Consider the following 500,961-nt stretch of genomic DNA (forward strand, 5'->3'; position numbering starts at 1 on the left):
TATGTATATACTATCATATTACTATTGCTGTAAGAATGGGAGTATATATAGTACATGTTGCTCTGCGATATTTTGTCACTAAACATATCATGGGTGACTTTCTATGTCTTTTGATGAGAGAGAAATGTACAAATCACAGACATGTGCTAATAAATACATTAAAAGTTTTTGGAACAAACACAGGAAACTATAAACTGTGCTTTGCTCTACAAAGTGAAAATAGAGATGAGGACAGTGACCGCAAGACTTTTAATTCTCCATTTTGTTTTCTTTTAAATTATTAAAGTTTTATTTATAACCATGAATTATTTTTATCATAGAAAGCTAGAAAAGCAAATGAGCAAGAAAGAGAAAAAGAGAAAGGCTAAATTTAAAAGGATAAAGTAGAAAAACAACCCAAGTTGCCTGGTTGTGATTTTTGTACTAAAAAAAATAATGAAAGATCAAATATTTAATCTGTTAAATCTTTGGCTACTTCTAGAAATGTCCATAAGCAGTAAAATTTTATCCAAACTCCCGGCGCAAATCGTTAGCTCTGGTACAAACCAAATCGACACCCCTCTCATCCTCTGAGATGTGTTTTCATCGTGAGCTGCCCGATCGTGCTTTATTCATGTACTCTCCATGACAGGGAGGGATAATTCTAATACAAAGCATTGTTTTTTTGTGGCCAACCTAACTAATGACTCTAATGAACAGAAGGCCCAGTAAATTCCCTGAGAAGTTTGATTTCTACAGCCTACTTTTGGGTTCTTTTTTATTCCAAGGTAATGCCTGGACCCAGTGGAGGGAAATCTTTATTTCCTTTGATCTTACTAAGAGCTCATTTAAAGCAAAGGTCCCAACTGGGGACCTGCATGTGAGGACAAATATACTAAAAAGTATGATTTCTTGGCATTGCGCATCTTTCCGATACATTGCACAGCATCTCCTCTATGAAGACTCCAGGGAGAAATTTCCTTCTGGTCTCAAGAACAGTTGAAAGCACCTGAGCAATTGATTTGTTTTTACATTATGGACAATGTGGATTTTCCAATAAGGCCTGTTTCTGGTTTTTATATTATTTAAAATATGTAACCTAGATGTCCCTAGATCACACTAACCTAGGGGCACAAGTGAGTCACATTAAGATTAACTTCCAAATACTACTGGCTGATGGGCCTCAACCCATTGCAGAGAAGACCCCATGCTCCAAGCGTTTCTGCATATCCCTCAGGGGGAATCACATGTGTTTACATTCATTGATTTTTAAGGAGAAGAAACCAACTGTGTTAGTTTAAACAAAGAAAAACAAATTTATTACAAGCATTAGGACATGACCCGTAGAACCTAAGGGCAAGAATGCATCCTTGCCTCAGAAAAGACTGGAACCAGAGATTCCAGTGTCATCAGGATGTTCCCTCATCTCTGTTTCTTGCTGCCTAATATTCTCTCTCTATCCCTCCCCCACCCCCAACCCCTCTCTTTCTCTCTCTCTCTCTCTCTCTCTCTCTCTCAGCTTCTCCTGCTGATCCAACTCAGTAACAGAAAATAAAGACAACTGAGGGCTCCCAGGTTTATATGATGCGCGCCCAGCTACCTGGAAAGAGACTGAAACATATTTCTGGGTCCCAGTTCTGAATTTCTGGGGAAGGGACTGAGAGCTGATAGTCACAGCTTGAAGAGAGTACTCACCTTTGTTTGCTCCAGCCCACTGTGGCAATGGTGACAAGGACATGTGGCCTTGCAATGGCCTTGTGGCTAGGTGGGTGGGAGAGTAGTTCCCAGAGAAGGGGATGAGCAGAGCTATGCTGACAGCAGAAGACAGCTCCGGGGGAAAGAGACTGCCCTCTGGGTATGGCCACCCTCCCCCATGGCCCCAGAGTGAGCTGCCGGGCTCATGCAAAACTCTGCATTGCTCATCTGATCCAATTGCTGAGCAGTTTTAAAAGAGATTTTTTTAAATGAAAGCAATATTTACTGAAGATGTGACCTTTGATACTGCTGATTGGTGAAAAATCTTTCTGGAAGAAAATTTGGAAATAGGTATTTAAGAGCCTTAAAATGCAAAGATCTTTCGACCCATTTCTGGAAATTTATCTAAGAAAACAGACAGATGTACGTAGAGGTTTATCACATCATGAAATTGTTTATAGTGGAAGATTGATATGATGTTAAAGTGTTATAGTATTTGGATAAATTATAGCACATTCGTATCATGGACTATAACATCCATCTAAATATACAGTGTATTTATTGACCTGGAAAGATGGTTGTGTATAATAATAGATATGAAACAGAACAGAACACACAGCACAATGTTAAATAGTCATTTCTGGTTGAGCAAGTATACTTGATTTCTATATATTTTCTCCAGATTGGTTTATTTATGTTTTCTAATGTGTCCTCAATAATCTTGTCACTTGTATAATATTTTTTTAAGCTTTTGAAAAATCACACTAGTGATACAAGTTTTTTCAACACATAAACGTTACCCCAGAGTTAGAAATAAATATGTTTGTACATCCTTCTTTAAAAAATAGAAACGACAGCTCTCATAGTTATAGAGACTATGCTATGTAGCCCTCTGTATATTAATTTCATAGTCAGTGTTCAAAAATAGGAGAAGGAGGGTGAGAATAAAGAAAAAGTGCACAGAGATCTAAGGAAAAATCTTCTCTCTTTAACACCTTTGTCAGCTCTCCATCCTTCCGTGGTTCTCCAGCAGGGGTGGTACCACTCCTAGGGGCTGTTGGGAAATATTGGGCAGAGGACATTTTTGGTTGTCCAGGGATTAGTGAGCATGACTGACATTTAGTGGGTCGAGGGAAGAGAGGCTGGCTACCCTACAAGGCTTGGAAAATCCAGAACAAGAAAGACTTGTCCTGCTCGAATGTCAATCACACCCTCCACTGAGAAACCCTGCTAAACTAAACCTCTCTGAATAAAATCCAAGGCCTTCACGCCCTAACCCCTGCCTATTTTTCTAATCTCCTCTCTCCCAGCTTCCCTTCCTGTTTTATACCCTGCTCTGTCCCACTTTAATTCCTTTTTCCTCTGTCCCATGCCTTAACCATATCAAATTTCTGGCAATTCTCATAGAGTGCCAAGAAGTATTATGCTTCTCAGCTTTCATTTGGTTTAGATTATTTGCTCTGCCTAGAATACTCCTTTCATAAAGTCCTACTCATTCTTGAAGATTCAGCTTAATCATCTCCTTTGTGGAGCCTTTTTTGGATAATAATTCTTCCCCTTTTTTGCCCTCATTGTTACCTCTGTGCATCGCTATTGTAACACTTAAAACACCGTAGAGTATTTCATGTCCATATTCTCCTACTAGAGGTACAAGTTCCTTGTGGGCAAGGAGGGAATACTTATTCATGGCTTAACCCCAAACAAGAGGAAAAAAATCTCATGTTGCTCAACAAATGCTTGTTAGCTAAGGGAAAAAAATGGAAATCAGCTTGTCTTTCTGTTGCCATTGAAAAAAAATAGAAAATTAATTCAATCAGTTAAAAAAAAAAAGGTTTGATTTCTGCCTTCAAATTATTTTCCATTTCAATAAAAATAATGTTGACATCTGCTTCATTACCATCGCACAAAATGATTGGGGGAAAAAAAGGCAGGAAAATATATTTAATGGCTCCAAATGTGTCCAAAGGCTTAAATGCTAAGAAATCCACATTTGTGTATTGGTATGTTATATATATGTGTATCATTCTATTTGTAATACAGTTTATTCTATTATAATGTAGATCTGCTGGCAAATGCAAAGCAAATTTAGGCTAAGAAGAAATTTCAATAATCTTTATGATTGAAGTTCAAGGAACTCCGAGGAGATTCATTTTTACTGACAGTTGACTCTTTTTGCTTACAGAACATATGCTATGTTATTGTGATCACTGAATTTAGGGAACTGAGCTGTAAAAACATATTGAGCAAATTAAAATTAAGAGTCAGGGGCCAAAGAGCGTGATCTCACTTTTGGTTTACGTGTCTTGATCTTTAAGGTTAAATGTTTTCCCCCTTCTATTAACATAAAGTGTTTAGAAATATATTAATCATTTATTAATAGGGCATCTATGTTCATATTTTAGGAGACAAACACAGTTCTCTATTCTAATTAACAACTTGAAGCAATTAAAACATCAGATTTGTGAAGGGTGTCGTAACCATCTAATGTTTCAACTGGCTATTTTATTCCACATCAGACATCACTCTTCCCCCTTGAAAATGATATAACTACAATGTACTAAGCACTGTGTATGTTACTGTGGCAGAAGCAAAAAAATAAGAATCTGAACCCTCTCTTCTAACTGTTCAAACTTTAGTAGAAGGAAGAAAATAAACACATAGATAAAGTAAAAAGAGTAATGGCAAATCAGAGGAGAATCTTCTGGTTGCAGGAAACGTGAGAGCATCTGAGGTAAAAATTGAAAGGTGGATAAGTTTTGGACTGCTTCATTCATGTGGATGAAGACTATGACAGATTCAAAAGAAACAGTCCTTGCAATCATAAAGATTTCACAAATAGTAAATTATTTTATTTGAAAATTAGGATGTATCTGTTCTTTATTTTAAAAATTATGAGTAGGATTTTTGCTTCAGGTCAAAATGGAATAACAGGGACTGGATCTACCCTCCTGCCTGAAACAACCAAAAATCAGAAAATACCTGAAACAATGGTGTTGAAGACACTGAACGTCTATCAATAAAATACAATGATTCCTGAGAGATGGGAAAGAAACAAAGTGAGCAAATTGCCCCAGTTTACTGCCAGGGACCACAGCACAGAGAAGGAGAACTTGGGCGGAGTACTGCAGATTCCCTGAGTTGAGGAAATAATGATGAGAGTCTGGGGAAATAAAAGCAGCAAGAGCCTGAAGGACAGAAAAACAAAGGAGAAAATGGCACAGAAAAAGAACTCCGGAGGCTCTTCAGAGTATCTCCATTGAGTATTCAACAGAGTATTGATAAGTGCATGCATGAGGAAACCACCCGGAGCTAGGGAAAAAACTACCCCCAAAATAAAAAAGAATAGTACATGGCACTCACCCAGGGCAAGACATATTGTCTGTCCCACCAGTCAGACAGAAAAAACTCATAATTCAGAGGGCATCACAGAATACTTAGAATAGTCTTACTTCATGAGTGAACAATTAGTCCTAGTTTAAACGTGGATCTAGTTCTGTTAACAAATCTTAAAATCAAGACCCAAAGGGATCATACTGTTTCCTAAGTAACAGCCCCCCAGAACAAACTTCAAGAATATTCATAGGGGGCTTCCCTGGTGGCGCAGTGGTTGAGAATCTGCCTGTCAATGCAGGGGACACGGGTTCGAGCCCTGGTCTGGGAAGATCCCACATGCCGCGGAGCAACTGGGCCCGTGAGCCACAACTACTGAGCCTGCGCGTCTGGAGCCTGTGCTCCGCAACAAGAGAGGCCGTGATAGTGAGAGGCCCGCACACCACGATGAGGAGTGGCCCCCGCTTGCCACAACTAGAGAAAGCCCTCGCACAGAAACGAAGACCCAACACAGCCATAAATAAATAAATAAATAAATAAAGTGAATGATTTAAAAAAAAAAAAAAGAATATTCATAGGAATATAAAAATGTCTAATGCCAAACGCCAACTTGACCTAATTAATATATGTGAGATGTTGCTAAGGAAAATATATACCCCTAAATGCCTATATTAGAAAAGAAGAGAGGTCCATCTTGGAAAAAGAAAAGCAAATGAAACTGAAAGAAAATGATAAATACGAGAGTATGAGAGTGGAAATCAATGAAAACCCAAAGCTAGGTTTTTAGGGTTTGTTTGTTTTTTTAGGAAGATCAAGAAAAGTGATAAACTTCTATCCAGACTGATTAGGGAAAAAAAGAAAATATAGATATTACTGCTACAGATATTACCAATATTCTGACAAGATTTGCTCTTTTTTTTCAGTGAAACTGTTACTTCTTACTTGGTATTAAATGCTAAATGATCTTTGAACACAAGTATTTTCCTACTTGTCTTGCCTCTTACTGAAAACAGAAATGTCTTTACGTTTGTGTGTATGAAAAACATTTAAAATATATAACAGATTGTCTTATCAAAGAAACTGAAATCTCCCAGCACCAGGAGACTATGTCTGAAAATGAAACTGCTTATGACTACCATTATTTCAAAAATAATTGCTCTTCATCAAGTGACAGTAGTTGAAACCTGATTTTTCTTTGAATGTACATATGCTTTACCTCAAAAACCTATGACATGTTACTGTGAATTGAAGAAAGTCTTTAAGTGCTCAGAGCTCAAGTATAAAAATATGTCCACATTTTCCTCTGATCTTGAAGATTGACCTGTATATCTTCTAACTGTGCTCTAAACATTTCTATCCATATTTGATTGCTCCAAAAAAAAAAAAAAGAAAGAAATCCTCTGAGATTAGTTAAATAACAGGCAATCTGTTTAGGGTTTATTTCCGTCTTTTGGGCTTTATGAGGATGGAAGAAGCTTGTGATGTAAATTTCTCAAGTAAATATTCCTTGATTATCAAAATGAGATTTCTCACCAGCATTTTGCTTTTAACATCAGGAAGAAAGATGAAGGGAAGAAAGGCGATGTTTATACAGGGAAGCTGGGCAGTTGTTCAGGAATGAGTTCCAGATGCTATGGCCTTGAAGACCTTGGCTTCCATGGAAGGCCTTGTGTCTTTCATGGTACGAGAAGCTCAGGAGGATAAATTTCCTTTCAAAACCAAATAACTCAATCTCTTCAGTAGTTGCAGCTTGATGGAAGAGGGTTTATTTACCCTGTCAGGTAATGTCAATACACCTAACAGGGCCATGGTGCAGGCAGGTTATCAGAGAAATTGGAACATCTCCAAGGAATCTATATGTATATAATATCAATTTATTATAGATTCTGCTGCTATTTTCATTCTGCTGCTATTTCATTCATGATGCTAATTTATCACAATTCAAAAGAATGAGAAGTTTTCTGTAAGCTTATGTATGAAAAATGGGAAAATCCAGAATTTTTTGGATGATGTAAATCTTCAAAAAATTTTTGAAGATTTTTTCCTTAAAGAAGAGTTTAATGGCTCTATAGGTGCTTGTTAAATAAAAGATTATAATAGATACAAACACACTGAAATGGCAAAGATTTAATCCTATGAGAAACTTTCTGTGAATTACATCTTTTCTACTATGAATTTTGTGTATATTATTAGGTTTAGATGAAACATCCTTTGTGTGACTCTATAATTTTGTTAAGAAGGCTTTCTGTTATCAATTTTATAGACCTGCCAAATCATGACAAATTTACTGAGCAGCAACTGTGTGCAGCACTGACCCTTGAACTTGTAGCTCATCCCTCATCTCTCAGTTTCCACCACATCTCCCTGACAATCGATTCTCCAAACAAAAACAGTCAGAATGATCTTTTCTAAATGTAAACAATTCATATCTTACTTCTGCTCAAGACCCTCCAATAGGTTTCCATCACATTCAGAATAAAACCCAAACTCCTTATTGTAGCCTTAGAAGTTTTTCATATTCTAGACCCTGCTTACCTGCCCAAAGTCCTTTCATTCTTCTCCCCATTCACTCACTCTGCTCCAGCTACCTGCACCCAATCAGCAGTGGGAGCAGAAGTTTCCATTTTTTGTGCGCAAACATGGAGACTTGGTACATATTGCACATTAACAAATAACATACATTCAAAGGAGTTATTCTGCAGGTATAGACTTTAAATATCCCTGGAGAGCATTCTATCCAGCTTTTCCTTCTAGGTATGGACAACGTACACTCTTGCATTCATTTCCTCTTTATAGATCATTGTTATGATGGATACTCTGAAGAAGGAGATAGAGGGAAGAAGGAGATAGCTAAAAGTCCTCCCTCAAAACAGTTTTTAAAAATTGGTTTATTTCTTATTTTATGTTATATAGATCTCTTCTCAATGGTTTATGTCTGCCTTCACAGATTGAGATTCATTCCATAGGGGGATGGAAATAGTGATTTTGAGAATCCTGGCCACATTACTCTCATATTATTTACATTCTGACTGGTTTGCATTTGCTTACATATGGGGCCAGGAGAGGAAGGGGCAGTGTCAATTTGCCTTTAGGTTCATTTCTTCCAACTGCAAATATGAAAGATACCTGTCTCCACATTTGTATTTTAACATGATCTGTTTTGTTATTTTAAGTTTCCTATACATTAAACAGCAAACTCCATTTTTCAGTTCAATCTCCACCACCACTTCCAACTGTCGATTATTAGGCACTTGCTTACAACTGGAATCTGATCTACGTGGTTTAAATGAAGCAGCTCACAAGTGTCCTGCAAGGTCAAATCGTGGTGGCCCTTTTACACTTGAGGAAACTGAGAGTTTAAGTGGTTTATCCAAATTCATGCATCCTATAAACACAACTGGACTGAACAACCAGGGAACTTTCTTTTATCTTGGCTGGTAAAGTATTTGTGGCTGGTTAACTGGTTACCTAACAGCTGGTTAGAGGTTAAAGTGCAGTGCTAATGAGCTGAAAGTCATAAACGGGAAGTTTAAGTGCAGGCTTTCCTGTGATTCATAAATGAAAGTTCAACATTTAACCCTGGACAGTCAACATATACTGTTATTCACAAGGAGGACAGAGTGAAGGATGGGTGGCTTAGTATAATTCCATCACAAATGCAGGAAGCAGTACTCAGAAAACATGTTTCCTGATGAATAGCCAAAATCATCCTCTTTTTCCAAAAACAACAATAAGTTACATTTAAGCTAGGAAATCATTAATAGGTTTCACTCTAATAGCCAGACAATGGAAAAACCAGAGAATGGTTGAGCTGGATGCTACCAGCAGATCTCTCTGGTACAATCCCTTCATTTGACAGATAAGAAAACAAATTAAAATTCAAGAGCAAGGACAGGGGCAGGGATTACTGGATTATTTCCCCAATGTCTCTAAACCAGAAGTACAGAGCGGAGAGTAGAACTTGATTGCTCTGACTCTTGGTTTATGGTTCTTTCTACCAAACTAGGGAGAGGGTATACTGTAGCCCCAGCCTGAGCCTGAGAGAAATTATTTTCTGGCTACCTCCTGAATGTGAAGAACACATAACTAACCTGCCTCCAGATGTAAAAGAGAGAATGGAATGCATTGTTTCCCCTTAAAGCTTATTGAAATTTACATTTCGAATTTTTCTTCCTTTGCCTCATTAGTTCCCCTTTCTTCTGCTCAGAATCCTAAACCACACCATTCTCTGTGGGCAATGATCCCAAGGTTGTCTTTCATGGATAAAACACCAACCCGCCTCTCCTAATGTCTGTGGACACTTCAAGAACAGTGCCTGTTCCTTGTAGATTTCTTCTCTCTCTTCACATAGAAAATAAAAGAAATTTTCTAGAAAGAGATTGACTTTCATGGAAATACTGATTTCTAGCATATGTCTCTCTGTGTAGGTAAATTCTCCTTTCACCTTTAAATTGTGTAACTTGGCAGGATGTTGACAAAATAACAAACATGGAGACCAGGAAATTGTATAGAAAGAAAAATAAAGTAAAATAGGAATCTAAATATTTAGTATACATATATGATTCACCCTGTTTTCAGCCAGTTCGAGTCAACTTTTTATTCTTTGACTAAATTGAAAACGAGTGAAAAGAAAGCAATGTGATGGTGTAATACAGTTAATAAAGTCTTTTGTTTACATCACCATCACACTTTTAAGTTATACTTTCTAAATTTGACTTCACATCTCCATGATACCTAATGAAAGCTGTAAATCAAGTAGTTGTGTAGATTTTATTCAGAATTATAACACTGTACTCTTAATATTACTCATAAGCTTAAAACAACTATGATGGAATTCTTTGTGATTTATTTAGACCAGTGGTTCTCAAATGTAGTGAGCATCAGGGTCACCGAGAGGGCTTGTTAAGCACAGATTGCTGGGCCCCCATCCCCAGATTTTCTGATTCAGTAGGACTATGTGATATCTGAGAATTTTCATTTGTTAAGAAGCTCCCCGGAAAGGCTAGTCCTGCACATTTTGAGAACCACTGATTTATACCAATACGAGTCTGAAATTCTTTCTTTATGTTGGTGTAAAGAGACACCTTAACACACAAGCAACCTCAGACACAGACCATTTGGCAAGAATCAGATTTGGATTTTTCAAGTGTCTGGAGAAAATGATTGTGGACAATTTCACTTTGCCTCTTTTCAGCAAAGTCTCTTGATCCAGGTGAGCCTCAAGTGACTCCCAGCCAGACTGTCAAATCTAATTCCAAATCCTAGGGTACTTGGAAAATACAATAAAATGTTTGTAAATGCAATTGATCTTGTGAATATATAACAAGTGTCCTTAGAAACTAGCAGTTCATAGCTCAAATTATGTAAATGCTGCTCAATGTTCATAATGTGAAAATGAGAAATACTGAAAGAAAGAAACCCCACTCAACAGTTTGGTTATTAGGAACTACCTGGGTGGCACCCTTCATTCAGCCTTGTTCTCATCCTGAATGAAGTCAGTCCCTTTGCCCAGTCGTCAAAACAAACATTAGCAAGACAAGAAAAGAAGGAAACAATGAGGAAAGACGTAAATAATTACCTTATAGCTACTTGTAACATCGCTGCTGTTTTTATGCACAATAGAAATAGTCCCAGTTTTTCTTCCATTAAAAAAAAAAGATCTGAATCGTAAATATAAATCGTGCTCATTTACTTCCTCCGTGACAGAGTCAGCTTCAACAACACAGCTTGCCGAGATTTATTGCGCTAGGCAACTGTTTGAGATCCGTGGAAGCCGTTTGGGGAGCAGATAAGCACAGCCTAACTAGAGAAACACTAGGTTTACTTCGGTGTGGTCTGGTTGGATATTCATTCTTCCTGGACTATTTCCTGAATGGAAGTAATCTATTTTGCAGTGGGTCTGAGTACCTTTTGTGAGAGACACTCTATGTTCTGAACCGTAAGTGGGAACTTCAGGCTCCACTGCCATCAGGCCTCCCCTGAAAGGCCAGTAACAGCTATGAAAGGACTTGATAATTTAAGGTGAAAAGGCATGATTATGAGTCTCAAAACCCTAAGTGCCAAAAAGCATTTAAACAGGAGAAGAGTGACAGGCTTGTCAAGCTGTAATGCATCTGTATTTGCATCTGACCTGAAAGCACTTTCAACATCTGCAAAGAAAAAAAAAAAAAAAATCAACTGAAGAAAAGTTTTTTTGGAGCAAAAGGTCACCCCAGCTCTTCAGTTGTCACCCAAAATTAGACGTTGTTTGGAATAAGCTCTGTCTTTAAGGTTATATATTTGTTTTCTTGAAGGATAAACTAAGAGCAGGAGGGACAAAAAGAATGCATTTCATGTCCTTTTAACTGCAGTGAATCCACAGGCACTGGTTCAAAGATGGAGACTGAGCTGTCTGTCAACTTGGGTAGACATCTCCTTTGTCAACACTTTTGTCACCAACTTCCGTCTGGTCTGCCTGTAGCATTTGTAATCATTTCTTAGTATAAGGGGTTGGAAAAAGGTCTCAGTTTCATTACATCAACCATAGGTCAAAGTCTCCGTTGATAAAGTGTGGATAGTAGAAGCCAAAAATATTTTAACCTTGGACTCTTTATTTTGTTCCAGCATAATAAACCTATGTATGAAATCAATCAAATGGGTCTTGCAAAGGCCTATGCCAATTAGAGAAAAAAAATTAAACGTTTCTCTTACTGTTATCTGCCCAATATTCTCAACTGGCATTGTGTCTGTAACATAATGTGGATTCACTGGGTTTAACTGGGAATTTGAAGGTAATCTTATTACACTGTATATTGTAAATGTTGTAAATTGATCAAATATATATGCCTTTGAGCATATATATTTCTCTTAAGAAAGAGAACTTTAGAGTGATTTTACACTATTTTCCAGATATGCTTAAGTCCATTTTCTGTTGTAATTAACATAAGGAGAGCTCTCTTGAAGCTATTTACAGAATGCAGTGTCTCTAGGGGTTAGTAAATTGCATGCTTTTGAGGTAATTTCCTAAGGAAGAAGCTTTTATACCTTACGATGAAATCTCTTGGACACCTCCCATGGAGCTACAGTCGACTTTCATATACAACATAATGACTACGTGTCAAAGAAAGAGTGATAAACTGTACGTCTTCAAAGAAATAGGAGCCCACAAGCTTGCTTTCTTTCTTTCAACACATTTAACATAAAGTTAGCCCACAAAGACATTTGAAAATATATTTTCTTTTGCAAAGATGGGTGATTGTTTTCAACATTACAAAGCAACTGTAGCTTCCTTGTTTAAAATGTTTTGTTTATTACTGTTTTGTTGGGGAAGAAGAAAATTCTTCAACAAAGTAAGGATTTTGTAAAAATATAGACCTTAATGAAAAATCATATTATGTTTTATGAAGAAAACAAGCAAAAAAAAAAACTCTTGTTCAAAGTTCCCAGGAACTTAATAATTATAAGCTATAAAATATATATATATATATATATATATATATACATATATATATATATATATATAAAATTTATATATATGAGCCCAGATCCTATATATCAGAAGTTTGGAAATCTTAGACATTCTTCATGTTTTCAACTAGCATCATGATGCAGCTCTGTCCTATCTTCTATCTGTCCTTTCTGCAATGCTTTTTAATTTATACTCATTAGTATAAATGAGTGTCACTGCTATTCATGAAATGTTTCAATATCTGAGGGTAGCTTAGTGTAGATACATATGTATATAGTTATATTACAGGTCTGAGAGTTTTGTTTTGTTTTTTAATTACTGAGCTATTCTAAGCATAACCAAATACTGTAAAAGAAGGTTTTAAGAAATAAATTATTCTGCTAAAAGCAATTTATATAAAAATATAAAATATTTTGAATGACCTTGCTCAATAGTAAATATTTCTAGCCATAATAGGAGCCAAAGAAATAATCATGTTTTCTTGGGAAATTAAGTCAAAATAGGATAGGTTTTAGCTTCCTGAAGTTTAAAAAGAAAGTTATATTTGGGAAACTGGGCATCATAATAATATTATATTAACTTTCTGTAGTGCTTTTTGAGTTTGCAAAACACTTTCAGATATATTACCTTTTCTATCTTCATAATAGCTTCATAAGACAGACAGTGCAAGTCATCATTTTCCAGATTGGGAGATTGATGCCCAAATTAGTTACTTGTCCAGGTTTATGCAACTCTCAGCCATGCCTCTGATTCCAGCCAAGTCATGGTGAACACTTGAGGATAGATTTTGACCCATTTCCTTCTGCCAGTGCCCATCCTCAGATATAAGCTCCTGAATGCTAGCTTCCTTCCAGGGGCTTCTCTGACTCTCGTGTGGGATGTCCGTTTCAAGGGAGTCCACCCAGCATTGAGTTGAGCCACAAGAAGCATGAGGGAATAAACACAAAGTGGGGCAATTCTCAAAAAATGGGGGAAGGCAGACAATGGATAAAGCCTCTTCCTTTCATGCTTTGTGTGGAAAAATTCTGAGAAGCCTTTTAGAAGTTTTGTGTGAGCCTTTATAAGGCTCCTGAGAAGACCAACGCAACATAGCATTCTCCAACACCCTTAAAATAGCATTCTCTCCTTCCATTTCCCCTCTGCCTGGTCTCCAACTTCTGTTCACATCCCCAAATAAACTACCCTGTCTCAGACTCTACTTTCCAGAGAGAATTCAAGTAAAAATAGTCACCTGCATAGTCAGAGTAGGTAATGGGAAGTAGTATGGTTTTGGACCTCAAGAGAGGAGTAGACATTTGAGATACGTAGTTGGAAATAATTGTTTAAAAGCAGTAAGTAGGGAATTCCCTAGCGGTCCAGTGGTTAGGACTCCGTGCTTTCACTGCCGAGGGCTCGGGATCAATCCCTGGTCGGGGAACTAAGATCCCGCAAGACGCGCATCTTGTCCAAAAAAAAAAGTAGTGTGTAAAGCCTTAGGAGTACATGGTAGAAGAAGAGAAAGAAGAGGGATAATCCTGAAAAGAGAGAAGAGCTACAGACAGAACGGTAGGGAAGAGCAACATCAACAAGAGACATAGAGGAAAAATATCTAGCAAAAGAGAAAGAGAAAGAATAGTCAGGGAAGTAAGAAAACCAGAAGAAGGTAGTCATGGAGGCCACGAAAAGAATTTCTACAAGGAGCCATTTTCCACCTGGTTCAGTGCTGTGTTCCAAGATGCCCAACATGAAAGACTAAAGAAAAGTAAGAAAGATACAGAAAGGGGAAACAGTGTGCTATACTGGACACATGTTTAGTTTTTGTTGCACTATGGAGTATAGCACATGAGCACACAGACAATTCCAGTGCTTCTTCCCAGTGGCTGGTAGATGAGTTTCTAATTGTGACCTCCTATAGCCTCAAGCTGAAAAACACACTTCACATTGGGTATCTCTATGTATTTTCCTGAGCATGCTTTACAAAATAAAATGCCAGTTGTCCAGGGAGCTTATCATCCTATCTGGATAACCATAAAATGATCTAGAATACCATAGCAAAATAATTTTTCAAGATTATTAGTTTTCTTCTTAAAAGCATTTGCTGCAATCCTACATGTGTGTATGTGTGTGTGTGTGTGTGTGTGCATTTAAAAAGTTTGGAAAAACATATGCCAGCATAACAGTGGCAATCATAGGGTGTTGCGATTACTGGAATTTTTTAGTTTTAAAAAATATTTTTATTTTCTGAGATTTGTGGGAAAGGTATGTTTTTCTCTTAGAATTAATACAAAAACTATCAAAAAAATTTTTAACCTAAATTGAATTATGTAAAAAATGTTTCCTTCATAAATTGTTGGCTACTTAAACCATCTCATCTTCAATATGTTGTCAACTCTTCTATTTGCAGCCCAGATAAATGGGGTTTTCTTCCAAAGCAGTTACCTGTAGATGGAGGTAAAAGTGGTACAGAAATGTCTCCCCGCTGGCTTAGTGCAAACAGATCAAGGCAGGAAAACTGCACACTAATTCAGTTCTTGTTGTCTGTGGATTAAAAGATATTAGTCCTTATTGTAAATATCTGGGACATCAACTGTGTATTAATTTTCCCCTTTAAGGAGAGATGTGAAGGGAAACTGGCAAAATTTAATCCTAAAACTGCCTAATTCTGAATCAGAAGTATTCTCCTTAGAAGGTGATGGTTGGATTTATTTTGGGTATTTGGTTTTTTAATTTCATTTCTTTAGTCTAACAGATGTGTCAACTTTCATGCTATCATTTGAAATGCTGAATGGATTCAGCAGAAGTTAGTTGATTTTCTCTGATAGGAACCTGAAATGTTTTCTCTTTTGAGGGTTTGGAGTATATAAAATTGATTATAAGAAGGAAAATTCTTCAGCAAAAGGCTTTAATTTACAAGAAACAACTTGCATCTCCAAAGACATAACTTTGAACCCTGCTAAAGATTTGGTGTTGGGTGAACCCTGAGGGCAATAAGAGTCTTTCTGGTTTACTGTGCATGGCACCAAATCCCTTCCATCAGTGGTTTCCAGCTCCTCAAGGTTAAGAACTCATTCTACCAAAACTAAAAAAAAAAAAAAAAAAAGACAAAACTCTGTAATAGTTGCTGATTAGGGAAATATATAATGTCAGAGAGCTATTATAAATTCATTATGTCTTTGAAATAAATGTTTTATTTTAAAAAATTCCATCAGCATCCACACACATTTGAATATATAAGTCATTTATCTGGAAGTCTGAACAAAGGAAACATCAAAAATGGAAATTTCCAATTTTTCTCTATGACCATAATTTTTTAAAAATCTCCATTATAATAATTGAAGGACAATTTGTTATAATGCATAATATGCAAGGAAGACATCATGCTGTAGGAGCAAATGAGCAATATTGACAAATGTGGTATGATTCAAACAGGTGAAATGCCCACACATTGGTCTTGCTGTTTGTATATTTTGGCAAGTAACAAATGTTTTAAAGATTTAAACTGCAATGGTTAAAAGGCTTATTTTTATGCATCTTCTTTCTTAATCTATATAACAGAAAGAAAACCCAAAAGAATACATCCAGAAAATTTGGGGTATACTTGTTTTGAATTGACGTATCTAAATTTTGGAAATGTCATTAATTTGAAAGTGGTTATTTCCATTTAGTCTGAATAAACACCCTTCTACTGGGAAGATGTATGTGGAAGGGTAATTTTTTGAGATCTTAGCATCTGTTTTGTTTACTTTTTGATCTTTCCCTCCCCTGCATTGTGATCATGAAGCACAGTGTACCAGTAAAGACCATGAGTAAGGACTCTCAGTCACAGTGCAAAGTGAAATCACCACAAAAGCTTACTGATTGGCTTCCCTAGAAAGTGCAAGCATGACTAGAACCAAAGCTCAAATGTTGCTACCTGTCTCTGCCTATCTCTGCTCTGCTTTTCTTTGGACTGTTTCCATTGTCTTGTGGGCTCCCGCCCCAGCTCTCAGCAGCTCCAGAAAAAAAGCCTCTATCCCCATAGTTTCATCTATCCTAGATTGGGTCTTACTGGCCTGGCTTGGGTCTTCTGTGCATCTCTTACCAATCACTATAGTTAAAGGGATAAAATACTCTTATTGGTCAGGATTGGGTATGTGTCCAGCTCAGCAAAAATTCTTCCCATATAAGCCAAACAAACTAATAGTGGGGAAAAGTTGTATTCCCAAAGGAAACCAAGGTGCTGTTACCAAAATAAGGAAAAGTTACAGGGCATACAAAAGCAAATATATTCAAATCTCCCTGTCTCAGGAATTTTTACAGAGATGAAAGCAGATGTTGCTTGAAGACCACATTCCAGCAGGTCCTGAGCCCTTAGGGATCTAGGCAGCCTGGAAGCCAGACAGCAGTAAGCCTTGCAGGGAGACCAGTGAGAAATGCAGGGGCTCCTCAGGCTTTGGTGCTACACAAAGACTGAGGGCTCTGATACAACCAAGGGGAAGGAAACCCAGTGATGATTATGACAGAATTTCCCATCAGCCTAGTATGTTGGGTGCTTGGTATTTGATGACTGAGATTTACGTGACCACCCATATTATTCAGGAAACAGAAAGTACTTAGAGCATATGGACTCATGCCATCTTTGAAAAACTATGACACTCTAGGAGCCTGTGAGCTCTGCGTTGGAAAGTACATTCCAGATCCACTTCAGCAGTATTATGCATAAACACACAGTTGTGAAACAGATCTCCAGAACATTTTCATTTTACAAATCTGAAACTATACCCACTAAACAAAAACTCCTCTTTTCCTCCTCCCAGCCCCTGGTAACCACAATTTTACTTTCTAGTTTCATTCCATTGTGATTGAAAAAAATACTTTGTGTGATTTTAATCTTCTTGAGTTTGTTAATATTTGTTTTGTGGCCTAACATGCGGTCTATCCTGGGGGATGTTCCATGTGCACTGAAGAAGAATGTGTATCCTGTTGTTGGATGGAGTGTTCTGTATATGTCTGTTTGGTCTAATTGGTCTTTCCAATTATTTAAGTCCTCTATTTCCTTACTGATCTTCTGTTTGGTTGTTCTAATTAACCTTTATAAGTCTCAGTTCCTCATCTGTAAAATGATGAAAAAAGCAGTACCTACCTCACAGGTTGATATAAGGATTAAAGAAGCTACTCCTCATTAAGTGTTAATACTTGACATGTAGTAACTGCTCATTAATGTCAGTTACTACTATTAATCCCAAAGAAAGCATGAAAAGGTCAGAGTATATCCATCACCATATTTCAAACATCAGTGCAAGATGCTTAGCCAAAAGACCGAAAGGTACAATTAGTTGAATTATTGAAGGACAGATTTGCCAAGCAGTGGAAAAGAGGAATATTAAAAATTTTGTTTGTATTTATTGTAACCCAGTTGTCAGCTGGATGCCTTCCTATCTCCACCTGCAGCCATCTACCAATCAAGAAGTCTCCCTGCTCTCACCTATATGCTCTCATCACAAGATTTAGGAATACTTGACGTAAACTCCTAATTTTCATGACCCAGAAGGGTCCAGAGCCCTCCCCATACTTTCTACCAATTTGTAACAATTTGAATTCTAATATTTTCCCTGAAACTGTATAGGATGCCTTGTTTCAGCCTCTGCTGACCTAGATCCAAAATTCAGTTTCTTAGCTGATGTCCACAAAAGATCAATTTGAGCTAACAATTTCATGCATTCTAAAACTTTCCTAAAGTTTCACAAGGTCATGGGAAGAGGTCACATCCCACTCTGCCATTTTGCTAGACCTACCCTGTTCATTCTCTCCTTCCTTTGCTCCAACCTCTCTAGAGTAATAAGCAATCCTTACTCATATCCCTTGGAATGAACTTTTTACTTTCAAGTACAATTATCAAGATATATTTTCCAAGCAAATGGAGTTTTCTTATTGAGGAATTCTGTTGCAAATGTTAGACAAATATTTTTAAGCCCATGACATTGTTAGGCTCCATGATATACTCCCATTAAGGAGACAGAAATTGTACCCATTCTTCATAAAAGTTATAGTGCAGGAGCAAGACCTTTTTTTTTTGGCCACACCGCATGGCATGCGGGATTGAACCCATGCCCCCTGCAGTGGAAGCGTGGAGTCCTAACCACTGGACCACCAGGGAATTCCCAGGAGTGAGAGCTTGAGCAGAAATGCTACTACCTAATCTACCGCAAATGAAATAATATTACATCACACTGTACCAATAATGAACACCAAGAATGTAATGAATCTGCAAGAATTTTAAAGCAAAATATTAATATGTTTAAACCTCCAAATTATTACAACTATCTAAGTGTTTATAATTGCAGACTTACTTTTATCTCTATTTTCAATGCTGATATTTTGTATAATTTGTATTTATTTCATTAAACTCTGGGGATTGCAACTAAGACAAAGAACGTGATTTTTCTGGCCTATAGGAGATTAACATTCCTTCAAATTATCTGTGTTTCCAAGAGAAGATAACTCTGAGATTACAAAATTATTTACTTAGAAAGTTAATAATAGATATAAACTCCAGGAAGGCAGGAACTTTTGTTCACTAAAGTATCCCAAGCTCGTAGAATAGCATCTGGCAGGAACTCACTTCACTCTGGGAAAATTAATTAACATGTAATAATTTATAGAACTTCATTTATCCAACTTACATTTATTATGTGCCTATTTTATGCATGGTTGCCTCTAGGTGAATTAGACTTTCAATTTATCCAATTTTATTTTATTTTATTATTATTATTTTTATTTATTTATTTTTGGCTGCATTGGGTCTTCGTTTCTGTGCGAGGGCTTTCTCTAGTTGTGGCAAGCGGGGGCCGCTCTTCATCGTGGTGCACGGGCCTCTCACTATCGCGGCCTCTCTTGTTGCAGAGCACAGGCTCCAGACGCGCAGGCTTAGCAGTTGTGGCTCACGGGCCCAGTTGCTCCGCGGCACGTGGGATCTTCGCGGACCAGGGCTTGAACCCGTGTCCCCTGCATTAGCAGGCAGATTCTCAACCACTGCGCCACCAGGGAAGCCCCCAATTTTATTTTTAAGGTCCCCAAATATTGAAACTTCCATCACTTTCTTAGAGAGATTAACAGCTCTTATAGTTAGGAAGCTTTGCCTGACAATTAAATATTTTATTTTTCTTTTTATTCTTTCACACAGCTCAGTCCTTCAATTTCCTTCTCAGGTGATCTTTACTGACCTACGTGCAGCATCTTTTCTGCACTGTATGACTTGTGCTAAACAAAGCATCATGTTCCAGATGTGAACTCTTGAGTCATTTTGCAAGGAGCTATCTGTTCTCTGTTAAGCACAATAATTAAGTGTAGTTTTCTGTGGCATTCAATTTTTATATTTTTATTGACATAATTGCTACTGAGAATTACCTTTCCTTTTTTCCCTTCATTTGGAACTTTTTCAGGATGACTGTCTTTTGTGTTTTCATCAGTATATTACTAAAGCTAATATCTAAAAAACTTCTACAGCTAACTTTGAGAGTCATTTTACCTACATTTTCTCATGTAATTCTCACAATAAAATCTCAGTGACATAAATATTATTATTATTGCCACGATATAGGTGGAGGATGGGGTCACATAGCTATATTGAACTGAGATTTGAATCTGTCTGTTGTGACTCAAACTTTTAACCACTCTGCTATTGTTGTCACATGTTAGATCGAGTTTATTTACACTTAACTACTTTTGCTTTAATATTTAAACTTTCCTTAACTACTTTTGGTTTAATATTCAAACTTCTGTGCTTATTGTTGGTCTATATCTCAGGACAAAATCTTGGGATGGAAAGGTTCTTATTTTTCTCCACACTCGGTACAATAATACACGTTCAATTTGGAAGTAGATGTTTGTTGGTAGCCTATCAGGTATCCATTCCCGTCTTTCCCCTTCCGAAAAGCAACCAGATTTTCCTCTGGGGGATCAATCTTCCCCCATTGTGCAGCAAGCATATGGTTTGAATGGAATTGACCCCACTTCCTGCTCCAGGTGTGGACTGTGGTATCAATCCACCTGTTCATCCAATCCCTGATGGTTGAGGAAGGAACAGTCCTTTAGATTAAAGTCAATCAGAACATGACATTCATTTGACTTCAGAGACTGGTTTAGCTTGGTCCAGGGTGAAATTCAGGTGTTTATGATATGGTGGAGGGAAGAAAAACCCTCTCTCTTGCTTTGGATAGTGTCACGTATGCCAGTGAGACCTGGAATTGCTGCAACTGTTTGGTTATCATGATGGAGGCCAGTCTAGACAAACCAATGCATAGAGTGAGACTGAGCCAGGTGAACTGATGGGAATTTCAGCCAACTTCCTGGTTAAAACATGACTGAAGCCCACTCTGTACACATGAACTAATAGTTATATATGCCAATAAATTTCTTCTGTCTTTTGTTGCTTGGAACTGACATCATCCAAACTGATAGAACTACTCTCATTTTTATTTCTTCTTAATTTTCCTCTTCTTTTACTTGACCAAGAAGTTTCTCTCAAATTTCTACTTTTGAAGGATATATTCTGTGTTGAACTTTGTCCTTGGAATAACATAAATTTTAAAAACTCATTTAAATTAGTTTCTAGATTTCTCTAATTTCCTAGTCGTTTCCTTTTTTGGTGCTTTATTCACTTGAAATTCTTTCCCTGAAGCCCATTTATTAGTGTACTGAATTATCACAGTTCAAGGTCACCGTAGCAAAGTTGCCTCTTAATTTCACATTGCCAATCAATTAGTTCCTGCCAGTAAGCTGTAAATATAATATAAATATTCCTGTCAATACGCTGTGGATACAATATGGCTTTGCATCCATTCAGACCACAAAAACCATATAATCTTAGTGGTGGAAGGAACCTTAGATGTCATCTAATCCTGCTTAATTATTTTACAGATTGGAAAATTAGAGCCAAAAGAAATTAAATGACTTGCCTAAGGTCACACAGCTAATGGTGGGTCTCCTGTGATTCCTGGTTCTTTCCATTAAATCTTGCCTCCCCATGTGCAATGAAGCCTACCAAAATTAAATAAATATAACCCAGTATTTCAGGAGACTAGTATAATTCCGTAATGTCTCATGTAACCAGTGTGCCATAAACCTTGGAAGCAACATAAAAAGGGCACTGAATTGAACTGAATTGATTTTCAAGTCTCAGTGGAAATTAATATAATTTTCTGTGGTTAAAACTCTATTTGAACTTTGACAATCACTGAAGATTGATTTTTAATACATTTTGGATCATAAAGTTGACTTCTTAGTGCTAAAAAATTTCACTGAAGATACAATGTAGATTGTTTTCATAAAACAACAGAAATTTTAAGTATGAAAGAACATGATTTTGGGTGGACTCTTCTTTCCCTACTTGAAGACAGTGATATTTATATATTAAAATTATTTTTCACATATTTCCTATAGAGCAGATACATTCCTCTGTTGTTCTCCTCATCTGTAGCATGGCTCTCATCAGAATCAGCCTGGGAGAGTTCTAAAATTACAGATTCTCAGATGCATCTAGAACCAGAAACTCAGAAGGAGAGCTCAGATATCTGTATTGTTTTAAAAGTTCCTCTGGTGATTCTGCTAGTTGGTCAAGTTTAGGAAGCACAGCTCTATAGCATTCTATAAAATATGTGTCTAGAAATGTTTTACTGTAAAAACAAAACAAAACAAAAACTCCAGTGCACAAACACACACACTCATTCTGTGAACAGCGGATGATGACTACAATACTTATCAAGGTAAATAGTCACATCTTCTGTGTTGGTGAAAATAAGCATGCAAAAAAAAGCCGAATTTCATTGACTCCAAGATACCACTGACTGTAAGATGCACCATTATTTATGTACCACTTGGGGGAAAGGAAAGTTACTAAGCTGACATGCCATCAGTTGTAACATGCCTTGTGATTTCAGAGATGATAAAAAACATGCATCTTAAAATGGATGAAGTACAGTAAGTTCTACTCTTGTAATTGGAGTTATAATGGTGCCTGCCAGGTTGAAAGTGAATAAAAGAGGGAGATTAACTTCTAGAATATTAGGATAAGGGGAAACCATATTAATGATCCTAGCAATGCTACTAAGAAATCTCTGTGGATCTTATATGCCTCAACTTCCAAGGCTTTTCTGATAACCAGAAATCCATCCTGCTGAGATAGGAGCTCCCATGACGTCTTAGGGAGCGTTGGTTAAAATTGGTGGCGGGACAAAGCCCTTCATCTACAGATCTGACTTGATGTACACCACCTCCACCCACGCCCTGCCCCCCACATTCTTCTCAGAGGGGTCACAGAGAAGCAAAGCACTGAAAGCAGAACATGCAAAAGAAAAAGAAAGTGACTGTTCATAAGGGTGGCACTCAATTTTTATTGTGCATTGAGGTGAGAGAATCTAATTTTAAAGGGTTTCATATTATTGTTGCTTGGACCAAAATTGTAGTTGTATTTTCTGTTAGGCTGCTCAACTTGGTTCCTATAGCCAACTCTAGAAATGCTTTTAGTTTGTCTCACAAAAGAAAAGCCAAGACTTATTGAAAGTTTTTGGTGTTAATAGGTGAATAGTTACTGAAAAATATGGACTGAACTTATATTCTAACCAAAGTAAGCCTCTTATCCTTCTCCCTCCTTGATATTCATTGTAAATAATGATGCATTTGGATTTATCTGTCTTCTTTGTTTCAAAACTACCTATACTAATTTCATGGACATAATATCCTTTCTTGTTTATAATATTAATGTCATATATTTTAGCATTCCCTCTGGCTGCCCTGATAACTCGGTTTCCCTTGGTCCTGAGGAAACCGCCTCCATTTATGCTGTTGGCTTTTCTTAAGTGTGCCTTAAGAAAAGGATTTTTTTGGATTGTGCCTTTATGTTTACCATTGGGAGTCCTTATTAGATTGCCTTGACACATCTATTCATGTAGTTTCTTTGGGAGAATGTGGGCACTGCTGTTGCAGCTTGCATGCCACACTGCTTTTAGTGAGAAAGGGGGTAGGGCAAGGTATGCCACTAGGCAGTAGCTGTTTTCGTGATCTGGGGTGATTCCTCCTTTAATCAGAGTGCCCGTTTTCGTTGTCCCTAACTGGAGGCAGACTTTATGTTTAGATTTTGTGGTCCAAGGTAGGAACATGAATAGAGCTCAACATTCATTTCTACTCCTTACGACTGACTCCAAATAACGATCCTATCCAATGTCCCAACTATGCTTGGCTTCCTCTCACTCTGTCTGTGACCCACCGCTAGTGCTCCCCTGCATGCATCCTGGCCCACAATTTCTCTATTCAACTTGATGTCATCTGCTTTCTAACATTCATGGGTTCATCACAAGTTTCGTCATCTGAGTTTTTTTTTGTTTGTTGTTTTTTTTTTTTTTATAAGATATATTTAGCTGTGAAGTCAGTTTATTTTATATTTTTATTTTTTTAAAATTAATTAATTAATTAATTTATGGCTGTGTTGGGTCTTCGTTTCTGTGCGAGGGCTTTCTCCAGTTGTGGCAAGCGGGGGCCACTCTTCATCGCAGTGCGCGGGCCTCGCACTATCGCGGCCTCTCTTGTTGCGGAGCACAGGCTCCAGACGCGCAGGCTCAGTAATTGTGGCTCACGGGCCCAGCCGCTCCGCGGCATGTGGGATCCTCCCAGACCAGGGCTCGAACCCGCGTCCCCTGCATTAGCAGGCAGACTCTCAACCACTGCGCCACCAGGGAAGCCCCAGTCATCTGAGTTTTATGTCTTATTTTCATTAGCAGTTTATATATTTATTTTATGTCTTATTTTCATGAGCAGTTATATATTTAGGGTTGAATGTCAGTTTGCCAGATTGGAAGATTGGAGGAGGGGAAAAGTCAGGGTATTTCCCCTCTGTTTCCTCTGGTTTTTTTTTTTTTTTGGCATCTCTAGCAATAGTTCTGTTTTCTCTGCGGCTTCAATACCCATTTACCCCACGTTTAAGGATCCTAGACCAAGGCTAGACCAATAGCTGTATGGTTCTACCCTCTAAGCTCTGTTCCCAGAGCTTGTAAATAGTGGTTTCCTGCTATCATATGCCTTTTATTTCTCTTGCCATCTCCTCTTTTCCTTGTCTACATTTATTTATTTATTTATTTATGGCTGTGTTGGGTCTTCGTTTCTGTGTGAGGGCTTTCTCTAGTTGCGGCAAGTGGGGGCCACTCTTCATCGCGGTGCGCGGGCCTTTCACTATCGCGGCCTCTCTTGTTGTGGAGCACAAGCTCCAGACGCGCAGGCTCAGTAGTTGTGGCTCACGGGCCTAGTTGCTCCGCGGCATGTGGGATCTTCCCAGACCAGGGCTCGAACCCGTGTCCCCTGCATTGGCAGGCAGATTCTCAACCACTGCGCCACCACCAGGGAAGCCCCCTTGTCTACATTTTGATTGTGTGGTAACCAATCACCTGTACTAAATTCCTTTCATTTAAAATGCCTGGGACTTTCCTGGTGGTGCAGTGGTTAAGAATCTGCCTGCCAATGCAGGGGACACGGGTTCAAACTCTGGTCTGGGAAGATCCCACATGCCATGGAGCAACTAAGCCCATGAGCCACAACTACTGAGCCTGTGCTCTAGAGCCCATGAGCCACAACTACTGAGCCCACGTGCCACAACTGCTGAAGCGCATGCACCCAGAGGCCGTGCTCTGCAACAAGAGAAGCCACTGCATTGAGAAGCCCGCTCACAACAACCAAGAGTAGCCCCCGCTCGCCACAATTAGAGGAAGCCTGCAAGCAGTAACGAAGACCCAACGCAGCCAAAAATCAAAAAATAAATAAATTTATTAAAAAAAAATAAAATGCCTAGAATGGTTTGTTTTCTTGCTAGTCCCTAAATGATAGAGTGGAAGACCAAAGCACGTTCTCAATCCACCATCTTAAAATAAACATTTAGAAATGTTCATAATATTTTAAGAGCACAGTTGAAATGCTATTTAAAATCATCTAGGAAACCACAGATCTATTTTCTGTACCAGGTCCACAACTCCCTGGCTGAGTAATTTGACAGAGCAGTTGGGACCATTCTGGTCGTTACATAGTCCGCCATTTCCAGGTATACCTGCAGTTGTGCTTTAGTGACAGTGATTATTATTTATCTACTACTGTTTATTTCCATTTTTATATTTGCAACCAGAAAAACTGTTTTCAACCTGCACTGCACCTGTTTTTATGTTCAAAAGAATTTTGATGTCAACTCCAGCCAGCTGATGTCAACTCATGGCAGTTAGGTGTTGCCATGCTTGCCATGAAAGACATTACTTCAGCCACCAAAAGCCTTTAATTGTCTACATATTTGAATTTCTTTGGCGAGCACTTTGCCCATTTAACCCAAGAAATCAAAATTCTTGTATTTTCTTTGTCCAACGAGAATTTCCTCCCTGCATTGTCCTTGTCTCATGGCAAGTGAGGAAGAGACAGTTACCAAGGAGCCACTGTATGCAACTCATATTTCTCCAAGGCCCTTTTCTTCTCAAGAACCATCAGTAGCTCTTCTCCCAATTTACTCCTTGCTTTCAATTAAAATTTTAGGTTTAGATCAGTAATTACATATTACTTTATATAGAATGATTTAAGATTACCCATTAACAAGTTCAACATGATGTTTTTTAACAAGAGATTTTTACAAGGCCTAACTTCTTTTTTTCTCATGAATATTTATACCTCTGAACTAAACACAAGAGCTTTAAGTCATCCAGGTGATGGTTTGTTCACAGGTAGTTGTAATTAAAGCAAATCTATTTTAAAGTGACCTTCCATATGTGGACACATCTTGTACCTGAATCATAAACATTCATTATAATTAAATAGGACTGCTAAAATTTTCAGTTTGGATCTTCCTTCTCTAAATTTCTAAAGCAACTCAAATTTTTTTATAGGCCCTGAGAAACAGCAGTTTGATAACTGCATAGCAACTTTTGAAAAATAGGCCTCTGACAAAGCAGATTCCAAACACAGTTTCACTAGAGCTTTAAGAGGACCATCATTTCTTTGTCAAATCACACACACAAAAAACAAAACCCTCAGTCTAAAATATTCCATAAGTGTCGACCCTTTGAAGATGGATGAAGAACAGCTACAAGGCAAGAAAACAAAGTTTTCATTTCTTCTGGAACTTAGAATAGCTGCTTCTTCGTTCTGCACAATCTCACCCACTAGCAGTTTCACCCACTGGTCTGACTGAGGCAAAATAAGTCATAGGCTGTATCTCAGGTATTTGTTCTGACGGTCAATGTCTTACTTCTCAAACAAGCTAAAATAAGGCACCATGAACTCTCTACAAAGGAAGTAGACAATATATATATCACCTCTATACTGGTTTTCTCACCCTTCCCCAGATTTCCATCTGGAAGCACCATTTTCAAGCAAGCATCACAAATATGTGGAGGGCCAAATTGGCTGGCTGTGTAAGTACTTATGCCTCAGAAAACCCTTTTATTCATGGCAAGGCTGGATTCCACTAGGACAGCCAATGTGGGCACATTTAGCATTGGCTTTTAGTCCTGGCTCATTCCTTCCCGCCTGAGTTTCTGAGCCACATATACTTTAATCATTCCAGAACACTGATTCATTGAAAAATAAACACTGAGGTGATAATTAATTAGAAAGGCTGCATATTCCTCTCCTACAGCAAGTTGAGTCTCTTCCTGCCAGAAATTAACTGTCAGGAAAGGAGGTGTGTAATATCCTTATGTTTGGTTTACATTGGTTCATTTTTCATCAGATTCTCCAAGCTTTGATACCTGTGGCTTAATATTCATAACATTTTGCTTGGATTTTTGACTTTATTCAAAAGCCATCTAACTTCCACAACCAATTGAGACAAACCAGATGAAAGATTTCAACCACATCCACTCATCAAACCAATTTGTTGCTGTTTTCGTAGGTTTCTGATTCCCCCATCTGTGTGGCTTGGTTCATGTGAGGCCAAATTCAGAAATGGGTGGGAACATATTGCCTAACTAAAGGAGTGTTAATCATTTCCACTAATAGACGGAACCTTTTTTATTGCTACTTTACTGATGGAATCTCTCCCCCAAGGCAAGAAACAATAACAAAATCCCTCCTACCTTCCTGTCTCAAAAGAATTATAATCTGTCTGGGAAACAGCCATCCCCAAGAGATGTTTATTGAATGCCCTCAGGGGGTGGTACTCCTCTGGAAATAAGCAGCAGGTCAGGAAAGAGTAAGCGCTGCGCTTGGAGGCTCTGGGTTCCAGTTCTGGTCTGCCATTTATGTCCGTTCTGACCTTGGAGAAGAACAGTCATCATTTACTGAACAGCTCAAATTTGCCAGGTATTTTCCATCCATTTTAAAAATGTCAATAATGCTACAATAACGATTAAACCCCCATTTTATAGACTAAAATGAAATAAGGCACAGAGAGGTTCAGTGACCTGCTCGAGCACTAATAGCTAGCTAGTAATTTGCAGAGCCGGGAGCTAGCCCTGGGTTTGATTTTTCAGACTCCAAAGCCTACTGCCGCTTCACTATACTATGACAAGTAATTTTCCTTTGCTGGGTTTTAGTTTTGATTTAATCTGAAAACATAAGATGATTGGGCTAAAACTTAAAAACCCCTTTGAACATGGATACCATATGATCCTGTAATTGAGCCTAAGCTTTAAACGTGTAGAGATTATAGTTTGGTTCAGTTCAACCCAAACAATACACATATTTATAAAATAAATTTGGGCGGCGGTGGGGAGGGGCGGTATGAGATTAAGGGTCTGGTATTAATCTGGGAAAGCTTCCGGCCTAAAGGGTTTTCATCTGGTACAGGCAGGAAGAGACACGATGTAGGATGACAGATGGGAGGAGGTGAGCTCCAGCTTCCGAGGGTCTCTGGGAAAACACGGTCGGGGAGGATTCAAAGTAAGAGAACATTAGCAGGTCTGACTGGCTGAATGACAGACTCTCTGGATCAAGGCATCCATGCTGAGGAAAAGGAAAATGGGTCCTTTACTCAGTATTCTTCCCTCCATGGGAACTCAATAAACATTATTAACTGGCCAGCTGAGGTGAACTGAACTGCAGAATTGCTTTGAAGCCCACAGTTACAAGCTATAATTGAGAAACTGTCAGGAGGTTCAAATTCATGGAAAACCAGGAAAGAATAATGTTTCCATGTTTCAGAGCTTGCCAAAATATAGTTTCCTTTCTGCTGTTCATTTCCTCCCCGGCTTATAATTCATTTTTTAAAACTTTTCCATCAAGGAGAAGTCTATTTTGTAACTATGCATAATTAATGTTTAGCATCTTTCTTTCTTTTCAAAATGTTGAGAACTGTAACTTTTCTAGTGCCCTAAGGGGAAAGGGGCGCTAGTTGTAAAGACTGTTCTATTTGTTTTCCCTGATAAAGGACCCTATTAAGGAAGGAATTCCAACGTCCACAGGATCACTAGCTACAAAATAACCATAAATAAATGCAGGTTGAGAACTATAGCCCGGCTCTGTGCAGTGAGTTCTTCCAGTCTTTTTCCTCTAACACTGTATTAATCATCGGCTCCTGAGTGGCTTGAAATATGTGATCTTTGAACCTATAAAACAATCATATATACTATATGCCAGGCACCTTTTGCTAGACACTTTATGTATATTACCTTTAATCTTCGAAGCAATTCTTTAAGGAAAAGGAGATGTCAGGGCAGAGTAACATGCCCATGGTGGTAAAGCCAGGTCCCAACGCTGGTCTTTTTGACGTCAATCCCTTTCTCCTTCCCCTCTGCACCTTACAGAAACAGGTATCGACCAGCAGGTACCTGTGCTTGTCCTTCTGACAAAATCACTGATGTGATCTTTAATCATTCTGTCAGAGTATCTTTGGACTAGTCCCTTACAGAATCATGTGAAATGTGCCATAAAGCACAGCCACTTATACCCAGATATGTCCCGCACCTTAGTCTGGAAGGAAATTTTCCATTTTGAAGTTAATGGGTGACATTTTAAAGAAGGGGCATAGGTGTGAAGACCTGTTTACCAGAAAGTTAAACTTACTGTTTAACCAGACCTCTTCGTTAAGAAATAAAGGCAAACCTTGGGATGGGTGAGATCCTGCTATATTCTCAAGCAGATTAATAATTGTCTTACGAACGGAGCACAGCGCAGCGACACTCAGTTGCTCCAGGTGAATTTCCTGCAAAGATAAACGATGACATGGGCACTACTAAAATCAAATGCATCTGCTTAAACATATATGCCTATATGCCCATAAATGTGTACATATGGTATATTAGGTTGTTTTCATTCGACAATTTGTTTTGAAAAATAGTTTATTTATTTTCATTTCTTTATTTTTGGCTGTGTTGGGGCTTCGTTTCTGTGCGAGGGCTTTCCCCAGTTGCGGCAAGCGGGGGCCACTCTTCCTCGCGGTGCGCGGGCCTCTCACCGTCGCGGCCTCTCTCGTTGCGGGGCACAGGCTCCAGACGCGCAGGCTCAGTAGCTGTGGCTCACGGGCCCAGTTGCCCCGCGGCATGTGGGATCTTCCCAGACCAGGGCTCGAACCCGTGTCCCCTGCATCGGCAGGCAGATTCTCAACCACTGCGCCACCAGGGAAGCCCGACAATTTTTTAATTAATAAAATTCACTCACAATTTGACTCCCTAAGGAAAACCCAATGATTGATCATCTTCTAGGTTATCTAATTAAGTAGGTCTAAATAAAAGTTTGCTTTTCTCAAAGGATCCATGTAATATAAATATTAAGAAAAGTACAGAGTGGATTTGTCGGCTAACTCATCTTAAGTGAAGGAACAAGAGGTCTCAGAAATCACAATGATGTGTTCATTTCACTTCGTTGAATAAAAATGATAGATGCCATGGCGATTTCAACAAACAAAGCTAAGGAAACACAGCGTGAGGGCAGCCCATGAGGAAATTAGGAGAACATGGAGAACAGTCTTCTTGATCTCCTGATTTTTGATCCATCGCAATTTATTATGTATCTTCATGCTCTTTGAATCTGTGATTCTCTGTGAAAGTTGTTTCTTTGTTCTTAAAGCAGAAGTTAGGTGCAAATACTAGGAATGAGACAGAAGTAAACCGATGTGGTTAGCCCATGAGCTCAGGGCTAAATCCCAAGCTATAAGTTTTTCAAGTCAAAACAAATGTGTAAACTAAGAAAAATGTCTTCGTAAATGCCACCAACCCAGCTATTCCCACAGGCACTCAGAAAGCCTCAGCTACAAAACTACTGCAGAAGAGTTGAGTATTTGGAGACATTAGCTAGGATAGCCTCAGTCAGCAGATAGCATTTGGATCAATAATCACTCCAAAAATAATCACTCCAAAAGCAGTCAAACGCTTCTTATTGTTTACATTAGATTTATTTGTGTATTCGCGCACTTACTTTTGCCACTAAAATAGCAAGTCTTTTGTTCAGAGTAGAAAACTGCCATTATTTTATTTCTTTCATGCCTTCATGATTAATACATTGTCCTCCTTCTATGGCACCACTAATAAACTTGGTATGTTCCTTTTTGGCAAATTCTTGAAGATAAAAATTCAATAAAGACAGAAATGTTAAATTTCTTAAAATCAATTTGGACAATTTTTCAGTTCTTTTCTCTGTAATTCCTCATTTTTCTTGCTTTTTAAAAAACATGACACAAAGTTTAGACTCAGAAGAATTTTATTTTCAAATTCCAAAATTTAATTAGAATGCCTTACTTATTAAACAGTAACTGGATATCAGTTTAGAACCATTTTCCCCCAAAGGGCTGGCAGTATACGTGGGAGTCTTTGAAATTTTCTGGCACATCAAACACCTAACACCTTTAGCCTTTCCTTTCAGGGGAAGAACTTGCCCATAGAACTGTTCCACTACAGTTTTATTAAGCAACTAGTGACAAATAATATTTTTATATCAACCCAGGGAGGTAATCTAAGTACCTTGAATTATTATTGGCTCACTGTTCTGAAAATGTTTAACATATATTGCCCTCATGTTTTAAAATGTATCGTAGGAAACAGACTCGCCTGGTCATTGCAGTGGACGGTCTCTAGAGTGTGGGCCACATTCACAGAAGTAACTGCTATAATTGTCTGGTATCTAAGTTATTGGTAACCTCCACCAGTAGCATACAAATGAACTTAGCTACAAAACAGAAATGGACTCACAGACATAGAAAACAAACTTATGGTTACCAAAGGGGATTGGCGGGGGGAGATAAATTAGGGGTTTGGGACTCACATATACACAGTACTATATATAAGAGAGGTAAACAGCAAGGACCTACTATATAGCACAGGGAACTCTACTCAGTATCTTGTAATAACCTATAATGGAAAAGAATCTGCAAAAGAATAGATGGATAGATATGTATAACTGAATCACTTTGCTGTATACTTGAAATTAACACAACATTGTAAATTAACTATACCTCAGTTTTAAAACTGTAATTATAAAGAAGAAAACCAAACCTTCACTTTATGGTACTGGATTAGGCACCACACAATCATGTGCAATAGACACAATCTGTTCCTGCCACTAGCTCCAAAAATAAAAATGACTCTGTCTTCATGTTATCACATATAATGTATGTTAATTCCATCAATGTGATTTGAGTCCTGATTTCTAGTCTGCCTTAGTATAAGAAAAAAAATGAAAAAAAAAAAATTTGTGTTGACCAGAATTCTTTTCAGGGAAGACACTGAAATTCTTCAGAAAAATCTTTCATAGACTCCTGGGATTAAAGGTACAAGTAAGGCTGCTCTTCATACTGTTCTGCAAGACCAAGTGGAAGAATTTCCTGGATATATCAGAGAGGTATGGACAGGAGTGGAAATTAAAGGAAAATGGAGGAAGAGGAGAAAAAAGAGTGCTAACAAAAGGCTGTCACTCCACAGTGAGGCACCATTCACCTAATATCTTCCATAAAGTTACAGAACCCCAAGCTGCTTCAGTTCATGTAGATGAATCAGTAAATTTATTCACTTTTTAACTTAGTTATTAAAACAGGTGACAGGAGGGCAGCTGGGACTGCAGGTTTTAACAGAGAAGTGAAGTAGACAAAGAAAGAGGAGATAAACTTTAAATCAAATTTTACTAATACCCCAAGGGGAAAATAGGCCCCAAATGGAGTATGGGTTGCATATGGTTTTTCCAGACCTTTCCAAACACTGCACAGTGAGCTTCCCAAGCACAATAAATAGTCTCATACTGTACATAGAAAACTATCTCCTGAAGGACACTGCCGTTTGCCCTAGTTTCATATGAACTTTTTTACTGAATATTCCTATATCATATAGACTTACCTTTTATGCCTACAATCCTGATATTCTTCAGTTAGATTACAGCAGAGTTATGGACAAATAGAGGTATTTCAGGTGTCCTTTTACACACAGATTTCAAAATAATGTACATCTTTCAAAATGTTTAGAAATTATCATGAATTACATATTTTCAAAGTATGAAGATGAAGTAAATTATAAATTCTCTTTATGCTGTTACCAAGTGGCAGTCCCCACATGGGGGCTGATAAATAGAAATGCTTGTCACCCTTTTTGAATGATATGGGGAAATTAGTCTTGAACAATGCAGATTATTCAAGGTAATTGGGAATGTTTCTTTGGCATAGAGTACGATCGCCCTGCTGTTAAAGAGATTGGAAAAAGCATCAGAGAGTAGCTGGCATGAGATATGGAACTTGAATGGCAGGACTATAACAGGCAGAAATGAGAAGATGTCATTTAGAAAGAGGGAAGACATGGGGACAAGAAATCAGATGTGTTTGGGGGAAGAGCCTACAGTCCCATTCATCTGTAGGGTGAGGTCCAGGAGTCAGCCTTGGGAGCCAGCTCTTGGCACGAGTGTCAATGTTCTCATGATGGAACAGCGGTCAGCTCCTTCATTGAGCTTTTTATGAAGCAGGCATTGACAAGAGGAAAGCAGAAAGGAAGAAGTCGGAAGATGCCAAGTGTTGACTACAGCTGGCAAATGGGTGTGATTGGGATCAAAATTATTAATGTATGACTGTTGCCAGCCTTTCCCATCCACCAACTGGCTCAAGAGGAGTCTTGCTTTTCTATGCCATTTCTTCCCTTTCTCCAGCCACCTAGGAGGCCCTTGCCTTGTCAGTTTCATTCTGTAGGTTCTCACAATCAAGAATGGAAAATAGACAAGAGAGCACATAATCAGAGAGGCAGAAGAAGGCCTGTGCCATTGTTATTGGAATATAAAGGGATACAACAATCTTCAGGAAAACCCAATACACAAGCTGAAAACAGCTTTCTTTTTCTTTTTTTTTTTTTTTAAATCCAAAGCAAAGTTAGATAGTCAGAACCAGAAGTTTAAGGAATATCCTCTGCAGGGGGTAGCTCAGCACCATTGTAATTTGGACATAAATATATATTATATTCATTGGTTAGTGGGATCAGGGCTATTATGGTAGGCATAAATAACAGACCGGGGAGATTTTGCTTAATTAGACAAAGACTAGGGAGACATTGAGGCCTCCTGAACAAGGTGGTGTTGAGATTAGTATTCTTCTTTAGGAAGAATTATCTAACAGCTTTATCCACATAAATGAGAGAGGAAAAAAATTGAAGCCAAGTAAAATCAGATAGACTTTGCAATGTGCCAGGTTAAAGGTAGTGAGGAACTGAAAGGGGAGAGTGAGGACGGAAAAGAGAAGATGGCAAGATGTTTGGAAAGCAAGCTCAACAGTACCGTTATGAGAGGAAAAGGAAAAGAGATGACAATTTGAAGTTGGAGGCCTCAGAAATTGAGGGAATAGAAGTGCCATTAACAAAAGTGAGGATACCAGAAGGAGAAGCTGACTTCAGGGCAGACATCATTAGCTCAATTTTACATACGTTGTTTTTTTATGTACATCTGGGTGAGAATGTCCTGTGGACAAATGGAAATGTAAGCTCCAAGAGGAAAGGCCTGTGTCTGTCTTGCTCCCTTTGCCCCATGGTATCTCTGAAGCCCAGCATATAACAGGTGATCAATAAACACTGCTGTATAAATGAAGAATGAATGAAAGTCTACCCAATACTCTGAGTTCTTATGATACATGATTACAGTTTTTCATGCTTGTTTCTCTTTATTTATAGATTCTGCTTTATACACATGCGTCTTAGATCTCCATTTCTGAGTGCCCTCAACCCTTGTTTGTTGAATTAATGTTAGTAGATGCTCTTTAGTAGTAGTTTATGTACAACCCCATTCACAATTCTCATCTGCTTTTAGCATATTCAAATAAGATAAAACTCACTAAACGCCATATTAATATAAATAGAGAAATATACATATCCCTAATACTTATTTTAAGGAAAGAGCAACCCGTATATGTAACTACAGGTATAACTACATAAATAACCATCAGCATTTCAACATTTGGTTATTCTATTTGGTTAAGAGCTTACTTGAAGTTGTCATATATTACATTTCCTTTCAACTACAAAGAGCCTGAAAAAGACTGTTGGGCAACAACTTGGAAAAGATTATTTCAAAGGTAAATATGGGTCCTGGTCGAAGATGGCAGCGGCAGCTGGAGCCCGGGTTTCTCACCTACTCCGTGGCGCTCCCCGGGGTGGGAGTGAGCTTGCTGAACGTCTTCCTGAAGTCGCACAATGAAGAGGAGGAGAGACCCGAGTTCGTCGCCTACCCCTATATCCGCATCAGGTCCAAGCCCTTTCCCTGGGGAGATGGTAACCATACCCTTTCCATAACCCTCATGTGAATCCGCTTCCAATTGGCTATGAAGACGAATAAAGAGAACCTGGACCACTACACAGTGAAGACCACAGCACTGGTTTGGACCATTACTCTGCACACATGGACCAGAAAATTGTACGGGACCTTAAGCTCACCTTCTTGTATCCAGTGATGACCATTATACTTGATGACCATTATACTGATCTTCCGTCCCTTTGCTTATAGCAGGAGATGGCTTAAATAAATAACTTAGTCACGAGCTGAAAAAAAAAAAAAAGGTAAATATGTTTTAATTTCATGAATGGCTGGAGATTCCCTATACTCAGCAGTAACATATGACTCACATTTGTCCATGGCACAAACTTGTAGAGCAAATACAGATCACAAAACTGACTGTCTCACAAGGCTCCTGCGATACAAACTTTTCCCAAGGTCCTCTCTCTCCTCCTGCAGTGTGTGAGGGCCTTCATAAGGAACATGGTGTTTCTATTTCAGAAAAACTGCACATCTCATATTCTATTTTAAAAGATTTGACAATATATGAGCAGTGTATATATTTATATTGAAAAGGTCTCTTTGGTCATTACGGTTGATTCACTGGAGATGTTCCTCGTACGCATGGTTTAATAGTAAAATATAAGTTCAAAATTTTAATCTGCAGTGATTCACCCTACCCCTTGGACTGAGATGGCTTCATGAAAGTTAATTTTTTTTTTTTTAAAGGCAAACCTTGAAAACAACATCTGGTGTTGAGTTCAGAAATTAGAACCAGATATGCTTCCTTATCCATATTTCGGTTCACATGAGTAGGCTGCCAGAATGGTGAAAGGGAAAAGGTTTGCTAATTTAATTTTTGTCTTGTTTTTGAAGAAATAATAGAAATATTTTAATGCTCAAAGTAGTTATGGGTCTTTTTAAGTATACAGACCATCCCTGAATATACATAAAGAAATATTAGAATTAATATAACTTTTAGGTAATAGTTAGCATTGTAACAGTTCACATTCAAAGGATTCGCCAAGGGTTTCCTCTAAGTAACAAGAGCCAAACAGTATAAAAGCCTCATAGATTGCTTTTAAAACCAGTTTTCCAAATAATTTATGGTATATGTGTTCCCCCAAAAAACTGAGACAGCAAATAACTATTTGATTCAGCTATATTTCGAGCATTAGTATACATCCCATTCAGAATGCCAACATGAAAGAGCAACTAGAATTTTTGTTTTCTGAAACTTCAACAGTAACTAAAGGTACGCACAGAAATGTTGGGGATGGTGATTAATAGAATTCTAATTTGGTGTTTACAATTTACCAAGCACTACAGAGCCTATTTTATTTTGCATTTATAATAAGCTTAAAGTAAACCAAGCATATATTGTTATTTCCATTTAACAGATGTTAAAATTGAAATCTTCAAACATAATGTGTTACATAGTTACTTTCGTAGATCCAGTAAGTACTAGAACCTAGATCATCTGTATCTTAGAGCTTTTTCTATTATTTCATAATACCTTTCTGCGTGATGAAAATCCAACAAACTGTATCCTTAATTGGCTGGTATTTGAAACCTAGGTTGTAACTGTACTCAATTCTAGAAAAATCTATCTGAGCGAAACATCAGCATTAAAAAACAGACATACTAACATTGCACTTGGAATATCTGTGTGGTAAGGAATCCATTAGATCCGGAACTCATTACTTTGACAGGATATCTCTATTAATGAATTTTTCTAATTGACTTTGTAAGTATGATTTTTCTCTTCTACTTTTTTTCAATTGTTTTACATGTAAGTTTCTCCATAATCTTTCCATTTCAAGCAATTCTACATCATGAAAATATGTCCTTTGTTCATCCAAGTGTAGAAAGGGTATAAAATTGTCTAATGCATATGCTACATCAATAAGATTTATTTTCCTTTTCTGGTGGGGTGGGGGTGAAAAGGCATCTTTTAAATTCTGCTCTACATCTTACAAATGAGAAAATTGAAATGGAATGTTTCCCTTTTTTAAAATAAGGTTCTTCTTGGTGGCATAGCCCTTTGGCTATTCTGTTGAGGTCAAAGTCTTATTCCAGCACTAGATTATCGGGTTTCCCAAAATGAGCATGAACCCTGGAACATTTTGCCTTTTTCTTACTCCCTCCCCAAATAATGGATAGTCAATCCCGTCTCTTTATATGAGATTAATAGCAACAACAACAACAATAATAGATGTCTTTCATTATAAAATTTAGTGTTTCCAGGTGTGGAAAAACAGTAAGAAGGGATGAGAAAATTACAAAATAATGATAATGCATACTTTTTTTGTACTTTATAGTTAATACAATTTGGCTGACTCCTCAAAATCTATGATGTAGACAGTGAAATTTGTATTCTTTCCAATGTCAAGAGATAGAAGTAGGGGCTCAGAGAAGATAAATAAGGTGTGCAAGCTGATATGCTCAGTAAATGGCAGAGGTGGATTAAGAATCCAAGCAGCTCTGCTCTGCTACTGATTTGCAGTGTTTATGCTACCAAGTTCTCTAATTCTGAAACTACATTAACTTTGAATAGCCAGATGAGACAAGTGCAGACCGGTCTGAAATTCAGGAGCTCTGAATTCCTATCTCCACCCCATTTGGCCTGATTTAGTATTCTCAAGTAGCATGACATCACAGTTAAGTGCATGGGCTCCAGAGGCACCCAGACCTGGCCTTACATCCCCATTCCTCCACTTAACATCTCAAGGAAGCTTCACAAGTTAGTTTCTCCAAGGCTTAATTTCCTCATCTGTAAAACAAAAATTGTTATGAAACTTAAATATAACAAATGTAAAAGTCTTGGCCACAATAAGTATTGGATAAACCATTGCTACTAGCACTTCACTTTATGCTGATTTCTCTTTTCCCATTAATACATATATTTCTTGGAGGAAAGAAAGTGAAAACCCATATAGGTTTCATCACACACAAAATGCTGACCACACACAGAGAGCCCTCCCCCAGGCACTTACGTTCTACCTCTTGGACACCTTGGAAGTATTGCAAAGGTTCTTGAATCCAGATGTACAAGAAGAATTTCCTTGAACTGAATAAGTAGTATGTCTTACAGAGCTATGTGACTCTATTTCTTTTATCTCTAGGGTTTTGATCTCATAATAAATAAACTGATAATTTGATAAAAAGCTTTATTGAATTCCAGTATAGATTTTCTTGATCAACAGATAGTTAGAGTATTACCATAATTGTAGATGGGGTAGGAAGGCATTGCTTTGTGAAAATATCTGACATTATTCAAAAGGGACGGGAATCAATGTTAGCTTTCAAATCTCAATCAGCATGAATTCATAAGTATTTCTAAAATCAGATGGTACAATTTGATACTGATTCCTAGAGGCTAGAGAATTCCTTTTAATTTGTGGCTTGGGTTCATTTCCTTGACTGTATCCCAACAACTAAACAAAGATCATGTTTGATGAAATAATCATAGTTAACAATGAATGCCCTGTTTTTTCCTTGTCTCCTTTTAATTCTATAACCATTCCAAAAATGTAGGATTGGAATACAGTAGTAATAAATGTAAAGGTGAGAAACTCAATTATAATTCCAAGGGACTCATTCAAAGACACCCCAAAATCTTTACACAAATATTAGGTGTTGATAACTGCATTAATATACTTATGTACATAAATTCAGAGTATTTCTGTATCATTTACCATGTTCTCAGTCACAAGTAATAGGAAGCTCAAAATGGATTAAACATTAAGGAAACTATTGGCTTTCATAGCTGGAAATTCAGAGCTAAGGTGAACTTTGGAGGAGGCATTATCCAGTGGTTCTGGTTGGGTTCCCCAACAGTTTTCTCAGCTCTGTCCCACTCCTCAGGATGGAGCAGAATAGCTTCAGAAGATACAAACCCCACAACAGCAAATGACCACAGCCAAGAGAAGAAAAAAGTAGCTTTCAGAGCTCTCTCATAAAAGAGAGAAAACTTCTTTCTGAATCCCCCAGCAAATTCCCCCTCAAATGTGTTTGGTTGAAATTGAGTTGCATGCTCATTTTTGTTCCAGTGTTTGAGGTGGTAGAGTGATGGAATTATGGCCACTCAAGGTCAACTTTCCCTGAGGTATTTGGCTGCGTAGTAAAAGGGTAATGAATGAAACAAAACTGAGATTCTCTTGGGAAGGAATAAATGGAGAATATGTACCTCTACATAGGCAACGATCAGTGTCTTCTGCCTCTTTCAATATCTACCCATTCATTTTTCTAAGAGGTATTAACTGAGATAGTTAAGATCCTGAAACACAAATACTCCTTCTGATATGCTCTTGGAAGAAAAGTACAAATATTTTAAGTATTAAATAAATTGGCTTGAGCTATGAAATTCTTATATTGCTGGCAAGCAACCATGTCACAAGTCATGGACAAGATTAAACTTTAAGTTTAATGGCTGGAATAAATCCAAGTATAAGAAAGGAGCACTCTGCAAATATGTTTCATGCTCATACAATGGTGCATATCACCTCTTAAAAATGTAAACCAGAAGATTTCATGCAAACTAGCATTAAAGAGGAAAAAACAAGTTTTCTCATAGAAAGCACTCAGCTTTGGGATAGGCACTTAGGAGTGGGATGGTATTAAGATTCATATAATGCCAGATACTAGTATGATCCACAAATTAATTTTAACCAGTGATCTGTCCAGAACCCAATAACAAAAATACTTCCCTGGAAATGAGATTTTACTTACAAAAAGATTTATATATGACTGTTAATGTTTACCACGATTTTTAAAAATGACAAATGAAGATTTTCAGAGGTCTAATGAAGCCAAGAGGAAAATAAAGACTTTCTGGAAATGGTGTTTTGGACAGTGTTGACTGCATCAAAGTAGGAAATATTTTTTTTTTATTTTAGAATTTCTTTTTATTCATGCCCTATAATTGTTCTTAAAGCACTTACAAATCTCTTCCCCAAAGAAGTTTGGGCTTTTCTTTTTTTTTTTTTATATATATATATTTTTAATGTGACTTTGTTTGGAAATAGGGTCTTTTAATTTATTTAATTTATTTATTTTTGGCTGCATTGGGTCTTCGTTGCTGCGCGCGGGCTTTCTCTAGTTGTGGCGAGCGGGGGCTACTCTTCCTTGCGGTGCACGGGCTTCTCATTGCAGTGGCTTCTCTTGTTGCGGAGCATGGGCTCTAGGTGCATGGGCTCCAGTAGATGTGGTGCTTGCGCTCAGTAGTTGTGGCTCGCGGGCTCTAGAGTGCAGGCTCAGTAGTTGTGGCACACATGCTTAGTTGCTCCGCAGCATGTGGGATCTTCCCAGACCAGGACTCAAACCTGTGTCCCCTGCGTTGCCAGGCGGATTCTTAACCACTGCACCACCAGGGAAGCCCTGGGCTTTTCTTTAAAACTAATTTAACTTTGAAAAATTATTGTTTATATTAATTGATTAAGTATTTATAAAACAGGTACTATACCCAGAAAGAATTAAAATGCATAGTCCTGCCCTCAAGAATTTAAAATCTGTTTGAGGACATCAATCCAAAAATATAAGAAACAATTAATAAACAAGAAATGATAGCATTTAATTAACCACTAAACTGTGAATCAAGGCATAGTCATATAGAAAAGACCAGATGAGGAAAATCATGTACTTCATAGAAATTACAGAAGCCTTATTAACATAATACTAACATCTTTTGAATACTCACCATGTACCAGATATGTTTAATAACATATAATTTAATCCCACTACAACCCTATACATTCTAATCATTATCATCAATATTTTACAGACAAAGAAATTGAGGTTTAGAGAGATTAACTTGCCCAAGTTGAAAAGTTAGTAAAAAGCAGAACTGGGAATTGAGCCCTTATAGTCAAATCCTACCATGTGGTTACTTAGTTACTAAGGTATTCTGCCTCCATGGAATATGACAAACTTGGTGAGCACTTTCAAGACTTAGAGGTCCTTCTAAATCAAGGAGGATAGAGAGAGGTATTTTAGGAAGGAGGACCAACACCAGTGAAGACATAGTTGCCAGAGTGTCCATGGTATATATTAGGGCCCTTAAAAGAAACTGTGCAGACTGAGTCTAAAGTTTGAACCAAGTCAAAGAGAAGAAAAGATTGGACAAATTCAGTGGAGTTGGGTTATAGAGATTAACAGAGGCATTGATGAGTTTTACAAAACAATTTCTCAATATAAAATAACCGTTTGAGGGACTTCCCTGGTGGTGCAGTGGTTAAGAATCCGCCTGCCAATGCAGGGGACACGGATCCGAGCCCTGGTCCGGGAAGATCCCACATGCCGCAGAGCAACTAAGACCGTGCGCCACAACTACTGAGCCTGAGAGCTACATCTACTGAAGCCAGCGTGCCTAGAGCCCGTGCTCCACAACAAGAGATGCCACTGCAACGAGAAGCCCGCGCACCGCAATGAAGAGTAGCCCCCGCTCGCGCAACTAGAGAAAGCCCGCGCGCAGCAACGAAGACCCAATGCAGCCAAAAATATAAATAAATAAATAAATTTATAAATAAGAAGTAACTGTTTGAACTCTTTCCTCCCCTCTCTTTCTCTCCCTCAGCGGCATCTTCAAATTCCAAAAGACTTGAAATGAATCACCAGAGACCACCCAACATCTTTCAGACATTTAGATTAAACTCAAAAGCATAGAAGTGTTCTTAATAGCTGAAAGGTTAATACTTTTCAAATCCTGGGTCAGCCTACCCCAGGGAGAAAGCAAGAGACATCCTGGTGACCTGGAAAGCCCACAGGCCCCCAGGTGACCTTCCAGGGACGCTCCTCCACATTCCACACATTTTGCAGTCTAGCCTTGCCTTGTCAGTTCGAAATGGAATGCAGGCTCACACCGTGTCAGAGCGGAGGGTCTCCCAAACTGAAATGGAAATAGCTCTAAAACTGGAATAGCTTATACCTGCGTGTTTATAAGTACGTGATTAAACTCTGGGATAAAAACTGGCCATTGTGATTGCCTCAGGGAAAGATAGCTGGATGGTTGGGGAACATTCAAAGAGAAGAGATTTGCTTTCCTTCTCCCTACCAACCCCTTGGACTTTTTCAATGTTGAAGGCTATACATGTTTATGCAATATGTCTATTGCAAATGAATTAACTTTTTAGTGGCCTTTTTGCCTGTCTCACAATGCATTCAAAGCACCATTGCCAGCCAAATTCCCAAAAGCACAGTTCCCATCACATCCTGCCCCTAGTCCCAAACCTTCAGTGCATGCCCATTACTAATAATAACTAACTCACAAGGTTCACAAGAATTGATTTACTGTTATCTTTTATGTTTCACACCACTTTTTGAAGTAGGTTATGCCTCATATGACAAGTAGTAAAATGGCATGTAGTGAATTTAAAAGATTTGTTCAGGGTTACACAGCTAACTGGTAATGCTGCTGAGACTTGAGCTTTTAATACATGCCACTTTCTGTGATATCATGCAGCCTTTCACATACAGCATAATCAGATCAAAACTCTTTAGCCTACCATTGATTTCTAACCTTCCTTAGAAGTTTTCTCATGCAAATCCCCAACACCTATCCTTTGCTCCAGGTAAACTAGTACTTACGCACTGGTTCCCCAAATACCTCTCACTCTTCTATCACTGTATCTTTTCTCATGTTCTCTCTTCCCCCTTAGAATGTCTCCCCACTTCATTTGTCACTGAAAATCTTCCAGTAAACCACAAATGGTCCCTCTTAATGCACCTTTCCCGGATTCCCCCAGTTTTCAATTATTCTCTTCTCAGTACTTTATTATATCTCTCACAAAACTACATGTTAGTCTTAAATTATAGTTGAATTGGTGTTTGTCTTAACCTGACTACAAAACTGTAAACGTTGAGAACAAAGATCATTGCTATCCATGTTCGTTTTTCCAAATATGTAGGAAACTATTTTCACTTATTAGAGGCTCAGAAACATTTGTTGAATTCAGTTTGATAAATGATATTTCTGGAACACCAGGGGTGCGTTGTAAGATGAAGCAAACTTTGGAGAGAACCCAGAAACTGATTTTACAGTAGAGATCACGAACTGGTAGTCTGTGACACTCTGAAAGACATGTGTGTTGTTAGCACAGGGTTTGTTTCTTTGGGGGTTTAATTTTTAATTTGAATTATTTGCCAGCATTTAAAATCAAGAGATCTCATGTAAAAATCTAAATTTCTAGCTTTTCTTGAAAATGGAAAAATCTAACAATACTGAGCCTACCCTACCACATGACAAAATTGGCTAGAGTTGGTAAAACCTGCCCATTTTCAATAAGGTGCAGGCTGTCTGGCGTGCCACAGCCCACCATTCATGGTTGTCTTACACCGAGGGGGCTATATTGATTTGTGATACCTGTTGGATGCTATACATTTACGTTTGCAATTCCTACCAGAAGTGCTGATCCTTTTTCCTTCAGAAAAAAGTCCCTAAGGCTCATTACCTCTACCCAGAGCTCTACACCTATTTCAACAATGGCCTGGTGAAAGCAATTTTCTCAACCATCTTTGAAAAAGTAGCTTACCCTCCTCATGTAGGAAAACCTCAAGGAGAAGTTAAGTCAGTTGTTACATTCAGGTATATTAATGGAAATACAGAGAAATTCTATACACAGAAAGAAAACTGTCGTTTGAACTACAGGATGTCACACTGAGACATTGCCAGGGAAGCTATTTACTAGTGTCCCACAATCGGGGGGAGCAGAATACAATGCAGGTGACAGAATCCCATAGCAAGAAGGGATCTAAAGAAAGGCAATCCAATGCTTTAATTATTTTTATGACATTCCTACCAAATTGATTTTTTAAATCTTTAGCTCTCTGATGAGGGCAAGCCCATTTAAATTTTCACAATTTGTACTTCAAAAGCATTCTTTTTTGCATGTAAGGAAAAGATGATTTATTGTAACTTTCCCCCCTTAGTCCTTCATTTTCCCTCTGGGGTAACAATAATCACATGTGACAAACTTTGTTTATATTTAAAGACAATGGTCATAGTTGCCTCAAAGTCTTCCATTTTTCAGGTGAAACACATTTGGTTTCTGGTTAGTAAGACTCTCTTCACCCCCTGGTTATTTCTTCTCTGTTTCGTTATATTCCATCAAAATTCTTGGCGCCCCAAACTGGCCAGAGCATTACAGGTATTGTCTGGTCCAACAGAGCACAGCAGAGAATACTGAATCACTTTCTTACAATAACTTTATTTGTGCAGTCTTGAAGTTTAATTAGTTGTTTTGGCAGCTAGAAGTCTCTGTTGACTCACATGTTGTTGCAGTCGACTGGAACCGAGTTGCACCACCAAGTTCTGTTAAAGCTCATCTTCACCATCATGTGCTTCCACAATTAGCCTTCTGGACTTCGAATTTATCCCCATTAAATCTCATCATGTTTATATTGGCCCATTATTCCAACTTGTCAAGGTCTTTTTGGATTTGATTCTAGAACTTTCTCTCCTTGATTTCTATCTCTGCAAATTTCATGTGTAGTCAATTATTTCCTCCAAGTCACTAGAAAATAAGCAGAGCAAGAAAGGACTTTGCTTCAGGTCCTCCTTCCTGGTTTCCAGATTCAAGCTGGTCCCTCAATATTTTTTGAGAAGAGCCACTTACCTGTCAGTGATCCACCCAACTCTATCGTTAGTTGGGTTTTTTGTTTGTTTGTTTGTTTATTTTTTTTTATTTACGGCTGTGTTGGGTCTTAGTTTCTGTGCGAGGGCTTTCTCCAGTTGCGGCAAGTGGGAGCCACTCTTCATCGCGGTGCGCGGGCCTCTCACTGTCACGGCCTCTCTTGTTGCGGAGCACAGGCTCCAGACGCGCAGGCTCAGTAGTTGCGGCCCACGGGCCTAGTTGCTCCGTGGCATGTGGGATCTTCCCAGACCAGGGCTCGAACCCGTCTCGCCTGCATTGGCAGGCAGATTCTCAACCACTGCGCCACCAGGGAAGCCCTATTGTTAGTTTTTTTTTTTTTTTATCTGTCTTTAAGAATACTGTGGGAAAAGAAATGTTGAATCCCTCAAGTGCACATGCATATACATAAATACATACTTTCCTCGGGAGAGGATTCATAGCTTCCACTGGATTGTCAGAAACTTTCCTGACATAAAAAAGATTAAGAACCGGGCTTCCCTGGTGGCGCAGTGGTTGAGAATCTGCCTGCCAATGCAGAGGACACGGGTTCGAGCCCTGGTCTGGGAAGATCCCACATGCGGCAGAGCAACTAGGCCCGTGAGCCACAACTACTGAGCCTGCGCGTCTGGAGCTTGTGCTCTGCAACAAGGGAGGCTGCGACAGTGAGAGGCCCGCGCACCGCGATGAAGAGTGGCCCCCGCTCGCCACAGCTAGAGAAAGCCCTCGCACAGAAACGAAGACCCAACACAACCAAAAATAAATAAATAAATAAACAAACTAACAAAATTTAAAAAAAAAAGATTAAGAACCATTAACTTATTAATTCTCCAGATACACAATATATTAAAATAGTTCTACTTTTTAAATCTCTGATGATCATTATTTATTGAGTGCCTACCTTGTGCCAGGGGAGCTCTAAATGTTGAGATATCAATGTGAACATAATAGACCAATCCTCTGCCCTCATGGAGTTTACATTCTAGTGAGGCAGAACGTTGACCATAATGACCAAGATTAATAAGGAAGCCAATAGTGTGTTTAATAGTGATTAGTGCTAAGGAACAAAAATAATGTAGAGTGAGGGGATATGAAGTGTTGAGTGAGAAGGCTGCGTCACTGAGAAGATGACATTTGTGTAAATACAGCAGCAAGTGCAAGGCACCCTGTTAGCAAAATTCTTAGTCTACCCAACGAACAGCAAAACTGCAACAGAGTAAGCCAGGGGAAATAGTGGAGATGATTTAGGAGAGGATTGTGGGTAGGGAAGCCAAAATGTTTCTCCGACGTGGAGGGAGTTCCCCCTTAGGGTGCAGCTGGAAATGTGGGAGAGAGGTTTCTTTAGTTGTCACAATGACTCTGGGACCCTACTGGCACTTAAGGGAAGCAGAGACACTCTGTAGGACTCTGTTTTGTATGGTGGAAAACTGTTTTGCCCATTGGCAACAATGGGCTTTACTCTGAATGAGATGGGAAGCCATTAGAGATCTCAGTGCAGGAGAGTGAGTGGTCTAACATATTTATCAAGGCTCAGCCTAGCCGTCGTGTTGGAGGTGAAGAAGACCACAGCAGAAGCACAGAGACCAGTTAAGAGGCTGTCACAATAATCCATGTAAAAGATGATGATGGCTGAACCAGGGTGGTAGAAAGGAGGAGATGACAACTGGTTGGATGCTGAATAAATACTTAAGATTGAGTCAACAGGTGTTGCTGATGCAGTAGAAGTGGCATGAGAGAGAAAGAAGAGTAGAGGATGAATCCAAGATTTTAGGCCTGATTAGTATCTATCGTTTGGAAGGATAGAATCATCATTTGTGGTTGTGATGGAAAACTCAGAGGGAACACAATTTTGGTTGGAGGCAGAGGGATTAGGAAGAAAGGCCACATGGCATAGCCACTTAGACTGATGGATGAATGCAGGTATATAAGGATATGTATTGTATGTAGATATAGGTACAGAGAGATAAAGATACAGATATGAGTACCGACACAGAAAAAATATAGAGATGGGGATGTAGGAAGAAATCTAAAAGAGACCAAAAATGTTAACACCAGCTATCTCTAGCTTTTTACTTCACATGAAGATTTTTCTCTTACACGTTTCCTAGATTATTTACATTAAGCATGTCTTAATTTTGTGAAATGTAAAAATTTTGAATAGCTACAACACTCATTTATGAAAGCGACAGAGCTCTGATGTGATTTTTCTTTTCAGTAGGCTCTACTCCTCCCTCTCCAACTGCTTAGGCATCAGTTAGCAATGGACTCCCCACTTGCGAGGCCACTTGTAGGGATTTTAAATCTCAGCCTTACTCTACTGTGGTCATTATAACCATGCAATACATTTCCAGACCCCCAGGATTTTCATTTCGAGGAGAAATGGTGGAATTGTTAGCAGCTGGATCCTCTTTGAAGGAGCAAGCCACACATATTTATAGAGCTTTGGGGGACTGTAGGAGGAGCGAAACAATTGTCACTCAGGTCCCCTTTCCTGGCAGCACCTCAAATGTTACCAAGTGAGAACAGCAATGCCCAGCTGCCCTGAAAATCCAGAGAGAGAGTGAAATTTAAAACTTGAATTGCCTCTCTCTTCTCATTATGTATTGTTTGTCAATCATGGATAAAAAGTGCTTTTTGCCCTCCAGCAGCTAGCCCTGGGGTGCACATATCACTCAGTGGTGCCACTTTCTTGTGAAACATTGCAAGAAAAATCAATGATTACACCTTTCTTTGAAAGGAAATGTGGTCTTTCTTTTCCTCATTTTTTTTTCTTTTTTCATTTTAACCTGATGGCTTAAACTAAGAAGGCAAGTCACTTGGAAAAATATAAATAAACTTTGTTGTTATGGTGATAGACATCTTAGATATGGAAATAACGTGTATTAGAACACATACACTTTCCTTTTTCCTATTGGAGCCAACATGTCTGAAATGTACTGAATGACTACAGCCTGGTGGGAGAGGGATACTGTACTCCTTTGTACCGGACCTTGCAAATGAGCAATAAAATGCACATTATCACTCTGTATGAAATTCAGACCTTTAAAAATAGATTCATTTTGATGCCCGCCTTTCAAGCTTGTTTTACAACATCAAAACACATCGCCCTCATTTGTACATTTCACTCATGTGACGATGGAGTGCTTTTTAAACTTTTTTAGCACCATTTTAAGACTCAGTAACTTTTTACTGTACTATGCAGGGAGTGAAGATACAAAACTCAAATACGTTTTCAGTTGATGTGATAAATACATATTAAGCCATACTGCACACAACTTTCTGTCTAGTGTTCTTAAACAAAGTACCAAAGCATCATCTCAGTTATTCAAGCACATTCAAATAGGAAACATTAGCATCTGTTTGTTTCTAAAATTTGCACCTTTGGCTTGTATAAAGGAGAAAAGTCCCAACAGAGGCAATGCTGAACTTTTTTGAAGATTTATTTAACCAGGAAAAGTGCACTAAAGGCATCAGTTGTCACAGTTTTATTCTTTTGTAAGTTAAATACCACTCACCAAACAATTCAAAATTGTGGTTAAAAGTACACATTTTACAGGTGAATCAAAATGCTAACATAATTGATAACCTACAATGAAACAGATCCTGTTAAATTAAGATAAGACGATATTGTCTCCCTCTCATTCTTTTCTTTTTGTCATAATTCCACCTAGGCATAGACATTGATGCCAACTGGAAAAATCCAATAATGGAAGCCCCAGCAGGTTCAGCTTCCCCTTTCATGCTCTAATTTACATGGAAATGTGAGGTGATCACATCTGTCATAAATTTTACAGAATGTAGGTTTGGGCAGTAAGGACAATACAATAGTTTGGACCCACCTATTTCTTCAAGCTTCGTATTTTCTGTGGGCAGGATATGCACCCTGCAGTAAGCTCAGGTTCCGATGGAACACACTGAACTGGCTGGGCTTCTGGCCAAAGCTGTGCATTGCCATGGCATTTCATATGGTTTCCACCTGAGTCCTGAAGGATGTCTGTCTGTACCTATGAATGTATGTATGCAGGCTGCCACCTCAGCTGGTTCTGATTTACACCTAATTCTCTACAGGGTCCCTAGAAGCCAACTTTGTACAAGTTCGACCTTCAGAACAGATCTGAAATCCCAGTTTTGTCTGGGATTCAATTTCAAAATGAGGATGTCTTTCCAAGTTACATGTTTCCAACTATTGTTGATTATTTGGCCCCAGTATCTATCATGTTTAATACTGTACATTCCTGAATATCTAGACAGTGTAAGAGAATTGGAACTTAGAGGACCAGCACCGTGGAATGGGTGGTTGTAGAACATCTACAGTTTCAAAGTGTGTCTCATTAAAGAAGCTTCCAAACACGTGAGGATTTTGTGGTGGTCCTTGGCAACGAGTATCTACTAGTTGCTTTTAATGCTCCTCTTTTTCTCTTTATACCTCTTTACTCTTCCCAACTGACCCATCAAAACTGAGATAATAAGTCAGCCAAACTGAATGCTTCCTCTTGCTTTGTTGACTGTCTCTGAGTTCCCAATTTTATGCCTTTGTTCTCCTGTCCTTTACATGGGCTGCCTTTCTCTTTTTGCCATGTGTTCATAACCTCACTAATCATAAGGCTCCATTTACAGCCTCTTCATCCATGAAGACTTTCCTGACCCTGTCAACTGGAAATAATCCCTCCTTTATCTGAACTTCCATAACTCTGATGGAGTGGTATCATCATCATCGTGTATATACGTATATTATTTCCCACACTAGACTATAAGATGCTTGAGGGCAGGACCAATTTTTAAAAAAGTTGTTATTGAAGTATAGTTGATTTACAATGCTGTGCCAATCTCTGCTGTACAGCCAAGTGACCCAGTTATACACATACATACATTCTTCTTTTTTTATTCTTTTCCGTTATGGTTTATCACAGGATGTTGAGTATAGTTCCCTGTGCTATACAGTAGGACCTTGTTGTTTATCCATTCTAAATGTAATAGTTTACATCTACTAACCCCAAACTCCTAGTCCATCCCTCTCCCTCCCCCCTTCCCCTTGGCAACCACGAGTCTGTTCTCTACGTCTGTGAGTCTTTCTGTTTTGTAGTTAGTTTCATTTGTACCATATTTTAGATTCCACGTATAAGTGATATCATATGGTATTTGTCTTTCTCTTTCTGACTTACTTCACTTAGTATGATAATCTCTCATTGCATCCACGTTGCTGCAAATGGCATTATTTCATTCTTTTGTATGGCTGAGTAGTATTCCATATATATGTATATATGTACCACATCCTCTTTATCCATTCATCTGTCGATGGACATTTAGGTTGTTTCCATGTTTTGGCTATTGCGAACAGTGCTGCTATGAACATAGGGGTGCATGTATCTTTTTGAATTACAGTTTTGTCTGGGTATATTCCCAGGAGTGGGATTGCTGGATCATATGGTAATGCTATTTTTAGTGTTCTGAGGAATCTTTATACTGTTTTCTATAGTGGCTGTACCAACTTACATTCCCACCAACTGTGTAGGAGGCTTCCCTTTTCTCCATACCCTCTCCAGCATTTGTTATCTGTAGACTTTTTAATGATGGCCATTCTGACTGGTGTGAGGTGGTATCTCATTGTAGTTTTGATTTGCATTTCTCTAATAATTAGAGACGTTGTGCATCTTTTCATGTGCCTACTGGCCATCTGTATGTCTTCTTTGGAGAAATGTCTATTAAGGTCTTCGAGGGCAGGACTAATTCATCTTCCTATCACTCAATTGTTAGAAAGATGATAGAGTCACTCAAATGATTTGTTGAAAGAATAATGAATGAATAGATAGATGAATATTCATTATATTCAAATATAAAGTGACAGGAGGACTTAAATACAGGCAATAAGTATCATAAGAGAAGGCTACGGTGATAAAAAGTATTTAAAGAGGAAAGACATTTTCAGGGCCCTCATTGCTCTTGTGTACTGTCTAGTTAGTGCCAACGTCACCACCACTGTGAGTCTCAGAAGGACAAGCACCTGATGGCCCTCATTCAAAGCTACATCCCCAGTCCCTAAGCACAGTAACTGGCATATAACAGACACTCAATAAATGTTTTTTTTGAATGAATAACATGTTGAATTTTTAAAAGCAAAGACTCTTTATATAATGTATGCCTCTGGGCTAGAAAGAGAAATTTTAGGGACATCAGAAGGAGGAGATTAAAAAAAAAAAAACCTAAAGCATCTTAAGGCAAAAAACTAAAAATGTTCTCCCAGTTTCTACCTGTCTGACCTTGTCTGAGCCTCCTTGAGCTTTGACTTCTCCCCCTGTTCGATGTCAAGTTGATGAGACAGCCACAAATGATAATCTGTGTAAACTCAACCACTCTCTCATTAGCCCAGAAACAGATGAAAAAAACTGATACCGGCTCTTGAGAGTTCTTCTGTAGAGCACTCTCTTATTTCCAGAGTAGCTCCAAATTTGATAAGATCCGAGCCTTTGGAGGAAAGATTAGCATCAAGCCCAGTGGGGATTTTTAATCACATTGAAACAAGATAACATTATTATCTGAGAGAAAATTAATCCTCACATCTAGGCCATGTTATTTATGCAACTTGACACATGGGTATTCTTTTAAACAGTTATCTGGTCCATTTCATTTCATAGGCTTTATTGCCTTGACACCTAAATATCTTTAATTTATGAGCATTCAAATGTTTCTTGATTAAAATAACTAAAAACTTTATTATTTCTTGCTTCATAAAATAAGTCATATAATCAAACTCCTAAAGAGAGCATGTTGATATCATATTTCCAGGTTTATAACATCAGGTACCCAAAACTGACAACATAAACAAATTCATTTAGTTCTGCACTTACAATTTATTAGCTGGAAGAGATCTACAGAAAATTACCTGGTGGCTGGTGCTCATTCATGAAGTGAGGAAGAAAGGTGGATGCCTGTTTGAATGAACTTTGTAAAACAACTAACTGCTTGTTTTGGTATCATAGCCTATTTCAAAATATGCAAAACCTCTATTTATTTACTGAACTAGCTATTCACAACTCTTTCCACAAATGACTTTATTTTTTTTTAACATCTTTATTGGAGTATAATTGCTTTACAGTGGTGTGTTAGTGTCTGCTTTATAACAGAGTGAATCAGCTATACATATACATTTATCCCCATGTCTCCTCCCTCTTGAATCTCCCTCCCACCCTCCCTATCCCACCCCTCTAGGTGGTCACAAAGCACCGAGCTGATCTCCCTGTGCTATGCGGCTGCTTCCCACTAGCTATCTATTTTACATTTGGTAGTGTATATATGTCCATGCCATTCTCTCACTTCGTCCCAGCTTACCCTTCCCCCTCCCCATGTCCTCAAGTCCATTCTCTACATCTGCATCTTTATTCCTGTCCTGCCCCTAGGTTCTTCAGAACCTTTTTTTTTTTTTAGATTCCATACATATGTGTTAGCATACGGTATATGTTTTTGTCTTTCTGACTTACTTCACTCTGTATGACAGTCTCTACTTCCATCTACCTCACTGCAAATAACTCAATTTTGTTTCCTTTTATGGCTGAGTAATATTCCATTGTATATATATGCCACATCTTCTTTATCCATTCATCTGTCGATGGACACGTAGGTTGCTTCCATGTCCTGGCTATTGTAAATAGAGGTACAATGAACATTGTGGTACACAACTCTTTTTGAATTATGGTTTTCTCAGGATATATGCCCAGTAGTGGGATTGCTGGGTCATATGGTAGTTCTATTTTTACTTTTTTAAGGAACCTCCATACTGTTCTCCATAGTGGCTGTATCACTTTACATTCCCACCAACAGTGCAAGAGGGTTCCCTTTTCTCCACACCCTCTCCAGCATTTATTGTTTGCAGATTTTTTGATGATGGCCATTCTGACTGGTGTGAGGTGATACCTCATTGTAGTTTTTATTTATTTATTTATTTATTTATTTATTTATTTATTTATTTATTTATGGCTGTGTTCGGTCTTCATTTCTGTGCAAGGGCTTTCTCCAGTTGTGGCAAGTGGGGACCACTCTTCATCGCAGTGCACGGGCCTCTCACTATCGCGGCCTCTCTTGTTGCGGAGCACAGGCTCCAGACACGCAGGCTCAGTAATTGTGGCTCACGGGCCCAGCTGCTCCGCGGCATGTGGGATCTTCCGGGACCAGGGCTCGAACCCGTGTCCCCTGCATTGGCAGGTGGATTCTTAACCATTGCACCACCAGGGAAGCCCCTCATTGTAGTTTTGATTTGAATTTCTCTAATGATTAGTGATGGTGAGCGTCCTTTCATGTGTGTGTTGGCCGTCTGTATATCTTCTTTGGAGAAATGTCTATTTAAGTCTTCTGCCCATTTTTGGATTGGGTTGTTTGTTTTTTTTGATATTGAGCTGCATGAGCTGCTTCTATATTTTGGAGATTAATCCTCTGTCAGTTGCTTAATTTTCAAATATTTTCTCCCATTCTGAGGGTTGTCTTTTTATCTTGTTTATGGTTTCCTTTGATGTGCAAAAGCTTTTAAGTTTCATTAGGTCCCATTTGTTTATTTTTATTTTTATTTCCATCTCTCTAGGAGGTGGGTCAAAAGGATCTTGCTGTGATTTATGTCATAGAGAGTTCTGCCTATATTTTCCTGTAAGAGTTTTATAGTGTCTGGCCTTACATTTAGGTCTTTAATCCATTTTGAGTTTATTTTTCTGTATGGTGTTAGGGAGTGTTCTAATTTCATTCTTTTACATGTAGCTGTCCAGTTTTCCCTGCACCACTTATTGAAGAGGCTGTCTTTTCTCCACTGTATATGCTTGCCTCCTTTATCAAAGATAAGGTAACCATATGTGCGTGGGCTTATCTCTGGGCTTTCTATCCTGTTCCATTGATCTATATTTCTGTTTTTGTGTCAGTACCATACTGTCTTGATTACTGTAGCTTTGTAGTATAGTCTGAAGTCAGGGAGCCTGATTCCTCCACCTCTGTTTTTCTTTCTCAAGATTGCTTTGGCTATTCGGGGTCCTTTGTGTTTCCAAACTAAACTGTGACATTTTTTGTTCTACTTCTGTGAAAAATGTCATGGGTAGTTCGACAGGGATTGCATTGAATCTGTAGATTGCTTTGGGTAGTACAGTCATTTTCACAATGTTGATTCTTCCAATCCAAGAACATGGTATATCTCTCCATCTGTTGGTATCATCTTTAATTTCTTTCATCAGTGTCTTATAGTTTTCTGAATACAGTTCTTTTGTCTCCTTACATAGGTTTATTCCTAGGTATTTTATTCTTTTTTGTTGCAGTAGTAAATGGGAGTGTTTCATTAATTTCTCTGTCAGATTTTTCATCATTAGTGTATAGGAATGCAAGAGATTTCTGTGCATTAATTTTGTATCGTGCTACTTTGCCAAGTTCATTCATTAGCTCTAGTAGTTTTCTGGTAGCACCTTTAGGATTCTCTATGTATAGTATCATGTCATCTGCAAACAGCAACAGTTTTACTTCTTCTTCTCTGATTTGGGTTCCTTTTATTTCTTTTTCTTCTCTGATTGCTGTGGCTAAAACTTCCAAAACTATGTTGAATAGCAGTAGTGAGAGTAGGCAACCTTGTCTTCTTCTGATCTTAGTGGAAATGGTTGCAGTTTTTCACCATTGAGGACCATGCTGGCTGTGGGTTTGTCATACATGGCCTTTATTATGTTGAGGTAAGTTCACTCTATGCCTACTTTCTGGAGGGTTTTTATCATAAATGCGTATTGAATTTTGTCAAAACCTTTTTCTGCATCTATTGAGATGATCATATGGTTCTTATCCTTCAGTTTATTAATATGGTGTATCACATTGATTGATTTGCATATATTGAAGAATCCTTGCATTCCTGGGATAAACCCCACTTGATCATGGTGTATGATCCCTTTAATGTGCTGTTGGATTCTGTTTGCTAGTATTTTGTTGAGGATTTTTGCATCTGTGTTCATCAGTGATATTGGCCTGTAGTTTTCTTTTTTTGTGACATATTTGTCTGGTTTTGGTATCAGGGTGATGGTGGCCTCAATGAATGAGTTTGAGAGTTTTCCTTCCTCTGCTATATTTTGGAAGAGTTTGGGAAGGATAAGTGTTAGCTCTTCTCTAAATGTTTGATAGAATTCACCTACTAAGCCATCCATTCCTGGACTTTTGTTTGTTGGAAGATTTTTAATCACAGTTTCAATTTCAGTGCTTGTGATTGGCCTGTTTATATTTTCTATTTCTTCCTTTTTCAGTCTCGGAATGTTGTGCTTTTCTAAGAATTTGTCCATTTCTTCCAGGTTGTACATTTTATTGGCATATAGTTGTTTGTAGTAATCTCTCATGATCCTTTGTATTTCTTCAGTGTCAGTTGTTACTTCCCCTTTTTCATTTCTAAATCTATTGATCTGAGTTTTCTCCCTTTTTTCTTAATGAGTCTGGCTAATTGTTTATCAATTTTGTTTATCTTCTCAAACAAAGAGCTTTTAGTTTTATTGATCTTTGCTATTGTTTCCTTCATTTCTTTTTCATTTATTTCTAATCTGATCTTTATGATTTCTTTCCTTCTGCTAACTTTGGGGATTTTTTTGTTCTTCTTTCTCTAATTGCTTTAGGGGTAAAGTTAGGTTCTTTATTTGAGTTGTTTCTTGTTTCTTGAAGTAGGATTGTATTGCTATAAACTTCTCTCTTAGAATTGCTTTTGCTGCATCCCATAGGTTTTGGGTCATCATGTTTTCATTGTCATTTGTTTCTAGGTATATTTTGATTTCTTCAGTGATCTCTTGGTTATTTACTAGTGTATTGTTTAGCCTCCATGTGTTTGTATTTTTTACAGATTTTTTCCTGTAATTGATATCTAGTCTCAGAGCATTGTGGTTGGAAAAGATACTTGATATGATTTCAGTTTTCTTAAATTTACCAAGACTTGATTTGTGACTGAAGCTATGATCTATCCTGGAGAATATTCCATGAGCACTTGAGAAGAAAGTGTAATCTGATGTTTTTGGATGGAATGTCCTATAACTATCAATTAAGTCCATCTTGTTTAATCTGTCATTAAAGCTTGTGTTTCCTTATTTATTTTCATTTTGGATGATCTGTCCATTGGTGAAAGTGGGGTGTTAAAGTCCCCTACTATGATTGTGTTACTGTCGATTTCCACTTTTATGGCTGTTAGCATTTGCCTTATGTATTGACGTGCTCCTATGTTGGGTGCATGTATATTTATCATTGTTATATCTTCTTCTTGGATCGATCCCTTGATCATTATGTAGTGTCCTTCTTTGTCTCTTGTAATAGTCTTTATTTTAATGTCTATTTTGTCTGATATGAGAATTGTTCCTCCAGCTTTCTTTTGATTTCCATTTGCATGGAATATCTTTTTCCATCAGACTTTCAGTCTGTATGTGTCCCTAGCTCTGAAATGGGTCTCTCATAGACAGCATATATACAGGTCTTGTTTCTGTATCCATTCAGCCAGTCTGTGTCTTTTGGTTGGAACATTTAATCCATTTACATTTAAGGTAGTTATTGATATGTGTGTTCCTATTACCATTTTCTTAATTGTTTTGGGGTTGTTATTGTAGGTCTTTTCCTTCCTGTGTTTCCTGCCTAGAGAAATTCCTTTAGCATTTGTTGTAAAGCTGGTTTGGTGGTGCTGAATTCTCTTAGCTTTTGCTTGTCTGTAAAGCTTTTAATTTCTCTGTCGAATCTGAATGAGATGCTTGCTGGGTAGAGTAACCTTGGTTGTAGGTTTTTCCCTTTCATCACTTTAAATATGCCCTGCCACTCCCTTCTGGCTTGCAGAATATCTGCTGAACGATCAGCTGTTAACCTTATGGGTGTTCCCATGTATGTTAATTGTTGTTTTTCCCTTGCTGCTTTTAATGTTTTTCTTTGTATTTAATTTTTGATAGTTTGATTAATATATATCTTGGCATGTTTCTCCTTGGATTTATCCTGTATGGGACTCTCTGTGATTCCTGGACTTGATTAACTATTTCCTTTCACATATTAGGGAAGTTTTCAACTACAATCTCTTCAAATATTTTCTCAGTCCCTTTTTCATTCTCTTCTTCTTCTGGGACCCCTATAATTCGAATGTTGGTGTGTTTAATGTTGTCCCAGAGTCTCTGAGACTGTCCTCAATTCTTTTCATTCATTTTTCTTTATTCTGCTCTGCAGTAGTTATTTCCACTATTTTATCTTCCAGGTCATTTATCCGTTTTTCTGCCTCAGTTATTCTGCTACTGATTCCTTCTAGAGGATTTTTAATTTCATTTATTGTGTTGTTCGTCATTGTTTGTTTGCTCTTTAGTTCTTCCAGGTCCCTGTTAAACGTTTCTTTTATTTTCTCCATTCTATTTCCAAGATTTTGGATCATCTATACTATCATTACTCTGAATTCTTTTTCAGGTAGACTGCCTATTTCTTCTTCATTTGTTTGGTCTGGTGGGTTTTTACCTTGCTCTCTCATCTGCTGTGTATTTCTCTGTCTCCTCATTTTGCTTAACTTACTGTGTTTGGTGTCTCCTTTTCACAGGCTGCCGGTTCATAGTTCCCATTGTTTTTGGTATCTGCCCCCAGTGGCTAAGGTTGGTTCAGTGGGTTGTGTAGGCTTCCTGGTGGATGGGACTGGTGCCTGTGTTCTGGTCGATGAGACTGGATCTTGTCTTTCTGCTGGGCAGGACCACATCTGGTCATGTGTTTTTGGGTGTCTGTGACCTTTTTATGATTTTAGGTAGCTCTCTGCTAATGGGTGGGGTTGTATTCCTGTCTTGCTAGTTGTTTGGCATAGGGTGTCCAGCACTGTAGCTTGCTGGTTGTTGAGTGGAGCTTGGTCTTAGTGTTGAGATGGAGATCTCTGGGAGGGTTTTTGCTGTTTGGTATTACGTGGGGCTGGGAGGTCTCTGGTGGGCCAGTGTCCTGAATTCGGCTCTCCCACCTCAGAAGCTCAGGTCGGACACCTGGCCAGAGCACCAAGACCCTGTCAGCCACTCGGCTCAATAGAATAGTGAGAAAAAGAAATATAGAAAGAAAGAAAATAAATAAATAAATAAAATAAAATAACTAAAATTTAAAAATATTATTAAAAATAAAAATGTATAAAAGTAATTTAAAAAAGAAAGAAAGAGCAACCAAACCAAAAAACAAATCCAGCAATGATAACAAGCACTAAAAACTATACAAAAGAAAACAAAAACAAAAAAACGGACAGACAGAACCCTAGGTCAAATGGTAAAAGCAAAGCTATACAGACAAAATCACACAAGGAAGCGTACACATACACACTCACAAAAAGAAAAAAAGGAAAAAATATACATATTAAAAAAAAGGAAGAGAGCAACCAAATCAATAAACAAATCTACCAATGATAATAAGAAATACTAAACTAAAATAAACATAAAACCAGACACAAATTAGATGCAGAAAGCAAACCCCAAGTCTACAGTTGCTCCTAAAGTCCACCATGTCAATTCTGGGATGATTTGTTGTCTATTCAGGTATTCCACAGATGCAGGGTACATCAAGTTGATTGTGGAGATTTAATCCGCTGCTCGTGAGGCTGCTGGGGGAAATTTCCCTTTCTCTTCTTTGTTTGCACAGCTCCTGGGGCTCAGCTTTGGATTTGGCCCCACCTCTGCATGTAGATTGCCTGAGGGCATCTGTTCCCCGCCCAGACAGGATGGGGTTAAAGTAGAAGCTGATTAGGGGGCTCTGGCTCACTCAGACTGGGGGGAGGGAGGGGTACAGTATGCGGGGCGAGTCTGCAGCGGCAGAGGCCAGTGTGACGTTGCAACAGCCTGAGACGCACCACGTGTTCTCCCAGGAAAGTTGTCCCTGTATCACGGGACCCTGGCATTGGTGGGCTGCACAGGTTCCCAGGAGGGGAGGTGTGGATAGTGATCTGTGCTTGCACACAGACTTCTTGGTGGCGGCAGCAGCAGCCTTAGCGTTTCATGCCCGTTTCTGGGGTCCCCGCTGATAGCCGCAGCTCGCGCCAGTCTCTGGAACTCGTTTAGGAGGTGCTCTGAATCCCCTCTCCTTGTGCACCCTGAAACAATGATCTCTTGCCTCTTAGGGAGGTCCAGACTTTTTCACCGACTCCCTCCTGGCTAGCTGTGGCCCACTAGCCCCCTTCAGACTGTGTTCATGCAGCCAACCTCAGTCCTCTCCCTGGGATCTGACCTCCGAAGCCTGAGCCTCAGCTCCCAGCCCCGACCTGTCCCGGCAGGTAAGCAAACAAGCCCCTCGGGCTGGTGAGTGCCCGTTGGCACAGATCCTCTGTGCGGGAATCTCTCTGCTTTGCCCTCCACACCCCTGTTGCTGCGCTCTCCTCCGTGGCTCCGAAGCATCCCCCCGCCATTCCCCCATCCCCACCAGTGAAGGGGCTTCCTAGTGTGTGGAAACCTTTCCTCCTTCACAGCTCCCTCCCAGAGGGGCAGGTCCCATCCCTATTGTTTTGTCTCTGTTTTTTCTTTTTTCTTTTGCCCTACCCAGGTACGTGGGGAGTTTCTTGCCTTCTGGGAAGTCTGAGGTCTTCTGCCAGTGTTCAGTAGGTGTTCTTTAGGAGTTGTTCCACATGTAGATGTATTTTTGATGTATTTGTGGGGAGGAAGGTGATATCCATGTCTTACTCCTCTGCCATCTTGAAGCCCCTCCCACAAATGACTTTAAATGGATTCTTCCCTAATATGATTTCATTAGAAGTGAAAGGGAAAGTTTACCGTTGTTTAACAAACTTTACCTGGTTAGTGAAAATGAAAGGTATAAATGAGATTATAAAGAAAGAGTTTAAGATATGTCAATACCTCAAATACCTTTAACAATTTAATAAATATCATTCATATATCAATTACCTAGCCAGGAAACATTTCTCGATCACTAATATTAAAAGAAGCAAGTACAGCCAAAAGCTGTTTAAATCCAGTAATATGAAAATTAACATTATTACATTATAACCAAATTACATCCAATGAACTACCAGTTATTCTTATTTACTTATTATAAAGAAAGCTAGTCCCAAAAGCTCTCTCTGTTACCTGGGTTGTTACTATTTATAACTGTAGCAATCAAGTTCCTATAAAGTCACTTAATATTTAATATCACATTCTCAAACTAAAATTTTACAACATCAAGTACCAAAAAGGTGAGAGTACAAACAAATTTATTTAGTTTAGTCACTTATTTTACTTTAAAATGTTCTACTTTGTGTGTGATATGCATTCTAGCAAGCTACTCATAGGATGCATTCTAATTTTCAGATACAAACTACAAAGGCCTGCATAATTACATTTCTGATTTGGACTAATGCAGTAAAACAGCTTCAAAATTCTGATAAGGAAAGCATTCACTCATTATTTTAGGTAATCATTAATTTTTCACCTGAAAACACAAAGTGACTACCTCAATGATGAGTTCAAGCTTAATCATAGGTTCCAAAGTGTTACGTTAGTTAAAACGTGACAAACAACCACAAATCAGCATTTCTTTTCTACCCTCACTTATTCATGGAAATGCTATGACCAGGCCAAAACTACACTATCACATATTCCCTCTTTTTTGAAAATTAAAACCAATAAAGTAGGCAGAACAGGTATTCTCACTCCATTTTACATATGAGAAATTTGAGACTCAGAAGATCACACAGTTGGTAAACAGCAGACCCAGAGAGCCAGATTGCTGGGAAAATAATTTGCCAGCAAAAATTAATGAAGCATTTTGCATTCAGGTCAGCCAGAACCGCTAGCTCTTCATTTCCTATATTTTTTCAAAGAACCCTTATTTGCTTTCCTATGGATCAACCTAATTTGTTTCTACTCTACTCATATAGTAGCATGTCTTCTATATGTGATCCATTTATTCCAGTCAGATTTCTATTCTCCATTGTCCTTGGACTCAAGTGTTGGTATCCTTACACAGTTTTGTTTTTTTTTTTTAAGTTGTCAATCAAAGGTCTTCTAAGTTTTTCTACCTTTCAAAGTACCCTGTACCTGAGAAAAATTAGAAGAGCAGAAATAAAATTCAGCCAGGTCAAAAACATATCTTAAGAAGAAATTTGCTTTGTGTACTGCCATTTACCAAGTAATCACTTGATTCCTACCATGTATCTGACAATGATTGAGGGAGTCAGTACCTAACAAGGAAGACATATAATAAGCCAAAGATGACTACATGTACCATGGTATGTGCTCTAATAGAAGCAACAAGTTAGAGAGCTTCCAGGAGTGGGTATGTAACATTGGGGGAGTTAGGGAAGGTTAATAGAGAAGGGTCATTGAAAGATGAAAAGGAATAAGCAAAGAAGGCCAATCCAGGTGAAGAAGAGAGTTGCCCAACCTGGTGTGGCACTTTTAAGAATCTGCCCCTTTCTGGCAGAATGTGATATGTCCCACAGTGTAGAATTTCCCATTGCATGCTCAATTTTACTAAACTTTTCTTCTTGAAACTCCAGTTTTCCCCAGATTTGTATGACCCGTCTGCTACTATTCTATACCTTGGCCTCTACCCCATTGGCTCGATAAAGGAGCCAATCTGTCTTACACTTTGACCCTAGCAATGGGTTTATATCTCAGCATAATTGTGGAAAATTCCTGGACAACACCACCTCCGTTCAACCCAAAGTCTAGCACCTTCCAATGATCCATAGCTCCTTAAAGCATTTCTCTATAAAGTCTGCCTCTTCCTCCTGGGCAGGACCTGAAAAATGGTGGGAAATCACAGGATATCCTCCAGAGACAGACAAAAGTTGAATACGGCTAGAAAATGTTTGGGAAAAAACAAATACTGGAGCTAGAAAAGTAAAAACAACAACAGTAGTAAAATTTTTCAAGCATTGAGCAGTAGCTATCTGTCAGGCATCCTGTCAAGAATTTTTGTGTTATCTAATTTAATCCTCACAACAATTTCATAAGGTAGATCCTGTTACTTTCCCTATTTTACACATGGAGTGACTGAAGTTCAGAGTGTCAGTAATTCCTGAAAATCACACAAATGGTAAAGGAAACAGTCAGGCTCACCCACACTCCAGAACCCACACTCTTAAGCTATATGCCTCCCAAATGTAGATCGGGTTAGCTTGTAAAACCCCATGTCATGCTTCATTAAAAATCTGAATTTGATTCTTATGCAATGAGCCATTGAAGGTTTTTAAGCAAGGGTGTGTTTAGACTTGAATTTTAGAAAAGATCATTCTGGGGACATAGGATAGGATAGAGAGAATGGAGAGAGTTCAAAGAGGGCTGCAGGACCCCATGGTGATGAAATGAGGCCCTCAACTTGTATGGTAGCCGTGGCAAAAGGAAGTGACAAGAAATATTTGAGAAGTAACTTACCATGTGTGAATGGATGAGGAAGGGGAATCAAAGAGCATTCCAAAGTCTCTCGTCTGGCTGGCTATTGGTGGCTGCGAACAGTATCAGCAAAGAGAGAGAACACAGAAGGAACTGGTTTAAGAGACAGGATAAGGACTTGTATTACAGCCCACCACCAGACACACTTCCCTCCGTGATCAAGCTTGCTTGGTCCAGATTGTTCTTCCAAGTCAATTTTATAGCTGAAATTTTTTTTAAAAAAAGTAACTTTCTTGGAGATCTTTCAAAGAATAAAATCCATGGAGACTAAGAATTTGTGGACAGTCTGTTCTGATGGGTCTGGCTTCACATTCCCTTCCTACTCCATTTTCTAGAATATTTGTAGGCACCACAAAGAGAATCCACTACTGTCTTCCAAATCAGCATCCAGGACTTACAGGAAAAAGCCCACCCAGCAGGTTTTTAATTACCTCTACATATAACCACCCAAATATCTTCGTTATCTTCTCTTTTTTTTTTTTTTTTTTTTTAATGCCATGACTCATCAGACCACCAGGTAAAAAGCCTCAGGTCAGCAAGCCAGCAGCCAGGGAGAGCACAGAAAGGAGAGAGAATGGCTCTTAAAGTCTCTCATTTCAAAAAGCTTTTGTAGCTTATTCTTGCAGAGCAGAAAGCAACTTTTGAGTGGTCCAATTTATTGAGCTACCACAAGGCTGACACAGTTGAAAATCAGTCCTAATATGAAAATATAAATTGGCTTCCCATGCTGAGAAAAACATTTCCACAGAACCAAATATTTCATCACAAGAACTAAAGCCTCTGTCTTAGTTCTAGGTCATGTGTCAATAAGAGGGTTGTTTATTTTTTAAACCCTGTGTCATGTGACCCAACTGCACCATCTATAATAATTTTCTGGAGTGAAACAGACAACCAGGACCCTCTCTCAAACACAAATACTGAGGCCAAGTCAAATCAGCAGCTGCTCTGTGTTTCTGAATGAGCTGTTGTAATTTAAACGTCTCATTCCATTGGGAACTAAGGGAGGTGACATAACCCAGAAGAAGCTCGGAAGTGAGAGTGTTTGTGGGGGTGGCTGAACTATGTGACCTTTAGGGTCACCTTTAAGGTCTGCCCTCCAATTCTGTCTTTGGGAGTCAATGAAAGTACTTCAGGAGTTTTTGTTGCTCAGGACAAGCTCCTTGAGAGTTTAATTTGAAAGAAAAAGAAAAGTGAGGCTACAAGTAGGTGGATATGATGAAAGGTTTTTCTTTACATCACCTTACATGGAAAGTATTTTTAAGTAGCTAGTTAAACAGTGGATGTCTATTATGCTCTGTATTATGAGAAAACAGGAAGTTCATTTTCTTGGACCAAATCCATACTACAATGAAGAGTGCTTGAGCAGTGGTAACGGGCAGAGATCAAGTTGATTCTAGGACTTTGCTTTAACTCAGCTAAGACTATCACTAAGCACTCTCTATATTCTATTGTTTAAAAAACAAAATAGAGATAGTTAAAATGGACTTGGAACATGATACACAGACTGTCACTTCAGTACTGTGGTCAAATTTTCTCATGAAAGGTGAATCTCAGTTTTTATTCTAAATTGTACACTGAGTCCGTTTTTCTGTTTACTAAATGGTATCATTCAGTTAGCATTCAATAATGCCTAATTTAAAAAATCATATAATTTGCTCAATAGATGCAGAAAATCATCTGACAAGATGATAAGATTCAACACCGTTTCAGGATGAAAATCTTCAACAAACTAGAAATATCATGTAGTCTTAAAAAGAAGAAAATCCTTATCATTTGCAATAATACAGATAAAACTGGAGGACATTATGCTAAGTGAAATAAGCCAGACACAGAAAAATAAATACTGCATGATCTCACTTATATTTGGAATTTTAAAAAGTCAAACTCTTAGAAGCAGAGAGTAGAATGGTAGTTACCAGAGGATAGGGGTGGGAAAAATGCGGAAATGTTGGTCAAAAGGTACAAAGCTTCAGTTATGCAGAATGAATACATTCTGGAGATTGAATGTACAGCATGGTAACTATTGTTAACAATACTGTATTGTACGCTTAAAATCAGCTAAAGGAATAGATCTTAATCTTTCTCACCAAAAAAAAAAGATAACAATGTGAGGTGATAGGTATGTTAATTAGCTTGATTGAGTGTGGTAAACATTTCACAATGTATACATTTATCAAAACAGCACATCGTACCCCTTAAATGCATACAATCTTAGTTTGTCAATTATACCTACATAAGGTTGAAAAAAATAATGGAAAGAATGGCTAATATACTTCCACTTAGAATTTGGCTTGTTGTATTATATTCCAGTTTGGGGAGGAGGGCACAGTATAAGACATACCTCTTCTTATTGACTAAACATTCCAAGCAGGGTTTTTACCATTTATTTTTAATATTCTTTAGAGAAAATTTATCAGCATGATCTTTTGGTTGGGCCAAGAGCATTTTATAGATTTATATTCATTACATTGAACAGTAGTATGTACAATAAATACCTTAGAAATTTTCCAGCTAGTTTAGGCCTCTTATCCTAAAGTTAAGATTGCTATCAAAGCTAACATTTATGGAAAGATCACGATGAGATTAAGAAAGTATTGAGAATCTGTCTTTGTAAAAGCATCTAAGGTCCCTGGGTATAAGGGTATAATTATCACGGTATAAGGTCATGTGCCATATCCTAGACCTTACCATGAACTCTGAATTTATGTCTCAAGTGATATATAGTGCTAATTTCAATTCCAAAGGATCTAGAAGTTACTCATATTTAATCATTTCTGTCATATATTGAACCAATTTCTCACCCTCTATGAGAACTGCCTGGGATGTTTTATGAGCCTGAAATTCCCCCATAGGCCATCTAGTGTGTATCCAAGTGTTCTGTGTTACTTGGATCAAGGTACTCTATTTACAGCCTTTGGAATACCGCACAGCTTCCAGTGATTTCTGACCTTCTGTGGAAGTTTGGATATGGGAGTGCTTGTCAAATTTGTCTAGTGGACACCCCTAGACGTGGGGTCTGGTCCTGCTCTGTTCTTGCCCTCCCTTGACCCCCAAATCCAGGATTGCTGGCAGGGTAGTTCATACATAGCTCCGCTTGGAAGTGGAGCACACCCATCCAAGCCTTAAGGACTGCTTTCAAAATGACATTTTGAGAGTAAATTTGGGAATCTTCTCAGGCCTTCAGCTGGGACTCTTTTCCAAACTAGTACTGCTGCTTATTTGGTGCACTCAAATTGGAACAATTTCTTAAGTACTCTGAGGCTGTCTTTGACCATGAGGAGAGAAGCAGAAATGAAACCACTGCCTCCACTGATCTCAAAGACAGAAGTATCCTAACCAGCAGAGCTGATTCAGTCATACCAATCTCCTCCTTCTTCTTCTGGCCTCTGATCGGCTTTAGTCTTGGGTTCTGGTTTTTTCCTTGTTTGGGCTTTGTTTCTATTTTCTAGCTCTCAGCTTAGCTTGGCCCTTGTTTTTTATTGCTTAAATAGAGCTGTTTAAAGAACACCGATTAATGGATTAATGTGAAACTGGAGGGAGCTTTTCAGAAACCTGTGCAGAGTATCCTTTGCCCTATTGTCATATTCACCTATTCCAATGGCTTGGATAAGACATTATGCTTGTCAAAATTTCAAACTCTACATGGTAGAATTGATATTAATATTCTTTATATTTATTCAGGGCTTTGCTGTTTTAAAAAGTTTCTGCATATAGTATCTCATTTGATTCTAGGAATGATGGGCGCAGACGATAAGATAAATTTCAGTGCAGTATGAAAGACAGCTTTCCATAAATTGACCTGTCCAAAAATGAAACAGCAAGCTTCACAAAGAAATGAGTTCCAGGCAGTGGAGATGTTTGAGTAGATGGTAAACAGTCAACTCTCAGGGATTTTGTAAAAAGATCCTTGGTTTGGGTGAAATCTTGGATTAAATGACACTATGATGAGAAAGAGAGAAAATGAGAGGAGATATATATTAATTCAAATATGTTGCGTCGGGAGAGAGAGAAAAAAATGAGAACACAGGCTACAGTTTTCTTAAAATCTTTGGCTAGATTATAGAACTCCCAAATTCAGCTTTAATATAGCACATGTAGTTGAGCAATTCATCATTTTTTAGGTTTTGTTTCAAAAGTTCAATAAGAATCTGAAATAGTATAGGCTTAAATCATGGTCTCAGGATTACAACAGGGATGTGTGATTTACTTCTCCTCAGACCAAAATGACCTAAAACTGAAAAATTAATGGGAATATCTGAAGGGTTAAGTGTAAGTGGGAGCAAGATGTGTGTGAAGATGGAAGATACTGCCTGGGTACAGATAGAAGGATGGGGGTGGGAAGGGCAGCTGGCTGGGGTGGCCAAAATGAAGAGAGCAGAATTACCAACCCAGCATAGGGCAGGGCTAGAATGAGGTCACTGCCCTTTTGAATTAGAAGCAAAGGAATCAAACAAACAGCAGAACTGGTTTGCATTAGTGCTTCCATAGTTGGAAGAAATGCCTCCCTTCTTCCCTCCAAGACCAGCTCCAGTGGAATGTTTTAGTAAAATATTCACTTGGCCTAGTCCAAGTTTACCTTAAGAAAAAAATCTTTTTGTAAGTTCTTAGAAAAAAGTTTTTAATGATTTTGTGGTATTGGGGCGGGCAGGTAGGGTAAGGGACCAACACATTTTCCTTTCTGTTTTACTGAGGTGATTTTTTGGGGGTGTAATATAATATAATGTAACATAAATAACATTAAATTCAAATCACTTGCTGTCTTTCGTATCTGACTCACATCACACACAAAAAAAGATTATGAAAAGTGTTATTTGCTTGGCTTGGGTACATTTTCTATCCTACACCTGGATTGCCATTGACAGGAATGCCAGGCTAAAGATGCTCTTCAAATTTTACCATGTGTAAATGTGTAACTTGGAAAACATTCAGGATAGTTGCTCACTTTTTTCAGGGGAAACTGATTATAAGTTACTAACAATGCTTTATAAAATGATAAGTACCTAGCAATCAGATCTTGTTGTTTTTGTTTTGTGTTTTACCATTCTCCAATAAAAGAAACCAGGGCTCCTTGGAGGAACATTTGATTCTAGGACTAGGACAGGAAATATATAAAATGATCCTGGAACATAGTGCCAGAAAGTAAGGAAGTTCTCAAAAACAAAACAAAACAAAACAACAAAACAAAAAGAATCTAAAAAGACCACAATGATGGGGGGGTGTCAAAGAAATACAGGCACCAACTGAAAGCTCTCCCAATGGCCCAGCCAATGCGGAAATGATTTGAGCAGCCAAGTAAATAAATTTGTATTGGATAATAACCCAAAGTATAAACTAAATATTCATGAGTCCAGACAGCTATAAGAAAGTAGGATTGGTTAAAAAATAATAATAAATTGGGTAAAGAGACAAATCGTACATGCAAAAATAATTCCAGATAATTTATGAAGCTATTCTGCCCTCAGGGAGGTAGAGCATAATTCCCTACTATTTTAAATTTATTTATTTATTTATTTATTTTTGGCTGTGTTCGGTCTTCGTTTCTGTGCGAGAGCTTTCTCTAGTTGTGGCAAGCGGGGGCCACTCTTCATCGTGGTGCACGGGCCTCTCACTTTCATGGCCTCTCTTGTTGCGGAGCACAGGCTCCAGACGTGCAGGCTCAGTAATTGTGGCTCATGGGCCCAGTTGCTCCGTGGCATGTGGGATCTTCCCAGACCAGGGCTCGAACCCATGTCCCCTGCATTGGCAGGCAGATTCTCAACCACTGCACCACCAGGGAAGCCCCCCTTACTATTTTAGTTTGGACTACACATAGTAACTAACTTCCTGCCCAAGTGTACTGTATGGAAAAGGTAAAAAAGAGAAGCTTTAGAGTGTACAAATCTGACAAACACTACCTGAACCAAGTGGTCAAGGTTAACATCACAGTCATAAGTCATATGCATAGTATGTGATGAGAAGGGCACTTCACATCTGTGCTCTTCCTCCCCCAAACTCATAACCTCAGTCTAATAATGAAAAAAAAAAAAAAAAAATCAAAGAAATCCCAATTGAGAGCCATTCTACAAAATGCCTGACTAGTGCTCCTCCGAACTGTGAATGTTTTTAAAAACAAGAAAAGCCTGAGAAACTGTCACAGCCAACAGGAGCCTAAAGAGACATGAAGTCTAAATGTAATGTGGTAGACTGGCACAGAAAAAGGACATTAGGAAAAAACTGAGGAAATCTGAATAAAGCATGGACTTCACTTCATAACAATGTATCAACATTGGTCTATTAATTATGACAAATGTACCATACTAATATAAGATATTCATATTTGGGGAAACTGGGTTCGAGGTGAATGGAAGCTCTCTGTACTATCTTTACAATTTTTCTATAAATCTAAAAATACACCACAAATAGCTGGAATTGTGCAACACTAAAGCAATTTCTCTGAGATGATTTTTGCTGCCATGAAAAACCACCTACAGAGATAAGAAGCTTTCTTGACTTTTCACGCTTATTAGCTTGAAGATTACATGTAAAAAGGGATGCTGGAGATCCACTTCTTGAAGGACTTGTCAGTGAGAAAATTTAAATGTATAATGAAATATGTGCCACTGTGTAGAGCACTTATACCAGCGCTTTTATGGGTTTACCTCTGAAGTGGAGATGTAGCTTCTTTCAAATTCCACTTGCAACATTTTTAAAAGCATGAAAGTGTTCTAAGGCAGTAGTATCCATATTACAGCAAAGCAACCAGTTGAAAAATAAAGTAGTGACATAGTTGTTTGGACTGTAGAGGTTATCAGACAACCAGGGCGAACAATTAACAAGAGCCAGCTTAGTTTGCTAAATGTAAATTTCTTCTTGAAAGATGAGCGAAGAACAGGCTTCAGCTGGTATGGAAGGCAAATGTGTGTGCTTTTTCATTTTGAACAAAATTTTGGCTTTTAAATTATTCTTCCTTGAGTGCATTATCTTGAGAAGAAAGAAATGAGAGCCACGCAGAATGTTTCAGTTTTACATAGCAACATAGGTAGATCTGATCATAAAATTTCTAAATTTAATTAAAGTTTATCACTGTAAGCAAGATAAATCAATTGCCAATAAATATGGTCACCCTCTGCTCTGAGCGGCTCTTAGAAGAAAATTATCCAAAAGGAGAGAAAGCCCTGTCTTTTTGTGGAACAGCCTTGGGAAAAGAGGTTCAGTGAAGAATTTGTCTTACTCTGATGGGTAGAATTGAGCATGAGACGTGAGAAGGGGACAGCCTAAAAACATAATTTATGTTACAATTTATAACCTGACTATTCATACAATGGCACCTACACTGGCACTGCAGGAGATTCATCTTGAAATTGTAGGCAGGAACCCAGTAACCAAGACTAGCAATCTATGTACCTAACACACACGAGACAGGTGAGAAAACAGAGGCACAGAAAGCCCAAGTTATTTGCAATCATACAGTCACGTAGGGGTCCCGGACTGGGGCTCTGTGACCTTGGGTTCTTCCTAGGAACGATCCCTGCCTCTTTTACAAATATCCACCTCAGCAGATAGACCTAACTAGTGTTCTGGGAGACTACAGAACACCTAATGCCAAGTTAAAAAAAAACCTGCTCACAAAGTTCAGGTTGATTGATCCTGATTCTTTTCTTGAAGCAGAAGGAAGAAAAGATGCTTCTACCCTTTCACTGTGTCTCTCACTGAGACCTCAGAGTTAGGAAAGCTCTGTCTGAATGGTGTCACTCTGCCTCAGAAGTTCAATTTGATCCGCTCACATACCTATGCAAACCCCACCAAGCTTCTGAAGCAATCACACGAGGGAGTCTAGACATGTTCTGATGCACACGAAGAGCAGGAAACGTGTCCTGCGCATCTCAGCGTCTGTGCGGGACGGATACGCTCGCTGCTCTGGCAGAAGCCAGCTCAGCGTGCCCCCTTGATTCCAGCTCTGAAACCCAAGTCCTGTGTTAAGAGCCAGAGGAGGGGGGCTCCGTGCTGCGTTAGGCCAGCCCTGCCGTGCACGGCTGGAGAAGCACATCAGTAATAATTTAGCACTCAGCAGCTGCAAGAGCAGGGGTCCCTGCCAAGTGCCAGTCTTTGATTCTCCTCTCTACCAGGCAGTAGCTAGTTCATTTCCTGGGCACCCAGCCACATTTCAGAGAGAGCAGGACTGGTGATGTCTAGGACAGCACAGACACACAGCCCACTGAACAAGTAACGGCTATGAACCAGCCCGCACCATTAACAGTGTTGAAGAATTGAGCTATTAGCCATAACTAAGAGGATACAGGGAGTGATTCATTTAAAGAATTGTAGAGTCAGTAAAAATGTAAAATGTTCTAAATAAACGCATTATAATAAGCAGAACATGATTTGGAGCCCCAGCTTACAGGGTGGCTTCTAAGGTAAGATCCAATTTTGTTTACATGGATTCTGGAGCTCAACTGGTTTTATAATTAAAAAATAAACAATCCACCATTTCCTTTCAGATCCCAGTGTGGTTCCTTGGAGTCAAAGGGGCATCAATCATTCCAAACATAAGATAATCAATGGATAGGAGTGTGTGTGTGGGAAGTAGGGTTTATGAAACAATGGCTGCCTCGGCAGCGTGTGAAAGGCTCCTCGAATTACCACTGCCCAACGGAAAATCTCATTCATATCTTCCCTAGTTTTTCACGGTCAATCTCATCTAGATCAGATCTGTGATTTCAACATCAAGTCCTGTTCGTGGTGGCATTATTGCAGCACTCTGTTTTTATTGGAAATGGCAGCTCTTATTTCAACAGACCCCCTGGCTTCTGTTTGCGGCAGTCTGGGTTTGTGTTCGTTGTCAGCCTAAGGGGTTAAAATTCATTTTAAATTACAGCATGATGGATGCAATCCTTCTTTTCACTTGCTTCAGGAACCATTTGGTAATTTGCATTTAAAGTCACAGACTCTATTTGGGTTTAAAAGCAAATTGTATTACAATTAGACTTTTTTTTTGAAGGTACAAGGAAAAATAAAATCATTATTTAATCGACAGTGAGCTAACCTGGCGTGTTGCTGAAAAGTTTTTGAATAATAACGATAAGTTAATTCTGTAATTTAAGATAGATGACAATGCTATTGCAGTCACCATGTTTTGAACATCTGTATGCATATTTTTTCAAGAAAGAAAGAACCTTGAATCACCCTGGCCTTAACCTCTTAGAAGTCCTAAGGGATGCTTGAGCCAATTAATAAGGAGCCCCTTCACTTGAAGTATTTGGAAAGCCAACATTTGTGGTTAACAGGGAACATCAGTTAATCACATATTAGGGATGATTCCTTTGTTCACTGTATAAAAGTGGTTTCTAGCAGATATTCTTATATTCCCATACACAATATTTATCTTCTCAAAACCAAACAAATTCCAACAGCCAATGTGACCTTTAAATAGTATTGTTTTCTGTCTCTTAGAAAACAATTTAAGGGGTTTCACTATATTAGTGGGATTTTCCCTTTTTTTTCTAGTCTTCAAAAGATTTTACTTTCATCTTCTTTTGCTTTCTCTCCAGCTACAAAATGTGCTCATTACGGGCCTGTCTGCCAGCTACAAAAGGGAGGAGACTCCTATTTCAGCAGGTCTGCATCTCAATAGCCACTTTCATCTCCCGAGAGTTCAATTCTGCTCTATTTAATAAAACCCAACACTTCAGTTATCAGAGTCATTAGGAGGAAGCAGGATTGGAAGAAGGAAAGCCTTCATTTATTTCAGCGCCATATATAATTACACCATTTATTTCCCTAATGGGGTCTACACTTTTCCACTACCTTTTTTTTCCTTTCAGAATATTTCTAAGGAAAGCTCATCATTTAGAAAACAAAGACTAAGCAGTAACAAAATTTTAAAAAACACTCCTTCAGAAACCAAAGTAGTTCTAGTACCAGGCGGTTAACACCAAGTAAGTGCCAGGATGCTATTCATCCCTAAATAAACCAAATCCCCCTGAATATCATTGTCACTTTGTTTATTGTCTTTTCCCTTCAACTAAGGTGAAGTATTTTGATGAGCCAAGTTTTCCCTATGACACAGAATAAAAGGGATTTAAGTTTGATAACTCTAAAGGGCTACAAGTCTCTGTGGACTGCAGATATGACCGATAAAAGTTATAAAATGCATCTCCTGAAGGTGCAATCAGAAATCCAGTATTACATTAGCACATGAAAACCAAGCTCAATTAATTAATTACTTCTAATCAACCATCCTTTGTTTAAGAAACTAAAAGTTGCAATTAATTGAAAGTGCAAAATATCCTGAAAATTATCTGTTAGGTCTATAGGGAAGTGGTTTTCAATGGTTTTCCACCAAGGTCATCCATATCCTGATTCCCCAGAGTTCTGTGAGCTATGAGATAAGCCATCAGCTCTTCCTGATTGATATTAATTCAGATGATTTTAAAAATGAAATCACATCATCCTAGAATTTTTTTTTTCATCCTAGAATTTTTTTAATCAGAAAAGCCCCCCAAAACCCATATAGTTTGGAAATTGCTAACCTGGAGCTCATAACCTCCTGAATATATAAGCATAATCGTTTATAGGTATGTGCATACTTTTGGGAAGAGGATCCTTGGGTTTTATCAGCTTTCTTAAAAGATTTAGGACCCAAGGAAATGTAAAAATTATTAATCTAGTTCATTCTCCATCTCTGCAAGAACTTGCTATATAATAAGGCTGTATTTTTTCCTAATGTTCTAGGCTAATCCATGATTGATGATCAATCTGCATACAGTCAGCCAGAATTGTGTAATATTCTCCACATACAGTTGTTGGTTCAGTGCATTTAATGAACAGAATCAGAAACTTTGCAACACAAAGCAAAATGTTCTCTAACTTGCCCTTGGTCTCCTAGGTCAAGAGCTTTATTATAGTCGTACACATTAATCTGACAATTTTCTTTCTTCAGAAATCGTTGCTGGTTCGTATTCAATCTCTCTATAAAATATAATAAAAACTAATTTTTGTACATTTTTCATATTTTTTCAAAGCCTTTTAAAGGTAGGCCGAGCTATAATTTCTAGTCTTGACGGACTGAAACCGGAAATGTGAATTTCATTGAGGAGTGAACTGAAACCTGTAAAGATTATGGATGACATGTGCACCATATGGAAAACATTGTTCAAAATTCAAATTGTCCCTTTCAAGTGTCTCTCACATCTCAACATGGCTTTGTTTTTCTAACATAAAAAGGTCAGATCCCTGGTATGAGGTGTCTTTTGCCTAGATTTGACAACCTGCAGCACCAATAATCTTTTTTTGTTTTGTTTTTCTACTTCTACTTTTCCTGGTGTTAGTTTACTCCTCATCTCTTCCCCACCTTCCGCATCGCATGTCTTCTCCCCTTCCTACTCAGCCTTACCAACCAGAAAAAGAAAATAAAACTACTTGTAATGTCATGTAAAAGTAGACCAAAATGAACTATCCTGACAATTATGTGAAAAACAACAAAATCATAAGTCATTACAATCTATATAGTAAAGCAAAAGTCAAAGACTCCCAGGCATCTGAAAATGAAAGGGAGGGGAAATCTTACTTTTTAAATTTATGTGAAATGGGGCTTCCCTGGTGGCGCAGTGGTTGAGAATCTGCCTGCCAATGCAGGGGACACGGGTTCGAGCCCTGGTCTGGGAAGATCCCACATGCCGCGGAGCGACTAGGCCCGTGAGCCACAACTACTGAGCCTGCGCGTCTGGAGCCTGTGCTCCGCAACAAGAGAGGCCGCGATAGTGAGAGGCCCGCGCACCGCGATGAAGAGTGGCCCCCGCTTGCCACAACTAGAGAAAGCCCTCGCACAGAAACGAAGACCCAACACAGCCATAAATAAATAAATAAATAAATAAAAATTAAAATAGTTTGGTTTAAATTTATGTGAAATGTATGAAGACAGAGAAATAGATTTTAACAGGTGGTCACAAATGGTGGTGGTTTCCTCTAGATTTACTCAAGAAAAGGCGACATGTCTGGTTTAGCTGAAGCTAGTTCCCTGGCAAGAAGAGATTGGAGTTATAAGTGCCTCTTACTTTGTATAAATGTATACACTGATTTCAAAACTGATGGTGTTCATGTGTCACTTTCCTTTTTCAGTAACACTTCCATTTATCTAGCTTACAGAATTCAGAGTCACAGCACATGAAAAGGTCTAACCCTGGTGTCAAACCATCTAAGTCTCAGACTAGAGCCACCACTTACTAACACTGTAACTCATAATCTCCTGAAGCCTTCATATATTTAGCTACAAAATGGGGATAATAATAGCACCTACTTCACAGACTTTTTGTGAGGTTTTAATAAGATCATGAATGTAAAGCAAAATGTCGGACACACTCAAGTTTGCCATAAACATTACCATTATTAGTACTGTTATTTTTATTATTATTAAGTTCCATGCCTTGTGCTCTTATTTCAGAAAACAAGCCACAGTGCCCTTCTCGTTGGGATTCCAACGTCATTCAGATCATTTTCATCTTAACATCCTTCTATACCAGTGGTTCTCAAACTTCAGCCTGCATCAGAGTCACCTATCTGGCTTGTTTAAAAACACAGACTGCTGGGCTCTATTCTCATCGTTTCTAATTCAAAAAGTCTGGGTAAGCCCAAGACTTAGCATTTCTAACAAGTTTCCAGGTGGTAATGATGCTGCTAGTCATGAATCATACTTTAAGCACCAATGCTTCTATATCAGGGTTGGCAAACTTTTTCTATAAAGCACCAGGCAGTAAATATTTCAAAAGCAACCCTGGACAATACGTAGATAAATGAGTGTGACTGTGTTTTGGCCAAAGTTTATTTAAGCACAGTGATGCCCTGCATTTTATATAAGGAACTTGAGCATCTGTGGATTTTGGTATCTTGGGGGGGGGTGTCCTGGAACTAATTCCCCCGTGGATACAAGGGCTGACTGTACTTGAATTTTATATAATTTTTATTTCATGAAATATCGTTCTTTTAAAAATGTTTTAGTCATTAAAAAAATAAAAAACCATTCTTAACTTGTGGGTCATATGGAAATAGGCTGGGGGGGGGGCCATTTTTGGCCTGTGGGCCATAGTTTGTCAATCCTTATTCTGTGGAGACCCAAGTGCTCTTTACCTGCCCAGTCTCAGGCAGTCATCGACCTTCCTCCCTGGCTCAGCCTGAGCCTGGTGGTTTACTCACTACCAATTGGCATCTCACCAGCAGGTTGGATAAATTACTGGTTTTTTAGCCTGCTCACTACTGCCCTTCCTAGAAAGTGCTACTCCTATTACTCTAGCTTATTAGCTGCAGCTTTGGCCTCTCAGAGCATATACTTCAGTATGTGTAGAGGAATCGGTTGTCTCTCCAGCGCTGATATCCCTCGTCTTCTAACAAGTTTACACTAATTTCCTTTAGGGTGTGTGCTTAATTTCCTCCACTGGTAATGGCCCTGTGATTTGGGTAGGTTAGGCCAATCAGAGCATCTGATTTCCCCTGGTCATGGTCATTGGTTTAGGACCTCATTCTGGCCAATGAAACGTGAAAGGACTTTTGCTGAGGAATCATGGGAAAGGAGTTGATCCGCTCTTCATCAGGAGCTAAGGAAGAGGTCCTTTCTTTCGCTGCCGACTGTGTGGTAAGGAAGCAAATTCGGTAATTGCTGTAGCCATTAATGCTATTATGAAAGAAATAAGGGTGAGGCAAAAGCAAAGATATGGAGGATAGAGCCGAGAAAAACTATATGTAAACAACCAGAGTCTTATTCACAGTCCTAGATCACACTTCTGGATCAAGCCACATCTGAATCGATTGGATTACTTATTAACTGTGATTAAGGTTTTTTTTATAAGATTCTCTGATTTAAGCAGCCATTGAAAAACTTCATCAGTTTTTCCCCTCCTCTTTTCTCTTATGGGATATACTTCAATTAGGCGTTACACCCAGGGGTAAGGGATAAAAGAACAAGTAATTAAACCATTGCTATAATCTTAATTACCACTAATTGAATGAACCCTTGGTGTGGCTAATTGAATGAACCCTTGGTGTGGCAGAATAAGATTGTTTCTTGCAGTCTTTTATATCAAAAGGCTATTTGAGGGAGTAGATGGATAGTCAAGGCAAAGCTGGCAGGAATTATAAGTATCCTTTGATTCCCTTTCTCATTTGTTTCTCATTATAGAAAGATGACCTATGACTTATTTAGAAACATCTGGATATCTTGAGGCATCTTCTAAGAAGTCTCTCCTTATTATAGGACTTGAATATATACAAAGTGCTTGAGAAATAAGAAGCATAATTATGACTAGAGTCATAAGTAGCGTAGATACCACTTCAGTCATGTCTTATGTTTTCCAGTGTTTAAAAGGATCAGTTAGCTGTTGTTTGACTTCATCTGGTTGTCCCTGTCCTAGTTAGAAGATGGGAAGCATTCAACCAGCCACCTATTTTGGAGGATGTTATTAGAAGGATCACTTGACAATGAGCTCTTCCTGGATTCTTTCGTGGGTATAAAATAGCACTGTAATTGTGAGAGTCTGTGGGTAACTTGCATGTCCTTGAACCCCAAGAGGAATGTGTTGGAATAGTTATTTTAGTTTCAAACAACAGAAACAAAATATAGCTAATTTAAGCAAAAATAATAATAATATTAAAATAAAAGGAGTAGGAAAGTTACTAGAAAGCTTTTGAGGGTTTTCATGAGGATCTCACCAGAATGCTGCCATTAATGCGCCTTAACTCCACTTACTCCAAGACTCACTGTCTCTCCAAACTAGATTTCAGATACCTGGGAGAAAGAATCTGGTAGTCTCTGCTAGTCAGGTGTCATCACACCTGGAAAATTCAACCCTTTGTGGGGTATTCCCAGAGAAGCAGGAAAACTAAGCTAGGCTGGCAATCAGAAAGGGTCTAGCTCAGGAAACTTGTATCAAGTACACATCACTCAAACTCACCTGATCTTCAGGAAAATGCCCGAGTTGGGGGCAAAGATCTAACATCCATAGAAGGAAGGAGTCTATTTCTTGTCGAATTCAATCAGACTAACATGTTTGGTTTTTTGTGGGGGTGTTTTTGTTTGTTTGCTTTTGTTTATTTTGCTAAGGAAAAATTCAGTATTAGGCATACATCTGCATTTTGATGGCCAGGCCACAGCCTATTCCTCATTGCCTTGGTGTTCAGTACCTCATGTCCATTGAACTGGCAGAAAGATAGAAGCTGTTTAAGATGCTCCTTAGGAAGTGGGTGATGTTAATGAAAGTTTTGAGCCTATTTCTTACCTAAAGAAATCAGTATAATGTATGATCATCAATAGCAATAGCAACGGCTACTTATTTACAAATTGACCTCTCCATGAGTCACTTTTGCCATACCAGTAGCAGTATAATACCTGGCCCATGTCTAAGCCTAGCAGTATTTTCCAGTGAATGACCCTGTAACTCTCTCCAGCAACAAGCTAGGTGGACCTAATCCTGATGGTGGGGAAATGCATCTGAACTCAACTTCCCATGGGAACTTGGATCTGCGAAGTCTCCAGGAGCTGAGCAGCTAGTATCTCTTATTATTGTCCTAAACAACTAATGGCTTATTTTGCTTGGCCGCTGAGTCCAAATCATGTGTTCCTCCAACCAATGTTACTTTCAAACCTGACCTATGAGAAGGAAGAGCAACAGGGGTCAAGGTCCCTTTCCTGGAGCACCCTTTATATTAGCTATGCACCAGCCCAACCATGCCCTCCTGAAGGATGAGGGGTAACTAGTTACCCATGGACCAGCTCACCTTTCTGCCTCTACATTCTTGTCTTCACCAAGTAATACCACTCGGGTTAACTCTAAACTTTTTGCCCAACACATAGAGATGCCTGAAGTTACATTCAAGAAAGTTGTAGAAGTCAAGAGACTAGAGTTAAAATCAGACTAGATTTGCCCCAGATTTGTTTTCATTTCTATAGCAGTGCTATATAAGCCTAATGATTGTTAAAATTCTTATGAGAAAAGTGGTGTTTGGCAGAAGATTTCCCTGCTTTTTTTTAAGGAGTTTAACTTTTGCTCCTGGGATATGTGCATGTGCAGAGAATTGAACACCTTCATAAATGAGAGTGTTCCTTTCTTTCCTTTTCACATATATTTACTTCCAATAAATCACTTGGGGTGTGAGGATGAGAGGAGAATAGCATATTGATTCAGGGTTCTATGTAAAGACAGGGCAAAGGTCTTACAAATGTGATCATCTCATTGTCATTATTCTAGAGAAAATGATGTTTTTTCCTCTTTTCCTACATGTAGCCCAAATCTCCAAATTCCTACTCTGATTTAGTCTCCACTTTCCAAGTATGCCACTTCTTTACTGTCTACTGAAACTCCGTGGAAGGGAATGGGAAAGCGTAATGACTGGGCACTTTTGATAGATATTTGCTGCTTTGATACCTGCTTAGCATTTGAACCCCCTCCCGATAGGGCCCTTACTCCCCTACAGAAGTAGAAAGGACCAGGTACTTGCCCTACTCATCTGCATGGCAGCCAGGGCACTATCAGAAGGCCTAAACTTGACCAGTAGTAATTGTCACTGGAATAAATTGAAATATTAGCCCCAATTCTTCATCCCATCCTATGTGTGTGACTTTTGCTATGTCACTTCACAGATCGTCTCATTAGAGGTGGAATGTTTTTCGTTGTCCCCTTGACTTTGGGCTTGCCATGTGACTTGGATTTGCCAACAGAATGTTAGTAGATTTGATGTTGCAGAAATTCGAAATATACTTACACAGTTTGGCTTGCCATCTTGAACTTCTGCCATCACCATGAGAAGAAATGTCAGGCAGCTGACTGATGCAAAAAAAATGAGAGATAAGGAGTTTTAGTGGAACCCAACTTGAGGTTTGGAGCCAAGTACAGCCAAGTATAGCTTAGATCAGCTAACCCCCAGCTCACCCACAAATGAACAAAAATAAAATACTGTTATATTAAGCCACTGAATTTCGGAGTGCTTTGTTATGCAGCTCTGGTGTGGGAACAGTTGACCAATACACTCAGCTTGGCACTTTGAATCTATAGCCCATGATGCATAGGAACAGACACTGAAGAATTTATCTCCTCCACAGAGAGACTGTATTCAGGGACAAGTGATGAAGTGCTGAGGACAAGGCTCAGTGTGCAACCAGGGCATTAACTTGGCTGAGATTTTGGCTACCCAGCTTCCCTGTGTTCTTGTTTGATTTCCTTCCCTGGTTTGTTGGTCTTCTGGGTTATTCTATGAGATAACTAATATCCTTCCAGTGAATTTATTTTCTGCTTAACTTGGTTTGGGTCAGTACGTAGTGTTTGCAAATAAGAACCTGTCTGAATCAGCCCTTATGTTTCACTGGAAATGGAGGATATGGAAAAGCAGAGAGTGAAACTGGCCAAGAGTGGAGGAAGCAGGGACATTAGTTCATGGGTCCACAGTTCTGGTGGCAGGGTGTGGAGAATTTCTGCATAGTGTAAGGTGGGGTTTTTATTTTATGCTTCTGAGAACTTTCAATGATTCCTACTTTCACATAGAGCATGTGAGTAATGGGGTCGGTGAGTAGGCTTTCTTTCAAAAGGAGTGATGAAACTTTTTCAGTCAGTAAACTATGTTCATCAACAATCCTAAAACTAATAAATTATGTCTCACTGACACTTCTATTCCTTATCTAATTGTGTTTTTTTCACATCTTTATTGGAGTATAAATGCTTTACAATGTTGTGTCAGTTTCTGCTGTACAACAAAGTGAATCAGCTACATGTATACATATATGCCCATATCTCCTCCCTCTTGAGCCTCCCTCCCACCCTCCCTATCCCATGCCTCTAGGTCGTAACAGAGCATTGAACTGATCTCTTTGTGCTATGCAGCAGCTACCCACTAGCCATCCATTTTACATTTGGTAGTGTATCTATGTCAGTGCTACTCTCTCACTTCATCCCAGCTTCCCCTTCCCCGCCATGCCCTCAAGTCCGTTCTCTATGTCTACGTCTTTATTCCTGCCCTGCCACTAGGTTCATCAGTACTGCTTTTTAAAATTCCATATACATGCGTTAGCATACGGTATTTGCTTTTCCCTTTCTGACTTACTTCACTGTGTATGACAGATTCTAGGTCCATCCACCTCACTGCAAATAACTCAATTTTGTTCCTTTTTATGGCTGAGTAATATTACATTGTATATATGTGCCAGATCTTTATCCATTCATTTTTTGATGGACATTCAGGTTCCTTCCATGTCCTGGCTATTGTAAATAGTGTTGCAATGAACATTGTGGTACATGTATCTTTTTGAATTATGGTATTCTCAGGGTATATGCCCAGTAGTGGGTTTGCTGGGTCATATGGTACTTCTATTTTTAGTTTTTTAAGGAACCTCCATACTGTTCTCCATAGTGGCTGTATCAATTTACATTCCCACCAACAGTGCAGGAGGGTTCCCTTTTCTCCACACCCTCTCCAGCGTTATGTTTGTAGATTTTTTGATGCTGTCCATTCTGACTGGTGTGAGGTGATACCTCATTGTTGTTTCGATTTGCATTTCTCTAATGATCAGTGATGTTGAGCATCTTTTCATTTATTTGTTGGCCATCTGTATGTCTTCTCTGGAGAAATGTCTATTTAGGTCTTCTGCCCATTTTTGGATTGGGTTGTTTGTTTTTTTGATATTGAGCTGCATGAGCTGCTTGTATATTTTAGAGATTAATCCTTTGTCAGTTGCTTCAGTTGCAGATATTTTCTCCCATTCTGAAGGTTGTCTTTTTGTCTTGTCTTTGCTGTGCAAAAGCTTTTAAGTTTCATTAGGTCCCATTTGTTTGTTTTTGTTTTTATTTCCCTTACTCTAGGAAGTGGGTCAAAAAGGATCTTGCTGTGAGTTATGTCATAGAGTGTTCTGTCTATGTTTTCCTCTAAGAGTTTTATAGTGTCTGGCCTTACATTTAGGTCTTTAATCCATTTTGAGTTTATTTTTGTGTATGGTGTTAGGGAGTGTTCTAATTTCATCCTTTTACATGTAGCTGTCCAGTTTTCCCAGCACCACTTATTGAAGAGGCTGTCTTTTCTCCATTGCATATTCTTGCATCCTTTGTCAAAGATAAGTTGACCATATGTGCATGGGTTTATCTCTGGGCTTTCTATCCTGTTCCGTTGATCTATATTTCTGTTTTTGTGCCAGTACCATACTGTCTTGATTGCTGTAGCTTTGTAGTGTAGTCTGAAGTCAGGAAGCCTGATTCCTCCAGCTCTGTTTTTCTTTCTTAAGATTGCTTTGTCTATTCAGGGTCTTTTGTGTTTCTATACAAATTGTAAAATTTCTAGTTTTCTGGTGGCATCTTTAGGATTTTCTACGTATTAGTATCATGTCATTGGCAAACAGTGACAGTTTTACTTCTTCTTTTCCAATTTCTATTCCTTTTATTTCTTTTTCTTCTCTGATTGCTGTGGCTAGGACTTCCAATACTGTGTTGAATAATAGTGGTGAGAGTGGACATCCTTGTCTTGTTCCTGATCTTAGAGGAAATATTTTCAGTTTTTCACCATTGAGAATGATGTTTGCTGTGGGTCTGTCATATATGGCTTTTATTATGTTGAGGTAGGTTCCCTCTATGCCTACTTTCTGGAGAGTTTTTATCACAAATGGGTGTTGAATTTTGTCAAAAGCTTTTTCTGCATCTATTGAAATGATCATTTGATTTTTATTCTTTAAGTTGTTAATATGGTGTATAACATTGATTGTTTTGCATATATTGAAGAATCCTTGCATCCCTGGGATAAATTCCACTTAATCACAGTGTATGATGCTTTTTTTTTTTTTTTTTTTTTGAAGATTGATTGATTGATTGCTATGTTGGGTCTTCGTTTCTGTGCTAGGGCTTTCCTTAGTTGCGGCAAGCGGGGGCCCCTCTTCATTGCGGTGCGCGGGCCTCTCACCATCGTGGCCTCTCTTGTTGCGGAGCACAGGCTCCAGATGCGCAGGCTCGGCAGTTGTGGCTCACGGGCCCAGCTGCTCCGTGGCATGTGGGATCTTCCCAGACCAGGGCTCGAACCCGTGTCCCCTGCATTAGCAGGCAGACTCTCAACCACCAGGGAAGCCTGTGTATGATCCTTTTAATGTGTTGTTGGATTCTGTTTGCTAGTATTTTGTTGAGGATTTTTGCATCTATGTTTATCAGTGATGTTGGTATATAATTTTCTCTTTTTTGTGATACCTTTGTCTGGTTTTGGTATCAGGGTGATGGTGGCCTCATAGAATGAGTTTGAGAGTGTTCCTCCCTCTGCAATTTTTTAGAAGAGTTTGATAAGGATAGGTGTTAACTCTTCTCTAAATGTTTGATAGAATTTGCCTGTGAAAGCCTCTGGCCCTGGACTTTTGTTTGTTGGAAGATTTTTAATTTCAGTTTCAATTTCATTACCTGTGATTGGTCTGTTTATATTTTCTAATTCTTCCTGGTTCATTCTTGGAAGAGTGTACTTTTCCAAGAATTTGTCCACTTCTTCCAAGTTGTCCATTTTACTGGCATATAGTTGCTTGTCATAGTCTCTTATGATCTTTTGTATTTCTGTGGTGTCCGTTGTAAGTTCTCCTTTTTCATTTCTAATTTTGTTGATTTGAGTCTTCTCCCTTTTTTTTTCTTGATAAGTCTGGCTAAAGGTTTATCAATTTTGCTTATCTTCTCAAGGAACCAACTTTTAGTTTTATTGATCTTTGCTATTGTTTTCTTTGTTTCTCTTTCATTTATCTCCACTCTGATCTTTATGATTTCTTCCTTCTACTAACTTTGGATTTTCTTTGTTCTTCTTTTTCTAGTTGCTTTCGGTGTAAGCTTAGATTGCTTATATGAGATTTTTGTTGTTTCTTGAGGTGAGCTTCAATTGCTATGAACTCCCCTCTTAGAACTGCCTTTGCTGTGTCCCATAGGTTCTGGAGCATTGTGTTTTCATTGTCATTTGTTTCTAGGTATTTTTTAATTCCTTCTTTGATTTCTTCAGTGATCTCTTGGTTATTTAGCAATACACTGTTTAGGCTCCATGTATTTGTGTTTCTTACTGTTTTTTTTTTTACTGTAACTGATTTCTAATCTCATAGTATTGTGGTCGGAAAAGATGCTTGATAAAATTTCAATTTTCTTAAATTTTCTTAAATCACAAAGGTTGATTTGTGACCCAAGATATGGTCTATTCTGGAGAATGTTCCGTGTGCACTTGAGAAGAAAGTGTATTCTTCTGCTTTCGGGTAGAATGTCCTAAAAATATCAATTAGGTCTATCTGGTCTATTGTGTCATTTAAAGCTTGTGTTTCCTTATTTATTTTCTGTCTGGATGATCTGTCTATTGGTGTAAGTGGGGTGCTAAAGTCCCCCACTATTATTGTGTTACTGTAGATTTCTCCTTTTAGGGCTGTTATCATTTGCCTTATGTACTGAGGTGCTCCTATGTTGGGTACATAAATACTTGTAATTGTTATGTTTTCTTCTTGGATTGATCTCTTGATCATCATGTAGTGTCCTTCTTTATCTTTTGTGACATTCTTTATTTTAAAGTCTATCTTATCTTATATGACTATTGCTACTCCAGCTTTCTTGTGATTTCCATTTGCACAGAATATCTTTTTCCATCCTCTCACTTTCAGTCTGTATGTGTCCCTAGGTCTGAAGTGGGTTCCTTGTAGACAGCGTATATATGGGTCTTGCTTTTGTATCCATTCAGCCAGTCTTGTCTTTTGGTTGGAGCATTTAATCCATTTATATTCAAGGTGATTATTGATATGTGTGTTCCTATTACCATTTTCTTAACTGATTTGTGTTTGTTTTTGTGGGTCTTTTTTTCTCTTGTGATTCCTGCTTAGAGAAGTTCCTTTAGTATTTGTTGTAAAGTTGGTTTGGTGGTGCTGAATTCTTATAGATTTTGCTTATCTGTAAAGCTTTTGATTTCTCCATTGAATCTGAATGAGATCCTTGCCAGGTGGAGTAATCTTGGTTGTAGGTTTTCCCCTTTCATCACTTTAAATATGTCCTGCCACTCCCTTCTGGCTCGCAGAGTTCCTACTGAAAGATCAGCTGTTAACCTTATGGGGATTCCCTTGTATGTTATTTGTTGCTTTTCCCTTGCTGCTTTTAATATTTTTTCTTTGTATTTAATTTTTGGTAGTTTGATTAATATGTGTCTCAGTGTGTTTCTCCTTGGGTTTGTCCTATATGGGACTCTCTGTGCTTCCTGGACTTGATTGACTATTTCCTTTCCAATGTTAGGGAAGTTTTCGACTGTAATCTCTTCAAATATTTTCTCAGTCCCTTTCTTTTTCTCTTCTTCTTCTGGGACCCCTATAATTCGAATGTTTGTGCATTTAATGTTGTCCCAGAAGTCTCTGAGACTGTCCTCAATTCTTTTCATTCTTTTTTCTTTATTCTGCTCCCTGGCAGTTATTTCACCATTTTATCTTCCAGCTCACTTATTCGTTCTTCTGCCTTAGTTATTCTGTTATTGATTTCTCCTAGAGTATTTTTAATTTCAGTTATTTTGTTGATCATCACTGTTTGCTCTTTCATTCTTCTAGATCCTTGTTAAACGTTTCTTGTATTTTCTCCATTCTGTTTCTGAGATTATGGATCATCTTAACTATCATTACTCTGAATTCTTTTTCAGATATGTTGCCTATTTCGTCTTCATTTATTTGGTCTTGTAGGTTTTTACCTTGCTTCTTTGTCTGTGACGTATGTTTTTGTCGTTTCTTTTTTTTTTTTTTTTTTTTTTTTTGATGGGTGGAGCTGTATTCCTGTCTTACTTGTTGTTTGGCTTGAGGCCTCCAGCACTGGAGTTTGAAGGCAGTTGAGTAGAGCCAGATCTTGGTGCTGAGATGAGAACCTCTGGGAGGCCTCACTCTGATTAATATTCTCTGGGGTCTGAGGTTCTCTGTTAGTCCAGTGGTTTGGACTCAGCGCTCCCACCATAGGAGCTCGGGCCTGACCTCCAGCCTGGGAACCAAGATCCCGCAAACTGATAAGAAATGGTGTGAATAATTTTTCTCCATTGGAAGTATAGCTTATTGTCCAATATGCCAGCCACTAGCCACATGGAGCTATTCAGCATTGAAAGGTGGCTAGTTCAGATTGAGATGTCCTTCACTCTGTTCAGTGGCCACCAACTGGATCCTTAGTTTCACTTAACTTCTTGGAAAACGCATGTTGTTGCTCACAAAGAGAACAGGAGGGCGTTGAGGAAATGTATCACTTCTTCTAACTGCGCTCCTGGCACTGGAATCCATGCATCACCCTGTGGGCGAGTGGCCAAGCAGGCCCCTTATCTAATTGTTAATACTTAGATGCCTTTTTGATATGCTAAGAACTCCTAGTGAGGAAGATGGAATAAATCATTAAGTGAGAAGGAAGGCTTCAATCATTAGCCACAACTTCTATATAATAGGCTTCTTCAACATGCCATTCATTAACTTGGTTTCAGTAATTAACAGAATTATAGAAAAATGTTTTAAATGTCCAAAGCTATACATAACTGCTACAAAATCATTCATGCTCAGATTTTCTTACTAAGACTTATCAGGTGCTTCATTTTTTCAAAAGCCTGAAAGTATACATAATTGAGTGGTGTAATAAATACTAAATTCTCTAGTATTGTATTAAGTATGTAATGTGGATGGAGATATGTTTGCCACTATTTTCATAAACCAGAGAGTCAGGAAATTTTATGAAGTTGACATCTTTGTGTCACGTAATTGCAGATAGATGCATATAATTTCATTTAAGATAAAAAAGAATTGAGTTTCATCACTTAAAAAAATAAATTCATTTACTTAGCATGAATTTTACATTCAATGCAAGGCATTTATTTCTGGAACTTGGATCACACTCACTGTGTTGTATATGTAAAACCTTCATTGACTAGTATATACATTTTAAGTTTATTATCTTTTGCCTTTACACAAAACCCTTGGCAGACTAGTCTTAATGCATACATGTTGGAGATAACTGAGTCTGTTTCTTGTCAGTTCTAAATTTAAATGATTTACTTTTCTTGATGGTTGAAAATGCTTGAAGTTGGGGCATTAGGGGGTAAATTCAGGCCATTTGTGCTTCTTCAAAGAATTTAGAATTTACATGATAGATGAAAGGTTACTAAATACTGTTCACATTCTGAATTTAGAAAGGCAAATAAGGAGTGCCCATCCTTAAGTACATTAAATTCATATGAAACATCTAGTTTGAGAAAATGAGTGTGGGAGGAAATGGGAAAAAGGGAAGATTAGAGCAACCAACAGATTTGGAGATAAAATGACAAAGATCTTTTATATTCTCATGGGAATGAAACAAAGAGGGGAAAAATATCAATAAAGCAAGTTGCAAAAAAAGTTTGATGGCCTGAAAATAAAAGCATGAAGAAAAAAAGTAGAGCATGAAATTCAAATGTACGTTTGTTGCCATTTATTTTATCATGTATGTTTACCATAAAAATGCAGATTTAAAAAATAAAAGGAAAGAAAAAAACACTGTCATTCCTACCCCTAGAGAAAGTCATTCTTAGCATGTTGGTATATATTTTTATAGTCTTTTCCTATAAATGTGTGTGCGTGTGTGTGTGTGTGTGCGTGCACACACGCACAGACACACTTACATGTAGAGGATTTTTTACACTAAGGGATCTCATTCTCTCAAGTGTTTTGTAACATATTTCATCACTTAATATATTGTGTGCATCCTTTCATGTCAAAAATCGACTTCAATATAAATACACTTAATGGCTGCATAAATATTCCATTTTGTAGAATAAACAAATAAATGTATTCTATCAAAATATTCTGTAAATTGATCCCTCACAACTTCCATTATTAAAATGGAGCTATAGCCCCCCTACACCCTGAATGACTGAAAAACTGTGGAAGCAGAGGCATCAGTAGGCTAGAGTGCTGTTGCATCCAGTAGTGCTTTGCTTAGTCTGAAGGATCTACAGCACTCCCACAGTCTCAACTCACTGTTCAGTTTCCTGTGTCTGATGTTATTCAGTCTCTCTCACTCCCCAGATGCCTAATTTCTTTTGCCCAGCCTGGGGAACATCTCTGTTTTTCTCCGTGTCCTGCAATATGTGATAGAACTGGATTCAAATATGGTACTTCAGTGGCTGATTCCCCCATCTAATGCATGCACATACTTCACTGAAGACTCATGGTCTTGGGGGAGGGAATAATTTAAAATGCATCATGTCCAACTCTATAGAAAACTGATAAAATATGAATGTTAAGCTTTTTAAGGGTGTGATTTCAGTTTGCAGGTAGAGGTGAAGTGGGGAGATATTTCCAAGTGCCCTTGAAATAATCAGAAGTAAGCAGTCAACTCTTTTGCATACATGTGCCTCTTATCTTGAACAAGAGACCTGTTCATGCAGACCTAAGTGGAACTTTGGAATATCCATTTAACTTAGGTACCTGTGTAATATACATTAATCTTAGAGGTCACTGATATGATTTGTGCCATGCTGTCCTTTTAAATATGTCATTACCAAAGTGGAAACAATATACTTATCCAATAACAGTCTATGGGTTAGATAAATTATGTTGTATTCTATAGCAGAATACTTTCCAATTATTTTTAAATGGTACAATAGCAAAAATCTATAATTTATTTAAAGATGTTCATGATGTATTTTTTTATGTTTTAATTTTATATTATTATTAAAATTTTTTTAATTGAATTTTCATTTTATATTATAGTTGATTTACAATGTTGTGTTAGTTTCAGGTATACAACAAAGTAATTCAGTTATACATATACATATATTTATTCTTTTTTTAGATTCTTTTCCTATATAGGATATTACAGAATATTGAGTAGAGTTCCCAGTGCTATATAGTAGGTCCTTGTTGGTTATCTATTTTATATATAGTAATGTGTATATGTAAATCCCAAACCCCTAATTTGTCCCTCCTCCCACCTTTTCCCTTTGGTAGCCATAAGTTTGTTTTCTATGTCTCTGAGTCTGTTTCTGTTTTGTAAATAAGTTCATTTGTATCATTTCTTTTTAGAGTCCACATATAAATGATATCATATGGTATTTGTCTCTCTCTGTCTGACTTACTTCACTTAGTATGATAATCTCTAAGTCCATCCATGTTGCTGCAAATGACATTATTTCATTCCTTTTTATGGCTGAGTCATGTTCCATCATATATATGTACAACATCTTCTTTATCTATTCTTCTGTTGATCGACATTTAGGTTGCTTCCCTGTCTTGGCTATTGTAAATAGTGCTGCAATGAACATTGGGCTGCATGGATCTTTTCAAATTATGGATTTCTTCAGATATATGCCCAGGAGTGGGATCGATGGATCATATGGTAGTTCTATTTTTAGTTTTTTAAGGAATCTCCATACTGTTCTCCATAGTGGTTGTACCAATTTACATTCCCCACAACAGTGTAGGAGGGTTCCCTTTTCTCCACACCCTCTCCAGCATTCACTGTAGACTTTTTGATGATGGCAATTTTGACCAGTGTGAGGTGATAGTTCATTGCAGTTTTGATTTGCATTTCTCTAATAATTAGCGATGTTGAGCATCTTTTCATGTGCTTTTTGGTCACCTGTATGTCTTCTTTGGAGAAAAATCTATTTAGGACTTCTGCCCATGTTTTGATTAGGTTTTTGTTTTTTTGACATAGAGCTGCTTGAGCCGTTTGTATATTTCAGAGATTAATCCCTTGTCGGTGGCTTCGTTAGCAACTATTTTCTCCCATTCTGAGGGTTGTCTTTTGATCTTCTGTATGGTTTCTTTGCTGTGCAGAAGCTTTTAAGTTTAATTAGATCCCATTTGTTTACTTTTGTTCTTATTTTCATTATTCCAGGAGGTGGATCAAGGAAGATGTTGCTGAGATTTATGTCAAAGAGTTTTTTGCCTACGTTTTCTTCTAAGAGTTTTATAGTGTCTGGCCTTACATTTAGGTCTTTGATACATTTTGAGTTTATTTTTGTGTTTAGTGTAAGAAAATTGTTCTAATTTCATTCTGTTACATGTAGCTGTCCAGTTTTCCCAGCACAACTTATTGACGAGACTATCTTTTCTCCATTGTGTATTCTTACCTCCTTTGTCATAGATTAATTGGCATAGGTGAGTGAGTTTCTTGGCTTTCTGTCCTCTTCCATTGATCTATACTTGTTTTGTGCCAGTACCATACTGTTTTGATGACTGTAGCTTTGTAGCATAGTCTGAAGTCAGGGAGCCTCATTTCTCCAGTTCTACTTTTCTTTCTCAGGATTGCTTTGGCTATTTGGGGTCTTTAGTGTTTTCATACAAATTAAAAAATTTTTTGTTCTAGTTCTGTGAAAAATGCCATTGGTAATTTAATAGGGACTGCATTGAGTTTGTAGATTGCCTTGCATAGTATAGTCATTTTGACAATATTGATTCTGCCAATTCAAGAACATGGTATATCTTTTAATTTGTTTGTGTCATCTTTGATTTCTTTCATTAGCATCTTATAGTTTTCAGAGGACAGGTCTTTTGTCTTCTTAGGTAGGTTTATTCCTAGGTATTTCATTCTTTTTGATGTGATGGTAAATGGGATTGTTTCCTTAATTTCTCTTTCTGAACTTTAATTGTTAGTGTATAGGAATGCAAGAGATTTCTGTGTATCAATTTTGTATTCTGCAACTTTACCAAATTCATTGATTAGCTCTAGTAGTTTTCTGGTAGCATCTTTAGGATTTTCTATGTATAGTATCATATCATCTGCAAACAGTAACAGTTTTACCTCTTCTTTTCCAATTTGGGTTCCTTTTATTACTTTTTCTTCTCTGATTGCTGTGGCTAGGACTTCCAAAACTATGTTGAATAAAAGTGGTGGAGGGGACATCCTTGTCTTATTCCTGATCCTAGAGGGAATGCTTTCAGCTTTTCACCATTGTGAATGATGTTAGCTGTGGGTGTGTCATATATGGCCTATATTATATTGAGGTAAATTCCCTCTATGCCCACCTTCTGGAGAGTTTTTCTCATAAATGGGTGTTGAATTTTGTCAAAAGCTTTTTCTGCATCTATTGAGATGATCGTATGGTTTTTATTCTTCAATTTGTTAATATGGTGTATCACAGTGATTGATTTGTGAATATTGAAGAATCCTTGCACCCCTGGGCTAAATCCCACTTGATCATGGTGTATGATCCTTTTAATACATTCTTGGATTTGGTTTGCTAGTTTTTGTTGAGGATTTTTGTGTCTATGTTCATCAGTGAAATTGGCCTGTAATTTTCTTTTTTTTGTGGTATCTTTGTCTGCTTTTGGTATCAGGGTGATTGTGGCCTCATAGAATGAGCTTGGGAGTGTTCCTCCTTCTTCAATCTTTTGGAAGAGTTTCAGAAGGTTAGATCAGAAGGATAGGATAGGATAGTTTCAGAAGAATAGGATATCAGACATTTATCTCTTCTCTAAATGTTTGATAGAATTGGCCTCTGAGCCATCTGGTCCTGGACTTTTGTTTGTTGGAAGTTTTTTAATCACTGTTTCAATTTCTGGTGGGCAGGGCCATGTCAAGTAGTGAGCTGTGAGGTCAGTAAGGCTCTAGACAGCCTGTCTGCTGATGGGTGGGGCTGTGTTCTTATCCTGCTGGTTGTTTGGTCTGAGGTATTCCAGCACTGGAGCCTGTAGGCTGTTGGGTAGGGCCAGGTCTTGACGCCAAAATTGCGACTCTGGGAGAGCTTACACCCATCAATATTCCCTGGGGCCTCTGCCACCAGTGTCCTTGCTGCCCCAGTAAGCCACAGCTGATCCCCTCCTCTCCAGGAGACCTTCCAAGACTCATAGGTAGGTCTGGCCCAGGATCCTATGGAGTTACTTCTTTTTGCTGGGTCCTAGTGCACGTGAATCCTTGTGTGCACCCTTCAAGAGTGGATTCTTTGTTTCCCCCAGTCCTGTGGAGCTCCTTTACTCAAGCCCTGCTGGCCTTCAAAGCCAAATGCTCTGGGGGCTCCTCCTCCTGATAGCAGATCCTCAGGCTGGGGAGCCTGACATGGGGCTTAGAACTCTCACTCCTGTGGGAGGACCTCTGTGACACAATTATTTTCCAGTGTGTGGGCCACCCACCCAGTGGGTATGGGATTTGATTATATTGCAGAAGCACCCCTCCTACCATCTCACTGTGGCTTCTTCTGTGTCTTTGGGTGTAGAATATCATTTTTGTAGGTTCAAGCTTTTTTGTTGATGGTTGTTCAGCAGTTTGTTGTGACTTTGGTGTTTTCATGAGAGGTGGTGAGCTCAAATCCTTCTACTCCGCCATATTGTCCAGGAATCTCCCATGATGTATTGATAAACGGGGAGGCTACAAAATAGCATGTGCTATTTTATAAAAATAAATTGTATGCTTTATCTTTACATGGCTATCTTTGCATGAATATCTTTGCATGAATTGTTAATGGTGGTTGTTTTAGACTGATAGGATTATTGGAAACTTCTATTTTTTTTCTTTTTGTGTATTTGTATTTTTTAAGTTTTCTATAATTCATAGATTTCAATTTTGTAGTGAGGTAAAAAAGTTTGAAGGGGCTCATTATACCATCTCTCAAGCAGATGGCTTGTCATTCAGAGGTTGCCATTCTCTTAAAAGGCAGAATCAATAGCAGAAATTAGAAGTATCTCCTGCTGAGTGACTCATACTGTGCTAGGCTGATAAGAGGTAAGGGGCAGCTACATTAGCATGTTTCCTTGGATTATCATGAGTAAAAACATTTGGACAGCAGAGAGTAGGGGGAAGTGATTAGCAATTCAAGGCCTAAAAGTTATTTTCTTTCTATTTTTTGCCTCCTTCTTTTCTTTCAAGTTGATGTGGACATTTCCCTTTGCATGGTGTGGCTAATGGGTGAGCTGATTCTTGCTGATATTCATAGAATAGGTTAATCTCAGGATTAGGTTTAAAAAAAAAGGAGTAACAAGCACATGCTCCCTGAATATTTCCTACTGAAATAACCACTGTTCTATTCACAGAATGTCTCCTGTAACTCTTTAAAATGATCGAAGTGAGTCCTTATAGAATTTCTGGCAAGGTGAATTCCTGGGTACATTTCACAAAGTAGAATTTCCAACCACAGTGGGATTTCCAAGAATACGCCTAGAAGAAAACAAATGAAGCTTCACTCTCTAAGAGCTCTTTTCCTTTGTTTAACCAACTGCTGAGAAATATAAGTGGGGGCCAGTGAAGAACAACTTGTACTATAAATACAGGATAGTCATCGGTTTTTAGAGCTGGACAGGCTTTTAGAGATCATCTAACCCAAATCTGAGAAAGATGAGACTCGCCCCAAAGTTTTGTATCTATCATACAGATGACGGCTCCCTTCTCACCACTTTCCCATTATATAAGTGGAAAAGGAGAACTGCATTCACTTTCTTAGGCTGAAGCTATGTTCCTTACTCATATTTTCTCATTATGCCTTTTGGCATTTGTGCCACAACTGCAACTACATATGCTTCAGTTGATGGAAGAAGTGGGAGTAGGATTTGTAACATGAGCTATACCTAGATTGTGTGGATGAGAATATTAAATAGAATGTACTCAGAGATATTTGTCCCCTTTCAAAGAAAAGTAAGCATAAGAATTCAGTTTATTTCAGTTTTAAATCTCAACAAGTTTATTCTCTGAGAGCCAGTTTCTCTAGATTTCCGTGACATTTTCGGATGGAGCAGAAAAAGTCCCTATGGAATAGATTAGAGTGTTAATATGCTTAAGTAAAAAGAAAACCTCTATAGAAGAATTAGTGTACATGACTAAGGTTCTGTGAAGTCTGCTGATTGTACCAGCACCAGCTCACCAGTACCTTCCAATGACCACTTCTTTCCTTGTAACTCCATTGGGTGTGATTCAGATTGACCAAGATCATCTATCATTTCGGTGGACTTCTTCACAGCCCCTCTGCTTCCTAGCTGAGTTATTTATGTAACATTATTCCACATGGGAAAGCCCAGCTGTTAAAGTTTTAGAATCGGGAATAAGAACAGATTTTTATTAGATCTTTCATCTTGTCTACAGTGTGTTTTTCTTGGTTTAAATAATGATAACAGCATGCTAGCACCTCTGCCATAACTCACTCTCCTGTACGTGTCTTTGGAGGGGAGAATGCCCTTGTTGTACTTCTGGGGTTCCAGAATGAGGCTTATATAAAACTGAATCTGAAATCAATGTGTGGGATGGTATAGTCACCTGGTGAGTTTGAACTCATATGCCTGGGGTAGGCACTGCAGAAGTAAAAATGATAGAACTAAACTACAGATTGGTGGGAGCAAGGGAGGGATATGAGGGAGAGAAAAAAAAGGAGTTTAGGGGGTTAGAAAGTTTCTATCATAGAAAGAAAGTTGTACTGTTTACAAAAATAAGGAAACCCAGACAGAAGCAGATTTAGAAGGGATAAACAGTTTTGTTTGGCATACGTTTTTGACTTGCTGGGAGGCGATCCAAGTGGGTCTTTAAGAGGATGTGATGCCCTTGTAATGTGTCAGCTTGGTGAGGCCGTCCTACATTTCCCAGAACTCCATTTCCTCTAAGGTTTGGTTAGAGTGGGCCACAGGAGAGTCTCGTGTGAAATTTGAGGGCAGAGGTGCAGCAACCACCGTTTTGTTAGCTCACACATGTTGTCCCAGGTGTGCTAAACTTCTTAGCATGAGGCAATGGCTGGGCCTATAACTACTCCACTTTCTCCTTCCGTTTCTCTAACCCTTGGCCAGATGTGTGTTTAGCTCCAAGGTGAAGGGCACTGGCTTCTTTCTGCAGGACGACCACAGCACCAAGATCAGAGCAATAATAACTGATGGGCTTTAGTCCATCCTGAAGCTTCTAGCCTTTCCTTCCCAATTACCTGCCCTGTGGATTTCAGTTCCAATACGAGATCCAAGAACAGCCTGATAGACACTATACCTGCTCCAATTTTGCAAGCAGGTATTGACTCCTCCTTTGCATGAGTCTGCCAGTCTTCTTTATGGCTCAAAGCACTGCATAATTTGGCTCATTTTTCTATCCAACTCATACCATTCTTTGTCTCATTTAGTTCACGCTAGTTTCCTATCAACTTCTCCACTTCAAGCCCCAAGCGCTTTCCCATCTCTGGGTCCTCAAGTATGCCGTGCCTTCTGCCTCCTGGCTCATGCTCTTTTCGTCTGCAGGTCTTAGCCTAACCCATCAACTTTATGGACTGGCCATCTCTGACCACTCCATCTAAAATCATCCTTTGTCTGGTGTCTTCAAGGTCCTTCCTAGAGGTTGTGTATGCCTATCTAATTATTTTGGTTAGTTGGTCTTCATTAGAATCGAGGTTCTGTGACAGAAGGAGCTGTCTTGTTCCACATTGTATACACTGATGCTGGCACTGTGTCTGGCACACAGCCAGTTCTCAAAGGATTCTTCTAGAAATAGAAAGGAAGATGTGGAGGAACCTACTTTGTGGGACAGCCATGTCAGAGGGATTAATTTTCCATTCCTTGGAGGCATAAAGATTATCCTGAATTCTACCCTTATTTCTGTTCTTCATGGCAAGTCAAATAATTGCCTAGGGATTCAGGAACCATCTCAATAGTTTTCTATGTCCAATTTCTGTCTTAACAGATTCAATTACACCTCTTTGAAAGGATGCTTGTGATGGTAATACTTAAAAATAAAAACAACTAGGATTGGAGTTGCTAGTAGTATGAATGCAGTTTTAAGTTATGGGTTTTAAGTTCTGTTACTGTATGTTATTTTGGCTTTGATTCACTTAGAGCTCAAAACAGTGACCCATTAATAGAGATCTGAATGAGGTTTAGATTACATACTCATAAAACTAACTTTTCTGAAAACTCATCTAACTTTATTACCCTATATTTTGTGTTCTACAGCTCTCTTAATTTCATACTGTAAACTTCTTAAACATATTTTATAAGTCAGAGTACTCTCATCACTTTCCAAGATTTAATAGAGGTTCCTCCATTTGTGAATAACATTAGCTAAAAAGCAAGCAAAGAATAAACAATACTTTTATTAAATAAAATCAAAAGGAAAATCCTATCTTGTTTTTCTAAGGCCCTAATGAAATGTTATTCAAAGAGTGTTCTATCTTCCTTTCAGTCTCCAAGATCAAATCTTTTGGTGTTACCCTGAGTCTGCAGATCATTTTTCTTTAAAACTTCACTACTGCAAATATTCCTTCTTTGATGCCAGCCTTCTTGAAATCCTTCACGCCTTAAATGTGTCCTTATTTCTTTTTAAGGACACATTACTTTGCACATTACTTTTCCAGCATTTAGCCTACACATACTACGTGATCAAAAGTGTTGAAGTGGCTCATAAATTAGACGTTTTGGCAATTTGGGTACAAACCTTCAATCACTACACATTTGCTCCCAGGCTACTTCCCTTGCCAAATAAAGCTCAAACAGTAGTGGTGTCTGGGTATTTTGAAATTCCTGAGTGTTCTCATCCTCCACAAAGTGTGTGTGAAGTGACGTACCCTATTTCCAATATTTATGTTTCTCTCTTTTTTTTTTTTTCTCCCAGCAAATCTGTTATGGTTCAGGATATTAATGCAAACCCTCCGAATAGAAAACAGATTTTGCTTTCCTACTGTGTTAAACTAATGGTCTCAAGCAAAGCCATTTTGAATTCTTTTGATCTAAGTTAGAAATCAGAAACTTAGTAATTTTTCTCTATAGTCTCACATCAACTGGTAGTTACAATGGAGCAGTGAGGGGAGGCTTATAATATACACTGAAGATACAACTAAGATACTGTTTTTCTATTCGTATATGAAGTACTTTTTGAATTCAAAACTCAACTAAAAATATAGTTGTTGCAATTCACTTGGTTAAGTCAATTATTTCCGGTAACAGGTCTAACAAAGGCTTGTCTGTGTTAACTGGGTGCTGGGAAGATAACAGTAGAAAGACCATGCTACCCAAAGCAAGGTACACAGTACATGTTTTTTTTCATATTTCTCAATAAATGGTATAAATTGGGTAAATAATCTCACTCTGATGGACACTGCTCACAGATTTTGATAGCTACTTGCCAGAAGGCTTGGGCATCTGAAGGCTCTCAGTTGAGGACAAGTTGAAAGTCACTGTCAATAATTAACTGTCACTTTCATTCAGAATCAGATTTCCACCATCTCTGGAGGGAATTCATGACTTCACATCTAAAGCAAGTCATTAGACTCTTGAAGGCTCACTCAAAGAAATAGCAATCTAATAGATTGAACAGCTTTAAGATGCAAAACACACACACACACACACACACAAAAGATGCAAAACAATATAAAAATAAAACTTCCCCAAACCAACCTTGACCAGCCATGAATTAAAATGCAGGTAAAACAAATAGAAACATTTCTCTATTCCCATCTTACTCAAAACATGGCAATTTCAATACTCTAACCAACCCCTAAAAAACCTTTCACTCATCTGACAAGAAGACAAAACTAGGAGGCTCTTGCAAGTTCATTTTGATCTTTATTACATACCACAGACATATGCACTAACCAGAGAGTAGGATGATTTTTTTGTACTCTCAAAACCACAGGAAATATATTTCCACCTACCCTCTTTTTTTCTGATATTGGAGTGGCATTTCAGATTACCATTTTGGGACTGGTTGAGGGCAAAGTAAAAGAAACTGTAGAAGGCAATGTATAGATTACATAATCATGAAGCTACTTTTGGAAGCTAGTAGTAACTTGCTGATTGAGAATAACAGGGCTGTGCAGTACTCACAATGCTGATATTACTCAGGTACTTATATTTTGTACATCTACTGTTACTGGATACCAAAGAAAGTAAAGAGGGGTCCCTAAGAATCTTCCATTCTTGTTTTCAGTTTCCTATGATCCAGTACTTCTCAAAGGCTTTGAAAGGAGCACATGTCCTTGTTCATTAGAAATCTTTTCTGTGCACCCAGGAAATGTAGAAATTGCAACCACCTTCGCTTCTTATGCACATGCGTGCTTTAACAATCCTGACTACTTTTGGCACTGATAGAGTATCAACTACTCAGAGTTCCTGGAAATACTTGACCTGACTGGTAAGTTACCTTGGCTTTATGCTATGCAGGTGCCTCTGGAGAGGACAGTATTGTATTCTTGGCCGAAAATAAGGTTGGCATGGATATATTCAACCTTGTTTACACGTACACCAAGGGAGGATTTTATTTTTATTCTTGAATTTTTTTGTCAGGCAGGAGGAAACATGTTCAACTTCAATTCTGAGGTAGATAATAGATAGCGATGAGAAAAATACAAGACCCTCTAGGATCTAACCTCGCTCCACCTTTCTAGGCTTATATCGTAGTGTAGTTGACCCTTGAACAATGTGGGGGTTAGGGGGCGTTGACCGTCTGCACAGTCCACACTCCAGCCATATCCTACAGTCAGCCATCCATAAGCGAGGTTCCGTAGCCACAGATTCGACCAACTTGGGATCGTGCAGTACTGTAGCATTTACCACTGAAAAAAACCCAACATGTAAGTGGAGCTGCACAGTTCAAACCTGTGTTGTTCAAGGCTCAGCTGTACTCCCCAAGTGGCTGGCATGACAAGCTAGGTACTGATGGTCCATAATATACCCCTGGTGCTTTTGCATATTGCTCGTAAATTCAGCTTAAGCCTTGCTCCTCTGGAAGGAAGTTCATATCCCTGACTGAGCTGTCACCTTTTTATTTTCTTCCAGAATCCTGGTGTTATCTCACTAATAAATGCTATCACATTGCACTTCATATAAAATAACCTCATTTCTCTCTCACCCACTACATTATGAACCACTAGAGGGAAGAAACTGTGTACTTGTGTTCAGTGATAATAGATTGAATGCACTCTCTTAATGCCTCTTAAAAATGCTGAAATATAAATATTCTATTTACAAGTGGTAGGTCTTTTTCACAAAACCAGGCAGAGATCTGTTCATTTTTGACACTGTGAACTTGAAGAAGTTACTTCACTGAAATCTTAATTTTGTCCTAGGTTAGAACTAGACTGATCTGCATTTTACTAAGATGATGGTGTCTATTACAAGTTACATATTACTACTTTTCCCAGCATAGGACTGTTTTGAATCTGATGATGTAAGAACATTCAGGATAGTAGTGTCTGGCACAGCAGCATAGGCATTAACAAAATACTGGACTTGAATCTAAACTTTTTTAAGAGGGAATTCAGCAGACTATATCTTCTTTTGATTGAACATCTTTTAAGACTGCCTGGAAAGAAGGCATGCTCCTGCCATTGGCACAGCTGAGGCCAATCAGGAACTAAACATCAGCACAAAACAAATTCCAGGCAAGATGTAATCAAAAGATTCTGGAGCCAGGAAGGAGCTTAGGGAGGGTATTTGAATCTAGCAAGCTGTGGACTTTAGTGCCCATCATCCCATCCGGCCCTGCACCAAGACTATGTGACAGAGGAAGTCCATCTGATGTTTAAATTGATCCTTAATCCTCTTCTGCATCTTACCACCTCGCCAAGACCACAAAAGGAATATCTGAATATTCTGTGGGCTTAAAACTACCTACGCCGCCCTTTGGGTTAGAGAATAGGATTTAGTGGTAATTCTTTGAAAAAAAAAAATACATTAAAGAAAATGCTCATTGCTTTTCTTCACAGAATCCGGTGTCTTTCACCACCTCCCAAAGAGCTTGTGTTTCAAAAGGTCAGAATGTCTGGGGTCAGAAATAAGCTGCTTCCCATTCTGTTCAGCATCTACACACAGTAAAAAATGTAAAAAATGTTTATCTGTTGCCACAAATTTTCCAAAAAATTATTTCTTCCTCTACTTTCCACCTACCTCCTCTGAAATGCCAACAACTTAAAAGAAATGTCCTAGAACTGATTATCTAGAATAGTCCTCCCTTTTTCATATTAGATTTGTGTTTGTTAGTATATAAAAAATTAGTTGATTGATAGATATAGCTTTTGGAAAGTCTAGTTGGCAGCAGAGTTGGACAACAGATGGCCACTCAAGAAACTAGACCCACAAAGGTGACTTACTCTGCATGTATATGCTGATAAGAGTCCTATTTTGGGGATACCCTGAAAATCCTTGACCTAATGCAAAGCCCAAGAGACAGTGCAGAGTAGGAACAATTATCATAGCCTGATTAACCTGTTTAAGGCAAAATATACCATTTCAAACCAGCTATAGATAAGCCAGAAACGTACAATAAACAAATATACTGACAGCCAAACAGCAGCTTTTATCTTCTTTTGCAAAAAAAAAGCAGGCAATGTGTAACAAGATTTTCTTCGATGTTTCCTAGAATTCTACGTACTTTAAAGTGGTCCTAAAAATAGGTAACTTTCAGTTCCATACTTTGTTTCTGCAGAAACAGCTACTGGCAGGCTCATTTAAAAATAATTCTAAACAATTTTTTTTCTTAAAAAAAAAAAGTTTATTCTTTTTATCTTTATGGGGAATTAACAGCTGACAACAATATCTAATTAATACTATGTATAACGGGCAATTTTTAGTTAAGAAGTTCTCCTTTGCTTTGAAACTTTAACTGAATTTTGAAATGTTAACCATAAATGTGTAATAACTGCTCTACTACAAAATTTATAAGTCACATTTCCAATGTTAAATTACTGAAGGTCCTCCTTTATCATCAAAGCTCAAAGACATTTATGCCATGGCATATGGTAAGTAGATGTGAAAGCTGTTTATCATCACGTAGTAAGTTACACAAGATTCCAGTTCAAGTTGATAGACAAAACATAAAGTAGATTTAAAGTGCTGTATTAAAAAACAAAAACACAGTTTGCATTTTGGGGTAATTAAAATGTAGAGACCTAACACTAAAAAGAATGAAAAACGCATATAAGATTATCATTCAGTTTAGCTCTTTACTCTAAGCATGTAGTCTTATTCCAAAAACGACGGTTAGTTAGCTGGTCAAATTTATGCTTAAGACATTTATCCATACTTAACCAGAGGTTTCAGAGACAATAACACCAGTCAGGTATTCTGAATTCTTTTATGTTAAATAGGAACATTTTTCTCAATAGCACTCTTAAGTCACTTCTCATTTATCTTCCTCCTTAAGAACTGCATAGGCTTGTTTTAAATAGTTTAAATACCTGTAATAAACTACAGTTTGCTAACAGTAGAGGTACTCTGGTTAATGCTCAAAATGATGTGGCCAGAGGAAAAGCAAGCATTATTAAATATGAATGCAGTCCTTATCAACACGAATTGAACCTTTTTTTTCTTCAATAAAAAAGCTAGTCCAAAAAGTCTCATTCTATAAAGATTTATCGTTTCCAAATCACGGTGAAAGGAACTTAAAAGTAATTTACCAATTTTGTTTTCTCCTATGTGCCTTAAAGATACCTCACTAAAAACTGGTATCTGACACAATAGAATGACATATGCAGAATGTAATATTGTAGTGACAGTACTGAGGTTGATTGTTACAGACATATTTAAACTCTGAGTATTAAATGGTTACATCCTAATTATTTATATAGAACATTGGTCCAATAACAAAAATAATAGAGAACAGCAGCTGAAAATTTATCTCATTCAATGTTCAGAGATAAAAGGGTTAACCAGTCTTTCCATTATTTTCTGCAGATAAGTCCTTTTTTTTTCATATTTAAATCTGATTGCAACTGAATTCTGGCATTCTTCCAAGCTACTGTATGAAGAGGATGCTGAAGGCCATCACAATACAGCATACCGCAACATAAGGACTCTTCCGTTCACCTGTTGGAAAAAAGGTAGATATATTCACGTTGATTAACTGAGTGGTTAGCATAAGGTTATTACTTACTACAGGAGAGGGGCATATAAAAAACCAAGATAAAATTCTTGCCTATGAAGCCCATATATTTAGGGGCAGGGGTGGGCAAAACAAACTACATGCAACATAAAAGTGAGTATACTCCAGAATGAGCTAAAACTATACTGATCTATTTTTAAGACCACCTCCCTTTTCATGCCTTTAGAAAACCCTTCATGAGCCATTTCAGTGTCACTGCACAAACCCAAATATTAAAAAATATAACACAGAATGTAGGCTAAAGATCCAAATGAAATTATCTCAAAAACTCAAATAAAACCAAAGAAATATTGCTTGTTTTTTTCCTATAAAAAAGGGAAATTTCCACCTATAAAAAGAAGTTCAACATGCAGTTTCTAGCCATACGTGTTTTCTTCATTGATAGCAATTCATGACAATTATAAGGGGTAAAAAATAAGCATTCCTAGATGAAAATAAACAGAGGGTGTTCAATCAAACTGCATTTTAAAAATCAATATAACGTAGAATGCTTAATAAAAACATATCAGAGAAAACTAAACTATTTCTGAAATGGATTTCATATCAAATCTTTTACAGTATAATTACTCTGGGTTAGAGATGTAGAACTTAGAACAACCACTTCTGTATTAGTCAATTTTCACATGTGTTTAAGGAGTGTTTGTTTATACTTGGAGACTTTCCTTTGCATGAAGTAGATCTGGAGTTGGCTTGTGAAACTGTCTTATAAACAGAGATCCTGTAATTGTGAGCTAACTCAAACTCATCTTGTTCTTTCCTGTTTCTTCAGTAATTGCAAGGCTGCACAAAGCACCAGGCATTTTTATGCTGCCTTGAGGGCACATAAGAAAGGAAGAAGGAAGGAGAAAGAGTGATGTGCTACTTCTAGGAATAATCCTGGGTATGTACCTGGTTCCTTTAGAGAGATGGTTTATACTCACCTCACCTGTGTTTCTCTATTATGTTTAAAATAATCTTTTCTAGTAACTAAGTTCCATATTTCACTAGCAAGTTCAGTTAACTACTTCTGGAAAATGTCAATCTTGACCACTCTTATCAACTAAAACCTTGAAGGTCATCTTCATTTTCAGAGCTTCCTCACTGAGATCACAGTGATACAGTCAGAAAGTTTATATCTTTGTTCAATGGCAATATTCACAGAAGACATTACACACATACAAATAAAATAAACATTTGGTGTTTTTCTGAAAGTTTTTTCTCTCCGTAGACATTTAATGGACTGCATTCCAGCTAAAGGAAAATCTAGAAAGTGAGAAAATACAGTGTTTTTACAATATTATCTCAACTGGAAAAAAAAATCTTTTGAAACTAAAAAATACTGTGGTTCCTCATTTTTTAGCCATGCTGATTCTTTCAGGGTAAAAAACTCACGTTATCCAACAAAACAAGAACAACAACAACAACAAAACAATCAGACCAAAATTTCTGGTAGATCTCATAAGGAAGCCTGTTACTCACCATAGGGCTAGATACTCTCACTGTCTAATATAGTCTTCTTAAACACTAAAAGAAGAAGCTAATATTGTCCTAAATTTTCCATCTGCTGGAAATTAATTTTTGAGGAAGTTTTTCTCTTCCTCATCCTCCAACTTAGCGTGCTATAATTTACATATGGGTTTCATTTTCCCGTTTTTAATCTTCTTAAAAGAGACTGCCATGTGGTAGAGCTAAACATCTTTGGTTGAACTTGGGTAAGAATGTTACTTCTTGTCTGGTTTTAGGTCTCTATAAGTGAATGTGAAACAGTTGCTGTAATGTGATGTGTAACATGATAAGATGATCTGGCTGGGCCTTTTCCCATTAAAACTGCTTCCTTTCTTTGTGGATATATTCTGTGTCAAGATAAGAGAGGAGCATGTGGTTGAGAAAGCAGCATATCACCATCAACATTTTCTAAACCACTTTGCCAAAATGAAAAGCTAATGCTTTCCACATAATTGGCAAAAATGAATAATTGAACCATTTAACCTATGGTATTCATATAGTCAAGGCAGGAAAATGGAAATACATGGGCAAGCAAAAAAAGGCACAGTTTATAATTAGACATAAAAATAGGTAGTACTATAGGATAACATGAAGAAAGCTATAAACTAGATGTCTGAAAACTTTAGCTATACTTTCAAGCTAAAATTGTGAACAAAAGGATCACCTGGATTGGCTACTAAATGGAGTTGTACAGTGTTTTCTAATTTATTACACAAAAGATGGATTTAAAATACCTCAATATTTTATTCATGAGCTAGCAACTTTAATGTTAGTATGACTCTAATCCAGTGATATTCTCTACTCCCTCAAACTGTCTTGCTCTTCCATATGTTCTCTCTCTTTTTTTACTGAAGAATAGTTGATTCAATGTTTCAGGTGTTCAGCAAAGCGATTCAGATACATACACACACACACACACACACACACACACACACACACACACACACACACACATTTATACATATACTCTTTTTCAGATTCTTTTCCATTACAGGTTATTACAAGATATTGAATATAGTTCCCTGTGCTATATAGTAGATCCTTGCTATTTATCTATTTTATATATAGTAGTGCATAACTGTTAATCCCAATTTCCTAATTTATCCCCTCCCCTTGCCCCTGCCTTTCCCCTTTGGTAACCATAAGTTTGCTTTCAATGTCTATGAGTCTATTTGTTTTGTAAATAAATTCATTTGTATCATTTTTTTTAGATTCCACATGTTAAGTGATATCATATGATATTTGTCTTTCTCTGACTTAATCTCTAGATCCATCCATGTTGCTGCAAATGGCATTATTTCACTCTTTTTTATGGTTGAGTGATATTCTACGACTGCAATGAACATTGGGGTGCGTGTATCGTTTCGAACTATGGTTTCCTCTGGATATATGCCCAGGAATGTGATTGCTGGATCATATGGTAACTCTATTTTTAGTTTTTTAAGGGTCCTCCATAGTGGCTGCACCAATTTACATTCTCAACAACAGTGTAGGAGGGTTCCCTTTTCTCCACACCCTCTCCAACATTTATTATTTGCAGACTTTTTGATGTTGGCCATTCTGACCAGAGTGAGGCGATACCTCATTGTAGTTCTGATTAGCATTTCTCTAATAATTAGCAATGTTGAGCATCTTTTCATGTGCCTGTTGGCCATCTGTATGTCTTCTTTGAAGAAATGTCTATTTAGACCTTCTGCCCATTTTTTGATTGGGTTGTCTCTTTGATATTGAGCTGTACAAGCCGTTTGTATATTTTGGGCATTAATTCCTTGTTGGTCACATCATTTGCAAATATTTTCTCCCATTCCATAGACTGTCTTTTCGTTTTGTTTATGGTTTCCTTTGCTGTGCAAAAGCATATGTGATTAGGTCCCATTTGTTTATTTTTGTTTTTGTTTCCATTACTCTAGGAGTCAGATCCAAAACAATATTGCTGTGATTTATGTCAAAGAGTGTTCCGCCTACGTTTTCCTCTAGGAGTTTCATAGTATCCAGTCTTAAAATGGATTAAACACCTAGATGTGAGTTTATTTTTGTATGGTGTTAGAGAATCTTCTAATTTCATTCTTTTACATGTAGCTGTCCAGTTTTCCCAGCACCACTTACTGAAGAGACTGTCTTTTCTCCATTGTATATTCTTGCCTCCACTGTCCTAGATTAACTGACCATAAATGCGTGGGGTTTATTTCTGGGCTTTCTATCCTGTCCCACTGATCTATACGTCTGTTTTTATGCCAGTACCATACTGTTTTTATGACCTTACCCTTGTAATAGTCTGAAGTCAGAGGGCAAGATTCCTCCAGCTGTTCTTCCTTCTCAAGATTATTCTGGCTAATCGGAATTTTTGTGTTTCTATACAAATTTTTAAATTATCTGTTCTAGTTCTGTGAAAAACACCATTGGTAATTTGATAGGGAATGCAACTGAATCTGTAGATTTCCTTGGGTACTATGGTCATTTTAACAATATTGATTTTTCTAATCCAAGAACACGGTGTATCTTTCCATCTGTTTGTGTTATCTTCAATTTCTTTCATCAGTGTCTTCTAGTTTTCGGAGTACAGGTCTCTAACCTCCTTAGCTTTATTGCTAGGTATTCTGTTCTTTTTGATGAGATGGTAAATGGGGAAACTACTAGAGCTCATCAATGAATTTGGTAAAGTCGCAGGAGACAAAATTAATATACAGAAATCTGTTGCATTTCTATACACTAACAAACAACGAAATATCAGAAAGTGAAATTATGGAGACAATCCCATTATGTTCTCTCTTTGTAGTTGACGTGAGGTATTCTTACCAGCCTGTTCCTTAGCGAGATTACTTTTTTCCTTGAGTGACCTGGATCTTGAAGCAAGGAGTTTGGTGTATATATATTTACATGTACCATTAGCTATCAGCATTAGCCCTTGAGGGTGCTTTTTTGTCTCTTTCTCTCTCTCTTCTTGGTTACTTTTGAAGGGCTTAAGATTTCTTCTGTTGTTTCAGGGTTTGCATTGGGACTCTGCAAATGTGATCTAAAAGCATCAGAAAATACTACCTCTTGGGGAGATTGGCCAAGATGGCGGAGTAGAAACACCCTGCGCTCACCTCCTCTCATAAGCACACCAAAATCACAACTATTTGCAGAACAACCATCGATGAAAAAGACTGGAACCTACCAGAAAAGATCTTCTACAACCAAAGACACAAAGAAAGAACCACAAGGAGGCAGGTAGGTGCGGAAGACTAGCTGTATATTCAAGTCCCATACCACTGGGTGGGCGACCCACAAACTGGAGAATAATTACATTGTAGAGATTCTCTCAAAGGAGTGAAAGGTCTGAGCCGAACATCAGGCTCTCCAGCCTGGAGGTCCTGCACTGGGAAGACGAGCCCCTAGAGCACTGGCTTTGAAGGCCAGTGGGCCTTAATTTCAGGAGTCCCATAGGACTTCGGGGAGAGAGACTTCACTCTTAAAGGGCACCCACAAAATTTCACACACTCCAGGACTCAGGGCAAAAGCAGTAATTTGATAGGAGCCTGGGTCAGACCTACCTGCTGGTCTTGGAGAATCTCCCGGAGGAGCAGGAGGCAACTGCAACTCACCCTGGGGACATAGACACTGGTGGCAGCCATTCATAGAGCTACTTCTACCATGGGGACACTGGTGCTAGCAGGCGCCATTGTGGAATCTTCCCTCTAGCTTATTAGTGCTAGGACCCAACCGTGCCCTGGCCCAACAGCCTACAGGTGCCAGTGCTGGGACACCTCAGGCCAAGCAACTCACTCGGTGGGGACAGAGCCCCACCCATCAGCAGACAGGCTGCCTTAAGACCCCCTAAGCCCACAGCTGCCTCTGGACATGGCCCTGTCCAGCAGGGTCCCAGCACCCAGTTCCCCAACCAGTGCGCAGGCACCAGCCCCAGAAACTCCTGGAGCCCAGCCCTGCCCTCAAGGAAGTCTGCTCTAGCCTCTGGACCAGCCTCACCCATCAGGTGGCAAACACCAAATGCAAGAAAACCACAATCCTGCAATCTGCGGACCCAGCCTGCCCACACCCCCCAGTAGGCCAGACCCTGCCCTGGGACCAGTTGGGACATGGTCCTGCCCAGTAGCAGGCCAACACAAGTTTCAGGACACCCTGGACTCCATACAAAACTGTGTCAGGAATCGCTCCCCACCCCCCTCAGTGGTGCTGGGAAAACAGCTACATGTAGAAGAATGAAGTCAGAATAGTTTCTCATACCACATATGAAAATAATCTCAAAATGGATTGAAGACCTAAATGTAGGACCGGAAACCATAAAACTCCCCGAAGAAGACGTAAGTGGAACACTCTTTGACATAAATCATATTTTTTTTGGATCTGTCTCCTAAAGCAAAGGAAACAAAAGCAAAAATAAACACATCAGACCTAATTAAACGTAAAAGCTTTCGCACAGCAAAGGAAGCCATCAGCAAAACAAAAAGACAACCTACACAATGGGAGAGAATATTTGCTAATGATATGACTGATAAGGGATTAATATACAAAATCTGTAAACAGCTCATACAACTCAACATCAAAAAAACAAACAACCCAATTAAAACTGGGCAGAAGACCTGAATAGAAATTTTTTCAAAGAAGACATAGAGATGACCAACAGGCAGATGAAAAGATGCTCAACACTATTAATCATCAGAGAAATGCAAATTAAAACCAAAAATGAGATGTTAGCTCACACCTGTCAGAACGCCTATCATCAGAAAGAACACAACAAATGTTGCTGAGGATGTGGATGGTGGTGGGAATGTAAATTGGTGCAGCCACTGCGGGAAACAGGATGGAGGTTTCTCCAAACAGTAAAAATAGAGCTACCATATGACCCAGCAATCCCACTCCTGGGTACATATCCGACTAAAACAAAAACATTATTTTGAAAAGATACATGCACCGTAACGTTCAAAGTAGTATTACTTACAATTGCCATGATATGGAAGCAACTTAAGTGTCCATCAACAGGTGAATCGATAAAGATGTGGCATACACACACACACACACACACACACACACACACACACACACACACACACACACAGACACTCTGGAATACTACTCAGCCATAAAAAAGAACGAAATTTTGCCATTTGCAACAACATGAATGGACCTGGAGGGTATTATGCTTAGTAAAACAACTCAGAGAAGACAAATACGGTATGATATCACATATATATGGAGTCTAAAAAATAAAACAAAGGAATGAACATAACAAAAAAAAAAAGAAACAGACTCAGAGATCTAGAAAACAAACTAGTGGTTACCAGTGGTGAGAGGGAAGGGGGGAGGGGAAAGACAGAAGCAGGGGGTTCAGAAGTACAAACTGTAATGTATAAAATAAATAAGCCACAAGAATATATAGTACAACACAGGGAATATAGCCAATATTTTATAATAACTATAAATGGAATATAACCTTTAAAAATTATGAATCACTATGTTGTACCCCTGTATCTTATGTAATATTCTACATCAACTATACTGCAATAGAAAAAGAATCCTGGCAAATAAAATGCATTTTAATTCATTTACTTAACAATCATTTGAGAGTCTACTATGTGCTGGCCACTGTGTTAAATGTTATTATATACACAGTGTTATGGGACAATGTATAGTATATATTGTTATCTAACCATAAACACACTTAAGGCGCTACTAATCTTATTATGAAAAGTTAGAAGATATCCACATTTACACAAAGCTCAAGTATGACCACATACATGGATTCAAAAGATGAAATAGTTCATGTTTTCTAAAAGCAACCAATAAGATTCTGTGACCTAGCAGAGGGCAATTAGATGGTTGCTCAGCAAGCCTTTCATTAAATGGAAAAATCATACTCAGTTATCAAAATGGTACACATTATACAGAATTGCATGCTGTATACTAAAGTATGCGTGCATAAAACTATACATATTTGTCTGAAATCTCCCCAAAACCAGGAATGCATAGTATTTGATATCTGAATTAGAGAGACTTTTGTCATATTTTCCATCTCCCTGCTAATGAAGTATTACGAGCTATCTATGAAGTCTAGTTTTAAATAGTGTCAGGAAAAGAGTTAGGTGGAACTCTACAAACTACTGCAAAATGCACATAGTTGGGAAGGCTGCACTTTAAAAAGTGACATTTGATTTGTTTGAACACAACAAGTAAATTGGCCAACAATTTACAGATGAAGAAGTGGAGAGAGATTATAGATAGATACTCACCAATTCTGGCACACTTCCAAAATATACCCAACAACCTGCATAGAATAAAAAAAAGTAGCTACTGTTTACTGGGAAAGGTGAATTATTCAGAACCATATGGAGAATTTATTATATACTAGTATTTTAACTGCTGATGCTTTGCTTTAAACTGAAATGTAGTTGATGTTGAGCCACCACTTATGGAGACAAGTAGGACACAAAAGCTTATCAACCATCAATGTATAGAAACTGTCAGAAACTGAACATATGTTGTGTCACAGGTTAAGCCCAAAGTAAATTAATGTGAGAGTGGCAAAAATTTGCACCAGGGCTTACTATTAGAAGATTGATTCAGTCAACTTCAAGTGCTTTACCTTCAAAAGCAGAAAATACATATGCCCATTTAAATAAATGTTAACTTTGAGAAAACAGTAAATGGGAACAGTTGGTTCTGGATAAATTTTGACATTAAAAAATAAAACTCTCACACTGAAAAAACTTACTTCTTACTGAATATAGTTCTTTATTTAAATGATCTATAATCATGAACTCCAATGATAGCATTTACATAACTATAACATTAAATAAGGAGGAATACAAAAATATGAGCCTATATTTCAGTGTAATATATTCAATATATTTCAACATATACATTTCAATATAAGTGGAAAACCCTAGTTTCATATAATTGTATATGAAATTAACTAAATATACCATTTAAAACACATATACTCTGGAAATAAAAATTAGACTAATATGTCCATTTCAATTCTATGAATGAATATATTATGAATGCATATTATATGGATATATCACTTATTTTGCATGCATTAAAAAATACCAGCTCAATAAAAAAGACAAGTCATTCAATGAATAGAGATATTTGGGAAAAAAACACATTATAGACAACTATTTTGTTGGTGTGACAAAAGAATAGAATTATAAATAGTGTTACACATGGTTACAAATCAAGATAAATTAACATTACTTACTTAGTGAATTAGGATTGGTATAAGAAAATCACAATGTTTAAATTACAGGGAAATTTATAATTTTTTTTTTCTTTTCCCAAAGAGATGGCTGGCAATGAATCATTGTATTTGAATGGTTAAGACTGAAAGAAAATGCTGATTCAATTAAGTTCTATACACTTTCCTCCTTTGAAGTATACAGTAAATTCCTGACATCAAAGCAAGAAGTCTCTTAGTACAGATTAAATGAAATGGCAAAAATACAAGTTTATTGTGAAGGATGGGCATTCTGACAGGTGAAACAATTTTCTTCTTATAGGAATAAAAAGGACAAAAATCATATACACTCTCGAAAGCAAAGGATCAGGGCTAGATTGTGCCTAAGTTCAATCCTACTTAATTGGCTGCATAACTGTGAGCAAGTTATTTTACCTCTTTTATCTCTTTATCTCATCCTCATAGGGTTGTTACGAGGATTAAATGAGTTATTACACAGAAAGTCTTTAGAATAGTGATTAACATGCGCTGTGTTCAGTATTACACAGGCTAAAGGTGTATGTGACAATAACTCCAGGTATCACTTACATTGGCTTACATTTCATCAAAAAATGAAAGACAACTGGTTAGTGATCTGCAAAGCCCTGGATGCCTGATTCTAAAAGTCTGTTGATTATAAAATGCATTACTGACTTAAAGCTCCTCTGGTTGAGGTACTCAGAGGCAGGACACCTGAAGTTCCTCTATGGGAAGCTTAGGGCCCCACAGAATAATCTGAAACCACATGACCACAGTCAAGGTCTTTTCAGGTCTTATAGCCTAGAAATAACTAAAAGCCTCATTAGGAAATTGGTATAACACACTTAGCATATTGAAAGCTATTTAAATGAAAAAAATTTCCCACCTTGGCAACTTAAGAGATTAATTGGTACTGCTTTGGCCTTTTTCACGTATTTGCCTACCTAGACATTTCTGTAACATCCCAAATGCTAAAAGGAACTTTATTAGCTGGTAAAAACCAATGCAGATATGCTGCTTAGTTTCTAAGGATATAAGCCAGTAAGTACATCTGCTGATAAAACTATTAAGTCTACGAAAATATGAAGCAAGACAAAGTAGCAATCTTTCTCTGCTGCTTTTTAGTTCTATATTATTTGAAGCAGCAAAAAATTAATTTGTTATTTTCAACAGTGAAGTTATCAAGAACTCATTTTATCTAATTGGTCCAGATATCTTCACTTTAGCATGGAATACTCACTATAATGAAAGGAAAGCTTATTTTGAGTCTCATAAAAATACGCATTACAACAGAAGAGAACAATGACCAGTAAAAATTTCTTCTACAGAAAATACTTCATATGTACAAGTCAAAATAAAAAGGGCTTAACATTTATATAAATAGAAGCAAAGTTTTAAAAAAAGCTTTGAAACAGCTGACTATGTCATTATATATTTTAAAATGTGAAAATAGGCATGCTATTTCTTTGGTTTTTATGTAGGAGAAATATACTACTACTCAACCTCTACTGTAAGGTTGGCAGCCCTGAGAACTCCTTTTTTAATGTAGCATGTTATGGATGTATTCCTGCTTCCAAAGGAATGAGGAGCAGACATTTCCACATGCAATCTACTTTTTTTGTCGCAGCATCAGAAAAGTACAAATACACTGTTCTGCCACTATGAGATTATTCTTCAATGACATAAACACTTAAATTTCTTATCAGACATTATGTATTACATTAGAAATCTAAACTAATGATCAATGAGACTGTTTATTGGATTCTACCATATGCTTTAACTATAAGTTAATCGTTGGGGTTGCAGAGGAAGGGTAGGAGGAAATAAAACTGGCTGGGTAGAAAGGCTTCAGGCACAACTAAACAACAAATAAGATTATATAATTTCAACAAAGGGACAAAGTATTGAGTGCTGAGTTCAGAGAAAAAGGTGGACTGATGAGAAGATAATGTCTACAAAGGAAGTGAGGCATTGTCAGAAAAACTGATGGACAAATAACATCTATTTTCACCTTCAGTAGGATAAATAAAATCCCTCATGCCAATAGAGACCATCAGTTTATTGGAACAGGATTATAGATTTTCGTTATTCAAAACTGGTTAGGGGTTCTATTTATATCTTTATAGATGTTCAAACAAACCTATGTAATAAAAAGAAAGGAATAGTAACAAAAGCCAAATGATTTAGATAATAGGATGTTTGAATAAATGTTAATTATGACCCCAAAGATATAATGGACTTGAAGGAAAGAGAATTATTTCTTCTCATGGTTGAGTATCTACTACCTGGCCTCTTGTAGGGGCTTTTTATTAGTGGAAAAGCAGAGTTTGACCTTTCAGGATCTTAATTTGGCCCTTTTCCTTTCATCAAAAATAAAAAAGGTGCTGGAGATAATTAATTATTCCTATGTGAAGTATTCTACTATTTCATCCTATTATTTCTTAAGATGATTAAGTGAGGTACAGGATCTTACCACAAAAGAATTAAGACAATTGTGAATTCAAGAAATTAATAAATCTGTAAGGCAAAGAAAGTCTACATAGTTTTCACCACATGGTCTCTGTTTTTTTACATACTTGTCCTTCTGGTTGAACTCAATATGTATTTCTGTATTAGGAACATGGCACTTAAAAATTTTAAGTCTTTGTGGTATCATATTAAGCTTAAAATTTTTTGGGGTGTGAACATATAATTAAAAGTGATGTGACATGCCCAAGACTTAATTTTCATTACTTTTTTAAGTAAGCTAAATAAATTTCTCCAAAGATGTTTGCTTTATGATACAGATGGGGAGCCTATATGATTAGACCAGTCTTGGAATGAAGAGGCAATGTCTATATTATTATTTTTATGGACACAGTGCTTATAAGATGTTTAATGCTTTCAAAATATGATAACCAATTTTACTAATATTCTATTAAATACTAAGGCCAAACACTGTCTTTGAAAGTACTAAACTATAGCTTCAATCTCAGAAACAAATCTATCACATCTTTTAAAATACATTTTTTTTTTCAGTACAACACATTTCAGGTCACTTCTGATATTTATATTTTTATTTAGTAAGCTTCTGTGAATATAAAGATTTGGATTTTTAAAAATAGGGAAAAAATAATGTAAAAAGTTATTACAAACTAAATTACATATAGGAATTAAATTATTTAATGACTTTCAATAATTGACATTCAATATCTCTAAGAACTAATTTGGGTGATTAGACATTATTAGTGACATACCCAGTTTTATTTCTGTCCAGGAGGCTGGGTGCCAAGGATCGGATATAAGCACAGGTACATATAAGCAGCAAGATTACAGTCAACAGACTCTGAAAATTGAAAATGGCAGACTAAAAAGAGAAAAAGAAAAATTAATGTCACAAGATAAACTGCACAGGTAAAAAATGTCAATTTCATATTAAGAATCATACTTTTTTCTTCAAAAAGGCAAACAGAATGACATGTCTGAGAACACTTTAAAAGCAAAATCACAAGGTATTCTGAGAGCATACTTTCCTCTCCATTCTTTGGGCTAAGGAATTCAGAAGATGAAACAAAAATTCTAAATTCAAGAACTTAAAAACACTACCAAAAATGTCATGAATCCAAAACAGCTCACCAAAGCTTAACCAATAATTAATAGAGATATTCTAGGATCCCAGACTACTAGGCAGGACATGGGGTCTCCAAGCTCTGCAAGTAAGCTGGTTATATATGACCTCAGTTGAATACTGGCTTCTCTAAATCTCTGTTTCACATCAGTAAAACTGGGTGGTGAATGGGGAGACAGATTCAATGCTGGCTCAAGTTTCTTTCAATTCTGAAATTCTTTTAGAATAAGAATGCTTTAAATTTAAGTAATCATGTTCCATTTATTGACTAATACTAGCCTGTTAGGTTTTGGTGAAAGAAAAGCACTTGCTCATTCACTGCTGATTTTTTAAAAGTTATTAAAATAAAATTTAACACGGGATTCTGTTCCTGAAGAAAACTGTTATATGTTTATCACAATACTCATCCCTGAAGAGTGGACACTGTCTATCAACTCTGAATCTCCAGCACCTGACTATGTGCCAACCGCACAGTGGGAGCCCAGTAAGAGATGATTGAATAAATAAAACAATTTTTAAAAAGTGCAGGAATACTACTGTACGTATAATAAAGAATAACATTTCCATTATACACAGGTAGCTAAAATATATCAATCTCACACAGTAGCCAGCAATATGCTTATTTAGTAAATTCAGAAGTACTTCCTGAGGGGGACCACGATGGCCGAGTAGGAGGATGTGAAGCTCACCTCCCCCAACAAACACATCGAAAATACATCTACATGTGGAACAATCCTCACAGAAAACCAATGGGAAATGGGCAGAAGATCTCCTATACAACCAAAACTGCAAGAAAGACCTCCATGTAAGTAGGTAGGACAGGAAAAGAAAAAAAAAGCATCAGGATGGGACCTGAGCCTCTGGGGGGGATGTGTAAAGGATAAGAGGTCCACACAGTCAGGCTTAGCGAGCCCCCTTGCCTGCTGGGACAGACAGAGGGGCTGGAGAAGCCTGGACTTTACTTGAGAGGAGTGTGTGCAGGCTGGCCTGCTAACAGTCACGGTGGAGGGAGACTGGTGCTGGCGCCTGTACCTCACCACACTTCCCAATCAAAGTTTGAATCTTGCGGGGTTACAAATACCTACAGCAGCTAAGCAGTGAATCTCGGCAGACAAACCCTAGAGAAAGACTCCATTTAGCTGCAAGGAGCTAGTCCTGAGGGTCTGGGGTGTGGTCCAGGTCTAACAACAGAGCGCACTGTCCCACTGTCAGCACTCCTAAGGTGGGGGTGGGTCTGGGCTTTGTCAGCAGCACCTGGTGGAGCACAGAAAGGCATGTATCTGGTACAAAGCCTCTAGGGAGGAGTACTCAGTGCTCCAGTTCTGCCCACCCCACACCTCTGCTTGGAGTTGGATCTGGGGTGGACAGGTCCTGAGAGAGGCCTGCCACAGAGGCAGTCAAGGTCCCAAGCAGCAGCCCAACCATCTCGATTCATGCAGCCACAGCACCCTGGCCCCCAGCGCCAGCCTACTCCATACCACAGCCTAGCACTACATCTAGGACGAACACAATGGAAAAAGGGAAGCAACTTTGGACTGCATGGGAGGTACATAGGTTCACTGTGACCACGTGGGCCTCACCTGCTTCAGCAGTCACCTCCTTTGGGACAGGGCACGCACTCAAGGGCAATGGAGCCTCATCAAATCCAACCCTCAGGGCTTCTACTCCAACAACTGGGGAGGAGGCCCTGACTCCAACAGGCCATGGAGCAATGAGGGGGCTCTGCCTAACACCCAGTGCAGGCCCTAGACTCCAAAACACCAATCACATCCCCATCAAGGGGATAACGGCCAGCAGACTCTGGGGAGAAGAGGTGGCTGGCATCCATACCAAAACTGGCCCTCACACCAAAAATACTGGACTCACACAGAGTACACATGATACTCCCACGTTGAAAACACCCCTTCAAGACCACAGTAGAAAATGTTTCTCCTAAATTCAGACAGAAGAAGGTAAACAAAATGAAAAAGGAGAGGAGCTACTCCCAATTAAAAGAACAACAGACATCTGAAAGAAATGAAGCAGACCTCACCAGTCTCCTAGACCCTGAGTTCAAAAAGAAGATAAAAAAAGTGCTAAAGGAATTAAGATCACCAATAGAAATGCAGATCACTGTAACAAGGAACTAGAAACTACAAAGATGAAGCAATCAAAATTAGACAACTCAAGTGCTGAGATAACAACCAATCTAGAGCGATCAACAGCAGACTAAATAACACTGAAGAACAAATAAGTGATCTGGAGAATAGAATGATGGAAATCACTCAATCAGAACAGCTAAAGAAAAACAAAATTTAAAAATGAAAACAACTTACGAGATTTCTGGTATAACATTAACCATACCAATGTTCACATTACAGTGGTCTCAGAAGAAGAGAGGTAAAAGGGGATTGAAAATTTATTTGAGGAAATTAGGGCTAAAAATTTCCCAAGCCAAAAGAAAGAAACAGATATCCAGGTACAGGAAGCACAGAAGGTCCCCAAAAAGATGAACCCAAACAGATCTATACCAAGACATATCATAATTAAAATGGCAAAAGTTAAAAACAATGAGAGAGCTCTAAAGGCAGCAAGAGAAAAACAAAGAGCCATATACAAAGGAATCCCTATCAGGCTATCAGCTGAATGAATCCTCTGCAGAAAATTACAAGCCAGAAGGAAGTGGCATGATATACTCAAAGTCCTGAAAGGGAAAAACCTGCAACATACTTTACCCAGCAAGAATATCATTTCCAATAGAAGGAGATAAAGAATTTCTCAGACAAGCAAAAACTAAAAGAATACAGCAATACTAAACCTACCCTAAGGTCTCCTCAAAAGAGAAAAGTAGCAAGAATTTATACGAAAGTGAAAATTACAATAGGATAGGCAAATATATAAAAGGATTGAAGATCATTTAAATAAGACATTACATTGATTAAAAACAAGAAGGGACTTCCCTGGTGGCCAAGTGGTTAAGAATCCACCTGCCAATGCAGGGGACATAGGTTCGATCCCTGATCCAGGAAGATCCTACATGCTGTGGAGCAACTAAGCCTGTGTGTCATAACTACTCAGCCTGCGCTCTAGAGCCCGCGAGGCACAACTACTGAGACTGCATGCCACAACTACCGAAGCCCATGCACCTAGAGCCTGTGCTCCGTAACAAGAGAATCCACCGCAGTGAGAAGCCCATGCACTGCAACAAAGAGTAGCCCCCGCTCACTGCAACTAGAGAAAGCCCATGTGCGGCAATGAAGATGCGATGCAGCCAAATCAAAGACAAAAACAAAAACAAACAAAAAAAATTGTAGAAAGCAAATAGAGATAGTTATGGGTCAACATACTTGAAAACCCAGTTAACCACTGGGTTAAATAAAAAATATTTAAATAAAAAACTGGTTAAAATAAATAAAAAACATACAATAGATTCACAAAAATCAAAAAGAAAGGAACTCAAGCATAATACAAAAGAAAACCATCAAACCACAAAAGGAAAAACAAAAAGAAGAAATCAACAAAGAAGTACAAAATTAACTGGAAAACAAGGTTTAAAATGGCAATAAGCACATACCCATCAATAACTACTTTAAATGTCAATGGACTGACAAAAGACCTGATTTTGACCTGATCAAAAGACACAGAGTGGCAGATTAGATAAAAAATAAGAACCTACAATATGCTACCTACAAGAGACTCACTTCAGGGCTAAGGAGACACATAGACTGAAAGTGAGGCTATGGAAAAAAATATTTCAGGCAAATGGAAATGACAGTAAAGTGGTGGTAACAATAATCATATCAGACAAAGTAGACTTAAAGTCCATAAAGAAAAAGAAGGACATTATACAATGATAAAGGGATCAATACAATTAGAGGATATTACACTCAGTAACATATATGCACCCGGTATAAGGACCTAAATATATATCAATAGAATACTAACAGACATAGAGGGAGAAACTGGCAGAAATACAATAATAGTAGGGGACTTTAACATCCCACTGACATCAATGGACAGATCTTCCAGACAGAAAATCAGTAAGAAAACAGATGTCCTAAATGACACAATAGACCAGTTGGACTTAATTGACATCTACAAGACACTACATCCCAGAAAACCAGAAAACACATATTTTTTCAAGCGTACATGGAACATTCTCTAGGATAGACCACATACTGGGTCACAAAACAAGCCTCAACAAATTTAAGAGCATAGAAATTATTTTAAGTATCTTTTCTGACCACAATGGTATGAAACTAGACATCAACCACAGGAGGAAAAATGGGAAAAGAACAAACATATGGAGACTAAACAACATGCTACTAAAAAACCAATGGGTAAAGGATGAAATAAAAGAAAAAAAATCATTAAATACCTTGAGACAAATGACAATAAAAACACAACCTTACACAATCTATGGGATGCAGCAAAAGTGGTTCTAAGAAGTTCATAGCAGTACCAGGTCTTCCTCAAGAAACAAGAAAAATCTCAAATAAACAACCCAACCTACTACCTAAAAGAATTAGAAAAGAACAAACAAAACCCAAAGTGAGCAGAAAGAAGGAAATAAAGATGAGAGAAGAAATAAAGATTAAAAAAAACCCCAAACTAACAGAAAAGATCAGTAAAACGAAGAGCTGGTTTTCCAAAAAGATAAACAAAATCTACAAACTCTAGCCAGGCTCACCAAGAAGAAAAGAGTGGGCCCAAATAAACAAAATAAGAAATGAAAAAGGAGAAATAACAATTGATACCACAGAAATATAAAAAATCATAAGAGAATACTATGAACAATTATATGCCAAGAAATTGGACAACCCAGAAGAAACGGACTAGTTTCTAGAAACACACAGCCTGCCAAAATTGAGTCAAGAAGAAACATAATTTTAACAGAACGATCAAAGTGAAACAGAACCTGTAAGAAAATACTCCCTGCAAACAAAAGTCCAGGACTGGATGGCTTCACTGGGAATTTCTACCTAACATAGAAAGAACTTAAACCTATCCTTCTCAAACTGGTCCAAAAGGTTGAAGAGGAGGGAACTCTACCAAATTCATTCTATGAAGCCACTATCACCTTGTTACCAAAGCCAAAGACACTACAAAAACAGAAAATTATAGGCCAATACCTTTGATGAATATAGATACAGAAATACTCAAAATGTTAGCAAACTGAATCCAACAATACATTAAAAGGATCATACACGATGATCAAGGGGGATTTATCCCAAGGATGCAAGGATTTATCAATATCCACAAATCACTCAATGTGATATACCACATTAGCAAATTGATGAAGAAAAATCACAAGATCATCTCAATACATATAGAAAAAGCAAACAAAATTCAACATCCATTCATAATAAAAACTCTCGTGAAAGTAGATACAGATGAAACATATCTCAACACAATAAAAGCCATTTATGACAAACCCACAGCCAACAATACTCAACCCTGAAAAGCTAAAAGCCTTCCCACTAAATTCAGGAACAAGACAAGGATGCACACTCTCACCAATTCTATTCAGCACAGTATTGAAAATCTTAGCCACAGCAATCAGACAAGGAAAAGAAAAGGTATCCAAATTGAAAGGGAAGAGTAAAACTGTCTCTGTTTGCAGATGATATGATACTCAATTTAGAGAACCCTAAAGTCTCCACACAAAAATTAGCAGAATAAATGAATTCAGCAAGGTAGCAGGATACAAGATTAATATACAGAAAGCTGTTACTTTTCTTTACACTAACAATGAACTATCAGAAAGAGAAAGTAAAAAAACAATCTTGTTTAAAATCATCTCAAGGGCTTCCCTGGTGGCGCAGTGGTTGAGAGTCTGCCTGCCAGTGCAGGGGACACGGGTTCGAGCCCTGGTCTGGGAAGATCCCACATACCGCGGAGCAACTAAGCCCGTGAGCCACAACTGCTGAGCCTGCGTGTCTGGAGCCTGTGCTCCGCAACAAGAGAGGCCGCGATGGTGAGAGGCCCGCGCACAGCGATGAAGAGTGGCCCCCGCTTGCCGCAACTAGAGAAAGCCCTCGCACAGAAACGAAGACCCAGCACAGCCAAAAATAAATAAATAAAATTAAAAAAAAAAAAAAATCATCTCAAAAAGAAAAAAAAAAGAAAAGAAAACCCTAGAAATAAATTTATCCAAGGAGGTGAAAGACCTACATGCTGAAAACTATAAAACACTGATAAAGAAAACTGAAGATAACTCAAAGAAATGGAAAGATGTCCCATGCTCTTGGATTGGAAGAATTAACATTGTTAAAATGGCCATACTACCCAAAGCAATCTACAAATTTAATGCAATCCCTATCAAAACACCCATGACATTTTTCACAGAACTAGAACAAATAACCCTAAAATTTACATAGAACCACATAATTCCCAGAATTGCCAAAGCAATACTGAGGAAAAAGGACAAAACTGGAGGCATAACACTTCCAGACTTCAGACAATAGTACACAAAGCTACAGTAATCAAAACAGCATGGTACTGGCACAAAAACAAACATACAGATCAATGGACAGAATAGAGAGCCCAGAAATAAAACCACACACCTACGGTCAATTAATCCAGAACAAAGGAAGCAAGAATATATAATGGAGAAAAGACGGTTTCTTCAACAAGTGTTGTTGGGAAAGCTGGACAGCTACACATAAATCAATGAAACTAGAACATTCCCTCACACCATATACAAACTCCAAATGGATTAAAGACCTAAATACAAGACATGACACCATAACTCCTAGAAGAAAACATAGGCAAAACATTCTCAGATATAAATTGTAGCAACATTTTTTTTAGATCAGTTTCCCATGGCAAAAGAAATAAAAAGCAAAACAAACAAATGGGACCTAATCAAACTTAAAAGTTATTACACAGCCAAGGAAACCATCAACAAAATGAAAAGACCACCTATGGAATGGGAGAAAATATTTGCAATGGATGAGACCTACAAGGGGATAGTATCCAAAATACACAAACAGCTCATACAACTCAATATGAAAAAAACAACCCAATCAAAAAATGAGCAGAAGACCTAAAACTAAATAGACATCTCTCCAAAGAAGACATTCAGATGGCCAATAGGCACATCAAAAAATGCTCAACATCACTAATTATTAGAAAAATGCAAATCCAAACCACAATGAGGTATCACCTCACACCCATCAGAATGGCTCTCATCAAAAAGTCTACAAATAACAAATGCTGGAGAGGGTGTGGAGAAAAGGGAACCCTCCTATTCTGTTTGTGGGAATGTAAATTGGTGCAGCCACTATGGAAAACAGTATGGAGGTTCCTTAAAAAGGAAAAATAGAGCTATCATATGATCCAGCAATCCTACTCCTAGGCATATATCTGGAAAAGATGGAAACTCCAATTTGAAAAGATAGATGCACCCCAGTGTTCATAGCAGCACTATTTACAACAGCCAAGCAATGAAAACTAGTCAAGTGCCCAACAACAGTGGATTGGTTTAAGAAGATGTCATACACACACACACACAATGGAATATTAGCCACAAAAAGAATGAAATACTGCCATTTGCAGCAACATGGATGAACCTAGAGAATATCACACTAAGTGAAGTAAGTTAGAGAAAGACAAATATCATATGACATCACTTATACGTGGAATCTAAAACGTAATACAAATGAATCTATATACAAAACAGAGACAGACTCAGAGACACAGAAAACAAACTTATGGTTACCAAAGGGCAAAGGGACATGGGGAGGGATAAATTAGGAGTATGGGATTAGCAGATTGCTTAGAGATAAGCAATAAGGGTTTATTGTATAGCAAAGGGAACTATATTCAATATCTTGTAATAACCTGTAATGGAAAAGAATCTGAAAAAAAATATCTGAATCACTTTGCTGAACACCAGAAACTAACAGAATATTATAAATCAACTATACTTCAATTAAAAAAAAAGTATTTCTTGTAAAGTCAGGAGTTACACAAAGAATAAGAGTTATAAAAAAAACTGTTTTACGGTGAAATTATTACTTGCAAATATAAAGCGTTACCTGAAAAGCCCAAAAGAATCTAGTGAAAAATGATTACAGACCATAAGGGAATTAAAATTGAGTAAGGTGGCTAGGCACATATTTAAAATACTTAAATCAACAATCATCAAAATTACAATATCAACCAGTTGAGAAACAAAATGGAAAAAAAGGACTCCATTTATAACAGCAATTAGAACAAAATGCTAAAATATATAGGAAAAATCTTAACAAGAAATCTGTAATATTGGCATCAAAGGCCAATTGACAAAGCCTTAAAACATACTGAAGCATACAAAAGTAGAATGGAGTGGTATGCCAGGTTCTTATATTGAAAGGCAATACTGTAAAGCTAATCTATAAATTTAAAATGAACCCAACTGCAACAAGTTACTTTTTTTTTTTTTAAATTGACAACTGATACTGAAATTCATATGGAAAAATAAGTAAGCAAGAATAGCCAGGAGATCCTAAAAAAAGAATTAGCTATCAGAAACTGTCATAATATTTTTTAACCTTTTACACATTTAATGATTTTTATTTGCTATCTATTCAAAACATTTAAAAAATTATACATGTTATTTGCCAATATTTTAAGGACAAAAAAATGCTTCTGTACAATGCTAAGTGATGGAAAAACATGATTTCACAATCAGTATATCTGTAGCTATGTAAACCTTTATGCAAAGAGAAGACAATAAAATGATTATCACTGGAAGGTTTTTAACCTAATTATCAACTTCTCTGGATTTCTCAAATTTTCTAAGTGTTACGATTATGGTCTGAACAAGGTAAAATTGATTTGTAATTACTATTTTAATAGCTGTTCTCTGTGCAAATCATTTCTTCATGGATATAATAAGGATAAAATTTAATATGTCTTGGTTTTTAATTGAACTGGATTTTAACCTTGCATCTGTGAAAGCAAGTAATATATATTTTTAAACTTGAAATAAATCAATAAAGGAAATGGTGATCAACTCTAGAGAGAAATCATAGTATCTCACAATGCTTATTTTTAAAGGTCATATTTTGAACATGTATATGAATTTGTCAATGAATAGTATTTGATAATAATCTAATGAAATATAAAGCACAGGTTTCCTCCTAGCCAACATAACTAAACATGTATTTCATATCTACTTTGTCTGGAGCATGAGGGTAGACACTGGATCAAAAAAAGTACATAGCAAGACAGGAGACAAGATGGTGGAGTAGAAGGACTTGAGCTCATGTACTCTCACGAAAACACCAAAATCGCAACAAACTGCTGAACAACCATCGACAGAAAAGACTCCAATCTACCAAAAAAGATATTCTACATCCAAAGATGAAGAAGCCACAAGACAGTAGGAGAGGTGCTTTTGGCAGGTGGGTGACCCACAAACAGGAAAGTACTTATATTGCAGAGGTTCTCCCACAGGAGTGAGAGTTCTGAGCCCCACGTCAGGCTCCCCAGCCTGGGGGTCTGGCAGTGGGAAGAGCAGCCCCCAGAGCATTTGGCTCTGAAGGCCAGTGCGGCTTGAATGTAGGAGCTCCACAGGACTGGGGGAAACGGACTCGACTCTTGGAGGGCAAACACAAGGTTTCACGTGCACTGGGACCCAGGGCAAAGCAGTGACTCCATAGGAGCCTGGGTCAGACCTACTTATGGGGATTGGAGGGTCTCCTGGGGAGGTAGGGAGTGGCTGTGGGGGCAAGGACACTGCTGGTGGAGGCCCAGGGAATACCCACTGGCTGCCATGTTGGCCTCACCCAATGGCCTGCAGGCTCCAGAGCTGGGATGCCTCAGGCCAAACAACCAACAGGGTGCGAACACAGCCCCACCCATCAACACACAGGCTGCCTAAAGCCTTACTGAGCTCACAGCCAGCTCTAAACACACCCCTTGACACGGCCCTGCCCACCAGAGGGACAAGACCCGGCTCCACACAACACTAGGCAGGCACCAGTCCCTTCAACCAGAAGGCCTGCACAGACCCCTGGACCAACCTTACCCACCGGGTGCATTTCTATACACTAATAACGAAAGATCAGAAAGAAATTAAGGAAACAATCCCATTTACCATCGCATCAAAAAGAATAAAACACCTAGGAATAAACCTAGCTAAGGAGGCAAAAGACCTGTACTCTGAAACCTACAATACTCTGATGAAAGAAACTGAAGATGACACAAACAAATGGAAAGATATACTATGTTCTTGGATTGGAAGAATCAATATTTTCAAAATGACTATAATACCCAAGGCCATCTATAGATTCAATGCAACCCCTATCAAATTACCAATGGCATTTTTCATAGAACTAGAACAAAAAAATCTTAAAGTATGCATGGAGACACAAAAGACCCTGAATATTCAAAGCAATCTTGAGAAAGAAAAACAGAGCTGGAGGAATAAGGCTCCCTGACTTCAGACTCTAATACAAAGCTAGTCAACAAAACAGTATGGTACTGGCACAAAAACAGAAATATAGATCAATGGAACAGGATAGAAAGCCCAGAGATAAACCCACGCACCTATGGTCACCTAATCTATGACAAAGGAGGCAAGAATACACAATGGAGAAAAGACAGTCTCTTCAATAAGTGGTGCTGGGAAAACTGGACAACTACATGTAAATGAATGAAATTAGAACATTCCCTAACACCATACACAAAAATAAACTCAAAATGGATTAAAGACCTAAATGTAAGGCCAGACACTATAAAGTCTTAGAGGAAAACATAGGCAAAACACTCTGACATAAATCACAGCAATATCTTTTTGGATCCAACTCGTAGAGTAATGGAAATAAATACAAAAATAAACAAACGGGGCCTAATTAAACTTAAAAGCTTTTGCACAGCAAAGGAAACCATAAACAAAACGAAAAGACAACCCACAGAATGGCAGAAAATATTTGCAAACCAAGTGACTGACAAGGGATTAATCTCCCAACCTAAACATCCACCAACAGAAGAATGGATAAAGAAGATTTGGTACATAATATAATGGAATATTACTCAGCCATAAAAAAAAGAATGAAATAATGCCATTTGCAGCAACATAGATGGGCCTAGAGATTATCATACTAAGTGAAGTAAGTCAGACAGAGAAAGAAAAATATTATAATATCACTCATACGTGGAATCTAAAAAGATGATACAAATGAACTTATTTACCAAACAGAAACAGACTCACAGACTTTGAAAACAAACTTATGGTTACTAAAGGGGAGAGGTGGAGGGGAGGGATAAATTAGGAGTTGGGGATTAATATATACACACTACTATGTATAAAATAGATAATCAATAAAGACCTACTGTAAATCACTAGGAACTCCACTCAATATTCTGTAATAATCTATATGGGAAAATAATCTGAGAAGAATGGATATATGTACATGTATAACTGAATCACTTTGCTGTACATCTGAATCACACACAACATTGTAAATCAACTGTACCTCAATATAAAATAAATATTAAATTAAAAAAAAGGACATAGCATGATTCCTTCCTTTCAGTTTATAGCTGACAACAAAAATAACTGATATTCACGGAATTCTTTGTTTTGGTTATCCTATTTATCCTCATATTTGAGGCAGTTGTTATTAATATCCTTCTTTTATACATGAGACAACTGAAGCACACAGTAGTTATAATCGAGTTAGAATATTAAACTTTAAAAACTCAATAGCAACTCACAGCATATGTAAATGATAACTCAGCGATGCTCACAAAAAAAGAAAAAGAAAAAAAAAAAAGGCATTTTCCCAAAGAAAAGTCAGGAGAATCTTCAAGGAGAAGGCAGGAACTGAGTCAAGCCTTAAAGGGCACAGTCACATGGCAAAGAATAGAGAGCAGGCTCCAGAGCAGACAAAAGCATGGAAAACGTCCCCACAGAATCAGGAATTCGCAAGTTCAGGGAATAATGAGCAGACTTATTGTTTTAAGCAAAGGATTCACTTAGTTAAGTGGTTGGAAAAGAAATTTGCAAAGTAGGTTTATCATCTTCCTAATGGAGTATCTAAATTCATGATTTTGCAACGTATACTTTTTTTTATTCCTTGAATGTCTTGTTAAAGAAACATGCTTAAATGATATGTCTGGGATTGGTTTCTAAATAATCCAGTGTGTATGGTGGGAGGCGTGGGGCTGATGATGAAACGCTAAGTATCTGAGACTTCGTTACACTCTTCTTTCTTCCTTTGTATGTTTGAATTTTTTTTCAAAATAAAAGATTTTTAAGAGGCACTTAAAAACATACTATTATTAAAGAAGTGGGGTATGTATATATACATCTGTGTGTGAAACCATTTACAACTGAAAACCATTTACAAATATGCACTATATGATACATACAACTTTGTTCCTGGGGTTTATAGACCCTTAAATTTAAACAAATAATCTTAGGTGGTACAGTCTTTTAGATGTACTCAGTCTCTGGTCAAGTGTTTCAAACTCACGGACATTAGCCTACCACTGCTTAGCCTACCTAAGCATTCCTCTTAATGCTTAGCATCTGTTGCCCACTGATATAAAATTTTAGTCTCAGAGTTAAAGGAAACAGATGTTACTGTTCTTTAGAAAAATAATTGAGATGTTCAATATGAAAATGTTATTAAAGGGAAGGGAGGAAGCTAAGAAGAAAGCAAACATATTCGATCACAATATAGAGGGAAAGATGATTAAAAAAAAAGGTGATAAGGGAAGTAAAATTCATTAACTATGTTTTTTTCTCAGATCCTTCAAATCCTGCAACCTTTTCCAAGGTACTCCGTGCTTTTGTACGTGCTATCTATTTTTTTCAACCTTCTGGTCTCAACTCAAGAGTCATCTCTTCTGAAAAGGGTTCCTTGTCCCTACTCTCCACACCAAGCAGAGTCTGGATCTTTGTACACCTATGTGTTACACACATACCTGCCACCCAAAATTGTAGTGTAATTGTCTCCTCTATTTTATTGAGGTTCTTATCAATCCCCTGTGCCTATTAAACAAAATAGTGCACAGTAGTCACTGAAAAATGCTGAACTAACAAGAACTTGACAACAATTGCAAATAATGAACATTTTAACAAATTCAAGAGAACATTTTAACAAATTCAAAAGCACACTTACATTACAAATTAACAATGCATGCTATGTTTTCTTTATTTAAGAGAAACCTCCACACATTGTTTTGCATTTATATTTACTTGTCAATGATATTTTGGAAAATTCAGAATGAAGAAGCAAATATATTTATGTTTATGGTTAAGGGACCGGGCTGTAGGGTAAAATAAAGGTCTGAGATAATTTCTCCTCAGCATCCAAATCTTTTATCACTAACTGGAATTCAGAGAAAGTTCTATTGAGCATCCAGCCTCAAGGTGCTTGCATATGGGACAGTGTGTGTTTTTCTGAGTCCACTTAATTTGTAAGAGAGACACATCCTCAAGAGTTCTGGATGCCGGAGTAGGCAAGCTGGCTGGCAGAAAATTCTTGGACCTCAAATAGTTCTCAAACCTAAGGTTTACCTAATTTTCATCGAGTACACCCTGTGACAATGCCCTGTGACAATGCCCTGTGACAATGCCAGGGAGTATACAATGGCACGCTATTCAGTTTAATAAATTTAGCTAACTATTAAACATTAAATAACACACATTGGAACTAAGGAGTTATAAAACACAAGACAACTTGTTTCTTCTGGAGGCTGTAGGGAAGAATCTCTTTTCTTGCCTTTTCTAGATTCTAAAGGCTGCCTGATTCCTTAGCTTAGTGACTTCCGGATCACTCTGACCTTGACAACTTCTTTTGTTATGTTATGACTGTCCCGCCTCCCTCGTACAAGGATCCTTGTGAATAAACGGCCCTGTTTCCCCATAATTCAAGATAATCTTCCCATTCCAAAATTCTTAACTGAATCACACAAGGGAAGTCCCTTGTGTCAAGTAAGATAACATATTCACAGTGTTTTGTTTTGTTTTTTTTAAAACGGGGTTGGGGAGAAGGGCATTGTCTACCACACCTACAAACATTTCCTTTTTATAAAGAGGTATCCAATAACATTCCCTAGACTCAGGGCTGCCTGTAGCAACTTCTGGAGCACATCCTCAAATACAATCAGAATGGTAACCTTTGCGGTCCTGGAATACAGGAGCCCTGCCCTGACCCTAACTGGCAATGAAAATCCCAAACTTTTTTTCTCCAAAGGCCCCTTTTACTATCCCTCCATATTCCAGACCCATCATACTACTCATAGCTGATTAGAGCTTCTGATATGCTTAAAATCATTGTACTAAACTAACTGATCCAAACCAGAGGAAATACACTTAATGACTTAGTCACTTTGTATAATCAATCTGAAGTAAATCACAATTTGTTAGGCCACTGAAATAACAAAAATAATTCAGACTTTCAGTTGGTCACCACTAGATCAAACTGTTCATCAATGAAAGATAGAGACTGGTCAATGCAAAGCTTAGTTTCCAAACATGAAATAACCTCTAGTGTTGATACATCTCTTTAAAATTCTCTATTCTCAAGTCAATTTGAAAAGTTAGGAATATTTATTTCAGATTCAATTTCTATCATTTTATCTATAAAGATATAATTTCTTATTTTCAGAGTCATTCCTGAACATTAAAACTATATTAAGTATGGATATAAGGGCAAGAATTCAATACAGAGTTTTATTTTTAGCTGTATAAATAAAAATGCTTCTAAGTAAAAGAATACCCAAAACATTAGGAATAGAGGAAAAAACGGGGAAAAGATCCAAGCAACAGAACATAACAAAGAAGGAAACATTGAGAAAAGCAGAAGAAATACACATATTGATATGCTAAACAGTGCTCTGCCCAAGATGTTAAATGACTGGTTGCTAACTGTACTTAATCTGCAGAAAAGACTTCGACTAAGCCTCCAGTATATTCATTAGTCCTGGATCACTTGAGCTTCATGGAGCTTATTTACTTATTTTTAGGATTAGCAACACAAATTATTTAACCAATGTATTGATTAAGGGCCCTTTTTATGCATAACACTGTCTGGGAGCTTCAAATGTTGACTATGTGGGAAATACATTTCTACTGACATATTAACTAATTCTTCCAGTTTAACTGAATACCAAAATTTTTTAAAACTCCAAACACTAACAATTTTACTTGTTTTAAAAACCTACTGTTTTTACACAAAACTAAAGTCGTTGATCCCTTTCTGGAGGTGGAAGGAAACCCAGAAATGACATTCCTGACCTAACTGTGATAGAAATTATACAGCACTGGAAAAGTGGGTCAGCATTTTATCATTTACAAATCTAGGTTAGGTCAGCATTTCCCAGCTAGTTTCCACCTGTAAATTCATATGCACCACTATTATCTCTTAAAATGGAGAACGTGAAAATACAGGGACAAATGTAAGGTAATACGTGAATGTGCAAAGACACCCAACACCCCGTGTGCCCAAGATAAGTGACCACAGGTGATTGAAAAGATTTCTAATAACACACAGAAATATTAACATTTTCTTTTGCACCTCAACTCTGTTCTCCACTGGCAACATGGGTGGTCATTTGTGCCTATTTTCATCTCATTGTCATGGCACCTACAGTGCATTTGCTATATTTGTGCTGCTTAATTTGAGCTATTTTACAGACACCTCACATCTAAATATGAAGCAACAAGAGTGTCACAGGTATTAACAAGAGAAAGCATACATATAACTATGATTAATAGTAGACTTAAGAAAATGAAGATGTAAATACTTCACATGTCCTTGATAAATGATTGATGAGAAACTATTCTGAAGGAAAAGTGCAAATTCTGCTATGAAAAAAGTACTCTGATCATGCAGTCAGATAAAACAAAGAATGACAAAATGGAAAAACCTGCAAATATAACGAGTCAGGGTAGGAACACTGGCTACTCATTAGAATCACCTGGAGCTTTTAAAAACAATCAATGCCCAGAAAATTGGACTGAATTGGGTGGGCATATAGTTTTCTCAAAGTTCCCTGGGAGTTTTTACTTGCAGTCAAGGTTACAAGCCACTATGCTACAGAAGACCAGCATCTACTTAAGTTACCTACCTATTAGCCTGAGGTAGTAGTTTTCAAAGTGTAGTTTATGGAATCTTTTCATGGGTTTACGCAGTCAAAACTACTTTTATAATGCTAAGAAAATACCTGCCTTTCTACTGTGATGCCATTTGTATTGATGGTGCAAAAGCAATGGTAGCTACAGAATTATCATCTTAACAAACTCCCTCCACCCTCAACCACTGAGGCATACAAACGCTGCTTTTCCTCTTGAATTTCCTGTGGAATTATCGGCATTGTTGTATAATAAAAAGGGCTCAAGATTTGGTGACAAACAGAGCTGTTACGTTTAAATTTGAGCTTCACTATTTATCAGCAGTATGGTCTTGGGCAAGACACTTAATCATTCTGCGCCTTTTTCTTCATATGTACACTGTGGCCAATAATGTAAGTTTTCAATAAAGCACTGCATGTAAAACACATGGCAGAGTAGGTGCTTAATATTTCCTTGCAATACAACCAATTATCTAAACTGGGGTTGTGCTTCACCACTCCTTACTAAGCACCATCAAAATGATTTTATTTATCCTTATCTTTCAAACCTAACTACTATTGTCAAGAGTTAAGGCATTCAATCATCTACTATCACTGTATTGTTTCTAAACTAGTCTTCCAGATTTTAATCTTCCGTGTAAATAGACCCTGAACATTGTTACCAGTTGGTTTTCCAAAATGCACACCATTTTCTTCCCTGCTCACAGTCTTTGTCAGGTACACAAACATCATCAAAATATAAAGGCCTTGAAATGACTTCAAGATCTGGCCCCAGTCTTCCTAGTCTCATCTCTCATCATTTCACGGCTTAACTTCTATTCCTGCCAGTCCCCAAGCAACTATTTGACTTCATGCACTATGTGTCCATAACTACCATTTCCTTTATCTGTCTGAAGGATAGAAAATGCTTTCCCAGCTCTAGCTAATGATTCCTTCCCTAATCCCTACTCACTCCTTAATATACAGGTCAGAGTGTTACCTCTTTGGGGATGTCTCCCCAGCAGTTCTGAACCACAATTACTCTTTCCTCTGTTTCTAACATATTTCCTATGTATCTCAGCTACAAGATGAGGGACACTATCTCACACCCTTTCTCTGATATTTGATTTAACTATAAAATGTGGGCAATAGGTCTTACTTTGCAGGGTTTATGAGCATTAAGTGAATATATCTGTAAGTCATGTAACACATCAACAGAGGAAGAAATGAAGACAAACTTCCTCAGGTTGATCAAGCAAAGGCTGGGCCCTGGGAATGATTCTAACCTTGTCTGGCTCAGTCTAAAGCCCATGTTCTTTCCACCACACATGTCATCTCTCTACGTCCTAGCAGCTAACACATAAAATTTACTTATTTAATACTCTCCCACACTGGACCGTAAAATCCTTGAAGACAATGAGCATGTTTTACATGACTTTGTATCCCCAGACTCTCATTCATTTGAGTACCAACTCTGACACTGTGATGTAGAGATTAAAAGACGTAGTTTCTACTTTAAGAGCTCTGCCTAGAGAAGGGAAAAATATAGGCAACACCTTACTGCTGTTTTATATGCAAGAGAAACACTGGGGGTATATACATGGAGTACAGATGTCCAAATAGATACCTAAAAGGAGCAGAAGAAAATAGAAGGTACAGGGAAGGCTTCTTGGGAAGAGATGAAATTAAAAGTATTCATTCATAAATGATATAATTATCAGACTGTTTATGCTTTGATAGTTGTAAATTATTATTGCTGATAAACATTTTATGGTCTTCAAATGCATTTTAAAAAATGGATTCATTAAAATACAGTAATTCAGATTTAAGTCATTATCACTGGGCTACCTCACAAATATACCAAGTGTAGGTACAAACTCAAAAAGAAACCTCATTGTGTAGCTCTTCCAACTACAATGTACATTTTCTGAAATGTGGACAACTTAAGCTCACAGGAACAGAGCAGGAATGAAAAATTAACCACCGGGCAGTTGTTTCTATTTTCCCCCATGTCTGATTGACATGTTATATTTGAGAGCAACAAATCATTACGACATATTTTATCCTCAGTTATGTTGTTTTTATTAACAACGGCATGAGGACTTCCGGCATCTGGACATTAAAATAAGTTTGAGTTCTGGCTTCACTACCTACTAGGTGTATAACCCCAAGCACGTCAGTCTCCTTGTGCCTGACTTCCATTGCCTGCAAACATATATTCAGTTTCAAGCCTGAAATAAGACAATGCTTATAAACTGATTTTTCAAATGCAGCCTGGCACATAGCAAGTGCTAATAAACGAGAGCTATTATAGTTACTTTGAAAAAACAAGTATGGCCAGATGATTCAAATACTATTAATCTTAAACACGGTATGTCTTGCTTCTAGATAGTACATAAGACAATAAGATGATGAAAAGAATAATCTATCTGACTGTACTATGAGCAAAATAACCCAACTTCAGCCTCGAAGAGCATATGCAAGAATTAAGAGTAACAGTCTCTCTACTCTTTTTGAATTGAAAAAGGAACCACATTTTCTAAGTTAAATAACCGCTCACTCATGACACAAGTGTATCCGTCCTATCATGTGGTAGGTGGAGAAAGAAGCTGGCCAAGGAAGGAATAACCTCTAATAAATTTCCATCTCCTCTATAAACGGTAAACTTCTCCAGGGAAGACACTGTGACTTACGCCCCAGCTACAACCAAAGTAGCTGGCATAAAGCAAACAACAATTAATGAGTTTTCGATTAATGTCTAAGGGTTTTGTGCTGTATGGGATTCTGCAGGAAATTCTGGGAACACAAGCTCAGCAACTTTTCACTGTAGAAGAGCTTTTTTGTCATGGTTGCTTTTGATACTATAATAAAAGGCATGCATCTTTTCCCCATAAATATGCTCATAAACGCAAATCTGGCACATGGACCTCATACATTCACCGCGAGGGCCTGGTGTAGATAGAGGCTGTTGGCATTTACCGTAACAAAAGTGAAATGCCTGCAGACATAGCTTGGGAGACTTTTGCTATTACTACTGATTATTACATCTGTCCTCTGCCTATACTGGCTTTATTTTTCTCAACCTGGAGACGTAAGCATTTTGCGAACTTTTGTGACTTATTTTAAGCTTTTCTAAAAGGCCCAAACTATTAAAGGAATCTGCAATAAGACAAAATAACACATAAAACCTTAATGTGTGGAAGGGGAGGAAGGCCCGAGGCCAGACACACTCCAAGCACATTAAGCTCCTAGAGGAGAAGCCACCTCCGCAGACAACTCCAATCATTAAAATATAGCTCATAAAGTAGCATCTCTAAAGTTGAGAGAATGGAGTTGGAGGGACCTAAAAGGCCACTAATTCAACATGTGAAAATTAAGGTGTAGCACTTGGGGCTTATTTGACAACAGGGAAATAAAAACCTGGATCAGGCCCGCAGATAAGGCGCCGCAAAATAACAAGCGCAAACCCGGGCAGCTCTAATGCCTCAAAATGACCAAAGAGTCTAAGTAACCGATGGGTTAAACCAAACCAGCGCACTTCTTCGAAACAAGTCAGGAAAGTGGCCTCGGCGTGTGAAGAGGGGTTCTGCGGCCCCGGGGTCTTTCTTGGGGTGCCAGCCCTGGTTCTCCCTGGTTGGACGTGGAGGGGCCACATGGCTCCCGGGCCTGTGCATCCTCCGAGGCCCGGGAAAATCAAGTTAGTGACAGGGTTCCCTAGCCGGGGACCCGGGATCGCCGCCCAACCCTCCAGCCCTTGTGCGGGCCCGCAGCCCCTTCACAAAGCTCAGCCGCGACCCCGAAGCCCCGGTTCTTACCATAGTGAGGCCGGCGAAACCCCAGCCACATCACCCTTCCGGGCCCGGGGCGGAAGAGGCGTACAGGGCCGGCTTGCCTTTCTCGCTCCTTCCGCGGTCTGGTTGGGCCTGTCAGGGTACCTCCTCCTGAGCCGCACGTCTCAGACTCTACGATAGGCTCCTCTCTACCGGAAAGGGCGGGGTGTAAATGCCGTCATTCAGCCCCGCGGAAGTAAATGACACTCTCATTGGCTGCTGGATGTCTGCCTGTGGGAGCGGGCCTTTTGGAGGAGACCGGAAGTGGAGTTACTGACAGGTAGGGTCCGGAAGTGGCGACTGCCTCGGTGGTCCAGTTCTTTTCTTTTTTTTTCTCTTCTTTTTTAGCTTTGTAGAACTCCGCAGCGCGCAAATTTTTTCCTGCTTGGATCCCCTCCCCCCACGATGTGTAAGCTTTTGGCCCTTCTGTTTATGGACTCTTCGGGAACACTTGGGTTCCCTGGGCTTACACGCAGGGCGTTCATCTCCTGGACTCCCTTTACAGTTTCTCCCTTTGCACCTGAGAGAGTCTCTGGAATGTAAAGCGCCTTCGAAATGCCCTGTAAAGTTGTGGAATTAGGAGGACACTTGAATTCGGTGGGTTGTGTTGAGAAGGTGTTGGATTATTTCTCTAACATTGGCGTTCTCTCTCTTCCAATCCCCAGCATTTTGTAAATTGTAAATGGGTTCCATCTGGGGCTGAAACGTACTAGGCCCGTTGGGGTCAGGAAGGAACTTTCTGTGGTAACAAAAGGAAAGGAACTGCGTTTCCTGAGTTCAGTAGTTGATTAGGTACTCCAGAGAAGGAGTCCAGCTGCAAGACCAATAACATGCCAACTTTTTCTTTTAATCAGTAGTAGTATTATTTAGCTTTCTCTAATTTTAATAATCCCATTAGATAAGGCTCTATTTCCCCCCACCCCGAGATTCTTTATAGAATGTTATCAGTTTTTTAATGCTTTGACTTGAAGTGGGATAGAGAAAAAGAGGAAAGGAAACTTACATGAGGTGTTGATTTATGTGCTGTTCTTGGCCAAACTATGAGACCCTTCTATATTTAGGGCAACACAGTGATTAGAACATTTGGGTTTCTCCTGTGATTACATCGTTGGCTACAGCCCAACACGTTTCCTTTTTTCTTTTTTCTTTTTTAAACCATAACTAACTTTACTTTTGAATTTATTGATTTGTTAAGAGTTGGTCAAATACACAAATTTAGCAAGTATTTAACTGAGCTTTATTCATGGGATCGTGAGAGTGCAGCAGAGGAATAAAGATGGCCTGTTCCTTCCAGAAATTTAATGGGCATGGGGAAGAGGGGAATAAGAAATGTATAAAAACGTACTGTACCCTCCTCCTATCAAAAAACAAGCCATAATGCTCTGGCTTTTGATTGCTTGCAAGTGTTGCCATTCAAATTAAATAACCTTGGCTTAGTTATGGAAATTATGTTGTGCAACTCATCAAGCTTGGCTTCTAAAGTAGTAACTGTGTCTGCAGACATTTTGCTTTCGTGTGAAGATTGTCTTCATCTTTATGAACGCTTAGGGTAATATGTAATACCTGAAGTGCACCAGGAAACTGAAGTTGTTAGAGATCACAATTGATTTACTATATTTATGGATTTGAATAAATTTTAGGCCATGGGCTCTTATGTACTTCAGCTTCAAAATAGGAAAGAACAATGTCAGTTATTTTAAAGTTACCCATGGAGGAACCCAAATAGCAATAGATAAGTCTGAACATACGTAAATGTGTAGTTTGTTTTTCATGTATCACAGCAAACAAAGTTAATCTGATGTGTGGCAAGATCTCTAGGGAGGTGGTAATTGAGCTATATGGTCATTAAGCACATAAACTCCCTGCTCTTGGTTTTCACTGCCAGTGAACTAATGTAAGTACTATCTTACATTGCTGTTTCAGAAGTCTACTTTCCATAGCTCTGCTATGGATTCTCATTTCAAACTATCTTGGATCATTTTCTTACTTACTAAAAATGAAATCTGACTCTATCATTTCCATCTTCAAAAATTATTGTCTCTCCTGCATCCAGAAGAGTATTTTTAACTTTGGTTTCATGGGTTCAGTAGGATTGTATGCAAAAATAGTATGTATTTGTGTTTTCCTGTGGAGAGAATGCATAGGCTTCCCCAGTATTGTAAGGATTAAATGAGTTATTACAAGTAAGTCATCTAGCCAGGTATTTGACATACACTAAGCACTCAGTAAGGGTTGCCTGTTGTGTGCCTGGCTTGTTTTCTTCACTTAATTAAAAACTCTTTGAAGGGAGGGATAATGGTGGAGGGCTGATTGACTTGCATGTTGGGCACTCAATAAAATGTTTTTTAAATTAATGGTTTTTAAAATTAAATTGTTATCGCTTTTCTACCACCAGACCACTTTCTTCCCTCTTCTCTTTTTACTTTGTGTCTAGTATTGATAGCGTTGATTATTTCCTTCTATCTGACTTCCTTTTTTTCCCTCATTCAATGATATTCTCATATATTAAAAGACAGTGGTTTTACTTAACTCGTTTTCTTTGATCCCCAGCTAGTCTCCATAGACTGAGGTTGAAGTTTTTTGTTATCTAGTGTTCGTCTTTGTCCTTTTTCTCTCCCTCTTTTTAAATTCTCTTTCCCCATGGCTCTTAGATTAAGACCCATAAAATTTTGATTGACCTGCATGTTATTTCTTTCACCTTAAGAAATGCTTCTTTTAACTTTTCTCTACTTCCAACCCCATTTATTTGCTCCTCTGAGCAAAAATCCTTTAAGGAGTTTCTATGCCCCAAGTCCCAATTTCCCTTCTACTGTTCTTTCTTGAGATCCCTTCAACATGGCTATTGCTCCCCCAAATGCTCTTGTTAGTGTCAGCAGTCAGTCTGAAACTGTGAATTGTTCATTTCGATATATCATTGCTATTTCTTGTCTCCAAGCCTTTGCTCATGCAGCTTCTTCTGCCTGGAATGTGTTTCCTTATCTTTTTCCTTCCACTCCTAAACCTTTTCCACCTTTTAAGATTTATATCAGCTATAACTCAAGGAAGCCTCCCCTGAAATTTCAGGCTGGTTAACGTGCTACTTTTCAGATGAGCTCCCACCCTGCCTCTGCACTTTACAAGCTTGTATAATAATCCTCTTTGGGTGTTTCTGTCTCACCAGAGAGCTGGGGATATGTCTTACTCATCTTTGAGATATGAAAACCTGGTACATAGGATGTAGTCAGTGAGCATTTTAATGCATTAATGGCATGACCAAAGTCACTCAGCTACGAAGCTGTAGAGTTTTGATTTCAATCTGGGTCTTCTGAGTATAAAATCAATGCTTTATTTGCAATACCTTGTTTTCAAGGAAGAAGGTGGCTATCTTCAAGCTAGTTCTTTTTGTACTAGTAGGAGGTAATTAATGCATTTTATAGCCCTGGGCAGTTTGTTCCTTGTCCTTTGTGAAGCTGATGAGAAAGTGAGTTGTGTCTTTTTCTAAAACACTGGCTGAAATCAGTGAACAGAGGGTTATTATAGTCAGCAAATTTTTAATATTGATAAAATTGGGCTCTTTCTAGAAGAAAAACACCACTGAGACTTTCGTTGCCCAAAAGAAAAAATCTGTGTGAGAATTCTAAACTGTTGATGAGGCATTCATGCTTTTACTAGATGCCAGTATTGCCAATAGCTTTAAATTAAACTTTTGTTTTTGTGCTATTGGGAAATCCCAGGGTATTTACAAGGTAGTGCACAGATTTTCTCCCAATGATGGAAATTTGCTCTTAAGATTGAGTTAATGATGGTTAGTTTGTTAACATGATTTCTGATACTTGGCACAAAAGTTAGGTACACTAATTTTGCATGTAAAACACTGTTTAATTCTAGATAATGAGCCAGACTTTCCAACTACCTTTTATGGCAGGCATTCTGGATTCAAACTTCTCTCTGACTATCATCATCATTGTTGCAGTCTGTAAACCAATCTTTTATAAATTTGTCTAGCTTTTAGGACTAACAAAAAAGGAAATAATTTAATTCTGTAAATTCTGAAAAGGCTTCGGCGGCTTTCACCCTTAGCAATGGGGTTGAAAATGATGATTAGGCTTGGAATTGCTGCAGTCAAAAACAAGTATTACTTGGAGTACTCTCCTGAATTTGTGCCTTGTTTCTTTGAGCTTTACTAACCCTGCAGAAGTGACCAAAATGTTGAAATAAGCAAGGAGTTCAATCTGGTCTTTGTGTGAGAGGATGCTATTAGCTTACTTGTAATTTTGTCTGAACGGTTAGTGAGAATTTTATTGAATAAAGAAAGATCTTGCTCAGTTGGAACAGAAACAAGTGGCTGCCAAGAAATAAGATGCAGCCATTGTTGAAGAGACTCATCAAAGTGTCCTGACAGTATAAATATTGACATGCTGAGATATGTCAATATTTACCATAGAATTTGGAAGTTGCCAAGTTCCTGTTTAAGAAATGTGACCCTAGCATTGAACACAGTATATCAATAAATAAGGAGCATGTCCAAATGAACAGCTGCTCAGAGAAAATCTCAGAGAAAATAGGATAACATCTGTCTAAACTTTAGGGCACTTCAAAAGTTAAATTTAAAAAATTTATTGATGCTTCTTTGGTAATTTGTAGGTAGATACATGTATAATATAGTATATTAATATAGTTCTATATGTAGGTTTAACTTAAGTGTTTTTTAAAAAATTACAGCATGGTTGCAATTTATAACTTTGTAAATTAGTGGTGCTGTGATACTCATCTCTAAAATGAATTAAAAAATATCTTGCCATAATATTGTGTTTAGGAACCAATCTCTTCATTTTAAGCATTATTCTTACAGAAATTGGCTCAAGTCATGCCTTAGATATTACTTTTGGGAACCAAAAGTTTGTGCTCTGAGAATTTAGCAATAGAGAAAACATAAGTTTCTGAAGTTTAACTGTAATGAAGAAATTTGTCCTGGTTATTATCTGAAAACTATGCCTCAGAAGAAAATCTGTAGGGTAATGAGCAAGTAAAGTCAATATGTTTGGTTGAGTATCACAGGTCACCACTGTTAATTCCCATATGAATATCACTGTAATATAACAGAGCACTTGGTGAAAAATAGATGTTTGAAACCTTTATATCAAGTCATTGGAACCACACAAACAACGTTACATCTGTTTTGCAGACTTCTAGAAGATTAAACTTAACATTCTTAGAATAATAATAGTCCAAGCAGTCCTAGAAGAGCATAAACCATGGGTATTGGGACTGGTCCTCTCATTGCTTCTCTTTTCTGATAGCAAAGATTGGTGGCTTTTGTACAGTAATCTAATCATGTTACCATATTGCAATGTTATGTTTATATCGTGAACAGTGAATCCAAAGTACAATTGAGGTCATATGTTCTTGCAGAAGCTACATTTGTTTCTATAAATAACTTGATAAACATGAAGAAACAGCTTTGCTTAGAGGTTCATAAAAGGCTTTTGATCTATTTTCAGTGTATTAAAGACAGAAGCAAAAACACAATTTTAAAATTTAAATTGACTGGATCCCTCTTTTGGGGAGGCTTTGCCAATATTTTGAGGTAAGATGTTGAGTTTTAAGGAGAAAGCATTAGAATATTAATTAGTGATTTTTAAAACTTGGGAAACATTTTTTGCCCTGTAACCAAGACTTGAACCTTTGTTTTGAATAGACATATTATGATTTTTTTTTCTAGAATCATTAGCGCCTCATGCAAAATATTTACCAGTTGTCTTCTTGAACAACCTGTTCACTGGTTATTTATTATGTAGTGACAACAAAGTCCCAGTGTTTTTGAAATGCCATGTGTTTTGGATTTGATAAGAATGGAAGCATATAAAGCTAAAAATGTAAAACTTCCTGTTTGGTATTGAATATTATGTTTAATAGAGTGTTTCCCAGAGTGTGTACTTATACCACTGATGGAGTATATACATTTGCTTACTTACAACTCTTTTGCACGTACTTTGAGATAATTCACATAACCAATGAATGACAATGAAGATTCGTCCTGAAATATGCCTGATTCCAAAGACTGAAACAGGTAGCTTAAGGAAAAAGGAATTTCTTGGCCTCACACCTAAAACACACAGTTAGATCTAGATTCTGGTGCTGCTGAAATCAGATCTGACCTGCTGGCCACCCCTCAGTTCTACTTTCTGCTCTCTTGGTTTTGTTCCCAACAGCTCCAGTCTTACAGCTTCATAACACCAAATCCAGTAGAGAAGAGTATCTATCCTCTATATGCAAATAAAAGTCCTGAAATTGAGGCTTACTGGCCTTAGTTGTCCTAACTTGAATCACATGCTCATCTTTGAATCAGTTACTGGGGATTAAAATGTAATGTTGGTTTAGCCCGGGTCTGTGTTCTGCTGGAACTTGGGGCCAAAAGTCAGCTTGCTCATAGCCTGTGGATAAGAATAGCAGATGTGAGGGGGGTCACTCGAAGTTTTATTGCTACCAGTAGGGAGTCTGTATTGGGTAACAAAAATCAACAAATTCTCTCTAAATGTTGGGTGAATGAACACTTTTAACCTGAATTGTGGTGGGGCATGGACCAAGACACTGATGGCATTCTCTGACCGATGTTTAGTGACAGCTAATAATACAGAACTCTTCAGTTGAGAACGGAGGAGGAAAAGTATAAACTAGAGTCATTCAAATTGGTACAGATTAAATGAATTCAGCCATTTAAGTTAGAATCGTTTATTGATTACGAGCCAGGAACTATAATAGGTGTTTGACTTATATTTGTTAGATAAAAAAATCTAAGATGTCATGAGTCTAATGATGTGCCATAGGATGGGAAATTTTGGAAAGTTTCAGTACAATTATTACTTCTGGTTTCTTTTTTTTTTTTTTTTAAACATCTTTATTGAAGTATAATTGCCTTACAATGGTGTGTTAGCTTCTGCTTTATAACCAAGTGAATCAGTTATACATATACAATATGTTCCCATATCTCTTCCCTCTTGCATCTCCCTCCCTCCCACCCTCCCCATCCCATCCCTCTAGGTGGTCACAAAGCACCGAGCTGATCTCCCTGTGCTATGCGGCTGCTTCCCACTAGCTATCTATTTTACATTTGGTAGTGTATATATGTCCATGACACTCTCTCACCCTGTCACATCTCACCCCACCCCCTCCCCATATCCTCAAGTCCATTCTCTAGTAGGTCTGTGTCTTTATTCCCGTCTTGCCACTAGGTTCTTCATGGCCTTTTTTTTTTTTTCTTAGATTCCGTATATATGTGTTAGCATACTGTATTTGTTTTTCTCTTTCTGACTTACTTCACTCTGTATGACAGACTCTAACTCCATCCACCTCATTACAAATACCTCCATTTCATTTCTTTTTATGGCTGAGTAATATTCCATTGTATATATGTGCCACATCTTCTTTATCCATTCATCTGTCGATGGACATTTAGGTTGCTTCCATGTCCTGGCTATTGTAAATAGAGCTGCAATGAACATTTTGGTACATGACTCTTTTTGAACTCTGGTTTTCTCAGGGTATATGCCCAGTAGTGGGATTGCTGGGTCGTATGGTAGTTCTATTTGTAGTTTTTTAAGGAACGTCCATACTGTTCTCCATAGTGGCTGTATCAATTTACATTCCCACCAACAGTGCAAGAGTGTTCCCTTTCCTCCACACCCTCTCCAGCATTTATTGTTTCTAGATTTTTTGATGATGGCCATTCTGACCGGTGTGAGACGATATCTCATTGTAGTTTTGATTTGCATTTCTCTAATGATTAATGATGTTGAGCATTCTTTCATGTGTCTGTTGGCAATCTGTATATCTTCTTTGGAGAAATGTCTATTTAGGTCTTCTGCCCATTTTTGGATTGGGTTGTTGGTTTTTTTGTTATTGAGCTGCATGAGCTGCTTGTAAATCTTGGAGATTAATCCTTTGTCAGTTGCTTCATTTGCAAATATTTTCTCCCATTCTGATGGTTGTCTTTTGGTCTTGTTTATGGTTTCCTTTGCTGTGCAAAAGCTTTTAAGTTTCATTAGGTCCCATTTGTTTATTTGTGTTCTTATTTCCATTTCTCTGGGAGCTGGGTCAAAAAGAATCTTGCTGTGATGTATGTCATAGAGTGTTCTGCCTATGTTTTCCTCTAAGAGTTTGATAGTGTCTGGCCTTACACTTAGGTCTTTAATCCATTTTGAGTTTATTTTTGTGCATGGTGCCAGGGAGTGTTCTAATTTCATACTTTTACATATATCTGTCCAATTTTCCCAGCACCACTTATTGAAGAGGCTGTCTTTTCTCCACTGCATATGCTTGCCTCCTTTATCAAAGATAAGGTGACCATAGGTGTTTGGGTTTATCTCTGGGCTTTCTATCCTGTTCCATTGATCTATATTTCTGTTTTTGTGCCAGTACCAAACTGTCTTGATTACTGTAGCTTTGTAATATAGTCTGAAGTCAGGGAGCCTGATTCCCCCAGCTCCATTTTTTGTTCTCAAGATTGCTTTGGCTATTCGGGGTCTTTTGTGTTTCCATACAAATTGTGAAATTTTTTGTTCTAGTTCTGTGAAAAATGCCAGTGGTAGTTTGATAGGGATTGCATTGAATCTGTAGATTGCTTTGGGTAGTAGAGTCATTTTCACAATGTTGATTCTTCCAATCCAGGAACATGGTATATCTCTCCATCTATTTGTATCATCTTTAATTTCTTTCATCAGTGTCTTATAATTTTCTGCATACAGGTCTTTTGTCTCCTTAGGTAGGTTTATTCCTAGATATTTTATTCTTTTTGTTGCAATGGTAAACGGGAGTGTTTTCTTAATTTCACTTTCAGATTTTTTGTCATTAGTGTATAGAAATGCAAGAGATTTCTGTGCATTAATTTTGTATCCTGCTACTTTACCAAATTCATTGATTAGCTCTAGGAGTTTTCTGGTAGCATCTTTAGGATTCTCTATGTATAGTATCATGTCATCTGCAAATAGTGACAGCTTTACTTCTTCTTTTCCGATTTGGATTCCTTTTATTTCTTTGTCTTCTCTGATTGCTGTGGCTAACACTTCCAAAACTATGTTGAATAATAGTGGTGAGAGTGGGCAACCTTGTCTTGTTCCTGATCTTAGTGGAAATGATTTCAGTTTTTCACCATTGAGGACAATTGGCTGTGGGTTTGTCATATATGGCCTTTATTATGTTGAGGAAAGTTCCCTCTATGCCTACTTTCTGCAGGGCTTTTATCATAAATGGGTGTTGAATTTTGTCGAAAGCTTTCTCTGCATCTATTGAGATGATCATATGGTTTTTCTCCTTCAATTTGTTAATATGGTGTATCACATTGATTGATTTGCGTATATTGAAGAATCCTTGCATTCCTGGGATAAACCCCACTTGATCATGGCGTATGATCCTTTTAATGTGCTGTTGGATTCTGCTTGCTAGTATTTTGTTGAGGATTTTTGCATCTATGTTCATCAGTGATATTGGCCTGTAGTTTTCTTTCTTTGTGACATCTTTGTCTGGTTTTGGTATCAGGGTGATGGTGGCCTCGTAGAATGAGTTGGGGAGTGTTCCTCCCTCTGCAATATTTTGGAAGAGTTTGAGAAGGATAGGTGTTAGCTCTTCTCTAAATGTTTGATAAAATTTGCCTGTGAAGCCATCTGGTCCTGGGCTTTTGTTTGTTGGAAGATTTTTAATCACAGTTTCAATTTCAGTGCTTGTGATTGGTCTGTTCATATTTTCTATTTCTTCCTGGTTCAGTCTCAGCAGTTTGTGCATTTCTAAGAATCTGTCCATTTCTTCCAAGTTGTCCATTTTATTGGCATAGAGCTGCCTGTAGTAATCTCTCATGATCTTTTGTATTTCTGCAGTGTCAGTGGTTACTTCTCCTTTTTCATTTCTACTTCTATTGATTTGAGTCTTCTCCCTTTTTCTCTTGATGAGTCTGGCTAATGGTTTATCAATTTTGTTTATCTTCTCAAAGAACCAGCTTTTAGTTTCATTGATTTTTGCTATTGTTTCCTTCATTTCTTTTTCATTTATTTCTGACCTGATCTTTATGATTTCTTTCCTTCTGCTGGCTTTGTGGTTTTTTTGCTCTTCTTTCTCTAATTGCTTTAGGTGCAAGGTTAGGTTGTTTATTCGAGATGTTTCCTGTTTCTTGAGGTAGGCTTGTATTGCTATAAACTTCCCTCTTAGCACTGCTTTTGCTGCGTCCCATAGGTTTTGGGTCGTCGTATCTCCATTGTCATTTGTTTCTAGGTATTTTTTGATTTCCCCTTTGATTTCCTCAGTGATCACTTCGTTATTAAGTAGTGTATTGTGTAGCCTCCATGTCTTTGTATTTTTTACAGATCTTTTCCTGTAATTGATATCTAGTCTCATAGCGTTGTGGTCGGAAAAGATACTTCATACGATTTCAATTTTCTTAAATTTACCAAGGCTTGATTTGTGACCCAAGATATGATCTATCCTGGAGAATGTTCCATGAGCACTTGAGAAAAATGTGTATTCTGTTGTTTTTGGGTGGAATGTCCTATAAATATCAATTAAGTCCATCTTGTTTAATGTATCATTTAAAGCTTGTGTTTCCTTATTTATTTTCATTTTGGATGATCTGTCCATTGGTGAAAACGGGGTGTTAAAGTCCCCTACTATGATTGTGTTGCTGTCAATTTCCCCTTTTATGGCTGTTAGTATTTGCCTTATGTATTGAGGTGCTCCTATGTTGGGTGCATAAATATTTACAATTGTTATAGCTTCCTCTTGGATCGATCCCTTGATCATTATATAGTGTCCTTCTTTGTCTCTTGTAATAGTCTTTATTTTAAAGTCTATTTTGTCTGATATGAGAATTGCTACTCCAGCTTTCTTTTGATTTCCATTTGCATGGAATATCTTTTTCCATCCCCTCACTTTCAGTCTGTATGTGTCTCTAGGTCTGAAGTGGGTCTCTTGTAGACAGCATATGTATGGGTCTTGTTTTTGTATCCATTCAGCCAGCCTGTGTCTTTTGGTGGGAGCATTTAATCCGTTTACATTCAAGGTAATTATCGATATGTATGTTGCTATTCCCATTTTCTTAAATGTTTTGGGTTTGTTATTGTAGGTGTTTTCCTTCTCATGTGTTTCTTGTCTAGAGAAGTTCCTTTAGCATTTGTTGTAAAGCTGGTTTGGTGGTGCTGAACTCTCTCAGCTTTTGCTTGTCTGTAAAGGTTTTAATTTCTCCATCACATCTGAATGAGATCCTTGCTGGGTAGAGTAATCTTGGTTGTAGGTTTTTCTCCTTCATCACTTTAAGTATATCCTGCCACTCCCTTCTGGCTTGCAGAGTTTCTGCTGAAAGATCAGATGTTAACCTTATGGGGATTCCCTTGTGTGTTATTTGTTGTTTTTCCCTTGCTGCTTTTAATATGTTTTCTTTATATTTAATTTTTGACAGTTTGATTAATATGTGTCTTGGCGTGTTTCTCCTTGGGTTTATCCTGTATGGGACTCTCTGTGCTTCCAGGACTTGATTAACTATTTCCTTTCCCATATTAGGGAAGTTTTCAACTCTAATCTCTTCAAATATTTTCTCAGTCCCTTTCTTTTTCTCTTCTTCTTCTGGGACCCCTATAATTCGAATGTTGGTGCGTTTAATGTTGTCCCAGAGGTCTCTGAGACTGTCCTCAGTTCGTCTCATTCTTTTTTCTTTATTCTGCTCTGCAGTAGTTATTTCCACCATTTTATCTTCCAGGTCACTTATCCTTTCTTCTGCCTCAGTTATTCTGCTATTGATCCCATCTAGAGTATTTTTAATTTCATTTATTGTGTTTTTCATCGTTGCTTGGTTCCTCTTTAGTTCTTCTACGTCCTTGTTAAATGTTTCTTGCATTTTGTCTATTCTATTTCCAAGATTTTGGATCATCCTTACTATCATTATTCTGAATTCTTTTTCAGGTAGACTACTTATTTCCTCTTCATTTGTTAAGTCTGGTGTGTTTTGACCCTGGTCCTTCATCTGCTGTGTGTTTTTCTGTCGTCTCATTTTGCTTATCTTACTGTGTTTGGGGTCTCCTTTTCACAGGCTGCAGGTTCGTAGTTCCCGTTGTTTTTGGGATCTGTCCCCAGTGGCTAAGGTTGGTTCAGTTGGTTGTGTAGGCTTCCTGGTGGAGGGAACTAGTGCCTGAGTTCTGGTGGATGAGGCTGGATCTTGTCTTTCTGGTGGGCACATCCACGTCTGGTGGTGTATTTTGGGGTGTCTGTGGCCTTATTATGATTTTAGGCAGCCTCTCTGCTAATGGATGGGGCTGTGTTCCTGTCTTGCTAGTTGTTTGGCATAGGGTGTTCAGCACTGTAGCTTGCTGGTCGTTGTGTGAAGCTGGGTCTTGATGTTGAGATGGAGATCTCTGAGAGATTTTTGCTGTTTGGTATTACGTGGAGCTGGGAGGTCTCTTGTGGACCAGTGTCCTGACGTTGGCTCTCCCACCTCAGAGGCACGGCCCTGATGCCTGGCTGGAGCACCAAGAGCCTTTCGTTCACACAGCTCAGAGTAAAAGGGAGAAAAAATAGAAAGAAAGAAAGAAAGAGGCTATAATATAGTGAAGTAAAATAAAGCTATTGTAAAGCAAAGCTATACAGACAAAATCTCACCCAGAAGCATAACATATACACTCACAAAAAAAGGAAAAGGGGAAAAATTAATATATACTGCTCCCAAAGTCCATCTCCTGAATTTGGGATGATTCGTTGTCTATTCAGGTATTCAACAGATGCAGGCACATCAAGTTGTTTGTGGAGTTTTAATCCGCTGCTTCTGAGGCTGCTGGGAGAGATTTCCCCTTCTCTGTTCGCAGAGCTCCCGGGGTTCAGCTTTGGATTTGGACCCGCCTCTGCGTGTAGGTCGCCTGAGGGCGTCTGTTCCCCACCCAGACAGGACGGGGTTAAAGGAGCCGCTGCTTCGGGGGCTCTGGCTCACTTCAGGCCGCGGGGAGGGAGGGGTACAGAGGAGGCGGGGCGAGCCTGCAGCGGCAGAGGCCAGCGTGACGTTGCACTAGCCTGAGGCTCGCAGTGCGTTCTCCCGGGGAAGTTGTCCCCGGATCACGGGACCCTGGCAGTGGCGGGCTGCACAGTCTACCGGGAGGGGCGGTGTGGAGAGTGACCTGTGCTCGCACACAGGCTTTTTGGAGGCGGCAGCAGCAGCCCCAGCGTCTCACGCCCGTCTCTGGGGCCCACGCTGATCGCCGCGGCTCGCGCCCGTCTCTGGAGTTTGTTTATGCGGCGCTCTGAATCCCCTCTCCTTGCGCGCAGCGAAACAAAGAGGCAAGAAAAAGTCTCTTGCCTCTTCGGCAGCTGCAGACTTTTTCCTGGTCTCCCTCCCAGCCAGCTGTGTGCGATTACCCCTTCAGGCTGTGTTCACGCTGCCAACCCCAGTCCTCTCCCTGCGATCTAATCGAAGCGCAAGCCTCAGCTCCCAGCCCCGCCCACCCCGGCGGGTGAGCAGACAAGCCTCTCGGGCTGCTGAGTGCTGCTCGGCGCCGAGCCTCTGTGCGGGAATCTCTCCGCTTTGCCCTCCACACCCCTGTGGCTGTGCTCTCCTCCGTGGCTCCGAAGCGTCCCCCCTTTGCCACCTGCAGTCTCTGCCCGCAGAAGGGGCTTCCTAGTGCGTGGAAATCTTCCCTCCTTCACGGCTCCCTCCCACTGGTGCAGGTCCCGTCCCTATTCTTTTGTTTCTGTTATTTCTTTTTTCTTTTGCCCTACCCAAGTACGGGGGGAGTTTCTTGCCTTTTGGGAGGTCTGACGTTTTCTGCCAGCGGTCAGTGGGTGTTCTGTAGGAGCAGTTCCACGTGTAGATGTATTTCTACTGTATCTGTGGGAAGGAAGGTGATCTCTGCGTCTTACTCTTCCACCATCTTCTCTCCTCCCCCCTCTGCCCCCTTTCTGGTTTCTTTATTGTGGATATTCTGTGCAATCTTTGAATATACTTATGATTCATATTGAGTATTTTGTTCAATTAAAATTTTTTACACATTTTGGCCTTAAGACCAAATTACTATTTTTAAAAATATTTATTTTATCTTATTATTTTCTTTTTATTATTTTTTGGCTGCGTCGGGTCTTAATTGCGGCACGCGGGATCTTCGTTGAGGCATGCAGGATCATTTTCATTGTGGCGTGCGGGTTTTCTCTCTCTGGTTGTGGTGCGTGGGCTCCAGAGTGCATGGGCTCTGTAGTTTGCTGCACGCGGGCTCTAGCTGAGGCGTGCGAGGTCAGTAGTTGTGGTGCATGGCCTTAGTTACCCTGCGGCATGTGGTATCTTAGTTCCCCGACCAGGGATCAAACCCACATCTCCTGCATTGGAAGGCAGATTCTTTACCACTGCGCCACCAGGGAAGTCCAAAGACAAAATTATTAATGTATAGCCCATAAATATTGAAATAATTTATGTTTTTTTATTATGAGCTTTACAGTTGATTATACAAAACAGATTTTTTATCCTTAGTATCTTTGATTCATTACTGTATAATAAAATCACCAATGCATTATGCACTAGTATCCCTGGTGTAATGTTTATCAGATAGGAGTATTTACTAGGACCAATAATGAGATCCATACTTCTTTAGATAGGCTCCTAAATTTTGAAGTATTAAATTATATATGTAAGAATAAACTTCTAATAGACGACTTTTTCTTTTTTACAGAAGTACCCTATACAAACAATTATTCTGATGGTCAAAGAACACTTTTTTGAAAACACTTTTTCTTTTCTTTTTCTTTTATTTATTTTTTTAACATCTTTATTGGAATATAATTGCTTTACAATGGTGTGTTAGTTTCTGCTTTATAACAAAGTGAATCAGTTATACATATACATATGTTCCCATATCTCTTCCCTCTTGCATCTCCCTCCCTCCCACCCTCCCTATCCCACCCCTCTAGGTGGTCACAAATCACCGAGCTGATCTCCCTGTGCTATGTGGCTGCTTCCCACTAGCTATCTATTTTACGTTTGGTAGTGTATATATGTCCATGCCACTCTCTCACTTTGTCACAGCTTACCACTTTTCTTTTTATACATTTTATTATGGAAAATTTCAAACATATGTAACAGTAGAGAGAATAATGGATTCCTATTATCTAGCACAACAGTTATCAACTCATGGCCCATCTCATTTCATTTATATCTTACTCAAACTTCACTCTTCTTTTCTAAATTATTTTTACACAATCCCAGACATCATATCATTTCATCTGTAAATATTCTAACATGTATCTTTAAAAAGTAAGGACACTGTAGAAAACATAACCACAATTCTATTAACATAGCTTAAAATATTAACAGTAATTCCCTAGTACTACCAAGTACCTAATCTGTCTTCAAATTCCTCAAATTACTACTTCATAAATTTTAATAGTTTGTTGGTTGAGTCAAGATTTAAATAAGGTCTTTAAATTGCAGTTTCTTGTGGCTTTTAAGTCTCTTTTAACTTAAATAGTCCAACCCCCCTCTCCCTTTTGCACTGAAGTTTATTTGTTGAAAAAACTGTCAGTTGCCCCGTGAAGTGTCCCACTGTTTAGATTTTGCTGATTGCATCCCTTTAGTGCCATTTAACATGTTCCTTCATCCCTTGTGTTTCCTATAAATCGGAGGTTTGATCTGATTCTGTTGAATTGTTTTTTTTTTTCAGCATGAATATATCATAGGTAATGCTATGTAGAGGTTTATGGCTTTTACCAAGGCAACCAATGGGTTATGAGTTCTTTTTTGTATTGGTTAAGCTAGTGGGTTATGAATTCTTTTCTGTTTATATCTCAAAATACAGTAAGTTTGGCTTTAAGACAGAATTTGTATTAGGAAATAAAAGAAGTCAGAATGTGGGGAAAGGGAAGAGGAATACTTATATATATAGACATGTTTACTGGCCATAAATTTGTCATTACTCTAGTAACTCTTCACTTCTCTAATTTTAAAACAAGTGATGTTAGGAGTTCCTGTCTTGAGCCATATAGACTCAAAGAATGTTTTTCTTTAGAATTTCATGAGTTCTTCTCATTAGTAGAAGAAGGATTGGCTCTATACTTTGAAAATTCTGTTTGTGGTTAGAATAATCTAAAATAAAGCAGTTGTTTGTAGAGAAGGTATAGTAAAGTTGTATAAAGAACTTTCCCTCTACTGTTTGAAGTCTGTACCTGGGTTATTTTGGGTTATACATCAGGTCATGATTTAGATTTGTGTTAATACATTGTGATACCTTGTTTATAGGTTAAGGAAAAGCAATTCAGTACCTTGATAGTTATAAAATGAGATAATTCAGAGAGAGGCTGAGAGCTAAGAAGTAAAGTTAAATATGAGATTCATAAAGAGGCTGTCTAGGGTTGAGACACTTTCAAGGCAGTGTGTTGGATAGACCTAGTTTTGAATACACTTCTATCTTTACTACACCTTGCTGAATTTCAGTTTTCTTGTTTTTAGAATGGTTCTGAAGATAAAACTATATATGTAAAATTCTCAGCACATGACTTATGCTCAGTTCATTTTTGTTCCACTCCCTCACTGACAACCATATAACTTGAGTTTTTAGGATAAAGTAATGACTTAATAAAGCTCTATCTGTATCATACATTTTAATTAGCTATATATGTACCTTAATTTTTCTGTGTTTATCTAGTTCTTTTTGGTCTCAAATTATTACCACCCTCTTTTTCATTTTGTCCTGAGTCTAAGAACCTCCTTAGATATTAAACCAGATATACCTAAACTGAATGTTTTCATCTAACTCCCTAACCATGATCTTCATGTCCTAGAATAGTCTAACTTGATTGAATCTTATTGGCCATCAGTTAAATAGATATCTCTATTACAGATAATTTCCAAACAAGGTTTAACCAAAAATTAGGCATTTCCAAATAACAGCAGTTCTGTGAAATTGGTCATGGTCATCATTTGTCCATGTTTTCTGAGCAAGCAAGATACCATACTAAAAGACACAAAAAAATTTAATATGATTTTGTTTTTGAAAATTTGATCATTTATTTTGATGTACATCTTTATTTAGTTTGGAGCTAGGTCCCTTTTTATAATGAAAAGCATTTATATCAGTGGGCAACTTCCTGGATATTTTGTGTTATGTTTCATTGGACATTCTTGTATCTTGGCCAAAGAGGAGTATTCATGCAGGAAGAATTGAATTTACTAATATGTGTTTCACTTGTTAATTAAAGATAATTTTCAAGGTATTGGATTACATTGTTGTTGTTTTTAGTGAATCTACTAGTTTATTATTGGAATTTTATTTTATAAACATTGGATTCCTCATATGGACATACTCAATATCTCTTGTTTTTGTTTATTCTGAGCCTGTAATTTTTTTTTTATATCATAAAATGTAGCAACTTCATATATCATCTACCATGTATTTAAGGTATCTCTCCCTTACTTTTTTTTTTTTAATTTTAATCAAGTCCAATTTATTTATTTTTATTTTTTTATTTTTTAACATCTTTATTGGAGTATAATTGCTTTACAATGGTGTGTTAGTTTCTGCTTTATAACAAAGTGAATCAGATATACATATACATATGTTCCCATATCTCTTCCCTCTTGCATCTCCCTCCCTCCCACCCTCCCTATCCCACCCCTCTAGGTGGTCACAAAGCACAGAGCTGATCTCCCTGTGCTACGCGGTTGCTTCCCACTAGCTATCTATTTTACGTTTGGTAGTGTATATATGTCCATGCCACTCTCTCACTTTGTCACAGCTTACCCTTCCCCCTCCCCGTATCCTCAAGTCCATTCTCTAGTAGGTCTGTGTCTTTATTCCCGTCTTGCCACTAGGTTCTTCATGACCTTTTTTTTTTTTTTTTTTCCCTTAGATTCCATATATATGTGTTAGCATACTGTATTTGTTTTTCTCTTTCTGACTAACTTCACCTGTATGACAGACTCTAACTCCATCCACCTCGCTACAGATAACTCAATTTCATTTCTTTTCATTGTATATATGTGCCACATCTTCTTTATCCATTCATCCGATGATGGACACTTAGGTTGCTTCCACGTCCTGGCTATTGTAAATAGAGCTTCAATGAACATTTTGGTACATGACTCTTTTTGAATTCTGGTTTTCTCAGGGTATATGCCCAGTAGTGGGATTGCTGGGTCGTATGGTAGTTCTATTTTTAGTTTTTTAAGGAACGTCCATACTGTTCTCCATAGTGGCTGTATCAATTTACATTCCCACCAACAGTGCAAGAGTGTTCCCTTTTCTCCACACCCTCTCCAGCATTTATTGTTTCTAGATTTTTTGATGATGGTCATTCTGACCGGTGTGAGATGATATCTCATTGTAGTTTTGATTTGCATTTCTCTAATGATTAATGATGTTGAGCATTCTTTCATGTGTTTGTTGGCAATCTGTATATCTTCTTTGGAGAAATGTCTATTTAGGTCTTCTGCCCATTTTTGGATTGGGTTGTTGGTTTTTTTGTTATTGAGCTGCATGAGCTGCTTGTAAATCTTGGAGATTAATCCTTTGTCAGTTGCTTCATTTGCAAATATTTTCTCCCATTCTGAGGGTTGTCTTTTGGTCTTGTTTATGGTTTCCTTTGCTTTGCCAAAGCGTTTAAGTTTCATTAGGTCCCATTTGTTTATTTTTGTTTTTATTTCCATTTCTCTATGAGGTGGGGCAAAAAGGATCTTGCTGTGATTTATGTCATAGAGTGTTCTTCCTATGTTTTCCTCTAAGAGTTTGATAGTGTCTGGCCTTACATTTATGTCTTTAATCCATTTTGAGTTTATTTGTGTGTATGGTGTTAGGGAGTGTTCTAATTTCATACTTTTACAGGTACCTGTCCAGTTTTCCCAGCATCACTTATTGAAGAGGCTGTCTTTTCTCCACTGTATATGCTTGTCTCCTTTATCAAAGATAAGGTGACAATATGTGCATAGGTTTATCTCTGGGCTTTCTATCCTGTTCCATTGATCTATATTTCTGTTTCTGTGCCAGTATCATACTGTCTTGATTACTGTAGCTTTGTAGTATAGTCTGAAGCCAGGGAACCTGATTCCTCCAGCCCCATTTTTCGTTCTCAATATTGCTTTGGCTATTCGGGGTCTTTTGTGTTTCCATACAAATTGTGAAATTTTTTGTTCTAGTTTTGTGAAAAATGCCAGTGGTAGTTTGATAGGGATTGCATTGAATCTGTAGATTGCTTTGGGTAGTAGAGTCATTTTCACAATGTGATTCTTCCAATCCAACAACATGGTATATCTCACCATCTATTTGTATAATCTTTAATTTCTTTCCTCAGTGTCTTATAATTTTCTGAATACAGGTCTTTTGTCTCCTTAGGTAGGTTTATTCCTAGATATTTTATTCTTTTTGTTGCAGTGGTAAATAGGAGTGTTTCCTTAATTTCTCTTTCAGATTTTTCATCATTAGTGTATAGGAATGCAAGAGATTTCTGTGCATTAATTTTGTATCCTGCTACTTTACCAAATTCATTGATTAGCTCTAGTAGTTTTCTGGTAGCAGCTTTAGGATTCTCTATGTATAGCATATGTCATCTGCAAACAGTGACAGTTTTACTTCTTCTTTTCCGATTTGGATTCCTTTTATTTCTTTGTCTTCTCTGATTGCTGTGGCTAACACTTCCAAAACTATGTTGAATAATAGTGGTGAGAGTGGGCAACCTTGTCTTGTTCCTGATCTTAGTGGAAATGGTTTCAGTTTTTCACCATTGAGGAAGATGTTGGCTGTGGGTTTGTCATATATGGCCTTTATTATGTTGAGGAAAGTTCCCTCTATGCCTACTTTCTGCAGGGCTTTTATCATAAATGGGTGTTGAATTTTGTCAAAAGCTTTCTCTGCATCTATTGAGATGATCATATGGTTTTTCTCCTTCAATTTGTTAATATGGTGTATCACGTTGATTGATTTGCGTATATTGATGAATCCTTGCATTCCTGGAATAAACCCCACTTGATCATGGTGTATGATCCTTTTAATGTGCTTTTGGATTCTGTTTGCTAGTATTTTGTTGAGGATTTTTGCATCTATGTTCATCAGTGATATTGGCCTGTAGTTTTCTTTCTTTGTGACATCTTTGTCTGGTTTTGGTATCAGGGTGATGGTGGCCTCGTAGAATGAGTTTGGGAGTGTTCCTTCCTCTGCTATATTTTGGAAGAGTTTGAGAAGGATAGGTGTTAGCTCTTCTCTAAATGTTTGATAGAATTCACCTGTGAAGCCATCTGGTCCTGGGCTTTTGTTTGTTGGAAGATTTTTAATCACAGTTTCAATTTCAGTGCTTGTGATTGGTCTGTTCATATTTTCTATTTCTTCCTGGTTCAGTCTCGGCAGGTTGTGCATTTCTAAGAATTTGTCCATTTCTTCCAGGTTGTCCATTTTATTGGCATAGAGTTGCTTGTAGTAATCTCTCATGATCATTTGTATTTTTGCAGTGTCAGTCGTTACTTCTCCTTTTTCATTTCTAATTCTATTGATCTGAGTCTTCTCCCTTTTTTTCTTGATGAGTCTGGCTAATGGTTTATCAGTTTTGTTTATCTTCTCAAAGAATCAGCTTTTAGTTTTATTGATCTTTGCTATTGTTTCCTTCATTTCTTTTTCATTTATTTCTGATCTGACCTATATGATTTCTTTCCTTCTGCTAACTTTGGGGTTTTTTTGTTCTTCTTTCTCTAATTGCTTTAGGTGCAAGGTTAGGTTGTTTATTTAAGATGTTTCCTGTTTCTTGAGGTAGGCTTGTATTGCTATAAACTTCCCTCTTAGAACTGCTTTTGCTGCTTCCCATAGTTTTTGGGTCGTCGTGTCTCCATTGTCATTTGTTTCTAGGTATTTTTTGATTTCCACTTTGGTTTCTTCAGTGATCACTTGGTTATTAAGTAGTGTATTGTGTAGGCTCCATGTGTTTGTATTTTTTACAGATCTTTTCCTGTAATTGATATCTAGTCTCATAGCATTGTGGTTGGAAAAGATACTTCATACGATTTCAATTTTCTTAAATTTACCTAGGCTTGATTTGTGGCCTAAGATATGATCTATCCTGGAGAATGTTCCATGAGCACTTGAGAAAAATGTGTATTCTGTTGTTTTTGGGTGGAATGTCCTATAAATATCAATTAAGTCCATCTTGTTTAATGTATCATTTAAAGCTTGTGTTTCCTTATTTATTTTCATTTTGAATGATCTGTCCATTGGTGAAAGTGGGGTGTTAAAGTCCCCTACTATGATTGTGTTACTGTCGATTTCCCCTTTTATGGCTGTTAACATTTGCCTTATGTATTGAGGTGCTCCTATGTTGGGTGCATGTATATTTATAATTGTTATATCTTCTTCTTGGATCGATCCCTTGATCATTATGTAGTGTCCTTCTTTGTCTCTTGTAATAGTCTTTATTTTAAAGTCTATTTTGTCTGATATGAGAATTGCTACTCCAGCTTTCTTTTGATTTCCATTTGCATGGAATATCTTTTTCCATCCCCTCACTTTCAGTCTGTATGTGTCCCTAGGTCTGAAGTGGGTCTCTTGTAGACAGCATATGTATGGGCCTTGTTTTTGTATCCATTCAGCCAGTCTGTGTCTTTTGGTGGGAGCATTTAATCCATTTACATTTAAGGTAATTATCAATATGTATGTTCCTATTCCCATTTTCTGAAATATTTTGGGTTTGTTATTGTAGGTGTTTTCCTTCTCTTGTGTTTCTTGCCTAGAGAAGTTCCTTTAGCATTTTTGTAAAGCTGGTTTCGTGTTGCTGAACTCTCAGCTTTTGCTTGTCTGTAAAGGTTTTAATTTCTCCATCAAATCTGAATGAGATCCTTGCTGGGTAGAGTAATCTGGGTTGTAGGTTTTTCTCCTTCATCACTTTAAATATGTCCTGCCACTTCTTTCTGGCTTGCAGAGTTTCTGCTGAAAGATCATCTGTTAACCTTATGGGGATTCCCTTGTGTGTTATTTTTCTCTTGCTGCTTTTAATATGTTTTCTTTATATTCAATTTTTGATAGTTTGGTTAATATGTGTCTTGGCATGTTTCTCCTTGGATTTATCCGGTATGAAACTCTCTGTGCTTTCAGGACTTGATTAACTATTTCCTTTCCCATATTAGGGAAGTTTTCAACTATAATCTCTTCAAATATTTTCTTAGTCCCTTTCTTTTTCTCTTCTTCTGGGACCCCTATAATTCAAATGTTGGTGCGTTTAATGTTGTCCCAGAGGTCTCTGAGACTGTCCTCAGTTCTTTTCATTCTTTTTTCTTTATTCTGCTCTGCAGTAGTTATTTCCACTATTTTATCTTCCAGGTTACTTATCCGTTCTTCTGCCTCTGTTATTCTGCTATTGATCTCTTCTAGAGTATTTTTAATTTCATTTATCGTGTTTTTCATCATTGCTTGGTTCCTCTTTAGGTCTTCTAGGTCCTTGTTAAATGTTTCTTGCATTTTTGTCTATTCTCTTTCCAAGATTTTGGATCATCTTTACTATCATTATTCTGAATTCTTTTTCAGGTAGACTGCCTATTTTCTCTTCATTTGTTAGGTCTGGTGTGTTTTTACCTTGCTCCTTCATCTGTTGTGTGTTTTTCTGTCTTCTCATTTTGCTTATCTTACTGTGTTTGGAGTCTCCTTTTCGCAGGCTGCAGGTTCGTAGTTCCTGTTGTTTTTGGTATATGTCCCCAGTGGCTAAGGTTGGTTGAGTGGGTTGTGTAGGCTTCCTGGTGGAGGGGACCAGTGCCTGTGTTCTGGTGGATGAGGCTGGATCTTGTCTTTCTGGTGGGCACGTCCACGTCTGGCGGTGTGTTTTGGGGTGTCTGTGGCCTTATGATTTTAGGCAGCCTCTCTGCTACTGGTTGGGGCTGTGTTCCTGTCTTGCTAGTTGTTTGGCATATGGTGTCCAGCACTGTAGCTTGCTGGTCATTGAGTGAAGCTGGGTCTTGGTGTTGAGATGGAGATCTCTGGGAGATTTTTGTCATTTGGTATTACGTGGAGCTGGGAGGTCTCTTGTGGACCAGTGTCCTGAAGTTGGCTCTCCCACCTCAGAGGCACAGCCCTGATGCCTGGCTGGAGCACCAAGAGCCTTTCATCCACAAGGCTCAGAATAAACAGGAGAAAGCATAGAAAGAGAAAAAGAAATAGGATAAAATAAAATAAAGTAAGATAAAATAAAATAAAGTTATTAAAATAAAAAATAATTATTAAGAAAAAAAGAAAAAAACTTTTTAAAGTAAAAAAAAAAAAAAAAAATCCGGATGGACAGAACCCTAGGACAAATGGTGAAAGCAAAGCTATACAGACAAAATCTCACACAGAAGCATACACATACACACTCACAAAAAGAGGAAATGGGGGAAAAATAATATATCTTGCTCCCAAAGTCCACCTCCTCAATTTGGGATGATTCACTGTCTATTCAGGTATTCCACAGATGCGGGCACATCAAGTTGATTGTGAAGCTTTAATCCGCTGCTTCTGAGGCTGCTGGGAGAAATTTCCCTTTCTCTTCTTTGTTCGCACAGGTCCCGGGGTTCATCTTTGGATTTGGACCCGCCTCTGCATGTAGGTCGCCTGAGGGCGTCTGTTCTTCGCTCACACAGGACGGGGTTAAAGAGCAGCTGATTCGGGGGCTCTGGCTCACTCAGGCCGGGGGGAGGGAGGGGTACAGAGTGTGGGGTGAGCCTGCGGCGGCAGAGGCCGGCGTGACGTTGCAGCAGCCTGAGGCGTGCCATGTGTTCTCCCGGGGAAGTTGTCCCTGGATCACGGGACCCTGGCAGTGGCGGGCTGCACAGGCTCCCAGGAGGGGCGGTGTGGATAGTGACCTGTGCTCGCACACAGGCTTCTTGGTGGTGGCGGCAGCAGCAGCTTTAGCATCTCATGCCTGTCTCTGGGGTCCGCGCTGATAGCCGTGGCTCGCGCCCATCTCTGGAGCTCGTTTAGGCGGCGCTCTGAATCCCCTCTCCTCTCGCACCAGGAAACAAAGGCAAGAAAATGTCTCTTGCCTCTTCGGCAGTTCCAGACCTTTTCCCGGACTCCCTCCCGGCTAGCTGTGGTGCACACCCCCTTCAGGCTGTGTTCACGCCACCAACCCCAGTCCTCTCCCTGATTTCCGACTGAAGCCCGAGCCTCAGCTCCAGCCCCTGCCCGCCCTGGCAGGTGAGCAGACAAGCCTCTCGGGCTGGTGGGTGCTACTCAGCACCGATCCTCTGTGCGGGAATCTCTCCGCTTTGCCCTCCGCACTCCTGTGGCTGCGCTCTCCTCCGTGGCTCTGAAGCTTCTCCCCTCTGCCACCCGTAGTCTCCCCCCGCGAAGGGGCTTCCTAGTGTGTGGAAACCTTTCCTCCTTTGCAGCTCCCTCCCACTGGTGCAGGTCCGGTCCCTATTGTTTTGTCTCTGTTTCTTTTTTCTTTTGCCCTACCCAGGTACGTGGGGAGTTTCTTGCCTTTTGGGAGGTCTGACGTCTTTTGCCAGCGTTCAGTGGGTGTTCTGTAGGAGCAGTTCCACGTGTAGATGTATTTCTGATGTCTCTGTGGGGAGGAAGGTGATCTCCACGTCTTACTCTTCTGCCATCTTCCCAATTTCTTCCTTACTTTTTTATTATAACTTTAACTCACATCTAGCAAAATTATATACTACCTTGTATTTTAGTTATAATTTTGTAGAACTGTATTTTGTCGTGTTCTTGTAACTGGATTAAAAGCTTCTGAGGGAAGGCATCATTCCTTTTTTTTTTTTTTTTTTTAATCCGCTGGAGTTCTTATTGAGCACAAAGTTTGTACATAATGCTTCCTCAGTGAATGTTTGACTGGTAATGGAGTGGACTTTTTTTAACTGGCTTCCCTCAAATTGATGTCCGTTCATTATTTCAATTTATGGAAAGTTTTGGTTTTGTTCTATGTACTAAGTGACTCAGAAACTAACTTAACTTTGAATGGCTTTTCAGATCAGCTTTTTAAATTCTTCCTTGCAAAATTAAACTTCCTTCTCTTCCACGAAGTAGCTTCATTTGTTACTAAATATTTTATTAATTCTTTGGGAAAAGTGTTTGTTTAAAAAATAATTATTTCTTTTATTTTCTAAAGAATGTGATATTTCCAACTTCTTCCTAATGAGAAAAATCATCAGTGATGACTCTGTAGTTTGAATTTTGTTGATGACTTTCATTTTTTTATAGGATGAACATCTCTGATTCAGTGCTATTTCAGAATCTTTTTAGGATTTAGTTTCAAAATTGATGTTTTGTTGTAGTCAGAAAAAGACAATGGATTGATTAATCTTTCTGATTAATATGGTAATGCAAAGAGGCTCTTTCTTAGCTATGTGACCTTATTTTTTTGCTGCCTGCTACAGATATTGGCTGCCAGACACTGCCATTCCACACTGTAGAAGCACAGCCTCCAAAATTCTGATACCTTCATAACAAATGACTTTTAATCTAGGTTAACTTCATTGCTTGCTTTATTCAGATGTTGTAGAGGTCAAACCATAGGAAGTCAGCAGAGTGGTAGTAGAATTCTGAAGCTATCAAAATTCCATTTCAGAGTCAGAAGCTATATACTCTAAACTCACTGTTGAGTGATTCAATGGGCATAATTCAGCTCAGGCCCTCTTCCATCGTGAGGAAGAGCTGGAAGAATCTCTCTGAACACGATGATCCTGATATCTTCCCTATATTAGACCTTCTGTCGTTTTTCTCCAGTTGGGGAATAAGATGATTGACAACTGGGATCCTTGGAGGCTGATCGTAACTGCTTTCAATGCTTCTGGACCTTGGAAGGATGGATAGATATTCACAGGTATAGACTAGCGGTAGATATTTTAGGAGAAGGAATAGCATAAACAAAAGGGCAGTTGCAAGGGTGGATTCAGAATTCCTACTCAGCCTTTAGGTCTTAGATCTCATTTCCTCTAGAAAGCTTCCCATGACTGTCAATCTGGGTGTGTCTGATCTGGGTTCCCCTGTTGCCTCTTACTACCTCTTTATGGCTCTTAACCGCAATGATTTGTAACATGTGTTTATTTGACTTTTCTTCATGAGAGTATAAATGTTCTGAGGTCAGGGGATGTCTATTTTATTCATAGGTCTATTCCCAGCACTTAACATAGTACCTGTTGTCTGGCAGGATCTAAATAAATATTTATGCATGACTTGTCATATTTCAAAAGTCACTTTTTTTGTGAGAGGCCAATCTGGGCCTCTTTATCCAGTGACATTAGAAAAGACCAGATTTCTCTGGTAAAGATTCCCTATTCCAAGAGCTTGGGGACAAAAGAATTGATTTCCGATTTAGTAGAGGATATACAGCAATAGCCTTAAATAAAGCTGGACTAAGGCTATTTTGTTTGGCACATTGGGGTGTTTTCCAGCACCAATAACCAATTCTCCAGTTCTCCAATACCAACTAGGTGTCCAGCAATTCAATTTAATTCTTACACTGCCTACCTGGAGTTAGTGTTAGTTTCCATAGGTTAAAGTGTTCAGTCCCACAAGACTGCCGTCACTTCAGATGCCAGTTGCAAGTCCTGGGTCACCCATACTTCTGACCTGCTATAAATTGAGGGTTCCCATGACCATCTCCTCAGGTTTGATAATTTGCTAGAATGGCTTACAGAACTCAGGAAAACACTAAAACACTTTACCTTTATTTACTGGTTCAGTAAAAAAGATACGGCTGAGGAACAACTGGAAGAGATGCATAGGACAAGGTATAGGAGGTTAGGGTGCAGAGCTTCAGTGCATTGACTGGGCAAGCTGCTCTCCCAGTACTTTGATATGTTCACCAACCCAGAAGCACCCCTCCCCCCAATTTCTTTGTTCCAGAGTTTTAATAGAGCTCAATCTCCAGCTCCACACTCCTTTCTGGAGTTGAGGTGGGGGTGAGGCTGAAAGTGCCAACCCTTTAATCTTTTGGCCTTTCTGGTGACCAGCCACATCCTGAGGCTATCTAGTGACCCCACCCTAAGTCAACTCATTAGTATAAACACTGGTATGATTGAAAGGGGCTGTTCATGATAAACAAAAGACACTCCTGGTGTTAGGACTTGTACTCTTCATAAATTGTACAAGGCTTGATTGAAATTTTAGGGGTACAAAGTTTCAATTCAATTTGAGAATGCATCACATAAGGGGACTCAGAATTGAATCTTTTCTTTGACCTTGGAATCTCCTCCCACTAGAGTTATCCACAGTATGTTCAGGGATGTGCTTGAAAATGACTCAGACTCAGCAGTTACAGCATGGGAGATAAGTACGTAATTATTCGTCCAGTTAGGTATGTTAAGTAATCATGTGCCATTTATAACTTAGTGTTATTTGAACCATGTGAAATTGCCATTTTTTTATAGGTTAAAAAATGTGAAATATTGGCAATTTCATATGGTTCCTAAATATTTTTGTTTGGCTGAATTAGGTAGGGTCACCAGTTGAGGATATGTTGTAGGGTTTTTTTTCAGGGTTAACTCTCATTTGTACCCCAGTCTTATCATTCATCCCCTTGTTTGCCATTAGGAAATAGGCAGATAAACGGGTATAGTTTTAAGTAAATGGTGGGTTTGTGAGTGGGGGAAACGTATTACAAGTCTTGTTTCTTTTCCATACAAGTTCTTTTAGTTACATTTCAGTTCTGAGCAGCACATTTTTCAAGTAGAAAAGGCTTGAATCTTTTGATCTTTTTGATCAGGCCACCCAAGATGTCTATTCTCTTGATCTGTACATCCCCTGCTTAACCAGTGCCTGCTTCACCTACACCCTCCTCACAGGACTGACCTTCCTACATACGTGCCCCTGCCCCAGCTAGTGATTGTTCATATCAAGGGGCAGTGACGGGCCCGTGCCCCTCTGCTAGTTTCCCTGGTAGTTGAGGAGCCCACCTGATGTCAGTTCCCAGTTGGGAACCTCCCCCTTCCCACCCCCGCCCCGGGAGCGAAGCCTGCCATCACATCCTGCCTGCTGTCTGCCGCACTTGGTGAGGTGTTGCTCCAGGATCTTGCTTCAGACATGTAAGCTCCCCTTATACGTTAAACCACTGATGTCTCTGGTGCTGACTCCAGGCTCTTTCTTCGGTCTCGAAGCTGGGCAAGTACAGGCCTTGCAGGCCTGCATGGTGTAGCCCAACAACTGTGTGTAAGCTTAACTGATGGTGTTTCATAGGAACCTCTTCACTCTTTCTGAAATTAAAATATGAGAGAGCGTCAAAATTTTGAGGCTTAAGAAATCATAATTGTTAAATTCTTAATGAAAGAATACTGTTGCTTAAGCTAATAATATATTTGAGGTACTATCTTATTTCTTCATTTCTGTTAAGTGTCTTTCTCATATGAAACTGCAATTAGAATGGAAGTATTGTTGTGAACATTTAGAAAGTTTCCAAAATGTTAAGTATACTCTCATTCTTTCTGCCAAGGTTGTTTGTAATCAAGAGTGTCCATTTGATGAATATAAAGGAAATCATAGTCTTGGAACTTTGAGTCCAATTCTAGGTGTTAGATTTTACGTGGGAAATTTATTCAGGCCATTTTATTGTTTTTTAATACTCACTTCATTGGGTAAGAGAAAAGAAAGGAGAGGAAGTGGAATCTGAACGAATCACTGAAACTAATGATTATTAATGGTGTTTGTAAAAGATAAGCAGAGGAAATGAGCAGTAATATGATATTTGGAATGCCAGCAGCTGGCATTCCGTACTCATAAGAGATAATTGAGAATAGTCTGTAACCATGGCAAAGATACTTTAGGTTTAGACTTATTTTATTGTTCTAATGCTTTATTCCTGAAGCATCAGATTGTTTATTTAATGTCTTCCTTGAATATCAGCTGTATATTACAAGTGTTTGAACAAGATTATACCAACAGTCTTAATTATATTTTGCTCTTACTTAGGGTAACCAACCATCCTAGTTTGCCTGGGGTTGAGAGATTTCCTAGGACATGGGACTTTCAGTGTTAAAACCAGGAAAATCTCAGGCAAGCCTGGACAGATGGTCACCTTACTTTCATTTCAAATTTAATCGAATGGAGAAAATCCTGACATGATTAGAAAGGTATTTAAGAATCCTGTAAATTCTTCGCCCTTAAAGTTTAGAAAATTCTAACTTGAAAACATTATTTCAGGAAAGCATTTCTTCTATAGAAGGTTAGTTTTGTTTTAATTGCTTTGGAAATTTAAAGGTAAATTGATTTTGTGGTCATTTTTCAAAAAGACCTTAATTTACCCTTTGGTCACATAGATAACAACCAGCAAGTCGACATGCTATTAATAATGAAAATGCTAGGAATAAATTATTAATTAAAAAATACTCAGTGTGGGAATTCTGATAAGATAAACAGGAATAGTCATTGCTTTTAAAAAAGTTCTGAATAAGAAAATAGTCTTCTTTTCTGAAATTGTTACATGATGTTTGTCTTAAACATAAGTAGCCTAGTGGCTGTTGTATAAACCTTTCTTTCCTTTTTATATATCCTTGAATTTTTGTAACATGATAAACTTTTAAAAAATTTATCACCACACTTTTGGTTTACAATTTATATTTTTTTCTTTTCCTCATTTTTTAAAAAAGGAAGGTCAAACAAAATAATGTGATCAGGAATCTAATTACAGACTATTAACAACATGTGCTGTGTGCTAATCTTTATTCTGAACTCGCTTTAGTTATCAGCCTACTTTTCTCAACAAGGGGGCACTTAAGTTAATTGCTTCATTAGAAACATGCTTTTAGCCCTTTCTGATCCGTAAGTACGACTCCTTGGCAGAACTGCAGAAGTTTGAACACCTGCAGCCCAAGCAGCTTGAAAGGAAGCTATAACTCACTATAAAGGAAAATAAAAGAAGCTCAAGTTCAAAATGGTGTTATCAATGATACAGTGTTGTCACTAACTTGAGCTGACCTAAGAGAATTGGCTTCTGCATTGCTTCTTATCAGCATCCAAAAGGGCATACAAAATTCTTTGTAAACTAATTTAAAAAGTGTCTTGTTTATTCAGAAGCAACTGTGAATGGTATTTGTTCAGAGTCTAGATCACATCAGCCAACAACTTATTTCTCTTCTAAGAGAGAAGCCAAGTATCAAAGACACAAAGTACTAAAGATAAGCTTCTCAATTCTCAACTGTTCTGAGCTCTCAATAAAGCTACTGATGTACAAATTGGGGTGGGACCCAACTGTTTCCACCTGCAGGCTTGTCTTAGATCCTTGGCTCTGGCTGGGAGAGGTGCTGATACTAGTCTGACCTTTAGTGCCCTTAGAAAACAAAACACAGTCTTTCTTATGGCCCTAATCAATCAGTCCTTCTGAAGATTCCATCCCCTTTCTTCAAGTACTAGTCTTGGGGCAAAAAACCCATGGCTGACTATTCCCATTTACAGTGCTGGTGAAAGCAAAGAGATCCTTGATTCGCTCTTACGGAATCTTAAAAGACATTACAAGTCATCCTTTTTCCTGTTTCTATGGTGGAGTCTTAGATGTTTTGTATTTGATATTTAATGAGAGGGTGACCTCAGTAAGTAAAAGAATGAAGTGCTTTCAAGACTGGTTCAAATAGTATATTATCAGGAAATTAAGACTCAGTTGATATAAAGAAAACATTTATAAGGCTATTGAGGCATAAAATACTTATAGGATACTGAGTTGTCACATTTGAGCTATTAATATGTTAAGTCTGTAAGTGTGGCCCACAGGTAGCATCCAAAATTTCAAATCTGAGTTAACTAGAATAGAATCTTTAAAATAAAATCATTTAGTTTCTGTGATGAGTATCTAGAGTTAATCAGAAAATTGGAAAATATTTGAAACATGAATAATTCAAACATGTTAGAACTAATCTGACCCCTAAATGTCTTTTTAACATTATTATGATTAAAGCCTTTTATATCATTGTGAAAGTAGGATTTACTGATAGGCATCTGGAATATTGAATTTCAAATTAATTTGTTTCTATAATTAGAAATTTGTCACTTGTTTCAAACATGCTAAGAAATAACAGTGAAACCAATTGCTGTTTTAGAGAAATTCTAAGTTTCATTAATGCTAAAAATAGCCAGGGTTCTTCAGGCACATTTAAGAAAAAATAATCTGTGTAAGTGTGTGTGTATCTTTGTGTGTGTATATAAATTCTATACAGGCAAAACACTTCATCAGTAGTTTCTATTACCTTCTTCCCTCCCAGAATTGTGGTTTTAGGCCCATTAGAATTATGTAAGCCTCTAGGTATGTATTTTTCAATGATTGGCATAGAAAAACAGTAACACACATTTTCCAGTAATTTTCAAATTTAAGAACTGCAGACCATATGGGTAATTTACTGCATGTTAAGTGTATTGACTAATTGATCTAAAGAAAATATTTACAAGTGGATGAAGCATTTCAGAATTAAGTACATCTAGGCAAAGAAGACCTCAATGTAGGAAAAATTTCTGACTAAGTGAAATATTTAAAAATAATCATATTTTTTCAGTGATTATGATGTAGTCAAATCTACAAATTTCATATTTTAAAAATGTTAACATAATTGATGTGGCTACAAGTATGGTTATTATATAACTGTCTTTTTCTTCTGGGAAGAAGAATAATTTTCTGAGTAAACTTTAGGTAGATATTAGAATTATTGCTAACTTATCAGTTTAGAGGTATCTTACACTCTTTTTTTTTTTTTGAATTTTAGAATTTTATTTTATTTATTTTTTTATACAACAGGTTCTTATTAGTTATCCATTTTATACATATTAGTGTATACACGTCAATCCCAATCTCCCAGTTCATCACACCACCACCCCCACCCCACGGTGCTCTCCCCCTTTGGTGTCCATACGTTTGTTCTCTACATCTGTGTCTCAGTTTCTGCCCTGCAGACCGGTCCATCTGTACCATTTTTCGAGGTTCCACATATATGCGTTAATATACGATATTTGTTTTTCTCTTTCTGACTTACTTCACTCTGTATAACAGTCTCTAGATTCATCCACGTCTCTACAAAAGACCCAATTTCGTTCTGTTTTATGGCTGAGTAATATTCCATTGCATATATGTACCACATCTTCTTTATCCATTCATCTGTTGATGGGCATTTAGGTTACTACCATGACCTAGCTATTGTAAATAGTGCTGCAATGAACATTGGGTTGCATGTGTCTTTTTGAATTATGGTTTTCTCTGGGTATATGCCCAGTAGCGGGATTGCTGGGTCATATGGTAATTCTATTTTTAGTTTTTTAAGGAACCTCCATACTGTTCTCCATAGTGGCTGTATCAATTTACATTCCCACCAACAGTGCAAGAGGGTTCCCTTTTCTCCACACCCTCTCCATCATTTGTTGTTTGTAGATTTTCTGATGATGCCCATTCTGACTGGTGGGAGGTGATACCTCATTGTAGTTTTGATTTTCATTTCTCTAATAATTAGTGATGTTGAGCAGCTTTTCATGTGCTTCCTGGCCATCTGTATGTCTTCTTTGGAGAAATGTTTATTTAGGTCTTCTGCCCATTTTTGGATTGGGTTGTTTGTTTTTTTAATATTGAGCTGCATGAGCTGTTTATATATTTTGGAGATTAATCCTTTATCCATTGATTCATTTGCAAATATTTTCTCCCATTCTGAGGGTTGTCTTTTCGTCTTGTTTATAGTTTCCTTTGCTTTGCAAAAGCTTTTAAGTTTCATTAGGTTCCATTTGTTTATTTTTGTTTTTATGTCCATTACTCTAGGAAGTGGATCAAAAAAGACCTTGCTGTGATTTATGTCAAAGAGTGTTCTTCCTATGTTTTCCTCTAAGAGTTTTATAGTGTCCGGTCTTACATTTAGGTCTTGAATCCATTTTGAGTTTATTTTTGTGTATGGTGTTAGGGAGTATTCTGATTTCATTCTTTTACATGTAGCTGTCCAGTTTTCCCAGCACCACTTATTGAAGAGACTGTCTTTTTTCCATTGTATATCCTTGCCTCCTTTGTCATAGATTAGTTGACCATAGGTGCGTGGGTTTACCTCTGGACTTTCTATCCTGTTCCATTGATCTATATTTCTGTTTTGTGCCAGTACCATATTGTCTTGATTACTGTAGCTTTGTTGTATAGTCTGAAGTCAGGGAGTCTGATTCCTCCAGCTCTGTTTTTTCCCCTCAAGACTGCTTTGGCTATTTGGGGTCTTTTGTGTCTCCATACAAATTTTAAGATTTTTTGTTCCAGTTCTGTAAAAATGCCATTGGTAATTTGATACGGATTGCATTGAATCTGTAGATTGCTTTGGGTAGTATAGTCATTTTCACAATATTGATTCTTCAGATCCAGGAACATGGTATATCTCTCCATCTGTTTGTATCATCTTTAATTTCTTTCATCAGTGTCTTATAGTTTTCTGCATACAGGTCTTTTGTCTCCTTAGGTAGGTTTATTCCTAGGTATTTTATTCTTTTTGTTGCAGTGGTAAATGGGAGTGTTCCCTTAATTTCTCTTTCAGATTTTTCATCATTAGTGTGTCAGAGTGCAAGAGATTTCTGTGCATTAATTTTGTATCCTGTAACTCTACCAAATTCATTGATTAGCTCTAGTAGTTTTCTGGTGGCATCTTTAGGATTCTCTATGTATAGTATCATGTCATCTGCAAACAGTGACAGTTTTACTTCTTCTTTTCCAATTTGTATTCCTTTTATTTCTTTTTCTTCTAATTGCCGTGGCTAGGACTTCCAAAACTGTGTTGAATAATAGTGGTGAGAGTGGACATCCTTGTCTTGTTCCTGATCTTAGAGGAAATGCTTTCAGTTTTTCACCATTGAGAATGATGTTTGCTGTGGGTTTGTTGTATATGACCTTTAATATGCTGAGATAGGTTCCCTCTAGTCCCACCTTCTGGAGAGTTTTTTTCATAAATGGGTGTTGAATTTTTTTTGAAAGCTTTTTCTGCATCTATTGAGATGATCATATGGTTTTTATTCTTCAATTTGTTAATATGGTGTATCACATTGATTGATTTGCGTATATTGAAGAATCCTTGCATCCCTGGGATAAATCCCACTTGATCATGGTGTATGATCCTTTTACTATGTTGTTGGATTCTGTTTGCTAGTATTTTGTTGAGGATTTTTGCATCTATATTCATCAGTGATATTGGTCTGTAATTTTCTTTTTTTGTAGTATCTTTGTCTGGTTTTGGTGTCAGGGTGATGGTGGCCTCATAGAATGAGTTTGGGAATGTTCCTTCCTCTGCAATTTTTTGGAAGAGTTTGAGAAGGATGGGTGTTAGCTCTTCTCTAAATGTTTGATAGAATTCACCTGTGAAGCCATCTGGTCCTAGACTTTTGTTTGTTGGAAGATTTTTAATCACAGTTTCAATTTCATTACTTGTGATTGGTCTGTTCATATTTTCTATTTCTTCCTGTTTTACACTTAGAAGGTTATACCTTTCTAAGAATTTTTCCATTTCTTCCAGGTTGTCCATTTTATTGGCATAGAGTTGCTTGTAGTAGTCTCTTAGGATGCTTTGTATTTCTCTGGTGTCTGCTGTAACTTCTCCTTTTTTATTTCTAATTTTGTTGATTTGTGTCCTCTCCCTCTTCTTCTTGATGAGTCTGGCTAATAGTTTATCAATTTTGTTTATCTTCTCAAAGAACCGGCTTTTAATTTTATTGATCTTCGCTATTGTTTTCTTTGTTTCTATTTCATTTATTTCTGCTGTTACCTTTATGATTTCTTTCCTTATACCAACTGGCTTTTGTGTGTTCTTCTTTCTCTAGTTCCTTTAGGTGTAAGATTAGATTGTTTACTTAAGATTCTTCTTTTTTCTTGAGGTAGGCTTGTATTGCTATAATCTTCCCTCTTAGAACTGCTTTTGCTGCATCCCATAGGTTTTGGATCATTGTGTTTTCATTGTCATTTATCTCTAGGTATTTTTTGATTTCCTCTTTGATTTCTTCAGTGATCTCTTGGTTATTTAGTAACGTATTGTTTAGCCTCCATGTTTCTGTGTTTTTTATGTTTTTTTCCCTGTAATTGATTTCTAATCTCATTTCTAATCTCATTAGCGTTGTGGTCAGAAAAGATGCTTGATATGATTTCAGTTTTCTTAAATTTACTGAGGCTTGATTTGTGACCCAACATGTGATCTATCCTGGAGAATGTTCCGTGTGTACTTGAGAAGAAAGTGTAATCTGCTGTTTTTGGATGGAATGCCCTATAAATATCAGTGAAATCTATCTGGTCTGTTGTGTCATTTAAAGCTTGTGTTTCCTTATTAATTTTCTGTTTGGATGATCTGTCCATTGGTGTAAGTGAGGTGTTAAATTCCCCCAGTATTATTGTGTTACTGTTGATTTCCTCCTTTATAGATGTTAGCAGTTGCCTTATATATTGAGGTGCTCCTATATTGGGTGCATATATTTTTATAATTGTTATATCTTCTTCTTGGATTGATCCCTTGATCATTGTGTAGTGTCTTTCCTTGTCTCTTGTAATATTCTTTATTTTAAAGTCTATTTTATCTGATATGAGTATAGCTACTCCAGCTTTCTTTTGATTTCCATTTGCATGGAATATCTTTTTCCATCCCCTCACTTTCAGTCTGTATGTGTCCCTAGGTCTGAAGTGGGTCTCTTGTATACAGCATATATATGGGTCTTGTTTTTGTATCCATTCAGCGAGCCTGTTTCTTTTGGTTGGAACATTTAATCTGTTCACGTTTACGGTAATTATCGATATGTATGTTCCTATTACCATTTTCTTAATTGTTTTGGATTTTTTTTTGTAGTCCTTTTCTTCTCTTGTGTTTCCCACCTCGAGAAGTTCCTTTAGCATTTGTTGTAGAGCTGGTTTGGTGGTGCTGAATTCTCTTAGCTTTTGCTTGTCTGTAAAGCTTTTGATTTCTCTGTTGAATCTGAATGAGATCCTTCCTGGGTAGAGTAATCTTGGTGGTAGGTTCTTCCCTTTCATCACTTTAAGTATATCATGCCACTGCCTTCTGGCTTGTAGAGTTTCTGCTGAGAAATCAGCTGTTAACCTTATGGGAGCTCCCTTGTATGTTATTTGTCGTTTTTCCCTTGCTGCTTTTAATAATTTTTCTTTGTCTTTAATTTTTGCCGATTTGATTACTATGTGTCTTGGCATGTATCTCCTTGGGTTTATCCTGTATGGGACTCTCTGTGCTTCGTCGACTTGGGTGGCTATTTCCTTTCCCATGTTAGGGAAGTTTTCGACTATAATCTCTTCAGATATTTTCTCGGGTCCTTTCCCTCTCTCTTCTCCTTCTGGGACCCCTATAATGCGAATGTTGTTGCGTTTAACATTGTCCCAGAGGTCTCTTAGGCTGTCTTCATTTCTTTTCATTCTTTTTTCTTTATTCTGTTCCGCAGCAGTGAATTCCACCATTCTGCTTCCAGGTCACTTATTCATTCTTCTGCCTCAGTTATTCTGCTATTGATTCCTTCTAGTGTATTTTTCATTTCAGTTATTGTATTGTTCATCTCTGTTTGTTTGTTCTTTAATTCTTCTAGGTCTTTGTTATACATTTCTTGCATTTTCTTGCTCTTTGCCTCCATCTTTTTCCGAGGTCCTGGATCATCTTCACTATCATTATTCTGAATTCTTTTTCTGGAAGGTTGCCTAACTCCACTTCGTTTAGTTGTTTTTCTTGGGTTTTATCTTTTTCCTTCATCCGGTACATAGCCCTCTGCCTTTTCATCTTGTCTATCTTTCTGTGAATGTGGTTTTTGTTCCACATGCTGCAGGATTGTAGTTCTTCTTGCTTCTGCTTCTACCCTCTGGTGGGTGAGGCTTTCTAAGAGACTTGTGCAAGTTTCCTGATGGGAGGGACTGTTGGTGGGTAGAGCTGGCTGTTGCTCAGGTAGGCAGAGCTCAGTAAAACTTTAATCCACTTGTCTGCTGATGGGTGGGGCTGGGTTCCCTCCCTGTTGGTTGTTTGGCCTGAGGCGACCCAACACTGGAGCCTACCTGGGCTCTTTGGTAGGGTTAATGGCAGACTCTGGGAGGGCTCATGCCATTAGTTCTGGGAAGGAGTACTTCCCGGAACTTCTGCTGCCAGTGTCCTTGTCCTCACAGTAAGACACAGCCAGCCCCCGCCTCTGCAGGAGACCCTCCAACGCTAGCAGGTAGGTCTGTTTCTGTCTCCCATGGGGTCACTGCTCCTTCCTCTGGGTCCCGATGTGCACACTATTTTGTGTGTGCCCTCCAAGAGTGGAGTCTCTGTTTCCCCCAGTCCTGTCGAAGTCCTGCGATCAAATCCCGCTAGGCTTCAAAATCTGATTCTCTAGGAATTCCTCCTCCTGTTGCCGGACCCCCAGGTTGGGAAGCCTGTCATGGGACTCAGAACCTTCACTCCAGTGGGTGGACTTCTGTGGTATAAGTGTTCTCCAGTTTGTGAGACACCCACCCAGCAGTTATGGGATTTGAATTTATTGTGATTGCGCCCCACCTACCGTCTCATTGTGGCTTCTCCTTTGTCTTTGGATGTGTGGTATCTTTTCTGGTAAGTTCCAGTGTCTTCCTGTCAATGATTGTTCAGCAGTTAGTCGTGATTCCGGTGCTCTCGCAAGAGGGAGTGAGAGCATGTCCTTCTACTCCACCATCTTGAACCAATCTCATTACACTGTTAATTTTAGATATTTTTTCTATCATTCTGGAAGTTTCTCTGCTTCCTTGTGCTTTTTTCTGTAAGATAGTACAGCTCTAGCCTTCTATAATTAAGCATGCCTCTCATCCCCCAGAAGATAGAGAAGTTAATTTTGTTTTGTGAAGATCTGACAGAAAGAGTTGTTTTGATTTTCATATTCATTTGTTAATTGAGAAAAATATGATGCTTTATTTAGGAGAACATAATAGTTTTAAATTGAGATAGCAAATTAAAATGATTAAAAAATTTGGCTTTTTTAAAAACTTATTAGTTATCAATGAAATGCCAATTAATAATTTACCATTGGATTGTCACAACATAGTATTTATATTGGTCATAAAAATTTGAGGCAATTTTATACTCTTAGCTTTTTTAGTATCACCTACTAAGAGATTCACGCTATGTGATTAAAGAATAATTCTCTCTAGTTTTTCTTCTTTGAAGTGTGTGCTTTGTTCCTCGTTTTGACTTTTTATAATGTTTTTTCTTTGCATACTTGTAATTTTTACGGTATTCCTTTAGTTTTGTTAGCATCTATAGCTTAGGTATCTCTTAATGAAGTGTACATGGGCAAAGGATATTCCAGTATTAGAAAAAATATAGTTTCTTGCTTTGAACTAAGTAGAATGTGGCATATCACAGTCTGGTAAGTTTGAGGTCAATCTGGGCAAGATTCTAGAGTGAATTACCGGAAGAATAGTTTTCGAATTAATAGAAGAATAACCCGTAATCATTAGAAATGAGAGTGGGATCACTAAGAAAAATGTCTGTCTTAATTTCTTTTCTCTCCCCTCCCCTCCCCTCCCCTTCCCTTCTTTTCTTTTCTTTTTTTAATAGCACTCCTAGACTGGCAGAGTAGGTAGGTTTTACGAAGGACCATCTTGATATCCTTGTGACTTAAATGGAGGTATAAGCAGTACAGCCACCTAGTAGTAGTGATTGATGTCTAAGAGAGGCTTGTTTCTAATGGCAAGCCACAGAAGTCTATGCTTGAGCTTGTTCTGCTCAACATTTTACATAAATGATTTCAATACTCAGAAGGGAGGTTTATCAAACTTTTAAATGGCAGGGTCAGCAAGAGATTATAAATGTGCTGGATCACAGTAACAGAATCACTATTCACTGTAACCTTGACAAACCAAATGTATAATATTTGAAATTGCACACCTGCAAAGAACAAACAAAACAAAAATTGAACCTTGTACACATATTCGGTCACATAATTTATGACAAAAGTAACAGCATTGCAGTAGGAAAGGATAGTCTTTAATAAATAATACTTGGTCTATTAGATATCCGTGTGGAAAAAATTTATTTTGACCCCTCCTGACAATTGATGTACAAAAATCAATTCCAGATGGATTGCAGATCTAAATGTGAGAGATACAATTATAAAGCTCTTAGGTAAACATAGGAGAACATCTTGGTGATCAAAGAGTTCTTAAGTAGTACACAAAAAGTATAACTATAACATACAGATTTTGATAAATTTTAACTTCATGAAAATTAAGAACTTCTTTTCATCCAAAGATACCATTATGAGAGTGAAAACATAGCTTACAGAATGGAAGAACAGTACATATATCTATAAAAGGATTCATAATCCAAAAAATAAAGAACAAAACAAAAAGAAAATAATATATCAATAAGAATGTCAATAAGAAAAATACAACTGAATAAAAACATTGGCAAGATTTAACAGATACTCCACAAAACAGGATGTTCAAATGCACAATCAAGATATGAAAAGGACTCAACATCATTAATCATCAGGAAAATGTGAATAAACCATTGTGTAATACTACATACCCACCAAAATGGCTAAAATTAAAAAGATGAGAAATGTTTGTAAGGACATGGAGTGATCAGAATTCTCACATACCAAGTGTGTAAATTGGTACAAACATTTTAGAAAATTTTTGGCTATGTACTACTAAAACTGAACATATGCATATCCTCTGATCCAGAAATTTCACTCATGGGTATATACTCATAGATATATGCCCAACAGAAAAGCCTAGATATTTGCTAGCATATTTATGGAAGCACTATTTGTGCTAGTCAAAACCTGGAAAGTACTCAAATGCCTGTCACTAGTAGAATGGATTAATAAATTGTACTACACGCATATAATGGAATATTATACAACTATGAGCATAATCTGCAATTCTAAGAAGCATTTCTCAAACATAATGTTGCATAAAAGAAGCCAGACAAAATAAAATGTGCTGTATGATTATATTTACATGAAAGTACAAAGATACTCAAAATTCTGATCTGTTAGGAAAGTGGTTATTTGGGGACAGTGACTGGAAAAGGGGTGTTGTGAGAACGAGTGCTGGGGTGGTAATGTTCTGCTTCCTTATCTAGATACTGCTTATATGGATTTGCTTAATTATAAAACTTCCAAGTTAGGTTTTAGATAGCTGTACTTTTGCCTGGATATAATACTTCAATATAAAGTTTTAAAAATGCAAAAAGTTTATTGGCCTCAGGCTGTAATAGCTTGATATAATCCATCTCCATTACAGGGTACTTCTGTCTCAGTGGACAGAGTGAGTCCTGGGAACCCCTTTCTTAGAGAAGACGTGATAGGTATGGCCAACTCTTGGGTTCTGAGATTTTCTTCTCCAAATCTTTATGCTACTCTCCCTTTTCATTTACACAGTCTTTCTCCAGACAGAGACTAAGAACTTGATCCAATTTATTCTCACTAATTGTAATCAGATTCCAGTCCTCAGATTATTCCCAGATCACTCACATAAGTTCTTGTGACCATTTGTCGTAGAGAAAGAGGCTTTGGGGAAAATGTGATCTTCATATTGTTGGAGATGGTAATTTTTATTCAGCTACACAACTTGGACAAATCATTTATGAGCCTCTGCTTTTATCTGTAAAAATTGTGAATCAGTATTGAACAGAACTGTGATTTACTGAGTTTGATGGTTGGCTATTATATAGCTTTTTGTTTTACTTATTTCCTTGGTGCTTTGTGTAGCTGAGAGACCAGTACAGAAAGCATCATTATTTGATAGTCACAGTTTCTTGCAAAAATATTTTTTTTTTCTTTTATAACAGGTGATCAGAAATGGAGAGAAAAGTAAGCAGAATCTATCTTGCTTCTGAACCTGATATAATTCATTTTCTCCAAGTTGCCTGGGAAGAAACACTAGGATCTGGTTTTGTTATTACACTTACTGATGGGCAGGCAGCATGGACTGGGACAGGTAATATTAAAAGCGAATTTTTTAAAGAAAACTTTCAATAATGTGCTATTCTTCAGTCCTCAGTGATACTTCAAGTTAAAGTGTTTCTTTAATAGATATTGGTTAAAATGAACATGATTGCTTTTACTTGTTATTGCTGTCTGATTTACACAGAGATTTGTAATATTAATATTGTTTTCTGTAAGTAATATTAATAGAAGGATAGAGAAATAACCATTTGAGTCTTAGTACTTGGAGTTGGTCAGAGTTTTTAAAATGATCTCTTTATACAAAACATAAATAGTACTTTTTATATGTATCTTTTCTTAGGACCCCAGGGAAATATTGGGAGGCACAGGAAGGTGGATTGGCTGGGCCAAGGCTTGGGACAGTGGGGTGGTGGTGGTTTTCTTTTTATTTCATATACTTATATTGTTGAATTATTTTCCAGTGAACATGTACTACATTTGTAACAAAATGAAACAGAACTAATAGCCTAAAACTTTGTAGACCAAAGTTCAAACCCATATATGGGATTTTGGCTATTATTTTATGAAATAGACTTTTGCTTTTTTTATCTTTGGTAATAATCTTTTTAAAGAGGTTAATGACCCTGAAATCATTTATGGAACATTGCAGGTGTAAAGTCAAAATATCTAGAATTATGTTTTACTCATATAGCAAAGTTTTGTTGATAATATACTTCTAAAATATTTTATTGAAAGATTTAAAAAGCTATTTCTACAGTTATGAAATAGTCATTTCTAGAGTTATGTTGTAAATGATGTTTTAGGTAGAAGAATTTTGTCATGTTAATTTATGTGCTATTTGTATCTTCTATCAACTTTTGAAATATTCCCCTAAAATTTATTACTGTAATAATTATTATATCACCTTTTAAAATCACAATACATTGTGACGTTTTGTTTTCTTCTTGAGTGTTACAAATTCTATTATACAGCATAGTCAAACTGAATTTGTACTTACAGGGTTTTGGTTTTTATTACTCATTTTTTTATGACAGAGAATGAGGAATGGTAATATAAGTATTATTGTAAAATAAAGAAATTTCAAGGATAATGTTTGTAGTACCTGTTATGGTATCTATTTAAGCTGTAAATTTCTATGTAAGAGAATTCAGTTGTTGGTTGGTTGTTGCAGTGCAGGACTGGAGGAAAATTTGTCAGGTTAGCTCTGTGTATGCTGGTGAAGGTACACCCAAGTGACAATAACTCTGTTCTGGGGTAAATGGTACACAGGGTTGAAGACCATGGCAGTAGGTTAATGCCAGTTTTCAGGGAGAAAACAGCAGTTCCAACAGCACAGCGCAGGAGGCAGGTCCTAGGTGATATGTGTAAGGAATTTATAACTTAGATATTTCCAATTAACAAATGGCTTATTCTGTATAACAAGAAGTTATGGTCAGACGGATGACCTTGAGGTATTTTAAGAGCCTTAATTATCAGAGAAAAAGATTAAATTTTGATGTAGTCAGTAATCCTCATTCACCAAGACAAAGAACAATAATACGTTGTTTGAATTTTTTTTTATATCATTAAGGACTGGGAAAAGAAAAAGAATACTGTGGTTAACTCTTAAATCTTAATTTAACCAGAAATTTAAGTTAACTTTGCATTTATGGAACATTTTGTTTATGTCATACAAAATGTGCTGGCAGTTGTTCTTAATATTATTAAGATGAATATTGTTTCACTAGCCTACATTCATTGAGAGCAAAGGACACATCTGATTTGTCAACCACTGTTCATAAGTATCTCTATCAGTACATAGGACATACATGCCTTGATGGATATTCTCTGAAAGAAAGAATGAAAGGATGCCTGAAATATATAAAATTGGTTCGGAAAAAGAAGAACGTAAACTACTCATTTTAGAGTTAGCATATATTTTAATGAAAACTCCAGTTTCATATTTACTTGTTGGCATTGATCATAAATGCAGTATGTTTTACCATTTGTTTTTCAGCTAATGAAATTTAGTGTGACAAAATGTGATATCAAACTTCTGTATCCCTTGGTGGATTGTTAATATTTTGGCTTCCTGTACTGAACAAGCTTTCAAACAGAAAATTTTATAGTGTACTGGATCTGGTCATTTATTTTCAAAGATATTGAAGTTTTAAATCTCACAAATGTTTAATGCCTTTTATTACTCATTTGTGTGAATTTCCGGGACAAAATACGTAACCAAATAATATAACATTGTTTCCATGTTTAAGTCTTATACATAAATATAATTTGGTTTGGCACTTTACAGATAGACAACAAGATAATTAAGAACATTGAAACAATTAAATAATTGAAACATGAAAATGAATTTCGTTCCTATACCTCATCCTGTTTTTTGTACAACTTTTTGATTTCTGCAACCTTCAATTTGGATAATTTTTTTTTCTCTTTTCATTTGAGTGAAATTAAAAGGATGTGGGGTTCCTTTTAATCTCCCACACACTAAACTCACTGATTTCTTTTCCATTAGCAATGTTTTATCTAATGAATGTTTTGGGGTCTAATTATCATGTGGTCTTATCATCACTTCAACATTATAGAGGATTATATCACAGGGTTAAGTCACAAAGTGGGTTAATGATCGATGACTGTTATTTGACTTTCATAAGAATTGCAGTCAGCGGTAAGAAACTTCTATCACCCATCTCCGGACTAAAGTTCATTGAAGAGTAAATTAAACTTTTTAGTGCATTTATTATCAAATAATTATATCCACCTATATTTGTTCTAAACACTAATATGTTTGGTGACCTATATGGAGATTATGTGACAGAGCTCAGTAGAAAAAGGATTTTTAAGGAATGAAGTAGAAAAGTGGGTCTGTGATATGATGACTTATTAAGTCTGTGTGTCTTCTCAGCTCTGACACAAACTTAGGATATGCAGTCTTTTGGTTCATTATACATAAGGATCCAAAGTAAAGAATTTTCTTTCCTTACTTACGTCTTCACCTACCCACAAATAGTGTTAAAGTGATGCTTTCTTGGATCCTACCTGTCCGAGAACAATTCCTTGTTTTTTGGTCATGTTGGCCTGCTCGCTTTTTATGCCATATTATGTTGCTCATCTGTATCCTTCCTGAATTTTACTATTTCCATGGCTTTTATCCCTGGTCACTGAAGTTTTTAAAGGAGCATTGACTGCTTACAGCTGTGCTTTCTGCAGCACAAAATTCAAAACTGGTGACCAAATTGTTTTTCTAGGATTGAAGTTCTAAATAGGCAGTCAGAATTTCACATTGACTGTTATAGGAAATGTTCAAGTAAATTTTTCTTCTTAAACTAATGCCTTTTTTTTTTTTTACAAAACATATTTTTTAAAGGAGAGGCATAAATAGAAATAATTTCCTTTCATATGTTTTTTTCCTCTCAAGAATGAAATATTTTGAAACACTAACCAATGCAGCATTCACAGATGGAGTAACATACTAAGAGGGTATCTGAAAGGTTATCTAAGATGTCAGCACTTGAATCAAGGCTCCATAAGGCTGGCATTTTTGTCTGTCTAATGGTGGTATCCCTCGTGCCTAGAATAGTGCCTGGCACATAGTAGATGCTCATTAAGCATTTTTGGACTAAATGAATTGAATCAATAAATTCTATTAAATATTTTCAGACAGGTATCTTTTCACTGTAATGAAATTTAGAATACTTTTTACTAGATGTTTTATCAGTAGACATACTTTATTATTTTTTTAACTTAATATTTATTTTATATTGGAGTATAGTTGATTTACAATGTTGTGTTAGTTTCAGGTGTACTGCAAAGTGATTCACTTATACATATACATATATCCATTCTTTTTCAGATTCTTTTCCCATATAGGTTATTACAGAATATTGAGTTCCCTGTGCCATACAGTAGGGCCTTGTTGTTTAGCTATTTTATATATAGTAGTGTGTATATGTTAATTCCAAACTCCTAATTTATCCCCCCCATCCCACCTTTCCCCTTTGGTAACCATAAATTTGTTTTTGAAGTCTGTGAGTCTCTTTCTATTTTGTAAAGAAGTTCATTTGTGTCATTTATTTTTTTGCATGTTTTCTTATAAGTTTTTCTATAGTTGCATTAAAGATAGTTTCTACAGATTATTTCCTATTTCTCTGAGAAATAATTTCTCTCTCTAGGTACTTATAACTCTTCAAAATTATCCAAACACAAAATATGAAATTATTCCTCAGATAAGACGCATTTGCCTTCTTACTTTTATGTTTTTTCAGAGGAGCTAATAGGGTATTTGAAAGGTCAATAGATTTGATAGTGGTGATCATCTTAAATATGCATATGCTTCAGAGAGAGAAAAAAATATGTTGAAGTATTTTAGGAGCTGTAAAATTACACAGGAATATTTTTATTCTTACCTTTTTTCAAAGGCTGTGTTGAGACTCATATTTCAATATTAGAACTTATCAAAAACTGATCATGAAAAATATATGAATGCATTCCCAGACTCTCTTTCTCATTGCCTGTCGTGGGGGCTTCCAGACCCTTGATAGCACATGGACCAATATTATGAAAAGCTGTTATATTTTTAGGGATTCTTTAATCAAGATTTTATTGTTTCTATATTATTTCATACCAGTGTGTTTTTTTTTAATATTATGGAAGTAAGTAATTTAGCTAATGTCCCATATCTCTGCTTCACCTCAAACCAGAACAACCAGAGAGATGTAAGTATGACCCGTTTTACCACTTACCTACTTCATGACCCTAGACCATTACTTGATCTCTCTGAGCCTCACTTTTATCATTTGTAAAATGAGAATATCTATCTTTTAGTGTTGTAAGGAATAAAATAGATAAATGTGACCTTTAAGTAAAAAAGTCTAGAACCGTATGAGTCTTTCATCATTGTGGTTACCCAACCACACGTACATTCCAAAGAAATATTAGATTAAATCTTGTAATTTTAAAAGCAAATAAACAGACACATTGCAGCCTTTGAATGTAAGAAAGGGAATCCCCAGGTGCCATGTGTGAAGAAGTATCTGAAAACCGAAGTGGTTAATGGGAACTAAAGAACTATAAGTTCATGGAATATCTGAACTAGATACACATCTAAGTGACTGTGGTTGTAATACCTGAGTGGAGTGGCATGTTGAGACTGCAGGCGTCTTAAGGAATTTCTTTATCTCTAAAGATAAAGAAAGTAACCCGGAAGTGATCCTGTTAATACAATCTTTAAAAAAAACAAACAAAAAAATTACTCTGGCTTGGAGATGTAGAATCAGAGTAGTCACTAAGGGTTATGAGTAAATTAAAAGTCCTAACAGAAATCAGAATCCTGTCTGTGTTATTTAAGTGTGAGGGTGGGGGGTTTAAATTTGAGCTCTCTTAAATTTGCCACAAGTGTAAAAACCAAGTGAAGAAATTAACTTTCAAAACTGGTCCAGAACTGGTGAAACCTGTAGGGACTACAAGAAAGGCCAACCAGCAACCTTCATTTAAAGCCTTAAATGAAGGGCTTCCCTGGTGGCACAGTGGTTAAGAATCCGCCTGCCAATGCAGGGGACACGGGTTCGAGCCCTGGTCTGGGAAGATCCCACATGCCGCGGAGCAACTGGGCCCGTGAGCCACAATTACTGAGCCTGCGCGTCTGGAGCCTGTGCTTCGCAACAAGAGAGGCCGCGATAGTGAGAGGCCCGCGCACCGCGATGAAGAGTGGCCCCCGCTCGCCACAACTAGAGAAAGCCCTCGCACAGAAACGAAGACCCAACACAGCCATAAATAAATAAATTAATTAAAAAAAAAAAAAAAAAAGAATCCGCCTGCCAGTGCAGGGGTCACGGGTTCGATCCCTGATCTGGGAAGATCCCACATGCCGTGGAGCAACTAAGCCCGTGCGCCACAACTACTGAGCTTGCGCTCTAGAGCTCATGAGCCACAGCTACTGAGCCAATGCACTGCAACTACTGAAGCCTGCGCGCTTAGAGCCCATGCTCCGCAACAAGAGAAGCCACCACAATGAGAAGCCCGTGCACCGCAACGAAGAGTAGCCCCCGCTCACCACAACCAGAGAAAAGCCCGTGTGCAGTGAAGACCCAACGCAGCCAAAAATAAAATAAATAAAATAAAATAAATAAATTTATTTATTTATTTTTTATTTTATTTTTTATTTTTTATTTTTTTTCACACACACACACTGTATTTTATTTTTACAAGAGATAAATAGACTGATGAAGAGTGGCCTCCGCTTGCCACAACTAGAGAAAGCCCTCGCACAGAAACGAAGACCCAACACAGCTAAAACAAATACATAAATAAATTTATTTAAAAAAAAAACAGAGGGTATCTAAAATTGAACATGTAATTATTGAAGTAAAAATCTCTACGGATGAGTAAAACATCAGCTTTAAATGTACCTAGATGAGAGATTTGGAAGCCAGATATAACGCAAGCTGTAGAGGAGACAATAAATATTAATTCCCTTCCCTTTCCTTCCTTATCGACTCCCTTCATCTACCGTTTTTATTGTTGGCACATAATGAGATGAGAAGAATGAACTCCATTTTTACTTTAATTTGACTCTGCCCATGTGAGTGAGAAATAGACTATGGACTATTTAATCTCTTTAATAATTGAGGCAAAGAAGACAGATGTTTTAAAATATTGAGCTTATTAATCATTATAGGAAATAATTGCTATGACCTAGGAGCAGGTACACAAGACGGTTGTTTCTGTGGTAATTTATAATCCATGTATTTCATCTGAGGACAGAGGAAGAACACAAGGAGTCTAATGCTTTCTGATGAGATTTGAGACTAAATTAATGTATTTCTCAAAAATTGCTAGTTCAGTTAAAAGGCATAATTTGACTTAAAAATGTGTGGTGCGGACATTGATTTTACTTTTTGTTTAAATTTCTGTTACATAAGGAATAAATTAGTAGCAACAGGTAAATATGTTTATTCTTAGGTTTAGAATTTATTTTCAAGTAAATAAGGCTTTTATTACTGTTTCTCATAGTTTGTGAATCAGAGATTTCCCAAGAAGCTGATGACATGGCGATGGAAAAAGAGAAGTATGTTGATGAACTGAGAAAAGCACTGGTGTCAGGAGCAGGACCAACTGACACATACAAGTTTAATTTTTCGAAAGAGTCTTGTCATTTCTCCTTTGAGAAAAACTTGAGAGATGTTTCAGTAAGTAAAACTTTCCATAATGTTATAATTGGTAAAATGTTAGAGAATACTTATTGAGAAATTATTTAAGTAACTAGCATATTATTCCCAGAATACCTCAGAAACAAAAGTTCAGAAAGTACTTGGTTTCCAAGTTGGAAAAATGCTTCAAAGTTATAGTCATTAAATGCTTTATATTAATGAATTGTGAAAAAAATTATTGGAAAATATATTTCATTTTTAATGCTTTAAGACTAAGTATTATTGAGATAATTACATGAATGAGCAGTATGAAAAGTGGCATCAGAAGTTTTAGACCATGAGACAAGGCTTACTGAAATGAGTTTGGGGAAATACTAATTTTTGAGAAAGAAAATAATATATTTTCTTTGAATATTTAATAATTATGACCTATTTTCTTCTTTATTAGCATGTATTTGCAATTACAAAATTATATAGATAAGTGTAGCAAGACATATGATTAGAAATTAAGGTATTTTATTTATATTATCAAACTTAGAAGTATTAAAATAGAAAGAAATAACTTTCAACCCAAGCTTTCTTAAGTTTAGAGACAGTTATTGAACAGTGTGTGCCGGAACTAAATTGAGTTTAAAAAATTCTTTTAAAAAAAACTCTATAACTCAGAATGACTAAAGGGATTTCACCAATTAGAGAAACATTTGAAGCAACAGATGGAATCATTAATTTGAAATATATATTATCCTGTATAGAATAATACAGAGAGCCTGGCTTCAGTAATTATTTCTGAAAAATTTAGAATTATTCTGAATTGTTTAGAAGATACATACTTATAGTACTTAGCTGCCAATTTATGTAAGTTTCAATACACTGAGGTTCTTAAGATGATAATTTAAAATAGGGTAAGGTTTGAACTGACTATTGAAATTTTGTTATTTATCGCCAAGTGCTCTTTCCTGTGGCTCAAGTACAATCAAATGATGTTATATACTATGGAACTGCTGACTGTCTCTTCTAATATTTTGAAGCAGATCATTGTCAAATTGGTTATAATGCCATTTCCCACTCAACAAGCATAGATATGTGATGACTAACATTATTTCATGCCTCCAGTTTCTGGTTTTCATATGTTTTGTGTACCCTGGTGCATAACAAATTAAGAGTGTGAGAGTACTTTTGGGTACTTGAAAGGCTTTTGGTATCTTTGACATGGTGAAAAGGAGGGTTTGGATGGAGTACTTGCCATGCTTAGCGATACATTGGATCTTGCTGCCTTTGTGAAGAAAGTCCTCATGACTTCAGTCATTTACAATTGGCTTGGCATGTATCAGACTCAAAAACCGTGACAATAATCCTGAAAGATAGCCTGCTTACTACCCTGATATTAATCAACTTTATCAGAGCCAAAGGCTTGAACCACTAGCTTTTCAACAGGTTTTCTCAAAAAATAGAAACAGAGTAAGAGATTCCCAGTAAGGCAGACGAGTGTTGGTTCCCTAACAAATATGCCCTAAAGCACTACAATGCAGTTTAGATAGCTGCCTCACTATTTATTCATTTATTAATTTGCCTATGAGAAAAAGAAAGGCTACTTTCAGAATGGTTTGATGAGGAGGAGTTCATGACTTGGCTTACTTGAGAGATATTTTTGGATGTTTGAATGAGGTAAAGCTTTCAGTATGAGGTGCTGCAGTCAGCCTTATGGATGCAGATGAAAATCACAAGTTTATTTGGCCAAATTTCCGTGGGAATCTTCTAGTGCTGTAGGATGTGCTTCTGCAAATTGAATTTCAGAGTGACAGTATCTTTTAAATTCATCTGCTGGCAAAAATATGCAGACAATTGGAAACATGGCAGAATACTTTTTAAGGCTAATTTTGCTTTGGATGACCTAAAACTTTAAAAGGAGTTTGTAATCCATTCCTTGATGACACAGATGTCTGATTGTTGCCAAAAATGACCTCCTACACTTAGAAGAAAAGAATGAACATAGATTCAACTCAAAAGGTTACAGTGAATTCTGTTCTGTTGTTGACATACGGTTACTCTCCCATGACAAAGAATATTCCATGAGTTCTAAGTACATTTGCTACCAGTTTCATACCTCTTAGAGTCAGGGTTTTTGGGCATTTGTTGTCATCAATTCAAGAAGTTTTATGTGTGTAATTCTGTGTTGAAGATCACTGCATAAGTTGAACATTTTGAGTATTCAAGCCATATGACTTATTTGAAATTTACATTTGTATCAAATTTTCTTCTTTTTTTCCTATTTTTAAAAAGGAAGTAACTACTAATTTTTATATTCAAGAAGACCTGTTGTTTTTGAAATATTACCTTGTGTTTTAATTGTCCATTTCCAAAGCAATGAAATATTTAATATGTATAATGTGTATGTTGATGTTTATATACATTTTTTTGGAGGGATGGGTCCATAATTTTCATGAGATTGCTTTTGAGTTCATAATACTCAAAATTTCTTTTTGCTCTCATTGGCTTTTCCTTACAGATAACATAGACTTTTAATTTTAGCTTAATTCTCATTGGGATAAATGTTGAATAGCCAGTTGGACGCTAACTCTTTTTCTCCATGCAGTACAAACCTCTGGGACCCTTCCTGCCCCATCACCAGGACACTTCAGTTGGCAGTAGATTGTTCTGGATGAAAGCATACTCTAGTACAAGCATTTAGAACTCATTATCTCTTCACTATACGTACTGTCGCCTACTCAAGAGATTATCATGTACTTTGTGTCACTGTTTTCCCTCTGCCTTTTGCAGTTCATATGGATTTTGCAGTATATACTTTGTCATGCAAATAATACATCTTAATTAAAAATGTCTTCCTCTTCTTCTTTCATAATTTGCTCTGTTACTTCAGAAAACATTTTCATTCATGAGCCACGTAAAAAAGACCTAATTTTTTTTGATAAGAGTAACCCTGGGCGGAGACAAAAGACCTGTATGCAGAAAACTATAAGACACTGATGAAAGAAATTAAAGATGATACCAACAGATGGAGAGATATACCATGTTCTTGGATTGGAAGAGTCAATATTGTGAAAATGACTATACTACCCAAAGCAATCTACAGATTCAATGCAATCCGTATCAAATTACCAATGGCATTTTTTACAGAACTAGAACAAAAAAATCTTAAAATTTGTATGGAGACACAAAAGACCCCGAATAGCCAAAGCAGTCTTGCGGGAAAAACACGGAGCTGGAGGAATCAGACTCCCTGACTTCAGACCATACTACAAAGCTACAGTAATCAAGAAAATATGGTACTGGCACGAAAACAGAAACATAGATCAATGGAACAAGATAGAAAGCCCAGAGATAAACCCACGCACCTATGGTCAACTAATCTATGACAAAGGAGGCAAGGATATACAATGGAAAAAAGACAGTCTCTTCAATAAGTGGTGCTGGGAAAACTGGACAGCTACATGTAAAAGAATGAAATTAGAACACTCCCTAACACCATACACAAAAGTAAACTCAAAATGGATTAGAGACCTAAATGTAAGACCAGACACTATAAAACTCTTAGAGGAAAACATAGGAAGAACACTCTTTGACATAGATCACAGCAAAATCTTTTTTGATCCACCTCCTAGAGTAATGGAAATAAAAACAAAAATAAACAACTGGGACCTAATGAAACTTAAAAGGTTTTGCACAGCAAAGGAAACCATAAACAAGATGAAAAGACGACCCTCAGAATGGGAGAAAATATTTGCAAACGAATCAATGGACAAAGGATTAATCTCCAAAATATATAAACAACTCATGTAGCTCAATATTAAAGAAACAAACAACCCAATCCAAAAATGGGCAGAAGACCTAAATAGACATTTCTCCAAAGAAGACATACAGATGGCCAAGAAACACATGGAAAGCTGTTCAACATCACTAATTATTAGAGAAATGCATATCAAAACTACAGTGAGGTATCACCTCACACCAGTTAGAATGGGCATCATCAGAAAATCTACAAACAACCAATGCTGGAGAGGGTGTGGAGAAAAGGGAACCCTCTTGCATTGTTGGTGGGAATGTAAACTGATACAGCCAGTATGGAGAACAGTATGGAGGTTCCTTAAAAACTAAAAATAGAATTACCATATGATCCAGCAATCCCACTACTGGGCATATACCCAGAGAAAACCATAATTCAAAAAGATACATGCACCCCAATGTTCATTGCAGCACTATTTACAATAGCCAAGTCATGGAAGCAACCTAAATGCCCATCGACAGACAAATGGATAAAGAAGTTGTGATACATATATACAATGGAATATTACTCAGCCATAAAAAGGAAAGAAATTGAGTCATTTGTTGAGACGTGGATGTATCTAGAGACTGTCATACAGAGTGAAGTAAGTCAGAGAGAGAAAAACAAATATCATATATTAACGCATTTATGTGGAACCTAGAAAAATGGTACAGATGAACTGGTTTGCAGGGCAGAAGTTGAGACACAGATGTAGAGAACAAACGTATGGACACCAAGGGCGGAAAGCTGCAGGGGTGGTGGTGGTGGTGCTGTGCTGAATTGGGCGATTGGGATTGACATGTATACAGTGATGTGTATAAAATTGATGATTAATAAGAACCTGCTGTATGAAAAATAAAATAAAATTCAAAAATAAAAAAAAAAAAGAGTAACCCTGGGTTCATAGTTTAGCTTGCTCATACGTCTGTTTTCTCATCTGTAAAGTTTTGAAGTGATTTCTTGGATTCATTCCAGGTCATCTAACATACTGTAGTTTTATGTTTCTAAAAATAGTCCTAATGAAGGAAAGCCATGAGGTTTGAAAGAAAATTAAACATGATAAGCACACATACACACCCCCACGCACACACTGCAAGCATACACATGAAAATTGGCTTTAGGTTTCTACTAGAATTAAAATAAAGTCTTTTTGCATTTTCTTTCCCTTCGTCTCTCCTGCCCCCACCAGCAGATATTGGCTTCGGATACAGTTAGCCTGAAAATTTGATGACTTAAATAGCATGGAGGTTTGCTTTTCTCTGATGTAATGATCCAAATAGGCAGGCCTGGGTTAATACAATGGTTTTATGATGCAGGGGCCCAGGCTTCTTCAATCGTGTTGCTTTACCATTTTTAACAAGGAGTTTTTATCTCATTGTTACTGTTATGCTCACCTTTCAGGCAACAAGACTGAGTTAAAGAGAAAATAAAGCACACATGCATTTTCTTTGACCATCACACTAAAGTTGCATGCATTACTTTTGCTTGCATCCCATTGTCCAGAACTGTCACATGGCTTCACCTAGCTGCAAGGGAATCTGTGAAGTGTGATCTTCAGCTGTGTCCTAGGCCCAGAAATTTTCATTACTGTGTAAAAAGGGGAAGGTGGATATTGAGGGACAAGGAGAAATCTCTGCATGTTAAAGTTTAGGAGAGATTGAAGTGTCATTCAATCATTTAGAAGGGTTCACTTTTATTGTTACAGGGGTCTTTCTCTAGAATTTTCATTATAAATAATTGTTTCAGTTGTTTAAAAAATGTTACAACATATAGTAAGGTATAGGTTAGTTTGTATCTTACTATATGTCATAACTGTTTTTTTAAGTGGAAGTTAAAAAAGTTCAAACAGCCTCCCTACATTTATTTAACTTACATTTCTCAGATATATAAAAATGAAGTAAAATAAGTTAGCCCAAAGCAGTCAAATTTGTTTTTAAAAACAGCAGTCTAAAATCCTATGTTATTGCCATGTGTCCCTGTGGTTTGGGGGACTTTGAAATCAAATGGGTATTTCCAGATGAAATATCAGAATTGGAGCATTTGTTATGGTACTCTGCCAAAGAGTTTGTCAAAAATAGTAATGATTTTCAGGTTTGTGGGAGTATGGGTTGCAAATGTGTTGCTTGAATGCCTCAAAAAGAAATTGTAGTATTCTTTATTTCCATGATAAAAGTATTTGTATACGTCTGCCATTTTTGTGTTAAACGCTTTATAATTCCTGACCTTTTGGAATGTGGGAACTAAATCCGTAATGTAAGTGGTGCAGAAGTCCTGCTCAAAGTATATGTTTTGTAGTTAAGCCATGGAAAAGAGTTTAGAATTATTACTTTACAAAATTAATCTTTAGTTTTGTATTTGAGAACTCATTTTCCTTTTCTTTTTTCATATTGCTCTGCTTTGATTTAAAGTGTTTTCTTCTTTTATAAGAAACATCTCAGTCATTATATTTTAATTTTTTCAGTTATTCCAGGATTTTTCAGAAAATAAACAACTTAGAGCAAAAACAGAAGTAGGACGTAGCATGTAAAAACTATGCTCTAAGAGAACTTTTGAGTATTAATATTTGCTTATTATTTTTCAGTTAATCTCCTTTTCAGTTAACATGTACTCTCACTTCATCGTGTGGCGTTGGCGTCGTCACTCTCTGTATGTGAGGAAACAGTTGCTAAAATAGCATAAGCAAGTTCCTAAGGAAAGCACAGGTAGTAAGTCAGGTAGGGTAGAATCCAGGTCTCTGTCAAAATCAAGTAAAATTTTTTTGTTGTTTTTTAGGTGTAGTGTACATACAATGAAATGTACCTATGTAAAATTCAAAGTTTTCATTACTCTAGACAGTTCCTTTGTGCCTCTTTGAGGTCAATCCCCAACTAGCCCCTTTCTTCCTCACTCTGCTTACTCTCCAGGTTCCAGGCAGCCACTAAACTTTTAAATTTATTTGGACTTATACTGAGGCTCCAGATATGGTCTCTCTTGTTCAGTGGTCTTTGAACACTTGAAAGAAATGTCTATTCTGCTGTTGTTTGGTGGATTGTTCTATAAATGTCAGATCAAGTTGGTTGAGCTTGTTGTTTAAGCTTTCTATATTTTTGCTTATTTTCTATCTACTTGTTGCACCAATGACTGAGAATGTATTCAAATCTGTAATTATGGATTGGTTTATTCTCCTTGAAGCATGATCAGGTCTTGCTTCATGTATTTTTGAATCTTTGTTATAAAGTGCAAAACATTAAGGTTTGTCTTGTCCTCGTGATGATTTGACCCCTTTATCATTATGAAATGACCCTCTAACACTTAAAATTCTTGGATCTAAAATCCACTTCCAGCTTTCTTTTGATAGGAGTTAGCATGGCATATCTTTTTCCATCCTTCTGCTTTTGACTATTTTTGTCTTTATTTAAATTGGGTTTCTTTTAAGAAATATATAGTTGGATTTTGCTGTTTTAATCCAATCTGGCAATCTGTGTCTTTCAATTGGGGTGTTTAGGGCATTTACAATTTATGTAATTATTGATGATGGTTTTAAAATCTGCTGTCTGTGTTTCATCTTTATTTCCTTGTTTCTCTTATTGTGTCTTTTTTTGGACTACTTTAGTATTTTTTTATGATACTATTTAATCTTTTTGGTTGGCTTATAACTCATTTTTACGCTATTTTAATGCTTGCTTTAGAGTTTATAGTATGTATCTTTACCTTATCACAGTCTACCTTGAAGTGATATACTGCTTTACAGATAGTTTAAAACTCTTATAGCAATATACATTATATATATACATACACATTATACATCCATTTTTTCTCTCCTGGCCTTTATGTTATTTTGGTCATACATTTTACTTCTATTGATATGTATGTTATAAACGCCACAATATATTGTAATTATTTTTGTTTTTAACAGCCAATTACATTTTAAAATCTATTTCGAAATAATTTCAAAAAGTTTCAAAAATAATACATAGAGTTCAGGATACCCTGCACCTGGGTTCTCCAATGATAACAATATATAACCATAGTAGATCATTAAGAGTAGGAAATTGACATTGGCACAATATTATTAACTAAACTACAAACCTTATACAGATTTTGCTACTTTTTACAAGTAATCTGGTTTTTTGTTGTTATGCTTTTTTGTTTCGTTTTTGTGTGTTTATATGAATTTTATTACATGTATGGATTCATATAACCACTACCACAATCAGGGTGCAGAACTGTTCTATTATCACAAAGAAACCTCTTCGTTCCTTTGTGCTACCCCTTTATAGTTGTACCCGCTCTCCAATGTAACCCTCAGCAACCACTTATCTGTTCTTCATCACTGCGCTTTTGTCATTTCAAGAATATTACATTAATGAAATCATACAGTATGTAGCCTTTTGAGGTTAGCTTCCCCCCCACCCACTGAGCATAATAATGCCCTTGAGAGACATTCAAGTTGTTGCAAATATCACTAATTTATTTTTATTTATTTCTGAGTAGTCCATTGTATGACTGTATCAGTTTGTTCATCCATTAATAACTTAAGAACATTTGTGTCATTTCCACTTTTTGGCTATTACAAAGCTGCTTTAAACATTTATGCATAGGTTTCTGTGTGAATATAAGTCCTCATTTATCTAGTGAAGAGATTGGCAAACTATATCCTGTAAATCGGCTGCCCATTTCGGTAAAGTTTTACTGGGACATAAGGGTGCCCATTTGTTTGTGTATTGTCTGTGGCTGCTTTTGTGTTATAATGGCAAAGTTGAATAGCTGCAGCAGGACATTGTGGTGTGTAATGACTAAAATACTTACTTTTGGTCCTCTTACAAAGAGTTTGCTGATCTCTGCTTTAAGATAAATATCTAAGATTGGGAATACTGGGTTGTATGATAAGTATGTGTTTACCTTTATAAAAAAACTGCTAAACTGTTTTCCAAAGTGGGTGTACCATTTTATATTCCTACCTGAAATGTATGAAAGATCCACATTCTTTCCAGCACTTAATGTTGTCCATATTTTTTATTTTAGCCATTCTAATAGGCATGGTATGTATGATATCTTATTGTGGCTTTAATTTCTATTTCCCTAATGGCTAAGGATGTTGGTTTCATGTGCTTATTTGACATCTGTATAACCTTCTTGGTGAAGAGTCTTTTCAAATTTTACCCATGTTTTTAGTTACATTGTTTGTATTTATTTATCAGATATGTGATTTGCAAATATCTTCTAGTCTATCACTGGTATGTTCTTTTTTTTTTTTTTTTTTTTAGAGAAATTGCAGAAGAAACCAGAAGTTTCTAGGAGGTTGAAATGAGTTTTTTTTTGTTTTTTTTTCCTTTTAAAATTTACTTATTTATTTATTTTTGGCTGCATTGGGTCTTCGTTACTATGCGTGGGCCTCTCACTGAGGTGGCTTCTCCTGTTGCAGAGCACGGCCCTAGGGCGCGAAGGCTTCAGTAGTTGTGGCTCGCGGGCTCTAGAGTGCAGACTCAGTAGTTGTGGCGCACGCGCCCAGTTGCTCCTCGGCATGTGGGATCTTCCCGGACCAGGGCTCGAACCCGTGTCCCCTGCATTGGCAGGCAGATTCTTAACCGTTGCGCCACTAAGGAAGCCCTGGTATGTTCATTTTATTAATAGGGTCTTTTGTAGAGCAGAAGTTTTTATTTTTGATGAATGGTCCAATTTGTGGATTTTTTTTATTTTTATGGATTATTCTTTGGTGTCATGTGTAAGGACTCTTTACTGATCCCTAGGTCATGAAGATTTTCTATGATTTTCTTTAAAAAATTTTATAGTTTCATGTTTTACATTTAGATCTATCATCTGTTTTGAGTTCATTTTTGTTTAGGTTAAGGTTCGTTTTCTTGGATGTGAATGCCCAATTGAACTAAGACCATTAGTTGAAAAGACTCTTCTTTCTCCATTGAATTGCTTTTGCCCCTTTATTAAAAATCATTGGCTGTACTTGTGTGGGTCTATTTCTGGACTCTGTATTCTGTTTCATGAATCTATGTGTATATCCCTCCACCAGTACCACACTGTCATAATTACTGTAGCTACATTATAAGCCTTAAAATTAGGTTGTGTAATTCCTCTAACTTTATTCTTTTTTTCAATGTTGTTTTAGATAATTTAGTTTCTTTGCCTTTCCAAATACATTTTAAAAGCAGCTTTACTCTATTTTACAGAAAAACCACAATTGAGTCTTCTAGTCCATAAGCACAGTATTTTTTAGGTTTTCTTTGATATCTTTCATCAGTATTTTGTAGTGTTTATTAGCACACAGATCCTGTATGTGTTTTGTTAGATTTATTTCTAGTTATTTCAGTCTTCCTGGAATTATTATAAATGGTTTTGTTTTTTTAAATTTGAGTTTCCAATAGTTCCATTACTCATATATAAATATAGTTTATTTTTTTGTGTTGACCTTATAATCCCCAACCTTGCTAAATTTCCTTATTTGTTCCAGAGTGTTTTGTTGTTGTTGTTTTTATGTGTGTGTGTAGTTTTGTTGGTATCTTTTACTTATATAATAATGTCTGCCAGTGGGTATAGTTTTATTTCCTTTTTTTTCCCCAATCTTTATGCCTTTTATTTCCTCTCTTTGCCTTATTTCACTGGCTAGGACATGAAACTACTATGTGGAATTTTAGTGGTGAGAACAGAAATCCTTGCCTTATGTCCCACTTTAGGGGGAAAGCATTCAGGCTTTCACCATTAAGTATGCTGTTAGCTGTAATTTTATTTTTCAAATGCTCTTTATCAGATTATGGAAATTTCTTTCTATTCTTAGTTTGCTGATTGGTTTTATTATGGATAGATACTGAATTGTCTTAAATGCTTTTTTCTGTATCAAGTCGTGGTCATATGAGTTTTCTTTTTTAGACTGTTAATATGGTGGATTACAAAGATTGAGCTTTTGCCTTGCATTCCTGGAATATACTTGATCGTGGTGTATGTCTGTGGTACTGGGGAGAAGAGTGCCACCTGATTAGTGCAGGGTGAGAATGGCTGGATGTTAAGTCCCTGCCCACCATTTCCATGGCCACAGCCCCAAGTAGAGAGAGGAAGGGACTTCACCTTCTGAGTTCAGGGTGAGGGTGGTAGACTAGGCTCCACCTACAGCCTCCTGTCTTTAGTACAGGATTGGGATCAGGATGGGGATAGGCATGTTTCTTCTGGGTTCTAGGCCTGAACTGAGAGGGGAAGGGTTTTAGGCAAAAGGCTTCTGTCTTTCCTGGCTACCCTTTTCTACTTACCACGGCCAGACAGAAGTAGTTTTTCTTTTTGTTTATTTGTACCCACTGGTGTTTTCATGTTGCAGGCTTCTTTAATATCCAGGTTGGATATATGAAAGTCAACAAAACAAAACCAACCAGGGAACTTTCTGCCAAGTCTTTCCTCAAGTTCCAAGGTTCCTAGTAAATCTGCTTTCTTTTCTCTACCTTAAAGAATCTTTTAATAGTTGCTTTAAGTCTTTCAGGATTTTTGTTTGTAATTAGTGAGAGTAATAGAGTGTAATGAGCTATCTCCATCTTGTCCAGAATCAGAATTCTGAGTTGTCTTTTAAAGTGATTTAAATATTTTGAAAGTCTTTTATATTTACCCACAAATTTACCTCTTCTGGAGCAATTCATTATTCTGTGTAAATCCAGTTTTCCATGTAATATTATTTATGTTCTGTCAGAAGGACTTTGTTTAATGTTTCTTTTCATGCAGGTCTGCTTGTGATGGATTCTGTCAGGTTTTGTGAATCTGCAAAAGTCTGTATTTCACCCTTCTTTTTAAAAGATATTTTCACTGGGTAGAAAATTCTAAGTTGACAGTTTTTTCTTTCAGTACTTTAAAAATGTTGCTCTATTGTCTTCTGGCTAGTCAGTTGTCATTGTTTGTATCTAAGCAATGTGCCTTCTTTCTCCAGCTTCTTTTAAGATTTTTCTCTTTATCACTGTCTTTGAACAATTTGACTATGATATGCCTTAGTGTAGTTTTTTATCTTTATTGAGCCTCTTTGATCTGTTAGTTTATATTTTCAGTCAGTTTTGGCAAAATTTGGTCATTATCCAAATAGTTTTTCTGTTTCCCTTCCTTCCTGTTTGGAGACTCCAATTATATATATCAATACATGTATATTATGTTGCTTGAATTTGTCCCATAGCTCCCTGATCCTCTTTTCTTTCTTCCTTTCTTTTTTTCTCCCCATTTTTATTTTTGAATAGTTTCTATTGCTCTGTCTTCATATTTGTTCTTCATAATTGTTTCTTTTGCTATGTGTAATATGCTGTTAATTCCATTCAGTGTATCTTTTATCTCAGAAATTGTGGTTTTCATCAAAGTTTGGTTTACATCTATTTAATGTCTTTTCTAACTCTTCTTACCATGTACAATCTTTCTTTTACATTCTTGAATATATGGAATAAAATTATAGTCACTTTCAATGACCTTGTCCATTAATTTGGTAACCTGTATTATTTTGGCATAGGTGTTGATAGATTTTTCTGCCCTATCATATTTTCTGTGTTATATTTTCCCTTTTTGTTGCATGCCTGCTAATCTTTGATTGGATGCCAAATATTGTAAATCTTACTTGGTGCTGCATATTTTTGTATTTCTATAAACTTTTGTTTTTTTCTGGGACACAGTTTAAGTTACTTTGGAACAGTGTAATCCTTAGGGTCTTGCTTTTTAAAGCTCTGTTAAGAGGACCAGAACATTTATTTTAGGTCCAATTTTATACCCTACTGAGGTAAAATACTTCCAACTCCCTTATCTGATTCCCATTCTTTCTACACAGGGTAGTAAAATGAAGAATTTTGTGATTATGTGTAGCATGTTAGCTTTGTCTGTCAATTACAGTACATTAAGTTAGATCACATGTTGTGATAATGTCTCTTAGATTTGTTGCTTATTTTGCCCCTACAGAAACTTTTAAAATTTGAGATGGTATTTCCCCCCTGGGTAGGATGGCATGGTCTTTTAGATATCATTGCTTCATGCCATGCACTTAAGACACTAAGGTTAGGAAGAAGATTATCAAGGCACCCGAGTTGTGATAATCTTCATTATTTAGTTACTTTTTTTGAATTTGGATTTTCTTTTAATTCTCATGACGCTCCAGCTTTAAGTCATTAAGTTATCATCATTTAAAATTTGTGTCTACTAAGGATAAAGTACTTAAGGTGATTCTAGGCCTTTGACATTCTCACTTCAGAATTTTAAATTTTCAAAATATTTTTAGATCACCTACATTCTTTTTTTTTAAACAACTTTATTGGAGTACAATTGCTTTACAATCACCTACATTCTTAATACTGTTTTAAATTATTGCATAGAAAAAATTAAAATTAGTTATACTTTGACAACTTGATTTTCTGAATCTATAAAGACCTACGGTCTTCTTTATCAATTTAATCAAATTACATTCAGTTGTTTGTTTTCTTAGATAGGCATTGCTTTTTTATTTCTAGAAGAAAATTGTTTATTATGAAATTCAGTCAAGAATCAGATTTTCATTGACTGTTACTATCCTGAAATTGTAGGTAAATAACCAATTGAGAAAATTAATAGAATCTAAAATATTTGAGGAACATCTAAAATCAGATGGTGATGATGATGATGAAGCCGGTACATACTTTTGTATTAGCAGGAAAAATTGTGGAACATAATTGCTAATTAAGTTGATATTAAAACTAGGTATTTTAAAAATGAATGCAGAACAGAAATCTTTAATGTTGATAAAAAATCATAACTAATGTAATAATTAGACCACCTAGGATATTTCAGTGGTTAAGTTTGGAAGACATGCAGTGTAGTATAGCTGTATGTACCTCTTCAAAAAATATTGAATTTAGGAAGTTTATAGAGAGAGAAGTACTGTTCAAATGACATTGAAACTATTATACATTTTTTAAAGGCTATACTTTTATACTTTAAAAATTCACTACTAAAACAGTTTATAGCCTACTGCACCTATGTAACCCATTCTGGACATGCTACTGTCCCATTGCCTGATGACCTGATTTGGATCTCAGGTGTGAGACTGTGGGCAGCTTATTCAGTTGTTTGTCCTCAATTTTTCTCTTGTAATTCAGAAATAATACTAATACCTGACCTAGTGACTGTAAGGATTTAATGAATTAGTGTATAGGTGTGTGTGTGTGTATACTTTTTCTAGGACAGTTCTTGCTTATAATAGGCACTTTATAAATATTCGTTGTTATTAATTATTTACTTGGGTGTCTCTTCCATTATACGGTAAAATCCTTGAGGGCAGTGACCATGTCTTAGCTGAGTTTGAAATTCCAGCAAATCTGGATGTCTTGGGAGTGGCCTTTTGTTGAGAGGAAATGTGGCCTGATGGAAAGAACTTGAGATCTTGTCTTGAGTCTTGTATCTATTTCTAATTATATGGGTTTCAGCAAGTCATTTGTCTTTATTTAATGATGAAAAAACTGAGTTCAAATAGGCTAATAATGAGAACACCCAGAGTTTATGGCTGTAGGCAGTAGGATTGATGTGTGTGTGCAAATCTTTGTTAACTGTGAATTGTATGGTTTGTGACATATCCCAAGAGGCCATCAGGTTGATGCCTTGTATTCAGAAGGGCCTCCAGCATATACTTCTGATATTATCTATAAATGGGTTTATATACATTGTCTTAGCAGACATTCTTTATGCCAGTTTAAAATTTTATCCCATTTCAGGCTATATCATTTGAAGCACACTATAAATAAAATCAATTTAAATATGATGATATAATTTTTGTATCTTGATTTCACTTTTAATGTGTCTGGAGATTAAAAAATTGGGAGTGACTTAGAACTCCCTTGACCTCAGAGAAGCCTTGTTAAACATATGTTATTGTTATACTGTATGCTCTATCAGATGTAAGTTTACTGGTGGATCCAGAGCTTCATTTTCTCTGTTGAATTTTCTGGTATAGTAATATAACATACGTTGATTAAAATTGGCCACATAGTAAATAATTTTTATTCAAAACTGGAAGCATGCAAAAAAAATAATTGTTTAAAAAGATATACCATTGTAACAATTAAAGGTTAATTGCTTTATTTGTGCAACTTCTGGAGAGGATGTGATATTTCTGGCTACAAATGATCCAAAACCAGTCCAATAGTGGAGATATGCCCATGTGACTAGAACCATAATGGTGAATTATAATGATGTTTTTCCTGATTTGTTATGGTTCTTGGTCAATTTGTATCTTTTGACAGCTATCTTTTTTAACACTTTAATTTTAGATTTATAGAGAAAGTGGCAAAAATACTAAGGAGAATTCCTGCATATCCTTTACCCTATATTCCCTAATATTCACATTTTACGTAATCATGGTACAGTAATTAACAATCAGGACGTTAACATTGACACAGTAATCTACAGATCTTATTTGAATTTTCCCATTTTTACCACTCTTAGTCTGCCCTGGCTTCCGTAACAAAATACCGTAGACTGGTGGCTTACACAGCAGGTATTTATTTCTTACATTTCTGTAGGATGGGAAGTCCAAGATCAAGGAACCATCCGATTCAGTTCTTGGGAAGAACCTGCCTCCTGGCTTGCAGTCGGCTGCCTTGCTGTATTCTTATGTGGTGGACAGAGAGCTAGCTCTAATCTCTTCCTCTTCTTTTTTTTTTTTTTGAATTTTATTTTATTTCATTTTTTTATACAGCAGGTTCTTATTAGTTGTCTATTTTATGCATATTAGAGTATATATGTCTTCCTCTTCTTATAAAGTTACTAATCCTATCAGGGGGGTCCTGCCCTTGTGAATTCATTTAAACCAAATTACCTCCCAAACGCCCCACCTCCAAATACCATCACATTAGAAGGGGTTAGGGCCTCAACGTATGAATTTTGGGGAGAAACAAACATTTCAGTTCATTATGCTCACTAAAGTTTTTTTCCTGGTCCAGAATACAAGTGTCTCACATTGCATTTGATGGTCTCCATTATCTTTTAGTCTGTGAAAGTTCTTCAGTCTTGGTTTTCCTACCTTTGAAGAACACTGGCTGGTTATTTTGTCTGATGTTTTCTCATGGTTAGGTTGAATTTATGGATTTTTACAAGAATATCAAAGAAATGGTGTTCTATCCTTCTCAGTGCAACATATTATGAGGTACATGTTATCTATCTGCATTATTACTAGTGATATTAACTTTGAATACTTGATTAAGGGGGTGTCTGCCAGGTTTCTTTCCACTGTAAACTTGCTATTTTTTCCTTTTGTTGTTAATAAGTATCTTGTGTTTAGATAATTTTGAGAGTATACAAATACCCTATTTTTCATCATAATTTTACCCACTAATTTTAGCATGCATTGATGATTTTTGTCTCCAACAATTACTAGTCTGATATATCTAATTATGATTTTCTAGTTTCATCATTCCTTTACTTCATTAATTGGAATTCTTCATTAATCGAAATTCTACTGTAAGGAAAAGCTGTTTCTTCTCTTCCATTTATTTATTCAATTATTTATTTATATGAGTGTGTACTCTTATGAGTACATTTATTTTATTCTATGGGTTAAATTACTCTCATTATTTATTTTGTTGCTCAAATTGTCCTCAATTTTGCCATTGGGAACTTCTTCAACTTTCAGGTCTTTTAGATATGTCTCCATTACCTTGAGCCCTTCCTGACTTTCTGGCACCGCAAGATGTACCAGGCTCATCTTGTCTTTCCTGACTCAGCCCTGGAATCAACCATGTATCCAAAGAGCAATAGTTCCTTTTATTTAAGATTATATTTTGTAATCAACATCTGGGTACTAGGTGGGCTTCTTGCTACTGCGGTGCCATTGCTTCTGGGTCCTCTCAGTGGACTAGCAGAGCTAGCAAATACATGTGTAAACTTATAAATATATGTGCACACATCTGCATTTCTCCATTTGTATATATGTTAAAAGCCTTTAGTTTAACCCAGTGTCACAGAGTTTATTCTAGCCTTCCCCTCTTGCTTATTTGCCACTTCCTCTGGCAGTGAAAAGTCTGGCTTTCATTATCCACAATATGTTTACTTATTTACTCAGTCCTAGTATAAATGTAAAGTAGTTTCAGAATTGTTTACTTGTATCCCAGTGAAAAACAAATTTTCTAAATGTAATGCACTATTTGTATATAGTTCTTTTTGTCTTTATCCTTACAATGTACATTTAAAATATGATTTTCCAAAATGTCTTAAATTAGTTTTGTTCTTTCCCATCCTTTCAGTGTTCCTATTCCATTTTGGGTTCAACTCACATACTGATTGATATTATTTATTTAGTTTTGGGGATGTGAACAGTTGCTAAGAATCAGCTATATACAAAGGTATATTCAGAAAAGGGCCACTTCTCCCTCATCCCTACTACCCTCTTCCCATTCCTATACTTTTTTCATTAAGTTCCCAGCAGCTCCTCTAGGTAACCAAGCTCATTAGTTTCTGGTTTATATGTCCCATATTTCTTTTGTACAAATGAGCATGTATATTTTCTCACATTTTATTCTTTGTTATATGAAGTGTAGTATGCTGTAAACACTTTTTTTTTTTTTTTTTGCATTTTTTATTTTTTCACATAACAACGTGTCCTGGAAATCACTCCACGTCAATTCATAAAGATTTTCCTCTTTCATCTTTACAGGCACTTCATATTCCGTTGTGTGGTAATATAAAATTTTCAACTTCTCTCCTATGTATGAGCATCTAAGTTGTTTCCAGTATTCTGCAATTCAGACAATGCTGCAGTGAATTATCTATGTATTTTTGCATTGTTGGGGGTTTATCTTCAGGGTAAATTCCCAGATGTGTGATTGCTAGAAAATAAATGCATATATTGTTTTCTTAGATATTGCCAAATTCCCCTCCAGAAGAGTTGGACCAGTTTGTATTACCATTCAGCAACATATGAAATTGTCTAGTTCCCCAGAGCCTCAGTAGCAGAACATACTGCTATACTTTTTAATTTTTTCCAGTCTGATAGGTACAAAGTGGTACCTCAGTGTTAATTTGCATTTCTCTAATTTTGAATGAATTTGAACACCTTTTTATATGTTTATGAGTCATTTTTATATCTTTTTTTTATATATGGTCTGTTCATGTATTTTACATTTTTTTCTGTTGGATTTTGGTCCTTTGTACTTGAAATGTTAAGAGGTTTTTCTGTGTTAGAGGCATTAGCCCTTTGTGTGGGTATTCTTTTAAAGTGTTGCAATGAGATTTATTCAGTCAGTGTGCTTCTTTGGTGTTAAACTTCCCAAAATATTAAGCTGAAACAGATAAATATATAAATAGCCTTGTGCTGAAAAAATAATGCTATTTCAATCTCTTTGTGACAGAAATGAATCAGATATTTTGATCACCTCTGTAAGGCCCTTGTTATTCTCTAAATATCTCTTACATATACTATCTTATGAAAAGTGCATATTTTTGTGGGTACGTGGAAATGCCTTATTCTTCAAGAAGTTTTCACTTACCTTCTCCTTTTTTTCAAAACTGGTGTCACCTTTCTTGTTATTCCTATAGGTCATTGAATTATTTCGTAATTTGATTTACGCTGAGTGGAGTTCAGTTTATAGCTGCATAAGGTCTGGGACATTGTAATTGTCATTTTCCATTCTTTTACTGTGCTTAATAATGAGAATGACCTCTGTATGCCATACATTATGCCACATGCAACCCTGATGGTTTTATGAAATAGGTCCTGTTATTCTCTCACTATTATGGATGAGGAAACTAACATTCAGTGGTGTATAACTTATTCGGAGCCAAATAGCTAGTGAGTGGCAGAGCTAGTGACTTCAAAAGCATGTGGGCTAATTACCATGCTCTATATAATGTCTCTTAATTTTGGACGTAGTTAATGTGCTCAAATTTTTATTGAGTTGATTTATTAAAGTTCTAAGGCATTCACTATATTCCAGGTGTAAAGTTGGGAGGGCCTTGGCTAAAGGAGCAGCAGTAAATGGAAAGAGTCATGGCACGACAAATTGCACATCCACATGCAGCCAGTATATACTGAGCTTATGTTGCCAAGTTTGTAAGGATCTTTGAAGTTTTGTCAGGGTAAGCTTCCTTATTTTTAAAGAAATTATCATTAATTTTGATTACACTGGTAAAATAGCTCATTCTGTACATGGCTACTGGGTAGATGGCATCCCTGAGATGCCCATTTCCTTTGTATGTTGTTTCAAAATTGTTATTTAGAGATCCCAGCTGTGATTTTATTTTTATTTCTAAGTGCTAAATGTTAGACATTATTAAAATCTCCTTCAGATAAATTACTTGTTTAAATAATTTTTACAAATCCTGTTTAACATAAATTTTTTTCAATAGGTTTGCTTGTCTGTTTGGGATACATTACTTTTGATACAACTTCAGTTATATCATGTGATCTTTTACACTTCATGCCACTTAAATATAGAAATTCAAATAGTTATCGGTGACAGAATACTTTTTGATGAAAAGTGACAACCTTTTTTCATGTCATTTTACAGGCTCCTTATAACCCTGTGAAATAGGTATGATTATTTGTTAAGGTGATTCAGAGATTAAATGGTTTACCTATTCCAGTGCTGTTTTGATTTTTGGAGAATCACTTTTATTAGTGTTTTTTTTTTTTTTAATTTACCATTATACTTAGGTATAGTAAAGTCTGTTGAACATTTAAATTAAATGAAAATATAGAAATGTAATGTAAAATAGCTGTTACTTAATTTTTTTTGGGGGGAATAGCTGTTACTTAATTTTAAAGATATTCAATATAAGTTAATATTACAAGTTCACTCAACTTGATTAACTTTTCCTCTTAAAAAAATATGACTGCTAAAAGCAAAAATTTTAACATTATACTGTGGGATTGATATTTACCATTTCTTTTTGCTCCTTATTCCTTCCTGCTGATCTGTATTCTTATCTGGTATCATTTCCTTTTAGCCTAAAGATGTTGCTCTAGCATTTTTTGTAGTGTAGGTTTGCTGGCAATGAGTTCTCTTAGTTTTATTTTATCTGCAGTTGCCTTTATTTTGCCTTCAATTTTGGAAGATCTTTTTGTTGGGCAAAGAATTCTAGATAGACTTTTGTTGTTGTTTTAGAAATTTCAGTGTGTTAATTTTCTGTTTTTCAATCTGTTGTTTCTGATGAGAATTTAGCATTCATTTGAATTATTGTTCTCCTGTTTATGTGTTTTTTTCCTGGCTGCTTTTAATAGTTTCTGTTTATATTTGGTTTTAAACAATTTGACCATGATATGCCTAGGAGTGGAGTTTAAAATTACTTCACAGGGGTTCCTGAGTTTCTTGAATCTGTAAATTTATGTCTTTCACTAAAATTGAGAAATTCTGGGCCATTATTTCTCAAAAAAGTTTTATTTACTGTCATTCTCTTTCTTCTTTCCTTCTGAGACTTCAGTTAAAGGGTCCTGAGGCTCTGTTTATTTAAAAAATCCTTTTTCTCTCTGTTCTTCAGATTCAATCATCTGTATTGATCTTTCTTCAAGTACATTGTCTCTTTTTTCAACTCAATCCAGTAGTTTTTTGAATTTAATATTTTTTATTTTTAATATTTCCTTTAGGTTCTTCTTTATAACTTTTATTTCTCTGCTAAGATTCTCTACTTTTTCATTTGTTATCATCATATTTTACTTTAAATCCTTGATCATAGTTATATTGGCTGACTTAAAACCCTTATCTGCTAATTGCAACATCTGGATTAACTCATGTCAATCTTCATTGATTGTATGTATTCCATTTTTAATATGTTTTTGTTTCTTCATTTGTTGAGAACTTTCAGATTTTGTCCTGGACATTGTGAATGATATATTGTAGAAAGTGGATTCTGTTAGACTCATTTGAAGAATACTGAATTTTTTTTTGCCTGTTTGTTTTTGAAATCATTTAACTTGGCTGTACTCCAACTTCAAATTCTATTTCCCATGTGGTGGGTGTTAGCTGAAATTTCAGGTCAGTTCTTTTAACCTTGGGAAGGCTGCTTGGAATCTTTCTCTTACATACTTGTTTTGAGGATTAGCAAGAGACTTGAACAGTTTATCCACAGAATTTAGAGCTTCCCTTCTCTGGTTCTCTCCTTTACAGAATTCTTCCCCTTACTTTCTTGCTGTGGTTTCCCTGGATTCTGTCTTCCAATTCTATAGGAGAGTAAGACTACTGTTTTCTATTAAATTTTAACTGCTCTTCATGGCAGGGATTGGGGTCCTAACTCAGGCCGTAAAAATGAGAATCTTATTCAGCGCAATTCCCTTTTTTCCAAATTTTTGTTCACTTTCCTGTGCCTTCAGTTCTTTTTTTTTTTTTTCTAAACTATTTTATTCAGAGTTTATAATTGTTATCTAGGGTAGGGTTGGTTTTATGGGAACTATTTGACCATGACTAGAAGCAGAGATCTGTACTTAGCTTTTGAGTTCTCCAGTCCCTTATGGTCTTGTGGCTTTTCTCCATATTTCAAAAGAAGTATGTTTATATTGTTGAACTTTACGCTTGTTCAGAAATTGGTGCTTTGGCCTAATTTCTTAGAATCAGTCTCTCTGCTGTCCTAGTTTATGCCTTGTCTAATTAAAGTCATGCCTGTATTTGAAAAGTGGACAATTTCCAGGGAAAGTGAGCAGCTGGTATTGACACTCAAAAGAGTTATGAAATGAAAGTAAGCAAAGGGCCAGTTCGGCTGAACCTCAGGAAAAAATATCTAATGGTGAGATTTGTGAGACTAAACAATCTGGCAAGGGGACTTTCTCTGAGCTGTTTCAAACTGAATTGGAAAAGTCAGAGGAAAAACAAGTAATCAGCCCAGGTCATGTATTGGCTGATGGACAGTTTATATGATCTCATAGTTACCTTTCCTAGTGGCTATTTGACTGTGTGGTCATTAGCAAGAAAGCCTTTTATGTTTTATTTTATTAACATGCGTGTCTGCATTGGAGTGACAAAATGGATTCCTCTAAAAAGTTTATAATTGATAGTAAAAATTCTCCTGGAAAGGAGGAAATAGTATGATATTCATTTTATATGTTCTTTATATAATTTTTTGATATCAAGGACTTGAACTGTTTATCATTGTATTCCCAACACCCAGGATAGTGCCTGGCTCATAGAAGGAATTCAATAAGTATTAGTATCCTTTGTGCTTTTATTATGCTTACTAAAAAACAACCTAATCTCAAATGAATGTCAGCTATTGAAAGTGACAATTAAATTTGATGTTTTCTATTATTTCTCTTAGTCTTCTCTGTTTCTGTGTCCAACCGTAAGTCCAGAGGCCTGAATTTAAGATGTTTAGGTGTGCTTTGTAGTTTTGGTCACAGGAAAAAACAAAAGGTTAATTTTGTTGTAACCGTGAAATGCACTGCAGGAAAACAGAAAATCAAAGTTTTTTTGCTGGAAGAGAGAGTATTAAACAAAGTGGTTAACGGTACCAGATATGAAGTCAAATAGTTCTGACTTTAAATTCTGGCTACATATTCCACTCACTTGTGACCTTTGAAAACTTCCTTAACCTCTCTGAACCTCAGTTTCATCATCTTTAAAAAATGTGGATAATTAATACCTATTTCATGTGGCAGATGTGAGTTTAAGATGAGATTATTGTATAAAATTATTTAGCATCATACCAGATACACGATAGGCACTCAGTAAAAGCTGCTATTTTGTGGCGATTCTTCTATTCATCTTAATCTTCTTTGTAGTTTCCTCTTTCTTGCTTTTTAGGTAATTTTATATTTTAACATGGGACCACTTACTTGCACTGTGACCTTGAACCTTTTTGGCTTACTTTTGCTCCTCAGTTAAAATGTTTATGAAATGAGGAATTGAATTAACTCAGAGTCTCTCCCTTGTGCCATCTCTGATTGATGGGAGCTTCTTGGAGCTCTATTCTTCAGAATACTCTGGAGCTACTTTCATGGTTCACTAGAGGACATCCTGTAATGATATGAATCTGAACCAGATTTGACATCACTTATCTATTCATAGCCTCAATCTTCAGCTTCCAGTAAAGGAGAATGTAAAACAAGTCCTTAAAGACATGTTTATGTAACTTTACATTTTTAAAAACAAATACTTATTGAGTGCCTGCTTTATATAATGCATTGTGTTAGGTGCTTACTTTGGGTCTGTGAGGGGTGAAGATATCAGTGAATAAATGACTTTCCCTGGAATAGATAGCTTAATTAGGACATTCAGTACAATAATTATAAAGAAATTGTAGTAAAGACACAAGAAAATAGCAAAGAAAGTGTATTAAATGTACTCTAAATAGATATGCTTTTTAACAGAATATTTAACAAGCTGTAAGAACTTTAATTCCTACCAGCAAAAACAAGAGTTTATGATATTTTATTTTTGCAGTGTTGTACAGTGAATAGCCCTATCTAAAACAAGAAATTTATTATTAAATCAGAATACTAAAATATAGTGCATTTTGTATTTAATTATCAGATCATATAGTTGATATGTCAATATGACCATATTGATTTATATTTTTATTTCCTAATGGTTTCTGCAGCCAGGCAGAGATTTGGATCAACCCATTGATGGCTCTTTTTGATGGATCTTGAAATGTGAGAAAAGTCTCCACTTTACATAGTATTCTGGTATTCATAGAGTTTATGTTGGGCTCTTGTTCTGTTTAGTTAATCAGGGTTAGCATGTATTCTTCAAATGACTGAACCACATTGAAATGTGTTATATTACCTTACTCTTGGTCTACAATATTTTTATTTTTATTTTTTTGAGATATAGGAAACGTGTAATGAATGTGTCATTACATGTTACATTGTGTTACATGTTATACTTTAATAGCAGCGTAATGATTAAAGGCGGCTCTAAAGCAAAATGAATAGTTTATTCAACACAACAAGAAACTCCAAATATTTTTAGTATTCTTAATTATAATTCTTGTTCTCCTTTTAATTTTTTGAAGCAGTGATCAAAGAAGTTGCATTTCTGTGTGACTCAGTATTTTGAAATATTTAGTCCCAACCAAAGTAATATTTCATCAAAAGAGATCGTGTTGTTAGAACTGATTTATAAATGCCCTGATATGCTAATCCTCTAAGCTGCTATCTGGCAGGTTGTAAATGTTCTGTATAAGAGCACTTTTTTTGGGTTTTGAGTAGAGTGAGCAGAAGATGTTGTTTATTTCTATTAATGTAACAGTTTGTTTGGTATACTGTGGCTAAACTGACTGCAGTGTCAAAATGGACCACCCACAGAGAGTCCAGTGAGGGCTTATTGAGGATTGGCTGCTTAAACTGCTGCCACTTACAAAAATAGCATTGCTGATTCTGTGACTTAGTGCTTGATCTAAGTTAGTGATTACTTATTAATGAATCTTTCCAAGTGCCTGAGCTGCTGATATTCTATATTAAAAAATATAGGAAGAATCTTCTTCGGTATAAATCTAAAATCTGATAAGTAAATTGAATCTTCAAATTGTGGCTATTCTCTTAAATATTAGCATGGAAAACATCTTATTATTTTAAATAATGTCTAGCTTTCTATGTAATGCTATCATTCTTCATAAAATATTATATTTGTATTGTCTGTCTTTGTATTTTGCCACTACAGTGGGATTTTTGAGAATATTAAAAAAACAGTTATCTCTCTGATACCAATTTTATTTGGTGTCCTTGAATGATGCACATTCATAGCAATCTATCATAATGAAGTAAGTGTTTTACTTTGCAGGGGAAGCCTCTTGGTGTTAAATCTTCCTAAGGATGATGTGGTAGATCAGGGTTTGAATGGTAGTATAACTGTTTGGTCTGAGGATATAGTGTTTGGAATAGCAGAGGTCACTTGGAGTTCAGAATGTTTCTCAGGTAATTTAACTAACTGCTCAATTAAGGGAAAAAGGCATGCTCTAAGATGAAGTTGTTTTCATTAGTCACAGAAAATATAGGTACAATGAAGATATTTGTGAGTATTTACTACTTACTGAGGGTTTAACATAAATACACACACACCCACACAAGTTCTCACACTGATGGTATATGAACAGTGAGAAAGATTATTGGACTTGTGTGCTATGAATTTTTTCCAAAAATTATTCTATGCTCTGTCACACAGCTATAAACTAGTGTGAAGGATTTCTAGGATTTAGTGTGGTTGGAATTGTTACTTTCATGATAAACATAAATCTAATTATTCAGGGAATTGGGTGTTTGTATAATTCATAGTCTGCTGGTCAAGAGAATTTTTTTTATATTGAAATATATGTCATTATATAAATAGAGCTTGTGTGGTTTTTTAATATAGTAAGTTTTAAAATAAGATTTGTTTAAAATAAAAACAAAATTCCTACATAAACATTCTTATGTAAACATAAGCATATAGCACTTTATAAGTGGTTTGTTTGTCTATGGCCCTCAATGTAGAGAGTGGTAAGTTAAGTGAAAATGAGTTAGTGTAAATTATGGTGATTTATGTTACAATTATAATGGAATCTTGAATGACGGCTAAGTTTTAAAGTCAGTTCCTAAGGTAATAGTTGAATGTAGTAAAAATTACCCTCGAAAGTCCTTTAAATTGGTCTTAAGTATAACATCTATGGCACTATCTAAAAGAAGTCCAGCATAGGCAGTTTTTTCCTCTAGTGATAAAAGATATTACTGCTTCTTTCACTGGCCACCAGGTAAAGTAGTAAAAGCTACCTTTAGTTTAGGTGCTTTGTACCGAAAATATTTGTTTGTATTTTTTTACATAAGCACGTAGAGTTGATTTTGTGTATCTTAAGTATGTGTAGGATGTAACTTCACAGTATTGCTTGTGGTGATAGCCTAAGGTAAGTATTTATAAAAAGTTGCCAAGAAGAAAGGAACATAGAGGAACTACAAAAAACAGCCAGAAAACAATTAATAAAATGATAATAAGTACAAACCTATCACTAATTACTTTAAATATAAATGGACTAAATTCTCCAGTCAAAAGACATAGGGTAGTTGAATGGATTAAAAAAAAAGATCCTGCTATTTGCTGCCTACAAGGGATTTACTTCAAACCTAAAGACACTAACAGACTGAAAGTAAAGGGATAGAAAAAGGTATTCCATAAAAATGGAAATGAAAAGAAAGCTGCTTTGCTAATACTTATGTCATAGAAAATAGACTTGGAAACAAAGACTGCAAGAAAAGACATAGAATAGCAGCATAATGATAAAGGGGTCAGTCCAACAAGAGGATATAAAATTTGTAAACATTTATACATCCAACATAGGAACAACTAAACTTATAAAGCAAGTGTGAACAGAAATAAAGGAAGAAATAGACAACAATATAATAATAGTAGGAAACTTTAATACCCCTCTTACATCAATGGATAGATCATCCCGACAGAAAATCAGTATGGAAACACTGGCCTTAAACAACACATTATACGGGATTAACTTAATAGATATATGCAGAACATTCCATCCAAAAGCAGCAGAATATGCATTTTTTCCCAAGTGCACATGGAGTATTCTCCAGGATAGATCACACTTTAGGCCACAAAAAAAAATCAAGCATCTTTTCCAACCACAACACTTTGAAACTAGAAATTAATTACAAGATGAAAACTGGAAAAAACACAAAATATGGAGACTAAACAACATACCACTGAATAGTCAATGGGTAAACAAAGAAATAAAAGAGATCAAGAATACCTTGAGACATGGAACCACAACTTTCCAAAATCTATGAGACACAGTAAAAGCAGTTCTAAGAAGGAAGTTCATAGTGATATTGACCTACCCCAAGAAACAAGAAAAATCTGAAATAATCTAACTTTATATTTAAAGGAACTAGAAAAAGAAGAGCAGATAGAGCCCAAAGTTAGTAGAAGGAAGGAAATAATAAAGATCAGAGTGGAATAAGTGAAATAGAAACTAAAAGTAAAAAATAAAGAGATCAATGAAACTAAGAGCTGGTTGTCTAAAAGATAAACAAAATCGACAAACCTTTAGCCAGACTTATCAAGAAAAAAAGAGAGAGATGCAAATAAATAAAATCAGAAATGAAAGAGAAGAAATTACAGTCAGTACCACAGAAATACAAAGGATCATAAGAGAATACTATGAACAATTATATGCCAACAAATTAGACAACCTAAAATAAATGGATAAATTCCTAGAAACATACACTTTTCCAAGACTGAATCATGAAGACATAAAAAATCCAAATAGACTAATTATTAGTAATGAAATTGAATCAGTAATCAATAAAACTCCAACAAAGTCCAGATCCACATGGCTTCACAGGTGAATTTTACCAAACATTTAAAGAAGAGTTAATATCTATTCTTCTCAAATTATTTCAAAAAATTGAAGAAGAAGGAACACTTCCAAACTCATTTTATGAGGCCAGTATTATTCCTGATACCAATATCAGGCAAAGACACTACAAAAAAAGAAAATTACAGGCCAATATCCTTGATGGAAATCAATGCAAAAATCTTCAACAAAATATTAGCAAACCAAATTCAACAATATATTAAAAAGATCATCCACCATGATCAAGTGGGATTTATTCCAGGGAGGCAAGTATGGTTCAACATCCACAAATCAGTCAACGTGATACACCGCATTAAAAAAACAAAGGATAAAAGTCATATCATCATCTGAATAGATGCAGAAAAAGCATTTGATAAAATTCAACATCTATTCATGGTAAAAACTCTCAACGAAGTGGATATAGAAGAAACATAACTCAAGATAATAAAGGCCATACATGACAAACCCATAGCTAATACACTCAGTGGTGAAAAGCTTTAAGGTTTTCCTCTAACATCAGGAACAAGACAAAGATACCCACTCTTGCCACTTTTATTCAACATAGTATTGGAAGTCCTAACCATAGCAGTTAGGCAAGTAAAAGAAGTAAAAGTCATCCAGATTGAAAAGGAAGAAGTAAAACTATTACTGTTTATAGGTGGCATGATACTGTACATAAAAAACACCAAAGACTCTACCAAAGATATGATTTGAACTAATAAATTAATTTAGTAAAATTGAAGCATTTAAAATTAAGATACAGAAAACTTGCATTTCTATATACTAACAATTATTAGAATGAGAAATGCAGAAAACAATCCCATTTATAATTGCATCAAAAAGAATAAAATACCTAGGAATAAATTTAACCAAGAAGGTGAAAGACCTGTACCCTGATAACTATAAGACATTGATGTGGGTTTCCCTGGTGGCGCAGTGGTTAAGAATCCGCCTGCCAATGCAGGGGACACGGGTTCGAGCCCTGGTCCAGGAAGATCCCACATGCTGCGGAGCAACTAAGCCCACGCGCCACAACTACTGAACCCCCGTGCCACAACTACTGAAGCCTGCACGCCTAGAGCTTGTGCTCCGCAACAAGAGAAGCCACTGCAGTGAGAAGCCCGCACACTGCAATGATGAGTAGCCCCCGCTCACCGTAACTAGAGAAAGCCCGCGCGCAGCAACGAAGACCCAATGCAGCCAAAAATTAATAAATAAATTTATTTTAAAAAAAAAGACATTGATGAAAGGAATTGGAGGTGACACAGATAAATGGAAATATATACTGTGATCATGGATTGGATGAATCAATATTGTTAAAATGTTTATACTACCCAAAGCAGTCTACAGATTCAATACAGTCCCTATCAAAATACCCATAACATTTTCCACAGAACTAGAACAAATAATTCTAAAATTTGTATGGAACCACAAAAAGATCCTGAATAGCTAAAGTAATCTTGAGAAAGAACAAAGTTGGAGGTATCACAGTCTCTGATTTCAAACTACACTACAAAGGTACAGTAATCAAAACGGTATGGTACTGGTACAAAAACATACATGTAGATTAAGGGAACAGAAATGAGAACCTGGAAGTGTAAAATGTTGCCAATATGTAATCAGAAGAGCTTGGGCTTTGGTGATAGGTACCTCCCATTATCTGTCACCAAAGCCAGCCCATTCACTCAGTGTGTGACCTAGGGCATTTTCCTAAACTTCTATGCCTCAACCTACTTACAATGGGAACAGTAATATTTCTCTGATAGTGTGTGAAAGTGGTCTGGTAATAAGTTAACAACAACTACATTTCTGTTTTCTTTTTCTATTTCCCCATGAATGTAACTACAAACACTTTTGAAAAGTGACTAGAATTACATTGGTTATATTAAGTGCATCTAATAAAGACTTTTTAAAGCCAAATAATTTGTTATTAGTCATAACACATTCTGTATCCCCTTCCTGCTTAAAATATTTTAACAATTCTCCAAAGTTTTCTGATAAGACTAAAGTTTTTATCATGGCATATGAGGCCTTTCATGATCTGGTGTTCTCCAACTTTCCCTGTCCACTTTCACGAAGAAACTCTTTTTGCTGGTGCTGCTAGTTCTCTCACTATCCTTATCCTGACTAACTGGCAGCACTTTGACACTTATCAACATATGCCCCTTGGTTTCTCAAGCCATCTCACCTCCACCCCGTCTTCTCTTACAGGACTGAATTCTGTTCCTTCTATGTATTTCCACAACACCCTGTATGTTGACATAGGTATTGTAAATATTTAACCTACCTCTTAAATGCTGTGCTTTACTTTATTTGAGGTTGTGGACCATGTATACACAATACGTAGCATAAGTATGTGAGATCATTAAACAATCTTTGGCTCAATTAAAATGTGGAATTTTGAAAAATAGAGAAGGGTTTATTTGAGCACTGCTCTGTTCCTTTGAAATAGATTTTGAGACCCACAGTTTTCATTTGCACCCTAAACTGTGAATTTTTCATGGACAGTCAAGATCCCAACTATGTCATATTTTTATGTTACAAACTGAACATCATTGCTTTTTGAGAACTGGTGGTTTCCCATGAACAATACAGTGGGCTTGAAAATATCTTCTATGCTTTACTCAGAGGATTTATCACCCTTTTAATTCTATTGGCATCAGAAGACGAAATAATCATCATCAGTAGTCAATTTTTGTCAGAGCATCTAGACATATTAGTCAGAAGCACTTGTGAGAAACCGGTGTGCAGCTGTACTTAACTAACTGGGTGTTGCATGGAGGCAGCTGGCAATGCCACAGTCAAGAGATTTCAACCGTGATAGATCTGCAGAGTGGTTTGCTTGCAAATATGGGTGCTATTTTAGAAAAAAAAAAATTGAGAACTGCTTTTCTAAATCAATGCTCTAGGCCAGGGTGGCCAAACTAGTCTGTTGGCCAGAGTCAGCCTGTCTGCTGTTTTTGTAAATAAAGTTTTATTGTAACATAGCCACGCTGATTTGTTTGCATATTGTCTGTGGCTGCTTTTGTGCTACATGGCTGAGACAAATCATTGCAACAGAGAACTGCATTGTCCTCAAAGGCTAAAATACTACTTTCTGACCCTTAGCTGAAAAAGTTTGCTGACCCTTGCATTAGGTATTTTGTCAGTTTTACAGTTTGACAATTGTAGAGTGAGAAGTTTATATCTACATACTCTAGCAAGGAAAGTAAACTCCCTCAGATGCAGGTTAGTAAAATGAAACCTACTTTTGGTTTTTATTATATCTTTTAAAAGTATACCTTCAAAATGTAAAAATCATGACTCTCCTATAAATATAAAATGAACTCATAAAAATTTCTACTTAACTCATTAATTAATGAGGGAGCCTATGTTAAAACTATTTCAAAGGAGAATATTATATATATGTATATTTAATCAGTAATTCTGAAATAAATTTACTAATCCACATAACACTGCATAATATTTTATAGGGCAATGTAATATTTGGAATCATATTTTCTATGGGTGAAAATGAGTGTATTTGTTCCAGACAAAATTCATTTCTGTGTACAAAATCATTAGCACTGTCAGTTTTCTGTAACTTACCAAATTATAAAAGAGCCTTGTCTAAGACAGTTATGTTTGTATACCTCTATAGAATCAGATAACTTGGAAGGCTGTCTAGAGAACATCCAGCATTCCATTGAAAAGACTGGGAGATATCTCTTTGCCTATTCCAAAGTCTTTAACAATTTTCCCAATCAAATGTAAGCCAGTTAAAAAATACTTTGAAACAATAAAAATGTAGGAACTAAAATAAAAAATAATGCTATTAACTGTTGTTCCAAAGAAAATGAAATACTCAGGTATAAACTTACTAAAACATGTATAGAATCTATATCAGAAATCAAAGAAGATCTAAATCAGTGGAGAGATATATTATGTTCATGGATTGGAAGACTCTACGTAGTAAAGATTTCATTTCTCCCCAAATTGATCTGTAGATTTAATTCACTTTCTATCAAATTACAGTAAGTTTTCTATAGACACTGTCAAATTTATAAATTTTATTCAAATGGAAAGGCACAGACCCTAGAATATCTAAACAATCTTGACAAGGAAGAATAAAGTGAGAGGAATCACTCTACTTGATATGAAGTCTTGTTATAGGCTACACTAATCAATACAGTATGGTATTGGCAGAGACATAGACACAGATCAATGGAACAGAATTGAGAACCACTGAAAGACCCACACAATTATGACAATTGATGTTTTCAAGAAATGGTTTTACTTTAATTCATTAAATGTTGTAATCAAAGTAGATATAAAGTCCTGAGGCAGGAATTATCAGGGAATGGTCAACTGTGGGTCAAGGAACCAGGAAGTGCCTCAAGAAGTGAGCATAGTAATTAAGGTGGCTCTGCTCCACTTTGCATCATTGTTTAAGATTTATGCTAATCTAAAATTAGCATAAATTAGACTTATTTTTTGCTCTGGCTCTCCTTGAGGAAGATGGTGAAGAGAAGTGAAGTGGCAACTACTACAGCCACCTGGGACTGCTCCCCCACCTTATTTTTTTTTTTTTCCAACTGATTTTGATAGAAGTGCAAAAGCAAGTAAATGGAGGTAGGATAGCCTTTTCAACAAATGGTGCTGGAGCATCCATAGGCAAGAAAATGAAGCTCAACCTAAACCTCATACCTTATACAAAAATTAACTCAAAATGGATCACAGGTTTAAATGTAAAACATAAGACTATATATATTTAGAAAAGATGACATAAGGAAAAATCTTTGGGATATTTTTGGGATCTAGGTATAGGTAAAAAGCTCTTAGTCTTGATGCCAAAAGCATGATTCATGAAAGGAGAAATTGATAAAATAGAACTTAAAAAAAATTAAAATATTTGCTTTGCAAAAGACCTGTGAAGAGGATGAAAAGACAAGCTGTAGACTGGAGAAAATATTTGCAAACCACATTTCCCACAGAGGACTAGTGTCTAAAATATATAAGGAACTCTGAAAATGCATTAGAAAAAAAACAAATGATTAAATTATAACAGTGGGTAAAAGACATGAACAGACATTTCACTGCTCTGTTCACTGAAGAAAATATTTAAGTGGCAAATAAGCACATGAAAAGTTGTTCAACATCATTAGCCATTAGGGAAATGCAAATTAAAACCACAATGAAATATCACTTCACACCTATCAGAATGACTCAAATAAGAAATAGTGACAGTAGCTGATACTGGAGAAGATGTGGAAAAACTATCAGGTGCATTGCTTGTGTGAATATAAATTGTCACAGTCACTCTGGAAAACAATTTGGCTGGTTATTATAAAACAAAACATATACTTATCACATGACCTACCAATGATACTCCTGGACATTTATCCCAGAGAGATGAAGACTTATCTTTACACAAAAACTGTTCAGTAATGATCATAGTAGCTATGTTCTTAGCCAGAAACTGGAAACAACCCATATGTCCATCAACTGGTAAATGGTTGTACGTTCTGTGGTACATCTATAATGGAGTACTACTCAACAATAAAAGCGAATGAACTATTCCTATACACAACAACTTGGATTAATCTCAAGGGAATTATGCTGAGTGAACAAGGCCAATTGCAAAATGATGCCATTTATATCAAATTCTTGAAATGACAAAATATAGAGATGGAGAACAGATTAGTGGTTGCCAGGGTTTAGGGACAGATCAACGCGAAGGATTCTTATGGTTGAAGAAACTGTGGTAATGGAATGTGTTCTTGATTCTGGTGATGGATACAGGAACCTACACATAAAATACCAATACTTAGAACTTAATATACACACAAAAATGAATACATGTAAAACTGTAGGTATCTGGATGAGTAGAGTATAGCAGTGTCAATTTTCTGGTTGTGATGTTGCACAATAGTTTTCCAAGATGTTACCATTTGGGAAACTGGGTAAAATCTACAGAGGATCTCTTTGTACTACTCCTACAACTGCATATGAATCCACAATTCTCTCAACATTAAAAATTTAATAAGAAGAAAAGAACATGGATCTTTCCAGAACATTCTTTTAAACTTAAAACAGTTATTTAAAATAAATATGTTTGAACCCTAGAACAATTGTACTTATATATACAGGTAAATATTCTTAGGTATTAAGTTTAAATTAGGAAGGGGGGGATCCTTAGTTCCTTGAAAATTAAACAAACGTGGGTATATATTTTCTAATTTGAATAATTAGAAATCAATATTTAACTATCATTAACAGCAGTGAAATTAACATTTTCAATCTTTTATAGTTTGGTAACAGCTAATTCATTACTTTAGTTACCAAGAACTATTGTATCATTTTAAATTTTCTATAAAATATTAGGTATAAGTTAGTATGTTTTTACTATATAGGCTTAGAAAATAATAAATAATTTTAAGCCATTCTTATGGAATTATAAGTAGTTCTGTGACTACCTGGCTAACTATAGCTCCATTTTGGAGTACTCCTTGGGATAAGTCCTAGTGTCTGTAGTGACAAAGTGCTTTAGCAAGGGAAACAATGCATATAGAAAATATTGTAGTTATGTATGGGTTTGGATAATTTCTACTGAACTGAATGTGTATTATAAAACTTTACTGTTTTTATTCCACATTAAACCACATATTCAGGTTACATTATTATGTACTGACATCTAATTTTTTCTTTGAGTGAGTTCCTGACTTTTCCCTAGTGGTGCAATTTCAGCAGAAACGTATTAATCGGAAATAACAGTGCACATAGACCCTTGGTAATCAAAATGGAACAATGTGTGTCACTGGTTTTAAATGAAGTTTTTTTTTTATTGTTGTTAATAGAAGCACAACTAAAATGAAAATAGCTTCCTTCATTTTTATATTAACTGAAGATTTTATAGCTTTCTTGGAAATAATTTCTGTTCATCAGCTTTTAGAGTCTGATAAAAAATAATATACATTTAAAAACTTTTCATTGATGAGATTTTCTATAAACCTTCTACAAAGGAAAAGATAATTACTTTTGGATTCAGTTCAGTGACAGTTCTTGTTCTTGATATATCACTTTTTTGACAGTAGGTAAACCTGGTATACCAGGAAGAAAGCCACCTGCATACTAAATATCATTCTGGTCTCTCATCTTATTTTCTCTAATTGTGACAGTCAGTGGCTATACTATTCTCATAAAACGCTATCTTGTGAAGAAAATACTGTCATGATTATGATATATGTTTTCCATAGAGTTCTGAATCTAATTTCAAGATACTATGTTTATTCTTAGAAGTAAAATACACATTAATGATTGTTTTAATTTTATGAAGACATTTGGCATCTTTTCCATGTTTGCCTGTGTCTAAAATTTATAGTTAGATAGGTAGATACATAGATATAGATATATAGATATCTCCTTGCTACTTTACAATACAAAGTTTTTGCATATAGTAGGTATTAGTTTCCTATGGCTGCTGTAACAAATTACCACAAGCTGGATGGCTTAAATCAGATTTATTCTCTCACAGTTCTGGAGGCCAGAGGCCCCAAATCAAGGTGTCTGTGTAGACAGGGCCATACTCCCTCTAGAGGTTCTGGGAGAACCTTTTCCTTGCCTCTCCCAGGGTTTTTTGTTTGTTTGTTTTTCCAGTTGAAAAAAACTTGTGGTGAAAAATCATGTAGCTAGTTAACCTCTAAAGTCTGTTTGACTGTACGATCAATTTTAAATGCTACAAAGAAGTCAGATTGGGTTTGTCAGCTCTAGGACCTTGGATGAGCTACTTACCTCTATATGTCTCAGCGTCTTATAAGGTGGAGATTATAGTAGCACATATCTCTTAGGCTAATAGGGAGAATTAAATGAGTTAATTCATAATTAACTATGAGCTATTATTATAATTATTATCTGAAACGTACACAGTTCTTAGGAGTCTGCCCTCCCAACTAGAACATAAATACCACGAGGACAAGAAATTTGTCTTGTTGGTTGCTGGGACTCCATAAGCTAGAACAAAACCTGACACACACTAGACCCTCAATAAACACACCTTGTTATGTTGTCTTTTGCCAGCTAACCTATTCTTTTAAAATCAACATTATTAATATTTTTGAAATTTAACTTTTATTATATCTGCATATGAACATCTAAATACATTTACTACCTCCATCTGTGTCAGAGTTTCTCAGCCTAAGCACTGCTGACATTTTGGGCTAAACAGTTCTTTGCTGTGGGGATGGTGGGAGCTGTTGTTGTAGGATGTTTAGTAGTATCTTTGACCTCTACTCACTAGATGCCAGTAACAACTTCCCAGTTGTGACAACCAAAAATGTCTCCAGACATCGCTAAATGTCCCTGAGGGTCAAAATTGCTGCAGTTGAGAACAACTGACTTTAATTCAGATGTCTCTCTCTAGCTGGCATTTCCCTTCTCAAGTGTCCTGCTTGACCACAGGAAGTCTTAGTCCCACTAGCTTCCCCTCCTGCGGCTTCCTAGAGAAAGTTTCTCAAACATTGGCATGGTCCCCCGCCTTAGTTCCCTGTGTGATAACCAATATGCTTTACAAGGAATTACACAGAGAAAACCACTGAGTGCTGAATATGGCTGTTCTGAATTATCACATTGCAGGAGTTAACAAAAACAACAAAAAAATGGTGAAATACATGTAACATAAAATGTACCATCTTAACCATTTTTAAGTGTGCAGTTAAATGACATTCACATACATTCACATTATTTTATTTGCCTTCTCTCACTTTTATAGCTGCTGTTCCTTGTCTTGTGGCCACATCACTGCAATTTCTGCCTCACCTTCATATCACCTTCTTTGTGTGTGTGTGTGTGTGTGTGTGTGTGTATGTGTATGTGTGTAAACTCCCTCTCTCTCTTATAAGGAGGATAATAAGCTCTTTCTTTCAAGACCTCTAACTTAATCACATATTTTGCCGTATAAATTAATATTTACAGGTTCCAGGGATCAGGAAGTGATTATATTTGGGGGAGCCCATTATTTGAGACCGTCACAGTAGACATTCATTAAATATTTAATTATAGACAAAATATAGAGTTACTTTTAGGATTATTTTATGTAAGTGATTTCTTTACGTATCAACTTTACAAATCAACTGGACAAATCACGAGGTAACTACAAAGTGCCTCTTGGTCCCCTACAGGATATGGCTCAAACTTCTTCACACAGTCTTTAAGGTGCCTGTTACTTGGCTTGTTTCTTCATCCCCCTTCATCTCTAATCATTCCCAGTCTTACGGATTCTTATATATCCAGACAGATGTATGTGGTCTACCCAGAAACCACTCTGTTATTTTATTCTGTACTCTTGCTGATGTTCTCAACTTATCCAGAATTCTCTTTTTTAGCCCTTCATGCATTCTTTAAAGCAAATAATTCTTAGCTTTAGGGCTGAGAAACAAGGAAGAGAATGGATATAATTTAAACAAGCATATCCAGTATTATAATAATCACACATTTGGAAAAGTAACAGTTTGTTTCTTTGTTTTAAATTTAAATTACCACAGTTTATTTATCCAGTCACCTACTGAAGGACATCTTGGCTGCTTCCAAGTTTTGGCAACTATAAATAAAGCTGCTATAAACTTATTTCCACACAAAGACGTGAACAGTGATGTTTATAGCAGTTTTATCCATAATTGCTAAAACTTGGAAGCAACCAAGATGTCCCTCAGTAGGTGAATAGATAAATTAGCTGTGGTACATCAGATAATTGAATATGTTGATAATGGGGGAGGCGATGCATGTGTCGGGGGGGGTAAATGGGAAATTTCTGTACCTTCCTCTTAATTTTGCTGTGAACCTAAAATTGCTCTAAAAAAGAAAGTCTTAAAAATTTAATTGCTAAAAACAAAGCTTGTCAGATCTTGCTTGCTAAAAGTATGCTCAAGATTTGATTCTCGATCAGACCTCCTTGGGGGAGTCCTCATTAAACTCTGAAGAGAACTTTGATGTATTTCTAAAGAGGGAAAGGATTAAAATACTTTAACCTTTAGACAGTTAACAAAATATTACTTTTGTCCCCTTTCCCTCAGTTCCTATATTCAAGCAAGTAGTATACAAAACTATTAATTGCTCCATACATACCAGTCACCTGCCAGTTGTATTTACTAGCCTAAAGGGGTTTCATGTGATCTTACATGATGTGAAATTGGAAACTAATAAGTTATATGTAAAGTACAAAATAAATGTTTATTGAGTCTCTAACTTTGTCCTCAGTGGATTTCATTCCAGCAGGTGAAGATTCATTTTAAATTAGTCTATTCTAGAATTATTTAGAGTTGAAATCAGGAAGCAGCTCTTAGATGATCATAGTTTAGGCCTTTTACTAATACATCAAAAAATGCACCTAAAAATGCTGTTCAAGCTGTAAGAATAGACATGATTAGAATATGATTAACTAATAGTAATTTAGCATGTAGAATGCTATAAAATCATTTACACAATTTGAATGTCAATATTCATTTTGGTACCAAGAAAAACTTAAGAAAAGTCGTTTTGAACACACTGATTTCTTTCAAAAATCATTTAAAAACTAGGAACTTCTAGGATATTTTGTTTGAAACTTTTATTTTAGCTGTTTTTTCTCTAGCTTTATACAGGCAATATGAACTGTAATCTTCATTTTTTTTTACATGTTAATTTTACTCTCATTAGTTAAATGCTTTCTGGAAATTGGTAGCTTTAAAATGGAAGAGTAAATTAAACAAGTTATTATAACTGATAGGTCAGTTGTGAATGAAATATGTTCAGTGCCAGAGAACTGTTAACTATTTTATTTCAAAATTTTTAGAAGGGCAAACTGAAAAGGATATAACCTTTCATTCTGAAATGAGGTCTTCAAGCATCATTTATTTACAAGTATATTCTTCAGGGAATGTAACCTATCTTCTTTGCCTTTTGAATGACAAACAGTTGAAAATTTAAGACATTCATCAAAGCAATTCCCCGGCCAATAATGGTCTGGTCCAGATGGGATTTTCTCAAGTGCTTTGTCTGGGCTCGTTCTCAGATGTGATCAGGCTTAAGTGAAGGGGCGTTCATTGCATACCTAGGGAGATTATTGCATCATTTGATAGACTTCACTTGAAGAAAATGTTTTGCTTTGTTCAGATTTATATTGTTATTGTAGTCATGCCCTTTAAGCCACTTCTATTTTTTCCTTTTACTCATCCTCTTTTTTGCCCCTACTACTACATTTACATTTGTTTCAAGGTGATTTATTCATTGTATAGAAAGCAAAATGTCTTTTATGGAATGATTCACATAGTACATGTGAGTCTTAGGAACTGAATTTAGGTTTCTAGAGGAACTAAATACTAGTAATAGTAATTTCTACCTATTATTGTTTTTAAATTATGTATACTTATAGTTTGTTTCATAGATCTTTTCCAGCTATTCTTTAATAAGTAGGAACTTTTATTTTTTGAATTATTTGAATGTTTTATATTTAGGAATACTCATACTTATTTTGATACATGGAATACAAACATGGAAGAGAAGGGATTATGGCAGAATTACTGAAAGTTTCCTAAACAGGCATACATAATGTTATTTAATTTTGAGTATGTATTGTGAAATCATATTATTACTATATTATATAATTATGTAATTATATTATGAGTTTGTACTAATATCATCTAAAATAAATGAACAAATATAGTTACCATTGTATTTTTGCTTGTGCCAAATGTACATTTTGTATAGTTGAGTAAATAATAATTACATAACAGGCATCTCAGTCCTAGTTACTGTATATGTCTTTACATTATGTATTTCATGTAATAGCTTATTTCTGGCTGAGGGTTTTATGCACTTTGGTTTCTTTTTGTCTCATCTTTCTAAACATTGTTCTTTTCGTGGATAATATGGGGTACGAATAGTTTAAAAAAACTAACTGTGTAAAAAAAAAAAAAACTAACTGTGTATTCTGTTATCTTAGTGTTTTTAGTGTAATTAGAAAAACTTAATAAAAACATTAAAACTAAATGATAGAATTAAAATTCTCGGTGAAGACTATGACTAAAGGCCTATAGCTCTGAGCGTATCCTTGGTATTCAAGAATTTACATTGTTGTGCTTCCCAGATTTGTGATGTAAAATAATTTCTTTCCCAAGGCACAAATTCAAATCCTGTATACCGCAAAGGATCTTCTGTGGAAGTTAAGTCAGTAAGTGAGAGAATAAAATTGATAACTCAAAACAATTTTGTCTTTTTGCAACCCACAATGTTATAGACAAAAACTATTATCAAGTAATAAAACTATTTCTTTGTGAAAATGGTTATTCACAAGAAAATGAAAATGTGCTAGTGATGAACTGGCATTAAGTAATAACATATAAAATGTAAAAAATAAAAGTTAGGCAAATTGAGCACTACCGTGTGAACATGCCATTTATTACTTAGGCTATGGCAGTTATTCTTTAAAAGGTTTCAATATTTCGTGAGCATTAAAATATTAATATATTCTCAGTGATATACTTTTAAAATAATCAAAAGTCATAACTGAGAAATACTATCATATACATCAAATTAAGTTCCTTAGTGAGATAATACTTTTAGGGAGTGAAGAGGTCTAAGAAATTGATGAATCTTACTTAAAAATTAGTTTTTATTAGTTGAACAAGGAAATGTTGAAACTAGGGTGTATCTCTCAGATCTATGTCTTAAACATATCTAAAATCGAAATCCTCAGTATTTATTTGGTAAAATATTAATTATTGCAAAAGAACCTATTTTAAGGTACATATAATCTTCAATATGAAATATGTCACTCATCTTATGGCAAAACTTTTGGTTATTTAACTAGCTGGAGATATATACACACACATATGTATTTTCTGTCTTTCTTTCTAATAAAATTTATATGCAGTGAAATGCACCGATTTTAAACGTACAGTTTGATGCCTTTTGAAGATGTATACACCTATGTAACCACCACCTCAATCAAGGTACAGAACCTTAACATCACCTCAGGATGTTTTCTTGTGCCCCTATCCAGTCAATCCCCAGCCCCCATAGGCAGCCACCCTTCTGATTTCTCTCAAGGTAGAACAATTTTGCTTGTTCTTGCACTTTACGTAAACAGAATCATACAGTATGTAATCTGATACGGCCAGCTTCTTTTGCTCAGCATACCATCTGTGAGATTCATCCAGTTGGTGCCTGTATCAGTAGTTCATTCCATCTCATCGTTGAACGATACTCTATTGCTTTCATATACCACAATTTGATTATCCATTAACCAGTTGTTGGACTTTTACATGGTTACAGTTACAACTAGATTTGGTTTATCTTATTTCTTTAATTGTTTTTTTTCTCATCAATATTTTTAGAGCAGCTGTAGGGTCACAGCAAAATTGAGAGGAAATTACAGAGATTTTCCATACATGTATAGCCCTGTTCCCACACGTGTACAGCCTCTTCAGTGATCAACAACCCCATTTGTTACAATCAATGAACCTTCATTGACACATCATTTATCATCCAAAGTCCATAGTTTATGTTAGGGTTTAGTCTTGGTGTTATACATTTTGTGGGTTTGGACTAATGTATAATGACATGTATCTGTCAATTACAGTATCATGTAGAATGTTTTCACTGCCCTAAAATCCTCTGTTCCTCTGCCTACTTATCCTTCTCTCCACTTCAGTCCCTGGCAACCACTGATCTTTTTATTATTTCCATGGTTTTGCTTTTTTACAGAATGTCACATAGTTGGAATAATACAGTATGTAGACTTTTCAGGTTGGCTTTTTAAATTAAGTAATATGCATTTAAGATTCCTTCATGTCTTACACAGCTTGATAGCTCATTTCTTTTTAGTACCAAATATTATTCCATTGTCTGGATGTACTACAGTTTATTCATTCACCTACTGAAGGACATCTTAGTTGTTTCCAAGTTTTGGCAGTTATGAATACAGCTGCTATACACATCTATGTGCAGGTTTTTTTTGTAGATAAAGTTTTCAAGTCCTTTGAATAAATACCAAAAAGTGCAATAGCTGGATTGTGTGGTAAGAGTATGTTTAGTTTTGTAAGAAACCCCCAAACTCTCTTCCAAGGTGACTGTACCATTTTGCAATTCCACCAGCAAAACTAGAAAAAGTTTCTGTTGCTCTATATCCTGTCAGCATTAGGTGTTGTCAGTGTTCCAGGTTTTGTCCTTTCTGATAAGTGTGTAGCGGTACCTCATTGTTGTTTTATTTTGTGGTTCCCTGATGACATATGGTGTGGAATATCTTTTATATGCTTATTTACCATCTGTATATCTTCTTTGGTGAGGTGTCTGTTAAGGTCTTTCCCTTATTTTTAAATTAGGTTGTTTGTTTTCTTATTATTGAGTTTTAAGGGTTCATTGTATATTTTGGTTAACAGTCTTTCATCATATTTGTCTTTGCAAATGTTTTCTCCCAGTCTGTAGCTTGTTTTTTTATTCTCTTGAAATTATCTTTTGCAGAACAGAATTTTTTGTAATGAAGTTCAGTTTATCAGTTATTTCTTCGGTGGATTGTGTCTTTGGTGTTATATCTAAAAACTGCTGTACCTAAGGTCATCTAAATTTTCTTCTATATTATCTTCTAGGAGTTTTATAGTTTTGCACTATACATATAGTTCTATGATCCACACTTTGAGTTAATTTTTGTGATGCATGTAAGGTTTGTGCCTAGATTTTTTTTTTTGCATATGGACGTCCAGTTTTTCTAGCATGATTTGTTGAAACCAACTGTCTGTGCTCCATTGTTTTGCCTTTGCTCTTTTGCCAAAGTTTTTTTTTTTTTTTTTATACTAATTGTAAAGTCTGCAGTGGGTATATAGGTGTTCAACTTTTTTCCAGATTTTATGTTTTTTTTTTTTTTGGTTTTGTTTTTAAATTTTTTATTTATTATTTATTTATTATTTTTATTTTTGGCTGTGTTGGGTCTTCGTTTCTGTGCGAGGGCTTTCTCCAGTTGTGGCAAGTGGGGGCCACTCTTCATCGCGGCGCGCGGGCCTCTCACTATCGCGGCCTCTCTTGTTGCGGAGCAGAGGCTCCAGACGCTCAGGCTCAGTAGTTGTGGCTCACGAGCCCAGTTGCTCCGCGGCATGTGGGATCTTCCCAGACCAGGGCTCGAACCCGTGTCCCCTGCATTGGCAGGCAGATTCGCAACCACTGCGCCACCAGGGAAGCCCCGCCAAAGATGTTTTTCATTAGTTTTTGAATGTCAGAGACTATGTTTATTTAACCACTGTTCCTCAAACATTTCCATTCAATTATTCTTTTTGGCTAAAGGGAGTGAACTGTGTGTATGGCCTATTAGCTAGCATAAATGCAAAATTTCCTTGAAGTGTATTGCTTTAAATATTTCATATGATGCTTTCTGTTACCATGGCAGAAATTCAGTATAAATTCACAAAGTTAAGAAGAATAGCAGAGGATATCTAAGAAATAGATCAGCTCGGTGCTTTGTGACCACCTACAGGGGTGGGGTAGGGAGGGTGGGAGGGAGACGCAAAAGGGAGGGGATATGGGGATATATGTATATGTATAGCTGATTCACTTTGTTATACAGCAGAAACTAACACAACAATGTAAAGCAATTATACTGCAATAAAGATGTTAAAAAAAAAAAAAGAAATATCTATACAATTTTTGAAGATGGGAGACAAACAATTTGTAACTCAGTAAGTGGAATGGAAAAAGAGTCTAATTCTTTTAGGAGAGGTTGCTACAGATGCAAACTGATTCCTAAACAGAAAGCCTCAGGAATTGGAGGTACCAGTTATATACCTCCAAAGCTAAGGGTATAGAACAGTGTTAAAGCCATGATAATTTGTTTAAGGCTAATAAGGGACACTTAGACCACCCAGGTAGCCATGCACCTAAATTTTCTCTCTTCGCAGTCTCAGAAAAAACAAATCTGGGTTTACAGATACCAAACAAAGCTGAAGAAAGGTTGAGTGACTTTACTAAAAACATGAGGATTAAATGAAAGTCTCCATAATGAACACTGGTAACAGGCTCCCTTCCCTTGCTTAATTGCAAGAATATAAGCACCCAGTCTTATAACTCCTAAGGACAGGGATGAGCTGATCAAGAGTGAAGACTCTCAGACATTGGCAGGTAGGGGGGGGTCTTTGAATACTGTCTTTGCATGACCATGTGTCTCTGCATGTGGTCTCTGCATGACCACACTATACTGAGGCCTCCCCATACAGAGATTACAATCAGGTTTTAGTTTTTCACTGTCAAATACAGATGGCTAGCAAAGATTGCCAGACATTGGGGGAAATCCTGTAATATAAAACACAGTGATCAAATCAAATAAAAAATATAAAACAACTTTGAATAAACAGATACTGAAGGGGAAAGAGTAAATTTCTAATAACTTATAATTAATATGTTCAGATAAATAAGAGAAGTTTGTATTAGTAAGGCAAAGATAGGATATATGCTATTAAAACAGAGCTGTCAGAGAAAGGGCAAAGGTCTGGGAAATTAAAATAAGTTTTAAAAAATATTAGAATAGTGGAAGATAAATGAAGGCAGTCTTCTAGGAAGTAAAATTATAAGAAAAAGAGATTAACGAAATGGGAGAGGAAAGAAAATTTGATCATCAACCCAGGAATTGCATTCTCTAGTAAGGGTTCCAGAAAGAAATAAAGAGGAAAATGATAAAGAAGAAGTTAATTTTTAAAAGACAAAATACAAGAATATTTGTTGGATACGCGGGACATATGTAACATATATGAAAGTGTCCAGCACAATGAATGTAAAAAGACCCATACCAGCTCACATATCATTGTGAAATTTCAAAGCACTGGTAATATATTGATGAACCCCCAAAAATCTGGAAAAGGAAGAAAATAGATAGAATAAATACACACTAAACATTGGGAATGAGAAAATATTTGTAATTCTCAATAGCAATACTGGAAGCTAGCAAGAAGTAGACCAAATTTTAAGGGACAATAATATATAACCGGGAATTCTTTCATAACCAACCAAACTGTCAGTTGTCAATAAGGATACTTGCAGATATTCAAGGTCTCAGAAATTTTATCCCCCAAAATTCCTTCTCATTAAGTTTCTTAAGAGTGTGTTTCACTAAAACAGGAGTACACCAAGGAAGAAGGAAAATACAGGTAATTACATAAATAAATATCCAAGGAGAGAAGCAAAGGGAAAGATATGTTGATGGTGATGGGGTGAAATCCCAGGATAACTGCTTTGTTTCAGCCTTAGGGAGTAACCACCTGAGGGTTGACAAGATGATGGAGGGCTTTAGGAAGGTTTTACCCAGGGGAAAATGTATTGCCTAATTAATGGTTGTCCATGTTGAGAGACATTATAACTCTGTTGGAGACTTTGGGGATGAATTAGTGATAAGCATGTAGAATACAGGTGCAAAAATGAGGCAATAATTAATTCAGAGAAAACAAAGTTGACCCTTGAACAGTGTGGTAGTCAGGGGCACTGACCTCCTTCCCAGCCAAAAAATCTGCCCAGAATTTTACAGTTAGCCCTTTATATCCACAGTTCCTCCGTATTCCCGGTTCCTCTGTATCTGCAGCTGCGCATCCCTGGATTCAACCAATCTTGGATTGTATAGTACTATATAAGTGGACCCATGCAGTTCAAACCTGTGTTGTTTATGTTAACTGTTGTTGTACAAGAAAGAAAATAATAAAACATAGTGTATTACGTAGTTCAGCCATGAACAGTTTTACACATTGCATCATTATGTAAACACTGAAATGATTTATTAAGAAATATAACTGTGGTGGATGAGTGGAAGCAGAGAAAGTGAATTGGGGTGAAGAGTGGTAAAAAGAGTTAAATTCACATCTTGCATAGTGAGGAGATTGAAGAAAGACTATAAAGGAAATAATTAGTGAATGGCTAAAATTGACAAGTTGTGAAAAGTAGCTAAAAGCATGAAAAGGGATGCTTCTGTGGAGCTGGAATCCGGGTGTGGGAGTGGGATGGGGCTTTTTCAGAATAAATCTTGTAGAACTCTTCGACTTTTTAAATTACATGTGTGCATTATTTTGGTTAAAAATGGAATTAAAATATGCCCATGACTTCAATATTCTCTTCCATATTGTACTTGTGATAGTTTTAATATTAATAAAAATTTCCACCTCTCAAAATGCCTGAGTTAAGTGTTCACTTGATGTGCCAGTTGAATATGTGGATTGCTGTGCCCACTTCCTTGGACCATACTGCTCTATAATAATCTCATTGTATTGAGGAAGCACTCCCTAAATCTAAATGCTTATGTGGGATTTTTATCTCTTGAAAACAAATTGAGAAAAGCTGACTGTATTCAATAACTTTAAATTTGTGAAACCATGGGATTTCTATCAAGTAAAGGACTAGGACATCATCTTCTGTAATGATCTGTCATGCTTCTGGGCTAGGAATAAATCCATGACAGGAGATGGATTAGATGATCTAATAGTTTTCCACTTAAAAAGAATTCTTGTTTTCTTTTTAATAAATTAAGAGAAACAACCACCCCTCATATGACAGAGATTAGATCTCCTTCTAGATTGTGAAAGAATTATTGTCTATATTCTAGAAACAATATAAGAGGATTTTATATTGATAATTAATGTAAAATCATTGCCAACCTATGAAAGAGACTTTATCTTGAATGTATTTTAAAAAATAAACCAATAAAATTTACCTAATATACACAAAATAACAGTTATTTCATGCAAAGATGATAGTAATGTCAAATACTGTAAAGTCATCATGAATTTTGAGAAACAAAAGAGGAAGGTAGGGGGAAGTAGTTTATGAATGGGCAAAGACAATTTGATGTTTGTCTTTTATGACTCATAATGAATATCACAAATTTTTTTTTCATAAGACTGTGGCATATTAAGCTGGAGAACTGTAATAGATTTTAATCGTAGGAGACAGAAGGGAATGTTGCCCAGTTTTGCTGAAAGAAACTGTGCTTTTTTCTTTAGTTATGAAATAGAAAATATGATAATCATAAAGAACTAATCTTGTGTGTACAACATTGAGCAAAAAGTATAAAGTATTTATTTTTTAATTCATATAGTTATGTTCATTCCTTTCATAGTTTTCTGATATTGCTCACCAAATTGCATTACTTCTCCAAGTAAAGATATATATACTTCTCCAAGTAAAGATATACTTCTCCAAGATATATGCCACTATGACACAGACATCCAAATTAAGAGAAGAAGACAAAGTATTGAGTAGAGTTCCCTGTGCTATACCGTAGGTCCTTATTAGTTAACTATTTTATATATAGTAGTGTGTATATGTCACAAACTTAGACTTTTTTTTTAACATCTTTATTGGGGTATAATTGCTTTACAATGGTGTGTTAGTTTCTGCTCTATAACAAAGTGAATCAGCTATACATATACATACATCTCCATATCTCCTCTCTCTTGCGTCTCCCTTCCACCCTCCCTATCCCACCCCTCTAGGTGGTCACAAAGCACCGAGCTGATCTCCCTGTTCTATGTGGCTGCTTCCCACTAGCTATCTATTTTACGTTTGGTAGTGTATATATGTCCATGCCACTCTCTCACTTCATCCCAGCTTACCCTTCCCTCTCCCCATGTCCTCAAGTCTGTTCTCTACGTCTGCGTCTTTATTCCTGTCCTGCCCCTAGGTTCTTCAGAACCATTGTTTTTTTTTTTTTTTTAGATTCCATATATATGTGTTAGCATATGGTATTTGTTTTTCTCTTTCTGACTTACTTCACTCTGTATGACAGTCTCTAGGTCCATCCACCTCACTACAAATAACTCAATTTCGTTTCTTTTTATGGCTGGGTAATATTCCATTGTATATATGTGCCACATCTTCTTCATCCATTCATCTGTGGATGGACACTTAGGTTGCTTCTATGTCCTGGCTATTGTAAATAGAGCTGCAGTGAACATTGTGGTACATGACTCTTTTTGAATTACGGTTTTCTCAGGGTATATGCCCAGTAGTGGGATTGCTGGGTCGTATGGTAGCTCTATTTTTAGACAAACTTAGACTTTTTGATGATATTTTCAAATAAGAGTTTACCTACAGTTCCAGAGACACCCTGACAGGATAAAAAAATAATATTCTTTTATCTCACTTCTTAAAATTTGAGTCCCATTGTCAGATTATATCACCTATATTGCACTATGAATATTGCAGAGCTTCTGTTTATTATTGTAAATGCATGATTTTATTATGATTAGAAGTACATAGAATTTTATATTAAACCATTGTAAAGGCACATAATTTTATGTTAAATCAATAATTTGTTAAATGTAAACATTTCAAAGAGTTCCTTATATTTAAGACTGTGTTTGATATTTCTCGTTTTCAATATGTCATGAGCTAAAATTTTAAAAATAAAAAAGAAGTGGAAGTGGCTCTGAATCTTATCTTCCAAATTTTACCCTATTTCTGAAATTAAAGAAAATATTTAAGCTTATTAAATAATTACATGTCTGAGAGACCTGTAAAAGACTAACTTTTAATGATAGGGTATGCCATTTGAATTGTATCAATCAGAGAATATTAAATTATTTCAGGGAACACAAAAGAAAAAGCTCAAGGAGCCTATGCTTGTGATTGTACAGCAGTCAGCTTTCAAATTCATGATCAAATACATAAATCATATTCTATAGATCTTTGATGCATTATTATTATGTATGTGCAGTGTCTATTTGGAAAGTAGTCTAATCAATTCTGTTTCATTTACTTGTATTTTCCTTGAAATGTTCTAGTAATAGCCTCTTTGTTCCAAGTTATCAAATTTTTTATACCAAAATTAGATATTACATATATGTAGTCAGCTATTACCAGTGTACCATATAGGATGATTGATAACTTTTGTTTATATTATTCTTTGAAGTTCTTTTGTTTATTCTTACTTCAGATAGTGTTCTTTCAGAATTCTAATCAGATGGCATTTTCATGTAGGAAGTCAGATTGCCTGTGATTAGAGTGTTCCTGCTTTTCTTCTCAATGTATCTTCATGACTTATCTTTTGGTTGTTTACAGGCTGCTATCACCTCAGTGCCATAAGAGATAGTGTAGACCTCTGTGTCTTTTGTCCCCCCACTTAAGAAGACCAAATTTTAATTTGATTACTTGGAAACAATTATTTTTAAAATTTGTCACATGATAGTCTATAAGTTGTCATTTTTCAGGCACTTAATATAGCATTTATATGAGCTAGGATTGTTATAAGTGCTATGTCAGCTAATTTAATAATAACAACAACTGTATGCAGTTGATACTATTTATTTATTTATTTATTTGGCTGCACGGGGTCTTAGTTGAGGCACACGTGATCTTTTAGCATGCGGGCTTTTAGTTGTGGCATGTGGGATCTAGTTCCCTGACCAGGGATCGAACCCGGGCCCCCTGCATTGGGAGCATGGAATCTTAACCACTGGACCACCAGGGAAGTCCCTTGGTTGATACTGTTATCATCCCCATTTTACAGATGAGGAAGCTGATACACAGAGAGGCACATAGCTAGTAAATGACCATTGTGCCCTCAGTTCTTTTTATTTTTATTGGATGAATAATAAGAAATTTTTGACCTTAAAAAGTGTCCCTATGATTACAAATTATACCTTTTAATAGATATGAATAAAAACAGTATCTGATTAAAGAAGTCTAGGGAATCCCTTTAATACTTATTAATATACTCAACTTCCATTTATTTTATTTCAATTCAAATCAGTTGCATTTTTTAAAACCTCAATAGAATTATGTGCTAGTAGAGCACTGGGTTGCTCCAGGTAACTCATGAAGTACTGTTCTTTCCTTCACTAAGCGTATTTGTTCATTTGTCTTTTCTATTAGAAGTATAAAGAACTTTAATAAGTAGACTATATTTTCTATATTGTCCTTGAATCTGGACTCATAATTTCATGTGAATTTGCTACTTTTGGCTTACTTATACCAGCAACTGTTTTGTAATCTTACCTTAAATTCTAGTTTGGCATATGCCTTTAAATCTTATTCAGTCTCTCTGAGTAGATATTGAAGTCCAATGCTTATGTAAAATTTAAGTTCATTTATTTTCTGCAGTGAGGATGCTAATTCCCTCTCATGTTGGGTTACCCTGCTTGCTGTTGTCATTTTTAACTAAATAGCTATGAACTGTCCGAACTTCGCTTGGCTAAGCATTAGTTGATCAGGGGAAAAAATTAAATTAAATTGCGTTTTATTTCCTGTCTTATCTTTGGATTTCTATTTTAATGACAATCAATTTGTAAAAGTGGAGTTTATGGAGTTTACCAATTTCAGTAAACTCACAACCACCCCTTCAGCTGCTTTGCTTATTGACAAAGGAAGGAAGAAATATATCTGGAAGGCTTTTGATTAACTCTTAGTTATATACCTACTAAAATGTATCACACATTTTGCCACTGGGACATTTTATAGCTGTCTCCTTTTTGTTTTTAATACACTTTTTTCCCCATGTGAAGACATCTCTAAAGTTACTGGGTTTCTAGAAACATAAATAGAGAACAGATGGCCACTCACACCTTATGACGAATACAATGGGGACAGAGGACTTTCATCACGTCATGGTCAACATGCTAGCTGTCATGTGGTGGACATCTGTGACTGTTTGAAATAGTCCCTGCTGCTGTTGTGGAGTCTCTCAGGTCTGGTGTCAGTCCTTTTTACAGTAGCTTATTTTCAAGCAATTAGGTTTCTCAGTTGTTTATTAGTCTGAAAAAAAGAAAGATAACTCTGAATAAATAAGAGTTAGGAAGTGTCCCAAATACAGTTATTTTTCTTTTAGATTGTCCTGTAGTTGTGCAAACTGATTCGTTAATGTTGATTGATATCTCATTACTCATCAGCATTGCCAAATTTGGGAATTGAATTTCATTAATGAAACGATCTTAATGGACGCATTGCTATACTTGTATACGTGTGGACAGAGCACTGTAAAACAAAATAAAGCATTGCAATTTAGATTAACTCAGGGAGAAGACCAAAGGTAAAAGTTAAATCATGAATTATATCAGTAGGCTTCCAATATTTATAACTTTAATATCCAAATCATGAGCAATCCCTAAGGGTCTATGACAGAAATGATCAGTAATTTTCTGTAACTATGAATTTTAATTTTGCATCACAGATTCTTAGATGGGAGAGTTGCCTACTTATCCACGTATAATTTGATATTTTGTTACAGTAGCCTTTGAAGTGTCCAAAACATTGTGTCCTTATGGAAAAATGGTCATCAGATCAGAAGGAAAATTTTGGTGAATATTGAAAACGCTCTTAACTTGTAACAAAACATATCTGAAACACATCTCCTGAGAGCAGTGTGGCTTTGAAAATGTTAGGAGCTATTAGAAAGGTTTATGTTTTGTAAATGTGAATTCCTAAGGTCTTAGAAAATCTAACCATCATGTCAAAGGTCTTCTTGTATGAAATTTGTAAATAAATGGTATAATAGAGGACATTAAGGTTCTTAAACAAAACAAAGCAAAAACAGAGACAAAACCAAAAATTACTGGTTGTTAACTTAAAAGGATAATTTTTAAAAATTACCTGATTCTTAGAAAGAAATTTGAACGATTTGGAAGTCTTATCCACTCTAGTGACCTCTGCTCTCTATATAAGAATTTACTAAACAGAAAAAAAATCTCAGTTTTATACTATCTAAAGTACCATGAAATTTGAAATTGTAGAATATATAGTAATTAATTTTATTCTGTCAGCAGAGCCTGTGAGTGAATTTCACATATTTAAGCTGTTCTTCAGATAAATTTTTGTTACACATGTTTTACAGTAACATTTTCAATAGATTATTCTTTGGAAAAGTCAAAAATCATTACTTTTTAGATAGTACTAAGATCAAGGACAGGAAATTTAAAAATTTTACACTTTGGTATATATTTTGGGCATGTAACATATTATATTAAAGTATTTCCGTTAAAAAAAATTCTTTCCATCTCTCATATCTTCTCCCAAGCTAAATAAGACTGCATCTATGAATCACATTGATTTTATTTTGTTAAAGACTGTAAGAAATTATTAGGAGTAAACTCATAATTATAGCTGGCAATATAAAACTTGTTAGGAATATGAATTTGCTTTATGGAGGACATCTAAGTTATGATTGTGTATCATTTGATGTGTTTATTTTGATATGTTTATTTAATTTTAAATAGTAATTAAAATTGTTTTTCTCTCAATGCTCTAAATAATGTGAAATGTTAAAGAAACTATTACCTGATTAAGTACGGGTTTAAGATAATCCTATTATACAATAAAATAACATCCTAGAGCTTTAAAACTTTGAACAAACATGCAGAATTAGTTATCATTTTTCAATTCAAAATGAAAACAAATGTGAAAGTTTCCTGATCCAGGGAATAATGAAATAACCCTCCTTTCTAAATAGGTATAACCTCTGAAAGTAAAATTAGTTTCTGTGAGGAGATATTCTTTCTGAAAAGTCTCTAGCATTTCTTGAGGTGATACACATGTCTATGATTAGGGTAATCTCTAGACATAATTGATTTTATTAGATTTATCTTAAAATATTATGAAGAAGACACTATGGAATTAGAGGATTTTATGTCCTGGATAGAAAACTGGAATCGTGGTAATACTGCGTGTTGAAATCGCTGAGGACAATGATGCATAATCCTCAGGCCTTTTGTAAATCCAAGTGGACAGAGAACATGACCTTCTTGTCATTCACATTTGTGCTGAGCTGAGTACTCAATAAAATACCAAATGATATTCATGAAAGTAATGTGAGTGATTAGAAAATTGTTATATGGATTTCTAGGACTGACCTATGATATGAGCCTCCATCCCATTCCAGGTACATAGAAATGCTGAGACATGAAAAGAGGGGTGAAATCTCCAGGGGACAGAAGTGAAAAGATAACTTGAAGCTGGAGTTATGCTGCATTGGCCAGAGAGGTCATTTGGCCAGTATAGTTCTAGAGGCTTGAATTTAATGTCTACATGGTGATAGGATACTAGGGCTTCACTGTGGGAGGCAGGGCAAGGGTGAAAACGGAGGGAGCCTCTTGTGCACATGTCTGAGTGGAATCAGAGTTTATACTGTCCCCACAGCACAGGGATCTCAGGCCAAGAGATTGTCATAAATAATTTCTCAAACTCTTGCAAAAGCAAATGCTAAGCTATATAGAAGCTATTGCAAAGCCTATGCAGATGGGAATCTTATGAAGAGAATACCCCTTCTGAAGACAAGTTCAAAATAAAAAATTCCAGCCCACATGAATCATCTAACATGACTAACATGATACAGTCAGCAACCACAATAAAAAGGACAGTTATTACCACGAAGTATGAAATAATATAAAAAAGTAATATAAACTAAGCATATTTTAAGTGATTAAGCATATTTTAAAGGGCTATGAAACATAATAAAATGGAGCAAAGGAAACATAAAGACAGAAAATAGAGGAACAAAGTGAGATGGTAGAAATAAACTGGTAAATCAATTATGTGAGTATAAACTCTCTTATTGAAAGAGATTCTAGATTGTACAAAATGCAAAATCCAACCTTATGCTGTTTATAAGAAACACATCTAAAACATAAGGATCAAAATGATTGAGAAGAAAGATAAAAGTAATACACCAGACAAATATTAATCAAAATATAATTTATGAGGGAATTTTATTATTATACCAAAAATATGCCTGAAGCCAATAAGTGTTGCTGGGAATAGGGAAGAACTAGGAAAACATAATAATTCTGAGAACCTATATTCACCAGACAACATAATCTCAAAATACATAAAGCAACAATTAATTGACTCAGTTACAAGTTGAAATTTAAAAATCCAAAATCATATTGAAAGTTTTTAAAACATCTCTCTCAAAAATCAATATATTAAGCATATAAGAAAACAGCAAGAAAATAGAAGACGTGAACAGTGTATTTTAACAAGATTACTCGGATGGATGAATGGATGGGTGGATGGGTGGATGGATAGATAAGCAGATAACTAGATAGATAGGTAAATGGATAGATGGATAGATAGATCTATCTAAATGGGTAGATGGATAAATAGATCCCTTTATCTAACATTAGAGAATATACACTTTTTTTCAATCTTACTAAAGCATGACAATATTTAACTATGTACTAGGCCACAAAGGACTCTAGTAAACTAGAGAATCAACATGCAGTTCTAGTTTTCTATAAATAGTTAATTACGAAAAGATTGTCTCTGCCACAAATATAAAACATACACATATAAGAAAATTCATGGGCCAGAGAAGCAATTTAAAGAAAGATTATGTAATATTTAGAATTGAACAGCAGCCAAAGCACTGCATATCAGAACTTGAAGCTAAAGAGTTAGCATAGTTTTTAAATGCATATTTTAGCAATGATTGAAGATTGATGAGCCAAGCTTTCAGCTCATGCCACGCGATCTGAGAAGCAGGGTGTACAACAAAGAGAATCCTCAAGATGATGCTGAAGGGAGATCCAGGATGACTGCACTACAGTTGACTTAGAGAGCATAGGTCCATCTTGGAGTAGGGGTTGGTCAGAGAGCCAAGAGGGATGAGTCTGAGGGGGCTGGTAGTGGGTGTGATTATTTGATATGTTGGATTGTTTTGAGTTAAGAGTTGAAATTTGCCAAACGTAAGTTGTTTTTAATATTTCCCCATTATCATTTAACATCTATTTTATCCTTCCATTTTTTTAAAGAATATGTTTCAGATTTATGTTCTAATTTTTGGTAAACTAGTCATTTTTTCATAGTTCATTTCCTTTTTAAAATTATGGATGATTTTTATGTTGTTTGGCTAAGTTTAAAGGGAAGTGCTTTTGTTCGGTTTAGAATATATGCTGACTGGATAGCAAAGAATACCTCCTTGAAACTGTTCATCTGAGGACAACTCTAAATTTTAAATACTATTTTCTCAAAGATTGATTTTCTTATATTCCTTGATTTGGAGTAGACTTTCACTTTTAATCTAGAGAGAATTGTTTTGTTCTCTTTAGGGAAAGAGAGTTGAACTTTTACAAGAAGATTATGAAACACGAAGCGAGTGCTGTACTTGCTAACATAAAATGAACAAAATGGACACATCGTGTCACGGGCTGCTTGTCTCCCTCAAGAGACAAAGACTAGGCCAATCTGGGCTATCCTTCTAAGAAGTTAGAGCAGCTGGAGTTTGACATTTTTCTTCTCTAAATCTAAAGACTGGATAATGTTCATATTGGATCTTACTTGTCTTTCCCACTTTTGGTTTCCTGTGTTCTTTTTGGCTTGGGATCTTTGTTAGTGTGCAGGATAAGCTTGAGAAAAAAAATCCTTCTCATTTCAGGATGAAATATTTAAAATAAACAGGCTGTGTGTTTATTACTGTGGAAACCAGACAGTAAGTATGACTGTAAACAGAGTGATTTCAAAAGACTAAGTGATTAAATGCCAACAGGACTGCAATAATACTATCATTCTTTCATAACTTTTATTTCTACCATAATTATTGAAATGCTTTCTGAAATAATTTTATGATACTTATGTTAATCTTTTGTCATACATACATGATTTTTTAAAGAGTTTTAGTAGAAACGTAGTCATTTATTTTACTGAATGGAGAACCTTGAAGGTATGCTTGTTTTCAGCAATTATGATGGCTAGACTCTTCTGAAGGTGTTAAATTCTCAGGAATCACTTGACAACATTTTTCATGTTTGTTAACCACCAATGAAATAGTGATTTTGTATCTTGTGAGTTTGCTGCATCTATCTGCTTTCTTCTCCAGTCTTTTCATGGGAATGCATTCTGACAACCTAGTTGTAACTGTCCAACTCCTCTGATATATAACTTAAGATTTTATATAACACAGGTTATTTCTCATTCTAGTGAATCATTTTGTGCCTGATAGGATGACATTTGGGTAAAGCTTAATGAAACCAAAGTTGCTAGAATATGAATTCAGCTTGACTCACTCATGGTAGTTGCACCAGCCTTATCTTGAAGCAGTCCCTGTTGTTTCATTCAAAAAACTGTATTTTCTATATACTAAGTACATTAGTTTTCTATTGTTATATAACAGATTGTCACAAATTTAGCAGCTTAAAGCACCATCCATTATCTCACAGTTTCTATAGGTCAGAAGTCCAGCCATGGCACAAGTGGGTTCTCTGCTCAGGATCTCACAAGTCTGAAATCACAGTGTCAGCCAGACTGCATTTTCACCTGGAGCTCAGATTCCTCTTTCAAGCTCATGCGGTTGATGGCAGCATTTATTTCCGTGCTGGCTGTTAGCCAAGGGTTGTTCTCAGCCCCTGGAAGCCACTCTTATGGCTCCCTCCCTCTTCAAATCCAGCAACAGAGAACTTCCTTCAAGTTGACTCCTTGCTCTTCACAAAGATCGCAGTCCATTTTGAGGGCTCACGTGCTTTGCTCAGGCCCACCAGAATAACCTGTCTTTTTAAAAGTCAGCTGTGACATATAACCTAACCTAATCATGGGTGTGACTATCTTATTACATTCTCAAGTTCTCACACACAAAAGGAGAGGATTACACAGAACATGTACACCAGAGGACTGGAATCTTGAGGTGCATCTTAGAATTCTGCCTACCATTAAAATAATAGAGACTGTTAGGTATGTATTTCTTCAGTTTCTTTTTTCCATCTTCATATGTGTCTGTATTCTTTTCTTCCTCTAGCTTCAGCAAAGGAAGACTCTTTATTTGAAGTTTAAATTCTTCCTTCCTGGTCTTTCCCACCCCTCCTTGAATTTACTCTATTAGACTTGCATGTGTTCTCACTCTCACACTCAGCTTTACTCTTGTATTTTAATTTCTCCCTGTCTATTTGCTCCTTCCCTTCAACTTATATGTTGCCTGGTCCTCAGTTCTCTTCACTCAAGTGAATCTGACTGCACTTTTCTATGACTCAGGTTTAAGTCCACTATCTTTTTTGAAGGAACTTTTCCAAACAGCTGATGTTTCTGTCTCTGGTCCTCCCTGCTCTCATCTACTACCAGAGGGACATTCTAAAATGCAAATCTAATCACACTATTCTGCTTAAAAATCAATGGAAGTCCCACCTTGTTGCCTTTACCAGAGGACCACATATGGACCACAGACAGGTTATGTTTGGCCCTTAAATGCAGAAAACACTTTAAACGAGTTTCCAAGAATTTAAATCAGGAGCTTATACCTAAAAATATGGATTTCTGGCCTCTCTTGAAAAATTAGAAATCTGAGTAGTCTGGCCTACATTTCTACAAGGCAACTACTCCTTCCACTATTACTACTAGTAGCTGCCCCTGTAGGTGGGAAATGCTCTGTATAGTTTTGCCAACCCATCAACTTTATTCATTTACTTTACCTGCCTAGCCCCTGAAGACAGTGACTTTACAAGCCCTGACCTAGAGAATAAAGACTAAATGTCTTAGCATTTATCATTTTTCGTAACATCATCCCATTCATAATTTTCAAATCATGTTGCATCTTAGTTGACTGATTACGTTTCAGTTTCTCCTGCCAGATTATGATTTCCATAAGGACAGGAAGTATGCTTTGTTTATGCTTTCACTCTCAGCCCCTAACAATTTCTAACACATACCAGAAACTCAGTGAAATTGATTTAAATAGTGCTGATTGTACTTTCACACTTACATACTGATTTTATGTGTCCATATAAATTGCTAAAAAGGCAATACAGACAAAAGTAGGTATCAGCTCTCTAGCACTATTGGAAAATCTTAAAGCATAACTTTATGGTCTACCAAAAGTGAATCAATAGAGTCATTTTGATTGACAAAGAATAATCCATTGTAATACTGTTATAGTGGCAGTGGTGGTGGAAACCCTTCAACATTTTCAATGTCTTGTTCCTTTTATACTTTCATTGGAGTATAGGAATTTGGACTCCCCTGATGGTGTTGTATGTTCAGAACATAGAGAAAATAGGGCTTCCAGTTAGCTCTTGTTCCTTTCCCTGTAAGATACTGAAAGTCTTTCTCTTTGTTGACATCCATCAATCAATAAATATTTATATTTTTTGAAGTAGGTTTCCTAACCATTGCTATTCATTAAAGAGCATTTTAAACTATGATATTTTAAGGTGTTTTGAGAATGATGGTTTTGGTTATTGGAGGTGATTAATAGAATTTCCACTGTAGTTCTTTATGATTGGATTAAAACATGAAAATGTAAATGGGATTATTGAACATACATAAATCTAGAAGGATGAAGTTTGTAGTGCTTTGTGTACTTAAATTTTCTTGTTACGGTTTGTCTGCAGATTTTAGTTCTGTTTTTCAGAAATGTCATATTGAACTACTTTAAAAAAATCTTTCTCTCCAGTATCCCACAGAAGCATACTTGCATGGAATTAGAGGTAGATACTCATGTTAAAAAGAATCATAGATTGTTGTTGGCAATGAGAGGGAAATCATATTTAATCCAAGACAGGGTGGTTCCTCTAGGTTACTCACTGATGAGACAAAAACAATGGAAAAATTTGCATCATTGCTCTTTTTCTCCCTCTCAGTAAAATTGTGAACAAATTCTTTTTGTGATCCTGTTTTTGTGTTGATCTCACAAGTTGAAAACATTCTGGACCGTTCCCTATTTCAATGGTAGTTCACAGTGATGACGTGAATTGTCTACAAGAAATTGTTTTCTGCATATGTTCCAACAGCAGTTATTATTTGTGATATTCTCTGGTTTTATTTTTAGATATTGTTTCAGTATTTCTTTATTTTGTTATTTATAATGTTCAATCAACACTCATTAAATAAAACCAAAAACCTGGATAAAGGTAGTTCTTACCCACTTCATGTTTTTTTTTTTATAATTGAATTGGCCAAAAGATAATCAGAGCACAGTGGGGGAATTTAGGAAATGAGTTATCTTTAGGACATAACCATAAGCACTATAAGACTGAAATATTACCTGTATTAGAGTTTTCCAGAGAAAAAATATATATCTCCTATGTAAAGTATCTATCTATATAGATATAGATATCATAAGGTATTGGGTCACACAAGTATGGAGGCTGAAAAGTCTCACTATCTGGAGACCCAGGAAAGCTGGTGGTGTAGTTTAAAGGCTTGATAGCTGGAGAGCTGATCTTGAATTTCCAGTCCAGGTTGGAAGCCCCAAGAACCAGGAGAATCAAGGGCAGGAGAAGATCCATGTTGCAGTTCAAGTTGTCAGGTAGAGAGTGAATTTAACTTTCCTCTGCCTTTTTGTTCTATTCTGGCCCGCAACTGTATGGATGGTGCCCGCCCACCATGGGGAGGGCAATCTATTTTACTTAGTTCAGTAATTCAAATGCTAATCTCTTCCAGAAACACCCTTACAGACGCACCCAGAAATAATGTTTAACCAGCTCTCTGGGCATCCAAATAAAATTGACACATAAAATTAACCGTCACACTAGCTATTGCCAATCTTGATATTGAGAGCCTGATTATGATCCTATATATTGATATCATCCTTAAAATTTCACACTGCTACTATAATCCCCAAAATGTGCTCATCTATTCTGAGATTGATGAACTTGTGAAAAACATTGAATATAATGAGCATTTTTAAAAATTGAAGTATAGTTGATTTACAATGTTGTGTTAATTTCTGCTGTACAGCAAAGTGATTCAGTTATATATATATATATATATATATATATATATATATATTCTTTTTCATTGTGTTTTATCACAGGATATTGAATATAGTTCCCTGTGCTATATAGTAGGACCTTGTTGTTTATCCATTCTATATATGATAGTTTGCATCTTAATGAGCATTTTTAATAACACTTCTCATACTATATAACAGGTACCTTTTTATGAGTCTCTTTGTGGGCAGGAGCACTGTATTATTTCTTTGTACCTTTGATATATATATTAGTATTTGGTGAAAAATTCCTTTAAACTGTTTGTTGGATTAAAAGTGTGAGAATGAACAATTCTTTGAAGTTACATAGTAGTTTTTCTTTTTCTTTTTGACTGTCACACATATATTACCTGGGAATTAGGGCAAACAGGTTGGATGATAGTATTATTTCAAATTTTTGAAGTTCAAAGATCAAGGTCACAGCTTGTTGGCAAAGCAACATCATCCTAGACAATAATGTTTATATTTTGTATATCTTGTTCTGGAATTTAAGTACCAAGAATGTGGATAACATAAAGAAGAGAATTTCAAATTTTAGAGCCATTTTGTGACACATCCCGTTTTTCTTCATATTTTTAGCTTCAGCCAAAAGGAAAATATACATAGGAAGAAAGAAGTGTGTTAAGAAAAACCAGAATTCAAATCTAATTGTCAATCTTTGATATCACATTTAGGTCTAAGAAATGGCTATTAAAACCAATTTAATTGTTACATTTGACAACGTCAAAATTGTAAAGTAGACTTTGAATTTATGCTCAATAAAAAGAGTTGCTGCTAAGATACAGAGTTGTTAAAAGTAAAAATCTCAGTTAAACAAATGCTAAACAAATAGGAATTTACATTTCAGATAGCTATTCCAGTAGATATTCAAGTTCAGAAAATCTTTCTAGATTGCAGAGTCAAGGTGGCCAGATTTCTTAAAATCATTAAGAGGAGATCTACACAGATGACCTCTGAGGGTGGAAGTATATTAGGTATATCCATATGGATGAGAGTATTTTGGTTAAGGGGAAGACAAGGACAGAATAAAAAATAGCCTTTTTTAGCCCCCCAATAATGCCTGGTTTCTATTTCCTATGAGACTAATGTGCAATGAACTGAAATATTAGCTCTGTCCGGTTTAGGAAAACAACCTAACCTTATGGGAGCCATCTTCTATTTATTTGCTTAAAATTACTACTTCCGTAGTGATTCTAAGGAACATGGAATGTGACGATTGCTGTCACTTAATAAATAGAATCCCTTTGGGAAGAGTTTAGGTCATGTCTTTTCAAAAGCAGTTGGCCGTCCCCATATAACTTTCTTTGGCTTATGCATTGGCCCAGTTAGCAATACTTCGGTGGGAAATTTGAGTTTATCCAAAGCATGAACTTGTAAAAGCTTGCCATGAACTTGAGAAGTGTACTTACCCAGTTTAAAAATTAAATAAACCTGTCAGAGCTCCCTTTCCAAAGAGGAGCTCTGTATGTGCACACCAGGAATTATGGCCTCCTTCTTCAATTTATAACCAAACACAGATTTATAAAATTAAGTCATGATAATTTTTAAAGAGTCTACATTCTGTGGTTTTCTGAACTGGCTTATTAAGGGGAGTGCTTTTTTTCTCCCTTAATATGTTGTAACCATGACAATAAGTGCCAAAGCGTTTCTCATAGCTAAACATAAACCTTTGATCTGACCTTTTGAGTCATACAAAGAAAAATTATTCTTTAAAAATTTTATGAAATATTCATTTTGTGTCTGACATTACTTCCCCATTGGCTATGACTTTTCATGTAACCATATATCTCAGTATACACGGTATTTTCAGAATGCCGCCCTCCCTTCCATTGCTCCCTCACTTGAGTTTTAGAGATTCATCCCTTAGCACCCCATTGAATGAATGGAGATTACTACATTGTCAAAATACAATAACTGCTATACCATTTGGACATTTTTGGCAATGGGTAAGTGTTCTCATTTGAGATTGCTTCATAAGAAACAGTTCACAGAAGTGGAACTACAATATGCCAAAACAGTTGACTTCTTTTGGACTTAACTAAGTTTCTGGTTTTAATATTTGCTAACAGCAAGGTGCTAGTATGTGTAACATGACTTATTTACATAATTACCACAAAACACTTGGTGTTTCATCTAGTAATGACATTATTTCATTGAAAACAGTAATTTTACTACTGCAATATTTCGACATTTTTGTCTGGCTACATTTACACTTTGAGCTTTTAAAGGCTGAAAATTCATGGTTGTAGTATTATAGTTTGTATCAATTTTTCTAAAATTAATCTACTAACATTGTAGGCCTTATAAAGTACTACTACCCTCTTTACATTTATGTAAAGCAGATATTCTATCTGATTCATCTTTCCGTAATGTAGATTGCCTTGTACATATACATGGTAGGAACTAAAGAAAGAATATTTAATTGAATTTCAAGTTTTCATGTAGGATTCTACAGAAACTTATTGACCGTATTTCATATATTCCTTGTACTACTTTAGTCTTATATCCAGAGCTCAAAATCTGAATTTATTACAGTTAGCCCCAGAGAAATATAATTTGATTTATTTCATCACATTGAGTGGTGAAACATATTCTCTGAACATGTCTTTATTATTTTGAGGACATTAATTCATTGACTTCTGGTATCCAACATTGCCATGGTAATCCAGTGCCATTCTAATTCCTTATAATTCATTCACAAGTAACCTATTTTATTGCTCTGTAATCTCTTAGGATTCTCTTTCTGTCCCATATGTTCTGAAATTTGATGATGCCATGCCTTGCTGTGAGTCCTCTTTTGATTAAGTGTGCTGGGACCTTAGTAGACCCTTTCCATTTGGAAATTTAAATCTTTCAGTTCATGTATTTCTTCTGCTTTTTAAATTCCTTCTCTGTTTTGTTGTCTCTTTTGGCTAATTCTATTATGTGGATTTTAACTCATCATGTACTGTACTGATCCTCTCATTTTCTTACATTTTCTGTCCTATTTCCATCTGTTTACTTATTTGTGTGTGTATGTGTGTGTGTGTGTGTTTGTTTAGCCCAGAATTCCATCCTTTGACACCTCAAGTCAGGAAGAGTGGACTCTACTTGTTCTACATGAGCTCTAGGACTGGACAGTGCCATGTGAGGAACAGTCATACAAACATGGATCTCACCCTATTTGAGTACTTCCTAGTTGCTGCCTGCTTTCTGTCATTCTTCAGTCCTTGAAATAGGGTTTTGTTTCTTGGGTGTTTTATTTATTTATTTTTTTTGAAGGGTTGGGGGGCATCAGAGTTTATAATTGTTATCTCCAGGAGGGTTTAGTTTAATACAGCTTACTTTGCTATTAGCTGAACTAGAACTATCTCAATGTTAACTTTTAATTACATTTTTCTTTGTGAGAAAATTCAATTAAATGCATGGCTACCATCCATTGTACTCTCCAATTCTTCTCAATCTCATTAAAAATAGTTGTTAATTTTTATACTTTACAGGCAGTTTTCCTGTTAGGTAATTATCACCTAAAAAAAACTACCTTGAAAAATTTAAAATGTTTTTTAGACCAATAATTTCTTTTTATCTTGTCTCTAGGTCAATAAAGAAATAAATCAAAGTAAATATTACTAGTTTTCTATATAAATATTTTAGATTGGAATTTGGTTTTTAGAGATCTGCCATTAAATTATAATAAGTATGCTTGTTAGGATTCTAAGTAAATATATTTGGATGAAAATTCTGACAGAAGAATTTTTTTATTATTATTTTTTTAACATCTTTATTGGAGTATAATTGCTTTAAAGTGTTGTGTTAGTTTCTGCTGTATAACAAAATGAATCAGCTATATGCAGACATATATCCCCATATCCCCTCCCTCTTGCATCTCCCTCCCACCCTCCTTATCCCACCCCTCTAGGTGGTTGCAAAGCACTGAGCTGATCTCCCTGTGCCACGCAGCTGCTTCCCACTAGCTATCTGTTTTACATTTGGTAGTGCATATATGTCAGTGCTACGCTCTCACTTCGTCCCAGCTTACCCTTCCCCCTCCCCGTGTCCTCAACTCCATTATCTACGTCTACATCTTTATTCCTGTCTTGCCCCTAGGTTCATCAGAATCTTTTTTTTTTTAGCTTCTATATATATGTGTTAGCATATGGTATTTGTTTTTCTCTTTCTGACTTACTTCACTCTGTATGACAGACTCTAGGTCCATCCACCTCACTACAAATAACTCAATTTTGTTTCTTTTTATGGCTGAGTAATATTCCATCGTATATGTATGCCACATCTTCTTTATCCATTCAACTGTCGATGGACACTTAGGTTGCTTCCATGTCCTGGCTATTGTAAATAGTACTGCAGTGAACATTTTGGTACATGACTCTTTTTGAATTACGGTTTTCTCAGGGTATATGCCCAGTAGTGGGATTGCGGGGTCATATGGTAGTTCTATTTTTAGTGTTTTAAGGAACCTCCATACTGTTTTCCATAGTGGCTGTACCAATTTACATTCCCACCAACAGTGCAAGAGGGTTCCCTTTCCTCCACACCCTCTCCAGCATATATTTGTTTATTTTTTGATGATGACCATTCTGACCGGTTTGAGGTGATACCTCATTGTAGTTTTGATTTGCATTTCTCTAATAACTGGTGATGTTGAGCATCTTTTCGTGTGTTTGTTGGCAATCTGTATATCTTCTTTGGAGAAATGTCTATTTAGGTCTTCTGCCCATTTTTGGATTGCATTGTTGTTTTTTTTGATATTAAGCTGCATGAGCTGCTTGTATATTTTGGAGATTAATCCTCTGTTGGTTGCTTAGTTTGCAAATATTTTCTCCCATTCTGAAGGTTGTCTTTTTGTCTTGTTTATGGTTTCCTTTGCTGTGAAAAAGCTTTTAAGTTTCATTAGATCCCATTTGTTTATTTTTGTTTTTATTTCCATTTCTCTAGGAGGTGGGTCAAAAAGGATCTTGCTGTGATATATGTCATAGAGTGTTCTGCCTGTGTTTTCCTCTAAGAGTTTTATTGTGTCTGGCCTTACATTTAGGTCTTTAATCCATTTTGAGATTATTTTTGTGTATGATGTTAGGGAGTGTTCTAGTTTCATTCTTTTACATGTAGCTGTCCAGTTTTCCCAGCACCACTTATTGAAGAGGCTGTGTGTTGTCCATTGTATATGCTTGCCTCCTTTATCAAAGATAAGGTGACCAGAGGTGCATGGGTTTATCTCTGGGCTTTCTATCCTGTTCCATTGATCTATATTTCTGTTTTTGTGCCAGCACCATACTGTTGTGATTACTGTAGCTTTGTAGTATAGTCTGGAGTCCAGGAGCCTGATTCCTCCAGCTCCATTTTTCTTTCTCAAGGTTGTTTTGGCTATTCAGAATCTTTTGTGTTTCGATACAAATTGTGCAATTTTTTGTTCTAGTTCTGTGAGAAATGCCATTGGTAGTTTGATAGGGATTGCACTGAATCTGTAGATTGCTTTGGGTAGTATAGTCATTTTCACAATGTTGATTCTTCCTATCCAAGAACATAGTATATCTCTCCATCTGTTTATCATCTTTCATTTCTTTCATCAGTGTCTTATAGTTTTCTGAGTACAAGTCTTTTGTTTCCTTAGGTAGGTTTATTCCTAGGTATTTTATTCTTTTTGCTGCAATGGTAAATGGGACTGTTTCCTTAATTTCTCTTTCAGATTTTTCATCATTAGTGTATAGGAATGCAAGAGATTTCTGTGCATTAACTTTGTATCCTGCTACTGTACCAAATTCATTGACTAGCTCTAGTAGTTTTCTGGTAGCATCTTTAGGGTTCTCAATGTATAGTATCATGTCATCTGCAAACAGTGACAGTTTTACTTCTTCTTTTCCAATTTGTATTCCTTTTTCCTCTCTGATTGCTGTGGCTTAACCTCCAAAACTATGTTGAATAATAGTGGTGAGAGTGGGCAACCTTGTCTTGTTCCTGATCTTAGCAGAAACGGTTTCAGTTTTTCACCACTGAGAACGATGTTTGCTGTGGGTTTGTCATATATGGCCTTTATTATGTTGAGGCAAGTTCCCTCTATGCCTACTTTCTGGAGGGTTTTTATTATAAATGGGTGTTGAATTTTGTCAGAAGTTTTTTCTGCATCTATTGAGATGATCATATGGTTTTTATCCTTCAGTTTGTTAATATGGTGTATCACATTGATTGATTTGCATATATTGAAGGATCCTTGCATTCCTGGGATAAACCCCACTTGATCATGGTGTATGATCCTTTTAATGTGCTATTGGATTCTGTTTGCTAGTATTTTCTTGAGGATTTTTGCATCTATGTTCATCAGTGATATTGGCCTGTAGTTTTCTTTTTTTGTGACATCTTTGTCTGGTTTTGGCATGAGGGTAATGGTGGCTTCGTAGAATGAGTTTGGGGGTGTTTTTCCCTCTGCTATATTTTGGAAGAGTTTGAGAAGGATAGGTGTTAGCTCTTCTGTAAATGTTTGATAGAATTCACCTGTGAAGCCATTTGGTGCTGGGCTTTTGTTTGTTGGGAGATTTTTAATCACAGTTTCAATCTCAGTGCTGGTGATTGGTCTGTTTATATTTTCTATTTCTTCCTGGTTCAGTCTTGGAAGGTTGTGCTTTTCTTAGAATATGTCCATTTCTTCCAGGTTGTCCATTTTATTGGCATATAGTTGTTTGTAGTAATCTCTCATGATCCTTTGTATTTCTGCGTTGTCAGTTGTTACTTCTCCTTTTTCATGTTTAATTCTGTTGATTTGAGTCTTCTCCCTTTTTTTCTTGATGAGTCTGGCTAATGGTTTATCAATTTTGTTTGTCTTCTCAAAGAACTACCTTTTAGTTTTATTGATCTTTTCTATTGTTTCCTTCCTTTCTTTTTAATTTATTTCTGATCTGATCTTTATGATTTCTTTCCTTCTGCTAACTTTGGGGTTTTTTTTGTTCTTCTTTCTCTAATTGCTTTATGTGTAAAGTTAGGTTGTTTACTTGGGATTTTTCTTCTTTCTTGAGGTAGGATTGTAGTGCTATAAACTTCCCTGTTAGAACTGCTTTTGCAGCATCCCATAGGTTTTGGGTCATCTTGTTTTCATTGTCATTTGTTTCTAGGAATTTTTTGATTTCCTCTTTGATTTCTTCAGTGATCTCTTGGTTATTTAGTAACGTATTGTTTAGCCTCCTTTGTATTTTTTACAGGTTTTTTTCCTGTAATTGATATCTAGTCTTATAGCATTGTGATTGGAAAAGATACTTGATATGATTTCAATTTTCTTAAATTTACCAGGGCTTGATTTGTGACCCAAGATATGGTCTATCCTGGAGAAAGTTCCATGAGCACTTGAGAAAAAAGTGTATTCTGTTGTTTTGGGGATGGAATGTCCTATAAATATTAAGTCTGTCTTGTTTAATCTGTCATTTAAAGATTGTGTTTCCTTATTTATTTTCATTTTGGATGATCCGTCCATTGGTGAAAGTGGGGTGTTAAAGTCCCCTACTATGATAGTGTTACTGTCAATTTCCCCATTTATGGCTGTTAGCATTTGCCTTATGGATTAAGGTACTCCTATGTTGGGTGCATAAATATCTACATTTGTTATATCTTCTTGGATTGATCCCTTGATCATTATGTAGTGTCCTTCTTTTTCTCTCGTAATAGTCTTTATTTTAAAGTCTATTTTGTCTGATATGAGAATTGCTACTCCAGCTTTCTTTTGATTTCCATTTGCATGGAATATCTTTTTCCATCTCCTCACTTTCAGTCTGTATGTGTCCCTAGGCCTGAAGTGCGTCTCTTGTAGACAGCATATGTATGGGTCTTGTTTCTGTATCCATTCATTCAGTCTATGTCTTTTGGTTGGAGCATTTAATCCATTTACATTTAAGGTAATTATCAATATGTATGTTCCTATTACCATTTTCTTAACTGTTTTGGGTTTGTTTTTGTAGGTCTTTTCCTTCTCTTGTGTTTCCTGCCTAGAGAAGTTCCTTTAACATTTGCTGTAAAGCTGGTTTGGTGATGCTGAATTCTCTTAGTTTTTGCTTATCTGTAAAGGTTTTAATTTCTCCGTCGAATCTGAATGAGATGCTTGCTGGGTAGAGTAATCTTGGTTGTAGGTTTATCCCTTTCATCACTTTAAATATGTCCTGCCACTCGCTTCTGGCTTGCAGAGTTTCTGCTGACAGATCAGCTGTTAACCTTATGGGAATTCCCTTGTATGTTATTTGTTGCTTTTCCCTTACTGCTTTTAATATTTTTCCTTTGTATTTAATTTTTGTTAGTTTGATTAATATGTGTCTTGGCGTGTTTCTCTTTGGGTTTATCCAGTATGGTACTCTCTGTGCTTCCTGGACTTGATTGACTCTTTCCTTTCCCACATTAGGGGAGTTTTCGACTATAATCTCTTCAAGTATTTTCTCAGACCCTTTCTTTTTCTCTTCTTGTTCTGGAACCCCTATAATTCAAATGTTGGTGCATTTAATGTTGTCCCAGACGTCTCTGAGACTGACCTCAAAATTCTTTTCATTCTTTTTTCTTTATTCTGCTCCCTGGCAGTTATTTCCACCATTTTATCTTCCAGGTCACTTATCCATTCTTCTGGCTCCGTTATTCTGTTATTGATTCCTTCTAGAGTATTTTTAATTTCAGTAATTGTGTTGTTCATCACTGCTTGTTTGCTTTTTAGTTCTACTAGATCCTTCTTAAAAGTTTCTTGTATTTTCTACATTCTGTTTCTGAGATTTTGGATTATCTTCACTATCATTACTCTGAATTGTTTTTCAGGCCTCTTGCCTATTTTGTCTTCATTTATTTGGTCACGTAGGTTTTTACCTTGCTCCTTCGTCCTTAACAAATTTTTTTGTCATTTCATTTTTTTAAATTTTTTTTTATGGGTGGTGCTGTATTCCTGTCTTACTGGTTGTTTGGCCTGAGACATCCAGCACTGGAGTTTGCAGGCAGTTGGATAGAGCTGGGTCTTGGTGCTGAGATGAGGGCCTTTGGGAGTCCTCACTCCGACTGATATTCCCTGGGGTCTGAGGTTCTCAGTCCAGCAGTTTGGACTCGAGCTCCCACCACAGGAGCTTGGGCCTGACCTGCAGCCTGGGAACCAAGATCCCGCAAGCTTCATGGCACTGTAAAAAAAAAAAAAAAAAAAAAAAAAAAAAAAAAGGAAGAAAAAAAAAAGGAACAGTACAATATCAAAGAATAAAAAACAAAATAAAATTAGAAAGATAAAAAATAAATTAGAAAAATAAAACTGTAATTGAAACAATTGCAACAAGGTAAAACAAAACCACAACAGGAAAAAGAAAAATAAAGGGGGGGGGGTAGGAAACAAGCCAGAAGGAGAGATCACTAACAAAGTATAAAAATAAAATAAAATTTAAAAAATGAAAGATTTATTAGGAAAAATAAAAATATAAAAGAATCAACAACAATGAATCAATAAGGTAAAACAACCCCAATCTAAAAGAGGAAAAAAGGAAAAAGAAAAAAAAAAGCCTTGGCTATGGGGACAGAGTTTAGGCAGGGGGTGGAACTTAGGCAGGGGCAGGGTTTTGGGTGGCAAGGGACCTAGGCGGGTGTAGGGGTGATGGTTGAGCGTAGGGCGGGGTCTCTGCTTAGGACCTACACAGAAGGGGAGAGGTAGCGTGTTGAAAAGAGGGCCTTTGGAGTGTGGAGTTCAGAGTTCTGGAGTTTGGAGGTAGGGCCCTGGGTGGGGGTGTGTGGGTGGGGTTTAGGCCCAGCGTTGGAGAGGGTCTCCGAGGGCAGTGGTAGGGCCCTGGGTGTGGGGGTGTAGGGGCGGGGTTTGGGCTCTGTGTGGCAGGAGGAAGGCTCCGAGGGCAGAGGATTAGGCCCGGGAGCCTAACAGGCTTCCCGTTGCCTAAGTGGACAGGGAAAGCACAGGCCCCATTCCCTTCCGTTCCTTCGCACCCCTCCCCCACCATCTCCCCCAGGGTCTCCCCGTTGCTGCTGGACCCCTAACCGTGAGTGGGTCCCGCTGGGTGTAGGAACTCCTTCCCTTCCCCAGCTGTCCCTCAGGTGTGCCGGTCCTGGGGGTCTGGCCTTTACTTTTGCTCCCCCTCCCCTCCCTCCCTCTCTACCGGTGCCTGGTAGGTGCCCTAGTTGTGAGGAGGCGTGAATTCCGTGTCCTCCTAGTACGCCATCTTGACTCTGCCAAGATGGAATTTTTTAATCCATAGTTTAAAAAGACAGTTATTAAGCTTTGTGAAATTTTTTTTGAAAGAAATTCATATACCAAACAAAAAATGGACATATTTTTTCTGGATTCCTATATTTTATCATTTCATTTAAACTAGGATTTTAAAATACTTGGTACCTCTATGGCTTTTTAAAGATCACCCCGTTTGAGTTTACTAGTTTATGATAACTGATTTTAAGGAAATGCAGTTATAGTTAACACAATAATTATTTATGATTTTCTTTGTTTCCAAAAACTTCTAATGTCAATATAATGCCTTTTAACCAGTCAAGCTGTTTCATCAAATATATATAGTTCAGTGCTTTGGGAGTGGGAGAGTGGAGGTTGGCTTTAAGTTTCTGTAATTTTTAACTGATGAAAGTCCAGGACTCATAATCAGAAAAAAATGTAAGATTCTATTGTTTTCATTTAATTTTCCTAGAGAATGTTAGAGAGACCTAAGCAGTTGTTACTAAACAGTGTAAACTGGTTTAAATTCAGAAATAAATAGTCCATGATATTTTGTACTATGTCCTATTAAGATATATTTCCTAAGTATCTCATAGTAGGTATTTTATCATATTGTAGGTTGTTTTTTTTTTTCCCCAGTGTTGGCTTGCTTATTGTTTCTATGAGGCCTTAGGAGCTAAGCAACAGCACACAGTGAGCCCAGCCCCAGTGAGATTTTTCTCTGTCATAGCCACTCTGGAATGCTACTGTGTTAAAGTAATCAACCGTTTTTAGAAGACAAATCAAATTCAAACTGACTCGAGAGTGGAGTTTTTTGTGCCGTTTGGTATTATTTCTGTTGTGGCTTATTTGTAAAATCCTTCATACCCAGCCCTTAGATTGTGTTCATGAATGTCTTATAGGATAAGTCATTATTTTGAATACAGTGGTTATAATGCTTGTTCACGACCCCACTTCAAATAAATGTCAGTATTGGGATTCTAAAATAGAGATTGCTAACTTTCCCAAATACCATATAATCCTTTTGATATGACCAAGGAATTCAAAATAACAAAAAATAAGACTACTAAGTAGGCAGTTACATTCATATTTCTACCTACACATCGTTTGGGAGTCTTATCAGCTACAGTGTAGGGAGTTTGATTAAAAAATAAGCAATTGGTACAGCCACTATGGATATAAGAGTATATATGTTCTTCAATAAACTAAAAACGGACCTACCATCTGATTCAGCAATTCTACTCTTGGGTGTATATCCAAAGAAAACGAAAACACTAATTTGAAAAGATATATGCACCCCAGTGTTCACAGCAGCATTATTTACAATAACCAGGATATGGAAGCAATTTAAGTTTCCATCAAGAGATGAATGGGTAAAGGAGATATGGTATACACACACACACACACACACACACACACACACACACACACACACACACACACACACACACACACACACACACACACACACACACTGGAATATTACTCAGCCATAAAAAGAGTGAATTTTTGCCATTTGCAACAGCATGGATGGACTTGGAGGATGTTATGCTTAGTGAAGTAAATCAGACAGAGAAAAACAGATACTATATATGTTCACTTAAATGTGGAATTTAAGAAATAAAACAGATGAATGAATGTAACAAAACAGAAACAGACTCACAGATATAGGTAACAAACCAGTGGTTGCCAGTGGGGAGAGGGATTGAGGGAAGGAGCAAGATAGGAGAAGGGGTTTAAGAGATACAAACTACTAGGTATAAAATAAATAATATACGAGGATATAATGTACAGCACAGGGAGTACAGTCAATATTTTATAATAACTTTAAGTGGAGTATAATCTGTAAAAATATCAAATCACTATGTTATACATCTGAAACTAATATGACATTGTAAATCAACTATACTTCAATGAAAAATTTTTTTAAATGAAAACAGAAACAAACAAAAAATTAACAATGAGAAACTTAACCAAAGGATATAAAAATAACTCTTGATTAGATAAAGAAATGCAGTGGTCCTGAATGGAGAAATTACACTGTAATTCATGTTGGAAATAAGTTAATTCCTTATAAAATAACTTGAAAATGAGTGTAATTCCAAACCAAATTCCTAGCATATTTTTTATGCTTCTTTGTTTGTTTTTAGTTTATCTGAAATTCTGATATGTGTCACTCTTGCCATATTCTCTTGGTTAGAAGCAAGTCAGAGACCTGCCCACTCTCAGGGAGAGGGGATTACATGGGGCCTGAGTACCAGGAGGTTGGGATAATTGGGGGCAATCTTAGAGGAAATGCTTAGTACTCTGTAAGCACTTGTTTTCCTGCCTGTAATCATCTGATGGCTTTTTGTTAGAATAAGTTCTGAACTTTTTACTGTGGCCTACAAAATCCTATATGATCTACTCTCCTGTCTACCTTTCCCATCTCATCTCTGTTCTCTACCTCAGTTTTTGCAAGGACTTGTTCCCTGACTACTATATCTAAGCATACTCTGCCCTCTAGTAGCTATCTTATGACTCATTTTATTTTCTTCATTGAATCTACAACTGTGTGAAATTATTATTTGATCATTTGGCATCATCAACTTCCTCTACTAAGATATAAGGTCCAAGAGAGTGGACACATTGTTTTTCTTGTTCACAACAGTATCTCCAATGCTTAACATATAGTACATACTCAGAAAGTCTGATAAATGAATGAATGAATGAATGATTACATTCTATGTTTAACCATGTAAGAATGGGGATACTAATTTGTGTAAGATGTAGCCCCTATCCCTTTGCAGCTTTCAGACTAGTATGAGAAAAAAAAGTTAATATTGTAATGCTATGATAATTGTCCATGCTCACCCACTAGACTACCCAAGTGTAACTGAATCAATGTCTAATGGAAAGTACAGGGAGGAGTTAGTTTAGTAGTGAGAGGGATGGACAATGAATTCTGTCTTAGCATATGAAGTTTCAGGTCTGTATAGGACATACTGGTGACATCACTCCAAAAATGAGTTAAATGTTTATAGAAGTCTGGACTTTAGGAGAGGTACCACCTGTAGATACATGTTTGGCAGTTTTCAGCTTATCTGTAATAATGGAAGCTGTGATTGTGGATAACCCTAAAACTCTATAGAGAAAAAAGAGAAGTAGGTCAAGGGACCATTCCAAGAAATATTACCGTTTAGGCTCTAAGTGGAAGACAGAGAAGCATACTATGAAGATATGATTAGATGAGTATTATGAGATCTAGTAGAGTGTCAGGAAATCCAAGGCAATATTTCTTTATCAGAACCTAATATCAAAATTAAAGTAACAGGCAAATAATAGGCAACCCCTGCCTTCTACCTACCCCACTACCCCCAATCCAGTTAACTATGGGAAAAGCCTTTTAGTTGATTCTAGATTCATGTATATTAAAAATTTTCATTGTTAATTATAACTCCTAATTAGACCAGATAAGTCTTCTAGTTTTTACTATATTTTCCATGAACCAAAAGGCTCATCATCTCTATTTCAAGACATAATGGAATGAACATTTACAGTCATTCAAAGTAAAAGTAACTTCTGAGATAGTCTTATCACATGGACCTTTGGGCTTTTCATTCTCAAGGATTCTCTGACTCCCACCAATGAATTTTGCAATTATGAATACCAAATAATTCTTAGATGGTACTTAATATATTAAAGCATATAGCATGGCCTTAAAATCTAATAATTTGTAGCCCTATAATTAGAGCTCAGTGTATTTTCACTTTTAGATGATTGCATTTTGATTGTAAGAACCTATAGGATCTACAGATCTACAACTCTGCATATGCAGAGCCTTGTTTGATCATATAATCATCTTGAGATATTTAAACATTTTTAAATAAGCTTTAAGAAATTTGGTCAAGAAAATAGTTGGAAAGGTGAGATTAATAGTCTCACAATAAAGCTCTCTTATCTGTTTAGAAAGTCCTTATCAGTATTCTTTTCTCAGTTCTAGCTACCTTGGAAGTTAAATGTGACCAGTTGTCAACCTAGGTATGTCACTGTTTTAGAAGATTCATTTGTAATATTTTTTATTTAAATCTAAAATAACATTTCAGCAGGTCACAAAACCAAAGAGTTCATGATACTAAGATCTTAGTAAAAAATAGTTGATTCAGAATACTTACAGTTGATGATTAACATAACTAGGCCAAAGTAATACAGTTTAGTTTCTTTTTTACTACATAACTTGATTGATTTCCTTTATTGCTAGAATTTTACAGCTATGTATTACAACAATGGTATATTTACAACTATGTATTTGTCTACAATAGACAAAATATCCTGTATTACAAACTATAATGAATAGGCTTTACTTTTTTAGTGTACACATATCTAGACACAGCTAAACTTTTTTTTTGATACTAATAAATTTAAAAACACATACTGAAAAAAAAGGAGTTCCTATCTGACCATTATTGCCTAGGAATCACATCAAGATATCTTTATTCCTCCTTTTCCTTTAGCTTTACATCTTGGTTCTCAGGACAGTAACAAAGATTAATTTTGTAAGCTTATTTAGACTACTTTGATAACATATCAAAATTCAGCGTCTTTAGTTGATATATTCTAAGCAGAGTATCAACTCACACCTTGATAATCCTCCTATCCCCAGAAACATTTGGAATGACCATAAAAAATTCCCCTGGAATTAGTGTTCATTTAGTGTATTTTACCAGTACTATATATTCTCTTTTATCTGTTTGGCCACTCCAAAGAACCTGATAACTGAGTACACATATAACTTTATATCTATACACTCTGTAAAAAAAAAAGTATCTTTTTAGGTTTTATTAAACTTATGTATTATCACAGTATCGAGAGCATTTACGCAATATTTTAACCATGCGCTTTTTGTTGAAATTATACTATTCAATAAAATAAAACTGTTACATCCTTAAACAGATTAAAATATTTCTTAATTTGTATTCAGAGGATCACTGTCCCAATTATTTCCTTTACCTGCCACATTATAATTGTATTTTCTTATTAATAAGGATCATTGCAATTAAAAAAAATTCAAGTCTTTATTGAGCACTTAATATATGTCTAGAACTGTATAAGACACTGTGGAGGCTAAGGAAGACATAAGATAGGGTCTCTGATCTCAAAGAGCTAGAAATTTAAAGGAAAAGACTGCATTTCTGAAACAACAAGAGAAAAATATAGGGAGGATGAAACTGAGTGAAAAATTATGTGAGACAAACTCTGAAGTATCAAGAACAGAGAAGCCAATGTAGGCTAAAGTAGTTAAAGAGAATTTGATCTGGACTTTGAAGTGATGGGTAAGGGGGTGTGGCATTTAATCTTGGATTTAAAGAATTGACAGACAGACAGATATCCAGAATAAAAGCCTGGCTAAAGAAAATGGATAAGTTTTCTGAAACTGAGAATTTTTAATGCAGATCAGATCAAAGATGCTATCTGTTTTGCTAGCTAAAATAATGACAGTTTAGAGTCAACTAGTGCAACCTACTATGATTACCAGTATTTAAGAAGTTAATTGTTTTCAAGTTTTTTTTACATGGAATAATAAAAACATAGCTTAAAATCTTAGATTATAGACTGAATGAGATGCTTAGTATAGGCCTGTGTACACTGAATTCTCCATAAGTTCTTGAGAACTAACTACAAAAAGAAATTTATTTTTGCCCATGCCTCTAAAGAAGAGATATGCTTTCAAAATGTCTTTAATTTGTGGTTTCTGACTCTGGTGTACCATTTGAAGTCCTGATTTCATATTGCAGATTATTTTGAAATTACAGAACTAATAAAGAACATCTGTGTTAATAGCCTTACATGTCCAACGAAAAACTAAAGTAAAAGATTTTTAAATTGACAAAAACATACAGTGTAACTTTTGTTGGAATTTGCTAGTTTTAAAAACAATACTTTTCTAAAGTTGCCACTTCATTTGAGGGATGGTATAAAGATGGGCTGAATATAGAGTTAGAGCGTAGAAATATTTTATGCTTCTCAATTCATTAGGCCTGATTTGAGGCCCTTCTGTAAGTCCAGTTCACATGGGCGTGGGGTCCCTTGCATCTATGAGGTAGACAGGCTGGAACAGAGGTAGTGAGAGTGGAAAGGTGCTTCCTGCCTTGGCTCTGAACCATGTATATACAGACAGGATGGTCCAGCAGACTCACTCTCTCATACATTCCAGAACTTTTCTACAAAATAAGCAGAATATTTCAAGTAAAATATTTTTCTTGGATTGAGTTTTAAATACTTCTTGATTATTTTTATTGTTTGGAATAACAGATGTTCACGCCTGTTAAAGAACCCAAAACTAGTGAATATAATTAGAAAAAAAAGAAACTGAAAAATACTTGCCTACTCTTAAGAAGAAATGACATTTTAAGTTTATTCTATACTGAATAGCCAAGAAGAAACTTAAGAATTCTCTTTTGGTATTTTGGATATAAGGATTTGAATGATATTTTGAAAGAAGTTTCTTGTTATTAGTGATTTAAAATTGTTCCCTTTTTCTTTTGCCATCTAAAATAGAAGGTTAGGGGGATAGACTTCTGTTTATCTGTGCATTTGTATTTTACTGATGACTGTATTCAGGATCAGCGTGTGATCCTGAATATCACGCTTTGAAATGGATAATGGATCATTATCCATTTGACGTTGTTGAAACTTCCAAGTGATGAAAAACTCTTTCCTTTCTAAAAATGTCCATCTTAGTCAAAGCTTCCTGACAATTGTGATAATGCGAGAATACAAAATCATGGTGTGGGTTTATGTTTTACTGATAATGTAATCTATTGTCTAAAAATAAAATAAGCTTAATTTTTCTTCTGTTCTGTATGGACTCAAAAAGTAATATTCTACAGCTAATCTTTATTTTTTGTATGTTTGTTTGCATAAGAGAAGCTTTAAAAGGTTAGTGCTCAAATTTACTTTCAATTTATATATTCTTTACATAGATAAAACTTCCCTATTTAAACTTATATACTTGTTAAATGGACTCATTATATGCACTTATATGCAAATGTTTTTGGCCATTTGATTCTTAGTATAAGAGAAATAAATCAGATGTGACAAATAGTCTGAAATAATTTCAAAATTCTTAGAATTTTTCCAAGTCTTTTTTGGGTAAAGGTTTAATAATAATAATTACACTATTTTGAAATAATAATTTTACTATTAAAATTAGAATTAAGCTCTAATTTAGGTTTTATATATCTATCTACACAACTGGATATACTCATTAAAATATTGAAATAAAGGACAATTTTTCTTAATCTGGTTCCCATTCTTTTGTTAAGAAGAGAAAGAGGTGAGATAAAACAAATTAAAGGATTAAGAAGACATTGTGACCTCCTCGGATTTCAAAAAAAAATACACACACAAATACATACGCAATTTCTTTGTGACTAAACCAGTACTATTCAGTCCTCTAAAATGTGCCTGTAATACAAGAATATAAATATCCTTTGTTTTCCTTTACATTTTAAGCAAGTATATATACATGTTTTTCAACACCTAGGAATTGTCAGTGTTTAAGTCTTTTCACAGGGTTTCTAAAATATTAAGTAAAATATCTACCTGTGTTTTCAATCTGAAAATTTAAATTGGTAAACATAATTCATCCAGAAAAGTTTACTCTGTGGGGTTAAACAACTAAATGATTCTAAATTATAGGAATTAACTGAAATGTTTTATAAATTGCCACTCAGATTGCAAACATTGGATTTTTACTGTAGTGACTTTTAGTTTTATTTGTAAACTGACTAACAATGATTTGTCTCAGAATTATCAATCAGTGTTAAATATTTCTCAATCTGTATGTAACATATGTATAGAAATACTCCTTTACAAGCAAGACACTTTAGAAATATTCCTATTAGTGTATGCCATAATAGAAATTACTGATCGAGGAGACAAACAGCAACACAAAACCAAAAACACCCTTTTGTACTCTCAATTTTGCCACCTACTTAATGCCTTTAAAATCTCTCTTCAGAATTATGTGTAGGTTCTGAACCTAATTCTTCCTCTTATTTGTTGTTTGTTTAGCATACTCATTTATGTCAGGAAACAGTGTAACAGGATAGTATAGTAGGATCTTGATTTTATTCCTTCAATATATTAGATAACTACTCTGAACCTCACTTTACTAATCTATAAAATGGATATAATAATAGTTCCATTTTGGTGATGATTAGATGAGTTTGTATTTGTGCTATGCTTGAGTTATACTTCAATTATAAGGTATGGTGGCTATATAATTATAATTGTCATTTAAAAGCTTATTTTAGTTATAATAATTCTAATTTTAATAGTAAGGATATTATAGTTATTAGTAAATCATTGTGTTTCAGTACTTTATCTACCAAATGAGGAAAGCCTGTGTTCCTTTCAGAATTCCTTAACTATAATAAAATTGTATTACACTGTTTTATTTTGTAGTGCCCTCTAATAGAGGAATTAAGATATTTTTATAAGTCTTACCTTTATGCAAAAGTACTCAAGTTTGACATGTGACATTATTATTTATAATATATAGTAATAAGTTATTGGTTTTTGATAAAGGAGTAATGACTGTTACCAGGTTTATCTGTTTTTTAAAACCCTATATTTTTCTTAGATATTACAAAAATTTTTCTCTTTCTTCACAAGTAGCTTGTGTCAGTTATTTGATTTTAACATCAGTACTAACAGAAACTAGAGTTAAGAATCTTCATGTAGGGACTTCCCTGGCGGTCCAGTGGTTAAGACTCTGCGCTTCCACTGCAGGGGGCACGGGTTCGATCCCTGGTCAGGGAACTAAGATCCTGCATGCATGCCACATGGCCAAAAAAAAAAAAAAAGTCTTCATGTATAATTTCTTTCCTTATTCTGAGGATAGTGACTTAAATTAGGTAGTAGCAAACAGATGGTAGTATGCTTATATGGTATTTATGTTGTTTTCTTTTCTGCTAGGAGGTGGGAGAAAGACTTACCACTTAAAAAGAATTATTCTTAGGTTATATGTTGATTTATATGATAAGCTTTAGTAAGAAAGTAGGAAGTTGCCCAGTAGTTTTGTTCATTGTATTTATATCTGGTAAATGCGCTATATTTAAATCTTACACTTTTTTCCCCTCAGAAGAAAATACGTGTATTTAAAACTGGGACACTCAATCTTGATATTCTCCCCCAAAGCTAATCATGTTTTCTTTTCATTCTAGTTCAGACTTGGTTCCTTCAACCTAGAGAAAGTTGCAAACCCAGCTGAGGTCATTAGAGAACTTATTTGTCATTGCCTGGACACCATTGCAGAAAACCAAGCCAAAAATGAGCACCTGCAGAAAGAAAATGAAAGGCTTCTGAGAGACTGGAATGATGTCCAAGGACGGTGTGTGCATAATGTGCTTGTATCATAAAAACACTAAGCTCTTTATATCATTGTAGCTATAAGTTAATGATTTATACATTTATAATATATGTAGACTAGCATATATTTAAAATGAAATCTATCATTAATTATACCTTTACTTAATGTGATTAAACTAAATTATTGGTCATTATTGTACATTTTATGAGTACATTAACACTTTTAGGTCCTTAATATTTGGTAGCACCGGCAAACTAATAACAATAAGGAGTAATTGGACAATGAGAATCAGAACCCATTAATATTAATCAAAGTTTAGGAAGTTGATACTTATAAGGATTAATTGACTTCAAATTATAAGATTAATAATGAATAAAAAAGGCATGAAATATAAATAAGCATAGTTGATTCCTTATTCGGAATCTTTTTATGAATGGCATCTATTTCAAGTGAAGTTTGTGTTTTGGTTCCTAATAAAGACTTATTTTTGCTGATTGATTGAAAATTCATACTATCAGCATTTTAAAAAGACGTAATTGTTACTACTGGATAAGACATTTGAAAGCTTTTATTTTCCTGATTTTGCTCCTTATCTTTTAAACGATGAAGAAGAAAGTGACCTATCTTCTCAATTATGCATTTTTCTCAGCTATATCATAATCTAGGCTGGTCCAGGGTGTAGCCTGTATTACTCTATTGTGTAAAAGATGTTTGAAGGAAATAAAATATATGTTGTGAATATTTGTATCTCTATAAAGATACACAAATATAATATGCATGCATTTGTATATATATACATTGCAACACTTGAAATAATTATGTAGAATATATAAAATAATAATTATTATTATTACATCCAGTATATAAAGTAGATTTTTTATCTTTCATTCAAACCAGTTGCTCTAAAACATAAGAACATTTATCCAGTTTAGGGTCTTTTTAGGGCACTCACTAAGATTGTTCTTTATGGACATTAGTAAGTATATGGGGGAGTGCATGAAAAACGTGAAGGGTTTTATCATCATCAATATATGTATGTGAAAATGAGGTTGACTAGAGGAAATTGTTTCTATACATTTACTTATATTTATTAATTAATGCAAGGCATCAACTTAACAACTATCACCTAAAACTTGGTTCTATTTGGCTCTCATTTATTATATTAATAAAGTATCTTGTTTTCTTTTAGTTCTGAATTAATTTTTTATCTCCAATTATATAAAGTAATTAGACCAAATCAAAATAATATAAATGTTAGGAAACCATACAGAAAAATAATTTAGCGTTTCTCTTTAACTTTCTCTTTAAAATTCATGTTCCTATGAATTAATATCAAATATTTGTTCTAGAAAGCATGTTTGGGGCTCATATCAGTAGTTTGGGTGTGTTTTTCTATTTTATATACAAAATGAATCAAATGAAAGGAGACGTACTCTGGTCGTGATAAGCCATTATATTAAAAACTCAAAATACCCTCAGGATGATTGGAAATTTGATTCACAAATTGCCCACAAAAATGCAGACTGGGTACTTGGTACTTGAGCAAATTGCTTTAAAATGTCTGCCAGAGGTTGAAAGAGGTATTATCTCATCAGTATTCAACACCACTGCCATAGGATGGAAAGCAGCAGGGAACAAAGATGAGACAGTGGAGACAAATATACCTTGCGCTGGAAAACAGCATATGAGGGTATATATAATATGTGCCCCAAGGATGCTTGATTTGATATTTCTGAATTACCCAGAAAATTCTTTTGTGTTATTGTGGCAAAAAGTTACCTATCTGATCAAAGGCATAGCCATGTAGCTTATCACAGTCTTATTATGCTCCAGCTATTCTTTTATTTTGTAAATACTGGATCACATATCTTCTTCAGGAATTGAAGATGTGTGCCCTTGGAGTGGCCCTTCAAACAGAGGAAACAAAATCGACTCCAGAGAATTCTAGGCTCTTGGTTGTATTCTAGATGTTGGATTAGTAGATTTATCTATTTTCCAAATTTGGTTTTCTTTCGTATCACAGAGAAAGTGGCCATTTTAAAGAGCTGTAAATACACCTTGGTCATGGCCAAGCAGTATTTCCTGAAGTGTTCCCTCTCCAGAGCCTTAGTACACTGGGAAATGAGCAAAGGATTTACAGCTCCTGCTTCCATAAGGCAGTAGTACTGATCAAGAGTCTTTAGAGAGATTAGAAATAGGATACAAACATACTGAGTTAGGTAACTGACGACATAGATAGTAGAGTTGAGGTCATCTCAGTAGGCCTGGTCACAGTTCAGTTTCCTGTGCTGCTTCTGATTAGTCTTATATCAGTGTCCATTCGTGATCCAATCATTTCTTCCTTATCATTGTTCAAGACTATGTGTGCCTGGGAGAGTGGGGGTGTGGGGCACAAAATAGGTGCTGAGAATTCCCTTGGAAGCTATGGTAGATAGGTCTGAAATATATTTAATACACAATAGGATATTATATGAGCAAAAAGCAATCATACACATGTGTGCTTATACCATGGAAAATGTTTATGATGTGTTGAGGCAAAATGTGAATTTCCAAAAACATGAAGAGTGTCTCATTTTTTTGTAAAATGTGTCTTTAGCTAGAGAGTATCTAGAAGGAGAAAATTAAACGATAATAGTGTGTGTCTGGAATTGTGGATTAAATTTTCCTTTACTTCTTGGGAGTATTTTTTGCATATATTTTTGTATTTAAATATGTATCATTATTATAATCAGAGCCAAATCTAAAGCTATTTCCATGTGGGATGGCAGTGGAGAATAAATAAATAAGGTTTGAGTAAGGAGTGAGGAATTACAGTAAGAGTAAAAAGAATGAGATTTAACGTGTAGACTTTTAACATATATATTTGCTGTTATTCTTTTATTTGCTATTTAATAATTGCAGTCTTAGCTCCATTTTAAACAAGTGACATTACTGGATTAATTTAATTCTGTATAGTTTAGATAAAGGAGAAGACATTAGAAATATTGTATGTAAATCCTTAGTTCATTAGCTATATTTATTTCACTGGTTTTTCCTATTTAGTTTCAAATAACAACTCTCAAGTTCCACGTTACTGAATAGGTCTTTTGTTTGCACTCAGACATCAAGTTAGAAACTCTCTAGCTTTACTCTGAGTTATAGTTATTAAACCTATAATTGAAGGCAGTTTTCAGCATTTTGAATTGGGTTGACACTCATGGAATCATTAGAATAGAAGAGACCTTGAAAGCTCTTCTACTTCATCTCTCTGCCTTCAAGCTAGGATCACATTATAGCCAGATGAATTTAGTCCAATTTTTAAAGACCTCAAGAGATATCTTCAACTCCCGTTGGTAGCCCATTACATTGTTTAAGAACAGTCACAGGCAGAAAATTCTTCCTTCCATCTATTGGTAATCTGAGTCCTTCATGGTGTACTGAAGGCCATTTCCTCTTGTTCTGTCATCAGAAAGGATGAGGAACAGCTGTTTACCATCTTCTTCAGTACTTAAAGGCTTATTAAATCTCTTTACCACTGCTTGCTTTTCCATTTCTTTTTAGCATTCTTTGTCCTCTGAACTCTATGTAGATTTTCTTTTGCTGCACAACCCTGACCTGGATATAAATTTGATCAGAGCTGTAAATACAAGGATTACTGCACTGTTTCTAAGTACCACATGTTCACATTTACATATATATTGTTTTATTTTGGGTTATCATTTACTCTTTTATTTTGGATGTTATTTCTCCATGAAATTACCTTGTTTCTGCTCTCATTTTTGTTTTTTTAAATTAATTAATTAATTAATTTATTTATTTATTTTTGGCTGCGTTGGGTCTTCCTTGCTGCCTGCGTGCTTTCTCTAGTTGCAGCAGGCGGGGGCTACTCTTGGTTGCGGTGCGTGGGCTTCTCATTGTGTTGGCTTTTCTTGTTGCGGAGCACAGGCTCTAGGCACGCGGGCTTCTGTAGTTGTGGCTCGCGGGCTCTAGAGCGCAGGGTCAGTAGTTGTGGCGCACGGGCTTCGTTGCTCCGTGGCGTGTGGAAACTTCCTGGACCAGGTCTTGAACCCTTGTCCCCTGCATTGGCAGGCGGATTCTTAACCACTGTGCCACCAGGGAAGCCCCTTTTTTGTTTTTTTGACATTTATTCTTAAATTCTTTGTTTTCCCATCCAGAAATATTTTATTTTGAATATTCAGTGTTTTCCATATTTAGTTTTCACTCTTTTAGGTTTTTTTTTTTTCTTAAGTACTATCCTTTGGTCCCGAGTTCCTAGATACCTCAGTCCTAGGCTGCTGATTAAACTTTATTGTTCTGTTGTCCCAGTCACTGTTAAAAGGATAAAGCATCATTAGGCCTTTCCTGTTTGATGTTATTTATGGTTTCATCAGGTTTGAGCTTTGCTTTGGAGGTGATCCGTGGACTAGCTGTGGTCTGATCTGGTTGTATGTAAGTTCTCCTTTAGTATTGCTAAACTTAGCAATGAATCCCATATGTCTCACTTACTAATACCTGTTCAGTTCTTGAGGTGGAGGTTGGCAGGAGGCAAGTATCAATAATATGGAAGGCATAGTAACATCATAATGCTGTAAGGGAGAAATGGCATTACAAATGTGATGGGAGGATGGTATGTACCTGTTAGTTACTGAATATTAAATAAAAAGATAGAGTTCTCTGAATTTGTTAATAATTAATAATCAAGAGTAAATTCATATCCTGAAACTATTCACAATAATACTATTTCCTAGCCAACTCCCACTCCCCAGCTTTGTCTAGGAAGTGTTATTCAGTTTAATGATTAGAGGTTTGGTTGTAACAAAATCCTAAAGCTTTGCTAAAACCAAGCAAGGTTAACTCACAGAATGCCATTCATTCTACTGAGTTTGCTTTCCTATCACAGAAATGTTGTTACCTTTGACAATGTAGCCGTGACACTATCTATTCAGATTAATAATATTCTTTAGACAAAAAGATATATTTCATTTTGATATCTATTTTCATTTTTAATTCATGAGTTATACCAAATGTTAATTTTAATAAAGGTTTGGAAATTTGCTTGATAGTTGGTAAGTACACATAATGTTTCAATCAAGAATTATTGAAGTGATTTATATGGAAATTAAATATGCCTTTAAATCAGATAAGTTACTAATTGGTTACTATTATGGTTTTACATATTGAATTATTATACAAGATTTTTATTGTAAATTTTTATAACTGATTTTTACTTTGTATATGTTTATTTTATTATTGTACACTCAGGTGTATGTTCTAGTTACCTTTTAAACATTTGTTATTGTGTTACATTGGAAAATAGTACAAGAAAATAAGAATATAATGTTTACAAACACTTTGCATCTGAAATATAAATGCAGTAACATGTCCCAGCTTAAAATAAGCCGTCAATATTGGCAGCTTCTCCTCAACTTTGGCTCTATTTTTTTTCCCACACCTTTTGGAGTACTTTCTCAGAGAGCTTTGCTTGATGATATATTAATATTTATATTAATATTTATCACAGTTTTTTTTGCAAGTGGATAAACAATTTTTTTAATTAAAGTTAAGCCTGAATAAAATGTTCAGCAAGTACGGATGAGTATGAAATTAAAAATCCTCTATCCTTAGCCTACCCTTGGAGGTAATTAATTTTTAGAATTTCTATTTTCATTCTTTTGGTGATTTGCTACATATACTTATTCACTCTACTTCTTAATGTTCCGAAATTTAAGATTTACTTGTTTGCTCCCTGCTATAAGATGAGGAATTTTCGTCACTTCCCCTGGTCTTGTTTTTCTCCCCTGAACCACATCCCAGGTTTCGTTTTAATTTTACTTTCATGCATCTTTTGGTCACATTTATTTATTTTAAAATCCATTAGCCTTTTAGGCAATGTAATTGATTCCCTCTTTACAAAATATAAGTATTATGCATCGCTACGCTCTTTCATTTATTTTCTTCCTTTCTATGCCTAAACTCTTTTAGCTGTACCATTATGTGCATCACTTAAATATCACAATGTTTTAGAAGCTTGAAGAAGATGAAAAATATTACTGTTACAATAGTGAATAGCTATTAAAGGAGTGAAAAATATAATATTCAGAATCACTGGTTTTCCATTTCTTTATAAGGTGTCCATATTAACTTTCTCACTTCATTCATTTATCTGATAAATAGCTATTCAACATCTGTTGAATGCCAAACACTATGCTAGGCACAGAGGATAAAGCAGCCAATAAAACATACATGCTCTCTGCCCTTACGGAGTTCACAGACTTGGCAATGACTATGGTATAAGACTGCTGTAATTGGTCCCAGAAAATATAATGCCATATGTTCCCTTTCATCCCATGAGAGGCCCTAATTCTTTGCATTTCTAGCTAGGTAGTCTCTTGAAAGTATGAGGGCATGTATATCAAATTTTGACATTTTTGTTTCTAATTATTTCACTGAAAAATATATATATTTAAATAATATATATAATGAAAATACTGGAATACCTGTATAGAACAACAAGTATAATTAACAGTATGGTAAAGAGAAAACCAGGTAGAGCTAAACTACTTTTAAAAGAATATATTACATGAAATAATTTATATTTGAATCTTTAAAATAGAGGTTTATTCATGGTGTGTGTGTATGCACATATCAAGTATATACAACCTCTGCTAGTTTGCCTTCTTTATTTTATATATATCTGAGAGATTAAAATTAGTACAGTCTCTTGTTAGCTCATTTGAACATTGTAGGAAGAATTATAAATGATAGAGAATTTTATGTTTTGTCTTATATATCTAAATTTTAAAATGTATAGTGTTTCACATTTGCTGTTTCATTAATCTCCTTGGAAATTTCAAGTTGGATAAAAATATGTGTGTGTGTATGTGTGTATGTGTGTGTGTGTTTGCTGGGTTATAAGATACAACTGGGTATGTCATGTTCTTGTTGTGGAGCAGTTCATAATCTATTTGGGGAGAACAGATTAGGTAAATTACTTAATCACAAAACAAGATCATGGTTGCTGTTATAGTAATATTAACAAAGTACAAGATACATAGGCTATAGTTACTTGTTTGAAATTTCTCCCACAAATATGTTCTTTTGGAAATAAGCCATAGATGTGAATAAGTTATTACATTTAGGCATTTAGATGTTTTAAAAGCTTTTTTGCTATCCGTTTCCAATTTCTATCCTTTTCTCAGTATGTAAACTACAAACGCTAATGAACAATAAGTTCTAATTATTTGTTTACCTATATAAAACTTTAAATCAATGAAAACATGTTAAAATGATTTTAATTGTATTTTTCTTGAAAAATTTTCTTGAAATTGTCTTCAATATTAGATTGAATAATGCTGAAACAAAACCTGCATGATTTATTTATTTGTTTTTTTATATTTTAGATTTGAAAAATATGTGAGTGCTAAGGACGCTTTGGAGACTGATCTTTATAAACGGTTCATTCTGGTGCTGAATGAGAAGAAAGCAAAGATCAGAAGCTTACATAAATTGTTAAATGAAGTTCAAGAACTGGAAAAGAACATCGAACATAAAAGGTGTTTTGACCTTTCTGTTTTGGGATGGCAGATGCAGACATTTTAGTGGAATTTCTTCCCAAACTTAATGAAAGTTAGATGCCAACTTTTTAGTAATATGAGATCATTTGATAGTCTGGGGTTGGATGCTCTGGTTGTTAGATGCAGTGGACTGGCAAATTCTCAACATGATCTCTCCCATGTCTGCCCAACTGTCACACCTAGACTTAAATCATAAAACTGGCGTGAGATTTACCTAAATAATATTAGTTTAATTCTTAGGCATCACGAAGAAATATATTAATTAAAAACTTTCATCTTCTGCAGAACCATAGAGTTGGGCACACATTTGTAATCTCGATGTCTAAGCAATGCTTAATTTTAGAATCAAGTGGCTCTAAATGTGAATATGTACTTGATTTTTAAGGAATAATCATAGGTGACTTATGACTGGTATGGCTTGGACAATTATAATAATATTGGGCATTAGCTGATATAGATTTGGGTCTCTTACCCTGAATCTGAGAGAAAGCACAAATCTACTAATGGCATAATATAAAGAATATAATGTTTGATGTCAGATGATCCTAGTTCAAGTGTTGATCTGGTACTGATAGATAGTATCTTTGGGCAAGTCCTTAAACTCTCTGTGCCTTACTTGGATATCTTCGTAATAAGAATAAAGGTACCCATCTCAGAATTTTGGGGAGACCAATTGAAAGGCAGAACTGCTTTGAGATCAGTAAAGTACTGATTACTCTGTGACCCACAGAAGGTAATTTAGAAGAATAGTATTGTGATTTGATAGATAAATAATAAATGATAATAAACTGACTCAAGAATTAATTATAGTGAGCACTAAACCACATTTATATAAGGTAAAAGAGAAACTTGTTTTTAAGAGAGTTAACATATAGTCTTTAAAGTGCTTTCATCTTAATTATATATATTTCAATATATATTTGTTTAATTACAATGTTTTTCCAGGGATATTTTCTATAATTACTTACTGGTGAATTTGATACCTAGCCAGGAATGAACCAATAATTTATATGTCTACCTCTCTCTGTTTCTAGGGAAACTCCAACATGTTCTGAAATGACTACTGACAGAGATGCAATCTATGATGAAAGTACTGATGAGGAAAGTGAAATCCCACCTAATCCCTCTGTGTTAAGTCCAGGTAAAGTAAATACATTTATTTCCTTTGTTGAACATCTCACTTGGGCTTATTATTTATTACTTATTATGATAATAAACATTAAAGAAAAATATTATGAAAATAATTTTTTCTACACACATTCTTTCGGGTTTTTAGTCTAAAACCACAACTACTTAATGTTAAAAATTAATATTTATTATAAAATGCAGCAACTCGTTGGCAACAACAAAACAAGCAAGCATGCACATGTATATACATACACACACACATATACATCAAGGTATACTATTCCTTATTAAACAAAGATGCATAAGCGATAAGCAAGGTATGTCTTCACGTCAAATATGTACCAGGAACTCTTCTATGCAGTAGAGAGCAAAACACAAAAATTTCCTCTTTCGTGGAGTTTAAATTCTAGCCAGGGAAACAGACAACAGCAAGATGAGTAAATTAAAGTATGTGAGTGATAAATGCTGAGGAGAAAAATAAACCAGGGAAGGATGATAAAAAATGTCAGGGTGGGAATAGGGATGAGGATTGTGATTTTAGCTAAGGCACCAGAAAAGACCTCGGTGAAAAGGTGATAAGTCTACCTGTGGGAAGAGCGTGCCACGCAGAAAAAGCAGTTAAGTACAAACGCCCTGATGTGGGAGTTTGCCTGATGTGTTCAAGCAATAGCATGGAGAGCAGTATGCATAAAGTGGAAAGATGAAGATAGGGAGTATTAGGAGATGAGGTCAAAGAGGCCAGATCATGTATAAGGTCTTCTAGGCCATTGTATGGATTTCAGTTTTCAATTTGAGTGATACTGGAAACTGTTACAGAATTTTAACTAATCAAGTGACATGATCTGACTTAAGTTTTAACAGGATTGATCTGTTGTGTTGAGAATATAGGATGATAAGTGCAGAAGATATAACAGACAGAAAGCTAGTTCAACAGTGAGTGAAGGATGAGAGAGCCTTAGACCAGAGTGAAAGCAGTGAAGGTGGTAAACAAAGGGCAGATTCTAGAAATGTTTAGAGGCAGCAGGATTTGCTGATGAAGTGGGTATGGGTCATCAGAGAAAGACAGCGGTGATGGTAAGCTTTTTGGAATGAACTATTATTGAAAGATGCAGTTGACCTAGCAAGGTGGGGGAGACTGCGAGGGGAAGGGCTGGACCTCAGTTTTGGAAACATTAATTCTGAGATATTGAGTAGAGAGATGGATATACAAATTTGGACTTTGGGGGAGGGCTCCTGCTGACAAATAAGATGGTATTTAGAGCTGACTGAGATCTCAAGGGAGTTTGAGAAGACCGAAAAGAGCAGTGGTCCAGGGACTCAGCCCTAACACACTTGAGTGTGCAGAGGTCAGGAAGATGAGGAGACCAACGCAGAAGACTGAGGGAGCAGCAAATATTGTAGGTGTGGTATCCTGAAAGCCAAGTCAACAAACTGTTTCAAGGAGGAGACTGTGATCAGCTGAGTTGAATGCTGCGAATTGGTCAAGGAAGATGAGGATGAGCACTGACTGCTGTATTTAGCAATACAAATGTTACTGCGGCTCTTAATAAAACATTTTCAGTGGAATGGTGGGGAATAGAACAGGAGGCTCAAAAGGAATGAGAAGAGAGAATTGGAGAAGAGATAGCAAATATCAGCAACGCTTTTAACAAGTTTTACTGCAAAAAAAAGGAAAAACCCAGGTCAAGAGCTGGAGGTGGAAGTGAGGTCAAGAGGGTTTTTTTTTCTCTTAGATGAAAGAAATAATGCCATGTTTGCATACTGATGGGAGTACATAAAGAGAGAGAGAAAAAAATGTCCAGGCAGTAGACAGCGGTAAGAATTGCTAAAATACTGTCTCTAAGTAGAGAAGATGGTATCAGATGCACAAACGGCAGGATTCATTTAGCTAGGAGCATGGGCACTTCCCCTAATGACAGGAAAGAAGGTAGAATAAATGAACAAAGACACAGGAAAGTGTCTAATTGCATTCATGGAAACGTTCTGGTGTTGCTTAAATTAGTTGATTGATTAATATGATTCTAATTAGATTTGAATTGGGTCAGTCACACACAGACTCTCATTTTGCATATGAGAGTAAAATTTCATTTGGAGGCTATGCTTGGTTTACATTTGTGGCCCATTTAAAAATGAAATCTTTTTAAAATAATCAGATGTAATTGAAAGCTCACAAAGAAAGAGAATCTGTACTCTTTCCAATTTGAACATTCTGAATTTTTATTAAACACAATGGCCTTTGATTTTGTTCCCTATTCAGAGTATCTCACGAAACTTTGATGTAGATGAAAATTATTTTTGAAGAGAAAGTATACGGTTAAACATGGGTATATGAGAATGGGGTCCTTTATGTGTTGTCTCTTTTAAGCAAAGCTTTACGTTATAATTGTACTCTTTTAAATTTGGCAAAATTTCTCTTCAAAAATGTTTAGGTCATTGCGTATTTTTTCTATATTTTACATGGAATTTTTTCTTTAACTCATATCTAGTTCACAACATATTTGACCATAGGTCTCTGATTCTAATTTTTCTTTTTTGCATTTAACTTGCTTTTGACAAGTTTTCTATGTCAAGAATTAAGAGCATTTTTATTAGAAGTTTTAACTGTTCTTTTCTCTCTGCTTCAGCAAGAAGTGTTCATGAAACTGATTTGCTAAAGGAAAAAAAAGTGAATCTTAGATCTAAAGTGCTTAATTTTGCATTAAGCACTAGATTCCATAGATCTGAGGAAAAACATTATATATGTTAAACAACAAAATCAGCCTCATAATTTACCAGATTCCATAATCTATTCTTTTATGGCAGCAAAATATATTCTAAGTCCATGAGATTTTTTTTTTTTTTTAATCACAGTTTAGTCTTTTGGTATTTTATATATTACTACTATGTGTTTGGGGTACAGCAGTGAGAATTTCTTCCTTATTCTGCTGTCTTGACAATAGCTTCTTAGAGTACAAGTAAATACATGAACTTATTTTAGATACTGCAGGTTCATGTGTGCTTTCTGTACAATAAAAACTAGAGGAAAACAAATCGATGGGATTTAATACATTTATCTTTCAGAAAGCCATTTCTTTAAATGGCTAGATCTGTAACTTGATAGTAATTTTTATTATGTAAATATATTTTCATCATTAATTATTAAAATCACCAGATTTCCTCATGAGTTGTTTAAATTATTACCTCATTCCTGCATGATCAAGAGGTTTAGCGAGCCCAGAATCATTTAGTGGTTCCACGATATTCACTCAAGTAAAAGATTTGAATGAATATTGTGGAACCACTAAATAATTTTTATGCATATACCCAGAAGTAGGGAAGGGATATTGTAGTTTGTAGGAAACTGATAGGTAACGTTTTTATGAATAAGCAATCTGTTTTATTACTGTTTTCCTCCAAAGTTTTTAAATTTCCCTCATCGTTAGGATTGTTGAGGAAATAACTAATGACAAGTAGTTCAATCCAATAAGTGACATCATGTTCATATGTACTACACCATATTTAAAGGTTTAAGAAAAACCTTTAAAATATTCACTAACAGTTTATTAGGTAAAGGTAGATCTCTGAAGTATTCTAAAACTTGAACATCACAGTCGATACCACCCCACGACTACGTTTTATGTTTTTCTCTAGTAAGATTTGCTTTCTGTATGTCTTAATTTCCAGAATTTCTAGAGAGGTAGCAGTTGTTTTACAGACTTTATTTCCTAAACTGTGACTGCATACTAAAGCCCTAGAGTTCTTAGATGTTCACTTTGTTTCAGATTAAGATTATGATAGATAAACTAGTTGCTGTGTTCCCTATTTATAGCTCAATTCCTGGATTACAAAGGAGGATGGGTCACTTTCATTCTCATCTAGTTGGTATTAACTCCTTGTGGCTTTAAGGATTTCCTGGTTAGTCTGGACTCCTCCTACCTCCAAAGTTGTTTTTGTTTTTTAATTCAATGGAAATGTATTGGGTTATTATAGATATTATTAAACAACCTTCTCTACAGGAAAGCTTCTGTTTCTTTAGTTACAATTCAGGGTAATACCTGAGGTCCATCGCTGTGGAGAAACTTCAAGTTGAACTAGGTCCACTGAATAACAGAACCTCACCAAAATATACAGAGATATAAGTGTAATTGGTATAGCATTTTAGTGACAAAAGGCTACTAAGCAGCAGTGCATTCAAGTGGCCTTTCATTTGCCCCAACAATAGCTGATCTAACCTAAGAAATAACTTAGGGTTATGCAGATTTTTATATTGTTTCATAACCATTTTGATACTGCAATAAAAGTAGAATTATGTGAAAACAATTTTTAAATGTATATGAATGTTCTAAGAATTTTGGCAATTATTACAAAGCATTTCTTAGTCTTAACAGAATTCAAAATGCTTGTGAATATTTAGGGAAAAATTGGGTTTATTTTATAGAAATAGGATCGTTATGTGAAGCATTTTGAAAACATATGGTTAATTGGCTCCTACTTAGCCACCACAAGAGGACTTATTTTAACGTGTCATTAATTATTTTTAATATTATTTAAAATTATTTTAATGAATAACCAGTATTTTAAAATTATAGTTATTTCTATTAGAAATTGACAAATTTATAACATTTAGAGAACAATTAAATCAGCCTTACCAAAAGTTCAAATAAGAAATACACTTATTCTAGAATATTTTAGCCTTCTTAGCTTCATATTAAAGGTGCACAACCACTAAAATCAGATAAAATAAGCTTTCTTACCAATTTTCTGCATAATTATTAGCCCGAGATTTAGCACATTAGTTTAATTAGTCCTCCTTCTTAACCGACAGGAAGGTCCCTGTATAACTGCTATCAGTAATTCAGGCTTCTCTTAGTTGGTAGGCTTCCTGAAAGGAAGGGTAATTATAGAATAGCCTATTTGAATGTAAATGAATGGCCATGTCAAACAGTTGATGAATACTGATATAGTAGCTTTTAAAAATAGAACAGAATCCAAAATTTCCAAGTATCAAAGAGCTCGTTGCTTTGAACACTGAATGTCTACTCACAGAGGGGATAACAGCATGTCCTGCCAAAGAGATTACTCAGAATTCAGCTTTAGAATCACAGACTATGCCCTTAATATTATCCAGCTTGTTTATTATAGACACATTTGTTTATAAATTCTAAGTAAAAAGCTTGATTTAGTAGAACCTATCACAAAACTGGAAAAGCAATTTGAGTGTATTTCCTAGCGATCATGGGCTCTTATATATAAGCAACGTTGCAGAGGAACAATGGCATATTATTTGAGAAATCTAGATCTAATATAGTTCTAGATCTTCTAGTACAAGCCCATCATTTTTCAGATGAGGAAACAGAGGCCTAGAAATGTTAAGTACATTACTGTTGGCCACACAGGAGAAAAAAATGAGAAAGTATTTGCCTTCTGTAACAATAGATTGCCCACATTTGCACATTTCTTTTTGAGGTATTGTAAAAACCCTTGGGACTTTGCTAGCACTAAAGAAACTGCCACTGATGCAATAGAATAATGAGAACATTTTTTTCTTCTAAAGAGAAGAGAGATCCTATTTATACATAAATTTTCCATAGAGGTAGTCAATATCATCAGATTAAACAAGCTAGGCTTTATGATGTAAAGCTTGTGGAGAAAATCCCAGAATGTACATATTTCTACTGAGGTCATCCCTCTGTATATTTTTTTTAAATTGAGATATAATTGACATATAACATTGTGTAAGGTGTACAATGTGTTGATTTGGTACATTTATAATTGCAATGTGATTACCACCGAAGAGTTAGCTAACACCTCTATCACATCACATATTTATCATTTCTTTTTTGTGGTGAGAACAATTAAGATCTAGTCTCTTAGCAACTTTGAAATTTATAATACAGTATTATTGACTGTAATCACTCTGCTGTGCATTAGATCTGCAGGACTTATTGATCTACTAGTTGCAAGTTTGTACCCTTAAACAACAACTCCCCAATTTCGCCACCCCCAGCCCCCAGTAACGATCATTCCACTCTGTTTTTATGAGTTCGGCTTTTTTAGATTCCACATATAACTGAGATCATACAGTATTTGTCTTTCTCTGTCTGACTTACCTCACTCCCTGTGTATATTAATTGCTTTAGATTTTGACTTAGTATTTTATTTACCTGAGAACTCTCAAATGTACCAAGGGTATTTAGCAAATTTGTGATAACTTCTCTATACCCCACTATTAAAATATAACTTTGATATAACCTCCTAGGCAACTATTTCTACATTTTTGTATGTTCTTGGAGAGACAAAAATAAATTCTGTTAAGAATATTTATCTCCAGCTATGGGTGATGAGAAGGTTGGCAGAATCTCTCCTCCAAAAGTAATTATATATCTAAAATTACCAAAAGAGAAATAAACATATACTTCATTGCTCTGGAAATAAGCAAAAAGCAAACAGCAATATTAGAAGTATTTATGCTTAAAAAAATTACTGAAATTCAGGTAAGAATTGGGAGTGTGTGGAGTTCTTTTTCTTTTTTGTTTTTGTTTTTGTTTTTAACATCTTTATTGAAGTACAATTGCTTTACAATGGTGTGTTAGTTTCTGCTTTATAAAAAAGTGAATCAGTTATACATATACATATGTTCCCATATCTCTTCCCTCTTGGTCTCCCTCCCTCCCACCCTCCCTATCCCACCCCTCTAGGTGGTCACAAAGCACCGAGCTGATTTCCCTGTGCTATGCGGCTGCTTCCCACTAGTATCTATTTTACATTTGGTAGTGTATATATGTCCATGCCACTCTCTCACTTTGCCCCAGCTACCCTCGTTGCTGTTCCCCCATCCTCTGTTTCCTGAACTTGATAGGTATGGAAGTTCTGTCAGGACCTGGGAGGCCATGAGGACTGGAAACTGTTATGCCTGGACCAAATAGGTCTCACTTAATTATCAGTGGAAGGTGATACCCACATCCAACAGTGTTGTTGGTGGCAGTAACGATCTTGCCAACAGTGGCTAAGTGGGTTGGGCCAGTGAATCTAAATAAGGTGAGGTTAGCCTGCTGTGTGGCTACATTTATACCATCTTTCTCCAAGTATGTATGACTAGGATTTACATACTAGGATTTACAGAGTATGGCGACTTGACATAAGTAGTCATCTACATGATGTTTCAATGAGTAATACATGTGTGAGAAAAAAGTACGTGGTCACTTATTTAACTTAAACAATTTTTTTCTTTCCTGCATAATCTCTCCTAGTCTTTAATATGTTAATGTGCATAATGATGAAGGATAGAATGTATTGTGAAACAGATCTCAAAATTATAAGACCTTAGGAACTTTTAAAATGGGCTTTATTATTCTATGGAACCCAAGTGAGAAACCCTGCTTTATATGGTTTTGACTTGTATGAATTAGGTGAGAAAAAGGGAAGTATCTAAAGAAAATAAATATTTTCCCATATTTCTGTATGTCCCAGTTTTAAGAGGACATGTACTAAACATGAGCAGAAGATCATGTAAATAAGGTTATAGTCTCAAAGTGTAGCGTAACCCATGAGAATCATATTAAACCTCAGAACATGCAGTGACTTGCAGGAATTCTGAGAATAGTTTAAAAATGTTATTTTACCATTCTTGTGGTAAGAAGCCTGACCTGAGACTGGACTTAGGACAAATGTTGGTTGTTATAATTAATGTTAATAAGTGACAGAAACACTACATAAATGCTTTTTAATTTGTTCAATCCAAAGTGAGTTCTTATGTAGTTCAAACACTACATAAATGCTTTTTAATTTGTTCAATCCAAAGTGAGTTCTTAAGTGAGTTCTTAGTGAGTTTTTTATAAATTTATTTATTTATTTATTTTTGGCTGTGTTGGGTCTTTGTTGCTGTGCGCAGGCTTTCTCTAGTTGCGGTGAGTGGGGGCTACTCTTCGTTGCAGTGCGTGGGCTTGTCACTGTCGTGGCTTCTCTTGTTGCGGAGCACAGGCTCTAGGTGCGCAGGCTTCAGTAGTTGTGGCACGTGGGCTCAGTAGTTGTGGCTCGCAGGCTCTAGAGCTCAGGCTCAGTAGTTGTGGCGCACGGGCTTAGTTGCTCCGCGGCATGTGGGATCTTCCTGGGCCAGGGCTTGAACCCGTGTCCCCTGCATTGGCAGGCGGATTCTTAACCACTGCGCCACCAGGGAAGCCCAACCTCTGGTTCTTAAAGAATGTTTAGTGGGGAGATCTTTGAGCCTTTTGGAATTATATGTAAAATTATATGTATGTATGCATGTATTAGTTTGCTAGGGCTGCTGTAACAAAGTACCACAAACTAGGTAGCTTATACAATAGAAATAAATTGTCTTAAAGTTCTGGAGACTAGAAGTCTGAAATCAAGATGTCAACAGGGTTGGTTCCTTCTGAGGGCCATGAGGGAGAAGGATCTATTCCAAAATTCTCTCCTTGGCTTGTCAATGGCCATCTTCTCCTTGTGTCTCTTCACATCATCTTCCCTCTATGTATACCTGTGTCCAAATTTCTTCTTTTAATAAGAACACCAATCATTGGATTAGGGCCCACACAGATGAGCTCATGACTTTATTACCTCTAAATGCTCTATCTCCAAGTGAGGTCACATTCTTAGGTACTGGGGATTAGGACTCTAAAATATCTTTCTGGGGGGGGGGTGATACAATTCAACTCATAACAATGGAAATGTACGTTTTTCTGGAGCAAGGACCCAAACTTTTTATGTTTTCAATGGGGACCATGTTCCAAAAAAGATTCAGAACCATTGACCGAGGAGAATGGTGTTTAAACCAGAAAAGATGGAATAAGACTCGTTAAAAGGAAACTTAAGCTTAGAATAAATGAGAAATTGAGATGAAAAAAAGAGAAAATAGCAGTGTTCAGACAGAAGCTAAGTCACCATCTATTAATACATTGGACTGGAGGTTTGTCTAGAGCTGCGTTGTTCAATAAAATAGCCATCAGTCACATGAAGCTTTCGAACAGTGGAAATGTGGCTAGTCCAAATTGAAATGTGCTGTAAGGATAAACCACATATTGGATTTCAAAAATTTAGTATGAAAAAAGAATGTAACATGTCTAATAAATTTTGATATTAATTATATATTAAAATAATATTTTAGATATATTTAGTTAAATATAATATTACTATTAACTTCATCTGCTTCTTTTTTACTTTTTAAAATAAGGCTAATAAGAAATTTAAAAGTCTCTATGTGACTCACATTGTATCTCTTATTTTACACACATAAGATCTATTTGATCTTAATGTTTAGAAACCTTCCATCTCAGGCTGATTGTGTGGTTCTATAATAGATATAGAATATTGTGAAAAAGAAATCAAATTTAACTACCAAGTCTTTATGAAGCTCTTAATGTAAGTCATGAGACCTTTGGGTGGGTGTAGATGATTGTGGGTGTAATTGAGTATTGTAACACCTAATAAACGCAAAAGGTGTTACACTGTTTTTTGGATTCATTGTAGTAAAACAGATGTCAGAAATCTGTTTTACTACATTTATCAATTTGACCGAGAAAAATGAAGCTAAACATTTTCACTGGCGCTGTAAAACTGCAAACCCCTGTTAAGACAAAGGGGTGTAATGCATCAACAGTCTCTAAATCAGCTGAATGTCTATACTGCAATATGTAGGACTCTCGTCTCTCTGTGATTGTGACAGGGATCTCTACCACAGACAGCACATCTGGTTCCTTTAGCCATTTCATCAGTATCACCTATAAGCCATATTTAAGATCAAAAGGATAGAGAAGGTTACCAGTGATGAGGTTCTGGAATGTTGCCAGCCCACCAGCATTGACACTGATATTTGCTGCAACTTAACTCTGAGGGCCTGGGGATGTGTGAAGGATGGATATCAGCAGGCTTGCTAAGCAGAGTCTGAATGCATGATGCAGTGAAAGAGAACAGTAGGATAGGCAAAAGAAAGACTCAAACTGAGACCCTAAGTGCCAAATTCAAGCCTTGTAAAGTTCAAGAATGCTGAGAAATAGTAGCTGCAAATATATACCTATTGGCACTCAGGATTTTGTGGGGAGAGGGGAAGGGTTATAATTTGCGGGATGACAGAACAAAAAAAACCTAGGGTACTTTCAAGCACAATGACTAGCTATACTAACAACCATATTTTTTTCAAAAATTAAATGCATAACTTGGACTAAGTCAGAGGTTGTAAACTGTTGATCCTTGTTACAATCTAGGTCACATACTTTGTTTTTCCTCGGTGATATCAGTGTTTCAAATAATAAATTTGAATGCATTTAAACAGGGCATAGGTTTCCTTGTTTTCTGTAGTCCTCAACACAGCTCTTAGATCTGGTTTGCTTCATTCATTGGTATCACTTGCATGATTTCTGGAAGTATGTGAGTGTGTGACCCCTGGAAGTTGATGGTTATACTGACAATGAAGACTATCACAATAGTTCTTCTATCTATCATAACTATCATGTCATTACTACTACTAGTACTATCACCACTACCACCACCACTACCATTACTACATCTACTTCTATTACTATTACCGTTCTGTCATGGTTCCACTACCATTATTACTGGTAGCATCATCACCACCACCACAACGACTACAGACTCATAGTTATTATACTCATAGCACTTATAAATGGGTGCCAGAGTCTATTCTAGGTTTCTTAGATGCATTGTTTCATTTACATCTAATAACAGTCCTACAAAGTATGTACTGTGATTATGACCATTTTACAGCTGAGAGAACTGAGGCACAGAAAGATTAGAGAACTTGCCCAATGTAACAAGCCTAATAAGTTATGGAGCTGAGGTTCTAACACAGGCATCTAACCACAGAGCTCATCTCTGAGAACACTTCCCGTGCTAAAATTCTTCATGTTCAGTAAATAGAACACTCTAATTTATTAAAATGTTAGAGTTCTGTATGATTTCATATTTTAAATTCAAGTATATTTGATGCCTTCATTTTTATAAAATAATTTAAGGCTCCTAAAAAAGGAAGCATGGAATATTTGGCCTCCTTCTTACTTAATAGAGTGGCACACATTCTACTAGAAAAGCTATAGCTTGGTGACATTAATGCACCATTAAGATGAATGGGAATGTTCACGTCTCTTTTGGAAGTTGTGTTATGATTTGATGACAAAGCAAATAAGGCAGGAGAATGGTGATTTATACTCAGTCCTTGATTAAAAGCCTTGGGTAAAGAGGTGCTAAATAAATATTAAGTAACACTATCAAATGTCCATATGGACATTAAAAAATATAGATTTATAGTCTTAAGTATAGACTTATTCTATATGCTGTTTATATATTATTTGGTGGATAGAAATTTAGAATTGTTTTATCTTTCTGGTGAACTGACTTTTTCTTATCATTATGAAATATCTCTCCTTATGTCTAGTAATGTTTCTTTCCTTAAAGTTGTCTTTGTCTGATAATAGTATAGCTATAACTTTCTTTTCCTTGCTGTTTACAATGGTTTATCTTTTTCATGTTTTTCCATTTTTTTCAACCTTTCATATATTTAAAAGCTGTCATTTGTTAGCAATATATAGTTGTTTTTTTAAATCTACCCAGATAATCTTTGTCTTTTAAATTGGTTTGTTGACTCCCTTTGTAGTTCAAGTAGTTACTTATATATTTAGATTTAGATCTACTAAGACACTATTTGTTTATTTTTATTATTTAAACTTCCCTCCTTGTTAATTGTGCATTAACTTGTTAATTATGCATTCTTGTATCTTTTTTGTGTGTGTGTCTTTGTCTTAGTGGTTACTCTAGAGATGGCAACATACATCTCTGACCTATTACATTCTAGTGTAAATTTAACTTTCATACTTGCTAGATAATGCTAGGACTTAGGGCACTTTAACCACTTAGCCCCATCACTATTTTGCATTATTGTAACATGCATTTGAATTTGTCATACATTCTAGACCTCGTAAAGTATTATTATTGTAGCTCTGGAAAGTTAATATTCATTTATGTTTATCCATATCTTTACCTTTTACGTTGTTCTTTATTCTTGTCTATGCTTTATGTTTTCATTCCAGATTATTTTTCTTCAACTGAGAGAATTGCCTTTAATATTTCTTTTAGTGTACTTCAGATTTTGACAGATTCTCTTGGTTTTGGTTTTTGTGGAAGCCTTCAGTTTTTTAAGGAATTTTTGCTGGTGTGGATTTCTAGGTTGACGGTTGATTTTCCTTCAGCACTTTGAAGATGCCGCTCCATTGTCTTCTGGCTTCTTTGGCTCCTTGTAAACGAGTCAACTCTTAGTCATATCGATGCTCCTATGAAGTTAACATCTTTTTTTTATTCTTGCTGATTTTATCCTGCGGCTCTGGTGTTTAGCAAGTTTTCTCCGATGTACCTAAGTGTGGTCTTCTTTGTATTTTTCCTGCTTGAAGTCGGAGAGCTTCTTGAATTGGTATCTTGGCATCTGTTGTCAGTTTTAGAAAATTATTGGCTGGTAATTTTTCAGATATTGACCCTATCCTGTTCTTTCCCTTCTCCCGTTCTGAGAATACGATTACACTGATATTAGAGTTTTCCACATGTTAGAGTTTTCACCATGTTTCACACATTTCTTAATGTTCTTTTCCATAATTTCAATCCTTTCAGATTTCTGTGCTCCAGCCTAAATATTTTCAACTGATCCACTTTTGTTTATTAAGATTTCCAAAATTTGTTAATTTGTTCTTTACTTATCTCCCTTTTATATCAGGAGTCAATTAGGGAGGTATTTTTTTTTTTTTTTTTTTTTTAATTATTTATTTATTTTTGTCTGTGTTGGGTCTTCGTTTCTGTGCGAGGGCTTTCTCCAGTTGCGGCAAGCGGGGACCACTCCTCATCGCCGTGCGCGGGCCTCTCACTGTCGCAGCCTCTCTTGTTGCGGAGCACAGGCTCCAGACGCGCAGGCTCAGCAATTGTGGCTCACGGGCCTAGTTGCTCCGCGGCATGTGGGATCTTCCCAGACCAGGGCTCGAACCCGTGTGTCCTGCATTGGCAGGCGGATTCTCAACCACTGCGCCACCAGGGAAGCCCCTAGGGAGGTATTTTAATCTACTATGAAGATATGTTTCTCTCCATTAGGTTGTTAGCTGTTCGAAGGTGGTGGTCCCTCATGGCACCTAGTTCATTCAGTGTCTTGCAACTAAAAGGAATGTAGTAAGTTTTAAAAAATAACTTATTTAGTAAATTCAATTATGTGTATGCCCCATATGGCTTTACTGAAGAAAGATGTATGCAATGTACTTTGAAAGTGTTTTTTCTCCATTGATGATATAAAAGTGCCCAAACTAGTAGTAAGCATGTTGTAGTCATATACTAAATGGGTTTGTAGTAAACTGTTCATATAATTAAGAAGTAATTGTCTTAAATTATCTATATGGTTTTCTCTGGTTAATACTGTGCTCTGTGGCATGCATTTTCAAGATTGTTGTCTAAAGACAGATATTAGCTTGTTTTCCAGTTGGGATGATTTCAGCTGCAAGTATTACAGTGACTCAGTTTTAGGTAGCAACAAGGCGTTTATTATCTCACATAGCAAGTTTGAACATAAAGAATTTCTGTGGTTGGATAATTCAGTATGTCCACACTGTCAACAAGAACTCAAGTTCTTTTTATCTTTCTACTCTATTCTCTTCAGGCTTTTTCTTTCATGTGGTAAAATACAAGACGGCTGTCATTGCTTCAGCATATCTGTCATATGTTTATGTACATTTCTTCTCAGGGCTTCTTAAAGAATTGCCACAAACCCTTTTCTGAAACCATCACTTGTAGGGAGAATGACATACCTTCAATGATTGGCTTAACCAGTCAAGCCTTCATCCCTAAGGCTCCCCTGTGGAAAGTGAACAAAAGGCGTATCTGTAATCAGAAAAGAAGGGATGGTGGAATGGCTGTTGGCTAGACGTGGAAAAAAGCAAAACTAAGAGTCATCTCCTGAAAAAGTTATATTTTCCATGCCACTGTCAGGAATCCTTCATGCTTGGTGAAGTGGATTGGTCAAGGAATTTCCTAGGGAAGAAACTGGGTATCTATATTTTACAACTGTGTACTTTATTTATTAAAAAGTTCTTTATTTAATCTCAGTTCTGTGATCATTGAAATAATGTATAACAGTTTTTACAATGAAGTATGTCTGTTGTTCATAATTTTGAATGTATGTGGTAGACCAAACGTTGGTTTCATGTTGAATCTCATTGTGATACTACTTTTAGATATGTCATCTTGATTATAAATTACTTGAGAGCAAAAACCAGGTACTTTTCTGCCTCCAAAGTTTCTTTCTGAAGTAGGACTTGCATAAAGGTTTTAAAAAGGTAAAACTAATCTCTAGTCTAAGCCAACACTTGAAAAGCAATTATTGATAATATTTTCAAGAATAACTATAGTAAAATCACCAGTGCTCAGTTGCTAAAAAGTTGAGTCCACATCTAGGGTTTTAGATGTTGGCCAATAATTAATGAGCATCCATTCATAATAGATACCTACATGGCACTATTTTAAAAAACACTGTTTTGAAAGATTTTTATTGTTGTTTTATTTTTCATTTATGGCATGTAAACTTTGGTGGTTAACTTCCTTCATTAAAAAAAAGAAAAAAATGTTCAGAACTGAAGTGCCCTAGATGCTGATTTTTCAGGTCATCAGTTTTGGCTACATTCTCTTCCATGAGGCCTTTTATGATATTCTGCTTTTTCCTTCACCTTAAACATTTACAGTCTCTTTTTTTTGATTAAGATGTATTTAGGCACGATACACCTTACCATCCCTATATTAGCAATATAGCAATATGGGATTTATGTGTGTCAATAATAGCCAAATACTGGCAATTCTGTGTGTTTCAACCAAATATTACAGCTCCCTTGGTGCAGAAAAACAGAGAACAGCTTGATTTGCAGAGGATTTGTCAAGTGCAAATTAGCACCTTAACTGAATCCCAGCAAAAGATAATTAAAATCAACAGAAACAACTACAGAATTTAAACACTATTGTTCATCCTTTCCATGTCTCTTGATATAATGCTCCACTGTTTATCATTGGAGGTGGGCTTTATGGTACTGGGAGGGAACTGGGAATGGTGTTGCAATGTAAATGGGAATTTTAAAAAAAATTTGGTGTGTGAGCTGGCCTTGATATGAGGCTTTGACATATACCATGATACTCTTAGGCATTATGATGGCAAATATTGTGATGACTACAAGATGCATTAACTAAGATTATACAAGTCAGGCTGAACTCTTTCTTCAATATATCACTTTGGTGACCCCAAGGTTATTAAAACTGCTGAGGCCAGTAGTGTTAACAGTTGGTGATAGGATTTCAGGGATAATTCTATTATTGTTGACCCAAAAAGCCAGTGACGGATTCTGAAGAATGCCTTCCTTTGAATACATTTGTAATGATTTTTATTTGGAAGAAATGGTTCAGTTGAGTACTAACAGGAAGATGAATTTGAACTAGAGAAATATCTTCTGACAAATGATCTTCATTCCATTAAAACTATTCTAGCAAGAAATATTAACGTATTTTTTGCTGAAAATGAGTTTTGTGACCAAATAAGTTTGGAAAACACTGAGTTAATAAAAATTAAACATGTTTCTTCTAAATTGTTCAGTCTTTAATATGGTAATTAGTATGCATTTTTTAATACAGCATGCACTATTTTCCACATTTCACCATTTGAATGATTAGAAAGTTAATTTATTTCCAACAGAACATGAGATTATTGAAAATTAAATAAAATGCATAACAATATTTGATATACTTTTTAATTTGCCTTCCTATACCGGAATTAATTTCATTGATACTAGATTAAGTTTTTAATAACAGTGTTTACTGAAATAGAGGATTTGTGCATTTATCTTTATTTACTTTTATTGGTTATTCTTTTTCATAGATATATTTGTAGCATACTTGATTTGGAAGTGCAAAATTATGAAGTTAGGTAATATTACTTTTTAAAATAAAAATTTTAATAGTATCAAATTTTGAGAGATTAAAAAATGTCAAATAGGTTTAGTTTACCTGACAAAACACTTGGCACTTTCCTTAATAAAAAAGACTAATTTCAAAGGCTAATTAACGTGACTTTCTTCTTGAAAACTCTGAAGGCTTCTTTTCATGATTTTTCAACTGCAGATCAAGACTTCACAGGAGATCTTTCTCTGCTATATTATAGTATAGCTTTCCAAAGTGAAATAAAATTAGACTTTGCTACCATTAGAGTCAGAATTCACGTGAACAATATCTTTAAAACATGGTGTGCAAAAAGTATTTTATACTTGCTGTCATTTCTATTACAAAGGAGATCAGCAATAATGAGTCATTTCTTTAAAAAATTTAATTGCTTTTTAAGTGACAGCCTTTCTTTTACATTTTATTTTAAACTCAAAGATAAACAAAACAAAAAAATAACATCTGATAGTTAAATGGAGAACCTCCCATAGTCATGCTGTCAGTTGGAAAGCCTTTATTTTCAAGCCGATTTCTTACAGCTCATGTTACAAAGAGTGTGATTGGCAGCTCAGTCACTTGGTAACTCAGAATAAGAAGTGTGTCGCTTTAAAAACATAAGATGAAGGTGCTGCCACTTTATTAGCATCTTTGTGTTGCTTCATTCACTTCATGCTTATTTAGGACCAGAGAATTAAAAACCAAAAATTAAATACTTTAAGAACTAATCTGTGTTGCTCACTTAGAAGGAAATTTTGACATTTGAATTCTGAAAAGTCACCCTCTTGTAAGAATTCCTTTTTGCCTAGGGTTGCTTGTGTATTGTTCTGTCTGCTTATTTAAATGTCACATAAGTGGTAACAACCCACATGTTTTAGATGGTACCTCATTTTAGTGCTACTTCTTTATTTGATTGTCAGCATCATGTAAATAAAATACATGTTCATAAGGAGAAGCATAGCCTATTTTAATGGAAAAGATTTAGACAGTGAGCTGAGAGCTCATGTCTAATCTTCCCTTTATTATTGTGGATAAGGATACATGTCCCTTACCTCTGTATCAGGCAGGGATTCTGGAAGCCATGTATCAATAATATATATGAAAGTGTTTGCACTCTCTAGAGCACATGGACTAATATTATTCTTGTCAATGTTACTCTTTGATTTAGGAGATAACGTTTTTCTTTGTTTCCCGTACTCTTTGTTCTGTGTTCTAAGAGGTAGATGAGTTAATTTACTGTTATTCCTGCATCACCTAGCACAGAGCCTTGCTCACAATAGAATTTTAAAATTTGTTTATAAAGTGGTGAATGCATCCTTTACAGTATAATTGAATATATTTGACATGAGCACAATAAATGCAGTTTACATTGGATTATTATTTTTAATTCATTTTACCTGTCATGTTGTTTAAACGTCATTAGTAAAATTTCACAAATTTGGTCTTTTATTGTTGTTACCTGGCATAACATCAGGACTGCCTCAGAGTTTATTTTAGCATCGTAATAATTGCTAAACAAAGCCCAGCAGTTATGATTTTATTTGGCGCAGTTTCCTACCTATTTCAGAAGGATAAAGTATGGTTTATTCAGTTGTTTTTCTCTATGCTTCATAACACGTATTTAAACATTGTGTTATATCAAATTAGCCTAAAAGACTCCATTCATTCTCTTTTCTTTGGCTGGTGTGCCACTTACTCACAGATTCATTGACTATGATTGATTATAAACTGCCTGTGAGACCCACTTACATGGATTCGTCATTTGTTAGAGTTTAAATGAGTCACAATTCCCTCTGCTATTGGACTTTACAACGTGTTATAAGGTATTTTTAATGACTTTCCCTGCAAAATACACTTCTTTCATCTGCAGGTCAGCTTGGTTTAAATCTCTATTTTGTTGGACATCACCCCAAAGAAAACTTTTATTCTTCATTATTCTTTTCTTTCCATGAAATATATTCTTTCCTAAAATGTTTTAAAAGCCAAAGTGCAAACTAATTATGCTTCCATAAAATATTTTCACAGAAAAGTTGCAATATTCTACATCAGCCTTTTACATTTTCTGCATTCCTGATCAATTTTAAAATGTTCAACAAATGCCACCAACTTAATCGGTTGTCTACTTGCCTGATCATGAGCTCCTAAAGAAAAGGGATAATACCATGGTTTACTCTTGCTTCCCAGCATCAGCATAGTGCTTTGTACCCAAGGGGTAGCCAACATTTTTTGTCACACTGAATTGTCCTAATATTTCTATAAAAGGTCTATGAAAAATCTTACTAGGGAGAGCTCCACAAAAGTCTTTAGTAGAACTATTGCCTCAAACCAACAATTCAAACAGTAGCTGAGCTGTCACGTTTCTTAAGTGGTTGTGCAAAAGACTAGGCATTAGAGCATTGGGACTTTCATCTGAAACCACTCGTACAGTTTGAGGTTGAATATGTGGAGTTTTGTCCACATTCATCTAGATAACCTCTTTTATGCCCCTTTCATTCTAATATCTAAATTAGGATGCCTAGGATTATTTTAATCAAATTCTGTTCAAGAGCAAGGTGAATGAGTCTGGTAAGTTTCTGGTCAAAAGAGTAATGGGAAAGTGAACTAACATTGATTCTGTGCTGCTCTGTTGGGATGCCATGCTGTGTGCTTTATGTAATTTATCTCATTTAATCTTGACCACAATCAATATTAGGCCTTAGAGCTCTCAATTCAAGAGAGGTTAAGTAATTTGTCCAAGATCATTCACTTAGTAAGATAAACAGCTAAAATTTGAACTCACTTGTGGCTGACAACAAAGTCTATGCTTTTTAATTACCAACTCTGTTATTCAGGTTCTTTTATTGTCAAGTAATAACTAGATTTGGTTGTTAAATCTTAACTTATTTTATATGGGTGAACTGACAAGATTTAGTGTAAAGAATATTGAAGTCAGAAAGCTATTTTGACATTTATTATACTGGAAAATAAACAGTTACTGAGACATTATTTATTATTTAATTTGATGCATAAAAGGATCAATCTGTAAAGAACCCTTTATAGTTGAATAATTCCAATGTCAATATAAATCTTATTTCTCTAACTTTGACCTGCATACCCATGTGTTCTGTGTCTGTCTGTGCAATAGGCAAATGGAAGTACCCAACCGATTCGATTCTGATTTTCTCTGGACGTGAATCCAGAGAAAGAATAAAAGCCTCCTCTACTCTTCCTTAATCTTCAGCACTATTGCTGTTGTTAATAATTGACTAGAGTCCTTCCTCGGTATCTGCTGGGTATTGGTTCTAGGACCACTGTGGATACCAAACTCCAAGGATGCTCAGTCCCTTATATAAAATGGTATAGTATTTGCATATAACCTATGCACATCCTCCCATATACCATAAGTCATCTCTGGATTACTTACAATGCCTAATGCAGTATAAATGCTATATAAATAGTTGCCAGGGTGCAGCAAATAAGTTTTGCTTTTTGGAACTTTCTGGGATTGTTTTGCCAAATATTTTTAATCCACAGTTGGTTGAATCTGTGAGACCAACTGTACATCACTTTTGAAGCATTAATTTAGTATAGTATAATTGATTTTTTGCTTACTGGTTGCTGCATTAGGGGCAACTCATTCTTCCCCAGAAAAACACAGATCTCTCTTGAATTTATATATTATCCAGAAATGTTTATTTCCTATAACTTCCATTTTAAAAAATTTTAGTTACCAACAATAATTATAGAGTGATTTATACCGCAATTATTTACAGCACTATGAAACGTAGGATTCCACTGTAGTGCTACCAATACCTTAGTTCTCTCATCAAGGCATTTTTTGCTAACCTCGTGCATCTCATTTTTCTCATCTATAAAATGTAAGGAGAAAGTTAGATAATCTCTGAAGTTCAGCCAGCTCTAAATTTATGGTTTTCCAATGCATTTAAAGTCTGCTGTTTGTTCTACAATATAATGAGGTCAGGGAAAGTCTGTGGTGGCCTAGGAGATAACTGTGTAATGCCATGTGGTAGAAGGGTGTTCCTAAGTTTTCTTCTACCTATTGCCATCCCAATAATTCTGAAAGGAATTATATAAGTGACTCACTGCTGAAATCACAGCTTTATTTCCCTCCATCTGATTTTTGGAAAGTCCTAAGGTATTTGATAATTCTGCCCATCAGAAATTATAATCTAGAAATATAATCAAGGGGAAACTTAAAAGGTATAAAATTTATCATCCTGGGCTAGAACATTTCTTCTATGTCACTAGGAAAATGTATGTTTTATCTTATGTGTATTGCTAAGTCGGGGCAGGGGATATATTAATGGAGACTACTATAAGTTCAAAAAGGTTTAAATTTAAACCTCTTTAAATATATCTTTATGATTTACATATTTATATAGTATTAATTATACCTTTAATATAGTATCCATCAATACTCAATAAAAATTAGCTGAAGCTAGCATTATTATTAATATCGCTATTACTATTGGTAGTGGTCATGGTAAGATGTACCACTGTTAAATATTGTATTTTATTTAAATTTTCAAAAAATATCTAAAGAAAATGTTGCCAATAGCATTCGTTCTAGAAATTCAAATATTTATAAAAAATATTCCTGGAATTTAATCTTAGTAGAATTTGATGAGATTTATGAAGAGTTATAGTGGCAGTACTCAGAAAATAAGAGCTTGCCTCTTGGACAAATACTTTTGATTTTGGGAAAGGATCTGCCAGGCTTCAGAGAAATGTAAATTGTTAGGATAAACAATGAGCCTTCATCCCTGTGGGCCTTTCAGAATTTGGACAAAGCTGCTGTGCACTAATAATCTTTTAGTGCTTGTTTGTATCAGTAGATGTTATTAAATGCTCACAAAGCTCTTTCTTGGGCAAATTCTGTAATTTGCAGATTGACTTTAAATAGCACAAAGATAAATATTAAAGGATGAGCTAGGAAATAAAATAATAAACACTAATAAATGCCAGTAGACCCAAAGCATTCATCTATGTGTGTATATGAGCAAATAAGAGAGAATTGTATTTACATAAGTGATTTTGCTGATGTTGAAGTAAGTTTGATTTTTCCATGAGCCAATTTATTCTTCATAAAAGAAGCAAGCTTACATCATACCTTTTAGCTATATGGTTCCCAGGTTCATTAGTAATAAAAAAAAATTAAACCATTTTCTTAGGAAATGTAAAATTTTTTAAGATACGGAATTTTTGAAGCATAGAAACTAGGCAAAATAGGATTAACTTTTTCTTTCAGAAATAGTTGCTAAGAGACCACCAATAGATGTAATGATTCCAAGTTTCAGGCAGCTCTTAAGTAGGCTTGTATCTCTTTATAAAAGTTGTTTAATTCCTGTTCACACTAGACTATGTCATTAATAATTAAATGCCTAATGATTCTGTTCTCAGAAAATTTTAAATTTTGTTGGGGAGAAGAAAATAGTGTGTTAGAAAGCATCAAATTAATTTATTTACTTCAACATTTGTTAAGCGCCTGTTAGGTGTTGAGCCTGATGTCTGGCTCCAGGGATGCCACATTGAACAAGATGTTGTTTCTGCCTTTTAGGAGTTTAACTTCTATTTGAGGAAAGGAACAGTTAATTACAATGTAAAGTAACAAGTGTACATCATAGAAGGTACTTAGTATATGGTAAGTGAATGAATGATTAATGAATGAATGCTTAAAATGCTATGTAGAAAGTACCCTGAGGTAAAGAGGATGGTTTACAGAGCTGGTGAGGTTTGAGCTGTATATTGAAGAGTGAGGAGTAAAACTAAAGAGTGAGAAGGTTGAGAAGGTAGTACAGGACATTCCAGGTAGAGAAAACAACATATGCAAAGGCATGAAGGTGCTTTGTTTTTTGTTTGTTTGTTTTAAGAAGAATAAAAGAGTAGGACAAATTCAAGGAAGGGAGACAAGTTGTATGTGACTGGCTCCGAACATGTGTGGCAGAGTGGTGAGAAGTGAGCTGGACAGAAAGTCTGAGAGTGTTATGATTAGACTGACATTTTAGAAAGGAAACTCTGGTTAGAGTGTGGAGGATGGACCAGAAAGAGGAAACCCAGAAGGCAGAGTTGAATTAAGAGGGTACTGAATAAAAACAAGAGAAAATAGTGTCCTCCAAAATAGAGGGGGGAGAGACAGCAGGCTGTTGGAGATAAAATTTGACAGAACTTGGTGATTTCTTCCACATGAATGGGAGCATCCTGACTTTTAGGTTTCCATCGTAATTTAGTAGGTAGATGGTAAAGCTAGAAATCAAAACTAATGAATTAAAATTTTCACATGCTAAATTTATGTTTGGGAGACCTCATATTTTTTTTTTTTTTTTTTTTGGCCGCGTTGGGTCTTCATTGTCGCGCATGAGCTTTCTCTAGTTGTGGTGAGCGGGGGCTACTCTTTGTTGCGGTGCAGGGGCTTCTCATTGTGGAGGCTTCTCTTATTGTGGAGCACGGGTTCTAGGCACACGGGCTTCAGTAGTTGCAGCACGCGGGCTCAGTAGTTGTGGCACACGGGCCCTAGAGCGCGCAGGCTTCAGTAGTTGTGGTGCATGGGCTCAGTAGTTGTGGCACATGAGCTCTAGGGTACACAGGCTTCAGTAATTGTGGCATGCGGGCTCAGCAGTTGTGGCTCACGGGCTCTAGAACACAGGCTCGGTAGTTGTGGTGCATGGGCTTAGTTGCTCCATGGCATGTGGGATCTTCCTGGACCAGGGATCAAACCTGTGTCCCCTGCATTGATAGGTGGATTCTTAACCACTGTGCCACCAGGGAAGTCCCGAGACCTCAGATTTTTCAAAAATATACTGGAAACAGTTGGAATCCTGTATCCAGAAAGCACACAACGGTAGATGCTTGTGCCTTTGTGTGTAGGTGGTTGCTGAAGCTGTGAAAGTGGGCAAGGTCTCCAGGGAGAACCAGTACCATGAGATACTGAGAGCTCTGAAACTTACCCTCTAAGGGCACTGTCAGAAAAAACAAAGATTATTTTTGAGGGGTTTCTAAAGTAACCCAAAATAAGTAATACAGACGTGTGAAAACCAATCTTTATATTTGACATCTGGTTAATGTCCCACAGGACTTTCAAAGAGTGATTCATTCACTGTGTTAAAAATTCAACAATAAAAAATAAATAAAGAAAATTAAAATTTGAGTTGTAAGATTTTTAAGTTAATACATTTGTTAAATCATTGGATTCATATTATTTATTTTAAAATCCAAACAGCACAAATCTGTTTTTCTTGTAATGAATATAATATACATGTGAATTAATTCTGTTAAATAGAGTAATACTTTCCCAGTGCCAGTTCACTGATCCTTTTTTCTTCTCACCTCAGAAGAAAAGTCTGTCTCTTTCAAAAATGCCTTATGCTCTAAAATAAGTCTTTCAACTTTTACTTATACAATAAGAATATATTTCACATTTCAACTGAGTAAACACATTTGTCTGTATGTGTGTGTAAAGCTGACACACATTTTATGAAACACTACTTACCCTTGTTATATCTTATGATCTGTGATATTCTCTAAGATATTTTATTTAAAAAAAATCTGAGTACCATCCACCTAATTTATTTTATAACTTACTAATGGGTCACAACCTGCAGTTTGAAAAACTCCGCTCCAGACACACTTGCCCTCCTTAATCTCTTTCAGTGTCTTGCTTCATTCATGCTTCTCCTCTCACCTGTACTAAGTTTCTTCTGAGATTGTAAAAATGTTTGATCCTCATTTACCTGAAAATAAATTTAAAAACTCTTCAATTTTGCTCTACTTATTTTTAAAATTATTTTTGAATCCAACCTTCATTTACCTCCAAGTGTCTCATATATATGTGAGACATTTACATATATATACATACACTATACTTACCGATATATGTGTGTACACACACACACACACACACACTACACTTAGTCCCTTAGCAGTCCCATCCAAAATCAGTTCCTTTGATAATATCAAACACTTATATAACAGTTAATGTGCCAGGCTAGGTGCTTTACAAATGTTAACATATTTAACTTACAACAACAGTATGAAGTAGGTACTGTTATTATCCACAGTGAGATTAAGTAGTTTGCCAAGGTTACACAGATAGTCAGCAAGGAAACTGGGTATCTTAAAGTAATTTCTGTAACACCACATTGCTGTTTGTATTTGCAAACAAGACACCTCTCTCTCTCTCTCTCTCTCTTCCCCCCGCCACCTTTATATATTGTTTCCATTCAAAATCAAACTTATCTTTAAAGTCTGAGATGTTGTATTCGAGTAATAGTCTAGAAGTAGCAGTAGTTGGTAAGTGTTCAGGTTATACACCTGTCTTCGAAGGATAAGAATGATGTTTTAAGGGTTGTGGTGTCATTAAGTTAGTTTTGCAATGATGAGAAGGTTGAGTGAATGTTCCAGCAAAAAATGAAAATATATTCAGGAGTGTATTGGTTTGCTAGGGTTGCCATAGCAAGCCTGGTGGCTTAAACAACAGAAATTTATTTTCTTACATTTCTGGAGGCTGGAAGTCCCAGATCAAGGTGTCGGCAGGTTTAGTTTCTACTTTCTTGTTTGCAGGTGGCTTCCTTCTCGCTGTGTCCTCATGTGGGCTTTTTTCTGTGTGTGCATATCCCTGGTGTCTCTCTTCTTATAAGGACAACAGTCATTTTGTATTAGGGCCACTCATACAATCTCATTTAACCTTAATTACCTCTTTAAATGCTGATATCTAAAATCAGTAGCATGCTGAGACGTATTGGGGATTAGGGCTTTAAAAATATGGATTTGGGGGGGGGGGGACACAATTCAGTACATAACAAGGAGTTTCTTATCATGAAAAAAAGGTAATCTCCTGCACATAGTTACCTGGATTGTGGATCAATTTAATGAAAATGAGAGCTAGCAAAGAGATATTGACAGAGCATTGATCCTGAATACTGATGTCAGCAGGGTAAAGGAGGCAATAGGTTAGGAAATTGGAAGCACATTTTAATGATGTGGAGAAAGGAAGGACAAGACAGGAAGATGTGCTCAATTTGTTAGCCTAACCAGCCTCCCTAGATGCAAGCAGAAAGTTGATGTTCAGAGCTCTGCAAAGCTTACCTCTTGCTTCATGCCAGACACTGAGAAAGTCTAAATTAATAGAGCGTGGAGTAAGTGATAGTAGGGATGTGGCAGATGAAGGCAGGCTCTCAGAGCATATCTTTTTGAGATAATGCATAAAGTTAAAATGTTTGGAATTTGGGTGTAATTTGAAGATATTATTTTTCTAAAATTCCAAAGATTGTACTATTTTACGATGGTGAATGTAGTAGAAAGCTGAATATAACTCTCCTCATCATGTACTTTAAGTATTAGTTATTTCTTCCTTATTATGGATTAAATTTTCCTATTTTACATGTTTAGTAATTTTTTTTATTATATACTAGGCATTGCGATCTTTATGTTGTTGAGAGTCTAGAATCTGTTGTCTTCCTTTAAAGAGTGTTGAGTTTTGTTCTGGCAGGCAGTTAATTTACTGGCAAACAAGTTTGACCCTTTTCTTTTCTTTTTAAGCTTTCTTAAGGTGGGTTTAAACATTTCAGGAGTATCGTTGAATGCTCAGCATTTTCAGTGTGTTGTTTTACTCTGCCTGTCAGAAGTTCTACATCTCTCAGTATATATGTAACATCTGGAGTATCTATTCAGCTCACAGCTCTGGCTCATCAGCTATTTTCTGCTGGGCCTCACGGTCTTGCTCTCTGCACTTGCAGCTTGTTATTCATCCAATAACTTAAGGTGACCCTTTTTGGGGCTCATTTTTTGTGCAGTTATTTCTTTTTCAGTACCCAGCCCCGCAGGTTCCAACTATTTAAATGACACCAGACTCTGATTTCTGCCTCTTCAGTTGAGTGAAATCATTATGCCCGGCTTGAGTTCCATCTACCTCCCTGTGCTGCGGCCTGGAAAGTGCCACCAGTCAGAAAGACAGAGTGGTCCTGGGCTCACCTCTTGTATTTCCCTTTTTTCCGGAAGGATAGTCCTGCATTAACTACTGTCCAATGTGGAAACCAATTATTTCTTCCTGAGGAATTGAAAACACCTTTAACCTGAGTTATGATAAAATTAAATTCAGCTTTGTAGAGGTTATTTTTTTGCTGAGGTCCATTTCATATATTCATACTAATATTACTACTGTGTTGAAGAAGTTAAACATGGCTATATGTTAGCAACATATCAAAGATAAATCACACCAGTTTGAAACATTAATGTAAACCACTTTATAGGAACCCCATCCTGAGGAGGAGCAGCCTGTTAAAATCACTTGTGTTGAGAGAAGTGTTCTGAGAATGGTTCTACTAAAGAAAGTTTGTTTTCTTAGCTTTTGATGTCCTTGGGTAACAAAGTCAACATTCTTCTGTATTTAATGAAAATAGGTTTGGAAATAGCAACAGGTGTTTTGGTAATAAAAAACTATTCATGGCTTAAATCATTAGGTTGCCCTGTTTTCTTTATTATAATTACTGAAACAAGAGATTTTGAAATTAATCTGTTGCCATGTAGACTTGAAGAAGGGAGTCTAGGAAGTGACCTTATTGATCTTTGGACCTATCATGTTTAGTATAACAACTTAGAGTTAGTAGATTTTAAAATAATTTATTGTCCAAAAACGTAAACAAAACAGAAACATGTAGCTACTAGAAACCTAAGAATATCATTTGTATTGTCATCATAGAAATAACATATTAATAAATATAAAATAAATAAGGAAAAGTTAGACAAATTACTTTTTGAACGACTGTATAAGATTTTTTTCATGAATGTCAAAATGTGCCAGTGTATTTAAATTTCCAATTTAAAAATGTTTATGTGATATCTGTATTTAAAAAGAATGATTGTTTACCTAAAAATTACATGGCTAGAATAATTGTTTGAGAGATATTTAGAAATATTTCATGTGATCAGTGAAGAAAAACATATAAATTAATTTTAGATAGAGGTTCAATAAATATTTCCTTCTTGGTCTGTCTTCTCTCCCTCCCCATTATTCTCCTCCATCCCCTCTTCACCCTTTCTGTTTCTCTCTCCCCCTCCCTGCTTTCTGGCTTTATTTTAAAAATAAATACATAAATTTGGATCTAATATTATTGTGTGTTATCGTGATCTACTGAAAAAAAAAAGCCTTGAGGCCAGGTCTCCCAAAGTGGTGAGATAGTGATCTGGGTAATCAGGCAGAGGTTCCAGTTACTTCCCTGAGAGATAACATTTGCATTTTGCCAGTGTATCTGGATAATTGCCTCTAAAGCCTGATTTTCTGTAACTGTAGAGGCATGGCATGAGGGTGTGTTCATACCATCCTCTTTCCCAACTTTGATACTTTATGATTGAATTGCTTATTTTTCCTTATTTGTGTTCTTTCTACTTCCCTAAATTCAGGATTCAAGGCAATTGTTTGAGTGTCATGATGGGCTTGACATCTATGTTGTTACACTGGCAGCCAAGGTCCAGCTCTTGGCAAGGTCTTAAATCCTGCATGATTATAGTGGGAAGCAGCAGCATAGCACAGGGAGATCAGCTCAGTGCTTTGCGATGACCTAGAGGGGTGGGATAGGGAGGGTGGGAGGGAGGCTCAAGAGGGAGGGGATATGGGGATATATGTATGCATATGGCTGATTCACTTTGTTGTACAACACAAACTAACACAGTATTGTGAAGCAATTATACTCCAATAAAGATCTATTAAAAAAATAATAATAAAATATAAAAGTTTTGCAACATACAATATGAATGCACTTTAAATAAAAGACAAAAATTTAAACCTTACAGAATTTCTAGTTGCTGCTTAAACCATTTTAAAAATGTACCAAGTGTTAAGAAAGGAAGGTGATTTTTTTTTTTAATCTCTATTTTCTATTCCATTGTTGTTCCTAGATTATTATCCCTTATGGGTAGAGATTGTGTCTATTAATTTTTTTAAAGGGCAATTTTATAAAAGGCTGGTATCTATTTAATGCATGGTTTTCATGACATATATATTTAACTAATGATCTATATTAGTTTACCCATAAAGAACAATTACAGGAGTCTGTATACTGGCTCAGCCATTTATTAGCTTTGTGATCTTGGGTACTTAATGTCTCTTGAGTGATTTCTCATATGGAATATAAAGATGATAATAATGCCTATCTCATAGAGTTGTTGACATTCAATGAGTTAATCTAAATGAAACACTAGAATAATGTAGCTAGGTATTTGCCATTATTATTAAAATAACAGCTAATTTATTCATATGCTAGTATGTCTTAAAGTCTTACTGTTATCATTGTTCTATGTAAGCAATCGTACATCCTATGTGCTTCCTTATATAAACAGTAAATGCAAAGTATATGCATTCTGCTATGATCACAATGTTTGTCCCCCCCAAAATTCACATGTTGAAATTCTAATGCCCAATGTTTGGAAGTGAGGGCTTTGGGAAGTGATTAAGTCATGAGGGTGGAGTCTTCATGAATGGGATTAGTGCCTTTATAAAAGAGGTCCAAGAAAACTCCCTTGCCCCTTCTACCATGTGAAGAAGGAGAAAAAAGTCAGCAATATGCAACCCAGAAGAGGGCCTTCACCAGAATCTGACCAATCTTGCAAAATCAGAATTTAGAGGTAATTATTCAGATACACTGGCAAAATGCAATCTTCACCAATCTGACTAGCCTCCAGAACTGTGTGAAATAAATCTGTTGTTATGAGCTACCCAGTTTGTCATACTTTGTTATAGCAGCCCTAACAGACTAAGATACATTACCATTTTCTTACATAATATTATTTTGTTTCTGTTTGATTAAAAACAATAATGCATTTTCATTTAATAGTCTTATTAGAATTTAGAAATGTGACCTTTCAAAGTTGATTTTCTATTTTTGAAAGTATTTATTTCAATATATTTAAATGTTAGTACACAAAGTGACCTAGACTTAGAAATTAGATCACCTAGAACACAATGATCTAGTCTAACCCTATAATTTTTGAGCTTAGGAAATTTAGGACTAGTGGAGTTATTTTTTAAATTTCTCTATTAGATGGTGTCTTAGCTGAGGATTAAACCGTGATCTCCTAATTCACATCTAGTGTACTTTTAACTACTCTGTGCTGATATTATAGGGCTCAAAAAGGGGGGAGAAGGTCTTTGCTGTCCGAATATTTGAACAGAAATGTATTTCAGATTGTCTAAGATATCTGATTTGGATGATAAAGTTTGTGGGTATGTGTCTTTCTCCTGCCTGGTAACTACTCTCTGTGTCACTACCCTTCTAATAGCTCACAGATTAACATACATATCTAAGAAAGAATTGTCTATTATGAGCAAAGAAACACATGCCTAATTGCTTTTGCTGTGTAAAAATATACTCTTTTTAAGATGTGAAATATTTATGAATTGACAATAACAAATCTGCTAGAAGATTTAAAGCACGCGGAACTTCGGTTCTTTGACTCTACTCTGAAGTTATCATTGGTAACTGGTATTTGAGTTACTCATCATTAGCACTATTGTGCTAATGGATTAACACCTGTTGAGACTTTTCAAAAACATAAGTAATAACCTATGACTTATTACGTCAGAATTTTTAACAGGTGAGGGCTGGGGTTTTACATTTTTTACGTGCTGAGGATTATAAAATGCACCTCCTGTTGAGAGCTTCTGCTATAAAAGATAGTTTTGGTGGTTATGGGAAACAATTTTAAAAAACCCACCACCTAAAGGAAGTATGGTCCCTAGGTAATCTTTTATACTATTGCTACACCTGTATAGGAATCTTCCAATAATATCATTCCAAATATGTTGTAAAGAACACCAGTTCCTCAATATGTTAATAGGTTTTAGTAGGGAAGTTGGGGACGTATTCTATAAAGTTTTAGAATTACAAGTTTCAGAAAACACAAGCTTCATATGTTTAAGATCTTCAGAATGTTAAAATAGAGTTGTTTCCCAATTCATTTATGGATTCTTTTATGGTGGACTCTTTTGTATGTTCTACATACCAGAAAAACATAAAACAAAAAAGCGTGGGAATATTCAGACTTAAAACTACATTAATTCTGAGAAATCTTCCCACCAGAGGGATGACTGTGGGCAGGGGGACACATTAAGGTTACTGAATAAAAAATGTTGACATTTTCTGTCTATTAATACCAACTTAATTTGCCTACTTCTGAGTAATTATTTGACTCTTTTCAGTCATGATGAGTCAGGATGGAACTCAAAACCTTACCCTTGCCATTCCTGTTTCTGCTGAATCTATACTCATCCTGAAAAATCATTCTTATACAATACTCTAAGATACTTTTACTAAACTATTAGAGTTGGCATTAAAGATGATATCCAAAAAAAAGTTAAGTATTTTTTTTTATGTTTCTATTGAATCAGTACCTGAACCAGAAGTTTAAACAAACATTTTGTGCTGAGTCCACGCTAAGACAGTAACATCAGCTTTTACTCAAATGATTTATGAACTCATTACATTTACCTTTTTTTCCTCTGCTGTTTGAATTGGTAAAATAAATTGGACAGTGAGTTTAAGCCTCTTTGTATAGTCATCTACAATAATCATGTGACCAATAAGAAATGTGTTACTGTCTGTTGAATACTCATTCTTGAAAGTCTCCATTTCTTTCACCCTCATGTTTCTGTATTTTCTCTGTCAAGTTATTTGTCTAAGTTTCTGCCTAGTTATTATTATTTTTTTATCTTTGGCCTTGTTTAGGCATAATTCTTCTCACTTTTATTTAGGGCATTTACAGTTTTTGGTTTTCTAATTTATGTATAATCTATATGTATTTATATAGATATGGATCCATTTATCTATCTGAATAAACACCAACACAAGTACAGACTTTTTTTCTGCTTCTGTACTTTCCCGGCTATGTTATGATAACTTCCCTCTGTAACTGTGTTTCTTGGCTAAGATGTCTGGTAACCATTATTTACAAATAATGTACTCTTTTGTACAAGGTTAGAATATTCTCCGCAAGGGCATTTTAAATGCCAACTGTAGTTTAATGTATTAGGTTTTGAATTCAGTGTTTGCTTTATAATGAATATTACAGGCTTTTTTTTTAGAAGTTATATTTATGGATAAACAAATCAGTCAAACTTTTATGTTATTTTTTTAAAAATTATTTTTATTGGAGTATAGTTGATTTACAATGCTGTGTTAGTTTCAGGTGTATGGAAAAGTGAATCAGTTATGCATATATCCACTCTTTTAGATTCTTTTCCCATATAGCACAGGGAACTCTACTCAATGTTCTGTAATGGCTTATTTTGCTATTTTTGTTTATGTTTAACTACAAAAGGTTTGCTCTCTTTTAGAGTCTATTTATAAAATCTTCAGTATTTTCCTTGGTGATATTTTCATTCAACAATGATACTTTGAGCACCTATAACATACCAGGCAACATGATGAACTATTTTCCTAAATGTCAGTTTATTATGGATTAATTATAAACATCAAAAATGTGGGGATACACAGCATTTACATCATTGGAAAGACATTACTTATATTGGTAGTCTTATCTTTTTTTTTCATTTTATACAAAATTATAATGCCTAAAAATTTCTAGCTCTTCATAGTAACAGTTTGTCCATTTTCATTTTTGACTAAACATTATGGTAAGTGCATCTGTGCAAAAGCTTGTTTTATGAATTTCAGGGAGAGTAAGACGCATAACTCTGTGAGGTCCGCTATGGTATGATGTCCCTACTTCCCATTTCATGATTAAAATACCTTGAGAGATTGAAATTTGGACTAGTCGTTTATGAATTATAGTGAAGTGGCATCATATATATATACTTAATTTAACCTTATTCAACTAAATTTTCTAGATAAATATAGATTTTACAAATGAAGAAAATCACATTTTTAAATAGTTCTGCTGACTGCCTGCTATTCTACTTAACAAGTGTATGTCTACAGTAGTGGATATAGTTAAGCCTGACAAGAGTAAATACCATTGTGAAAAACCTAGGAACAAGTATGACTAACTTTAAAGTTTGGGGCTATTGACAAGGAAACGGTAATTACTGATTTAGGTAGCCAAGCAAATAAGGTGATAATGTGACCCAGGAAAGAAAACAATGAAAAATTAATTTGGAACCATAAAGAAATCTGAATAAGGAAGCATCAGAGGAACTGATACATCTTTCATAGAAAGTTAAGATAATGACATTAAACTAGAAGAACTAGGAATTGAATCTTTCTGTATTGATGATGTGTTTAGATTATTGAAAACCTGGGGTAATTTTCTTTCTGAATGTAATTTCTCTATGAAACTATGTACTATGGTATTCATTAAGTAGTTATGCATGAACATTACCATACAGAGTTATATGTACTGTGTATTATTGTACTTATTGGACAATTTAAGGAATTTTCAAGGGTAGTTTTGCTTAATTGTGATTGTTTGCCTTATTCACTGACTTTACAATAAAATTTATCTACTTCTCCTTAGGAAAACCCAAAACAGTTTTTCTCTATTTTCCTTCATCTGTGACCTTAACCACTCCTCTATACTGCAGTGATAGAAGGAGTAAAACGTACTATAAAGGCACAAAGAAGGGATATCTAATTGACACTTCGAAGGCCTCCTGACAGAGTAATATCTTTACTGAGATATCAAGGATGGGTGTGAGTTAGCCAGTGGGTGGTAGATGGTGGAACAGTATTCCTAGAAGAAGATCACATGTGCAAAATTCAGGAGTAGAGAGAGAGGTAGAATGGAACATCAAACAAAATTCAGTAGGGCTGTAAAAGTAAGCTGAATCAGGAAAAGCAGGAGACAATAAAGTTTATTAGGAATTTTATCTTTGTCTTCAAGGCAGTAGAAGAGGACATGACTTGATCAAATTTGTATTTTTAGAACAATTCTCCTAGATGTTTTGTAGGGAATGAAGTGTAACTGCTTTGGCCATTTATAAGCTATAGCAATAATCTAGGTAAGAGATTATGGAAGTACTGGGGATGCAGAGGATTATTAGACAAATTTAAGAACTTTTTAGGAGGTGCTGATTGGATGTGTAAGATGAAGTTTTGGAAGGCATCAAGAATGATTGTTTGGCTATTGGCAAGTTGTAGGGATAATGGCATTATGAAGGCTTTGTCCTGAGACTGCACATTACTGAGCAACATGTTGAAAATGATTGCTAGACAAGCTTCATAAACATGTGAAGAGTATACATTCTAATGTGAAGATCTAACGTGAAGAGTATAGATTCATAATAAACTAATAAATTTCTGAAGTATTATTCTCTCTGTCAAATCAATGCCTAAAATATTTTTTGCTCTTATTTGTTTACTTTTGAGTATTAAGATGAAAGAATATACAAATTATTTGTTTAAAAATAAACACTTTACAGGGTTTTTATTGAAAAATTAAAAATCCATAAACATTATGAAACAGTGTAAAATGTTTGGAAATGTAGATGGTTGGAAATGAAATTTCTGAAGAAAAACTTTCTCATTTGGGTAAAGCATTTAACCCGAAACTAACTTAAAAGTGCTTAAAAATGGTCTGAAAGCACATTTCTTTTTCTTACCAAATTTAGATAATATTAAGGTAATCATTTTTAAAAAGCATAACAACTTAAATTGTAGAATCAGGGCATTTTTTTTTCCACTGGAAATAACTATTTGGTCTAACTTCTCCACACCTGATTTTGTGGGTTAAAAATAAAAACCTTCACAGAATTGTTACGGGATTTACACTAAGTCATTAAGACGTTGATTAACAGAGTCAGGTTTAGGATCCTTGTGAAGTATTTTGCTAATTCTGTGTAAACATTATCTTAGTTATTTGACCATTTGGCACATATTTTTTCTTAATCCTTCTTAGTAAAAGTATTACTTTAATCGCATTTGGTTTGAAAACTAGTTGGCACAACATGCCTAGCACCACAGATCTGGGAATCTCCCTTTTGAAAAGCATCCCACAGTTGTCAAGGGACACCTCGGAAATTTAACTTCATATTTGCCTCTTCATACAACTACTCCAAACTGGCTAAGTGATACCAGAGAGGCATTTACCTTATTGTAAAGGAGTTTAAATAAGTGCAAATAAGGCACTTTTTCTTAATGTATCAAAGTTACTCTAAATCTAAGAGTAAGCAAATACTAGCAAAATGAAGTGGGAAAGTCTATCATGTCACAGAACCACAGTCAAGTTCTTCTTACCCCTGTGAATATTCAAAGAAAGGGTTTGTGCTGCCGGTTAATGACTCTTACCTACTCAGTTCACCAGCAGAGGAAAAAGAGGTAAATTTAATGAGTTCGTAGATCATTTGAGTAAAAGCTGATGTTATTGTCTTAGAGTGGACTCAGCACAAAATCTTTGTTTAAAACTTCTGGTTCAGGTACTGATTCAATAGAAACATTAAAAAAAAAAAACTTACTTTTTTTGGATATCGGCTTTGATGCTAACTCTAATAGTTTAGTAACAGTATCTTAGGAGCATTGTATAAGAATGATTTTTCAGGATGAGTACAGATTCAGCAGAAACAGGAGTGGGAAGGGTAAGGTTTTGAGTTCCATCCTGACTCATCATGACTGTAAAGAGTCAAATAATTACTCAGAAATAGGCAAATTAAGTTGGTATTAATAGAGAGAAAATGTCAACATTTTTTATTTTGACTTGCTAGGTACTCTAGTGATCTTGTCCTAGTTCTAACCAGTTCCCCTAGAGTCACTGCAGATAATATAATGGTAACACATTATTAAAATAAAAACAAAGTGGAAGATTCCCTGTATCATTTCATTAGTTTTTATATTTCACTTACTTTTGTCCATTTTTTTCAGTTATACTAGTTCAATAAAATGCTCTTGAAGCTATATAAAATGTCCTGGTTTTATTAAAAGTTGGCCAACATAAAAGAGGATGAAAATTTTAAAAAGCTTTAAGTCTATTAAGAAAATGCTGGAAAAAAATGTCTTAAGTTGACAGAAGTCCATACCTGACTCATGTACAACAATGAAAGCTTTACGTTGGCTCCAAACATTTCATGATGTAGGTCATAGGCAGAGACCCCTTCATAAAGCTGGTGAAAGCTGAATAATTGTGGTTTTGTTTTCTGAAAGCTTATTAACCATTAAAACGACTTTCCAGTGTTTGTTATTTTGAATCATAAAATAATATAAATTGAAGGCTAATGTTTGCTCTTTCATGAACTGCTTTTCCCTACTAATATTTTTATTTTCTTAATGTTAACTGGACTGACAGCAGCAGGCATAGCTAATCGATAGTGTAGTATTTTATGTAGATTTAAAATAATTTTTTTAAAGTTATTATTAACTCTATTAGTATTTTAGAATTTATGCCAATCAACTAATATTTATTGAGGAATTATTATGTATTAGAGACCATGCTAGTCCCTCTTATACTAACAGTGAATAAGACAGGCTCAGCCCCTGCCTTCATGGAGTTTTATAAATATTAGATAAATTATTAAAAGTATGATGAAATCTACTAAGGATGTTGTGGGGACTTATGAAGGACTACCTATAAAGGTAATTTTACACTTTCAATTCAGATATGTAGTTCGAGTTCATTTTGGAACATCCTTAAAACTTAATTTTGAAACCCAGTCTTTTCTTATCAGGTTGCTCAGAGTAAGCTAGTCTTTTCATTTTCTCCTTTGGGAAACCTACTTCAGAGCTGGCTGATACTAACAATTATGCTTTCAAAAGAAATACCCATACAAGAAAAAAAAAAAAAAAAAACCGGAATAAGAAATCAAGTTATAATTGGTGTTTCATAATGAAAAAAGAGGAATTAAAGCTTCACAGGTTAATTTGGAAAAATAGTAAAAGGTTGGAAAGTTCTGCCTACCTTAGAACTTTCAAATCCGTGCCTTTATAATTGCTTGTGTAACTTATGGCTTTCTTGCAAAAATAGTTGTGTCTTTCTGCCCTTCAATTATACACTTTTTGAATACATGGTGATGGTGTCTTTGGAATAGTGCCTGACACATAGAAACTACTCAATAAATATTTGTTGAATAAGTGAAAGAATAAATGAATCCTTAAGATTTCAAGAACTGAGTTCATTTGATATTAAAATTCTTAGAAATATATTTTTAAGTGGATTGTTTTGTAGATATGGAACAAAACTTAGTATATTCAACTTCTATTTTTTCTACACTGTGAACACTTCTGAAGCCTGTATTTTATCTTTAGTGGCCCACCCTGCCTCTGACATTGAAAGTATTGGATTTCCAAAGATGACCTTTTGGGTTACCCCAGTGTCAGTAAGTATTTGTCATTAAGTCTGACTCCCATCTGTGCTGGCTAAAAGAGGAGCCTGACTTTTGGAAAAGTGTATGCACATGGATGTGCACGCATACATGCACTTTTAAGTGTTTAGTGCGATGTTAATTATCAGTTTATTTGGTGATTGCTAATAATAGGTTAGACCATTGACCTTCCGTGTAAGACGGTCATCAGTTATTCAGGTTAGATTGTGAAAGCTGGGTAGAAACTGATTACAGATTTAGAAAAGGGCTATTTGACGAACGGTGAGGGAAAAATAATGTTTGCTTGTTTGGTCAGATTAGAAATTTACTACCTCAAGATAAGTCACTTTAAGATGCTGCTTATTGAAGTATGGTGTGACTAACCTTATCTAAGCTTTTTTTGCTTATCTTTATACCTGTCAGTAAGACAAACTACAGAGGCACATTGGTTGGTTATTTTCCTTGGTGAAAGAAAGAGTATGTTTTTTGAAGTTTCAGATTTACTTAGGGTAGTATTTTAAGGTTTGGATTTTGGTTTTTCCCCTCAATATTTTACATCTTTCAAAAGAAAACACAATGACTTATTGATTCTAACACCTAATAAACATTTATGAAATGAATAAATGAATAAAATAGCAAAAAACAGCCACAGCAGACTGGCTGCTCTATATTCATAACAGACGATAGTTCTGTGACAGTTGGGTTATTTTGAGTTTGGAAAACCATGAACTTATCTTAATTTTTTTAATTTAATTTTTATGTGCCTAAGAAGCTATAGAAGATAACCTGAAAGTTCTTCAGATTCACCTAAATGAATCTCAGTATACAGGTGTTGACTTATAATGCTATATACCTGAAACTTATGTAATAGAAAATAATAATAATAAACTTTTAAAATTAAAAAAAATAAATGAATCTCAGTTTGATCTTTTGTAAGGGCACACACATTTTGTTAATAATACTTATTGCTGATATCAAATATTTCTGACAATATCAAATATTTATGACACTATGATTTATAAAACAGTTTATATTATCCCATGTAATCATGGTTAATATACATTTTTCCACAGAGGAACTTAGAGATTCTGTAATACGTCAAAGGTAAATGGCAGAAATAAAGATCCCAACCCAGGTCTTCTGATTGGATTTTTCCCTATACTTCTTCTGTGGTCCATAAGTAAATAAGTTTTGATTAAAAAAATAAGATACACATTTCAAAATAAGAGTTCAAGTCATCACATTTCTCATGTATAACACTATTGGGTAATACATTAGGAATATAGCAAACTATAAGGCATGGCCTCTAGCTGTTGGGTGTTCGTAATCTATTTGGGAAATAGGAGATATACATAAAAAGAATAACAATACAAGATAGTATGTGGAAAATGAGTGGTTCAAACTGTAAGCCCTATAGAGAAAGGAGAGATTGCTATGGATTGGAAGTGCTAGGGGTGACTGAAATGACTGAAATGGGCTGTGCTGAAGGGGAGCACATAGTTGAGCCAACAGAGGATTGGAGGACATTCAAGACAAGGAAAGTGAGGAACAAAAAAGGAAGAGGTAGGAAGCCTGGAGCCCTTGGAATAGTTTATATACTATGGTAGAAGGTTTGTGGGAGGTATGGTCAGAGAGGCAGGTGAGGGTCATGTTGTAGGGAGATTTGAATGTAGGACTAGGATCTTAGGACTTTATTTTATAGGTGATGGGGAACCACTCAAAGTTTTTTGTTTGGATATGGCATATTGTAAATAGCATACATTTTTTTTCTGGTCTAGGGCCCTGAAGATCAGAGCCTCCTTCATTCAATAATTTAAGAGCTAAGGAGCCATGGCCATGAATAACATGCCTCAGGACATTAATTTTTTTGTGTGAGAGGGAGGTGGGTTCAGGGACTGGAGATAGGTGTATATGTTTGGCGGGGGACCAGAAGGAGAATGGTGACAATCTCCATTACAGTTCCATAGACTCTTTGTGTATGTGAAGATATGTATATTATGAAGAAGGAAAAAAATCCATAGATATGAGATAATAAAGAATCCCTAATAAAATTAATTATAAAGCTGAAAAATAATTTTTTAAAATACCAATATTTAGGTGTTTAATCATCAGAGACTTAAGTTTAACTCATGGGGCTTAGGCAGTTTAGCCAACAGTGTCATTTCACTTCAACATTGAGAGCACCCAGGAAGGCCAACACTCTGCCTCTCTCATGTCTGAACTACTGCTGCCAAGCTCCTGCAGTTCTTCTGTCAGATGAGAAGAAGTGTGGCTTTCTGTGGAGCCTCCTTTTACAATAACAAGGCTTGTGTAAAGATTCCCCATTTTCTAGATGCAGTGAACCTAATTAGAGCTTGAAATTCATCCCACAGCTCTGCCAATCAGTATTTCAGCTGTATTAAGTTAATTGGCAATAGTTTTTTCTTTTCTTTCTTTTTTCTTTTCCTTTCTTTCCTTTTCTTCTCTTCTCTTTTCTTTTCTTTTTTTAATTTCCTGGAAATGGTGAAAGACACATTGTTATGACAAAGAGACTGATGATAATATTAAAAACTGAGAATTCTGGTTGTGGAATCTCAGAAAAAAACTCCCCTGTCAATATCAGGTTCATACTCTTCTGCCTGGATTTGAAAGCTTGCAAATTTATTTAACATGTCTCTCTATCTTCTTTTTCCTTCCTCTCCTTACCTGCTGCCCATACTTATCCAGTCTCATTTCCTGCATTTTTTCTCTCATGAACACTCCTGCAAACAGGCCACACTCCTTCTCATTACCCTTTGAACATTTGTTATTCTTTCCAACTATATTCAAACTCTTCCTCACAGCTAAAATGAATATGTATTACCTGGTAAACTTAATATGAATTGATTTTTTTCCTTAAAAATGGCATGCAAAACTTGAAACTGAAAACATTGTCACCGTTAAAAATATGTAGGGTTATGAATAATATAGACATTTTGGAAGTTTCATATTTGGCTTTGTGTAGATGTAGTTCAGATCTCTTCTGTTGTATATAAAACAGCTTTGCTTGTTTCGAGATCCAGAATCATTGTTCAAGGCATCCAGAGTCAGAATAGAAATAAAGTATACAGCCTTGAGACCAAATGGAATGTGAGGACCAAACATCAGCACAAGTAGTGGAGAGAGGTGGGATGGCTTGAAATTTGAGGAATGCTCGAGTTGAGCAATTTAACACGTAGGTACCAGATGTTTGGAGTAGCGCCTCATTTTCCTGGTTACTGGCATTGCAGTGTGAAGAGGAAAGGATAAGATGGAATGTTTTCCTTTTTTAAAAGGCTATATAATTATTATCAAAACTTCGTGTTAAAGATATATATATTAAGTGAATCTATTACAGTATGATTCGCTATTGCATGTATGTAATAAACTGAAGGGAAAACTGTTTCTCATGGTGCAAACACAAACCAGAAAAGATATATTTGGTTTAACCAGTAATTAAGCGTATATGGTAGTCCTTTTTCCTTATGGCAGTGTTACAGAGAGCTACACTGTAACTGTGAAGAGAAAGGAATAAAAATGGTGCAGTAAACTGACGTGAAACTCTTGGTTATACAAAACTCTTAAGTTCTTTGTGGTACATAATGGTAGCCACCAAGAAGTTTAAACTGTAGGAATAATAATAAATTATCAGATTAGGTTTTCCCACATATACAATGATCAGCTAAATATTTACTAACAAGTAAAGACAAAATCATTCATGAACTTGTTCTATAAGCTTGAAGAAGTTCCAGCTGTGTGTCCTTTTAGGTGTTCCAGTCACCCCTCATATAAAATGTTCACTTTTGACAAATATAAAGATTCCTGAGGTAGGAATGGCAATTTTTCCTGGCATCAGGCAACCATAATCATCCAGAGTTCACAACTAGACACAGAACTACTTGAAGATTTAGCACAGGGCATCGTCTCTAAGAGTAAACAGACCTCACTGGATTCTTATAGCCTGTTCATAAAATGGTGGGGAGTATCTCTAAAATATTTTAGCCAATTTTTGTATCTTAAATGCCTTTACTTTTACTCATGAGAGCTCATATGCAATATTCATCATGCATATTTTCATACCTTGTTTTCACCAATAGGTACACATTTTTGTCATTCAGTATACTAATTAGTAAATCATCAGTTATTGAGATGCAAATAAAATAAGTGCCTCTAGTAGTCCCCTCAAGTATATAGACTTTATTATTAGAATCCCAGAAAACTACTCCTGGTCCGTAATTCTTGAGTAGATGCCACACTCTTACTAATACACACCTTTAATCACATTGCATTTTAAAGTAAATTCTAGGCATTATAACAAATAATATAACCATTTGACGTATAAAATATCCTATTGGGTGCCAATGCGTAAGTTGTTATCTGGAGTTTTGAAATGAATGGCAGAACTTTTACATAACTTTATTTTTTAAAAGTTCACCTTACCTTTTAATTTAAACTTAACATTCTTCCCTCATAAATGTCCAACATGTCATTAAATGCAATCTTTCTCCATTTTACAAGTCTATCTACAGTTGAAACATCCTCTAACTCTGATAATTTTGCTAGTTTTATTCATAGACAAGATTGTACTTTGTTGATTGCTTATGTGATTGAGTAAACCCTGTGTAAGAGCTGACTGGGTAAGAAATCAGGAAACCAGAATTATCTTCCTTAGTCACCTCACAGCTTAATAAAAATAAGGGAATCATTCAGCTGGAATACATTCAGAGAAAAACCCCTTTTTATTTACCTTTCTTTACTCCCAATACATTTTTAGAGGTTAATAAAATAATGTATAAGAAATCTAATGGAACTTACATGTCTGAATAACTTAAGCAGCTTTGGAAAGTAAAATATGCTTTGATGAACATTCAGTTAATATTTTATCAATAAGTAATTTGCCTACCAGGCAGAAATATTTTTTAACTGTCACAATGATAAAATATAAAAGCAAAAGCTGTGTGATATGGGCAAGTTACTTAACCTCTCTAAAGCCTTGGTTTCCTCATAAGTAAAGTGAAGTTAGTAAGTACTTCACAAGGTTAAAGATTAATAAGATAATATTTATAAAACCCATAGCAAAGTGTCCAGCACATACATTCTCAAAAATGGTAGTTATTTCCAGGAAAAAAAAATCAAAAGAAGCATTTCAAGAGAGTGGTCAATAGTGTCCAAGTGATGTCAGGTCACTCAGAGAAGCCTGGACTGCACAGAATGAGAACTCAAAATGCAGACTTTTCTTCTAGAATGTGATATATGTGTGCCTGAACAACTACTCACTCTGCAAATTAGCACACTAAAATTAATAGAGCTTATGGGAAAAAGAAGTTAAGTTTTGGGCTGAGCACTTAAAGTCTATGCAGCTTTACATTGTTGTTGTTAGTTCTCCAGTTACAATCCTAATAAAAACATTAACTCCATTAAATCTCTAACAACATTTGCACTAAGCATCACAGTCAGCTAACCCTTTGCATCATCATACTTACTGTTAAACGGAGGAGATAGGAGGTATTGAATGCATTTGATCACACTAGTTTCATCAAAATTAAACATCTGATTTGAGATACAGGGAGAAATGTCTTCATAGCTCTTTAGGCATAATTGCAGCTTCAGCAGAGAGCTTAACTTTTGAAAAGTATAGGGTTCTTGACTCCACTAAACCAGCCCCTGTTTGTGCTAACGGGATGGACTTGTATAGGATTTTTAGACACTCATCTCCACTTTTTAAGGCCTTTATACATTGCTAAGGTTTTCTCTTTAATTGGGGTGAAAGCTTGCCCCTGATCACGTTTAAACATTAACAAGCTGGAAAAAAATCATATGAACCAACAGGACATCCAGAGTCCAAATTATACTGATATTGTTCATGATTTACCAATAGCAAAGGAGCTCTTCTCTTTTACAGAAACATGTGTTTAGAGAATATACTGTGTATTGGATGAAAGAATGAATATTCTGAACTCCCCTAAAGCTCTTGGCAATTAAGTTTTTCATAGAGAATAAAGGAATATAAATCAAGCCTGTTTTTATTGTTGCTTCTGTTTCATGTATATCAAACATTTTTCAGGGTAATTTAATGGTTTAGCCACATTAGAGACATCTGATAGTATTTTCTTACATTTTTCTTGTGCTTATTCCCTACAGTTGGCTAAAAAGTTTATGAAAATTATCTCTGGATCACTAGGAGAAGTCCCCATTCCTGCTAACAATTACTGTTTTACTGTCAGTTTGATTCATTATTCCCATAGCAGTATCCCCCCCCACCAAACACCTTTTAGAGGTGCCTCTAATTCAGTTTTATCTATGCATTTGAGAAGGTTGTTGCTCAAGATAGGCAAAGACCGTTTTGATCAAGTTGTTCCGTGTGTACAATATACTTCAGATTTTATATTGGTATTAAAGTATTATATGCTATCTAACTAGCTCACTTCACCAAATCTGAATAAATTAAAAAACTAATTTTGCTATATTTCAATGTGTCACTTTATATCAGTGCTCAAGCGGCAAGCTGATACTGTGCTCAAAAGTTATATGCATAATTTTGCTGGGTCGCATTTTTACGTGATTTTATTTTAGCTACTGTAAGAAGAGATGATTCCATTATTTCAAGTCCTGATGTCACTGATATTGCGCCAACCAGAAAGAGGAGGCAGCGGATGCAAAAAAATCTTGGGACAGAACCTAAAATGGCTTCTCAGGAGCATCGGCTTCAAGAAAAGGAAAAGTAAGTCATTTTATTCTTTGCCAAATAGTGAGATGACATTTAAAAATCTAATATATAATCTTAAAATTATATTTTTATTTCTGAATTTACTTAAGGCTATTTTTAAGAACAAAAATTATGATTTTGGAAATTGTAAAATGTTTGAATCAATTTATTTTCTCTGGTTTTTGGTTAATTCCTATTAATATTTAAAGCGGAAGTGCTGAAAATATAAGTACCTATTTTTTCCTGTGGTTGTTATGGATTATTGAGAAATGGCATGTAGGATACTAAGAAGCATTAGAATCCAGCTTGTGTTCAGTAAAGTACTTCGATCGAATTTACTGCTTTAAGGAGACTCATAGAACATTCAGCTTAGCCACTTGATTTGATTATGCTTGGTATTTTTTCAAGTAAAATGTCTCTTTGTAGTAATCTATTTATTTCTATTAGATTTTGGAATTATAAACTGTATTTTCACTGTTTTTCACTTTTTTGGTTCAGACTGCCCTCCTTCAGTATACATCCCAATTTAGTTGTCATATGTTGAGGTGTTGGGATAACTAACGTTTCATTGCAGTAAAACAGTCTGCATTTATAAGGAATATTATCAGTTGAATCCAAAATGAATGTACAAATCATTTGTACGTGTGTGTGTGTGATATATATATGCCCTAAGATTTTATTTCTTTCTCTAAACTTTTCATTAATCTAGCAAATGGTAGTTGAACAATAGCCTTGTGACAGATGATATTACAGACCACTGGTATTCAAAGTATGGAATGAGGATCTGAGGGTTCCCAAGGCCCTTTGTGGAGATCCACAGGGTCATCCCTTCTTCAGTTCCATAGCTATGTGAGGCCAGATTTTCTTCATATATTTTAATTAAAATAATATGTCATATCTGTTTGAATGCAGAAGCTAATGAGAATCTAACTGTTTTCATTCAAGCCAGCCATCAACATGTTTGCAAAACATTGCCCTCACAAGATTTTTTGTTTGGGAAATATAATGATTTTTATAAAGAATATGTTATTCATGTTATCATATCCTCGGTTTATTATTATTTTAAAATTATTTAATACATATTTTAAGTTTTTCTCAGTTTTTATTTTGAATATGGCAAATACAGTCCACATGAACAAATGTTCTTGAGGTCCTCCAGAACTTTTGAAAGTGTAAAGGGGTTCTGAGAGCAAGAAGTTTTAGGATTCTGTTATAGACAAAGAGGATGCCAAGACAGGCACAATCCATGCATTCAGGAAACAGCCTGATAGGAGGGAGTTTTCGAGTTTCTTGCATAAAAGTATGCATTGTACAGTTAATAGTGGCATTGTTTTGTTTTCTGTTTATCATTGGGTTTTGAGTTTATAGTTGCATTACCGTGGCTTATTAACCATGATATCCCATTAAATTTAGCTAGGAAGCCTGACTTCACTACTTGTTTTCAATTCTAAGCATATGCTGGATTTCAAACATTTCTGTCAGTCGCTCACAATGGTATTTCCTCTGTATCTCTTGCAGTAGCCTCTCAGTAGAATTTACATTCATTGTATGACTACCACATGATTTCACATTGTCTAAGGAAATGCCCAGTAGTTACCGTTGTTTGTTGAGAACAAAATAATTGTGACTATGGCTTTCCCTCATTCATTCATTCATGTATCATTCTTTTAACATATGTTTACATGCTGAGCAAACTTGACACAGTCCCTGATGTCGTAAAGCTTAGTCTACATGAGAGAAGACAAACATTACTCGCACGATTATACAGATACGAGGAGTACACTAGTGTAGAGAGCAGAGATTTAGGCAGAGGAAACAGCCTGTAAACACGCGCTGAGGTGGACTGTGTGAGGGTGATGGCAGTGGAGGGAGCAAGGAAGGGAGGGATTGCGATGAGGCTGAGGGCTGCTCAGAGGCCAGTCCAAACTGGGCTGTGTGACCCTTGTTAAAAATTCAGCCTTTTCTCATGTATATGATAGCATTTCTGGTTCTCACATCGCAGAGGACTTTTCTTCTTGTTTTCCCTAACTTTTGATATTGCTTTTTGACTCTTCTTAAGGATTATCAAAATATTAGATTGACTAGAAATCTCTGATATTTTAGTCATTATTGTGTCTTCTTAGATATAGTCATTTAAAATTATCTAAAACTATCGTCCTTCCTTTCTTTTTCATTTTTTAATTCTGCTTTCAAACTGCTGAATGTTGTACAGTTTTGGATTCCCAATAATAAAACTTTCATTCTTTTGAAACACAGGAAACTAGAAAATTGAAAACATACTGAAACTTATGTAGAGTACTCACAAGGATAATAGCCTAAATTGGCATGTGTTAGCAGTCCTGAGGTGCAGAATTGTACTGACATTTTGCCTTTTTCTTTTTTTTTTTCGGTAAATATAAATTTTTTTCAGGAATATTTTTAGATCTTTGATGATCTCCTGCTTTTAGTAAGACTCTGAAATCCTTGAATCTGGTATCTATTGATAAATATTCATTAAAAATGTTAGTGTGACTAATCCACACAATATGATTATACTTGGGGAACCCTCATCCTGTCTGTCAACTAGCATCAACACTAAGAGTTATTATTCAACATAACCATGTGCTGTACATTCCTTGCTATTTGCTATCTTACATCACTTGAAATTATGATTTGTAGAGTTGTTTGGTATGTCCTTTTAATTCTACATATTAAACAAAATGAACCAGCTGACAAAGACTACAGAAACTGTGAAATTATTTTCATCCTTATATACTTTATTAATATCATCAGGTAAAATTCTGAGTGTAAACAATGTAAAATCACTTTCTATAAATATACAATGGCATGGACTTCCCTGGTTGCTCAGTGGTTAAGAATCCGCCTGCCAATGCAAGGGACACGGGTTCAAGCCCTGGTCTGGGAAGATCCCATGTACTGTGAAGCAACTAAGCCTGGGCGCCACAACTGCTGAGCCTGCGCTCTAGAGCCCACGAGCCACAACTACTGAGCCCATGTGCCACAACTACGGAAGCCCACGTGCCTAGAGCCCGTGCTCTGCAACAAGAGAAGCCACTGCAGTGAGCAGCCTGTGCACCGCAATGAAGAGTAGCCCCCGCTCGCCGCAACTAGAGAAAGCCCGTGCGCAGCAATGAAGACCCAGTGCAGCCAAAAATAAATAAATAAATAAAAGTAAATTTAAAAAAAAAAAAAAATATATATATACAATGACACAATATGTATTTAAATTAAATAACACTATATTTGGGCTTTATTAGACACCCAGCTTAAATTTTTTTTTTAATTAATTAATTTATTTTTATTTATGGCTGTGTTGGGTCTTCGTTTCTGTGCGAGGGCTTTCTCTAGTTGTGGCAAGCGGGGGCCACTCTTCATCGCGGTGCACGGGCCTCTCACTATCACAGCCTCTCTTGTTGCGGAGCACAGGCTCCAGACGCGCAGTCTCAGTAATTGTGGCTCACGGGCCCAGTTGCTCCGCGGCATGTGGGATCTTCCCAGACCAGGGCTCGAACCCATGTCCCCTGCATTGGCAGGCAGATTCTCAACCACTGTGCCACCAGGGAAGCCCCCCAGCTTAAATTTTTAATGCTTTATCATATAACATAATAATTGAGGAAGAATTTTCATTTCAATTTTTTAAATTTAAGAGCTCTTATTAATTCTTTCAACATCCTCAGAAAGCTAATATAATAAAAGTCTATTAATACTATTTTGTTGGTATGACATGAAATCATTATGGCTAGGTAGACTAGTTGGATTATTTTAACAAAATGATTAATCCAGTCATTATTCACTTATTTGTCTAAATTGAATCAATGTCCCAGTCTGTTGAAATTAGCAACCAGTTAACAAAGTCAGCCAATAAACAAAATGCTCAGTTTAAGTGATTTAATCAATACTTTAATGCTGTTACTTCTTCACCTATTTCAGCTCATTTCCCCCCACCTGGAAATTCTGCTTTACCTTCTTTTGGCTGTTCTGTTTCTCATTTCTGTAGATTTTCTTTATCAAAAGCAAACTACTTTTTTAAGAGATACTGAAATTTTTATCTGAACAAGGGACCTATAAATGAAAACTTTCTCTTAGAATCAGGGCTCCAGACCCTGGGAGAGGTGGCCAAGAAGAGAGCCAAACCCAAGTTACAACCAAATCATGTTTGTACTGGAGACCAAGACAAGGAGCCAAACACAGGGCTACACCATGCAGACCTAGTTACCAAAACCAGGATATGAAGTTCTTATTGGGGCAGGAACAAGGGTTATCGCAAATCTCAAGCAACTCTAACTTAATTTTGAGCTCCTCCTTAAATGACTCTTGACTAGAAAAAGCATTAGCTTCTGTGGTCAGAAGAGCTGCTAAATATATAGGTGGAACAAAATGCCTCTAGCTCCGAGATTTGAATAGGTGGGGAGAAGAAAGCTCAGACGTTTATTGAAGTTAAATGATATTGAGTACAGAATTTATTCTTTATGATAACATTCACAGACTGCATTCTACAGAATTATATAAAAGGAGATCTTAACAGGTATCCCACAGAGGGTTTCATATTCAAATAAGTTTAGAAATTGCAATTTCTAAATTCAATTGGAATTTCTAAACTTATTTGAATATGAAACCCTCTGTGGGATACCTAAGGTCTCCTTTTACATAATTCTGTAGAATGCAGTCTGTGAATGAGAAGGAAATCCAAAAAAGAGGGAATATATGTATACGTGTAGCTGATTCACTTTGCTGTACAGTATAAACTAACACAATATTGTAAAGCAACTATACTCCAATTAAAAATAAATAAAACTAAATTTCCCTCTCAAAAAAAAAAAAAAAAAAGAAAAAGAAATTGCTGCATACCTCAGCTACCACACTCCCTTATGCTCCAACCCCTAAAACTTGGAGATTTATATGTTAAAGGATCTAAAAAAATCCATAGTAAATAATTCATTTGACTTGTTTAATCATTTTTCAAAAGTACTCAAGCATAGCACCATCCTGCAGTCTGCTTTCCTCCCTCCCAAAAAGGAATTAGTGACAGTCCAAGGGATAGCATTCTTTAGGGCCGTAGTTTGGGATATGAACTCTCAAAATTCTCAAACATTAGTGATTTTTAAGTATATAAGATCCTTTCAGCCATAATTATAGAGTTTTAGGCATTAAATGTATCTCAAGAACAAAATGTTAGTTTGTATATAGGACCTTCCTCCCCACCTCCCCATTTCCCCACAATCCTACTGCTTAGAAAACCTCCTACTTGTCCGACCAACTGCCCTTCTGGGAGCAGCAGGGTCATTTTCTAAGAGAATTCTAGTGATTGGAACACATTCGTACACCCCTAAAAGAAGGAGTTCAACATCATCTCAGCTGCAGGATAAAATCATTAAAATAGTTTGGGCCAAAAGTACAAAAAAATACTTGTATAGTCTTTAGACACTTTTACGTAGTCTTTGTTTCTTCAGGCTAGCAAGTAAAAATATATAGGTTCACCTATCTCGTGTGAGGCACACAGACAGGATTTACTCTTCTTTGTGATGGATGTCTTCTGAAAACACAGAGTTCTAACACATTGTTCCAAACAACCTTAAAAATATTATCAAATCATAACTTTTCACAGATGTTGCTTCTTGAACTGTAAGGAAGAAGTTTTAACTGTGTGTTCTGAATCAACCTTTAAGTGGTCCCATTAAGTAGTTGTGTAGCTGCAATATTTTAGGTGAGCGTTAGGTTGTAAATCAACACGTGCATCTGCACGCACGTGCGGACTCACGCACCCCGACGTTAAGTTCACGATTTAATTAGCCAAGGTTGCACGATCTTATCATAGTCCATGTGGCTACACAGAGCAGGAAAAGGTGCAGCACATCTTAGCACAGTATCTCTTCACCTCCCTGGAGTGGGGTGAGGTACTACACAGCCACCACTGATACAATTTGTTTAAGATATAATCTTCCTCGACTCAGAAAAGCTCAGTCTTTCCTTTTTATGCTAGAAGCTTACAGCATCATCCTGGATGAAATTGCACAATCCATGCACTTTTGTTTAGAGGAATAATTATACACATCAGGCTCTCCTGGCTCTGAACCAAAGTTCTCATGTCTATCAGAGCTTTCCAGGGTCCTAGAGAGTCCACTTCCCCACTGTAGCCCAATTGCAGTCAAACAGAGTTTTAATGAAATATTTACTATTACTAAAATTCTTTTTAGGATGAAGTGTTGAAGAAAGTTATTTGCCTTCTTCCTGTGTTTCTGTTATCAATGTTATAGATTATAAAAAACTAAATAAAACCTAACAGTAGGGAGGGAAAGAGCCCAGTATTTATTACTTAATTAACTTGCTTACTTTATTTTTTTTTAACATCTTTATTGGAGTATAATTGCTTTACAGTGTTGTGTTAGTTCTGCTGTATAGCAAAGTGAATCAGCTATATGCATATGTATATCCCCATATCCCCTCCCTCTTGCGTCTCCCTCCCACCCTCCCTATCCCACCCCTCTAGGTGGTTGCAAAGCACCCAGCTGATCTCCCTGTGCTATAGCTGCTTCCTACTAGCTATCTATTTTACATTTGGTAGTGTATATATGTCAATGTTACTCTCTCACTTCATCCCAGCTTACCCTTCCCCCTCCCTGTGTCCTCAAGTCCATTCTCTTTGTCTGTGTCTTCATTCCTGTCCTGCCCCTAGGTTCATCAGAACCATTTTTTTTAGATTCCATATATATGTGTTAGCATACGGTATTTGTTTTTCTCTTTCGGACTTACTTCACTCTGTAGGACAGACTCTAGGTCCATCCACCTCACTACAAATAACTCAATTTCGTTTCTTTTTATGGCTGAGTAATATTCCATTGTATATATGTTTTAGAGTAGTTTTCGGTTCACAGCAAAATTGAGTGGAAAGTACAGAGAGTACCCATGTACCTCTGTCCCCACACATGCACAACTTACCCCACTCTCAGCACCCCCCATCAAAATAGTACATTTATTACAATTGATGAACCTACCTTGACAAATCATTATCACCCAAGGTCCGTATTTTATGGGTTCACTCTTGGTGTTGTACATTCTATGGATTTGGACATATATATAATGACAAGTATCCACCATTGTAGTATTATACTGAATTGTTTCATTACCCTAAAAATCCTCTGTGCTCCACCAATTTATCCCTCTTTCCCCTTAACCCCTGGCAGCTACTAATCTTTGAAATATCCCCATAGTTTTGCCTTAACCAGAATGTCTTATAGTTGGAATCATACAGTATGCAGCCTTTTCAGATTGCATTCTTTCACTTAATAATATACACTTAAGTTTCCTACATATCATTTGATGGTTTGATAGCTCATTTCTTTCTGGTGCTGAATAGTAATCCACTGTCTGGATGTACCACAGTTTATCCACTTACCTACTAAAGGAATCCATTTATTTCTCAATAAAATGAGGTTCATTTTCTTTGTTTCCCAATTGTAAAAGCACCGCATGCTTATCTCCCCCCCAAAAGCAGAAAGTATACAGAAACAAAATGGTAGCTAGGAAATGCATAATCCCACCCACATGGAGAACACCACTATTAACACCATGGTATTCTGTATATTTGCAGATCTCTTCTCTTCCACACTTTACGTGCAAAACAAGGCTCACACTGTTTATGATGTAGCCTGCTATTTTAATATTTAAATATATATTTCTACTTTAATAGATACATTGCTTCAACATCATTTTATATTTATAGTGTCCCATTGTGTAAATGTATCATAATTTCTTTAACCATTTCCCATACTGTACATTTAGGCCTTATCCACATTTGTACTATCGCAAAGAATGTTGTATATACTTGTACATAAATTTGCACATATGACTGATTGTTTCCTTAGTATGAATTCCCAAAAGTGAAATTACTAGGTTAGTAATGTACTTATTAGGCATATGTACTTGTTAGTCCTTTGTTTATGTTTTGACAGAGTTCCTCCAGAAAGCTATCACAGTTGGTACTCCCACAAGCAGTGTTTGCCCTTTGTTCTTTTGTTTTCCAATTCATTCTGATCATTGCCAGGTCATTTTAATCGTTTAATCAATAAATAGTATTTCATTGTTTAATTTTTGTACCTAACCTTTAGAGACATCATTTTTCTCTGACATATATTGATTATTGACATTTCATCTTTGTTTATTACCTATCCATAACCTCAGCTGATTTTCAGTGGAGGTCTTTGTCTCCTATTGCTTTATATCTAAAAGTATTAATTTTATTTTACCCAGACTATCATTTGCCTTTTAATTTTTGTTAAAGATATTTTGTATTTACATAAGTTATTAGTTAATCAAATCCATCTATCAATAATAAAGATAATATTTAACATTCACTGAATAGTTATGTCCTAGATACTGTGCTAAACCCTTTATATATGCCCTTTATATGTCTCACTAAACTATACCCATTTTATAGATTAGGAAGCTCAGTCCTAGAGAGATTAGATAACTTGCCCAAAGACAATGCTACATCTGTGATTTTGAATCTAGGATCATCTTATTCCAAAGACCATACTTTTTAGCTACTTTGTTATACTGCGTCAATAACTAATATTTAATACGATTAGTGTGCACCAGGGGTTGTGTTAAGCACTTAAATTCCTTTAATTCATTCATTTAATTCATTCAATTCTTACAGAAACTCAGTGAATTAAGAGCTGAGTAAATATCAGATTCAGTGACTTTCGACTGTTTGTTTAAAATTTCTACAATAACACAGTAGAGATAGAACTGCAGCTCTGTGAGTACAAGGATTGGTTTAATAATACCTCCTGCCTGCCTTTCAACATGGTTATGAGGGTCAGATGAGGTCACATGAATGAAAGCACTATCTAAGTAGGAAGCTCTAAGACTGTGATACACTGTTATTTTTAAAGCACTGTTTTCCCAGGGCTTTTGGCGGAATCTTGGAAATCTCTTCCTGGAAAGGAAACTTTGTTTATGGAGTTTTTAAACCTGTAGTGTTTCCTTTCCTCACAATTCTTATGGAAATGAGGATTGCGCATACCTTTCTGTGGCACATTTGCTGAGTGTTAACTCAGCAAATCTTCTTTCCTTCCAATTAGCAGTCAATAAGATTATATTGAAGGAAAATAACACAATTGGAAGACTGGTTTCAAAAGCAGTTGATAATAAGTAAGTAAATAAATAGATAGATATTTACATATATTTACATTATATATATGCATTTGTATTCTATCATTTTGTTTCATTTAAAATTTAATTTCTAACTCATTCAAACATTTACTCATTTTTTACAGTTTATTCATTTGCATCTGCCAATTTAGAATGTGGTAGTTGACCATCCTATTCTTTCAAAAAGAACCTATTTTCATGTTTATACCTTGATTGCTTTTTTTTTTCTAATTTAAACCTCAACATATTTGATGTGTGTGTGTGCGTGTGTGCGCGCATGTGTGTATTTAATTTTCATGGGTAATATAATTTATCAGATTTAAATATCTAATTCTTGAAGGTTTTTGGTAACTGAACTTTAAACTTCTCTAGTGTCAAATTAGGGACATAAAATGTATGTGCAATTGCTATATATTTGCTTTGGTCATCATTAGCAAACCTCATTTTTCATACAACTTTAATTTTATCATAATGTTTATCTTAGTTGCAAAAGTAAACACAGTGGTGGTTTTAAAATGAGATAGGTTTTTATTAACTTCACTGTGTGTTTACCTAACTCTTCAGGCTGCGGCTCTCACTTTCCTTGCTGCATGTTTTGATTAATGGCCCCCTGGACTTGTTCCAGAATATACTGATTATGGTCAGTGCATTTCAAAGATGATTTATTAGTTGTGTTTGCAACTCAAAATAATTAAGTAAAGATTGATCATATGCATTATTATAGGTTTGCCAATAAAATCAGCAGTTACACTTTAAGGTACAGGTTGCCTGAGTGGACTTTTTTAGCTATACAGAAAGGACAAAATATTAATATTTTTAAAAAACATATTCAATATCAACCACAGCTTTATGGCCTTTTAAAGCATGATTATTAAATGTGTCCAAAGCTTAGGCTTATAAGTACATGCATTTTAAGTTCTTTTTTAACATAATTTCAAAATAATATGTTTCAATGGAGATTACATAGATGTTTAAATAAAGTATTTCCATGTTTATAGCTCACCCTGGGAACAACCTGTACTACAATTCCCTCAGGCTATTACATGCATTTAGATTGCAAATTACTGACAGACTTGGATTTCTGTTTTAAAACAATTTTAATAAGAAGCTGTTATAATCTTTCTGTGTTTTAGGTAAAGGGAATTTATCACATATTTCATATATATTATATTTCTGTCACTTGAAAGACTTTCTCACATAAAATTTTTCCAAATTTCACTTGATAATCATTATTGTTTCAGGCATTTTAAGTACTCTACCAACACAGAATAATGTGTAAATATTCATTATACCTGGTCAGAGGGGTTATTAATCAAAGGAAGTGACTCCCTGTTCATAATTTATAGTTTAATATTCAAAGAAATATAGGTGCATTTATTTTTTATTATTTGGCATACTGTATTCAAAATTTACATTTTAACAGTGAAATTCTATAACTTAAATCATCTACTATGATATATAACTAAATGTTAAATAGGTATTTGTTTTGTATTAAACATCATGAAATGAAATAAAATGGCTGTTTCATGTTCTAAGCTTGTGTGAAAGCATAAACTACTTATGTCAAAATAAGAAGATATAAACCCACAAGTAACTGAGATCTTGGCAAATAGAGTAAGGAAATCAAATATGAGGATAAAGAAACAAGAAATGAACAAACAGAAAATCTAAATAAATTAAAAGTATATAACTATTCATAAGTATTATTCAAGGATTTTGTTCAGTTTTGGTAAATCATTATGAAAGGACAAAGAATACAGACATGCTTTGTTTAAACATCATTATTAAAAAGTTTTTCAGTAAAATTTTAGGACATTGTTTACTTGAAAATCTTTTACAATAATTTTGTTTCTAAGTAATTCCTTAAATTATAATTTATCAGTGAATTGAATAAAGCAATGTTATCATTACCAGCATTATTGAATGCTGTCTTCTGCATACACCACTTCTAGAAATACAGAATAAAGACTGTCTTCTACAATCTTTGTATAGGAAATAAAACAGTAAAGGAAGATTAATCAATAGCATACATTTATCTTTTCCTTTTTGGCCACATTATATTTCCTGACAAACTATCTTTAGTATGTATATAGCTAAAATGTGCCAAACTCCATAATAGGTACAATAACTTTGAAATTTCAGAGAAGGGAGAGTTGATATTCCATTCGGAGGACTATGAAATAAGCAGATGTGATAAGATCAGAGAAGACTGGCTAGAAGAAGGTGATATTTGAGTTTAGCTTTGTAAAGTAAATGGGGGTTTCTAGAGACAAAAACCTAAGAAAGATAATGCAGAAACTAATAATTGAATCCAGGCTCCCAACTCCCCTTCTTTCTTTTAGTAATAGAACCCATTCTGCCATCCCATGCATCTGCATGTTTTAACAGGGCACATGGCTCCCGGCCTAGAGGATACATTTCCCAGCCTCCCTGGCAGTGAGTTATGGCCATGTGACGCAGTCCTTTCCAGTAGGCTCTGAATGGGAATGATATGTACAATTTGGGGATCTTGCCCATAAAATGATTCAACATACATTCTTGACAACCCCGTCTCTTTCTCCCTTCTCAGCCCATCTTCTACCAGGCATTTAAGGAAAACATCCTAGGAGATGGTAGAGTAAAAAGAGAGGAAGAATTGTAGTCCCTGGACAGTCTCATGGGGCAAGGCAGCATATCCACCACGAACTACCCACTACCTTTAGACTATTGTGTGAAAGAGAAATAAATGTCTAGCTTGATTGAGCCATGGTGCTTTTGGGGTCTGTTTGTTACAGAAATGAAATATCTCCTGACTAAGAAGGGCCTTCCTATCAGAGGAACAGACTGCATAAGTAAATGTGTGGAGGAAGAGTCTGGAAGATAGGGAACCAGTGACGTTATCATGAGATGCAGAGAAATGTGAATAAAACTAGCGAGGTAGATGGAATTTGGTACTTAAATGCTAAGCTGATTTATTTGGACTTCTTTTATGAAAGCAGCAAGGACCTGTTAAACATTTTCAGCCAAAGAATATCATAATGAACAGTACATTAGGAACATCTCTTTGGAAACCATACATTTGATGGAGGGAATGTTTACAGATTGGCAGTGAAGCTAGGATATTACAGTAGTCCAGGAAGAATTATCTGAAGAAGAATAATGATTATAGGTGTGAGCGTGATTGAAAAAAAGACAAGGGATGGATTGAGAAACACTTAAGGTTGCTATCCTCTTACTATGGAAGAACTGGGAAACCTCATCAGTTATTGAAAGCTATTAGTTAAACATTGTCTTTATAAAAGTAAGTCATCTGTCTTACTTTAGAAATCAGCCTACTGCAAAAGCTGGATAAAGAAAACTTGGTGGTCATGGGCATTGACTTCCCAGAAGACTGGAAAAGTTTCCTTTGTCAGGCTGGGATATTTGTACACTCAAGTATATAGACATATACTACATTAATTTTATATTATTTTACTTCTTTTTATTTATTCAATTTTTTAAAATTAATTTTTATCACATAGGAAAGTATTTTAATCAGTAAACTATGTCCAAGTCACATTTTTAAAATTTATTTATTTATTTATTTATTTTTGTTGTTGTCCAAGTCCAACGTTTGTTTCAGGATTTGGGGATTAGGTTCTACATATATCACCAGTGAGAGGCCAAGCTCTGAGAAAGGGGGACTATTACGTAGGAAGAAAATGAGGTGATTATGATTTAATAGAAGCTAAAAATATGTTTCAAAAAGAAAAGATCAACTCTCAACTGCTACTGAGAAATCGATAAGGACAGAGGCGCTACCAGGGTCTCGGGGGGAGTTTTGAGACAGATGACTAACTAGAGTGGAATGAGGTGAGAATTAGACACACAGAATATGGGTAAAACTTTGAAGGAGTTTTGCTCTAAAAATGAGCAGACAAGTAGAGACGTAGCCAGAGAGGGCTGTAGGCTTTCTTGCTTGCTTATTTAATATAGGAAGTAAGAGAATGTGTTGTTATGCTTTTGTTAATGACCAAGTCAAGTAGAAAATAGTGATCTTGACCAAGTTATTCAACGTTTCTTGGCCTTAGTTTTTCTTTCTAAAAAATGTAGGACTTAACCAGACAAAATTATCTTGATTTACTTTATATGTAGTGAAACACCATATTATAGTGATTTAGAGTATGGATTCTGAAATCCAACTGCCTGGGTCTGTGTTTTAGCTTCACAACTTACTACCTGTCAGATTGTGGACATCGCACTCAACCTTTATATGCTTTGATTTCCTTATCAGTAAAAAAAAAAAAGGGTAATAATAGTGCCTACCTAGATTTGTGAGAATTTTTAGATAGTGCATGTAAAATTCTTAGCACAGTGCCTGGCACAAATACTAGCACTCAGTACATGTTAACTCTTTTCTTTTTATCATCTATCTCTAATATGCTATCATCTGTGAATTTCACGTTTTTATCACTTGTTCTTTCAACTCTCTGCACATACTCTATAGTATATACACAGTGTAGAAATGTCTTCCACCATTTTCTATACTACTTTTACAAACAATGATAATTTCTTTTAGTGAACCAGTAGGAAGTCCCATATTTAAAGCAGGACTCTTTGGAGGAGATAGTTTTTCTAATAAAAAAATGATTCAGCAAATATTTGAAGGACTAATATTTGCCAGGCACTGTCTTTAGTGATATAATAGTGAACAAAACAGAGTGCTTGCTTTCACGGAGCTGAAGTCTTAGTTGAAAAAGAGAAATCTTGAACTCATCACAAATTTCAATTCCTTTTCAAAGTCCTGTAGCATGTGTCTTTGAAAATTTAGAAAAGCATGTTTTAAAAAAAAAAAGGAAAGGAAAGGAAAGATTTTTGGAAAGAAACAAATGTAAGAGGAAGAAGGAGAGGGAGTAAAAGGGAAGAAAAGAAAAAGGGAGGGAAAGAATCTCAGTATGATAATACGTAAAGGTTAAAAATTTATTTTTCTGGTTGTCTGGAGTCTTGTGTATATCTGCCAAATCCTCCTTCAGAAGTTTGCTATTAATTATTTTTCATGATTTAAACATGCTGTCATTTAAAAAAATCATCTTCTAACTCTAATCTTAAAGTTACCCAGTCAGTGGTGTTTGCTAATATGTCATATATATCTCATCTCAGAATTCAGGCCCACATTTATTGAGTACCAGGCACTGTACCATTCCTTTTTCTTAAGGAGCTAGCAACCAAGTCATATAGTTAAAAAGATAATTTCTACATAATATAACAACTTTTAAAATACAGATATACACAGGCTACATACAGGAAAACAGAAGGGATTTTATTTAGCCCTTTATAATCAACTGCTGACTCAAATGTATTCCTGAATTATGTTTCAGAGGTAGTATTATACCTTGTCTTTTCAGTGAACCCAATTGAAATTTTCTTTTTGTTAAAGTCACCTGAAACTTTGAAAAATCTTGTTTCTTTTGGCATTTATATTATTTTACTTCATTTTCTACTGTCTTTTGTACTTTTCTTTAAACTTTATAGTTACTGTAATACTATGCTTTATTTCAAATAATTTATAATGATAAGACATCCAATCCAGTGACTCATTCAGTCTGAATTTTAGAGATATCATAAATCACTGATTTACTCTAAGATTCTTAAATTTATTACTTATTACACTCCCATTTGTATTTCAAGCAATGAAAGGGACGCTATTGTGCATTATCTAAAGTAGCAGACTGTAATTCTTTTCTTCCTACTATTTTATGTTCATTTTGTCCACTTGCTTCAGATAATTATTGTATTAGTATTGGAATGGAATTTATTATCTAATCCAAAATATATGGTCACGTAACCTTTATATAAATATTTTGTGGGACAAAAGTCTTACTGCTTTAAATGAAAGCCTGTTTCACATGCCAGTGTCTACCTATTAGCCCTACTTCTTCTGCCTTCTGTGTCATATCAGATATTCTACATTAAAGTCACTCATACAGTATAGTGGAGTTGTGTTCTAAATGCAAACAGCTTATGCACATTCAACATACACTCTCCATTCCCCTCTCCCACCATAAAAAGGGGAGGAGGAGAGAGAGAGGAAAAAGAACAATTTAAATAGTTCGCGGCATTCTACTCAAACATGCCCAGGAGTGGATGTCAAGTGGGAAACATATCTTCTTATCCCCTGTTTTCTCATTATCCTTCCATAATATGAGGAGCACATCTAAAGAGAAACCTTTTTCATACAACTGGCCACTAAACACAAGATAACTACTTCACAAAAAACCATTTATCAAAATAGCAGGAAAACCCCGTGGTGCTGGACCAATTGAAATTGGTATATCGTGATGGAGTATAATATTTTCCGAAGGGTTTTTCAGGATAATCTGATTTTCACATTAAGACATGCCATTAAAACCCAACCCCTAACTATCACTCCATTTAATTTGGAGACCATTTCATCCTCTGAGTTTTCTCCTCTGCACACTAGAGGAGCCTAAGTTTACCAGCACCCCCCAAGTATGACTTGGTTTACATGGGCAGTCTCTTGGTTGGGGTTGCCTTTCACTGAACGTGTATAGTTTGCCAGTGTTCCATTAAAGTCGTGTTCCCAGAGTCCCCTTATATTTCAGATGTGGTGTGATCTATACAGAGAAGAATGAGACACCACACTTCTGTTAATATGGGTTGTTCCGTTGCTGTTACACCTTTTATTCTTCAGATGTCACTAATTTTTTTTTTTTGAAAACCTACTTAAAAAGATAAGTACGAATGCCCTGAATTTCCTAAACTTCAGTTGTGCATGGGCCACCATTTGGATTTGCATCGTATCTGAGTTTCACCGCCTCCCTCCACGATTTTTGCCACTTCTTGGTAACACTTTCACTATGAGTTAATTATTGATTAAATCACTTTACTTTTTAAATTAAATAAGCTTATTTAAAGAAGAAGCTACACTTTCTTATCTTAAATGGAGAACCAGTATCACTTGAACGTAAATGTAAAATTTCATACAATATAAAGTTAATGAATACAATAAAATATGATCGTTATCTGAAGGCTCTGCACCTGTCTATGGTTCCCTCTCTATTAAAAGGTCTCCCAGCCATCAGCTCTTTGAGAGAGAGATCACTAATTTTACAGCTGTAGCAGCTGCTGCTGTCCTCAGTCAGGACTCACCAGGTAACTTCCTTTCGAAGGGCATGCCATGGAGTAAAGAATTAGAGATAGATTAATATCTGAACTCTGTTCGATGCTGTGTGATTTGGGGCAAGATACTTTATCACTCTGAGCCTTAATATTCTAATTTCTAAAGTGGGAATAGTAATACCCACCTCATTAAAATTGACGAGGGGACTAATATAATGTGCCAGTCACGTGGTAAATGCTCAGCATTGGTTACTACTGCCACTCGGTTCTTGTTCATTTTCTTTTTCCCTTCCAGTGTCTGACTGTCTAGGTTTGAATGCAAATTGTCTTCCAAGTTAAGTACTTGTGATAAAATTATACTATGAAAGCATTTAATTTATGTATTATTATGTTTAGTAATTTATAATCTAATCATTTTTATCACTGGAAATTCCAGAATAATTATAAAGTGGCCAAAGATGAATTTAGAAGTGTTATGTTATGTAACATTTGTATCCTGCTTGCTGATACCATGTACCTTGTACATACTCAAATCATAAATACCTTTTCATCAGATATTTGCTCAGTACCTAGCATGAGCCAGGCACTGATCTCGTCACAGAGGGTATGGCACAGCACAAAACAGCTGACATTACATTCTAGTGGTGTGAAATAAGCAAACAATAAACAAACAAGGACACATCAGATAATAATCAAGAGATACGCAGATAATTAAAAGAGGGTGATGTAAAAGGTAGTGATGAGATGGTTCCTCTTTCTATAAAGCGGTCATGGAAGGTCTCTCTGAGGAATTGATATTTAAAACGGAACCTAAATGACAAACAGACATTGCTGCAAAGACTGGGAGGAAACAAGTAATGCAAAGGCCCTAAGGTGAGCCAAACCTGGCATGCTGAAGAAAAGAGGGCCCATGTAGTGGGAAAGCGAGGGAGTGGTATGTATTGATAATATAACTGTGTGGTCAGTGAAATGGATTCAGTCAGATCCTGCAGGGCTTTGAGGGCCGATATTCTTTAAATGTTATTCACAGTGTAATGGGAGATTTTAAGGAGGGAAATGTCATGGTCTGATGTTTGTTTAAAAGATTGCTATGACCACTATGTTGAAAACGGATGTAGAGGTGGGGGTTAGTGAAAGCAGAAGATCAGTTAGGAGGTTTTACAGTAGTCCAGGCGAAAGTCGGTCACGGCTCAGGCTATTTGGGGGAAGAGCGAGGCGTTCTTAGACCACGGGTATGTTTTAGCAGTCAAGTTGCCAGGACTTGCTTCTAGGTGTGACTTAGAAGAATAAGGGACGGAGGGGAATCAGGAGGATTCCTATGTTTTTAGCTTGAGAAACTAGGTTAGTGGTGCTGTTTTCAGACACAGGAAGGACTAAGAAAGCAGATTTGCAGAGCAGAAAAATGAAAAGTTCTGTTTTGGCTAGGTTATGTTTAAAATACTTAGCAGACATCAAAGCAGAGATAGCAAGATATATGATTCTGGAGTTCCTGGAAGAAGTGAGGTCTGGAGATAAAGATTTGAGAGTCCTAAACATTTGGGATTAATGGCTATGATCTTAAAGTGAGAACACTTGGCATGAGTGAGTGCTTCTCTTCAGCAGTGCTTGAGTGGTTCCTAATGTGGAGCTTTAAACAGTAAATACAGTAAAGGTAAAGAGAGATAATATTGTAGTGTCAGAGTTCCAGGCTTTATTCTTTAATAGATTGTAACATCTGTGGAAAAATAAATTCAGTCCATTTTTGATTATCTATTTTATGATTACACCTGGCTTGCATAGCCAGGTGATTACTTTCTGGGCTTGCAGTTCATCTGAATAATTTTGTTATCTATTTCTGGCAACTTTACTGTATCAGAACTGAACTTTAAAATATATTATAGTATTGGGGGAAAAGTTCCAAAAGGACATAATTACTTTATTGAAATCACACTTTAATCAAGCTGTTCTCTTCATGTACTGGATCAAAAGAATTTGTTGGGAGCCTTTTAAGTCATAGGTTCTAACTTCACAGTCCAGCCAAGTAGAGAAAACAAAGATACATGAAACCATAATAGACCAATTATTTGGGTGACTGTGATAGTCATTAGTTCTGTTCACTAAATATTTCCAGTTCTCTGTCATCTGGGCACATGGTAAAAGTGAACTTCATAGCTGTAGCTGAGTGCAGCTGTGATTCTAGTTCTCACCAGCAAGTTTTGATTAAAAGTGAGCGTCATGTGTAATTTCCGAGCCAGAGAACTTTCTTTCCTTCTGCCATGGTGACTGGCAATGCTGGTAACTGCCCTGTCATCCAAGGTCCTAGAATGAGGACAGCACAGAGTGGAGCCCCCAAGCTACCCATGATGAACGTATGGCACTAATGAGAAATCAAAGCTTTGTTGTTTCAAGCCACTGATTTTTTGGGGTATTTGCTACTGTGGTGTAACCTCACCTATTCCAACTGATAAGAGTACAGAGCCTAGTCTACATATAGCATATTCTTAGTACCATCACAGTACTGCTTAAAAAAATAACCATAAGACAACATTGGTTGAAAGTTCAATACCACTCCCATGAAGTAAACATTGACACCCTTGCCATAAACAGAGTAGAGGGTCACAATAAGCCACTATTTAGCTACATTATTACAAACTTGCAAATATATAACATCATTCCAGATGTCGTGATTTGGAAGTTTTATTTTCTCTCTGTACCAATGTAATTGCATAATATGGAAACTTTAGGAAACATCAAATTCTTCAACAGTTTTGCAAATTAATATCTCGTTTAATAAAGAAAAATACAGCATTTTCAGCTTTTTCTCAAGCAGGTAGTAGGGGTAGATTTTATTATTCACAGAGCTATTTAACAAATGCTCTTTTATAAACTCATCTTGTGCCAGTCAGACAAATGGAGTCCAGCTCCCATCCAGAAGGTTAAGAGAGAAAACACTCAGAGATTTGACATCACTTCACCCCACCTAATGACTTCACTTTCCACTTGACTTGCTTGTTGTCTGGCTCCGTTATTCGTTGAACTAAAAAATGTACTAACCAAATTAAAGCTGTAGTCTTCACTTGCACTAAGTGTGCAGGGATTAACCACAATGCCGATGATCCAGAAACTCATTAATTGAGTAATTTTTAGTCATAGAATTTTTGAGGCAGGAATGCAGTAAGATAGTCCCTTCTTTTCCTTTACCAAATACTTAATAATATCTTCATCCATTGTTTAGTTGTAAACTGGCATAGAATGTTAGCCAGTGAAGCATGGTAGATGGGCTTTATTCACGGTCAGTGTCTATGCCCACTGTCTGTCTCTTCGTGATTTCTCTGTATATCCTTTTTCCTGGAGTTTACTTTAGTGTAGAGTTTGCCTACACTATACTAATAGTATCTATAGGAAAAAATTCTGGTGTTTCAAGGTAACGTTTGCAAAGAATCTCCCCTGTAACTTATTAATTGCAAACTAAATAGTATTCTACTCAGAAAGGCATCCTACAATGTTGGTATAGTTATAAGGATATCAAGCAAGGGAGTAGGAGACCTATGTTCGAGTTTCAACTGTAATTTACTAAACTGTTTGCCTTGTTTAACGTCTTTCAAATCTGCCTCCTCCTTTCTGTGTCCCTGTCACCACCTTGGTTTAAGCACTTGTTACATAGCAACCTTCCAGACTTCACACAGCTGCCAGAGTGACCCTTCTAAGATGTTAATCACTTCAAGTCTTTTAATGAGTCCCTACAGTTTTCAGGATAAAGTCCAAACCCCTCAGCTTAGTACACAGAGCCTTTCATGAGCTGCTCCTGGCCTAACTCTCTAGCCCTGAGGTTGTAAACTGGCAGGCTATTAGCAAAATTCAACTCACATATGTGTTTGGTCTTGTTTGTACCATGTTTTCTTTAAAATTTGGTACCAACACTGATTTAAAAATTAAAAGATTTCTGGCTTCTCTTCAGATTATAAGATCATCCCCTCACATGGTGACAATTGGCTATACTGACATTTGCTCTTTAGAGAGGACATTAATTTACCACAGACCTCATCCATGAAGTTTCACCCATTTATGTAACTTGTGTGCATTCAAATTTTAACCCCCTAGTGTCCTCCTCTCCAGCCACTTTTTAAGGTTTATCCTTTAGAGTACTGAATTATTCCCAGTTCTTCCAAAGTTTTATGCTTACCCTTGCCTAGAAGGCCCTACTGCCTTTCCATTTCTTTATCTCACTGGCCCATTCACTTCCTTTAAAGTACAGTAAAACTGTTGCCTTCTTCAGAAAAGTCTTCCAACCTATCCTTCTGAGGTACCTGCGTTACCTTATTCTCCCATAGCATCTAGCACACAGGATAGTGTTGTTGGTATTCCCGCTAGGCGGTCAACTCCCTGGGGACAGAGATAATGCATAATTTGTCTTTGTGTCATAATTTGGGCTCTAGGAAGCCACTGTGGGCCTTAGTATCATCATCTATAAAATGAAGAACATAGATAATCTCCAAGGCCTCTTCTTATTTGAAAATCTGCTTTATACTGTTCATTTTTGGAAATCTGGGGTCAGAGGCTGCTTTGAATAGATTTTAACCAAAGCTTAGATATAACAAATAAGACTTAAAGTAAGGCATGTTGTGCCCTAAGGCACCAAGTAACAAAGATATTCCCCTCCAAAGGGGACTCTGTGCTTTGGTTGGTCATTCCTATATAGAAGCTGACTGCTTGACTAATCATTGTCCAAAGAAAGCAAAAGACTAATCCATGGGCATCTGGTGGCATTTGACAAAAACGAATTATTGGTGCTTCGAAGAGGGCACTTATTTAACCTTAATAGCAACCTGTTTGGCATCATGAGGAAGAGACAGGGAAGAACCGGAAATGTGTCAGAGAGAAATAGAATCTAATTCAAATGTTACACATGGGTTAGTTACCGTTAAAAGCAGAACAGAAAATGGGTACCTCCTGCTGGTGTCAACTGGTTTGGGTGTATTGCTAGCCTGAATTGGATCGAAATAAATATACTAGCCATTATCCCCATTATAATAAAAAAAACTTTAACCCACAAGCCATCGAAGCCTCCACTAAGTATTTCTTAACACAAGCTACCACATCCATGCTACTTATAATAGCAGTCATCATTAACTTACTATATTCCGGCCAATGAACTATTACAAAAATATTCAACCCAACAGCATCAACAGTAGTAACAGTAGCCCTGGCCATAAAACTAGGACTATCTCCTTTTCACTTTTGAGTGCCCGAGGTAACACAAGGCATCCCATTAATGGCAGGCCTAATCCTATTGACATGACCAAAACTTGCGCCTCTATCAGTCCTTTAACAAATCTCACCATCAATCAACCTAAAGCTAATACTATCCCTATCCATACTGTCCATTCTAATCAGAGGGTGAGGTGGATTAAATCAAACCCAACTCCGAAAAATCATGGCTTACTCATCAATCGCCCACATAGGTTGAATAACAGCCGTCTTACTATACAACCCAACTCTAACAACTCTAAACCTAGTAATCTACACTATAATAACCCTAACTATATTCATATTATTTATTCACAGCTCGGCCACTACTACATTGTCACTGTCACACACATGAAACAAAACACCTGTTATCACAACCCTTACCCTAGGCACTCTCCTATCAATAGGGGGACTCCCACCACTGACAGAATTCGTGCCTAAATGAATAATTATTCAAGTAATAACAAAAAACAATAATATTATTTTACCCACACTTATCCATTAGTAGCCATCACAGCACTGCTTAACCTGTACTTCTACATGCGACTCACATACTCCACAGTGCTGACCACGTTCCCCTCCATAAAAAACGTGAAAATAAAATGACAGTTTGACTCTACAAAACAAATAATCCTCCTACCAACTATGATCGTAATATCCACAATACTTCTGCCCCTCACACCAATACTATCAGTGTTGGAATAGGAATTTAGGTTAAACCAGACCAAGAGCCTTCAAAACCCTAAGCAAGTATAATTTACTTAATTCCTGCCTAATAAGGATTGCAAGACTATATCCTACATCAATTGAATGCAAATCAAACACTTTAATGAAGCTAATCCTCGCTAGATTGGAGGGATACATCTCCCAAGAATTTTTAGTTAACAGCTAAATACCCTAGTCAACTGGCTTCAATCTACTTCTCCCGCAGCAGGAAAAAAACAGCGGGAGAAGCCCCTGCAGGGTTGAAGCTGCTTCTTCGAATTTGCAATTCAATATGAACAATTCACCACAGGGCTTGGCAAAAAGAGGACTTCACCTCTGTCTTTAGATTTACAGTCTAATGCCTACTTGGCCATTTTACCGATGTTCAAAAACCGCTGATTATTCTCAACCAACCACAAAGACATTGGTACTTTATATTTGCTATTTGGTGCCTGAGCTGGAATAGTAGGTACCGGCCTGAGCCTACTAATTCGTGCTGAATTAGGTCAGCCTGGAACACTGATCGGAGACGACCAAATTTATAATGTGGTAGTAACAGCCCATGCATTTGTAATAATTTTCTTTATGGTCATACCCATTATGATCGGTGGCTTCGGAAACTGGCTACGCCTCTAATAATTGGAACACCTGGTATGGCTTTCCCCCATATGAATAACATGAGTTTTTGACTACTCCCTCCTTCTTTCTTATTGTTGCTGGCATTGTCAATAGTTGAAGCCAGTGCAGGTGCAGGCTGAACCGTATATCCACCCTTGGCTGGAAATTTAGCACATGCAGGAGCTTCAGTTGACCTTACTATTTTTTCCCTACATTTAGCTGGTGTGTCCTCAGTTCTAGGGGCTATCAATTTTATCACCACTATTATTAGTATAAAGCCACCTGGTATAACCCAATATCAAACACCATTATTTGTATGATCAGTATTAATCACAGCAGTATTACTTCTATTATCCTTACCTGTACTAGCAGCCGGAATCACTATACTGCTAATTGACTGAAACTTAAGCACAACCTTTTTTGACCCTGCAGGAGGGGGAGATCCCATCTTATATCAACACCTGTTTTGATTCTTTGGACACCCTGAAGTATATATTTTAATCCTGCACGGATTTGGAATGATTTCACACATTATAACCTATTACTCAGGAAAAAAAGAGCCTTTCAGGTAAATGGGTATGTTATGAGCTATAATGTCAATTGGATACTTAGGGTTCATTGTATGAGCCCACCACATATTCACAGTGGGTATAGACGTTGACACACGAGCATAGTTTACATCAGCCACTATAATCATTACTGTCCCAACAGGAGAGAAAGTGTTTAGGTGACTGGCAACACTCCATGGAGGTAACATTAAATGGTCCCCAGCCATGATGTGAGCCCTGGGCTTCATCTTCCTTTTCACAGTCGGTGGGCCAACAGGTATTGTCCTAGCTAACTCATCATTAGATATTGTCTTTCATGATACTTACTATGTAGTCGCATATTTTCACTGTATACTTTCAATGGGGGCTGTTTTCACTATCATAGGAGGGTTTGTGCACTGATTCTCACTATTCTTAGGATATACACTCAACTCAACATGAGCAAAAATTCACTTTGTAATCATATTTGTGAGTGTCAACATAACTTTCTTCCCACAACATTTTTTAGGTCTATCTGGCATACCTCGATGATACTCCGACTACCCAGATGCCTATACAACATGAAACACTATCTCATCAATAGGCTCATTCATCTCATTAACAGCTGTCATGGTGATAATTTTCATTATCTGAGAGGCATTCGTATCCAAACGAGAAGTCCTAGCAGTAGAACTTACTACTACAAACTTAGAGTGGTTAAATGGATGTCCTCCGCCATATCATACATTTGAGGAGCCAACTTAACGTCAGTCTAAAATAGTCAAGAAAGGAAGGAGTCGAACCCTCTTTATTCGGTTTCAAGCCAACGTCATAACCACTATGTCTTTCTCCATAAATGAGATATTAGTAAAATTTTATATAACTTTGTCAAAGTTAAGTCACAGGTGGAAATCCTGTATATCTCTACAGCATATCCTTTCCAACTAGGGTTTCAAGACGCAACATCACCCATCATGGAAGAATTACTACACTTTCACAACCACACACTAATAATTGTCTTCTTAATTAGCTCTCTGGTTCTTTATATCATCTCACTAATGCTAACAAGTAAGCTAACACATACCAGCACAATAGACGCACAAGAAGTAGAAACCATCTGAACCATCTAACCGGCCATTATCTTGATTTTAATTGCCCTGCCATCGTTGCAAATCCTGTACATGATAGATGAGATCAACAACCCGTCTCTTACTGTAAAAAATATAGGCCACCAATGATACTGAAGTTATGAGTACACTGACTATAAAGACTTAAATTTTGGCTCCTATATAATCCCAACATCAGACTTAAAACCAGGGGAGTTACAACTGCTAGAAGTAGGTAACCCAGTAGTGTTGCCCATAGAAATAACAATCCGAATACTGATCTCCTCTGAAGATGTATTACACTCATGAGCCGTACCTTCCCTAGGCCTGAAAACAGACGCAATCCCAGGGCGCCTAAATCAAACAACCCTAATATCAACACGACCAGGTTTGTATTACGGACAGTGTTCAGAGATTTGTGTATCAAACCATAGCTTCATGCCAATTGTCCTTGAATTAGTACCCCTAAAATACTTTGAAAAGTGATCTGCATCAATATTATAAACTCATTAAGAAGCTAGGTAGCGTTAACCTTTTAAGTTAAAGACCGAGAGCTAAGACTCTCCTTAATGGCGTGCCACAATTAGATACATCAACATGATTCATTACCATCTCATCTATGTTTCTAACACTGTTTATTATATTTCAACTAAAAGTCTCAAAGTACACTTATTACCCCAACCCAGAATCAACACACACCAAAGTGCAAAAACAGTCCACCCCTTGAGAAACAAAATGAATGAAAATCTATTTGCCTCTTTCATAACCCCAACAATAATAGGCCTCCCTGTAGTTATTTTAATTATTATGTTTCCAAGTATTTTATTTCCAACATCAAAATGACTAAGAATTGCATAATTTCCCTTCAACAATGTCTAGTCCAACTTACATCAAAACAAATAATAAGCACCCATAATCACAAGGGACTGGCTTGATCATTAATTCTAATATGACTCATTTTATTTATTGGGTCAACCAGCCTTCTAGGACTACTACCCCACTCGTTTACACCCACCACACAACTCTGAGTAAATGTAGGAATAGCAGTTCCCCTATGAGCCGGCACCGTGATTACAGGTTTTCATAACAGAACAGAAGTATCTCTAGCTCACTTCTTGCCGCAAGGCACACCCACCCCCCTCATCCCCATACTAGTGATTATCGAAACTATTAGCCTGTTTATCCAACCAGTAGCACTAGCTGTGCGATTAACAGCCAATATTATAGCAGGACATTTATTAATACATCTAATTGGAGGGACAACTTTAGCACTCCTAAGCATCAACACTACCAGAGCTTTTATTACATTCATCATTCTGACCCTACTTACTATCCTCGAATTTGCCTTTGCTATAATTCAAGCCTATGTGTTTACCCTCCTAGTAAGCCTATATCTGCATGACAATAATAATGACCCACCAGACCCACACATGCCGCATAGTAAAGCCCAGTCCTTGACCCCTTACAGGAGCCCTTTCAGCCCTCCAAATAACATCGGGCCTAATCATGTGATTCCACTTCAACTCAATAATACTACTAATATTAGGCTTACTAACTAATACTCTAACAACATATCAGTGGTGGCAAGATGTTATTCGAGAGAGCACTTTCCAAGGCCACCATACACCAATTGTCCAAAAAGGGCTTCGATATGGGATAATCTTATTTATCATCTCAGAAGTCCTCTTTTTTACCAGCTTCTTTTGAGCCTTCTATTACTCAAGCCTTGCCCCTACTCCTGAATTAGGCGGGTGCTAGCCACCAACAGGCATTCGCCCTCTAAACCCTCTAGAAGTACTGCTCCTCAACACTTCCGTGCTACTAGCCTCTGGCGTGTCTATTACTTGAGTCCACCACAGCCTTACGGAAGGAAATCGCAAGCACATACTCCAAGCCCTCTTTATTACAGTTGCCCTGGGAGTATATTTTACACTCCTACAAGCCTCAGAGTATTAAGAAGCTCCACTTACAATCTCAGACGGAGTATATGGATCAACTTTCTTCATGGCCACAGGGTTCCATGGACTGCACGTAATCATTGGGTCCACCTTCCTTATTGTCTGTTTTCTGCGCCAATTAAAATTCCACTTCACATCTAACCACCACTTCGGCTTTGAAGTCGATGCTTGATACTGACATTTTGTAGATGTGTGTGACTATTCCTTTACGTATCCATCTATTGATGAGGCTCATAATTCTTTTAGTATTAATTAGTACAACTGAATTCCAATCAGTTAGTTTTGGTACACTCCGAAAAAGAATAAGAAACTTAATAATAACCCTACTAACAAATACAGCACTGGTCTCGTTGCTCGTACTCATCGCCTTCTGACTCCCTCAGCTAAACACTTAAACAAAAAAAAACAAGTCCCTATGAATGTGGATTTGACCCCATAGGATCCGCCCATCTGCCCTTTTCTATAAAATTTTTCCTAGTAGCAATCACATTCCCCCTCTTCGACCTAGAAATTGCCCTCCTACTGCCCCTCCCCTGGGCAACTCAAACAAATAATCTAAAAACAATACTCACCATAGCTCTACTTCTAATCTCGTTATTGGCAATTAACACAGCCTATGAATGAACTCAAAAGGGGCTAGAATGAACTGAATATGGTATTTAGTTTAAAATAAAACAAATCATTTCGACTCATTAGATTATGACTAAACTCATAACTACCAAGTATCTTTAGTGTACATAAATATTATTATAGCTTTCCTAATATCCCTTGTAGGGCTGCTAATATATCGATCCCACTTAATGTCCTCACCATTATGTCTAGAAGGCATAATATTATCACTATTCATCATGGCAACCCTAATAATCCTAAACTCACACTTTACCTTAGCCAGCATAATACCAATCATCCTACTGGTGTTCGCAGCCTGAGAAGCCGCACTCAGATTATCCTTGTTAGGAATAGTATCAAATACGTATGGCACCGACTACGTACAAAACCTTAACCTCCTCCAATGCTAAAATTTATTATCCCTACGATTATACTATACAAGGGGTGATCCTTAGGATAAGTTGGTATGACAATGAATACCTTAAAACCATTTGATCCAGAAATTTAGCCTCCAGGAATTATCCTAAGGAAATAATCATGACTGTGCACAAAGATCTGAATGTTATTTATAAAAGCAAAAACAAACACACGAACAAACAAAACCACAGAAACAGTGTAAATGTCCAGCATTAGGAAATTAAGTCAATGGTTTTAAAACAGTACTTCTTTGAGTACAGGACTCCATAGAAGTGTGTTGACAGTCACCTCAGAAAATCCCTGGCCCTTCATCACCATTTCAGAGTATTTTCACTTTTATTTCTTGTACATATTAAGGTTACATGTGAGATTTTCTTTAGAAAAAAATGATTCTGTGCATAAAAAAATTTGAAAACCACTGGATTCAATACATTACAGTAATTGATATAACAATAGATATGGAAACAGGTATGTTAACAGATCAGGTTATCCTTGTGTAGTGATTATAGGTCATTCTTTTTCTTGGTTGGGTTTGTCTCTATTTTCCACATTGCCTACAGATAACATGTAATTATTTCTGTAGCCAGACCCAAAAAAAGTGGTTTTTGAAAAAAAGAGTTAGTTGACAGCAATAAATATTCCACAAGCCATTAAAAATTTCCCAGGTTACCATTTTTGGCATTCAAATCATAGGTTTTATAAACCCACTACCATTATGAAATTTTTCCCATGAAATATCATAGGCTGTAGAGAACATTGAAGATGTAGTCCAAACCCCTCATTTTATATTTGAAGAAACTGTGATCCAAAATGTTTTAGTATATTGAAGCTAGGGCTGGGAGCCTGTGGTCTTCTGAGATTCCGTGTGCTTTTTCTGCTGTTCACCTAATTTGTAGAATGGATAGTCATAATTTTCATTTCTCTCATTTTTGTGTACCTAGTCTGAGCATCTGTCATTGTGTTATTGCTTACTTTTTCCTGTGAGTGAAAATTTGAAGTACCAGTGGGCAGAATTTCTCTATTTAGAGAAATTGACACAAACTATAAAACATTAAAATGGGTCCTAAAACTGTCATGTGACTCATTGTTCTGTTTTATACAATTAGAGTTTTATAATCTACTTTATTCCACTAATTCATTAAATGTGTATGTTCACTTAGATTTATAATTTAGAGTTGGATTAAATTGACCTCAAATAATTCTTACAGTTTGCCTTCACTCTTGGCATCTAAAAGGTAGACATTAGATACATGTTCCATCTGCCCCGCCTTCCTTCTCAGACATGAATGTACTTGGAAATCACTCTTAGTTGTGTTTCAGGATCTTAACTCATCTCTGAGTTATCTTGCTATGATCACATTGACACCCTCCCCAAAATGTTATGGCTTTGTGTAATATTTTTTACATATATGTATATACGTCAGTACTTTCCCATGGTTTTTTTTTTTTTTTTTAATGACTCCATGTGTTTGGGACTTCGTTTCTAGGGCTGCTGGAGACAATAGTGACACCTCCCATTGAGAGGTGTGTTTGCCAGTTTAGTCATTTTCCAAATCAAACCAGCTCCCTCTGGGAGCCCTTTGTGATTCTTTTATTTTTATTTTTTTAACATCTTTATTGGAGGAGAATTGCTTTACAATGGTGTGTTAGTTTCTGCTTTATAACAAAGTGAATCAGTTATACATATACATATATCCCCATATCTCTTCCCTCTTGCTTCCCCCTCCCTCCCACCCTCCCTATCCCACCCCTCTAGGTGGTCACAAAGCACCAAGCTGATCTCCCTGTGCTATGCGGCTGCTTCCCACTAACTATCTATTTTACGTTTGGTAGTGTATATATGTCCATGACACTCTCTCACTTTGTCACAGCTTACCCTTCCCCCTCCCCATATCCTCAAGTCCATTCTCTAGTAGGTCTGTGTCTTTATTCCCGTCTTGCCTCTAGGTTCTTCATGACCTCTTTTTTTTTTTTTTTTTTCTTAGATTCCATATATATGTGTTAGCATACGGTATTTCTTTTTCTCTTTCTGACTTAACTTCACTCTGTATAACAGACTCTAGGTCCATCCACCTCACTACAAATAACTCCATTTCGTTTCTTTTTATGGCTGAGTAATATTCCATTGTATATATATATGCCACATCTTCTTTATCCATTCATCAGTTGATGGACACTTAGATTGCTTCCATGTCCTGGCTATTGTAAATAGAGCTGCAATGAACATTGTCGTACATGACTCTTTTTGAATTCTGGTTTTCTCAGGGTATATGCCCAGTAGTGGGATTGCTGGGTCGTATGGTAGTTCTATTTTTAGTTTTTTAAGGAACCTCCATACTGTTCTCCATAGTGGCTGTATCAATTTACATTCCCACCAACAGTGCAAGAGTGTTCCCTTTTCTCCACACCCTCTCCAGCATTTATTGTTTCTAGATTTTTTGATGATGGCCATTCTGACAGGTGTGAGGTGATATCTCATTGTCGTTTTGATTTGCATTTCTCTAATGATTAATGATGTTGAGCCCATGGTTCTTTTTTGTTTTAATGTTAAGCAGTGAAAATTAAGTAACCATTTGAACTTGGAGATGCTGAAGAAATAGTGTGAAGTAATGTGTTTCAAATAAAGGAAATTGGAAAGGTTGAAAAACATGTCACTCCCCCAAAACCTTCTCTGAACCCCCAGCTCCCGCCTCCCCACCAAAAGTGAGTAATTCATAATGAAAAGCAAACAGAACAAATACATGGAAGTTTTCAGTTTAGGTGAAGGTGATATTGATTGTTATTGAAAAAAACTAGAAATGAGGGGGACTTTGTAGTGCATTCTTTTTTAACTATTTCCCCCAAGAATCTTAATGTCTGAATTTACTTAAAATGCAGACCTTCCAGGCTTATATCTTATAAAGAGCATTTTGCTAAAAAGAGTTGTAACTTAAACTGAAATAATTTACACAGTTGTTTTTACTAAAATAGTAGATTTGGGATAAATTTTAAAATATTTTTAAATGTCTCGGTTTTGCAAATCTGTTTTCTGATTTAGTTATTCTAACTTTTTTAATACATTAGGGCTGCTGTTCATTTACTCTAGGAATCAAGCACAGAAGCTCACAGAATGAAGAATCAAATTTGTAAACAGTTTAATAACTTGAGCTTACATGCAAATTTATTTTCTCATGATTAAACCTTTGATGTAATGCTTCCAATGAAGCATTCAAAGCTAGGAATGCTATGTCACTAGCTAAATGTTTCAATATTGTGGTACTTCTTGGTTAAAATTTTGAGTTAAATACCTATAGTATATAGTTTTAGAATAGTAGCACTACCTGATTTTATTTTCCAGATAATATTTAAGAAATCACATTTTATTTATATATAAAACTGTACAGCTTTTAAAGCACACACACGTATTACTTCATTTAGTTTTTACACAAAACCTGTAAGAGAGGGAGATGGAAGATTATTCAGAAATGAAGATAGTGAAGTTAGTAACGTACCCAAAATTTCATGGTTGTGCACAGGTTCTTAGAACCTGCTGTGTGTCCACCATTGTTTCCACTAATCTTTTAGCCTCTATAAATGAATATGTGTACCCTAGAATTTCTTACAACTTAATAAAAGCAAGTTGCAAGATTGTACATACATTATAATGGCAATTGGTAAAAAACAGAACAGAAAATAGCAAGTATTTTCTATTGGTGAATAAAGGTTTTGAAAGGTTACATATACACTGTTAATAATGGCTACCTCTGATGCAGATGGGGGTTGGAATTGGGGGCGGGGGTGAGCATCTCAGAGGAGATTTTAGCCTTATCTAAAGTACAGTCTAAGTACATTCGTGTATGACTTGTAGAATTTAAAATAATCTTTAAAAACTGTAAAGAATGTAGAGTTGGATTCTGGGAGTTATTGGACTATCCCAGGAAAGAGAAGGGATAGATTGAGGGGTAAGTGGGGGAGTTACTACATTTTGTAAATAAAAACAGGTCATCAAGCTGTCTTTGGAATCTCTGTGTAAAACAAAGGAATGGAAAGTAAGTATCTTTTCAGAATCATTCTGATTTGTTCATAGTTTTGGGAAATACTGTGCAAAGAGAAACTGGCTGTGGTGCTATATTGTGCAACAAATTAATATCAATCAAAGTGAGGGGGGATGTTTGTTTCATCACAATAGCTTTGGTAAATTGAAAGTAATAAATCCCCCTGAGAACCATGAGTATGTTCTTGTAATTCTGCATTGTATAACTTTTTCTGGTCCTGTGGGTAATTCCTTTGGGCTTTATTCAGAGGGGCGGAGGCATGGACTGTGGTTACCTCCGCTCTCTCTCCACCCTCCTGAGATGTAGCATCTGATTTACAAAAACTTAAAAACATGACTTTTCACAGGAGCTCGCTATTACCTTTTTCAAAGTTTGCTTGAATCAGAAGAGGGATTCGTGTAAAACATCCCCTGACCTTGTCATGTGTTCCTTTAGAAAAGCCAGCAGATCCAGCCCTTAATTCTTGGTTAGTAAGAGCATATCCGTAGCTGGGTGAGGTTCTAGAATAATTTAGCAGCCACCACACATCTCTGACTGAAACCTAAATGTGACTCTTGGGACCAATGGAATGTGACTTGGTCTGTCTGTGTGAACTTCAGTATCCTTTCTCTGCTAATCAACTTCATGCCTAAAATCTCTAAAAGAAGCTCCCTGTTACAGTTCTTCTCTGACCTTTCTGACTCACACATGTGCTTTTCCATCTGACAGCTTGTCACCTTTATTCCATGCCCAAAGCAGCCAACTGTGGTCTCCGCCCTCACTTAGTGGCTCTCTGAAGTGATTCTCCAAGATCCGCTCTTTATAATACAGGCAACCCTCTACATTTATTTGTGATAACAGTAATAATGATAGCAATAATAACAGCAGCCATAATTTATTTAGCACCTACTATGTTTTCACCGTTCACTACATAGATTCTCTCTAGTCTTTACAACAGTCTTGCAAGGTAGGTCTTGTTATCCTCATTCAACTCATGAAGAAACTGAGATACAGGGAGCTTTCCCAAGCGAACTTTCCCAAGGATATGGCAAAGTAAGGATATAGATCCATGTCTAAATAGTATACTCCAAAATAAGCCTGCCTAATAACAGATCTCACTCTATAGTGGTAACAGTGAGGTTCCAATGAACACATATTGCTATCAAAATCAGTTTTTTGCCACACATCAGTTTCTTGTTAATTTCGATGTTTGCTATAAATTAAACAGATATGAGTTAAACTGTTGAAAGATAGTTGCTATTACCTTTTCCTAGCATTTTCTGCTTCAAAGACTATATTAAATGCTATTTTCAGATATTTATACTAATCTGATTATCTGCTAGTCACATTCCTATCCTAGAAATTGTTCAAAAGAATTGCGTACCACTGGCCTCTGTTCTTCAATAACTACAACAAAGTCAACACATAGTCAGTCACTGGTTTGGAAAGGTGGAATGAATTCTATTCATTCAAAATCATTTCTTGGTTAAATAGCAGTTAAGAACACAGGCTTTAGAATCATGAGCTCCCAGCTTTTTTGACCTCAGGCAAATTACTTCATATCACTAAACTTTTTTCTTCTCTGTTAAAGGTCATATTAAGAGGTCATAGCTTGTGGTTTTTTGTTTGTTTCTTTCCTCTTGTTTTGATGTTGAATGAGATAATCCATCTAAAACACATAGCATAGTGTATATCTTATGATAATAAATGTTTCTCTTTACTATTATGTAATTTTTATTTGAAAATAATTGTTTAACATTTGTAGCTATGTAGCATAATGACTTAACACACTTGACATACTGTAAAAATTTGTGATCATAAAACATTGCAAGGTTTTGGTGAAAGTTTTTATTATTCTTAGCTAGATTGAAAATACATACTAATGTGTAGTGTGTATCTTGAAGCCCTTATAAAAAGGCTTCCTTAAAAATTTCTTAATTGGTAGTAAAGATGGAATTAAGAACAGAATTCGTTGTTTGGGACTTTTATCATGTGAAAACGTATTTTCCCATTGCTGCTTAGATCAGATGAAAATAAAAAGTTATTGAACATCATTATTCCAGTAACATGAGCCATCTTCTTGGTCCTAAATGTCAAAGACCTAAGCATTGCATCAGTGTCACTGGGAAGCCTAAGGCAGAAATGAACAAATAGAAAATTTTGTGTCAGTCAAGGTTCTCCAGAGAAACAGAACCAACAGGAGAGGGGTGTGTGTGTGTGTGTGTGTGTGTGTGTGTATGTACACATATACATACACATATACGCTTTCATTCATACATATATACACACATATGTATATGTATATATATGCATTGTGTGTGTATATACATAATATATGTATGTATACACACACAGTTCTAGTCAACATATTCTTAGATAGGCAATTGGAAATGAAAGGCATACATACTAGATCTGTCAGTGGATTTGGTATTTGGTCCATTCATAAGGTTTCAGGGACAGTATGAGGAAGAAAAAGAAAAATCTTCAGTGCAAAATTATTGGCAGAAGCTTATCCATCTGACAAGGAAATCTGTTTTCAAACAATGTACAACTCAACATCCCAGGGCAACAGGGAGAAGGTAGCACAGCTCTCTAGACCTTATTCTGCAAAAGTTAATCCAAAGGGTTGAAAAATAAAGCTGAGTTAAATTTTATTAATGTTGATGTTTGATTATTTCAGCCTGACAATTTACAACACCATTTTGTAATGCGAATAGTTTTCTTTGCTAACCTTATAGATGATTCAGGATGGAAGTGCAGGCAGGTATCTAGAATCGAATCATAAAATCCTTGTGATATATCTCATCCATAAATTATGCAAAAGACTGTGGATTGCTGTCAGTGTTTTCACCATCTGTACTATGTTCAGTCCTCCCCCAAATGTTTAATTTTCTTATTTGAACATATTTTAAATTAATGAATAAATTCAGTATTATATAAAATATTTACAGTTTACAAGGTACTTCCATATACATTGTCTAATGTAATAATTTTTATTCATCTTTTCATGAAACAGCTTTTGGTTTAATTGATTTTCTCTATTGCTATTTTGTTTCCAATTTCATTGTTTTTTGCTCTAATATTTACTGTTTCTTTTCTTCTGGTTGCTTTAAGCTTAAATTACTCTTCTGTCTCCTCAAATGGAAGCTTAGGTTATTGATTTTAGATCTTTCTTCTTTTCAAATATATGCATTCAAAGCTATAAATTTCCCTCTAAGTACTGCTTTTCATCCGTCCCACAAATTTTAATAAGTTGTATTTTCCTTTTCATTTACTTCAAAGTTTTAAAATTTCTCTTGAGATTTTTTATTTGACCCATGTGTTTAGAAGTATGTTGTTTGAAAGTAATTAGAAATATGTTGTTTAACCTCCAAATACTTTGGAATTTTCCAGCTGTCACGTTTCTGTTACTGGTTTCCAGTTTATTTCCATTATGGTTTAAGAACATACTTTGTATGATTTCTGTTCTTTTAAATGTGTTAGGCTATGTTTTATAGCCCAGTGGATGGTCTATCTTTGTGAATGTTACTTGTGAGCTTGAGAAGAGTGTGTATCCTGCTGTTGTTGGATGAAGGATTCTATAAATGTCATTTAAATCAAGGTGATTGATAATGCTATTCAGGCCCACTGTATCCTTACTGATTTTCTGCCTGCTTGATCTGTCAATTACTCAAATAAGGGTATTGAATCTCCAACTCTAATAGTGGATTTGTCTGTTATACCTTTTAGGTCTATCAGTTTTGCTTCTTGTATTTTGACCCTGTTATTAGTTGCATACACACTTAGGATTATTATGTTTTGTTGTCTATTATATCTTTTTTTGGTTTTCTGAGAAAAGCATTATTTCTCTGATTTTGAAGGATAATTTCACTAGATACAGACTTTTAGGTTTTTGGGCTTTTTCTTCAACACTTTAAATATTTCACTCCACTTTCTTTTTGTTTGCATGGTTTCTGATGAGAAGTCCACTGTAATTCTTTACTTGTTCCTCTCTAGGTAAGATATCTTACCTGTTCTTGCCTCTTTCAAGATTTTTTCTTTGTCTTTAGTTTTCTGCAATTTGAATATGATATGCCTAGGTGTATGTTTTTTGTTTTTTGTTTTTTCTGTTGTTTGTCTAGTTTGGTATTTTCTGACCTTCCTGGATATGTGGCTTGTTTTCTGTCTTTAATTTTGAAAAATTCTCAGACATTAGTACTTCAGATATTTCTTCTACTCTGCTTCCTCTTCTTTCTTCTTGCGTATACCAATTATTCATATGTTACACTTTTTGAAATCGTCCCATAGTTTTTGGATATCCTGTCATTTTTCATTCTTTTAATGTTTTGTATTTCAGTTTTGGTACTTTCTGTTTACCTGTTTTCAGGCTCACTGATTTTTTTTCCCTTGGCTGTGTGCAGTCTGTTGATGAGCCCATCAAATATATTCTTCATTTCTATTATAGTGCTTTTGATTTCTAGCATTTCATTTTGATTTTTTTCTTAGAGTCTTCATCTCTCTGCTTACATTGTTCATCTGTTCTTGCAAATCGTCTACTTTTTCCATTAGCACCCTTAACATATTCATTGTAATTATTTTAAATTCTCTGCGTGATGATTCCAACATCTATTCCATGTCTCAGTCAGGTTCTGATGCTTGCTTTTACTCTTAACACTGTTTTTTTTTTCTTGCTGTCTATCATGCCGTGTAATTTTTTGTTGAAAGCTGGACATGTATTGAGTAATAGGAGCTGAAGAGGACCCTAATGTGAGGATTTATGTTACTGTGCTAGGAGTTGTGCTGTATCTAATGTTTATTGTCAGAAGCTTCAGATTCCCCCGGTGCCCTTGTTTTTGTCTCTCCTCTTATCTTTGGACTTCCCTGAATACTTCTCCTCAAAGAGAGTCCGCATCTTCCAGCTCTTTCAACTCTAATCAACTGTGTTTTACTGAAACCCTATTGGTGTGATGGTATGGTGTAGGAGAAAGGCATTCTACCTTTTTATGATTAAATGTCAGTCTTTTAGCAGGCCTGTGTCTTGGGGCTGTGAGTTTCACAAGTGCTTATCTGGTGTTACAGCTCTTTTTCCCCCTCTCCTCTTAAGTGAAATAAGAAAGGGAGGGAGGCTGGAGCATGAGAAATATCCTTACCCCATGTGGGAAGAAACTCAGATCAAGTCTTTTTCCCTGGAGAGTAGGCCTTTGTTACAGAGAGTCTGGGCATATTTCACAAAGATGACTCATTCCCTCCCACCTGCTAGAATCAGGAGGGGATCTTTCTTGGATCTTCACTATGAGAACCTGATGGGATTCCTGGAGGCAAAATCCAGGAAAGGGTGGGGATTCCCCAAAACTGTGCCCACCCCCCACTCCCCCCCAGGAGTTTCTTAATCTCCAGCTAGTCTACATTCAGCCTCCAGCAATGCATTGCCGTTTAACCAATTTATGGCTCCCGGGTCCTCAACTCCAGGGAAACAGATCTCAGCCTTGATAATCTGGATTAACCTATCTCTCCAGATTTTGAGGTGGTGGTTTACTCTCCAATCTCAATTATCTGATTGGTCCAACAAACTGATGTTCAGTTTGTTCAGCTTTATTTGTAAGGATAGGAGTGATGACTTCCAAGCTCTTTACATATCAGAAATGAAACTGGACATCTCCCTTATGTAATACATTAAATTTACTTAATCCAAAACAGAGAACTGAAATATTCTTGACTAAATTCAGTTTTTAACAATTGAGAAATTATAAAAATGTGATTATGTATACATTATATAGAATGATATACAAAGTAGATACTTTTATTAATTCTGTTCAAGAAAGTCAAAACTTAAATGTCTATCTGTATTTCATTCATTTTATGAATACTTATTGCACGATAACTACATTTCAAGTACTCTGATTATATTCTGTACCATGTGATTTATAAGGATTCTCTGCTAAAAATAAATCTTCATTACTTGGACACTTAAAAAGCACATTATTAAGGCTCAAGCTAGTAGTTTCTTGACTGAAAAATAGTTGGGAACAATCTTGTTTCACCTTATTATTTGCATAAAAGGAAATTTTTCATTATTTGTGACTTCTTGTTTAAGAGCTCATGTAGTAATTTAGAGAGCTCAGGGATTCTCTAAATTAATACAAAGAAGTCTAAGTTCTCTACAGTTTTCTTTAATCTAAATAAATTGAATTTTTATCCTTTTGTCAATAGTCACTATTCAGAGATTTGTAGAATGCTACAAAATTACCACCCCTTGTGAATATTGGCCGGTAAAGATGTGCTTTTCTTTAGGCATGATAATAACAGTATCACTTTTTGGGGGTGGGGTCGTGTTGGGTCTTAGCTGCAGCACCCATGATCTTTGCTGCGGCACGCGGGATCTTTTGTTGCGGCACACGGGCTCTTCGTTGTGATGTGCAGGTTACTCTCTAGTTGTAGCATGCGGGTTTTCTCTCTCTAGTTGTGGCACGCAGGCTCCAGAGCACACGGGCTCTGTAGTTTGCGGTACGCAGGCTCTCCTGTTGTGGCATGGAAGCTCAGCAGTTGTGGCATGCGGGCCTAGCTGCCCCGCAGCATGTGGGATCCTAGTTCCCCAACCAGGGATCGAACCCACGTCCCCTGCACTGGAAGGTGGATTCTTTACCACTGGACCACCAGGGAAGTCCCAATAATAGTATCACTTTTGAAGGAGAAATGTACACTCACAAAAATCATTACTTTGTCATGTTTTATGTTCATTCAGCTTAGGTAGGTTATGCATGTGTTGTCAAGACTTCAAAATCAGCAGATGAATATGAATAAATTCAGAAAGGAAATAAAATAAATATTGCTGGTAACTTTTAATATTTAGACATGTAAGTATGTAGAATACAAGCACAAAATGTATTCCTATATCTTATGTTTCTGCAATGTGTGAAGATTTTCAAAAGCAAAACAAAACAAAAATGTGGGAGGCACTCTGGTGAATTGGAAAGCCTAGGGGACAAAGAGTTGAAAGATTCGGGTTTTAAGCTCTGGTTAGGCCACGTGCTTGTGTGACTTTGAGTTCATTTATCACCTCTCCTTCCTTTTAAAATTTCATACATAAGTGAGACTATTGGATCAGGTCATTAGTAAGAGTAGTTTCAGCTCATAAATTATACAATTCTACGTCACAGTTCACACTAGGATTATGCAATTATAAAATTTATAAAATATGTATTAAAAAGTTTTGTCATTTTCCTATAAAATTTGCCTGAATTTTCTTTCTCTATTTCTTTCTTTCTCTATTTTCTGTTTCTTTCTCTGTTTTCTTCTTTTGTGTTGGGAAGGGTAGAAGAAGAACAATGACAAATTTAAATACTTTTCCCAAAGAATAATAGCAATGCTTTCCTTGGATAAAAATTTGTTACTGGACTTACACGTAAACAAGGTGGATAGATGCTTATGTAGAATAGTTGTTGGATCAGCAGAATAGAACATCTTCCATCTGACTTAATCCACCTTCAAACTTCATTTACTGTTTATGGTTTATTTCTTTAGGTTAAGACAGATAGCCCTATGCTTTTAAAATTTCTGTACACCTGATTATTACCAACTTTATCTGCCAAATCATTTAAATTTATTAGGTGCTTTTCTATGACACCTGATTCGGAGACACCATGTGTTAAGACTTTTGATTTGGGAGAAAGGGAAGGAGAAAACAACTGGATCCTGGGGCATTGCTCAGAGAGGGTAAATTTTGATAGGTAGATAGATAAGAAAGATACATACATATTTAAAATTTTGTATTTGTATAAATGTGACATATATATTGTGTGTATGTGTGTGTATTTATATATATTTGAGGTGTAGGGCAAGATGTGGGACTTGAGGACATTCTGTGAATAAGACATAAAGAAAGGTGAAGCAAAACTACCAAAGTTTGTAGGGAAAACTGAATCCCATCATTTTTCATAAAGCAGCATCTCAGAGTTTGTTCCTTGAAATAGTAAAAAGGAACTGTCCGGCAAATAAGAGGTTCCCTAGCCATCTGCTTTGGGGAAACTTTGCAGGCTATAGCCCTTCCCTGAGATTCACAGTGAACGTTTACATGTTAGCTTTATTGAATCAACATTTCCCAAATGTGTTTGAATTTAAAACACCTTTTACTGGAGTGTCTCATGGGATTTTGGAAAACACTTGCAGAGAGCACTTTCTGTTTACAATTATTACTAATTCTAGTAAGTATCCTCCAGAATAATTGGGATTGACTAAATGTTTTTCTGCTGAAGAATTCAGAGTGTTTTGTGGTATTCATTACCCACAAACTTAAGCTCTAGTATCTAATTTGAAGTAAATCTTTAAATATACATTTGACTTTCCCACTGTTTGCCTTATGGTAATGAAGTGGCATTATTTTATTTCATATAAATGAAATTTTGAATTGTACCATATTTCCGAAATTAATGAAATGATTTATTTTTGTAGATAAAATAATTTACAGTTCTGCAAGTTGAACACAGCAGGACTCTTTCTTTATTCTCATACTTACAGGCTAGTTAACATCCCAGTGAACTGAATGGACCGGCAATTCATTCTTTCCTCCCCCCCACCTTTTTTTTTTGGTTTAGTTGTTTGATCAATCGCATATTAATGAAATTATTTTTTCATAAATTCACAATTTCATCAAATGTGTGTCTTTTGTTTATTTTCTAGACCAGCTGACAAAAAATATATTTTGGATTTTTCTTAGTTCACTAGAAAAGAGAGGAACTTAAGTCTTTATTTTATTGTAGATTTAGTGACAGGATAAAGTGATCTTTTTAAACTCAGTATATAGTATATATAGGAACTAGAATTAGTTCCTATTGTCATAAACAATAGAAATAATAGTGAGATTTATTATTGGCCCATTTCTTGCTCAATGTAATTTTATTTAACAGTTATAATTTAAAATGTAAATAAAGATATGGATCTCCATTTTTGTCATCTGACTAAGCTGTTCTTTCCATGGATACATTCCCACCACACCAGCGACTTTGTCTCTAGCCATAGACCCAGTAGAAGATGTTCTCCACTCCTTATTATTTGTCACCAGTCATACTCGTCTTATATATCACCATAGCTTCTTCCCTCCTCTCCCAAAGAAAATGATGTCCTTTTTCATGACCAAACCTCCACAATCTTATCTCCTAATACTACCCTATGCTTTACTTATCAGTTACTGTTCTCAAATCAGACTTACTGAAATTCTGCAAATATTTCTCATCCCTTCACTTTTATGGTTTTGTTTTGCCTAAACCATCTGCTTGAAAATTCTTATTTCCTACTTCTTTTATAGTCCTAGCCTTTAAAAGTCACCTCTTCTACCAGACTTTCCTGGAAATCCTGAGTACAATCTTTCCTCTTTGAGCTTGTAGGCTATTAAGTACATCATCTAATTTTTAATCCATTTTGCCTAGTATTTATGTATGTGAATTATCTCCATACTAGGTTTTTAAGCTGCTTGAATGCTGAGGTAGTGCCCCGGCACCTTCTGTATTCCATGGCACTTAGCAAGATACTTGTACTTTGAGTGTTAGACAAACATGAGATATTTCTTGAATTAATAAATGAGTGAATGAATGTGATTTTACATCAGATTACCTAAGAAAAAGGTTAGAATATACAAGAATTTATAACTACAGAAGCAATTTTGAACAGAGTAGGTTACAAAAGTTTCTCTTAAATTAACACTATAAAAGCAACCAATGTATAGATATTTTAAAGTTGGTTTCATTTATAAAATTGTAGATATTAATAATGTCATTAATATCTAACTTTAACTCTTTATATCTCTTTCCAAAACGGTCAAAGATGTTTAACTTTTGTCTTTATCTCTTTTTATCATAAATAGGTATAAATAATACTTTAAACACTCTGTGGACTAAAGAATAAAATATGACAAAAAGAAAATGACCATGACTAACTATTTACACCATCTGTTGGTAGGCTAACAGACATACTTGTGCTTAACCAATGGCATGTATATCTACAAAAGTTCCTAACTACAGAGACGAAACTTAGAGATTTTTTTCTACTCAAATAGTATTTTGTGCCAAAGAAATAATCAAAAGATAATGGGAACAACAGGAACAAAGATTCAGTGTAATTGAATTCAAGGTTTAAATTTATGGTGTTTTGAACCAAAATAGTTCAAGGAGTAAAAAAAATAGCTTCACCAATGGAAATTTATCTTCACTATATTATGCTATAAAAAGTCATGTACTCCAAGTATTTATGACTATCAGTGAAACTTCTAGTGAACTGGCTAAACAAAAATGTTTTAGGAGCAGTGGACATCCAAGTAATACTTACATTACTTCAAAGAATATGTATGGTCTATAAAAACCATACCAAGAGATTACCATTAGCAGCAAATTCTACCTGAATAGCTTTGTAGGAATTGATTGAGAGGACTTCTGGTTGCCTTATGAGATCACAAGAAAAAAAACAAAAAACAAACGAACAAAACAAATAAAATAATAATAAGAAAAATAACAATAAAACTAGCATAATTATGGTTAAAGGACCATGTTTCAAAAATAAAACACACAAAATGGAAAATCTGGATGTAGGCCTGAATTTTAGGTATGCGTAAATTATTAGTGATTTATTACTAGTTCATATAAATTTACTTAGCTTTAGTGATCATGCTTTTCTTCCACCTCTTGACATTGTTTTAGAACTTTTAAAGGCATTTTTAGGACATTTAAAGACATTTTTGTAGAATAGGAGGGTTTTGGGGAGAACCATTTGGTGCTATGATGAAATCCTTGAATACATTTAGGTAGGTAAATAGAAAAGACAATGAGCAAACTGTTCTTCCCTAGAACTCCATAGGATCATTTCTCAAAGTTTCTTATGTTGAACACTAATACCTCAAGAGGTTAATAAATGCTACTAAGTAAGAAAATGAAGAAGGAATTTGCAGAATCTACAAATACAGTAATCAATGGATTGAGTAAAACTAAAAGTATTCCTTTACTTCTCGAAGCTTTCAGTATCCTAATGTGCATCAGGGACCCTCAAGAAGAACATATAGTTTGTAGCACTTGCAAAGAATTGTTTGACCTAGGACCAGTTTTTCGTCAAACATCATGTATTAGTATGGAACACACTTTTTAATACACTGTGCTATTATTTCAAAGTAAAAGAAACAATGATGTGCCTTACATTAGAATAATATAAGATTATTATAGAATAATCTACCTTACATTTCTGTAATAAAAAATTGTACATAAAAAGATGCCATTAGAAAAGACACACACCACTCTGTCATCATAGAGCTTCCATGTTAGGAGAGTAACTTTGTAAAAAGTTGACAAATATAAAAACTAATCATACACTATGATGTATGCTAAAAACAGGGAGCTGAGATACATGGTCAGGAAAGACTCGAGGCAGGCAATATTTAAGCTTCATGTAAACAGAAAGAATAGGCTTTTAGAAGTGAAGTATTCTGTGAAGAAGGAAGGGTATATGCAAATGTTCTAAGGTGGATAGAAACTCGGCACGGTTGGGTAATAACATACACAGGAGGTTAACACACACACACACACACACAGACACACACACACACACACACACACGGAGAGGTAGGCAGGCCAGATCATGCAGAGCTTAGAGCCCAAAGTAAGGGAGGTTGGATTTTATTCTTTGTGCTTTGGGAAACTTGCAGGGTTTTAAACAGTGCATTTTGTTATTTGATTTACATTGTGAGATCACTTTTTCTGCTCTATGGTAGATTGATTGAAAGTGGTCCCAAGTGGAACTCTGGAAGACCAGTTAAAAGGCTGCTCTAATCCAGATGAAAGATGAAAGGGGTGATGTATTGTCAGATTCAAGATACAGTTTGATGCTCTGCCGTGGAAGATAAGAGAGAAGTAGCAAATAAGCATGACCTTGATCTCCTTTTCCTCCTCTGCTCTTCTTTCCAGATAGCAGCAGCAGTGATATTTAGCATTGCTTTTTGCCAAAGTATAAATTATATAAATTACAAATCTCTCTTGAGATTGACTTTATTTGATGTAACGTTTGAAAGAGTTCCAAAATGATTGGCAGAAACAATGTGTAAAATCGCTTGGAATCACACCTACCTCTTTGCCTGTTCCATCCATCTTATTCTGACACTTTATTTCAGCACACCCTTTCATTTCAAATGAATCTCATTTTCTTTTATGACACTCTTGTATAGGACATGCAGATGAAAATTAATTTGGTACTATGAGAAATGAGAACTCTTTTAGCAAGGATATGCCACCATGGCATTCTCTGCAATAGCTGTCCTTATCAGCACTATCATTTACACTAGCCAAGTGTTATTCCCCCTAAATTTAAATCTTGCTTCCTACCACTTATGGCCTTTGAGTCCATGATAAAAAAAAAACAAAAGCAAAACTAAGTTAGGGAGGGACCTCTTCCATATAGAATGCTTATGCTACACAGACATATTATTCAGACTAATTTTAACTTCACTTACTCAAATTTAAATTACATATACTTTCACATGTTAGCCAAATTCCAAGTAAATTAAAATTATAAAGAAAATAGAGTTTTCTTTAATATTCGCTTCATTTGTGTTAACGAACTGAATGGCCTCAAAAATCTGTGCATAGAAATATTTTCTCTTGAGTTTTCTAAGATTATTTCGTGAATACACTAATATGCAAGTATTTTAAGTATCTATTAATAGCAGGTAACAGAAATATGCAGTGTTTTTGCTTTGGGGGATTGGCTGTGAAGAAATACCTAACAGTGAGGATTATTAAACTTTAGACGATATTAAAGAGTGAGATCAGAGACTACTTTAAAAATAGACTTACTTAAAAAAGAAATCTATATCTGTTATCTATATAATATATGTATATACACACACAAATAAAATATACCATAGCTCAGTTGCTTTTCCGTGTAGGTCATAGAGATATTTGCCTTAAAGATTGCGTCTTAGATTCTCTCTTTTTAATGAATAAAAAAATTATGTGCTTTAACATTTTCAGTCGTTCACCAAAGAATTTTAAAGTAATAGCTATACATTTAGTAGACCTAGTTTCTGTTAGTTCTCTTTGGCCCTGAAATTGTAAATAGGAAGATAAATATCTGTGAAGATATGTCCTTTCACACGCTCTTCAAGCCCTCATTATTTCTCATCTGATGTATTATAATTTTTCCGAACACATCACCCTGCTTCTAGTTTTCCCTTTCTCTGAGCCATTCTCCATCTTGCTGCCAAAATGATCTTTCTAAAACACATCTAATCATGCCATTCCTTGTTTAGATTCATTATTTTAAAATCCAAACCATCTCTCATTGCGTGTAGGACCCGTCAGTGCATCATCTCTTTCTGTTTCTGGTTACACAGCTGAGGTATACCATTGTTACCCCATTTTGAAGTTAGGAGACTGAAGCTCAGAAAGGCTAAAGAACTTCAGCAATGTCACAAAGCTAATAAGTGACAGAGTTTAGGTTACATGTTATATGAATTCAGTCCTCTGAAGTTGGTTGAAAATTTTCTTAGACACCATAAATGTTCTATATGTGCTAGAAGAGAATATGTCTGCATTTGTTGGGTGAAGTGTTCTATATATGTTCAGTGGGTCAAATTTGTTAATCTTCTTATTAAAATCTATATCCACGTCCATTTTCCTCTGGTTATTCTATGAAAAGAGATGTGTTAAAATCTTTCACTTCCATACTAAGCTTGTCTATATCTTATCGTAGTTGTTAACCTGAGGCTATGTTATCAGATAAAATAGTTTTATCTTCCTGAAAACTGGAATCTTTAAATTATTATAAAATCACTCTCATTATTTCTAGTAATGCTGTTTATCTCAATAAAAGATATTAATGTAACCACATGAGTTTTCTTCTTGTTAGCACTTACCTGGTATATATGTTTTTCCATCTTTGTTACTTTCTACCTTTAGATATCCTTACATTTTGGAAATCTCTCTTGTATACTGCATTTAACTGCATTTTTTGTTTGCTTGTTTTTGTTTTGTTTTGTTTTTTAATCTCATCTGATATTTTTTGTCTTTCAACTTTTGTCTTTTTACTGTTTTGGAGTAAATATACTGTTTCTCTTCTTTTAGTGGCTACTCTACAATTCCAACATGTTTTCTTAACTTACGAAAGTGTAGAAGTCAATCACGTACCCTTTTGCTCCCATCAGAGAACACAATATTTGGAACACTTTAATTCCTTTAAACTTTAATTCCTTTAAATTCCTTTAATACCCAAATCCCACAAAGTTATATGTTATTTTAATGTATTTGAGGATAGTTAAATTTTAATGTATTTGAGGATAGTTAAATTTTAAATTAAAAAAAAAAAAGACATTCTTATTATTATTTCATATATATAGCCAGTGCTCATTTAAATTTATCTACAAATTTATAACTGTCACTGTTCTTATTTTCCTTCTTGGATTTAGAACTGCTTGCATTTTAGAACTACTATCTGGGATTATTTTCCATTTATCTGAAATACATTCTTCAGAATTGCCTTTAATGAAACTCTACTTTCATTAAAGAGGCAAACTTTCTCAATTTTTAGTGGGTTGAAAAATGTCTTTGACTTTTGCTCTTGTGAAAATTCTACTGGAGCTAGAATTTGGGTTAGCAGTTATTTTCTTTCAACATGCTAAAGATTTAATTTCATGGGAAATTGAACATTTTCTAACACAATCACTCTTTGGGAGGTAATCTGCCTTTTCTCACTGCCTGCTTTTAAGATTACCTCTTTGTCTTTGGTGTTCTGAAGTTTCACTCTGGTACATCCAAGTGTGAATTTCTTTTTGGTTATTTTGCTTGTGATTTGTGATTTTTAAGGAGAATGATTGGTCACTTTCATCGGTTCCAAAAACTTCTCAGTCGTTATTTCTTCAAATATCTCTTCTGTCTTATTCTCTCTGTCCCTTTCTTTTGGAACTCAAATTACTCTTAGGTAAGGCCAGCTTACTCTATTTTCTACGTCTCTTAACCTTTCTTTGACTTCCTATGCTGAATTCTGCATAATTCCTTCTAGTCATGTTTCAGGTTACTAATTCTCTCTTCACATCTGAAAGCCTAATCTCTGTTAAGCCTGACCATTGAATTTTGAATTTCAGGTATTATACTTTTTATTTCTAGAAATTGTATGTGGTTCTCTTTCAAATATGCTTTATCATTGTTTATAGTTTCCTGTTACTATTCTTAAGAGTATCTTTTATTTCTTGAAATTTAGTAAACATTGTTATTTTATTGCTGTCTGTTAGTTCTAATATTTGAAATCTTTGCAACCAGTTTCTGTTGTTCTTGTTTCTACTGTTCTTGTTCATAAGTGTTGTTTCTTTATGAGTGAAGTAATTTTTTACTGTGTGATACTCATTTTTTCTTAGAAAATTACTTGTAGGAATTCTTTGAGACCTAGTATAAAGGTGTTTTCTCTGAAAAATATTTGTCATTGCTTCTGCCACAAAGGAGCACTAATGGTCTTCAACTACTTTAAACTACCTGGTTTGAGGTATTCTTGTTTGTTTGTTTATTTTTCAGTTTTATTGAGGTATAATTGACAAATGAAAGTGTAATGTATTTAAAGTGTACAACATGATGATATGTATATATTGTGAAAGAATTACCACAATCCAGCTAACACATTCACCATTGAGGGTTTTGTTCTGTTTGTTTGTTTTTTAAACTACCCAAGTCACATTAATTTGAGCTGCAAATATACCCAAGGGTAAGTTTGTGGTTACTAAATGAATCTCGGGTGACCCACTTCTATGGGGGAGGGTCTCCTCTTTGGGCAAGCCCTAAGCTTTGTCTCTGTACCCCTGTGCCCTGCAACTGTGTGAAAACTGCAGCTTAAGGTCACAAAGTTCCAGTAAATGTCCTCAGGCAAAAAAAGGCTTTAGTGCATTTTAACCCTCTAGGGTCCTGCCTTCCCTTAGATTTTATTCTAATAATTTCCCTAGTACTTTATCAGCTCTTCAATGCTATTAAGAAAAAATATATATATATGTATATATGTATACACACACACACACGCACACACACTCCAGCATGTTTAGTTCTTTTAAGCAAGAGGTATTATGCAAACACCTAGCCTTTCAAATATTGGAAACAATCATTCAAATTCATAAGCTAAAATTTAGCAAGATTTATACTAAAGGTATAAGTAGAATAACTTAATGGGTAAAGTTAATCAGATGGCTATAAGGCAGCTTATTGTGACCTACAAATTTCATCTTTAATAGAAAACAAATTGTGAAAGACCTAATTCAAGGAGAAATAGCTCATAAGGGTTCTTGGGACGGTGAAAAATAACACCAACAAAAATAATAATAGCTAATACTATTAAGGACTTAAAATGTAACAATTTTTCAAAGTGCTTTACATGCATTACCTTAGTTAATCCTTCCACTAAGTCTATGACATACCTAGTATTTTTATCCCCATTTTATACATGAGAAGACTGAGATGCAGAGAATCACAGATTATAAGTGGTATAAAAGGGAGTCAAACATGGGTAGTAACAGTCTAAAATCCATGCTTTATCTATTGATATATTGCTGCCCTAACAGTAAAGGAAAATGATGGATATATTTTTTTAAATTTATGTGTGAAGAAAGGTTTCAACTATATCTCATTGTGGGTAAAATTAAAGCAAAACATGCATTTGAAAGAACAGTTATTACGTAGTATAGGAGACATCACATAAATGTTGGCTGGTGACTGAATGTTCTTACAAGAAAGCTTTGATTATTATTGTGGTAGTATAATATAAAGTATAAGGAAAATAAGTAACAGCAATAATCTACTATACTTCCAAATTGTAAAAAAGAGCGATTACTTTCAAATTTTAAAGAATGGGTCAATTAAAATAACTTTAATTTTATACTGCAATAACTTGTGAAAATCAAGTATAATCTAGCAAAAAACCCTACAAATAACACAATGGAAAATTCAATTAGAGAGACAAAGAATACCACATAGCCTACTTATATTTAGTTAATATTATGTGGAGTAAACTATTTAAGAATGAAGGATTTGAGGGAATGATTCAGCTGAGTGCAACTTCAAGTTAAAAAAATGGTTACAAATATAATTAGGGAAAACTCTGATAATATTTGCAGATGACGCATGGCAAATCAGGAAACAATTTGAGAATATAGTAAAACTAATTACTTGGAACTCAACTACAGTCAACCCTTGTTTAACTGGCATAAATGGGGTGACGAATAGATAGAAAGGAAACCACAGACTACCCAGAATCATGGTTAAAACAAAACTGTAATACTAATAACAATATGACCTAAATCAAATTTATGAATAATCTAGTAGTTCAACACAGTCCACAGATGTTACCCCAAAGTGTAAAAGAAATACAAGTACTTAGATTTAAGACCATGTAAATTATCTGCCAAAAAAGTACTGGGCTGTTAAACAACTCTTAGTAAAGATCCTTGTATTTATGAGTCTTGAATTAAGCAGACATATGCCTCCTTTCTTTTTCATTACTACCCTTAATTAGAAGTTCAACCAAAATTCTTGCTCAATGGTGTTAGAATACAGGCATACCTTGTTTTATTGAGCTTCGCTTTATTACACTTCTCAAGTATTGTGGGGTTTTTTTGTTGTTTTGTTTTGTTTTTTACAAATTGAAGGTTTGTGCCAACCCTGTGTCAAGCAAGTCATTTTCCAATAGTATTTGCTCACTTCTTTTGACTCTGTGTCACATTTTGGTAATTCTCAGAATATTTCAAACTTTTTCATTATCATTATATTTGTTACGGTGATCTATGATCAGTGATCTTTGATGTTACTATAGTAGTTGTTTGGGGCTGCCATGAACCACACCTATATAAGACAGCAAACTTAATCAATAAATGTTGTGTATGTTCTCACTGCTCCACCCACCGGCCATTCCTCCATCTTTCTCCTTCTCCTTGTGCCTCCCTATTCCCTGAGATACAATACAATGTTGAAATTAGGCCAATTAATAACCCTACAATGGGCTCTAAGTGTTCAAGTGAAAGAAAGAGTCTTTCTCTTTCTGTAAATCAGAAGCTAGAAATGATTAAGCTTAGTGAGGAAGGCATGTCAAAAGCAGAGATAGGCTGATAGCTAGGATTCCTGTACCAAACAGCTAGCCACGCTGTGAATGCAAAGGGGAAAGTTCCTGAAGGAAATTAAAATCACTACGCCAGTAAACACACGAAAGATAAGAAAGCAAAACAGCCTTATTGCTGATATGGAGAAGGTTTTTGTGGTCTGGATAGATCAAACCAGCCACAACATTCCCTTAAGCCAAAGCCTAATCCAGAGCAAGGACCTAACTCTCTTCAATTCTGTGAAGGCTGTGAAGAAGCTGCAGAAGAAAAGTTTGAAGCTAGCAGAAGTTGGTTCATGAGGTTGAAGGAAAGAAGCCACCTACATAACATAAAAGTACAAGGTGAAGCAGCAAGTGCTGATGTAGAAGCTTCAAAAAGTTATCCAGAAGATCTAGTTAAGATTATTAATGAAGGGGGATGCACTAAACAACAGATTTTTAATTGTAGACAAAATAGCCTTATACTGGAAGAATATGCTATTTGGACTTTCATAGCTAGAGAAGAGAAGTCAATGCCTGGCTTCGAAGCTTCAAAGGATTGGCTGACTCTTGTTAGGTAGAGGCTGGTGCAGCTGGTGACTAACGTGAAACCAGTGCTCATTTACCATTCCGAAAATCCTAAGGCCCTTAAGAATTATGCTAAATCTACTCTGCCTGTGCTCTGTGAATGGGACAACAAAGCCTGGATAATAGCACATCTGCTGACAATATGGTTTACTGTTTTAAGCCCACTAATGAGACCTACTGCTCAGAAAAAGATTCCTTTCAAAATATTACTGCTCGTTGACAATGCTCCTGGTCGTTCAAGAGCTCTGATGGAGATGTACAACGAGATTAATGTTGTTTTCATGCCTGCTCACACAACATCCATTCTGCAGCCCATGGATCAAGGAGTCATTTTGACTTTCGAGTCTTATTATTTAAGAAATACATTTCATAAGACGATAGCTGCCATAAAGAGTGATTCCTATGATGGATCTGGGCAAAGTAAGTTGCAAACCTTCTAGAAAGGATTCACCATTCTAGATGTCATTAGGCATATTTGTGTTTCATGGGAAGAGGTCAAAATATCAACATTCACAGGAGTTTGGAACAGGTTGATTCCAACCCTCATGGATGACTTTGTGGGGTGAAAGACTTCAGTGGAGGAGGAAACTGCTGATGTAGTGGAAACAGCAAGAAAACTAGAACGAGAAGTGGAAGATGTGACTGAATTGCTGCAATCTCATGATAAAACTTGAGCAGATGAGAAGTTACTTATTATGGATGAGCAAGAAAGTGTTTTCTTGAAATAGAATCTAGTACTAGTAATGATGCTGTGAAAATTGTTGCAATGACAACAAAGGATTTAGAATAAATATTGCATAAACTTATTTAATAAAACAGTGGCAGGGTTTGAGAGGATTGACTCCAACTTTGAAAGCAGTTCTACTCTGGGTAAAATTCTATCAAATAGCATTGCATACTACAGAAAAATTGTTCATGAAAGGAAGAGTCAATCAATGTGGCAAACTTCATTGTTGTCTTATTTTAAGAAATGGCCACAGCCACCCCATCCTTCAGCGACCACCACCCTGATGAGTCAGCAGCCATCAACATCGAGGCAAGACACTCCACCAGCAAAAAGATTGTGACTTGCTGAAGGCTCAGCTGATGGTTAGCGTTTTTTTTAGTAATAAAGCATTTTTTAATTAAAGTATATGCATTTTTTAGACATAATGCTATTGCACACTTAATAGACTACAATATAGTGTAAACATACTTTTATATGCACTGGGAAACCAAAAAATTCATGTGACTTGCTTTATTGCAATATTCGCTTTATTGCAGTGGTCTGGACCCCAATCCACAATTATCTCTGAAGTATGCCTGTACCCCACAAGTACTGCTGTATGAACTGAGGGATAGGGCCTAGTCTATCAGGCTATCTTAGATAGGTCTGTACCATTTATTTATTACTACAAATATCTTTTGGTATATAGTTGTTTTAATCATAGTAATTTTCATTTCTTTACAAATATACTCTTTATGATTAATTATTACTTTAGTTTACTTTCTACCAGATAATCAAGAGTTGAGTGCCCTCCCAAATATATAATCATTTAGATATTGTCTAGAGAAAATTTACCTTTGCTTTTTTGCTGTAAAAATTTCACGTAAACTATAGATTTTTGTGTAAATTGATATTTAGATAAAACTCTAGGAATAATGTTTCCTTTGTTTCAGAAAACAAAAACTTTGTTTCTATTCAAGACACACTCAGATTGGTTGGTATGATATAGCAACCTAAAAATATTTATTAAATTGAATTACTGAACTGAAGTTGAATTTCTGAATTAATAACAAGCATGGAAATAAACTGATTCTAACTAATTCATATCCTGAGAACATTTTATAGTGAATGGGGAAAAAAGAAAAAAACCCAAACCTTACTAATCATTTTGCAGCTGAGAAGACCATTATACTGAGCTGACCAAGACCTCACAGCAGCAACCTATTAGAACAGAATCTTCAGCTCCCAAATGAACTTTTTTTTTATGATGGACTATATTTTTTAGAATAGTTTTAATTTAGATTTACAGAAAAATTTAGAAAATAGTACAGAGTATTCCCATATATACCCCCCCTCATCTTCTATTATTCACATCTTGCTTTAGTATGATACATTTATTACAGGTAATACACCAATACTGAAACCCTTATTGTCAACTAAGTCTATAGTTTAATTCTGAAAGTCACCCTTTGGAAAATTCTGTCCTACAACATACCATGGCCTACCACATTAACTTAGACTCGGTTAATATATAAATCTGAAAGCATTAAAACTCAGTTTCATTAGAATTATCTCTGGAAGTGTAGCTAAGAAATTGATAATAGCTGTTAGTTCTTAGAGATAGTTATTGGCTGAAGGTATAAAAATGAAGGGAAGATCTGTTTCTTGTGTACCACTGTGTACCTTTTAAAGTTTTTACCAAGTATATATATTACCTATTTAAAAATTAACAAAAATTAACAAAATGCTATAAATTCGATTACTCTGTAATTCAGTCTGTCCTGGAAAAAAGGGTTTACTGTGTAAATATGGATTTTGTTACCATAACTTTTATAATACATGCCCACAGCAATAAAACATTGTTGCTAACTAAAATCATACACATATAACCTGTTCTCAAATATAGGATGGTAAATCGTTTAACATAAAGCAATCAGTATAGGAGTATTTTAGAAAATAACTAACACATGATGTTCTTAGATAAGATCATAGTGAGAAATCAGAGAATTATGCTCACAAGACATGCATGTCTATAATTTATTAAAATAAGTAGTGTAGTATGCCTTATTGATTTTAGTTTTTAACTTAATATGAATAATATGTTTTTAAAAGTTGGTGATTCTGGAGAAATTAACCCAAATTTGCCAAAGAAAGTCAAAGTAAAAGTTCATTAAACAATATGTTCTGCAAGGAGGGATTCATCATAATTTAGCCTCTGTGCAAACAGCAACTTTCTCAGCCATTTCATTGGGAAATGTCTATCTAAATAAAATTGTTGTAAAATACTTGGCTAGTGGGGTCTGTACTATAGCATATTATTCTGATTTACAAAAATAAAATTATAACCTACTTTCATTTTTTTCCCATATATTTATACTGTTATTATCATTATTATTATTTTACCCTTTCAGTAGTCCTGGGAAGTATACTGTTGATGCCACTTTACAAAGCAGGGGATGGACACAGCAATCAAAGGTCTTTTTCTAGGTTACCCAGAGATCTCAGAGCATCGTCAACTCTACTTTCTTGACCCAGGTCAAGGTACCCCCTCTTTATATTATACTCCCTGACTGTAACTACAGCTTAATTATACAAAGCCTTAATAATTAGAAATTCAAGCAGAATTAATTAAAAAAGAGAAAGATGATATTAAGTATTTTTAAAATAACAGTGTCCAAGGAGCTTCAGAATAATCTCTCAGGATCACAACGCAGTGAGAACTGATTCTCAGGATGATCACATGATGGAGATGTTCAACTTTAATCTGCAGGCTCTATTAATTAAATCAGGAAAGTAGGATGTATTTCACAAAAGTTTTCAGTGAACATCTTTTGCATTAGTGCGCAGTTATCCTGAAAAAACTCAAAACTATTAACCATACCAATTTTATCCCTGAACAGTCCAGTGAATTTTCTACAGAAGCTTGCAAATTCTTAGTGAGCAGAAACCATGTGGTCCTCATCGAGAGTTGTTATGATACCTATATGTGCTGTTGCATAATCAGTGCTTGTATCTATATATCAGTAAATATTCATGAGGACCAAGAAGTAGGAAAATGAGTAGTTATTAAAAACCATGGAATTTGTCATCACATTAAAATTTATTTGAGATTAATTTGTCATTCTGTGTTCATCTCACTTTAGACATGTAAAGAAAAATATTTCAGTAGATGAAATCACAGATTATTGAATTCCCATGTTAGGCTTGATAGTCACAATTTAAAGCGGGGCCAAACTTAAAAACATTCAAGTAATCAGGTAAATTTCTTAAGATTGTGGACTCTTAAGATTGACTTCAGGTGCCAAATGTTTAAGATTTTATGTTAACAAAAATAATTTTATGATCAAAGGAGTGTCAGTGTCATAGAAATGGAGTGATACAGTTCCCAGCCATTGTTGTTTTAGACTTTGTATAGTTTCGGATTTTCAGCAATACCTGGCACTGGTGGAGAGTGGATGATGCGTGCAAAGCCACAGCGGCAATATCCCTCCCCAACTCCTGTGAGAGGGCCGATTAGGCAACAGGAATCTGCATCACTGAAGTGCTTCAGCTCGGCCAGTGTTTCTATCACAGAGGCTGGAAACCCTGACTCATCTTTGTGGCTTCTTTTCTTCCATTGTGAGGCACAAAATACAGAACAGAGAATAGAGTACAACAAAAAACAGGGGAAAGGAGAAAGGGAAATTTTGTTACTCTAAAATATTTCATTGTTCAACGCTTTGGTCAGACCTTATTTCTGCGGCAGTAAGTAGTCAGAATTGCTCGTGTTGGGGATTCAAGGCTATTACTACACCAGAGGGAGAGCACAGTTTCCTTTATTCCCACTCCCCCTGTTATGTATTCTAGCCTCACCCTGGCCAGATAATGAACAGAGGTACAAGACTTTTTCCCAAAGTATTTCAGTCCAGCACACTTTTTTGCTAATGGAAGAATTTGAAAAGCGCTCAGGGAATTCTGATGGGATTTTTCATTTTATTAATTCAAACTAGTAATGTTTACTCACTTTTTTCTAAAAAGTGGTTATACATTGTTTCTGCCAGTTGTTTGGGGTTTGGTGGCAGTGGAGGAGTTGTAGAGAATAGGTAATTTTTCTATCTATGGCCCTTCCATAAGCAATTCTGAAAGATCTCACACTATACTCAACACTGAGGGGCTACCAGCTTTCCTTAATGTAACTCCCCGAACATAGCTATAATTTAGCTGAGAGATGAACAAGTACACAAAATCTACACTTCAAGGCAAAATAGAACATATATCTTAAGAAAACTATAAGAAAATATTTTTATTTGTTAAGAGAATCATAAGCAGGGTGTCGTAGACCGGGTGTAGGGCATAGTGAAAGTCATGACTGTCAGGAAGCTTTATACCAAAGTGGTAAAGAGCTGGGTTTGTGAATGGTGAAGGCAAGGCAGAATCCCAACAGAGAATGACAGATTTAGAAGCACAGGAATAGAAAAACAAAAAATATGCATGAGGGGCAGAAAGCAGTTAGCAGTTCTTTTTTAGTTGAAATGTAGGGCATAGCAGGAAGATTGAGAGAACTGCATAAGTAAGGTGAAAGCCAGGAGACATTATGTGGTTATGTATTCAGTTCTTTACTACATGTACATGCTATAAAGGATTGGCTGTCTAGAACCATGTGGAATTCCAGATAGAAAATTCCAGATCAAATAACTATAAATGATTGAACCTTATATTTTAACTTTTGTGAAGAAAGCCCTTATGAAGCATGAAGTATACTCTGTGTCTCACTAAAGCATGTTACATATTCCCCCCTTTCCGACTGTGTTTCATGAAGCCCTAAAAATTTGTCAGATATATTTTGGAGAACCAAGGGAGCTGGTGGTAAATGAGACGGTCTTCCTCCTACCTCCTCTCCCTCATTCCCAGAGCAGTTTAACTTTTTACTGTTTTTCTTGTTACATTACTTCTACAAGATTTCATTTGAAGAAGGAGTTCCACCAATAAAATGAAGTTTGAGTCCAGTGAGAAACCCTTGTGTAGTCAAATTACTAGGAAAGCATTGACTTATTGTAAGCAGTTTATTTCCTTTAATGTAATAGACATAAATGTCATGGATAGATGAGTAGATAGAAGCATAGGCGCATGGATGGAAGTAGTAGTACATGGTAGGGGATATTTGAATGAAAAAATATGTGTGTGGGAAGAAGTTAACATCATATTATAGAAATAGACAACTTTTAACCATTTATCTTTTGGAGAACATAGAGATCTTGTTTACTATATGGATACAGGCATTTACAAAATAATTCCCTGGTTTCCTTAGAAGTGTCAGTGCCAAAAGTCCTCCACACTTTTGAACATGTTTTTTGTCCTTAATTCAAAAGTTCTCTTTGAAAATTATTTACATCCTGAGAAAATGTAAGTACTTGTAATATTTGGCACGTTTGTTACCTAATAGAAAAAGGTTCTTATTAAATAATATCTCCTAAACTTAAAATAATAGTAAATGGAATCCTAGTTGTGTTTTTTAAATGAAATGTTTCTAACTGACTTTTACTCCTTGTATAATCCACAAGCCATTCATTAAATTTTAACTTTCATAATCATTAAGTCTTTGTGCAACTTAGTCTTGATTCATAATTATTTCAATTAATATTTTTATCTCAATACTCAAATCTGATATGAGTTGTCCGTAGTTCCATGTTTAGGAATTCATGATATGAAAACCATCCTTTTCATTTCTTGCATAGCAAGATCAACTCTTAAGAGAGTGTTATCCATAGAAAATGTAATTTGCCCTTTTGAAATGGCTATTTTATGGCAATCACATTAAATTACAAACATTGAAATATTAAAATTGAAATTTTCTCCGTGCTCTGTTAAGCTACTTTTGTTAATATTTAGAGGAATGTGATTTTCTGTGCTTTTTGAACAGAAAGAATTATTTTGGGTCTTCTCACAAATGGATTAAGGATTTAGGAAAAAGGAACTTTTACATTCCATCTACTGTCATCTCTTTGCAGTTGGTGACTGGTCTAAGTACAAAGTGAAAGCACAGGAAATTAATAAGAATTTTTAAACTAATGTTTATGTAATAGGAAGTTTAGAGAAAAAATACACATATTCTATACATATAAAAATAGACATATGCTAAGAAATAAATGTATTAAACCTCCATGTTGTACACCTCAAATTTATACACTGTTACATTCAGTTATGTCTCAGTTTTTAAAAAATCAGTTTAAAAAAGGTAAACATGTTTTTTAAGCTTAGTAGCATGAATTTCCTTTTGCTGTATTCAGGAATGACAAATAATTAACTGCCTGTGAATGCAAACTAGAGTATTTGATGTCTAGGAGCTTACATTCCTTCTGGGCATAAAGATGTGGTCATATGTGTAGATAACTGCACACAGTCATAAATCTTATGATGGTAAAGGCAATATTACAGGATCCTTAAACTCTCTCTAAACTGAAGTGATGGGGAAAGATTTTAGGGAGTGGGAAGGATTTCTGTTGGTCCCGGCAATAATGAGGGAGAATTGAGCTGTAGGGAGAGGAAGGAGGAGGCCATTCCACCTCCTTCCAGAGGGGGGAAGGCCATTTGGCCACCTGTGGACACTTGATTTGCTCTAGCAGGAGGTTTATCTAGTAGAGCAGCAGGAGTCCAAGCTAAATAGGAAGGATGGGCCAGATGTGGGGAAGGTGATAAAAGAAAAAAATTCTCCTGGCAGCATTAAAAAGTTTATTATTTTTATATCATGTTTTCACATGTGTTCTATACCTTTCTGTGGCAGGTAGGATAATGCTTCTTCCCACTCCCCATCCCAAGATGTCAGCTCCCTAATGCCTGGAACCTGTGACTGTGTTATCCCATGTGGTGACATGTGAAAGAGGAAGGCGTAGTGTGGTAGGCTGAATAATAGTCCCCAAAGACATCCAAGTCCTAATCCCTGGAACCCATGAACGTTATCCTATATGACAAGTGAATTTTGCAACTGTGATTAAATTAAGGATAATTAGATGCAGAAATTATTCTGGATTGTCCAGATGAGCGCTAAATACAATTACAAGTGTCCTTATTTAGGAGGAGGAAGAGGGATATTTCAGACAGAGGAGAAGGAGGCTATGTGATGGAAGCAGAGTCAGAGAAGATGCTAAGGTGCTGACTTTGAACACACAGGAAGGGGACATGAGCCAAGGAATACAAGAAATGTATTTCTATACACTGGAAAAGACAAGGAAATGGATTTATTCTAGAGCCTCTGGAGGAAGCTTAGTCCCGCCAACACCTTAGTTTGAGCCCCATAAGACTCCTTTCAGACTTGTGGCCTCTAAAACGGTAAGAGAATAAATTTCTCTTGTGTGGGTCACCAAGTTTGTCATAATTTAGCCACAGAAAATTAATACACATAAGGTATTATGTGCTCATAAAGTCATTGGAAAATCTGGACTGTGCTCTAGTGGACCTATAAGAATGGTCTACCTCGGGCTGCCATCAGAACACAAGGAGTCATTACCATAACTCTAATCCAGTTGCCAGGAACCTCCTCTGCATGACAGCCTCAAAATTGGTGAATGGCCACTGGAACTTGTATTCTGACCGTCACCTCAGCCACAGCTGCCTCTTGACACACAGCTGAAAAATGGGCACAGGAATCTGCTGCAGGAAAAAGAACAAAAAAAACCCACCTCTTAATTTTCCATTAAGACTTTGCTTTTGGGGGTATGGGGGGACAGTAAAATAAGTCAAGAAGGTGTCCTTTGCATCCTTTTCACCTTCTAGATATCTCAGTAGTTTTACAAAGGAGACAGAAATACAGTTTTTAGCTTTCCAGCTCCTGCAGTAGTAAAAAGTTATCCTAGAAAGAGAGTTAATGAAAGATGAGCAGAAAAATCCACAGAATTCACCACAAAGGCTTTGAGGTTATTTACTTGACCACTCTGGGCTCCATCATTCCCTATGCTTTTATAAAATTACAGTTGACCTTTGAACAACATGAGTTAAAGCTGCGTGGGTCCATTTAAATGTGGGTTTTTTTCCAATGGTAAATACTACGTGATCCACAGTTGGTTGAATTTGCAGATAGAGAAAAACTGCATTTGGGGGGTGGATTTTGACTATGCAGAGGGTCTGTGCCCCTAACTCCCCATTGTTCAAGGGTCAACTGTACTTTCTAAGCAATGTGAATTAATAAAATTGCCAATTAATGCAGCAACATGAACAGAACATCTACTGTGTGCAGAGTATCATATGAGGTCAAGATGGGAAGATACTAAGGAAAGGAAAGACTTGGTCCCTGTTCTTTCGAAGAATACATGCTTAATGTGAAACAGAAGTGATGTGTACATATAGTTAATACAGGATAAATTGTGTTTGGAAGTTCTGAATGAATTCAGAGAGTCATCATGTGGGAGGAGAGTTTTGAAAGAAGAGACTCTTTGTCTGAGAAGAGTAGAAAATGCACCTCTGGGTGATTGAGGACTTAGCTTATCTGTAGGATGGAGGCAGGAGGGAATGTAGTCATATGTGTGATTCTAGTTGGTTGGCACACAAGTAAGCATGGAGAAGTTATGGAAATGAAAGTGCTAAGGTTGACATTGTTGCTAAGTAGCCAAGAGGAAATTGAGGAACTGATTTTTCTTAGTGAAGTTATTATGACCTGGTAAAATCATTGGAATAACCTCTGAGAAAGGAAGTTAGGAAATAAGAACACTTGCAAAATTCATTTAAGGATGCTGAGATGGCATCCAAACTGCAAAAGGCGAAACTCTTACATCAACTGCTGATGAGGTTTGACTGAAAAGAGACCATGCTGCAGATACACAAATAGCTCTTTTTCTTGTATTTTTAGAGTAAAAGTAATATGTAGAGATGGTTTTTTAAAAAGTACAGAAAAGTGTAAAATGAAAAGTAAAAACCTCTCTCATACTCCACTCCACTTCTAGATCTTCTGTCTAAAGGTTCCTGCTATTAATCTTTCCTATGTATCCTTTTGGAAAGCATTTTTCTGACATAAAGACCACATGTAAATATACACAAATAGGATTATGGTATTATACAGTGCTTACCCTGTCCATTGAGATCTTTTAATACCAACACATTTAGATCTAACCTATTCTTGGTATGACTCTAAAAGTATCTCATTGTACAGAGTTCTCATGACACATATTATCAGTCTACTACTGCAGGATATTTATGTTGGTTTTTTCCCCCCAGTTTTTACCTATCTGTCCCATTTACCTCTCTGAGCTCATCTACTCTTCTCCCTAGGGCTCACTCTGCTCCAGCCACACCAGCCTCCTGCATATTCTTCAAACACATCAGTTGTAGCCTTGCTTTTGCACAAGCATTCCTCTGCCTAAAATGCTCTTCCTTTACATATCGACTTGCTTCCTCCTTCACACCTTAGCTCACATCTCAACTTCATCTTTGATTGTGCTATATGATATTGTAATTCCATCACACTTCCAATCTACTTCCTTTTTGAATTTTTCTCCATAGAACATTTCACTCTCTAAAATATCATATGCTGATTTGTTTTATTTGCCTCTTTTTTTCCCTAAAATTTAAGTTTCATAAGGAGAGTAATTTTTGTATGTTATTTGTTACTAATGCCTTTAGGAGTTAAGAATTGCTAGGCATCTTATGTCTAGACAAGAATATAATCTTAAATAAAATCTTGTTCTCAATCAAATTATTTAATTATTGTTTAATCACATCTTTGCTCCATATATCTCTCTTGATTTTCAAATATCTCCTAACACTGTAGACTTTTCCTTTTAGTAGATGTTACTTTAATATATATTCCTTTAAAGAGGATGATCTTAGCACATAGCAGACACCAGTTTAAAAAAAAAAAAACTGTATTAGTCAAATAAATAAATCATACCCCTTGCTCTAATAAAGGGATAAAAGTAATATAGTCCCATACTCTGATAATTATCCGTTAACACCATTTTTAGGTAATACCTGGCCTAGTGAAAGAAAATCATTTGGTTGCACAAAAGAGTTCTAATTGCAGATAAAATTGTTATGTGTAATAGTCTGGATTCTCTGTACCCAACATTGAAAGAGGGAGCAATTTAAATGATGTAGATGATAACAGCTTTCAATGGACACTGTTGTTCCAATATTCAGTAAACAATAGTTTTGAGCATTATGGGTGCTATAAATTTATATCAGTTTCACTTCACTTTTTTCAAGTTGCAGAATTTGCCACAAATTTCATCAGATATTTTGGAATGACATAGCAGGGTGCATCAACAAAATACCCAAATCTTTTGACAGTAAGTGCTTTCAGAGACTTTAGATCCTTCTCCTTCATGGAAACGTTTACATTATTAACATAGAAAAACTTAGATTAAATTATTTTCATAGTAGCTTGGTATGTTCTACTAGGCCACAGCAAATATTTTTTAATAAGGTTAGCAATAATTAAATATTTGTTAACAATATTCACTTTTTTATTTTTCGAATTGCTGTTAATCTCAAGTACACTTTGGAGAACAAACATACAAACAACTTGATACCTCATAATATAAAGTACGTGGGTAAGTTAGATCTGTCTACCTTACAGGCACAAGTATGGAGGGCTTATTTCATGGCATTAACTGGAATTGTGGAATACAGGTAGGAACATTAATGTAATTGCAGAGACGTAGTGATCCCTGAAGAATGGCCTCTATCATGACATTTATCATCCTTGATCAAGGTGTAAAGAAACTGTAATGTGTTGTGATATTGTCCCTTATTACTCATGATTAAGTCGCACCAAAATGGCAAGAAGACCAGGAAACCAGTTAGATGTTCACCAGTGGCATTCATATTTAATCTCTGAGAGATCCAATTGACTTCTATGAGTTAGTTAATAGTTCATTACCTAGTATGTATGATTTTTAAATAAAACAACCCTTTTAAAGATAATAATTGCAAATATGTGAACTGTATTTTTAATTAGAAAAATAGTGAGCTTGTACTGGTAAGCTATTTTTTATCATATGTTTGGTGCTGTCACGCTTAACAGTTATTTAATTATTTGTACATTTTTCTGGCTGAAGAATTTTTTCCTATTTGATGTCAGCATAGTTTTTGAGTGTTGTTAGACATTAAATGGGAACCTAATTATAAAACAAATTCAGCTATTCAATATATATGGCCTCTAATAACATTACTATTAACCTGTGAAAGCCTCTAGTCAGTTTTTCTTAATACTGAATTCTACTGAACACTATAAACTCACAATTTTGCATGACTGTATATACAGTTAAAACCTCAGTGAAATTATGTATTTGTTTATTCAACAGCTATATAGCATTTACTCTGCACCAGGTAATATACTAAGGACTGAAGGTATCAACATGAATAAGATACCTCTCCCTCACTGAGTGTGATAGACTAAATAGTTGCCCCCTAAGATGTCCATATCTTAATCCCTGGAACATGTGAATGTTACCATATACAGCATGGCACAGACTTTGTAGATGTGATCAAGTTAAGGATCTTGGGATTATCCAACGATTATCCTAGAGTATTGAGGTGGACCCAAATGCAATTACACATATTCTTTTAAGATAGAGGTACAGGGAGATTTGACATAGAAAGAAGGAGAGAGAGCAGTGTGACAGTGGAGGCAGAGACTGGGGTGACGTGCCTCCAAGCCAGTGGATGCTGCAACACGTATAAGCTGGAAGAAGCAAAGACCAGATTCTTCCCCAGTGAGTATGGAGGGAGCTAAGCCCTCCTGACCCCTTGATTTTGGCCCAGTGATACTGATTTTAGACTTATCGACAGCAGAACTGTGAGAGAATAAATGTGTTTTGTTTTGTTTTGGGCTGCGTTGGGTCTTCATTGCTGTGCACGGGCTTTCTCTAGTTGCGGCGAGCAGGGGCTGCTCTTCGTTGCGGTGCGCGGACTTATTGCGGTGGCTTCTCTTGTTGCGGAGCAGGGGCTCTAGGCACGTGGGATTCAGTAGTTGTGGCACGCAGGCTCAGTAGTTGCAGCTCGCGGGCTCTAGAGCGCAGGCTCAGTAGTTGTGGTGCAGGGGCTTAGTTGCTCCACGGCATGTGGAATTCTCCCAGACCAGGGCTCGAACTCCTGTCCCCTGCATTGGCAGGCGGATTCTTAACCACTGTGCTACCAGGGAACTCTGCAATGTGTATTGTTTTTAATCATCAAGTTTGTGATAATTTGTTGCAGCAGTCACCAGAAATGAATATACTGAGGTACTCAACATTTAGTGAGAGACAGACACAAAAACTAATAATTATTGTGCAGTGAGAGCACTATGGGAGGTATGTGGGAAAAAGGAAGTGGGAGGACAGGCGTGGAGCACTAACTCTGACAGATCAAGTTCTTATAAAGCTACTTAGAAGATCTGGACTGAGGCTTGAAGTAAAAATAAGAGTTTTCCCAGCAAGGAGAGGAGTGCAAAATGGCAAAACAAAAAAAGTGCAGTGAGTTGTATAATACAAGACCATATTTTGAATTGCATATTTTATTTCAGGAAATACTAAGCGCTAACATAATTTTCATTGACTTTTAATATTTTGATTAGTTGTCATTTATCAAAGAAGAGCGTAAGGCTGTATGAAGCATTCTTGGAAAGAGTAATATCATATATACTACAAATAAGATAAAGGAATAATCCAGTGTTACAGAAGTAAAGAATAATTATTATTTCCTGTCATTGCTAGTAGCTGGGTGTTTTAGAGAGGTTATTACACGGAAATTTTGATTAAAGTCATCTCGACAGTGTTGTAGTGTAATCAGTTGGAGAGAGATCATTTATTCTAGTTATACAAATAATCACCAGCCACTCAAATCGTAGTAAAAATAAGGCAACAATTTTAATAAAATCTTTCTCTTATCTTCTTTCATTTTATTTGGATTATTAAGAAGTTTGCCTAGAAGTTTTGGGCCAAGTAAAAAGTAGAGAAAGGTCATTTCTCTGTATTCTCTTGTCAAAATTAAACAGTAGAAGTAGTGGTGATGACTGAACAAAACACCTGATACTGTGTTGCGGACCCCTAGAAATTTTGCAAACTGAACAGAATCTGCATGAGTTTTGAAATCTATTTTCAAAGTTGAATTAAGGGTTAGAATGGTAACAAAAAGAGGTCATAAATCCAGTGGATATTTATTACAGCGTACATCAGGTATCAGTGATTTGGCTGTGAGAACAAGGTAAAGACAAATAAATTATAATATAAAGGACAATTAGATTATCCAGGGATGACAAGAAAAGTAAAATTAAAAAAGCAGCTATTGGTTTTAGTTCTTTTCCCAGAGCCAAGAAACTGGATTAGCTGATCACTAGATACTGAGAATTTCATCCCCGCACCCTTCACAGCATTAGGCATTATCAAACTTTTTAATTCTGTAGGGAAAGAAGCCAAATACTGGCACTTCCCAAAACACTAGGGAAAAAAATTTTTTAAATAGTGTTTTGGCCATATTCACTAGGCTTGCTCCCCTCCTCAGCATCTCCAACTCACCTGGGGGCCGTAGAGCTCACAGCCCCTCCCCAGACCTTCCTGGACCCTGACCCAAACCCTAGGTAAAATGAACCATGTCTACACCCCACTTAAAAATAGATTTGTACACTCAGCCACTCAGGGAGGTCTAATTTCACATTTCATTTTGGCAGAGGGTTTTCTGGGATAATTGCCTCCAATACAGTCTAAACAACTTTGCTATTAATGGAAATCGAAGCAGAACTGAGGAGATTAGAATCCATTTAGATGGCAATATTCTGTTTTGTTTTGTTTAATCAATGGTCCAAGAGAGCTTTCCCATTGATAAAGCTTTAAAAATACTTTAATCATATGCACAGTAACTATACTTGAATAATGGATGGCACTTAGTCTAGGGAATCCTCTTTCTCATTATTTCTGTGAGCGTAGTTTCATTTTTTTTCCTGTATATATCATTTTTTCCTCTATATCCTATAAAAATAATCAAGAGAATAGTATAATAGTATGATAACCTATAGGAACAGTACATATGCTAAAATTCACTTATAGAAAAAATTTATTTTAAATATTTTACAATTTCTACTTCTCATTTTACTGAAAAACAAAAGATTTCTATGATTATCCTAAAAATATACTCATCCCTTAGTTTTGTAATGAGATACCCAAGTGTTTCATGTACATTGGTAGTATCATCTGTTTACAGAGGCATATACCTTTCCATTAATTTTCAAGGATTTTTCATAAGTTATGTCTGTCAGCTACTCCGTTAACAAAAAATGCAGTCTTATGCTGTCTCTATCTCTCTGGTTTCTATCCACATCAACCTAAGCCTGGAAACCAGTCATTCCAAAATTACTTAGTCTACTAGTCTCTAGACAACAAATTATTTCAGTTAGTCACCATTTGACAATAATAGGGAAACTAAGCTGAAAAGTAACCACCAGTTTAATCAGCCAATATACCAATGTGAATTTTACAAAAGTCACAGTTGTACTTGGGATACTGTGTTAATTTATTTAGAATGTTAACAGGTCTTATCCTTGCCCCAGCCTAACAGATGTAAGAGAGAAACAGTAAGATGTCTGCACAAATGCTTTTTTTTTTTTTAAGTACATAAGATGGGGTTGGCTCTTGCTTTCCCTGCAGCTTTTTGTGCAGCTGGAAGAAGGAAAATACAGTTTTTATTATTCTAGGAAGAATAAAATATGCTCTAGTAAATGGGATCTATTTGACATGAGGTAGTCACCTTAAGAGGGTAAAGATTTTGATTGACTCAAGATAATATACCTACTGTCACCATTTAAATTCAAAAACAAACCCACTCTGTAAAAACAGACTAAAAATCATTTGAAAATAGAATTATTGGGAACTCACATGATTGATTTGGTCCCGGGTCATCAACTATAATGGGATCTCTCCCCACTTTTTGCTACTTTCACAGATAAGATGGGAACCCTTCAAGTGATTTTTTATGAAGTTGCTTCCTAGAACAAGGTAGAACAGAATAGTCTTTCTTGACATGTAGACATTTCCTATTCTATTCCCTACTACGATCTAATTCCAAAGTCAATATTCCCTTTTTGCAGTGAGGCTGGAAATGTTTCTGCCTCATAATCAAACTATCACATAGTTGAGCTTATTGTACTTTTAGAAATTGTGACTTCACTTGCTTTCAGCCAGATTCTCTTGTTACTAATAGGCAGTTTTCCTCCAAATTCCATTTTATTTATTCATGATAGAATCTGTGTCTAATTTTTTAAGTATGATTGAAATAAATTAAGTAATCCTTCTAACCAGGCGTGAGCCATTTCACATTTAATATTCTTTATGGGAAAATCCGTTTTGTATCTATATATTCTATTAATACCACGTTTTCCACTCTTCCATTTTGAACTACAATATGGTTTATTTCTTGAAGTTTGGCTTTGACAAGTGTAATTTTGTCATTGCATAACATAAGTTTTTAGTACTGTACATTTCGTTTGGTCTTATAGCGAGTAATTCTTGCCAGAAAGCATCTCATAATCTATGTCTTAAAGAGTGTAGAAAGAAATAGAAAATCTTAAGAAGAAACATATTAAACATCCCTTGACAGTTTGAAACTAACAAGCCCCTTTCCTTAATCACTTTCCTCCATTACCAGAGGCTTGGTAAGGAACTCTTATTGCTATTCCATGGATATGTATTTCACAATTAACAATACACTGTATTTTTTTAATCAGTAGATTTTTAAAATAATTAACAACATAACTCTGTATGTTAATCAGAGATGAAAAGCTCATCATGAATATAGCTTGAAAATGCTCTTTCAGGGGAAAGATTGCTACCTGTTTTTAATTTGTATGTTTTGCTTATTGAGGTAAAATTACCATAAAGTAAAATTCATGATTCTTAGTTGTATAGTGCTATGAATTTTGACAAACAAACAATAAAGCTAGGAAATATTTCCATCATCCCAAAAAGTGTCTTCACGCCTGTTTGTAGTCAATACTATCTTCCCACACTCAGCCCTGGCAACACTGATCCGTCCCAATAGTTTTGCTTTTTCTGGAATGTCATATAAAATCATGCAGTATGTAGCCATTTTTGAGCCTGTCTTCTTTCACGTAGCATAATGCCTTTGAGATTCTTCCATGTAGAACTGTGTCAATATTTCATTGCTTTTAATGAGTAGCACTCCATGTGTGGATGTGTCATGATTATTTATCTATTCACCTTATAAATTCTCCCACTATTAATTATATTATTATTGTTATTATTATTATTATTTGGCTATTATTTTTAAAGTACTTATTATGTGCCAAGTACCATGGCAAACTTTTTACGTAATTTGAATGATTTAATGCTACAAATTATAGCACAGTGTTTTTTTTAACAACAGAGTCAGACTTTAGGTTTGACTCCTATCTCCTCCACTTATTAGTTTTATGGCCTTGGGCAAGTTACTTAACACCCTTTAATTTTACACAACTATGCAAAGGTGATGATAATAATACTACTTCACAGGGCTGTTGTAAAGATTAAATGGGTTAATACCTATAAGTACCTATAAGAGTGTTTGACTCTTAGTGTTCAGTAAATATCAGTTATATTTTGTTATATTTTGTAGGGGTTAGTCCCCAGTTTGAAGAGGAGACAAGCTCAGAAAAGTTCAGACTTCCTCAAAATCACATGATAACTAAAGTGGAAGATCCAAGAGTTTAATCCAGCTTTATCTGACTCCAAACTAGGTAGCTCTTCCATGACAAGACATTACTTATTGTCAAATTGAAATCACTGGATCTTTCTCTGATATTATGGCAAACTAGACATTCTGAGAGATCCACTAAAATGTAAAATGCTGAATTATGAATATACATATTTTTTCTAGTACACACAAAAATGAGATTAAAATTATAAGAATCTTCAAGACCAAAACAGCAAGCTGAAGCCAAAGCAGGCACCTTGCTACAAGCAGTAAACAAACTGAAAAATTGTGCTGCCCTGAGATAAACATGCTGATTGAATGCAGCCACTGAAAGACTACATTAGGCCCTGAGCACCCAGGGGTAGTAACCCCTGCTCTCATTAGAAATAAACACAAATCCTCTCTGGAGGAAGGTCCTCAGATTTTGCAAGGAACGAGTCATTTTAATATTATCAAACTTTTCTGGCAAAGTGAATGGGAGAACACTCCCAACTCATTCTATAAAGCTAGCATAACCTCAGTTCTGGAACCAAAAAAAAAAAAGTAACAGCTCAACACAGAAAATTACAGACCCATATTATTCCTGAATATAAGTGGAAAAGAAAAACCCTGACTGGTATTAGAAAACTAAATCTAGCAATGAATATTTTAAGCATAAAAAATATATGATGAAAAAGTTGGGTTTATTTCCAGAAGGAATAATTATAATATATCACATTAACAGATAAAAGGAGAAAAAACATATGATCAACTCAATTGGTGCATGGAAATTTAATGAAATTCACCACCCAAACATAACATTTCCTTGAAAATTAGGATTTATAGGAATTTCCTTACGTACCTAACAAAAACTCATGAGAAATAGAAGCATTTTTTCAGATCAAGATTCCCACGATCACTACTTCAATTCAATATTGTATTGGAGATCCTAGCCAATGCATGTAGAGCACAAAAAGAAATAAAATATATAAATCTTGGAAAGAAAGACAGTTTTCAATACTCATAGTTCCTATGACTGACTACATAGAAAATCTAAAAGCAATCTACAGATAAATACCTTGAATTAATGAGATTTATGAAAGTGGTTCAATATATGATAAAAATACAAAAATCAATTGAATTTTATACACTAGCATCAAATAATTAGAAAATGTAATTCAAAACATAGAAGGATTAAATTATTAAAAGGTGGAGCAAATTTTAAACTTTGAAGGATAGGAAGATTCAGTATCATAAAAATTTCAGTTCTCTCAAAATTGCCTGTAGAGTCACTACATTTATAATTAGTATTCCCAACAAAATTTTGGCAAGTTGTTTCTGAAATTTACATAGAAGAACAAAAGGCTAAGAATAGCCAAAAGTAGTGCTGAAGAAGAATAAAATGGGGGAACTTTCTATACCAAATATCATGACTTGTAACAGAAGAAGAGTAAGTAGTAAAGTATGATATTGACACTGACATAGACAGTTGGGTAAACTAAACAAGAGTCTAACAGTACACCCATGCTTATTGCAGATTTTGTATGCGACTAAGTAGTAATATAGTTCACTAGGGAAAAGATCAACTATTTACTAGGACAGTTGGTTTTCTCTTTGAAAAATAATGAAATTTAATTCCCTCGTCACACCTCCATGAAAATAAATTTCCAATAGATTAAAAATGTGAATATAAAGGGCAACAGTTTAAAGTTTTGGAAGAAAACACAGGAGAATATTTTTAAGGTCTGGAGGAAGAGTTTCTTAAATAAGGCTGAAAGAGTGTAACCCATAGAAGAAAAGCTGTATTAATTTCACCACATTAAAATAAAGAGCTTCTGTTCAAAAGATATCATAAGGAAAATGACAAACTACATACTGAGATAAAATATTTGTAACCTATATAATGGAAAAATGAATGTGTGTTCTCCTCCTAAATTAGCAAAGTAAAAGGCAGGCAGCAATAGAAAAATGGGCCAAAGACTTAAGCAAGCATTTCAGAGAAGATATGCACAAATAGCTTTCAAACATGAAAAAATGGCCACCTTCATTATTTCTTCACAAAACACATTAATGACAAAGGGGGAACAAGAAACTTTATAGTAGAGAAGCATGGCAGACACTACCTTGTGATCAAAGTGAACAGCATCAGTAATGGTACAAATTGAAATCATACACCACCTGAGCAGATGCGATAAGAAGAGCACAGCAGCACTTCTGTCATTGTCCTGCCAAAGGTCCATAACTTGAATCAAACCACGAGAAAAAAAATCAGGCAAACTCAAATTGAGTACATTCTACAATATAACTGGCCAATAATTGTCAAAATTACCTCAAGAAATGACTGAGGAACTGAGAAAGGAGTCTAAAGAGATGTGATTACTAAAGTAATGTGTGATTTTGAACTGGATCCTTTTGTTAGAAAGGATATTGTTGGGACTATTGGAACCTGAATGGAGACAGGATTAGATGGCAGTAATGTGTCAGTGCTGATTTTCTGACTTTGATGGTTATATTGTGGTTAAGTAGGAAAATGTTTACAAGGACATTTGTGCTCACCAAATACTAAAGTAGTGAGGTAGCAGAGGCAGCACACTGGCAACTTATTTTCAAATAATACTGTTCCTTCAACTTTTTCTTTCAACCTCAAAAATAAAATTCTTTTAACATGCTACAGGGAGATACCATTTAACATCGTTCTGGCAAAAATTTAAAGTTCTGATGGTATCAAGTGTTGGAGAGGAATTGATCAACAGGAACTCTTAAACACTGCTAATAGGAATGGAAATTAGATCAAACACTTTGAAAAACAATTTGTTCTGTAAAAAGGGTAAAACATTCACATACAGTATGACCTAGAAATTTAGATTCTAGGCATATTACCAAAGAGAAATTCTAGTGTTATGTGCTCTAAAAATTTCATATACGAATGTTCATAGCAGTGTTGTTTGTATTAGATAGATAGATAGATAGATAGATAGATAGATAGATAATGTGTGTACATACACAACTATGATATGTATACATATGTATATAAAATCACACAATATAATATTATACAACAGTGAAAATGAATGAGATGGAGGAATCATAGTTACTTAATGGTGAGTGAAAGAAGCAAGTCACAGAAGGCTAGCCATAGTGTGATTCCATTTTTATAAAGCTCAAAAATAAAGTAGGAGGGGCTTCCCTGGTGGCGCAGTGGTTGAGAATCTGCCTGCCAATGCAGGGGACACGGGTTCGAGCCCTGGTCTGGGAAGATCCCACATTCCGCGGAGCGACTAGGCCCGTGAGCCGCAACTACTGAGCCTGCGCGTCTGGAGCCTGTGCTCCGCAACAAGAGAGGCCGCGATAGTGAGAGGCCCGCGCACCACGATGAAGAGTGGTCCCCGCTCGCTGCAACTAGAGAAAGCCCTTGCACAGAAACGAAGACCCAACACAGCCATAAATAAATAAAATATTTTAAAAAATTAAATAAATAAAGTAGGATTTATACATTATTTAGGAATCTGTACATGTGTAATAAAACTCTCCTTTTATGGCAAAGGAATGATTAACACGTAATATAGGATACAGTTATAACTCTGTGGGGAGGCCAGGGGAGAAGGTTGGGGAAGGAGCATGTTGGATGTAACAATATTAGTAATTTTGTATTCTTAAATTAAGCTGTAGCAATGCATTAGTTTGATTTATTATGATGATTTTTATATGTATTTATATAGTATGTATCAAATATTACATAAAACTATTTTTAAGTTATTGAAAACACTGAGTAATTTAAGGTAACAGGTTTGAGTTTTCCCTTTTGATGCTGGAGAGAAAGGGGAAGACACAGCAAATCAATCTGCCAGAACATTTTTGACTATGTAGTCAAACAATAAAAGAAAACCCTGGGGCTAAAGCATTAAAATACAGCTCAGTATTATGTCCCAAGGGCCCAGGTTATTTGAGAATACTTACAACTGTTTCTACCTCAGCCTTAAACTACAGCAGGGATGGTTGGATACAATATTCTAGATGCCTTTGATGCTGTGTGCCTACCTCGTATATAGTTTCCTAACCAAAGTGTTCCATAGAAGTAGACTTTAGCATGCTGATTTCTTTGTTTTAAAGTGTCTCCTTGAAAAAGAAAATTAAACTCTTAAACGGCTTTGCTGTTAACTAAAGAGGTCCATCTCTACTTGTCAGATGGTGCTCTGACACATGAAGAAAACAAGCAATCGATTATGTAAATAGGTAGACAGCTTTATGAAACACAGACTAGTGACCCTTGGAGCTCAGAGAATCAATGTTGTAAAACATAGATGATTCCTGACAGCTTTTACATGGGTTTTGTTTATCTGCAATGAATCCATATATATTGAATCAACATTTAAACTATATGCAAAAGAAAACATTTGTAGTAGTTTAATACTGAGCTCACATTCTGAGGTATTGTAAATGAATACTTACCCTAACAGTCATTAATTAGATCTATAGGAGTTGTATGGCCACTAAACATTTTATTTTCTGTTGAAGTAAAATCCTTTGAAAAGGAGAGGATATAATGTAAACTTTATTGGCACAATCTTTACTAATAAAATGCAGCAATAGACATCTGTCCCAAAGATATTTGACTGAACACATATAATCATCACTTAACCTCACCACAAGGATAATATAGCAAAGCAGCAGAAGAAGAGTTTATATTTTAACATCTCAAAGTACCCATTTTTGTATTTTCCACTACTTCAGGATGGATAGTACCATATGGCTTCCACATAAGTGAACCTGTTACCAATAAACTAGGACCAATGTGTAATTACGTTTTCAGTGATTCATCTTTGAAACACCCTGGGTTATTTTACATGGAAGCATCTGGTTCACATGTGTACAGCGGTTATTCTGTGGTGATTGACATCTGTATTCTTCTAATAAAGTCCCAGTCTCCCAGATGTGAGCCATTGCCTTCTTTCTTATACAGACAAAACCTGCATTTGAAAAATCCTTACCTCAACCCTGAATATGAACACTTCAGCCTTCTACACACACACACACACACACACACACACACACACACACCCCACTTGCACTGTGACTAGAACATAATATAAATATTTCATGCAGTGTATTTCAATTGTTGAACAGAGGTATGTGAGCACCTTTATCTCTTTCTATGTTTGTTTATACCATGACATCTGTTTTAGATTTTAAGCTCAAAGAGGGCAGTGACCATGTCAATTGACTATTATACAGAAAATGTCCAGTAAAGCATAATTCACTCTCAAATGTTTATTAAGTATTTGTCCATTAAGATGGTGATGTTAATGACTTTAAGGAAAAATAGAGCTTATAATCTGACTGTAAACACCTTTTTGCACTTTAAGAAATATTTGCTGTAAATGGCCCTGCTTTCAATTTCACACATTATAATTAACCAGGTAACACATAAAGCTATATTGTTTTGAGCAGAATTAGTTTACTTTATGTTAGAATAATTCTGTAGTGATGCGTGATAAGATATTTCAAAGAGGCAGAGTTCAGGGCAAGTTTCATGAAGGTGTAGAATTTTAGCTGAGCCTTCAAGATTAAGTAGAATGTGGGCATGTAATAATGAAGGAAAAGACATCTGAGGCAAAGGGAAAAAGGGAAAGAGGCACTGGTTAAAAGCATGGAGGAGGCCAGCAGGCTTGGGTTCAAGTCTTGCATTGGCAATTTATGAATTGTGAGAACTTGGGTGAGTTGCTCAAATATCTAAGCTTTTGGTTTCTCATCTGGAAAATAGAGACCATACAGGACATAAGATTATCGTGACAATTACATGAATCAGGAGTTTAACACAGTACCTGGCATAAGGAGAACATTTAACAAGTGTTAGCTGTTGTTCTCAGTGATAGATTAGCAACTTCGAATAGACTTTCAACAGAATTTTGAATATTGAATTTGAAAAAAAACAAGACAGGGAGGGCAGCTTCAGACTGTGTTGGAAGATCTAAAACTTCCAGGTGGGATTCTTATTTGTACCAAGAAAGGTCAAGTTTCTTTTCTAAAAAAGTTATCTTTTTCCCTCTTAAATTATTCTCTTCAGTTACATATGTGGCAGAGTGACATCAGAGCATGATTATGTATACTTGAATTAAAATATCAATATCTCAATGAATAAAAAACTTTTCAATGAGTTGTCACCTTTGTTTTTTGTTTTTGTTTTTGTTTTTTGTCCTTTTACTTATCCTCTGCACACGAGGCTCAGAAACATTGTCTGCTCTGACTCTCCCTGAATTCTGTGAAAAAACTCTTTGTCTTATCTCCAAATTGATAATAACCATTTATTTCATGTGTAAGAAAGAGAGTTTGGCCCACACGTCAACTAGCAGACACAAAACACTTGTCTTCTGTAATAGGTCAGATGACCTAATCTAATTTCCCCAAGAAAAATAAATAAAAATAGCAGTCACTATATAATATTTATGAGGTCCACCTCTGAAGTCCAACAGTAAAACCTTTTGACTTAGAAGCAAAGTGAGGGCGGTCTTCAATGAGAAACATAAGGAATTTCTAACTATTTTCTATGTTGGTAATATACAAGTATTTTAATGAGTACTCTCTTCACTTTCCCAGGTTTTTTGTGTTTTTTTTAATTATTTATTTTTGGCTGCATTGTGTCTTCATTGCCGTGCGCAGGCTTTCTCTAGTTGCGGTGAGCGGGGGCTACTCTTCATTGCAGTGTGAGGGCTTCTCATTGTGGTGGCTTCTCTTGTTGCGGAGCACAGCCTCTAGGAGCATGGGCTTCAGTAGCATGGGCTTCAGTATTTGTGGCTCATGGGCTCTAGAGTGCAGGCTCAGTAGTTGTGGTGCACGGGCTTAGTTGCTCCGTGGCATGTGGGATCTTCCCAGACCAGGGCTCAAACCCATGTCCCCTGCATCAGCAGGCGGATTCTTAGCCAGTGCGCCACCAGGGAAGTCCCACTTTCCCAGGTTTTAATCACTGTTTTTTTCCAGGTTTATATGTATTGTTACTGTGGTTGTTCTTAACACAGAACTTTCATCTAAAAATAATTTAATTTCCAGGTAGTTAAAATACATATATGCTGCTTTCTTCATTGTGAGCTGTACTTTTCCCCTTAGCATTCCTAAGAGTAAGAAATTTCAGGAACTATAGTCTTATAGTCAACCATTTTCAATTAGAATTAAATAGACCTGTTGTCTTAACATTACTTAGAAAGAGTATATTTAAGGATGTTCATTGAAATGTAATTTACAACAAGCATTTAAATTATTTCTAGTATTTGTCCATGGATCAAGATTAGTTATAATTTTAAGGTAGCTCAGTGTGATGGAATACTATGAGGCCATTAAAAATGATTATGTAGACCCATAATTGTTGACAAAGAGAGGTATTCCTCAATTAATTTTTAAGAAAAATATAATAAAAAGTACTTTTCATAGTATAGTTACTTTTAAAAGACTTTGTATATATTATATCATGTATATAAATTCAAAAAATATATACACTAAAATATCAACAGGTGAATAGACAGAGGATAATCTTTATTTTATTCTATTTTGATGAAATTTTTGAAGTCTTTGTAATATGCATATATATTACTTTATATACCCCCAAATAAATAATATTTTTGTTGCTTGCATCTACTAGGATTGTTACAGGATTTTAGAATTTCTATATTTGAAATGTAAGTCTTCTTAAGAAATGATTAGGAAACTTCATTATTTCTTTTTACCAAATGTTTAAGAAGTAACAGTTTCATGGTAAGGAATATTTTTTTACTATGATTCAACACCCAAAATAAGTTAAGGAGAGACGGTAATACAGAAAATTTAGATTCATAACTTTGGATGAAACCTAAAAGTTGCACTATTCTCTTCTATCCTGAAAATACAATACTAGAATTTTGGACCTACAAGGGAAATTCAGATGTGGAAATAGCCTTTTAACCCCATCCCACCTGAATGTTGGATATTTGGATTGGGTTTGTCTGGATAGTGTCTATCATTATTTTAATAAAATTCTCGTGAGTATAAATAAATGTTTCCCTTAAATATTTAGTGTTCTGATACAGCAATCAATTCCATGTTCTTTATGAGAAAAGTTGCTTAAGGAAAGAAAACAGTCATTGCTATTGTGAATAAAAATTACTTTTAATCATTAATAATCAAGTATCTCTTCAAGAGTTATGGGAAATTACCATGTAGTAAACATCAAAATGTGTAACATGTTAATTTTTATGTGTACAACTGCAAATACAAATAAGCCTTCCATAAGCACAGATGTGTTCCTGACATCTAGATTTGGAAAGTAAAATATTTTTTTAATCTTATAAGTCAATGCTTTGTACATACTTCATCACACATGTTATATTTAATTATTCAAATACATTTTTGTTCAACTGGACTGTGAGATTTTCAAAGTCTGGGATTATGTTTTATTTGTTCATCTCAGAAGCTAGCACAGTGCCTTATACTGAGAAAATATTGCTTGAAGTAAGGAATGTATGAAAAACAGATTCTTATAATTATGTTGACCACTAGTTCTCATCATTAATACTTTCTAATAGTTTGTCTATATCATAGGCTAAGTAGTCTTAGTGGAATGATTTGAGAAGATCTATTATTTATAACATTTCTAAAAAATGTATCCTGAGTTTGTTTAAAAACAAACTCTATTAAGAACAAGTCTTTCCTAAGTTGTAAATCTCAAGTCTTTCCTAAGTTGTATATGCGGTTAAACTATACAAAGATAAGCATGGTTCCTGCCTTCTGGAAACTTAACACTCTTAAAGATGGAATTTTTAAGTGGTCCTTCTAGTCACTTCCAAATTTCTTAGTTATAGAAAAGTGTCCAGTGATAGATTAGGAAATGTCAAATATCTTTCTTCTTTTGCAGTATGATAAGCGGGCCTATTTTTACAGAAAGCAGTAAAAGAATGCACTGTAGACAGCAATTTAAATGAATTAAGCTTTAAGATTTTCTCTGATTACCCATCCACAGAGGCCCAGTAACATTTTGAGGGGACTTTGGAGGTTATATATATTTTAAGGGAAATTATGATCAGACTGTAGTATCTAGCTGAATATTTTCCATGCATGTTTATAGCCTGTTCAATTTTCATGGTTGTCTTTTGGGGCTGCATGTGAATTTATGGGTGACAGCTTTCCTAATTCCAAACAAGTGTTAGAATTTCTTGGTTTAACATTTAATTTCTGTTTATGGTTTCTGATTTTTGAAATCTGATTCTTCTTCTTCATTGGTCATTGAAGGTGAGATTGTTGGTGGTAACTCCGTGTTGCTAACAGGGGTCACATTTCTTCTCAGAGTAAAGGATGTATGGAGATGAAGATTTTATTTCACTTCTGACTTTTACTTGCATTAGTAATGAAAGTGTGATTGCTTCTTATTGTTGTTGTTTCTCAATAACCAGATAGAAGAGGTTTAAATTAACTAACACTCCTAAAGCTTAAGTAATAATAATAATAACTTAATGAAACTTAAGTTAATAGAAAATCCAACTAACTAGATCCTTCTAGTAGTTGGGTTCTGCGTGCGTGTTTATTTAGAAGTTGACCAGCATTTGCTAGTGAGGCTTTTAGCCATGAGGATTGAAACACCATTCATTTAACCATAGATCTCCCTTCCCACACATTCCAGTGAAGTGGAGTATAACTAAACTAATGGTATTGTGTGAACTTGCAAGCTTATAAATTTATAAACATCCGAAACTACTTGGAAAAGTAAATAATTTAAGTTACTTCATAATGGAAAGTGAGCTAACTAGTGGCCAGCAAAAGTTGTCAGAAACTAAAATTTCCTTGCTGAAGTATAAATTTTATGTGATTGCATTTCTAAAAATCTATATAGTTGCCCTTCTGATCTGGAATGGTTTTTATTCTGTGTAAATTGTATATGAAACTAGCTATAGCTTTTTCATACTCAGCTCTTAGAGAAAAGAGGCAAACACCCTCAATAAGACACTTCTTAGTCAGTTTCAGTGCACATAGTTCATTATTCTAGGAATTGTGCCAGATTCTGAAAGAAACAGTAATTCTAAATCGTAGTCCTTGTTCTCTGATTGCTTACAATGTAAGTGACAAAGATGTGCAGAATTAAAGTCTGAGGTTGATATTCCTTCCTTTGAGAAGTGGTTTCTCTATCCCCTCCCCTTGTATCTAGGTGGGCTTTGGACTCTTTTGTAAACAGTAGAATGCAGGAGAAGTGATGCTCTGTGATTTCCAGAGGCTAAGTCAACAAAGGCACCTCATGCTTACAGCCCTAAGCTTTCATGTGAAAAGTCTAACCATCCTAGGCTGCCAGGCTGTAAGGAAGCCAAGCCACTGAGGAGTCTCCAGGAGCCAGTCCTACTCTTTCAAGGCTCCCAGCCAAGCACCAGATATGAGTGAATGAGCTTTTCAGAGGATTCCAGCTCCCAGCCATCATGTCAGCCCCAGTTTTTCTGGTATCCCCAGTTAAGGCCCTGACACCATGGTGCAATGACAAACCATCCTCACTGTGCCCTGTGAGGTTCATGGAAAGTATGAACATAATAAAATTGTCATTGTTTTGTGCCACTAAGTTTAGGGTGGTTTGTTACACAGCAATAGGTGTAGGAACAAAGAGCTGCTTGATTTAAGATGTACTATGGGAGAATAGGAGATAATTAATTCCTCTGCCTAGGAGGGTTTCCCAGAAGCAGTGACATCTGAACTTGGCTTTTAATGATGAGTAGGAGCCTGCTAAGTAAAGAAGGCAGGAGAAAGAGTCCTCAAGCTGAGGGAACTGTATGGAAAAGTATGGCAGTGAAGACAGAGTGATGCATTTGGTGGATGACAAGAAGTTTGGTGTGGAATACCATTGGATAGCTAGAACCAGAAAGGCAGACATGAAGCTAGAAATTCCGTGATTTTTTTTTTTTTTTTTACTATGCCAAGGGAGTTTCAACTACAGCCTTGTAGGAGTACAAAGTAATAATCAGGCTTGTGTTGTAGAAAGCATTTGCAGCAGTTGGAAGATGGGCTGAAGGAGAAAACAATAAAAGGCAAGGAGAAATGTCAATAATTGTACAGTTCAGATGGCAGATGATCAAAGCTGAGATATATAGATAGCTTTCTTATAGTAGCAAAATAAGATCAGTTAGGTAACAGTGGTTGTTTAAATTGCTGATCAGTTATTTACTGAATGTGTCTGTTCCAGCCTTAATAATTCAGTGCTACAGCCAGTCCTGCATTTTGGCAAATCAAACCAATGCCGTTACAAAACACTGATCTCATTACATTTGTTAATGATAGTTCAGTGCCATGTAAAAGCTTCCTCCACTATGAATTTTGGAGAATTATGACTAAATAATACTATTTTTTACATTTTTTAAGGCATAGATTGCAATGGGACATTTAAAGGAATGAGACCAAATTGTACCAGGTAATACACTAATGGAACCATATGTGGCACTTACTCTACTTCCTCAAAATAAACATTAGTTCAGTAAAAAATCTTGAAAAAAATGGTAATTTATGTAATCATAAAGATATCACAATGAGAAAGATATATAGTGCACTTAGTAAAGATAGTTATCTAAACATAACACACAACTGCAGTCAACAGCTTTTTGTGTGGATTGGATTGCAGTTTAGCAGTGACATTTGAACTTTAATTGAAATCATAATACCATACATGTAATAAACTTTTCCAGGGCAAAAAGGTTAGATAGGTCTTTCTCCAGTCATTCTGAGCATATAGACTGAATCCTCCATGGCTTATACTGCCTTATCTCACAGTGACTTGCCGCCAGTTGTGAGGTATAGTGATTTGTTTTAAAAACATTCTATACTTCTTGGTTTTACTTTACACTTTGTTTATGTTTTTAAAGTCAACTGAAAAATTTAATCTTTTTCATTCAAAATCAAAATCCACAGAATTTTGTAGATTGTTTCCATCTGCCTTCTTGCAGTGCTCTGACTCCTTTCTGGCATGTTTCTTTAAGACAGAACATCTCCCAGAATTTGAGCAGACGCTGTCTTTACATTTGCCAATAATACCACATTGAGTTAGTATACTTTGTGAAGAGATGTTTTTTGTTTGTTCATTTTATGTATCAGTTATATGATACTCATTTTATCTAAAAGTTATATGATGTTGGTGGTGTTACAAAGTAGTCTGTCTTCTTTAAAATGTCTGGCTGCCACATGATCCTTGGTCACCCATTCCATGAAAAGCCAGGAAAATATTCAGAAAGGATTTGGGGCAGACTGATACTCAACAAATCAAAAGGTAAAGAGATAGGGAGGCCACAGCACAGGATGGCACTGATGAGAGGTTTGCTGCTTTGTGAGCCAAGGAATTAATTAGAGTGGGTAATTTTGAGAACACTAAGAATCAAGTCCACTAGCAAGGACTAAAATAATGGAAAAATCTGTTAATTAAAATAGAAACTGAATTCTCTTACTGTAAAACAAAAGACAGTGGAGCCTTAAATGAGAGAGAGAGAGAGAGAGAGAGAGAGAGAGAGAGAAGGCAAGGGAGGAGAAGGAGAAGCCTAACAAAGAGGAGTATTTATTTGCCAGGAAACTACATTCATTCTTATTTACTTACAGGTCAAAAAAAAAAAAAAAAAATTACCAGTGAAAAAATTCACCAAGTATTTCCCTGAAGAGAAAAAGCAAGTGCTTTTCAAGTGTTAAAAAGGTTTACTGGTGGTTAGGCTAATTAAGGATCAAAACTCCGTTCTGAATAGGACAGAATGAGTCCATACATCAGTACATAATTAGTTAAAAAAAAAAGTCCCATTGTTTATTGGTCCAGAATAAGTGTGAGCAATTGTTTAGGTTCGGTTTGGGTCTGGTGTATGAAGGTCCCTGAAAGTGCGTGGTCTGGACAGACTACAATAATTTGCAGGACCAGTGTAAAATGAAAATGCAGAGCCCTTTTGTTCAAAATTATTAAGAATTTCAAGACAGTGACAACAGAACACTAAAGCAGGGATGAGGCCCCTCTAAGCTTGTGGCCTTGTGTGACTGACAGCACAGTCACACACCCATGAAGGTGGCATTGTCTGTGGTTCTTTAACAGCCTCACTCGTTAGAGCTGTCATAGTGAAACAGTCTCTGTATTATCCCCTAGACAAGGGCTGTAGTTAGTGTATGTTCAGGGGAGCTCAGCCGCTCAGGGTTACCTCTGCCTTGGGCCGTTTGTTTGTTCACTTTATATCCCAAGCATCTTGCACAGTCTCTGGCCCTTGGTAAGCACTCAGTAAATAGTAGACCCGGTAGGTGATGGATGATGTAGTTGACAGCCTATCTCAATGATTCTCGTTCAGTTCATCTCTAGATAAGAAGCCCCAGTGTGGATTCTTTTGAGTTTCAGGTCATATTGCACAGACCAGCTTGAAGGTTTCTTTTAGCTCTGGGCCTTGTGGGTCCTGCTCTTACTCAAAGCCTGTTTCTCTGTTAAGTGATCCTGAAACATTTAAACTGATAGATTAGAGTAACAGTTGAGCCCTAACCAAGTTAAGGCTGGAGCGGTAGGCAGAGTAACGCGTTCCCCACCCCCTGCCACCAAAAAAAGGATGTCAAAGTCTTAATTCCTGGAACCTGAGACTATGTTAGAGCACATGGCAAAAAGAAATTAAGGTTGCAGGTGGATTAAAGTTGCTAATTAGCTGACCATAAAAGTAGCTAAATTATCCTAGATTATCCGTGGGTGCATTGTATCACAAAGGAAGAGAGAGGCAGAAGGAGAGTCAGAGAAAGATGTGACTAAGGAAGCCGGCTCAGAGTGATGTGGTGTGAGAAGGTGTCCACCTGCCATTGCTGGCTTTGAAGATGGAGGAGGAGAGTAGCCTCTGGAAGTTTCTCCGCTAGAGCTTCCAGAGAGGAGCACAGCTCTGCCAACACCTGCATTTTAGCCCAGTGAGACGTGGGTCAGATTGCCGACCTCCAGAACTGTAAGATAATGAATTTGTGTTGTTTTAAGCTGCTATGTTACGGTAATTTGTTACAGCAGCAGCAGGAAACCAACAGCTGGTTCCGCATTGTGGTGAAACTATCACTCCTGGTCCCTGGTTCATTAGAAGTCACTAACCTCCATCGCTGGGTATTATTTTCTGCCCATGTTTTTTCCACTTCTCTTGGTGGCCTGAAGTAGAGTTCTTTTTTTTTTTTTCCTGTGTTTTTATTTTCCTTCATTGGACCACTACATTTTTGGGTTCAGGCTAGTAGGTATTATATTCTCAGGAAAGCAAGCAATGCAGGCTGTTCTAGATACACTCGTTTCTTGGGATATTAGTAATTGAGAGATAGTGAGAAAAGGGCTTTGACTGCCAAATTCATTTGTAAAACTGAGGATAAACAAGCTATTTTTTTCTTAAAGCACTTTAAAAGGATATAATCTGTGTATAAATTGTTTTTTTAATCTCAACCGTTTAAGAGACTATCCAGCAAAAATTATCTCTGGCCTTCAGCCCAAGCTCCTATCTCCAGAGTCGGCCATTGCTGGTTTCTTGTGAATCCTTCCAGAGATATTCTGATATTCTATATACATATAAATGCACACATACACACACACATATAAATTTGTACATATATTTGTGTGTGTGTGTATATATATATATACACACTCTAATTTTCTACACACACTCTCCTGCACCTTGCTTTTGTTTTACTTAGTAATTTAACAAGTTTATGGAACGACTTTAATAGCTTTAAATGTATAATATGCACATGAAACACTTAGAGGACTTAACGGAGAAAAATAAATACTTTCCAAACATTTTAGACTGCAGATTTTATTTTTTAGAGTGTCTCATGGAATTACTTTTTCAGACATACTGCCCAGCACCAAGTTGCCTTCCTCTTCAGTAGAAATAAGAATTAGTGACTCCCATATACTGGTATAGTAAGAAGGGTATGGATTTCGGAGTGAGGGAAACCTAGGCTAATACCCTGGCTTCATTGTTGACTTGCCTGCCTGCTCACGTTCATGCTTACTGGCTGTGTGGCTTTGGGCAGGTTGCTTAACTTTATTGAGACTTCTTGTTAATACTGTCTACTTCATTCATTCAATCATTTGTTCATTAATTAATACATGTAATCATTGGAACGTTTATGAGCCAGGTCGTATAAAGCAGAGTCATTCTATTTGAGAAGCTTCTAATCTAGTGAGGGAGACTTCATTTGTAGCACACCAAGTAGCAAAGAGCAATGGCCTGTCTTAAAAGTGAAGTTGTGGAAAATCATTTTTTATTAAGATGACAGTTTTCTGCTTTTATAGGCAAAGATCACCAGTAGCAAATGTCACCTATACCGTTTCAAAACTTGCAAGGGATACAGGAAGTTTAACATAGGGTTTTTCAGGTAATGATTTTTTAAAGCATGTATGGACTTTGATATTGCTGATCTAATGAATTACCACAGAAATGTTATTTATCTGAATAAAATAGAGTAAGAATGACAGACTCTTCCAATTTATTATTATGAAATTCCTACATAAATTCTGGCATCCTTGTGGATTATGGACATATTGATCCTAATGTTTGTGACTTTAAATGTTAACTTGGATAGAACTAGAGAATCTTATTTTCAAACCCATAATATGAATATTTTACAGGGAAATTTTATAATTATTCTTTCCCAATATCTATAAAGCATGTAAGTGCATTTTAACATTGTATATTTACTCTTCATAATTCTCTATTCTATGTTTTATTCAAACTTACTTATTTCAAAAGCCTATTTCTATTTTATTCTTGTTCTTGATAAAGTTAAACAGCAAAAGAATATTCATTAGAAAAAAAAAATTTAGGAATTTAGTTGAAAATAACTAACGCAATTTCTTTTATTTGCCATTTTGGTTGCCAGAAAGAAAGTTTCAACTTCTTTTCATTTTCTCAGACTAGTAAAATGCTGTGTAGGCCTATTGAATTCCAGACAATGTTCAACACTTGTTTTAATGAATCCTGATGACTTCAGTCTGTTAATTTATTTAGGAGATGCTTTTGGTTTTTATATGGTCAACTAGAAATGTGTAGCTATTTTCCCATTTATTCAAAGTTCAAACATTTTTTTAAATACTAAAATTTAATTTGAAAATACAGTGGTAATGTTGGTAATGTCAAATCTTTAAGCCCATTATTTATAACTTTTCCATTTAAAAGATCTTTCTCTAATTGAGTTTGTTCCATAACGAGAACTCTGTTAAGGCCAGTTCTATAGCTGTCTAGTTATTTAATAATAACAAGTACATAATACTTTGACTTGGCTGTTTTTGTGGTCATTTTGATGAAGGTTTGATTTGTTAACATCCTAAAAAACAAACCATTAGATATTTGGCTTTTATTATTACCAAATAATGTATGTCTCAACCAATGTTCGGGTCTGTTTCTCTCCTAATACATTGCCCTTACCTCATCTCTCATCTTCATCTCTTGCCACACATCTGACCTCTACCCCAATCCCAGGGGAGAGTCAGAGGTGAGGTGGGTAGATGCCAGGGAAGTTGCTAGTAAAACAAAGCTCTCTTTCTCTCTCTCTTTCTGTCTCTCTCTTTCTTTGTCTATCTGTCTCTCTCACCCACTCTGTCTATCTATCTATATACATATATATATATATATAAAATATATTTTATCATAATGTGAGATAAAGAGCTACTTAAGAATGCTCTGCTTTGGTGGCCAGGCAGGAGTTGACCATTGACCATTTTGCTAGATTTTTGCTATGACGGCTGCAGTCCAAGTGTTTAAGACTTTCTTCCTCCCAAAAGAAAACATTCCCTGTTCTTCTTGTCTGTAACGAATCACAAGCATAGCAGCATCCTTCCAGCTTATTCTTCTCAACTCCAGATAATTCTTAGTGGGTGAAAATAATTTACCTAACATGTATTTACAGATTCAGCAGTCAAAGTTGTATAGAAAGCCAGCATTTGGGTGGCAAATGGGAGTAGCACAAGCTGTGGGCACACAAAATAAACTTGGTTCTTGGCTTCCACAACAACTCTCTTCCCTGGTTCTCCCCATATCTCTTGAATCATTCTATTTCAGTCTCCTTTTATTCATTTCTCTCTCTTGCCATCTGCCCCTGTAATTTTAACATTTCCCAGGATTCTATATTAAACGTTTTTTCTCTGGTAGACTCTCTCTGGGAGTTTCTTCAACTCATTTGAAGATCTCTTCAATTCATTTGTCTTGAGTGGCCAGTGGTAATGGCAGTGCCTGCTATCTCTGTACATGTAGTCCAGTCATCTCTCCTGAGCTCTACGTCTATACAAGCATTTACCTACTCAACATCTATCTCCATTTAGATATCCTGTGGTCGCTTCAGACTCACCCGTTATATCTGAAATGGAACCCTCTATGCATAGTACTCAACCTGCCCCTTCTGTAAAACCATCTTCACAATTGCCAAAGTTACAAGACTCAGAAATCTGAGAGCATTGTCTTGGAAGAGCAAATAAGATCCAGAACTATTATGTACATACACAGACACACACACACACACACACACACACACACACACACATCAGTGTTCAAAGAGTAATATTACATAGTTTTGCATGTTTTTGACTTTAAGTAAATAGAATCATATTGTGTATTATTTTGTGCCTTGCTTTTTTGCTCAACATCATGTTTGAGATTCGTGCATGTGTGTAGCTGCGTCGCAGTCCATTGTGTGAAAATTCTATAATTTACTTGCCCATCCTGTGGAGAGACATTTGGGTAGCTTTCAGTTTTTCGCTATTATAAATAATGCACCTGTGAACATTTGTGCACATATCTCCTGACACACATATGCAAATATTTCCCGGAGTATGTAACTAGAAGTGGAATTCCTAGTTATAAGTACATAAATCTTCATGTACCTGGACAGTTATTGCCAAATTGTTATCTAAAGTAGTTTCAAATGTTTACACTCCAGCCAGTAGTAATTCATCTTGTCATTTCATGTTCTCTGTGATCTTTGCTATTGTTGGACATTTTCGTTTTTGCTAATCTGGTATGAAATACTTCATACTGGTTTTCATTTGCACTTACTTGGTTTCTAATGAAGTTGAGCTAATTATCATATGCTTATTTGCCCTCACTGTTCCCTCTTCTTGGAAGTTCCTGAAGTCTTTGGCATATATTTTTTAATAATGTTGGGTTTTTAAAAATTGATTGTAGGAATTCTTTAGATAATCCTTTGTTAGCAGCATATGTTGCAGTATTTCCTCTCAGTTTGTGACTTGTCTTTTCATTGTCTTTAAGATGTCTATTGATGAATAGGAGTTACTTACTTCTAATGCTTCTAATGTAATTGAATTTATCTATCTTTACCTTTATGGTTTCACTTTCCGCCTTAAAAAAAACTTTCTATCCTAAGATCCTAAAGAAATTCTCCTCTATTTTCTTCTAAATGCTTTAAAATTTTGCCTTTTCTCATTTAAATGTTTAATTCACCTGGAATTGAATTGTATGTGTAGGTAGAGATATAGTTAAGCCACATACAAATTGACTTTTGGTTTTTGACTTTAAAACCATTGTTTGTGTCATAGTCAAAGGAGAATGATTTTTCAAGTGTCACAGTGCCATCAATCATTACACCTTTTCCTGGACCTCTCAGTCTGCTCAAACTGGCACCCTGACATTTTTCAGAAATACTATTTTCAGAATATGTTATAAAATGCAAGTAATTCACTGCAAACAATACTAATGATTCTCATTTAAATAAGAAAAGATTGATACTCCAGCCATGGTAATACCAATATTAAACGTGGCTGAGAAAATGTCTTTACAAAATGAGCCAATAACTGGAAATAATCATTTTAAAAGATGTCGGTAATTTAACTCTCAGAAAGTTAGAAGTCAATCATTCATTCTGACATTTTAGAGAAACTTTCCCAGGATGAGATATTTCTTTTGACAAATCTAACTTCTGATCTACACTATTTACTGTTAATTAGATGATGGTAATGCAATTTTGATTCAAGTTATAGAGTGTGTGTGTGTGTGTGTGTGTGTGTTTTAATGCAGTGTGAACTCAAGTAATAAAACATAAAACTCTCTGCAAATTATTGAGACCATAAGCCATTTTTTAATAAGGCTCTCATCATCTGGAGAAGTTTCATTTATTCACTTTATTTGAAAAGTCCTTATACTTTAGCCTTTAACTCTACAAAGACAATTTCTTATTCTGTCATTAACCTTTCCTTTTTAATTCACCTTTTTCCATTTATTCCACAGGTATTTATTGAGCGCCTGTATTTTGCAAAGTAGTCTATTTGAGCATAACTGTCTCAGAATATAGGGACTGAAAGAACTTCCAAGATCATTTATAGTAACCCTAACTTTCTGCAGCTTAAATTAAGACACTGAGATCCAGAAAGGTGCTGCCACCTGACCAAAATCTTAATGTGGTAAAGCGTAAATAAAAATCGCCTAACCTTGGATTCAGGATTCTTCCTTTTGAACCAAGTTGTCCATAAAAACTATCTAAAAGTCTACTTGAATCCTATATACTGATTTAATGTTCATAGAAATTCCTAAAGGGATATATCACTGTGAACAAATTATATTACACAGTCGTTGCCTTAAAGCTACTTATAAAATGTTTAGGGTGAAAAAACATATTTGAAAAAAATTAGAGAAAGTAAAAAGTTTAACTGAAAGATTCCTGAGGACAGAAATTATTGTTACCTTTATCAAATTTGTTATATTTCCCTAACACAATGAGCTGATCATAGTATATATACTTAAATATTGATTAAAGGAAAAACTAGTATTGAAATATTGGGTGCAGACATAGGTACTTTAAATGATCAGAGAAAATGAAAATCATCTTCAATGTGGAAAGTAAAAAAAAAAAAAAAAAAAGGAAAAAGAAAAAAAGTCTTCATGGAAGATTTAGAATTTAAAGTGGGCCATAACTAGTGGTTGTAACTTAATTAGAAAGAGAGGAACTCCCAAGTTTCAAGTTGCTTGTTTAGCTCACTTTCTATTAAGACTTCAGGTACAGGTTCTCTGAGTTATTTGCTTTCAAATTTCACCTCTAAGCGTGAATGCTTGGAATAAGCATGCTCGTGAGAAAATAATATGATAAATATGCTAAGATGTAGGTATAAGGTTATTGATCGTTGTGTTGTTTATAAGAGCATTAAGAAATGGAACCAACCCAAACAGTCATCAGTGGATTCTTAGTACAAACAAATTAAAATTAATGATGAGTATAGATCTAAATATATTTTTCAACATGCAAAGACATTTCTAATATATTTTAGAGTAAAGACATCAAGCTGCAAAATTATATATATAATCTCATATTTGTAAAAAGAAAAAAAAAAGACATGAAAATACAAATTATGCAAAGTAGGATGATGGACATTTTAATTTTCTTCATGTTTTTCAGGAGTTTTATAAAGTCTTACAATAAACATTTATTACTTATAAAAATGATTAAACTATTTTTTTGGTTGTGGGGAGAGTTCTAAATTTACTCTGTTGACTTGCCACAGTTATGAAAGCTGTAGAACAATGATCTCCATTCATGGAACAGCTTTCATTGAGCACCTATTATGTACTAGACACTAAGAGCAAAAGAGTCAAAATCTATACCTTAGGCTCCCCATGACTTTAGAAAGAGATGGGAATCTTAAATGGAGAACCAGGGATCTATTCCCTTCAGACTTGTCACTTCAGAGTGGTCCTTTTGTCTTATGCTGATTTTTTTTTTAACTAAATTGATCACTCTTTGTGTTCTGGTTGTACAGTGTCTAGATGACGAATGAAATTACAGAGGTTTTTCCATATCTGGCTTTTTAATTGAAATAATTCAATTCTCTCTTTTGCTAGGAGGAGAAAAAGCAATTCTAAGATGTATAATGTGTTTTGAGTTGACATTGAAAACTTATGCATGTAATAATTATACTTCTGTACTGTATCATTTTCTCCTTCTATGGAATATATTTTTAGATATTTAATTACATATTACAGTAATTATGTCAGTATTTATTGTTAATTTTAACATTGAAACTCCCAGAGGGTAGTACTTGTCATCTTGACAATGCATTAATGCCTAGCACCTCCGCATTCCTGTGAGGGTTATGTTATCTGAACTTGGCTTGCTCAGGATAAGACAGAACATGTCCCAGGCCTAGTAGCAGCCAACCATGGTTAATTGTATGCAGTCATGAGGCCAAGGAGGACCCTGTGGTGGATTCATTTTTAATAATCTGTGCAACTAAGCATGGGTGCAGGCTTTTGGAAGTACTCATAATCTAAACAACATTTGGGGATCTTTAGTTGGTTAGTCTTTTAAATTAAAGAAACTATTAGCAGGAGCTCTTTTGTAATTTATGCAATATTAGGAGCTAATAATAATAGTTTCCAAATGTTTTGTGGGAATTTACAAGCATTTTCATTTATAACATCTCATTTAATCTTTAGACCACCTCTGAGGTGAGAGAACAGAAGTCCAGTTAGGTTAAATGACTTGCCTAAAGTCACATGGCTAATAAGAAATAGACCTGGATTTAAACCCTATGTGTCCTGACTTCAAGTCCTATTCTTTTTGTGTGTGTGTGTGGCTGTGTTGGGTCTTCGTCGCTGCGCACAGGCTTTTTCTAGTTGCGTCGAGCAGGGGCTACTCTTCGTTGTGGTGCACGGGCTTCTCATTGCGGTGGCTTCTCTTGTTGCGGAGCATGGGCTCTAGGCGCACGGGCTTCAGTAGGTGTGGCATGCGGGCTCAGTAGTTGTGGCTCACAGGCTCTAGAGCACAGGCTCAGTAGTTGTGGCACACAGGCTTAGTCGTTCCGCGGCATGTGGGATCTTCCCAGACCAGGGATGAAACTCGTGTCCCCTGCATTGGCAGGTGGTTTCTTAACCACTGACCCACCAGGGAGGTCCCTCAAGTCCTATTCTTTTTTAGCTGTACCAAACTGCTATGATGCTTCTGCCTTTGTAGTTGGAAATATGGGTATTTTACTGAGGATTACTGGGTTGATTCAGACAAGGTTTATACAAGGATAAATATGCATTCCTAAGGTCTTCTTCTTTTTTCTTTTTTTTTTAATTAATTAATTTATTTATTTTTACTTTTCGCTGTGTTGGGTCTTCGTTTCTGTGCGTGGGCTTTCTCTAGTTGCAGCGAGCGAGGGCCGCTCTTCATCGTGGTGCGCAGGCCTCTCACTATCGAGGGCTCTCTTGTTGTGGCGCACAGGCTCCAGACGCGCAGGCTCAGTGATTGTGGCTCACGGGCGTAGTTGCTCTGCTGCATGTTGGATCTTCCCAGACCAGGGCTCGAACCCGTGTCCCCTGCATTGGCAGGCAGATTCTCAATCACTGCGCCACCAGGGAAGCCCTCTAAGGTCTTCTGATTGAGCTCTGTTACCCTCCAGCTCACCATGTTTTGAAAGACCAATTATCCGTTAGTGATCATGCCTTTTATCCTAGGACTCAGAGAACATTTACACAAATATAGAGATCAGTCCATTGATGTAGTAACTACAGTACTGAAACTGAGTAAATTTACTTACTAAATGAAGATATGTAGATTCAGTAAATTAATGTGGACCAACAGCATTTTCATCGACAACTGCTAAAAATGTGAAATCATTATATACACACTTACAATCAAATGACCACTAAAATAAATTTATGTGATCAGAACTTCCTGCTGTTGAGATTCAAATGAATGTTAATAGTTAGAATTTAAGGGAGCTGAAGGAAAGTGTAAATTGTGATGGAATTATTAAAGAAATGGCTTGAGAGATCTTAAGTATCTTGGCATAAAAGTACAGCACAGAGGATATTTTATTTCTTGACCTTAATGATGAATATTGTTGTAGGCCCTTGAATTTTCGTTAGCTCAGAATAGAGGCCGATTAATTCCAAAGCAGTTAAAGAAATTAAATGCCTTTCATCTCTCTTTATGTTAATGCAGAAGTTTGGAAACAGGGTTTAACTTTTATTTCACTTATGTATCTCTTAATTGTCTTTTACTCTGTATGTAGTTTTTCAAAATAAAATTATCTTGATTTTTCTTTTTACTCTAGGCTTGATCCTCCACTACCTGAGATGCTGAAAAAGGATCACAGCCCAGCTGAAAACATGTCTTTAGAAACTCTAAGAAACAGTAGTCCAGGAGACCTCTTTGATGAGATTTAATTGTCTCAAAAAGTACTTTGATGTTCACAAGACTGTGTTTTCTATTCATTTCCTTAAACGGCAAAAGAAAAATTTCAACTCAGCAGCAGCTCTGAGTGTGCTTTGCAATGTAATTACATACACACTGAGCTGAAACCATTATGCAAAATGGATTACACATGTATATGAAGATATGATTTGATGACAGTAGTGCATTATTCTAAACTATTCATTCAGCATGCCTATAATTAGATAAAATCTCAGACCTTTTTGTTGCAAAGGTCACATTTACCTTATTCAGTTCACACATATTATATGTAGTAGCTATCTATTCTGTCTCAGAAGATTTTGAAAATAGGACAAAGAAAATGTCTACAAATTCTTTTTTGAATAGTCATATTCTGAACACTGATGTTTGAACATTTTAATTTGTGGAATGATGTGTAAAATCTATTTTTAGTTTGTACACGAACAACCTGAAAATCTGATGATAAAACTTTTGATTGAAGATTTTGTGTTCTTAACAAAATATGTTATTTAGTTTAACTTTTTCCTGCAATATAGTAAACAGGTCTTTATAGAGTACATATTAATATAAATGTAACCCTGTTTTATATCAAAGCGTGTTTTTCAGAGATTGTTGATAAAAGATTTATCTTATAAGTGCAAGGGCCCTCTTTGAAGACGAGGACCTTGTAGAATCCACTTATCTATCCCCATTTACATCTGGCACAGATTTTTTTTTTAAATATTCATCGTTTCTACTTCCTGACCTCTCATTCACTTCTATCCAGCTGAACATCCATTCCCTCCATGCCACTCAAGTTAACAATGACCACCATGTTGCTAGTTGGTCCATTCCCAGTCCTCATCTTACTAAGCCTCTCAGCAAAACATTTGACAGAGCCAATCACTTCTCCTTAAGAAACATTTTCTTCACTTGACTTTTGCAATAACATATGCTGTTTGTATTTCTCTTTCATTCTGGCCACTAATTTTTTAGACTTCTTGGCTGAGTCCTTCTCCTTGTCCAACAGTTAAAAGTTTCAGTGTCCTGGGCTTAATCTTTAGCCTTTTCTTTTCATTACTTACATTGTCTCCCTAGGTTATCTGTGGTTTTAAATACCGTCTATATGCTAATATCTCCAAACTTAAAATACTTCCCTTTCTTCCCTTCCCTTCCCTTCTCTCTCTCTCTCTTTCTTTCTCTCTCTCTCTCTCTCTCTCTCTCTCTCTTTCTCTCCCCTCCCCTCCCCCCCCCCACCCCCATCTCTCTGTCTCCCCATAGAAAGTAAGCCCCATCATAGCAGAGGCATGGCCATCTGGTTTATCTCTCTACCTGCCAGTACCTAGGACAGGGCTGGATTCATAGAGACTTAGTAAGTGTTCGTTGAAGGAATAAATGCATGTCTATCACGCAGTAGCCCCTCAAATCATCTAGTTTCTTTAAGTTACTAGATCACTTTGAAAAGAAACTCATTAAAAGATTGAAATTTAGCTTGATGATTTGATACAAAGAAATAGTTGTTCAGAAAGCTCAGCTACCTTTTGTGATTAATTATAAATAAATATACATATATGTTTACACATAGGCTTGACTACAGAGAGAGAATGAGAAGGAAATTATACATTATTGTTTATATCAGAAATAGGATTTTATTAAGTCAGTGGAACAACAAAATATTTTAAATAGAAATTTTACTGCATTTTTATTTCTATACTAGCTTCCATTTAAGAGGAAAAATTTTAATTAAATGTAAATATAAATATGTGAAATATAATTATAAAACTCTACTCAGTCACCTAGGAAATTCACTATAATAATGAATTAATATAATCCAAGATTTACCTTGGATCTTTCCAAGGAGATTGTGTACATAAAGTACCAGAATCTCAAGATAATGCTACCACATCTGAATAGACCACAAATGACTAACCAAAATTAGCATACATTAGTGTATATATGTATGTATATATGTGTATGTTATATATATGTATATATATATATATTTTTTTTAAGTGAAAGAGAAGAAGAAGAAAACAGAATTTTGGCTGTTAACTCACTAGTGGTGAGAAAGGGATACATGGAAAGTGTTTCCTAAGTAATCATAACAAGAGAATCTATAAAGTTCATGGTACAGTTGACCCTTGAACAGCATAGGTTTGAACTACGCAGGTCCGCTTATAAGCGGATTTTTTTCAATAGTAAATAATATTGTACTACACAATCTGCAGTTGGTTGAGTCTTCAGATACAGAATTGCAGATATGGAGGGTCTGAAGATATGGAGGCGCCACAGATAAGAAGGGCTGACTATAAATTATACTCAGATTTTTGACTATCTGAAGGGTCAGCACCCCTATCCCCCATGTTGTTCAGGGGTCATTTGTATTGTATTTTTTCAGGGCAGTGGATCTTTTCAACCACTGCTATGTGTCAGATTAATTCAGCTGGTTAGAACAGAACATAGTAAGCCCATAATCATAGTTTCCTCTTTTCTATCTCTTGTGGTTTTATCGTTCTTGCCCTCTATAGACAGATATCTATAGATTTGGTTAAGATGTCCAGATTCTATCATTCCATCCCATGATTTTTTTTCCCACATTTTCCCATTGTCTATAATCTAAAATAGATTGTTGTGGAAGGCACTGAAATGGAAGGCACAAGAATTGAGTTATAATGCAGCATGGCTTTTTTTTTTTAACATATATACAATTTTATTTGCCGATTATACCTTGATAAAGTGGGAAAATTACCAAAGGATTTGAATAGATATGTTTATAAAGAAGATATAAAAATTGTAAGAAACACATGAAAAGAAGCACAACTTCATCACTCATTAGGGAAATGCAAATCAAAACTATATTGAAACCCCAATACATAAAATAGATAACTAATAAAGATCTACCCACAGCACAGGGAACTCTACTAAATACTCTGTAAGGACCTACATGGGAACAGAATCTAAAAAAGAGTGGGTATATGTATACATATAACTGACTCATTTTGTTGCACAGCAGAAACCAACACACATTTTAAATCAACCATACTCCAATTTAAAAAAATCTATATTGAAACCAGTTCACACATACTAGGATGGCATAAGGACTATGCCATATTGTCCTTGTGCTGGCATAAGGACTCCTGTACAACCAAGGCTGTAAGATAGATAGACACATAATTGGGAAAAATGGAAAGAAAAGCAACTGGGTCAGGACTTGTGCTCCTGTGAGGGGATTCAGAGAAAAAGGGAGATCGTATGGGTGGGCACCCTCCCTGGGGAGTGGGTGGGTCGAGAGCCACAGACCCAGTGTGTCAGTTCCCGGGTCCTATGTAGGAGACCAGCACCCTTGGCTGGTTGAAGAACCTCTGGGACAGATAGAAAGGCTGGAGAAGCCTGGACTCCTTCTTAAGGAGTGCACACATGCTGGCTTGCCACCAGACAGGTGCTTCATGTATTTCAAACATTTGTTCAGTTAAGATACCTTTGACATCTTCAGCATTATTATTTCTGGAAATGTATTTTGTTTTGAAATTGATTTTATTTGATGTTACTATAAAGACTCTAGCCTTATTATTACTATTTGAATTGTACATCTTTTTCTGTCAATTTAGTTTTAACCTATAATATTTTAAGTTCTATTGTGGGAAGCATAAAATTAAGTTTTTTTTAAAACCCATTCTGTTAATCTCTATCAGTAGATGGCGTTTAGGCCATTAGCAATTAGTTTGATGTGATGGTTATGATTTTGTTTCAGTCTACCAATTCATTTTTTGTTTTCTAAATTATTTTCTTGATAATGATTATGAATATGATTTTATTCTCATTTATTTATTTAATTAATACCTTCATTGGAATATAATTGCTTCACAATGTTCTGTTAGTTTCCGCTGCACAACATCCCCTCCCTCTTGCATCTCCCTCCCACCCTCCCTGTCCCACTCCTCTAGGTGGTCACAAAGCACCGAGCTGATCTCCCTGTGCTATGCGGCTGCTTCCCACTAGCAGCATGGCTTTTTTGATCTTGGTGCCCTCACTTCTAAAACAAGGTGATTGCATTCCTGAAGGTTTTTTCAGCTTAAGATTTATAATGATTGGCCCTGGCGTCAGATGGTATGGGTCAGGCTTCATTAGGGAAGTTCATGGGAGAAAAAAATCCCATCCCAGGAAGAGACGTCTTTATTATGTAGTTTTAAAAAGGTCAGGAAACTACTTAAAACCTTTTTCTTAGTGGTGCATAACTCAAATTTATAAAATACTAGATCCCATGTTTTGGAGCCAAGCAGCTCTTGGGTAAGTTTGTTTCAACAAATGTTTATAAGGGATTAGTTATGCACAAAATACAGAACTGAGCCATGTGGAGAACTTAAGGATAAATCCATCCATTCACCAGATATTTGTTAAGCGCTTGCATCAATCTCTGTTCTGGGCACTAGGTGAGGCAATGAATAATACAACTGCTCTGTTACTGTGGAGTTTATAGTGACGTGAAATTTGGGGTCTGCTCTCCAAGAGTGGAGTATATGAGTGAGTATATGAGAGTGGGGTTGAGATTGGGGCTCGAAGCCGCTGTATGGTGAACTATAATATCAAGGAGTAGGAGGATAAGTGGCTTAAAGAGAAGGATAAAAAACTTAAAGTTGTGGGTGAGGATCCATAGAAGATAAAGGATCCAGTTGGGGGCTTAAGAGAAATTGGTAGGGGTTGGGGGAGAGTCAGCTGAGGGTGAAGCTGTCTTCCAGGTCAGAGCAGAGCACAGAAGGTCCTGGGGGATCATGTGTGAGGTTAATTTCCAAGTTTGTAATTGTGAATCATCCGAATGAAGAAGACAAGTTAAAAGGTATCCCAGGAGTGATGTCGGCCTGGAGCGTTTAGGAGTGTGAAACTAAGTTATATAATAAAGATACGGAGAGAATTGAGCTCCACAGTTCTAACTGGCACTTCCTTGGGAAGGTATGGGCTGCCAGAAAACTTCAGGTCATGGAACCCTTCCTGGGCATCTGGGAATGGGAAAGGAAGGCCAATCAGTAGGCCCCTTAGCAGACATTTCCCAGAGGAGCAGCCAACCCTCATCCTTTTGTGTCTCTCTCATTCTTTTACTCAGTTATATTTGTATAGAATCCTTTTTTAATAAAATGAAATTAACTAGCTGACATCTAAATTCATGAAGGGCCTCATGAACTTACCTATAAATCAGGAAATTAAAAAAATAGTAGCACATTTTGTAAGGGAGAATGATATAGTCACAAAAGAACTATTCATGCATCCGTGTGTAGCTATTGTCTGAGTTAAAACTTTTCACTGCTGATCTGACAGCTTCTAGTAAATGCTTCTCAGGAGGGCAGATTTCATTTGCAAGTGTTCTGTGCTCAAACCTAAAATGATTTCCTCTATTTTAATAACTGCAAAAGGATACCTTGGAAAATACATGACAGGCAAGCATTTTGTGGTTAACGGACCATCCACCATCTCCTGTCCTGTCTCCCAGCTCTCTTTTACCTACTCAACCTGAAACACTCTCCAGCCTCCCTTTTACTCATTTTCTCCCTTTCAAATATCCACATACCCTCTCATTTACCAACTATGATCCTCACTTTTTGATTTTCCTCTCCTCTATTAGAATAAAATTCAATATGAATTTTATTGTTCATATGTTGGTTTTTCTTCTCTCTTTTGGAGGCCCTTCATCCTAAACTCTCATCTCACAATCTCACTGAGAACTATGCTTTCTGAGTAAGGGTCTGTGTGTCCCTAAAGGCTCTTAGTTCTACAGAAAAAAGAGAGAGATTTCCTTCTTGACAGTAGATGTTCCTATTAATGGCAGGAGCAATTTTGGTGGCCACTGTTCCGGTAAATAGAGTGTAGGTTAGTCCTGAAACACTTTTTTTTTAATTTATTTTTTATTGAAGTATAGTTGATTTACAATGTTGTGTTAGTTTCTGGTGTACAGCAAGGTGGGTTCTCCCTCTCACCCTCTCCCTCTCTCTCCCTCTCTCTCTCTCTCTCTCTCTCTGCCTCTCTCTCTCCCTGCCTCTCTCTCTCTCTCCCCCTCCCTCCCTCCCTGCCTCTCCTAAATGATCCGATTGAAAACCTCATGAGACTTCTAGAATCCCTACTGGGACAAAATGGTGGTAGAGATGATGAGAGAAGTAGGCTTGAAAGAGATGGTTTTGTCCTTATGCTTTGCAAACATTTAGGGAATTCAAGCATGTGAAATTTTCCAGAGCCCCTACTAAATAATATTGGAAACAATCTTGTTCCACTGCCCTAAGAGATATAATGTATCTCTCTGAGGAACTAAGTTTACAGAGGAGTAATTAGATTACTGTGAAAGATTAAAATATTGTCAATAAATTTTTGCTCTTCACCACCACCACTCAGTTGACTTGCTTTGGCTGATAAAATGTGGATGAAATAACAATATACACGTTTTTGAGCCCAGGAGTTAAGAGGCATTACATGTTTCTGCTTTTCGCTTTGGGAGATGCTGATCTCTGCCATGAGACAGACACGCCCCAGGTAGCTGCCACCCTTCCTGCCTGGGCCCCTCGTGAGATACAGAGCGGAATTGAACTCAGTGCCAAGCTGGAGCCAAGCTCACTACCCTGAAACCTAGAGAAGAGCCTTCCATCTGAGCCCAATCTAGATAAACTGAACTATAGTCAACCGTGCTGATTGTGAGCATGAGAATAATTGCTTGCTACTCAGAGCCACTGAGATTTGGGATCGTTTGTTATATAACTGTATTTTGATAAGCGCTGACTAAAACAATCACGTAGAATAACAAAGACAATTTTGCATTTGTAATAGCTTTCAGTATATACACGGCACAAAAATCTGGTGTCTTCTGGCTAGAATCTGATCATAGAATAAATAGGAATTAGGAATGTGAATTTGGGGACTTAAGTCAGGTTTCTACTCTGTGTCTGCCAGCTGTTAACTGTCTAACCTTGGGCAAATTCTCTGAACTTGAGCTTTCTTATCCATACATTGAGAACTAAGTAAGATAATGCAGATAAAGCATTTAGCACAGCGGCTGCTTCACAGTAAGTGAAGCACATATGGAAGATCGTATGATTCTTACTGTTGTTCTGTCCTATGATGGTTGTGTTGCACATAATGAATCAGCACAGTTATGTACCACCAGATTATCAGCTACACTGACCCTCTCTTTGAAATTTAATAGCTCAAGCTCCTTGTCCCTGATCCGTTCTAAAGTCTGATGCTCTTCCCAAGAATTTTGTGAATTCCTGCGGGATTTATTTTCATGGCTACCTCTGCTCTGAATTCTGTGGGGCTGAGCCTCATGTTTTATCAACCCCAATTTTCTTTTTTCTCCCATCCATGCCAACTCAGCCATGGAACTCACTTCATTTTCTTTGATTTACATGACAAAAGCACTGAGAAATCTCTGTGTATAGCAGAATTTATTGAAGGTGTGGGTCAGAGAGAGGCAGTTTACCTCAAAATGAGCACTTATATTTGATTTTACCATAACTCTGTAAAGTCTTCTGGCTTTCCTACTCATGAATCTCCCATTGGCAACTTGTCTCCATAGGATCCAGCCTCCTGCCACGTTGTCCATCCATCCCTTCCCTCTCTCCTCCCTCCTCTCCTCTCCTCTCCTCTCAGCTTTCCCCCGATTCCTCTTATTTTCTCATGCAGAACCACTCAGCTATTATCTCTTTCTTTTAATTGTTCCTTGTTTTTATCAGTCAGGGAACATGTTTTCATGTTACATTTTCCCTAGTGTTAAATGTTAAAATAATACTGTCTACTCCTCACCATACCTGCCATGTCATTTTTAAAAGATGACATGACTGCTCGGCAAAGCAAGACCTGATTGAAGGTATTGACCTATCTAAAGAAATAATGTGACTGTCAGAAGGGAGGTGGATTGGCCACTGAAATATAAAAAATGAAGAACTCCAGAGGAAAACACTTCAAGTGTCTGTCCAAGTGCTTTCTAGGGAAGAGAAAATCTATCCCAGAGCTTTAAGTATATTCATGTATTCACTCATTAATTCATTTATTCATACTCTCCCTCAAAAGATAAAATTGCAATTCTTCTGTACTGGCCGTAACTGGTTATCTTTCCTTAGATTAGAATGTCAAAATTCTGACTTGGAGACAGATTTTCATACTTAACAATATATCATCTGAAGGCCATGTTTGTTTAATAAGAATTTTATATTCTGTAAGAATTATGGCATTTGAGGAAGGTGAGAGAGAGAAAAAAAAGTATATAATAAAACAAATACTAGTATTTTCTTGAGGAATTTTATATAAAATATTGACATTTCTGAAGGGCATTTCTTTTTTTTAATTTATTTATTTTTGGCTGCGTTGGGTCTTCATTGCTGTGCGCGGGCTTTCTTTAGTTGCGGCGAGCAGGGGCTACTCTTTGTTGCGGTGCGCAGGTTTCTCATTGCGGTGGCTTCTCTTGTTGTGGAGCACAGGCTCTAGGCACGCAGGCTTCAGTAGTTGTGACACGTAGGCTCAGTAGTTGTGGCTCGCATGCTCTAGAGCACAGGCTCAGTAGTTGTGGCGCACGGGCTTAGTTGCTCTGCGGCGTGTGGGATCCTCCTGGACCAGGGATCGAACCCATGTCCCCTGCATTGGCAGCCGGATTCTTAACCACTGTGCCACCAGGGAAGTCCCTGAAGGGCATTTCTTTGTTTTTTTCTATTACAGCCCTAACCTGTCATACATGACATCAGTAACTTTCATAATTTTTAAAAAATTTTTATTGGAGTATAGTTGATTTACAATGTTGTGTTACTTTTTGCTGAACAGCAAAGTGAATCAGTTATACATATACATATGTACACTCTTTTTTAGATTCTTTTCCCATATAGATCATTACAGAGTACTGAGTAGAGTTCCCTGTGCTATACAGTAGGTCCTTATTAGTTATGTTTTATATATAGTAGTGTGTATATGTCAATCCCAATCTCCCAATTTATCCCTCCCTCCCCTTTCCCCCCAGGTAACCTTAAGATTGTTTTCTACATCTGTAATTCTATTTCTGTTTTGTAAATAAGTTCATTTTTACCATTCAGTAACTTTCTAATTGCCTACAGTCAGCCAATGTTGAACTTCTTTTGCTGATAGTAACCCAGTGGTACTTTCACTTTTACTATCCTTTGTATCAGTCATCTTATGAAACTCAAGAATTTGAAATTTGGATTCTGAACAAGGATATGGTACCTTAAGCTTACACACAATTCTCACTTATGGTTAGAACACAAGTCCTGACGTGTATGTGTTCATTCATTCATCAGATGTCTACTCAACACTTTGTGCCAAGCACTCTGCCAGGCACTGGGGCTAGAAAAATAAATAAGACATCACTTTTGTCTCTTGGTGTCTGGAAGTCTAGACTAAGAAAAGAGGCAGAGCTGTACACAGACAATCAGGGTGTGGTAAGTGCCGTGAAAGAGCTGTGCCCCGTGTGCTCAATGCACAGGGAGAATCAACCTGATCTTATTTTCCTGGGAGAGTACAGGGAGAAGAGGCTGTAGCCAAGGGAAACTTGAAAGAGGAGACAGAAGAAGTTTGAGCTGAATTCTGGGATGACTGTGGCCTTGCCAGTTGGCTGAGGGATCCTCAGCCGTGTGTGAGGCTCCGAGGAATGGGTGAGTGTGGCATCTTCCGTGCCTTGTGGCTGCAGTGAAGGGAGAGAGGAAAACTGAAGCACGAGGCTGAGAGGGTAGTGCAGGCTACCTATTGGTTTTGACTTGAATGAATGGCTATAGACGGATCTTAAGGGAAGTAAGGGGTGACCTGATTAGATTTGTACTTTGAAAGGGAGCACATAAGGGCATAACCACAGGCACCCAGAGGTCTCCCATCTCTTTGCGGCTTGTATAACTCCATGACGCTATTCCCAGCCTGTCTGGAAAATTGTCAAAACCCGCTGCATACCGCCACAGATCAAACCTTTCCAATAATCTTTGTAAGTTGCGAGTCTCCTGTTAGAGCGACACGACAGCGCTCACAACAGAGTGAACCCCTTTCTAGTGCCTGGGCCCAGGCCTTTGGTACAAGCAGAAGTGGTTTCATCATTTCCTCTCAGGGTGATTTCAGGATATTTTTAAGCCTCCTAGTGGAACTAGCCTCTTTCTTGAACATTCCCAGCCCTGCTCTGACATTCCCATTTCCTGCAGAATGCGGCTCGTATACACCTTTGGAGGAGCTGCCGCCTCTGTCCTCATTAATTCACTTCTCCTGGCACCTCTTTCTAGAGACTGTAGGTGCAACCACGCTAGTGGAAGCAATATTCACATTTATTTCCTAAGGCTTCAGCACTTTGTACCTGTTCTGGATCCAAACCTCGCTGGGGGAGGGAGGGCATGGATTTCAATACACTGGTGCCATTCAATGGATGTTAAATAACATAAAGCATCATGAAAGAGGGGCTTAAATCCTGGAAGGAGACATTGTGAACTAACCCTTTATTCCCTGGGATTCTGATCTCAGGACAGTTAAGAGCTATAGAGTACCTGTTCCCCAAATATAAAGTGGCAGAAATAACACTTTTTGAAAAATCAAATTATATTTTGTTTTCAAGTTTCAACAGAAAACTTGAGACAATATTTCTCACTGTCTTTCTAGTAGATACATATTTTGGCCACTATTTCTCCACAGATTTCAGTGGGCAAGTGCGTGAGGAGGTACTTTTTCCACCTCACTGATGATTTTCTCAGTAACTGAACTTTATAAGAATATAGAAAATCTTCACAAGTCAGTCTTCCAATGCACTTGAAAATAATTAGGTTTTCTATCACTTTCCCTTATCGCCTTATCAGAGAAGCATTTGCAACCAGGCCTGCTATGAATGTGGCTAAATCGTACCATAGCGTCATTGAGAATGTCTTAAATATTAAAGCAAGTATCAGCGTCCCTAGAGCCCATCAGTCCTGCTAATAGAACAACCCAGCAGCCTGTTATAAAGAAATGTGAGGTTTAGTCCTTATTTTATTCCATTTAATTAGAGAACAGCTGAAAATCCTGTCTTGCATTTTCAACACATGTTTCCAATTAGTGCAGCCGAGCAGGACCCTGAATGTGATAAAAGCACTGACGTGTACCTTTGGTGCCTGTACAATGTACTCTTTCATTTTACAAGGTGGCTGAAGTACAGTTTTAAATATCTTTTTTTAAATGTTAACAAAAACCCAGGGGTATAAACGTAGAAAAAAGTGAAGAGAGGCAAACACAATTTTGTTTGAATTGCTTGCCTAGACTTTTAGAACCGTGTACGCAGAAGGAAGCTTATTTGGTAAAACCTGCACTGGGCATTTACAGGCTTGTGTGCAAAAAGCATTATGGTTTATGCGACTTGCGCTCAGAGGCCATTAGAGGGGAGATCCATCACCTCAGGAAATACCACTTACTGTACTGTAAATTTGCTTCATGTGACCGATCTGCTTAAAAGGCAATGGAAATCCCATTCAAATAAATTGTTTCAGACCATGCTGTAACTGATAGGACATCTGCCTTCAGTGAAACTCTTTCTGGGTAACTTTTGGAAGTTCATATATCTTTAAGTAGGAAAGTAAAACTGGTGTCCAAGAATCTGGGAATTAGATGTGGAAAAGCCTAATTTAGGTCATCACATCCCACCTCCTGCCAAAATAAAGGGAACTAGCAAGAGGAAAAAGTAAGATAAAACAAGTAAAATATTTTATGACTCCTTCACATGGTGTGTGTTCCAAGCTGTGCCAGGAACAGTGGAATGATTTTCCATTTTGGGTCATGGGAAAGCATGATGTCTTTAGTCCAAGAAGGTAGAGACCCTTATATTGTTATAGTGTCCTACATGAAGATTAAAAACAAACATCTTTGTGCCTGAATTTTATTTTCAGAGCTACCATTCCATTTTTGGTCCATAATTCACAAACTAGAGAAGTGTGCCCATCAAAAACAATAAACTCCATCTCCTAGACTCATTACCAATTGCTTTATTCAGAAATAACCAAAAGTGCCAAGATAATTACAAAAATCTGAATAGAATAAAACTGAGTAACTGGATTCCTTATAACTAACTTAAACTTAAGAAAAAATAACTCAAGTGAGAACAATTAAGATCTACTCTCAGCAAATTTCAAGTACATAAAACATTATTATCAACCATAGTCACCAAGCTGTATATTAGGTCTCTAGAACTATGTATCTTATAAACTGAAAGTTTGTGCCCTTTGATCAATATCTTCCATTTCCCCCACCCCCCAGCCTATTATAACCACCGTCGTACTCTCTGTTACTATGAGTTTGGCTTTTTTTTTTTAGATTCCACATATAAGTAAGATCATATGATATTTATCTTTCTGTGTCTGGCTTATTTCACTTAGCATAATGCCCTCCAGTTTCATCCATATTGTTGCAAATGGCAGCATTTCCTTCTTTTTAAAAGCTGAATAATAGTCCATTCTCTCTCTCTCTCTATATATATACCACATTTTCTTTATTCATTCATCTTTTAACAGACACTTTATTTCCATATTTTGGCTACTGTGACTAATAATGCTTCAATGAACTAATTTTCAACAAAGGTGCCAAGAATACACAATGGGGAAAAGACAGTCTCTGCAATAAATGGTGTTGGGAAAACGATTACCACATGCAAAAGAACGAAAGGAGTCTTATCTTGCACCATACACAAAAATCAACTCAAAATGGATTAAAGACTTAAATGTATGACCTGAAACCATAAAACTCCTAGAAGAAAACAGGGGGTAAGCTCCTTGATGTTGGACTTGGAAATGAATTTTTTTGGAATTGACATCAAAGCACAGACAGCAAAAGCAAAAATAAACAAGTGGGACTGCCTCAAACTAAAAAGTTTCTGCACAGCAAAGGGAACCATCAAGAAAATGAAAAGGCGACCCGTGGAATGGGAGAAAATATTTGCAAGTCATATATCTGATAAGGGATTAATATCCAAAATATATAAGGAATTTCTACAACTCAATAGCAAAGACAACAAATAACCATATTTTAAAATGGGCAAAGGTCTTGAATAGACATTTTTCCAAAGAAGAAGTAAGACGCCCAACAGGTATAAGAAGAGATGCTCAACAGCACTAATGATCAGAGAAATGCAAATCAAAACCGTAATGAGATGTCACCTCACACCTGTTACAATGACTATCATCAAAAAGTAAAAGATAGGGACTTCCCTGGTGGTCCAGTGGCTAAGACTCCATGCTCCCAATGCAGGGGGCCGGGGTTCAATCCCTGGTCAGGGAACTAGATTCCCACATGCCACAACTAAAAATCCTGCATGCAGCAACGAAGATCCCACGTGCCTCAACTAAGACCTGGCACAGCCAAATAAATAAATATTTCTTTTTAAAAAAAGTAAAAGATAACAAGTATTGGTGAGCATGTGGAAAAAAGGAAACTTTTGTGCACTGCTGGTGAGAATGTAAACTGGTTCAGCCATTATGGAAAACAGTATAGAGGTTCTTCAAAACATTATAAATACAACTGGCCATACTATCCAGCAATCCCACTTCTGTATGTATCCAAAGGAAATGAAATCATTATCTTGAAGAGATATTTGCACTGCCATGTTCGTATTAACTTTAAATATCCAAAGTAAGGATCTGAGCATTCACCTTATGTGACTGTTGGGCTCTTCTCTCTACAGGTCCTCCCTGGTCATCATTTATCATTTCAGCCAACGACCTGGCTCAGACTTTAGGTCTCTCCTCCTTCTGTGGGCCACCGATCACTCCTTTATCTCCCTAGAATGAGTTTCCTGAAGCTGCCACTGCCCCACCATATTGCTTCATCCCCAAAAGGGGCATCAAGCCTTCTTTGATTCCCCACAGTGCAGCAGAGGCCAGGCTGTTACTTTAAATAAGTCTTTATCAAGGTCCCCAGTGAGTTCCATATTGGTAAATTTGGTGGTCATGCCATGCTACAACCCTGATTACTTGAAAACCTGAAAAGTTGGCAATTATGCAAGGGAAGTACACCACACTGACTAATTTAATTACCATAGCCAGACCTATAGGGAGTCACCAGTGACATGCGGCCATGTTGCAAGAACCAGCTTATCATCACATGCCCTCCAGCACACACATATGCACCCCCCTCAATGGGAGTCTCCTCTAACATGTCTCCCCTCCTGGCCCAATTATCTGGAGGCCCCAAAGGAAAAAGAAGTGCCTCGTCTTATCTCGTCATCTTAAGTCAGCTTCCTGGCCCATCACTGCATATCCCAGGATCAGTCTCTTTCCAGGATGATTGTGTTATTTCTCCAAGGGACACTCCATACTCTACCCGAACCAGCCTTAATCTATATACTTCAGCAGACAAATGTCTCAGTGTCAGTATATTTCTCCCAAACTGTGACTATTGAGTCGTTTATTACACCAAGTATGGACATCTGTAACCCAATCAAAAGTCTTTTATAAAATGTCACGTTCAGACATACCCAACTTTCCTGCAGTCTTCAGATTCTCTGATACAAGATCTTGTATGGGAACAGTAATGCATAAACACATGCATTTATGTACACAAACACACACACACAAACACACACACACACACACACACACACACAGGCCTGCATGTTCTGAGAGGGTCTTCTTAACAATAAACAATATGCTATTGTAAAGCAGCATAAATCTATATAAAGAAAAAGAAAAGTTTTCTGCCCTGGATTCTGCCCTCCTCCACCACAAAAAGTATCTTCAGAGAAAGAGAAGTCTGTTAGATTATATTTGATTTATGTGACTAAATGGACCTCTGGGTTTAAAGTGTCTGAATCCAGGTTATTATTTCTCCCCCAAGAAGAACAGAGGGTAGTTACTTTCTTTATTTTTCAGAACTGAAAGCCATATTGGATCGCTTTTCACAGAATCAAAAATCTGTCTGCTCTAGGTCTCACTTCTTGGGATATAAAAAATTACTTGCAGCATCAAAGTGGCAGATTCCTCAGCTTCTGCCTTTTGGTGTCCAAGAACTTTGAAGTACAGACATGCAGGAAATCCCATTGCATTTGATTTGCTGAGTGTTTGTGGTTTATACACATTACTTCTCTATAATCTGGGCTTCCTTTATCTATTAGATAATAGTGATGCTTTGATTCCAAAAAGTTTTCATGCCATACAGTAAATTCTCACAACATCTTTTCTGAATTGGGAAATGATAGCTGTCTCTAGAAGGAAGACAGTAATGTTTTTCTAACTGTAGAACTGTCATTAGGAAAAATTATAAAGAGTCTTGCCATGTAGTTTCTTAGAGTGGCCGCTAAGAAATTAAATCTGATTAATTGCCTTTTAAATAAACTCTGCAATGCATCAGAGCCATCTCATTTTTTTTTTTTTTTTTAATTTCTGCTATGTGGGACTAGCCCATTATGGGAAAAAAAAAAAAAAAAGCTTTTCCCTCATTTGTCCCACTTGATCTCTCATGAGGTCTTCAGTGGGTCCCCACTGTTGTAACTGTCTCTGGCCTTCCCACTAACAAAATATACCTGCCCATGTCTCCTGTCCTGGGACATTCCTGAATGACAAAGTGGCTAATAAATTGATGCCAAAGATAGATGGGAGTTAATTTGTACTGGGCTACCCTTTGTCTTGTCATATGATCCGTTTGACAGGCCTTCGTTGATCTAACCCAGAGTTACTGACATAAGATTTTAGGCTTCGTAGCCAATCAGTAGGGCTTTTCTTTTCATCAATCATTTAGTGGCCTTTGGTGCACAATGCGGGCACTTCTGGGTTCCATGTGCAGTAGAACTGCTTCAAATGCTGCCCAGAGACAACAGAGCCAATGCAGGCCCTTCGAACTGTTTTTAAAACATGGCTGTGGACCCTTATTTCAATAAGCTCTACATTGAACCTCAGTCTATAAAACAACAAAAGAAGAGTTGCTTGGTTGGGGTAGGATCCTGGAGCTCTGCCCCTTCTTCCTTTGGGAACAAATTTGCAAGCCATTGGTCCAGTGATTAAGAGGACAGATTCAAGAGTCAAACAGTTGAGTTCAAACTCCAGTTCTGGGTGACCCTTGGGAAATGTCTTCCTCTCCCTGAACTTCAGTTTTGTCATTTCTAAAATGCAGCCAATAATCCCATATTGCAGGTGGTTCTGAGGATTAAATGAGATCGTGTGAAACAGCGTTTAGAACAGCACCTGGTGCACAAGAATAGCTGCATTAGGGGTACAGGTTATTAGTGTTAAAATGCCACTTCCATTGCAGCCAAAACTGTTACAGAGGAAGGATGGGGGCTGTATGATGTGGGACCAACAAAAGCTGATGCTGGTGACTAACTAAACACTCCCCTGAGGATAGTGGAACAGTCTTATGAACTGAGTTAAATCACTCCCTGGTATGGCTGACAGTGAGTAATTCAGCAGAAGGGAGTTGGCCACCCTTGTCAGGAAGTTGACCGGACTCTGTGCATAGAAATTCAGGTCACCGTTGAGCCCTAATCCCATAGCTCCTGCCACAGTTCTTATCTTAGAAGAAATTTACTCATTTGTAGAAGAAATTTCAACCCTTAACATAAGCTAAATAGAATTTTTCTGGGCATTCCTAACAGACTTCCTAGAGTGAAATACACTCAATTAACGGTGTATTGATAGCCTGTTGACGAGGCAGGTTATGTTGGTGTGTAAAATATTAGCATGGAGAGAGACAGAGGATGTGATAGATGATAAGTAATGGGAACATGAACTGGAAAACTCATGTTGAAAACAGAAAAATGGTCCCCTTGCACCACAATATTTGAATTCTTTCATTTTTGTTCACTAACAGCACAGAGAAGCACAGTATTTCAACTAAGTGTGTTAGAAAGGTATTGGCATTAAACAAATATTTAGCAATTTGAATGATTTCTTCAAAGTGACTGAAATACATTTCCTCATTTTTTCTTTCACTTCTACATATTGCTCCAGATAGGATTGCACAAGCGATGATCTTGCAAGAAATAAGACCTCCACTGCAAATGGTTTGCGCCATTAAAATACAAAAGAAAATTCACAAGCCAACAAACCTAAGATGAGAAAAGTTAATATTTTTCTTCCCATACATCCAATCAGTCTAGACTCATTTCAACTTGGTCTGATTTGCTGATCCCAAACCTGGATATATTGCTTAGACCTTGCCAGGATCCTGAGAAAGGACAAGAGCCCCCCACTCAGGTTGTAGCTATTTCAGAGCTGCTTCTATTTCCCCAAACTCCTTACCCTCTATGACCACTGAGGCCTGTTAAAGCATATTGCTGAGAACTTGGCAATGAGGTCATGTGAGCTTTGGCACTAAGTATCTGATTCTCGTTGCAGAGTCCTGATACCCCAATTCTCAAAGCCATGGCTCTTGAGCGGTTACTTCTGTCTGACTGTCATGGGAAGTGTCCTCCCACTTAGAAGAAAGGTAGCTTCCCCCTAGAAGCATGTGATGCCCACTCTCCACATCATGCATCATGGGTCACTCAGATGTAGTCCCTGAGATGGGTCCCGGGAACAGAGACATCATCATTATTTCCTCCTTCCTTTACTTATACTTGAAAGAGACAGAGGAGAGCCAGTATATTTCAGGGTCCCCCCTGCCTGTCTGTGTCTCTGCTTGTGAAGAGTGTCAACAAACTCAATGGAACTCATAATCTCCCTTCTGCCTTTAGCCACATCTTGTTCCTACTTGGATGTTTTCCAGATGGGTGAAAGGCACCATCCTTATCAGGATTATTATTGACTCTTCCATCTCCCTGACCAGATGTTGTTCCCTATCCTGGGCCCCAGCCAATCACCAGATTTTGCTGTTTCTTCCTTTGTAATGTTTTTTCTATTCCACGAGTACTACCACCATCTGTTGCCTGGATCAATGCGACAGACACCTAACAAGTCTTCCTTCCTCTAACCTTGCCCCATTCCAATCCTTTCTTCCACTTCAGTCATTTTCCAGCCCAACATTCTTCAATGGCTCCCCACTGCCTTCAAAGAAAGAGTCCAGTCTTCTTAAATTGTCTTACAAGGGCTATCACATAATTCCTCTTCCCTCCGGTGACATTTTTATCATTCCGCCTTTGTTACCCTTTCCCCCCAAATACCCTACATTTGACTGGCGCTAAACTACTCCATCTCTCCACATTCTCTCTTCACCTCCAAGCCCCTGCATCTGCGCTTTTGTTTGTCTTGGGTCCCCTTTCTCACTTCACTTTCTCCATTCTCTTCCCCTCCTATTCATCTTTCAAGTCCTGAATTAGATTTCACTTCCTCAGGAAAGTTTCCATGCCCTTCTACATCCTGATTAGGCATTCCTCATAAGTCCTTTCTTAACGCAGTGTTTTCCCCACCCTAATATTAATATCTAGCACACTTTATTGTAACTGTGTATTTCCCTCTCTCTCTCACACTGTCATTCATAAAGACAAGAACCCACTCCTTCTTTTTCACTGTTCTATTCTTTGTACTTAGAACAAGTCTTCCTGAATGAATAAATGAATGAGTATAGTAGATACAAACTTAATTAAGTATTCAAAGGAGTGTCAACATGTCAGATGCTTCTTAGAAAGCAAGTGAGCTGAGAACCAAAAAGTGACCTTTGGGCTCATATGGAAGTGGCTTGTGATCATGACAAGAGCACTTTCAGTGGGACAACGGGGACAGAAGTCAGAGTAGAGTGGGATGAAACCGGCTAGGACGTGAATTCATGTAGACAGCAAATATAGACAAGTTTATTGGAAAGTCGTGCCATGGTAAGAAGGAGACACTGTTGATGCAGGAGGGAGAGGGGGCACCTGCAGGAAGGTACCCATGAAAGACTGGAGAAACTGCCTGTGAGAAAGTCAGAACTGTCCTTAGGGTCACACACAAGGCAGCCACAAAAGAAGGGAAGCGCAACTGGGCTAAAGTCTACAAGCACATTTTGAATCCCAAGTTCTGATGCCATTTGCTAAGACAAACGGGTTGAAATTCCATAAAGCACTCAGAAAGAGGTTTACAGTGTTGCTTAGCTCTGCTTTGTATAGCAAGTAAGAACTTTATTGGTAGACTTTGTTGGCCTGTGGTGATAATATATATATATATTTTTTAATTTATTTATTTTATTCATTTATTCTTGGCTGCGTTGGGTCTTCATTGCCATGCGGGCTTTCTCTAGTCGCGGTGAGTGGGTGCTACTCTTCGTTGCGGTGCGCGGGCTTCTCATTGTGATGGCTTCTCTTGTTGCAGAGCACAGGCTGTAGGCATGCGAGCGTCAGCAGTTGTGGCACACGGGCTTCAGCAGTTGTGGCCGTGGGCTCAGTAGTTGTGGCACGCGCTCAGTAGTTGTGGCTCACGGGATCCAGAGCACAGGCTCAGTAGCTGTGGCGCATGGGCTTAGTTGCTCCGCAGCATGTGGGGTCTTCCCAGAGCAAGGCTGGAACCATGTCCCCTGCATTGGCAGGCGGATTCTTAACCACTGCGCCACCAGGGAAGCCCTTTTTTTTTTTTTTTTAAACTGAGATGCAGGAAATCCTTGTGCTTTCATTTATTATTAAATACGGACGTTACAAATGTATGGAAAGTCGTGCAGCAAACAACCGTGTATCACCACCTGCCTTAAGGAAGAACATATCGTTAAATGCAGTAGTGGACCTGGTACATCTTGAATTTAAAACAACTTTTCTCCTAGTTGTTCAAGTCTCTATTCAAAGTGCAATTCATTTTTTAGCATGAAAAAAAAAAAGTTTCCACTGCGAAAGTCATAACCAACTTGTTGAAGTTTATACAAAAAATATTTTCAGTGAACAAATCCAAGTACAGGGTTTCAGGAAGAAAGTGTGAGGGTCATGATGATAAAACCAATGGAAGACCAGCAGATGTGCCCCAGGCTTTCCTCATTGTCATCAATCATAAGCCTGTCCTACCCTGTGGTTCCCAACCAGTAGGTCTTGAGCCCCTGGGTGTAGCAGAATTTATTGTAAGGGGCCTATATATCCATATGCACATTTAGTATAGTAGACTAAATAAATAATATGTCATATACACACACACTACTATTTTTTTAGATGTCTATAGATGAAATTTTGAATAAGATACCAATTTGCTTACTTGCTTTGCTGAATTAATAGCAGCCTTTGATCACTGTGTGTTTTCTCAAATCGTAGACATTGAAAATATAATGTATAGCATGATGCAGTCCTCATACTCAAAAAGGTTGGTCTCTTGCTATAGTTATTTGCTAGAAAGCCACTGGATGATGATTTAAACAGGAGGCAAAACGTGTTCTTTAATATTTTAAAAATTGTTGGCCTTATAAAAATCTGTTCTTCAAAATACTTGCAATATGTTTCAACACACAAACTTGTTTTATTCACAAACATATGGACACCAAGGGGGGAAAGTGGCGGGGCTGGGGGGGGTGGTGGTGGTGGGATGAATCTGGAGATTGGGATTGACATACATACACTAATATGTATAAAATAGATAACTAATAAGAACCGCTGTATAAAAAAATAAATAAAATTCAAAAATTCAAACAAACAAACAAACTTGTTTTATTCAGTCTTTGCCTCTGCAGGACGCTTTTGTGCTAAAGCCCACCTTAGTCCATACTCAACACAGCAAACACCATCAGATCTTGCACCATCAGAGCATCCAAAGGCCAATTCTTTAGGAGTCTGAGTGGGGTTTCTCTCCTTCTTTGACCACAGATAGTACTTCCAGGGGCAGAAAAGTAGGATCAGAAATCCCACCTCCCTTTTACTTGCCTTCTGCTTGCCATGCCCTGGGCCCCACTGGGCTGCTTCTATCAGACATGACTCATTTCTGATTTGCCCAGAAGAAGCACTGTTTTGTGTGTTATTCATGCAGAGGAGCCCAGGGGCTTCTTATGTGCTTTCATCTGGCCAGATACTTGGATAAGAACCCTTCATTGAGCATTGATTTGTTTAGTCGTTATTCGTTTCAAATATATTTGCCCCTCCTCACCAAGAGAACAAGCTACTCGAATATCTGAGCACATAATTCATATTGTGTGTCGGGTGGCATTGACTGTGGAGGAAAAGCAACACCCAACCTTGTCTCAAGTTCTTTTCCTCACGAGCATCTAATTGAGCAGCAGAAATGCTCTTTCAATCAAGGCAAGTTTTACAAAAACTCTTCCCTACAGTATTTCCCAAGTTGAGAGAGCACACAAGATGGCACAATGACCCAGCATCATTACTCTGAATCCTATAATGAAAAATTGATTTCTTTATCAATTTTCTCTCAATCCTCTGATCACACAAAAGAGATCTTAAGTTAGTGCTGGCGTGTGTTTGACACTCCTTACAGTGTCCCCTGCCCTCTCTCCGTTTTTCTTTTCTTTCTTTTTTTTTTTTTGGCAGAGAGAGTATCTAGGGCTCACATTCAGAGTTTTTAGCACAAGATAACAATATTTACCTAAACTTTAAAGCATTGTTTTATATTCATTATGTATTTTATAGCTACCTCCTATTTAAGGCAAATAATATACTCTAACCATTTATAGTAGTGATGTAATCTTTTAAAATAGTAGAAAAGGTGGGTCAATTTAAAGAAAAGTATTATATAGATATTGGTGGTTTCATAGTACAGCAAAAACCATGTGAGTTATTCAAGGGCAAAGTTTGTGAGATCCTGTCCTATCACAAAGCAAATAGATTACTAGGAGACACAGAATACTAACCTGTGAGCACGAAGTAGTTTATCAAGGTAGAAAATCCACTCATCACCCAGCATCCTTAATAAGAGGACCCAGAATAAGTCAGTGTTATGGCCATAAGGCTGTGAGTTCTGACTTGACCCTTTCTGCCACACTAGCGGACGCTGTTACCACTTGCATTGGCCCCAGCATCTCTGAAAGTGAAGAAGAATGATAAAAGCAGTTTTTCATCATGTTTTTAACCTGGCAGCGTATCATTTTTCCCATGCCACAGTGTCACAGGCTCCATTAATATAAGGGGTTAAAGATTATGTTCTGAGTGGCTGGCAAAACAGTTCTCAAGTGCATTACTCAGCTCAAGGCAGACGTCACAAGGGGAACTGGCTATCGTTTTCAAGCCAGTGGGTGTAAAACTTACTGTTCCTTTCTATTTGTCTGTGACATAATTCTGGCTCTCCCTTTCCCTCCATGATATGGCTGCCAAAACGAATTAATCCCATACCCCATTCGTGATGACCTCCGCAACAGAAGTAAATGTTTCTTACTGCTAACTGGGAACATTTCCCCCAAATGATCGCAAATAGCGTGAGTGCCTGTTCCATAATTCCAGCAACAATTTTTTTTCAGCAGAGTGGAGGTAGCGTCACAGTGGGATCAAAATGGGCTGGAGCCACTAACTTTGACGTTCCAATCCTGGCTCTCCCGCTTCCCAGCTCTCTCCTCTCCAGCCAGCCACTTAACCTCTTTTTGGAAGGCAGCTTCCTCCAGAATGAGACCTGCTCATATGTACTTCTTCTCTGAGCATGGATAAGGCAGATGCTACACAGAGGCAGTAGCCACAGCCTAATCCACAGTGCAAAAGTGCTTTCCAGAAGTTTTTATTTTCTAAGTGATTTCTTAGATCACTTAATTTCAAATACTCGCCACCAGTGTCCAAGACTCCAGCCAGACAGAAAACCCTTGCTTGTACTGAAGAGCATCTCTTTGCCTGGTTGTGGGCTCATTAACCACATAGCATGATACACTTACAGAAAGAGTGGACTTGCTTTTCTTACTATCTCTATGTTGGTGGATGTCATCTAAATGGAAAATTTTTCAGTTCTTTTGTTGTTGTTTGTTGTGTTTTTTGTCTTTGCTTTTGTTTGTGCTTTGAGGCTCTGAATTTCCAGATATCTGCAGAAACCGGGAAAAATACGCCTTACTTCCCAGAGAAATAGTTTTTATAAAACAGAGATGTCTAGGACTTCCCTGGCGGTCCAGTGGTTAAGACTTCGTTTTTCCACTACAGGGGGCGCAGGTTCCATCCCTGGTCGGGGAACTAAGATCCCACATGCCACACGGCGTGGCCAAAAACAAACAGAGATGTCATTTGTTATCCACAAAACATGCTTTGCCTTTTGACATTACCTGGAATGTTGAGAAGACGTACTCATGTGTCTACTTGGGCTGAGAATAGACAGCCAAAGTTGATCTTGGAAATACATAAAGGTGACACTGTTTATCTTTCACCTCAGCCATTACCAAAGAATTGGATTGGGTTGGAATAGGTATTTGCTGAGCAGTAAGGAACACTGAGAGAACAGATTTTATTTAAAAGTGGCAAGCTAGGAGTAGTATCTTGCATGGACAAATTAGTTTGTGTGCTTGGGCCAAATAGCAGAGAGCAAGAGGCACCCAGTTTTTCAGAACCCTGCCCCGTAGGCTGTTGACTCCTGGTAGTTATTTCCTACATGCTACTCTAGTGGACTGAAAAAGCCAAGTGACTTCCAAAATTTAACCTACATTTACATAAAAGCACAACATACATGGAATGTTTTAGTCACACTAAATGCTTTGGTGTCTCATCTTTAATAAGGAGCTAACAGGATTAAATTTAAATCTCTCAGGTATAAAGTAAAACATACATTTAGAGCATTTTTACAACTTTTGTGACTATAGAAGGCAATAAATGGTTATTTTGTAAACCAATTTGTGAACCTAACCTTGATGCCCAGGGTTCAAAGGAACAGGTTGTAATGGACAAGACTGATGAGAAACCACATGTGTAGAAGATCATGGTGAAATGAAATAAAAGAGGCCTCAGAGACATTTTTTGTACCTGATTTGGCCCAACCTATTGACCACTTTGGCTTTTCATCTGTCTCACTGGAAATAGTTTTCAACAAATATGTCCATTAGGCAAATTACAAATGGTGTGTTAATGTGTTTGATGAGGGTTTTCATTTTTCTTTCTTCAAAGCTCTGAAAACAACTTTCTGGTGATTATTATAATTGAAGTCCACTTGCACACTGGATTCCCTTTATTTCTCATTAACCATGATTTTGGGCTGAATTTCCACCAAGGGAAAGTAGCACCAGTGCTAATCCCAACTTGGCAGAATTACTGGGTTCCACCCCAGCAGTCACCAAAACATTTGGGTTTAGTCAGAACACCAATTCATCACTTCCTAAAACCAAATCTCTTCTCCATCCTTCAATAACCAGTTCATAGACCATAGGGAGAGTGAGAGAGATGGGAATAGACTCATTGAATAATAGGGCCCAGGCCTCTGAGGCGTCAAGAGAGATCTGAGCCACTTTGATTTTTTTGAGTCTCCTGGAATATTAAAAAAAAAGAAGAAGAAATGCCAGAACAGGATAGCAGAAATTGTATCACATTTTAAGTATTTAAAAGCATGCTTTAAACACATAAAAAATAAACTAACCTTTTTTTGGAATGCAGATCAAAAGGCCAGATTTGAGGTCCTTTGTGAACATAAGGCCCTGGCTAAATGGCTCTCCTGAAGACACCTATTTCCCAGCCATCATAGCTCCTCCTCTGATCTGGATGGAAGTTCCAGGATCATTTAGCCTCATTTGATAGATAAGAAAACTGAGGCCAAAGAGTGTAAATTATGTACTTTGCAGCACAGTTAGTTGATGGCAAACATATCTCGGTGTGCTCTGTATGTAGACGGGAGGCACAAGAGGAGGGCTTGCATGGGTGGAGTGACTACCAGCAACTGATCAGGTGATGCGTATTGAGAGCATTATTGCAGGGAAAATAAAAATATTGGTCAAAGGCACCATAAAATGGACTGAGTCATGGCCAGATGTGGCTAATCAAGACCCCAGATTTAAATATCCACACAATTTCGGTGAGTGCTCTAGTTGTAATGCTACGCCATAAGTGGAACCCAGAAGCTCCTTATTTCTAATACTCTTACTCTGTTTTTAGTCCTCCAGTTGGGAATCTATGTGAGATCCCTGTGTGGAGAGGAGACAACTTTTTCCAGTGAATGTCTAAGCTAGGGAGCAGGGACATTAGGAATTGATTTTGACTCAGTCTTTTGTGAGACACTCTCTTCTCTGAGTCATGCATTAATAATTTGGATCTCAGCAATGATTTTATTCATTTAGGGGAATTTTACTTTTCTGGACAGCCAGAATAATTCCTCCCTTGTAGATATCAGAAGCAGACACTGGAAAAGCTGCTTTCTGTGCCTTTCTCATAGTGCAGGGATTCTGGGCTCCTTGGTAACTTGGCCAGCCATCTTGAATCAAATGTTAGACAAGTATTATTGGCTCTATCTCTTCAGCGATCATTTCCAGCTGTTAGCGCAACACAAATATGAGATCTTCTAAGCCAAGAAAACTTGAAATTTTTATTGGATCCCCCACACAAAGATTGGATGCAGTGATTAAAAGGAAGTGTCAATCCCCTGTGTTTTGAGTGTGACAGGATACAGGTATCATAACACTGTCAGTGGAAATGTAACTTGATGCATACACTTTAGTAGGCAAATTAGCAATATGTATCAAAAACCTCAAAGTGCATATATTTTCCAGTTCAAGATGGCAGACTGAACACATGCATTGGCCTCCCATTTCTTCAAAGACCTCATTGAATTAAAAGTATGGAAATATAGAATAGAATATCACCTTTATATCTGTATCTCTCAGAATTCAGCCAGAAAAAGTTGAGCCAAATGGTTCAATAGAGAGAACTCACCATGGGGAACTATTTATGAAGGTGTAGGAACATGTTAAAAAAAAAACAGATAAATTAGCAACATTGGGTGCTACTATCACCACTAGGACTAGAAAGACCAAAGAGGAAGTTATTACCCCTGGAGCCCAGGAGCCAGGACTATGTGGCAGGAGCTGGAACCATGGGAAAAGGGGCTGCTTGGGGTCAGGACATATTGGACAAGATGGAAAAATGTAGCCACTTCTAGAGATATTGCCCAAGGCAGAAAGAGAAGAGAGAAATATCCTGCCTTCTCTCTTCTTCCTTCTCTCCAATATCCATCCTATCAGTTTCCCACTGGCTGAACCTAGGTGGAAGCCAGTTGGCATGGACATGTCATTTGCAGGAGTCACTTCCCTGTGATGGAGAGCAGAGCAGAGGAGCGGTGAATAATGGCTGAAAGCAAAGCAAAAAGGCAACTGCCTGGCACAACAGACAGGAGAGCATGTGGGTGTGTCTGTGTTACTAAAGGGTGAGATATTTAATAACTTCTGGACTACAAAATATAGACAGGAGCCATTAGAAGAAAAGGGCAGAGAAATCATCAGCTTGGAAGAGACTCTGTCAGCTCTGTACGTAGAGGAAGAAAGCTAATCTGCCGCGTGGAACCCAGATGCCTTTGGTACAGAGTCAGCAGACATAACAGAGGGAGAGAGTGAAAGATGGAGCTAAAAAGAGAGAGATTACTTAAAGGTCTGAATATGTTCTGAATTCTTCCAGTCAGCACCCCATCTCCAACATGTACACCATAAGCAGGCGGCCAGCATTTTACCCCCAGGCAAAGCATGATCACTCCTCTCTAAAATTAAACAAACTGGGAAAAGATAACATTTCTAAATTTGTTGGTGCCTCAAAGGGAAGCCATTATCGTTGGGGCATTTTGCAGGCACTCAGCCTGACAGCCAGTTCCCACTCCATTGATCCTCGATCAGAGTTCACCAGTCAACACTGCCTGACCCATTCTAGGAAGAAATTTCAGAAGGGAAGACACCCATTAGGAAAACAGTGTTATTCACACAGAAGCAGAAACATCTGTTCCATCTACCCAAGCCTCCTTTTTTAATAACGGAGAGGAATCACTAGAATGTAAGGAGAAGTAGCAATATAAAAAGAGAAATACCAAATTCTATAAAACAGAAAAGCAAAAAAGAACTTTAAAAATCATCCTTATGTCCTCAAAAAGATTCAAGGAAGTATTATATCTACAAAACAAGAAATAGAACAATGAGGGAACGAGAAGAGGTATTAGCAATTTAAAATGTAATTGCCAAAATTAAAACTTTAGTAGAGATACTAGAAAAATAAAAATCAAAGAAATCTTCCAAAATATTAAACAACAAGCAAAAGAGGGAGAATATGAGGAACAAATTGAGAGGACCTATATTCAACCAATAAACGCCTGGAAAGAGAGAGAGAGGCAAAGAAGTGTTGAAATGATTCAAGCAAATGATAAAAAGATACGAACCAGAGCCAAAGAAGAATAGAATCTTTAGTTTGAAATGGCCCACTTAATGTTTAACCCAATGAATGAAAAAAGACCCCCACCTAGCCACATTGTGGTGAAATTTCAGAACAATATAATTAAAAAGAAGAATCTGGAAGCTTCTAGGAAGAAAAAGGTCACAAGTTATTACAAAGCTGCTTGAGAGTGCTTCAGCAGAACAGCTCAGCAACCTAGGAAGGGGGGAACAGTAGATCTGACCCAGGAAAGGAGTAAAGGGATGTCCCAGGTTGCGACAGGTCTAGGGGAGTGAGACCATAGCCCAGGGATAGGCTTCTGGGACAATCCATGGCTTGTGGAATAGCGAATATGACTTAGAGTGTGGAAAAACTAAAGGACAAATAACAAAAGGGATGGGGTCGGGGTGGAAATAATAGAAATTCCAGGGGAAAAATTGTGCTTGATCAAAGTAGGAAGTAACTTAAATGCTGTGATTTTACGGAATCGGTGGACCTTCACGCTAGGAACAGTATTCTTTGGGTGGCCCAGATTCCTGTACGAGGGCCCATGGAGAAGGCATTGGAAGCCTAGTGCATCACTTGGCATGGCGTAGATCTGTTTCTGCATTAAAGCCTGACACCAGCAAATCTGTTTGTTGGTTTTCTGCTTTAAGAAACAACCTAAGGACATAAAACGGCAGATTTATCTGTGGTTCCAGGAGAGAACAGAATAGTAACTACCTGGGTTATTTATATGTCAAAGCAAAGCTAACAAAAGATGGAACAAAATTTTTCTGAGAGGAAAGATGGAAGGAAAAATAGGATACTAATCATCTCATCTTTTAATGGGGGTTGAGTATCAAGAAATACTGTCAATATAGGAGAAAGAAACTGGAATTTAGTTATATTATCTAATAAAATTACAGAAGTAATCAATAGTAGAAGTAGAAGTAATAATATAACAAAGATTGAAAGAAGGAGGTGAGAGGGGATAATGAAAAGAAGCAAACTCTGTCTTTAACTCAGGGAGTCACTGCCTATTGTCGAAAGGAGTTAAATAGAAGAATACCCGTATTATCTAGCTCCTCAATACACCAAAGTGTGGTCTGCAGACCAGAAGTTTTGACATCACCTGTTAGAAAAGCCCAACCTCAGCCCCTCCCACCCCCGACCCCCTGCAGAACTACTGAAATGCAATCTGCATCTTAACAAGTTCCATCAGTGTTTCATATGCACGTTAGAGTTTGAATAGCACTCTTTCAAAACAGTGAGTCTCAGGTTTGGCTATGCATTATTAGAATCACCTAGGAAGACTTTAAAAATATTATTTAATAAGGGGCAAAGCCCAGACCCTACCTTAGGAAATTATGCTTTAAATGGTCTGGGATAGAGTCTAGAAATATGTAATTTTTTAACAGCCTCTAAGGTGGCTGTAATGTATAGTTATGGTTGAGAACTAGTGATCTAGAATGACTGTGGTAAGTAACCAAGAGAATGGAAAAAAAAAAATTTCGAAAATTTGTTTCTGGATCTATCTGGTCAATGGGCTGAGAATGGGGAAGCATGGGAAAGAGCACGATTATTTTGATTGTAAGAAATTTTGTAATGTTTGATCTGTACCTTGTGAATGTATTACTTTGAAATATACGTTAATTTTCCATGCATATACCCTTTGATTCAGCAATTCTACTTCTAGGAATTTTCTTAAGAAAATAATTCACCAATTATACAATTATTTATGTTCATAGAAGTTCATTATAATGTTCATAATTTTAAGAATTATAAACTATAAATACTGCACACCCATATTTATAGCAGCACTATTCATGATAGCTGAGAGGCAGAAGCAACCCAAGTGTCCATCAGTGGGTAAATGGATAAACATAAAGTGGTACATACATACAATGGAATATAATTCAGCCTTATAAAGGAAGGAAATTCCTTCACATGCTGTAACATGGATGAATCTTGAAGACATTAAGCTAAGTGAAATAAGCCATTCACAAAAAGACAAATACTGTATGATTGCATTTATATGAGGTATCTAAAATAGTCAAAATCATAGAAACAGAGAGTGGTACTTACCAGGGGCTGGGGGGAGAGCTGATGATTCATGGATGTAGAGTTTTAGTTCTGCAAGATGAAAAAGTCCTGGAGATCTGTTTCAAAACAATGTGAGCAAACTGTACACTTAAAATGGGTAAGATTGTAAATTTTATGTTACGTGTTTTTCATCACAATAAAAAGGATGTATTTTGGTAAACAACTCTGTGTGTTTGAATGCATATTAAAAATTACAGAAGGGTATGCAACAAAATGGTTGTAATGCCTAGCACAGCTACAGTTAAGACCTCTTGTCTTACCTTTCTAGATTCTCTAATATTTATAGAGTAAGCACAAAATATTGTTGTAATTATGAGGAAAAGACGAAGTTCTTTTGATTTGAAAATATAAAACAAAACTTCCATTGGGGCTTACTATGAGTGAATGACTCATGTACTGTAATCAAATCCCTTATTTTCCAAGGGAGCAATTCCATCCTCCTGAGAAAGTCAAGGCTTCACAACCCTGTAGGAGATCTTTGAATAGTGTCTGGATCTTCTAAGACTTCTGCAGTTCTGTCTAGTCTTGGGAAGAAGAAGCAAAAGCTAGTTAGCCCTCTTTCACGTGAAGTAGTAAAACTCATTATATTCAAAGAACAAATCGTGTTTCATAAATTGCTTTAACTTCAAGGAACCATGAAGCAGAGGTAGACATTGGGGAAAATAAGAGGTGGGGGGCCTAGGGAGGACATTAATTGCTTTGGACAAAATGGCCCAGCCCAAGTGTAAGTTGACATTTTAGCTTTGTGTTAACAGCTGTTTTATCTTGACCCCGCCTGTGTATCCTGAGCCACAGTGACAAACAAGTGGGTCATTACATCACAACTGTTTTACTACTATTTGTGTATTTGCCCTTTTGGCGCTTGAGGCTGTGGTCCTTTGCTACACTATATTGTGCTGAAAGGGGATCGTTAATCATTTTTCTTTCATTTTAAAAGATTGGTCAGATGAAGTATCTATGAAAGTATAAGAAAAAGTTAAAGATTTAAAGAAAGTTAAAAAGTTCAAGACTATTAAAACCAAATGTTCAGAAAAGGAGTTTCCTGTGAGTGTCAAAGTCTCTCTGTGGCTCTGTAATGCTTTTATATTCTACCAGATATTAAAGTTCATCAATAAGATAATGTATATCTCAATCAGCAAAATCCATGGATCATACCTGTGTGGGACTTCTTTTGTGGTGTTTTAAGCATTCTAATACAAATGGCTCCAGACACCAACACTGAGTGCTCTTTAACCTCATAAAAATCAGATGGTATGCAATAATCTTGGCAATCAAGAGTTTAAAAAAATTGATAAAGGTATCATAGAATGAATATAGCAGATATATTTGAATCAAAGAATTTAACAAATCTTATCTTCAATCTAACATTAGAATTGTGATCCTAGCCTACTTCTAATTCTTGTTATTAGGCCTGAATATACAGCTTTGGTTTGTCATTCTCATTTTTTTCTCACTTTTATTTTTAAGGAATAACCCTGAAATATCACATTTCTGGTTCATCTTTTCCTTCCTATAATCCATTACTCAGTTCAGAATACAGCTTCCATCTTTTGAAGAGAATGAATGTAGTTGCTGAAGATAAAATAGTTTCAATAATTCAGTAATGATTTTTGCAGTATAAGTGACCCAAGTTTTTATATACTTAGTAATCTTTCATGATATTGGTTGTTGATATTTTAGTCATGAAAAAAGAAGGGGAGGGGGGAGAAAAGTAAATGAGAGAGAACAGAAGTAAAGAAAGGAGGGAAATGAGGAAAAAAAGCAGAATAAGAAAGAAAGAAGGAAGGAGAGAGGGAGGGAGGAAAGAAGGCAAACAATCAGAGCTGACTTTTCAGATATGTGTTTCTTCCAATCTTGGTGCTAGTCCAGAGTAATCAATTGAATTTCCGCACTAAGTCCAATTTGAATAAATGTTCAGATCTGTAGAATAAAAGTAAAACACATACAAAAATAGCCCCAAGTTGTTTTATTGAATCTAAGAGAATTTTTTTTTTTTTAATCTTAGAGGTAAAATGTTGCTACAGTTTTTCAAAACAACATTATAATTTTAAAATAATGTCATGCAAAGGGAAAATAAATTTTCTTATTGGCTGCAGGATAACTTGGGTAACAAGCCACACACAATTTTTGAGTGGATGTGTGCTGACTTAGAAAACATTCTCAATATCTGGGTCTTAAAAAAATTGTGCTAAGCTTGCAAGTCCTTAGCAGATCAAGAATAAGAACTGTCTTAGGACATTTGTTGGTTTTTCTTTAGTTTATATGTAGCCAGCTGGTTTCTGACCTCTTTATGTAAATATCCAGCTTTTCACATAATCAGACTCCATATTACCTTGTTATGACATCATTCGGGGCAGACTTTGATGCCTTACTAACTTTTCCAAACTGTACACAGAGACTTAAATAACAATAAGAGGATTGCTGCTTATCCACTAAATACCACTGCTGGTGGTGTTAAAAAATGCATATATGTATACATATACATATTGAGAAGTATATCCTATTTGATACTGAATTATTGAATTTTCAAAAATGTATATATCTAGTGAAATATACATTTAAGTTCCCACTTTCTGCAATAGTACCTGATATTTTTGTTCAACTGATATGTTTAAAGCAGGTGAATTGAAATATAGGATTCAGAAACCCTGTCACATATTATTTTTCTACATGGATAGATGAAAGTAAAGGTTAAGCTGTATTCTTTGGTGATCCAGGAGCCAGCGTATAAAACAATGATCTCGTAAATTATTAAAAAATGGCTTATTTAGTGTCTGATCAAGATAAATGACACAAGGCAGGTGTAAAAAGGATTCCCACTAGCCACTGACCCATAAACAGCGGTGTCATTTTTCATTTTTAGAGAAGAATCTAAATCAGTTTAAAATAATACCACATCTTTAGAGTTATAATTACATGTCCTAAATTCTGCTTCACAGGATATTTTAATTAATGTTATTTTTTAAGTTAAAAATACATTAAAACGTTCTGATTTCTATAGAACTTGGATGGCTATTAAATATGAATCATCTTTCTCTGGGCACACTGTATCCCCAAACACCTAGAATAGTGCCTGGTACATAGTAAGTGTTCAATAAATATTGTTGAATGAATGAATATGAATAACATATTAAGTCACGTGGAGGTTTGGATACTAAAAGTGTCACACACACAAAAGATAAACATATAGAATTAATAGACACGTAATAATAATGAATAATTGGCCACTTTTTATGTGCCAGGCATGATGCTAAGTGCTCTACCTGTCTTCTCTTAAATAATGATCAAAATTAGCCTTATATAAAGTGGTGGTTAGGCTATCTCACATGAAAAACTGTGGCTTAGAAAATAGTAATAATGTGTTCAAGGTTACACAGGTAACAAATGGAGCCTCAGTTAAAATTCACACCATCCCGGCTCTAGAGCATACATGTTTTTAACAAGTAGGTACCACTCTCTTTGACACACTGTGGTTTCATGGTGACTTTATGTTCTCTAGGATCACTCATAGACTACAGCTACAAAGAAAAGAAAAACTACATTGTACTACTTCTAGAAGAATTAAGGCTCTCATGAAGTATTGTTTTCCATCAACAGATGAAATGTTTCCATTATTGTAATATGTAGAAATTTTAAAATCGATTAATCACATTGTGCTTTTTCTGCTCAATACATAGGAATTTATCCTGTAAGTACATTTGCACAAATGGGAAAAGAAGTAGGTATAAGGATTTAATGGTTGTGTTTTTTCGTAATAGCACGAAACTGGCAACAGCCTCAATGCAACTCAGTAGAAGTCTGATTAAGCAAATTATGAATGTGTAGTGGATGGCTACACAGTTATTAAAAAGACTGACAAATGAAATTCCAAATTTGAAAAAGAAAATAGCAAACTGCACATGGGTACCACAGACTTGGAATCAAGTGGATCTGAGTTCAATCCCAGCTCATGCCCACTTACCAGATGTGTGACCCAAAGCAATTATTTAACCTTTTTAAGCCTCATTTCTTTCATCTGTAAAATGTGGATGCTAATAGTATCTACCACATGGAGTTGTAAATGGCACTGGTGAAGAAGGTGTGGGGGGTTGTGGGAGTTTAAATGCTGATTCAGTATATATTTTTCTGTTTCCGTGCTGCAGTATACTAAGTATCTGGATCAACATCACTAGATAATTACCAACGGCAATCATAGGGAACGATGACCAAATTGCTGGCCAGAGTTACAGCATTCTCAAATTCTTTTTTATTTTTATTTATTTTATTTATTTATTTTTTTAAACATCTTTATTGGTGTATAATTGCTTTACAATGGTCTGTTAGTTTCTGCTTTATAACAAAGTGAATCAGCTATACATATACATATATCCCCATATCCCCTCCCTCTTGCATCTCCCCCCAACTCCCCCATCCCACCCCTCTAGGTGGTCACAAAGCACCGAGCTGATCTGCCTGTGCTATACGGCTGCTTCTCACTAGCTATCTATTTTACATTTGGTAGTGTATATATGTCCATGCCACTGTCTCACTTCGTCCCAGGTTACCCATCCCACTCCCCATGTCCTCAAGTCCATTCTCTACGTCTGAGTCTTTATTCCTGTCCGGCCCCTAGGTTCTTCAGAAACTTTTTTTTTCTTTTCAGATTCCATATATATATGTTAACATATGGTATTTGTTTTTCTCTCTCCTACTTAACTCTGGATGACAGACTCTAGGTCCATCCACCTCACTACAAATAACTCAATTTCATTTCCTTTTATGGCTGAGTAATATTCCATTGTATATATGTGCCACATCTTCCTTTATCCATTCATCTCTTGATGGACACTTAGGTTGCTTCCATGTCCTGGCTCTTGTACATAGAGCTGCAATGAACATTGTGGTACATGACTCTTTTTGAATTATGGTTTTCTCAGGGTATATGCCCAGTAGTGGGATTGCTGGGTCGTATGGTAGTTCTATTTTTAGTTTTTTAAGGAACCTCCATACTGTTCTCCATAGTGGCTTTATCAATTAACAGTCCCACCAACAGTGCAACAGGGTCCCCTTTTCTCCACACCCTCTCCAGCATTTATTGTTTGTAGATTTTTTGATGATGGCCTTTCTGACTGGTGTGAGGTGATACCTCATTGTACTTTTTATTTGCATTTCTCTAATGATTAGTGATGTTGAGCATCCTTTCAGGTGTTTGTTGGCAATCTGTATATCTTCTTTGGAGAAATATCTATTTAGGTCTTCTGCCCATTTTTGGATTGGGTTGTTTGTTTTTTGATATTGAGCTGCATGCACTGCTTGTAAATTTTGGAGATTAATCCTTTGTCTGTTGCTTCATTTGCAAATATTTTCTCCCATTCTTAGTGTTGTCTTTTTGTCTTGTTTATGGTTTCCTTTTCTGTGCAAAAGCTTTGAAGTTTCATTAGGTCCTATTTGTTTATTTATTTTTTTAATTTCCATTTCTCTAAGAGGTGGGGCAAAAAGGATCTTGCTGTGATTTATGTCATAGAGTGTTCTACCTATGTTTTCTTATAGTGTCTGGCCTTACATTTAGGTCTTTAATCCATTTTGAGTTTATTTTCGTGTATGGTGTTAGGGAGTGTTCTAATTTCATTCTTTTACATGTAGCTGTCCAGTTTTCCCAGCACCATTTATTGAAGAGGCTCTCTTTTCTCCATTGTAAATTCTTGCCTCCTTTATCAAAAATAAGGTGACCATATGTGTGTGGGTTTATCTCTGGGCTTTCTATCCTGTTCCATTGATCTGTATTTCTGTTTTTGTGCCAGTACCATACTGCCTTGATTACTGTAGCTTTGTAGTATAGTCTGAAGTCCAGGAGCCTGATTCCTCCAGCTCCGATTTTCTTTCTCAAGATTGCTTTGGCTATTTGGCGTCTTTTGTGTTTCCATCCAAATTGTGCAATTTTTTGTTCTAGGTCTGTGAAAAATGCCATTGGTAGTTTGATAGGGATTGCATTGAATCTGTAGATTGCTTTGGGCAGTATAGTCATTTTCACAATGTTGATTCTTCCAATCCAAGAACATGGTTTATCGCTCCATCTGTTTGTATCATCTTTAATTTCTTTTGTCAGTGTCTTATAATTTTCTGCATACAGGTCTTTTGTCTCCTTAGGTAGGTTTATTCCTAGGTATTTTATTCTTTTTGTTGCAGTGGTAAATGGGAGTGTTTCCTTAATTTCTCTTTCAGATTTTTCATCATTATTGTATAGGAATGCAAGAGATTTCTGTGCATTAATTTTTTATCCTGTAACTTTACCAAATTCATTGATTAGCTCTAGTAGTTTTCTGGTGACATTTTTAGGATTCTCTATGTATCTTGTCATCTGCAAACAGTGACAGTTTTACTTCTTCTTTTCCAATTTGTATTCCTTTTATTTCTTTTTCTTCTCTGATTGCTGTGGCTAGGACTTCCAAAACTATGTTGAATAACAGTGGTGAGAGTGGACATCCTTGTCTTCTTCCTGATCTTAGAGGAAATGCTTTCAGTTTTTCACCATTGAGAATGATGCTTGCTGTGGGTTTATCATATATGGTCTTTAATATGTTGAGGTAATTTCCCTCTATGCCTACTTTCTGGAGGGTTTTTATCATAAATGGGTGTTGAATTTTGTTGAAAGCTTTTTCTGCATGTATTGAGATGATCATATGGTTTTTCTCCTTCAATTTGTTAACATGGTGTATCACATTGATTGATTTGCATATATTAAAGAATCCTTGCATTCCTGGGATAAACCCCACTTGATCATATGGGGTTTGATACTTTTAATTTGCTGTTAGATTGATACTTTTAATTTGCTGTTAGATTCTATTTGCTAGTATTTTGTTGAGGATTTTTGCATCTATGTTCATCAGTGATATTGGCCTGTAGTTTTCTTTCTTTGTGACATCTTTCTCTGGTTTTGGTATCAGGGTGATGGTGGCCTCATAGAATGAGTTTGGGAGTGTTCCTCCCTCTGCTATATTTTGGAAGAGTTTGCGAAGGATAGGTGTTAGCTCTTCCCTAAATGTTCAATAGAATTCGCCTGTGAAGCCTTCTGGTCCTGGGCTTTTGTTTTTTGGGAGATTTTTAATCACCATTCCAATTTCAGTGCTTGTGATTGGTCTGTTTATACTTTCTATTTCATCCTGGTTCAGCCTTGGAAGGTTGTGCTTTTCTAAGAATTTGTCCATTTCTTTGTGGTTGTCCATTTTATTGGCATATAGATGCTTGTAGTAATCGCTCATGATTCTTTGTATTTCTGCAGTGTATTTGTTACTTCTCCTTCTGCATTTCTAATTCTATTGATTTGAGTCTTCTCCCTTTTTTTCTTGATGAGTCTGGCTAATGGTTTATCAGTTTTGTTTATCTTCTCAAAGAATCAGCTTTTAGTTTTATTGATCTTTGCTATTGTTTCCTTCATTTCTTTTTCATTTATTTCTGATCTGACCTTTATGATTTCTTTCCTTCTGCTAACTTTGGGGTTTTTTTGTTCTTCTTTCTCTAATTGCTTTAGGTGCAAGGTTAGGTTGTTTATTTAAGATGTTTCCTGTTTCTTGAGGTAGGCTTGTATTGCTATAAACTTCCCTCTTAGAACTGCTTTTGCTGCATCCCATAGGTTTTGGGTCGTCGTGTTTTCATTGTCATTTGTTGCTAGGAACTTTTTGAGTTCCTCTTTGATTTCTTCAGTGATCTCCTGGTTATTTAGTAGTGTGTTATTTATCCTCCATGTTTTTGTATTTTTTACAGTTTTTTTCTTGTAATTGATATCTAGTCTCATAGCATTGTGGTCGGAAAAGACACTTGATACAATTTCAGTTTTCTTAAATTTTCCAAGGCTTGATTTGTGACCCAAGATATGATCTATCCTGGAGAATGTTTCATGATCACTTGTGAAGAAACTGTATTCTGTTGTTTTGGATGGAATGCCCTATAAATATCAGTTAAGTCCATCTTGTTTAATGTATCATTTAAAGCTTGTGTTTCCTTATTTATTTTCATTTTGGATGATCTGTCCATTGGTGAAAGTGCGGTGTTAAAGTCCCCTACTATGATTGTGTTACTGTCGATTTCCCCTTTTATGGCTGTTAGCATTTGCCTTATGTATTGAGGTCCTCCTATGTTGGGTGCATAAATATTTACAATTGTTATATCTTCTTCTTGGATTGATCCCTTGATCATTACGTAGTGTCCTTCTTTGTCTCTTGTAATAGTCTTTATTTTAAAGTCTATTTTGTCTTACATGAGAATTGCCACTCCAGCTTTCTTGTGATTTCCATTTGCCTGGAATATCTTTTTCTACCCCCTCACTTTCAGCCTGTATGTGTCCCTAGGTCTGAAGTGGGTCTCTTGTAGACAGCATACATAAGGGTCTTGTTTTTGTGTCCATTCAGCCAGTCTATGTCTCTTGGTTGGAGCACTTAATGCAGTTACATTTAAGGTAGTTATCAATATGTATGTTCCTATTACCATTTTCTTAATTGTTTTGGGTTTCTTATTGTAGGTCTTTTCCTTCTCTTGTGTTTCCTGCCTAGAGAAGTTCCTTTAGCATTTGTTGTAAAGCTGGTTTGGTCGTGGTGAATTCTCTTAGCTTTTGCTTGTCTGTAAAGGTTTTAATTTCTCCTTCAAATCTGAATGAGATCCTTGCTGGGTAGAGTAATCTTGGTTGTAGGTTTTTCCCTTTCATCACTTTAAATATGTCCTGCCACTCCCTTCTGGCTTGCAGAGTTTCTGCTGAAAGATCAGCTGTTAACCTTATGGGGATTCCCTTGTATATTATTTGTTGTTTTCCCCTTGCTGCTTTTAATATTTTTTCTTTGTATTTAATTTTTGATAATTTGATTAATATGTGTCTTGGCATGTTTTTCCTTGGATTTATCCTGTATGGGACTCTCTGTGCTTCCTGGGCTTGATTGATTATTTCCTTTCCCATATTAGGGAAGTTTCAACTATAATCTCTTCAAATATTTTCTCAGTCCCTTTCTTTTTCTCTTCTTCTTCTGGGACCCCTATAATTCGAATGTTGGTGCATTTAATGTTGTCCCAGAGGTCTCTGAGACTCTCCTCAATTCTTTTCATTCTTTTTTCTTTATTCTGCTCTGTGGTAGTTATTTCCACTATTTTATCTTCCAGGTCACTTATCCATTCTTCTACCTCAGTTATTCTGCTATTGATTCCTTCTAGAAAATTTTTAATTTCATTTATTGTGTTGTTCATCATCGTTTGTTTGCTCTTTAGTTCTTCTAGGTCCTTGTTAAAATTTTCTTGTATTTTCTCCATTCTATTTCCAAGATTTTGGATCATCTTTACTATCATTACTTTGAATTCTTTTTCAGGTAGCCTGCCTATTTCCTCTTCATTTGTTAGGTCTGGTGGGTTTTTACCTTGCTCCTTCATCTGCTGTGTGTTTCTCTGTCTTCTCATTTTGCTTAACTTACTGTGTTTGGGGTCTCCTTTTCACAGGCTGCAGGTTCATAGTTCCCATTTTTTTGTGTGTCTGTCCCCAGTGGTTAAGGTTGGTTCAGTGGGTTTATAGGCTTCCTGGTGGAGGGGACTGGTGCCTGTGTTCTGGTGGATGAGGCTGGATCTTGTCTTTCTGTTGGGCAGGACCACGTCCGGTGGTGTGTTTTGGGGTGTCTGTGACCTTATTATGATTTTAGGCAGCCTCTCTGCTAGTGGGTGGGGTTGTGTTCCTGTCTTGCTAGTTGTTTGGCATGGGGTGTCCAGCATTGGAGCTTGCTCATTGTTGAGTGGAGCTGGGTTGTAGCATTGAGACAGAGATCTCTGGGAGAGCTTTCACCATTTGATATTTCATGGAGCCGGGAGGTCTCTGGTGGACCAATGTCCTGAACTCGGCACTCAGCTCTCCCACCTCAGAGGCACAGGCCTGACACCTGCCTGGAGCATCAAGACCCTGTGAGCCACATGGCTCAGAAGAAAAGGGAGAAAGGAAGGAAGGAAAGAAGGAAGAAAGAATTATTAAAAAAATAAAAAGATTAAAATGTAATTAAACAAAAGAAAAAAAAATGAAGAAAGAAGAGAGCAACCAAACCAAAAAACAAATCCACCAATGATAACAAGCACAAAAAGTATACTAAGAAAAAAACCCAACAGGCAGAACCCTAGGACAAATGGTAAAAGCAAAGCTATACAGACAAAACCACACAAAGAAGCATACACATACACACTCACAAAAAGAGAAAAAGGAAATATATATATATATATATATATATATATATATATATATATATATATATATATATATATACCTATATATTAAAAAAAAAGGAAGCGAGCAACCCAATGAAAAAACAAATCTACCAGTGATAATAAACTCTAAATACTAAGGTAAACATAAAACCAGGAACAAATTAGATGCAGAAAGCAAACTCCAAGTCTACAGTTGCTCCCAAATTCTCCCGCCTCAGCTTTGGGATGATTCGTTGTCTATTCAGGTATTCCACAGATGCAGGGTACCTCAAGTTGATTATGGAGCTTTAATCCGCTGCTTCTGAGGCTGCTGGGAGAGATTTCCCTTTCTCTTCTTTGTTCGCACAGGTCTCGGGGTTCAGCTTTGGATTTGGACCTGCCTCTGCGTGTAGGTCGCCTGAGGGCGTCTGTTCTTCGCTCACACAGGATGGGGTTAAAGAGCAGCTGATTCGGGGGCTCTGGCTCACTCAGGCCGGGGGGAGGGAGGGGTACGGATGCGGGGCGAGCCTGTGGCGTCAGAGACCTGTGTGACGTTGCAGCAGCCTGAGGCGCGCTGTGCGTTCTCCTGGGGAAGTTGTCCCTGGATCACGGGACCCTGGCGGTGGCGGGCTGCACAGGCTCCCGGGAGGGGAAGTGTGGATAGTGACCTGTACTCGCACACAGGCTTCTTGGTGGCGGCAGCAGCAGCCTTAGCGTCTCATGCCCGTCTCTGGGGTCCGCGCTGATAGCCGCGACTCGCGCCCATCTCTGGGGTCCGCGCTGATAGCCGCGGCTCGCGCCCATCTCTGGAGCTCGTTTAGGCCGCACTCTGAATCCCCTTTCCTTGCGCACCAGGAAACAAAGAGGCAAGAAAAAGTCTCTTGCCTCTTAGGCAGCTGCAGACTTTTTCCCGGACTCCCTCCCAGCCAGCTGTGGTGCGCTAACCCCTTCAGGCTGTGTTCACGCCACCAACCCCAGTCCTCTCCCTGGGATCCCACCGAAGCCCGAGCCTCAGCTCCCAGCCCCCGCCCGCCCCGGCGGGTGAGCAGACAAGCCTCTCGGGCTGGTGAGTGCTGCTCGGCGCCGAGCCTCTGTGCTGGAATCTCTCCGCTTTGCCCTCCGCACCCCTGTGGCTGCGCTTTCCTCCGTGGATCCGAAGCTTCCCCCCTCCGCCACCCGCAGTCTCCTCCCGCGAAGGGGCTTCCTAGTGCATGGAAACCTTTCCTCCTTCCCAGCTCCCTCCCACTGGTGCAGGTCCCATCCCAATTCTTTTGTCTCTGTTATTTGTTTTTTCTTTTGCCCTACCCAGGTACGTGGGGAGTTTCTTGCCTTTTGGGAGGTCTGAGGTCTTCTGCCAGCGTTCAGTAGGTGTTCTATAGGAGCAGTTCCCCATGTAGATGTATTTCTGATGTATTTGTGGGGAGGAAGGTGATCTCCGCGTCTTACTCTTCCGCCATCTTGAAGGTGTCCTCCTCAGATTCTTTTTTAAAAGACTATTTCTGGTAGAAATTTTAAATTTTAGTAACAAGTGTATCTTTTTTACTTACCAGTGCAAGTGCTTCTTTATATGGCATAGTCAATGGACCTCCAATCAGATTCTTTTACTGCATGAGGAAAATGTTCATCAAATACCTTTTTCAAGGGAGGAAGAGCTGTCTCACAATGCCTTTTTTTTTTTCTTTTAAATCATTAATACTGTTAATTACATGTCAGTAAGCAAAAGAAGAGAGACAAACATTTCAAGCACAACAAGATCAACTCTCTGCATCCAATACTTAAACTCCATTTTCAGTTGCAGCTCTCTGCCTATCAGTGTACAGTGAAAACATTCAGACTTTGGCCATAGAACTGGCTTCAGAAAAAAAAAAAAATTCTAAATAAGCCAGCTCTCTGAGCCAATCTTATTATCAGAAGCACAATGAACTCATTAATCTTATTCAGAGTTTTACATTTTGTCATCATGTTTTTTGTTTACTTTCCTTCCTGAAGAAAAACATGTTTTCAGTTCTGAATCCAAACTCTTGATCATCTCCTCCCTTAGCACAAGCTAGTCTGCATCTGTATAAGGAAAGCAGAACTTCAAAGGAACTTCCTAAGTTCACTTCAACCTCAAAATAGGAAAATTAAAATGACTACATTTCCAAAGTTTACTATTTTACTTCCCTGTGGTTCACACTAAAAAATTGGGAGATAAATGGAGGTAAGATTGGGAGCAGGCGAGACAAAAGCTGCTGGGACTCCCAGGCCTTATTGTAGCCAGTTTATCTTAGGATCAAGTCCACAAGCTTTAACACGGCATACACAGCTATTCCTGATGGGCCCCTGACACTTCATTCTAATTTCAGGTTTTGACTTTTCTGAACATACTTCATTTCCTCACATGCTTATAGGCCTTTCAAAGTGCAATCCCTATTGCCTGGAACTATTTGCACCCTTACCTGTTCTGTATGACTTCTCCTCTTAACTCCTACTTATTATTCTTTCTTTATCCTTCAGCCAAGATGTCACTTCCTTTGTGAAATCTGCTGGGGCCGTGACTGGCTGAGCTAGCTCTTCAGTATGCTTCCATGGCTCTGCATAGTTTTGCTGTCTTGATATAGTTATCACAATATATCATAGTCCTTCCTGTTCCCTGATGAATTCCCAGGTCTTAGCATAATGTGCTGAGCCCAAAGGAGGAGTTTAACAAGTAGATGAATGAATACTGCATTTTCTAATACTGAGCAAATAAAATATGTATCTACTCCAGACCTGCAGAAGAAAGCATAAGACAGGTTGCTATTGAAAAATAGAATTCTTATGTAAACTATTGATTCACACAACAGCATGTATGAATCTTAATTGCATTTTGTTAAGTGAAAGAAGCCATACATAAAAGGCTGCATATAGTATCAATATGATTTCATTTATATGTCATTCTGGGAAAAGCAAAACTATAGGATCAGGAGATAGATCAGCCATCTCCAGGGGTTCTGGGTGGACGGATGGGGAAACTGTAAAGTGGCAGCCCAGGGAAATTTAGGGTCATGGAGTCGGTCGGTGTGGCACTGTGGAGCTGGATGCGTGACTCCATGCATTTGTCAAAAATCATAGAGCTGTACACTGTGCAACCTGTATGCAAGTGTAAAAGGATTAATCAGGATGTTGAGAGAACCCAGGATGGGATGCAGAGTGTGACAAATGAATCTAACCATTAGAACACCACAGTACCTGCACTGCAGGCAGGATCCAGTGAGAAATGCCAAAATTAGTGGGTGGAAACTTTAAGGAGGAATGGAGTGTTTGCATCACTTTAAAGTATCTCCTTTATTTATTAATTACTGTGGTGGTTTTAACATATGTCCATAAATTCAAGAAGTTGAAACTTAATATCCTCCTCTGGCTGAACTTGGTGACTTGCTTCTAACAAATAGAATATAGAAAGGGAAAAATAGTAACTTCACATTGGAGGAATGTAACAAACACTAGGTTAACCTGCAGGTCACAGTCAACATCGCCAGTGATAAGACCTATCAAAATCCTGTACCTCGTTTTTTTTTTTAATATTTTCTTGGCCGCGCCATGTGGCATGTGGGATCTTGGTTCCCCAACCAGGGATCGAACCCACACCCTTTGCACTGGAAGCACGGAGTCTTAACCACTGGACCGCCAGGGAAGTCCCAGAATCCTGTACCTCTTGACGTGATGTATTGAGAAGGCACATCACTTCTGTGGATTCCTCTTCCAGGATCCATAAGCTCAGTCTAATCATGAGAGAAAAACACCAGACAAATCCAGATTGAGGGGCATATTGCAAAATACCTGACCACAAATGTGTCACAGCCATAAGAGATGAGGAAAGACCAAAAAACCGTGACAGATTGGAGGAGACTGAGGAGACAGGATGAGTGCATGTAGTGTGGTGTCATGAATTGTATCCTGAAACAGAAAAAGTCATTAGTGGAAAAACGGAGGCAACCTGAATAGAGGTTAGTTAATAGTATTGCACCAATGTTAATGTTGATAGATGTACCATTGTTATGTAAGATGTTAATATTAGAGGAAGCTGAGTGAAGGGTATCTGGAAGCTCTGTTTGCTGTTTTTGCAACTCTTTTGTAAATCTAAGATAATTCCAAGGAAAAAGATTTAAAAAGGAAAAAAAAGGATATCAGATAGTTCATTGATTTGCTGAGATCACAGGAGTAGCAGGCTCAAAGGCCACACAGCCAGAAGCACTGTCCCAAATGGTGTGGTGAAACTGACCTCCCCAGCATATGGCTCTCTCTGCTGTTTGAACTGCCAACACCACTGGCACTGATTCACCCAGAGGGAGCCATGGTCCCTGCTGCCCTGGGAGTGGAGTCTTGTTGCAGTAGTCACTGACTCTAGAAAGAATTCCCTGAGCTCCTGCTTTGTATCAATAGCCTTCTATTCAAAATATGGCATATGTATGTGATTAGTGGATGTCAGGTCTTATGCCTATATCTTGCTTAGAAAAACTGGGAAAGTGAGTGTCTGGACTTTTTTCAGTTTGTCTAATGATGAATAGATAATAGATGAATATAGGAAGGGAGTTCAGATACTTGGCAGCCAAGGATAATGAAAAAAATCCTGCTATATTTTGTGAATATAATGTTCGTACAATTAGAACATTCAATCTATTATAAAAGAAGTCTAAGAGCAATTCGATTCAGCATGTCTAATTGTATAAAACAGAAAGCTAGGTAGAAAGACAAGGTAAACAGAAGAGTTTTGTTTAAGCTTTGAAAGATATGTATTTTGATTTAACTTCCTAGTATTCACTCTCTTACAACTCATCATTTTTCTCTATTGGCAATCCTGCCCCTTCACTTTTAAAAAAAAAAGGAAGTGCAAACAAAAAGCTCTGCATCGTCTGTTTCCAAGTGAAAATATTTATTCCTCTCTCACTGAAGACAAGTTTTTGTCACAAAGGTTCTTCTGAATTTAAAAATGTGCATCACTTATAAATCACTAATAAAATATTTCAGGGATTTAATTTATGAAACAAACCAAATAGATAATGATTTGTACTCAAGCCTTAAAAATCAAGTGAGCATCTATGCTTTCTTTTTTCTTTCCCTTTTCTTTTTTTCTTTCTTTTTCTTTTTTTTTAATCTTCTGTGAGCAATGAACTCAATGGCGACAGTGTGGGCAAGTCTGAGCAATTATCATCATCCAAATATCGACAAGTTTTCCTTTGTTGTTACCATGTACCTTTGGTCACGTTCATTGTCTCTGCTTCTACCCCATCTGTTCTCTTTTTAAACTTATGGACAGTTAACTGACTTTTGAAATGGAGAGAAATGGAACTAAAACACTCCGGCCAATAATTACTTTTTAACCTTCATAAGCAAGTCTGGCTGCCTCCATAATAAAGTGTCCAATGAAAGAGAAAGGGCAGCAATGTCCTTTCAAGCATTAATCATTACCTGTTGCAAGGGATTTGGAAAAAAAATTAAGAATGTCTTAATGTGTGAAAATTCATTATAAATTCCACACCCCTCAACCAAGATCTTGGCTCCTGATGGAGCTACCCATTCCTTACAACCATGATAGGAAAACTGGCCTTGGACTTCCCACTGTAACTCAGCCACACTGAAAAATGTGGCAAAGATTGGGTAGGCTTGGGCAACAGAAATCTGAACTCAGATTCATGCCTTGTAAAAATGCCCTTTCAGCAGCAGGAAGGGGACAGACACATCCACCTGGACCCAGATCTCACCTCCAAGTTACTGTTGCCTGTGAGTGTCTTAAGCCAATTCAAAGTTAAAAGTTTTCTTGGGATTTCCCTGGTGGCACAGTGATTAAGAATCCACCTGCCAATGCAGGGGACACGGGTTCGATCCCTGGTCCGGGAAGATCCCACATGCCGCGGAGCAACTAAGCCCATGCGCCACAACTACTGAAGCCTGTGCGCCTAGAGCCCGTGCTCCACAACAAGAAAGGCCACTGCAATGAGAAGCCCACATACCGCAATGAAGAGTAGCCCCCGCTCGCCACAACTAGAGACAGCCCGCACGCAGCAACGAAGACCCAAAGCAGCCAAAAATAAATTTTAAAAAATAATAAAAAGTTTTCTTTTTTATAAGTCTGAAAGTAAAAAAAACAAAAGATTCTTCCCTTCTGACTGTGTGAGAACATAGAAAAGTGAACTCAAAGAACAGAATTATAGTAAAAGAAAAACTTTATTACTGCCTCCCAGCATCCCTAGACATGGAGAGAAGGAGAGAAGGTGAGAGAAGGTCCTTTGCCTAGAAAAGATGTAAGAGTTATAAGGCTTAATATTCCAAGCAGGAGGGGAAGAATGACTCAAGTATTATGATAAAAATGCTAACAGTAATAACTAACATTGATTGAGTGCACACCATGTGCCAGATACTCTTTTAAATGCTTTATATTGCTTAACTTGTTTAGTCCTCAAAACAACTCTATGATATAGGTACTATTATTTTAATGACTTAACAGATAAGAAAGATGAGCACAGAGATTTTAATCAAATTGCCAAGTGACACAGCCACTAAGAGGTGAAAGCAGGATTGAACTCAGATAGTTTACCCAGACTCCACCGTGTGAGTCTTTAAGGAGTCACAGGTCCATAGGACTTAGGAGGAGGGCAGCAGATCCCTCAGCAAGTTCCAGCAGATTTAGTGGAGAGAGAACCAATCTGACTACATGTTCTACTGGGCCAGAGTGGTTGCTGGGAGCAGTCATGACTCTTAACAGGGTCAACCAGGCCTTTGCAGTTGAGGTCACGTGTACAAATAACACACCCATTTTCCCCAACACACATCACTAAATACCAATCATAATCCTTATTTAAACTGCAGCATTCGCCCCAGTGTTCATACTCCAGGACTGTTTTAGTTCAGATAAATAATGTTAGGTGCTGTTAAAATCCCAGTGACCTAATAAAGTAAAAGCTTATTCTCACTCTTGCCATTCTCTGATGCAGGTTGTCAGGGAGCCCCTGCCCCACCCACTTGATCAGGGACCTAATTTGCTTCCTTCCTCAACACAAGCTTGCCTAGTGTCATCTAGCAGGTGGATGAGGAAAGAGAATGAGAATGGAGGATCCCAAGAGAGGTTGTCAGAGACCAGGCACACGGCTTCTACTCATGCTTCATTGGTCACAATGTCAAGAGGCCAGGAAGTAAGGTTTAGTGTTGGTTCCAGGTAGAAAAGGAAAGTTGTGTGTATATATAGGCACTGGCGTTCTGTGCTACAAAAATTCTAACTGATTTTACCACTATGTTTATGTGGTAGGGTGTATAGGCTTCAACTAATTTAGGAGATTACCTGGGAACCAAACGGAGAAACTCTCACTGCAAAATAGCTCAAAGGATCTGCAGTGCACACTTGTCTTCTGACCACTCTTCTTTGTTATGTTCTCTTGTTCGCTCATGGGATCAGCTTATGACCTGGCTTCTGGCTTTACATTGGTTTGTTCTTCAAGCTCATATTAATCCCTTAAATTCTGTCAATGAAATGTCCCACCATAGATTTCTCCACCAGTAAGGTACCCATGATTATATTTGAGACTGTGTTTTTTTGTCTCCTCAACATTGTCTTAGAGTGAACTGCTATTAACTACGCAAATATTTCTTATTTTGATTTTATTAAAAATAAAATATGACTGATTCCTTAAAAGGTATATTTTATCACTAACTTTATAAAATACCAATACATGACAATATAAGATATTCTGAAATCATAATTTTTAATATTTGTGCTGAGTGATATGAGCTATATCCAAACTTTCAGAAAAATTCTCTAAAATTAAGAAATCATGAATATGTTAGGAGAGCAAAATGACTCATAATGGATGGGTCACTCCATTAAAGCATTTAGCATTTCTTATTGTATTTGCTTCGGAAAGTATCAACCTTGCTTTAGTGATGAAAGAACTTAGCTGATGTCCAGTGATTACAGGAGGGAGTAAAGGTTAAGAGCTTAGACTCTGGTGACAGACTTCTTGAGTTTTATTAGCTTGTGTTTTGGGGCAAGTCACTTAACCTTTCTGTGCCTCAGTCTCCTCAGCTATAAAACAGAGATAAGAATAGTACTTACCCCATAGGGTTGATGTAAGAATTAAATAAATTCAATCCTCATAACAACCTAATGGGGTGGCTACTATTATTTTATACCGACATGTGAAAGCATGAGTAGTGCTTGGCCCATACTAAGTAACCAATAAATGTTAGTCACAATCATCATCAGTATTATCATTATTATTATTTATTATTACCCCTCCCCATCAAGAAATAATTTTTTCATTTTTAGATAAAAGCTTTATTTTTATTTTGAGATAGTTGAGAGCCAAAGTATTAGACTGTGGTCCAGAAGAAATACTGCACTGAGTATTAGTTGTTAATACACCCAATGGTCAATAGTCAGCCAGCTTGAGCCCTCATTCTCAACCATAATTTATTCATTCATTTATTCATTTAATCAATACTTATTGCATTTCTACAATGTGTCTATATTATAGCTCTGCCACTTACCAGCTGTGTGAACTGGAGCAACTTTCATTACCTCTCTGAGCTTGATTTTCTTCATCTGAGAAGTAGAATAATAATATCTACTTTTCTCTCTGTTGTGGAGAGTAAATTAAGTAAGAAATTCTATGAGGCACTAGCATAGTGCCTGGCCTGTAATAAGCACTCAATAAATAAATTATTATTTTTACAAAAATTAATATGAAAAGGTCTTTGTCCTGACATATGGTTCTTTCATACAGTTTTTCAAAGTGCAGATCTTGATTCATTGGTAGGTGGTAAAATCAATTTTTAACATAAAATTATCACTTTTAAAAACCAAAATTTGGGAGCGGAGTCAAGATGGCGTACTAGGAGGATGCGGAATTCACGTCTTCTCACAACTAGGGCACCTACCAGGCACCGGTGGGGGACCATGGACACCTAAGGGGACGGGAGGAACCCCCAGAGCCCGGGTAGGACGTGGGGCATGGGGGGAGTGAAGGGGGAGGAGAAGTGGAGGCGGGACGGGACTGGAGCCCCTGAGGGGTGGCTGGGGGAGGGGAAGGGATCCCACACCCGAAGGGGGAAATTGGGGAACCATTGGGAGGGCAGAGGATCAAAAGGGAGCGTGGCCAGGTTTCCCCTGCCCACTTGGACCCCCAGGAACCTGCTGAGATCCCAGGCCTGATCCTCTGCCCACCTAGGCCCCCTCCAGCCGAACGGGTCCTGAGGGAGTGGGAGGGAGGGGAGGGGGAGCAAAAGTAAAGGCCGGACCCCCAGGACCGGCACCCATGAGGGGCGGCTGGGGAAGGGAAGGAGTTCCTACACCCAGCGGGACCCACCCACGGGTAGGGGTCCAGCAGCGACGGGGAGACAGTGGGGGAGGGGTGCGAAGGAATGGAAGGGAATGGGGCCTGTGCTTTCCCTGTCCACTTAGGCAACGGGAAGCCTGTTGGGCTCCCGGACCTAATCCTCTGCCCTCGGAGCCTCCCTCCTGCCATGCAGAGCCCAAGCCCCGCCCCTAACCACCCCCCCACCCAGGGCCCTACCACTACACTCGGAGACACCCTCCAACGCTGGGCCTAAACCCCACCCACACACCCTCACTCAGGGCCCTACCTCCAAACTCCGGAACTCCACACTCCAGAGGTCCTCCTTTCAACACGCTACCTCTACCCTTCTGCGGGCAGGTCCTAAGCAGAGGCCCCGCCCCATGCTTGAACGTCACGCCCCCACCTGCCTAGGTCCCATGCCACCCAAATCCCCGCCCCTGCCTAAGTTCCACCCCCTGCCTAAACTCTGCCCCCCATAGCCAAGGCTTTATTTTTTCTTTTCTTTTTTCCTCTTTTTTTTTTATTTTTTTATTTGTTACATGTGTTTAATCTCCTCCTCCTCCACCACTTTAAATTTATTTATTTATTTATTTATGGCCGTGTTGGGTCTTCGTTTCTGTGCGAGGGCTTTTTCTAGTTGTGGCAAGCGGGGGCCACTCTTCATCGCGGTGCACGGGCCTCTCACTATTGCGGCCTCTCTTGTTGCAGAGCACAGGCTCCAAACGCGCAGGCTCAGTAATTGTGGCTCACGGGCCCAGTTGCTCCGCGGCACGTGGGATCTTCCCAGACCAGGGCTCGAACCCGTGTCCCCTGCATTGGCAGGCAGATTCTCAACCACTGCGCCACCAGGGAAGCCCCTTTTTTCCTCTTTTAGATTGGGGTTCTGTTTTACCTTGTTGATTCATTGTTGTTGATTCTTTAATATTTTTATTTTTCCTAATAAATCTTTCATTTTTCTAATTTTATTTTATTTTTATACTTTGTTAGTGATCTCTCCTTCTGGCTTGTTCCCCACCCCCACCCCACCCCCTTTTTATTTCTTTTTCCTGTTGTGGTTTTATTTTACCTTGTTGCAATTGTTTCAATTATAGTTTTATTTTTCCTAATATACTTTTTATCTTTCTAATTTTATTTTGTTTTTTATTCTTTGATATTGTACTGCTCCTTTTTTCCCTTCTTTCTTCCTTTTTTTTTTTCTTTTGTGGTGCCATGAAGCTTGCAGCATCTTTGTTCCCAGGCCGGAGGTCGGGCCCAAGCTCCTGTGGTGGGAGCTTGAGTCCAACCCGCTGGACTGAGAACCTCAGACCCCAGGGAATATCAATCGGAGTGAGGCCTCCCGGAGGTCCTCATCTCAGCACCAAGACCCAGCTCTATCCAACTGCCTGCAAACTCCAGTGCTGGACATCTCAGGCCAAACAACCAGTAAGACAGGAATACAGCACCACCCATCAAAAAAAACAATGAAACAACAACAACAAAAATTGTTACAGACGAAGGAGCAAGGTAAAAACCCACAAGACCAAATAAATGAAGATGAAATAGGCAACCTACCTGAAAAAGAATTCAGAGTAATGATAGTAAAGATGACAAAAGACCTGTATGTGGAAAAATATAAGACACTGATGAAAGAAATTAAAGATGATACAAACAGATGGAGAGATATACCATGTTCTTGCATTGGAAGAATCAACATTGTGAAAATGACTATACTACCCAAAGCAATCTACAGATTCAGTGCAATCCCTGTCAAACTACCAATGACATTTTTCACAGAACTAGAACAAAAAATTGCACAATTTGTATGGAAACACAAAAGGCCCCAAATAAGCCAAAATTTCTTTCTTGAGAAAGAAAAACGGAGCTGGAGGAATCAGGCTCCCGGACTTCAGACTATACTACAAAGCTACAGTCATCAAGACAGTATGGTACTGGCACAAAAACAGAAATACAGATCAATGGAACAGGATAGAAAGCCCAGAGATAAACCCACACACCTATGGTCACCTTATTTTTGATAAAGGAGGCAAGAATATACAATGGAGAAAAGACAGCCTCTTCAATAAGTGGTGCTGGGAAAACTGGACAGCTACATGTAAAAGGATGAAATAAGAACACTCCCTAACACTATACACAAAAATAAACTCAAAATGGATTAAAGACCTAAATGTAAGGCCAGACACTATCAAACTCTTAGAGGAAAACATAGGCAGAACACTCTATGACATAAATCACAGCAAGATCCTTTTTGACCCACCTCCTAGAGAAATGGAAATAAAAACAAAAATAAACAAGTGGGACCTAATGAAACTTCAAAGCTTTTGCACAGCAAAGGAAGCCATAAACAAGACAAAAAGACAACCCTCAGAATGGGAGAAAATATTTGCAAAGGAAGCAACTGACAAAGGATTAATCTCCAAAATATACACGCAGCTCATGCAGCTCAATATCAAAAAAAAACAAACAACCCAATCCAAAAATGGGCAGAAGACCTAAATAGACATTTCTCCAAAGAAGATATACAAATTGCCAACAAACACATGAAAGGATGCTCAACATCACTAATCATTAGAGAAATGCAAATCAAAACTACAATGAGGTATCACCTCACACCAGTCAGAGTGGCCATCATCTAAAAATCCACAAACAATAAATGCTGGAGAGGGTGTGAAGAAAAGGGGACCCTGTTGCACTGTTGGTGGGAATGTAAATTGATACAGCCACTATGGAGAACAGTATGGAGGTTCCTTAAAAAACTAAAAATAGACGTACCGTATGACCCAGCAATCCCACTATATATGGCCATATACCCTAAGAAAACCATAATTCAAAAAGAGTCATGTACCACAATGTTCATTGCAGCTCTATTTACAATAACCAGGACATGGAAGCAACCTAAGTGTCCATCAACAGATGAATGGATAAAGAAGATGTGGCACATATATACAATGGAATATTACTCAGCCATAAAAAGAAATGCAATTGAGTTATTTGTAGTGAGGTGGATGGACCTAGAGTCTGTCATACAGAGTGAAGTAAGTCAGAAAGAGAAAAACAAATACTGTATGCTAACACATATAAATGGAATCTAAAAAAAAATTTGGTTCTGAATAACCTTGGGGCAGGACAGGAATAAAGACACAGACATAGAGAATGGACTTGAGGTCACCGGGAGGGGGAAGGGTAAGCTGGGACAAAGTAAGAGAGTAACATTGACATATATACACTACCAAATGTAAAATAGGTAGCTAGTGGGAAGCAGCTGCATGGCACAGGGAGATCAGCTCAGTGCTTTGTGACCAACTAGAGGTGTGGGGTAAGGAGGGTGGGAGGGAGACGCAAGAGGGAGGGGATATGAGGGTATACGTATGCATATATCTGATTCACTTTGTTATACAGCAGAAACTAACACAACACTGTAAAGCAATTATACTCCAATAAAGATGTTAAAAACAAAAACAATATTTAAAAAAATAGACTAGGCTACAATAGAATAGTATACATGAAAGGAAGAGGTTAATATAGAGCAATACAGATAACAGTGTTTCATATGTAGTGAAACATTAATTTTGCCTATGAAATGCCTACATGTATATGGATATTGATTGTGTGTAAAACATACTTCTTACTCTGGGTTGCAGTCAAGAAACTTTGAATGCTTTTTAACAATATATGACAGTGCTATGTTGGTACCTTTAATTGCCCAGAAGTCAGAAGATTGTGTTTGTTATGAAGCTAGTTCGAAGATATATCTTTACCAGCATGTGGCAGAAATTGCACATATAGAATTTTTAACTCAGTCAGTGCCAAGGTTGCTTGGTTTGGTGGAAAGGATTAAAACCACTACCTAAAAAGTAAAAATCAGGATTATTGATAAATTGCATTTTTATGTGCTACTTCTGCTCACTGTCATTCTGTAAAATTTAAAAAGTCATTTATCATGGAGTTAAGTCATATGAATATATGATACCTTTGAAACATTCTGCATTAAACCTGCCTTCTCAGATGCGAGGGGAAATCCAGCAGTCCTCTGTTGTTCCTCGTGTTTAGCCATGTAGACTACAGGGAAGAGAGCTGTCACCAATCGCCTGAAAAACTAGGTGAATAACTGCCACCTTCTCAGGAGTGTCCTTTGCCCTAAAAGCCTTCAATTCCAGATCATCTGTCTTTAGAGTTTCTTGGGCACAGAGGCTTCCTGTCTCTTTTTCCAAATTAAGGGCACTCAACAGAGCTGCCACACTGGGCACTAATGAATTCTCTGAGACTAATCTACACAGTAATGAGAACTGGTATCTGTCACTCACTCTCCCAGGAGGTAACAGTTCACATGCCATTACATCACCCTATTAAAATAACTTATTAGCTGTGTTGCTTGTCCGCTACTATTCATTAAGAAGGTGCGACCAAAGAGACACGTATTTGCACAAATGATGAGATTTAATTTGATTTGTTCTCCATTTTGTTTTTATGGCTGAGTGCACACATGCTGTAAGTAAATGTAAGCATTTTATACAGATCATCCGTACCTTAGGGAAGCATCAACACAATTATGACTTTTCACCAATTAAATGAAAAACAAGTTAGATGAGACTCTGCATCCCATTCAAAATGTGTGAGGAACTCGTATACTCCATTCCCTGCATTTTTGTATCCCGGGAAGTATTTATATTTTCGCAGAGGCTTTCATTATAGGCATAATACCATGAAACCATTCATAAATGATTCTGAGAGCTAAATTAGGGAGGGTAATTTTGGATGGAGTAATAGAGAGTTGGTACAATTTTTATCACAAACTCACCAAATTATGTAAACATTTCTTTGCTGTTTATTTTTGTCAATGTAATATCTCAGTAAGAGCATGGGCTTTTGTCCTTATATGGAGGTTACTTAAGTCCTGGCTTTTCCTTTTGGTGGATGGTTGTGTGATCTTAGAGGAAATTATTTAGCTTTTTTATCCTCATTTACTTCATCTGTAGGATGAGAGTAAAATAATATCTATCTCATACCTGAGGTCATTAAGAGGATTAAATGTGTTTAAACAGTGCTTGACCCACAGTAAGTACTGAATAATACCAATTATTATCATTATCCAGTCTTCCTCCTTAAAGAAAAAATCAGAAAGAGATTTTTTTGCATTTTTGTTATATTTTTAATTTTTCTTTTGATGCAGTTGTCTGAAAACTATCGAGTGTAGTTCAAAAAATATTGGAAAGCAGAATCAATGCTTTAGTAAGCTCAATGGCCCCATCAATTGCCCTGCAGGTCCATCCTCCAACATGGTTCTCTGAAGAAAAGCATTTCTTCCACGTATTGCTATGGCTCTGCCAGTTATTAGCTGTGTGATTTTGAGCAAGCTTCTTTAAATCTCCAAGCTTCATGTTCTTCTTCTTTGGAAAGGGGATAATAATACCTCCTTCATTGTATTGCTATGCAGATTAAATCAAATTAAACACACTTTGTAAAACATCTATCACTGTGTCTAGCAGGTGTAAGTATTCAATAACCTACAATTGTAATGATTATTATTACTCATAATGCCACTGACCCATCATCTGTAAGAACAGTTCTGAATTACTTTCTAACAGTTGCATAGATGCAGGCTGTATCCTCCCCACCCTTGCCTAGTCTCTCTTGTATCCTCAAAAGCCAGCAGTCCCAGGAGGTTTCCTGGAAGTGCACTTATTATAGAACAGAGCTTTTCAAACTAGACCATGTCATACTTAAATAGAATCTATAATTTTGGCTTTATTTGCTCAACATTAGAGCAAACTATACAAAGTAGCCTGTGTTAGTGTCCTAGTTGTTTTATTATTAGATCATTAATTGGATTAAGTACTATTTTAAAATGTTTTTAAATAACATTTGTATTCATATTATCGGTGAACAACATAAACCACTCACAGGCTTTCAAAACTACTGGAATTAAGAGGATATTCCAAAAATAACAATCATATAAGGACAATTATTCTATAACATAATAGGTTGAAGAAGAGATTTAATAATTTTGTATTGTTCAGAGTCAAGCTAAATTCATGAACAACTGGCAATTAAAATTGTACCCAAATGCTATTTAAAACAAACCAGATTCTTTCCTGCACTTTGGGACTTGGCATGAGAATGTTCTGGGGAGTTTTATAGCTGCATGGTGCATACAAAATGAGGTGCTGAGTTTCCGTCATTCTGCATGAAATATGTCTTTCCAGATTTGTGTTTCCCACAAATCTTATCATAGTTTTCTAAAATGCAATGTAGTTTGGTTAAAAGCAAATTCTTAATAACAATCTTGAAAATACATATAAAGAGTTATCTCCACTTTTATTTTTCTTGTCTAGACTAAAACATCCTTAATAGATAGCTCACCATCTTAAATTAGAATAATAATAATAATAATAGTAAAATGGTAATAATAGCAAATACTTCTTCCCTATTTCTACATCCTGCATAAGCCGCTTACACATATTAAGTCATTTAATCCTCATAGCAACCCTATGAGGTAGGTACTATTTTTGACTCCATTTTACATTGCAGGAAAGTGAGCCCAGAGGAGTAAAGTAACTTGCTGAAGGTCACAGAGAAAGTGGAAGAACCATGACTCAGACATCAGGATTTTACCCTAAAATATCATCTGGCTAAAATTGTTATGTGGTCAAAACTTACTCATCAATGTCAAATTTATGGCACATCAGTTGGTGATGAAGACCCCTGTCTTGGAATGCAGTACTCGTATATAATTCCTAACTAGGAAGAAAAATTCCTTCTTTTCTATGGCCTGGTTTCTCTCAAACTAAGCTAAATTTCTTTCCTGTTTGCATGATCTGGGCTAATTTACATGACTAGTTTAGATAAAGCAAGTAAGAGAAGATACTTTTAAAAATCACATTAGTATAAATTTCTACCTCAAAATTGAATCGTTTATTGGCGTTTGAAAGCAACATGGTGACTGTATCAAGCTAATCAGAAAACAATATAGGTCTTTTAGAAAAAGCTGGTTACAGGGATAGTGTAATTGACCCTCTAACATGCAGCAGCCATGTGGTTTGGGAGCTGACCCTAATTCTGGAGGCAGGTTCTGATTTGACTAAGCCAATTACAATAATCCCATCTTCCTTGCCAGTATTTCTTGAGGAACCAGTGCTTAAGCCAATCAGAATACAGCATTCCCCTGGCTGTCATTTGCTGAAGAACGAGTGACCTAAGTTGCCCCAGTCAGACTCAGTGGAGGGACTTACGGTTGAGAGGAGCTGCCTTTACTCCCACTGGAGAAAGAGATGTGGGATGAAGTTAATACTGTGGACAAGACAGAAGAACGAGAAGGAACCTGGATGTTTGATGACATTCTTAAGTTGCTAAATCCACCAGCCCTGAAGGCCACACTACCTTGAACTTCATCTTGAAGGAAAAAATACATTTTTTATTACAGTTTTGTTTTGTCTGGCTTTCTGTTAATTTTTGCAGCTCAAGCACAGCTAGGAAACACATTTTCACCCCTTAGCACCTGCCCTATAGTCTTGGTTTTAAAGAGGCAGTTAGGATCTGTGCATTTTGAATCATTGATAATTTGGTTCAAACATATGAACTGACCCAGATTCATATCTATATTTATTAAGCACATAATGTAACACATGCCAATGAAACAATGTAGACACTTTCTTATACATTATCTAGAAGTACCTTCGCAACAGGCTCAGGGAGAGAGAGATCATTATCTGCATTTTTTAGGTGAATAAGTAGAATTCAGAGTGGTTATGTTACTTTCCTCGCGTCACACTATTACTTGTTGGAAAATTCTTACGTGAGCTCAGCTCTTTCAAATCCAGTTTCCATTACCCTGGCACTTTGATTCGGGCCAGGAAAGATGGGGATGCATGAAGAACTCCACATTGTATCATTTGGAGGCAATTTCTTTTCATGGGATAGACCCCTACTTACTACCATGAACCTTATACTCTAACACTTTTTTTCCCCTGTTGTATCTTGTGGAAAATTACCAAAATCGTCGTGTGTGTAACATTCTATAATTCTATGAAAATTGAAGCAGAAATATCTATTCTGGCACAACTAACACATTTCTGAAGTTTCTTTGCAGTCACATAATAAAATTATGTGTATATATACGTATGAATATATATATAATATATAGAGAGAGATCGTATATCTGAAGCATATTTAATTTAGCTTTTAATTTCTTTATTGTCTCACGATTCTCCCTTTCTTGGATTTGCTAACTTAAAACATTCTAATGCCATTCTAATTGGAAAATATGCGTTACTCACTCTAGGGCCGCATGCTGAATTAGGTTTGAATAACATAGTAAATAAAGATGATTATCACACAACAGAGTGAAACAACCCAATGTCACTCTCAGATGACAAGATCTCTGTAGAGCTCTGCTTGTTGCTTTTAAAAGCCTGAAGTTCTTCAGAAAGTGCTACTGCAGATTCTCTTGATTCTTATAAAATAATTTGTCTGGAAAGATAAAAACTCAAATAATCAAATCTTTTTCCTCTTCCTCTCCCATCCAGCGCTTTCTCTTGAGTGTTTCTTTTAAAGCCAAGATAACTTGCATTTGTTGCAGTTTGGGACTTTAGCATGAAATTAATTTTTACCATAGCCAACAACTGGTCAAGCCCAAGTGTGGCATGCAAATTGTCCAGAGATGTTGTAAACATAGATCTCAACCATAAGGCTGGGGAAACATAGAACTTGGGGAAGCAGGATAAGTTCAGACTTTGACCAGTCATACTAGCAATGATTTAACTCAGCAGTCCTCAACCTTTTTGGCACCAGGGACCGGTTTCCTGGAAGGCAATTTTTCCACGGACGGGGGAGGGGGGATGGTCCAGGCAGTAATGCAAGCGATGGGGAGCGATGGGGAGCGGCAAATGAAGCTTCGCTCACCTGCCCGCCGCTCACCTCCTGCTGTGCAGCCCCATTCCAACAGGCCACGGACCGGTACCAGTCCACGGCCCGGGGGTTGGGGGATCCCTGACTTAACTTCAAGGAGCTCAGTACGAACTAAGAGGCATTGTAAGGCTGCCCAGAGCGTGCTGGGCTGAATAGAAATCCACTGGATATTGATAGGTAATATGTATTCCATGGATAGTAAGTACTCTATGCATAATAAGTATTCCATGGATACAGGATGTAGGATTGCCTACATTTATTTATCCGAAGAACCTATTGTGTGTGTGTGTGTGTGTGTGTGTGTGTGTGTGTCTCTGTGTGTAGCATCTTAGCAGACCAGTGCTCTATGAAACACACCTGGGGAAGTGTACAACACACCGTATAGAAGGGCTCCATTTGAAATAGGTTAACTACATGAAAATAAAGAGGATACAATGGAGAAAACTTATTTCTTTTTAACTATTTTTGTTTGGAAGTTTTACTTTGAATCTTTTCATCGAAATAATAACATTTTGTATAGTGTAAACACTACTTTTTTCTAAATAAATCCGTCTCCATTTCTTCTTTTTACTCTCAAGGAAACTCTGAGAGGATAATTAAGACAGTTGTATTCTATTTTACAGTTGAAGAGGCTGATGCAGAGAGAAGTAAATGTCTTTTACACTTAACATAGGCTAGGTAAGGGCATTGGAAAACTAGGGCCAAATCTGTTTTGCAGCTTATTTTTGTGCAATCTGGATCTAAGAATTGTTTTAAAGGCTTGTTTAGAAAAATGAAAAGTGGAATATTTGCTATCTGGCCTTTTACCAAAAAAGTATGCCAACCTCTGGACTAAGTTATGCTGTGGTAACAAACAATACTTATATCTCAGTGGTTTTGTCAGACAAAAATGTATTTCTTTCTGACACTGCATGTCCAACACAGGCTGCTGGGAGTCTCTGCTTCCAGATCACTCAGGAAGCCAGACTGACAGAGACCTTGTGTCATTATATGCTTCTACGGCTGCCACAGCCGCTGGAAGGGAATATGGTGAGATGAACACTGGCTCTCAAAATTTCCACCTGGGCGTGAAACATACCACTTCTGCTCACATTTCACTGGCCAAGCAAGTCACGTGGTGTCACCTCACTTCAAAGGGACAGGGAAATGCTGTCCTACCTTCTGTGTACAAGAAGGAAATCCAAAAATATTTGGTGAACAATCGCACTAATACAGAGTACACATACGCACACACACACATATGTGTGTAGAAAGCTAATTCAAGAAACTATAGCCTGTGAAACTTGATTTATTGATCCTTTCTCTCTCTCTCTCTCTCTGTATATATATATATATATATATATATATATATATATACACACACACATACATATATGTATGTGTGTAGCTATCTCTATTATATATATAGAAATCTCTATTATATATAATTCTTATCCTATGTATAGTTCCATATATATATCTCAACATGTAATAGTTATCTCTTTATATAGGTAGACCTATGTATCTATCTGTTGACAAATATTAACATTAGAAGGAAACCTACAGCTGGTTCTAAGGAAACTTTTTTTATTTTATAAAGACAGGTGAGGTTAATAGTGACAAATTCAAAGTGCAAGATTCTTATCAATTTTTAGGTTCCTGATAATCTCTTGAGTACTTCTTCCTGTACATTAAACTTCTTCTTTTCTAAGTAAAAGCCTTATATCATTTTGAAATCATGCTAGATAGATTTTTATATGGTCTCATGTTGGAAGTATTTGCTCTGTGTGACAAAGAGAAGTCTGCCTACCCCCAACCCCCACCCTCCCCTCACACACAGCGAAGAACAATCTTGGTTTCCAAGAGTCATTGTGAATTGACAGTGTCCTTACTACATGCCTGCATGCACAAGGTCAAACTGTGCTCTGAAATAATCCCACACCTGAGAGCACAGTGGCCACACCCTTCCTGACTCAGTGGCAAAGCAAGAAAATTTGGGGTGATAAAGAAGTGAAGGAATCATTTTTTTCCTCTTCATGTATGTGTCCTTCCTTCAACCAGAGATTATTGGTGGGTTTGTCTCCTTCCATCTTCAGGCCTTTCTCTTTACTTAGGAGATACCAAATGAGAGACACATCAATTGTGAGGTTTCTTAACCATACACTTGGCCATTCCATCCTTGTACACTTTGTCCCTAGAGAGCTATTACTGCCAAAATGGCAAGTTACAAATAACCAATTCCTGGTGAGTGGGAAAAACCCTGAAAGGGACAATTTCTTTTCAGGAGAATAAATCATAATGTTTAAAAAGGGGAGATCTTGGAAAAAGCCACCAGTGGAAGAGTCCAAGCAGGTCTTCCATCTGTGTTTGGGGAACGGTTAACAGCAATATGTGGGAAGTCAAACAAAAATGGAGAGCAGAGATTTTCTTTGCTTTTTTTTTTTTTTTAAAGGATGTTTGTTTAAGGAAAGTATGTGTGGGGGCAGGAAGGGGGAGAGCCATGGCTCCAATGAAAGAGATGAGTCTTGGTGAGACAAATACCAGCAGTAGTTCAAAGGACTTCTTGGCATGAAGATAATAAATAAACTAAAAAGGCAATTTTCGTAAAAAATATTTGCCCAGCCATAGAGGGAAGACAGTGAAATTGTAAGGTTGCTGCTGAATAATTAAATCCATCATGTAGGGCTCAACTCATGAACATCACTGATATACATCTCAGTTGGTCTCTGGGTTTTTCCATTTTTTCTCTGAAAGTCTCCATATTTCCATTGAATTTCTTCTGGAATTAACCTGTACCTCTGAGAAATGTGATTAAACTGCTTTTAAAAGCCCCTGGTTTCCATCAGGAAAGAGAAAATATAAATGCAAAGAGAGTGCAATAGCTCCTAGCTCTATTTCCAAGGCATCTGGATGTCAGCAAGTTGGAGAATAAAGTAAGGAAGGCATTTTATCAGACACTACGGAAAGTGATGCAGAAATCCCAGAGAAGATGGCAACTTTTTTTTTAAAGGAGCACGAACATCCAGTTATAAAGGCTACATTTTGGTTAAAGATTATGTCTGCTGAAATGAAAAGAGTTGGAAGAATCATTTTATATGACTTTGTTGGCTCATGAATATAAACAACTTAAAAATATTGTAAACTCTTACTTTGAAAGGAACCAGTAATAATTTTATTATTTGTCTTCAAAGAGAAACAAGTTTAAGATTCTCAGTTTTTCACTGATGAAATTACAGGCTATCTGGTTCTCTATGAAGATGATAAAGGAACTTATATAAAATTTTATCCCCACATATTTAAACCTTTCTTATTGTTGTAAATTCAAGTCAATATATGAAAGTTAAAACATAGCTCATATTTGGACTGAAATTAAACTTATTTCAAAGAAAATATTCAAATATACAATGTATCATTCAATTTCAGAAAATAGAAAGTCTTCAGACTTTACATATTTCAGGCTTTATATGTTAGTGGATCATACTTAATTACTGAAGGGTTAATATTCTATGCACACTGTAATTAAAAATAAATAGATTTCTAAGCCACCTTGTTCTCAAATGTGCCAGATGAGGCAAACATTTCACTTCTGTAAAAATAACTTTCTAATTTTGAAGCATTAGTTGAGCCTCCCATCAAGGAATTCTGTGGTGTTTGTTCATTTATCTAAGATACTTTTTTTCAGACTCATGAATATTTATGAACTACTGGGTTCAATTGAGTGTTATAAGAAGTGAGAGGTAGTGTCTTCCAGACGTAAAGGGTGCTTTTAATTCTATTGCTTCTCCAGATATTCACTGGCATCTTGTCATGCTTGAATGAGCCATTCAAAGTAGAGCTGCCATCTAATCGAAGTACCTGAAGTGCAAAGACGAGAGGAGAATTTAATGAAGCATAAATTGTCTGTTCGGTTGGAGATAGACTCCTTTACCATAGCACAATTAAATAAAGCATAGTGAAGGCTTCCATTAATCAACCCCAGCCACCTTCTGTTTTGCAGACACGAAACCTACAAGATCAATTAATGTCTTTATTGTGAAGTGTGATGCATGGACAGTAAATGTATTCTGTGTGTGTGTGTGTGTGTGTGTGTGTGTGTGTGTGTGTGTGTGTGTGTGTGTGTGTGTGTTTATAATCAAGAGTGTACTTTGGGCTTCCCTGGTGGCGCAGTGATTAAGAATCTGCCTGCCAATGCAGGGGACACGGGTTCGATCCCTGGCCTGGGAAGATGCCGCAGAGCAACTAAGCCTGTGTGTCACAACTACTGAGCCTGCACTCTAGAGCCCGTGAGCCACAACTACTGAAGCCCACGCACCTAGAGCCCGTGATCCGCAACAAGAGAAGCCACTGCAATGAGGAGCCCGCGCTCACCACAACTAGAGAAAGCCCGCAAGCAGCAACGAAGACCCAACGCAGCCAAAAATAAATTAATTAATTAATTTTTTTTTAAAAAGAGTATACCATGACAAATATACCACTCTGGTGGGGGATATGGGGGAGGATAGTGGGGGGAGGTTGTACATGTAGGTTCAGGGGATAAAAAGGAATTCTTTGTATATTCCACTCAATTTTGTTGTGAACCTAAGACTGCTCTAAAAATGAAGTCTATTTTAAAATATGAAAAAAAAATAAAATAAAAGAGCCTACCGTGTATAAGACACTCTGTTCAGTGCTGGTAGAGGATACTAAGATTAATCAAAATGGTCCCACCAGCTATAGGAAACAATAGCCCTTATCAGGTACCAACAAACTGGCTTATTGTTTAACAACAACAAAAAACGTCATTATGCAGCTCTTCAGGCTAAGGCTGTGAAAAGTGCAGGCATTGGAATTTGGAGGAATGGCAACTAGAGTGGCTCAATGGAAAAAACCTCAGCTATTTTTGGGATAATGAACTTTCTTCTGGTTGTGAACTGTATTGAATTTCTTAATCTTATGGGTGTGTCCATGGGTGACTATGAGCATGAAAGTCAGAAGCTTAGTCATTAAGGGGAGAGAAAGCAGAGGGCTGTGGGAGGAGTAGCAATGGTCAAGTACACACTCTCCCCACTTGTAATTCTACGGGAACCAAGCAGCTCAAGACATGGAAGTGACAACTGGCTGAGAGACCAACCAAGTTCAGAAAATGGGAATGGCAACCAAGAGATCTAAAAATCCACCAATAACATGCTACTCATTCATATATTCTTTATTTTAGAAACTATTTCTTGAGGACCTATACATATATGTAAAGCGTTTGGGGTGCTATTCACCAGGTATATAGTAGTGAACAAGATTGACATGTTTCCTGCCTTTTTGTCATTGATAATCTAGTGGTGAATGGTTGGCTCTTTGTGCCAGGAGGCTATATCACCTGCCACTTTTCCTTTTACCATCACGGAGCTCCAGGATCCAGTTCAGGATCATTCATTGCACTTAGTTGTTATATCTCTTTATAGACTTCTTCCATCTAGAATAGTTCTTCAGTCTTCCTTTCATTTTCTTGACCTTGACTCTTTGAAAACTACAGGCAAGTTATTTCGCAGAATGTCCCTTAATTTTGGTTGTCTCATGTTTCCTTACAATTAGAATCTTGTTTTCCTTCCATGGCTATATAGATTGGTCCTCAGCCTAAGACTCAAGGGGACCCTTCTGCAGATCCAGAGCTTTCTCTCTGTGCAGTTCCTTCCTCTGGTAACTCTGTCACATGAATTCTAACTCCTTGGCTTTCCTAAACTCTGATCTCTATCTCCTGAACTCAGTGAAATCAACGTGCTTTGCACATTGCACATTGTACTGTGCTGTAACCTGTAAACTACCTCCAGGCAATAAGCTCTCCCCTTTCTTGCCCTTCTCTGGGATAATGGTATGGTGATTCCTGTTGTCCAATGTCTTAAAATTATTGTTTCACGTGTTTTGTCATGTTCTCTGATTGTTTAAGAAGAAAGGATTTATTTGGTCCTTGTACCCTATCATGACCAGAAGCTGAGGTCTATTATTGTCTTCTGACAATTGAAACTACAGCATAAAAATTTAGTGAGTTGACAGATGCTAAATGCCTAGGATGACTGTAGTTTCCTTCTTCAAGTGTATGTGTCTGGAACCTAGAGCTTGCTCCTGATCAGCTACTCCAAGCCATGCTCCCATTTTACCACTACATTCTCTGCAAATTGCCCCAAGGGCCCACACCTCCCAGATTAAGCAGCAGCCACCTCTTCTCAGTTACCTGCCATTGTGACCACATCCTCCTTGCAGGTGCCCCAAAGCACCACAGGACTGCAGAACCAAAAAGGTGGACACATTTGCCTCAAGATATCAATAAAGCCAGCCCTGATGATGGGAGAGCAGGCTGATCGCAATGGACTGTGCATAACACCCAGACAATGTGTGAATCTATTATTGCTGGAACTACAAAACTGACTACAGACAAGAGTGGCATCCATTTGTTTGGCTTCCTTGAGACTCATTTCAAGCAGATGAAATCCATTTTAAAAATGGATGATTATGTAATAAACTTGTGTAAGACAGGGGTTCAGAAATCTGGCATCACAGTATGAACCTTTGACAAGCACACCCTGGGAGACAGTGACAACAAGCATGAAGCCTCAGGCTGGCTTCCTACGGCTAATGGGGATGACTTTCCATGGTGAATAATGCTGTGCATTCACATTTGTGCCATCTTTACACTTTCTGTAAGCTTTACCAAAGGGACCATCTCTGCTTTCTTCCCATGTTGGAAGAAATTGGAAAAATTGGACAAGTCTTGTCAATAAAGAATTTTGGTACAAAGAAAAAATGTCCTGATGGGTCCCAACTGTGTGGCAGGGGATGATCCCCCTTCCCAACACCTGGGGGTACATGCACAGAATGCCCGTGGTGCCAGGGAGCTCCTGAAGGGACCGTAGTGGCCACAACCACAGGACAAACTCTAACCATGTGGCTGACAGGGTCTTGGTGCTCCAGCTGGCTGTCAGGCCTGAGCCTCTGAGGTGGGAGAGGCAAGTTCAGGACATGGGACCACCAGAGATTTCCCAGCCCCATGTAATATCAATCGGCGAGAGCTCTCCCAGAGATCTCCAACTCAACACTAGGACCCAGCTACACTCATTGACCAGCAAGGTCCAGTGCTGGACACCCCATACCAAACAACTAGCAAGACAGGAACACAACAGCACCCATTAACAGAGAGCCTGCCTAAAATCATAATAAGTCCACAGACACCCCAAAACACACCACCAGACGTGGTCCTGCCCACCAGAAAGACAAGATCCAGCCTCATCCACCAGAACACAGGCACCAGTCCCCTCCACGAGGAAGCCTACACAACCCACCAAACCAACCTTAACCACTGGGGGCAGACACAAAAAACAACGGGAACTACGAACCTACAGCCTGTGAAAAGGAGACCCCAAACACAGTAAGTTAAGCAAAATGAGAAGACAGAGAAATACACAGCAGATGAAGGAGCAAGATAAAGGCCTACCAGACCAAACAAATGAAGAGGAAATAGGCAGTCTACCTGAAAAAGAATTCACAGTAATGATAGTACACATGATCCAAAATCTTGGAAATAGAATGATGAAAATACAAGAAATGTTTAACAAGGAACTAGAAGAACTAAAGAGCAAAAAAACAATGATGAACAACACAATAAATAAAACTAAAAATTCTCTAGAAGGAATCAATAGCAGAATAACTTAGGCAGAAGAACGGATAAGTGACCCGAAAGATAAAATAATGGAAATAACTACCACAGAGCAGAATAAAGAAAAAGGAATGAAAAGAATTGAGGACAGTCTCAGAGACCTCTGGGATGTTAAATGCACCAACATTCGAATTATAGGGGGTCCCAGAAGAAGAAGAGGAAAAAAAAAGGGACTGAGAAAATATTTGAAGAGATTATAGTTGAAAACTTCCCTAATATGGGAAAGGAAATAGTCAATCAAGTTCAGGAAGCACAGAGAGTCCCATAGAGGATAAATCCAAGGAAAAACACACCAAGAAACATATTAATCAAACTATTAAAAATTAAATACAAAGAAAAAATATTAAAAGCTGCAAGGGAAAGGCAACAAATAACATATAAGGGCATCCCCATAAGGGTAACAGGTGATCTTTCAGCGGAAACTCTGCAAGCCAGAAAGGAGTGGTAGGACATACTTAAAGTGATGAAACGGAAAAAACTACAACCAAGATTACTCTACCCAGCAAGGATCTCATTCAGATTCAACAGAGAAATTAAAAACTTTACAGACAAGCAAAAGCTAAGAGAATTCACCACCACCAAACCAGCTTTATAACAAATGCTAACGGAACTTCTCTAGGCGGGAAGCACAAGGGAAGGAAAAGACCTACAATACCAAACCCAAAACAATTAAGAAAATGGTAATAGGAATATACATATCGATAATTACCTCAAATGTAAATGGATTAAATGCTCCAAACAAAAGACATAGACTGGCTGAATGGATACAAAAACAAGACCCGTATATATGCTGTCTACAAGAGACCCACATCAGACCTAGGGACACATACAGACTGAAAGTGAGAGGGTGGAAGATGTTATTCCATGCAAATGGAAATCAAAAGAAAACTGGAGTAGCAATTCTCATATCAGACAAAATAGATTTAAAATAAAGACTATTACAAGAGACAAAGAAGGACACTACATAATGATCAAGGGATCAATCCAAGAAGAAGATATAACAATTGTAAATATTTATGCACCCAACATAGGAGGACCTCAATACATAAGGCAAATGCTAACAGCCATAAAAGGGGAAATCGACAGTAACACAATCATAGTAGGGGACTTTAACACCCCACTTTCACCAATGCACAGATCAACCAAAATGAAAATAAATAAGGAAACACAAGCTTTAAATGACACATTAAACAAGGTGGATTTAACTGATATTTATACATTCCATCCAAAAACAACAGAATACACTTTCTTCTCAAGTGCTCATGGAACATTCTCCAGGATAGATCATACCTTGGGTCACAAGTCAAGCCTTGGTAAATTTAAGAAAACTCAAATCATATCAAGTATCTTTTCCAACCACAACGCTATGAGAGTACATATCAATTACAGGAAAAAAACTGTAAAAAATACAAACACATGGAAGCTAAACAATACGCTACTGAATAACCAAGAGATCACTGAAGAAATCAAAGAGGAAGTAAAGAAATACCTAGAAACAAATGACAATGAAAACACGATGACCCAAAACCTATGGGATGCAGCAAAAGCAGTTCTAAGAGGGAAGCTTATAGCAATACAACCCTACCTCAAGAAACAAGAAAAATCTCAGATAAACAACCTAATCGTACCCCTAAAGCAATTAGAGAAAGAAGAACAATAAAACCCCAAAGTTAGCAGAAGGAAAGAAATCATAAAGATCAGATCAGAAATAAATGAAAAGGAAATGAAGGAAACGATTGCAAAGACAATAAAACTAAAAGCTGGTTCTTTGAGAAGATTAAAAAAATTTTATAAACTATTAACCAGACTCATCAAGAAAAAAAGGGAGAAGGCAAATCAACAGAATTAGAAAAGAAAAAGGATAAGTAACAACTGACACTGCAGAAATAACAGAGGATCATGAGAGATTGCTACAAACAACTATATGCCAATAAAATGGACAACCTGGAAGAAATGGACAAATTCTTAGAAAAGCACAACTTTCCGAGACTGAACCAGGAAGAAATAGAAAATATAAACAGACCAATCACAAGCACTGAAATTGGAATGGTGATTAAAAATCTCCCAACAAACAAAAGCCCAGGACCAGATGGCTTCACAGGCGAATTCTTTCAAACATTTACAGAAGAGCTAACACCTATCACTCTCAAACTTTTCCAAAATATAGCAGAGAGAAGAACACTCCCAAACTCATTCTACAAGGCCACCATCACCCTGATACCAAAACCAGACAAAGATGTCACAAGGAAGGAAAACTACAGGCCAATATCACTGATGAACATAGATGCAAACAAAATACTAGCAAACAGAATCCAACAGCAACTTACAAGGATCATACACCATGATCAAGTGGGGTTTATCCCAGGAATGCAAGGATTCTTTACACAAATCAATCAATGTGATACACCATATTAACAAATTGAAGGAGAAAAACCATATGATCATCTCAATAGATGCAGAAAAAGCTTTTGACAAAATTCAACACCCATTTATGGTAAAAACTCCCCAGAAATTGGGCATAGAGGGAACCTACCTCAACATAATAAAGGCCATATATGATAAACCCACAGTCAACATCGTTCTCAATGGTGAAAAACTGAAACCATTTCCTCTAAGATCGGGAACAAGACAAGGTTCCCACTCTCACCACTATTATTCAGCATAGTTTTGGAAGTTTTAGCCACAGCAATCAGAGAAGAAAAAGAAATAAAAGGAATCCAAATCAGAAAAGAAGCAGTAAAGCTGCCACTGTTTGCAGATGACATGATACTATACATAGAGAATCCTAAAGACTCTACCAGAAAACTACTAGAGCTAATCAATGATTTTGGTAAAGTAGCAGAATACAAAATTAATGCACAGAAATCTGTTGCATTCCTATACACGAATGATGAAAAATCTGAAAGAGAAATTAAGGAAACACTCCCATTTACCACTGCAACAAAAAGAATAAAATACCTAGGAATAAACCTACCTAAGGAGACAAAAGACCTGTATGCAAAAAACTATAAGACACTGATGAAAGAAACTAAATATGATACAAACAGATGGTGAGATATACCATGTTCTTGGATTGGAAAAATCAATATTGTGAAAATGACTCTACTACCCAAAGCAATCTACAGATTCAATGCAATCCCTATCAAACTACCAGTGTCATTTTTCATAGAACTAGAATAAGAAATTTTACAATTTGTATGGAAACACAAAGACCCCAAATAACCAAAGCAATCTTGAGGGAAAAAAACGGAGCTGGAGGAATCAGGCTCCCTGACTTCAGACTATACTACAAAGCTACAGTCATCAAGACAGTATGGTACTGGCACAAAAACAGAAATATAGATCAATGGAACAAGATAGAAAGCCCAGAGATAAACCCACGCACATATGGTCACCTTATTTTTGATAAAGGAGGCAAGAATATACAATGCAGAAAAGACAGCCTGTTCAATAAGTGGTTCTTATTGTCCAGTGGAAAACTGGACAGCTACATGTAAAAGAATGAAATACAACACTCCCTAACACCATACAGAAAAATAAACTCAAAATGGATTAAAGACCTAAATGTAAGGCCAGACACTATCAAACTCTTAGAGGAAAACACAGGCAGAACACTCTATAACATAAATCACAGCAAGATCCTTTTTTACCCAAAAAGGATCCTTTTTGATCCTTTTTTACCCAAAAAGGGTCCTTTTTGACCCTTTTTGACCCATTTCCTAGAGAAATGGAAGTAAAAACAAAAATAAACAAATGGGACCTAATGAAACTTCAGTGCTTTTGCACAGCAAAGGAAACCATAAACAAGACGAAAAGACAACCCTCAGAATGGGAGAAAATATTTGCAAATGAAGCAACTGACAAAGGATTAATCTCCAACATATACAAGCAGCTCATGCAGCTCAATATCAGAAAAACAAACAATCCAGTTTAAAAATGCGCAGAAGACCTAAGCAGACGTTTCTCCAAAGAAGATATACCGATTGCCAACAAACACATGAAAGGATGCTCAACATCACTAATCATTAGAGAAATGCAAATCAAAACTACAATGAGGTATCACCTCACACCAGTCAGAATGGCCATCATCAAAAAAATCTACAAACAATAAATGCTGGAGAGGGTGTGAAGAAAAGGGAACCCTCTTGCACTGTTGGTGGGAATGTAAATTGATACAGCCACTATGGAGAACAGTATGGAGGTTCCCTAAAAAACTTAAAATAGAAGTACCATATGACCCAGCAATTCCACTACTGGGCATATACCCTAAGAAAACCATAATTCAAAAAGAGTTGTGTACCACAATGTTCATTGCAGCTCTGTTTACAACAGCCAGGACATGGAAGCAACCTAAGTGTCCATCGACAGATGAATGAATAAAGAAGATGTGACACATATATACAATGGAATATTACTGAGCTTTAAAAAGAAACAAAATTGAGTTATTTGTAGTGAGGTGGATGGACCTAGATTCTGTCATACAGAGTGAAGTAAGTCAGAAAGAGAAAAACAAATACCGTATGCTAACAGATATATATGGAATCTAAAAAAATAAAAAATAAAAAGATGGTTTTGAAGAACCTAGGGGCAGGACAGGAATAAAGATGTAGATGTAGAGAATGGACTTGAGGACACGGGGAGGGGGAAGGGTAAGCTGGGAAAAAGTGAGAGAGTGGCATGGACACATATACACTACCAGATGTAAAATAGATAGCTAGTGGGAAGCAGCCGCATAGCGCTGGGAGATCAGCTCGGTGCTTTGTGACCACCTAGAGGGGTGAGATAGGGAGGGTGGAAGGGAGATGCAAGAGGGAGGAGATATGGGGATATAAGTATACATATAGCTGATTCACTTTGTTATACAGCAGAAACTAACACAACAATATAAAGCAATTATACTCCAATAAAGATGTTAAATAAATAAATAGATAAATAAAAGTGCAAATGAAAAAAAATGTACTAACTTACTGTACAAAAAATGTTAAACAAATTTGTAACAGAGGTTAACAACTTTTACATAGTAGTTGATTATTGGCAGAAGAAAATTTGATCTATGTATCCTGATTTCCAGCCTGAGCTTTTTTATATAAACTAAATAAAAGTTATTTCGTAAAGTTTTATGACAGTGAAACACTTTAGAGGTAAATATTAGGGACTAGGGTTTTCTCTTTAGTATTTTAAGTATATAAAATTATAAACTATTTTTGAATGTTTTAGACTTTCGTTAAATACAAGTGATTTTTGTCAAGTACATTTTCTTTGTGTTTCTTTTTGGATTCGTCCAGGCTTTATTTCCTTAAAATGAATGTTTAACCTACTAGATTCACTCACACAATGACAATTGGCTTTCTAAGAACTATTAGATGGGCAAGAAGCCTTTGAGCCTAATAATAGTTCATTCTTAGAAACAGGAAACAAAACTTTTCCAAGATTAAACAAGACCAAACACCAAAGTTTCCAGGTCAGTTTGAGACAGAAACCACAAATTTTGTTTGGATCTAAACATGGCAGTGTAAGACTCGCAAGGATTGTCTCCGGTATTATATAGAGGAGATATATATACACAGTCTAACAAAGGGAGACCGGAAGGCCAGTTTAATCTAGCAGAACGTTCAGGGAAGGATTGAAAACTCAAGTGTGTTGTAATGAACATACACCTGGAGCCCTGAGTCTCATGTTCTGTCACTAACACACCTGGAGTAGGTTAACAGAAGGACAAATGCTTTTGGAGACATCAGCTAACTTTTCTGAGGTGAATGAATGACATACAGCACTATGCCAAGTACACCCTCCTCCTCAGAGAGAAAGCAAAGCTAAGAAATGAGAGTTCAAAGGATAGAGTTTAAACATGAAAAAATTAATTTCAGAATTCTCATTTTCTTAATTTATATGATGTAGTTAACTGGGCCAGCATCCCCTCATCTGGTTACCAGGAGGCTAAGAAAAGCAAAAAGATATTCGTGAAGTGTTTTCGAGTCACTAAAAAGAAAGTGGAAATATACATTAAAATACTTTACTTTTAAAGTGCAACTATAAAAGAAATTGTTATTATACAGCTGGAGACCAGTTTTTCATTGTCAGTGGATCTCAGGGAATACGACTATTGGGTTTGTTAGCACTTCACTGTGTTTCTTAAAGGGCCTCACAGGTTCAAAAACACAGACCATAACATTTTTTAAGCTTTTTTTTTTTTTACTATGAAATATAATACACATAAAGTATAATATATAAAATAACACTATTTTTTTTTTATTTAATTTATTTATTTATTTATTTATGGCTGTGTTGGGTCTTCGTTTCTGTGTGAGGGCTTTCTCTAGTTGTGGCAAGTGGGGGCCACTCTTCATCGCGGTGCGCGGGCCTCTCACTATCGCGGCCTCTCTTGTTGCGGAGCACAGGCTCCAGACGCGCAGGCTCAGTAGTTGTGGCTCACGGGCCCAGTTGCTCAGCGGCACGTGGGATCTTCCCAGACCAGGGCTCGAACCCCTGTCCCCTGCATTGGCAGGCAGATTCTCAACCACTGCGCCACCAGGGGAGCCCAAAATAACACTATTATAAAACAAAATAACATGGAACCACCACATACGACAAGAAATAGAACAATGTCAGCAACCCACCAGCCCTTCCCAAGGTTTGTGACATGCTGAGTTGTTCGTTAAAATAATCCCATAATGTTTTCAGAGGATAAAAACATCATAAATCATGTCTTCAAAAATTCACATCCCAGATAAGAGGCATGTTCCAGACTCACCTGAACACGGTAAATTCAAACCAACAATAAGCCAAGATTTGTATTTGGTTTGAGTGAAACATGTCAAGTTAGGAGTTAGAGATAATGAATACAGTCAGCATCCAACAGAAAACTCAGCTCTGCCCTCCTGGTACTTTGCTTCACGATGAAATTATGCTGTTAGGATCTGAGACCCACCTACCGCTTTTGGGGGGGAGGGGCACCTGAGAAAACAGATAAATATCATAAGGCCTGGAGGCAAAATTTGTGTAGGAGTAGGTTAATATTGGCCTGATCTGGCATTCACTTTCTAGAGTAAAGGAAGAACTTGTCTTTCTCACAGACAATTTACTTGGTGTTCTTGCTTCCATCTTTCCCAGACCCAGTGCTTCCTCTCAATTGGAAATTGTTTCTGGCAGCAGGTATGTGGTCACGCACAGCTAGAGATTCTTCACAAATGGATTCCAAGATAGCTTCTCTTCAAAAGAGGCCATGTACCTACTATAATATCTTTTCCTCACCTCTTCTTCACCAAATCTCCCGTATGTTTTGAGATGAGCATAGATTTCTGAAATTTTGCATACCAAGTTTGTTAAACTTTTGATAAGGATAACTCCGTAGCTGGGTGCAATTGTTAGGTGAGTAAACTCAGTCTCTCTCTGTATATGTAGCTTTATCAAGAAAAACAGAAAGAATAAATGAATAAGTGAATGAATGAATGAATGGAGTCCTACTTGTGTGTGCTTTCCAGCAGATTCTGGGCTGCTCGTGTCTTGGAACTATTTCTTGTCCCAGCAGAAAGCATTATTAGAAGCTTCCTGACTAGGATAAAATTGATTTGCACACCAGATTCTTGTATCCTTACTGGTTACCTGATCAACTGCTTCCCGTCTTCGCTGTCAAGGTGTTTTCCTCATCACCTTGCCTAACCTCTGGCTTCCCTCGTGATTGCCTCATGCCGTCTTCCTGGTGTCTACTCACTTGCCTGGGCTTTGGCTTGTGTGGCATCTGACTCCAACATGGATCCTGCAACTAACCTGGTTACGGCACAGCCTTGCTGTTAACCCCTGGCACTTATGTTTTCCATTTCTAACCAAACTGCCTTACCTTTGCCTTTGTTGGAGTCCTTGACCAACTTCTGAACTCACCTCCTCTCCCACACCCTCAGCCTTGCCTCACTTTTCTCAAGGCCTGCCTTTGCCTTGTCACATGACACATTCTGTTCGGAACACCAGGTACTGGTCATTGTTTAATGCACTCTCTGTATTTTTATGGCCATGAGATTATTTGTTTCTCCAGCTGTGCTATAAGGGCTGATTTAAGACAGGTGCCATTTCTGCACCCGCAGCATCTAGCTTTGTGCCTAGAGCTTAATGTGCCTATATGTACATTTGTTGACGAAAACTTTTAACCTGGACCAGGATGACGCAAGTGACATGGAGCCTAATCCCTATCTAATACCATAACCTTAGGCAAGAGATTTGATATCCTTGGTTCTCAGTGTCTTCACTTGCAAAACAAGGATGATCATTGGGATGTTCAGCTTCAAAATTCTTCAACTGTGCTTGATACTCAGAACCTTAATTATGAAATCTTCCATAATGGTAGTACTCAATTTTCATCCTAAAAGGGGGTTCTGCATTGTTCTCACCATTATTCAAAACTGATTTTCATAGAAAAGTGATTTTTAAGGCAAACAATCCCTATTTACCTTTCTCACGCCCATCACAGTGCTTAGCAGACAGGTTCTTCAATCCTAGGACTAATGTAAGAGATGAATCGCCACCTAGTGGACATGTCCCTAGCCTGTGCACTCCCCACCAGGGCAAGAGGGAGCTTTGTTCTCTGTGGCTGATGGATCCTACCCATAGCTTCTCCTTCCTCCACCTGACATGCATCTCAACCTTGTAACTGCTTTTGCTTTCTAAAAAAAAAAATAACAGACACGTTCATTTTGGTAAGAAAAATGTATTTATTTTGACCATATTTGATTTAATTTTTACCTATTTGTGTTTCACAGTTACAGTGTGGTAGGCATTTTAGGGAAAAAAGATGATGTCCAGCAAGCTCAGACTGAATCTTTTTAGTCTCTTATCAATTTGGTTTGAAAACAGTCCTTGAGCATTCAAAGACACCTTGGTTAGACACGCAGAAAAGGGATAGTAGAGTTCACACGTCTCCCAAGCAGAACGGAGTAGAGGGAGCCCAACTTTTCATCCAGTTCATCACCAAAGGCTCAGAGTTTTACAGTTTTTTTTTTGTTTAAAGGAAGACCATTTAGAGGCTAATTTAGGGCTTTGGATTAGTAGTTATTTCCGTGTGGAGTGGAATCTTCGCCTGGATAATGTCTTCACTGAGTTTAAGGAAATCTAAGTGACCACTGCTTAGAATGAACAAAAGGATATAACTGCACTAGGTTTTCTTTCTCCATCTAGGAAAAAATAGCCATGAGTTCTGTCAGTGGAGGTTCAAAGAAGCTTAGGAGAGGGTGGTCTTCGTTAATTACTGCAATAGCAAGAGAATTGCTACAGATCTTCAGCACAGCTTCCGATGCCTCTAAGGTACTTGATTATTTTAGCAACAGAAACATATTCATTTAGCCAGCGCTAATGATTCCTTCCAGCAGCCCCAGATTGTTCAGCTATTCATACTGTAATTGCAGCACAAGGCTCTACATTTCTCCAGCCTTCTCCACAAACACATTTTTCCCCTTTTCATTAGTTTTTCTTTGCCGCTAAGTACCTCCAGCCAACTCATGACCTTCTGAGAATTTAGTTCCTGTTTCCTACAACCAACAACCCAGCGCAAAATTTCTTCACCTCTCCACAGACTTTTGTTTAATTTCTCTCTCTGATATCTCTTACTATGTCTCAAAAAAAAAAACTTCGGAAGTTCTTTGAACCTAAAAATAACTTTTCTATTGATCCTAATATCTATTCAAACTAAAGTTCTCTCCACCCTCCCTCCTTACCCCCTTCCTTCCTTCCTTTCAAGATAATCATTCCAAACAGTTCTAACCAAGGTATTAATACAGTCTCCCTGAGTTCTACAGACATATTGCCCAGTGGCAATCCTGTAGAGCCTCAGTCCTAACTAAATCACTCAAAGGATTTTGTCAAGATTTCTAAGCCATGTTCTTGTACCTTGCTCTTGAACAGACTTTACAGGCTTGCTCTTTTTACCTGTATTTTCTAGAAGCAGGTATGTAAGTCAATCCAAATAACCAAATAGAAAGGACTCAGTAGGGGGTGGAGGGAGGAATGAAGAAATTACAAGCCTAGAGCTAGTCTTGCTCATGCTTTCACACCCGACCCCCGAAGGAAAATATACTGTCCTACGAAAGCTATTCTTGTTCCTCTGCTACATTCATACTCTTAGCAAAATCTCTACAGAGATCAGGGAAAAAGACTAATTTCAAAATGAATATACTAATTGATAAGCAATCAATAAATATCTGTCAATGTGCGTTAGGCTGTCTTAGGTGTTGAGTAGAAAAGAGAAATAAATACAAAGCATTGTACTTGGATTCTCAGAGCTTACAATATTATTTGAATGTTGAACTAACATTTAAATATTCATGGAAAACAGATAAGCAGCCATGTCATAAATCACATCTAATTTTTTCTATAGAAATCATGGTAGAATTAAGGCTTGTGTTGTTGACCAAGGACTTGATGCTCAGCCCTTCATGGAATTAAAAAATGGGAGCCACATTAAGTATAAATAGTATATCTGTATGGTATAAGTGTTTCTAAGAGGTGTATCGGGAGCTCAAACAGTGAGATGTGGTATATTCTGTCAGATGGTGGACTGACAAAAAAAAAATACGTTCACATCTTAACCCCCAGAACCTGGAAATGTGTCCTTATTTGGAAAAAAGGGTCTTTGCACATGTAATTAACTTAAGGATCTTCAAGTGAGATTACCCTGGATTACCCTGGTGGGCCTTAAATCCTATGACAAGTATCCTTATAAGAGAAAGAAGAGAAGACACAGACACAGAGGAAAAGGTTATATGAACACAGAAGCAGATATTCAAATTTTACAGCCACAAACCAAGGAACCCCTGGTACCACAAGAAGCTAGAAGAGGCAAGGAAGGTCCATTCCTAGAGCCTTCAGAGGGAGAGATGCCCGGCTACCAACTTGATTGCAGACTCGTAGTCCATAATTGTGAGAACATAAATTTCTATTATTTTAAGCCACTAAGTTTGTAGTAATTTGTTGTGACAGACACAAGATTTTAATACACATGGTAACCAAGTACATAAAACCTTTCGATGGTCTTATTTTACTCACCATAAATTCTGCCTGACCTTTACTGTAATGAATCAGAAATTAAAGTTATAGCCATATAGGATTAATGAAATTCAGTAGATTTTGTCTGGGGAGTGTGACAGCATCTTTGAAGAGATGTGTGGGGATGATAAAAAAGATTTACAGAAACTTATCCATGTGTATCTGCTTTGCTCTCACCTTTTTCTTTTCTTTTCTTTTTTTCTAAGTTCTGGGTAACACCTAAAGGAATTAGGGAGTAAGCTTTGGCTCATCTGTTACTCTCAAACCCAAGTGTGCCTGGCTTCTTGAGGCAAACCTAATTTTAAAAATTGTATTGTTTTTCTTATCTGTAACACAGTTGAGAAAACCAGATCACAAATCTTTAAAATATTCGAACCAATCCTTTAATTTACCACAGCATTACTTCATCAGTTTGGAATCCTTAAAGCTATGCTTGGATTTGATGACCAAATCGTTTTCAAAATCTGATCCTGAATGTGTATAATTAAAAGCGTTTGTATCCTAGTCATAAGACTAACTCTTTATCAGATATTGTTTGTAGTCATAATCATTAGTCAGTTTAAGGGAAATCCAAGATATAATCCTGAAGTAATGACATTGAATCCTAAACAATGCCAGGTATGTAGTAGGCACTCAATAAATATCTGTTCAGTGAATGAATTTACTCCGCTAAAAAAGAGTTTGACTTCAGGTAGTCCTCTGGTTAGAATTGCGTAATTGAAATAAACCCATTAAAGCTGAGGATACCTATAGAAAGTCAAAGACAGTGATAAGATAATACGATGTAGAAGAAACAGATGCAAATCCCTGAAGACTCTGGAAGAGTGACACTGCCTGGAGTGAGATAAGAGAGGGGTTGGGACTGGGGTAGCTAGAGGGCACACTCTCTGTCTTGAGGGAGCAGCCACTACTCAGCTGTAGCCAGTTGTCGCCATGCAGAAATTTGAAACTAATTAGCCATTCATCTCGTATTTTCAAGAGAAGCCAGAGAGATAGATGAGAACACTTGCCATTTTAAAAGTTGGCAATGAGTTCACTTTTTTAAAAAATGCTCTGTGACGACCAAACAAAACATCTGCTGGCCAGATAGAGCTAGAGTCCTCCAGTCTGGGTCTCTGCTTCCCAGCATCTTTCCCTTTCTCTGCCTCCCTCGGGTTTCTCTCTATTTCCTTTCTTTCGCTTTCTCTCCTCAGCCTCTTGAACCACTAATTGTCTAGAAACTGACGTCCCGGATAAAAGTTGTGCAGGGCAAAAAGACCGGAGAACTGGATGGGTTCTGAATGTCAGAACAAGGCTTACCTTGTGCAAGTCAGAAAACAGACCAGGAAGCAAGTAAATGGACTTTGGATGTCATAAATGCTGGGGTTTAGTCCATAATCTAATGAATATCTAATCACTGGAACATTAATTCTTTGGTTCTTAGTTTCTCCATCAATAAAATGGGGATAATTGCACCCATGTCAACTGCACCATTATTGTGAAACCAAATGAGATAATAGTTTTAAATGAGCCGCATCAATATAAAGGGCTGTAGAGTTAGTAATCATACAGTAGTTACTAGTAATGAGAGGCATATTTGTGTGCTGCATGTTCGTTATCATATGATGGTTATATTCACAGAGCACCAGAAATGTGGGTAGCCAGAAGTCAAATAGTCATAAATCAAACATGCTGTAGTGAATTCTACAAGACAGTGTATAATTCAGTGCTAAATTATGTGGTAGAGACTAAAAGTGCTATAAAATTTCAGAGAAGATTGATGACAACTAGAGTAGTAGGAGAAAGAGTCCTCAAGGAAGCCAGACTTATACTAGACCTTGGAGGCCGCAAAGGATACTCATAATATTATTGGGTTGTTTCAGATGTCAAAACAAATTTCACTTTAGAATTACATTTTTATGAATATATCCTATGTAGAGCACCAAACAAATTTAGTTGCTGGTTTCCCAAACTTCATTCATTCGTTCATCCATCCATCCATCCATCCATCCATTCATTCATTCAGCTGATACTTATTGACATCTATATGTGCCAGGAACTTTGATAGGTGCTAGGAACACATTGTCTGTGTCCTTGGGGAGCTTACCATCAAGAAGTTTGGAAAATGCTAGGTTAATCAAGATAAAACCTTTTTGGGTGAGGTTACTGTGTGTATGTGTATGCGTATATATATGTGTGTTTAACTGAAGAATTTTCAGATCTTTTGATACCCTTGAGTCTGAAAATATCTAGAAAATGGTGTATTGAGAGTTATTTTACAGATTAGCAATTGGACCCAGCGTTTAGCCACCTGCAAAATTGTCTAGAGGTTGAAGAAAAATATTGTGAGTATCATTTGAAAACATAATATTAGACTCTTCAAACATAAATTGATCTTCTGTTTCCTGCATGTATAATAATAGCCAATTTTTAGATTACAGAGATATTTGAAGGTATCCAGGAACTCGTCTATAGTGAGGTATCTAGGAACTCATCTAGTGTCACTGGTTAATAGGGCTTGTACATATGTATGACCACTGTGATCAGCAAAATGCAAAACCATTTAAAATTGTTCAGTCATATTGTTATTCTGCACTTTGTCAATTTTTAGGATGCCTATCATGGAATTGTGCTCAATTTTTATAGCTACTTTTTTTTTAATTTATTTTTTATTTTTTATTTTTATTTATTTATTTATTATTGGCTGTGCTGGGTCTTCGGTTCGTGCGAGGGCTTTCTCTAGTTGCGGCAAGTGGGGGCCGCTCTTCATCGCGGTGCGGGGGACCGCTCTTCATCGCGGTGCGCGGGCCTTTCACCATCACGGCCCCTCCCGTTGCGGGGCACAGGCTCCAGACGCGCAGGCTCAGCAGTTGTGGCTCACGGGCCCAGCTGCTCCGTGGCATGTGGGATCTTCCCAGACCAGGGCTCGAACCCGTGTCCCCTGCACTAGCAGGCAGACTCTCAACCACTGCGCCACCAGGGAAGCCCCTCAATTTTTAAATTTTATTTTAGAAAAGGATTCTCTGACAAACATTACCACCAGTCTTACAGACACATTACAATACTTGTGTAGTTTATTTTGCTCTACTGTTTTCTTACTAAAATAAAACCTCAACTTTAGGAGCTTCAAAATTTATTTGAAAAAATATTGGTCTCATATAAAGCTGACTACAGTGGCAGGTCTATATCTTACCAATAACTTAAATTTTGAAACATGGGATTTCTGTGAGAGATTTTGAATGAAACTATTGTTTCATTCTTCTCTAAATCCATAGTTCATTCATTATTCCATGCACTCACCAATAAACAAGCACCTAGTATGTGCAAAGAGTACCAAGGTTCAAGGTAGCTTTATTTCAATAATGACCATGCATTTTAAAATGAGCTTTCTACTGGTTTGCTCTAATTTCAACTTCATGACTTTGTTTTTTATAAAATATGTCAAGTATCTCTCCATTTTTGAGGGATTAAATAAAGAAGCATTTAAGTGATAGTGTTTTTAAAGTAAAAAAGTAAGTTAGATTTAAGAAAAACAGACCCTAAGGAAAAATACAGAGAAAAAATAGGCATAAAACATAAGCAGCCTGAACCAATGATTTTCAAGCAAAATTGTTTTCCAAAAAAATAATTTTCAAAGTTTTTCGAAAGGCATCTAGTTTTCTTGAAGATAAATTATGTATTATAACATTTAAGGTAAAATTCAGCTGCTTTTTTATACATTGACCTTTATCCATTAACACAAATACTAATTGAATTTAGTTTACTAAACTCTAACATTTTTTGAAAATTAAAAAACAATGTTTAATTAAATTTAAATAATAGAAACCTTTATAATTTCTTCAGTAATTTAAGCTACTTCGAAGCATAAGTAGTATTCTCTTTAAGTTCCTTTAAGAAACTATCTTGTTTGAAAGCAGAATGCAGGAATGCAGTAATTTTTGTCTCTACTTTTTCCTATAACTGCAAGCTCTTTGCTCTAGCTATCTCCATATCAATGATGTAGGTTTCTAGTAAGGCAGCCAGCAGGTTTTTATTCCCACTTAACAAATGTTAGTAACAATGGTAATGGCCAATACATAAATAAATACATGAAACAAACAAATCCACAAATCAAACCAAACCTAAACAACAACAGTAACAAATAAAGTTTTCACCTGTTGGGCCTAAAGGTGGAGTATGAGACTAGTAATCAAAAGTGTGCTTATTAAAAGGAGAATAAACATTATTTATCACCTGGCAGATTAGTGTAGATTAAAAGTAATATTTTATCTGATGTTTCTGAGGGCACAGAGAAACGGTTGCACTAAATAAGTAAACTTCTGGAGGGAAATGTAAAATGTGTGCATCTTTGCTACCTGGTACTGAAATGTCCATCCCAGCTTTGGTTTCAGCAGATGCCAGTTGGAACTATGCAAATAACAAATAGCAGAGGACTTGAGTACTAAATCACTGTACATCCAGACAGAAGCTTAAAGCATTTTTAAAAACATTCAGTGAAATTGGTATTTCATGAAAAATAAGTTATTTTCAAATTATTTTAGTTATTTAGTATTACTACATATTATTATATTAATGATGTTAGTATCTAAATAATTTTACTCAGTGAAAACTGAGTAAAACATACTATAGGAATACTTAGGGTGTTTAAGATGCTAAAGTACACTACGGATTTTCGAAAGGAAGGTTAGTATTTAATGTTTATGGGATCAGAGAATCCTTTTTCCAAGACATAGGAAATGGAATTAGTGCTCTAGGAAACTATATTCTCTGCTTTCTACCATATAACCTCTTCTTTTAATGCTATATCCCTCAGTTATTTCAACATTTTAAAAATTATAATATTTTTGAAGGTAAAAATAAATCATAAAACATTATATAAGGTGTAGTATTATTGTTATTTAATGTACTTAAAATATATGAAGTACATATGAAAAAATATGTATATATACATATATATGAAAATATGTAAATAAAAATGTCTAGAAAGCTATGCATCAAAGAATTTGCAGTGCTTATCTCTGAAGAGTGGCATGACTAGTAATATTTCTTTTCTTAATTATATTAATATTTTCCTGTAAAGTATATGTATTGAGATAATAATTTATTATTTATGTTCTTTAAATGATTGTTTCAGGAGTATAGCATATAAAGATTAGGAAGGTGAGGAGTATGGGCTTAAACTTGAGATTTAGAGCAGAGCATTAGGACACCCATAAGAACAAGATAGGGGGCATTAGGAAAGCAGGTGCCTTAACAGGAGGGTGTCAGAGGGGAAAGCTGTATCTCTTGCAGAAAATGTATAACTTATTCACATTGGAACAGTGGTTCAGTTGTATCCATTTGTGAGCTGGATCTGGCTTGTACCATCATCACAGGGCCAACTGTGTGCACCTCTTCCCAGGAACTCATTCAGTGATACCACACTGATAACTCAAAATTGGCCACAGTGAGAGTATTTAAGCCATGGAAATTGGGAAACACTATAAATCAGGGATCCTGCACCTCTGCAGAGAGCCAATTGTTAAACACTTACCATCACAGTACTGATTATATCCAAGTTGTTCATGCACCTAAAGTATGCTTTTCTTTTCTTCCTGTTTTTAATAAATTCATTTATTTTATTTATTTACTTTTGGGTGTATCTTCATTGCTGTGCACAGGCTTTCACTAGCTGCAGCCAGTGGGGGCTACTCTTTGTTGTGGTGCGTAGGCTTCTCATTGCAGTGGCTTCTCTTGTTGCAGAGCATGGGCTCTAGGTGTGTGGGCTTCAGTAGTTGTGGCGTGCGGGCTCAGTAGTTGTGGCTTGCGGGCTCTAGAGCGCAGGGGCAGTAGTTGTGGTGCACAGGCTTAGTTGCTCCATGGCATGTGGAATCTTCCCAGACCAGGGATCGAACCAGTGTCCCCTGCATTGGCAGGCAGATTCTTAACCACTGCACCACCAGGGAAGTCCCCAAAAGTATGCTTTTCTTACTGCTACCTACCACACATGTATCTCTTATGGTAAACCACCTCTGCTTGCACAACTTAAAATCTTTAGAGGAAATGATTAGGTTAGTTTGGTCAATTTCAAGTTGATAAAGCAGGCTTAGGAAAAAAACTTTAAAGAGTGCTATCTACTAAATATAGAGATATTTTTTCCTCCATCTTGACTCCATCCAGCCATTCATCCAGCCAGCCATCATTATAACCCTCAGAAGTAAAGAAGGAAGGAGGCACTCAACACAGAGACTAATCACCTTGGATCATTTCCACCTGGAATACCTGAGGAGCTAAGGGTGTTTTCTTTTACTTGGCTCTGTGAATTGACTCTTATTTTAGATTCAAGTTATTTCTGTGGGCAGAGATACTTATTTTATTTCTATGTTTGGTGTTAATATTGGTATTTAAACTAACAACAATCCTAAAAAAATTAAGAAAGCAATTCTATTTACAATAACATCAAAAAGAATAAAATACTGAAGAATTAATTTAACCAAGGAGGTGAAGGACTCGTACAATGAAATCTACAAAACATTGCTGAAATAAAGGAAAGATAGATAAATGGAAAGACATCCATGTTCATAGATTGGAAAACTTAATATTGTTAAGATGTCAATGCTACTCAAAGAAATCTACAGATTTAATGCAAACCCTATCAAAATCCCAATGCCTTTTTCTGCAAAAATAGAAAAACCCATCGTAAAATTCATACAGAATCTCAAGGACTCCAAGTAGCCAAAAAAATCTTGAAAAGGAAGAACAAAGCTAGAGGAATCATATTTCCTGTTTTCAAAACTTACTACAAAGCTACAGTAATCAAAATAGTGTGGAGTTGGCATAAAGACATTCACTTACGTGAAATACACAGAATAGTCAAATTCATAGAGACAGAAAGTAAAATGGTGATTCCAGGGGCGGGGGTGTCGGAGGGGGGGAAGGTGGACAGAAGAATGAGAAGTTATTGTTTAATAGGTATAGTATTTCGGTTTTGGAAGATGAAAAGAGCTTTAGGGATGGATGGTGGTGATGGTTGCACAATAATGTGAATGTATTTAATATCACTGAACTGTACACTTAAAATGGTTATTTAAAATAGTAAATTTTATGTCATGTGTATCTTACCACAATACAAAAATTGGGGGAAAATAGTAAATTGATTTTTCAATAATTATGATAAAACATTGACTTTGTAGTTTTTAAAGACTTCAGCCTACACCACTTGAGCTTTCTCTTCTTTCTCACTCTTCACTGTTGTTTTTGTTTCACCTCACTTCAGGGCGTTCGGATCCAAAAAGTTCATGTTCGAAACTCTTGAAACGTGGGCACATTTATTTACAGGACTTTGACACATAGTGAGGGTGTTTCACTTGCCCAGTTCCATCACCAGTCTGAACCTGCACTAAAGGGATTTATTACAAATGAACACCTTGTAGTCAGGGCCTCCTCTTTGCCTCAGGACACTCACCATCTTGAGAGGCTCCCCCAGAGGTTGCTCAGCCTTCTGGGAACATTTTACTTCCCCCGGAGGGCTGCCACTTTCCACACCACCACCTCAGATATGTGCATGTCAGTGGTTTCACCCAAAGGCTAGGATAATTTTCTCCTCTGAATTGGCTTTCATTTGAAACAATATAAAGATGGAAGAATAACATGAGGGGAATGGATACTTAAAATGTGCACTAACGAGAACCCTCAGATCCACAAGTCCGTGAACTCTCCTCTCTGTGACTTCCCAGAAAATGATAGCCAGTGACTCAGATTAGAGCGTCTCAGGGCTGACCTTCCTTTTGAGTTGTCAGAGAGCGGCATTTAACTTGCCCTAACTCCCCAAAGCTAGGAAATATACTCTTCACAGACAAAACACCCTGCTGACACCAGGAAAGACACGAAGCATAATGTGATCTGTTAATCAGCCACCAGAGTACCTATGGCAAGAAGGTTCTTTACAAACCCTATTTAATGAGAGTTGCTTGATAAACCGCATCAGATGTAAAGTATAATAAAGTGAAAAAGTGCTTAGAGGTCTCTCTTGCAGTTTAGCTGATGTGTAACTGGGTTTCTAAGCTACCCATCTTCATTTATTAAGTTCTTACAATTGACTGGGTGCAGCACTTTTTCATTTTGCAATTCTGGACACATTAATATGTTTGTCACTCATATTTCAATAAAGCTGTTGGAGGAGGGGGAGGAGAAGGATGGGGAGAGAAGGGAGAGGGGAGTCACCACAAAGCAGGGATTTTCTTCTCAGATTTTAAAAATGAAAATAGATTGTTAGACACTAGCCTGATAATTGGTCATTGTTCCCATGTTCTGGGCCTTGGGCAAAGTCCTTTGTGTACATTATATCTTCCAATACCCACAAGAACCCTATGAGGTAAACAGTGTTATAATCCCTGTTTTACAGATGAATACATTGAAGACTTCTCTTTTGGGGAGACGGTAGAATCAATTTACTTTTCCAGGTTTATTTAGCTAGTAAAGTGGTGAAGTCACATTTCAAACCCAGGCAGTCTATTGCTATTTCAACCTTTATATGTCTGTGAATAATTTTTTAATGATGACAAAATAGGTGCACTAAAGAGTTTACTTCATTTTGAGAACTGAGAAGGAAACAAAAGAATCTCTGAAATAACAATCAGATGTTCTTTCTCATCATTTATTTTTTTCACCAAATAATTTTTCAGGTTATCTAGATGTCAAACGCTGCTCCAGAAATCTGGGACACAGGTATAAAACAAAATAAAACAAAACAAACAAACAAAAATACCATGATCCTTGCTTTATAGTTATGTAACCCATGAATTTTAGCCTTCTGGGTTAAGTGTAATAATGGAAGTACGTACAATTTATAGTAGCAGATTCCCTGGTTAAGAATCCGCCTGCCAATGCAGGGGACACGGGTTCGAGCCCTGGTCCGGGAAATTCCCACACGCCGCGGAGCAACTAAGCCCGTGCGCCACAACTACTGAGCCTGCGCTCTAGAGCCCGCAAGCCACAACTACTGAGCCCGCGTGCCACAACTACTGAAGCCTGTGCTCCTAGAGCCCGTGCTCCACAGCAAGAGAAGCCACCACAATTAGAAGCCCGTGCACTGCAACAAAGAGTAGCCCTCGATCGCTGCAACTAGAGAAAGCCCGCGCACAGCAACGAAGACCCAACGCAGCCAAAAATAAATAAATAAATAAATAAATAAATAAATTTATTTTTAAAAAAATTTATAGTAGCTACCTCTTCTGAGAGGCAGCAGGGGTGAGGTAGGGGTGAGCGTGGGACTACCTCAGAAAAACTTCATGGAGCACTATAAACTTAATCTAGGTCTTGAAATTTTGGTCAGTTTTTTCCAGATAAACCAAGGTGGGAAGCAGAAAAAGAAGTTTACAGGCTATAGAAACAACATATAAGGAGGCAGGCAGGATGGTATAAAAGAGCAGATGTTTTCAAAGGTAGAAGCCACAAGGAAATTAATTTTTAAGTCAATTTGTTATAAGAAAAATCATCCATATTAGAGTTGGAAATTTCTGGAACATGAAGAGTGTCCATTAGGCTATAGTAATTTCCAGAAATAAACATGAAACCCATTGTGCTTTGTGGCCAAGATGTGGAAAAAAAAAAAAAAGATGAACTTGAGGAGTTTAGCTGTGATAGACACTTCAGGTCACAATGTGTGACCTAGGATTGCTCAGTGTGTGGTATCTCTAAGTGGTATATCAGTAGAATGAAAATAATTTGGGTCTGGACTAAACTTTTCCTGGTAAACTAAATTTTACATGGCAACAAGACCACCTCAAAGATATTTTAATAAATGAACTAATGTTTATTAAACCTGCTTTACAAACTTTACACTTTTATGAAAATGTCATAAACTACTTTTCTAAATCCCACTTTCTCTTTAGGAAAATGGAGCACTTGAAAAGCCCAAACTTTTAATGCTCATTTTCGCCTTACAGAGTCTTATTCTTATGAAATTGCTGTCCTACTTTTGTTGGAAAATTTTAAGTCTATCATTTTTAATACCATATAAACGGATGTTTCTTAGTTATCTTCTTAAAGAATTTCTGGTTTTATTTTTATAGATTATTGGCTTAATTTGTAAACATTGCATTAACTTTAAAGAAACCTCCAAAGACAGTTTTTTGTTTTTGTTTTTTTTTTAAGGCCAGAATTTCCTGAAGATTTTGAAACTTCAGTTCATGTTTATTATGACTACCTCAGAGACTGATAGGAGTCTGAGAACACGGATAAGTTATTACAGAAAGTCCTATTGAGCTTATTTCAAGAACATTTCTATCTGTGAGGGCTAATATCCAAGGCTGATGCTATCACAAAGTTGTGTTACTTTGAAGCTTGGTAGGGGAAAAAAAAAAAAAGGTAAAAAGAAGCATTTAATTGGCTAAAAGCAATGGAACAAAACACCGATTGATTTTTCTGTGTTCTTGCGTAAAACTGAATGAGGCAGAAGACAAATTATCAAAATCAAAATAATATGTCCCCAGAACAGAGTTTATCATTACGTCCGGGATGGTAAGGATTTACAGAGCACTTAACTAAGTCTGAGGCCACTTAAATGTGATAAGCAGTTTTGCCACACACTTCCCTCCCTTTTTCTCTTTTTTCTTTTTCTTTTTTTTTTTTTTTTTTTTTTTTTAAGAGGGTGGGAGTAGGGCAGTCCCTGTTCTGTTCAGCTTCAGTTTAGAAAAGAAAAAGGGGAAAAAGTGGCCCTCTATCTAAACAGTAAGAACTTCCTGGGAAAGTTAAAGAATACTTATTCTTTGGAAATTCAGTTGTAACCTTTTCCTAGATTACGTTTGCTTTGGACCTGATGGTATCTCAGGTCTGAGAATAAAAAAAAAAAATTGTCACAATAAATCCACACTCTCATGCTCTCATAACACATATATGAGCTTGCTTGCTGCAATCTCACTCTTGCTCTCTCTACCCTCAGTCCCTTTCTCTATCTCCTCCAAAAACTGTATAGAGACATATATGGTATGTTGTACACGGACATAGCAGGCGGGATCCGTCGTATCTTGACTGCTTGAGGTAGTGTCTTTTTTCCTCTGAACTTCAGGTTTCCCTTCTGTAAAGCTAGAGTAGTCATATCTACTCTTCAAGATTATTATGAAGATATGCTTGGCTTATATTAAATACTCAGCAGTTGGTGGCCATTATTACTGTTATTTTTATTACTGTCATTATTACTTTTTATTACTACCATAATCATGTTTGGAGAATGAACGAAAGAAATTTAGAGCTCATCTGAGATTGTAGTATCTTTTGTATCTTTTAGCCAAACACTTTCCTGGAAACAAAATATTTTGGTTTCCATAACAGGATGATAGTATAATGATTAGACTTATCACCAAAACAGAAGTAAGAAATCAATGCCAGCCTTGTACATTTACCTTAACCAAGAAGAACATCCTTTTTCAAACCTAATGGTGGTTGCCCCATTCAGTTTAAAAACTACTTCTGGCTGTAAACTTTTTGAATGTAACTTTAGCCAGCATTTTAGGGTAAAATTGTTCTAAAATCATTACTTCAAGATGGCTAACAGTACTGCCCCACGCCAGCCATCTCGGCCACATGAAGCCAGCACTCCCAGGGGCCTTCACCTCAGGCCACAAGTCCTCCTGCTTCCCTTTCGCTCTCAGGAAGAACTGGAGACCATGTCAGCCATGCAAAACGCAAAGCTAATTTTCAAGCAATATGAGAGTATTTGAAAGCACTTCTACTAATTACAGCTTATGCCATAGGAGATTTAGTAGTATTTTGCTTATAGTAATACAGAACTGGTTAGAGTAGGACAACTTCTGAATCAATAAAGAATGCTTGCTTTTAAGACTATTTCATTTCCAATGAAACGTACTTGAACAAGAGGGAAAAAAATATGACTTTTCAAGGAAAGGGAAAACTTGTGAATTAAACTATGAATTTTAGGGTGTTTTTAGAAAAGTATCTCTTAGGTCTGTGGAGGCAAAATTCAGTTTTGCAATTGCTACTATCATGCACGTGTGTTTTAGAGCAACTGGCAGATAATTGCAGAATATTGTTACAGTGCATATAAAATTTTGATACTATTTTTCTTACAGCTGCAGAGTTGATATGATATATCCTACTGATAAAAATATTTTATACTTGTTTTCCTGTTACAAATTAATTATTTCAATCATCACTTAACTACATCTCCCAATTAAAGTACAATTTTAAGTACCGAAAATCAAATTGGACCCTTCCAGTAAATGAATCCCCAAATATCACATGTTCTAAATAAACTAAATTTGAATCCAATATCTAATCTTTCTTTCATAAAAAAGTCTCTAGTCATTTATGTCAAAATTGGACCTCCCAAATGGAGTTCCTATGTACCTATTTCCATCCTCAAACCACTCATTTGGTTCACAAATCACGTAATTATGAGTACAAAGGGATCTTGGGAAGTGCAATCACTTTACTGGCACATGGAAGTAAAATATGGATGCTCAATTTCCATCTTAATGCGTGCAAATGATAGACCCACACGTCCAGGCATCGTAACTGCCCCTGTGCACAGCAGGTCATGTTGGCTATCAGATTTAAGGAGATAATCCTGCTCCTCTGAACATGCTGAACAACATTCAGCAGAATTGTCTCCAACTCTATTTTTGTTTAAATGTCTTACTTTTATTTCTAAGTAGGTAAATATTGAATTCTAGTACTTAACATATTTTTATCTTTTGCCTAAGAAAGTTGATGTGTTATTATATTTTATTTTATAATGAAACTACCACATTGTCCTCTGTAAATTCTATAATCCTTGTAGGGCTTTGGGTCTAAGATTTGCTAAAGGTGTGGCCTAACCTCCTTGAGCTTTGCTGTCCGCATTGGAGAAGTGGAACTGTATTTAGGGGTGCCATGTGCAGCACAGAGGCTGTACGCTGTGCAGTGTGAAAGATGCTTGCACAACTGGACACCACAGCTCAACTATCTATGTTAGGATACAGGTTTAGTCTTTGTAACAGAGGCTCAAAATTAGTAACTTAACAAGCTATCAGTTGATTTCTCTCTCATGGGTCAATCTGATTAACTGAATGTAAGCAGATCAACACTGTCATGGCAGAGTCACAGGTCCTAGGCTCCTTCGCCCTTGCTCCTCTGCCATCCCTAGGCTGTTGTCCTATACACATGATCCAAGAAGGCTAAATGCCACATCTGCATTTCAGGGGGCAGGACGAAGGAAGGAGGGAAGAGGGGCCATGTTGCCATCCTTGAAGGACATATCCTAGAATTTGCTCACATCATTTCCCCTCCTGTCACATTGGCCAGAATTTGGTCATGCGGTCCTTTGTGATTGCAAGAGACTCTGGGAAATGTCATTTTCCCAGTAGTGATAATCCAAGAATGCTATGCAAGAAGGAGTGACCTACTGGACAGTTAGATGGGGGGAAGTACACCGACTATATTTCCTTATTTTCTATGTTCTTGACACTCTGGCATTTGGGGCCTTGATCCTGGAGGGACTGCTCCTCCTGGAGCTAGCTAATTCCTAAAGAAGAGCACGCCTCCCATTCAGAAACCAACCAAACCGGAGCCCATACCCTCAACCATCTCTTTTGTCAAATGCTCACACACCAAGCTAACACATACCCTACATCTTCCCAGAGCCAGGGGCTGGACAATTAGGGACCACCTCTACAGCCCAGGACCTGCCAAACTATTCAAACTATCCAACCCCAAGGTTACTCAGGGAACCTACCCTGTCTTGTCCATACCTCCCACAGAATAATGATGATAATAATAATAATAAAAGGCTCTGGATCATGTTCTGCTCTCGCTTCTCTTCTGGCTTTTGACCATCCTGGTCCTTCTCCAGGTGACCCTGTGGGGCATGCCATTCATCTATTTCTAGGGATCTGCGAGTACAAACTTATTCCTTCATGACAATCATTTCCATGTGTGCTGTCTTACCATACCTGACTAAAACTAATTCTGGGTACATTTTTCTTTTTTTTTTTTAACATCTTTATTAGAGTATAATTGCTTTACAATGGTGTGTCAGTTTCTGCTTTATAACAAAGTGAATCAGTTATACATATACGTATGTCCCCATATCTCTTCCCTCTTGCATCTCCCTCCCTCCCACCCTCCCTATCCCACCCCTCTAGGTGGTCACAAAGCACCGAGCTGATCTCCCTGTGCTATGCAGCTGCTTCCCACTAACTATCTATTTTACGTTTGGTAGTGCATATATGTCCATGCCACTCTCTCACTTTGTCCCAGCTTACCCTTCCCCCTCCCCGTATCCTCAAGTTCGTTCTCTAGTAGGTCTGCATCTTTGTTCCCATCTTGCCCCTAGGTTCTTCTGACCATTTTCTTTTCTTTTTTTTTTTTTAATCCTTTTTTTTATTCTGGGTACATTTTTAACATAGGGAGCAACTAGGAGTCTCTGCCAGAGGGCCTGTTACTATCTTTCACATATACTACACAGGGATAGTTCAAGGATTAAGTCACTATTGAACACTAACTTTGTAACTAATATTAACATTCTATACAAATATAAAGACAGTTATACAATCCAAGAGTAAAAGATCTTTAATATGAAAATTTTTAATATTAATATTTATTGTGTCATGCGGTTGAAACTAACATCCCTCACCACTAACTTTTATTCTGATTTGGCAAACACTGTAAAAAGAATGGCCAGATTTGAGATGTGGAAGATGAAATCTCATCCCAGTGCTTGATGGTGAAGGAGCAAGTAGAAACTAGATCCCCCAAGTTTGAGACACTTTCTATAGAGCCTTCTTGTCTTTATTTTGGTTGTTTGTGGGGACAATGGTAATAGAAATTTCTTCCATGAATTACTGAAATTTTCCTTGGTTTTCCTTGTATTACCTTTAATTTTTATCACTGAGCACACTAATAAGAAAACTAGAAAGACAGAATCTTCCATTTAGTTGCCTTTAACTGTTAACACTGAGAAAAGAGGTTTTTTTTTTTTGTCCAAACTGTTTCTCAACAGTTGGACTTCAAATGTAGGTGTATTACAAGGAAAAATCTCCCAGCAAAAGCTACAACACAAATATAATACAATTCATTTGTAGGACAAACTTTTTGTGTGGTTGACAAACTTGATACAAGTGAGAATGACCCAGTGTACTTGTTTATATTGCACATTCCTGAATTTCAGTCACAGAAATTCCAATTTAGTGCATTTGAAGAAGGGCTCAGGCACCTGCAATTTTACAAGCATCACAAGTAATTTTTTTAATATACATTTTTGTTAATACCTTTTGAGATATAATTCATATACCATACAACTCACCCATTTAAAGTGTACAATTAAATGCTTTTTATTTTATTCACAGTTATGCATCCATCAGTGCTAACATAATCCATAACATTTTCATTACCACAAAAAAGAAACACCATACCCATTAGCAGTCAACCCCATTTCCCCGTACTCCCCAGCCCTAGGCAAACACTAGTCTATATTCTCTCTATATACATTTGCCTATTCTGGACATTTCATGTAAGTGGAATCATACATTATGTGGTCTTTTGTGTCTGGCTTGTTTCCCTTAGAGTAATGTTTTCAAAGTTCATCCATGTTGTAACATGCATATATCAGTACTTCAGTCCTTTTTATTGCTGAATACTATTCTTTTATATGGATATACCGTATTTTATTTATTCATTCATCAGCTGATGGGCATGTAGGTTGTTTCCACTTCTGGCTACTGTGAATAATGCTTCTAGGAACATTTGATTATAAGTTTTTGTGTGGACATACATTTTCATTTCTCTCAGATATATACCTAGGAGTGAAATTTCTGGGGCAAATGAGTAACTTTATGTTGAACCTTCCGAGGAATAGCCAGACCGTTTCCCAAAGTGGCTGCACCATCTCACATTCCCAACGCCAGAACGTGAGGGTTCTGAATTTCTGCACATATCGCCAACACTTGTTATCTGACATTTTGATTCCAGCCATCTTAGTGGGTGTGAAGTAGTATCTCACTGTGGTTTTGAATAATATTTTCCTGATAGTTAATCAGCATCTTTTCATGTGTTTACTGGTTATTTGTATATCTTCTTTGGAGAAATACCCATTCAGGCACTCTGCTCATTTTTTAAAATTAGGTTATTCGTCTTTTTCTTATTGAGTTGTAAAAGTACTTTATATACTCTAGATGCAAGTTCCCTAAAACAGATGATTTGCAAAAATCGCCTCCTATTTGTGGATTGTCTTTTCACTTTCTTTAAGCACAAAAGTTTTCAATTGTCCTGTAGCTCCATGTTTTCATCTTTCTGCTATTGCTTGTGATTTGGGTGTCAGAGCTATAAATTCCAAATGACTTTTTGCAGTGACACAAGATATATCTTGAGAAACGCTGACTTAGTTGCAGATGGTCCTTGACTAGTTCATTCTTTTTTTAAAAAATCAATTAATTAATTAATTAATTTTGGCTGCATTGGGTCTTCGTTGCTGCGCGTGGGCTTTCTCTAGTTGTGGCGAGCGGGGGCTACTCTTCGTTGTGGTGCGCGGGCTTCTTATTGCGGTGGCTTCTCTTGTTGCGGAGCACGGGCTCTAGGTGCGTGGCTTTCAGTAGTTGCAGCACACAGGCGCAGTAGTTTGGTGCACGGGCTTAGTTGCTCTGCAGCATGTGGGATCTTCCCGGACCAGGGATCGAACCCGTGTCCCCTGTATTGGCAGGCGGATTCTTAACCACTGTGCCACCACAGAAGCCCTAGTTCATTCTTTTGGAGCCTGCTGTTGTGGATGTATTGAGAGCTATCCTCAAGGAGAGCTGGGAAGATTAGCCTAAGTACCCCCATTACGAGACAGTCTTCCATTTAGTCATTCATCTAGTAGCTATTAAAGCGTTACAGACATTATGAAAATTAGAAAGAGGTGCCAGCTGTGGGAAGATAGAATCTTTGGTACAAGTCTCAGTGGTAGTTCTGTGTCAGATGTGGAAGACAGTTTGCCCCTTTCTCCTGTCCTGTGTAGCCCTGTGCTGGGTCAGTGGCTTAACTAACAGACCTTGGGAGCTATTTCAAGCCTTGCTTATTCGCTTGGCTGGACACTTGTATAGTGCACAGCTGTACATGTTGCCCTGGCCACTTTATTGGGTGCTTTATTTTGTTATCTCATCAAATCCTTGTGTTAACACCTCTGTTGTATAGATATTGTTACACCCATATGGCCAGTGAAGATACTCGGGCAGGTCAACTGGCTTCCTTAAGTTTACAAAACTCGTACGTAGTAGTAGAACTGAGATGTGCACCCCCATCTGGTGACTTTGATTCTAACGGTCTTTCCATTATGCAACTTTCTTGTATTCTATGTGTCACTCAACTTTTAAGACCTTAAAGCTTAGTAAATTCCTCTATCTGAAACCAGATCAGGAACTACTTGACATGTCGGGAACCTATTTACCTTGCCTGAGTCTGAACTCAGATCACTACTACCTTCCCGTTGCTTCCCTACATCAGATACCTGCCCTTTGAATTCAGGGGCTTGGCAGTGTTCCTCTTCCTGTACTGCTGAACCAGAGGAAGAGCTCTTCTATCTTCATGGAGTTGCCAAAATGCTGTGAATCAGAAGAAATTCTGGAATTTGGTATGGGATTACCTAATCCCTGGAATGCCTGGAAGATTTTATTCAAATGAGACATAAAGGTCTGGGATATGAAGCTCATGAACACACACAGGTACACAAGGGCACAGAAAGAAAACCAAGGGGCTATGGCAGAGGAGACTGGAGGAAAGGCTTTTATAATCCCTTTCTTTGCAGGCAAATCTTTTTTTCACACATGAGATACATATGGCTGCATCTCTGGACAACCTGACAACTTGTTTTTCTCCTCACTGATATCTCTCACACTGCTTTCCACCTATACTATGTTTCACTGTGTGTGTGTGTGTGTGTGTGTGTGTGTGTGTGTGTGTGGAGAGGGCTGTCTATTTTCTCTCTTCTCCTCAAGGGAGAAATAAAAAGGAGGCTACAAGAGAATATTTCACAGAAATTCAGGATGTCTGTAGGAAGTGGAACTCAGCATAGGAAGTGGATTTGTTGCTCATCCTTATACCTACCTGAACAGGAGCAAAGATATTTGGAGAGAAGTGATTGGAAGGACAGAGGGCGTGGGTAGCCTGTGTTCCCGCTATGTGGTCTGGAAGAATTAGGGTTTGGGGGTATTTTGATGGGCTAAGTGACAGAGCAGAAAGTAGCTGCACTAAGCTGCCTTGCTGGTGTCCCAAGGGTGGCCTGTCAGACTAGGGGACCACAGCACCAGGGGATATGGGGCATATCAACTGAGATCAAGTGGAGGAGGGTGAAAGAAGCACAGCTGCATCTCCTAGGGCAGGGAATTGCACAGGGGGATGTCCCTTAGAGACTCTTGGAAAGTACACATGTGTCCTCGGTGGCCAGAGTTGGGACACCTGCCACACCAAGGGCATCAGCTGTCAGTCACTGTTATCCAAGGAAGCTTTCATGATCCCAAAGAAGATTATAACAGCAGCCACTTAAGTAAGAGGGTCTTGTTCCTTTCCTTCACCCTCTCTTCTGCCATTTCATAACAAAGATGCTGAAGCCAGGAAAAGGCCAAAAGCAGGGTCTCAGAGCAGCCTGCCCGGTCACATCCTCCCCTCCCCCCATTCATGTCGCTTGAGCCACAGAAATAGAAGCTTTGGTAGAAAGACAGCCTTAATTCATATATGAGGTTAGCATTTAAAACTCTGTAAAAACAGGCATATATTAATGGAAAGTGTACAGATTGTTATGAAATCTGCCCAAGATTCAAGAAGTTTATTCTCAATGTGAAGGGGACATTTGATATAGTAGTTTGGGTAGTGACTGGAAAAATAAAACCCAATAACTTCCAGGTTTTTATTTTTTCACTCACTGAGTAGAGTCTGCCCAATAACCTGCTTTTAAGCAACCTAATTTTGCACTCACCTTTGCTCTTTCCTACTTTCCCACTGTTTTCCAAACACCATCTACTCATCTGTTCCCAGGTTAACACTGTCTTCCCTCAGGTTCTTCTATTTGTGATCGATACCTTCCGTCTTCGTTAGGCATCTCTGGGTCATCTTAGGAAATAATTCCCAATTACAATCGAGTTTCTGGCTTATTGCTCAGGTGTGAGCATCCTTGATCTCTATTTCTCCACTTCTTCCGCTTCTAAGGACACAATTATCTTTCCCACAGGAGGTATCCTTTCCTAGTTTGTTTACAGTCTGATGTGCCAGTCTCTACTTATGAATAATGTAAAATTGTTCTTTCAGATCTCAGAATACATTGTCTCAAAGATTTTAAATCATGTGGAGCCTACTCATTGAGAGTATACATTGAGGAGTGCAGAATTAATGGTATTACTGTTTACAGTTCCCTTATGAAAATGCAACCACTGTTCCCACTTGATTTGCTGGGGATTTGGATTCCTCAACTGCAAGAGGAAAAGGGGGTCTCTTGGCCCCTGGAACTGGGGCCCAGGTGGAGTCAGGGCTGCTGATGGCACACGGTGAGGACAGATGGCCCCAAAAAAGGGGAGCTGGGTAGGTATGGGGAATCTTCCCTGCCTGCTACATTTTGGCCCCAACCTTCCTTATTTCTCAGGGCATAGAATACACTCAGCAGAGTGTTCATTCCACATCTATTCAACACATATACGCTGAGCACCTACTATGGGCCAGGCACTGGGCTAAGGAACTGTATGTACAGCGTGAACCTAACATATAAAGGCCCTGTTCTCACAGAACTTCCACCAGCGACTACACGTCTGAAGTAAGAGGACTTTGAAGAAAGTGAATTTATAGTCCTTCTAGACTGTAACTTCCATGAATTTAAGATTCATTTATGATTCCCAGGACAGCAATTTTTAGGCCTCATCTGGCTAGTTCTTCCTGGGGGTTGAGTTGTATGAGGGAGTCAAACTAGATCTGTGGGCGGGAGAAGAGGCACTGAGATTCAGGCTGGGGATCCTGTTAACAAGACAGCACTGGGTGTGGGAAAGGTAGCAGTAGGGATGATGCTGGTGTGGGTGGAAAGTGGCCTAAGAGGGAGGAGCTGCTGGATGGATTCACACTCCTCCCTGATATCCTAAGACTGTCATCTCATCTTACCCCAACCCAGGTAGAAAACCTGTTGTTGCCAGCCCTGCAGTCCTAGCCAGTGCAGGTGGTGATTAGAATATAGAGAATTACAGCAGCTGTAATTGGTACCCCACCTGTATCCCCTTACTGTTATCATTTCCTTGCATGCTGGACCAGCTTCTCATTGCAGACCCAGCATCATTTAACCTGAGAGCTTTCTCTGGCCACCAGAGCCCAGTCTGCCTGCACCCATGCAGAAGTGGCAGACTTACCCCCTCGGAAAAGCCCTCAACCAACGACAGGTGTATAAATATTCCAGCTCCCTCTCTCTCAGATGGGATACCACTGAGGTTCATGTTCTGCATGGTTTCTCAGCATCCCCTGGTGGGACCAAGCTCCAGTTGCCCGTAGTGACAATCTGCTTGAAATGCACCCTTCACTAGCCTCCTTCCCTGCTCTGTCTCATTCCCTACTTCTCTATAGACATTTCTTGGCCTTGCCTCCCAAATAAACTACTTGCATTCGAATCCTTGTTTCAGGGCTTGTCTCAGCAAGAGCCCAAGCTAAGATAGACATTGTGTTGTTCCTGTTTCTATTAAAAAATGTCACTGAAGTTTTGATAGATATCCCATTGAATCTATAGATATCTTTGGGTAGTATGAACAATATTAACTTTTCTAACCATGAACACAAGCCATCTTTCCATTTATTTGTGTCTTCTTCAATTTCTTTCCTCAATGTCATTTAGTTTACAGTGCATAGAGCTTTCACTTCCACAGTTAAATTTATTCTTAACTAAATATTTTATTGTTTTTGATGCTATTGTTTTCTTTATTTCTTTTTCAGTTAGTGGTTACTGTGTGGAAATGCAACTGATTTTTGTGCATTGATTTTGCATTCTGCAACTTTACTAGTTTATTAACGCAACAGTTTTTTGATGAAGTCTTTAGAATTTTCTATAAACAAGATTGTGTCATCAATAAAGTGGAACAATTTTACCTCTTCTTTCCTGATTTGGATACCTTTTTTTTCTTTTTCTGTCCTAATTGTCATGGCTAGAACTTCTAGTACTATTTTGAATAAGAGTGGTGAGAGTGGGTACGTTTGTCTTGTTCCCGATCTTAGTGGGAAAGCTTTCAACCTTTCACTTTTGAGTATGAAGTTAGCTCTGGGATTATCATATATGGCCTTTTATGTTGAGAGTAGGTTGGTTGTTGCCAGTGGATGAGGTGGGGGAAATGGGGAGAGATTGGTCAAAGGGTACAAACTTTCAGTTATAAGATGAGTAACTACCCGGGATCTAATGTACAGCATGGTGACTATAGTTAATATTACTGTGCTGTATATTTGAAAGTTGCTGTTAGAGTTGAGCGTTAACATTCTCACCATAACAACAAAAAAATGGTAATTATGTGAGTTAAAGGATGTGTTAACCAAGCTTATTGTGGTAAACCTTTCACAATATATGCATGTATCAAATAATCACATTTTACACCTTAAACGTATACAGTGTTATGTGTTAATTATATCTCAATAAAACTAGGGGAAAAAAGAAATAGATATTGTGTGAAATGGTATGGGAAGGAGGAGGTAGTCGCAGGCAGCTACCAACAGAGAGAAAAAGAGATAAAAATTCCCCAAAGGAGTTGCAGAAATAGGGGACGGGAAGGGCCATTATACATTCACAACTGCATTTTTGAGCGAAGCTATAAGTTCGATACTATATTTAAAATAAAATTATTTCAACTTTCTGAGGACTAAGAAGAATAACAGTTTTTAGCACAATGTTCTTTTCTCTAGTTTTTTAATGTCTACATTTGATACTCATGTTCAACAGCCAAGGACTCTAGTGTCCTTGGAGTGAGCAATTTCCTTGAATTCTTTTCTTGTTAGAATGACATTTAATGCTTTCCTTCCACCTTTTAACTTTTTTTAAAAACATCTTTATTGGAGTATAATTGCTTTACAAATGGTGTGTTAGTTTCTGCTCTATAACAAAGTGAAACAGCTATACATATACATATATCCCCATATCCCCTCCCTCTTGCATCTCCCTCCCACCCTCCCTATCTCACCCCTCTAGGTGGTCACAAAGCACCAAGCTGATCTCCCTGTGCTATGCGGCTGTTTCCCACTAGCTGTCTATTTTACATATGGTAGTGTATATATGTCCATGCCACTCACTCACTTCGTCCCAGCTTACCCGTCCCCCACCCCGTGTCCTCAGGTCCATTCTCTACATCTGCGTCTTTATTCCTGTCCTGCCCCTAGGTTCTTCAGAACCTTTTTTTTTTTTTTTTTTGCATTCCATATATATGAGTTAGCATATGGTATTTGTTTTTCTCTTTCTGACTTACTTCATTCTGTATGACAGACTCTAGGTCCATCCACCTCACTACAAATAACTCAAGTTCATTTCTTTTTATGGCTGAGTAATATTCCATTGTATATATGTGCCACACCTTCTTTATCCATTCATCTCTCGATGGACACTTAGATTGCTTCCATGTCCTGGCTATTGTGAATAGAGCTGCAGTGAACATTTTGTTACATGACTCTTCTTGAATTATGGTTTTCTCAGGGTATATGCCCAGTAGTGGGATTGCTGGGTCGTATGGTAGTTCTATTTTTAGTTTTTTAAGGAACCTCCATACTGTTCTCCATAGTGGCTGTATCAATTTACATTCCCACCAACAGTGCAAGAGGGTTCCCTTTTCTTCACATCCTCTCCAGCATTTATTGTTTGTAGATTTTTGGATGATGGCCATTCTGACTGGTGTGAGATGATACCTCATTGTAGTTTTGATTTGCATTTCTCTAATGATTAGTGATGTTGAGCATCCTTTCATGTGTTTGTTGGCAATTTGTATATCTTCTTTGGAGAAATGTCTATTTAGGTCTTCTGCCCATTTTTGGATTGGGTTGTTTGTTTTTTTTTTTTTTTGATATTGAGCTTCATGAGCTGCTTGTATATTTTGGAGATTAATCCTTTGTCACTTGCTTCCTTTGCAAATATTTTCTCCCATTCTGAGGGTTGTCTTTTTGTCTTGTTTATGGTTTCCTTTGCTGTGCAAAAGCTTTGAAGTTTCATTAGGTCCCACTTGTTTATTTTTGTTTTTATTTCCATTTCTCTAGGAGGTGGGTCAAAAAGGATCTTGCTGTGATTTATGTCATAGAGAGTTCTGCCTATGTTTTCCTCTAAGAGTTTGATAGTGTCTGGCCTTACATTTAGGTCTTTAATCCATTTTGAGTTTATTTTTGTGTATAGTGTTAGGGAGTGTTCTAATTTCATTCTTTTACATGGAGCTGTAGTTTTCCCAGCACTACTTATTGAAGAGGCTGTCTTTTCTCCATTGTATATTCTTGCCTCCTTTATCAAAAATAAGGTGACCATATGTGCATGGGTTTATCTCTGGGCTTGCTATCCTGTTCCATTGATCTATATTTCTGTTTTTGTGCCAGTACCATACTGTCTTGATTACTGTAGCTTTGTAGTATAGTCTGAAGTCTGGGAACCTGATTCCTGTAGCTCCGTTTTTCGTTCTCAAGATTGCTTTGGCTATTCGGGGTCTTTTGTGTTTCCATACAAATTGTGCAATTTTTTGT

The 500,961-nt window shown here is 36.6% G+C and overlaps 2 protein-coding genes, 1 long non-coding RNA gene, 1 other non-coding gene and 1 pseudogene across 5 annotated transcripts; 3 read left to right on the plus strand and 2 right to left on the minus strand.

Moving 5' to 3' along the window:
* Window positions 1-99,840: 99,840 nt before the first annotated feature.
* On the minus strand, window positions 99,841-133,043 carry TMEM167A (transmembrane protein 167A). The gene is made up of 4 exons (XM_068535607.1): window positions 132,933-133,043; window positions 112,712-112,821; window positions 108,511-108,545; window positions 99,841-100,722 (listed from the first exon to the last, which is right to left on the minus strand). The coding sequence occupies exons 1-4, from the start codon at window positions 132,933-132,935 to the stop codon at window positions 100,652-100,654; spliced, it is 219 nt and encodes a 72-aa protein (XP_068391708.1). The 5' UTR covers window positions 132,936-133,043; the 3' UTR covers window positions 99,841-100,651.
* On the plus strand, window positions 101,566-105,509 carry LOC137759413 (uncharacterized). Its single transcript, XR_011073094.1, has 4 exons — window positions 101,566-101,678; window positions 103,552-103,703; window positions 104,194-104,304; window positions 105,268-105,509. It is a non-coding gene; the product is annotated as an uncharacterized lncRNA (long non-coding RNA).
* LOC137760373 (small nucleolar RNA U109) lies at window positions 110,949-111,083 on the minus strand. The gene has a single exon (XR_011073327.1). It is a non-coding gene; the product is annotated as a small nucleolar RNA U109 (small nucleolar RNA).
* A 99-nt stretch (window positions 133,044-133,142) lies between the features above and the next one.
* XRCC4 (X-ray repair cross complementing 4) lies at window positions 133,143-401,407 on the plus strand. Of its 2 annotated transcripts, none has more exons than XM_068533655.1 (8): window positions 133,143-133,227; window positions 173,590-173,738; window positions 180,713-180,888; window positions 258,882-259,048; window positions 266,407-266,559; window positions 267,615-267,721; window positions 310,460-310,607; window positions 400,972-401,407. In XM_068533655.1, exons 2-8 carry the CDS (start codon window positions 173,600-173,602, stop codon window positions 401,081-401,083), a joined length of 1,002 nt encoding a protein of 333 aa, XP_068389756.1. In that variant the 5' UTR covers window positions 133,143-133,227; window positions 173,590-173,599; the 3' UTR covers window positions 401,084-401,407. The 2 variants fall into 2 exon arrangements, with proteins under 2 accessions (XP_068389756.1, XP_068389764.1); XM_068533663.1 differs by lacking the exon at window positions 133,143-133,227 and adding an exon at window positions 133,240-133,544.
* Window positions 331,971-335,529, plus strand: LOC137755184 (cytochrome c oxidase subunit 2-like; annotated as a pseudogene).
* Window positions 401,408-500,961: the final 99,554 nt, after the last annotated feature.

This window comes from Eschrichtius robustus, chromosome 2 (assembly GCF_028021215.1).
Source record: "Eschrichtius robustus isolate mEscRob2 chromosome 2, mEscRob2.pri, whole genome shotgun sequence".
In the NCBI taxonomy this organism is placed as follows: Eukaryota; Metazoa; Chordata; class Mammalia; order Artiodactyla; family Eschrichtiidae; genus Eschrichtius; species Eschrichtius robustus.

Bases quoted from the DNA above. Each gene is read 5' to 3' on its own strand.
- TMEM167A (XM_068535607.1), bottom strand. The intron at 108,546-112,711 runs GTATGTCACTAA...TATTCTATGCAG, and splicing joins CTGGACAGAAATAAAACTGG to GTTGTTGGGTATATTTTGGA. The intron at 100,723-108,510 runs GTGAGTATCTAT...TTTTTCCAACAG, and splicing joins TTGGAAGTGTGCCAGAATTG to GTGAACGGAAGAGTCCTTAT.
- XRCC4 (XM_068533655.1), top strand. From the start codon at position 173,600: ATGGAGAGAAAAGTAAGCAGAATCTATCTTGCTTCTGAACCTGATATA. The intron at 180,889-258,881 runs GTAAGTAAAACT...TTTTCATTCTAG, and splicing joins AAAACTTGAGAGATGTTTCA to TTCAGACTTGGTTCCTTCAA. The intron at 310,608-400,971 runs GTAAGTCATTTT...TTTTTACTCTAG, and splicing joins CGGCTTCAAGAAAAGGAAAA to GCTTGATCCTCCACTACCTG.